At 33.8% G+C, this 506,569-nt stretch overlaps 1 protein-coding gene, 1 long non-coding RNA gene and 1 pseudogene across 11 annotated transcripts; 2 read left to right on the top strand and 1 right to left on the bottom strand.

Moving 5' to 3' along the window:
- Positions 1 to 70,698: 70,698 nt before the first annotated feature.
- On the bottom strand, positions 70,699 to 423,250 carry EPHA5 (EPH receptor A5). Of its 10 annotated transcripts, XM_063809606.1 has the most exons (19): positions 422,007 to 423,249; positions 395,826 to 395,890; positions 354,039 to 354,702; positions 247,773 to 247,928; positions 242,790 to 243,125; positions 172,577 to 172,701; positions 166,426 to 166,585; positions 156,230 to 156,335; positions 128,904 to 128,969; positions 119,271 to 119,338; positions 117,845 to 117,970; positions 116,964 to 117,149; positions 104,961 to 105,022; positions 103,334 to 103,543; positions 100,050 to 100,199; positions 87,845 to 88,038; positions 83,913 to 84,068; positions 75,760 to 75,871; positions 70,699 to 71,099 (listed from the first exon to the last, which is right to left on the bottom strand). In XM_063809606.1, exons 1-18 carry the CDS (start codon positions 422,185 to 422,187, stop codon positions 75,766 to 75,768), a joined length of 3,117 nt encoding a protein of 1,038 aa, XP_063665676.1. In that variant the 5' UTR covers positions 422,188 to 423,249; the 3' UTR covers positions 70,699 to 71,099; positions 75,760 to 75,765. The 10 variants fall into 10 exon arrangements, with proteins under 10 accessions (XP_063665676.1, XP_001165182.1, XP_009446094.1 ...); XM_001165182.6 differs by having other exon boundaries at positions 70,699 to 75,871; positions 156,230 to 156,332; positions 422,007 to 423,250; XM_009447819.5 differs by having other exon boundaries at positions 70,699 to 75,871.
- Positions 325,260 to 326,302, top strand: LOC471229 (large ribosomal subunit protein eL6-like; annotated as a pseudogene).
- On the top strand, positions 420,725 to 447,420 carry LOC104006093 (uncharacterized). Its single transcript, XR_010156590.1, has 3 exons — positions 420,725 to 420,875; positions 444,288 to 444,347; positions 445,220 to 447,420. It is a non-coding gene; the product is annotated as an uncharacterized LOC104006093 (long non-coding RNA).
- Positions 447,421 to 506,569: the final 59,149 nt, after the last annotated feature.

Here is a 506,569-nt window from a genome sequence, read left to right as displayed (position 1 = left end):
GGGATGGGCTCCTGCCTGTTCCCAGTTCCTACCGCCCTGAGGAGTGTGTAACCCGGGCCGCACTTCCTCCCCTGCAGCTGGCGTCTTTGCAGTGGCTGTTCCAGACCAGCTACCATTGCCATCAAAAACATGTGGTTGAGTATGAAAGAAAGCAGAGATTAAGAAGATGGATTATTTTCTGGTCTTATTCTTTTCAATACACAGTTGACCCTAGAGCAATGCTGGTGTTATGGGTGCTGACTTCCATGCAGCTGAAAATCTGAGCATAACCATTGACTGCTTAAAAAGTTAAATAGTAGAAGCCCACTGCTGACTGGAAGCCTCACCCATATCACAAAGATTCAATTAACACCTACTGTATTCTAACAATAAAGTAAGCTAGAGACAGGAAAACGTTATTAAGAAACTCAGAAGGAAGAAAAAACATATTTACTGTTCATTAAGTGGAAGAGGGACATCCTTTCTGTCTTCAGGTTGAGTAGGCTGAGGAGAAGGAGGAAGAAGAAGGGGGGTTGGTTTTTCTGTCTCAGGGGTGGCAAAGGCAAAAGAAAACTTACGTATAATTGGACCCACACAGTTCACACTTATGCTGTTGAAGTGCTGACTGCATTTTACAATATTAATAATTATACTTGATTATAAAATTTTAGAGGTAAGATATACTACCAACTGAAAATGTAGTTATAATTACAGAATAACCATATTAGTAACTGTTGCTTAATTTTTGAACATGTAAGATGTGAAAAATATGCACTACTGAGGAAAAGGCAGAACAAATTGTAGTAATTGATTTCCCTAAGAATTCCTAAATGGTGATGAACATGAACTGTGATGGTTTCCACCTTTAATGTGGGTGGGCACTATCTAACCTGCCGGGGGTCTGGAGAAAAAAAACAAACCTGTCTATCTGTTAGAACTGAGATGCACTCTTTTTCTGCTGTCCTTGGACAGCAACTCCAGACTCCATGGCCTTTTTATTCTTTTTTTTTTTTTTCTTGAGACAGAGTCTTGCCCTGTCACCCAGACTGGAGTGCAATGGCGTAATCTCGGCTCACTGCAATCTCCATCTCCCTGATTTAAATGATTGTCCTGGCTCAGCCTCCTGAGTAGTTGGGATTACAGGCACCTGCCACCATGCCCAGCTAATTTTTGTATTTTTAGTAGAAACGGGGCTTCACCACGTTGGCCAAGCTGGCCTTGAACTCCTGACCTCATGATCTGCCCACCTCGGCCTCCCAAAGTGCTGGGATTCCAGGAGTGAATCATCATGCCCGGCCTTGCCTTTATATTCCAAGACTTACACAAGTACCAAGTCTCTCCTGGATGTTCACACCTTTGGCTTTGGACTGAGAGTTACATCTTCAACTTCTTTCGTTCTGAGGACTTTGGACTTGGACTGAGCTACACTACCAGCATCTCATCCTCCACCTTGCAGGAAATCTGTTGCAGGTCTTCTCAACCACCATAATCAGGTGAGCCAATCCCTCTAGTAAATTCCCTCTCATTTATGTATGTATGTATGCGTGCATGTATGTATGTATGCATCTATCTATCTATCTACCTACCTATCTATCTGTTATTAATTCCATCTCTCTAGAGATCCCTGACCAATACATGGACAAAATGTGACTTCAACTGAAAGCCAAAAATAGCAAATGGAGTTTGATATGCCACCTTGCCTGTCAAAGTGTGATACAGAGTCCAGTAGCATCAACATCTCCAGGGAGGTTTTCATAGATTCAGTATCTTAGGCCCCACTACAAAATCAGGATCTGCATTTTCTCAAGATCCTCAGATAAATTGCAGAAACATTCATGGATAAGAAGCACTAATATAAGGAATGTATTCAATGTGGGTTCAAAAACATTGATGAGAAAGATGAAATTCTTGGATTTTTATCTTATTTTATTCAATTACTATCAAGTTATCTAATTTTTAGAGATCAAAAGATAGCTTTATAACGCCCCTTCTATTTTTCTTAGGATGATCAAAGGGATTATGAAGAAAATGCCTTGGAAAAGTTGAAAGTAATCTATTTATATAATGAATACATTATTGTTATTTTGGGATAAAATCTATTCCTTTTATTTAAACTTGGAACTTTGCTTCAAATAATTCACAATAACATTTGATTTGGAAAGAAGTTAAATTTATGAAATATTGAGAAAAACTTCAAAAGAGATTTTTACTGAATAATGAATTAATAATTCTAAAACTTTTCTATAAACAGAATCTTACTTTTTTATTCTAGATAATGCTCTATATGCAAGAAGTGGGAAATTACATAAGCCAATTTGAAAATAAGTTTATGCTCTAACCATCCCTGGTCACAATGCCTTTTTTCTTTCCTTAATGGCAAACTAGGCTCGCCCGATTTGTACATCATGCTGTCTCAGGGCAGGGAGTGGTTTAGAGTTATTTCTGATTCAGTCACTTGTACCCTTATGTTGAACTAACATATATTGAGATCATAAAGATAAAGAATACTTGGTTAAGTACACTGTTCACTGAGTCCTCCTAAGGTGGCTCACATGGGCCAAGTCGGGGAATGTAATGGGTTTCTGTACATTTTATCAAAATGCCCTGTCTCTTTTCTACCTGATCCTACTGGACAAAAGGTGTAGGTATGAGTAGAAGACGATTCAACAACAACAACAACAAAAAGGCAAAGTTACAACTCTTGGAAATAGAGGCACCAATTTTGTGGAAAGCAACAATCATAGCACCTGGAGAGAAAATACCTTAGACCCCTGGAGATATGAGGAGGGGAAAACGTTAATGATCTTTTTTCTTTCAGAACTACCCTGGAAGCTCCCTCAAAGAATACATCCTGGTTTGACTATCCTAAACTGTTGGAAGTGCATTAAATTGTAAATGACTGCTGAATGTCATTCCTTGCCAGTTGCTTCTGACCATGATTTGATAGATATTCCACCTCATCTTAGACATCTATTAGAAACAGTAGACCATGATCCTATTTCTTACATTTCCGTGTAAAATAGCTGTTGGACTCTCTGAGTATCTACCCCATCTGCATTACCACGACAGTCACTCGGTCATTCCAAGGATAGACAAATGTTGTCCAGTGAGTGTCTGGATAACACAGGGTAGATTGATGGCCTTTAGGCAGTTTTTTTTTTTTTTTTAAATCAAGCACTAAATGTAATTATTCTAACTTAATTGGAAACTCTAAGGTTTACCAGCCAGAGAGAGGCCATGTTCACTGTGCCATCAACTAGTACTTCCTGAGTGATGTAGGTATACTCGGTAGATCTCCAACATAATTAACTTTCCCTTTAGGGACACCATATACATCCCTGCGGCTGTACTTACGGGAAGCCAGAAATTAAGTTGCTTCCCTCCCAGAAACATGGTAATTGCACCTAAGGGGTGATAGGGTGATAGTGAAAGACTTTTAATTGTTTAAGGAAACACGACAGTAGATTATGTAGCCTTCAAATAAATGCTTAGATAGCTAAAAAATGAGGTTATGCTTGGTTACTTGGTGCATTTGGCTGAATGATGACCCCCCTTCCCCAAATATATATCCATATTCTGATACTCAGAGCCTGTGAATGCCACATTATTTGCTGATAAAACGGGTCTTGGCAGATGCTTGAGATAAGGATATCATTTGTATTATCTATGTGGGCCCTAAATGATTAATGACAAGGGTTCTTATAAAAGAGAGGTGGAAAAATATTTGAGAGACAGAAAGGAGAAGGTAATGTGACCACAGAGACAGAGATAGCGGTGAGTCCACTGCAAGCCAAAGAAAAACTGGAACTTTCAAAAGCTGGAAGAGGCAAGAAACAGATTATTCCCTAGAACATGTGGAGGAAGCATTTTCCTACCAACAAATTGACTTTGGACTTTTGCTTTTAGGAACTGTAAGATAATACATTTTTGTTGCTTTAAGCCACAAAATATAGCAGCCAGAGAAAATGAATACATTTGAGAAAGCTTCCCAGAAAATAAATGACTCATAAATTTTGTTTCTTACATAAAGTTATCTCAAAGAAGGAAGTAATTTAATTAGAAAGTTCATATGAAATTTGTTACTGGCTTTAGCAAAGTAATTAATGACACAGCCTTGGCTCCTGGAGGTATTCAGGTCATCCCCTACTCTCTGGGCAAAGATGTCATGGATGATAGGTTTGTTCTAACTTCCTCCTTGCAAACCAAGACAGTGGCTAGAAAATTGCTAATGCATCTTGCTGCACCAGGAGTGATGCCTTCTGTTAAGTAGAAAGATCCCAATATAATTAATAAACCTAAGTAGAAAGCCACTTGGCTTTCTAGGGTAGATACTGATGGTTTCTGGGTTTGTTCACCAGATTGGATTCTGGACCCTAAGGTACATACTAAAATCAATATGGCAGGAATCTTGTTGATAATAGTCTTGATTAAACACTGAGTGGACAAACTGAACAAATTTGGTCCCAGCTTCTGTTTTCAGATTAATCAGAGTGGTCAATGGAATAGTGTACTCATGGGAAAAGTCACTGGAAGTCAATATGGTACAGCAACAAGGTGGGTTTATTGTTAAGAGACAATTTATCCATGGGCCTTTCATGTTTCTGAATGTCTTACAGACAGAGGCATTGGCTTCTTTTTTTCTGAAAAACTTTTCAGGAATATTTGTAGAACAAAATATTTCATAAAGGAGAAATAGTTTATCCCTTTAGACTAGAAAGGATGTTGGTTTACCATTCAGTATAAGAAAGGTAAGGTGTCCTTCTGGGAAAAGGCTTACTGCCATTATAAAATATTCAAGTTCTCGAAATAAGGGATTTTTCTCTTGTAATGCCCCCGCCACCCCACCACTGTATATGCAAGTACCATCTGGCCCTCTTTGCACTGTATTGTGATGATTGTGGCTCAGCAAACTGGAGCAAATGCTACTGTTGTGAGTAATAAAATTATTTGTTTCTGATCCAGGAGCCTCTTCTGCAAGCATAAATGAAACTGCGGCAAGCTAGCTTGTAAGCTTGCAAGTCGGGTAAAATTGAAGTTCCTCAGATCCTTCACTGTTCTTGCTACTGTACAGCAGTCCAAAAGGGATGAACTTCATTTATGCATATCATATCTCTTTAAGAAACTGCTAATAAAAAAAGTGATTGAAAACATCAAAAGGACAAATTTTTTAAACCTTTTTTTCTCTTTTTTCTGAAAATACAATTTACATCTATTAGATATACTATTTTGATTAATATAAATCTTACTAAATTTAGTCCACTTGGGATGCTATTTTTTGAATGTTTGTGTCCTCTCCAAAATTCAAGTTAAAATTTAAGCCCTAATGCAATAGTATTAAGAGGAGGGGCCTTTAGAAGGAAATTAGGCCATGAGGGCTCTGCCCTCATAGATGGGATTAGTGCCTTATAAATGAGTGAAGGGAGAACTAGTTAGGCCTTTTTGCTCTTTCATCCTTTTCACCATGTGAATAAGGACACAACATTAGTCTCTTCCAGAGGATACATCAACAAGGTACCATCTTGGAAGCAGAGACAGGACCCTCACCAGATACCAAACCTGCCGGTCCCTTTGTCTTAGACTTTCAGCCTCCAGAACTGTGAGAAATAAATTTCTGTTCTTTATAAATTATCTACTTTAAGGTATTTTGTCATAGCAGCACAAATGGACTAAGACATGGAGTGATTAAGTGTTATGGCAGAAGTATAGAGCAGGTTGTTTTCTCTGGAATTACATATGAGGGGCCAAGAGCAGTTATGTGGTGGCATGTGGGAGGAAGGAAAGTGTCAATTGCTGAAAGCTTCCTGACTGTTGTTACAAAAATTTTACATATTGTGACACCATATCTTCTGGAGATATACAGAATCTAATCAGCCATCATTTAAAAATATATAAAATTTATGACAAGAATGTTAAAATAATGTATTATATACTAGAGTAACAAACATATTAGTTGAGTTCCATGAAGGCATATAGCAACAGGAGGTTTGAGGGTTAGCCTGTCACATGAATTATGAAGTATCCACTATAAGACTACTCTTTTTTGACTTGAAATCACTTATGGTTGTAGACATGGTAGAGGATATTTCATCATGGCAGTTAACACGTACAAAAACTGCACCAGAGATTTGTTCCTTAGCTTTTACAACCTGCCTTAAATTTCTGGCAAGTATGCAGCACAAATCACTGGAGGTGTTATCTTCAGAGCTTTTATGAGACTTGTATTAATTTTATATTGCTTCTGTAACATATTATTACTAATTGTGTGGTTTAAACAAGAGAAAATTATTAACAGTATTTTATAATTCTGCAGGTCAGTAATGAAGCTCAGATCAAACATTAGCAGGGCTGATTTTTTTTCTGTTGAGTTTCAGGGAGAATCCATTTCCATATGCATTCAGGTTGTTGGCAAAATTCTGTTTCTGTGATTATAAAACTGGGTTTCAGCTGAGGGACATTCCCAGCTTTTAGACACCTACAGTTTTTGGCTTGTGCCATCCTCCTATTTTTAAAGTCAGGAAAAGTGGATTGAGTCCTTCTCCTGTCGTATCTTTCTAATCCTTCTTCTCTTGTTATATGTCTCTCTGACCCAGCCAGGAAAGCTTCTTCCTTCTAAGGATTTATGTGATTAGATTGGGTCAAACCAGAACATTTCAAAGTCCATACCCTTAATCACATCTGCAAAATCTCTGTTGCCGTGGAAGATAAATATTCACAGGTTCCAGAGATTAGAGTGTGAACAAACAGGAGGAATGGGTGTTATTCTGCATAGCAGAGGACTACATAATTGTTCCTTGGTAGTTTTGTGTATGTTACTCACAGAAAGATTTAAAATTCAGTACAGAAATAACAAAATTGATTGCATACATAAGGACTGCTTTTATGTTAAGGAATATTCTATGAATATTTGGTATTATTAACATTTATTATACTTGAGAGAATTTAGCTTAATTGAGTAACAGCTCTTCCGAAAATATTTTATGCCATTTGTTATGTGTAATTATTATTATAAATTGAAATTTTAGTCAGGTTATATACTTTACTAGAGCACTTAAATGAACTTAATAGTAAAAATATTTATACGTTTAATTTGTTAGATTCACAAGTATTATTTAAGTACTTGAGAAGATTTATTAGCGTACTTAATAAGAAAACCAGATGTGTTCATATGTAAATGTAGTTTAAAATTTTAGCAAATTTATCTAAGTTTTTAGAATGAATATTAATCAAAAGACCACTTAAAGTAAGTGTTACTATTTGCCAGTTTTATAAATAGCACAGTAATATTTATAAGATATAAATAAGCATTTAATTAAAATATGGAGTTTTAAGTTTAATAATTTAAATTAGTAGAATAAAATGTAATTTTACATCAAAATAAATACCTGAGTATAATTTTCTGTGCATAGAATACACAGACACACACACAAACTGTTAACAAGTTAACATAAATATCATGTCTTAGATAGTTCCCCAAAATTATGTAGGAATTAGCCAGGCATAGGATAGGAAAGGGGAAGAAGGACAATGGACAAGTAGTAAATTAAGTGTCAAGGAAAGAGAAAAATTGATGTTTTTCAAGTCAACGAGCCAACAGAATGCCTATGTAAAGACATCAACATATGAGAGCATAAGGCACACTTTAGCTTAAGCCATTGGGATCTCCTGTTTTTCAGTTAATATTAACAATCCATTATTGTGAGAAATCATAAAAGGGAAAACAAATCAGTCATAAATTAAACATTTCATTTTAATTTCAAATATATGCACGTGTTTATTCAGGACTTTGAGTATGGGATCTACAAGTTAAAAATTAACTTAATTTTTTTCATAAATTATACCCACACTTCATAATCTATGTTCCTCAATTTTGTTTTTGTTTTGAATGCAGCTGGAGAGTAAAGATAATCATAAGCTTGAAATTTCCCCTGTCTTTTATAGTTGTCCATTTCACTTAAATAACTCACATTTATCATTTTTCTGAAACATTTAATTTAGTTTTCACGGAAATAAGGCCTTTTCTCACGCTTTTCATTCATTTACTCAATAGTTAATTAAATTGAAATAGCAATAAGACACAGCTGTATAAAAATTTGAAAACAAAAATTATATACTATTGACAAGGATCAAGCTAACCAGAAAGGGACCTAAGTATTGATTTGTAAGTGAAATAATAATTCACATTGTAGATTCCGTTAGAAAGATTTATAGAGGGAATGAAGAACCTTAGTTGATATGGCATACAGGTAAAGAGGAGGTACGTTTCTAAAATAATTCCACTGTATTTGGTTATAATGCAGTGTAGAGTTTGGTGGGAAAAAAAAGAATTCCCAAATTAGGCAAGAATTAGATAACTGAAGGCCTCATATGCCATAATATTAATAAATAGGATAGATTAGCCTTAGGGAAATGTCTTAGCATTACATGTTTTCTTACCTTTTATCATCTTGAGTTATTGCATCATCTAACTCAGGGCCTTGCACACAATACATATTAAACAGTTGCTGTATGGATTTAAGTGAGGTGGTACTATCAGGAAAACTACTTGAACAGTGTTCCATGGTGTTTACGTAGGACATTTTCTTCATCCGATCTATCATTGATGGACATTTAGGTTGATTCCATGTTTTTCTATTGTGAATAGTGCTGCAATGAACATAAGTGTGCATTAAAAAAAAAGATCATGTTTCTTGCATGGACATGGATGGAACCATTATTCTTAGCAAACTAACACAAACAGAAAACCAAATGCCACATGTTCTCACTTATAAGTGGTGGCTAACTGATGAGAACACATGGACACATAGAGAGGAGTAACACACTGGGGCCTTTTGGAGGGTGGAAGGTAGAAGGAGGGAGAGGATCAGGAAAAATAACTAATGGGTACTAGGCTTAATACCTAGTGATGAAATAATCTGTACAACAAAACCCCCTGTCATGTTTACCTATGCAACAAACCTGCACTTGCACCCTTGAACTTAAAAGTTAAAAAAAAGGACAGTGGACAGAGAATGAGCACCTCAAAAAGAGTTAAATTCTACTGAGGAGGCCAGGCGTGGTGGCTCATGCCTGTAATCCCAGCACTTTGGGAGGCCAAGGCAGGCACGTTGCGAGGTCAGGAGATGGAGACCATCCTGGCCAACATGGTGAAACCCTGTCTCTACTAAAATACAAAAAATTAGCTGGGCGTGGTGGCGCATGCCTGTAGTCCCAGCTACTTGAGAGGCTGAGACAAGCAAATGGCTTGAATCTGGCAGACAGAGGTTGCAGCGAGTCGAGATCACGCCACTGCATTCCAGCCTGGCGACAGAGCAAGACTCCATTAAAATAAATAAATAAATAAATAAAAATAAAAATCTATCAATCAATCAATAAATATAAAAAATTTATACTGAGGAAATTTGAGCGCCTATTAAAGTTGATAAGTGTGTAATTTGTTGTAACTCACTAATTTGTGAACCTTTTTTGTTCAAACACTCACATTATTAAAATAATCTCTTTTCAAATGAAAGAAGTGGTATGAAGTTTACAAATTCCACAATCACTAATGCAATTGAAATAACTGATTATTTTTACAAGTCAAACTCAAAATTATCCAAATCATCATCTTCCCTATTGATCTAACCTAATTAAACTCACAGCCACAAAACTGCACTCAATATATGGCTCACACTGGATGATTTCTCTTATCCAGTTCTTACGAAGTAAAATGAAAAGTGAGAAACCTACATTGTTATTTCTTTTGGAGACAATGAGGCTGTAGGTGTGGAATGAAAGATGTTCACAAGAATTAGACCCTTAAGAAATAGCTTTCTAAGCCAGATATTTATTTTCAAAAGTACTCTTTTGGGCCGGGTGCAGTGGCTCATGCCTGTAATCCCAGCACTTTGGGAGGCCAAGGCGGGTGGATCAGGACATCAAAAGATAGAGACCATCCTGGCCAACGTGGTGAAATCGCATCTCTACTAAAAATACAAATATTAGATGGGCGTGGTGGTGCGCATCTGTAGTCTCATCCACTCGGGAGGCTTAGGCAGGAGAATCACTTGAGCCAAGGAGGTCCAGATTGCAATGAGGCGAGATTGTGCCACTGCACTCCAGCCTGGCGACAGAGCAAGACTTCATGTCAAAAAAAAAAAAAAAAAAAAAAGTAAAAGTTTTCTTTTATATCAAACAAGCCCTAAATCTTTGTAGCTTAATCACTCTCAGTACTTTGCATCCAATACATCTCATATGACATCTCATCATTATATCAAAATAAAATATCCATTCATCACACTGGTTGGAACATGTAGAGTCAGTGAAAGATTGGAGAAACGAGGGAAGAGCAAACATAGAAAAATGAACAAAGAACAAATCTAAATGTCATTAGGCTAGTTGAGGTTTTTAATTTAGCCAAGGCGTTATCTCATTAGCAAGGTGTCTTTATACCCTGAAAATGTCTTCATTTCCTCTTTCTTTATTTTCTTCATTAGAAACAAATTACTCAGTTGGTTCTTTACATAAACAGCTAAGACCTGGAGTAATCAAGTCATAGATTTCTCGTGGTTTGTAACATGAGGACAGGAAGACTAAAGGACTGCTCAATTTCATCATGAATAGGGTCCCATAGAAATTATATGGTTTTATTTCTAGGAATTTTGACCACTCACCATATGGTAGAATGTTTTGTCTTTTCAGCTGCAATTCTTGATCAAAATAATTTTAAAATATCAGTTGTATAGTTCATTTCAAACATGACCTTAGAAGTAACCTACTGCTGATTACTTAAAGCCAAATTTATACTCAAATATATTTTGTCCCCATGCATATCATTATGTTACAGTGTTGGTATAGTAATAAATAGGATACTTGTTTTAAGTTAATGGAATATTTTTATGTTAGTACTAGTTTTGTTATTTTTAATTATATGTAAGTTTCCAGATACACTTGATAGCACCATAATATTTTGAATTTGTTCTATTATTCAGAACAGGAAAATAACTTTTTGACAATATCTCCAAGATCCCTTATTATACACTCTAGAAGAATGTTGATTTCCAATTAAATGTTATACAAAATCTTGACTGGGAATTCTGCGGATTGCCAAAATCTCCCCACTCCCACCCCAAACTTTCAGCTGGTAATGTTGCAAGAAATACAAACCATCAAATCCCGCTAAACTTTAAAAAATGTTTTACATCACAGATTGACCTCTATTTTCCTTTTAAATAATAGCATTTCTTAGCCTTCACTCCTTATATTCTAGGCATAATTTATATGCAAATAGCCTCCTTATTATAAACCTCGATCTCCCTCAAATGAGCTTACAGAAGATTGTAAATGTACTTTTGGCTTGCTGACAACAAACATATTTAGGAAAGAAAGACTGCAACTTACAAAAGCTTCCTTATAAAAGCTAAACTGATTTCAAGGCTTCTAAACTAATCAGAGAGAATTAGCAGTGAGGAGGGAAGGATGATGAGTGAGGAATGTGCAAAGTGTTAAAGAACATCATGGTGGTTTCCTTCCTCTCATGGCCTGACAGCCTTGATCAGCTAATTAGGAAACCTTTACCCAAACTAGTGTTAATTTGTTATTTAGCCCCCATGGGAAATTTTCACAGCTAGAAGTCACTTGTCTTATAATATGTAGAGATATTTAGTTTGAAAACAAGGAGAATCTAGAAAGATATGAGATGATGAATGGAGGATATTTGTTATGAATTATCTATTACTTTATGCCATATCAACATTGATGTTAAGAATGAGAAGAGCCATTTTGTGTGCAGTATGCCAACCTGTGATCATTTGACATATAATGTGAATCATGGGCTGATTAAATCCATCTCCTATGCTAAGCATGAAGCTTAATTATATAAAAAATCACCCAAGTACCACTGGCTGCTTGGGCCTGACTGACAGGAACAGTATTTACTGTCAGGTTCCATCTAGGCCTGGCCCCTTCATTTCTTAAAGCCTTTATATATCAGACAGTGTGAATATTAGACCCCATCTTCTGGGATGGGACTTCTCAAATAATAATAGTGAAGTATTTTGCTTAATGATTTACTTACATTTTTGAAAGCTGGCTACAATCGGCACTGACACTGGAAAAAGCAGTAGCCTGCTTGGAGGACTAATCTTTGATCATTACACAGAGAATCATGATTTTTAGAGTAGTACTGATTTTTCCACATTAATCATTTTTTATTTCTAGGACAAAATGTCCTTTCACAAAATCCAAATATTTAGAGAACTTCAATATATTAAACAGCGCCAAAAATAAAATACTTCATTCAAATATATTTAAAACTTACAGATTTTATTTCCTTCAAATTAAAAGAAAAACCTTTAGACAAAAACAATTTTAAAATTCACTTTAATCTTTAAAAATATTAACAATAGGTTTAAAATAACTTGAAGAATTTCAGGTTAGAATAATGGCAGGAAAAGCTCATACATGTTGCCTACTTATTATATATAAGGCATTATTCTAAGTACTTAGTAAGTATTAAATCATTTAATCCTTACAACAACCACATGAGGTAGGTTTATTATCTCCATAATGAAAATTAGAAAATAGATTCTCAAAATTTTAAATAACTTGCCCCAAATCATATATAAGTAGGTGTTAGAAATTTGTTTCAAGTATACAGGCTTTAAAATGCCTCCAAGGTAGTATAACAGACATTATATATAATTAGCATGATCATTCTTCATGTGTTCATTGCGTTTCCTAAGCTCCTTGAATCCATTTATTAGCCATTTATATAGTTCTTGCAGTTACTGCTCTAAGCATGAAACATGCCAAAAAATAAACAACTTTAGCAGACACTCCACTGTTGAACACCATATCCTTCATCTTAGAGTCTGAAACCATTTGTAACTGAGGGGCTACTCTAATTGCCCTTGGCATTTCTCTCATCCTCTGCTTGTTTTGAATAAACTTTGGAACATAGGTGAGTACTCACTTTCTGTTTAGGAAGGCCTGAGATCATCATATATCAAAAAGCTAGAACCCTATGAAAAATCTTAAATAAATTTTTGCTGAAATGTTGTCAATTCGGACATTGATTTCACAAATACTTTTTAAAGAAAAAATTCAGTCGTTTTCAGTGTAAGAATTGAAAGCAAAGATTTTCTGGCTAAAGGTAAAAATTATATTTCTATAAAATATAATAATTTTGCATTTAATTTTTAAAATATCAACACAATACCCTATCTGCATTCAAAATGAGAAATAAAGGACTTTAATGTATAACACAATAATAATTATTTAGTTTAATTTCTACAACATGATTATGCTAGAAAACCTGATGTAGTTGTTAAATGGTTGTACTGAGAAGGAAAATCCATACTAACATAACAGGTACAGATATGCACTGTCACCTATTGCATTGTATTTAAACTCAATTATCTCAAATATAATGTGCTGTGATGCTGGCAGTGATTTATTTTTCAAAAATAGTGAAGAAATATTGGTAACTTTCTGAACAAACTAAGTACAATTTTATCTCAAGAATACAACCTGAATGAAATGAATTGTAAATTCATTGTGTAATAAAGACAGGTAAAATTTTCCTTATCTTCATCTTCTAATCAGAGCTATATTCTAGACACAGGTAACAGATTTTTATATACATGAATCAATGACAAGACAGTTAAAAGTTGTAAGGTATACAAGAAAACACTTTCATGAGGGTATGACTGTTGGGTTTGTTGCAGTTTTTATAGCAGCTCTAGCTTCTGCCATCTAAAAGCAAGTATCATCCCTTCCCCAATCATTTCACAAATGAAAATAAACCTGAAAATCTTTAGGATTACTACAGATCTATAGTAACACGAGTAAAGGCAGAGGAAATGAGTAGAGGTGCAAGTTGGTTGGCTAAGGTGTGGAGAGGAGCTAGTAGGATCAATTCTATTTTCCAACTGTGAGAATGGGGAGGACATATTGGAAGTTGAGGAGGAAAGAAAATCTCTGAGTAAGTGGCTGTAATGAATTAAAGAAATATTGTCTTAAATACTACAACAACTCAATACCACTGTGTGAAGACCACAGCATTTGTTTAAGAAACTTTGAGTCTTTCTGTTTATATATATCTTACAGTGTTGTTGTCTGTTTGTTTGAAATGTGTAAGCTTTGATTTAAACCAAGTTTACTTCAATATATTAATGATATAGTAAAAATATGTATTGAAAGGCAAATTAGTGTATTTTAATGTTATAAGTGTCATTTTTTTCCTAAAACATATTCTTTGCATCTAACTGCCAATGCCATTGTCAAAACTTATTTTTTAAATTGTTGTACATTTCTTATTAAACTAAGGGCTTAATTTTAAAGTATTATGTTGTGATCATATAGTGTATAAAATGTATAATTGCCAATTGATTATAACTATTATTTATTCTTAAATAAAAGTATAAGAATGCTTTCTGATTGAAGAAATTTGTTATCAAACTGTTTCTTTATCCTCTTTTCTGATGTAGCATAAAAGTTGTCCCTGTTTGAGCTGTAACTGCCAGTAGATGACCAGTCACAAGTGAACCACTTCTCAGTTGCCAGTCTTTGCTCATATCAAACATTACTTACAAATGCTTAGTTTTTGTATCTAATCTCTCATTATTAAAATGTTTATAAAGCTTATTTTTAACAAAGAGGATGCAATTCATTATGACAAAGTATTGCATAATAACTTTGTTTTATAACGAAAAAAGGAAATATTGTAAGATTGTTGAGAAGAGTTATAGGCTCAGATAATGCTGGTGATCCAAAAATTGAGATCAGTCTTATGACTTTATAACTTCTTGCTTGCCAAATTACCTACATGAGGTGGAATTAACCAGACTTGAGCAATCTGAGCTTGAGAAGAGGAGCGTTTAATAAAAGAACTATTTTTAAAAGTCTAAAGGAGGAAAACCATAAGGGAGAGTGAGAACAGGGCACCATTTTTTTCTCCTAATCTTGAAAGGGGCAAGAGGAGGAATGTACGGATTGGGAAAAAACTGTGTGAAGAAGCCGCCTGATAGAAGTGTTGGTCTAGAAAATGCTAACCCATAGTGGCTTCACAGGGAGAAAGCTTGAGGAATAAATATACCAAACCCACTCTTCTCTCTCTCTCTCTCAGATCTTCTATAACTGATTCCCATTGACTGCATCCAATCAGAGGATAGTGCAAGAAAATTGTTGATGTAGCCTGTGTTAATCACTATCTGGGACACAGAACAGAATGGAGAAGCATGGAGCGTAAATTTGAAGATGTGGGAGATGAGGGTCAGATTACGGGACACGTGGGCTTCTCAGTAGATAAGAATTCAGGTTATGAGAGATGACCCAGGAGCCTAGGATTTTGTGTGACCTGCATAAACAGGGGAAGAAGGGTCTGATAGGATTAGTCTAAATGGTCTTGACAAGTTTTGATGGGGTAACTGCGAATGTAAGAGTTGAGAGGAAATAGGAATAGCAAACTCTCCAAGGATCATATGAACCTCTAGGGCCCTCAATTTGTTATACTTTGTGTATACTTTACATATATTTAGTTCCACAAAATTTTTGACTAATTTTAAATGTAAAAAGTGCATTTAATACTTAAGGAACATTTTAATAATAAAAATAAAATCTGTATTTATCACATTTTAATAAGTTGTGCTATGTTCCATGTACATTATATGAACTAATCTTTTGATACTTCACACAAAACCATATAAAGTGTGAAATTCTATCATTCCCATTTTATAGTCATTGAAATTGAGGCAAAAAGAGATTAAGTAACTTACCATGCTTACACAGGAAGTTAATGACAGAATGTAAACCCACCTTATATTGACTATTAAAAGCCTAACAAACATGCAAGAAAGAAGAACACAATTATATTAATTATCAGTTATGAAAATGACAATATTAGTAAGGAAAACATTCTGAATTATAAAATATTTTAAGAGTAATTTCAAAAATTACATTTTAAAATAATACATGTCACCTAAGACATTAATAGATTTATGTAATTTAATGAGTTAATTCATTAAAATATTAAATCTCCCTATAAAAGTAATACGCTAAGGTGGTTATGTATACAAGATACAGAATTGAATTCCCTGGAGTTAAGTCCCTGTCAAGGAGGCCTTGGAAAATCTTCTCTAACTTCCAGAATTCTCAGCTGCAGAGTGGAAATGCTAATACAGTAGAATCAAACCTAAGGTGTTGCTATGAGAAATAAATGAGAAATGTAATGTAATACTCTTAAGAGACTGTTTGGCCCCTAGAAACTGCTCAATGCATGCTGTAATTAGTAATTTATTGTAATTCAAACCATTAGGAGTTTGGACCGGAGATGTACTGGAGAAAATGACAATGAGTCAGGAATTTATATCTTCAAGGACTGAGGGGAAACTTATAATCATAATCTTGTCACAAGTGTACTCTCCCTTTAATAATGATTTGCTAAACCCACCAGTTTGAACATAGAATTGCTGTTGGAGCTAAACAGAATTTTAATGAATATCAAACATAGCATTTTCTAAATTAGTTGGGTCTTTGTTAATGAAAATTTTGTGTGATCAGTTTGTTATCAAGTCTAACTGAATTAGATCATGATCTTTTGGAGGAGGGTGAGATTACTGAACAATTGTCAGAGAAGATCATCATGGCAACTTAGAAAAGAAAAAGTTATAAGTAATTCATTTAAAAGTGGTTTAGAGTTGCTTACTATGTAATATATATATACATATATGTATATACATTATTTATGTATATTTTTTCAAAGCTTGAGACTTAGTAAAAATAAAATAGTCTTCTATAGCAGTAAAATTGCCTATTTTCAAATTGAAGTTCTAGGAGAAGGTTAATTTTATTAAAACTTCCACTTAATAGGAAATCACATGTGAAATATTCAGTTTCTTTATTTAGGGAACATTTTATTAATGCTTCCAACTTATTCCCAAAACATGTAGACCTTAATGTAGACAGTAATGTTACTTGGCCTTACCTATCTATGATCAGACCATTTTCGGTGACTTCTAGATCACAGGCTCTATGATAATGGGTCCTTGATTTCTCTTTCTCTCCTCAGTGGTAGATATTGTCAAGGCTTGAGCGTCATTACTCCCTGATGTTTCAAGAGCCAAATCGCTTTTTATTTTAATTGTAATTTAAATCTACTTACAAGTGTACAGAATGAATAATCAAAAGAACTCAATGGATTAGGATAATGTTTTTTGTTCCAGGAGCCTCTCTTATTAACATTTTGCCTTTTGTATTAACATCTGATTTTGCATTGCCATCTGAGTTCCCATTTTTATGTAAATAATGGCTGACCTCTGGCACTCAATGTGTTATTAAAAATGCACTCTTGGAAGCACATGTATTTACTAATTAGAACCACTCAGAGGCTTTGCAGGAACAGTAAAGAACGGCATTTGTGACAATGAAGTTTTACCACTTCTTACTGTTGCTGAAATTTTAAAATGTTATTTGTTCAACCGAAGTCTATTTTTCAAAATGATGTTTAGAACATATTTTGCCAAAGATGCTTGGAAAATAACTTAGTGAAATATTACTCTGTGGAGCTAAAAGATTCTGGGCGCAATAAATCTAATATAAATTTTAAATATGGCATTTTTCTACTAATGTTTATATGTAGAAGAACTTAGACATTGTTGCTGTGTGGAAGGCTTAAATTTTATTCCTATCAATAACATCAGTGAAAATTAATCTGCAAAGTAGATCTCGTAAGGTCATTCTTCAGAAGTTTCTAATTCCAATTTATTTTGAATTGATTTTTGCTTTAAAATATTTTTTAAATCTCATTTTTTAAAAATTTTGAGCCCCACAGAAAAAATTATATTATTACTCTGTTTACTTCTGTATTTGAACAGATTAAACATTAACAAGGTGGAATTTCTCTAACTTTTATAGATCATGCCTTGTGTTATTGAGAATACAATGTCTTAGGGCATCTTATTATTTTAATGATTTAGGTAGAGTGAACTACTTTTAAAATTCGCGGGGTAATGTTAATAACCATTTATGGGTTTTTAAAGTAGATGCTTAAAACATTTAGATTTGTTCTCTCTCTCATCTGATCAAATAAACAATTCAGTTCATTATAATTACTCTTACATTTGGACATGTATGTGTGTGAGAGTGTGTGTAATAGTATTAAAATGTTAGCAAATTATATATTTATAATTAAAATGTAACATATTCTCAGATGTGAAAAAACAGAAAACACAGAAGATTTTAAAGGAAAAGTTGCCCACAAACCCACCACACAGACATAACTGCTTTTAACAATTTGTTACATAATCTTCCATACTTTCTTCTGTTTATAATTTTGTATGTCTATATACCCAATGCCTCTATCTCAGAAAATAGGATCAAACTTCCACTTTTTATAATCTGGTTGTTTTGAACCAACATTATATGGTGACTATTTCATGAGTTAATAAAGAATTGTTATTATCTTTATGATGACTACGTTGCTTTATATTATGTTGAGATTTCATAATTTATTTAACCAAGGCTTTCTCAATTGACATTTTAGTTGATGTTGCTATTTTTACGCTGTAAATAATAATGTGAAAAATATTTTTTGTACATCTTTGCACTTTTCCAATTATTTTTCTTTGCATAAATCACTGGAGGTGAAATTGCTAGGTCAAAGTGTATGCACATTTTTAATTTTTATGCATATTGGCTTTCAGTAAGTTCGAACAAATTTTCACAGTGGTCAATAGTATATGACGGTGGTTATTTCCATATGCCCTCACTAATTAAAGTGGGTTAAAGTGCCAATGAGGAGAAATGGTATCTCTAGCTTGCCTTTAATAAACATTACTGATGATTGCATGAATCTTTTCATATGTACAGTGAGCTGACTTTTTAAAAATTACATTTGTATTTAGTACATTTTTCTGTTATTTTTCTCAATATTTTTTACAGTAGTAGTTATTTGACATGAGAACTTTAACATTTTTATGAAATACTAAGTAAATTAATTTCTAAATTTTGGAATACAAATGACTATGCTCATCATTATTTTCAGGGAGTAATTTTATCCTTTTATTTACTGCTTCAGCTTACATTCAAGAAACAATAGATCCCTCTTCCACAAATAATTTAGCCTTGTATTTTTATACACTACTCTCTACAACAAAGGAGAATTATCCTAATCTGTATGTAAAATAATTACAGTAGAAATAAGGTACTTTAATATTTCCCCAGGACTAAAACCTCCCTTACCACTTTAAATGCGCTTTTTCTCTTCTTCCCATTCCCAAGATCTCTTGGATATGAATACTGATTGGGCACAGGCAGCTCCAACCCATGTATATTTCATAGACATATTTTGTATTTCTTGAGAAATATTAAACCAATAGGTACTGAGAAGTTATTGTGCCTTTGCTCCTAAGAATATTTTATAATATTCTGGTACAACTTCCTTCCTTAAATAAAAGATAATTAAAGCCATTGGAATATTATTATTATACTTATACCCAAACTTTTATTGATTTAAACTGAAAAGCAGATAAGGTATTTCCTACATATAAGGCAAGTGAATGCTGTTGTCTAAGAACAAGAGATTTTTAAATGATGACCATTATTTTAAATGTATTAGTGAATTTTTTTAAAAATATAATTTTAAAGTAAATATTAAAATGTTAGATGTAAAAGAAACTGAAGCAAGGAACAGGGAGATTTTTCCCAGAAAGATTACTGACTTTATATGGATAATATTCAGGCAAACCTCGATCAAGGAAGAAATAATAAAATAAGAAGATCATATAGTTCTGCTCAACCATTTTCATGTAATTTAATTGAAATCACATAATTCTTACATTTCTGATTTCTTCAATATGTAAATGAGAAAACTTGTGATTGAATCAGGCACAATAAGGCAGATTCATAGGAACTGTCAATCAAGTGCGAACATATAATAAAAACTTATTTAGACATCCTAAAACTCAAAAAAAAAGAAAACCCTCACATCTATAATTTCTTACAAAACCTATGGTAAGCGTACTTCTGGAATTGAAGGAATAAACCAAGTAAAAGAAAATCATAGGAAGTAAGAAACAGAAAACTCAACAGAGAAAAATGGTGATGTCATGTCCTAAGATGATACAGATGCCACAGACCCTCAGAATAGTCAGGTCAGAATGGAGGGGAAGAAAGAAGAATGGCAAGGGAGGATAAAAAGGTGAAACTGGTAGACTATCTGACAGAGTTTCCCTTTGAGAAACACTGGATATCCAAGACAGCAGGTGGAAACAAAGTAACAGCAAGTCTACAGACAACTAAACAATTGAAAAAATAAAATAACCCATAACTTCTAGAAAAATGCAAATACATAAAAAAGGAAATATAATTATATATAATACATTCACTTGGTCCTTCAGTGAACATTTATTGTGGATCATTTTTAAAAACATAATTGCTGGTTTAATTAAATAGCAAGACAATTATATTGAGAGAATGAGAAAAGGGAGAAATCAAGGTATGGGGCTTAGGGTAGGGGTCAAAAGTAAGTCCTCACCCATCATAACAACTGGTAAATAGAAATGTTACAACTAGTAAATAAAAAACAGCAATAGACCGTAATATTTAGAAACATAACATAAATAGTACAAGACATACCTGGAAGAATTAAAAACAATCACCTATAAGGAGCAGAATGTACCAAAAAATGGGTTGGAGCATAACTGTTTGCTCTTATGAAGCTTTTTATAGTATCTGATAATTAAAAATCTTATGTATGCATGATCTTAATAAAAATAATTAATTTAAGATAATTTTTTCAAAAGAAAAGATTTTAAACATTATCTCAATATATCAAATATCACAAGTTTGCTGCTGTTCAACTATTTTAATGCTGTGTGTATTTGTAAGAAATGTTCCACTGACATGTAAAATTGGCTAATGCAAGTATTATTCTTATGCCAAATATTAATGTTTTCTGATTTTTTTTTCCTGTTAGCCTTTAAAACCCCAATTCCCATAACTAGCAGTTTATTAGTTCATTCTTTTCCCCATCATTTTTATCTTAAGGCAGTTTTGAAGGTAATGTGATTTTAAGCTTCTACAAAAACTAATTACAGAAGAGATGGCATGGCTTCAAAAAGATGTTGCCCAGCACTCACATCACAAAACCAGCTTTGTTTTCCTTAGCACCAGCAGCTATTATTATCTTTTCCTCCTATTTTGACTGTCTTTTACTTTTTCCTTTTAAACTGAGTTAATCAAAGTCAAGGTGCTCTCATTTGCTATATAAAGCCATATAGTACAAATCTAAGAACAATTATTTACAACCCTGAGAAGCACATCAATCAAGAAGTGTTCAGAAAGAGAAGACAATGTAATTAGACAATAGATCTATTACCTTATTGTTGAAAAATAAAAGTAAATCATCCTTTTTTTCTATTTGTGCTGTGTTTAAATATGTTAATATAAGAAATAATATTTTCTTTTACAAGATAATGTTAAATCACCTTTTGCAAAAATAGACAAAATAGAACAAATTGGTGACATTCCTTATAAAAGGAAATAAACAAAAGGACCATAATATTTTTGTGTATGAAATATAATGAAGCTTTGCTGATGGTAATTGGAATTGAGATGTTGAAACTTTTAGATTAAAAAAATTGCATGTTTGTAAATATATTTTTTTAGAAAATTTTAAATTATTAAAGATTAAAATGAAAGATAGTGGGCCAGGTGCAGTGGCTCATGCCTGTTATCCCAGTGCTTTGGGAGGCCAAGGCAGGCAGATCTCTTGAGGTCAGGAATTCGAGACCAGCCTGGCCAACATAGTGAAACCCTGTCTCTACTAAAAACACAAAATTAGCCAGATGTGATGGTGCACTCCTGTAATCCCAGCTACTCAGGAGGCTGAGGCAGGAGAATCACTTGAAGCCAGGAGGCAGAGGTTGCTGTGAGCTGAGATTGCGCCATTGCACTCCAGCCTGGACAAAAAGAGTGAAACTCTGTCAAAAAAGAAAAAAAAAAGATAGTGAATACAATATTAAAAATCAAAAGATGAGTCAGTACATTAAACAATTCAGTTTTTTGATCAAGTAAAAAGGTTATCTTAGATTTCTAATCTTGTTACAGTATATACAGCACAGCTCCAGGCAGAGTGATAGACAAGATTACCTTGAATTCTTTACAGGCATATGATTCTAAAGCATTTGAGCACAGATAGTTGAGCTGAAACAACATCTGTATAAATGAGCTGCTTGCTTTTGTGATTATTGAACATAAGATTTTTATTATATGAATAAGATTAATGGATTGATTTATCAAAGCATAGCAGTATAACTGCTTCAGATTAAACTAGCTTGTATAGTATTCACTACAGAAAGAGGAATGCTCTAAATCTACTTACAAGTCAGCATTACTAACCTAAATCTAAATTATTCATTACACTCAGTGTTAACTTTCGGATGGTCTCTAAGAATATTTGAAATAAGCTTTTTACAGAAACTAATTTTTTTCCAACGTGAGTCTTAATTCCAAGAATTTTTAAACAATTGTGACTTCAAGCATCACATTATTATTTTAAGCTAATAAATATTTTATTGAAAGAACATATGTGCTATTCAAGGTTTTAAAAAACATCTATAGATTCAATTCTGGCATCCATGTGAATAATTAGTTAAGTTGCATTTTAATTCTTGGCCCACCTCTCTGTCACTCTTAATTCCAAATATTTTATAAATATTTTTACTTTGATGCAAAATTATGTTATCAAATTTACTTTAACTACTTTTGCATATAAGCCTTTCTACTCTGTTTTCTGATTTCTAACCTTGCGCCAAATCCTATTAACCTATTCTTTAAGTATTTCAACAACATCTTTGCCTTCAAATCCCCCTCTTGTTTTCCATTCTGCTTATCACAACTACATTTATCTTATTAAAGACTTTTCTGATCATGTTGCCTGTGATAGTAAATTTTGTTTCAACTTGGTTGGGCCATGGGGGCAAAATATTTGATTAATATTATTCTGAATGTCTCCGTAGTGATGTTTGGATTAGATTAACATTTAAATCAGCAAACACTGAGTAGAGCAGATTACCCTCCATCATTTGGGTGGGGTTCATCCAAACAGTTGAAGGCCTTCATAGTACAAAGAGTGGCCTCTGCTGAGTGAGAGAGAATCCTTCCAGGTGACTGCCTTTAACTTAAACTTTAACTCTTCCCTCAGTCACTTAGCTTTTGTGTCAGTGGAAGATAGGGATGTTGTTCAGAGCTTGTGGCAGGCCCTTATACCTGAATCAAAGTGCAGGCCCTTAGGATTTTATAACAAAGCTCCACCATCCTCAGCAGATTACTATTCTCCTTTTGAAAAACAGTTTTTGGCCTGCTACTGGGCCTCAGTATAAACTAAGTTCTTAGACATGGGCCACCAAGATTCCATGTGACATGAGCAGCCCATCATGAACTGCTATTATCTGACTCCAATAAGTCATAATATTGGGCACGCATAGAAGTATGCCATCATCAAATGGAAGTGAGAATATAAAATCTGGCCCAAGCTTGTACTGAAGGCACAAGTAGTTACATGAACAAGTGGCCCAATGCTCATGAATCCCATTTCTGCTACACTGGCTTCTCTCTCCCAGCCTACACCTATGGCCTCATGAGGAGTTCCCCATGATCTGTTGACAGATGAAGAGAAGAGTCAGGCTTGAATTACAGATGGTTCTGTACAATATTTAGGTATCACATGAAAGTGGACAACAGTAGTAGTGCCCTTTCTTAGACATTCCTAGACGTCAATGGAGAAGGAAAATTCTCCCTGTAGGCAGAACTTCAATCAATGCACCTAATGTTCATTTTGCTTAAAGGAAGAAATGGTCACATGTGTTATTATGTACTGATTCATGGGCTGTAACTAATGGTTTGACTAGATAATCAGAGGCTTGGAAAGAGCATGATTGAAAAATTGGTGACAAGAAAGTCTGGAGAAGAGGTATGTAGGTAGATCTCTATAAATGGGCAAAAGGCATAAAGATATTTGTGTGCTATGTGAATACTTACCAAGAGTTACTTTAACAAAGGAAGACTTTAATAATCAAATGGATAGGATGACTTGTTTTTTTGGATACTAGTCCACCTCATCCCCCAACCACCCTTTGTCCAATGGGACAATAAACAAAGTAGCCATGGTAGCATGGATAGAGGTTATGCATGGGCTCAGCAACACAAGCTTCCACTCACCAAGGTTTACCTGGTTACAGCCACCGCTTTGTGCCCAATCAGCTAACAACAGAGACCAGCACGGAACCCCAGTATGGCTCCATTCTTCAGGATGACCAGCCAGCTACCTAGTGGCAAGTTAATTACATTGAACCACTTTCATCATGAAAAAGGGAGTGTTTTGTACTTACTGGAATAGACACCCTGAATATGGATTTGCCTTCCCTGCATGCAATGTTTCTGCCAAAACTACCATTAGTGGACTCACAGATGCCTTATCCACCATATGGTATTCCACTCAGCATTAATTCTGACCAAAGAACTTATTTCACAGCAAATGGGATGTGACAATGGGCCATTCTAATGGAATTTACCATCCTGAAGCAGCTGGTGATAGTACAATGAAATGATTTTCTGAAGACTCAGTTACAGTACCTGCTAGGTAGCAATTCCTTACAGAACTTGAAGAATCTTCTTGACGAGGCTGTATATGCTCTGAATCAGTGTCTAATATATGGTGCCATTTCTCCCATAGCCAGAATTCATGGGCCCAGAAATCAAGAGGGTGGAAATGGAAGTGGCATTACTTGCTATTTCCCCTAATGACTCACCAGCAACATTTCTGCTTCCTGTTTATATAAACTTATGTTCTGCTGGTCTAGAGGCTTTACTTCCAAAGGGATGAATTCTTCGTAAAGGGGCACAATAATGATTTCATTGAATTAGAAGTTGAGACTGCCACCAGGCTCTATCAGGGCTTATCACACCTCTAAATTAACAGGAAAGAAAGAATTGCTATTCTTCCAGGAGTGATTGATCCTGACTACCAATGAGAATTTGGACTGCTATTCCACAGTGAAGGTAAGGAAGAGGATGTCTGGAAAACAGGAGATTCCTTACGGCATGATTTAATATGACCTTACCTGTGACTAAAGTCAATGGACAACTAAAACAACTAAGTCCAGTCAGGAATACTAACAACCTAGATCCTTCAGGAATTAAGGTTTGGGTCATCCCACCAGGTGAAGAACCACAACCAACTGAGGTGCTTGATAAACGTGAAGGAACTAATGCATTGTGGAATAAGATTGTTAGGAATACCAGCTAGAGCCTTGTGATAGCTGTATTACAGAAAAGAGGGCTATAATAATTATGAGTATTTATTCCTTATTTTGTTATAAAAATAATAAAATTTTGAGATTAAGTATATTTAAAGAAATATGTATGAGTGCCAAGTTGACAAAAGGTGGACTTGTGATGATTAATTTTTGTGTCAACTTGGCTGCACACGAATGCCCAGATATTTAGTCAAACATTATTCTGGATATTTCTGTGAAGGTGTTTCTAGATCAGATTAACATTTACATCAGTGGACTTTGAAGTAGACTACCCTCCATAATGTGGTTGGGCCTTATCTAATCAGCTGAAGGATTTAATAGTAAAAAGATTGATTTCTGCTGATCAAGAAGGAATTCTGACACTGGACTGCCTTTTGACTCAAACTGCAATTCTTCCTGGTTTTCCAGCTTGCTAGCCTATCCCATCAGGTTTTGGACTAACCACTCCTGCAAAATTGTGTGAGCAAATTCTTAAAAACCAAACAAAACATCCTGCTGGTTCTGTTTCTCTGGAAAACACTGAATAATTTATCATCCCAACAATTAAACATTTAAAAATCTTCATATTTGTAACACATACAGTTTGATGTCTCTATCCAGTTACTGCATACCTTCTGTAATATGAAACAATGCTATGTTTTTATTCTCATTTGTTGTTTCTGTCCTGAATCTTATTATGCAGTCAGTATACTATCATCAATCTCTAAGTATATATTATGATTCTACTTCCATGAATTGATAAAGGAAGTTTCTCTAACTGAATTTTGCCCCTTCCTACTCCATCCTAGCATATAATACACAAATCTATTTTTCAAGGCCAAATTAAAAAGCTGTGTATTTCAGTTTCCTAGATAGTGTCAGGTTACAAAACTGTGTGTTTGAAACTGTATTTCTGGTTTAAAGATAGAGCACTTAGCCTTCTTAAGGAAACTCAAAGCAAAACAGAGATGAGTTTTACAAATATGTTCAGAACAGATCTCAAAACAAGAAAGGGTACTGTGTGTAACTCAAAAGTTGGTATTGGAGAAGAAGCAGACCGAAAATCGTAGCTGTTGCTCCTCCTGAAAACCTCTGCTATTACTGCCAACTTTCCCAAACTAGATGCTTTGTTCCTGCAATTGCCACAATGTAATGAAGAGAATATAGTTTTTCAACAAATGGTGTTGGAATAATTGAATGTCCACATGCAAAAAAAAAAAAAACCTAGACACAGACCTTACACCCTTCATAAATATGAACTCAAAGTGGATGAAAGACCTAAATGTAAAACACAAAAATACAAAATTTATAAATAATAGATAACATGGAGAAAATCCAGGCGAACTTGGGTTTGGTAATGATTTTTTAGATACAACACCAAAGGCATGATCCATGAGAGAAAGAATTGGTAACCTGGACTTCACTGAAATAGAAAAATTCTGCGTTGCAAAAGGGACTGTCAAGAGAATGAAAACAAAACAAGCCACTGACTGAGAGAAAATATTTCTAAAAGACAAGTCTGATAAATATACCAAGAACAGTTACAACTCAACAATAAGAAAAAAGACAGCTTGTTTAAAATATAGGCCAAAGATCTTAACAAGATACCTCACCCAAGAAGATATACAGATGGTAAAATAACATATGAAAAGATACTCCTTATCGCATGTCATCAGGAAAATTCAAATTAAAACAACAATAAGGTAAAACTACACACCTATTGGAAAGGCCAAAATTAGGAACACTAACACCACCAAATGCTGGTGAGGATGTGAAGGAGCAGGAACTCTCATTCATTGCTGGTGGGAATGCAAATTAGTACAACTACTTTGGAAGAAAATTTTGCAGATTATTACGAAACTAAACATACTCTTACCATATGATTCAACAGTTGTGGTCCTTTATATTTACCCAAAAGAGTTGAAAACTTATATCTACACACAAGTGTTTACAGCAGATTTTTTTTTTTTAAATGGGCAAAGCTTGGAAGCAACCAAGATGTCCTTTGGTAGGTAAATGGATAAATATACTGCAGTACATACAGGCAATGAGCCTTTTTCAGTCCTAAAAAGAAGTGAGCTATTAAGCCATGAAAATACATGGAGGAAACTTAAATGCATAATACTAAGTGAAATAAGCCAATTTGAAAAGTCAGCATGCTTTGTGATGCTAACTGTACGACATTCTGGAAAAGGCAAAACTATGGAGATAGTAAAAAGATTAGTGGTTTCCAATGGTTAGAGGCAGACAGGGATAAATAGGAGAAGTACAGATTTTCAAGGTAGTGAAAGTGCTGTATATAATATTATAATGGAAGATATAGGTCATTATATATTTGGCCAAACCCAAGAATATTCTATTCCATGAGTTAACCCTATTGTAACTATGGATTTTACGTGATAATTATCTTCATTCATTCATTCATTCAGGCTGCTATAACAAAATAGTATACATTGGGCAGCTTATAAACAACCGAAATTTATTTTTACGGAGGCTGGATAGTTCACAGCCAAGGTGATGACAGATTTTATGTCTGGTGATGGTCGCCTTTTGGTTCATAAATGATGCCTTCTCACTGTAGTCACATGGTAGTTTAGAAACTAGCCTTTTAGGATCTCTTTTATAACAGCATTAATCCCAATCAAGAGGGCTCTGCCTTCATGACCTAATCAACTCCCAAAGGCCCTACTTCCCAATTCCATCACCTTGGGGGATTAGGATTTCAGCATATGAATATTGGGAGGACATAAGCCTTAGTCTATTGCATAATAATGTGTGGATTCATCAGTTGTACAAAATGGACCACTCTAGTGGGGAAGTTGATGATATGGGAAATGAGTGAGAGCAATCGATGTATAAAAAAACTCTATAATTATCTCCTAATATTTTTGCTTAAGCAAAACCTAAAGATGCTTTAAAAACATAACGTCTTTACAGAAAAAAGTGTGTGGGGGTTTCTGAGAGATAATGAAGGAAATTTCCTTGGTGGAAAATAAAAAGAAAGCAAGAAGAGACAGTAACAAATATATATTATTATTGTTAGACCTTAGAAGAGACAAATATCATTTCCAATAAAGATTACAGAAAGCAACTAACAATTGAAGAAACTGGAAGATCAATGTAAAAAAAAATACCATTCAAGAGAATATTATCACAATTAAATTATCCCACATAAAAAAGTTTAGAAAAACTTTCAGAAATATGGTAAATTATAGGATGTATTTAATATGAAACTTCATAGAAAAAAATAGAGGTAATGAATAAAAACAATGTTGGAAGTAATAACAGCTCTTACTTTCTCAGAACTGAAGAAGAAGTGGAATGCTCAGATTCGTGTTTAAAACCATGCTTAATGCTAGGGTTACAGAGATAGATAAGCTAGACTACATTGAGCATTTTTCCTTTAGCTGGGGAGGAGTGCATGTGGAAGGCATCCCTTCATAAATATTAATTCCTCAAATTGTCATCTACTGTCGGCTTCCTTCTCCAGGCTCTGATCTCACTTTTACTGTACGTACAATTTTTACTCCAGATCCAACCTACTTTTATTTACTTGTTACAATATTATCCTCACACTAACAAATTTATTTTTGGTAGAGTTCTCAACTGCTTGTAAAATGAATGCATGAATAAATAAATAATAGAAAGAGTAAATGTAACATTTGGTAATCCTGTTTTTTTTTTATTATACTTTAAGTTCTAGGGTATATGTACACAACATGCAGGTTTGTTACATATGTATACATGTGCCATGTTGGTGTGCTGCACCTGTTAACTCATCATTATTATTATTTTTCTTTTTTTGAGACAGTGCCTCGCTCTGTGGCCCAGGTTGGAGTGCAGTGGCACAATCTCGGCTCACTGCAAGCTCCGCCTCCTGGGTTCACACCATTCTCCTGCCTCAGCCTCCGAAGTAGCTGGGACTACAGGCTCCCGCCACCACGCCCGGCTAATTTTTTTGTATTTTTTAGTGGAGACGGGGTTTCACCATGTTAGCCAGGTTGGTCTCGATCTCCTGACCTCGTGATCTGCCTGCCTCAGCCTCCCAAAGTGCTGGGATTACAGGCGTGAGCCACGGCGCCCGGCCAACTTGTCATTTACATTAGGTATATCTCCTAATGCTATCCTTCTCCCTTTCCCCCACCCCACGACAGGCCCCAGTGTGTGATGTTCCCCATCCTGTGTCCAGGTGTTCTCATTGTTCAATTCCCACCTATGAGTGAGAAGGTGCAGTGTTTGGTTTTCTGTCCTTGTGATAGTTTGCTCAGAATGATGGTTTCCAGCTTCATCCATGTCCTTACAAAGGACATGAACTCACCCTTTTTATGGCTGCATAGTATTCCATGGTGTATATGTGCCACATTTTCTTAATCCAGTCTATCATTGATAGACATTTGGGTTGGTTCCAAGTCTTTGCTATGGTGAATAGTGCCACAATAAACATACATGTGCATGTGTCTTTATAATAGCATGATTTATAATCCTTTGGGTATATGTCCAGTAAAGGGATGGCTGGGTCAAATGGTATTTCCAGTTCTAGATCCTTGAGGAATCGCCACACTGTCTTCCACAATGGCTGAACTAGTTTACAGTCCCACCAACAGTGTAAAAGCGTTCTTATTTCTCCACATCCTCTCCAGCACCTGCTGTTTTCTGACTTTTTAATGATCACCATTCTAACTGGTGTGAGATGGTATCTCATTGTGGTTTTGATTTGCATTTCTCTGATGGCCAGTGATGATAAGCATTTTTTGTGTCTTTTGGCTATATAAATGTCTTCTTTTGAGAAGTGTCCGTTCATATCCTTCACCCACTTTTTGATGGGGTTGTTTGGTTTTTTCTTGTAAATTTGTTTGAGTTCTTTGTAGATTCTGGATATTAGCCCTTTGTCAGATGGGTAGATTGTAAAAATTTTCTCCCATTCTGTAGGTTTCCTGTTCACTCTGATGGTAGTTTCTTTTGTTGTGAAGAAACTCTTTAGTTTAATTAGATCCCATTTGTCAATTTTGACTTTTGTTGCCATTGCTTTTGGTGTTTTAGATATGAAGTCCTTGCCCATGCCTATGTCCTGAATCATATTGCCTAGGTTTTCATCTAGGGTTTTTATGGTTTTAGGTCTAACATTTAAAGTCTTTAATCCATCTTGAATTAATTTTTATAAGGTGTAAGGAAGGGATCCAGTTTCAGCTTTCTACATATGGCTAGCCAGTTTTCCCAGCACCATTTATTAAATAGGGAATCCTTTCCCTATTGCTTGTTTTTATCAAGTTTGTCAAAGATCAGATAGTTGTAGATGTGTGGTATTATTTCTGAGGGCTCTGTTCTGTTCCATTGGCCTATGTCTCTGTTTTGGTACCAGTACCACTCTGTTTTGGTTACTGTAGCCTTGTAGTATAGTTTGAAGTCAGGTAGCTTGATGCCTCCAGCTTTGTTCTTTTGGCTTAGGATTGTCTTGGCAATGCAGGCTCTTTTTTGGTGCCATATGAACTTTAAAGTAGTTTTTTCCAATTCTGTGAAGAAAGTCATTGGTAGCTTGATGGGGATGGCATCGAATCTATAAATTACCTTGGACAATGTGGCCATTTTCACGATATTGATTCTTCCTATCCATGAGCATGGAATGTTCTTCCATTTGTTTGTCTCCTCTTTTATTTCATTGAGCAGTGGTTTGTAGTTCTCCTTGAAGAGGTCCTTCACATCCCTTGTAAGTTGGATCCCTAGGTATTTTATTCTCCTTGAAGCAATTGTGAATGTGAGTTCACTCATGATTTGGCTCTCTGTTTGTCTGTTATTGGTGTATAGGAATGCTTGTGGTTTTTGCACATTGATTTTTGTATCCTGAGACTTTGCTGAAGTTGCTTATCAGCTTAAGGAGATTTTGGGCTGAGACGATGAGGTTTTCTAGAAATACAATCATGTCGTCTGCAAATAGGGACAATTTGACTTCCTCTTTTCCTAATTGAATACGCTTTATTTCTTTCTCCTGTCTGATTGCCCCGGCCAGAACTTCCAACACTATGTTGAATAGGAGTGGTGAGAGAGGGCATCCTTGTCTTGTGCCAATTTTCAAAGGGAATGCTTCCAGTTTTTGCCCATTCAGTATGATATTGGCTGTGGGTTTGTCATAAATAGCTCTTATTATTTTGAGATATGTCCCATCAATACCTAGTTTATTGAGAGTTTTTAAGAAAATAAGGGATATTTTAGTCATCAAATGCAGTTTTGAACTGAAAGGAAGACAAGTATTCTAAGAAACAGTAAAAACCTCACTGGCTCGTCTCACATTCTAACCCATTGAGCCAATAATAGTGTACTATACATAGATATAGCCCGATTACAATTTTGTAATTTGTCCTGAAAACTACACCCATTCAAATGTTCATACTCGCACACACACAGACACACACACATACACACACATATGGAAATTAATGGGTTAAATAGTTTGTGTCCTAAGCATTTCTCTTTTTATTCTCTCTGTATTTACTCTACCTTTAAGCAAAGCAAATTATTGATCTATATTTTATTATAGAACAATATAATACTAAGGTTGAAAGAGTCTTTAAAATGATTTTAATGTCTCATCTTTGGCATTCATCAGGAAGTAGACTTAGGTTTCCCTCATAACTGTGTATTGTTTATGAAGGTAATGTATACTTTATGAACAGGAGATAATCCAACAATTGGGTAGGATAAGATTTTCTGCTGTAATATACCTTCAAATTCTTGTACAGATAAAAGTTGGATGATATAAACCAGATGCATCATTTTTCTCTCTCTTCTTTTTTCTTTAAGTTTCTAAAGAGTGAGAAAGCAGATATAGTTTACTTTTTAAAAGTTATATCCAGATTCTCTATCAGTGAGATAAATATTATATTTGACCTTTCAATTATCATGATATGCTGTTCTAAGACTAAACATGAATATTTAAAAACTGGAAGTTATTGAATGCACTTTTACTCTTTCATCAATTACTACACATATATTCCTACAAGAATATAAAGATGAATGAAATAACTTTCCTGTCTCCAAGTTCTCCAGATCTAGAGTGTGAATCAGATTTGAACATACATATGTATATGTACATTGAAGTTTCAAAGGGGAGTCTCATAGAAATACAAGTTAAATGTTGTAGTAAGGATAGTTTAAAATATCAACTAGGGTATCGTGGTGGATGTACTTAACAGAAAGTTCATCAAATTGAAAAGGAGGGGCTGAGGAGGGATTACATTCCAGCCAGAAGAATGAGCATATAAAGTGTGCAGAGGCAAGGATTATCATAAGCGTTACAAAAATTACAAACATTTAATAGCTCTAGAAAACAAAATTTGCATATAACTGTGACATGATTGGGTTGTACCCAGGTCATCATAGGCCTTATATGCCAGGGATTTGGATTTTATGTTAGAGATATAATGGAAACTATTACACATATTTGAACAGCGAGATCATCTAGTTGATCTTTTAATAAAATCATTATGGTGGTACAATAGAGGCACAGTTTTCAACTATTTTGGATGAGTATCTTTTTTATATTAAAATATGTTGTGATAATGTTGCAGTGTTTCAGAATTGGGAAATGTTGCAGTATTTTAGAGTTGGGTGGAAGGCCTGAAGCCATTTAGAGCAGCTTCTCAAAATTTAATGTGCATATGGATGACCTAAGCATCTTGTTAAATGGCTTTTTGCGCATTTTTCACAAGCTCCAGCTGAACATATTGAGTATTAGTATATTGCTCTTTGTACAGCCAAATTAAAAAGTCCAGTTACTGGTTACAATTACTGTTCTCCAATTCTGGAGAGAGATTTTAGTAATTCTCAGGCTAAATCATCGTATTTATCTCATATGATAAAAATAAAAAAATCCAAAGCCTGAATCTGATAGATTATCCTCCAACACTGCTACTACCAATTTCATGTAAATCTCAGAATTTTCAAGATACTTCTGCCTGATGTTCTTCACAGTTATAGACTAGAATTCAAGCACATTAAATGTGTACTACTGGGAGAAATTTTCCATAGTTTTGGAGTTCAAAATGTTTAAAATATTTTTAAAAATCTGTATGCATTTTACTTTCTCACCTGTACTGTATAACTTTAATGAGAATTTCAGCATAATCTTTCCAAATCCCTAGTATCTTTCTTACTGTTATCTCTCAAGACAAGTCAAAAGTAGCATCGAGCTATTGCTATTTACATTGATATGTAAATTTGGTCATACATATTTTATAGAGACATGTAAATGACTCAGCTGAAGCATATTCACCTGTTTATCCCTTGGATAGATGTGTGTACCCCTCTTAAGAGCACAACAATGGCAGACACCTGCTTAGCATAAGCAGCTTATTAAAATGCAGTAAGGAGAAGAATACCTTTGTGAGCAATTTTCTTATAGTATTAATAATCCCGATGGAAAAACAATGGAACACAGATATGAGTCTTTTCACCAGTGAACCATCTAGACTTTTTCAGCTGTGTGAGTTAATACAAAAGGCTTAATGGTTTCAGGGAGGTTAATGCCCACTGAAAGAGTTCACATTACAAGAAAAAGGAAAAAGGCAAGGAGAATGAAAGATTTCTCTTTGACTTGAAAAAAGAAATCTGTGGAAAACAATATAGAATTCTCATTTGAGCCCTACCTGAATGTTAGCAACTAATAATATCATTTTCGAAACTGATGTAAATGTATTTTTTTGTAAAAATTATATGATCTTTTCATATTTATCTCACTGGATTCTGATCAGAAACAAATGAGAAGAAGTAAATTAAAAAAAAAAACTGATGCCTATGTAAATTCAGATCTTATTCTCTGTAGTTGCTGATAGTTTAATTGTGAGTTAAATTAGTGTTTCCAAAATTTAAAGATATTAAAAATGTGATGACAAGATTTATGTTTTCTATATGTCTTCAACTAATTTTTCAGAAATGTAATATAGATGTTTTACATTAAAAATTGCTAGTGCTAATCACTAAAGTCAAGAGTTTTGTTACTTTATATTTTAACTATAATATCAATTAGTAATATATTTTCCTTTTAGCATGTATATAGACAGAGGTAGAAGAAGGAATTTTCAAAAAAATTTCCAGTCCAGCAATCTGCTCTGTTTATAGCAAATTTAGTATGAGTTTGATAAGAGTTTTGTTTCAATAATTGTATGTCTATCTGAAAATTAAGCATCAAAGATAAAACTTTTTTTATTTTCTTGTCATCTTCCATGAGTGAGTCTTCATAGGCTGCTACCCCTAGAGAACATGTGTGTATCAGAAAAAAAAATAGTGAAAAGCTTTGAAATGAAGGCATGATTACTGGATATCTTTTTCCTGGAATGCTGTGTTGCTCATGGAGAGTTGGGGGTACCTGATTTTATAGGGGTTTGTGAATTTCATTGTTTTTAGAGGCCTACTATGCAACACTGTATGGAAAGTAATGTAGAAGGCTGATGGTGATGCCAACCTTTTCTTGTTCACAGAGATGAAAATTAATTATGTTTAATGGAAATGTGATTGATTTCTCCCATACCAACCCACCGTGCTGGAAAAAACAATTTCAAACATTACATTTTACTTTCTTTTTATATTGAGCAGTTTTGCATATATTTGACAATTTATTTCAGCATTCTTGATTCTTTATGGTAAATACAGTTATCTAGACACATAAAATGCATTCTTTGGAATCTCTTGAATCAGTTTTATCATCTTGCTGGTTCCCTTATCAGTTACTCAGTAAAATAAAATCTTTGACTCATGTATATTTTGTACTAATATATAAGTCATGATTTTACCTTTTAAAACACATAGCTTTTAACACTTGTTGATATAAAAATAAAATCTCTTATCACTAGACATGGTAAATCTTCTAGATGTTTAGAACATGAAGGTCTAGATGACAATATATTACGCATAATAAAACATTCAAATAGGCCCTGTGCAGTGGTTGATGCCTGTAATCCCAGCACTTTGGGAGGCTGGGGTGGGCAGATCACTTGAGGCCAGGAGTTTGAGACCAGTCTGGCCAGCATGGTGAAACTCTGTCTCTACTAAAAATACAAACATTAGTCAAGTGTGGTGGCAGGCACTTGTAGTCTTAGAGACTTGGGAGAGCTTAGAGAATGGTTAGAATCTGGGAGAGGTGGAGGTTGTAGTGAGGTGACATTGTACCATTGCATTCCAGCCTGGGTGATAGAACAAGGTTCTGTCTCAAAAAAAAAAAAAAAAAAAAAAAAAAATTAAAACAGTTATTCATATTTTCAAGTTGAAATGAGGATTTCAGGCAAGTAGAGAAAATTCTTTTGCTATGAACACCATTGAATTATTAAGTAACATAGTTCTTAAAGCAAGTTATATTAGAAAGTCAATTTGGCAAATTGTAATTTTTTGCATTCCCCATCAACGGCTATAACTGCCAAATCTATTTTTTTAATGTTCAGAAAATTCTATGTCAATATTTACTTTTTAATTCCATGTCAATATTTGCTTTTGTTTATCATGCTGCAGAATTATTCATTTATTTTGTGTGAATAGCCTCCAATTTTAAAATATGCTATATGCCTCTTTAGTTTTCTTTGCAACAAAGAGGAGTCATTATATGCATCATTTATGTTAACTGAAGTATTTAGGAAATTTAATATATGATTCAGGAAGCTTAGAATCATACACTAGACTAGATGCAGAGCTTTGCAACTTATGTACTGTAAATGGGTTACTTTGTTAATGCTAATGTAATGACACAGCAAAGAGGGAGAAATTTATGATTCAGACTAGAAAGAGAATAAGACCTCTTTCTCAAGCTTTGATGCAAAGACCTTGAAAAAGAATAAAGGAGTAGGTTCTGGAGCATAAGGGATGGTTTAGATTTGGATAGGAGCATAAATACCTAATTTATTGGATGTGGTTGAAAAAAATATAAATTAACAAATATTATAGTGGGCAGTTCTTTTCTCTTTTTTTCTCTCCTTCTCCTCCTTCTCCTTCTTCTTTTTTTCTTTTTCTTTTTTTTTTTTTTTTTTTGACAAGAACTCACTTTGTTGCCCAGGCTGGAATACAGAGGCATAATGACAGCTCATGGCAGCAGCCTTGACCTCCAAGGCTCAAGTAATCATCCCATCTCAGTCTCCTGAGTAGCTGGGACTGCTGGTGAATGCCAATATGCTTGACCATTTTATAATATTTTTGTAGAGACAGGAGTCTCACAATGTTGCCCAGGCTGGACTCAAACTTCCTGTCTCAAGCAATCCTCCCACCTCGGCCTCCCAAAATGCTGGAATTACAGGCATGAACTACCTCGTCTGGCCAGTGGGCAATTCTTAAACAATTATATCAATTTTCTCTCCAAAGTATGAGGTAAGGTCACCAGATGAAATTGAGACATTATTCTAGCTTTAGAATGAAGATGGTACTTGGAATAAAAGGGAATGATATGGAGGAGTGGAAATATATACAAAATTTTTAAGGAAATTACAAGCTGTCTAATGTAGTTAAACAGCTAGAAATATGTATTAGAAATGTGAAGAGGGGGAAACAATAATCACCTGAAGCCAAATGGCAAGGGTCTTAAATACTATTTATTGATTAGGAACATATTTGTAGGTGGTGAAGAAATGTTAAACTTTTTAATAAGTTTATTAAGCTTGTGAGTGCAGTTAAAAGATTTATTCAATGGCTGAGTGAGAGACAATTAGAAACAAAAGACAATAAAGGCCAATAAAGTGGTTAAGAAGCATTTGTAATTACACATGTTTCAGGCCATCAAAGGCTGAATTAAAGTAGTATAGGTAGAAAAAGAAAGATGAGAACAGGAAAAAAAATTAGAGAAATTTGGGGAATCTTTTTTAAGATCCTCAAAAGAAAAATAAAACCTCTGTATAGTAGTTTATCCAAAGAAATATTTACTGTGGGTAAGCTGTCACCTGCAGTATAGTAAATGAAAGGAGTTTATATTCTTTGTTTATATTCTTTCTTACTAAAAGTCTAGGCTAGATATAACTTCACTAATGCCACTTAATCTCTGTATTTTATCCCGTTGTTTCCAATAAGTTTTATATACATGTACTTAAACAATGAAAGTAATTTCTAGAAAAAAATATACTTTATGCAGGATGAGTTTAAATATATGATAAACTAAACGTAAATAATACAAAGGTAAAATTTGCTGCTCTGTATTTAACACATATCACAGAATCGTGTATTTCCCAGCTTATCCAGAAGAGACAGACATTAATAATATAACAGAAGTGAAACTCTCTGGTTAGGGCTTGGGTCTTCACCCCTGGGACCTCTCTGGGGTCCTCCAAGGAAGAGGAGAACTGTCCTAAAGTTACCAGTTTTCTAGCTGGTAGGAACCTTAGCAAGCATCATCTCCACTTTAGATACAAGGAAAATAAAAGATATTAAAAACCAAAGTAAATATAGAAAAACAATTTGTGCAAGGTTACTTGGAGTTAGCAAGTTTTCCTTAGAGGCTTCTGAGAGTCACTGCCTAAATAAAGAGATCACTTAAGTCAAGATTCCTAGTCTTTTTCAAGGATTGATTTGCTGTATTAGTATGTAACAAAAAAATCTTTTCTCTGTAAATGTGTAGCCATTTTGTGGGAGTTATTTTTTCAAAGCACTTGTGACATGGCTGCTTACATGAGCCAATTCAAGTGTTGTGAGACCAAATCTTTGGAGAGACCTTGAAGTGTCTCCACTTTCATATCCCTGAGGTCATTCTTTTATTGGCCTTGCGACAGCCCTGCAGGAGTCAACTATTGTGAGGACAAGGGAGACATATATGCTGCTGACAGCTTTATTCACCATAAAGAAATTTGAAGACATTTTAAAATAGAGTCCATAACTGTGTCAATAGCAAAGTTTAAATTCAGGTTTACTTGAAAATCATGTTTAGAATTTGCCTAAATATTTAACATTTAGGCTTCAATAGGTGTGTGATACTCACATGATAATCTTTTATAAAAACTTATTTTTAGGATTTTTTTGATCTTTCAGTATACATAAGAACAAATGTTGAATATGGATAAAAATAATAATTAAGCTGCATATTTTTGTAAGGATTTAAAGTGAATTACATTGCAAGGAATATACATATATTCAGCAAAATTAAAAGCCAATAGATTTATTAGGTTGGTGCAAAAGTAACTGAAGTTCTTTCCATTAAAGCTATTTTATCAATCTATAAGAATAATACCAAAAGTGAAGTTAAGGAGATGCTTCGAGCAATTTCTTAGGCTACTGCTGGAAGATTCCAAAGGAAGGCATGGGTGAAGGTGAGTGGGTAGATTGTCCCTGAGAAGCTGGGCACCTATTGACTAGCTCCTGTCCACCGTTCCTTGAGGGTTGTCCATGGGGGTATTCATTCCTTTTTGTATGATTACATGTTTCTTTCTAGTTTGTTAAATAAGAGCAAGGTTTTTGGACCCATTTATTTTCTTCTGCCTTTATATATACTTAAAGGGTAATGTGAATAAAGCAATTAGCTGCTTTCTCTTCAAACATACACTGTGTTAAATTTCTACTTCCCCGATTATTTTATATGCTTAGACTTTAATATTCTGCCATCGTTAATATTATTTTATACTTATTTGAAAAAATATTTTCTTTCCTCAATTGAAAATCATCATTACATTTTACAGCAATTTTTGAAAGTATATTATTTATCATAGCACCATTTTATAAAAATGCTTGACTATGCCATGGAGACCAAAAACAAACAAAAACAAAAAAGGATAACAGAGGAGACACTTGATGGATGAAAAAGGAATAGTGGAGATCATTAAGCCACCCACCTGTCTCTCATAGCTGGTGCGGTTGTGAAACAAATTGCAACACAGGCTGATTAATTTTGCTGAAAAGGCAACACATCTACCCCCCTATGACACAGAAAACTTTAATTTCCTTACTTTTAATAACTCACCATTGTGAAAACTAAATATATTCTTTAGTATTACATTAAAAATGATGAAGAAAAATGAGTAGAGTTTTAAAAGCTTTTTCAATCAGGTTTCATGCTTATTCTATTACTGTGTTCCAGTAAGCAGATCTGAGTATCTCTTCTTCTATGACCATTTTTGTTGTTGTTTTAATGCACAGGCAGAAAAAGTAGAATTTATTATAGATCACCCTCTGGAGAATTTTCCTTTTGATTGAGTTTTCTCTTTTTAGTGCTTTTACACAAAAGGATTGTAGCAATTAGAGAAATGTGGGCTAATTTAACTAAAAATACATTTTAAAAAGATTACATGAGTTTTTTAGTTTCTACTCTTGTCTACAATAGACAATCTTAGCATATTAACCAAAGTAACAAGGCAATTTGATTGTTTCATTTCTGAGTTGTAACTATATGTTTGTCTGAAAGCCCAGTTATTAAAATATATATGATGAGGTTAGACCATAATATCCAGAGATCAAATAATCTGCTTCTGAATCTCTTATCAAGTTGTTGTATGAGGTTGCATATTGTTAAGGAAAAAGAACATACTTTTGTCTAGCTATATCAATTCAAAAAAGAAATCTGAGCCTACAGATAAAACTATAGAAAGAAGATTGATTATGGGTATAAATACATCCACTGTCTTACTGGGGCCAGTTACATCCCAAAGTAACTACTCCACTAAATAAGAACCTACTCCATTAAATAAATTATGAGGGCATCATGGTTAATACATCAAAGAAAATCTGGTAAATATATTCTTCATTATAAAACAAAAAAATTACAGCAAGAAACTGAGATGAAGCAAAACTATAGTTTTAGTATGTACTTTTATAGAATATCCTGGGGAGATTGGAATAAGGAGACAAAGCAAGAAAGTTCATTGTGGTTAATATATTTTAATCTTAGAATAAAAAATTAAACACAAATGGTTAACTGTTACCTATGTGTTCTTTGTAAATATGGATTGCAAAATGTGCACTTTCTCTAAATGATGGTTTTGTTTACATCTCATTTTGGGTCACTTTAATATTCTACCAGCTCCAAGGTAAGTGAAATTTTACCTCATACATAAATAAAAATTAAGGGATTTGAAATATTACACAGTTGTGGTAAAATGAATATAATCTGAATTTGAATTAATCTTGTATCCTGTACTACCTAATATTAATTGTTATTGTCTTCATATTGGCTTTTAGGGCTGGGATATTCAATTAATTTGGGCTACAAACTAGGCTAGTTATTTAAAATACAATCATATGTTCATAGACTTAGAACCAAGTAGAGGAGATAGCTATTAGCCTAATAAAACCACACTAAGAAATGTTTACTTTTAAGCTCAGAGAGGTAATGCAGTCTTTCTAAAATTGTCATGTACATGTAAATCACCATGAAACTTGCTACAATGTAAATTCTGTGTCAGCAGGTCCAGAGCGGGGCCAAAGAGTCTGCCCTTTTATCAAGCTCTTTGGTAGTACTGATGCTGCTAGACCACAGACCACATTTGAATAGTGCATTAGTAAGCAATCTACTAATACATTCTACCATTGTAGAGAAATGGAGTCAATAGGATCTCTGTCTACATGAGAGAGAGACTGAGAGAAAGACAGAGATTGTCTCTCTCTCTGTGTATATATATATATATATATATATATATATATATATATATGTGTGTATATGTATATACAAACATGCAATAAATATATATTTCTCTATATGTAATATATATTTATCTATATGTATTTCAGCCCCCTCATACATATGTATATAAATCTATCTATCTATCTATCTATCTATCTATCTATCTATCTATCATCTCTATCTATGTATATATCGATCTACCTATCTACAGAGACTTTTTATAAGAGGTTAAACAATATATATATACATGTATATTATATATACATATAAATAATGAGAGAGAGAGAATTTAAGAATTTGACTCGTGATTGTGGGGGTTAACAAGTCAGAAGTTCATAAAGCAGGCTGGATATTCTAGTAAGAATCAATGCTGCAGTCTTGAGTCAAATAGCCACCTGGAGGCAAAATTTCTTCCTTTTTAGAAGACCTCAATCTTTTCTCTAAGGCCTCACACTGACTGGACAAGGCCCACCCACATTATCGAAGGTAATCAGTTTAACTCAAACTCTGCTAATTTCAAGGTTAATCACAGCAACATTCAGATTGGTGTTTAATCATGCAACTGGGTACCACAGCCTTGCCTAGTTGACATTTAACAAAATTAACCATCACAAGTAGCAAAACTCTAAAGCAGGGATGGGCAAACTATGGCCTCTGGGCTAAATGTGGTGAGCCACAAGCCTGCTTCTGTATATCCTACAAGCTGAGTTAAGATGGTTTTTTACACTTTCAAATGATTGAAAAAGTCAAAGAATAATAATATTTTATACCAAATGTAAGTATTATATATGAAATTCAAATTTCAGTGTGGCTAAATAAAGTTATACTGGAACACAGCCACACTCATTCATTTACATGTTGTCTGTGCTTGGTTTCCTAGATGCAGAGTTGAGCAATTGTGACAGAGAGCATATGGTCCACAAAGCATACAATATATATTATCTCATCCTTTACAGATACATTTTGTCTGAATCCTACTTTAAGAAAAGAAAATGGTTTTATCTGAGTATAATTGAAATGAGAATATGAAGTAAAGTGACAATAAAGGAGAAAAGTGGTTCTCAAACTTTAGTGTTTATCAGAATAATTCAGATCACTTGTTAAACTACAGATATCTGGCTTCCATTCTGAGTTTGCAATTCTGTACGTCTGTGACGGGAACCCAGAATTTGTACTCCAACAAGTTGGAAGATGTTGCTGATGCTGCTAATCTAGAGAACTACTTTAACATCACGTTTAAGAAACTTCAACATTTTTTAGCTGGACAGCAGAAAATAAACCTGTAACGAAGTCAAGAAAACCGCTAAGAGAGAAAAATCAACACAGCATAAAAGATATTATTTCAAGAGAGAGAGTGCATATGTCCAGCTGTCAAAAGTGCTAAACAATAAAAACAAATTGATGACTGAAAATAGTCTTTGGATTTGTAGAAAGAAAATATCTGCTGGTCCTTCTTAGTCTGCTGGTCCTTCTTAGTGAGACTGTACTACCGTACTCTGGGTGTATCATGGGAATACAACTACTTTACATCATATTACTGGAAATTGAATTCAAAAAAGTTGAAGTTAATAAATCATACATATGAAATTATAGTTATGTCACTAGGTAACCTTGTTATATTTGAGATGGGCACATGCCATCTCATTAAATGACTAAATATATACGTGATATTAAAAGAGTTGGAACAACTTGACAGATGTTAGAATTACTATTAGAAATAGGAAAAGCTTTGCAAAATTGGGCCAAAATAACTAATGTTAAATCTGACAATCTTTTGTTGTGCTCTACCATTAGCATATGATATTTGAAAATAAACTTTTGAAAATAAATAAATAAAAACAGAGCCCTATTTAAAACTGAAAATAAAACTTGTATGTTTCTGACATCTTTGTAAATGAATTACTCCCAAAGAAATATTTTATCAAATTGCTGTCATTTTCCTAATGGTATGTGAGAGTGAAAAAAAACTTCCAACTATCTGAGAAAAAAGCTGTATTTCCTTTTTTAGATCTTGTTTGCTTTGACCATTTAGTCATGAAAAATAAACTGAACAGCCATTATAAAAAATAATCTTTTCTTACATTTGAATGCATTTGAGATATAAAACATGAAAAGGATTGCAGTCCTTATTGAAAAATAAAATCTAATCATAGTTTTACTAAAATGTTTTGCCAGTTTTTTCCCTTTCTGCATTATCTCAAAGTGACAAAATTTCCTAAATCACAACCAAAATGTATGTATCTCCAAGTGCATTCACCAGAAGCCATATCCAGAAGAATATCTTGTAGTTTATTTCTTTTCTTCTTTGACTTTCCCCCATGAGTTAATAGATTAAAGGGGCAGGCATGCATGTGTCCTGTAAAGGCAAGCCACTGAAGTAAAATATCAGCTCTCTCTAAATAATATGCATATTCTTAGTTATTAAGTTTCTCCTCTTTGTGGTTGCTTGGACAGGCAAATGTGTATATCAATAATTATTGAATTCTTAGAGACTATGCTTGGAGCCTATTGTACGTTATTTGGTTCACTCTTTAAAAATTTGGGATATAAATCATTGCACATAGGACCACATCAAATTTTACCTTTTTTAATGTGTTTTTTTGATTCAAGTTTATCAATCTTAAAGGTATTAAGTTAAGGAAAATATTTATTTCTTAGACATGAATATAATTATGGCCTATGAATAATAATCTCAACTTTTCTATTTGAATAATAATTTTTCATTTTTAGCTGGATAACCAGTACAAAATATTTTGTGAATCATATTACCATTAAGACACAAGATTGAACTGAGTGATTATTCTGTCACACCATATAGTATCTGGGAAGATTTTGAATAAATATTTGATTCAATGTAAAATGAGTAAAATACACAGAATGATTTTTTTAAAAAGAAAAAAAATACAATAATAAATTCAATGACCAAAAAGAGAAATAAATGGAAGAACAGTCTCAGAGATAGCAGCCTTAAGAGTGACTCATTCCTACTCCTGCTCTCCTTTGCGTGATCCTTCAGATCTTCTGTGGAAATTGGGCAAGTAAAGGGGACATGACAGGAAAGAAAAAAAAAAAGGCTCTATTCAGGGTAATAGAGTAAGTTGGACAAAAAAAGAATAAAACCGAGCTGAACTGGACGTTAGAAGAAGAGGTTTAAAGGATGAGTTTGGGAGTTGGACTCACTAGATTCAAATACTAGCTCCACCACTATGTGTTCTTGGGCAAATTATTTTTCACTATGCCTTTTATCCTACCTACAACAGTAACTGATTCCAGCAGCTGTTACAAAGCCCCTAATATAAATGTTTAGAAGAATACCTCACAGTTAATAATAATCAAAACTTATTTTATTACTAAATTATTATCCTTTAGGTCTTTAAAAAGCAGAATTAGTAATGAAAAATAATGATTTTCTATAACACACCCAGTATGAGCATCTCTTGATTAGTTTGTGTTGATAACTCCAAAAATTTCTGTAAAAGTGACATTTTCTTAGAAAGCTTTGTATTTATAATTATAATGAAATCAATATCTAAGTCTGTCTTGCTGAACACCCTCCAAATACTCCTATTTTATACTATTTTCTAATGTCTCCAGTAAAAGACAACATATAAGTAAATGTAATTACAAACTCTAGTAACCAATTGTAATTTGAATGTTCAAAGTCCTATGTATTTGTTCAATTTTATGCACAGAAGATGAGCTTTATGTGGTTCATTAGTCTGTTCAGATGCTATTATAAAGAAATATCTGAGGCTGGCTAATTTATAAAGGAAAGATGTTTAATTGACTTACAGTTCCGCATTGCTGGGGAGGCCTCAGAAAACTTGCAATCATGGCAGAAGGCACCTCTTCACAAGCCTGCAGGGGAGAGAATAAGTGCTTAGCAAAGGGGGAATCCTTTTATGGAACCATCAGATCTCGTCAGAACTTACTATCATGACAACAGGATGGGGGAAGCCATTGTCTTGATTCAGTTATCTCTACCTGGTTCCTCCCATGACACGTGGGGATTGTGGGAACTACAATTCAAGAGGAAATTTGAGTGGGGACACTGCCAAACCATATCACGTGATATGAGTAATAGATAACTAGTTGTCACTGAGTCATGCAGATAAATTTTGTATTATTGTGTTCTTTGCCTTTTTTCTATTCTTTATTTCTCATCCAAGTTTAATTTCTCTGACTTGAATTTCATGTAATGTATTACAAAACATTTCAGTTTCTTTCCTGTATTACAGGCAGAAACCAAAGCTGTCTATTTTGAAAACATAGTTTTAAGGAAGCTCTTTATGATAGCATCATTTTTATTCCAGATTTATATTCTAATGCATATTATTGTCTCTGTGTATCAGAAAGTATATGTAAAGACTTGGCAAAAGCATTTTTTTTTCAGATTATTAGATTATGACAATATATATGTGACTAGAATCATATTCTTATAAAAATATATAGATTTTTTTTGTTTTTAAGTACAGATAAATCATTTTAAAAGTTGTTTATTTTTTACTATGAATGCTATTCTTTCCATAAATACTTCTTCTTTATAAAAGTACAGAATTGTGAAAAACACTATGTTCTCTACTTACTGTTTAAGACTGAGTTGTCTGTCAATAGTGGAATAGCTCTGGTCTAACAAAGTTAAGTTTAACAAACCTAATATAAATATTTTTTCATTGACTTTAAAAGCTGGAGGATATTTTTTATTATTAAAAATCAGTTTTCTAGAGAGAATGCATTTCGTCATAGCCAATTTTCCAAAATAATATAAAAAGACAGTAACTTTCAAAGAATAAAGCTATTTTCAAAGAAAATGCAATAACTTTCTTATAATGTATTAACCATGTTGTAGTATCATCACCTTTAATCTACTAACAATTCTGAATGACTATAGAATGTCACTAAATGGAAATGCAAGTAAAATACAGTATTGTATATAAAGCTCATGAGACAACTCTCTATGCTTCAAATATGCAAGCTTCAATGATTAAGCAGTTGCCATTTGTACAGTGCTTTTAGTTGTTTCCACTTAAAAACAAATACCATTATTTAAGCCATTGTATTTTTATGTTTACTTGGTTTGAAAACCTGAATGAAACAATAGCAATAATTTAATTATACAAATCTATTTCCGATTCATATTACCTATTAATAACCACATGCTTTCTTAAACAAAAGAAATAAAAGGAAGAAAGGGGAGACAGAGAGACAGACAATGCAAGAGAGCAGGGATGGGGAAGGCAAGAAAAGGAGAAGATACAAATAGCTAATACTAGAGCAAAGAAGGAAATGAAGAAGCTACATGAATATTGGGTTTCTTTAGCAAACCTGGGCATCTAAATAGTAAATTATTAAAAGGTGCTGCTTAAACATTCACTGACTGACAAAATGATAAATATTGCTGGATTTGAGTAAGGTAGTAGAACATTAGAGAGTTGGGAACATGGTCATTTGAGTAGATGGATGCAGGGAAAACAAAGCTGTTTAAGAGATCTGTGTTCTGTATATGTTCTCCCTTTTTTTCTATTCTATTTTCCTGCCTATTGTGGACATGTGACTGCATTCTTAATTTCAAATTTCTGACTAAAGTTTTAGAAAATGTTGTTTATAATAGAAAAGTTTGTTTCAGTTGCTTATAGAAATAAACCTCCAAAACATATACATTGTTGCTGCTATGCTAATCATGTACATAAAGTATTGAGTAATGTATAAAGCATTTATTTCACTATATTACTGGATGTTCATAAAATAGACTTTAGCCTTTTTCCTACTATTAATTGTTTTGCAGTAAAAAGCATTTAGAAATTGTTGGTAATATATATTAGATTAATTCAAAGTCCCTAACATCCATCACTTCATTCAAATTTTCCTTAGTTCTTTCATGAACATGTAAATATTTTCTTCATCATTATAGTGATAATTTATGGGAAATGGTATTAATTTTCCTCAAATGGTATAAAGAGGGTTACTGCATAGTTAAACTATACTGATTTCTTTCCTGGATATATCCTAATGACTATGCTTGCTTCTTATACTGGTTGAATCTCAAGGCTATTTTTTAAAAATCTATTCTAAACAATGGCTACTTTTAAAATGTATTCACTCAACAAGTATTTATAGGGCAGCTAATTTTTCATTTAGGCATAGTGTTATATAATTGAGATGCAATGATAAGCACAAGTATTACTTGGTGCCCCTCTGGACACTGTAATCCAGCAGGATAGATAGATAATTAACTATGTGATTACAGTACAGTCTGGCAAATGTAAATACTATAATTCCTGTTACCAAATTGCCATCTTAATTTTTAGTCTGTTTTACTTGTGCATAATACAATACAATCTAAATTATCCCCCTTCTTCTTCAATGATGACTTCTTAATCAACTTGTTCTCTCATTGAACAAACACCTGTATGTCAGTTATTCATCCAGATGTAAAAATAATAGCAATAAGAAAAACAGATACAATCATTGTCTTAGATTACATTTTCCTAGTGGAAACAGACAATAAGCACAAAAACAAAAATATAAATGAATTGAGATAATGAGTTCTGTTATGATAAAGCAAAATTTTAAAAAGTCATGCAGAGAGAGGATGAAAGGTGATATCCGGGCAGAAATTCAATGAAATAAGGAGTATCATGGAAATATCTGGAGGATGAGTTCTCCAAGAAGCGAGAACGGAAAGTGAAAGAAACTTGCATGCTTTAGATACAGTAACAAGACCAAGCAATGTAACTATGATTAAGCAAAAGAGACATATATATTTATTTGTTTCAAGATATAGTCTAACTAGAGTTATTTTAGACATGTTTAAAAGTTGGATTTTAGAAAAGGAAACTGCTATAAAGTTTGAGAGCAGATTAACAGTTTCCAGTTTAATTTTTTAAAGATAATTCTGGTCACTTTATAAAATATTTGCATAGAGAAATAAAAACATAAGCAAGAAAACCAGTTAAGCGGTAGTTTATGCAATAGAAATGGATGTGATGAGAAATGGTCAAATTTGGGATACATTTTGAATATAGAGCCCATATATCTTGTAAAAATTTTTATGGGATTTAGATACAGAAAAGAGTATTGACTTCTAGAGGTTCTGCCTGAGCAACTGAATAAATAGTTGTTCCTTTTATGGAAATGGAAAAGAATAAGTGAGGAGCAGGTTTTGTAGCACAAAACCTCACAAATTGGACCTGTCAAATTCATGATGCCTTTTAGACATCCAAATGAAGCTATCAGGAAGGCAGTCAAATATGTGTCAGCAGCTGAAAGCATGTTCATTCTGAAAGCAGAAGTTTTGCCGATATTAGCATGGGTGATATAAAAATTATTTACAGTTATAAAACTGGGTGTGGATTGAGCTGAGCATAGATTGGGTATGGATAAAGACGAGCATAAATGAGACCCAGAATGCCCAGAATTATCAGTCTACTCTAGAGGCTAAGTGAACAAAACGTTTCAGGAAAGAAAACTTGGTAATTTTAGAGGCTAAGATGACTAAGAACTGAGTAATGCATTTGTTAGTCAACACTGGTCAACACTGTTAATGAACTTAACAGAAGAAGAATAATTGAAGTAGTTTAAGGAAAGCGTATGAGTTGAGAAACAGAGCAGTTATGGTAAAAAACAATTTTAAAAAATTTTTTCTGCATAATGATGTAGACAATGGAGTGGTAACTGGAGTGAGTTGAGGGATCCAAGAATGGTCATTTTAGGATGGAGGATATGACCATGTATTTGTATGCTGATGAGAGTGACCTAATAGAGAGGATAGCATTGATGATATTGTGGAGACAAGAGTTTATTTCTTGGAGGAAAACAAGATCCTTAAATAGATGTGGGGAATGATAGGGTGGCTGGACTAGATAAATGCAATGATTGCTAGGCAATGCCACGAGCTCTCTTTAAATTTGTGAGACTGAATATGAACTGATTCAATTTGGGCTGACTTTAATTACATTTTGAAGGTTATTCAGTTACTTACGATAGGAGTTATAGTATAAGCCTGGGTGTTAGTGGCAGAGATAGAGTAGAGGTAAAGTCGTTGACAACGATGAAAAAAAATAATTTAAAAGAAAAAGGAACTGGAGGAATCATTTGCTTGGGCCATTCCAGAAACCAACCGATTCATTGGCTAAACTCTACACAGGTTCTACTTCCAGTCATTGGCCTGGGAAACAGGCTAATCTCAGTATAGAGGAAGGGACCCCTTTTGAATTGATCTGCCCATGGGAAATGCCTTTATTTAAGTTCACACACAGAGAGGGACATTTTAAAATAATTTGAAAAAATATACTCTGTGCTAGTGGGCCCTGGTTTGAAATTACAAAACCTGTAGGTTAGGGTATTAAAGTTCCAATGAGTGATGACTACCAGGAAGGTAGGTACATGACCACAACACAAAAGAGTGCCATAGTCCTCCTGTATTCATGGTTTTACTTTCCATGGTTTTAGTTACCCATAGTCAACTGAGGTCTGAAAATATTAAGTGGAAAATTCTAGAAATAATTGTTTTAAATTTCATGCTGTTCTAAGTATCATAAAGTGATAAAATATGCTGTACCACTTTATACTAGCATGTCAGTCATCCCTTAGTCAAGTGTATCCATGCTGTCTATGCTACCTGTTCCTGAGTCATTTAGTAGTTGTCTCGGTTATCAGATGAACCATCATAGTATCTCATCAAGTGGACGTTTTATCATCTCACATCATCACAAGAAGGAAAGGTGAGTACAGTACAATACAGTATTTTGAGGGAGAGAGAGATTGTTACAGGTAGTTAGACAGGCATGCGAAGGGCAGAAGGGGGCTCTCCCCGGACCACTAAAAATGCCAGATGATGGTTTGACAATTATCACATTGCCTCTCCAAAAGTGATAAATTGACAGCCCGTGCCAGGGAGAAGCAATTTTCTGATGCTCCGCACCTGTTGCACTAAAGTGCTCATTGAATGCAGATTCCAGGGAGAAGCAGCTTCCCGGGCAAGTGCATTAAGAGATAAAATGATGGATTATGACCTTCTGGGGACAATCCACCAGAAATAGGAAGAAAGCCCCAGATGAGCATGTGTACCACTTCCTAAACACACTGTGCGTGCTCACCTCCCAAGGGTAAGGACGGCACTGAGCATTCAGGCAGCCCACCCTAAGAAAAGAATCCTGGGAAAGAGGAGAGCCTATAAAGTCCCAGGATCATGGTTAAACACCACATTTAACCTTCATATGCCTGCTTGAGTCTCTTCCAAGCATACTTTCCTTTCCTTTCTTTTCTTTCCTATTACAGAGCCTTTTTTTTTTTTTTTTGAGACAGAGTCTCACTCTGTCACCTGGGCTGGAGTGCAGTGGCACAATCTCAGCTCACTGCAACCTCTGCCTCCTGGGATCAGGCGATTCTACTGCCTCAGCCTCCTAAGTAGCTGGGATTACAGGCACCCACCACTACGCCTAGCTAATTATTTGTATTTTTAGTAGAGACAGGGTTTCACCATGTTGGCCAGGCTGGTCTCAAACTCCTGACCTCACGATTCACCCGCCTCGGCCTCCCAAAGTGCTGGGATTACAGGCATGAGTCACCACGCCCTGCCCCTTTTTAAGTAAACTTCCACTCCTGCTCTAAAACTTGCCTTAGTCTCTTTTTCTGCCTTATGCCCCCTCAGTCAATTTCTTTCTTCTAGGGAAGGAAGAACTGAGGTTGCTACAGATCCATACAGATTTGCTGCCAGTAACTCAGTTACCTTCCACTGGTAGGAAGATCACATTTACATAACTTTTATTATAGTATATTGTTACAATTCTTCAATTTTATTATTAGTTATTATTGTTAATATCCCTTAACACATGTCCTTAGTAATATATTCCTTAGTAATATATCTTACTGTGCATAATTTATAAATTAAACTTTTTTTTTTTTTTTTTGAGACGGAGTCTCGCTCTGTCACCCAGGCTGGAGTGCAGTGGCGTGATCTCGGCTCACTGCAACCTCCGCCTCCTGTGTTCAAGCGATTCTTCTGCCTCAGTCTCCGGACTAGCTCGGATTACAGGTGCCCGCCACCACACCCAGCTAATTTTTGTATTTTTAGTAGAGACAGGGTTTCACCATACTGGCCAGGTTGGTCTCAAACTCCTGACCTTGGGATCCGCCCGCCTTGGCCTCCCAAAGTGCTGGGATGACAGGCATGAGCCACTGTGCCCAGTCCATAAATTAAAGTTTATCAGAGGTAAGCATGTACAAAAAAAACAAAAAACAAAAAACAAAAAAACTATTGCATTTAGGGTTTAGTACTTTATGAAGCTTCAGGCATCCACTGTCTACTGGGGATCTTGGAATTTGTCCTCTGTAGATAAGGGGAAACTATTAGGCCGTACATTCTACTGGCATATGTTTCAAAAGGATTGTGATTTTAGAAAGGGAAAGGAATAACTATGGCCTGAAAGCAGTTACAGGAAGGATGGAAGACTCCTCTCTGTAAGCAGGAATTGTAAACCCATCCCCCCTTTGTTAGGGCTGCCAGGTAAGCAATATCTTGAGGTAATAGAAGATTATAATTAGATTATGAAGATGGAAATTTCTTTTCAGAGCAGAGTTTGTATCCTGGCCTTACCACTAAATGTATGTTGTCTCCTAGTTACTCAAGTTCTTTGTGCCTTGTTTCTTCATCTCTAATGTGGGGATAATATTATATAAATTGTCAGATTCCAGTGAAGATTTAAACACATAATATACACAAAGGACATAAAACATTTTCTAACACATAGTGTTAGTGGTGGCAAATATCTGAGTTTCACAGCACCAAATATGTTACTGGTGGTAGAGATCTGATTTACCCGTGGTGAATCTGTACAGGTGGGCAGTGACTTCAATTCTTGACTCCTCAGAAGAAAGAATTTGACTGAGGGGCATAAGGCAGAAAAGGAGAGACCGAGGCAAGTTTCAGAGCAGGAGTGAAAGTTTATTAAGAAAGGCTTTAGAACAGGAAAGAAAGTAAAGTTCAGTTGGAAGAGACCCAAGCAAGCACCTGAAGGTCAAGTGCGACATTTAGCCATGATCTTAGGACTTTATTGGCTCACCTTTTCCCCATGATTCTTCCCTTAGGGTAGACTGCTCGCATACACAGTGCCCTCTTACCTTTGGGAGGTGACTATGTGCAGTGTGTTTAGGAAGTTGTACACATGACCATCTGAGGCTTGCTTTCTTTTTCCGGTGGAGTGCCCCAAGAACGTCATACTTCACCATTTTGTCTCTTAATGTGCATCCCAGGAAGCTGCTTCTCCCTGGCACCTGCATTTAATTAGCACTTTAGTGAAACAGGTGTGGACCATCAGAAAATGACCTCTCCCTGGCACTGGCTCCCACTTTATCACTTTTAGAGATGCAATGTGATAATTGTTGAACCATGATCCGACATTCTTAGTGGATGGGGGAGAACTCTCTCCTGCCCCACTCATGACTTTCTAACTACCTATAACAATAGTAGACACTAAAATATGAGTTATTATTATTTATTGCATAGTCCTGAGTGTGTTGTTGTTGGTGGTGGTGGTGATATGTGTATATAAGAGAGAGATGATGAAGGTGGCTACTGTGCACAGGAGGGGATAGGTAGTGACTGTCTTACCATGGCAACTTCTAGCTGGGAAGATTCTGTCTGTTCATATGTAGATTTCCCATCATTATTCCACCCCTCCTGTGTAAAATACCTGCACTTTTATGATCATAGCATTTAAATATAATGTTTACTACCTGCTCAGTTTTTCATCCTTTTTAAAAGTCCTTTAATATTTGGAGATTTTTACTCTCATCTCATTTTCTTCATACCTGAGTGCATTTATAATTCAAACTTTAATGGTATAGAATAATGGCCCAGGCAATACCTGGTCTCTGAATTACTTGGCCTTTTATTTTTTTTCCCCTTCAAAATTTTCCCCATTGAATTAACTAAGTCAAACACTATGCTCACTTATAAGGTTTCTGTAAGGTGGCTTGAGGAACAGATGGAGACTAAAAGGGAATCTATCCTCTCTACCTTGTTACCACTTTGGAATAGAGTCTGGATGACTAGGGTGTAAAGAAGATTATTTTAATTACCAATGTCGCCTCTTTCCTTGGTTTATCTCTGGTCTCAATCACATGGGTTGGCAATTCCAAATTACTCTGACAGTACACGTATCAATGATCTAGCATGTTTCTCTTTATTTTTTAAATAAAGTATTAATTATTATTTAAGAAATAACTGGAGGTAGAATTCTGGGCAGGAATCAAGCCCTGATTTATACTTTTTGTGGATTTCCATAGTGCAAATATTTTACCATAGCCAATGTCAAGCTACAGCATGGTATATTAAATGTATTTCTGGGGAAAGACATGCAACAGCACTCCATTATGTTTTGTCATATAGATTAAATAGATCTACATAACATCAAGAGGGTAGATAACAGAAAATAATTAGAACATGATAGATTTTGAGTATTTAAATACTTTTATTTTGCATAAAATGTATTTAATTATATAATGAATACTTTTGCATAAAACGTACTTATATAATAAATACTTTTGCATAAAATGTATTTATATAATAAATACTTTTGTTTTGCATAAAATGTTTTTAATTATAAATTTAAGATATTTCATTTTTAATGATGACCATGTTTTAAAACAGGCTATCAAAATACCTTAAGAGATTTTGGCCACCAGATCATCTCTAGAGCCATGGCCTTCTTGGAAGTCATAACAAACTGCTCTATTTGCATATTAGCCTGAAAGAATTGGGAAGTTAAGATGTCAAAAAGCAATCCTCAGCCATATGGATGAGAATTACTAAATTAGTGTCCTGGTATTTCATCCCAAGACAGACATTTACGGCAGGGAATTTTTTATACTTCTCAGTGATTCCAGCTAAAACCTCAATAGCGGGCTCTGATGTTTTTTTCTTCTTTTCCTGTCTCACTTTCTCTACTCCCAAATCCTGCTTTATAAAAACACTTGAGATAAATAACTTGCAGCTATTTCCTTGCCTCAAATTTTGCTTTGGGGAACACCCAGAAAAACTAAGAAATTGAAACCAGAAGTGGATCTAGTAAGCAATGATTCAGAATGAGATGTGAAACTAAGATAAAGTTATCTTAAAGCAGAACTGCTTATCAATGTTATCTATGGTGATTTGTGGAAGTCTGATACTGACTCAGACCAAGATAAGTATGAGATAGACCAGCTAGCAATTTATATTTTGCTATTTAATGTTTGATACTCCCTTGGCAGGACCCAGAGCCACCTTCTTTGTGTTACTTAAGGATGTCTAGATTGAAGACTTACACGTGGTGAAATGCATTAGCATCTGGCTTGGATACCTGTCCAATGGAGCATAAAAGATTCTCCAAGAAACTTTTGTCCTAGCTCATCTAAAACTAAGATTCCTCCCATATGTCTTGATGGTTCACAATCTAGAGTCAAAGAACATCCTATGTGACTACAGAAAATCTCTGGAGAGCTGTGCCTAGACATTTCTGCATACACTTGGTCCCCCTATGCTTACCTACATTTTATTTCTACTGCTCTCTATAAGATCATTTAATTTCACTAAACATAAACCTTGCATGAGTATCTTCTGTGAGGTTTAGTGAGTCCTTTCAATTATCTGATGTGTTTAATCCTATTTCATTTATACCATTCCATTTCATTCATTGTAGTCTCTCATCATCAGAAAATAACAAAGATACCGTTCTTAATGGTAAGTTGTATGTTCTGATATCACTATTAATAAGACTCATATGAACTGGTTTACTATAAGGTACAGGTAATGTGGAAGCACTGTTATTCAGGAGATGTAGCATTCTATCGGTGATTGACCTGATGTATTACTGCACAATAGTAAAAACTGATGATAGTAAGTTTATGACGGAGCTTCTGAATGTTTTCAGTTCCACTAATTCATAAGGTCTAGTGGGTACAGCAGCAATTTATCATACAATAGAAAAGGTCCATTTTGGATCAAGCCCTAGCATAGCCAGTGGATCTAAGTTTGACAAAGTGGTGACCGAGTCTCTTATGTTACCTACTTCTGTTATTCTGACACCTCTCTTTCAGCTTACAACTAAATGATTCAAGATTTTAATGGATTATAATTGGAAATGGCCTGGGTGAGATTTGTGTATTGATTTGACATTTAAGCATATGATTAAATAAAAACTGACTGAGGTTATCACTAGAAAAAAAAATGTTGGCTGATGACCAAATAAAATTGGGGGCCTGTTTCCAAATTGTTTAGCTTTTTGGGCTGATGTTAACTAAAGATGGATTGTTACTTCACTGAGCAGACCTGTAAGAAGTGAGTACACTTGGACATACCCTTTGAAGGAGAAATAAGTGGCCTGAAGTAATGATATACATAGACTGTCGGTAGTGGTGAATTGACATATGGCTCAGGGCCCTGGAAACTAAAATTGGAAGATTAGAGGTAAGTTTTCTGGAGCAGTGGCATGCTGATGGAATCTACGTGAATGGTCATACAGTGAAATAATTTTTGTTTTACATTGAATGCCCACACAGTGCAGAGAAGTCACTCGAAAACTAGGTGCACATGATGACTTACCTAGCAGATGTCAGTGAGTCTGTCCTTGGCTTCTCCAATGCTTTTGCAGTGAGTTCATGAGTACAATAGTCATGATGGCAGAGATGAAAATTATGCAGGATCACAGCAACATTTTCTTCCTTACAAGGCCAGTGGAGCGACTACATTACTGGCAGTGAGAACTTGTTATCAGATAAATAACTTGGGTAAAAAATTAATTATATCAGATACCTTCTACCCTTCTATGCCTGTGATATGCATGGGTTTGCCTTCCCTGATTACAGTGTCTCTGCCAGCACCATTCTGAGAGAGCTTATAGTATGCCTGATTTACTGACTTGGGTTGGCACATAACAGAATCTCAGACCAAGGATACAATTTACAATGAAGAATTTGTGACTGTGGGAGTACGACTATAGAATCCACTGATTATATGCCATATACACATCACTGTAATGTAGCCAAACCAATCGAAACCCTGGAATTGGTCCATTAAAGACTCATCTAAAGCATCAGATAGGAAGCAACACACTGCAAAGTTATGGTGCTCTACTTTAGGAGGCATTATTTATGATAATGCAAGAAATAATTTATACATTTCTACCATTCATAGCTAGAATACCTGGGTCTGGAGAACAAAACATGAAAAAATATTTGTTATCAGACCCAGTGCCTATTATGGACTGAAATGTTTCTTCCCACTTAAAATTCATATGCTGAAGCTCCAAATCCCTGTCCTTCAGAAACTAACTATATTTGGAGATATGGTCTCTAAAGAGGTAAAATTAAAATGAGGTCATTACGGTGGGCCATAATCCCATAGGAACTGGTGTCCTTATAAAAAGATTAGGATGCAGAACATGTACAGAGGGAAGACCATACGAAGACACAGAAGGGACAAAACAGCCCTCTGCATGCCAGGGAGAGAGGCCCCAGAATAAACCAAACCTGGGATCCCTTGATCTCAAACATCTGATCTTCAAACTCACAAGAAAATAAATATCTACTGTTTAATCCATGTGGTCTGTGGCACATTGTTATGACAGCCCTAGCAAACTAATACGGTGACCAGCTTGCAAAATTTGTATTTCTGTTTCTGCATTTTGGGCTCTGCTGTACTGAATGTGCTGATTTGGGACTGAAAGAAAATGTTTTCTCTACTGAACCTGAGTCTTGACTATGAACCAACAGACAAATGAACTACTATATTGTAGTAAATGAATTACTACATTGACAGGAGTAATTGACCCTGATTATTATGAGGAGCCAGGATTGCTTTTATGTAATGTGGGCAAAGAGAAATATATCTGAAACTTGGGGAAGTCACTGGGGCACTTATCCAGGCTTCCATGCTTATTGAATAGGCAATTGCAGCAACCAGAGCATGAGAAAGCCAAGGCAATCAAGAGCACATGCCACTCAGGTTTGAAGGTGTGTTCCCCAATCAGGCAAGCAAACTAGACTGGCTGCAACTTTGCCTGAGAGCAAGGGGAATCTAGAATGGAAATGATCAGGGGTGAAAATTAATATCATTTATAGCCTTGGGGGTGGTTGCAGCAGCCTGTTTCTTCTGTATTTATTCTTTTTTAGAAATTATAGAGAACCACTTCCTTGTAACAGAGTTGGCTACGTGATTTGTGGGGCCCAATGCAAATTGTAAACGTGGGGCCCTGCGTTCAAAAAGCAGGAAGAAAATTACAAATACTAAAATATTGTATAAACTTTTCCCCCTCTTTCTTCTTGTCTCTCTCTTGACTGCTCAGGGTATTTTAAAATCCCTACTTAAAGTTGTGCTCCTTCTAGTAAGAGGGAATCCCAGGGGAAGTACAGACATTCGCACGTGTCAGGGATTTCCCTGTAATACAGCATGTTTGTGAGAGACCTACAGGTTGTTGGGTTTGCCCTCCTGCCAGCTGCTGGACCAATACAGCCTGAAGGGCAGGAGGAGATTGTAAAGTAGTAAGTTTCTCTTTTTCAAAGGCTGTTAGCTCCAGACACAGTGGATGGGCGATGCCCAGGGTATTGCAACCTCCATAATGGGAAGTACTTGGTATCTGGGTTGGGAGTAAGCAAAAGACTCATCCCTGACTAGGTGCCTGTCATGATGCTGCCAGCCAGGACCAGGATTGCCACTGTTATGCCCTACTCTGAGACACTGTGGGGCATATGACCCAACAAATCTCCCTGCACCTGTGCCCATGCTGCTGCTGGGGGCAAGAGTGGATGATAGTACACGACCTCCCTCCATTAATGTGATGTTATCTCTACAGGAGAAGGGCAGGTTGGCAGCAGTGGTCTAAGGGCTAGGGCAGGTAGCGAGGCACTAGCAGTGCTAGTGCATGGGGATCAAGCAGCCCAGAGCTCTCCGAAAGGAGGTGGTGGGAGATGGAATAGTGCAAGAAAAGCCAAGATTCCAAGTTCCCTTCTCCCCTGCCCCACAACTCCCATATGCTTCATTGATCTATTAGATTTCATTTACAAAATACAAATTCAAAAATAAATTTTTAAGGCAGCAACTGCAGAGCATTGAACCTTACAGGTCAAGCCCTACTGAGCATGGACTATGTAAAACTGCACAGGCCACAGGTCAATGAGGCTACCTCTGCCTTTAAGACTGGACTGAATATAAGGCCTGATTGGATCTGAGTGTTTCAAGAGTTGAACTGCGGCAAACACTTATGTCTTCAATTACACTATTTTGACCTGTCTCTGATTTTATCTGCAGTTATGGTCGATAGTTCTGACTGGTGGTACAACACATACCTTGATTTTCTATTGCATATCTCCACTTTTCTATTTCAGGACCAATTCCACTTCAGGATCATTCCTGAAGACAAAGGAATATGTAAAGCCCATGAACAGTGTGGCATGAAAGTTTGCAGGTGGTAAAGCCCCTGAAGTCATGTGGGATGGGAGCTGGTGGACAAATGCCCAGCCTATCAAACTCTGGAGGCTCATTTCTGAGCGGCATTCTCCATGTTTTCGAGAGATCTTTGTGACAATGGAATCCTTGGTTTCCACACCATTGTCGTACTGACTTTTCCTCCTTTCCCTTTCTTTATTCTTGCTTTCTGGGGTCACCTCCCAAATAAATCTCCTGCACCCAAGTCTTTGCCTCAGGCACTAATTTCATGGAATGCAAATTAAGATGTGGGTGAGGGAGAATGAGTAGCTAGTGTCATCACTTCTTTTTTTCCAACTATATCTTTCAGTCATTCCCCAGTACCTTCACAATAATTCCTAACAATTTGATTATGTGAATTGTAGAGGGCTGAATGAAATTCCCAAGATATTTATGAGACTTCTGGAAACAGGGGAAATAAAACCATCATTTCAAAGCTGTAAACAATGTCCTTTCTTCCAAAAAATGTGGAAATCTTTTTTTTTTTTTTTTTTTTTTTGAGACGGAGTCTGGTTCTGTCCCCCAGGCTGGAGTGCAGTGGCGTGATCTTGGCTCACTGCCAGCTCCACCTCCCGGGTTCACACCATTCTCCTGCCTCAGCCTCCCGAGTAGCTGGGACTACAGGTGCCCACCACCACGCCCGGCTAATGTTTTTGTATTTTTAGTAGAGATGGGGTTCCACTGTGTTAGCAAGGATGGTCTCGATCTGCTGACCCAAAAAATGTGGAGATCTTAAGCTACCCCTCCATTACACTTTTTGAATTTTTTTTTTCTGTTTTATTCTGGTATTCTGAGAGAGTCTCCAGAATTATTCCTTTAATCTCAGATGTATAGGTCAAATAAACAAACCATTATTTAGGATGAAAACTTTGAGGTAGTAATGGAGATTTAAACTTCTAAGCTCAGTGTTCTTTCAATAATATAGATGGATGTTCATGACTTTTTGAGTCACAGCTTTGTCAATAAAAATTGTGTTGCTCTCTTTGGGAGAAATGTTTCTTTTCCAGATATAGATTATAACTGCACTGTGCTGCATGCTGATGTTTATTTGTGTGGACATGAACGTTTTCATATTTGAACAGTCACTGGGGCCAGAACTGAGATCCAGGGGACTGCAGACAAGATGTGTAGCTTGTTCTTTGTCATTGGCCAGAAAAATTACCATTAAAAGAATAAAGCTAGGTTTATTGAAGCTCACGCAGGTTCAAAGATTAATCTCCTTTATATTTTAATCACTTTAATTGATGTCTTAGCCACCTAGGCAGAAACTTTGCACTCAATCCTTCTCTTATCCTAATCAAATTCCATCAACCCATGTATGTGTCCTTTGACGCTGCCTCTAATTAAAAAAAAAATCAGTTCCCTTCTTTCTATTTCCTCTCACTCCACTACTATTTCTTTAGTTTAAGCATTTCTCATCTACGTTGCTCACTATATTTCTATTCTAATTGGTCTTCATAGCTCTATTCTTGCTCTTTCTGACATCCCCACACAGATTAAAATGTCAGGCTGTCAGTTGCCTGGATCAGTGTTGTCTAGTAGAACTCCCTGCTGTGATGGATACATTCTATATCTGTGATGTTCAATAGAATAGCTACTAGTCACCTGTGACTATTGAGTACTTGAAATGTGGCTAGTGAGATTAAATAATTGAATTTTAGTTTATTTAATTTCAATTAATTTAAATTTCAAGTTAAGTAGAAACATGTGACTGGGGCTACCATATTGAACAGTACAACTGTGGAATGTAAACTCCATGAAGAGATTCTTTCTTAGCCATTGGAGATTGACTATTCTGAATTGTTCCTAAAATCGCATGACCACATTGCTTTACTGTACTTAATTCCTTTACTGATATAACTCACTCTGCTAGGTTGTAGCTTCTTGAGGGCAAGGTCATATCCTGAGTACAGCAATAACAATAATCTCAACAAACTTAAGTGGCTAGAATAACCATTCATCTGCTCTATGTTCCTGCTTTAGTCGCAGAAAGGTTTCCACCAGTAACTCTGCCATCTGGGAAAAATCACTGGAAGAACATCCTTTTCTCTTACTCCATCATTTACTTGCTATTCTTTATTGGGGGAAGATTACGGACTCTGATTGTTAAAATTCTAACATTCATTGGGCCCACATCATATGTACTATTAATAGTATGTGAAGGCCGGGTGCGGTGGCTCACGCCTGTAATTCCAGCACTTCGGGAGGCCAAAGCGGGCAGATCACCTGAGGTCAAGAGTTCAAGACCAGCCTGACCAACATGGAGAAACCCCGTCTCTACTAAAAATACAAAATTAGACAGGTGTAGTGGTGCATGCCTGTAATCCCAGCTACTCAGGAGTCTGAGGCAGGAGAATCGCTTGAATCCGGGAGGCAGTGGTTGCGGTGAGCTGAGATCATGCCATTGTACTCCAGCTTGGGCAATAAGAGTGAAACTCCGTCTCAAAAAAAAAAAAAAATAGTATGTGGTATTACTTTGCCTCAAAGATTGATAACCAAGAAATAGAAGCAGTCTTTTAGAAAAATCATTGGGGACTAGAGACTGACTCTTCTACTTTCTATCATGACAGAAACTATGTTTGTGAGGTAAGCCACAATCTTCTATATGAAGAGTAAATGTATTTGAATTTACCTTTGTATACCTAACTTTAGGTGGCTTCCAAAGTCTTGACTGAGTAGGAATGGAGAGAGTAGAAAAGATAAGGCTCCAATTTGCTCCCAAATTCAAGCTGATTCTTCAATTCAGTAATACCAAGGAGCTCTATACTTTAGGGGTCATAAGTGCTTTATTTAATTATCATTTGACTCTCATTGGTTTCTTGCATCTTGTCTCCATCGGTTAAAACCTAGAAGGAAAATTTATTTTTGTTTGGTACTTTATGTTCTCCAAGATTAATAATTGCTAATATTTAATTTCAGACTTACTCTGTGTTATAAAACGTTGGATACTTTATCCCTTCTTTCATTCAAATGATGTATATTGATGCCTATGCTGCTCTAAGAACTATGCTAGGTAATAGAGACACAGCAGTCTGCAAAACAAACCTGTTTTCTGCTTTTATGGAGCTTAATATTACAGAGGTAAAGACAGGTAACAAACTTACAATAAGATAGGCAAAAAAATACATATTTGTAAAGTGTTTTGAAGAAAATAAAGTGCTATGATGAAAAAAGATAGGGTGTGGCGGGATACTTTTAGAGAAGCTTAGTGGGTAACCCCAGAAGACCTTTAATTGGAGACCTTAAGAATAAGAATAACAAGCTATAGAATGTCCTGGGAGAGGAGTGTTCCCCACTAAATAAAACAGCATATCCAATGACCTCAGGTAGATAGTAGCATGAAAATCCATTCTAAGTGACAGTCTGGAGTAAACTTATTATTGCCCATACTGCAGGTGAGGAGGCTGAGCATAGAGGTGTAAACTGACTTGCCAAAGTCAAACAGCTAGTAAGTGGCAAAGCCAGAATTTGAACCACATCTATCGGACTCAGAGCCCATGATCTAGATAGTGAGCATCTAACATAAAAGGTTCTTAAATGAATGAAAAGATAAGTAAATAAGTGTTTGAAAAGAAATCTATATAGACTATTAAAACTGATCTGGTCAGAGAAAATATCACTACTAGTCTTACAACAGGGATTTTATTTAAGGCAAAAGGTCTTGTAAATTATAACCACTGAAGTAATACAGGGTTATAATTCTGCCTGAGGATAAGCTTTGGGGACATATAGATTTGACACCCTTCGATTTTGACAGCCACTTAATATAGTAGTTAAGTGACTTCTTACTATTTTAAAAATAGTAAGATTTTTACGATAATATCATTGCTTTAGCTATATAGTAGGATTTGTTTAGTGTTTAATATAGTTTTCCACTTAGTTCATGAAAAAATGTATATCAGATTATGCTATCTCTAGGTCCCATCGTATTATTATTATCAATATCTTTTACTATCTATAACTATTATGATCAAAATCTTTGATCTACTGGAAAGAGCTACAATGAAGTTAATCTCTCAGGAGTAATATCTCAGAAAGATTCTCCAGGACTTAGATTAAAACTTGAAAAAATTAGTCAAAATAGTAGGAGAGTCTTATTACAAATTGTTTACTTACAGGTATAAGATGTCACTGGCTAGAGGACATCCAAGGATTACTTTAAGCCAGTGATTTGTAACATTTTATTGACAGGTAGTCCTTTGTGAATTTAATGAAGTCTGTGAGTCATCTCCTTCCAAAATATACATACACAAATTTTGAAGATTTACAGGGATCTTCAGTTCCCTAAGGCTAACTAAATTCAATAATGCCAGCTTTAATGCCTTAGGTTCTAGGTCATTTCTCTAGAAATGACATATATATTTTAATTATTTCATTCATTCTCTTTTTTTTGATTTTCATATATTTTTCGAGTTTCATATACTTCCATTTTATACATCTTTCTCTTTGTAGACATTATACATAGTCTTATGTTCAGGTCTAAAAACATGTTTATGTACGTGTACACATGTACATGTTTGTGTATATATATGTACACATGTATATACACATCCAGTATATACTCATGTCTAAAATGCTTTATTGATTTTCAGTCTTATATCTAGGTCCCAGGCTTTTTCCTTGGCTCCTCAGAAAGGGCGAAGTGTTGTGATGCCCTCATTTCCTCTGAGATGCTTACTCTATCAATAGTTCCTTGTTACATGTTTCTGTTCTTTCACACAAGTTTCATTGTTCTTTTCCTCCTTCCCCCAAGTCTATTGACTCAAATATTTGCATTTTATATAACTATCATATCAAGTGACACATTCACCAAAATAACAAGGAAAATAAATTCAACATCATGGTTCAATTGTTGTATAATATTTTATTTTTAATTTAAAAGTTTTTTTCTTTTAAGGCCAAATTTCTTAATATCAGAAATGATTGAAACACAATTCATGTTCCGAAGTGGGTACATTTAATTAACCAGTTTTTTATTTTTTAGGGCCCATCCAACTCCATCCAGATTCATCATACTTGTGCTATTGCACTAGTCCCCAGGAAAATTAGGCATGAGTATGGACGAACTGTTATGCAAATATATTGAGTTAAAACAGATGCAACTCTGAGTGGATTTCTTCCTATCAGTGTTCCCCCAGAGTGACACTGATTGAAAAAAATATAACATTCTTGTAGTTAATTTGAGAAGTGTTCACATGGATGACACTCCACTTTTAGAATTGCCTTGAAGTAGTAGCAATACTTGTTACTAACTAAAAGGGTTCTGTGGTCAAACACTTGGGGAATCACTGAACTAAACTTACTTGAGCCTTTTTATTTCTAGGATTTTTTGTGATGCTCTAAAAGAGAGTGAAATATAGAGGGTTTTCAAACCACTTTGACTTTGACTGGAAGAATTTTTCTTAAAGAACAAGGAACATTTACTTTTTGGAAACCTTCTTCTAAAAAGAGTAAGGACATTTATTTTTTTGGTAGGGAAGGACTTTCTTCTACATTCTGGATAATCAGGGCCATGTGCTTTAACAGGATGTAAAGGGGAAGCTCATGATTAAACATGGGGAATATGCAGCAAATTGCAAGACCTGGGCTTAACCACATAATTAGAACATAATTTTTCACTTCTTCCAGAGCATCAGCCAAGCAAAGGACTGAGAAATCTGCAACCCAATTGTCCTAAAAAGAAACTTAGGCTTCACATTTGTGACACATTTTCTTTTAAAATGAATATAAAATTTTATTTTTTATATTTGTAGAGCATAGGATGATTGAAATCCAGTTGTTGTTTTGTCTGACCTCCATATCTAATATGGCTATTGCCGTTACTACTCTACAGAACGTGCAATAAGTCATTTTCTTTTATTCTTACATCAGAGTGGAAACTCTTCAAGTGTTATCCTTTAAAATGTTTATAACAAAAGTTTTATTTTATTTTATTTTATTTTATTTTTAATCTTCAGCATAATTTATGGAAATTTATTTGCTGACATGGCTCAGAGCACCTCATCTATAGGCTATATCTTTATTTGGACAATCTGTTAAACATATGCTTTCTAGCTTCTACTTTCATGATAAAAAATACACTAGTTGGCAAAATTTTGGATAAAAACGTGATTGTTTAATGCGTATAATATATTTCTTAGTGTTAGAAGATTTGTGTTAAATCCTCGTTATAAAAATGCTTAAAATAAGGTATTATCAAGCAAGGTTGTCTCTTTGGTTCTGGGTGATATGTTTAATTTTCTAGGATGTTTCCCATTCGGTGGTACCTTTGTTTTGCTCTTCCTTTTGTACATTTGCAAGTAATATACCTGAGAAACATATTCAACATGAAATTAATAAAATATAAGTTTTAGTGTAGTTGATTGGGGTTAAAAAATTTAAAATACAAATTTTAGATATCTACTTTTGTTTACCATATGTAAAGTAATGTCTTTTATTGGTTAGGAAGTATAGGAAGAGATATAAGTTGTTTTCAAGGTACGGAGGTCAGTTTGGGTACTCTACTTTTAAAATGCTTACAGTACAGCCGATAAGAGATGTTTAGTAAAAAGTTATATATAAGAAGCTATATGTTACAGAAAAGACCAGGATTGGAGATTTAGTATGCAATACTATACTGAATATCATTTCTTAAAATTGAAGACTTACTAGCTTCAATTTCCTAGGGAAAGCATATGGCATGAGATGGGAAGAGTATAAAATGTATGATCTTTATTATATCAGCATTTGAAAGAAAGGCAGAATAATATTTTTAAGTGGAAATGACTGAGAATAAATAACTAGAAAAGTAGGCAAATCAGAAAATGGGTTATTGGATGCCAAGAAAAGGCAATTGAGGAAAGAAGGTCAATATAGTATGTCATCAAGCCAAAGGGCCACAGACGAGACAAATTGAGCCTTTGCTTACTTTTAAATAATGATAGCACACACATACAAATTCACCAATCAACTTATGCTTTCTCTATATAAAATCTATCTCAGAATAATTAAGTAATTGATGAGGGGAAATCAGTCTTTATAAAGACAGTGTGGTAATTAAATGAAAATCAATAGTGAAAAATCAGCTTTGTGAAATTACTAATGAATAATGATTTGACAATGATCATCAATTACTCTTAACATCACAGGAAGTCAGTTTGACTTTAAGTGTGGCTTGATGGAAGTATACAAAACTACCTATGATGTATTCTTAAAAACCTCCATCCTGAATCTGATTGAACTTGTAAACCCGACTACTAATTTACCAGAAATGAAGGGAATATAAAAACATGTTAAAGGACTAAACAGTAAAGTAACTGATAAAATATTGAGCATTTTCAAAAAATGAAATAGAAGAAACAGGGAGAACAGGAGGAAGAAAGAAAGATTATACATTAACAGAGACTTTATTTGAATACTGATACAAAAATCTGTAAAAAAAAATGTATAATAAAGCAGGGGAATGCTGATTGGATATCGAAGATAATTTTAAAATATTGCACATTTTTAGGTAGTGTAAGGGTATTATAATTAGTTTTAAAATAACCTTTCTACATTAGAGATACACACTGAAGTAATTATTTATGAAATAATTAGATATCTGGGATTTTTGTTCAGCTCATCTCGGAGAGGAGACAGTCGGTAGAGTTGTTAACACAACAAGATTGGCATTGAGTTGATAACTGTTGAAGCTGGGTTTCATGTACAAGGAAATTTATTAAAAGGTTATCGAGTTTTATATGTGTTTAAAATTTTCAATAACATTACGTGAAAGCAAAAATAGAATGGGAGAAAAGATTGCCGTGAAATAAATGAGAGGGAGAGATAAAAAGGTGAAGGTAACTCTTTTATATGTTTTGACACTGAAGAAATGGTAGAGTAGGGTATATAAAAATAACGTTTACTAAAGAATTATTATGTGCTGGATACTGTTTTCAAATTCTCTATTAATATATTCTTAGATTTTTGCCAGTTATGTTCTCATTTAACAGACGAGATACCTCAGGGCTAAGCGCCTAAATGGCTTGCCTGCATTCACACAATTACTAACCAACAAAGCAGAATTCGGCATGCTGGCCCCAGAGAACCAGGATGCCTTACTCCCTCATCATGACACAGAGGATAAGGTGAAGGGAATCATGGGGAGTGATTGCTGCGGATATTCAAGAATAGGAGTAACTAATGGAATAGATTTCAAAGCAGGAAAGCGGGCATCATATGGAACTCAGAGGGAGAAGGGTTATTTGAAAGAGCAGCTGAGATACAGTACTGAACTACGTTATCTGAGGAAAGTCACTTAGCCATTGCATAGTCTCTTTTCTACATTTGTTCAAAACAAAAACAGAAGAAATCTCAGTTAAAGAACTGTCATGAGAATTAAATGAAAATATATGTGAGAGTATCCAATACATTTTCTGGGAAGATGTGGGTCTTTAACAGATATTTGTATTATTGTTATTAATCCTCACCATTTTCTTTATATGCCTTTGTCACTAGATTACAGGAACACGTTTGTAAGTCTTGGGGTTGTTAAAGACTGTCAATTGACTAGATCCATGATTTTAATTGTCAACAGTATTGAACTTTCTCAGTTTCCTCATTCACAAAAAGAAGATAATAATCTTGGTCCTGTTTAATACACAGAATCCCTTTAAAAATTAAATCAGAAGATATTTGAAGAAATGTTAAGATTTTATGAACTTCTTCCAAAGTCTCAATATTCAAACAAACAGAACTAAGATAAAGACAACAGGTCTCCAGTTGTTAGCCCAGGGTGTTTTTATTTTTTAAGGAGGAGCAAGCATCTTTCTTGATATTTTTTTCTGCATTTGTATATATATCAATTTTTGTCTTCCCAGAGCACATCGGCCCTTGTTGCCAAAAACATCACCTAATCTCTAGCATCAAAGATATGATGGAAGATGTCTGTATGTTATAACATGGAAACTCGTGGCAAGCCCACTACATGATGTTTTATAAGATATTCACTATCTAATACTCAGCTGGGATGCAATTACATTAAGGTAATTAGAATGCCCAATGGCTCCAGGATATGAAAGATCCTCATACTTGCACGTTGATTTATTCTTGCAGAATAGTCCAAGAACTAATTTTAAATTGTCAATGTATTTGTTTCCCACTTAATCTATAATATTTCTAATTTCAAACATATAGTAGCAGCTTAGAATATTTTATTTGGGAGTCTTAAGGGTACAAATTTATTCAGAAAAAGTGTGAAGGAGTTCACCTTGAAGCTATATATTCACTGGAAACAGATTTTTATTTATTTTTCCTCTGGAGCCTAAAATAAAGCTACTGAAAATTATGTAGGAAGAGAATGGACTAACTATAGTCTTCCCTTTAAACGTTGTGTTATCACTTTTTTGGAAGTCCCAAGTTTTTCTGTGAGTCTGTGAAAAATTTTTAAGTGAACTTCTAGCCAAAAAATGGGGCTCACTTTCAGTTCTATACCATTTAAAATTAAATAAATAGATAGTTCCAGACCTGTTCAGCCCCCATAATAGAAAATAACAAGTTTGTATTTTTTCTTTTTTTTGCACAGATCAAAGCAAAATCTATAAAGATTTATAAAGCTCACTCACAAACAGGCCATATTACAGTTACTTGGTTAGAATCTCTTGTGTTGCATACAGACATCTGATTTGCCTTTATCAGGCTTTTCTCCATAGAAACAGAATTTGGGCACTGAAGTCTATTAAATGGACTCACTGGTGAAGAAAGAAAAGATAATGGCATGCCTTCTTCCATTTTACCTTCTCATATTAATTTAAAATAATATATTCTTTTTTTTCTTAGAAAGTAGTGTGACAAAAAATTATGTAAGAAGACAATCTGAGGAAGATATATAAATCAAGCCCAGAAGTAGATTTGTGTATATCAGCAAATATAGCAATAGGTGGACATTATGTGCAATTCCAGAGAACAAAGAGTCCAAAAAACGATATCATTTCTTGACACCTTAAGGTAGATAGAAGGTCTCTGACCTTCACTTAGAGGCTAGGGTCTAAGAAGGATCTTTCATATATACCTCCTAAAACAGATACTCTTCAATGAATTTAGAACATGTAAACCACATCAGAACTGAAACTTCTCATTTCTAGCAAAGAGATCATGTTCTCCTAATGGATAGATTATCTCATACTGTGAACTTGAAAGTATTAATAGCTCGTACTGGCTGTACCTGTGTTGAGATCATATTTGCATTGCTGAATAAAGAAACCTGGTGCTTTTCGTCAAAGTTATCGACTTACTCTTTTTTGAGTGTGAGTTTTAAAAATTGATTGATTGATTATATGACTTAAATAAATGGATGAAAATGCTTGTTGCTCATGATAAAGGTTTCTTATCAGCATGGTTTGAGACATTTATCATGCCAATGAATACTATGAACCACAGAAATAATATTAAAGTACATATTTTAGAAAGAAGGGAAAGTAAAAAAAAATTAAAATCATAATCTCCTGGATGATATTTAAATTTATCAATAAATTATAAAATGCATTTGTAGATAAATATTTAGAGCTCTGTTTAGGTGGGGATATCATTTGGATATGTGGCCCCACCAAAATCTCATGTTGAAATGTAATCCCCAATGCTGGAGGTAGAGCCTGGTTGGAGGTGATTAGATCATGGGGGTGATTTCTCATGGTTTAACACCATCCCCATTTGGTGCTGCCCTCATGGTATTAAGTTCTCCTGAGATCTGGTTGTTTAAAATTGTGTGGCACCCCCCCGCCCACCCACAGCCTTGCTTCTGCTCCTGTCATGTAAGTCCTGCTTGCTTTCCCTTCGCCTTCCGCTATGGCTGAGCTTCCTGAGGCCTCCCCAGAAGTCAAGTATATGCTAGATTCATGTTCCTGTAGAGCCTGAAGAATATTTTTTTTGTTAGGAGCAGTATAAGAAACCATGATTTTTTTGGAAAAACACAGCCAAATTTCTACTTGTCATCTAATTGAGGAAAGAAGCCTAGACCAAAGTCTGAACACCTGCAAAATCTCTTTGAATTAATAAGTTACGCTATTTAAAATGGTTTACTCATGGTGAGTGTATTTTATCTCATGAAGAAACCTGCCACATATAAACAGTGTTTAATTTTAAAAAGTCTTTTTTTCATTACTCATTTTAGAGAGTCAACTTTAACATGAGATTTGTTGTTGAATTTTATTATCATAATAAAAATGCTAATAGAGAAATTTTTCTTTTTGTTTAAAAATTCAATATCACAAAATTGTATAAGATTCTTAACTAATTTCTACTTTCTGGAAATATAAGATCACTTGGAAATGTCAAATTGAAAATAATCATCACATCACACATCTTAATATTTTTCATAATCAATATTTTTAAAAGAAAAAATTTAAGAGCAAATAACTCTTGCTGTGTAAAAACATTTATCCATATATCAGCATTTCTGCCAGCTTCATCCGACTTATTTTTTAACCTGCAAAATTAAAGTAAAATTACCTTTAATATTTTATGTACAACTCTGCCTGATTTAAATAGCTACTGTGGATTTTCATAAATACAAACTTATTTATTTTATGTTGGATGTAGCAGCAATTTGGTAGCTAATCTCTTGTAGACGTCAATGTTCTATAAGTGAAATTCAGATATTATAGCTGAAAATAACCAACAAATATTATTTGCAACTTCCTGAGCTTGTAGTTTCAGACACGATGACCTATATTACAAAAACATCCTGAATTAGATCATGTTGCTACTCAGTGGCAGAATAACAAATAAGGAAAACTATTTTTGATTACCAAAGTTTGGCTTATTCCAAAAGCTGAGCATGTTAGAGGTGGATTCAGTCAGACCCTGGTTTCTACCCAATGTTCACACTTTGCTTGTTGTAAAAGTGCAATTCATTGTTTCCTGATGACTCTCAGTCCTTGTGTCAATTAAGCCAGAATGTTGGAATAAATGATACTGTTATCTCAATAGCATGGGCAACAGTGTGGAATCAGAATTGTGTGATGGGAAGTTCATAGGTTTACTCTCAAATAAATGTGGATTTCATCAGCCTTTGAAGAGCAGTCAGGCCTTGGACAAGTTTTGGACAGCTTTACGCTGTTTTTTCTTCATCATTAAAATGGAGTCAATAATATGTAACCAAAAGGTAAAACTGGAAAATTAGAATACCGAATGGTGTATTCTCATTAAATGCTAACGTTTTCACTACCACTTCATCCTTTTTACCTGGTCATATAATCTTTACTTCTGAAGAAAAGCAGAGCAAAAATAATAGTCTACCTAGTGACAAAGAACTCAGAATTATTTACATAAAATGTATACTAAAATATTAAATAATATCATTTGTAGTTGTTATTTTATACATATGATACATATGAAAAGGAGTTGTGGATTATTCCCATAGGCATGGTGATGTTACATATTGTGACATAAATGCAAACAACTAGAAATATAATTTATTTCCTTGAATACAGTGCATTGTTTGCTATGCTTTTTACAAAAAGAGACCAATATGACACAATACTTACAGAAAAAGGCGGAGGTGTTTGTACTAAATGACACCTTTTCCTGTGACAATGCAACTCTTCCGCTCTATGCCGTAAGCACATGTATGGAGAGGAGATAGTCTTGGGCTGATGCTGATCAATAAAAGTCTTTTTTTTTTTCCAGATAGTGTGCATAGTTTTCTGTTTTTTCCAAATAATATATTACACTGTCACAAATCAACTTCTAATTAGATTTTGACACAGTAATGCACCTGTGCTACAATTTTAGTGTTAATCTCCATATGCAAAAATTATTTAAATGCAGGCTCATGAATCTGTTTTAGAAGAAAATGGGAGCTGATGGCCTGTAAAATATTTAGCATAAGAAGTTGAAACATTGTTATTAGAAGTAACTGAAAACATTACACAAAGGCTATAAGTTTAAACTTTCTGGAGAGGGTCAAGCATGACAATCAGATGTAACTGTATTCAAAGGGTTTTTATTTTCTGAAAAAATATAAAATTTCATATCTTACACTACAAAAAGCATGTACACAAACCAAATGCACATAAAGATTCAAATGAGAAAAAATACAGAAATCCTAATCCTTCTTTGAATTAACTGTGAGACAGGAATTTGAGATAGCCTGATGTATATCATAGAATAAGATATGCTATATAGCTGCTTCTGACATGTCTGAAACTAAGAGATTTTGGTAAAAATACTAACAAATGACTGAGTCTAAGTATTCTCAGGCTCTTATAAATGTAACTACACACTTTTAAAAAAATGACGGTAAAACTACAGCAACCTAAAGAGTCATAGATATGTTGACCACTGAAACTTCTACTGTGAATACAGTTTCCAGCCTGAATAAACATGACATTTTACCACCTTCAATTTTCTCCATTAACGTTTAGAAGAAACAAACAACATTTGATTCTGATTATTATAAACAGACTTTTTTTCTTTTAAAAGAATTGGTGTCTTCTTCTAAGCAATGATTATGTGGTCATTCTGAACAAGAACATTCAATCATTTATGTGTGAAAAGATTTCTTCATAAATTAATAAGAAATGAAAATAAAGTTCCTATTTCTCTTTTGATACATTACTATATAATTAACAGCACAATAGAGAAAATTATTCAATGTAAACAGCTGTGCTACAGAGTTGAAAAAATGATGACTTATTTTACTTATTAATGTCAAATAAAGCTAGCATTTTGATTCCATTTATTCTTCATCATCATCATCATCATCATCAGGATCATCATCATATTGTACCTACTTTTTGCTTACTTTGAAGTTAAACATCTGGCAGGACATTAGCAAAGACAGTTTACTATCACACTTATCTTCTTTTTTTTCTTATTTTTAGGAAAAACAAAATGAGAAAGGGACCTTATTCTACTATGTAATATAATACATCTAATAAATTTCTAACACCTGACTCAAATAGTGTTTGTCATCCAATGCACTTTTATAGCCAAAAATGTCTTCAGAAGGTAAATATCTGTGCTTGTGCTTCTGAGAACCCACTTTACATGGCATAAATAATGGTGTTAAAAATATTTTACTTTCACATACAGATTAAGTAGAAGACATGCAAACACGTAAGTGCTCAAATGATATTAACTTTCCATTTTAAACTTGAAACATGAAACTGTGTCTTCACTTTTTTACACTGGTCAAAACTCTTTTACAAACTGAATTAAGGATATTCTGCGTTGTTTAGGCAACTCTGAAACCAATAATGCTGGCCACACTTAAGTTTAGATAAAATATTGGAATATAATTTTTACAGTAATCTTACAACCTTAGAATACTGACTTGGTAATTGAAACACAAGAAATAAAAGATCATGCACATTGCAATTTTAAAACATAGGAAAATCAAAATCTTTACATCTTTACATAGAAATAGTACATTATGAAAAGAGCAACTGGTTATATTAATAGTATATAAGAGCAAATGACAAGATTAGAAACAAATTATGATAGGTCAAAGTAGTAATTGAGTGACTTCAAGTATCAGTCTGTTGAAAATTACTCCCTGTACCAATTTTTCAAAGTCCAATACTGTGAAAGAGTCATGCCCCTTAAGATATTGCTACTGGCAATTACAATAAGATTATGTATTATTTGCCAAATCTGTTGTATATACTAAAATTGTCATGTCTGTGCTTTATTTTTGGTAGTCTGGTGGGTGACAAAATGAATCAACAGAATAAGAAATTACACAATCAAGATTTGTTAAACTTTGCCTTGGATTACGGCCTCACTACATTTTACTAGAGTTGCCTCCTCTCCTTGTTCCATTTCTCACACTTGCAGATGAGATTGGCATTTTCCAATTGGTGACATACAATAGGAAACAAATATTTTAGAAAGGCATTCTTTCCTCTTTTTTAGGGAGAGTACTTGTTGTTTGACAGTCTCTTTATTCATTCTAAAGTCATATTAACCTTCCTTAGAAATTCTCAACCAAATTGAGATGCAAAAGAAAACTATGTGGCTATTTAACTTTCCTTCCAATTTACTTTCCAAAATGATCACCAAGATTGCAAAGAAGGCAAATAAATTTGATCCAAATTAATTTATATTCTTCCTTTGTTAAAAAGAGAAAATCTATATTGCAACTTAAAATTCTAGTCATTTAGATACACTCCACCCGGACCTCCTAATTATCTTTCAGCATATAAAGTTGGAAAACAATGTAGAAAATATCTTTGTTATGTCTAAGCAATTGTGGCAAGTTCATCAGCCCTAAAGCATATGGTAATTTTCCTTCTGAATCAATAAGGCTTTCATTCTGAAGTTTCTCAATTGTTACTTTATCACTTAGATTTGAATATTTCTATAAAATTCAATAAAGTGCCACATAATCATCATTTATTTTGTACAAAAGTAATTTGTTTCATTAATTTCTGTTTATTGAAATGAACGAATGCATCTTTAATAATGGTGATGCTTTTTTATGATTTTATCAAGAAAATATTAAATTCACATCTCTGGAAATTTCACTAAACTAATAGATTATATGTTTGCAGCACAGTTTGTGTGGACCCATTGTATATAGCCCTTATTATTATGAGAACTGAATGTATTATTTAAAAACTGTTTAGATTTTTGTTGTGGTTATTTTGATGTTTCCTGGTTCTTTAGAAAAGAGATACTTTACTGCTTAAGTAAAGGGTGGGCAGAATAGGAAGTAGTTATTTCCCAAAAGTTTATTCTTATATGTGCTAACATTCAAATAAAACAAGTGCTTGGAAAAAAGAATACCATTAATATAACGTGGCTATATTTCTGATAAATTTCATTAATCCAGGCTTCTCTGATCTACTGTACTATTAACATTGATAATCATGAGTAGGCTGTATTTTATTTAAATGCTCTGCTTTTTGAATAATCACATGACATTCCATAATTTTTATAAAGTATAATAATACAAAAATGTTGGTTATCTCAGGAGCTCAGTTTTGGACAATTTCTAATACACTGCATAATTTGTATGACAAATATAAGTCTTCATCATGTGTGGTATATAGAGCATACATAGAAGATATGTTATATTCCTTAATAAGCCTAATTACATAATACCTTGGATTGGTTCAATAAAATAAACTCAAAGCCATGTAACTGAATATAAACTGAAATTAACAAATGAATAAACATCCATTAAAAATAAAACTTATCAATTATTGAAATAAAATTCTGAAGGGAAAGAAGCATATATATATATTTGTGTGTGTGTGTACGTATATATATATATATTTGTCATAATTCCATTGCTGCCTTAGAGTCAAAATTTCTAGAACTGAGTCAAAATGGGAATGGTTACAAAGGATTAACACTTAAGGGTGATGCTTCGTGCTATGTGCCTGGATTTAACAACATTAACAGAAGCCTGCACAGTTAAATCCTTCTACATCCTGCTGAAAATGTGCCCTTTGGTGTCAACTTTGCTTGACAAGATACTTTTCAGGACTCAGAAAGATGAAATTTCTTACAGGGGTACAAGATTAATGGCTAGAAGAACTGCATTGTCACTGATATCACAAAATGTTTTTAAAAAGCCAAAGGGGATTTAGTCTTATACACATTTCCTTTTAGTGAATAAAGAGATTAGCTTTTGGACACATGAGAGGAAAAGAGACACAAGCTTGTGTTAAATTTTGTTTTACTGCTTCCCTATTTCTCCTATTCATATTACATTCTGAAACACTTGCTCCTATGTTGCTAAAATTGAAACACTATTAGAAATGCAAGCAGAATGGTAACACACACATGTGCAAGCAAACACACACACAATTCCATCTTAAATCAGTTCCTGGGTATATTGCAAATTATACAGTATATACACATTTATTACCTAATAATCTCTAGAAGAGCAACTAAAAGTAAATTTTATAACACAAAAAATAAATATACACCCTGTATTGTACTTTTTCTTGATCAAGCAACATGTTTATACACTAGTTTCTATAACTTAACGCTGTGTAACAGCATTTTAAAATTACAAAAGAAGATATCTATTAAGAAATAATCTAATCATATTGCTCTTCAATACACTTTTGTAGACAATTAAGACTTGAAGTAAACTTCAGTAAACTGTAGCTTTTGTTAGCTCACAAATGGCTATAAAACATTTCCTTTCAAGTAGATCCCTGGAAGTTTTGAAAGGGGTTGCCTTAATTCGGTCTATAAAAGTGCTATATAATTATATATTTCATGTACAAAATTTTGTAGAAGTAGTGGGAAGGATTCTGTTGTTGTAACTTAAGATGATGTCTAACCTCATGTCCCTTTTAATGCAAGATATGTTTGCTTCATGAAAAATGAAGACTAAGGACTAAGAACTGGATACTTCAGTAAAACCATGATTACAAATTCTGTGGCTGAGGCAAATGTTTTCTAAGGTTTAGAAATCACTGTTTCCCTTTTCCCCCTTTTTTTGTTAAAATAAATCTCAGTGCTGTTTACAAAGTGCAGAATCATTCACTTGAAGAAGCGACATTTACATGAAGTTACAATGGCACCATTCCGTTTACCAGCTGCACCTTCATTTCTTGAAGGCTGTTCATGATCTTCTTCTGGTGACCAACAAGAGTCACTCCAAGCCGTCTCAAATCCCTGCATGAAGAAAGCACACATTGGATGTATTGATTCAATTTGTAGCACACCTCAATATTTCATGTTGGCAAAGGGGCAAACATAGTGCAGACACTAGTTAGATTACAGTCCTAATTTAGACATACAGAGTCTAGTTTTTAAAGGTTAGGCTCTAAAATTACACCTCCAAAATCTGTTAGTAGTCAAAAAATATTTATAATGAGGAATTATATAATACATATTTGCTCTCATTTGTGGACATCACTATTTTAGTGGTGCCAAGTGGTGATAAAACAAATTTGCACATTATTACCAATAAAGAGTTAACAGGTACAATTTCATTGAAAAGTTTTGAAACTGCAGATTTACAATATTCATAAGCACTTTTTTTTTGCTAAAAGAAGCTTAAAATAGACTTTTAATATTTTATAGCTAAGCAGTTGAAAACGAAAGTCATAAAATGACTCATTCTATACAGTAATTTTATATAACAGATATCTTTAGGAGATAATCACCACTACATTGCTTTTATAACAATGTTTTACTTTTTTTTTTCTTTATACTGAAAGTACCAGAATTTTTTTTTTAATCAAATAACATCCAAGCTCTACTGGCACTTAGAGCATACTGAAGATTACATGCTTTCAGAACACTTTTCAATCAAGATACTTCTGTGCATTTTTTTCAACATGCTTATTATTCAAAATAAAACTACGAATATTTAGATTTCTAAACTAACAACATATTATGGAGCTCAAGACAAGTGGCCATGGTTTTTCAACGTTCTTTTACAGGATGTTTAGGAATGCTATTCCCCTAAAGTATGTATTTGTCAGATATGTTTGGCAAATGATAAGCATTAATTATAGGAAAAAATAAACATAAACAATTCAAAATCCTAAATGACAAAGATGTTTGCCATGTTAGATTTCTCAAGGTAATTACCTTATTGAACACATTATGTGAAAAGTGGAATCTTTTTCCATTCAGTGTGTGTTTTAATTCAAGATTTTCTTAGAGTTCTATTGAATTAATGACATTAGACATTAGAATAATCACAGGTAGAAACTGAATAGTTTTAATTGTTCTTTGAATTCAAAGAAACTCTTAATTATCAGAGAATAGAAATTAAAGGATGCTAAGGCTCTGTGTATATTCGTATTGGAAATTTTTTTTCCAAAATAATATTTTAGTTTTCTTCTCCCTTTATGGTTTATTGATTTGTTATGACAGTTTTAGGAAATGGCAAGCAGCTACCCCCCAAAAAAATGCTATTGATACTTGTGATAGAAACATATTTGTTTTTTAGAATGTGAATATTAAACAGTAAGCTTAAAAATTGTTACAACTAAAAGGTACCAGATTGGAATATAAAAATAATAATAGCCGGCCGGGCGCGGTGGCTCACGCCTGTAATCCCAGCACTTTGGGAGGCCGAGGCGGGCGGATCACGAGGTCAGGAGATCGAGACCATCCTGGCTAACACGGTGAAACCCCGTCTCTACTAAAAATACAAAAAATTAGCCGGGCGTGGTGGCGGGCGCCTGTAGTCCCAGCTACTCGGGAGGCTGAGGCAGGAGAATGGCGTGAACCCGGGAGGCGGAGCTTGCAGTGAGCCGAGATCGCGCCACTGCACTCCAGCCTGGGCGACAGAGCGAGATTCCGTCTCAAAAAAAAAAATAAATAAATAAAATAAAATAAATAAATAAAAATAATAATAGCCGTAGAGATGGCATGGAAGACAATCCTCAGGGAAACTTAAAATAAGTAAAATTAGCTTTGAAACAAAATCATTATTATTAATAATGGAATAGACTACAACCTAGCTAATTACAGACCAAACGAGGAATATAAGACACATGAGTTTAATCTTGTCTCTTTTTAATTAAACCAGAGTTTCTCAGCCTTGAACCTGTTAACGTTATAGGCTGGATAATTCTTTGGCTGGATAATTCTTTGTTGTAGAGGTGCTGTCTTATGCATTGTAGAATATTCGGCTGCATCCTTGGCCTCTGCCCACTATATACCAGAAGCACTGCAGCACCACCAGCCCTTCATTTTTACAAGATAAATTGTCATTGTCAATTTCTCCTTAGTGACAAAATCTCTCCTGGTTGAGAATCATTGAGATTTTATATATATATATATATATATATATATATTCACACATATAAATTGGTGACACTTTATAAACATATTTACACACCAATTTAGACACATATAAATTGGTGACATTTAATAGACATACGTCCTGTATGCTAGAAATATCAATAACCCTATGATACAGATTTTTAAATTTCCTTTTACGGATGAGGAAACAAAGGCTTAGATAATTTGAATTACTTAGCTATGAAACACAGCCAAATGGGTAACCAAGTTAGGGCTAATATCAGGTACCTGACAACCAAGTCTATACTTTTAATTTATCATTATTCTAAGAGATGATTTTAAGTAAAGCACTTCAAATTATATGCAGTAATTTATTCATCTATAAAATGAGAACCCTGTAAATGTAATTTAAAATATCCAAAATTCTAAAAGAAAATGTCTAATGAAGGGAATGAAACACATACTTTGCCTGAGGCTATGGTCACCAAATCTGACCATAGTAGTTTCTGTTATGCACTAATATTCTCATGTTTCCACATGTAAATTATTAATTATAAAGAATTATGTAGATGTGCGTATTCATGGGTGTTCACTAGCAAACTGGATCACAGCCAAGAGAAAAAGGATGAAAATTTTTTCCTAAACCGAAAACTGTCTCTGCTGGATAATTTAATTAGAACTAGAAACAAAGTTTTAAAACATGTGTTTTATCATATGTTTTATAAACCCATAAGAAATACTGATGAATCCAGATTGGGAAATATGGTTGTAATAATATATATGCTTAAATTGCATAATTCATGATTGCTATGTTAATTATTAGGAATTATTAGGAATGAGCCTTTGAAAATAACCATTATTGTTTATTTTGAATGCCTTGAAAGAATTTATAAGTTCTCTTTCAAACATGGAATTTATACAATCACAAAACTTAAATTTGAAGCATGTATGGGTTCCATATTCCAAATTTTGGTTTTGTCTAAAGGATATCAAATCACAAATAACTTATTTTTATTTCTACTGTCTTCTTATATTAGATAAAAAATATAATTTAATCTTCTGGATATGACTTGAGAACAAGAAAGACTCTAGCTTCCTCAATGTTTCGGTAGTTTAAATTTTTCATGATAACTATATCATACTAAAGAATTGTGAGGAATTTTATTTGATTAATAAATGTGGGTATTGTTTGAGTTTATTGAAAAATGAAATCTGTACTTCGTCAGAACATTTCATACTTAACAGATTTTAAGTTAAATCTGTTTGAATTTTAACAGTGAACTAGGGATAAAATTTTATGTCAAGAACAATTTATTATCTGATTATCCCTTGAGATGAATGTCAAAGGGCACACCAGTGAAATTATCTTTCTCCTCTTCCTTTTACTTCTCACTTGCCTTTCCATCTCATCCTAAACCCCATCTCCCCAGCGGAGAAATGGAATTACAGAAACAAAACACTGAATTTTACATACTGCCATAAATGATGTTTTCTCCCATGAAATTCTGTTGTTTTTCTTTAAATCTGACCTATCATTTCAAAAACTGTCAAATTAAGGTGAAGAGATTTAGAAGATAGGATAACTATAATAATGCATGCAACGTACATGTACCTTTATACAATGTGATTTTCAGTGAAAACATGGATAAATAAGATGAGTTATGCAAGTTAAAATAGTTCTCAGCAACTAAGTAGTTTCTTTTGAAATGCATCTTAATATTTTTTAATAACACTACAGATGAGAATTAACACAGTATTAGAAAACGTTTATAGTAAAGGTTAAATAACTGTTCAAATATTACTAAATATTTTAAGGTATTTTCTTCTAAGTAGTTTAGTCTCACATTTCTTATTTCCAATAACTCCCATTTTACTACCTAAACCACATATTAAATGGTCATCTTAGCAGTAATTACATAAATTTGATGAAAATAAAATATAAGAATGATATTGCTGCCCTATGTACAATAATTTTTGAAAAATAATTTGGAAATGGTGCAAGGTATACATTTTTTAATTTCATTTTTCTAAGTAGAAAATTTTATAGCTACACAATGTCTTAAGTGTGTTCCCATTATAAGTATGACACAAATTTTATCATGATTATGTATAATCTTAAGTAATACCGAAGGTCAATTCTAGTGATAACGAATTATATTTTGATATAGGCCTATGAATCTAAATATGACGAGACTAGCATTGTTACATAAACATAGTTTGGATTTTGTTGACAAAATCGATTACTTTTAGAAAAGCTTCAAATGTTATGAACTGTCATTGTTGGGTTTACATTTCAGTATTTTTTCAAACATTATTCAATAATATTAAACAATGGAAAAACACTGATATTAATGATGCTAAAATGGCAGAATGAAAATAGAGTAATAAAAAGTATATAGTTGATGTTGGAACCAACTCTTAATTATTCAGGCTTAAATTAATCTATCTACAGATGATTCATTCTCTTGCTCATTCTTCTCCCTTCTACTTTACACACCTTTTAGCCGTATCACTGGTACTTAGCCCCAACCAACATTGGCTGGATAGGAGAAGGGAGAAGACAGATTAATGAATATTCCCCAAACTTCAATATTTATTGCTTTTGTCAGAGTTTTATCATGCAGTTGTATGTTTGTCATTTTTTTTGTTAACTTTGCAGAACCCTAACAATCAATGATATAGACATTGTACAGGATAAATGTATTACTTTTGGCAAGAAGAGATTTAACCATGGTCTGTTAATGGTTCTCAATGGATGAGACGTTGTCAGGGCTAGAACACTGAGGACTGTAGGTACTCCTATGTGTACTTTAAGGGTATAATAAATCATGCATAATGACTTATTGATAAGTTAATAAATCTATTTGAATTAATCTGTAAAGATTTTGCCTCTGGATTTTGAAAACTTTAATTTTATTAGTTTAAGATTCTATTCCAGTAACTGATGACAACAGGAACCTCTTCAGCTGACACACAATTCGTATAATATTTAAATTTATTGGATTTTGCTCATTTTCTGAATAACCAAAGGTTGACAGTACTGATATGAAAAGAAGTTTAAAAAGTAGCTGTGATTCTGTCCTTAACTGAAATGTTTGGATTCAATTTTCAACTCACCTCAAGCTCACAATTATCCCTGTTGACAGTAACCCACTGCACTTATACAAGATGAGATAGTTTGCACCATTACTGCCACAATTGTTTTCATATAAATACTGAACACAGAATAGAAAGGTTTAGGCACAAACAGTAGCAGACAAACACATCTAAGATTGAAAGCCACTTTCATGAATATGCTTTGACTCTAAGACCTCTAAGTTCTTCATTACCTTTCAATATTTAGCTATACATGCACGTACTGGCAACAATCCATATACAAGCGAAGTTAAACCTTTGTGATGGAGATTTTTAACCAAAATATGTCGTTCTGAAAATTGCATATTTATTCTTTTTTTCTAAACCCACTATGAAAACAAATTTGATGCCACAAATTACAATGTAGTTTTTAAATATGGCAGTTGGACTATTCGCTTTATATGAATTGATTTTCACATTTTTCCTAAGTATTTACAACAGTTATGAATGTATTCTTCCATTCTCAGCTTCTATTATCTTCTGACAATAACTCTAAGAATTATATTTTATTACTTTCTTATACAGCCTTCATAAAATTAATACTTAGGTATGGGGTAAAGAATATGCGTGAAAAATCAGTATCAAGGTATTTTGAGAGCTGGCCTATTTCTTTTGCTGATAATCCCGTCTCCTTTGCCATTAGTCCTTAGCAATGACTGACTTTTTTTTTTTTTGGAAGAAGAGTAGGCAAAATGAACAGATGAACTTTAAAAAAATTTTTTTTGACCGAGCAACTGATTACTTGAGTTACTTAACATAATGTTTTGATAAATGTTCTTACAGTTGAAAAAAATATAGTCAAAAGCACAGAAAACAAAGTGGCATGTAGTTAAATTTAAAGGGCCTGGACTTGCCCCAAAAACCAGCTTTCTTGGAGTTATGATCTGCTGGCCCAATTCCTGGTAAGAAATGTATTAATGATTATGACCCCCAGGAATTTGGAGCAGTTACCATAGACAGACCAATACTTTCTGAATGGGAAAATGCTGGTAAGTCTCCCAATGTAACTTTACTCTTCTGGTCAGAGTAAATGAATTAAAAGACAAATGTTTGAATAAAGGCAATACAGCAAGAGGCCATAAGCTGGAGAAGAATCATAATGAGAAGACATAAGAGGTTATTAGGGCTTGAAAGAAAACAAAAACTGAAGAGCATTTGGGGATAGAGGAGCAGATAGGAAAGAAATAGAAAAAAAAGGAATAAGAAAAATGTGAAACTATAATGCTAAAATATTCAACATATTTATAGTATTTTGGGACCCCAAAGATATAAGTAAAACACAAGTAGCTAATGCAAAAACTATAATTTGTAATTATAACTATTTTTTGAAGGAAGAAGCAAAAATGTAGTAGATGTAACTATATACAGAAAATGTGCTATTTTAATAACAAAAGAGACATTGTTTAATGCAAATAATTTTATTATATATTTACAAGTAATCTGACATTGGGTAGAAGAAATACCTACAATATCATTTTAATATAAAATGACAAATGACTTTAATAAATTAAAATGACCATTTTTACTGAAAAATTAAATAGCAATCATGTAAAAATAGTTTTAAATTATCAGTAAATTTTTCAGTATACCAGTTTAAATATAGCACAAATGGGTTCCTTGAGTGTCCAAAGAAATAATGGACAAAGCATATGTGTCATCAAGTAGATATGATCTGGTGGACCGTGAGAATGAGATTCAGTAAATTTAGAAAGCAAGCTGAGTGGTTGGTTTCAGGTCCTTTTAGTTATCGGTATGAAGGAAGAGAATGCTGAGAATGTGACATTAATTGGTGATAAATGGTGGTACCCTGTTACCTTCTGTGGGGAGGAGCAGTGAATTCAATGAATCAAAGAATGTCAGAATAATAGAGATGGGTGAGCAAGAACTGCTCAATGTTCATATCACGTGTAGAAATGAAATAACAACTATGGTTTAGTGCTTCAGAATATTCTACCATTTTCTAAACCTTACGATATTTTAACCTTTGAATTGGCAGGTCATTTGAAGTAAGTTATCATTTTATTCACAGGTTAAAACATTAATGTTCATGTAATCTAGATGGAACCACCATAAAGACAGTTAATTTTCACAAATAACAATTAGGCTAAAACAACCACATGTACAGAGTATATAATAAAATACAAACAACTTACAACCTTAAAGAACTTAATATTTAACTCTGGTGATTTTTATTTAATAATGTTTGATAAATTTTATCTTAAACATGCAAACAGAAAAGGGCACAAATGGTTCCACTGAGATTGTACCAAATAACAAATCAGAGGCGGGATCTGATACATCCTCAGATTGAAAGAATGTAAGGTGCACCATTTAGAAATTAAATGAGATCCTGCCAGGGAAGCTTTGTTTAAGCTGCTGTTACCTTGATATTCACCGTAGAGAGCCAAAATGTACAAATATGTTTGGTCCTTATGTAGGACTAGCCACACCAATTGTGCTTACAGTTTATTTTGTTTTGTATTTACATTCATATAACATAGATACCAGTATAAAAAAACTTGTCAAGAAAACATCTTTTCCACAACACAAAACACCAGTATTTTGCCAAGGAGCTGTTATTCCAATTATTCAAGTATGCCAATGTTATTTGTTTGAAGCAAAGAAGCAAAGATACTGGCCACATGTAGCATTAACCATGCAGTTGTTAACAATACAGGCTAAAGATGATGAGGCTTCTTTTGAGAGCTGCCACACATCCGCAAAGGTTAACTGATTTCCCTTACCTCATCCAGATTGGTTTTTGAACAATTTTTCTTGCCCCAGCAATTATGTAAAAATTATCAGAAAAATTACTCACTCCAAGGTCACCTGAGCCACAGCGTCCATTGAACTGTATCCATTTTCCATGAAAATCTCTGTATACCGGCCCATCTTGATTGCCTCTAGCCATTCACCTACTGATCTGTAGGCCCCAGATCCTAGTGGGCTATGTTCTGCCAATAAATTAGATACTCTAAAACACATAAAACATAAATATTAAAAGTAACAATTTAATTCTTTTATAACAAAGTTTACTATAATGTTAACTCATATTCAATGGATCTTTGAGTCTGTAAGTATATTTATAGAGGAAAAATATGCAAATGTTAATATGGAAGAAAATAATTTAAAATACAGGAGAACACAAAATCAGTCTACTGAGATTATTTTATCCATAATTAATGAGGTCTTAACATGAGGACTTACTAATAAGTAAACTTTATGTAAAACAAAACAATAGCTAAAAATTTTATTGAGTACTAACAGATGAACACAGAGAATTTTTAGGACAATAAAATCTCTCTGTATAATAGTATAATGGTGGACACATTTGTCTAAATCTGTAAAATGTACAACACCAACAGTGAACTCTAATGTAAACTATGGGCCGTGGCTGATAGAAATACAGGTTCATCAATGGTAATAAATGTGTCATTCTGGTGGTTGATGCTGGTAATGGGGTGGGGGAAGGCTACATATGTGTAGAGTAAGGAGTACGTGGGAGATCTCTGCACCTTCCACTCAATTTTGCTGTAAACATAATATTTCTCTAAAAATCAGTCTACTAAAATTTGTCATGTAGTGATTTAGATATACTACTCTTTGTTTATGAAGGTAAGAAAAATGCTACCCACTACAGCTATGTGGGATAATTTGTGCAAAGCCAATCGATTTTTCCTAGAGGAACTTGTCGACTTCCTAGAGGAACTTATGCTCATTTAAGTAAATTTATCTGGAAGTTAAGAAACTATTTATTCTTTATTTTACACTTTTACATAGAGTGTTTCTTAATTCACCTAGGAGTGGTAGATCATGAAAAACAAAATGTAACCCCAAATACAAAACAAAACTTAATAGAATCAACTAAATCAATAGACACTTTTAATGACACTACATTCATATTCTTTGGACAATAATAATAATGATATAATGATGATGATGACTTTTAGAAATGTATCATAAGGGAATAATCAGAAAAAAATGGCAAAAGGAAACTAAATATTAAAAATAATTTACATGCCCATCATGTAAATTTACATAATTTACATGTGAAATTCACTTAAGTAAATTGCAACTATAAGAAAAAGGACACAAATACCTTTCTCTCTACTCAGGTTCTCTCTACTTTCTCACATTCCATTTACCCTTCAGTATAGTTTCTTCAAAACCAATTTTATAAAAATTACTCTAGTTGAGATGGTCAATGATCTCTCTTTTGCCAAAATCTGTGAGCACTTTTCAAACTACAAAATGACTGGCCTCTTGGAAACATTCAACCAACACCACTACCACCTCCCACCTTACTCTTGAAATCCTACTCTGTCTGAACATTGTTTAAATCACAATTGTGTGCGTGTGCGTGTGAGAGTGTGTGTCTGTGTGTGTGTGTGTGTGTGCTGGATTCTCCTCAATCTCCTTTGCCTGCTAGTCTTTTTTTTTTCTTTTTTTTTTTTCCTGACTTTAAAACTCTAAGGGAGCCAGGACTTGGCCCTATATTTTTCTATTTAGGCTATAACTCCACTATAGACAATTTTACTCATTTTCATATCTTTAAAAAGTATCTACTTTTTAAAAATTTTTGTTTCCAGACTAAGATTCTTCTATATCCATATGCCTATTTTGTACCTCCATATTTCTCAGAGAAATACGGCCCCAGGTCCAAGACCACACTCCTCATCTCCACATCCGTGTGCTCTTGAAGTTCTGCCCATTATATAGTATGATGCAACAGTCCACCTCTTCCCTGTCCTCATTTTTCTCAAAACGTATCATTGTGCATACCATCTATTCAACTTCCAATATATTGTACAGCCGACCACTTCTCTCCCATTCAATATTAATACCACCTTATTTCAAGATATCATCATGTCTCGCCTGTACAATCTAACCTTCTAGTATTCATCTTGAATTCAACCCTCACTCCCCACTCCAAAACCAAACACACAATTGGTTTTGAAATTTTTATTTTGTTCAGTGTCTCTCTCCTAACAGTGCATTGGCTTCATAAAGGCAAATACTTAGGTCTATTTGCTTAATGCTGTATCCTCAGCACCTAGCCCACAGCATGACCCAGAGTATAAAGGTGAATAGATGTTGGATGAATAAATGAATATGTTATAGTGATTTTTAGCCATTAGGCATGAATTGTGAGAGAGAGAATTGCAGAAAGAAACAGTTGGAGAGTAAGATCTTGAAGTTGAAGTTATGAAAGAATTGCAATTTTGATAATAGCAAGGTCTAGAATATAAGCATGGAAAGGAAAGCACAAGGTAGATTTGAGAATAAAATCATTGAAGGAGAAAAATTCAAGATATTTAGAGATACTGGAATATCATCTACATGGTTATTGAAGTCATCAACTCTTGTGACATAGGTAGGGATGGAGAAAGGGCGAGACAATGGACCAGGAACTAACAATTTCTAGAGTCAGGATATGCAGATGACTGAATAAAGGAAAGGTAGTGAGTGGTACAGTCGGTCTTAAAGCAAAATTTGTTTAAACGAAACCTAGAAAGCTGAATCCTATATACTGCATACAATGAAATAAGAAAATTATTTAGAAATTTTTAAATGCTCTCAAGCTATAATAATGATGCCTATATAAATTAATATAATTTAGAACATAAGTTTTTTTTTACTCCTTTTGTACGTCCATTTGTGACAATGTAATATAATTCAAATAAGTAGATAAGAGAAAGTCTTAATATTTTACATGACAATAAGCAATTTAAAAGCAGATATTTAGGGAACAACATAAGGAATAATTGCTAAGAAGACACGTTCTCCATTTGCTACCACAGGAAGTTAATGATGCTTGAACAGAGTTTGAAGATTCATTCCTCATTTGTATTTAAAATGACTTTCCATCTAGTAAACAAATGTTATGTCAGAATCATAGAACTTTCGTAACTTTATTAACAAATTGTTTCTCATTTAGTCCATGCTAATAGGCAGCCAATTTAGTTATTAACATAACACTTTCTTGTAAAAATAGACAACTGCCTCAAACATAGTGAAAATAACAATCTGGTAAATTTTCTAGTGCAGAATCAAACTGATTTATTTTTTGAGAAGATAATTCTGTTTTTCAGAAAAACAGAAAGGCATGCTTTACAAATATGAAACATTATTTAAATGCATTCATGTGCTATTCAGAAAAGTAAAAAGTATGCTCATTTACTCCCACAAATTTTCTCCACAAGATTACTCATTTATCAGTTTTAAATCTCATTCAAACTACATGCTAAATAACCAAAAATCTGTGTGCAACTGGATAAGAGCAAAAGGGTCCTTAAAATTGTCAATGTTTCTAAAATATGAATACTAAAATGTATTCTAAATAAATCAAAGAGTAATTATTGCTAGATATCTCTGGTTTAAAATGCATCAGTGCTTAACTGGCTTTTTCTTATGTTATAATCTTATATTCCTCCTCCTCACCTATCCTCCAAAATGCGTGAAAATACACACATTTAATTTTTTTTATGCTACCTCAATGTGGGTATAGTTCATTTTTCTGAAACCTGGCATGTCACACTATTAGATTAGGTATAGGTGATTTTAAGTATCATTTAGTCACATATTTCATTCATTGTAAGAGAGTAGCATGCAAAAACTACATCCAAATAAATTAGTGTCATATAGATTCACAGATTAATGTCTATACAAGAATGATTTAATTGATAAAATATTTGTGACGTCAATCTGAATTAGCTACATTCTGGAAAATCACTCGATCTGGCCTTGTACCTGCAGGATGCATTAACCAGTGTCTTCAGACTACTTGGGTTACGTATCAGCTTGTCCAACATGTTGACTATTTCATCAAACTTGGGCCTGCTATTTCGGTCTTTCTGCCAGCAATCCAGCATTAACTGATAGAGAGCAGCAGGACAATCCATGGGGCTTGGCAGACGATAGCCTTCCTCTACTGCTTTAATCACCTGTATAAAGCAAAACAGAACCAGCACCCCAACATCACAAATTTAGTATAGAATATCTTTAAAAATGTCCCACTGTCCAACTTTTATCCTTTCTTATCCTTACTCTTGCAATAACAACTAGCATTACTGTCTTTAAAATCCACGGCTATTTCCATTTGCTGCAAAATACAACATAAAATAAATATACTATCATAATATAAAAAGATAGGCTTTCTTCACGTATTATAAATAAAATAAATGGTAATCATTTTTTCTTAAAATCTTGGTGAAGGGTGATTTGTAAAATTAATTGACATAAAATATACAGTTCATGTTTTATTTATCCTTGCACTCCAGAATCAAATAGAGATTAAATTTTCTAGTGATTTTTCTGAAAAGTTAATGTCTTTTTAATGAAAAAATACGTGCACAGCCACATTTTTAAAGTAATAGAACTGCAATTTTACTTCAAAAGAGACTTTTGGATGGTAAATGATGGATAAGTCAAAGGCTAAATTAGCATAACTGTCTCATGTATCATTTAATAATGTCAAGGTCTGACTGTTTATTATCATCTGCTGATTTCTGTCAGGAATCTGGAATGACTGTCTAGTAGCACAAGAATTCTAAATATCCTTGATTTTAAATGTAACCACACATATGAGTATCAGCCTAATTGTGCGGTCATTTTATCAAAACCATTTGTAATGTTGCTGCCCATATCAAAATACCTAACTTAAGAAGAAATTTGTTTATGCTACCAAACACAGCAATACAGGTTTATTTTATTATTAAAATTCAAATATTTGAGTGATACTAAAACAAATATTAATGAACATATTTCTCAATATCTTATTTTGCATATTTTTTTAACAATTAGTCTTAATTACACTTTTCCACAAAGAATTCAGAATTGATTTGATAAATGGAAAAAATGATTAGCATAGGAAATTTACAAAGATAATTTTAATTTTTTTTCTTTTTCTGCTGGCACATAATAATTGTACATATTTATGGAATACAGAATGATCTTTCAACACAGGTATAAAATATATAATGATCAAATCAGGGCAATGAGCATGCCTATTACCTCAAACATTTATTACCTGTGTTGTGAATATTCAAAATCCTCTCTACTAGCTTGTTGAAAATATACAAGAAGTTATTGGTAAGCATATTAACCCCACAGTGCTGCAGAACACAAGAATTCATTCCTTCTACATCGCTGTAATTTCGTATCCCTTAACCAGCATCTCCCCTTCCTCCCTTCCCCTTCCCCTTCCTGGCCTCTGATAGCCACATTCTACCCTTCTACCTCCATAAACTTTTTTTTTTTCAAAGACAATTTTTAAGCATTGGAAAGAAAGCATTCTCCTTATGATAAATAAAATGGCACCTGACCCAGTGCAGGGGCAGATGGAAAGAAGATTAAACGGTACTTTTAAAGTAGTTAAAACCAAGCAAATTCAAGCCTATCACATTGGATGGTAATTTCTGTTAACTTTAGGCAAGCACATTTCTGAGGGGAGAAAATGTTGTCAGATATAATTTGGGACTTCTTTTATTTGAAGTGAGTAGAGAACACCCAGATGGCAATTTGCAGGAATCTGGCTAGTGCATAGGAGATAGCTGGACTGATAATATAAAGGTAAGGGTCATCAGCACTTGGCCACAGCTGATGTAGTTTATATCCCCCCTGGAAAAGCATATAATAAAGATTCTTAGAAATACCAAAAGTTAAGTGCAAGCAGAGAAATAAAAAGTACTCAAGGACTCCAAAATTAAATGGTCAGATAACTTCAATAATTGAGCAAAAGTCCTAAGAGCAGCCTACTATCTTAGTTAATTTACCTCAAAAACAATATAGTAATTATAAGGCAAACTCCAGGAGAAAATGTTTTCAGTAATTATAACATATAATTAACGTAACTTATTAAAATTTATACATATTGAGAAATAAAATAATAAAACAACAGATACATGAGAAACATACTAGCCAATAATTTAAGAAAGAAATAACAATGCTAAACAAGCCTTGAAAAAATATTTATTCTCACTAATGATCAAATAAAGAAATATTTTTAAAAATTATCATTGGTACGCATAGATCGATAGTTTATTTATTTGTTTGCTGATTATAAGATTTTCCATGGCTGATAAGGACAGTTTTTATTCCTTTTAACAGCATATAGGTATCAAAATAAAGCATCCTAATATAAATCGCTTAAGTCATGTAATATATTTGCTATGCAGTGAGAATAGTAATTCTTATTTATTCAAAACACGGTTTATTTCATAATTTGCCCTTTCTCCAAAGCTGCTACCAATTAGTTCGATTTTTTTCTTTAGCACCCTTTTTTTTTTCAATAATCCTTCCTCCACTAAGCCCAACAATACAGACGTTTACTTTAAACACCTTAAGAAGTTATTTGACCTGTGAAGATATTTCTAGAATTTATTTCTTAATCGGTCTTATTTTCGGGTAAATTTATACTTAGAAATACAGTGCTCTGTCTCTATATCAACTTAGAACTGGGTCCAGGTAATTAGGTCATGAAATTTAATTCTAAATTAATTGTTAGAATTTATTTTAAAAATAGATTTGCAACTATAACTTCACATTTTATATTAGAAGTTTCCTTTTTTTTCCCATTTCTAATGATTGGTTATAATAGTTTTGGGGGAAATAGATAGCATTACTACTCTGGTAGGTTGTAAAATGATGGAAATCTACCAAAAATGACCAAAGTGCAATTTAGGTGTTCATTTTCCCATGCAACTTATAACATATAACCAAATGAGTTATAATCTCGATGGACTTTCTCATTACTATTAGATTTGTTGATACAGGTGGCTGAGATGAACAAAGTAAAGAAAAGATAATTAGAATGAGAATTTTTACAGGCAAGCTGGCACCAGTTCAGATGTGCTATATCTGAAATAGTATAATATGCTATGCATTTTCTTGGCATTAGCATGTAAACTGATAGTCTGAACACAATACTGCCTCTCTTTCCAATTCCTAAAAACATAACTTAGCCCCCTATATGGTATTATTCATTTGATGGCAAGGTGGCTCTCTGGGCTCCTTCTATCACATCAGTGTCATTGGGTTAGCATTTTTAGGTGTATATACCTATTGTGGGTATGGTTGCTTTTCCCAACCACAGACCCTCAGCCAGCAATAGGAGTTTTGAAAGGCTTTATTCACAAACACAGAATTCCACATAGTATATCACCCATCCAGAGTATGCCTTTTGCAATGAAGAATGTATGAGGACTTAACTATCACAAATAGTTAAGTTCTCACTTAATATCATGGATACGTTCTGGAAACTGTGACTTTCAGTGAAACAAAGTATAATGAAACCAATTTAACTATAACTTTGTTGATATAAACAAGAGTTAAGTTCTTAGGGCATATTTCTGGTCACAAAAACATAACTAAACTTCTAATAATGACCCAAAACACCTCTATTATTAAACACTGAAATAAATGTGAGCTATACATACATTTAAGAAAAAGTGACAAAAACAGGTAAGATAATTGCTTATTTGCTTATTCCAGTTTAGAGCTGCAGGTGGCTGGAGCCTATCCCAGCAGCTCAGGGCACAAGGTGGGAAACAACCTTGGCCAGGACACCATCCCTTTGCAGGACACACTCACACTCATGCCACACTCACTTGGACTGGGACCATGTAGACACACCAATTAATCTAAAGGGCATATCTTTGTATATGGAAGGAATCCCACACAGACATGGGGAGAACCCGCATGCTCCACACAGACAGTGGCCCTGGCTGTGAGTTGATATATTTGTTTTTCTCATCAACATTATAACAAAGTGCTGTTGAACAAAATTATGTTATTCCAAGAACTTTTGTACTTCATGAAGTGCTGATAAATTTGTAACAACTCACTCTCCCTCGGGGAGGACAAATTTGTAATATTTGTATCGTGACATGGTGTAAATACTCTCTCTATGCCAATTGTAAGCTACTAATATGGTCTCATTCAAGTAGAAATATTCTAAAAATATGCCAGCTGGTACAAGCTTGTTGGAGCACACCAGCACACATAGTTCATTATCCAGAAGCAACAAGACACAGCTGAAGCACCAACATGGAGACAAGATTCTGAAAGTATGGGTGTTATTCTTCATGTTGCGGTATATATATAGTCAGATACTTCTGTGTTGTGCTCCATTCCCAGTGACTCTTGCCAGAAAACACAGCAAAGCTCCATTGAATTAACAGTTATGAATTACTCATGCAAAGAGATCAGCAGAAAAGAAGTCACCATAATGGCAAGGATAACTGATACTGAGCAGCAGGAAGCAGTTGGACTTCTTTCTCACAGTTGGGGCAGGGAGAAATATGTGTGAAACCCCAAGAATGAGGAATTAGATCAGACCACCAGTTAAGCCATCACGACCTGCCAAGATCATAGTGAGGGGGAGTCAGAGTGGATAGTGGAGGAGGGGGAGGATAAGGACCAGGTGAGGTCCTAAGATCAACTATAGCTACAGGCTGCAGTTCATTTAGTAACCTGCCTCTTCTGAATTCTTTCTTAGGAGGAAGTGCCCACAGAACCATGAAACAGATGCTTTCTGAACCTATGCGAAGTAAGTGTGTCATGGCAAGAGAATAGAGCATGGCAATCATAAACATTTGTCTCTAGGCTCTTCACCTGCAGAGATAGTAATTGGCCAACAACGCTAGCTGCTGTGCTCTAAAGCCCTTCATCACATGTGCACCTGCATAAAGCTTACTTTATGCACGTTGCTTCCAGGCAATTATGGAGTATGGCAAGGATAAAAAGACTCCTTTAGAATGGCATTTCCCCTCCATAGCTTGCACCCAATCATCCTTCCTTCCTTCCGTCTCTACTGTACCTAGGGACATACCTGTGTCACAGTCTGACATCTATCCCGGCTTCCCTTCATCCCTCCTCAATTTTTCTTAGAAAAATTTTCCTTAGTATCTAATTATTTCCTGTTGACATAGGTTTCTTGGAGGGCCTAGATTAGCCTATGGATTATGTCAGTCATAGCCATGCAGGATGTTTGCAATTATCTAGATTCATCCATATTACAAATCTACAAGATAAAAATTATTATACACATTTCACATATGAAACACCTCAGGTTCCAAATAATCAGAAGGTTTAAGAAATTGCCCATCTTTAACAGCTAAGAAGTGGGGGTAGCAGGATTCACAAATTAAGTATTTTTGTCATGAAAACCTGTGGTCTTTCCATCTTGGTGCTGAGTCACACCATTGAAATTAGAAATCATCATCGCTACACTTCAACACACACCAAATAAAATAATTTGAGAGAGATATGAATGTCACCCTATAGAATCATATTTATTTGCATCATTAATAAATATACATATGAATGCCACCCTATAGAATCATATTTATTTGCACCATAAATAAATAGATATTTACATATTATATATATTTATATTTATATAAATTATTGTGTGTGTATATGTATATATGTTACATATCTCTCTCTCCAGAATTAAAATGAGCTGTTTTGGAAGATAGAGCATTCTTCATCACAGGAGATGTGAAAATGTAGGCTTGAAAACTGAGTGGCAGGAAGATTAGGAAGATTATAGGAATTCAAGCATCAGCTGTGTGTTTCCATGAATTAAGTTCTATCTAGGGCTTGAGTACCTATGTTGCTAGGCATTTACTTGAAATCTCACATATAGGAGCTGTTACTATGAGATATGAAGCTCCCTACAAATGACTAGAGTTTATGAATATATTTCTGGAAGCAAACCCAGATGACATAGAAATAGTTTCAGATATATCAGTTTTATTCTAAGATTCTAAGATATATCCGTTTTTATTCTAAGATAGTTATTAAAGATATATTGAGTATGTTTTTTTCTTAGTGCATCAATCTTAGATCAGTAGACTTCCAGAGATTAAAGAGATCTTAGAAATCTTCTGTTGAAGCCTATTCCCTTTATAATCATTGAAACTGACCAAGAGTTGTAGAATCCAAGATGACTGGTTTAAGTCCAAGATTTTCGTTTCGTTGTTGTTGTTAAACAGCCAGGTACAGAAATTTTGAGCTGAAGAACTGATAATTTTTTACGTGTCATTTTTTCAAAAGCATAAGAATTTTCATGAGGCTACTAGTTCCTAAAATAATTACTTACATCCAAGGGCGGCATTATCCTTAAAAGATGAATATTCTTTGGTCAAAGACACTCGTTTTAGATTACATAGCAATGAGGCTAAGGAGTCAAATAATTTGCTTACTGTCAAATCAGTAATTTGCAGTATTTGGATGAGAACTAAATTCCTCATACCCCTTCTTTAGTTAATTACAACATACTGCCTCTTTATTTTAGCAAGAAATATGTCAATAATATAAGCAATATACATAAACATATAAGGAATATGTATACATATGTATATGTATGTATATCGGATGTGCCAGATATACATATATACATATATCAGCAGTATAAATTATATGTATATGAGCAATATACATAAACATATAAGGAATATATGTTTATGTATATACATCAACATATACAATATACATAAACATATAAACAATATACATAAACATATAAGCAATACACATAAACATATAAGGAATATGTATATGAGCAATATACATAAACATATAAGGAATATACATAAACATATACATATGTTTATGTATATTGCTCTTATACATATAATTTATACTGCTGATGTATGTATATATGTATATCTGGCACATCAGAAATGAAACAAAGAATAGAAGGAGGAAGAGAGGCACACCCAGTACAAAGCTAGTTGATCTTTTCTGGAGTCAAATAGTCTTTCTGCTTTACAAGTAAGATCTGGGCCAACAGAAGTAGTAATAAAACGACTGGATTAAAACTGGCCAGAAAAAGAAAGCACAGAATCTGACTTCCTAAAACCAAAAAAGGCAAAAATACTTCCAATATAAGAAGATTAAAAAACAGACTACTTAAATTAGTTTTCAAAATATTGTGCAATCTATGTACTTAGTAGAATCTATACAGTCATATACTCTGCAATAAATATAAGAGAAAGACCTTGTCACTAAAAATAAAAATGCAACACAATGAAATCTTTAGTTTTTATTTTAGCTTCTGAAAACTGTTGATATTTGAAGTGTTTACTATCAATAAATAGGCTTCTACTGACTACATGATATTATCTTAGCTTCTGAGCTTGAATCAGAGTTCATGGTCTGGTATTTACCTAAAATCTCCTTCGTTGTTCTAGTTTATTTTCATTATTGTCATTACAGGTTTTCTTCCTGATGGAAGAGGCAATCCTAAATCAGAAGACTCCTACTGCTGCATTTTGTCCTCCTGACACAGAGGAAGATCTCCTCTGTGAGATTTAGATTATCCTGCATGTCTTGGAAACGTATCATTTTCATGGTGGCAAAGCCCTTTACGAATCAGATAGCATCTGGAATGTACAGATTATGGAATATATCATTTGAAATTGCCAAATCAGTACTTCTACTTTGTTTTCCGAGAATTTTTCTCCAAAGAAATATTTAGTGATTGTGATCATTAAATATAGTTGATTTGTCATGTTTCTTGGATACAAAATTTGAACAGAAATTAAGGCATAGGAAATTTAGTGCTGTATCTGAAAACTAAAATGCCACTTATGAACTAGCTGAGAAAGTAGCAATGCATGCATTGGACATTGTATTATAGACAGATATTTTAGAATGATCTTTAATTGTATGATCATTTTCTGTAAACCTCATTTAAATTCTTAGAAAACCAAGTAGAAGCCAAAATATTAGTTTTTTTCTTTCTTAAAACTTCCCGAAACGTTATATAAGCAATTTCTAGTGTTTTTCTAAGTAATTTGAAATACAGTTATCTGAAAGAGTATCAAGACACTCAAATAGCTGAAATCAGGAAAATAAAATTAAAGGCACAAGGAAAAATAAAAATCACAAAGAAAGCACTATGAGAGTAAAAATAGATGATACTATAATGTTAAAGAAGTGATTAAGCATTAGATAAATGAACTTTTATTCACTTATCTATGCAACTTTGTAGTGCCCATCCACAAAGAGTAGTTTCATTGACTCAGCACTTTGATTATGGGATTGGCCAATGAGATTTTAGCAGACATGTTGCAGGCTGAGATGTAATTGGGCTCCTTCTTACTCTTCAGCCATTTTGCAAATGAGATCACGTTTGGGCTAGCTGCTGGTCTCAGGAGGAAAATAAGAGACTTGTGGAAGAGAGCCAAGGCATACTAATACAGACCCACTGGCCCCCAGGAACATAAGAAAGCCTAGTCAAGATGAGCAGTTATGAACATTCACCTAGCACCAGTGTTTGCACTGGTGTATAATTGTGTCTGTGACAGATACAACTGTATTAGGCATCATTCCTTATAACGTGGATGATCTGCTGCACAGCTGGGAAAAACTAATAATTCGGAGTGACAGGATCAGAATTCAAAATATCTCAAGTGTGAATAGGAGTTAACCAGGCAAATAAGGGATGAATGTTTCCCTTGAGTGAAGTAGACACATGGTAGAAACCAGTATATCAAGGCTCGCTGCCAGGATGGATTAAAATACTTTCACAAAAATTAAAGGGAAGAATGGCATTGCAATGAGGTTTAGATAAGTTAGAAATGAAACCACGCAGTGTTCTGCAGGGCCTGTTAGCATTTGACATTTATCTGAAGAATAGAAAGTAGTAAATGGGTCTGGTCTTAGTCTAGACTAAGATCAAGATCAATCCAGAGTAATCATATATTCAATTGAACATTTTATATTTTATATTAAATTAGAAAGCTGATGTAGGACTATTGGTTAGAAATGAAAGAGAGGTAGGAGACATTGATTCAATTGGAGACAGTGTGATGCTCAGATACAAAAATTTTAGAGAACCAGATTGAAATTTCTGCTATCACTTTCATTATTTCTGTGATGGTAAATAAGTCATTTAACATCTCCAAGCTTCAGTTTCTTAATTGTAAAACAGTAATAATAATAGCACCTCTCTGACACAAGGTTGTTAAATATAAGTATAAATACATGTAACAGGAATTGAATGATATAGTTTTGCAATGGTCCCGCCCCTAAAATCATAAAGCTGAAGACAATATATACCATTTTCCCAGATTGAGAGAAATGCCAGTCAGTGCTCCCCTCCCCAAGCCAAGTAAGCAGGGCATAAAGAAAACCAATTTTAGCAATTTTAAGTGACTACAAGAAGGGGAGACTCATTGTCATCCGGTGTGCTTGCTGAGAAGCAGAAATCCATAACTCCAATTTGCTGTTTCGATCAAAGAAGAATACTATGAAATCATTCGTGGGAAAGCTGATGTGTGACCCTGGCTTTTCTTCGGGGGAAATTTGAAGAAGGCTGGCTGGAGCAGCCTGCAACAGATATCTGCAAAGAGAAGGCACTGCTAGTGCATCCAGTAAGAATGTGTTTCTCTCCAATAAAGTGGACACGGAGCTGGAACAGTAAGACACTGTCAGATGGGGAACAGACAGAGAGCGAGAGGAACTATGGAAAGTCAGAGGACATCCTCCTCCTCTAGGGGCCTTGCAGAGAAAAGGGCTTCATCAAGGGTCTTTGGAAGAGCTCAGACAGATAACTCACTTGAGAACTAATGCCTAGGCAGTATGTCTCACAGGAGGCATCAGCATCCTCACATTATGAAAGCAATCATGCCTCTTCTTTTTCTTTCTTTCTTTTTTTTTTTTTTGAGACGGAGTCTCGCTCTGTCGCCCAGGCTGGTGTGCAGTGGCACAATCTCGGCTCACTTCAAGTTCTGCCTCCCGGGTTCATGCCATTCTCCTGCCTCAGCCTCCCGAGTAGCTGGGACTACAGGGGCCCGCCACCACGCGCAGCTAATTTTTTGTATTTTTAGTAGAGACAGGGTTTCACCGTGTTAGCCAGGATGGTCTGACCTCACGATCCACCCACCTCGGCCTCCCAAAGTGCTGGGATTACAGGCATGAGCCACCGCGCCCAGCCCGTGCCTCTTCTTTTCTCTCTCTCTCTCTCTCTCTTTTTTTTTTTAATTTGTATTTCTTTTATTTAAAAAGTTAAACATTTTTTCATACATTTATTGGCCATCTGCATTCCATCCAATGTATCTTGCCAAATCTTATGCTTTGCCTATTGTTTCTATTTTTCTTAATGCTTTATTAAGTCTCATTGTATAAGTACATTATACTTTTGTTTATAATGCAGTATTGAAAATATTTTCTCAATCTAAACTTGTATTTCTTACTTTTTGTTCTGCATTTTTCAACACATAAATTTATAATTTTGTTAGTGAAAACTATCAAACTCTTTTCTTAAATGGCTTATGGATTTTTCCTGTTTTTAAAGAAAGGCTAAATATAATCAAGATTTTTCTTCTATTATTTTATATTCTGATTTTGACATTTCCATATTTATTCCACCTCACATGTATATTTTATATATACATGGTGTGAAGTTGTGGTTTCATTTTGTCTTTTTTTATTATTATATTTTAAGTTCTAGGACTTCATGACTAAAACACCAAAAGCAATGGCAACAAAAGGCAAAATTGACAAATGGGATCTGATTAAACTAAAGAGCTTCTGCACAGCAAAAGAGACTACCATCAGAGTGAACAGGCAACATACAGAATGGGAGAAAATTTTTGCAATCTACCCATCTGACAAATGGCTAATATCCAGAATCTACAAAGAACTTAAACAAATTTACAAGAAAAAAATCAAACAACCCCATCAAAAAATGGGCAAAGGATATGAACAGACACTTCTCAAAAGAAGACATTTATGCCCCTTCTTTTCTACCTCTCCACCCAAACCAATCCTGAAGAAGCCTGATACAGACTTTGGCAGAGGAGGAGGGGCAAATATCCGACCATACTTGATTCACACTGTAGGTACCTACAGTTAGGCTAGGCCTCCAGTTGTGGAAGACACTTTGAAATGTATATAGGATTCACTTTTAGGTTGGACTAGAATTTTTAGATTGGAAAGTGAGTGTTAATTACCGGCATTGTTGTTTCAACAAAATTCAGCTGGAGAGCTATATAGTATCTGTCTAACCAACCCTGAAGTCATGAGAGAGGGAGGTTTTATGGAGCATGGATGACAGAAATAATGCGAGTGAAAAAAGTGTTTCAAATAAGCACATTATTAAATTAAAACTGTTCAATATACTAGCTTTACAATGAAGTAATAAAATAGTTGGTAAAGCACTTAAAACAGTGTATGTCACATGATAAGGGCTCAATAAATGTTAGCTGCTTTTATAATTGTTGTTTCTCAAAATAAAAATATGAAATTTCCATATGATCCAAAATAGAAAGGTCTGTATTGAATAGTAATGATGGAAAATTACAAAGGGAAAGATTAAAGAGCCATGTGTCAGGCATCACATAATAAGCGCTGTGAATTTGAACAGAAGATTCTTTCATAGTTCCTTTAATTTTAGGATTCTATTATTGTGAGTATGAATTATTTTTCCATTGTGGGAAAATCTGGTATTTCTTTCAAGTTAAATAAACAATACAACTCTTCTTACATTTTTTAATTTAAAGAAACGTAGACTATTCCTTTTTATCCTCTAAGAGCATCCGCTATTAAATCAATATCATCATCCTATTGGTTTGGAGTATTAGCTGCCTTTATCAAATGCAAATCATAAAAACTTGCCTGTCAGTATTCATTCTTTGATGGCTCTTTCTTTATCTTTGAAAATGATACTGACAAGAATTGAGTGAAACATCACTACAGTACAGCTAAAACTGTCTGGCAAGGGACTGAGTTTTTATATAACTGTAACTTACTTTCCTTTGTAATAACTCATTTTGAGCTCCTGCATAAAGGATATTTCAACAACACAAAACAGATCAGAGGGTAAGCAAAGTATTTCATTTTCTTAAGCAACTGTCACTTTCAGAAATGAAAAACATTGTGTCTTGACTCGGAGAACAAAGCATTTCATTGTCAAGTTGGGAAAGAGTAGTTCCATACTCACATCTTGATTGGTCATCTCCCAGTAGGGTCTCTCTCCATAAGACACAACTTCCCACATTACTATTCCATAACTCCAGACATCACTGGCAGAAGTAAACTTTCGGAAAGCTATTGCTTCTGGGGCAGTCCATCTGATTGGAATTTTTCCTCCCTAAAATTGAAAAAGATTTTAAAAACTTCCTACATACTTCAAATGTGCCTAGGGACAGTGTTGCCTCACTGAAAAGATCTAGACAGAGATGTAGCAGTTTTAAGTGAATCTGTTTGACAGCACGCAGTGTCTTTTCACATCTCTCAGCCCATAAGCAGTTGTAGACTAACTACTAATTGGCTGTCTAGAAGGTTTCTAGTTTAAATTCTGTGTGACTACTGAAATACATACAGAAACCACATCTCAATTACAGTCCTCAGTATAGCAGCTCTAAGTAAGGGAAAGCAGGCAGTCAAGCAAACTGATAAGGTATACTCTCATGACTTTCTAACAGAGTAAAGGACTCAAATTCCCTGGGTGCTTCGTTTCTTTAATACAGAAATTGTAAGTGGAAATTATAGGTTGATGAATGTGACCCTGAGCTGTTTAGCAGTTAATAAGAAAAGCATAAACATTGGATATATATATATATGTAATATATGTGTGTGTGTATATATATGTGTGTGCATATATATGTGTGTGTATATATATGTGTGTGTGTATATATATATATATATAATTTTTTTTTTGAGACAGGGTCTCGCTCTGTCTCCTAGGCTGGAGTGCAGTGGTGAGATCTCCACTCACTGTAACCCCCACCTCCCAGGTTCAAGTGATTCTCATACTTCAGCCTCCCGAGTAGCTGGGACTACAGACGCGCGCTATCATGCCTGGCTAATTTTTGTATTTTTAGTAGAGACAGGGTTTTGCCATGTTGTCTAGGCTGCTCTCCAACTCCTGACCTCAAACGATTCACCCACCTTAGCCTCCCAAAGTGCTGGGATTACAGGCGTGAGCTACTGGGCCCAGCATAATACTGGATATATTAAAACAAAGTTACACTTTCCCTTGATGTTGTGTGATTTCTTTTAGACTTGCTTTTCTCTTTTCCTCTGTTGTCTTATTTTGTTTTTGTTTGGTTCAACTGTTTAAGAGGAGGGTGTCTTGTTTGACTAAACCAAATTAAAAATTATTGAAATTGGATTGGGGGAAAATCTTACTACATTATCAAGTTGTTTTTTATGGCATAAAAATTGATTTGGTAGACTTTCTCTTAGTTCATACAATAAACACTTTTATAATATGCCTCTTTCAGGGTGAAATTATTATTCTCTTAGCTTCAATAGCAGGCAAATCTAGATAATCAAATATTTCATCTATCATCAAATATATATTGAAAGAGAAAGAGGTGAAGGTTTTCAATATTCTCTTGGAAAAAGACTAACATATGCCTTCCCATTTTGCAGGAAGGGAAAGATTTAATTTACATTGCAAGGGAAAAAATAGGACTTAAATTGCTGTTTATGAACCAAAGTTTCAATATATATAAGGAAATAACAGTTTGGGGTCATACTAAAAATTATTTTGGGAATTGAAGTTAGGTTTGAATTATTTGCTCTTTAGATATATGGTAACATCATTTGAAGAAGACTTACCTGAAACTTATTCTCATTCATTAAATATTCATAGGCAAGATAGTATTATGAGTCCTAGCTATGCATAGATATTCTATAATGTCTTATTAATATTCCTTTTAGAATTGTCATTTGTTGATTATATTAAACCTTAGCCCATAATTTTTCTCGTGATCCTCTGATCATCCTTCATGTCATCAATAAATCTCAAGTTCCTTATGTTCTCATCTCTCAGTGTATAGATTTTCCACAGGCTGCCACTATACCCCATTTCAGAGGAATAAGCCTTGAAGGTTTCAGGTTCTCTGTCTCTCACTTTACTCTGTAGCATAACACACTAGCACAAATCTTGAAAAATCTACTTTTTACACTTAACTAAGACACCCACCAATCACACTGGCAATGGATAGTTGTATAACCTCAATCTTGATCAGGCCAAATTTATTAAGGGTAACTCTATTCCCAAAATAATTCTTAATTGAGCTTTCATGTAATGCAAATAATGACAATGATAGGTCTAGAAGAGGAAAGATATCCCCCTAAATATTTTATTGATTAAGCTGACCACTGGAAGTCTTTGTTTGCTTTGATAAGTTACTTTCGCCCTTCAACAAAGTACAAATCCCCATGAATCACAAAGCAAAAATGTTTTTTAAAAAAACCCTTATAATCTGAAAAGAACTTATTGTTAGACTACCAGTGGATATAATTTTTAAAAGTTGAATTAAATATGAAAACATGCATATTACTTTGAGAATGAGAGACATCGAATTGTATAGGGAAAAAGAAACAATGACAGATCTCTATCTTCACAAGGGTTTTAGACATTGAGGATATTCAACTTGATGACACTGAACATATTTAGAATTAAGCAAATATTGTTTATCATAAGGAATTCAAACTTGAAAAGTATGACATTACAGATCACCCATAACATTCTGTTGTAGCAATATGCACAGTTTTTCACAGAAAAAAATGTCAATTATATACCATATCAATACAGCAAGCAATTACTTTGATAGAAAAGAGTTTTGACTTCTGTGAAATACAACAATATGAGTTAGTGATCAATTTTCCATAGTGTAGACATAACAGTTTTTAAATAGCTATTACAATACCTCCAGGAAATCAAAACTTTTGGAAGGAATAGCTCTTTTTTCCCTACAATGTAAATCCTTAAAAGGTGGGAGCTAGATATTTCTGTATTTATTTTACAAGTAAGGACAGTATAATGCAGACAGCTTAAACTACCCAATAATATTATACATGTTTGCTTATTCATATATATGTGTGTATACACAGACACATACATACTATATATATATATATATATATATATAACCTTTAATGTAGGAGATTCTGTATTTAACTCCTTACTTTGAAATTTAAGATGATTATTCTTACATGCTGTATCCATTCTGAAGTAAGATTTTTTATTTTTAGTATCTTCAGAAAAAATGAATTATGAAACTCAGATATTCTAAAGTTAATATTTAAATTTGCTGATATATAAAAGGAAGAATTTTTTGACTTTTGATTTTCTCTCTCCCTCTCCCCCTCACTCTCTATCTTTCTTTTTGACTTTGTTGCAGGAATGCTCTTTTAGCTATTTCTTTTAGAATCTTTAAAAATAAATGGCTCTGGTCTAGTGTTTCAGAAATGCACTCTGTTAGATCTTACCCTTGTGGTGTAGGCTGCCTCGGGATCATCTTCCAGTACCCGGGAAAGTCCAAAGTCAGACACTTTGCACACAAGGTTGCTGTTGATTAAGATGTTTCTAGCAGCAAGGTCTCTATGCACATAGCCCATGTCAGAAAGGTACTTCATTCCTGCAGAGATACCTCTCAGCATGCCAACAAGCTGAATCACAGTGAACTGCCCATCGTTTTTCTGTAAAGACAATGTAGAAATATTAGTCTAGCAACACCAATCACTGGGGGAAAATATGAGAGGTCTGTATTCAATCCCCCAAATTGATACTATCAATCGCTAAAATTCATATGCAATTTCTACCTGAAGGAGATTGGAAAATGGTAGAACTATATGGTTAACTTGGTGGTGTTTATTTTTCCTCTGCTTGGTCAAAGCAGATAAAGGTTTTGAAAACCCTGGCCAAAAATCTTATGTAGTTGCCTTTTTCTGCATCATAACTCCTTTATTCTCAGTCATCAGAAGGGTTTGTTCACACTCCAACCTAGTATCTGCCTTGGGTCAACACCGTACTATTTTGAGGTGATTTAAAAGAAGCTAGCTGGATAGACATATTAAGGTAAAGAAGAAATGGACAGAGGAGATAAGGGAGTTTCTGTAACAGCAGATGGGAGACGGGTGACTGAGCAGTGATCAGGTCAATGTTAGCAAATTTTGGAAATTTGTCGTCTTTGTCAAAGGCACTGAAATTATTTCAGTTACATAAACTCATAAGGCTCAATGGATGGCTATTTTAAAATAAAGGGATGGTGTGACTCTAAGAGACTGGAGTACTTAAAGGTATGGTTAGAAAATTTGATAAAATAATTTGGCAGAGTCTGGCGTTAGGAAGAAAAAATTGACTTTTCAGTGGACCATTATCAAATTCACTGCATAGGTCCCTCTTACAATCGTTATCAATGCCATTGGGCTATCACTTTTTCCTACCAATGGTAATGAGCACTATATTAAAATTACAAACTGCCAGCCTATATGTTTAGTCAGGCCTGCAAATATGTTACATTGTCTAACACAAGCTATTTACTAATAAAGTGGGTTGCCATTATTTAAAATTTAGAGATTTGCACATGAAGAAAATCTTTCCCTGAAACGCTGGTGATCTGATAATATTAGCTATTGTCAATTACCACGTGAATTCTGCTGGTGCAAGTAGTGATGGGTCTTCAGGTAGATTAGGAGCACTTATAGGCTCTAACTTGACACCTTTATTAATGACTTGCCTGGGCTATTTACACGTTTTCTTGCTCTGCCTGATACACTATGAGAAAATCGAACACTTGTAAGACCTTATTTTTTCCTTGTTTCCCTTTTTACATTTCTTTTTTAAAATTTTTCTTTTCCTCTCTTATTCCCTTCTACTTCTCTGCATTTTTTTTCAAATTAAGACATACTTAAATAAAACTTTAGGGGCATATAATTTGGATTTGTGTGAGTTTTCTGAAACAAACCTATGTTCATTTTGGAGTGTAATTATTGTGGCTCCATAAATTTCTGTTCTATTAAAAACTTAAGCTTTAAAGTGGCCCAAATTCAACTTCAACATCACAGTCAATATATAAATAACACCTTGAATAACTAAATTATTCCCCAATCCTACCTTCAAAAATGTATCTAAAGAGCCATTCTCCATATACTCTGTCACGATCATCACTGGTTTACCTGAAAAGAAAACAGTGATATAACCTGCTGCTCTTCGATTTTGCATTCTTATCTGGCAAAGCTTACCCAGAAGTTTTTATTAGTGTCAAAATTGTATATATATATATTTAAAATATTTAAATAAAAATATTAAAAAATAAAATTTATTAAATGAAATAAAGATATTTAAATATTTAAAAATATTTTAATATATTTAATATTTTAAAAATATTTTTAATATATTTAATATTTTAAAAACATTTTTTAAAGTATTTTAAAACTATTTAAATATTTAAATATTTAAAAATGTCCTCTTTAAGAAAGAAGATAATTCCTGATATGATGATATCTTAGTGTTATGGTTGAGTCAGTGAGAAAAATGTGTCACAAGGTTAATAACAGACTGATATTTAAGATTTACACACACACACACACACACACACACACCCTTGCCAATATCATCACTAATTTATGTAGGAAATGTGTTTAAGAATAATTCTATGAGTATTAGGATAAATTTTATTTTAATAGAAATAATGATATAATGTATCCAATAATATTCAGCGAAACACTTGGAACATATTCGTCTTTCTAATTCTCACAATTCTAAATAAAAACTCCATCCTATCTAACTGCCCTGTTTATGATCCTTTGAATGTATATTGCATTTTCCTACCTTTACCTCTATGTTTTTGTAACTCCTTTCCTTATGGCTACCTGCCCTTCCTCTCTCTGCTACACACTTAAAATCTCGATTAACCCCACTTTTCTTTTCATTTTTTAAAGCTCTGTTCTAATTTTTATGTGAAAGATTTCCTTAGCAATCATTAACTATGATGAAAAGGGTTCTCCTCCTTTCATATCTGACATTGACATGTAGCCTAGAGGTCAGCTGGACAGACTCTAGAGCCATACTTCTTGGATTTTCATCCCAGAGCAATCACTTATTATTATGGATCCCGGGCAAGTCAATTCTTATCTCTGTGCCTCAGTTTTCTCATATGTAAAATGAGGATAGCAATGGCGCCTACCTCATAGGGTTGTTGCGAGTATCCGCTAAGTCATATGGTTATCCAAGGCACTTAAAATAGTTCCTATTACTCAGAATTTGCTATGCAAGGATTTAACATTTTAAAAATACATTTGATCAACTTTGTGTGTTAGCTTCCTTGCTAGATGTAAGTTGACCAAGAGAATAGATCATCTCATTCCATATAAAATTGTGACATTTCATACCTAGTATGTCTGTAATACAAGATGAAAATTGCAAGATAAAAAATTATTGCTATATGAGAAAATATCTAGAAAACAGTTGCTAGTTTTATCATTCCACATTTTCACTATATTTTAAGACACACCCCTTTACTCTTTAATAGAAACATATGACATAAAACTAGTTTTAATTTAAAGTATTTTGAGTTAAGAAAACGGAGACCTATGATAATAAAATTACCATATATGTCCATTAATTAACTTTTTAATTTATGAAGAGAAACAAATACTATACAATTGTGAAATGCATTGTAATTAATTGAATGGCATTCTTCAGAAGAGTGTCTGTATTTTACTGGATAATTGATTGACTCAGGTCATAGAATGACAGCTTGCATATTTACACATATCATATTATCCAGAAGTACAACTATAGATAAAGAACATATGATTAATACATATGAAAAAGAAATAACTGGGAAGAAAAAAGAATGTCTTATTTCCAGATCACTTAAAACTCACTGTTTATAATATAATAATATAGGACAATAATATAATAATATAGGACAAGTGAGTCTAATTCTCACTTAATTATCTTCTTATAAAATACTCGAGACAATATTTCTTTAAATGGAATGTGATAAGTGTATTGCAAAGGCAGCCACATTTCCTCGTCCTCTAAAGTTTATAAAAGTTGTAAAAATGTTTGTCTAAAATACCTTATTTGACACAGGTTTGTAGATGCCTATGTTAGGTGAGAGATCACATATGCAGAGAATGTGCATTTTGGATGTAATTTAATCTGCACCTTGAAGAGTGAAGGGGTCACAGGTGTAATAAAAGGTGGCCAGAGTTCCAGGAAGAGAGGTGGCACATGTCTATGCATATTGTCAAGAAAGAGCCCATCAAGTTTAAATACAGTCAGAACTCTGAATTTTTTTCTCTTCTTAAATCATAAAGTTACAAGAGATGAGGTGACAAATACTGACCTTAAAACTAGATGGAAGTGAAATTTCTTAGTAGAAAAATAATTATTTAGGTTGTATTTGTAAATGGCTCAAGAACAGATCAGGAAAAAATTGATAATGAAATTTTTATCATTAGTATAATTTTAATCTACATTCATGAAAAAAATGCTTGCAACTTAAACTTTATTTTAACTATATTGTCAGACTCTTTTTAAAGGACCTCAGGCAAACTCTAAAATAGACACAATTCTGCTTTGGGCTCTTTTCGTCCCATTCTCACATCTCTGAGCCCATTTCAACCTTTTATATTCATCTGAAGTCCTGTTCTTTCAAGAATACAAAACTAATATACCTCTCCCAGTAGTGATAGCCCCACTGTTTGGGCACGGGTATCTATATGTCAGAATTTATACCAGCGATAATGCTGAGGTATCCTGGATCACCCTATGATATTAAGGCATTATCCCATCATTTGCCCAGTTTCAGGAATTTGAAAGAACTCAGCGAAGAAACTGTTACTCACATAAAGGGGACACATGGGCAACTCCGGCATCAGTTTTTAGAAAGATTTCAATCAATTTACAAGGAATAGAGTCAAAAGGGTATGTACCTGACGAAGATCAGCCCTAATCTAACTAAAAGGAGGACTAGATTTTCTGGAATCAGCCTATAATTCCAGAAATCCTCCATGTGTGGCTCTTTTACTTGGATTCTGCCTGATTTATCCCCTCATTTACAGAAATCTATTGAGAGGGTTGTCACATTATAATAAATTGAAAGAACTGAATTCCAGCAGACATCTAGAGAATATAGTCTCAGCTTTTCCTGCTTGGCACCTCTCAGCTCATATCACATAAACAGACGCTGTGCTCCACTAATCTATGTTATCATTATCTACTTTACCCCACGTCCTTTATGTTTTCAGGGCTTTTCCTGCATTTCTACTTACAGCACTTTCAGTTTCTTTCTTCTTTCTTTTGTAGAATTTCTTCTTTCTGCCTATCTTTTTATATTTTAGGCTCTCTTTTCAGAGTTATGGGTTAGTGGTAAATATGACCACTGCTCACCCAAGGTCTAGTGAGTAGGATTTAGATGGAATTCTCATATAAAATTATCTCTTTCTTTGAAAATCTGTATCTTAAATTCAACCCCAAATTCATTGAGCTTAGAAGACAGAATTTATACCCTAAAGAGAATGCGCTGATCAGACAACTTATTAACACTGAATAGTATACATTTGGGGAAAAAAAAGGGAGATGGGCACCTGGTATTCATCCTGTAGGATTTTTCAGCTAGTGTCATCTAATTTTAAAAGCCAGATTAATTATTTATGACAGTGTAGGTTGTGATGTGAAAAACAAAAACATTATTTGAGAAAGATGATAAGGACCTAAAACACCTCTCATATTTCACATGATGGGGGAAAAGCAATTAAAATGAATGTTTGCAAACAAGTATGATCTTCTTTTGTTGACAAGAATAAGACACTTCAGGACCCATTCGATTATTTTTCATGCGTGAGTCATTTTAATGCTAATTACATTTAGTTTGGCTTATGTTTTGTCTCAGTTCCTGCTAGCCTGCAAAAATGACATAGCAATAATTAACATGGCTTACTCTAACCCTTGTAAATTCAATAAAACTGTATAAATCATTTTCCATTATCCAGCTTGAAGTACAGACAAAGACTAGATCTGCCAATAATTTTGAAAGCATGTTATCAAAAATCCATATAAAAATAACTCATAAAGCATGTCAAAACATGATTTTAATCACAGGGGAGAGTTTTTATATTACTTTATATTATTTACTGAAGGCCCAGCCCAGGGAGAAGTAACAGAAATACATTATTTGAGAAATTTACCTTTATTATTGATAACCATAAAAGAGCTCAAATTTATTGAGCATCTACTCTTTATAAGGCAATGTTATGAATTTATACTACAATTCTATGACTGTGATATTATAATAGACTTTTTCAGAGAAGGCAAGTAAGGCTCAGAAATGTTCAATATATTACTTGGGTTGTCTGGAGCAAGTTATATAAGGAGTAAAGTTGAGAATCAAATTTGTATCTATCTGAATATTGAGGCTGTTTTCCTTTCTCCCATACTGAGATGCCTACAAATTCAAAATATTTACTTTGATTTCATTTTAAAAACTCACAAATATTCATTTTTTTGTGTTAATACAAACTTGGGAATCACAAATATGTCATAACTAATTATTCAACCATTGATGGCAGATCTAGTTCAGGAATTCACCTTTTCTCAATAAATATTCTATTTTTATATATGCTCATTACCCACATATGATCCAAGCAGTGTATTGTGAACAATCTTGGATTACATGCATAAGAGCTACTTAAAGTAGTTAAACCCACAGAAGCAGAAAGTAGAAAGGTAGTTTCCAGGAGCTGTGGGAACAGGGAAGTGGAGGGTTGCTCTTCAATGTGTACAAAGTTACAGTATGCAAGATGAAAAAGTACTAAAGATCTGCTGTACAACAGTGTGTGTAGGGGTAATAATACTGTATTGTACACTTGAAAAAAAATTAAAGGTGTATAGCTCAAGGTGTGTGTGTATGTTTTTTCTACAATTACAAAAAATGAGTTTTTTTAACTTATTATGTGACTTTTTTGGTGCTAACGTCCATCACAAATCTCCAAAAGAGAAGAGAATATGCCGCTCCTGGTAATACAATCCTTTGCCATAAGACATCTCAAAGTTAGGTGAGACAGATTTGGGGAATGTTGATCTAGTCCTTGTTTCTCAGAATATGATATCTGACAAGCAGCATAGACATGGCCTGGGAACTTATTAGAAATGTAAAATACCATTCCCCAATCAGATCTATTGAAACAGATTCTGCAATTTAGCAATATCCCCAGAGGCACATTAAATTTTGTGAAACACTAAACTAGGCCACATCACAAGAGTTGCTGCTAAATATAGGCTTATTATTTTTATTTGCATTCATACCATCTGCCTTTCCCAAACCATTAGATCATCAATAAACACATGATACCACTTAGGGCTATCAGTGAACATTTCATTTAGAAGCCTCATAATTCACTGGAAAATTATTGTCACTGGATTTCTCTTAGAAATACATTTTAAGACTTGTAAATGATTAAAAGTAAGCCTCTGCTTATAGACCTATAGTATGATTTCATTATGCCATCTTATTTGCATTGTTTTCTATTTAGTATACTTATCTTTGCAGCTGTTTCAAATGTCTTTTATTCTTACCCCAAAAGAAACTTAGGATAACACAAATATGGTGAATCAATTATTAATGGATAATGGTCAACCAGAAAATAGGATCTTGTACTTGTAGTAGGAATAGGTAATGCTTATTAAAAGGGGAAAAAACAAAACAACAAAAATAAAAACAAACTATGAGACAGAACTTAGAAATGTACTCAGATATTTTAATTTTATTATGGTTCTTATTTGCTGGCTAACATGTTGGGACAAGTCCTTTGTAAAATTATATAATTTCAGATTGGGCAAATAAGATAAAATCAAAAGCTTGTATACCTCACCTGAGACAGGAGCATGGAAATGCAAAATGTCTCTATGGGTAGAAATTTCAAGCTTTCCAAAATATCCTCTTTATTTCGGAATGTTTACATTGATATAAACCTTTTCAATAGATATTCGTTTCTCAAATTAAAAACAAACTAGAATTGTTCTTACATTAGCAAAAGTGGTTATTACAGTAATTATGGAGTCAGAAATTACAGACTTTTCAGAAGAGATGGAGAATCTAAAAATGATCAAATCTGACAACTTGGTTGTATTAACAATGAAAATAACTTTAAAACACAGTTTCATTTACTAACTGTCAATCTGCAAGTCAGCGAATCTCTTTCTATAAACCTATATTTTTTTCAGATGATTGAGATTTAGATTCTTTCAGAGACAGCACTTGTAAATCTCTCGTTTTTAGTATACGTGTATTTATTAAAATCCTGTATCTGCCTTAACAAAGAAAAACAAGAACCAAATTAATGAGCTTGGTTCTGTTTCCACTTCAGTTTTAAAGTTGTTTATGTATATCATTGTTTATAACTGGTTCATATAATTTTATTTCTTCGTGTGAAGTGGAAGATATAAAATTAAAGTTTACTCATACTTCAAACATTTTTCTTTTTACTTCTTGAGACTACAGCTAAATCCAACTTTATGCACAACATCTGTAATTGTATGCTAATAGGTATCTCCAATTTAACATGTCCACAACTGAACTCCTGATTACCAAGCTTAATTTTGTTCCTCACAAACTTTTCTCCATAAATTGCAACTCCTTTTTTGGAGGTACTCAAGACAAATAATTTATAGTTATCATTGACTCCTCACTTTTTCTCATACTTCACATCCAATTCACAAGAAGGTTTACTGTGATTGCCTTCAAAATATCTACAAAATCCAACCACTACCCTCTACCGTGCTAGGTCATTATACTGACCTAATCCATAATGATCTGTGAACAATGTCAATCAGCTTCCAGTGCCTCCCTGCTTCAACACTGGGTCCTACCACCTCTTCTTAACCCAGCAGTCTTTCTGGTCCTGTTAATGTGTAAATCAAATTCTATCCCATGTTAGCTCTACGTCTTCAAAGTTCAGATTAAGAGATGGTCTTTGCAGGCACCAAAGAGTTTTTACATTGTCTATTCTCCTACTACATCGTTAATCTAAATTCTTACCAAAGACTCCTCTCAATCATTCGAATCACTGCAGCGACAATGGCCTTCTTGCTGTTTCTCGAACCTTCCAGGCAAGTTCCCTTAGAGCATTGCTATTCCCTCTTCCTGTAACAGCCTGCCTCCAAATGTCTGTAAGGCCCAAAACTAATTTGTTCAAGCCTTATCTAAGTAAAATAGAAAACACCCACTCTCAACAGAAGCAACCCCTAATCTCCTTTCCCAGCTTGATTTTCTCGATTTAACATTATTATCTTAAGTTATTTGTTCATTTAATTTCTGTCTCCATCACCCAAAGGTAAACTCTATAAAGGCAGAAACTCAGTCGGTTTAATCTCTGCTATAGCCCCACTGATTAGTAAGAATAGGCATATATTAGGTGATCAGCTAGTATTTTTTGAATAAATGAATGTTTCTTGTCAAGCATGTACAGAATGACGAAATATGAGGTTGGTTATATTCACTGTTTAAGAGTTTGGATTTTGGAGTCAGATAGAGCTGTTTTAAAATCTGACATTATTCCCATGCTAGTTTTATGATATTGGATAAGGTATTTAACTATTTTAATGTTAATTTTTCCCCTCTGTAAAATGAAAACAAATACTAATGTCTATAGCATAGCTTATTGTGCAGAATAAAAGAGATAACATATAAAGAAAACTAAGCTTAGTAAATTCTTAATGCAATGTTAATAATTAATAGTGGTGTATGCAAGATCTGATTTTCAGACTATTTCTTTCCTATTAATTTTATTATTTTTCTTAAAAGCCCATGGTTTTATATAATTAAGTTTTTAAATTTAAAACATAAACTATATCATTCTAACTAGCTTAAGATCTTTACATAGCCACAATTTATTCATTCACTATTTTAATTTCTTTCTTTTTTTTATTACCTAATGTGTCTGCCCCTTTGCTGGACACAAACGGGGTGACAAACCTATGCTAGTTCCAACGAGCTCATTGCCTAAGAAGGGTGATAAAACATGTGCAGATTTAATTATGAAATAACATATAGCATGACAGAGTAAACAGAAATGCCACTGGTATTTAGACAATTACTTACGACTGAGAATTCATTCATTCAACACATATATAAAGTGCTACACCTGTTGGGCTTGGATCTAGAAACACACAAGTGAGCAAAACAAAAACCGCTGCCCTTTGAAGTTCATATTTTAAAACTTGTACTCCAATGCAGAACTGGGAAGTTTTCCTTTACTCAGCCATTCAACATAATTGAAGGCCTACTTTATGCCAGGCAGGCACTCAAGATTGAAGGAAAAATGAAGATAACTGACGCTGATCTCATAGAGGTCACATTTGAATTAAACCTGAAGGTCGAGTAGAGAGAAGAGAGGACATTTCAGGTCTGAGTGAAGTATCTCAAGGGGGCAGGGCAAGAATAAGGTAGAGTTTTCCAGAAAGAAAATAGTGAAATATGGAAATGTGTATCAGGTTAAGTATGAAAGTCTATGCATTTTGGTTGATTTGTTTGCTTGACTGCTGATGAAGCATGACAGGAAAGCAGTGATTTGAGGGCAATGTGTATGGAGTGGACTAAAGTGGAAAGTGACAAAATGGGAAGAGTAGTGGGAGACTGTTGGAATAATGTTAGTTAATATATAATAAGACCCTGTATAAAGAAAATGATCTTACTAGACAGACTAAGGAAATATATTTGAAAGATAATTATAAATTTACAAAGTAAGTCAAAACTGTCTAGCAGTTTAGGTAATCAATGTAGTTGGATGTTCTATCTCTGCAGATATAGAAATAAAGAGAAAGACAGAGATTCCTCTAACGTTTCTGTAGTGTTTTGTTTAAATTTATTAATTTTACAGAACTAGGCTTATTTATACATGATTCTAAATTAAGAAATAAAATTATGACTAATCCTGAGACTCAATAGATCTTCCTTTGGTCAGTTTGGATAATAATTTTCCACTGATGGTAGATGAAATCTTCAGGAACTAAGGATGCTGCAGTGAAAAAATTACAACTTTTTTTCCTTTTTATCTTCTTCCCAAATCTCATTAAATAGTAAAAGCTGGCACTATGTCTATTACACTAAAGTGCCTTGCATTTCAAATGAGTCAATTAAGCCAAGAACTGTGGGCTTTTTTTTATGTCATTCGTCATGAAAGCTCTTTAGAATATATGTATCTATTTATGATGGTTGCTGTTTGACAATAAATCACAGAAGGAATTTGAATGGGGGCTCAAGCTTCTGGCATGTGATAGTGAAAAGATGAAGGCTCACGATGACACCACCCATAGGAGGGCTACTTCAGACTCCCTACCTCAACTTCAATAAGAAAAGTCACAAAATTTGGTTGCACTTATGTCCCATTATCTGTGTGCTGCTGGTTGAGAATAATTGCTGAATAAATTAGCATCAGATCAGAGAGCATGAAATTAAGGACACAAATAAAGTGAGTTGCAACGTGGTAAATTAAAAACAAGTTGGAGACTTCCTAAGTTGAACATTAAGAGCTAAATTTATAAAGGAGAAATATTGTTTCAATTCATATGGAATAAAAAGTAAAAGCAAATAAATATTGTTGGTATTTACAGTTTGCTTTACATATATGTGTAGCCTCATGGTGAACAGCATCATCCAGCATAATATTTGATTAAGAGATCAGAAATTTAAAACCGCCTTTCTAACCACAGTAACATTTTTTTAGAATAGAATTCACAGAATCTAGATATAGTCATTTGTTAATATTGACACTAGCTCCTAAAAAACGCATATACAATATATGAGAAATTTGTTTGTATTATTACAAGAAGTTGTCTTAAGTTATCTCAGTCAGGACCTGTTCAAATAAACAAGTTTTGTAATAAAGGTCTGTAAAATATAATATGTTTACATAAATATTTAGGATACGATCTTTGTCTTCAAGAAACATACATTTTTTAGCTAGAGAGCTGAAAAATATAAGCAAAAGAGACAAAATTAAGTGAGATTTAAATAAGACTTTTGAACCAAATGAAGAAACGTTTTAGACTTCAAAAATTATCATGTACGCATAGTGTTCAAAAGAAGAAATTACTTCAGGGCAAAGTGGAAGGGATTGTTTCACAGAGTTGGTAGACTTTGAATAAGGTTTCAGTGAAGTAGAAAAAGTAGTGAACATGAGGGTGTACATTTCAGAGAAAGAGGCAATGAAGGCAGGGCAAAATATAAGGTACTTTAAAATGGACTAAGCATAGAATGGATATGGAGAAGTTCAGAGCATAGGAAGAAAGGTAAGTGGAGAAGTAGTAACTATGTACTAAATAAGTACTTACTTTGTGCCTTGCCCATTCTAAACTTCATCTATATTAATTAGTGTCATCTTCACAATAATGCTATAAGGTATTCTCACCCCATAGCATTAATGTGGAAACTAAGGTTCTAAATGTTTATGATGTGCAAAACCACATAATTGTTTATATTCAAATTAAAATTCAATTGCATCACTAGATGCAGAGTCCATGTTCTTGACTATTACGTAACGTGGTCTTCCATGATAATAACAGTAATCTGGCATTGTTCTAAATATTACATCTTAACTCATTATGAAGGGTAGATTGGATGCCTATGAAGTTTGCATTTACCCTGGGGTAACGGGATGTCATAGTGAGAGTTTATTTTCAGAAAGTTAAATTTGGTAGCCATGTGAATAAGGTGATGGAGACAGAAATTATCAAATATTTGCTTACTATTACTACTGGTACCATCATTAAGAACTATGTTTTATATTAGATAATGCCATTTCTGCATAGCAAATAATTTTACTGAATTTTTGTTGTTATCATTCTTGCTTCTACGGTATCTATCGCCACTTGCTATCACAGACGTTCTTTCAAGGTCCTTCCCCTCAGATAGAATACAGCCACGTTCAAATTCTGATTTTATTTTATTGCATCTGTGACCATATTTTTATATTATATTGTTATTTCACATATTTCCACACATCCATTAAAGAATATCCTCATTATAAAATATTTTTGTTTTATTCCATTAAAAAAAATGCTGTTTCCTCTGCCTGCCTCTTGATCCTGCCTCCTGCCTTTCTTTAGCAATTTACACTTTTCTAATAAGACCTCAGGATTGCCTTCTTGCTCCAGAAATGCCATGTCTGGGTTGCTATCAAGTAAAGAATAATGTGTGGGTATATACTCAACTGGAGGAAGAAACACATCTAAGATTTGAAGAAACCCACGTATGTAGTTTATTTTATTCTTTTCCTACATTCCTCTCTGAGCATGCTTCCTGGAGATGTATATCTCTTTAAGATATGGATTTCGGTAACTTATGTGTGTGGTGTAAAGAATAAAGGAAGGAATCAGAACACATAGGAACAGTAAAGAAATAATGAATACAAAGAAAATGAAGGCCTCAGCTATGTGCCACAAAAATACATTATTTGTTGACCGAAAATGATTTAAAATCCTTGTATTGCAAGGCTCACCATGCTAACACATTCACAAAACATTAACACAAATTAAAAGAGATGTAAAATTCTAGATATTTTTGAGAAAGAAAAACTAGATTTGCTTTCACAACAACAAAAATTCATTAAAAGGAACTTTTCCTGTCTTCTGTGATTGTTGCTTTCCCTTGAACTATTAACATATCTTTAAAAAATGAATAAACAAAATGAACCTGGCTATAAAGAACTGCTTAAAAGGTGGCATTGCTATGGTTATAGTAATCCTATTGAATGTTAAACTTCAATGCTTCAATCAAAACTTTGAAGTTAATATTTCATTAGGAAAAAAAGTAAAAGAGCCAATAGTTTAAAAAAAGTTGATATGTTTACTGCTTCTTTTATCTGGATACATTTTTGTCTGACATTGAATTCATAGCAAATGGGTTAAAATATATATTTTAAAAGATAGATGAAAATTCAAGTTCATTGAAGATTAGCTTTAACAAAAATCTACTAAAATACAGGATAAACATTAATATTAGAGAAATTAATATATTACAATCTTGGTTTCTCTTTACCCTAAATTAATAATAATCTAGACAGATATTGAGGATATGCACACACATGTATAATTTGCCATCATACTTACTTTTGGTCACCACACCTTCTAAATGGATGATGTTAGGATGATCAAACTGTCCCATGATACTTGCTTCACCTAGGAAATCTCTGCGTTGCTTTTCAGTATAGCCTACTTTAAGGGTTTTGATAGCCACAGGTAATTCTCTTTTTCCTGGTAGTTTCAAACGTCCACTACAAACTTCACCAAATTCACCTTGTGATAAAGATGAAAAAAATGCAAAAACTCATTTGAAATTGTTAGTCTATTAATACTTGAATGCCCTCTTAGACTGCTAAGGCTTAGATGAAAAAGCAAACAAACAAACAAACAAACAAAAAGCAGTCAGAAAAGGGTAGTCTACACTACATTATTGATAGTAATGAAAATAAATAGTACATTGGAACAAATCATAACAGATGATCATAAAACACTATAGGGGCTATTAACTTCCTCTATCTCACTTACAAAAACCTTTTAAAAAAGAATGAAATTAAAAGTAACTAACGAAAAATCACTTTTTCTTCTTTTTCTGTCTACCGTAGTAGTAATAAGAAGAGAAAAGTCAACCAGGTTATAGCTAGAAAAAAAGGAAACAATTTTAAGGCAGATATGAACTGAGTTACATAAATACTTTTGGGTATTACAAATTCACTATACATATATATAGTGAAACATTATCTATTTAAAATATATTTTTTGCTGTTTTTAAATTTTATAAACCAGATATTTGCTGGTTTAAGCTTGAGTTACACAGAAGGTTGTATTAAAATGTGATCAGTTACATATCACTTTGAATGCAAGCCAATTACAAAAGATTAAAAACATTCTCTGTTACATCAGGACACTGATATATTACATTCTGGAATGCAAACAAAAGTTAAAAGTGAAAGTCGAACACATTGTCGTACCTGCTCCAATAACTCTCTCAATGGTGATACATGATGCTTCTATCTCCTTGGCAAATTCGTGGACAGCTTGATTGGGATCCTCATAGGTATGTGGATCAATGTAAGTTCTTACTCCTGGCAGTTTAACTGTAAATATAAATTGGCATTAAAACAGAAGTAGTTGTGATGGATGAGCAAAATTATGAACTTTATTAACATGCAAGTATGGCTTAAATCTCTTAACTCCTAGAAGTATTCAAACTGCAAGGACCAGCCCTCTCCTGAGTTACAGTCGTTTGTACAACTATATCAGTTGTATAATTTTAGAAATCTGTTTGCAGGCACAAGAAATGCATATGTGATGACATATCTGAGAAAATACACCTCTCAATCATAATACTTAGAAAGTCTCTGAGGCAAATTAAGACAATGTTATTCACCGAACTGGACAATGCAATACTAGTGCTTAATTTGCTGGTTTATTATTCTATATTTCATATGGATGATATTCGATATAATCCCATTAGTATTAATTTTAATTTTATACAAAATGATTTCAAGTAACTTTTCTGGTGGTATGGTGCAAAAAGGCTGACATATAAGTCAAAAGAAAGTATTCTGCTTCTCACTGTACTTCTGTCACTGCATGACATTAGACAAGACTTACGCTCTATGAGTTTCAGTTTTACCACATTTAATGGCTACTAACATTGCCTCATCAAGTTTTTTGGGAATAAATAATATTAAATAAGGTACGATTAGGAAATGAACTCAATGCTTTGCAGCATGAGTTATGGCTTTAATGATTTTGACATTTAAGATGGTGGAGTGAAAAAAACAAATACATTTGTCACTCACTTGGCAAATCAATTCACATTGCACCATTTAATGAAAAATAATAAAATATCAAAATTCAACTCATTTAGGCTAGTTGTTCAAACTCTTTATTAAAACATGATTTTCTGCATTATTTTTTAAAGCAAGGTCTTTTTAAGTCATTTGAACCAAGATTGCTGCCACAGGACCTGTTCAGGTAAATTCCCACTAAAAGCTAGAAGAAAAAAAAAAAAACCTGAGAAATTTTATTTATTTAACCTGGTGATGCTACTTAATGATAGATTTCTACTCATTGTGTTGCTAGGAATTAGAATATGCCAGGAAATTTTATTTGAAATATAATAGTTCTTTATATTAAGCAAAAAGTTTTTATTTTGATTATAACAAAAGTATTATTTAAATAATTGAATAAAGCATTCAGCTATTGCCTAAAGCCTTCCAGAAATACCCAAGCCTGTATTCTTTACAGGAATGTAACAAATAGAACACTATTTTTAAAAAAACCAATATTTTGGTCAGTTATTATAAATCTTGTAGTCTGAAAAGAAACTTAAAGAACAATAAAGTGTCCCCTCTTTTATTCTGTTTTTATTTTTTACAATTTGCTTACTGTGCCCATTATGAAAATGCATCTTTTCCTCTTCTGGATCTTGTTTTGCTTTGCTGTAGCCACACCGCCTGGAACAAAGTAAGCTAGAATTAGCCACATCTGAAAGTCGTGAATCAGTCACATCAAGCCCAGAAGCATGAAGCACAACTGAAATTATTGCAACCCTAAACTGATTTTCATACTAGTAGTTTGGAATGATGCCAATACTAGTAGTTTGGATGAGACCTATGTCCCTAGCCAGTGTTCCTCACTCAGCAAATAATCTTGCCTAGATTTCACTGAGAAGCCTGAAGCCATCCAAACCTGTTTTTAAACTTCCCCTCACCAAATACTGTATACCAGACATTGTTGTTCTCTTTTCCTCTTTTACTTTATTTTATTTTTATTTTTTGGTAGTTCAAAAGCCACTGCCTCTTTCTGAATGAACTGCTCAAAAATGTGCGTCTGATCTAATAGTTTCTTGCCTTCATCACCCTGCACAATAGATTTTTGATTTTTGTTTTTCTCTCTACTGTTTTGGAATCCTCAGTTGCTCCACTGGCTGTTTTCCACTCACATTCACCCAAAAAACTATGAAATTCACCACAACTTGCAAAGCCTCTCAGCTTCACTTTTCAAACCTTTGTCTCTCTTCGTTTTCTCAATAATCCACAAATTTGCAAGTTTTTGCAAATTTCTCTTATTACTAGGAAAAAAAATCTGTCCTCCTAAGATTCACAAATGACATCTTAACCTCTAAATACAATCTTAGTTTTTCATTATTCTTGATGGATTGAAATACCTAACTACTTTTCTGATGCTTTTTGCTCTTCTCCACATTGATGAATGGACATTTTCATAGGTCCTCCACGTGAACCTCTCTGGTTCTCTCCTCTCAATCCATCTATTTCTATCCGTTTAATTAATACTTCTATCTCACTGGTTTAATTTCTTTTGAGAGTTATGTTCTTATTCCTGGTAGATTTATTTTATAGGGGTATTCCACCAACATTCAAACTCAATGGACCTGAAAATGAAATCAGGGCATTTTTCTTTACTTCTTTCAACCATAGTCTGCCTTCTTTTCCTGTTAATAACTCCAGTATGGCCTTGGTCCCTAAAAACAAAGACTCATTCTTGTGTCCTTCACAACAAACTAGTGCCAAATCCCAGGAACTACGACCCATCTCTTTCTTTTCATTAACTCTAACATTTCCTCAATTAAGTCCTTAACATTTTTCCTCCACATTACTATAAGTGCCTTCAAAATGATGCTCCTCCACTCTGTAACTCCTTTCCTAAACTCTACTAGACATGGCTATAGCCAAATTACAGTATATAAGATGCTTTTCTATTGCATTACCTATCTACTGCAAAATATTTAATGAAATAATAATATAAAGATTCCTAAATGTAGCCCTAACACACATTTCCTGCATCAACTCCAACTGTTCATCTTCACATGTACTAAATTTTCTCCTGAAATCTCCAGGATATTTCTCCATGCTTCCATACGTTTGCACATATTGGTTCCTTCACTGAGGATTTTCTTCCTAACAATTTCCAACTGTCAAAGTTCAGTTCCATTTTTTCCTTCTTCACGTTTTTCCCAATACTTAAACTTAATGTAGTATTTTCCCTTTGGAGCACAGTAGCTTTCTGCATCCCCTCATGTGATTTCTAGTCTATGCTGCAGCATAGTCATTTGAGTGCGCTTGTTGGCTTCCTTACTGCTTTTTAGCTTCTTGAATGGCAACAAATTTTATTCATCTATAAATCCTTGCAGTGACCTGGCACCTGACTCAGAGTTGGCACTAAAAATATTCGTCACATTGATGAATGAATAAATGAATGAGAGAAAGATGTTTCGATTATGTCTACACAATGACAGGTGTTTGGAGAGGGAATGTGCTGAATGAACACTGAATTGATGATTAAGTGTACAACATTAAACAACTGGCTAAAATGAAAATATTTAAATTATTTTTAGTGAAACTCTAAAGAAGTGATTTTACTATTCATAAGCTCCCAGCACAAAATTCAGTTTACTAAAAACAAAATTTCCATTGATTTATGCATTAAGAAAAGACAGCCAAATGACAGACTGATAAAATATTTTCATTACAAAATTGGTTGAGAACTACCGTGTGACGTAAATGAAGTGTCTATTACACATGTACTAACAGAGACTATTCTTTCATTACATATTCTAGGATATATTTAAAATATATGTATATTTTGATATTAAGGGAATATATTTTGTTGTCATTTTACAATGTGTAACTACATATATATTACAAAAATGGCCAACCCAATCCATCTTTCGTCATTTTTGGAAAAAATAGTTATCTGGCTGGGCATGGTGGCTCACGCTTGTAATCCCAGCACTTTGGGAATCTGAGGTGGGCAGATCCAAGAGGTCAGGAGTTTGAAACCAGCCTGGCCAACACAGTGAAACCCAGTATCTACTAAAAATACAAAAATTAGCTAGGCGTGGTGGCAGGCACCTGTAATCCCAGCTGCTTGGGAGGCTGAGGCAGAAGAATTGCTTGACCCCAGGAGCTGGAGTTTGCAGTGAGCCAAGATCTTGCCACTGCACTCCAGCCTCGGACACAGAGCTAGACTCCATCTCAACAACAACAACAACAAAACACAGTTATCTTTATCATATTAAGAAACTGGCAATGTATTAGTAAAGTAACACTAGTAAATTTTCAGTAAACTTGAAGTAATATTCCTAACACATATAATGTTCTTGGGTGAGGAAAAATACACAACAGGGATCTCATGGCTTCAAATTTTATTCATAACACTTAGATACATTTGTCATTCCAGGGTCCTTAAGACATCTTAAATCACCTCACCAAAATGAAAAGGAGGGAAGAAATAAATACATTAAACCATACTGAAATTATATTTTGTCTTTCAAGCTAAGTTTTAAGTTATTTTAATACATTGCTCATAATTTTGCTAGATATAAAATTATTCTTTTAGCCTTTAATATATGTGCCTCTAGAGAGAACAGTTATTAATGTTTCTTTTTAATAATATTCTAAATACAATTGTGTAAAATTATCCAGAGATTTATGTTATTTAAATAATACTGACAAAAACAACTTTGTTAGACGAATTCTACAGAGACCTGAAAGCTATACATGTTCTCACAATTTACGTTAGAAAACAAACATCTATTCATCCACCTTCAACTCTCCCACCTTCAAAAAAATAAATAATACCCTTTCAAAATTGTATCCTCAAATAGCCTTTATCATTAAATAAGCCTCACGGATATTTAAATTACATGAAATTTCCTGGTATGAAAATGAAAATAAAACTTTGGATCTCATAAGAAAATGACTTGGGAATACCTTGGTGAGGAGCAGTTAACATTGCATTATCTAGGGTGAGAGTCAGGAGGGCAATTGAAAGGAATTATTTTTGACTATGGGCATCTCTGGAGCTCCATAACATATACGGCTGCATATCACATTAACGTATGGAATTAAGTTCTGGAACCCCCCGAAGCATCATTAAAACAAGCCTCAACAAGAAACAGCAAGTAAAAGTGCAGCTAGCAGAGACTGGTACTCAGGCAGCATTCAGTCTCACTGAAAAAGCATTTCAGGAAGCCTGTTCATTCAGTATCATGTTCTGTACCTGCTCCAGATGCATAATTTTAACCAATCAGAAAAACAGTCAATAAATATGTCATTCTGTATGTAAATTTTGCCTCTCATTTTCTGGAAATGATGTCTTTTTTTCTGAATGGAAAAGAAACTATTTTTTAAATTTTGTTTCATATCACGATTTTAATGAACTTTGAAATTATTATACTAAAAACATCTGTAGTGTCTGTATTTAGAGGAATCACATCCTCTAATCATTTATACTCATGTCCTTTTGGAAAACAATGTGCTTTTGCTCTTTAGTAATAGAGATGGGCAGGAGAAATTATTCATAGGCATAACTCATATTCATTAATTAATATTTATTTAAAAGTCCTAGAGAGAGATGCTAGATATATAAATATACCAATGACCTTATGGCTTATTTAGAAATCAACCCATTTTCTCCCATGCTTTTTCTAAGGATTTGGATAATACATTTCTGATACTATTAATGCTGATCTTAAAAATTTGGTTGCAGTTATAATAACAAATTTGGATATTTAAGATTTCATAATACATGAAATAAAAAATATTTATGTAGAGATGGACAGCCAACGAATAACTTAGTTCTTGAGTATAAATTTGGGACTTGATAATGAATTTGGGATATGAATGTCAAGAATTTCAGAGTACCAAGTAATGTACACAAGCAGTACTTTATAAATGGCACTCTTGTGACCAATGAGGAAAGGTAAGTGAATAGAATAGCCAAAAACAGAGTGTAAATCCTTGCAAAACAATAGCCTCCATACTATCAGATCTTTCCATTGCTTTAGTCTATAGAAATATACCCTAAATAATTTTTTTCACCTTAATCTAAATAACGTAGAGTGGATCACAATAGGGGAAGAAGTGGTTTTGCACTTAATTTACTTAAAAGGGTGAGCATATGCAGTGTCTAGCTCAGAAATGGATACTCCTGCATTGTTTCTCTATTTTCCAGATTGATTAAGAGATGCTTTTCCTATACATTGAAGCAAAAATATTCAAAAAGCAACAAATTACAGTGAACATTAATATCTATATGAGATGAGAAAAAATACACACTCTTAATTTAGCCTCGTTTAAAGCCACATTTCTTCACATATGCACACTCACGTGTTCTGACATAACAAGGACCTCAACCATTGCATAATGTTGTATATAAATGACAGTATATAAAGAATTTTATATACTGCTGGAAACTTGAAAGGAATAATACTGTTTTTTAGAAAGTACTTTGAATTTTTCACTTTGGGATTTTCTCCAACTAGACAAAGATAGGATTAATAAAAGCTCAGCTAACTTATCCTCATGAAATAAATAAGCATATGAACATTAAGTTATTAACATAACTAATAAAAACTGAACATTGATTAAATTTTGTTTTATGAGCCAGTATTCTTCAATAAGAATGCATATGAATAGTACTAAAATGGGGCATTGGATATTTAGGCAGTCTTGCTAGCAAAACTGTGTGAGTCATTTATATTTTCCTCATTTATAATACCAGAATATTCGCATTTTGCGTTCATCATAGATAGATTTAAGTTAGACAAAAAGGGCAACTAATCTATTTTTACTTACTAAATATTTTCAGATATACTGATTAAGAGGAATTTAGTTATTTAGAAAAACGTACTTCATTGGATATGGGAATGATGTAAGATTATACCACACAAAATGAGAAAACAATTTTCTGAGTTCTTATCTCACATTTGATCAAGGGTGCTAACAACCCTATGATTAATGCCATGTGAGAAGCTAAATTATATCTTACTTGATGTTTTATATATCACTTTGTATCTTCATATTCTATAAAACAAAGAATTTTAAAACTCTTAGAATAAATCTCCCAAAATATTATACACATGAAATGGCAAATCTCTTATTAATAAATTCTTCAAATCCTTTTAGAATAGCTATGATAGGAAAACCTGAACAATTTCAAATTCTTCAAAATATGCAAAGATAAATTATACACTATTTTCTCTGTTGAATTCAATTGTAATTGACAGAATTTTGATATAACACTATCTTTAATAAAGTGTGACCTATGAAAATTAAGTCTCCCTGTTTTTTAAAAGTTTTATTCTAATGCTAGAGTACGTAACTTCCTATTAATTTTTAACTGTTTCATGGATGCCACTATTGGATTTCTCAATCTGAGGAGGCCCAGTTAATATCTCCTGTAGTCTGAAGCTTCATAGTTATTTTTAAAAATAGATAGTTTGGAGCAGTTCGTGATTATATTTTGCTTAGCAAGCCTTCCATTGAAATTTAATATACTCTATATACATGTCAAACAACACCCCCATCTGCCTACCAGAAAGCACTTTAAATGGAGTTCTAGAATTATTACAAAGGGATGGCTTTATTCTTTATGCCACTTTCGTGCTGTATAAAAGGGAAGAGTACTTCTACACTCTCCTTGGCAGATATCTTATAAAGATGAATAAAATAATTAACGTAAAGTGTGTATGAAAATAAAAATTTTCTCATTTCACATTTCAAGAAACAGAATTAATATAGAGAAAGGAAAATATATTGAAAAATTAGGATAATAGTTAATGTTTCAAAGACATCCTGATCCTTTGGCCAGAGAAATTTGTTTTGTTCGGATTTTGTTTTTAATGTCTGCATTGTATGTCTGAATTAGGAGATACACTAGACTTCATTTATTATGTCTCTGATTTAAAATATTTTTGAAATTAAAAAAGTCTTTAAAAATGAAGTTTATTATCTACAGATCACATAATAAGTAAATGCATAAAATAAGAATTTAACATCTCTATTTTCAAAATAGTGACTGCTTTTCCCTTGCCATTTAAATCCCTCAGAGGATGGAGTAAATAATATGAAGACACTGAAAAGCATGAAACCTAATGAATGAAGAAAATAATCTGACTAATTTGAATTTAAGAAATGCAAGAAATGGCTACTTTGGGACTAAGGGATATTTTAGATGGATTTATAATAAGTATTATGCTATAAATATACATTGGTTTCTGTAAGCACAAACACAGATGAATATTTGAGGAAAAGGGTAACATTAGAAAGTAGAGACATTATTACATTAAAACCATCAATTCAAAATTGGTTGTTTGTAAAAATAGATTGTCTTTTTGAGAAGTAAAACTATGATTAGAACGTTAAGTTGGTTGAGATGACAATAAAGGCAACGGCAACTTAAACAATACCTTTGCTAAAAATGTGGGCAGCCTTGGGGGTATGGTGCTTAAACTTTAGGCATCTGAGTTTCATTCAGAAATAGTACAGAAATAGCTTTTATCACTGGGTAGATTTCAGTCAAAGCAGGGAGAACATTTGGAATATTAACATTATGTTTATGAATGTCACAACAAAGCAAGCAGGCAACTATACTGATGAAAATAATTTGAGATAAAAGGATTTAAAAAGGCAACATGTAATTACAAATATCATCTTATAAATGGCACACCATGTATTTTTAAACTGATGGATGTGGTTTCCTGGTGGGAAACATGAAAGATCAAAAATTAGAATCGCAGAGCCTTGCAAAAGTGTCAGCACATTGGAATTGCTGAGCCAAGAATCTAGATGAACGGTTTTGAAACAATGTTCTTCGGAACCCTAAATTTCCACAAGTTATCTCAGGGTATTTCTAAGAGTTAATGCATTTACAATGGCCAGTTTTAATGTATATGTATCATATTATATTAAGGTCAAAACTAACCACATATATATTCATGAGTGATCTTTCAAGACACGAAAAACAATGGAATTCTAAGATTAAGAATGTCTACAAATTTCTGTTCTATAACTGTAAATGTGTCTCTTCACAAATGATGATGATAGAATGTTTTTGAAAATTATTGACATGGTGATTGGAAATGCTGGTATGATGAGACATGCAAAATTAGATGATGGGATTTCAGATTTCTTAGTATTTTACTGACTCTCCTAGATAAATGATTCTTCTCAGCTCTTAATATTTATTAAGTAAGATTATTTTCTTCCTAGTGCTTTAATCTAAACAAATGTCATCCTTAATAGAAAATTTGTAGTAGTTTGAAATTATAAAATGAAACTTCACAAAATATAGCAATAAGGCATTTTTAGTCCTGATTCCTACCCAGTAAAAATTTTGGACAACTTTTTTATTGTTTATATAAGCTCAGTTAAAGTTTGTTTCTTTGGCTTTAATTTGTTTTATTTTACCAAGAATATATTTTTTAATATTTCCAGCTTTTCCAGGGGGTCTTTCCATGAAGACTGGTAGCATTTTACTGAGTGCCTAAATGCATTTGTGGCTAAATCTTTTTTATTTTTTTTTTCACAAACACACACACAGGCAAATACACATGCACATATACAAACAAACTCATTGCCTTCACAATTTCTAACATTATTGGAAGAAAGATATTGTCATCTTCAGTTTACTGGTGTGTTCTTTATAAAATAAGAATTCTGCCCTTCTATTTTCCTTCTTTTCTTCTATTCGTTTTATTAACCACCTGAAGCCAAAAGTACAGTAGAAAAAGATACTATCTTTTTAAATCAAGAATTTCAATCTGGCCAAAGCTAGCCTTTTCCAATACTTTCAAAGCCATAGACTCATAAATGTTCACACTTCCATTGAAGCATTTTTGAGATGTAGTTCAAGGTAAGGCATCAATATCAATGTTCTTTTCTAAGTTGTAGATTCTGCTTATTCTGCTTCAGAGATAATTTATCTATGTTAAAAACTATAATTGACACTAAAGTAGAATAGACAATTCAATGACCATTTTTAGTTTTTCATAGCACAGAAACACACACACGTACACACACACACACACACACACTGTAAAGCCAAACTTTATACTATAGCTTTTACCAGATTTTAGTTTGTATTTAGTTTGACACTGAAGCCCCATGCTCATAAGAATTTCCCATGTAAGTTATTTGGAACAAATCTTTACCTTCATATTAAACTTTAAAACTTTCTCCAAATTCAAAATTTTTAAGAAATTGACAAAATATTTCTAAATTACATCATCCTGTGTTTGTTCAGTCTCTCTTCTTCTCAGATCATTGGCATCCATTCCACAACTTCTCACATTTGCACATCTGTATACACTCATTCACACATGATTTTTTAAGCAACAAAAATTACTTTACACCTAGAGAATACATCTAACAATTTAAAAAGCCCGTAGGAAACTCTATAGTTCTCTAACATGCATTATAAATCTTTTCTTGGCAAATTCTGACTACAAATGACACTGGGTACAATAGTGCAAGGATTTAGGCTATTTAGTCTAGAAAGAAATTATCTGGAGTATTTCACTTTTCACAAAGTAGCTCCCATTGTGTAGGAGTTCCAATACATCTGTGAATAATCGTAACCCCAGATGTATATTTAGGATTTGTATTTATAAATAATTAAGAGTATGCCATTTGGACACTAACTGAAAAATGTGCATATTTTCTCCTTCATTGGCATCAAAGTGAGAATATCACTTCTAATATCTGTAATAATTCAAGCTTAATGAAATTAGGTAAACCATTTGAAATTACATGTGGCTTTGTTTTCCAGTGCCACGTGTATTCACAATGATATGACAATAGAAGATCCAAGTTATATTGTGGTCATTCCATGGTTTTGGGAAACAAAAGGTGATTTTGCCTTGACAGAAGTAGCATTCTACTTCCACGTGTGACATGATTTTTACTTCATGGAACAATAAAAACGGTGACATGTTAAAGGTAGAACATATAACTATAATCTCATAACTCCCTAGTTTAAATCAGGACCACAGTAAAAGCCTCAGAAGAGACGTATGAATGCTTGACATAGGGATGATGTGCCATATGTATAATATTTATTTGAAATAATCCATTGTGAAATCACTTGTTAGGATTCACTTTGGTGAGCCAGTTTTATTCTACTCAAATGTACACAAATGGAGAAAGAAAAGGAATGCCGACGGTAATACATATAGGTGGACATCACATAGGAGTGAAAGTGGGAGGGAACACTAACCATATTAGGCTTGGATGGGCAACAGCGCACAGGGAAGAAGCCCTCCCACAGCCACATTCGCAGCAACTGAAAAGCAAACAAGAGAGCCCAAGATAAGGAAGAGATCCCACTCCCTCAAATATAGCATAAAGACACTATGAATTTACTCAGGTGTCTGCTTTCCTTTTCAAAATCAAAAACCTCTAAATGCATACAATTAATTTTTTTCCACAGTGCCTTTCAAATTAAGAAGCATTTTATGGATTTAAGAAATACAGAGTTGTAGTAAATTGTTATTTTTATTTTGCTTAAAGTGGTTATCCAGTAGGAAATGTCATGAGCCAATATATTTGAATTAATTGTATGCAATTCATATAGACATATAAATAAAGATGTAAGCCCGTTCTAATGTATCTCTCCTCAGAAATTCCCTCAAAATTTACATCGGAAGAAATCCTAAATAGCCCTTTAAATACATGTTTTGCACATAGCCTACAACCTTGGAAAGAGTATAAAGACTTTCTCATGCGACCCACTAATTTCTTATGCCTGTGGTATTACTTATCATAGCCTATTGAAAATGTTAGGCATACATAACTCCCCAGATCATTTATTGAAGCCTACCAATTTAATTTTACATTTCCAGATTTAAAAACAGTATCTCCAAATATATATTTTCAGAGCAGTTGCTATATAAAAAAGCAAACTATACAGAATACATGCATTTTTCCAGATATTGCAACACTCAAGATTCTTTTAATTTTTCCACATATTCATAGTAATAAATCCAGGAAATACAAAGTAAACTATTTTATAAAATGCACTTTATTGATAGAAAACATGTAAACTGGTGGCAGAATAAAAGACATAAGTTATTTAGTGCTTCAATGCATTCAATTCTATGTATTTTTTAAATGAGTAGCATTCACAGTGATCTCAACAGAACTATAATGTGAGCTCAGTAGAGATACGATATACCAGCAGGTCCAGGCTTTCATTTAAAATCTGTTTTGAACTTTCATTTCTAGAAATGTATCTATTCTATTTTATATCAAAAAAAGTAAACAAAACATAAACTTCCAATAAATTTGCAAACACTAATGAAGATAGATGATTATTTCCAAATAAAATTCCAATGGATCTTTTCAAAGAAAAAGTAGACAATTTTTATATATTTTCTTTTGTAGCACTGACAATATTTTAATTTGTAGTACTACTAAATGTCTGAGGATTTGACTGCTGTCACTAAAATGAAATTCTAATAAAAAATTGCTACGTAACATTTATTACCAATTTGTCTATTTATTATAATATATTTTAAAGAATATGCCAAATCATTATTTTCACTGTAGAGATATTGAGAGTCAGAGTTACAGTATATCAGGTTATTAAAACAATCAAAGAGTAGTTAATACATCTGTAAAGTATTTTGGCAGATCTTGATATACTCCTTTAAAATAACACCTGTTGCATTAATGTCTCCAACAATTACTAAAATTTTATATAAGTTAACTTTCCTACCACTTCTGCCTCGCTGCAGCACTCAGATTAGGGGTTGGCAAACTACAGAGCAAGGGCCAAATCCAGTTCACTACTTGTTTTTGTAAGTACAATTTTATTGGAACACTCACTGCTTGTTGTTTATGGCTTCTTTAGTGCTGCTGTGGCAGAGTTGAGGAGTTGGGGCAGAGAATGTATGTCTTATAAAGCCTAAATCAAATATCTGGCCCTTTAAAAACCGTTTGCCCTCCTTTGTTAGACTGCTAGTTTTCTGAGATGAGAATGACTTCTCTTGTTTGCTTGTTTTCTTTCTTTCTTTATTTTTATTTTTTTTGCATGGTTTAAACTCAATGAATGACACTTGTAAGCAGTCAATGTTTTACCATAATTGGTATTAACTAACAATAAAATTACCTCAATTTACTGATATCTACTAATGTAGAAAGCCTGCATATATGGGTTCATTTCAAACAGCAGTTTCAACCCAACAAAAAAATGAACAATTATTGGTTGTTAACAAATGTATCCAATTGTTTGTTAATGAGGAAAAAAAGATGTCATTTCCTAATAAAATACAAATATACTTCTAGTTGAAAGTGTGCACAGTTTATAAATTCATATAGAATTGTGCATGGGAAAACAATAACTGCATCGTGATTGGCTATTATCTCATAAAATTTGTCTAACACTTGGTCAGTGAAATAAATGTGTCAAGAAACACATAAACAATTCTAAAAATAATAACATTTTATAAAGTTATCTTAATTGAAAAAATAAGCTTTGTGTCTTATGAATAAGTATGCACACACACACACACACTCACACAGAATTCACTATAACACCAAATCCAAGAATCTAAACCAAGTTACATATCATTAGAATTCTACTTTATAATTTCAATAAAATTTGATTTAAAAACCTAGAACCATATTAAATTAAATATTTATACTTCTATTTTATTGTATTTGTTTTAAGATGACACAAAAATTGCTTTAGATAATTTGGTTAACCTTTCTTATTTAGGTTGACAGCTATAAAATAGTGATAAAAATAGATGTTTTCTCATAGGTTTTGTGAAAATAAAGTGAGAGAATACATATATTTTACTTTGATCAGTGTCTGGCATATCAAATATTTTGGAGGAAAAGTGTTAGCTATTACTCTTAATTTTATCATAATCGATGTGACAGAATAGATTCTCATTATCTCAGAGTAATTTATATTTTTCATAATTGATATGGCCTTACTAGACTAAATATTTTTATCCATAATAGAACTAAATAAACATTACATTCAGATTAACTAATATGAATACCTAATGGCCAATGTAATTTAAAAAATCATTTCCACGAAATACGTTTTCTAAGGATTTGGTGATTAGATAATACTGTGCATTAATAAGTTATTAAGAAAACTAAGACTGAAGTTACTTTTCTATGAACATCTGAAGTTTAATAATGGCCCCCTAATAACCTTTTAAAATAATTTCTGAAGACGCTTTCACAGTAACAGCTTGACATCAGATGGTATAAAAAACATATTTTTCCCTCAACCAATAAATACGCAGATAAGTACAGGTTAATGCTTAGAAGCTCAGAGATGATTTAGAAATAGAAACCAAAATGTGCTAGAAATAGCAAGCAATCTTATCTGTGAGCTCTGATTCAACACAGTCTACATCTGTATTCCCATCAGTGTTTAGTACCTAGAACACTGTACATAACTGCATGCAGCTATAACAAGATTGTTTTAATCCAAGTTTAAAATAGCTTAGCTCCTTTTGGCTTAGAATAAAAAACTGTTGATCTTCGTTTTAACAAGATATTTCCATTTGTCCTTCAGCAGATTAAAATATGATAGCATAATCTTTTCAGACCCAAAGAAGACTCAAATAAAATTACTTTAGCCAGCTCTTACACAGAGTTGATCAATATAGGTATGAAGTGTGTCTATGTAAGTATGATAACCTCCCTCCTATGGAAGCAAGGTGATTATTCATCTAGGGAAGGAATTCTCAGATACTAGAACAGAGAAGCAAGACTGCAGGCTATGGATAAATTATGACTTAAATTCTTAAACAAGAGATCATAGAATTGGATAAGAAAAACACTAAGATGTCAACAGGTAAATGAGAAAAAAGCAAGAAGAGTAATTTCACAAAAGAAGCACTTGAATTACATAGAAAATATTTTTATTTTACTTGTAACAAAGGAAGAAAACTAAAAGGCTGCATCATTTTCCTATTTTAAATTAAATTAACAACAAACGATGATATTCAGTGCTAGAGAAAACAGAATGGAGCTAGTGTTCTTATCTGTGTCAAGTGACACTGAAAAGTGGCACCAATCCTTTAGAAAACAATATTCTAAACCTATCAAAAAGCAATAAAATGTTCTCATGCTTTGGCCCTATTGTTTCACAAAATGGTTAGATCATGGGGTTTGTAGTCAAACTAGAAGCAGTCTTGAATATATCCATTACTAGATGCATAGCTTTGGATAATCTAGTCACTGATGAAATGAGATAATAAAACCTGCACCACACAGGGTTGCTTTGAAGAATGAGTTTGATCATATATGTCAAGCTCTCTGTACTGTTTGGGGCTCACAGTCAGCACTTAGAAAGTTTTTAAGTGATATTACTATAATAAGACAGTCTTAGGGCAAAGAGTGAGCTATATTATTATCATGTATATTATTTGTAATATACATAACGCTGAGCATAGCTTTTAAAGCAACTAAATGATAAAATATTTGTTCAGTAAACCAAAGTATATATGTGGAGTCTATGAAGCAATTAATGTAAATATGGTATAATATTAAATTTTTTAAAATTAGGTAAAAATCAGTGTGAAGAAAAGTAAAATGATGGCATAGGCATATGTCAAATGTGTAAGAGACATTGTGCTGAAATGTTACATTAATTGCATTATGGAAAAATTTTTAGTTCACCCTGATTTCATTTTTTAAAAGTTGTACTTTATAATTTCAAAAAAAATTAAACAAATCCAATAATGATACTTATTGCAATATATTTCATTAAAGGCCATGAGTTTTTAAATGATTAAAAATAATTTAAACACATAGCTAATATTAACCAAATAACACTGAATAAATTGTTCACTTGTAATTAACACTACAATGTTAATAGTTTTATACATTTCTTAAAATATTTCAGGATGCAAAACTGCATAGTACTAAATGTGTTTCTACCAAATTTGTATGTTGAAGTCTTGACCTCAAAAGTGATGATTTTAGGAGGTAGGGTATTTGGAAGTTGATAAGATCATAAGTGCCCAGCCCTCTTGAATGAGGTCAGTTTTCTATCAAACAGGTTTGAGGGAATTCCCTTGCCCCTTCCCTCCATATAAAGACACAGCAAGAAGGCAACCTTCTGCAAGGTGGTAAGAGAGCCCTCACTAGGAATCAAAGAGGCAAGCACCTTCAACATTAAAATATCAACACCTTAAAAATACTTGGTGACCCAAACTCTACCACATTATTTAAATGCATGTTTTAAATAGAGATGAAATCATATAAATGACTGAGGTGCACATTAAATAAATTATGCCCTTAACATGAATTTCTTTGAAAAATCCCCCAAATTGTACAAATCTAAGTGTCTCTGTGCGGCCATTCATCTTAAGGAAAAAGTCAAAAACACAAACAAAAATTAATTCACATTAACATTGTAATCAGACACTCTCCTTATTTCTTACTCTAAAAAAAACTATTAGGACCTAGAAATATCAAACTAAATGAAAGCAGAAAAAAACTTGAGGTGAGACATATTTAGAAAACACGTCAATTTTTTTTTTCAAGCTATACTTTAATAATGACTCTGTTTTTACTTCATTTCATTATTCTAATGGGCCAGAGATCATTATAAAACATTAAGTTCTTCCTCCACGAATGCCACGGGTAAAGGAATTGATTCAATTAGCAAATGTTATTAAATGTGTTAGATACAAGTTGCTTATTCCAATATATATTTGAACTCAAAATAAATTTTATCAAATATTAACCACCTTTCGTAAACTTTTTGCTGCAGTAGAAGATACAGTCATTCTCATTATTAGTAAACATTTACTGAGAATCTATATGCTATTCTTTAAGAATGAAGAAATTACATAACAACAGTTCTCTACTCGTGTGTAACACAGTGGTTCCAAACCTGGCTACAGATTAGAATCAACAAGGAAGCTTAAAAACAAAAGTCCAGGCCTTACTTTACAATAATTACATCAGAACATCTTGATTGTGGAACTCAAACATCATTATTTTTCAAAATCTGTAAGTTGATTCTAAATTTTCTCCAGGTTGAGAAACACTGATCCAAGAGACACTCAATAAACACGTATTGTATTGAATTGATGTGTATTATAATAGTTCTTTGGGAATTTACTTAATGAATACAAGGGAAAGGCTTGTAATTAGCATATTAATAGCCTACATGTAAGTAGAAACTTCAAAAGCGCCTGGAGGTGCTTATAAATAATATGTTCTTTGGTAAGTATGTATATATAGAGAGAAATTATATATAATTAAACATAATTTATATATACATTATATGTATGTAAATTATGTTCAAAATTTATATGTAAAAATCTTATGCATATAAAGTATTGAAAACATATATATCATATATATGATATGAAGAAGACTTCAATAATGATGTATATACATCATATATATGGTATATATATCATATATACATCATGATGCATATATGATATATACACACACACACACATACATTAATCAGGTCCAATTCCATTAAGAAAATTAAAGTCAGATGTAGTTTCTTCTTTGCTCTCCCAATTAATATTTCCAATAATTATGAAAGGCCTGGACATGATATTAGTGGCAACAATAACAGGTTAGAAAGAGTTATGTCCACTCCTAAAAATCTTCCCTGTATTTCTTGAAGAACAAAATCACAATCACCACTGCTACCACCATTATCACTTTCACTGCTACCAGTAAAAACAAAGCAAGAAAAGAAATATTAAGAAACACTATTTTTATCTTTGGCAAGAACATTATAGGGAAAAAAACCCAGCATGGAACTATGACTATTGTGGAGTTCCCTCTGATATTTTGGGATGATGGATTTTATTGAGCTCACTCTAGAGCGCATATCCTATTTTAGAAGACTTCAATAATGCCCTGGTCATAATATCTGCCAGTCTGAAGGAGTAATGGTATCTTCCTACCAACTTATTATAAATCAGTGACTCAGACACTTGGACATCTCTTCTTCTAATATTTGTTTAAAAGTAAGAAAAGGGATGGGGGGAAGTAGGAAGGAAGGTGTGGTTTTAAAATTTTTGAATGCCTTCTCAGTGATTCATAACATAAAAATATATATGATATGAATCACGTAAGCCATATTCCCATTTGGAGCCACAATAAAAACTAAGCAATATTAAACACTATCATGTTCTGGAAAAATATAATTTTTTAAAAAAGAAAATCTTGCATGTGTATGATGTGCATGTAAAAATTAACTTCCTTATTTTTCAAAAATCGGTTTGTATACGAGAAAGTTCCTGCCATTAATGAGTCAGGAAGGAATAGAAGATGAGATTGTGCAGGGACACAGGAGAGGCTGTGGAAGGCCAAATAGTCTGGGCTAAGGAGTCACAGGAAACTGGGCATGCCATATGCACTCATACCGATGCGCCTTTTTCCATCATACTCTCTCGACCATCTCTGGTAAAATTTATCTTCACCCTCAAGGTGTAGTTCAAATCTACCACTCCTCTATCAATATTTCTGTATTCATTTAAGCAGAGATAATTTTATCTTCTATTCTCACACTGATTTCTTCTCAATTTGTTCCAAATACTCACAATCTATAGCAACTGGTCCAAGAAGTCAAACCATAACCTTTGTAGCAATCAGACCAAATGGTTAGAACTTAATAACTGCAAACTTCCCTAATTTTTGGTCCCTATTTCCAATTCAGGATCAAACAAAGGAAGCCAAATCACCTAGGATGCTCTGATTTTAGGTAGCCCATTTCCAGCTTCACTATGCCAACAACCTCCAAATCTGGGCCTAACTGAAGCCTTCTCTTTGTCCCCATTATTACCCTATCCTGTCTGCCTTTGGGTTTCTACCAAATGCATGTGATGTTGGCTGATCCTCTTCTGTAGTAAGCTGTGGAAAAAATACTCTGTGTTTGTTCTCAGCTGGGTGATTTCAGCTTATTTCCACAGAAGAGATAATCTTTACTAGTTCAATAAAGGGAAAATATATGGATTCATCTTTGCAATCAACGACCATCTTATTTCTGTTCCAGCATAATAATAGTGTTGATATACAACATACTGAATCATGTTTCTTACTCCTGCAGAACGATGCCTACACTGAGCAAACATCAATTACCTCCATTTCTAAAAGCCTAAATTTGCTAAGCTTCTTCCACTGAGCTCTTCCTCTCCCAGTCATTTCACAGCTGAAACACGTCTGTCTCGGGGGCCTCTTAGAAAAGAACGTAGGATTATCATGATGAACCTATTTGTGCTCAGCTATTTTAGGTTTTGAATTATTTTGAGAAAAGGAGAGAGAAAATTTGAAAGCAAATAAAGTTGCAAATAAGTGATGCTGTTTTTGTCAGCTCAAATAAATAACATTTATAAACACAGCTTTGAAAGTACTGTTTTAAATACTCATTTAATGAAAAATAACATCAATTAAAAATATGAGTGGGTTCAAAAAAAGAAGAAAATAAGTAAAAGAAACAAGTCAAATATGTACATTGTTTAGCTCCCTCCATTATGTCTGTCTAGTATTTTTCTAAAATTGAATCACATCTATCAGCATGAAACTTTTAAGGTGGAAAAATCAGAAAGACTAAGCTTTCCGTTTAATTATGTCTCTCTCAAATAATAAAAGTAATTGTGGCAATATACTGAAATTACCAAAACTCAAGGAATGTGTGTATTTTGTGATAAACATATTATGATAATTTAACATACTCTAGAATGACTTAAGAGGAAGCTAAATGTCACATTTTCATATCACACTATTCAAATTCCATGCAACTACATTCTGTTTTTTATTAGTGTTGATCAGTAGCATTAAAATAACATATTATAATAGTTGCCATAATTATTTAAAATTAAATATTGTGCTGGTGATAAATGTGAAATATTTAATACATTGTATACATAACTGTGATTAATTATGGTTACAATTGCTTTATACATTGAATTGTGTATAAATGTATGTGTGTGATTATATTCACAAAAATGTACCTTTATAAAATATTTGTAATTGTGACTATATATGATCTCCAACAGGAATTTACCTGACCAAATATTGAAAAATATTTTAATATTATAATATTTATATTTGTATAATACTGATAAAAATCAGACAGATTAATAGAATGGCTTTCATAGCCCAGAGCCAACATAGACAAAATAATACCCGTGTAGCTGCTTATTTAGTACATGCTACATGAAGAAACCTATAAGATTTTTAGAGGAGAGTGAAAACCACTGCTGAGTACTCACATAAGTCTTTGGAAAATATCAATTTAAATCCCCACGTACACAAAATTAACATTTTAAAGATTTTTTATATCCCATGCAAAATAAACATTACTAAAACACAAAAGTTGACACTTTCAATAATATAGCTCTGCTCTGTGAAGTGCTACAATCCCACTAGTTTTAATGGGTAAAGAGCCTGTTCATGCAATTTACAAAACAGATGTTAAAACAGCTAATGACTATACTTTTTGCTTATAAGTGAATGATCTCATTAAATCTAAAAATAAAAATAAATTTAATTATAAATGCACAGCTATTTTTCTCCTATTAAATAAGCAACGATGTTCTAGGTTGTGAACTACCAATATCATGTACCATTGAGGGGAATGCTAATTGGTACAGTAGTTCAGAAGGGCCATTTGTCAATATGTACAAACAATCTTAAAAATATTCACATGCATTGAACCTTACTTTGAATTTTATGAATGTGTTCTAAGGACATTAATGACAGAAATAGTAAAATACAAAACATGCACACACAGAGGCACACAAAATCTTTCTCTCAAACAATAACAGTTATACACACACAGAGAGAGCAAAACATTCATGACAAAGATCAAACATTAGCATACCTAACAGACACTAAATTTTTGCTTTTAAAATATTTTTAATTGCTCATATAAATTTTATATTGTTAAGTAAAAACAAAATAGAAAGCAAAACTACCAATTAAAAATTCAACTGTACAAAAGATATCTTAAATATATATGGCAAAATATTGATACTGTTTGCTTCTGGTGGTATGATTAACTTTCTTTCTGAATTTTGTCTTTTATGTTCTTTGTAATTTAAAATAAGAATTAAGAAATGCATACCTAAATAAAAATAGCAGCTTAGTGAGAAATTAGGGCAATTGACTTAACTCTGACAACTTTGTAACCTGCAATGTAAAAAAAAAAAGGCTGAAACTTATAGGAAAGTGAAGAAGCAAGACGTCTTGGTAATGTCGGCAAATCAGGGCATTCATCTAAGGATGTGGCCATTAATCTAACCTCTAAGAATATGTTGGAAAATAGCTAAAGTGGTGCAGGTGCAATCTGAGCACTTGGAGTCTATGGAGACACAATGCAGTGGGGGCGGGGGTTGGGCAGTAAGTGGAAGCAGGATTGATAGTGATTTTCACCTTAGGACATTTGGTTTATACTGAGATGATCCCCTAATAGACTTCCAAGATGGGTTATTTCAGAGTCCTCCTTGGAGCTGGGGGCGCTGTCCAAAGGCTTGGATACACTGGAGCAGGATCCAGTCACCATGGCTTTGGAAACTGATAGGAACAAATGGGCTAAACTGTACAAGCTCCATTCAGATATTTGAGATATACAGAAGTTCCTTCTCATTTCAATTTATTGGATGAAGATTTAGAAGCCCCAAGGCTTAGGCAGAAAGATACAGGGTGGTAAAATTCACATCTACTTATATTTAAAAGTAGCTTTTTCCCTGTTGGGGCTGAAAAGCAACAGTATACACTAGCACAGGTTTGAAATGATTAGTAATACATCATTAAGCCTTAAAAAAAAAGCCTTACCCTGGCCCACTACTTCCCAAATTACTAGAGAAGAGGTAAATCCAAAAGACTACAGTATGTATGTTTGGAACAGGTAGAACAGGGCTGGGTCAGGAAAAGTCAGATATCAACAACACAACAAATCATTAAGAGGTTCCCATGTATTACAAAAAGCATGGAAGTCATACAAATGTAGAATACTGGTTTATTACATATTTGTCCATCTAAATTCATTTTTTTTGTATGTCTCATTCTTTTTTTTTATTATTATACTTTAAGTTTTAGGGTACATGTGCACAATGTGTAGGTTAGTTACATATGTATACATGTGCCATGCTGGTGTGCTGCACCCATTAACTCGTCATTTAGCGTTGGGTATATCTCCTAATGCTATCCCTCCCCCCTCCCCCCACCCCACAACAGTCCCCAGAGTGTGATGTTCCCCTTCCTGTGTCCATGTGTTCTCATTGTTCAATTCCCATCTATGAGTGAGAACATGAGGTGTTTGTTTTTTTGTCCTTGCGATAGTTTACTGAGAGTGATGATTTCCAATTTCATCCATGTCCCTACAAAGGACATGAACTCATCCTTTTTTATGGCTGCATAGTATTCCATGGTGTATATGTGCCACATTTTCTTAAACCAGTCTATCATTGTTGGACATTTGGGTTGGTTCCAAGTCTTTGCTATTGTGAATAGTGCCGCAATAAACATATGTGTGCATGTGTCTTTATAGCAGCATGATTTATAGTCCTTTGGGTATATACCCAGTAATGGGATGGCTGGGTCAAATGGTATTTCTAGTTCTAGATCCCTGAGGAATTGCCACACTGACTTCCACAATGGTTGAACTAGTTTACAGTCCCCCAAACAGTGTAAAAGTGTTCCTATTTCTCCACATCCTCTCCAGCACCTGTTGTTTCCTGACTTTTCAATGATTGCCATTCTAACTGGTGTGAGATGGTATCTCATTGAGGTTTTGATTTGCTTTTCTCTGATGGCCAGTGATGATGAGTATTTTTTCATGTGTCTTTTGGCTGCATAAATGTCTTCTTTTGAGAAGTGTCTGTTCATATCCTTTGCCCACTTTTTGATGGGGTTGTTTGTTTTTTTCTTGTAAATTTGCTTGAGTTCATTATAGATTCTGGATATTAGCCCTTTGTCAGATGAGTAGGTTGTGAAAATTTTCTCCCATTTTGTAGGCTGCCTGTTCACTCTGATGGTAGTTTCTTTTGCTGTGCAGAAGCTCTTTAGTTTAATTAGATCCCATTTGTCAATTTTGGCTTTTGTTGCCATTGCTTTTGGTGTTTTAGACGTGAAGTCCTTGCCCATGCCTATGTCCTGAATGGTAATGCCTAGGTTTTCTTCTAGGGTTTTTATGGTTTTAGGTCCATCTAAATTCCTATGTAAATAATTTTAATTCACTTATCATGTAAATATTGAATTCATGCTAATTTGATGATTCCTTGTTGGAGTTTTAGATCATCTTTGGTATGATTACATAGAAATTAATGATTTAAGTGGCTGAATTTCATCTTAAAAGTTGTCTGAGGAAGATTGGACCTCTAAATTGGTAATTCCTTATATTTTTCCTTGCAGCAAATTAGGAAAATCAGAATACTTGTGCAGGCTTAATGTGTACATTGCTTAAATAGTTATACTGAACTTTGCATCCTTAAAAATATAGCATTGTGGTGCTGGCATATCCAAAAATCTCTTGAACAACATTAGCTTTGCAGATTTTTGGTAAAATTCCAGTATATCTAGGAAAAATTAATATTAATATAAAAAGTACTTGACTTCATCTTATATTCTTGAATATTTCTGAAGATTCAACTCTTATCTCTGTAATTGCACATTATGATTATCTTTTACATTGTATGTGTAATATTTCTCCATATTTTGAAACAGGTTTCTCTTTGTATTAAACACTAAGGATATTAATAAATGTATTAAACAATTGAATTAAATGATTAAATAATCAAAGCTACATGACTTCAATTGAAATTCAACATGGATAATAGATTATTTGGTCTTTAATGTTGGCAGGATCTGTGCATTATCTATGGAGAGGATCAGTTTAAACAAAGGCTACGCAATTTGCTTCAGGAAAAATCAAGGGGAATAGGCACAGCAATATCAGAGAAGCACTAGGATTCTCCAACATCAGAGGCATTGAGAACTATTGGAGGTAGGCAAGAGGTACTTGTGAGGTACATGGGACTATTTGAATCTATGGAATTATCTGTCTGGAGGGACACTAAAGAGGAATTACAAAGTTGGTCTGAACACAGCCTAGAAAAAACTTGGGAAACAGAGGTTTTCCCCAATTAATTTCCATAGGGAGGTCAAACCTTGCCAACTTGATGAGATCTTGCCTTCTGCATGGAAGTAGGGGTGTAGTAAGGGGGAAAAAAAACTACACTAAACTTTCAACTATATTTCTTGGCTTTCATTGCGTTTCAACCTATCAATCTATCCTGGTCCAAGAGTACTCTATTTTTTTATATATTTTCTCTGTCTGTATATTATGATATTTTGACATCTTGAAAACCTCTCTGGCTGGGGAAAGACTGCCCCTCTCATGGCTATCCAGTTCCTAGAAGTAGCAAAGTACTTAGCCTACAGCATGTATTTGAGATGCAAACTAACCAATCTGGAGCAATACCTTTTTTAACCTCCCATTAACTTCAGGAGGCAATATTCCCCTGCCTTAATAACACCAGGCCCAGGTTCCAGGCAACTAGAGACCTCTTCTATAAGCCCAAAGTTTGCCAGAATTCTTCAAACTAGCCAATATACTTTCACATAGAAACACCAACAAAGGCTCACTCCTAGAATTTCCCCTCACTCCTGTCTTCTTCCTCCTGACCAAAATCTGGTGTTTCTCTGATGGCCCTGCATGACGTGCCATACCTTCTGTTTCTAGGACCTGAGAGTATAATAAACTTTGTTTTCCTATGCCTCTTCTGTGTTTCTTCCTGTGGTCATACCTTACTAACCATCAGTTAGATGAACACAGGGCAAGAACTCAACAAACAGCAACCATCATGGGTATGCAGATTCCAGTGCCGAATCTTGCAAACAGGAAGAAATGATAATATGTTATTTAAAACAACAACAAGGAAGAGTCCCAAAATAACAACAAAATCAACTGAGATTGTCATCTATAATAACGATGGCTAAAACACAGTGTGACGATGAAAGCAGACATAACTAATATTTAATACATAAAAGTATGCCATTTTTCTGTGAGATTAAAACATTAGAGGAGAAAAAAAGTAATGAGAGAAACAAGGAGTAAGAGACAGTAAGGGAATTTTGGTAAGCAAAATAATTGGTGTATCAGTTTGTTTTCATTCTGCTATAAAGAACTGTTGGAGACTGGGTAATTTATAAGAGAAAGTGGGTGGAGAGGCCTCAGGAAACTTACAATCCTGAATCATTGTGGAGGGGGAAGCAAGGGACGTTTTTCATAAGGCAGCAGGAAGGAGAAGTGCCAAGCAAAGTGGTAAGAGCACATTATAAAACCATTAGTTCTTGTAAGAACTCACTCAGGATCATGAGAACAACATAGGGGAAACTGCCCCCATGATTCAGTTACCTCCACCTGGTCTCTCGTTTGACATGAGGTGATTATGAGGATTATAATTCAAGATGAGATTTGGGTGGGGACACAAAGCCTAACGATATCAGTTGAAATATAATATGCTTTTTATCACTGTAACTATCACAGCCATCAGCAGTATACAAAGTCAGTCCTTCCAAATGGCATAATAAAGAATTCAGCTGCTTGAGATTGAGTTGCTGATCTATTAGAAACATTTTCTTTTTTTCCTGGTTCATGTAAGACCTTATAAAGCACAGATCTTGAACAAATGTGGCTTTTACCTGATGTTTAAAATCATCTGAGACACTTTGATTCATTTTTCAACAATGAGTATACTTCCAGACATGACTCAGGAAATTAACTGATTTCTTTGTTGAATAGATGTTCTAGCCTTTGGCATAGGGCAGTGCTATTGATTTTCACTGTGGAGCTGGGTATCAGGTTCCTGTGAAAGGCTGTGTTATTGTGGGTTCTGAGAGATGTGTAAAATTCCCAGAAACCTAGGAGGGTCTTCCGTCAGAGCCCAGCGTCTTCTGGAGTGCCAGCCTGTACTCTTTCAGATAGGGATCACATTCTTAGAGAAATGGAGCTTTGAGCAAATGGAGCTTTAGACAAAAAGTGTATTTTGCTCTTGTGGTTAGGCTTTTGACCTGCCCTTTGCTTCATACTAGGTGAAATCTAAGTCATTTGATTCTTTACTTAAATAATTTATATCTTTGCAAGTGAGTGATATTAACCTGTTGTTTCCAGTACCATAAACTGAGTTTTTCTTTCAAATGCTTGCCTCAATATAACTTCCTGAGCATTGAAGCATGTTTACATATTTGATCTGTTCAATAGTGGATGTTCAATAGTGTTGAGCAATTGAGCCAGTAACCCTCCTAAGTTCAGTTTCCTAGGACGGTTTACTTCCCACAGTGGGCAATTAGTTGTTGCTATGTTCCTTGTCTTCCTGGCATCACTCGGCCCTAATCCCCATTTGTCAGTTATTAATAAATTATGATCTGCTCTCTAATTATTTTGATTCAGAGCCTTTGAAGAAAAAAGCATGTAATCATGGGAAAATAGAAGAGATAAAAACCCTCAGATATTAAATCAATACACGTCTGGATTTTTTACAGTTTTACAAAGTTACATCTATTCCTAACTCATAAGCTTCTGAGATTTACTTTTATTGAGCTTTTTTCTAAAATCAGGGATTGTATATATGATTACAAATGTTTGGTTATCATTATTTTAAAATATAATATTTATGAGATTAAAATGTTTTCATAAAATTTATTTTTCTTATTATAACTTATTAAATTCTGAATCTATACAAGCCTAATCATGTTATAGATGCCAAATATATCAATTTATAAAAGTTATTGCTGCTTGATGTCACCAGGTACATCATGACAATGGTATAAGCATGTCCAGATGTCAAAGAAATAAAATCAAAAGCTAGTGAGGATTTATTAACTCCTATGCACTACTTCTTGAAATCATTGCATTTACTTTGTGATGGGATCAAAAGGATTATATTTATTTAAAGGTATATTTATGGGTTGAGCATTTCATTATGTTTATTTTAGAGATATTAAAGTTTTTCATTTTCTAAAATGTCAACATTAATGGGAAAAATGGACAAACCACTTCAAATGGAGATTGATGCACAGCTCATCTTTAATTCAATAACTTATGAGTTATTTATTTAATTAAGTTATGTAGGAAAGCCACAGAAGGCTTTATTCTCTAAATACTTACTGGCCGGCAGAAGAGAGAAGATATTTACACAATGCCCTATAATTTGTGGCTGAAAGTGTTAAATTCTATGAGAATACTGATATATTGTTTTGATATATTGTTCAAAGGAGAGAATACTTTGGCTAAAGGGATTGAGGAATTTCTTTTTCCTCTATTCATGACAGAAAGTTTGATATAAGACTTCACATGTCAGTAAGGCTTAAATATTGAGAGATAATATGAAGCTTTTTCCAAGCAAATGGAGGATGTGAAAAAGAGTGTAGAGTGAGAGATTCTCTTTCCTCATTCTCAGTCCACGTGCTTTGTATGAAACTGATCCTATTTTCAGTTTCAGTTGTGAGTTCCTATGGTGTTGGTCACAAAGTGTAACTTCTCTATCCTCTCCTTAGTTAAGGTCCCAGTGCTACTGATTGACTTACTCTGTGGAGCTGGGTATCAAGTTTCTGTAACAGCCTGTGCCATTTCAGCTCTGAGAGTGAAGGGTGAGAGCCCTAAAGTCAAATCTGTGTTCAACACAGTGACCATTTCCCCTTAGTGACCCAGCAGTTGCCTGATCTCTTCCAACCTCATGGGCCTCTCCTTCTTAGCTGACTGTGGCTGGATCTTATTCTTCCACCCTACTTTTCAATATCACAGTGTCCCAAGGTTTTATCCAATAACTTCATTTTAATCAATGCCTTTAAATACCATATTTGTTCAACAACATTCTTGAATTATGTCTCAATTGCATAACAGATATTATTTTAAACACCTGGATCTATCAGTACCTGTTCTTTAGACTTAATGTTTTAATATCTGGGAACTTTTCAGCTGCAAGATCAATAATTTCCTTTTAGATTAAGCCACTCTAAATTATGCCTTCTATCATTTGCAAGCAAAGAAATTCAAGACAACAACATATAGTGATAATTCTGGAAAGGTAGTTTGAAGCACATTTTCAATAGTCTTAAACTCCAGCTGCACTCCTCCAGTCATACTTTCATTAGACATTTACCCAGGACCTACATTATAATCTGGATATTCAAGATGAGTACATATCTACTGGGGTGACAGATACATTAAATGGTGAACTAAAACTACTTTAGTGAGAAAATAAAGTTTTAAGGGTAGACAGAAATGGAATTAACCAGGGTTCACAAAGTCAGGAATGACCATGGAGTTGGTGACATTTAATTTGCATGATTTTAGAATGAATACAATTTACTGGGTATACTTGTCCCATGAAGGGAGGAGGATCTACTAAAATTCAATGTATTTTTTAGTGTCAAGCTACCATTAATATTAATTTCTAAGAGATGTTTTATTCATATTTCTGATAGTTTCTAAAGTTTTAAAATGTAAATTCCATTATTTTTAGCAGCAGAAAATCAGAGGCTTCCCACACAAAAGTTCAAAAGTTGAATAATCACAAGTCTTGGGGAAGTTATATCCTAAAGAGCAAAGGCCCTGACGTCAGAGCTGGGTTCATGGTCCAAGCCCTTACTGACTAGTTGTATACAACAATTTATGTTCTGGACACTTTCCAAGAGGAAAAAAGGCACAGATAAAAATCCCTATTATTTTTTATCCTTCTCTAGTAGGACAGACAGACTAAAAATGATGCATGGTGTGCAGAGGAAATAATCAAGTCATCTTTTTAGTATGCTCAATAGAGAGAACAAGATTGAGCAAAGATTTGAAAGAAGAAAGAAGCTATATGGTTCTCTGTGTCAAGGAAGTTTTAGACAGTAAGAAGAGCCAATACCAAAGAATTAAGGCAGGACCATTCTTACAATTTTTAAGAAACAGCAAGAAGATAATTTTATCAGCTATAAATTAGATAAGATCTAGTATTGAGACATCGTGGTGTTGTGAGATATTACTTGTAAAACCTTTAGAACATTGCCTAGTAGGAAATGCTATGTAATTAATGTTAGATAATGTTATACTTATCATTATTATTACCATGTTACTTCCATTAGGCAAAGAAGCTTCTCTGCAGGTTTTAGCGCATACCCTTCATGAATATACTCTGCACAAAGTACTCTTTCAAGAAACTATGATGCTTTGATATCAGATGTAGTCAAGCTCGTTGATGTGTCTAAATTAAATAGCTGCATTAAAAACTCTGGCATAAATATTTTATTTGGCCCCAAATGAGCTTGAAGAAAACTTTCTAAGTTCAAAGGATTTTACCATCAAGCCATTGCTTTGACTAACATAAGAACTGTGCCAGGCATGTAGCAAGAACTCAAATACTTCTTGAATTAATGATTCAGACTAACTGAAAAGTTATCATGAAGGGACAGATTCCAATTGTATTGTAAACTCTTCTTCTATGCCTAACTACTGTAATTGTGTTTTATAAAATTTTGACTACTTATCAGGCTACTAAGTAAGAGTAAAAACATTTATAGAAAGAACACTGCTTTCTTATATCACATGTCCTGGACTTACCTTTGTGTTTATGTGCAATAAGTGTCCAAAAATGTTTGTAATGGATAATTGTGAAGATGTCATTTACAACCTATCTTACTTCAAGGGACTTAAAAGTAAGTACAAAAGGCTAAATTTTAATATTATTTTCTTGAAACAATAAAACCTACCATTTTATACAAATTTACTTGTTTCTCTAATTTCTACATGGTCTGATGATCATAATTATGATAGCCTCTGTTATAGTATTGGCTGACTTCTAAAGAATTTTTGCTTCAGAAAACTGAGACATTTCAAATGGATTGAGTTTCAATTGTTGAATAGAACATAAAGAGAAATAGGATTGAGCAGTTTTATGTCCAGGTACATGATTTGAACATGACCATGACAATCAAAGAGAAGACTGGTTGGCCAGAAAATATAACTTTTTAACAGGCATTAAGCCATTTCTCAAATTAAATTTATCATCTAAGGAACATCATAGCATTAAACTCACATATAAATAGCCTTAAAATGGATGGCAGTGGTGGCATGACTGGAATGACCACTGCAAAGGCACCGACTGGAGAGGGGGAGGTGAGGCCATGGTTATGCGCTCTATGGAGCCAGCAGAAGATGTCAATGGATGGAAACCAACCCCCTTCCAAATTGGCAGGGCAGGAGCCCTGCTCTTCTAGGCACAGCTGCAGCCACCCAACTGTGGATGTAGATCTGGGCATCCCTGTGCTTTGGGGAACCCCAAAAGACTCCCTGCCCCTGTAGGCTCAGACGTGCCTGCTCCTGCTGCCTGGCCTCTTGCTGCTACTGGCACCAGCTCTGATTTCAAAGCAAAGCTGAGGATAAGCTTGGGCACTGTTAAAACCTTGCTGGTGTGTGTGCATTCGGGGCAGTGCTGACATACCAACCCCCTGCTACCTAGATATTGATTAGGGTCCAGGTTCCTTTTTCTCTACAGGCCTTAAGGCTAATTAAGGGGAATATTGTAAAGTATTCAGATGACCTGACAGTTATATAGAAGCCTTCCAGAATTTAACTCAAGTATTTGAACTCACCTGGAAGGACATTATGTTACTTTTGAATCAGACTCTGACTACCACTGAAAAGCAGGCCACCCTGCAAGCAGTACAGAATTTTTGGTACGACTTTTGTATCTCATATAGTTTCAGAGAAGGGGATGAGCCTTATCCCACTGGAAGAACAGCAGTACCACTGGAGGACCCTAAATGCGACCCCAATGATGAAACGGAAGAATGAAAGAGGAAGCACTTTCATGTGTGTATACTGGAGGGGTTACAAAGGACTAGGACTAAGCCTTTCAATTAGTCCAAGCTATTCATGATAGAACAGGGATTAGATGAAAATCCCACTGCCTTCCTGGAAAGGCAAAGAGGGGCCTTGGTAAAGCACATGTCTCTAACTCCTGATTCAGTTGAGGGACAACTGATCCTGAAGGATAAGTTCATTATTCAAGCAGCCCCTGATATCAGGAGGAAGCTGCAGAAACAGGCCATGGCACCAGATAGTACTTTAGAGAACCTCCTGAAAGTGGCCACCACAGTCTTTTACAATAGGAATCAGGAGGAGGCCCAAGAGAGGGAAAGGAGACACAAGAAAAAGGGAGAGGCTCTAACAGCTGCCTTGCAGGCTCACAAATCCCAAAATCCCTTGGATAGACCTGTTAACTGCTACAAATGTGGCAAGCTGTGGCACTTTAGGAAGGACTGTCTGGACAGCAGGAGGAGGCCACTTTGGCCCTGTCCAATTTGCAATGGGGACCACTGAAGAGCAGACTGTCCTTGCAGACAGGTCACTGGGTCCAGCCCAAATGGTCCAGCAGGACTGATGGGCCCTGGGGTACTTCTCCCTGGCTCTGATGGTTCAGAAGTCAAAGGGAGAAAGGTGGACCTCCTCCTGGACACTGGAGCAGGTCTTTCAGTTCTCTCCAATACAGCTCCCCTCTCCTCTCTTAGCAAGATTGTGGAGTGGGGAGGGCATCTCAGGAACACATCTAACCCAATATTTTTCCCAAACCCTTAGTTGTAGTTGGGGAGACCTCTTGCTTACTGTTCTCACCTTTGTTCTGTTCCCCACCTAAAACATTTTTGTCAAGGACTCCTTAATCCTGAACTCCCAAGGGATTATCTACCCCCTCAAAAGAGTTATTTCTCTCTTAAAGTTTAACTGCCCCCATACAAGACTTAATTTTTTTGACCAGGATGAAACAGCTTAGTCACAACATTCTTTTTCAAAATAGTCTACGTTTTAGATTTCTAGTTTTTTTTTTTTTCCTTTTAGCTCCTCTTTGTATAATACTCACACTTGATCCATGCACACTTAACCTCCTTGTAAAATGTGTTTCTTCTTGTCTTGAGGCCATCAAACTCCCAGCAGTCATGCAACGGGAGCCTCAGATGATGGCTCCTTTCTTACCAGGGACCCTTAGATAGGCCTCTGAGAGAGATCTGACTGCTGTTTTCCCCAGAAAAATGCCCCCTATCATATGAAGCAGTTAAGAGTAGTCATTGTCCCTATCCTAATGGCAGTTAGATGTACCTCTTCAGAGGGGGGATTGATGGCAGTGGTGGCCTGTCTGGAGCAGCGGTTGCAAAGAAACTGGTTGTAGTGGAGGAGGCATGGCCTGGGCTGTGTGCTCCATGAAATGAGCATGAGCCAGGAAAAGGTAGAAGCCTCACCACCCCCCTTCCAAGTTGGCAGGGGAGGAGCCCCACCCTCTTAAGTGCAGCTGCAGACACCCAGCCACAGCTGAGGAACCAAGCATTCTTGTGCTCTCAGGGGCCTGAGAAGCCCCCTGCCCCTGTAGGCTCAGAAGGGCCTGTTACCACTGCCTGGCCTCTCCCTGCTCCTGGTGCCCACTCTGATTTTGGAGCAAAGTTGAGGATGACCCTGGGTGCTGTTGTGACCCAGGCAGATGTGTGCACACTTGGGGTGGTGCTGACAAAGCAGTCCCCTGTCACCTTGGCTCCCTCTGGACTTTGGGCACCTATGAGCACAGGAGAGAGTTGAGGGAAATCTGAGAGTGGCTCAGCATGGGCCTGCAGGAACCCCTCGGCATGAACAGCCTGGGTGCTGTGGACAGCATATTGATGGTGGCAGGAGGCAGACAGGATCCTGGACAGAAGACAGTGGCTCCCCAGTGAAGCCTCACCTTCAAGCCAGGGATGGCCTGAAGCCTGGGGGCTAAGCTGTCACTTCTGTGGTCCAGAGTGAGAAGTTATGGTGCTTTCTCTCGCCTGCCTATGGCTGCCCATAGTCCACTCAACACACACTTTCTTCCTTTGGAAGCCCATAAAAACCCTGGACTCAGCCACACTGGGGAGACAACAGGACTCCCTGCCTGCAAATAGGAGCTACCCACTCTGGGTCTATTCTCCACTAAGGGCTTCAGATATTGGGACAACATGCCTGCAGATAGGAGCTACACACTCTGGGTCTCCTCTCCTGAGAGCTGCACTCACTGGGATGATCTACCTGCAGAAAGGAGCTACCCATTTTGGGTCTCCTTAAAGCTGTACTGTTACTCAATAAAGCACCCCTTAACCTTGCTCATTCTACAGTTGTCCATGTACCTCATTCTTCCTGAGCATGAGATAAGAACTTCTGACACACTGAGTGGTGAGAGTGGAAGAGCTGTAACAAACAGGGCTAAAACACACCTCTCAACTACACTCACCATATTGCTGGCAATGAGAAGGAGAGAAGAGTGGCAACCCTTTGGGGAGTCCAGACCTAGGGGTGCTCCGAGTCAGGAATGTGACACCCTCTTTGGGGCTTTGCAGTTTCTGGCATTTCCAAGTTTCCAGGCATCACCACATTCCCCTCATCCAGACATGGTGCCCACAGTGAAAGCTACTTGCAATGCATCTGATTCAGCTGCAGCTGGCACTAATTAAGTACTTGTGCTGGTACCAGGAGCAACCCACCCCTCCACAGCAGGCAGCGTGCCAGGCTGTGTGCTCAGTGGCCAGACACTGTGCTCACTCACTCATGCACCCCTCACTGCTCCATGCCTGGCTTGCCCTTTGCAATTGTGGGATTCAGGCTGGTAACACAAGATGAGTGCAGCCTGCCAGGGCGAGTGGGCAGAACAAGCCTAACAGGCCTGAGCAAAACTCGGGCAAAGGTGCCCCGGCCACAGAGGCTTCTGCCTGGAAAAGCAACACCCTAAGAATCCTGTGACAAAATCATATATAAGGCCAAGCAGCATAACAGAATTATTCTTCCTCTTCAGAAGATATTTTTGGCTTTTTTGTTTCCTGTTTTTAAAATTACCAAAAAGTTTTAAGTGTTTTGTTTATATGCAAGAACATGTGCAAACAAGGGTGGAAAAGTACATGTGTGCAATGTCTATGTTTTTACTTCTAATTGTGTATGTGGACTTAATTTAATACAAAAAGTGAAGTTCTGCATGCTTGAAATTTAATTAAATTCAGGATCACATAATAAATCAGTGATCAGAAACATAGTATTAAAAAATATTCTTTAATCCCATAATGAAGGTTGTATTGAGAAAGGTTCAAAAAAGAGATTGCTTCTATAAACTAAAAGATGTTTTCCTTTGTATGTCTATACCACTAAATCTTGTTACTTTAAGCTTTTCATCAGCCTCTGAACTATTCAGTAGTTAATTTTCAGAATTTAGACTGTCTGAAATAAGGACACAGATAAATAAAAAAGTCAATTTTATATCAATAATCATATTTAAAGTATTAAAAAGAGGAAAAAATAAAGTGAAAAACTTTCTCAAACATTTAACTGGAAAACAGTGAAAATATTCATTGGTGAAAGACTGGTCAATTAAACATTTACAAATCTGTAAAACAGTAAATATAAGAGATAAACTCTACAAAATTAGGACAAAAGAAAGTTATCAATGCCCAATGTCATTAGTGATAAAAGAGACAGATTAAAGGGCAATTTCAATATGCTGTGCATATAAAGAGGCTTAATTTATTTCCATCCTAAGATGATTAGCTCATAGTTTGTGGAAGGCATATCAATTGTTTTATAATCCTGTAAGAAACATTTAAAGGTTAATGGGAAACAGTGAAGAGAGTCTGAACCCTGCAGAAAATACCCCATAGATTACTTAACACATTTAAAAAGGAAGATCACCCACATTCTAAAATTGTCAAGAATTCTAACATGTTATACTTCTTTGCCATTTTGTTAAATAGGATTTTTCCTTCAAGATGGATACTTTACATTATTTTAAATTGTGTCTAGGTAGGAAGATTCCAAAAGATTTCTGCGTAATCAATTTAAGCCTGAAAAGATTAAAAAGTCTCTATATTTGATTTATTTTTCATCCTTGAGCATATTTTAGAATTTTAAAAGTTAATATTTTTTCTTTGAAATAGATTAGTTTCACAATACCCAGTGTGTCATCATTTGCACTTTTTTTGTCTAAATAAAAATACAAATTTTCAGTGAATATGGATCTTCAAGATATATTTCCTCTTGGACCCAAATCATAAAATAAATTGCCAATGAATATTACATGCAAGTGATATTAATATTTTGCAATGTATCAAAATAAAATTAACTTATTTAACCAATGATGAGTCTAATTATTTTTACTTAAATGATATGTTACCTAAGAGCAAATATCTGGGTTATCATATCATATTCCAGATATTAGAAAGTAATAAGGGTAATTTCAAAGTGAGATGGTAGTCATGTGTGTGTGTGTGTGTGCATGTGTGTGTGTGTGAGAGAGAGAGAAAGAAAAAAAATCAATCATGTTTTAGCACAGAGAGACGGGAGCAACATATATAATCCTATATTTTTACATCTTTCCTAGGACAAGCTTTTTAAAATAATTTGCTATTACTCAAATATAGTTTCCCAAATTTATGTTAGGTTTTGGCCACATTTCTTCATTTAGTTTTCCATTTATTTAACAAATCTTTACTGAGTTAATTCAGGACAATCTAGGTACTGCAGGGTGAGTTATATTTAATGGGTCCAAATAAAAATTACAAAGTTTATTGCATTAAGTGAGATAGAAAAAGTCTTTCAAGAATCATATCATTTAGCTTTTAGTTATATTTATATAATAAAATATAAAGTAGTTTGTCCATGAAGAGTACAATACAATGGCCAAAGATGTTTCTATCACATGACAAATGCCCCCTGAAACTCAAGAAAATACATCCAACAAATAAAGTAATTAAAATTTCATGCAAAAAGTTGGTTTCTAAAAAACTATAAGCCTCAGATTCGTTTTTGGCGAAATGTGCTGTCTTTTCAACTGCAAATTCCTAGTGTCAGCATCTTAAACTATGTTGTGAAATTAAATTGGATTAGGAAAGAATTTTAATATGAATGAACAATGTACTAATTGCTAAGATGTTGCTGTTTTTAAAAGTAATTACACTTTCATTAGACAAAATGTTCAAAAATTTTTTTACCAAGCTTTGGATTTGGCAGAAAATTAAGCTATGTGTTTTGAGTACATACCTGATTCTAGTACAAATGAGACATTATACTAAAATTTCATTGTTCTTGAAGAGCAATTTCAGGTATATATAGAATTTGTGTGTGTGTGTGTGAGAGAGAGAGAGAGAGAGAAAGAGAGAGAGAGAGAGAGATGGTTAGGCTTTGTGTCCCCACCCAAATCTCATCTTGCATTATAATCCCCATAATCCCCACATGTCAAGGGAGAGACCAGGTGGAGGTAATTGGATCATGCGAGCGGTTTTCCACATGCTGTTCTCATGATAGTAAGATTGTTCTCAGGAGATCTAATGGTTTTTTAAGGGGCTCTTACCCCTTGGTTCCTCCCCTTTCAGCACTTCTCCTTCCTGTTGCCTTGTGAACAGGTGTCTTCCTCCATGATTATGAGTTTCCTGAGACCACCCCCGCCATGTGGAACTATGACTCAATTAAACCACTTTTCTTTATAAATTACCCAGTCTTGAACAGTTCTTCATAGCAGTGTGAGAACCGATACAAAGTGTATGGGTGACTTTGTAGGAATGTGCGCATGTATGCACTAAAATGATACTATCCTTCGGTTACCAAATAGTAAGTAGATTAAAAGTTCTTTCAAACATTTTATCTAATGTGAAAGATGCCACATAAGGGTAAGTAAGAATCCATAGTAAAATGTCACCAGTAAATTCACTGTGCTAAGTCTACAACAACATATTTCTTATATTTGATGTGTATTCTTTAATCAATTCTCAAAAACACAGATTTATTGGATTCTAGACCTTGGTTCTTTTTTTTCCATTTTTATTCATTTCTCCTAAGTGTGCACACAACAAATACAGAATCTTCTTATAACCTCCATGGCTATAAATATAACTAATGTTTATTTAATTTATTAGAAAGGAAATCACTAACTCTTATCTCAGTCAGAAGTAAAGAAATGGCATTACAAACCAGCTCCACAAAGGCATCATCTATACTTTGGGGTAGAAAAGACACATTGTCACATGGTAGTTTTCCTACTAGTTACAATTCATGCAACTTGATTATACTATGGGATCAAAATCTGACAAGACTGATGAAATCAGCTTATCTTCCAGAAAGCAGGGATATAGGTTGTGCATTCTCCCCAGGTGACTTCAGAGAGATGAAATCAGTGGGGCACTAGATAGCTATCCCCCTGGCTGGGATGGGCTTAATTGTCCTCAACAGAACACAAACTGTCCCCTAGGCTAGAAATTCTAAAAATACGTAAATGCTAATCTAACATTAAAAGTAAGCAATGAATTACTGCATATATTCTTAAGAAAACTTCAAACACTCAAATAAATAAGGACCAGAAGTAATAGAATTTTCATATACAATGAGGAAATGTTCAAAATAATTTGCAATATTTTATAAAAATAAACTGTTACTTCTGTAATTTAAGGATATAATCAAAAATCTTTTCAGAGCACAATATGCAGCACATTGAAAAGTGCCCAATTCTGTATATTTATGAGTTGAATAGGTGCTGAAGAGTCAACAGTAAATGAGTAGAACAGTAACAAAATCAATATGAACATTGATTTCCTGGCTTTTTTTGGACTTTATGGTACATTTTCACTTTTTTTTGCTCAGAAATAAATATTTCCATGAAGACTTTCATTAAGTTTTCTATAATGATCTAACACCAAAATATATTTTCAAATGGACAGCTCCCATTACTAAATATTCCTTCTAATAATGGCCTGGATTTTAAAAATACATGAAACTATGTTTATTGTAGGAAAACAGCATACTCTTGTTTTATATAGTTTGTTTTATTCTACTTTATTGCATTTTATTTTATTTTTAAGGAGGTTGATTATGCTCAGCCCAATATCAGAAAACACCTAGAATAGCTATTGTTAAGACTTTATCTCTTTTTGGTATAAAATGAAAAATGTAGATATGTAATATATTATATATTCATGTATCTATTTAGATAATATTTAATACAATTCACTTCAAATCAGTATATATCATGATTGAAGCATTCAGGTTGAAATCACTTAGAAGCTGAAAATAAAAGTGGTCAGTGAAAATGTCTGGTCATTTTCCAAGTAGCTTGTTTGCCATAATTTCTGCTTTGTATACACCACCCTGTTAGGATAGAATGCTGACTAAATAGAATTATGTCTTATTCCTCAAAAATATACTTGGTACAGAGATAGCTTTTCCCAAATACTAATTAAACTTGAAGCAGGCAACCATATACAATTTTGAGAGATAAAAAAATTTCAGATTAAAAAATATGTATCATATAAAGAGATACAGCTATATTAATCGAATAAACAATACCACATCAATACAGCTCTTGTGAAGAGAGCATACCTAAAAAGAGAAATTGTGGGCTTAAAAAATATCAATAATATGAACAAGATAAGGCTCAGGAATTGCGTCATGTATTGAGATTATCTGCTGATATATCGCTTGCCTGATTTGTTTTGGGATGTGCTCAACAGCCAAATGGTCAGATCAAGGTGAGGAAAAGATCAGCTGCAAAACTTCAGAATCACAGCTTCCTCTCTTACCTTCCACTGAGGAGGACGCCGATAACCACTGCCAACAAAATGACTCCCACTGTCACAGACACAGCAATTATAGGAATCTGGCTTTGATCGCTGGATGCTGCAACTGCTGATAGGAGATACAGAAAATGGAGCTTGTGGTTAAAGTGATCACATGCATTCAAAATAAAAGCTGCTTAATAGACAGTAATCAATTCATGATTTAAGCAATTTACCCACACTTAGCTGAGATTTCCCCTAATATCCTTTCTTAAAAGTGTGTAATTGAAAAGTCATCTTTAATAGAAAATATTTACTTTCCAAATAGAGATTTGAGAGCATCACTAAGTCACTGATTATTTCCTTGTCATAATAAAAAATGAATGCATGTTGTTTGCATAGTATTCGTCTAGGGGCCTTAGGTCTGTGAATTAAAATGGAACTCCTTTATTGACTTCAAACACCTTAATCTAAATAGGAGGTGCCAGGTATATAAGATTTGACATTTTTAGAGTTTGTATTCTGCTGTTCTCTAGAAAAGAATCTGATGAACCCAGATGGGATTTTTTTTCCCCACAGACATTGGAGACATTGATGACCAAAATAATGTGACTATGACCTCATTGAAGTAAAATATAATATCACTATTCTGAATATTATTATAAAAATACAATGTAAAGCACAATATAACCAGTAAGTATATTTCATAAATAAATTCACTTTTTGAAAAATATGAAGGTAAACATTTAGAAGTATAGAAACCTATCTTACGATTGGATACATTTACATCACCTACTCTTTATATACATAGATTTAGATGAAACATTTTAGATTTTAGCATAAAATTCCCATTATAAGAGGAATATGAACATGATTAGGTAGTTGTACTTAAATAAGCAAATAAATTTTATTTTTGTGCTGATAACTAATCTTGATTAAAATAAAACGCCTATAGGGCAAAATAAATTGTACTAATGTTTATGAGAATCTCTCCATAGAATATCTAGCATGCTTCTTGTTTAATGACATGATCAATTTGATAACTTCAAAGTAGCACTAGTTCAGCTTCATGGTATCAAATATTGTCATAGAAATTAATAACAATCTGTGTTTTGTTTTTCACAACCCCATACCAGATGTTGGCCTACCAAGAGATTTGGATCTCCAGACACCTCCCTTTCTATTTTAGTCACATTGTTCTTGATTCTTTCTACCAAAACTAAGTGATTTGCTGAGGACCCTCTTGCACTGATCTACTTTCAAATATTCTAGACCAGTATTTAGATCCCAATATTATTAACAGCTGTTTTGAGTAAAACTATTATTTTCAATGTAAGTCAGTGCTCTTACCTTCTCTCTTTTTGCATAATATATACAATAGTATTACCCTGTTTTCTCCTAGTCTCTGACGCTAAGGTCTATGGTAAGAAATTTAGTTATTGGCTACAGTATAAATGAGGTAGGAAAAAACTACCCCCAGAGTCGCTAGTACCCTTTCCCCAAGGTCTGCTTTATTAATCTCTAAACTCATATTATTTCTACCACTACTTTTTTTCTCTCTTTCTCCTTCTTTTTTTGGCAGAGGTCACTGTTTCTAGAGAAACCCATGCAGACTTCACTCAGAAACTCAATGTTACTTGAGTGAGCTGCAACTGCTGCTTGAATGCCTTAATTCTCTAATTAATTTCCTAGAAAAATCATCCCCGTAATGAGACGTCTTCATTTGCTCCGTGTATTAATCCATTCCCACTTCCCACATTTGAGAAATGCTAAACTTTCAAAGATCTCCCTCTGGGAGAGGGTTTTGCTGCCTTATAAACTACTCTGCTGCTTACAAGCCTAAGCAGATATCACCTTTAGGGAGAAATAAATCTTTATATCTAAACTTACTAGGGTTAGTTCAATCCAAATTGGAAAATAGGTCCAGCATTTACTACACATATGGGTCAAGAAAATTACTTAACCTTTTAAAGTCCCATTTGCATAATCTTTAAATACGGATAATTTCCTTTGATCATTATATTTCTGTTAAGATTCAAGATAATACACATAATGCACTTAGCATAGAGCTTCAACTACTGACAGCCTTAAATAAATAGTAAATATCACTTATACTTATTATCTCCTGCTTTATTTACCATTCTTATATTTCCTATTTGTCAGCATCTTGACAGAGGTATCTGAAACCAGCCTTATCTAAGAACCAACATTTTAAAATTCTCTCTGAAATTTTTTATTCTTCTGCCTTTGAATTCCACAGACGATGATATTTGCCACATGCAATGAGTGCTTCTCTATTTAACTTACCCTCCACCATTGTAAGGCGTTTGACTTAAACGTATACCTTAAACTTGAAACTCTCCTCCTCTTGGTTTCTATGGCATCAGACAAGCTGTTTTACTCTGTCCGTCTCTATGAAGCACTGCTTTGTCGGTTCTGATGGCTTCATATTCTCTTCCCACAGCAATGTATGAATGATTCTTCATGAACGCTCACTCCTGACCCTTCTCACTTCTCTCCATTTCTTTCTGTATTTTTGTTTTTTATCCTCCCCTTCTTTCTCCCTCTTTCTGATACTTCTTCCTTCATGGTGTCAATTAACAACTATCAGGGTGACAAATTTATATCTCCAACCCTTATATCTCTCCAAAGAATCCTTTCATTTTTTAGAACAAACTGTTTAGCCCTTTGTTTGGATTTTATTGTTACATAAAAATTAACATGTTTAAAATTGGCCCTTATACCACATCTATCCCCAAAGGCATTAACAAAAACATATATCAGCAAATAAACGTATCATTAATCAAACAAAAAAATCAAACTGGTTTGCTCTCTTTCTGGTTTCTTTGAACTGTTACCAAATCTTTCTTAACTTCTGCTTGCTCATTAATTATCAGATACTCTTGTGTTTCTTTTATGTTTCTCCCCATACATCAATTATTTTTATCCATCGCTCACCTATTTGATTCAAATCTGTATAATGAAAATGGTGGAATATGGTTCATAGCGTTTTAACTGTTCTCTCAGCCTTCTATGTACTCAAATTAAATATCTAAAATATCATTTTTATGATGTTTCCCTGATCGAAAACTTTAGAGAGTCCTACTACCTTTGGAAGAAAATTCTCAAATGCTCAATCTAGCATTCAGAAGCCCTTCTAATCTAAGTCTGATAATTATTCCCACTCTTAATGTGCCAGTTTGGGAACTCTCACAGATACAGTTTTGGAGGAAGAGTCCACAATTACTCAGAAATAAGGGTAAAAACAGAGTAACTTCAGATTGGCCAAAGTATTAAATTTGAGAAAAAATATAAAATTTTGGTAGTGTCAAATCCTTCATTTTTAGTGATTTCCAAGACCTAAATTAACAATGTGCTAAAGTAGTGCACCTCTGTGTAGAAAAATATATTGCATAAAAATAATTGCTAATAACATTCAAAAGACTGTTAATATGCTAAGTTAATACATTTTATGAACATATTTTATAAGTAACGTCAAATCGCAAACATTAATATTCTATGTGTTTATCTAATGTCCTCTGAAATCAGATCATTTTTGTATAAAAAGCAATCAGAGCCTATTTTGTGAGGAAGAATTTAAAGAATATATTTTTGTTTATTATTTTAATTTAATTTATTTATATAATTTTATTATTATTATTTTAAATTTATAATATTTTCTAAAGTCCTTGATGGGTTTTACATTTTCTTTTTTTTGTGGAGACAGGGTCTCACTTCGTCACCCAGGCTGGAGTGTAGTGGCATGATCTCGGTTCATTGCAACCTCTGCTGCCAGGGCTCATGTGATCCTCCCACCTCAACCTTCCGAGTAGCTGGGACTACAGGCCTGCACCACCACCTATGGCTAATTTTTGCATTTTTTTGTTGTTGTTTTTATTGTGAAGGGGTTTCACCATTTAGCCCAGGCTGGTCTGAAACTTCTGAGCTCAAGCGATTCTCCCACCATAACCTCAGGTTTTAATTATTAACTGTTTCACATGCATGAATTAATTAGTGAGCTATTTCTAATAAGAAATGATTCATCAAGATTTTTGAATTGTTTATTCTTTTGTTGGACCTGAGGGCATTAATGATATCATTAATTATATTAACTCAGGTGAAAATAAATAATTTACAGGGTACTGTCAATGCCTTTATGCTTGTTGGTTTGTTTAGGAGTGAGAAAAAAATATTTAGGTCAAGTAGGAGATATGGTAATCATGTTAGCATATTGTTAAAATTTTAATCTTTAAGATATATACCTTTAGTTATGCATGTTTCTTATTTTCTTATGTTTAAGAAAATTAGTTTATTAATGATGCTGTTTTGGAAAAATAGCTGGGAAATATCATGGGAACACTTAAAAGAAAATATTGAAGCAATGTAACACATTATGGTGAAAGGTCATCAATTATAAAAATTAATATTCTGACAAATCTACAAGAAAAAAAGAAACAACCCCATCAAAAAGTGGGCGAAGGACATGAACAGACACTTCTCAAAAGAAGACATTTATGCAGCCAAAAAACACATGAAAAAATGCTCACCATCACTGGCCATCAGAGAAATGCAAATCAAAACCACAATGAGATACCATCTCACAGCAGTTAGAATGGCGATCATTAAAAAGTCAGGAAACAACAGGTGCTGGAGAGGATGTGGAGAAATAGGAACACTTTTACACTGTTGGGGGGACTGTAAACTAGTTCAACCATTGTGGAAGTCAGTGTGGCGATTCCTCAGGGATCTAGGACTAGAAATACCATTTGACCCAGCCATCCCATTACTGGGTATATACCCAAAGGACTATAAATCATGCTGCTATAAAGACACATGCACACATATGTTTATTAAGGCATTATTAACAATAGCAAAGACTTGAACCAACCCAAATTTCCAACAATGATAGACTGGATTAAGAAAATGTGGCACATATACACCATGGAATACTATGCAGCCGTAAAAAAGGATGAGTTCATGTCCTTTGTAGGGACATGGATGAAATTGGAAATCATCATTCTCAGTAAACTATCACAAAAACAAAAAACCAAACACCACATATTCTCACTCATAGGTGGGAATTGAACAATGAGAACACATGGACATAGGAAGGGGAACATCACACTCTAGGGACTGTTGTGGGGTGGGGGGAGGGGGGAGGGATAGCATTGGGAGATATACCTAATGCTAGATGACGAGTTAGTGGGTGCAGCGCACCAGCATGGCACATGTATACATATGTAACTAACCTGCACATTGTGCACATGTACCCTAAAACTTAAAGTATAATAATAAATAAATAAATAAATAAATAAAAGAGCTTTGTAAGCTGGAAAAAAGTAATATTCTTTAGTAAATAATAATGTTTCTTAAAAAAATCATTATACATTTGCATCATGCCTGGAAATTTTAAGGCAGCATATACTGAGAAGTCACATTTTTAACTTCACTTTGCTTCCCACACTCCTGGTTGTAGACCCATATTACGTGGCTATTCTCTAGACTTTATTGCCTCAGCTATATGTGTGAAGAGTTCATCATTGAAGGTTAAAATAATTGCAAGAGCCAGATTATAAGGCTACAGGTCAGAGTAAGAATTTGGGATCCTTCTCTCACAGCAATAGGTATCTATAAACTTTCTTAATCAGGGTAACTTAATCAAAGGCATAATTTTTAATAAGTAATGTAAGTATGTAGAATCAGTGGAAACATTAAAAACAGTATGGTAGGCAAATAAGTGCATGAAAAGATGTTGAACGTAATTAGCTAACAGTGATTTTCAAAATAATGAGATATCACTACCCACTTATTCAAAATGACTGACAAATAAGTAAATAAATAATGACAATTCCAAATGCTGACAAGGATGTAAAGAAACCAGATCAATCATCCATTGCTGGTGGAAACGGAAAATGATACAGCCGTTTTGGAAAACATGTTGGCAGTTTCTTACAAAATTAGATATACAATTACTGTACAATCCAGTGTTGTACTTTTGGAAATTCATCCTAGGGAAATGAAAACTTACTTTGACATAAAAATCTGTATACAAATGTTTACAGTATCTTTATTTGTGATAGCAAAAACTGTAATCAGCCCTGACATCCTTCAACAAATTAATGGTGGTTAAACAAATTGTGGCACATACATATTATGGAATATTATTCAGTAATAAAAATAAACAAACTTGATATACACCACAATCTGGATCAATCTGCAGGGAATCATGCTAAGTGAAAAAAGCCAATTCCAAATTAAAAAGCAAGTACTGCATGTTTCTATTTATAAAACATTTTTGAAATTTGAAAACGTTATACATAAACAGCAGATGAATGGTTTCCAGGGCTTAGTGATAACACATTTGTTCTTAAAGGCAGTGGGTGTGCTTATAAAAAAGCAACACAAGGGATCTTTACGGTATTGGGATTGTTTGATGACTTGAAGTCGGTGGTAGATACACAAACTTGTACAAGTGACCAAGTGGCGTAGAATCTAATACACATACATATCCACATACACATTTACAAAGGAATACAAGAAAACGGGATTAAGATCTGTGGATTGATTGCATCAATGTCAAATGTTCTGGTTGTGATATTATACTATGGTTCTGTAAAATATTACCATGGTGAAAACTAGGTAAAGTGTATAAGAGTGGTCTGTATTGCTGTTACAATTACATGCAAATCCACAATTATCTCAATACAATTTTTAATAAAAAACACAATATCATTATTTCCTCATTCAGACTACACAGATTTGAGACAAATAGATATAGTTGGATAAAAGGAAGTGATGCATTTTTAAAAATTAAAAGAATCACAAATGTGATTGATAAATCTTGGGCATGTAAAGGTTAAGATAGATTCCGTTACAGTCTCAAAGCTTCAAGATAAATTATGTTAAAAGAAACCAGAAAAGGGTCTAACGAGTTTGGCTGAATGGTTTTATTCATGGTAAGTTTCTTTGTTGATACATTGTTTTGTTTTGTTTTGTTTTGTCACTGCTGTTGAGAATGGGGGTAATGTAAAAAATCAATTTTAAATATATTATTTTTATGCACGATAAAATTAAAATGAAGAAGTTAACAGTTATAAGACATAAACTAAAGCATGGAAGAGGAAGAATAATTGGAGATTTTCTACCCAAATCTTCATATTAAATAGTTTTTCTAAAAAAAAGTTTTGCGTTTCCTGTTGGTACTACTGTTTGCATTTCTCTTTAGGGCTATATTTTGACTTACAAGATAATGTCAATGAAAAATAAAAGCGCTCATAACATTTTAACTTTTTGTTGACAAATGATGGAAATGTAATATAAATTAGTAAAAATAAATTATATAAAAACGCCAAAAAGTGTCAACGTTTCATTATTTGTATCATCCTTATGAATTGAACAGGCAATTGGAAAATTCGTTTTAAAAAGTATACTCAGGGAAATTTTAAAATAACTTCCTATTCTTACATACCTGACTGATAAAATCAATTTTTCTTAGTACAGATGGCTTATTAAAGCCAGAACTCTTTAACTATGACTTACCAAATAAAAATCACTGATAGCTTAACGAGGAAAAATACAAATATGTTGGGAAATAATAAATGTACATAAAGAATGAAATTATGATATGAAGTAAATAATTGCCCAGTAAAATAATTAATGTGGATTTCAGAAAATACTACAAAAATACAATACAGAAGTTCTGGAAAAAAGTATTAATTTAATTATCATTGTGTATCTTCTTTGATTCTTTATTAGACAATAGGCCTTGAGAAAGAAGGGATTATTCCTTAGAATTATTTGAGTCACTTACAGCATCTTGAGCTAAAAAGAAACCCTTTGATGGCTAGAAATTAAATAAAATCAATTTTAAAATAATAAGCAAAATTAGGCTGGGCACGGTGGCTGACGCCCGTAATCCCAGCACTTTGGGAGGCCAAGGCGAGCAGATCACCTAGGGTTGGGAGTTTGAGACCAGACTGACCAATATGGAGAAACCTCGTCTCTATTAAAAATGCAGACTTAGCCAGGAGTGGTGGTGCATGCCTGTGATCCCAGCTGCTTGAGAGGCTGAGTCAGGAGAATCGCTTGAACTCAGGAGGTGGAGGTTGTGGTGAGCCAAGATAGCTCCATTGCACTCCAGTCTGGGCCATAGAGTGAGACTCTCTCAATATAAATAAATAAACAAGCAAAACTATTACTCTAAAATGCTCTTTGAAACAAATATTCCATATTTTAGAATTAAACACGGTATATTCCTTTTGTCTGGAGAGAAGTTTCCATGTGTTACTCATGCTGATTTCTTCAGGGCCTAGCAAAGCCTAATATGTTATAGGTGTTCAATAAACTATTGTTGTTGAATTATATTCAGAAAATATTATACATAAAGATCAAAAGGGAATTGATATCTAATAGATACTCTCTACAAATAATACATCCATTCTTTAAAAAGTTTTTAAATATATTTACACATATATGAGTAGAAAGTAAGATTTTACTCGTAGCTAGGAGGCAGTATGATATTGAAGTATTTTCTTTAGCTATTAAAAATAATGCTACAATCTACTTCAGTAATAAAAAAACAGTGGGAGATATTTCTTTTTCTCTAGAAATTATATAGGAAAAGTTTTAAAAGTAGCTTATTTCAGGTAAAACTTTGTAAAAGTAAACAGGAAATGATTAAGTATTAGTCCTCTAAGTCATCTGATTGAGTTTTGGTGTGCCTGGTAGCTACCATTTAATACATATGTAAATGATAGAATATTGAAAAGCCTGAAGAAAAACCAGTTGCTGAACGTGCCAACATCCTAAAACTGAGTAGAATTTACAGTTGTTTTTTTAAATGGGATTTTTCATTGGTATAGTTATCAAAGCACTCAAGCATAGTTTGAGATTTCATTTATGGCTTTGTTCCCAGAGTTGGTAGACCACATAAGCAATATTTATTACTAATTGTACCTAAATAGAATCAAGTCTTGTTAAGATGGCTAACTTATATAGCATACCTTTTTTCCTACATCCCTTTTAGTTTCAAGGTGCAGGATTAAACAATCCATTACTAATATTATGAGAATTTTCAGACTAATATCACATGTTCCTATTAAATCTAGTAAGAAAAGAAAATTTTCTGAATAGCATTAGAAGTTCAAATTTCAGTAGCTTCAGTTAAACTTCACTCATGGATTTTCCTTTGCGTAGAAAACAAATTTATAATTTTTTACAATAGCACCCTTTTCTTTATAAAATTCAGTGAAACAACACTTAGAAAGCTATTTTAAAGGAATAAAAAATATTTTTAAATAATTCACTTAAGTATGCTTTAAAAAGAAGATCTTGATTTTCAAAGGGGATGTATAATATAGTTTTATTCACATTTTAATTTAATAACTCTTCTGATTCTTACAAAGTAAATTCATAACTAAATTATCATTTCATTGATTTTTGAAAAAAGGAAACATGCATTTTATTTTCTTTATTTTAAAATTACGAATTCTTATGTAACTTGGCTTAAAGCAAATACACACACACACAGACACACATATATACTTCTGACATTTCACAATACTGTGTATTTCCTCACAAATAACTTTAATAGCGTCTATTTCTGTCTTCGAATTCTTCTTTCAATGTGTTTAGGGCAAGTAAGTAACGTAAATATTTTGTTGAAATTAAAGGAAAATATTTTACGCTATTTTATAGAGAAAAAAGTGATTCAAAAAGGGTGCTCCAAAAAATATTCCCAGATTCTCCACTTAAAGACAGTGCCAGAGATTTAATATATTTTATGAGATCAGATTAGTTCCTGAGAGCACCATTTTCTTGCCAAACTCACTGCTAAAGAAAGCTCCCTGTGGAATTTTCAAAGAAAGACTAAACCTAGTAGCCTAGTTCAATAAAACAACTAAAAAAGTAAATGGGAATAATTCAATAAAGTATGGCAGCAGTAGAAAGAAAGTCTTTAAAAGCAAGTTTAAACATTTTTAAAGTATCTCTTGAAGTACCATTTCCCAGAAGACTGAATGCAATGAGGAGCACGGACCAACGTGTTAACCTGCCGACCTACCATAATAGCATGACAGATGCTTCCTACCTGAAGGGGTCATGCCTGGGAGAGAGAGAGGGAGAGTGAGACTGACAGAGTGCCCAGGGAGGGTATTGATCCACTGACTCTTTTCTGGTAACCATTACTGAGACATGAGTTGACAGTAATTAAAATGACTTACACACTGGGGTGGTTTCAAACTCAAATCTTCGACTGAAGACACCATAGCCTGCTGCTGTACGTGCTCGAATTTGGAAGACATAAACTGAAGCTGGTTTCAAGCCCTCTGCAGTAATAGTTGTCTCTTTAGATTTGATAATCGTGTAGCTGGTCTCTTGGTCCTTGGGATGCGCATGCATATACAATAAAAAAGACAGCATATAAATTACTAATGACAGCAAAATTTAGAATCATAGATCAGAAAATGAATCAGAAACCAAAGGACTCTATTAGTACAAATATAACATTTTAGAAAAAAATTCTACACATCCTAGGTGTGCTATTTACATAGAATATTAAAGTCTTTTCTAGAACTCAGGGTGGTGGGTGACATACTGTCCACCTATCCGGAATACATGTCTTCGGCAGTAATACATTTCTAAAACTTTGAAAACATAATGTTGTAGGAGACTGATTATTTTACAGACTCTATTTTAGTATTGTTATTTTTGTGCTTTTTTTCCCTCCAATATAGTTAATCGGAGCATGTCTAACATACTGCCTATTCATACAGAAAGTTAACAACATCTCCCATTCTGTGAGGTAAGACTTATGCTTTAACTCATTAGTGAATTCAATTTCTAATTGTATTTAGTTCTTAAGGTAAGAAATTAGTACTTCACTGGTGAAATTTAATTTCAATTCACTAAGTCTAAATAGAAAGCATTAAAGAAAAATGCAGATAAGCAAAGCGTTTTTATTTATCTTTGAAAATGTCCTGATTTGGAGGGGCTAGGTTAATGGAGATGTACTAGGAAAAAAATTACTGGAAAGATAGTTTTGGGAACTGAAACAAAGAGGAACTTTTTATTTTGATGCCAACAAAAGTTTAGACTAACCATCCATAGCTCCTCATTATCTCTGTGAAGTTACCACACCAACTTTACCATGGATACAGAAATCACATGCTCAAATATAACGGGTCCATTTTTGCTTTTATATTCAGTTTCCTTATCAGTAAAACTGGGTAGAGACTTGCTTGGGTTTCCTCACAGAGATGTTGTAAAAATATAACAGGTAACATATGTGAAAACAGCTAATAAACTACAATATATGTTTTAATTTACATAATTATTTTAAATATTTGTAATTCTTTCTTATATGTAATGTCAAAGTTAACTACCACTAATACTATCTAAAATATACAATCTATAAACATTTTTCTTTTAAAGCAATTTACCATTCCTTTTGTGATATGTTTAAACATATAAAATTATCTTAGAGTTAAGTAGGTCCAAAATTCTCTCTAAATAGGTATGGTATAATTTATAAGCCAAATAGCACATTTTCTGATTCATCCTAGGCAAATGATTGATCTTTAATTTTTTAAACTGCAAATTAATTTAATTATCTAAACTTTCATATATTTAGGAAATTTTATTAAATTTGAGCCAAGGATTCAAAGTAGGTAATTAAATCTTGTAAAACTTTACCTAATAATACCAGAAAATTTCTTCATTGACAAACGTGTATTGCTCTTCCATTATCCACTCTATTACCCCTTCTGTATGCTAGGATCATAGCAGTAAAAAGCAAATAATTTCTTAATGTGTTCCTTTTAACAATTGTAAACAGCTTCTATAAACTATGAGAGTTACTTTTTCTGAGAATGCACAGGTTCTTGATGGAATAAACCTGATAATATTATTTATTATTTCTCCATATTATTGAAAAATATTATTTTCCCATATTGTTTAAAAGCAATATTTCTCAATAATATTCAACTTTCCAGTCTGGCTATGATTGCAGTAGTAACTCTCAGTAAGTAAGTTAAATGTCTGTTTGCTGATATTTGTTTAAAGAAAATTTAACTTAAAGAAAAAATCTAGTCAAAATTTAAGTATAAGATTCTGATAGACTTTATAAAATTTTCATTTTTACATAAAGGATTAACATTTATAATATAAACAATTAAAAGAAGGCCTCAATGACAGCATTAGAATTCCAGCCATATTATTAAGTAGATGAGAAAATGTGGGTAAACAACTCTGAACCTCAGTTTTTTCTTCCTTAAAATGGAGATAAAATTATTTACCAAGAATATTGGAAGGAGATAGAGATAAAAATAATACATGTACCACCAAGCATAATCTCTACAAAATAGGTTCTATGTAGAATGGATTACTTTTAACTCTATACCATGATGGTAAGTTCCCCCATTGAAAAGTAAAAAACAAAACAATTTTTAAAAGCTTCCACAGTTGTAAACACTAACTACTGAAGGTACAATGAATACATTTTGTAAAAATATTAGAAATTGATACTTTTTGCCAAAAAGGAAACATATACAAGGAAACTGGACTGCTGCTCCTTGAAATAAGGTGTGATCTAATATCAATTGCAGAACATTCTGTCTGATTTAACTGTTAACGTTATGTATGTCTCAGTTGTTCCTTAGCTAGAGTTTAATTGTACATTGGCTCTCTCTGAGTTTGCCATACATAAGTTATTGAAGAAAATTTAGGGAAGCATATATCTAGTGGATCAAAACCAACGAATACACATTGTGAATCATCTAAGCGTCTTCCAAAATTTAATTATGTTTCATTCCTTTAAATCACTCTCATATTGTAATTTTCTACATATCACAAACTTTATGTAAAGATTGTCAACACCCACAATTGCCCTGCTGCCAAGTCCTTGGTCAGGGCAGTGACTTTTCCTGCCTTCGTGCCCCAGCTGAGCAAATGAGCTACATTCCCCAGCTGCTTAGCAAACACTGTTCACATGCAGTGAGGGGACGGCCTCAGCAGAAGGAGCCAGCTGGCAAACACCCTGCCAAGGGGCAGCTTCCCTTTGCCTCTGCCTTTAATTAAGAGATGGCAATGAGCCCATCATCACACGGTAGCAGAGAAGCCCAATGACCTCTATTAGAGCAGGGCAATCACAGGCAGAAATGCCAGCTGGCAAATGCATGTGCCCTGGAAAGCTCTGCCACCTGTGTCTGGCCAAAAGCCATCCAATAAATGGTGGTGTCATTCTGAAAGCTCAAAATCAGCTCTGAAAACCTATTAGGACCCCTGACTCAATACATGGTATAAAAACTCATAATCCATTTTTTTTATAAATGAAAGTCTTTAAAAAATCTTTATAGGTATAATGTAGATATGCTCAAATATTTGGCTCACACCCGATGGTCCAGGAATTAACACTTTTATTTTAAAAAGGAAAACACTGACCAAAATAATCACTTCCACCAATATATTATATAAAGATTTTTCTGCTTTTAATGAATGTAAATAGGCAACTTATTATTAATTTATTGGAAATATGTTTAGAAACCTTTTTCCCAAGTCATTTTTTCTTAATTTGAGTTATACAGATCATATAATGGAATACTACAGCATTAAATTTGAACTATTAAATATAAGACCAAATCATACTGAGATAAATGTAACTCAAAAAAAATTAAACTATAAAGAAAATAATATCACAATGTGGATAAATATTTAATAGAAACTCCTCCCTACCACTTGTTGAATGACTCTTTGTTGTAACAGAAGCAGCAACTTTTTTAAAAAAGATAAATTCTTCTTAATATTGAATATTGCATACGTAATGAAACTAATGCATATGCTGGGAAGTGGTCACAAAAATATCAAAGGTTATTCATAAGGGGAAAAAAATAGGATGCTTTCCTCAAGGACAAAAAAGAAAGCCAGCATTAATCCAGCTAGTTGATTCAGAGATAAAAGAAAATGTAAGTACTTGTTAAACTTTTAGTCCCCCAGCTATTAACCCTTATTGCATCTCAGAGAGTCAAATATACAGTTTTTGGTGATTGGATGTTTTACAATTCTATTTTGCATTTAACCTTCTTTCAAAATCAACTTTAATCACAATGAAAATTGAGAAACAATGTTCACGACAGAATTTAGCATGTGTTAATATGTATTTATATAACTCTACATAGCTTTGCATCAGTATAGAGTAACAAAGGTTACAAAAACTTGAATAAGAAATATAAACCTTAATTTTACAAATTGTTTTTTGATATAGCCTATGTTTAAATTGTAGACCTCTGGAATTTGCAATGCTGTTTTTTACTACTAATCTCACGGGAACAGTAATCAGTGAGAAAGTTTAATGTCACTATATTCCACTTGATTAACTACAGTTTTGTTGACAATAAACAGTGTTAACCATATCCCAACATAACTTTGTCTCAGAGGTATTCCCTAAGAGCATTCTTGGTGAATAATGTATTTAATAACCTATTTTTGAAATATGTGTCATCATTTATGTTTCCTAATTATCTGATAGTTGCATTTAATACTACCAGTAAGACATTCCTAGAAAGATGACTATTTCAAAAATCGTTGACTATTTATCTACTAGTAAAATCAATATACGAACATTGTAGAAACATTAAAAACCTGTAAATATGTAGATAGCCTTTCTCCATCCCTCCCCATTGTTTTATTCTTTGTTGTATTTTTACACAGGCAATTGTTGAATCAATGAATGAAAGAAGAAAATTTATTTTTGAATTTTGTATACTGTGACAAATTAACATTCAATACACTTACCTAAACTCTTTTTTTTTTTTTTTTTTTTTTTTTTTTTTTGCTTCGAGACTGAGTTTTGCTCTTGTTGCCCAGACTGGAGTGCAATGGCGCGATCTTGGCTCACTGCAACCTCCGCTTCCTGGGTTCAAGCAATTCTCCTGCCTCAGCCTCCTGAGCAGCTGGGATTACAGGTGCCCGCTACCACACCCAGCTAATTCTTTGTATTTTTAGTATAGACAGGGTTTCACTACGTTGGGCAGGCTGGTCTCGAATTACTGACCTCAGGCGACCACCCGCCTCAGCCTTCCAAAGTTCTGGAATTATAGGCATGAGCCACCGCACCCGGCCCTAAACTCTTTTATCTATGCATGTATATATGTATATATATAGTTGCACTTTTAAGTAATTTTCATTAATAGGACATTAGCATTTTTCATGATGGTGAGGAGAACCATTTATTCTCCCTCTCTTTTCCAATTCCCTAGCTTGGGCAAGTTCTTAGGTATTGTAAAGTAAGATTTTGTATTTCCTACCATCCCTTTTACTCTTCCAGAAAAAACGAAGGAGTGATGTCTCTGTGAGTCTGGAAAAGCAATTGAGTAAGTAGCATGGTTCAGTCCTTCTCTTCTTTTTTGGGATCTGCATGTCTGCATTTTTTACTTGTTCATTTCTATTCCTACCTCCATAGGACCAATATTTCTGGCTCAGACTCTCCAACCCACTTCTCAAAGGCTGGTTTGGGTACCCATCTATCTTTAGCTCCTCTTTTAGAACTCAGGTTGTCCTAAGGTGTGTATGCCATTCAGATCCAGCCAGTAGAAAAATCACAGATGAATGGGGCGGGAGTAGTAGGAAGACTCATGGTGGCTACATATCTAAGCCACATACTCCAGCCCAGTTTTAGAAATTACAAGCTTTTTCAGCTTCCATCTGTATGACTCTTTCATCAATAGCTCACTTGCTTGTGAATTCAGAAAAAAGGAAAAGAGTTTATTACAACCTTGAGACCTCGATAGCTATTACGGTAAAATGTTTAGAAGTGGCTATAAGAGACTCAGAGAACAAGGGGAAATCAAGAAAATATAGGGAACGTGATGCATACATTTTTTATTTTTTACCTGAAATTTAAACATAAATTTTATACTACAGTGCCAGATGTTTGCTAAGAATCTTTAAAAAATGTATGTGATATATGTGTCTCATCTTTTTTCCTATCTCCTTAACAGTATAGGTGTTATGTTGAGTTACTGGCCATAAGCACACATTTCTCTGTTAGCACACTGCAGTCACTACTGAAAGTCTATAGCTTAAGTATGTGTAACACTTTCAAATGTCCTATGACTTCATCTTTTAATGCTGTGCAACTCAGTTAAGCCAATATTAGACTATCTGGCTATATCTAAGCAGTGTAAACTATGTGGCAGCAGCAGAACATGAATAGAGAGCTCCCTGTACACTTCTAGCCTCCATAATTATGACTGCAGAATCAATTGTCATTGATTTATACATAAAATTGCAACATACTCTTCTGCAAATTGGATAATTGCAGTTGCTAAAATGAAAAAAAAAAGAAAGTGAGGACGTTTTTTATTCTGTTAGTCTTACCTTTTCAAAATACTTGATTTCATACTCTAGGATGATTCCATTGGGGCGATCTGGCTCTTGCCAAGACAAAGAGATGCTGTTTTTTGCAATTTTCCCTTTTTTCACATTGGTGACTGGAGATGGAGCTGCAAAATAGTTTAAATAAGGAGCAGTACGATTAATAAGGCTGTAAAAGTAAACCTGTTATGTGTATTACGTATATTGGCATTTTGAGAACGTAGCAATATAAAAAAAATCCCAATTAAATTTTAGTTTCTCTATATAAGGTTTAAAGATTGTGAAGATTTTTTACAAATATAAATCAGCTAAATATCTTCAGGATTTTTTCATAATAAAACTGTATTTTTATTCTATATTTTTTCCAAGTTGTTTAGAAACATAAATTATTTTATTTTATAATTTATAGAATAAGGATATTCTTGATTATTTTATGTATCTTCTACATTTCTAAAATGTATGAGCTCTATATGACATATCCCATTATGCTAATAGATACATGATTATATTACCGCATTTGCACAACACAAACTCTCTTTTATAATTTATTACATTTGAAATTACATGGATCCTAAAATCATTAATAAATGTATATATTAAACATGGGCAGCTTCCTTGAGAAACATGCCACCAAAGATATGGTACACTTTAAAATAAGAGCAAATAAAATAAACTTTTTTTATTCTCATTTTTCTCATATATTTCCTTAGAAATCATAATCACTTCTGGTGATGATCACAATTTAATATCGGGTCTATGAAACCACTACTTGTCTAATGAAAATAGGACTTATATATCTGCTCTTTCGGGTATGTCTGGATATTTTGAGTTTGCAAAACATCTGAATATTTGAGTCAAAGTTCTTTTTATCAATCTGCTGATATATGTATAGATAACATGTCTAAAAGACATGGCAACATAGAATAGTAATCTATGGGCCTCCTAGTTCACTGTAGTGTTTATTGAAAAGTACTAACATTACTGAAATAGAAACAACAGAGGATTAAGTAAGACAATGAAGTTTTGAATATATTTTGTTCAGTAGTGAATATCTGTATGAATTATCTTGAATCATGAATTATGCTCAATTTCCCATTATCACTACATATGTTGCATAACACAACAGTAAAAATCGCAGAGAAAGACTAAGTCTTCAAAGTTTTCACTCACTTTACTATAGCAAAATCATTTTTTTAGATTTACTTATTTCTTGGAGATAGCTGTCAGTTTTTACCTAATGAATTGGTGGTATTACCACCTTGCTATTCATAAATTATATTTAATATGTATGCTTCATGAAGGCAGGAATTGATTTGGTTTAGTTCACTGCTACATTTCTAAGATGAGAAAATTGTTTAGCATGTAGAAATTTAATGAATATTTGTTGACTGAATTGATGGATGGATGGATGAATGAATGGCAATTTCATATATAATTATGTATCATTCAAAACTGAATTTGTCTCATAGGTGCACATACTAGGATAATATTAGTTTGGGATTTGTGCTTCATTTTAAAACTTAATCAGTTCTTCAATAAAATAATCATTTGTGGGTAAAGACAACAAATAAATACCAACACAGAAACAGCCTAAGGTGGAATACTTTGTTATTTACTTGCATTCATCAAAGTTAAGCATAAACTATTTCACTTTCAAACACTTAGTTAACAAACGCCAGTGTTTTCCAAACTCAGTTCAGTAGCTAAGAATACACTTTAAAATACTGGTTTAGAATGAGGGGAGAAGACCATTTCTGAGCTCAGAATAGGTCAGGGATAATTTGCTCTGTGACAAGAGCATCTTTGCATCTTCTGGGTAAAGCTGATGAAAGTGGGGATGCTGACAGCTCCTGGGGACATAATGATAATGCACAAATTGTGAATGGCAGCAATCATTCACTACTGCAAGTATTATGCACACTAAAATAACTGTAACCAGGTTTGTCAGCATCAAGGAGCATGCTCAATTTATCTTATTTGTCTCCCTCACTGATACCTTTTGCTCATTCTCTGTCTGCTCAACCTTTTAAGTCTGGTATCAAATGAGAATGATGACTTAGAGCATTTATGCTTGTAGAATTTTGAAGGGTGATGTCAAATCATAAAACTATTACTGTCCCTGTATAAGGATAGAAAAAAGTACCAAGGAAATCAAGTTGTGAAGAGTATAAAATAATTTCCAAAACTTCTGAGTTGTAGCTTTCAGATATGTGGAAATATTCCAAATTCTTTCCATATTGTACCTTCTGTGTTAGAGCTAACCTTTGCATACTAGTATGATATGCAAAATGGAGATCCTTTAGGCTACTACAGTTCCCATTATGAACTGATTGCCTTGTCTGTTTCAAATTTTTAAAGTTTTAAATTTAGAATAGCTTTATTTTTATAGAAAAATAAGATAATAGCATTCCCACATACCTTACATCTAGTGTCGCCTATTAGAAATATATTACATTAACACATTATATCTGTCACAATTAATTAACAAATACTGGTATATTATTATCAATTAAAGTCCACAGTTTATTCAGATTTCCTTAGTCTTTAATTAATGTCCTTTTTCTGTCCTGAGATTCCATCCAGCAAACCACATTAATTTAGTCATCATGTTTTCTTAGGCTCTTCTTGGTTATGGCAGTTTTTCAAAGTTTCCTTGATTTGATGACCATGATACTTTTGGAGCACACTGGTCGGGTATTTTGTAAGCTGTCTCTCAATTGGGATTAATTTAATGTTTTTTCATGATTAAAATGGGGTTGTGGGTTTTTTGGGGTATGACCACAAAGGTAAATAGCAAATCCTATTACATCATATTGAAGGTACATATACACAAGTTAATATACACATTTATGTCCTTGTCCTGTCAGTTAGAGGGCTTAGAAGCAATGGCATCTACCTATCATCACCGTTATGTTACGTTGATTTCCTGAGTGACATAGGGTTTACTGTTCCTCCACTATAACATTTTTTTCCCCAGCATTCAATATTGTACTTTTTGGAAGAAAGTCACTATTTGCAGCCCACATTTAAGGAGTGGGAATTTATAATTCACTTTCTTGATGGTGGAATATCTACTTAAATTATTAGAAATTCTTCTGCATGAGAAATTTGTCCATTTTTCTTCATTTTTAAATTTATGTAATTATTTACATCAGTATGACATGGATATTTTTATACCTTGGTTTATAGTCGAATACTTTACTTTATTTTATTACTTAATTTGCTAATGCTTTGGCCATTGGAAGCTCTTTCGGAGCTCCTATGTCTCTTTGATATACCCCCATCATTATGGGTTTGTCTGGTTTTTTTTTTCTACATTATTTTCTTATCTTCTGGGACTAAAAGACCAGATACTCTAGGCTCATCTTGCTTATTCACTGCTCCAGTCCTAGAGTCATTCATTTCTGTAAGGAGCACTGGTTTCCTTTATTAGAAAAGGCATTAGAAACCAAGATCTAGGTGTTGAGTGTGTTTCTTGCCACTGAGATGCCATTGCTTCTAAGCCCTCTAACTGACAGGACAAGGACATAAATGTGTATATTAACTTGTGTATATCTATACATATTCCTATACATAACTACCTATATCTATATTAACCTAAAGATGCATATATACTGATGTTGCGAACTCTAATTATTACATAAATAATTCTAGCTTTCTCACCTTACTTATCTGTAACCTCCCACTCTAATGGTGAGTCCCACCATCAGCCATTCAACTTAACTTAATTATTCAGTTCCAGTACATATGTCTAGTATGTATGGAATTGTTCAGAATTGTTCATCTGTGTCTGTTTGACTTATTGATAATGATATAATATAGAAACCTCTAATATCCCAATGACACAAACAATGACATCAATGATATACAAAATCCTGTCATCAGTTGTATAAAACAATATATCTTCCTTACTTTTCAGTTATAGAAACCTAGTTTAAGGCACAGTGTTCCAAGACGGAAAGGCCTGCCATGGCACAGATACGTTGAAGTCTGATAGAATTGACTTCAAGTATTTTGGCAGCCAGCCATTTCTATGTAATTCTGTCAGTTAGTTAACTTTTATAAATGTACTTTCAATCTTTATAATAGGAACAATAATATAAATTCATTTTTTGAAGGTTGACATCTTATTCTTCAGGTACAATGTCAGGTACGGGGTGGGTGCCCAATAAATACTATTTGTAATAATATCAGTTGTAAAATATTAGAAAATTGTTTAAGAAGTTTTCAATGATGAATTTTCCACAATTCTTTAACTGTTTTATCCTTTATCAGTCAAAATTATTTGTCGCTTCTTCTCTGAACTTGGCACTGCTTTAAAATGCTCGATGAGATCCAAAGGCAAAGTGCTTACACAGATGAGATGCTTTGTTTTCTGCATCCAAGGCTTCATGACTCTAAATTAATAAAAAGTTATGAGTACATTTCCTTGATTTTATTAATTTTATTAATTAAAATGTTGTGCTTTCTAATGTCAATTAAAACATTGATAGTTACACTTAGTATAGAACAATATCTTCCTCATTCTTTAAAACAAAGTGAACATGATGAAAACATGAATCTCAGCTGTGTCAAATGGAATAAGAAAATACCATTTACGCATCCCTATAGCCAACACTTTTTGTGTAGGCAGTAAATTATAAATAGAATCAAGTATTGGTTACTTGTATTTAAAAAAATAAATAAATAAAACTCCATGCATTTGATTTATATACCCATTTTTTAAGTCTCAAAGACTAGAGAGAGGTAAATAAAACAATATTGAAATCTTTTCAGTCTATGACAGTCCATGAATGTGTTAAAAACTTCATCAGATGACACTTTTTAAACTTTCCAACTGAAGTCCCTACACGTCAGTCATGTGTTAGTTCATTTAAACACAAGGTTTAAAAATACATGTATTTTACATTTGATTCTATAGGTTAAAATTTGGCCAAATGAAGTCAGTATCTGCTAGCTGGAAGCCCCCACTTCTCACTGCTATGCACACTTTATCATATTAAGGTACTTCTTATTAACGAAGCAGGTCTTATTAATGAAGCATGTCTAGGCCACTACAGTATTCCAAAACAACACAGAGTATTAGGCTTCTCTCCAGAAAATTCTGACTCTGTAGGTCAAGTTGGGACCAAGATTCTGTATTTTCAGTAAAGACTCTGGTGGAATCATTTTGTCAGTAAAATTGAGGAAGTAATTAAGGCAAACCATACTAGGATTAATTCTTCTTTTTAAAAAATAGTATTATTACTATTTTAAAAATAATAATTATTATTAATGCTTCTTTTATAAAAAATCAAACTTAGAAAGCTGAGGCTGAAAGTTGGATCAGTATTGAGGTTTTCTGAACTGCTGCTGTCTTGAACCAGTGGCTCACTATTGTTGCCTGTTATCCTAATCATTGTTAGCAACTTTGCCTTTCTCTGAGGATTATTTCTGCTTATATTTGGTATTTTCCTGACCCTTTAGTATTTGTTCTAATTTGATTTGTTTGTTCATTCATGCTATAATTCGGTTTAGTCTGTTGATAATCTATAAAATTAGAAAAATCTTATGTCTGGTTCACTGTTGCTTGCTTAGTCCTTAGAATATTTTTCTGACAACTTCGTAAAATGTATAACCGCGTCCACCCTCATTGAAGACGCCATGATTTTTCTCTTAACTGGACTACTTCTTTACACCTTCCTGGCCTTCAGGGAGTTTTTCTAAGAACAGCCAGTGTGTTACTCTTCATGCTGTAATTTTGTCACGTCACTACCCTGCCTTATGGATTACTAGGTTGCACATGCTCTATCCTCTGCCTAAATTTCTCAAGTCATCAAGTCAACTATCTTTCCTTGATTTTATTTTATCTTTCCTTGATTTTCCCTTTCATGGACATGACCTTCTATATGTTTCTTGAGCACTCTAAATTTGTCCTGCCTCAGACCCTTTACACTTGCATTTCTTTTAGTTTAGAATGTCCTTCCTTATCTTCCTCTAAATTGCCCTTCACTTTATTCAAGTCTTTAAAATACAAGTCATATTTTCAGAATTAACTTCCTGACTGATTGACCATTTGTTAATTTCTTATTTTTCTTTATAATGGCACTGCTTGAAATGATATGCTTATTTCTTTACTTGTGTATTGTCTTATATTCTACAGGAATATAGCTTCCATGATGGGAGGTACTTCTACTGTCTTATTTATTGATATATCTCATGTGCCTTGAAAATTCCTGGATCATAGAATGGCATTTAATTTTTCTAACATGCATAAATTGTTTTTCTGGGATTTAAAGCTAATAAAGGATATATAGCACATGGTCCTACTTTATAGTTTTTAAGTCGAATCAATTATTGCATGGATCATTCTAGTCTCCTCACTTTATTTATCTGTAACCTCTTGCTCCAAGAGTGGCTCTCACCACCTGTCATCCAGTTACTTACCTGTTTAATTTCAGTATAAATGTCTTCAAAGCAATATATTTTTTATTTGTTTTTGGCACAGCACAATATAGGTAGAACTATATTTGAATCTAGTATATATTGAATATGTATCTGACTTACATATGAATAGGACAGGGAATAGTAAAATGAGTAAACAATGTTATTAAAGAATTTCAAGGAAATCTAGAGACTTCTGGAGCAAAGAATAAATAAAGAATTAGGAGTCAAGTGACTACCACCCCTAACTATTTGTATAAAATAAGAGTTACTGGAAAAAAAGTCCAAGAATATATATGCGTATATACCCACACACAATTTCATATTTATATAGAGACAATTATATGTATAAGTATGTTTAGTAATTATACAACTCGAGTGTATTCTTTTTTTTTTTTTTTTTTTTTGAGATGGAGTCTTGCTCTGTCACCGAGGCTAGAGTACAGTGGTGCGATCTCTGCTCACTGCAACCTCTGCCTCCCGGGTTCAAGCGATTCTCCTGCCTCAGCCTCCCGAGTAGCTGGGGTTAAGGCGCCTGCCACTGCACCCGGCTAATTTTTGTATTTTCAGTAGAGACAGGGTTTCATCATCTTGGCCAGGCTGGTCTCGACTCCTGACCTCATGATCCACCTACCTCGGCCACCCAAAGTGCTGGGATTATAGGCGTGAGTCACTGCGCCCCATCCTTGAGTATATTTTAAAGATAAAATATATTCCTTCAGTAAAGAGCATATTTTTGAAATGATGAAAGATAAAGTATGGTTTTAAATCTATGTGTCTTATGACTCTCTTCATAAGGCTTTCCATTCTTTCACTTCTTCACAAAGGTGGAAAAGGGAAGAGGGAAAAATAGGAAGACAAGCCCTAGCTAATCTAAAAACCTAAGCTACAGTTATAGAATTTCCAGAGAAACATGGGAAATTACAAAACCTACATCCAGTGAATTTATCTTTGGTTTATATTTTCTAAGATGAAATAGTATTGGCATTAGCATAGTGAATACATCTTTGATTTTCATGTCTGTCTTTCAGTATTTATCTGAATAATAGTATAATACTGTCTACACTGAATTTTGGTATAATACTGTCTTTCAGTATTTATCTTTACTATCTATGTGTATGATCATGTAACAATTTAACTGCCTCCCACAGACTACATATATATTTTTAAATGAAATGCAGATATAGATAAATCCATATTTTATTTTATATATACATATATACACACACCACATAGACATACATACATCTCTAAGAGAATCATGTACGTCTTTTGTAGCTGGTTTAATAAATAAAGCTACATATAGTGATTACTTTGCTATCTTTGTTTTGGGGTACATATTAGCATTTGAATGTAAGAAAATGAGTAACTAGATTTCCTAAAGTAAATGAGAATTGCAGTTATTGAATTATAAACTTATTCAAAATTATTAACAGAAAAGTAAGGCAGATATAATATACACACTCACAAATGTGCAATATTATACCCTTTATATTTTTATAATACATAACATAAATTTTATATACTTACATACTTAGTATATCCTTCTTACTGTGTTGTCATTTGATACTGTTGGACCAGGAAAAGTAACTAACAGTGCATTCTCAACACACTTAGTACCTAACCATGTTCTGTACTAAAGAAAGAAGGTATTTTAAAGGTTTCTTTCTCAAATAAAAATTCAATCTGCTCACTCAGACAAAAACCTACAATCACTCCATCTTAAAAGCCTGCAACTGGATCTTTTGATATATGACCTCAGTAAAGTTTTGAAACGACCATTTTACCAAAACCTGGCCTTAAATGTCAGTAGTTCTAGAGAGACGGTATCTGTTTTAATAAAAAGAATTTATAAACTAAAATGCACCATTCAGTATAGTTTGGTTTGTTTCAAAGACTTGAAAATCACAAAATATTAAAAATTAGTTGCTTCCAGCAGGAAATGAAAGTAAGTTAATTGCCAAGAAGTAATTTCTGGTGTGATTACAGTTCATAGTTGAAATCATACACTTTAAATATTGTTTAGAAGTCACATTCACAGTGATATTAACTTGAAAAGAAAATGACAATAATAAAAATAGAAAACTATATCACTGGCACTCATAGTATTCTGTAAAATAACAGTGCAAATTACAATAACAAATATTAAATGTAACATGGTGTATAATGGCAACATGCCTCCTTCTGAATAGCAAAATTAATCTCACACCAAATTAATTGTCATTGAATGTGTTTTCCATTCATTACTTGTTATTATCCTATAATAGAATTTTTAATACACGAAGAGTGCTAAGTGTCAATGATTATTTGATCTTAATAACCACAATCCCCATTTTACAAGAAACAGAATTTAAATAATTTTTACAGTATTGTAGTAAAATAAAATGAGGCTATCTCTAGCAGATAGCGTGGTGCATTTGGAAAACTTTAATCAGCTCAGTTTTATTCAGTTATACTATATTCAAGAGAATATAGTCCCATATGCAATTTTCAATAATGTTTTATCAGTATCAAACTTCCATTATGGAATACTGCAGTTTGTTTTACAGGAAATTAAGTAGTAATTAGCTCAGAAACAAATTTTTATAGCTTATGTTTAACAAGAAAAAATTAGTCTCCTCTTATAAATCCACATTAAATAGCGTTTTGGCAACCACAGACTAAGTCACTAACAGTAACAAGGCCATAAAGTGCAAACTCTAATTCAGTTGTTAATTATTTCAAAATTTTCACAATTTAAACCAATCTGATCAAGCATTTTTAAAAGCAAAACAAACACATCATAAATATAGAGAACCTATTCATTTTCCTTTCTCACTTCTCATTGGTCTTAGTCTTATATAGCCAAATGAACAACAGAATAATTTAATTCACTAGGAATTGTGATATTAAATTATTTATCTATTGATTGTTTAAAGAACCAGATTGAATTTCTATTATACTATTAAAATTCAGGACCACCACATCTTCTCTGCTGAAATATATTCTCGCTGATACCATCTGACATGATTTCTTCAAAATCTGAAATTATGCCAGTAGACACAAAAAAATAAACTTTATGGCTACAGAATGACTGGGAGACCTGAGTAGTGTTTATCAGCAGCTCTCATAAACATCCCAATCACAATATCTTTAAATAGCATCATTTCTAACAGCAACATGACAGCCTGGAACTAGAGAAAATACAGGATTAGTGATTGCAGCTGGTCAACCTTTTAAAGTCCAGAAAAAAAGCCAAATCACAACATTCTGTTCCACATTAGTAATGTTACCAGATATTTAATTTTTAGGCCATGGGACCAATTTTAGTGAATCAAACCACATATTCTTCAGTTGTGGGAAATATCTGCTGCTCAAGTCACATGTAAGGCCATTTTTTACTCAAACAGATCACGCAGAGAAATTTCTAATGCTGATAAAATATATAATTATATATCTATCATTATAAGCTTAAATGGCATAAAATCCATATTTTTTGTTCCACTGGAACAGTAGTCTAGATTCCTATTTATTTTAAAAAGTAAATAAAATATAAATAAAACTGGCTGCAAAGTGCCCAAGATGTATTTTGAAAAAAACTCAATTATTAGAAAGAATTAAGTCCAAATTTTGCTTTGAGAATTGTTTAACAAATATTGGCTAAGTGAATGAACAAATAGATGTATGTATGAATACATAGATAATGAGGCTACTGTAATTGCTGTACCATAAGAATACATAATATATTACATTTATAAGAAACATTATGTGTCAGACAGTTTATAGTTTAAGCACTTTATATACATTAACTCATTCATTCTTCCTAACATCATTAGGAAGTAGAAACTATTATCGTCCCTTTTTGATGCACAGAAGTTAATTATCCAAGTTCACCCCACCAGGAATTGGCAGACCTTAGCAGTCTTTCTTCAGAGTTTGTATTCTTGAGTATTATTCCATAGAATAATGAAAGAATAGCTCTAAATAGAGTGTTACATTTAATATGTCATCGCACATACAATTATGTTAAAGATTATTCAGATTATCTAATTTCTTCTTTGAGTATATAAATGTCTTAATTTTTGCTCAGTTTCTTTACTGCTTTGCAAAGCTGATTATAAAAAGCAATAGGAGAAACAACTGTCTCTGATAAAAACTAAGCAACTTTTTATTGCACATTCTGTGACGTGTAATTGTAAAACTCTTAGTTGTATTACCTAAATCAAAGTTTTACAACTATTTTTGATCTACCATGATGCATTTATGTAATAGCATTCAAATATATGAGAAATATCTCTACATACTCCTATACCGATGCAACTTGAAAATTGTCTTCTGAAAATAAGCCAAGATAAATCCTCACAACGATTAACGGTACACACAAAATGACTGCTCTCCGCATGCTGCACCATAGATAAGATGAACTGTGGATTTTGAGAAATGCCCTGCATGCTAAATGCAAATTCAATTTTCTCTACCACTCAGGAATACACATGTAAACACTTTGAGGCAAATATTATAATACAGATAGCCATAAATATCCTCTAGTTTATATATATTTAAAATTATGTATGTATATATTTCACAAACTTTGATACTTCATGATTAATAAATAATGACTTGTAAAAAGTAACATAAAACATGCATGTGGAGTAACAAAGCAGAGATCTGAAGGACTCATATGTAAGTTTCTTCCTTATTTGTACCAGCACATTCCTTTCCTCAAAACTCAAAACATCTCTTTCTCCATCTCATGGACTTTTAACAGGTCTCCCCACCGAAGAAAAAGTGCTACTGGCAATTCTCCTCTTCCCGTCCTCCCTCCTTTCCTTTTTTCCTAATATTACTGAAAACCTACTGTATGCCAAGCGCTAGTGAGTTGGGTTATCACAATCAACAATTCCACGTGTCCTGGCCAGTGACCATACAGCTGGGAATATTAAAAATAAATAGTTTGGGAAAAGTATTAGATATCACAGATAGAGAAAGTTAGATCATTCCTCTGAAAATCTATGTACCTGCATTCCATATTATACAACCTTGAGCACAGAGAATGGCCTCATTTATCTTTGTATCCTCTATAGCTAGAAAAAGAACAAGCATGTGGTATGTGCCCAATAAAAAAAAAGATCCAATCCATCAAGAAGCCAATGAAACAGGAAAGCGGTATGAGATATTTCTGACAAGTAGTGAAGATGTAATATCATCATTAAAGACATAATAGAATATTAGTTTCTCAAAATTTATGGATAAAACTGACAAATGTCAGTTTACTTGTAGATGAACTTTTATTTTAAAAACCAGAATTGAGTAAACTTGAAAAAAGCCTTTATGACATTATGTTACAAGTTTGATTCTAGCTCAAGTTTAAGGATTAACTGTACATTTTATGAGCAAAAATGATACAAAAATAACCAATTCTTGTAAATTCAAGGAGGAATTGAGGCAAGTGAAAATTGCTAAGCAGTACAATAAATATCATTTTAATTTGCTTTTCGAAGTAATGGCTATATAGAATTGACTGCTATAATGTAATGTTTGCAAATGTAGAAACTTGCCATAGATATAGAAGTGAAATAGGTAACAGCAACCTGCACTCCAATAAAATTGCTTAAAAATACTGGAAATAAGGTTGGTTAACAACACTTTCTAGAGAAAGTCTACAGTTAATTGATGGAAACAAGTCAGAATATGTTTGAAACCTTTGTTGAAAATCATCTAACTAGCTTTAGACTTCTGTGTTGAGTTCCTTTTCGTTGTTCTGTTTTGTTTATGTTTTTGTTCATGTTTTTGGTTTTGTTTTTGTTTTTTAATATGGAGTCTTACTCTGTCACCCAGTCTTGAGTGCAGTGGTGCAATCTTGACTTACTGAAGCCTTGAACTCCTGGTTTCAAGAGATCTTCCCGCCTCAGTCTCCTAAGTATCCTGGAATATAGGTGGGCAGTGCTACACCTGGCTAGTTTATTTATTTATTTATTTATTTAATAAAATCACTTTCTACTACTGCTTTTACAGCCACCTACAGCAGGTTGTGTCTTATTTTTATTTGAAGTAGATAAATTTTGCATATAAATTAATAAAGTATATATTATATATAAAAATACATTTGTAAATATTTTTAGTGCCTCTATATTTTAAGTATCAACAGCTCATAAGTAGTGGATTAGGGATTTAAACACATATATGATTCTAAAGGTACTTAACCTGATGCTTCTAAATATAATGATACAATGTGGTGTTTAGTAAAGTTAATTCAAAGAGAGATGTAGCATGGTGATCTATGCAAAACACTCACTAATGCAAAACATTACATACAGGTTATTAAGTATGCAAACCAGAACAAAATAAAATTTTTGAGTGCTGAAGCAGATTATTCTTAGTTCATTAAAAACACTGTAGGGTATTTGTTTTTGACATAGTTATTTATATAACTTAAAATGACTTCCATGATATAAACAGTTTCGTTGTGCAGTGAATACAGAATCTAAACTTAATTTAGGTAAAATTTTGGGAAGCTTCCACATTAAAATACACATAAATATAAAACAAAATATTCTAATGCCCAGTCTGATTACTAGGCCTCTCTTCAGTGAAACAAAGTTGTAAGACCACACCAACATATTTGATATTCGCTTAGACTGCATAGTGATAACATTATGTTGGCCAGAACATGCATAGTTAAAATGTTATGTTGGCCATAGAATATGAGACTCTTGATTCTATTCACCCAGAAACTCAGATATATTTAAACACAGCCTTGCCAAAGTATCCTATCATATAAATTTCCTATTGCTGCTACAACAAATTACCAGCAAAGTAGTGGTATAAAACAACACAGATCTATTATCTTACGGTTCTAGAGGTCAGAAGTCTAAAACTCAAGGTGTTGGCAGGGCTGTGTTTCTTCTGGAGGCTTCAGCAGAAAATCCATTTCTACGTCTTTTCTATCCTCTAAAGACTACTGGACTTCCTTGGCTCCAGCCTCTTCCTCCATGTTCAAAGCACTTTCACTTGGCTGGGCGCAGTGGCTCATGCCTGTAACCCCATCACTTTGGGAGGCCTAGGCAGGACGGATCACCTGAGGCCAACATGGCGAAACCCCGTCTCTAATAAAAATGCAAAAATTAGCAAGGCGTCATGGCAGGCTCCTGTAATCCCAGCTACAACTACTCTACTCGGGAGGCTGATGCAAGAGAATCGCTTGAACCCGGGAGGCGGAAGTTGCAGTGAGCCGAAATCGTGCCACTGCACCCCAGCCTGGGCAAAAAGGTGAGACTCCATCTCAAAAAAATAAAAAAAATAAAAAATAGCACTTTAACTCTAGCCTCTGGTTCAGTAGTCACATCTCCTTTTTATCTAACTCTATTGGCTCTCTTATATTAATATAAACACCCTTAGATTACAGTGGGCTAGGATAATCTCCCTATACAGGATAACCTACCAATCTCAAGATCCTTAATCTAATCACATTAGCAAAATTCCTTTTTTCCATTTAAAGTAACATATTTAGAGATCCTAGGGAATAGGTTGTGGACATTTTTTTTAAGAAGAGCATCATTATTCAGCCTACCACATCTACATATATCCTGGTTTTCGCCATGTTTGTGTCTAATCTATATCATTTTATAGTCTTCTCATGTTCACATTCTAGGCCAAGACGACATATTTCTAATATCTTTATTATGGATTTGTTAAATGCATCTATAAAATTATATTTTAGGTATACACATCCAAACACTTTCCACGGGACTACTTAAACATAGTTAGCAAATTAATATCTTATTTGTATTCATTTATGGAAGGTTTTTTTTTTGGATATTGATCTAATCTTATTTGAAATATCACTAAATGTTTTTTAAATGCATCCCTTCCCTTTGCTCTTCCAAAGCACTTCTCTATTCATCACTTGCCTTTTACATAAATTAATGCAACTTTTCATCAAATGTTTCAAAATTCCAATGGAATAGGCAGAAAATTCCCTCTTGAATCAAGATTGCTGCTTCACATAATGTTGTAGGCCATCTCACTACTAAATTGTTATGTTGAAATCAAAACACTGACTGTTTTTTTAAGACCATGAAGTACCCAACCAGGACACCCTGTTTAGGAAGACTTTTATGTGATTTTTTCAGCCTGTTCCCAAAATGAAAAACACAGCCAGCCAATGTCTTGTTTAAGATATAGTGATTAAAATCAAGTATACATAGGAGACACCACAGAAATATAGGTCCTTGTAATTTCCCCATTGCCCTCTCTATGTGCAAATTATGGTATACATAAAGATAGGAATTTGCCATTAACTGTCAATATTACATATAAAAATCACATTAAAAAAATAGAATCACCTATATTATCCACATTTTAACACTGGTCGTAAACTATTTATACACCCTGGGCAAGTTCATGAATATTTTATTGCTACACATTAAATTTCACCTCACTGTCACTGAGAATTTTAGATTTGTGTAATAGGTGTCTTGGATCAGTCCATGATTTGTATCCATTGTTAGGTTTCTTGGCACAGAGTGGAAGCATTTTCATTGATGAGTCCGTACATATGGGCTAAGAATAATATTTGCAGAATTTAGATTAAGTATTCTTGAAGGCATACAAAATATTCATAATGGCATTTGTATGGTTTTTTCATCTTCAAAGGATTCTTTTAAGTGTAGAAGATACTAAGAAATCAAAATATTACAAGCCTTGATGCTGATTCTCATAGCCACAAGGACAAGGGGAGAGCTAGGATATCTAATTAGACTGACATATTCTTGAAATACTCCCAGATAAATTAACGGTTTATAAACAAAGCACTTGTCTAGATATTGCACTGTCTTTTTCTTTTTCCACTTGTTATCTGAAAAATCACTATGGCTGCTGGAAACCCCAGATCTGGAGTTGAGGAGAGCTTCCATTCTAGCTCTGTCACTATCTTAGCATTAGGGGTAAAGAGCTGAGCCTTTTTATATGTAAAATTAGAGTGTTAATGGAAACCATTTTTGCTAGTTTCTCTCTGATGGTTAAAAACATTCTGCAAGCATAGAAATGAAGCACTGGAAAAAAAAATTCCATCCACAATTGGTGAATTCAATTATCTGACTGCATATTGAACATCTCCAGTTAAATACCTGCATTAATAAAATGTAACTATTCTGTAAAATTTAAATATGATTTTTTTCTTCCCTGTGATTTTAAGCATTTATTATAATGTTAGAGTTAAATTACACACTTTTTCTCAGCGATAGTAGATGCTATAATGTTCTCAATGGATAATGATAACAACCCTTGGTAACGAAATAACTATAAATAATGTCAAGTTCTTTTCTGTGAAGTAGATTAAGCTGTTACTGATGAGAGTTGCTTAATTTGACTTATATTTGTAGGAGTTAGGTCAGTTTGGACATATTCATCTTTTGACACAGAGTTGTTCTGATAAAATAGAACTTGGGGAATCAGAAGCCATTATATAAATTCTTACAAATGGATGATTTGTATTCTTAAGACAGTATTTAACACTTTGGAGAAATGTTTCTATGTTTCCTAATCAACTACTATCAAGGTCTACTAAAATAGTGCTATAAACAGACACACACACACACACAAAATGTAACTAACATCTATTAATTCACAATTTCTCGAGACACTCATGTTAAATAAAAATTCTGTCTGTCATATTTTAAACTCCTGGTTACTTAGAGGATAAGATGATCATATCTCCTATTTTTAAATCACCCCCAAATAACTAAATGGAAGTACTGATGGAACAATTCAGAGACAGATTAAAAAAAACTAATTGGTACCACATGCGCATGAAAAGTTCACTAATTTGTGATTCAATGTTTGTACTTCTGAATATGTACAAACTTCAGTAAAATATCCTCAGATTGAACAGTGTAGTATTTATTTTGAAATCTACATGTTTGAAACAGTTAAATCACCATAAGGTCAAATAAACATAAGATTACCAGAACGATAACTAACCGACTATTTACGCATGAGACCACCTATCCATCACTAACTTGAACCTACTGGTATGTGAACAGTTTAATGACTCTCTGATCAATTACATAATGCCAAAAGTCTTTTTCCCCCCTTTATTTAGCACTCATTTGATTGTTATTTTTATGCCCTCTTTAGAAAATGACGCCAGGCTTTTGATCTAAATATTTTCATTATAATAACATAGTGGGGAAGAAAAGGATCCTCTTTCTATAGCATTCACTGCCAGGAATTTATTAATGATGTGCTAATTTTTATAAGTATGCCTAAAGAGAAGGAAAGGGATATTTGAAGAATATGTAAACAAGATTAAAATGTAAAAACAAACAATAATTTCTAACAGAAAAAATAAAGTTTTAACACTATGATAAGTTATTTACAATATTATTTTATTTTTATTTCCCAATTTTACCCACGTGTAACAAAGGCATTTTTATGAAACTTATTCTAGAATCTCAGCTTGCAATATTGCAAAGAAGGCAGAGCCATCCTACTGAGTTTATAAGTTTCACAAAGAGACTCTGGCTTCCTGCCAATCAGAGCCTATTTCTTATTGTACTTAGTGGCTATCGTTCTTGCAAGTGCTGGGAAAACTTCCCAAATAGGCCTTAATGGTGTCCATCATCCTACATTAAAATTAGGCATTTGTTTCTTTAATTAATTAAAAAAGACATATCAAATTTTAGAACACTTCACAAATAGTAATAAAAGACTTTTCACTTTTTATTAGATAATAATGTACAATTGACCATATCTTCTTAGAATGATCAAGAAATAATACATTTTCTTGAAATCTATAATAATTAGGGACTGACCAACACTTCTGATGCAAAGTTACCAATTACTGACCAGAAAATAATTCATAGGATTTTAATCATGTTGTTTCTGATTATGCAACTGGATTGCATATTGGATTCAGAGTGAATCTAGAGCACAACTTAAGTTCTGCCAAAATGTAGTAAAAATCAAGAATCCTACCAGTGCCTCAATATAGTCATTTGTAAAATTGGGGTTATATCTGTTTTACCTAACTCACAATGTCATAGGGATTTAATACCATACTAAATTTAATTTTAAAATAATTAAAATATTAAAATTTCCATGTTAAAAATTTTTAAAAATCATGAATTTACATAGTTAAAATTTAAGCATCATTTTTTCTCTGTCCTATGGTATCTTATCAGATCTCATAAGCCTCATACTGCATCCTTTTAAAAATATTTCAGAAATGAAATCCTCTGGATTCAGAAAACAGTATTTATCTGCTTATACAGCATCATAGTAGGATCATTCTTTTATTTAATTAAATACTTGGAGGGAGCCTATCATGTGCCAGGCATTATTTTAATCGCTGGCAAAACAGCAGTAAACAAGAACAAGGTCCATATTTTCTTGACATTTGCATTTAAAATGCTATTGATTTATCTATAAACTCATTCATTTATGACTGAAAGACCATCAAAAATAATCATAACAATAACAAAATGTTCAACTGAAGTCAAGATTATTGCAAAAGCCTCATATTTGATTTTTCATCTTATTTCTCCCAATGTGAATTCCCTGTATCAGTTAAATAATTAATTAGTTATTATTTAACATTTAATTGTTGGAAATATACATATAAATATGGATATTAATGTAAATTTAAATATATACACACACATGTATATATGTATCCATATATATATACATTCATGTATAAATTTTCATATGTTTTCATCTTTGAAAGGCCTCCCCACATTGGATTTATAAAATATGAGCAGAAGGCTATAGAGACACAAAGAAGACAGTGAAGAACCAAATGGAGCTGAGGAGAGTTATGAAAGGATTTCAATAAGAAAATATGTGAGCTGAAGCTTAAAATGGAAACTCTTCCATTGGACAAAGAACATTTTAAAAGTGTGGAAGTGAACAGTAGAGAGATATACCATAGGGACTTCAAGCAGAATGAAACTGAAAACTAATTTTTAGAGTTAGCTACAAGATGGTTAGAGGTTTTATTTGGAAAAAAAAATAGCAAGAATGTCAACGCAAAAGGAGGAAACCATATAAAAGAAAGGACATTAAAGGTTTTAAGTTGTAACTATAAGATAATATAATGTGTAACTATGAAAAAGGAGTGAGAACTTAGAACTGAAGTTCTGAGAAGGTGAATAAAATATAAGGGTTGAGGCAGTTTACATTTAAAAATAGCTGTAAGAGCTAACGCAATGACTTAACTAAAATATACTAAACCCTTACATACACCAATTCACAGAAACTTCTCAACAATCCTATGAAGTAGATACTATCATTATGCCCATTTTACAGGTGAAGATACTGAGGTAAGGAAAAACTACAACTAGCAGTGCAGTTGATAAAATCCAGCAAGTCTGGATTCAGAGTCCATATGTCTAACCATTGGTACCACCATACTGTATAATAGGAGCTATATCCTAGAAGAGGCGAGAAAACTTAGAATACTTGAATACATTCGTATATATAAAAACTACTTTATATTTTGTAAGGTAAATCCAGATATTTAACACTTTGGTATTGCTTAGATTTACTGTACAAGTTAGGTTAATGTTTGTTCTATTTGTGTCTAATTCCTAACATAAAAGGTGCACAATCTTTGCTGAACTAAGTAAAATTTTGTTCCGCTGTTCCACATCCCCACCCCCCACCACCCCCCGCCGCCCCATACCCTGCTTTGGGATACCAAGTATCAGAATCAACCACTCTTTAAAACTCTTTATAGTCCAAGAGTTCATATCTTGCAAGTGCTGGTTGAAAATTCCTCCCTAAACCTGAGTAGAATTACAAGATGCTGACATAAAAGCATTTGAGTTAAGAAGAAAATGTCCATGAATCAACAATTAAGTAAGTATAAAGACAGACGACAGGGTATTTTAATTTTCTTCTTAGGAGTTTGAACTGAGAATTCATGATCTCTATCAAAAACTACTCTGATTTACTTTGGTAATTTCAGTAGTATATTTTATTCTGTACACAATGTACCTGTATTTCTTCTATTTTCTTTCGTATTTGCATTTACCGAAAGGAAAGCCGAATGCTTAGGGTTTCTGCATTTAATTGATTTAGATAAACTAGTGCCTTTGATATTTTTAAAAAGCAAAAAAAAATTTGTTTGCATTATGAAAGATTATGTCATGTTTGTAGCTATCATGTTAATTATGTGGTATTTTACTTATCTTTTTGCAATAGTTTGCACTAAATGCTTATATCCTAATTATCAGAAAATAAATAGAAATACTTCAGAAATACTTGACACTAATACTATGTTTTTATATATGGTCTTTGAGAATGTTACTGTAAACATTTAATAATATACTTATTTAAACCAAAATAGACTTGTTTGCCTTTTAATAATATATTTGAAAATGTTATTTCTAACTTCAGAAATATTGTCATTAACATTGTCATAGACATAATCAATATGAATACTACTAAAATATTTAAATAGATGTTATTAAAGAAAATAAACAAAGGTATTCTCGGCTTTTATGAATTCATTAAAAAGTTTCTTCAATAAATATATAAGTAATACACTAAGAAGAGAATATGGCCATAAAACAGGACACTCCAGAACAGAGCTGGAGATATGGATACATATTAAAGTTAGTATTATGTGTGCAAAAATTTAGTAATAATCATACAGAAATAGTGAGATTAAGGAAAATATGTAAATCTTTTGTTTTTATTCAACTTATACTTTTCCTAAATCTTACACACACACACACACACACACACACACACACACACACAGAGGGAGGAATTTTCTAATCTTATCAGAAATAATGTAAATTTATTTTCGATTACTTCATAGTAAAAAATACACTTCAATTAAATAAGCTAATTTTTTTGTAGCATCAGGTCTAGTAATCATAAGCAATTCAAAGATTTATTACTCATCCAGGCATATGCAAAGCAAGCGGGGGGCCTTTGAGGAGGAGCGATACCACCTTGAGGAGGGTTCTCTGATGTCTGGGAAAAGGGAGAGAAGGAGAAGAAAAAGAAGAGGAAAAGCCTTGTCTCCGGAGCAATTTTTAGTGGCCCATCTCCCTATGGGTGTCTTCAGAGGTGGTAGTTTGGGGAAGAAGAGCAAAGAAATTGAGGAGGCTGCTTTGTGTGCAACTTACCAAGCTTACTAGAAGTACGTAGGGCTAAGATTTCTGTCTGTAGTTGTCTGCCCTAGGCCTGTGTTAATGTTTCCACCAGATGTCATTTTGCTGTCAGTAATTTACTGTTTCCAAACTTATTTCTCCACAAATAAAATATCAAAAATAAATTTACTATATAATAGACAAAAGGTTAACAATTTAAAGATGGATAATCCCTGTCAATATACTATATTAATTTTCTAATAACTTCAGCATCTTTAATATACTATATTAAATTTTTAATACCATCAGCACCTTTAATAACCTAATATAAAAGTTGGTGATATAAAGTAATTAATTGAAGAAAAATGCAAATGACCTGTAAACATGAAAAAATAAAAAAAGTTTAGCTTCATGTGAATTAAACTAACCAACTGGCAAAATTAAAAATAATCTAAAAACATATACTACTGAGGGTGTGAGAAAAACAGTATTTCCATAATTTATTTGAAAAAATGAAAGCTATTTGCAAAGTATATTTATAGTATTTACTTAAATTTGAAATGTATAGATCTAAAATAATTTATCTTTACCACTAGTTAAATATATCTTTAAAAATGCTCACTCTGGTATTACTTATGATAGGAAAATTTTTTAAAAAGGCAGAGTGGAAGAAAGGAAAAAAGGGAGAGAGGAAGAGATAAAGTAAGAAAGAGAAAAAAGAGCAATTGGAATGACCTTCCAATTGCTAAAGCTGCTATGAACATCCACAAACAGGTAGAAGAACAAATTATGGTGTATCCATTCTATGGAATACACTACAACGACAGATATTTCTGCATTTCATTACAAAATAACTGTTTAAAAGAACTACTGACTCGCACTGACTCTGTAAAACATATTAATAAAAAAATGGTTTGGAACATTTGGAAATTGAAGGTATCAGAAAAAAAATTCTTCTCAATTAAGAAATATAATCTAAGCTAAATAGAATAATTATCAAGAAAATCTACTAGCTAGCCAAATCAATTGCACTTCTTGATTATATCTTTGTTTAAGTGCATGCCTATAATCTTTTTATTCTAACATTTATAGAGCGTTCACCATGTGCCAGTACTATGCCAGGTGTTTGACATAGATTTCACCATTTAATCTTCCAAATAACCAAAATACTTAGATGCTATTATTATCTTATTTAATATATACATAAATAGGCTATGTATAGTTTTCTAAATAAAATGTCCAATGTAATTCAGTTTATAAGAAGAGGTTCCATGTAGTCTGTTATGACCTGAATATTTGTGCCACCCCCCCGCCACAACACCCCATCCAAATTCATATATTGAAGTCCTAACCACCAATGCAATGGAATTTAAAACGGGGCCTATGGGAGGTAATGAGGCTTCAGTGAGGTCATTAGGGTGGGGCCTCCATGAGAAGAGCTCTTATAAGAAGAGGAAACCTTAAAGAGACCTTTCTTTCTCTCTCCACATGTATGCACCAAGGAAAAGCCATGTGAAATTATAGCAGAAGGCAACTGTGTGCAAACCAGTAAGAGAACTCTCACCAAAAATGAATTGGACAACACATTGACCTTGAACTTCCCAGTCCCCAGAATTGTGAGAAAATTAATTTCTGTTGTTTATGTCAACCAGTCTATGGCATCGCTAGCTGACTAAAACACAGTCTGCCTACAAAGATTTACTCTTTGTGTTATACTGACTCCACAAATCTATATATCAGTGCCATTCTGTGTACTTGTGTGTGTGTAGAAACTGGACATCCAGATATGTAAGTACTCACACACACTCATGCATCCACACAATAATTTTTACATATTTCATATAAATATGTTGCATTATTAAATTTCTGAGTTTCTATAAATAATAAAGCAGAATAAAATTACATATGCCCACTACAACCATATTTTTCCTTAGAGCTAGTAACAAAACATTTTTGAAGACACTTTATGTTGTCTATAATGATAAGAATAGTCATTATGAATTGACAGTGCCCCATAAGGTGAGAAGAAACTGAAATGCAGAGGAGGGTAAGTGACTTGTGGCAGTCAGAGTCACTGCCTAACACTTGAGATGACAACTCTAAAGTCTTAGATCTTTACTAAGTTCACCAGATCATGATCATTTATACAGTGAACTTCTGAAGTTAGAAACCCTTTAAAGTCCCTATTTGAACAAACTATATATTCTCCAACAGTTCTTTTCAAAGAACGATGCTAGAAACCTAAAACACCTTGGAGACTTGCCTTTTAGAAGAGCAAATCTAAAATGTCAGGTATAGTAGATGAGAAGGTCCAGCTGTAGTATCCTGGGGTTTGCCCTAGTTATTTACAACTTGTCTAGACTGAGGCATTGTACTTCATAGATGTTTCTGCTTTTCATTACTTTTTAAAAAAGTGTATCCATATATAACTTTTCCCTATCTGAATTACATAAAGCTATCCAAGTTTTTCTAATATGTTGGTGAATTTTAGCTGCACAAAACCGGTAATTGTATGAGATGGAATCTTGTTAGAAAAATAGTAAACATACTAGATATTTCAACAGAGGGCGTTTAATATAGGGAGTTGTTTATACTGTTACTGCAATACCGAATTAGATGGAAAGGAAATATTGAGGTAACCCAATGACAATCACTGAAAGAGGCAGCTATCATTTCCAGGTTGAAGATAGGAAAAATTTAAGGCATATCAGAAACAAGAAGCCTGGATGAAGCTACCTTAGAAGCCTGGGGGAGGGCCTTTGAAGGGGTGCAATGAGGCTGGTTCTAGCAATGCCTAAAGAAGACCGAGGCTAGAATCTCCTGTTGCTGTGAAGGCAAAAAACAATTACTAGAGCAGTAATACCTAGAATGGCAAGCTAATAGGAAGGGCAATTTCCCCTCCACACTCCATCTGCTTTCCAGTCTCCTTTGCATTCTCTGTTATTGGTGACCTCTGACAGAAAACCACTGGGCAAAGGAGAAACATGTTTGCTGGGTCTCAACCCTAGCAATAGCAGAGTAGCCTATAGTAGGATGACCTATTTCCTTGAAAAAAAATAGTTTCTACTTGCAGATGTCTGTGTGCCTGTGTGTATGTGTGTGTGTGTGTGTGTGTGTGCGTGCGTGTGCACGCGCACATGCGCACTGGGGGTACACATCTATGTGTGCAAGTTTCCTGTAGATTTGATTTGTACTGTAACAGGAAACATCTATTGCTAAGAAGTTGACTCTTATTTGAAAGGCTGATATAGTGGACCTGTGTACTTATATAGTAATTTTACTAATGTTGCTACCAAATAATTAGGCTATATGTTTTCATTAAAACTGTTTTACTTTTATAATAGTGCAAATGTGAACTTAAATTCCAGTTCTGCCACTTTCTAGCTGAGTAATTTAGGGAAAATCACTTACCCATGCTGAAGATCCTTTTGTCTCTGCAAAATGAAGATAATATCTATCCTTAAGTTGTTATAAAGATTAAGGATATGATATATATACATATAATCTAGCCAGCATCTATTATATAGTACTGCCCAGTATAATATTATTGTAGATACAAGTCACTTTCATTTGAATAATCTTATTTAATCTTTATAAAATCTCAGGAGAAAAGAGGAAATCAAAGATCCATTTATTGAATGTTACTATGCACAGTACACTGATAGAAGAATTTTTATAGGAGCTATCTTGTATATATACATTGTCTGGTTTTTCCAACTGAGAGAAATTAAGTTTAAACAGGTGAAGTGATTGGCTCAGTCCTGCACAGTGTTAACATCCACAGCCAGTGTACTTTTATTGCCCTGAGTTTAGCTAAAATACTTAGTGTATAAATTGTGGATTTACTTCAGATCAGAAACATTTTATTTATTTTTTTGCTGCTCTAACCAATATTTACCTTCTTTCTTTGGTGGTTCTTCTGTATTATATTACCACTTCATCACTATTTATTGAAAAATATAAAAAACCTAAAAATTCTGATGCCTTTTGCTTGGTTGCTTTTAGAAGTAATTGTATTTTTCCCCTCAAAAACTTAAATTCTTTTATCCCTAGACTTTTCCTCATATTCCTGGGTACCTAAAAAAATTGATATTTTTCTCAGTTTTTCTTTGAATTAGTCACTTAACACATTTTTATTTTGTTTAAACAATACAGAAAATATAGCAAAGAAATAAATAGTATTGGAGTTTAGAAGAGTTGAATTCAGAAATGTTACTGTGATTTATGTTTTATCCTGCACTTCAAAATAAATAAAATACTTCTTTTTCTAGTCTGCAAATGTTTCTTAATTTTTATTCATGTTTTGGATATACATTTTTATAGGATATCCATAAACCGACGGCCATGGTAACTTTAAATCAATCTATACTTTAAAAACCTTGAAATTTAGTGTTGGGGTTCATGATTTAAATTTGTTATATGCACATTTTCAATTTACAAACAAATTGTTCAAAATAATTTAGATTTTCTTTATCTAATTCAGTATGTGACTATGAAGTTTATAACTGATTGAACAAAAATTTTACATTTTTAAACAATATGTTATTTAATTGACTTATTCATCAGTGTTTAAGAGCATTGATAATCACAGATGAAAAAGCCTAGTTCAAAGCAAATGATGAATAGCTGGAAGCCTTCAAATATTGCTGCTTTATGAGAAAAGTTAATTGATCATATAGTTTCCTAGTAATGAAGATGCCAACAAGACTGTGAGCATTATAAAGAAAATTTATCATCAAGAAAATTCACATTAAATATAATATCTGTGTACTCCAGCCTTAACTTGCAAGCTTGAAAGAAATCGGTTGCTATCTAAAATTTTAGCCCTTTTTTCCTATAGGTTGGTGTTCCATACCTTTACTTGGTGACCTTCTGTTTGACAGATTACACTTACTACATTCATTAAACAAAAAGTTTAATGTTCTTGTACAAAAATATTAATTTTGGTTCAAATAGCTATACGTCAAACTACTTCAAATCCACATATGGATAAAACCTCAGGAGCAAAGCTAACAATTTTTTCTTTTATCTTCTCTAGTAGTTCAAGGAATAGAAATATTACCAATTAGGGATGACGTGCTTCTTAAATACTGAGTTCATTTGAAATTGAACATTCAAAATATACCATCTCCTTTGTCACCAGTGTCATCTGGGCCACCACTATCTCTCCTGAGTCCTGAAATAACATCCTAACTGGTGTTCTTTCTTCCACTCTGGCCACATAGCTATTAGCTACATAGCTGTCAAAGCGATCTTTGTAAAACAAAAGTTAGATCATGTCAATTATCTGCTTCACCCTCATGATATTTTTAATATAATAACAAATGTTTCAATGGATTACAATGCCTTCAATAACTACAGATGTCTGCTTAATGCAATTGTACCAATTGTCTATTATTTTTAAAACTTGGTATTATCTTTGCTTTATTGTCTTAGTATGAATAACTTTATATAATGACTAGAATTAGGTCTATTTGGAATAAAATTCTATCATAATCAGTCAAATAATTTATTTGTTCATTTAATCATTACTTTACTTAATAAATATGCTTTTTCCTGTATATTTTATTAAAAGCATTGATAGATACTGTGACACTACAGGAAAAAGAAAACAAGCAAACTGTGAAAGCCACAAGCATTATTCTTATAGAACTTAGCTTCTAGTGAGGGATACAAACAAGTAAAAGAGGCTATTGCAATGTGGAAATAACTATAGTGGTAGGATAGTGTACTATGGGAACACATATGTAAAACACCTCTTCTGGACCTGAAGAATCAGGCGAGTCTACTAAAGGAAATGAATCATAACTTAAGATATGAATAATGTACAGAAATAGTCACATAAAAGAGTGTAGGGATGCTCATGTGTGCACATGGGGTGCATGTATGGACATAAAGTACATTATATGTGTGTATGTGTTGTGGAGGGATTGGAGGTCATTGTATGATATTGAGACACTTAAATATGCTTCTATATGGCTGCGACACAAATGGTGAAGTTGGAGAATAAAACATCAAGTAATAACAAAAGCAGGGACAAATAACATAGCTCCAATAAGCCATATTAAAGAGTTTGAATAATTTATTCTAAGACCAACTGGTTATATTCAATAGTTAGAATTAAAGACTGCTATTACCATGTCTGCATTTTTAAAAGCTCACTTTTTTTTGTTGTTGTTGTTCCTTGAGACAGGGTCTTGTTCTGTCACTCAGGCTGGAGTGCAGTAGCATGATCATAGCTCACTGTAACCCTGAACTCCTGGGCTCAAGCAATCCTCCCACCTCAGTCTCCCAAGTAGCTAGGACCACAGACATGTGCCACCACACCTGGCTAATTTTTACTTATTGTTCTTCTGATTACATTGAAAACAATGGATTGCGGGTGGGGGGGCGGGTAAGGCTGTAAATAAAACAGTTAGAATATGGCAATAGTTTCTAAGTAGATATTTGCTATTGGGTGGAGACTATGATATTCACTTAGATATTCCACATACCCCTGCAAAATAATGTTACTGCATTCAATATACTATGACAACCATTATGGTTGATGTCAAACAAAATTGTTGCTCCTTTTGTACCAGTTGCTACTCTGAAAAGAGGATTTGGGGCCAGATAACTATGAGAAATAGTCTGTCATATATTAGAAATACATATATATATTAAACTTCATATAATATATATATTTTTCCTAATTCTGAAGCCTAGACTTGAGTGATAAGATTTTGTTGGTTTTTCTTTAAGCAAAAATTGACAAAAACTGGAAGAACTCTAAATCTTACTACTATTTTTGCTTAGACAACATTAAATCAACAATATGCATTCATATCCCATTCCTTGCCAACACAGACAGCTTAAAATGTTAAATTATTTACCACAGATGAATCTATTTACTTGTGAAAAGTGCATTGATTGGACAGGAGGAAAACTAAAAACAACTGGGAATTTCTGGTATTACTTGAATAAATTTACCCTTATCTGACCAAAAAAAAAATGATTTGAAGAAATTACAACAAGATGACAAATTTTTAAAATAACCTAATAAGAGGGAAAAAAATGAAATATATAATGAGAAAACCCGGCATTTATCTAAGAAAAGTGTCAAAAGAATAAAGTAGAAAGAACAAGAACATAAGATTTAAAGACACAACAATGACCAATTTCTAAAATAGATGAAAGTGATAGATATAACTGCATATTCAACAATCATGATGATTTCCAAAACCTATAAGTGAAAATAATACCAATATCAATTTCTTGTTATATGAAAACTGTAAAAATCATAAAGACAATAAAAAATTTAAGAGACAACAGAGAAGAAAGTAAGATAATGTATAAACTATGATTTACGCTGATAACAAGCTCTTTTAAAGGACAATTAAAAGTATGACATGAGAAATGAAAAAAAAATCACCAAGCTATAAAAAAAGCAAAGAATAGTCAAAACAAGTAAAAAAAAAGGACAGGAAAAATCACAGACACATTGTAATTTTATAATAATTATGACATTGTAATTATTATATTTATTATAAAAAAACAAAAATACATTGTAGGGCTGGGTGTGGTGGCTTATGCCTGTAATCCCAGCACTTTGTGAGGCCAAGGAGGACAGATCACTTAAAGTCAGGAGTTCCAGAGTAGCCTGGCCAATATGGCGAAACCCCGTCTCTATTAAAAATACAAAAATTAGCTAGGCATAGTGGCACAGGCCTGTATTCCCAGCTATTTGGGAAGCTGAGGCAGGAGAATTGCTTGAACCCAGGAGGCAGAGGTTGCAATGAGCTGAGATCATGCCACTGCACTCCAGCCTGAGTGACAGAGCCAGACTCCATCTCGAAAACATAGAAACAAACAACAACAACAAAACGACTTTGTACTTACAGTTATTTTGAATAAACAAAGCACACAATGGAGAAACTAGAGAAAGAGCCATGTATATGTGAGTGTATTATATATTACAGAGGTGTCATTACTCATAAGAAAATGATAAACTCTTTAACAAGGGGCACTGAGAAGCAAATTATTCATACTGAAATGACACTCACATCATAATATATAAGAAAATAAATCATAGGGAAATTAGAGATCTGTATGTGAAAATCCAAATTTACTTTTAGATGGGAATATATGACCATATCTTTATATCACACTCCAAGAAATAATTTTTTAAAAATTGACAAGAAGGTACAAATCACACAGAACAGATTGACAGTTTTATACTTGTCAAAGTAAGAAATAACATGTAACAAAAATGTATTTAAAAACTACATATTAAGAAAAAAATTCATTGGGTTAAAAACAATAAAAATTACTACCTAGTGAACATAAATTTTAAAAAGGATTATTCCTAAGTAAAAGATTGTTTAACTATGACCAGGCAATTTGTAGAGTAAACTCAAATGCCCTAAATTATATGAAAAGTTTAAAACCATTTTTAAGAATCAGGAAAATGCAAATAAAACAAAATGGGATACATTTAGCACCTTAAATTCAAAAATCTGATAAAAGCAAGCATTAATGAGGGTTTAAAAAAAGAGCCTTTTGCACTGACTTACATTTGTACACTTTGGTGGGAAACTTGAAAACTTCTGCCATAGAAGAAATTTAATTCTATGTATCTGCCACAACAAAACCCAAGAACAGAAGCAGAAAGGGATATGTACAAAGATTGTCATAGAACAAGAAGTTGACAATATCAAACTGTCTTATAGTGGAAGAATGGACATACTGTTGTATATTCATATAACAATTATATAGTGAAGTTGATATCTAAGTATTGTTATGGGTTGAACAGTGTTCCCCAAAATGTAGTTGAAGTCCCCAATCCCATTACTCGTGAAGTTGACCTTTGCAAAAATAGGGGCTTTGCAGGATCATGTTAAAATGAGATAATTAGGGTGAGCCCTACTCTGATATGACTGTGTCCTTATACAAAAGAGAGATTTGGAAACAAATACACAGGTATCACACAGGTACCCTTATTCCACAAGAATGCCTTGTGGACATTGGGGCTATGCTGCCACCAGCCAAGAAACTACCAGAACCTAGGAGGGAGGCCTGAAACAGGTCCTTCTCTAGTACTTTCAGAGAGATTAGGGCTCTGTCTACATCTTGATTTTGGATTTCCAGTCTTCAGAATCATGAGACAATAAATTTCTGTTGGCTAAGCCACTCAGTTTGTGGTCCTTTGTTATGTCAACTCTAACAAATGAATACAGGTATAAATATAGATAAATGTTTAAAGCATTAAAAAGAAAAATGCAAAAGAGTCATGAATATTACATTTTTAAATACTTTTTTTACTAATGTCTACATTTGCAGTGAAACTACTGAAACACATATGCAAACAGGATACACCCACTTAAGGATGATAGTATATTATGGAGAGATTGTGAGAGAGAAGAAATTAACTATAGTCAGAATTTAACTATAGAAATTGCTATATCTCATTTAGAAAACAAAAGCATTTAAGCAAATGAGTGGAAATGTTTCTTATGTTTCAGCCTACTGCTAAGTACATTAGATCATTTTATGTAAGCTTTTGTTTCATCATTAAAAATACTATAATTAAAAGTGAAACACAGAGACCACACATTACTCTACATTTTAAGGTCCAATGGACCCAGACCCATATGTCAGCATTTCACATGCAAAGCCACCCATGACCATTATGCTGAGGGGCATAGATCCAGACCAATGTAAAATCTGGTAGACACTTGTTTCATTTTCAATTCCAAAGCATAAAGGCAAATAATATGTGACAATGTGAAATACTATAAATACCTTTTCTCCATCTGATTATTAATTGTATCAAACAATTAAACCTAGAGATAATTATAATACCAGCCCAATGTTTGGATTAAAAAATAAAAGTGACATACTTGCAGCTCAGTTCATTTTTTTGACAGAATGAAGTCACCTACGCATTGACTTTCCCATTTAATCTCCCAAATGATTAGTTTGTTCACAATCTAATCCCAGAACAAAGTATAATATCCCTAAAGAACCTCAAAATAATTGTGGCAACTAATTCATCAGTACAAATCCTAAATTGCTTTTCTCTTTTATGGCCTGTAACTTAAAATGGAAACATGAGTAGTACTTTGCCTCTTTAAGTAAAACATTATACAGTCTCAAAAGGGTATTCACGCACAAGAGGAAACATCTTTCCCATTTTGACTAATTCTTGGAACTTGAACAGGGAAACCTTATTCTTCAATACAGACCTTCTAATGATACTTCAAAGACTTACAAGCACCCTAGAGACTGTTGAGAAGTGCCCATTGTTACATGATAAAGCTGCCTCACAGAACAGGTGGCTTCAATCACTTTTGGATAAGTAGCTTCTTTCTGTGAGATATCTTGCAACACATACATTGACTGGTCAAAAAGAAATACTAGCTTTTTATTTTTTCATTTAAAAAAGAAATGAAAAAGGCCGTAACCATATTTGTTCTTACAATATGTTTTCAAGTATCTTCAAATAATCTTTTTTGATACAAGACATTTTAAATTGTTTTGGATTGAATATTTAAATACTATTCTACTACATTTTTACCACATTTTACAATCCCAATTATATACCAAAATAAACACAGTCCTTTTTCCTAGCCATTGATTATAGTAGGCTGTAGGTATATAGATTCAAAGTTATATTAAAAAATAGAATTAATAAACATAGTTGTGGCACCTAAGTATGACATTCAAAGGATAGAATTACACTTTTATAACAATTAAACAGCAATATAATGTGAGTCAAATATGTCCGTGAGCAGGGTAAAGCTGTTTTATCAAAGTTAGTACAGTTATAACAAGTTTTTATAATTATAGTCAGGTGCTGTTAAAACTAGATTTTTTTGTAAACTTCCTATATAATAGCACTGACAAGGCAAGATTCCTAGAATAACCTAAATAGGCCTAATGTTGTGGTCAGATATTCATATATGTATAAATGAGCTATGAGATATGTTTATGAATGATTGTGTGTTGCCAATTAAGAGGAAAGATGAATGTGACTGCAAATGAGAAGAGTCTGTGAAAGCTTGGAAAAATCAGACATGGGCTATTGAGGTGACTGGCTGCTGCCAGAGGACCTTTTCTTCCTACTAGTTTAATTTTTAACATTTTCTTGTTTAAATGTCCAAAAAAGTCATATTATCTTGTTAGTTAAAGCTAATGTTTCATCTCTTTAAAATTATTTTGTGTGTGATGATGAAGTTTGGGCAGGTGGGGAAATCTATCCAGTAAATATTTTTAAATCATCAGAAGATCAACAATAGAGAATAAATCAACAATAATGAATAAAATTAATTCCATTGAAAAGTTTCATGGACTTTCAGCTTTTCTTCAAAATGTTATTGATCATGCCTGTACATTTTATTGGTAAGTTGTGTTTAACCACTTCAGAGATTACTATTTGGTGTGGTGGGAGTTAAAATTTATAACCAATTTCAATTTCTGTACAATTCTTTAAATGCAAATAGATTAATGCATTTATTTTCCTATGAGACATTTAACATTTATAACAAATGTCAAATAGATTAACACACCTATTCCTAACACAATTGAGAAGGTAATTCATATAAAAATGTTATTTTAAATGCTGAGATATGTTAGAAAACTTATTTTGTGGTGTTCTTTAAGTTATATAAACATACACACACTCCAGCGAAGGGCAGAGAAGGGTAGTTATTCTAAGTAAACTTGTGATGGAGACTGATTATTGCTAATAAATAAATAAATAAATTAGCAAGCTCAGCTAAAATACCAAAAAAAAAAAAAAGACAAACATCCTATGGCTGTTGGAATGCATAAATTAAAAATGAGAAAGTAAATGTGTAAACATTCACTTAAAGCATAGTGTCAGTTTCCTTGAATGCAAGCAAATAAACTAAAATGAGTAATGTTTGTCCTTAAATTTGAAAGAACTAAAGCAGAAATGATAAGGAAATTAGAGTATTCAAAAGATTCATAGCTAAAAACAGTTTCTGCACTGTATTAAATATGTATTCTATTTAGCATCTTTAACACTCCAGGTACAATAACCTAAACTTAATTGAAAAAAGAAGACGAAGAAGAAAAATCCTCCAAAAAGAAGAAATTGTGCTGACTTGGTCAGCATTCTTTTTCTTTCCTATGTTTTCCATTTTCACTGAGTAAAAGTTTCTAGGAACTTCTTTCTTCAATCTTTGTCCATGTAAACAATGGTTTTAGTGACTCAGAAAAACTTAAAAAGAGAACATTCATGGTAATAAATGATCATGATTTTTTGACTTCCGATGAAAAAATAAGTTTTCCTTTCAATTCCTTTTGCATTCCATGCAATTATTATAAGTTAAATGCACACAGTTTGGCAATGTTTGCTTCCATGGATAATCATTTTTTGATACTCATAATGTAAGCTGTTTTTCTGTTGAATTTTACTATACCAGCACACATAAAAAGTTATACCTACTTAAAAATCCTAATTAAAATATTGAATAAAAATAATATGCTCTTGTTTATGTGTAGAAATTATAATGGAAAGTTAACACAAATCTACATAAATCACTAAATATTTCACTAAGCAATACATTTTTTAAACATGTTTTTACAATCTGTCACGTCTTATTTTCCAAGATATGTGAAAATAAATTAAGGTTAAGATTTTTAATTCTCTTACTCTTTAGGTCAATGAAACTGCCGTGGGCCACAGGTTGGACCAGCTTGCTCTAAAACAATAATTGGTCACAGAGAGAACCAAGGAAAGGCAGTCTCCCAATAAACAGAAACACCTGAAATTGGTGATCAGCAGCATCCTGATAAGATCTCAGGAGCTGGGTGAGTGGACTTAAGCACGTTCATTAAGAAGCAAAGTAGCAGAGTTCATCTGGTATATGACCTTCTAGGGACATTCAGCTGGTAAGGGAAGAATGTCTCAAGTAAGCATGTGTACAACTCCAGTAAACACACCGCACATGCTCCCCTGACCAGTGCTAGCAGTCCACTGTGCTTGTGGATAGCCCACCCCAAGGGAAGAATCAGGGGAGAAGGGATGCAAGACCCTGGAAGCATGCCAACACATAAAACCCTAAGTCAAATGTCAAACCAGGCAGTTGATCTGTCAAGTCACCCACTTTTCCCTCTTTCAAGTGTAGTTTATTTTCTTTCATTCCTGCCCTAAATCTTGCCTAGGTCTCTCCTGCCTTATGCTGCCTCGGTTGAATTCTTTCTTCTGAGAAGGCAAGAATTGAGTTTGCTGCAGACCCCTACGGATTTGCTGCCACTAATAATATGAACTGTGGGCCAGGCACGGTGGCTCAAGCCTGTAATTCCAGCACTTTGGGAGGCCGAGGCGGGCGGATCACCTGAGGTTGGGAGTTCGAAACCAGCCTGACCAACATGGAAAAACCCCGTCTCTACTAAAAATACAAAATTAGCCGGGCATGGTGGCACATGCCTGTAATCCCAGCTACTGTGAAGGCTGAGGCAGAAGAATCGCTTGAACTCAGGAGGCGGAGTTTGCAGTGAGTCGAGTTCGTGCCATTGCACCCCAGCCTGGGCGACAACAGCAAAACTCCATCTCTAATAATAAATAATAATAAGAAGAAGAAGAAGAAGAAGAAGAAGAACAGTGTTGGTCCCATGCAATGGTCCTCAGCAAATATGGAAGAAAGGTAATTTATTCAATGAAAAATCTTTTTAGTTGTGTACAAAAAGCATAGATCAGAGTCAGATGCCTGCTAGACAAATGTCAATGCATGAAAAAGGCTATGACTTGTTCTATTTAAAGGCAAAGAATAGTGTAAATGCTGTAAGGTAACTTTGCCACAGAGATTTCCATAGATTCAACAGCTTCTAGAATGTACACATTATACATGTGAGTCTATCAGATAATGTAACTGCTCAAAATTGCATCCTGACACTTAGAGTTTTTTGAGAAAGAGTCCATCTGCTTCCACAAATTTCAAAGTGGATGAAACCAGTATGTTTTGGAAATTGATGCCTATTATAACTTAAATTGACCTGACAGAACAGCAAAAGTTCAGTTTAAAACTTTAAAGCACAGACTGCAAGTACTATTTAGTGGAAGTGCATTCATAATTGCAAACTTTATCCTTTCTTAGTCATGCTGAAGAAATGGGTTATGAATAGCCTTTTGGGAATTAACTTATTTTTAAGTAGAGAGATGCCTATGTTAGTCCTCTTTTCTTTCGCACCTCTGACTCTCTCTCTTTCTCTTTCATACAAATACACATTTTATGAAAATTATATTTCTGCTTGGCGCGGTGGCTCACGCCTGTAATCCCAGCACTTTGGGAGGCCGAGGCAGGCGGATCACAAGGTCAGGAGATCGAGACCACGGTGAAACCCTGTCTCTACTAAAAATACAAAAAATTAGCTGGGAGCAGTGGCGGGCGCCTGGAGTCCCAGCTACTCGGGAGGCTGAGGCAGGAGAATGACGTGAACCTGGGAGGCAGAGCTTGCAGTGAGCCGAGATTGCGCCACTGCACTCCAGCCTGGGAGACAGAGTGAGACTCCGTCTCAAAAAGTAAAATAAAATAAAATAAAATAAAAATAAATAAATAAAAATACAGAACTAAAAAAAGAAAATTATATTTCTTTCTTCTTGTTAGTGGGAAATCACCTAAATTTTAGTTTGCACATCAATTTACTAGAGTGCACACAAGCAAACAGCCGGACATCAGGCCTGTCCTTTCTTATTCCTTGCTAGATGTTCTCTCTAGTTCTTGAGAATACTTATTATAAATATTGATCATTTCTTAGTGGTTGCTAGAAGTAACTTCTCATAAGGAATGCTGATCTGCTTACAACTCAGGTAATTAGTGTAGATTTATTTTAACACTGTGAGGAAGCCATATCAATGCATTCATAAAATCATTGATGCATGCAAGAGAAACAGTAAACAATATTCTGAACTTTGTTTCTATTTCCTTTTTTAACTTATTAGAAAATAATTTTATTTCAGCAACATTACTGTGTAATGACAAATGTGACACACATAAAGAAAAAAAGCAGATGGTACACTTTAGTGCACTGTCATTGACATTTAACTCTTAACAATCACTGCTCAATCTAACCTTCATTGGCCCAGACTTGATTAGAATGAATTTAAATACAAATGCCCTGAAAACATAGAATCGGTTTTCTTAAATTCTGAAGAGTTATTAACATTGTTAAAACATTATGCCCATAGTAAGAACTAAAAACTGAGTCCCAAACTCGTTTCTTACACGTTTTATAGTTGTGCATCTTTATTAACTAGATTTGAAATATGTTTCCTCTTCTGTTCAAGTAAAGATCTGATTTCAGAAGCCATTCACAAGTACATTATTTTTTCTACTGAAATGGACAGTAGAAGATCCCAGAAGGAAAGTTGTGGGGAGAGAGAAACTTGTTAAAAGAACCGTGAATCCGTGTGAATAACTAGTTCGCAAATTTGCTTGAAAATGGGTGCATTCAGAATGAATGCCCTAACAGTGCTCTGCTAGCCTGTCAGTGGAAGAAAAAGGAATTTCTATTGCAGAGGCAGATCTCTACTGTATTTGCCTTCCTTGGCCAATTTCACAGCATTAATTACTGCAGTTTTATTTCTGAACCCTTCTTTATTCTGTTCTTCGATTTTTTTTTTTCTTCACAGGAGTGGAAGAAAAGGAAATAGTAGTATAATCTGCCATATTCTAAGCATTCTAAGCATAATGTAGAAGGCGATCTATTGTCTCCAATTTGTTAAAGACCAATAAGAAGAAAAACTATGCACTTTGTTTTAGAATCATTGATGAAATGTTAATGCTGATTAGTGTGTTACAACAAGACTGTCGTATTTTTAACCAATCTCACATGCTGCTTAATTTATGATAGGAGTGCTTGAAGGAAGCCAATTAATTAATGAATCTTGGGAATGTTTAATTAAATTTCTAATCAACATAAAAGGTGCATGAGAACACAATTATTTTAGTGAAATATTAATCTATCAAAGGATATCTGTTGTAAGTGGAAAAATCATACAAAATAAACATATATACACACACACACACACATACACACTGCTATTAGCTGATTTGTAATATGTCACCTATCCACTTTCCCAGAGGTGATTAGTAATACATGAAAATTTTCTTTCTGTTTCAATCCATGGAAGTAAGTTGATATACTTGAATTCATCCTTTCACTCCTTTCTATCTAATTAAAGTGCTTAGTGCCTGAAAATTCATAACCCCAAGAGTTTATTTGCTATCTCATTGTAGCAATGAACATCATATGCATTATAAATATCATTGTTTTATTAGGGTATAATGTAAATCTGTATAACTAAAAGGACAGAAATGATAACCTGAGAACTGATCTCCTTATACTTAAAAGCAGGAAAAAAATAGACTTTTAATAAGCTACACATACTTTCAATTGTGAACTGAAATAAACATACTGCATTAATTCCTCCAGTAAGAATGAGTGGGAGAAAAGGAACATTGAGCTGCACAGGAAGAGACTGCATACTGTTTTTGTTAATGGGATTTAGTTCAATGAAGGCTGGCTGGGTTATTTACAGTCTTCTACTTAGGCTTCTAGTGACTTCTGTGACTTTAGCAAGTTACTTAAACTTGGTGTCCTCGCCTGTTAACTGGGGAGACACTATACCTACATCATAGGATCATTATAAGCATTGAATGATTTGATTGATAAAAACCAACTATAAGTTATACCTTAAATAAGTAATAAGCAAACTATAAGTTATACATTAAATAAGTAATTCCTTTTCCCCTATTCTTCCACTATGGAACATATTTCTCTTTAATATGAGAATATATTATATTTATGTGAACCAGTATTTGCTAAGAATTGCTTAAAGATGTACATCTCAGATGAGGTGTCAAGAACTCAAAATTTGAAATGAATACTTTTTCTATATATATTATTGTTTCTATACATATTATCTTTTTTCTAAATTATTATTTTCTGGTCAATGAAGAGTTGTGTAGCATAACACAGTAGTTTTCTAAGCACAGCTAAGCACCTACTACACCAGAATCAACAAGTAAAATTATTCGGAGTGTAGATATTATGGCTAATGCTGTTTCTGTTATATCAGGCGGCTGATTTTGCAATGCCAATATAACATATAAATGTATGCTACTTAGATTTATTTTTAAAGATTGCTTAAGAATAACTTTTTTTCCTAGCTAACAGGGTGAAACCCCGTCTCCACTAAAAATTCAAAAAGTTAGCCGGACTTGGTGGCGGGCGCCTGTAGTTCCAGCTACTCGGGAGGCTGAGGCAGGAGAATCGCTTGAACCCGAGAGGCGGAACTTGCAGTGAGCTGCGATTACACCACTGCACTCCAGCCTGGGTGACAGAGCGGCACTCCGTCCCAAAAAAAAAAAAAAAAAAAAAAAGAGTACCTTTTTTGAAGGAAGTTTTTATACTAAGATAATTGACAATATGCATATTCAATGTAAGATATTTTTGCATTTCAAATTATTCTTTGCACTTATTTTATCTCAAAAATGTGTGAAGCAAAATTTAGTTTCATACAAAGAAATTGTAATGGCTCTTCAATGCATAGAGAATTAAATGAAATATTTATATTCTAGTATTGAAGCCCTCCAAAATCTTATATCAATTTACCTTTCCAAACATATCATCCCTTATACAGCATGAACTAGACCATTCTAAATCTTTTATGCATCTTTGACAATGCTACTTACTTCTCTGCCTTTACTCAATATGTTTCCATAACTCAACATGCTCTTTTCCATCTTAGCATGTCCAAATCCTACACGCAATTGATGACCTTATTCAACTGTCTCCTTAATGAAATCTTTTGAGTGTCTCATCTGGAAATAATCACTGTTTCTTCTTAATGTTCACATTAATTTATTAATCTTCCTAATAAACCTACTTTTAACTTTATCTTAGAGTTACTTGTATCCATATGTAATTCTCATATTAAACTGTACACTCACTCATTGAAGACAGAAATTTTGATTCATTTCTGTTTTTCAAGTATTACCTACAATAGTACCTTTCTAATAGTAGGTATTCAAAATTATTATATAGTACATGTATAAATAGAAACAAGCTTACAGTAAATATCACCTGTTATTAATTTGTTCAATAATTTAGTGAACCATTCATTTACAAGATTTATTTATGCTCCATTTGGCTCCATTTAGAAGTTGAGATGAATATCATCATTAAGAAGGCAAGTTAATATATTCATTAATATAAATCAAAATATCTTTCTCTTTTATTAATTTTAAGTGCTTAGTCACACAGTGATGATGCATGTGAATTTTCACACCTGTTATTTTTTGAGAGTAAGAATCAATTGCATTTTCACATTCTAACACCTGCAAACAAGATAAGCAAGAAATGCATAAGCAGAAATCTGAATTATTATGTTTCTTTCCTCTGAAGTTTAAACTGGGGCCAATTTGTGTTACACACATTCAAGGGATGTAAGGACCATACTCAATACTTAGTTTAGTTCCTAATTCAAATAAGATATTGAAATAAAGTAAGGTAAGTAACACATCTTAATAATGGGCTTCAGTTTAAATTTTCTGATCTGGAACTGGCAAATTATTGTATCTCATCAATAACATGGAAACTAAAGGAAAACAAAACAACAATTTCAAAAGTTAATCCAGCTTTATGGGAAACTACTTTTCCATTATTTATCACAATCTATTTCAGTTGAGATAAATAATGCACAAATCACTGTTCTTTTTGAGGATTTTAATATATCTTAGTATACATATAAATACTTCCATTTACTATTGCATATGGAAAGTAGGAATAATTAGTTGAATAAAAGGCTATCCCTTTTACTGTGTCAGTGGTCTGAACTGTAACTTGACATACACAGATTTACCTCTAAGGCATGATTACTGTCAATTTTTCTTCTCTTTTCTCACATACTGAAACTCATACCAAGAACATATATAGTGTAATAATATACATGTGTTTATTAAAGCTATTTACCATTACAAAATTTTCCAAACATGGAAACAATAAAATGAAACCTAAATTTTTATATTTATGCATTTCAGTCTCTCTTTTGTTAGAATGGAAATGAAACATTAAAGCCAATGAGTCAATATGGGAGACAGTAATTTTTATAAAGGAAATCTAAAAAAGAAGATAGTTAAAATCAGCAAATGAAAGAAAAGCTAATGAAAAATATTGATTGATTATAAAATATTCAGTTATCCAATAACTGTTTGGTACATTAAAAAGGAGAAAAATGTGTACTAGTGCTAATGCTGGGTATAGGGAACCCTATTCAAACCATATTTTGAAATAATCTACCCTTAATATTAAATTAGCTTTGAATCTCGACGTGAGAAACTGGAAAATGATGCATTCTTGACCTTTCTTTCCAATTTGATTTCTGTTGTAATCTAATGTAAAGATAATTAAGGACACTTTTATTTTAAAATTATATATACACATATATGTACATGTATTCTGCTGATGGAAATATATATAGGAAATTTAAATATATATAGGGAACAGAATTATGTTAATGTATGTAGAATTTTAATATTATATAGTCTCAAGTTTCAAATCCATATTTACATTACTATATATTCATATTTCTAAGTGTGAATTTAACTGTCTGAATGAAGATAGCTAGCCATAGTTTGAATCTCAACTTCACCTTCAACTATACTATTAAAACATTATTTAGTTTCCTTATGTCTCAGGTTTTTTAGCTTCGAATGAAGACTCTACATAGGAATACTAGATAATTAAATGAGAAATTTATGTAAATAACTTAGTTTTGTGCCTGGAATATACTAAATACTCAGTAACTATTATTCATAAGTAATGACTTTTTAAGGCTAACATCCATAAAAAGTAAAAAAGTCAAAAGTATATTTAAATATTTTATATAATATATAGGCATTTAAAATATAGCAATATTACTCATTGTCTTCGTAGATAGGCAGGTAGATAAAAATTAGAGACTTCTAAGTGTTCACAGTAGCTTTTTCAATTGATTTGTATGTATTTGACATTTGGGAATTAATTAGCCTAAAGAAGTGTTTCTTTCATTGAAATTGTAATGGTGAAAAGGATTTGTATGTGTGTTGGTATATGCTTCAATGTACGTGTGTGTTTGAGGTGAATGAGGGGAGATAGAGAATTATTTTATACCACAGTGATTTTTATTATAGATAGTATTTTAATGATTTTTCTTACAGATTTTATATTTAATCACTGCACAATAATTTAATGTGGTTAATCATCAAATTGCTATTAGTGTCATGGATTGTATGTGTGATAAAATAACCATAACACTGGAAATAAACAAAAATTTACTAGAAATATTCCACATGATCACTACACGTTCATTTAAATCATAAATACCCTCATAATTACATACCATAACACTAAATTTTAACATTTTTAAATTTGTCTTCACCTAACAACAAATCAGCAATTAGCAATAAGAGAGTTATTGTAAATGTACACCTAGCAACCAAGACTAAACTTAAAGTCTAAAAACTAGACTTGCTTGTGATGAAGACTTTAAGTGAAGAACAGATCCAGTCACTATCTGTGATTTAATATTATGTTTCCATTTGGCTATACAATCTTGATGTTTTTGTTTGTTTTATTTTTATGCAGTTTATTCACATGTATTAAAAGGATGTCACTGTAAATCACTGAAAAACAGAAAATTTATATTACTGTAAATCTAAATATGTAATGTTTCCGTTCTCTTAAAGGACTTCCAATTTGCTCTAACATATTTTCGATATACAAATTTACTACCACGTAACAGGTAAACTAATAATTTCCTCAGCATTATCTTTTGCTATTTTAGAAAGTATTTCTTTTACTGTATTCTTCATACAAAAATTCCATGAAAACATATCACAAAAGAGCAGATTAATGGAGGACATAGAAAAAGAAAGACTATTAATCAAGCTATCTAGCTTATAAAGCTGTAAGTCATGACTTTCATAAAAGATATATAAACCTTGCAACCTCAGAAGTAAAATGACACATTTAATGGGTACAGCAAAACTTCATTAACAGCTACAAAAATGGGGCACATTTGAAACCATGATGTATCCAAAGAGCTGTTTCTTAAGCTTTGAAATATGGACATGAAAATATTGTGAAATATAAAAAGGAGCAAAATGAGAACAAAAGCTAATGAGGAAATATTATCATAAAAGAAACCCAGGTCAAGTCTACAGAGATACAATAACAGAATATAATTGATATTGAATCATTATGCAGTTAGCCAAGCAGAACATGCCGTCTACTGGAGAAATCAAGCATATGCACACATTAGATTATAAAGAGATAGTGGACAGATTGATAGGCAGATAGATAGAATAGAATATTAATACATAATTAATACAGGGCTATTGGAGAAGTGTAGTCTTTTACATTTTAGGAATCGTCTGTGTTGATTTCCGAATTATCATCTTTTGAGCACTAATGTGGTCACGGGACACTTCTCAAGCCAAATTCTTTAGGTTCAAATTCTGAATTCTTTACCTACTAGCTAAAAACAAGTTTCTTAGATTATTTATATATTGTCTTTCCCCTCAGTAAGAAGAACAATTTTAAAAATAATGATAGAATAATTTTTATTTTATTCTCCAAGTATTGCTAGGCATTTTGCAAGTATACCATGGGGATTGACTATTTATTTACCAACTGCTGTAATGAAACTGCTCCCAAATTTGATGACAGAAAAACCACTGTTTATTCTCACAATTCTAAACATTGATGGGGGGGTCTTCTCCTGGTCTTGACTAGATTCACCCACAGGTCTGTATTCATCTCAAAGACTAGCTGGGCACTAGGCTTGTCCAAGATAGCCTCCTTCAGGAGTCTGGGGCTTCAGTGGGGGAGGCTAGAGTGACCAGATGACCTGGTCAGGGCACTCCCTCTCTCCACATGCTCTCTCATCTTCCAGGAAGCCAGAAGAGACTTTTTCAGATAGTGGTGGTCTCAACGTTCCAAGAAGGTGGAAGAGGAAGCCACAGATCTTTAGAGGCATTAGCAATAGAATTTATACATCTCTTCTACAACACTCCATTAAACAAATAAAGTGACAAGGCCAGCCCAAATTCAGGGTTGGAGAAACAGACTCTAACCTCATGATGAAAGACCTTTAAAGGTATCTGGCCATATTTTTATACCCTACTATATGCATTATTTTTGTTCTGGGAACTGGATACTTAAACAGAAATCCCTATCTCTGAATAAAAACAGAATGACATAAACTCTTTACTTAGGTCTCTAAAGAAATTTATGATTAACAAATGCAATCTTCAGAATATAACTTAAACTTAACGGCCATGATCTATAAATTCTGTTTAAAGTATTTTTCAAAGAGGTAAGTATGTAGCACACTGACATAAGTATTGGTCTATATTAAAACTGTATCAATAACATCTTTTTTTAAAGTGGAAAATATCTCTCTACTACTTTGCCACTTACAATATATGTGTTCCTGTGTGATGCAAGTTTGTTCATTTCATATCCAAGCTGGCTTTTTATTTGCAAAGCCATTCAGCACAGATGACTCTTTAATTGGGTATTTAATAGTGACATTCACAAGGTAAAATCTTATGAAGTATATCTCTTATAAGGTTATATTAGGCATGGAATTTGTGGTTTCTAGGATATCAGTGAAGTAAATCATTTTGTTCAAACTGGATTTTAGTTACTTAAAATGTTCCAGTCATGTGTTTTAGAAAATGATTCTACAAAAGTTATGAGAAAGATCACTACTGTTAATACAGGCTCTTCAAAGTAATAGAAAACTCTTTAAATCAGCATTGTACTGTTATAAGAGAATAAACCCAAAGATATCAACAAAGTAAAATCTGAAGATCACTAAATAGGGATTCCAAACCACTCTATTACAGTATCGCACCTTGCAGTAATTGTGTTCCCTTTAACAAGTACCTCATTTTCTACTGTCCTCATTTAAGTATAAGTTCATTCAGATGTCAAAAAAAATATTGTCTACAAGGTGAGTCATACAGAAATCATAGTTTTTCTCTTGTCATGTAGTTATTTTTTTGCACAATATTTCTCTTGCCATGACTGGGAATACATTTGACATTTAATATTTTGCCAGAAAATGAATGCTTATATACATAGAGATCCTGAGATAGGGAAATAATTTTTTAAAACTATAGTCAAAACTCTAGTGTAGACCTCAAAGCTGATTTAGTAATTTGGTAAAAATGTGTCCTGACTCTTAAAATCTATCTAAAAATTTTATTTTCAATAATTAAGACTAAGCATTTCTTCTATTTGTCCTACACTAAAAAATAAATAAATAAATATTAAGACTACAACAAAAGGAAATTTTTTTTTTTGGAGACCTCAAAGCCTCGTCTTTCATCCATTCAAAGAAGAACAAAAAACTGTAGCACCAGAGTAACATGAAATATAAAAAGAAACTCCAAGCATGTACAAAATAAAGTAATAACTTTTTATAAATGGGAAGTGTAGGAGTTCACAAATTTGAATTGACACTCAATTTTACTCATTATAAATAACAAGGCTTCAAAACCCATCAAAGTTCCCATATGTAGCTTGTTTTCTACAAATTCTTTTTTCTATTTGGAACCACTTTAAAATTACTGACGTGCCTACAAAATTTAAATAAAACAACAAAAAGAAGAAGATATGTGATACTTGGCTCAGGAGATTGATAAGGCAACACAAAGGAGAAGCAGGCACTTTTATTTTAAGGCACTCAATTAACCTACTCTAATCTAAATAGATAATAATTTACACAATATTATAAAGAACCAGAAAATCAAACGTTGTGATAGTTTTGCCTAACAGTGATTTTGATGTAACAACTTGTAAAATAATTACTGGTAAGATTGAATAATGTACACATGATAAAGCACATTTATTAAAATCATTTTAAAAATAAATTAAGCAGGACTATTTAAAACGTAGACATGATGACCAAGGGGGATTGTTGACAAAATTTTAATAATTCTATCTGGAAAACAAAGTTGCTTTAGGGTGACTGAAATGTTAGAAATAATTAGTATTAGTATTTAGAATAAATCAGTTTCAATTGATAAAATTAAAAATATGAATTTGGCTATTAGATTAGATACTGAAGTTTTTTCTCATTTTGGAATTAATAGCATTTAAATGAATTACATTCATTTATTTATTCATTTAAAATATTTATAAATACCTATTATATGTTAAAACAGTACTAATCACTAACAATTCAGTCATTAACAAAATATGGATAATTTCTGTTCTCAAAGAGCTTATAGCATAGCAGAAGAGACAAATAAGAACATTACAACAAAGTTATGTAAGAGTGATGAAATTTCCAGAAAATTGAAATTTCCAGAAAATTGAAATAAGGCATCTATCTCAGATTTAATTATTCAAAGACAGCTTCACGAAAGGAGTCATATTAGCTGGTAATAGAAATTGAGTAAGAGAAGCCAGGAGCAGTGGCTCACACCTGTAATCCTAGCACTTTGGGAGGCAGAAGCAGGCGGTTCACAGGGTCAGGAGTTCAAGACCAGCCTGGTCAAATAGTGAAACCCCGTCTCTACTAACAATACAAAAAATTAGCCAGGCGTGGTGGTGGGCACCTGTAATCCCAGCTACTAGGTAGGAGAATCGCTTGAACCCAGGAGGCGGAAGTTGCAGTGAGCCGAGATCGTGCCATTGCACTCCAGCCTGGGCAACAGGGTGAGACTCCATCCCCCCACCCCTCGAAAGAAAGAAAGGAAGAAAGAAAGAAAGAAAGAAAAAGAAAGAAAGAAAGAAAGAAAGAAAGAAAGAAAGAAAGAAAGAAAGGAAGGAAGGAAGGAAGGAAGGAAAGGAAGGAAAGGAAGAAAGAAATTGAGTAAGAGCTCACCAAACAAAAAGTGGAAATAATAGGAATATGACAGATGTTGCCCATACAGGTTCCCCTGCTGTTGGACTATGTAGTAGTAGTATCTTTCAATATGAGATAGCAGATAATTTAAGAATGAGGAAAAGGTCCCCGCTTTAGCTCCATAAAAGAGCAAAATATAACTTGGAATTTCCTAAGAAAAAAATACCCATTTGTAAAATGATACAGAACCTATAATGTCATACATTCACTCGTTCACTCATTTTTTTGAAAATATCAAGTATTTTCTGTGTGTACACACAATTCTTGGCATTTGAAGATACTTCAGTAAACAAATTATACTATCCTGCCCTAATAGAACTTACATTCTCACATTTTCAAGGACAAACAAAAAAAGACATACAAATTAAGTAAATCATATAGTGTTAGAGGGTAATATGTGCTGTGACAAGAATATCGTTAAATGGGATAGGAAAGGTTAGGGTGAGAGAGGTTGTATGTGTGCATGTGTGTGGGCATGTGTGCCCACGTGTGTACACATATGCACATAACTTTAAATAGGATGGTCTGAAAACACTTTTGAGAATGTTTGAATGAAAGGTAACAATAATGCCAAAGTTGGGAGAAATATGGATATTTTAGAAAAGACGGTTCTCGGCAGACATAAAAACAAGCATAGAAGTCCTGAGACTGAAACAGTCCTGGAAAGTTCAATGATTGGCAAAAAAGGCAAATGTACCTGGTAAAGTGAGTGAGTGAGAAAGCATTGGGAGATGAGGTCAGTCAAATAAATGATAAAGTTCCAGAACCTGTAGGACTATGTCTCTCATTCTGAGTAAGATGGTGAGTCATTAGAGGGTTTTGAGGAGGGAAGTAACGTCATTTGACACATTTTAAAGAGATCCCTGTGGCTGCTGTATTAAAAATAAACTGTAGAGATCCAAGAGAGAAAATAAGGACATTCACCAGGGGACTGTTGCAATCTAGTTATGACATAATGGTGGTTTGGATCAAGGTGTTAGCAATGGAATGGATGACAAATTACTGAATTACAGCTATATTTAGGTGTAGAATAGTTAGAATTCACTGGATGATTAGATGTGGGATGTGAGGAGAAAAAGCATCAAAAGTGTTTCCAAGATTACCAAAACTCTTAAACATTACCTGGGAATATCTGATTGTAAGCATAGACTCCTCATCCATGTGGCTCCTTTTCTTTAAGTTTTTATAGGCCAAAAGTCCTGTTATTAAAGTCAGATACTTAGGATGGAGGCATCCCTTCTGTAGCATTTCCTTTTCGTTCTACGCAAGCCACCCCACTGCACTTGAGCATATAGTTGTCCCACGTGAATTTCCCACATCTGGGAACAGAAAGCAAGAAATGAGACACCGAAAAAGTGATAGCCCCTTAATTACCATTGGGACAAAAGAAGTGGTTATTTAAAAATACACAAGAAAGATGGCAATAAAGCAGAATGAAACCTGACTCTTTTATTTGTCTTCCAATGGACCACCTCCATAACAAACGAAAGTATAAAGAGATTACTTTGTTTTCTACTCAGCAGAATGAGCAAGGAAAAAAGATAGGGTGCCAGCCAGTCAGAATGACATATATAAAGACCAGAAAGCAAAAGAGAGTTTGTCTTGCTCAGAGAATAAACCAGTCATTATGATGATTAAAGGTATTCCAACAGTGGTAGATTTATTGCAAAACTGGCCCCAATTCTCCACCCCTGTCAATTTCTAGGCCATTTGTCATGTGATTTTTGTAGCTTCTCCCATTAAGGGTGGAATACTTGGATTTTCCACCATTTGAATCTGAACTGATCTTTTGACTAATTACAGCCAGTAGAAAGTAGTGCATGTAATGACATGCTATTTCTCTTAATAACTTGACTTTACAAGAGACAAGCCTGAGCCAGCCTGCTGCAGGTTGAAAGACCATAAGGAGAAAAATTCAGTTATCTCAACGAAAGCCATCCTAAATCAGTCAGTGTGCTGATCTTCAGATGCATAAGAGAGTCTAGATCACTTCCACAGAGCCATTGTTGTAGGCATAATAATGGCCCTCCAAAGACGTCTGTTTACTAATTCACAGAACATCTGGATATGTAACATTACATGACAAATGGGAATTAAAGTTGCAGATAGAATAAAGTTTGCTAATTAGCAGACAGGAAAATTACCCTGAATTATCTGGGTGGGCCCAATGTAATAACAAGGGTAAAAAGAAGTGAAGAGGGGGGCTGAAGATGAGGTCAGGGCGAAGCAATGTAAACATTTGAGCCATCATTGCTAGCTTTGAAGGTGGAAGAAGAGGACCAGCAGCCAAATGCATCTTTCCTCTAGAACCTAGAAAGGACAGTAAATGAATTATTCCCTAGAACCTCCGAAGGGAAACACAGTCCTGCTGACACCTCGATTTTAGTCAGAGAAGATACCACTGGACTTCCAACTTACAGAATTTATGATAATAAATCCATGTTGTTTAAGCCACAAAGTATGTGGTAATTTGTTACAGCAGCCATAGGGAATAAATGTAGTTACCTATCCAACCTGCATCTGGCTGTATATACATATATATCAAGTAAGCCAGCTGAGGAAAGATGGAACACCTAATAGATATATAGACACATGAGCAAAAATAAATGGTTATTGTTTTAGGTCACTGAGCTTTTGAGATGGTTTGTTACATATCACATAGCCAAGCATGCTTTTGGAATAAAATGTCATAACATATATTTTTTCAAAGTGAGAAAGATTCTAGGGCAGAACTTTGAGTAATAGAAATCTATAAATTGATGAGAAATATAAAATAATTTATAAAATAAACTGAAAAAATAGCCAGGGGGAAGATAGATATCATACACACATATGGTATGTATACACACACACACACATACACATGTATACAGACACACACCTTTATATATATAAAATAAATATTATATATATTATATATTATATATCATATCATATATAATATATATAATATATATTATATATTATGTATATAAAATATATATATTATATATTATATATAATATATATATTATATATTATATATTATATATAATATATATATTATATATAATATATAATATATATTATATATTATATATATAATATATATAATATATATATTATATATATAAAATATAATATATATATATATAAAAACAAGGATTGGATGTTCCAGAAGCAAAGGTTATGATTCATGAAGACAGCTTAAGTACTAATAGACAAGCTTTCACAAAACGCTTATGAATTAACACAAAAAATACTGCATGTGGGCAAGAAAACATGCTAAGATTTAATCCCTAAATCCATTCCATTTACTCTCCATTTTGTCACAGTTACAAAGTTTTGATGGGATTGACTCTACATCTGGGGCCCTGTGGAGTTCCATGGGGAAGTCTGTGGGGAAGGAGCCAGCTTCATCACAGTGATAGGTTCAGTGGTAAGCACTATCTTAAACGGGTCCTCGAGTGTGAAGTCTAGGACTTTTAGCTGATGAACGGAGGAAGAGAAGTTTCCTTTCCTTCTGGATGATGTGGTATGCATATGTGAAGTCTGTAATTGCTCCAGCCGTTTTGCTATTATGGTAGAACTTCAGCTTGAGGTAAAGTTGGTGAAGAAGAAGGTCAAGTTCTGCAAATTTCAGAAATGAAGCCAGACCCATAATCAAAGTGTTCCTGGAACTGATGATTTTCAATGATAAAATATATTCTCTGTATTGTTTAAGTACATTCTAGTTAAATTTATGCTACTCGCAGCTTCTAGACTGCTGTAGGGTCAGAAAACTATGAATTGAAATCTCTGGCCTATTAACTAGGGTGCGAAATAGGGATTCTACTTTTGTATGTCAAATAATTAGTATGAGGAGTAAAATGATGATGAGTAGTGCTCTTTATTGTTTGTATTTTAGAAAGTATTAGTTAAAGGTGATTTATATAGGGGAATTAAAAACAAAAACAATGTTTGAAGTAGAAGAAAGCTGAGACACCTTTAGCATCTCAGAGCAAAAGGGCAGAGTTGGACACCAGTGAGGAGTATAAGGGCCACTTAATAGCTCCTTGGAAAGAGGATCAGATTCAGGAGAAAAACACAGATTTTGTCTCTGTTTCTAATTTAACACACAAAAAATTAGATATTTCTGTAAGAAATGTACTTAACATATGCATATAAAATTTAGGACAATTTGGCATGTTGTAATACATTTTTTGCTATAATCATCATCATTATCAGCATAAAACAAATTTAAAGAATATGTAAGAATTTTAAGATGAATCTGGATTAAATATTTTGAAAATCTGTTCACTTAGTAAGAAAAAACATGTATACACTACTATGTGCACACAAAAATTGTTAGAAGATAAATAAAATAAAAGTTCATAGCCACCGCCCCCAGAAAAAGACAAAATAGCCATTAGGCTTTAAAAAAGAAAAGAAAATCAAAGGAGAGTAGATTGCAATTAAACCAGAGTCTAGTTGAACCATTAATCTGATACCCTAACAAAATAAACAAGAGTTATTTTTCATGACATTCATGGTTAGTCTTTATAATAAAGTTAATACAATGTTGCGCCCAGGAACTTCATCTCAAGTGGCAGTAACTAAAGAAGTCTGTGAAGAGTTTTCTTTTTCTTTCTTTTTTTTTTTTTCTTGAAACAGAGTCTCGCTCTGTCACCCAGGCTGGAGTGCAGTGGCATGATCTTGGCTTACTGCAACCTCTGCCTCCAGGTTCAAGTGATTATCCCGCCTCAGCCTCCCAAGTAGCTGGGATTACAGGTGTGTGCCACCATGCCTGGCTAATTTCTATATTTTTACTAGAGACAGGATTTTACCATGTTGTCCAGGCTAGTCTGAAACTCCCGGCCTCAAGTCATCCATCTACCTCAGCCACCCAAAGTACTGGCATTACACGGGTGAACCACCACACCTGGTGAAGATTTTCCTAAATATATAATAGTAGAACATGTATTTTATCTGCTGTCTTGTAATAACCATGTACATGAATACCATCTCTCTCTATTAAAGATAGCACAGTGACATATAGAGTTGGATATTTTTCTTTAAAGGCGATAAAGTAATGGTAAGGCAGAAATAATGATGAAGCAAGATAAGATAATGAAAAGTTCTTTAGGAAGCAAAGAATACAGTAAGTCTACATGAAATTTAAGGTCACTATCAATTATGTTACATATGCGACTTCACAGTTTTGAAGAACAAGCCACTAATATTTGCAGTCCTGTTAAAGCAAACTAAATATGGCCTGAGAAGCACTGTGTACTTCTATATTTGAGTCCTTGTGGATGAACTGTAACCTAACTTAATAGATAGACAATATTGAAACCCTAAATTAGGAGTATGTGCCTATAACAATATCTGAATTTTGACAAATCCCAGCAGCCATACACTGCTGTATTCAAACTGTGTTCAAATAAGACAAACACTGAGCGGAACCAATCCAGCTGTTTCTGTACCTCATGTCCAATATCTATACATCACTTCCTTTCTTTGTCTATACATTTGTTCTGATCATGAGGCATCCTTGGAGTCCCTCTGAATCTGCTGTGATTCTGGGGGCTGCCCGATTTGCAAATTGTTCATTGCTCAATTACACTCCTTTAAATTTAATTTGGATGAAGTTTTTCTTTTAACAGTCCTAACTCCTAGAAAAACAGACATAAATCTCATAAACAAGGGCATATCTACCTTCTTTCTGATGGATACCAATGCCAACATCATATTGGGAAATGTTTAAAATTATTCAGTCTTTGAAACCATTTATTCTCATAAAATTTAATTGTCTAAAATGGATGAAAACAAAAATAAATCACTGTTACCACCCATATCACTAACAACTTGAAAATCTTAATAATTATTTTTATGTCAACTTTTATTTAGGTTCATGTGGTATATGTTCAGGTTTGTTGCATGGGTATTGTATTAGTCTGTTTTTACACTTCTATAAAGATACTACCTGAGACTGGGTAATTCATAAACAAAAGAGGCTTAATTGACTTACAGTTCCACATGGCTGGGAAGGTCTCAGGAAACTTAAAATCATAGTGGAAAGGAAGCAGATTTGTCTTGCATGGTGGCAGGTGACAGAGAGAGAGAGCAAGAGCAGGGAAAACTGCTTATAAAACCAACAGATCTCATGATAGATTTTTCATCACTCACTATCACAAGAAAGCGTGGAGGAAACTACCCCCATGATCCAATCACCTCCCACCTGCTCTCTCCTTTGACATGTAGGGATTATGGGGATTATAATTGAAGATGAGATTTCGGTGGGAACACAGAGCCAAACCATATCATTCCTTTCCTGGCCCCTCCCAAATCTAATGTCCTCACTTTTCAAAACACAATCATGCCTTCTCAACAGTTCCCCTAAATCTTAACTCATTACACCAAAATAACCAGCAATAACCCAAAAGTGCATAGTCCAAAGTCTCATCTGAGACAAGACAAGTCCCTTCCTCCTAGGAGGCTGTAAAATCAAAAGCTAGTTAGTTCCTCCCAAGATACAATGGGGATACAGGCATTGGATACATGCTCTCATTCCAAATGGGAGAAATTGACCGAACGAAGGGGCCACAGGTCCCAGGCATGTCTGAAATCCAGCAGGGCAGTCATCAAATCTTAAAGCTACAAAATCATCTCCTTGAGTCCCTGTCTCACATCTGGAGCACACTGATGCCAAAGGTGGGCTCTTATAGCTTTGGGAAGCTCCTTCATGGGTTGGCATTGAGCGTCTCTGGCTTTTCCAGGTACAGGGTGCAAATTGTTGGTGGATCTACCATTCTGGGGTCTGAAGTGGCCCTCTTCTCACAGATCCACTAGCCAGTTCCCCAGTGGGGACACTGTGTGGGTGCTCCGACCCCACATTTCCCTTCTGAGGTTTTCCATGAGGATTCTGCCCTTACAGCAGACTTCTGCCTGGATATCTAGAAGTTTCCATACATCCTCTGAAATCTAGGGGGAGGTTCCCAAACCTCAATTCTTGACTTCTGTGCACCTGCAGGCCCACCAGCACGTGAAAGCCGCTAAGGCTTGGGGCTTGCACCCTCTGAAGCAATGGTGCAAGCTGTACCTTGGCACCTTTTAGCCACAGCTGGAGCTGGAGCAGCTGGGACATAGGACACCAAGTGCCACAGTTGCACAGAGCAGGGGCCCCTGGGCCTGGCCCACAAAACCTGGCCCTTCTCTTCACAAGCCAGGAGACTTAGGAGAGAAGGGCTGCTCCAAATTCTCTGACAGGCCCTGGACACATTTTCCCCACTGTCTTTGCAATTAACATCCAGTTCCTTGTTACTATGCAAATTTATGCAGCTGGCTTGAATTTCTCCCCAGAAAATGGGTTTTTCTTTTCTATCACATCATCAGGCTGCAAATTTTCCAAACTTTTATGCTCTGCTTCCCTTTTAAACATAAGTTCCAGTTTCAGATCATCTCTCTCAAGTTCAAAGTTCCGCAGATATCTAGGGCAGAGGCAAAATGCCACCAATCTCTTTGCTAAAGCATAGCAAGAATGACCTTTGCTCCAGTTCCCAACAAGGTCCTCATCTCCATCTGTGACCACCTCATACTGGACTTCATTGTCCATATCACTATCAGCATTTTGGTCAAAAACCATTCAAGTCTCTAGGAAGTTCCAAGCTTCCCTACATCTTACCTTCGTCTTCTGAGCCCTTCAAACGATGCCAACCTCTGCCTGTTACCCAGGTCCAAAGTTACTTTCACATTTTCAGGTATCCTTATAGAGGTACCCCGCTCTCTGAAGTACCAATTTCCTTTATTAAACCATTCTCACACTTCTATAAAGATACTACCCAAGAGTGGGTAATGTATAAACAAAGGAGGTTTAATTGACTCACAGTTCTTCATAGCTTGGAGGCCTCAGGAAAGTTACAATTTTGGCAGAAGAAGAAACAGACACATCTTAAATGGTGACAGGCAAAACAGAGAGAGAGAGCAAGTGCAGGAAAAACTGCCTGATAAAACCATTGGATCTCATGAGAACTCACTCAATATCACAAGAACAACATGGGGGAAACTGGCCCCATGATACAATCACCTCCCACCTGGTCTCTCCCTTGACACGTGGGGATTATGGGGATTACAATTGAAGATGAGATTTAGGTGGGGACACAGAGCCAAACCATATCACTTATATTACGTAATGCTGAGGTTTAGGGTACAAATGATCCCATAGTGAACAAACATCACCCAAGTAGTGATCATAGTACCCGACAGGTAGTTTTTGAAACCCTTTTCTCCCTTCCCCATTAGTAGTCCTCATTACTCTTTCAATGTTTTGTAAGGGCTTTTTTTTTTTTGTCTGAAATAGAAATATTTCCTTTAATATCTATGGCATATTGAGGATTAAGTACATGTATAAGAAATGAATTCTTTTTACACTTGGACACAGGAAGGGGGACATCACACACCGGGGCCTGTTGTGGGGTGGGGGGAGAGGGGAGGGATAGCATTAGGAGATATACCTAATGTAAATGACGAGTTAATGGGTGCAGCACACCAACATGGCACATGTATACATATGTAACAAACCTGCACGTTGTGCACATGTACCCTAGAACTTAAGGTATAATAATAATAAAAAAGAAATGAATTCTTTTTAATATGAATATACTGTAGATGACAGAAAAAATAACTGAAGATTAATAATTCATTAGATAATGAGAGTTTTCATCTTCAAACGTCATTTACTATTTTATTAGTGAAGAAATAAAGGGTATTTAAAAAATAAACACAAGCTCTATAAATCATATACATTAAATAGGCAGATACAACCAAAGCAAATAAAATTCACTGTTAGAATAATGTTATATTTATATTTTGTTCATACCACAAGTCTAGAGGAAACTATTTATTGAGTTATAATGTAAGCATCAGTTTGCAGAACAGGTCATATCCTCAGGCCTTCTAGGCTTGAAGAGTCAATAAACTATCCTCTATTTTCTTACTAATGGAGGAAAATTCAAAAATGTAAGATCAAAAAGCCACCATTCAAAGTATATTTTGTCTAATCAAAAACATTTCACATCTTCAAAAAACCTCCTCAAGCTAGATGCTGGTTCTGATAAAGAAGATATTGGTGTTTTGCAGCCAAACTACAAAATAGCTAAGTTGCTTTGACTATTTCAGTAATGTATCCAATGAATGGTTGATTATTAATAAAAACAAACGGAATAAATAAAAATGCTCCCAAAAGTCAATCTTAAAATATTTCTTTACTCATTTCATTTTATGTTAATATATCATTTAACAATAGGTCTTCATCAATAAAGATCGATTATGCTGGCATTGAGACTCCCCAAACAACTCACGACCTTTTAAATAGACATAAGAGCTGTTGCAAAATGGCTTGTCATCTATTTTTAATAATTGCATTTCCATACCATGACTAAGTGGATTTGAGTAAATGCTTTCACAGATGTGTACATTTGATAAAGGAGGCAAAATAGAGACTAAAAAAGATAGTGTAAACAAGTCAATCTATATTGTCACTCAAAGGTAATAGATTTGATGCTATTACTATTGAGTTCAATGCCCAACTGCCATTCATTCATTTCTGTTTTATTTTGTTAGCCTTTATTATTCAATTTTTTAATTCTTCAGAGGGGGAATAGAATACTCTAAAGACGATGCATGCTTTTGACTAGCTTAGTATCTTTAAAAATGTTCAATTGAGTATAACGAATGCAGAAGGTGCTGAATAAATACTTCATGTGTGAATGCATGGCAATCAATTTCATAAAATCACATGAACAAGTTATTTCAACATGCTGCATAAAAAATCCTTCTTTCCTCTAAGTGAACTTTGTTTAGAATCTAATAAAGGACTCATGCATATGCTTGATTTAAACATAACTTTGCCTCTCTGGGTTCAGTGTTATACTACATCTACACAGCACACTAAGAAGATGTATATGATTTCAACCACTGGGAAGGCTTTAAGAACTGTGTTCCCTAGGAATAGTAATAAAGGGGAGTGAAACCTCAGCATGAGGTTTTAAGAAAATTGATAATCTATGCATATCAATTTACAATATGCATTTTTAACAAATAAATTCATAGCATGTATGCCAATGAGAAGAATGATTGAACAGTTCAATAACTGAGCTGCTCTGATTATGAGCTAAGCCACACGAATGTTTGATGATTTTCTCAGTTAATAGATTGTTGACCACGTTTACATTGAATAGCAAATCTGTTTGCAACCAGATTTGACACGAAATAGTAGAGTTTAAAACTAGTTTCTAGGTGAGCAGTGGGCAGAATAGAGCTCACAGGTGAGACAGAAAGAAGATAGCATTAACAAAATCATTGCTGGTGCAAAAATAGACTATCAGCAGGTATTTTGTACAGAGCATTTGGGCAAACTGACATCAAACAACCCTGATTAAGGTTGTCACCATTTCCCTAGAGAAAAGAGATAGAAAATAAATATCAGAACTTCCTACAAATGTAATTTTTTTTCAGAATGTCAGACAAACACTCCTTGCATCAAAATCACTGAGAGAGAGAGAGAGAGAGAGAGAGTGTGTGTGTGTGTGTGTGTGTGTTAAAATATGCAGATTATTGGCCCCTACATTGTATATACTAAATCATAAATTCAGGGCATGGAGTCCATGAAAATGCATTGTAACAAACAAACAGGTAATTCTTAAAACCACTAAAGATTGAAAATACTGTGAATTGCCATTAAATAACACAATACACAAAATTTATCTCTAGAATGGGTTCAGTCACTTTCAGTGGATCCTTTGTCATGATTTTAGTGTATTCCATGGAACACTACACAGCCACAAAAAAACCAAAATCATGTCTTTTGCAGCAATATGAATGTAGGTGGAGGCCATTTTCCTAAGCAAATTAATGCGGAACAGAAAACCTAATACCCATGTTCTCACTTATAAGTGGAAGCCAAACATTGGGAACTCACTGACATAAAGGTGGCAACAATAGACACTGGAGTCTAACAGAGCATGGAGTGAGAGGAGGGATAAAGGGGTGAAAAAATAACTTTTAGGTAGTATGCTCACTATCTCAATGACAGGATCATTTGTATCCCAAACCTCAGCCTCATGCAATCTACCCATGGAGCAATAATTAATTAACTAATTAATTAATTAATTTTAAAATATAGTGTCTAAAGAAGAAAGATTAACTAAGTAGGCTAAGACCAGCTAAGCAGGTAACCTTAAGCTATAATGCCTTATTTCAGGGTTCTGGAAAAAATCTGAACCTATCTATTAATTACAATTAGTGTACTATTTCTGGATCCTTAATAATAAAAAAGAAAACATCAAGCATAAACAACAAAAAATTGATGTAAAATTATTTGAAAAGTTTTCAAAAGTTTAAAACATATTATTTACCATCACTACCAGACATTGAAATTATAACACTGATTTGAAGAACAGAAAAACCATTGAACCCATAATTTATGAACTATTTTAACAATCACAAGTGGTAAGAACTGTTGTGCTCCTAAGAAAAGATTCCAGAAAAATAGACAACAGAACAAATTGTTATAGCACCTGTGCTTAGACTTACCTTAGAAAGCCATGTTCAAACTGGAGAGCAGAGAAAGCTTTCTCAAGAAAGCAGCAATTTAAGTGAATTTGAAAACTGAGCTATCTAGGACAATGATATCAGAAAATAGATTTTAGGTAGAGAAAATAACATGTGCAATTTTTTTGTCATGATTCAGAGCATTCTGGCTCTAGTGTAAGAATTGGTTTAGATTTCTATTCCCTCACTTACTAGATCTGTGACTTTGGGGGAATCACTTCATGTTTTTTGTTTGTTTTTTTTGTTTGTTTGTTTGTTTTTTGAGACAAGAGTCTCACTCTGTAGCCCAGGCTTGAGTGCCGTGGCAAGATCTCGGCTCACTGAAACCTCTGCCTCCCGGGTTTGAGTGATTCTCCTGCCTCAGGCTCCCAAGTAGCTGGGATTACAGGTGTGCACCACCACGCTCAGCTAATTTTTGTATTTTTAGTAGAGTCAGGGGTTTCACCATCTTTGCCAGGATGGTCTCGATCTCTTGACCTCGTGATCACCCCTGCCTCGGCCTTCCAAAGTGCTGAGATTATAGGAGTGAGCCACCGTGCCCAGCCCACTTCATGTTCTTAAACTTCAGTTCCTTCATCCGAAAAACGGGAATAATATTTTGTCAAGAGGATATTGCTAGTATCAAATAAAGAAATTCAAATAAATTTCTTTGCAGCACACAATTAGTGCTGAAACATGCTAGCCATCATGTCTCTGACATCACTATAGATAGAAGGGAGAAAGAGAAGGAACAGAAGGCCCTGACATGCTTTTTTGGAAATGAGGTGAGTCTCTGGCAAGACTCTAAAGTCATTGAACAAAACATGAATTTTGATGACTTCTAAAAATATCCTATCCCAACCATAATCGTTATTGAATAAATCAGAGATGAATTATAGACATATTAATTGGATTAGAATCCCATCTTTGAACTGTTTTCCAAACAGCAAACGCACAAGGTAACAAGCACAGAACTTGAGTGTTGCTGAAGACAAATTTCAATATTTCAGTATAGACGGGCAGCTTTAATTGGCAAAATGAAAAGATTTTTGTTGGCAGCCATAGTCAGAACACTAATCTTGTCACAGAAGCATCAGTGTGAGGCCAATATAGATATATTCATGACATGTAATGAAACAAAACATTCATCTCATATTTGTCCTTAGAAACTTCAATGATTTATCAAATTAATATCCATCCACACATTAAAATGATGAGTTAACAAAATTTGTACATTTTCAATTTATGTTTTGATGAAAATCAAATTACAAATCTGTTGTCTATATACAATATATTTCCCTCCATTTGCTCTTAGTTTGATACTGTTATGCTCTTTTTTTTCTAAGACAGGGTCTTCCTCTGTTGCACAGGCTAGAATGCAGTGGCACAACTTTGGCTCACTCCAACTTCCCCCTCCTGAGTTCAAGTGATTCTCATGCCTCAGCCTCCTGAGTAGCAGGGATTACAAGTGTGCACTACCACATCCAGCTAATTTTTGTATTTTTAGTAGAGATGGGGTTTCGCCATGCTGGCCAGGCTGGTCTCAAACTCCTGGCCTCAAGTGTTCCGCCCACCTAGGCCTCCCAAAGTGCTAGGATTGTAAGTGTGAGCCAAGGGACCTGGCTTTGACCCTGTTAATACTATTGTTTCTTTATGTTATTGTTCTGTATATTTTATCAAAATTAGAAGAACTTCAAGATTAATATAAGCTCAATATTTCAAGAAATCATTAAAAATATAGTTCCCATTAGAAAAGGAATTTTATTGGTTTACTCCTGCAAGCTTGAAGCAGTTGTCTTTTGTTATCTGTAGAATCATGGTCCTACACATTATGTTTTGCTTTTAAATATTTATCCTCTTTCCATTTTACTTTACCAATGAGTCTGTCTATATAATATTCATGAAGTCTAAAACCTATTTTTTCCATAATTTATTCCATGGATTCATGCTACTTAGTAGATTATTGAAGAGTTTCTTAAATAATACTATAGTAACATTTATTTACACCTTACTACATGCCAAGCATTAAACTAATTGTTTTGTATATTTAGCTCATTTGATTGTTGTAATCATTGTATGTCACAGATACCATTTATTTCCACTTTACATGTGAAAAACCTGAGGCCCTGTGATATTTAAGTAAGTTACTCAAATCAAAAAGCTAGTTAGTAGAAGAGATAGGATGGAAACCAGAAAGTCCAGAGATTTAACCCATACACTAATCTGCTGTTCTATGTACTAGATGCAAGCAAACAGAATTTATTCTGTTTAAATTTCTTCTGTTTAAATGTATTTCTTCTGAAATAAATCACATTTCTTGGTGAAGAAAATAGAACTATATTAGGTACCTTGTATAGGGAAATGGGGAAAGGACTAAAAATGTAATGAAACTAGTGTTATTGTTTTTGTTTCCCTTCTCATATTTGAGAAAACAATTGAGGAAACATTGTGTATCCTCAATTAAAATGACTGTATCAGGGCTTTACACGGAATACAGAATGTCCACAAATTAGGCAGTAAGAGAACCTGGGTCTCTGTTACTGGGTGAGTTGATATGAAAAGTGCAGTGAACATGGATATATGATGCACATTAAATGGCCATAAGCAACATGTATGGATTTATAAAACATGATTATGTAGAAAAAATTACATACAATAAGCTATACAACCATTAAATAAAAAACATATGCGTATGATTTTAAATAAATATATTCATAATAATACTTTATGAAAAACAAACAACATATTAAAATGGTTGCTCTTTAGTGTAGATAAATGGCAAGCAGATTTGGGATAAAAATGAAAGTAGGTACATAAGAAAATATATAACCCAAGAGAGGGTCCTGTTTGGTTCAAGATGGAAATGTGCCGTGAATTGAGGCACATTATTAACTCAGCCCTCAACACATGAGATACAAACAAACAAACAAAAAACACAAGAATACAGGAAAAATAACAATAAAGGAGACAAGGAAAGAAGGAAAGGAAGAGAGAAAGGATGAGAGAGGGAGAGAGGATGAACAAACTTCAACTAATTGTAAAACCAGATTTTCTCTAAATATTTCAGATGACTCATTTAATAAATTATAGGTAGAAATTTTCATTCAAATTTGAGTAAGTATGCAGTGAAATGTGTCAACTTCATTGGAATGCATTATTTTTTGAATGGCAATTTATATATTTAAAAGCTCTGGTAGGGAAGCCTGTCTTTCCAACAAAAATATCAGAATTCGAAAAACTCAGTTTCCGTTTCTCCTCGCATAAAGGTATATGGCTTCAGATATACCAAACCAACGGGCCCAGGCAAGATCTTGATTCAAATAGGCAAATTAAGAAACCACGTTCTTCACGAAGTTCTCGTTTTTGGCTTTCTGCTGATGAAAGTGAAGGAAAAAACATGAAGCTGTTGCTGGTAGAAATACTGCTGATTTCTCTTTAGTTTTGAGGTTTGAGATCCAGAAACGGCAATGCTACTTGTGGCAATAGCAATTGCAATAAAATCAAGACCTTGTCATTCATTGCTCGACAGCTGCCATGGAAATGTTCAGCTTCATCAGGCCAGATCTGTGGTAGCGTTTTGGGCATTGTTCCTCTAGATTTATATTCTAATGTTTGAATCTATTCTCAATGAGTCTATGAGCCACTTCACATCCTTTATTAATGCTCTTTTCTGTTTCAACTAGCCAGAGTATATTTTGATTGCAACTAAGAATACAAACATTCATAATAATAATAATAATAATTCCCAGGAGAGGAGTGTTGTAGGCAAGTCTATTAAGGAAATGGGAATATAGGACCAGTGATCAGACTGTTGTGTTTCAGTGTAACAAGGATCCATTTGGTGTTAAAGAATGGCAATCTGACAACTTCTGGCATGTAGGGGCATGCAGCTCATTGCTTGTGCTCACCTCAAATCATATTGAAGATTATATTTTTGGTGACTCAAATTCCACCATAAACTCATGAGAAATTTAAGAAATTCAACAAAGATCGTCTGTGTCTAAATGCACTTCATAGTTTAAAGAAATAAAATCACCATCTCCAAGATTAAGTTCTTAGTTTAAATCACATTGAAATGATCAGAGCATCTCTGGTCTCTTATAGTGGAAAGGATGACATAGCTATACATCAAAACCCAAGTCTTTTTCCATGAATTCCTGAATTACAAAGATGATTTAATTTATTGTTTTGCCTTTTGAGAAAATGAGACCATTGACCAAGGAAAAAAGTTAAATCATGAGCATTGGAATATTTGGATAAATAGGAGGATTCAGGTGACTGAAAATTTTCTCATCTGCTAAAACTTATTGAGTCCTTCTTGCTAGCAGATTCAGCTGTCCAACACATGACTGAGGAAGCTGCTCCTTCATTTCTTCAATATCAAGTCCATACTTTATTTAAGGTGGTTAACTGATGGAAGAAAGCAATATTCTTTCTGACCAAATCTATTATTTCATTTGAACTCAAAATCCCAACATCCTCTTGGGAGCCAATTATCTAGTTAATACTGAGGACTAGAAGCTTCTTGAATATGAGACTTGCAAGATTTTATAGCTAAATTTGTAAATGCATGGGGGAATATGTGTGAAAATGGATTTTACGTGTTCCTGATATAGAACCAAGAAAGAATTTTAATTCAAGCTGGTATAAATATCTGATTAGAGATTCTAGATTCAATGTGCTACTTCTGGTAGCTGGTTTAGGTGCTAAATGCTTCTTCAATTAGTTGACCAAAATCTGAACTGAAAAACAGGCTAAGTTAAATAAAGTTCAGACACTTGGAGTTCCTCCTTTTAATATACAAGGAATTCAATGACCTACTGAAATATGAAAGTTAAGGTGGAATTATTGTTCAAAGCCTGTGAAATAGGCTGGATGCAGTGGCTCATGCCTGTAATCCCAGCACTTTGGGAGGACGAGGCAGGTATATCACCTGAGGTCAGGAGTTTGAGACCAGCCTGGCCAACACGGGGAAATCCTGTCTCTATTAAAAATACAAATATTAGCCGGGCCTGGTAGTGGGTGCTTGTAATCCCACCTACTCAGGAGGCTGAGGCAGGAGAAGTGCTTGAACCCAGGAGGCGGAGGTTGCAGTGAGCCAAAATCTTGCCATCGCACTCCAGCCTGGGCGACAAGAACAAGATAAAATAAAAATAAAAAAAAAACCTGTGAAATAACCCACTGATTAAATTTTCAGAAAGAGCTCAGAAGATACTTTCTTCACTATAACAATAAAAAAGAATGATGAGCACAACAATGCTATCTTTAAAAAAAACTCTATAATTTATATTTTCTATACTGGGGAACACAGACATTGAAGCTACACTCAAGTGATTTCATTTCTTTAGGGTTTAGGAGTACTTTACCACTGGAATGAGGGTGGACACGGATCTCATAATAGGTAGCAGGATATGAATGGTAAAAAACACAGTACTCTAGCATGCAGAGACCAAAATAATGAGTCATCTGATCCTTGGCAATGACATCAAGGTCTGGGAAGAAAAAAATCTAAATTTAGTGACCTACTTAGTCATGACCTATTAATAGTGTTCACACTTGAATTAGTTTACTTACCCCATGGCCACTTAAATGAAGAGAAACATGGTTACTCTTGAAAAAGGACTCTGCAATAGCATCATATGTTAGTATTGCACATCTTCCTTCTAGCTTTTCTGAAAGACATCGCCTACCATTTCTTTTCCTTTTTTTTTTTAGAGGATCTTTTTTTTTTATTATTATACTTTAAGTTCTAGGGTACATGTGCACAACGTGCAGGTTTGTTACATATGTATACATGTGCCATGTTGGTGTGCTGCACCCATTGACTCGTCATTTACATTAGGTATATCTCCTAATGCTATCCCTCCCCACTCCCTCCACCCTACAACAAGCCCCGGTGTGTGATGTTCCCCATCCTGTGTCCAGGTGTTCTCATTGTTCAATTCCCACCTATGAGTGAGAACATGTGGTGTTTGGTTTTCTGTCCTTGCAATAGTTTGCTGAGAATGATGGTTTCCAGCTTCACCCATGTCCCTACAAAGGACATGAACCCATCCCTTTTTATGGCAGCATAGTATTCCATAGTGTATATGTGCCACATTTTCTTAATCCAGTCTATCATTGATGGACATTTGGGTTGGTTCCAAGTCTTTGCTATTGTGAATAGTGCCACAATAAACATACATGTGCATGTGTCTTTATAGCAGCATGACTTACAATCCTTTGGGTATATACCCAGTAATGGGATGGCTGGGTCAAATGGTATTTCTAGTTCTAGATCCCTGAGGAAATGCCACACTGACTTCCACAATGGTTGAACTAGTTTACAGTCCCACCAACAGTGTAAAAGTGTTCCTATTTCTCCACACCCTCTCCAGCACCTGTTGTTAAATACATTAGGGAGGGAAGGAGGTGGGTGTAAATGCCCAGACCTTTCACAGATTATTGAATACTGCCTTCAAGCTAACATTGATCTTGGTGGATTCAGACTATCACTAAAAAAAATTTGCATAAGTAGAAGTTATTAGGGTCATGTGATGAATGAGGTTTTGTTTTGGGTTCATATTACAGTTGATACGGTAATATTTCTATTTCAGCTTTTCATTATTTTACCAGATCTTTGGTGTGTATTTGGAAGATTTACACTGTAAGTGTATCTCAGTGGCCCCTGAAGTCAAAGCTGTGAAACTCTAGTAATGGCCAAACTCAAGACCTCTGAGCATCTCTGTCCTACAAAAACAGTAAACATAAATCCCTGGGAGAATGTTTCAACTAGAGCCGTCATAAAGAACATGGAAGAAAAAAGGCTGGTGCTTATGAAAACATTAGCAGATTTAACTTACCTATTCAGTCTACATGGAAGACAAATTAATCTTGTAAAACAAAAATACCTTTAATCAGGTGGTGGTTCAAGTACAGGCAATGTGGTTTCTCCACTAAAGAGAATCAACAAAGACCCTGGCACTCATTATTATAATAATAGTCTAACAGGTGACCTTTTTTTTCTCTTTAGAAGTTCACATCTCAGTAAACAGAGATTGCCAACAAGTATTTGCCGCTTTTTTGCAGAAGCAACAGTGTGCTTTCACCATATTGTTCTAATGGTCTCTGAAATTTCCCGTTTTACAGCCAGATTTAGTCTGTGGGAACACTGATCATTTCAATATTTTATGAGACACCATGCTTGTCAACTACAAGGATGGCATCAAATTGAAAAGACCCATTGAACTGGTATTATAATGTCCTCCAGACATTTGGGCAAGAACTAAGAAATAAAACCCATGAAAGTATAGGTAACACCTACCTTGGTGTTATTTCTGATAGTCTGGGACAGCTTGGAACATGCCCTTCAAGGTAAGGTGCAAGTTTGCTGCATTTTGCTACCCATAGCATGTCAACATAGCCCTCTGGAAAAAGGTTCCAAGAGTCTGAGCCTACATTCAAAACAATTAAAATTTGTCTGTTTCGGCCCAGAATTAGAATTCTGTACCTTGGCATGTTAATTATTTGTAATTTTGGTTTTCTGGTTAGAATGAGCTTATTTTCTATTGGGACAAAATATACATATATATATTAAAAGAGCTTTAAGCTCAAGCTTAGAAATGCCTAGTGTAAAATTATTTTAAAATAAAAACAAAGTATATATTTATAGAAAAACATAAATACAAACTATTTTGTAAAAAGATAAAGAAATTTCAGAGTAACTGCTTTTAACAGAATTTCAAAATTTTACACTATGTGTTGCTATGTCTCTATCTATCTGTATAGATAGATACATTTCATAAGTCCTAAAAGAATAGAACAGAACAACAGAAGTGTTGTCATGTAAATAAATCTAAATATTATTTGGCAAAGAAAGATTATCATGTGTAAATCAATTTTGTGTAAGAATGTATTATATATGAAATACTCATTAGAAAACTTGAAGAGCTAAATAATTTTATTCATTTTATAAGATTAATAGCTTAATAATGAACATATCCACTATTTATCCTCTAATTTGTATATCCACTATTTGCATATCTACTATTATATCCTCTAATTTTTTATCCACTATTTATATTTTATTCCCTTTGTAATTGGCCAAAGAATTCTTTATATAACTAACATATTGACATTTTATTTTCTTATCACTTTTCCCTTCATCATAGCCACCATTTCTTTACATTATGTAACATCTACTTTTTTCTTGCTTTTCTCCCCTTTTACATTTGCTTATTTTTCTTGACCAAGAAAAGTCTCACAATTTTATAATTCTTTCTGGTCAATAACATTATTATAACCATGTTTTACAAGAACTGTAAATTTGAACCAATTCTAGTATTTGACTTTTCCTTAAAATTTTGTAGCTTGATTATTACATGCAAAAAAGTATTGTTTTAGTCCAGATAGCTTCCCCTAAAAACAAGTTCCTAGGCTCCATAATGATATAACAGTTTGGAAAATGTCTAAATACTATGTATACATTTATAAATCATTTAATCGCTTCTATAGACTATCAGCCTAATGCAAAATTTTCAACTTGAACACACCTATTTTTCCTTCTTACACTTTTTGAATCCAATTTTGAATCTGGACATTCATTGCTGTCACACGCACAGAAATATACTGTTGGAATGCAGAGAGAAATACCACAAAGAATGGTGCTTTGGCATGATGAGCACTTTGAATTAAAAGAAATCAGAAGACCTTAGATGTTCCCTCAGAACCACAAACTTTCTAACCTTCTCTTGTTTCTTCCCTGTCCCCTACATCTCACAATTGCAGGGAGGGACTCTCACTGAAATTTCCTTATTTTACTAAGGGAAACTCCTTTTCAAAAGAAATGTGATTGTCTTAAAGCATCCTTCCTGAAAAATCTCACAAATAATCAGGAAACATTAACCACCAGAAAAGAAAAGAGAAGAGACTAAAAGTCATCACCATGTCCAGACAGACTTTTTGTTTATTATTCCAAGGACACCTCCCAGATATTACCTGGGAGACTCTATTTTTCTAATAAGAAAACCTTTGTTCACAGTGAAGTTCGAAGTTCCTCCCCTCGTCTTCTCATTACTGGTTCCCCCAGAGGTCAGAGAAAATTTATCCCAGGTCATTGTTCTTTGAGATCATTCATTTCCCCATTTACACCCCCCCACCCCCATTTCCCTCTCTATATGAAGAGGGTATTTAAGCCTCAACCATCTGGTCTTTCTTTGAGTCTTATATATGTGGGATACCACATCCAAGTGCATGTTACTGAATTTATTATGGATGTTTTTCCCTATTAAGCTGTCTATTTTCAGTCACCGCAGCAAACTTACAGAGAGGGCAAAAGGGATGCATTTCCTGTGCCCCTACAAAATCAATCAGAAAATATCAACACAACTGTTGAGGCTAATTATAAATTTGAAATAAATTATTTAAGAAAGAAACATATTTCCTGAAAATAATCTTTGGAGGATCTCAAAACTAAATTTAAAATTTGCTGAAAAAGGTTTTATATAACAACCACATATGGTGAAGATAACTTTCTTCAATTTAATTCTTAAAAGATATTTAGGCATTAAAAACTACTACAAAACTCTTTCTGCAATTTGGGTACTTAAAAAGTGTTTTGCCATGGTGGCATTAAACTTAAGACATTTTAGGAGTTATTCTGAAACCAACTTTGCAGAGATTATAACAGTGATACGGCTTGGGCCTGTGTCCCTTCCCAAATCTCATGTTTAATTGTAATTCCCAATGTTGGAGGTGGGGCCTCCTGGGAGGTCACTGGATCATGGGGGCAGTTTCTTGTGAATGGTTTAGCACCATATCCTTGGTGCTGTTCTCATGATAGAGAGTAAGTTCTGAAGAGGTCTGGTTGTTTAAAGTGTGCAGCACCTTCCCTGTCTCTTGTATTCCTGCTCTCGCCATGTGAGATGCCTCACTCCTTCTTTGCCTTCTGCCATAATTGGAAGCCTCCTGGGGCCTCACAAGAAGCAGAAGCTGCTATGCTTCTTGTACTGCCTGCAGAACCATGAGCCAATTAAACCTCTTTTGTTTATAAATTACCCAGTCTCAGGTATTTATAGCAGTGGAAAAAGACTAATACAAACAGTGAGAAAATTATGACAGTTAAAGAGATCTTACTTAATTGACTCCATCTTTCCTTTAACCTCCAAGCTGCCCTTGTTCATTCCTCGGGATAGACTGAACTAACTTTGGGGGGAATTTAGTTTATGGTTTAGCTTTCCAACAAAAATGATATTAACTCCTATCTGAAACAAATCCCCTCCTTGTTTAGGGACCAGACAACATTTGTAAAACTAACAAATTAGCCATAAGATTAAAAATTATGGCTCAGGGGTCATGCAGCCAGAATCCACAGGATTCCTAACCTCCCCAGTGGCTCCCATGGCTAACATTATTATTTTAAGACCTTTGATTGGTGTTCAAGATATTTTTCAGACACTGCAGCATTCTGATGGATCAGCTGGCATCATACAGAACACTTAAACTGGCTCATTTGGTCTTGTAGCCCTCACCCAGGAACTGACTCTGCAGGAGGACAGATTCAACTTCTTATGATTTCATCCCTGACCCAACCAATCAGCACTCCCCATTCCCTAGACTCCTGCCCACCAAACTATCTTTAAAAAACTCTAGCCTCTGACTTTTGACAGAGCTGATTTGAATAATAATAAAACTCTGGTCTCCTGCTTAGCTGGCTCTATGTGTATTAAACTCTTTTTCTGTTGCAATTTCCCTGTCTTGATCAATTGACTGTCTCTGGGGAGGGGGCAAGAAGAAACCATTGGGTGGTTACAATTAGAAGTTTCCATAATTTTTGTGTAAAATAAGACTTAGTGATTCTGGAATGCTGATACTGAGAAGAATCTTATTTTGATGTTTTGGGTAGGTTTGCAAAATGTTACAGTGTATACAGTGAGAAGTCTAACGAATAGCAACCAAAAGTCAACAAAATTGTCTGGTGTAAATATAAAAATTTGTTTTACAAGACACCTATGTCTTGACCACCTGGATGAAAGTTGATCTTTTTTTGGTATTTAAGGTATTCAAGTTTCAAATAATATACTTTGGAGGCTGAAGGGGCCAGCAAAGTTAAAGACAACTATAGCAAATATTTGTTGCATACATCATTAAAAAATAAACAGTTATTTTCTCTATCTAGTTTATCAAAGGAATACCTTTCAAAGAAGTTAAGGTTATGCAAGCTGGAGAATGTTCTTCTAAAGGAACACAACTCGGTGATTGTTCGATATGCTTACAATATGTTGGTAGAAGATTCATACGTAGAATCAAGTAAAGTTGAAAGATGTTTCTTAAGAAGGCTGAAGCCAAAGGTTTCAAGCCAATATTTATCTAATATGGGAAGAGAGTTCACATTTACCGAACACTCCTGATGTCTAGATACAGTGACGAAAAGTCAACACATGCTAGCATTGCCTACAGCTGAGTCTATGCTGAGGGAAAAATTGATTTTCGATATTCCTGTCCAGCTCTTTAGCACTTCTATTAGTTTCACCTTAGGTTAGGTAGTAAATGGTAAAAAATATAAACGATTAACTGGGGAAAGTGGCTTATATGTGTGCATTATATTTTCTAATAGGAAAAAAAAATGCCATAGACAAATATTCAATGTGGCTAAGAACATGCAGAGTATAGAATAATTCCTATTGCATTAATCACATGCTTCACACAATCTGGGCTAATTTTGAATGTTTCCCTCAGCTTTATCAATCAGTAGCAACTATCAACTCTGAACTCAGCTGCATGCATTTTTTTTTTTTTTTTGAGACGGAGTCTCGCTCTGTTGCCCAGGCTGGAGCTCAGTGGCGCGATCTCGGCTCACTGCAAGCTCCTCCTCCTGGGTTCACACCATTCTCCTGCCTCAGCCTCCCGAGTAGCTGGGACTACAGGCGCCCACCACCATGCCCGGCTAATTTTTAAAATTATTATTTTTATTTTTAGTAGAGACGGGGTTTCACTGTGTTAGCCAGGATGGTCTCGATCTCCTGACCTCATGATCCACCCATCTCGGCCTCCCAAAGTGCTGGGATTACAGGCGTGAGCCACCGCGCCCAGCCAGCTGCATGCATTCCCTTGTTCTTAGAATATAACCACTTGATTTACCTGAGGTATCCAACAATTCAAATTAATTATTTTTGCTGAGACTTTGTAACCAACAGCATTCCCACATCAAGGCTAGCATCCCGCAACCTACAAACTTACACTAATATTACACAAACTAAGCCTGATTTCATTCAGTCAAACATGTCCTATTTCTTTGTGAGTACTGGTGGCAAGGATGTGCTCAGTGACCAAAGCCCACCTGAAGTACTAAGGTGATGACAAGGTTACTACACTTTGGACTGAGAGCTGTAGTCAGTTGATAGAGGAAAGTTACAACTTTTTGGCTTTAATGCCTTTTTCTTCCCCTCCCAGATACCTGTTGGTGGACAAAACATGCTAGAAATTACTCTTAGGTTTAGAATGCCACATAGTGGGTTGAATTATTAAATTAGCTGTAGTTTATATTCGGTTTTTATCTTACCAGGAAAGAAGTCTTCCATGTTAATTTGCTTAAAAGTGAACATTTGAGGGGAAAATATAGAGAAATCAGTAGCTCAGACAGGACTGTATTCCCTACTCCCTAATAATTACTTATGAATTCCAAAATTTCCATATGGAATATAGAAGTGTTTTCATGTGGTTGTATAATAGTTCATAGTTACTCTAATTTTGATAAATAAACTTAGCAAAGAAAATTTGATTGCATGCATTTTTGCTACAATAGTTGAAATAATATGAAAAGATTTATGATCTGCAAGGAAAATTCATCTGTGTTGCCAAGTAAGCAAATAAACAAGCAAATAAAACCTGCCTAATCACATGCTAAATTAATGAGTTTTTAAAAATTAAAGGAAACAAAAAAATAGATTTGAGTTGTAAAAATGAATGCTATGAAATTATATGAGATAAATTTTGCTTCAAATGGATTTGATCCAGAAATGTATTTCTAATGAAAAAATTCAATTAAAAAATGTTTTGTTTTGTTTTGTTTTCTTGTAAATGGGATTGCTAACAAAGCTTTAACTATTATTTATTTAAAACTGCAAAAGCGTTTTTGATGTGTTATACTTTAAGTCCTGACCTTCCGGTTAAGGGAAAATTCTCACACAGATTTCAGTCAACTTGGCCCTCAGCTATGGAAATAATTGACAGAACTAGGCCTCACATACACAATTGGGTTGGGCATGGCACTTACCTGCTTGATTTGTGGTTACATTTACAGACACATACTGCCGGGTTCCTGGGCTCAAGTCGGACACTCCATTCACTGCCTCAATCTCAAAGGTATAGTTTGTGTGAGCGAGTAGATCCACCATCATGACAGAGGTGTTTTTCAGGCCGCTTTGCCGGGGAAGGTACCTGACATGACCGCCACACTCCTCACACACACCTGCATGGGAGTTGCACTTCTTGCATGCAATATAATATGACACGTCTTTCCTTCCACCAGTGTCAGCAGGCGGAATCCATTCCAGAAAGACACTAGTTTCATTAACATTTGAGATGGCATTCCGAGGAGCAGAGGGGGGTCCTGGTTTGCAAAGTAAAGTAAGAAAAACATATTTTAAGATGGTATTAATTAGGCATTATTTATCACACCAATTCCTGGTCTGAAGGAAAAAATAGATTTGCAATAAGTCCTTTAAGTCATAATTTGTAGTTTTGTTTTCGTAATTTTGTAGGGACAATAGTGGGGTTTATTCCCTATGGAAATGACTTATCTTGGCATTGTTATAACACTAGTTCAGTAAAAGCAGAATGTTTTGCTTCATGTATATGTAAACAATTATGGAGTAAAACTATGTATGCACAAATATTGTAAGATAAAATTAAAATTATATATTTATAAACTGGTGAGTTTCCTTGGGGATTGAACTGAATGTTTCCTCATTGGTGCTAATCCCTGCAACCTACAAAGTAAACACAAAGTACCTACTAAGAAACAAGCATAGGAAAATACAGAATTTTCAGCGTAGCTCCTGACTACAAATTTTGTAAGTAAAAAAAAAATAACCTTAGCATGCTTCAAAATAGATTGCATATCTAGTTGCTAAATCACCAACAGAATTTGAAACCCCCTACTGTATATCAAAAAAGCATTAGAATTTAAGTAAATGGTCAAAATTACAATTTGCAGTAAAACATATTTTACTTTGATATTGTTTTTATATTACAGTTCTGCAAGTTGTGAATTTTATTTAATTGAAAATCTAAAATTTATTTTAAAAATAACCCTGAAAAGGACTACAATACGATGAATAAAAGCGTTCAGATTTTGAACAATAGAATAAATTTCAACCTCTAATAACCTACCAAAATAAGAAAAGAAATAGATTTAACACAAATATTTTCATAGAATCATAACATATTAACTACGAATAGCTTTCAGGAGTGAAACTTTCCTAACTTCATGAAGTATTTCTTGTACACTTTATTTTTTGTATATATCTTAATGGAAACTGGGTGTAGCTTTTAAAATATATTTTATATTCAGAATCATCTTATTTCAATAAGATGGAATATTTCTACTAAAATATGAGTAATGAAATCCATGATCAGAATTGCTTTATGAATTTCATATATTAAGGGTAACCATATCTTATTTGTATATTATTTTAATTATTCCTGAACTTGATTAGAATAATAGAGAGAACAAAAATTAATTAGGTAATTTCTAACGCTAGAGTCAATGTTTAGATATTTAGTTAAAACTTCAGTCAGCTGTTAATGTTATATTATTGGACAATCTCAAAGAAAAAACACATTTATATTTGTTCCAGAGACAATTTGGATATCTCTCCTTACAGAGAATAAAATGGAGTATGGTGGTGGTTGAATGGTTCATAAGCATAATTAAGCTACTTAGGATGATCTGTTATCCTAATATGCATTGTCTGTTCTAAATATCAAAATTGACAATTTTTAACTGACATTTATTAAGTCATGACTTTTGAGGGATTGTTTTAAAAGTGGTAAGAAAGCTAATTGGCATTTAAGATTTAGCTGGATAGAATGTCATTTATCTATTTATTTAGAGACAGAGTCTCTGTCGCCCGGGCTGAAAGGCACTGGAGTGATTTTGGCTCATTGCCACCTCCGCCTCCCAGGTTCAAATGACTCTCCTGCCTCAGCCTCCTGAGTAGCTGGAATTACAGGGGCCCACCACCACACCTGGCTAATTTTTGTATTTTTAGTAGAGATAAGATTTCACCATGTTGGCCAGGCTGGTCTCTAACTCCTGGCCTCAAGTGATCCACCCACCTGGGCCTCCCACAGTGCTGAGATTACAGGCGTGAGCCACCACGCCAAGCCAAAAGAACCCCTTAACTAAAAACTTGACATCTTTGCAAAAAAAAAAAAAATCCCCACCTTGACCATGTTTGAATCCTATGAATTTGGTCATACTGGCCATCTCACATACTTCAATATAAAACAGTCCCCTTTAAGTTGAAATAATGTCTTAAAATGGAAATATCCAGTCTATCAATGATGGGCATTTGGATTGTATTTGCTTTGCTTTACTATTGTAAACAGTGCTGCAATAAACATACTTGTGCATGTGTCTTTATAGTAGAATGATTTATAATCCTTTGGGTATATTCCCAGTAATGGGATTGCTGGGTTAAATGGTATTTCTGGAAATACACGTGTTCTTGTTTACTATAAACTTTAGCTTATTTAATAGTACAAAGTTATAGACAAAATGAAATTTAAGATAAAAAATTACAGAATTAACCTCTGAGAAATATCTCTAAGTTAGAACAATGTCAAACTTCTGTTTTGTTTTGTTTTTTTCTAATTTCTGCCAACTGAAAAATCCTTGCATTTAACACATTTCCTCTAAATCTATAAGAATGCATCAGCAGCTGAATCCTCCTTTTCTTCTGACTCTTCTACTAACAGCTAGGATGGGGGCACAAGCAGCTTTAAAGTCAAAAGGAAATTCAAACTCAAGTGAGGCCCTAAAATAGAGGTAAAAAGTGGAAGCTCGAACTAACATGCATCTACAAAAAACATGTAATAAAATTCCACTGCCCCAATCATAGATATGATGTGTCAACCAAAGTAGAACTGTGAGACTAACCTTTAATTTAAGCAGATTCATCAGAATTTTAGGTTTTATTTTTGTTTGATTTTTTTCTGTAGGCTTATAAAATGTTGTTATATAGATTTAAAAACTTTGTATATTCTAGAAAAAAAATTTGAAGTTGGAGCTATAAATTCAATTCCAAAGAGCCAAAGGCAAAGTGAAGCTCAAGATCTTCATCTGAACATCTATCAGGCGATAAGGAAATCATATGCAGTATTTGTGGTATTATGAATGCAACTAAAAACATACACACTCACTCATAGATTATGTATTAGAAAGATCTTATACATAAGTCCTAATTTTTTAAATTTAATTTTATTTTATTTTTAGAAATGCATACAAATTAGTGCTCATTTGACAACACAGTATTAGAAATTCACACACCTGGAAACTGAGAAATGTGAAGCCTGACTGTGGGCTTTGGTCCTAAAAAAGTGCTAAGCAGTCCTTGCCACCAAAGCACAGCTTCCCCCCTCACGCCCCACCCCCATTTCCAATCCTAACAAATTTACAGAAAGGGAGGCTCACATTTATGCTGAAAAAAAAGAAAGATCATGGGTAGACCACTTAAAGAAAATAACAATTAGAAAATTAATAAAATTTGAAAGATGATTCAAAACATGGTTTTCTCTTTAATTTACCACTCTGTTGTCTAGCCAACATTTTCCCTATTTGGGCATTCATTTGCTCTCATAAGCAAAATCATTATTGAAATCTCCACTGGAACCAAAATTCATCACATCCAATCATAGTTTCTATCTTCTCCATTCATATGTATCCTTACAAAAGAGCATATAAAAATTGCATTTATTCATTTGAAGAGGAAATTATTTTTCACTAGTAATCATCTAACCCATGAAATCATCAGCTTTGGGATAAAAGAATGGTCTTCAGAATGTAAAGCTAATTAATAGCAATGATTTAAGGAAATCTGAAAACATGTTTTACTGACACTATGAAATTTAGACACTATGAAATTCAGATAAAATTTCAATTTGTGATTATTTGATAACAAAAAAATATTCACTGCTTCTTTAAATTTAGAGATGGATACTAATATTTCAAATTTTTGTGAACAACTTTGAAAGCAGCTACAACTTTCTGGGACCTAAAATAGTAAATCCAGGCAGTTCATGGAAATTAAACAGTATGAGGAGAGAGGGATTCACTTCCCTTCTCTTTAATTTTCTGTTTTTGCTTGATTTGCTACAGAGACTTTCTTATGGAAAAACTCTGAAAGTATTGTCATCAAGCAAACAAATGCACAAATGTGTTACATTCTCAGAAATATATGGAAAACCAAATATACGGAAAACTAAAAATGTTGAAAGATGTGGCTATATCTACTGCAAATGTCAGAATTAAATGTTTACTATTCATCTACTCTACTTATGATCAGCAAATATATTAAATAATAGTTAAGGACACTCACTAACAAGAAACATGACAGCTGCTTGAGAACCCTAGCAAAAAAATTGGTGTATGTATGACTCTGATCTGATTTAAATCTTGTTTGCCACTCCCAGTTCTCTATGTTCCTGAAATATTTCCTGTGTTCTTTTATAAATGACTTCTTAGTGGCTTTATTGGGGCAGTTTAGAACAAGATGGTGAAGGCTCCATCAGCTACATAATTATGTGATGAGAAAACTGGCAGAGAAAGAGGAAGAAGAAGAAGAGGAGGAGGAGGAAGAGGAAGAAGAGGAAGGAAGAAAGAAGAAGAAGAGGAAGAGGAGGAAGGAAGAAGAGGTTTTAATGTAAACTGGGAAGTAGATTATCAAAGTCATGTTTAGCTAGCATGAACACTGAAATAAGCCACAAAATAAAAGAAAACATTCTATATCTGTGTCTCAGCTGTTGAATTTGAAGTTAGGGAAAATGGATACTTCTAACAATGAGTGATAAAAAGAGACTCAAATTTTTCAGTGCTTATTCAAGGAGATTGAAAATTGGTGAAAACTGTATAGAGACGATTAAACATTATGCCTGTTTTAGGGGGAAATGTTACTAGACTATAACAGGCTCCATCATGCTGTTTCCTCAAAACTGGTGAAAGTTAGCATCACCAAATATCCGTGGGTTTCCTTACTTGTGCATGCCATTGTGGGTGGATCAGACTCTCTCCTGAAATAATCCTTTTCACAGACACAAGAGGTTGAAGCTTCCTCATGGGTATAACTGTGAGGTGGACATTTGCCGCAGCTCTGGATGTGAGGTGAGGCTTTGAAGAACCCAGGTCTGCACACTGTCAAAAGAAATAAGAGACTAAGCTTTTCCCTGGAACAGATGCAGTGTTTGTTTTGTGAATAATGTCATTATTTTGACTGGTATACGCAGATTACAGATAACACAATCTTTGCATCAATTTCAAGAAGTTTTCATAAGCTTCTGGATCATAAATACCAGGCTATTCATTCAAATAATCAAATATTTATTTAAAGTACTTAAACATTTATGGAATGTACATACTTGTAATGATTTTTATGCTACAGGAGCTTATAAGGAATTATATTGATAAAAGGCAAATACTTTTATGTATTTAAAACTGAAGCAGTGCTTTGTGTACAGTTTTCACTTACTCTATCATTACTACAACTATGTTGAAGAAATAAATATTATTCCATGTACTGCTAAAATGGTATGATACAAAGTAGGCACTCAAAATTGTGTTATTGAATAATAAATTAATTAATTAGTATGTGCTAAATGCCTCATGAATTCTGTTAGATTGGGGAGAATGCATAGATGACCTGATATATCAACTGTATTATTTTTATTTTAAGGGAGTCAAATTTTTGACATTTGTTTTACATTTACTTCATTTTAGAACTTTTCTTTGAGACACCTACTGATTCAACATATATCCTTTCTAATATCAGTAAGGCTTATTTACTATACAAATTATAATGATTTCTTAAGCTCAAACATTATGTCTTTTTTTTATTATACTTTAAGTTTTAGGGTACACGTGCACAATGTGCAGGTTAGTTACATATGTATACATGTGCCATGCTGGTGCGCTGCACCCACTAACTCGTCATCTAGCATTAGGTATATCTCCCAATGCTATCCCTCCCCCCTCCCCCCACCCCACCACAGGCCCCAGAGTGTGATATTCCCCTTCCTGTGTCCATGTGATCTCATTGTTCAATTCCCACCTATGAGTGAGACTATGTGGTGTTTGGTTTTTTGTTCTTGTGATAGTTTACTGAGAATGATGATTTCCAATTTCATTCATGTCCCTACAAAGGACATGAACTCATCGTTTTTTATGGCTGCATAGTATTCCGTGGTGTATATGTGCCACATTTTCTTAATCCAGTCTATCATTGTTGGACATTTGGGTTGGTTCCAAGTCTTTGCTATTGTGAATAATGCCGCAATAAACATATGTGTGCATGTGTCTTTAGAGAAGCATGATTTACAGTCCTTTGGGTATATACCCAGTAATGGGATGGCTTATGTCTTATTCAGTTTTGCACTTACTTTTCCAGTGTTTGACCACAAAAGGCGTTCAAAGAGTTCTATGAAATGTGTGAATGAATGAATGGATTGGCATGAATATTATAACAACTATTTAGAATCACATAAAGAAAGTGTTTTCTGATATTTCTGTGAGCATTTCTAAGCTTATCATCAGGTAAATGCGCATGAAGTAAATCTTTTTATTCTGTGGATTTTCTACATGTTCATATTATTCTTATTTCTCACTGGCTAATAAAGCCAAACTTTAATATGCTAATTGCTCAGTATGGGTCAGTCGAAGACTACCAAACTGATGGTTTGAGTGCTTTGTACAGCTTACTTTAAATAAAGCTAATCAACTACGTTTTTCTATTTTCAAAGCTCACTACATATACTGAAGTATGACGCATATTTGCTGAAGCTCAAAGGTGAACTTGTATTTCAGTAGAAATTTCTGATAGACTAAATGAACTGGGGCCAACTTTCATATGCTATAAATGATTTCATGTTTTAGTAATCCATGCTAAGGCTCTCTGCCATCACCATGAATAATCAGGAATTGGCAAAATTGAGAAGGTACTCTTTTCAGTAGATCTAATTATAGTGATAGTAAAGCCTTAATGCTCTTATAAATTCTGAGAAAATGTGAAGGTATTTGAAAGATAAGAAGAGCTTTTTGATAGTATTAGGGACATTCTTGTAGTTAAATGATTAGGAGAAGATTTAAAATATTATTTTTCTTATAATAGGATTGCTATAGTAGCTTATGCCATACTTAGCTAAGTTATTCAATTTTTCTTCTTTTATCCTTTTAGTAAAACCATTCTCACTTTAAACACTATTTGCTTTCAAAGACATGAAGTGTCAATTCATATGTTCTAAGTATTTGGAATTAATTTACCATTCATGAAACAAAAGTCATTTCTTTTCTTTTTAATGAATGCCTCTTAACTTAAACACTTTATATTATATCACATATAACACTGCTGTTCAAACCCCAAAGGGAGCTTTGGAAATATAAAATAATATAAATCGAAGTAAAAAGTAGATAAATGTATCTTTCTGTTCAGTTCAATAAGATGTTTTCAGCAGGTATAGTGGGCCAGTAACTCTACTTGAACTGGCTTCAGAGGTAAATGAGATAGACACGGCCTTGCCTTTATGAATCTTAAAGATAGTCCATAAATATTGTAAATATTACTACACTAGGAAAAGAAAAAGGAGCTATAGCAGTAAACATAGATACCCAATTTAATCTAGATTATTAAAGGAGATTTCCCTCAGGAAGCTGAGTCTCTGCTTATATTTGAAAGATTATGAAAATGATTTAATTTGAGTTAGAGTGTATCCGTACCTTAAAGGGAGAAATCCTTGCAAAGGACCACATGAGGTGGAGAACAAATAGCGAAATGGAAGATACTAAAGAATTGATCAAGAAGATAGTCAGAATAAAGTGGAAGAGTCAAGTTTATACAGGACAGAGGGCACCAGGCCACAAAAACCTTACATATTTTATTAGATATTTGGTACTCTATTTTATAGGCAAAGAGAGGTCATTGGAAAGTTCCCCTCACCCCAGCTTTATTAAGGTTTAACCGACAAATGAAAATTGTATATATTCACAGTAACTGCAAAGTTATTAAGCCAAGGAATAATGAGATCAAAGTAGTGTTTATGAGATCATTACACAGCAGCCTGGGTAAAAAAGCAAGATCAGAGGCAAATAGCTCTTTTGTTTCTATTGCATTGGTCCAGAAAGAGACAATGTCACTTAACCAGAGTGGTTCCAGTAGTGATCAATAAAACGAGGGGAATTCAAGAAATGAGAATGGGGTAAAATCAACTAGGTTTCATGATGTATTTAATGGGTTAGATGACTTAGTGGAAAATTGTAAGAGTGACTGTAAGGTATTTGGCTTAAACTTTACAGAAAATACTGGTGCCATTTTCTCAGAGAACAGGACATGAAATGTGTTGGAGAAAATAATGAGTAATATGTAAGGCATTATTTAATTTGAGGTGGTTGAAGTAATGCAAATAGATGTTTAGAGAGAAAAAAAACCTGTGTGGTTCAATATTATCCAAGAAAAATGTCATAAACTGTAATTATTCATCACCTTTAAATCATGACCCTAAATTCCAAGGGGTCATAGTACCCTGCTAGACAAACTTATATTATTCCCTTAGTTAACTTCATTTCCAACATCAACAGGATTTTCTTGTAGTATCGCCTCTTATTCAAACTCATATTATTCCCTTAGTTAACTTCATTTCCAACATCAACAGGATTTTCTTGTAGCATCTCCTGTTCCTTCAAACTCCTTATGAGCTCTGTTTCTGTTACTATCAGCTGATACAGTCATTTGTCTTGAGAAAATAAAAGTTGTCAGAAAGAAACTTTCTCATTTTCCTACCATCAAATCTCCAAACCTATATGTCATGGTACCCATCTTCTCTACCTTTATTTCTATCAAAATAGAATAAAATGTATCCTTCTTCATATCAAATAAAATTATCTGTATTTGAATTAGGAACCCCCACTCTGCTCTCTGAGGTGAAGCTTCCAAGTAGCTACAATTCTTTTGAGATGCTCAAAAACAAAGCAAAACAAAACAAACAACAAAACTATCAATCTCACATGATTCCAATTTTCCCAGTTTTATTCCACTTTCAGGATATGATTTCTTAAATTATTTTCCATATATACATCTGTAGTTCCTCATTCTAAATCACATGATGACTCACTCCACTCCATTGATACCTCTCAATGAAAACTATTTTTGTTAAGATTGCAGTTACTTTCTTGCCGTACTCACTTCTCAGCAATATTTGACATGCCCTCTTTTAGGAAACTCCAGATATTTTCATTAGAAAATGCTAGCATAGCCTACAAGTTTCCAAGTAATATTTAAAAACTCTTTAAAGGCAGTCTCCTACCATACTCATTGTCTCCATCCATCTACTTATTTCCTGTATTTGAGAAACTTTTCTTCTCTGCCTCTGAACACTGTAGGAAAAGCATTCTGGGCCAAAAGACAAGACATGTAAATAAATAAATGTATAATCTTTTTCTTTTTTTTTTGAAAAAGCTCGTAGTCCACGATAAGAGATTTGAATTTAATCTGAAACAATTTGGAAGACACTGAAGATATAATTTGTTTTTGAGTCCACACTTTCTGTCAAGAACTGTGACAAAACATGTTTGAGTTGTGTGAGGAAAAAAAATGTTCTTCACACCCATGAAGCTACAAATGTATTTCATGGGTGGAATAATAATAATAATAAACAAACAATGATAGAGGCAAAATTGATATTTTATATTTCAATCATGATAATATTTAAGAAATAATTATCTAGATAAGTAGTACAATTTATTTAAATACCAATCCAAAATGGTTTATTAAAAATAAATGAAGCTTCTGGAGCAAACTTGTTTCATACGATGTCTGTACATTACCTAAATATCATTTAGAAAACATTATGCCAGTCATTTAAGTTGAGCAAAGAGTAGAAGACAAAAAATGCACCCCATGTTGACATGTTTTATGAGACTATTGTGACAAACTCCTGGGGGAAAGAAAATTATGTTTAATAATTATTTCTACCCATGCTTGAAGGCTCATTTTTTAAATGCAACCATTTCCATAGTATATATGCTAATCTGCAAGAATACATGTTGTTTCCCTACTTATCCTTTAAACCTTTGAGCCATATATTTAGCACCTATTTAGAAATTTGCTGTATAATCTTATGAGAAATTGTTTAAAGATTCTCAAAATTACCAAAAAAAAATTAAACTGACAAATTGGATTGATTTTTCGCAATATTTTCAATTAAATTTCTTTTAATGTCTCCAATATATTTTACCCTTAAAGAGCTATTAACCTTGGGATAACTAAGTATATTCACTTCATAATTCAAAGTCAATACTCCAGAAATATGGCCCACCAAGAAAATGTTTTAAAAATATTAATATATATAATAATTACTGTTTTAATACTTCAAAATACTATACTTCTTTCCATTACAATTAAAATATACAGCCATATAAGTGTGCATATATATATATATAGATGCATACTATACATATAAAGGAAATTGAGTTAAAAAGGCACAGACTATCGTTGTTTGCAGTGTACAAGATATAATTAACTTTCAAAAGCATTGCTGGCCTTATCTAAGTATGTTTTATTGAGAAAGAAAATCACTATGAACAAGATTTATTTCCATAGCTCTATCATATGTGAATTATCAGAGGATATAAGCTAAGCTAAGTGAATTATATTTATTTAATACATTTTTCAAAATAAGGTACTCAGAAGATAGTTTAGTGTGGGTTTAAAATATGTGTTTGCTAAGAAAAACAGCATAACACAAAATGCTATAAGGAAATTAAAACTTAAAACATGTCATATTTTATATAGTATAAATATTATTGCTTATACCAAAATTTAACATTAACAGCATTTTATCTTCGTATTTAAAACATTGGAAGTGTAGCCAGAGCAATTAGGCAAGAGAAACAAATAAAAGGCATCCAAATAGGAAAAGAAGTCAAACTACTTCTCTTCACTGACAATGTTATTATGTACTTAGAAAACCCTAGAAACTTCACCAAAAGTCTCCTGGATCTGATAAATGACATCAGTAAACCTTCAGGATGCAAAATCAATGTATAAAAATCAGTAGCATTTTGATATATCCATAACATTCAAGCTGAGAGCCAAATCAAGAATGCCCCATTCACAATAGCCACAAAAAGAATAAAATACCTAAGAATACATTGAACCAAGGAGGTGAAAGATATATACAAGAATAACTACAAAACACTATTGAAAGAAATCATAGGTGACACAAACAAATGGAAAAACCTTCCATACTTACGATCACAGGAATCAACATCATTAAAATGCCATACTACCCAAACCAATGTACATATTCAATACTATTTCTATTAAACTACTGATATCATTTTCACAGAATCAGACAAAGCTATTCCAAAATTCATATGGAAACAAAATGAGCCCAAATAGCTGAAGTTATCTTAAGCCAAAAGGAACAAAGTGAGTGGCATTATGTTACCCAACTTCAAAATACAGTGTAAGGTTCCAGTAAGTGAAATAGCACGGTACTGGTACAAAAACAGACACACAAACGAATGGAACATAATAGAGAATCCAGAATAAAACTGCACACCTACAACCTTTTGATCTTTTACAAAGCCAACAAAAATATGCAATAGGGGAAAAACTTCCCATTCATTAAATGGGGCTGGGATAGCTGGCTAGCTATATGCAGAAGAATGAAACTAAACCCCTACATTTTACTATGTACAAAAATTAACTCAAGGTGAACTAAAGACTTAAATTTCATGTCTCAAACTATAAAAATCCCAGAAGAAAACATTAGGAAACACCATTCTAGACACTGACTTTGAAAAAAAGAATGTATGACTAAGTCTTTACAAGCAATTGCAACAAAAACAAAAATGAAAAGCGGGATCTAAGTAAACTAAAGAGCTTCTGCACAGCAAGAAAAACTATTAGCAAAGTAAACAGACAACCTGCAGAACGAAAAAAAAATTGCAAACTATGCATCTGACAAAGATCTAATATCCAGACTCCCTAAGGAACTTAAACAATTAAACAAGCAAAAAAAAAAATATATATATATATATATATATAGCCCCATTAAAAAGGCAGGCAAAATACATGAACAAACACTTCTCAAAAGAAAAGATACAGTCAACAAACATGAAAAAAATGCTCTACATCACCAATCAGAGAGATGCAAATCAAAACCACAATGAGATACCATCTCACAATAGTCACTATTGTCATTATTTAAAAGTCAGAAAACAACAGATGATGGTGAGGCTGTGGAGAAAAGGAAATGCTTATACACTGTTGGTTGGAATGTAATTAGTTCATCACTATGGAAAGCAGTTTGGAGATTTCTCAAATAACTGAAAACAGAACTATTACTCAACCCAGTGATTCTATTACTGGGTATATCCAAAAGAAAATAAGTTGTTCTGACAAAAAGATATATGTGTTCATATGATCAGTGCAGTACTAATCAATAGCAATGGTGTAGTATTAAATAGCAAAGGCATGAATCAACCTAGGTTTCCACCAATGGTGGACTGGATAAAGAAGATGTGGTACAAGTACCCCATGGAACACTACACAACCATAAAAAAAGAACAAAATCGTGTCCTTTGCAGCAACATGGATGCGACTGGAAGCTATTATCCTAAGTGAACTGATGCAGGAACAGAAAACCAAGTACAACATATTCTCACTTATAAGTGGGAGCTAAACTTTGTGTAGCCATGAACATAAAGATGGCAACAATAGACTCTAGGCACTACTAGAGGGAAGAAGGAGGAAGGAAGTTGAGTCAGGGATGAAAAGCTAACTGTTGGGTACTATGTTCACTACCTGAGTGATGGGATCATGGTATCCCAAATCTCACCATCACGTAATATATCCGTGTAACAAACCTGTACATGTAACCCCTGAATCTAAGAGACAATTTGAAATTATTTTTTAAAAATGTCTTCTCAGTATGAAAGTTGTTATTATGTTAAAACATTGATACAATTAAAATAAATTTAAACTAGGAGCTCTAAAATTTGGCAACGTCTCTTGAATAATATCAAACAGAAACAGGAAATAGGTCCTACTTGAGAATCTAGGGTTAACTGGCTAACTAGAATGTAAGTTTAAATGATTGAAAACAATAAGGCTAATTGTAACATTAGAATATTACATAAGAAAAGGACAGGAATACTATTGAAAAATCATTAAATCTCTCAATACAATGTATTTTTAATTTATGCTCACCAAATATTGGCAGAAATTCAAAGATAATATAATATTTATAAATGAAACATAAAATAAATTTGGTTACATATTCATTCATCTACAATATGTAATAAATCAGAATTTCCTGCCATGAACTGTACTGAACATGGAATATACAAATATAATTAAGACATTTTTCTTACCATTGTGTCATTAAATAACTTAGTTGTGTGGCAATCACTTATACATTACCCGTCACATATTTAGAAACACACTAATTGCTTAATGGTGTTTAATATTAACATACACATTTTTAAAAAGTCATTAAAGACAATTTTAATAGCATTCATGTGTGTGATACACACACACACACACACACACACACACATATATTTAACCAAATTGTGGACCATCAGTAACAGGTATATGTATATGTTGTAATGTGTATATATGTAATATAAATGGTAGTGTGTGCACATATAAATAAAATCATAAATAAAATAAAGCTGTGTAAAGTATTAGAAATTGATTAGGATTATCAATTTCACATTTGTATATTGTTAAATCTATATATTTTATAGAAGTGTTTTATCACATAGTATCAATGATTAATTATAATACTAATTTCCTTACCATAATTCAGAGAAAGAGATTATTACCTCATTTAGCATTCCAAAAATGGCAAAATATTTTTAAATTTGGTAAAAATGTATTATGTACCAGATGTCACTCCCTGTTTTATTTTTAAAATAACAACTTCTATACTCCATTACCAGCAAAGTTAGAAAATTTTAAAATATATTGAAAAATATATATATATAGATAGAACAAATTCACCAAATAATCTAGGACAGAAAGTTTGTCATGCTCAAGTGAAGTACATTGATTTGATTGTTATACATTTCTAAACTATTCACTGACAAATAATGTAACCTCCTAAGATAAAATAGTTAAGCTGAACTAATTTCAGTTTTACAAGTCTAAATGCCAAGGGTACGGAAAAATATTTATGGAAAGACATTCTGCAGTGATGTGATGGTGTATGTCTCCATCCCGACAATGCGGATGTGCTTGACATATAGTAGCTAAACATGAAGCTCATTTTGGCCTAGAATGAACTGACACATGGCTTTTTGACTGCAGACTATCATAAATCGCAGTATTACTTTTTGTTTATCTAATTGAATCTCCACTGAAATAAAAGCCACATGATTTCAGCCATTCTTCAAAGGTTTCTAGGAACAATTTGTATAATATAAATACTTATCATAAATAATATAATTCAGGTATCTTTCAAAGCAGAGTTGATTTCCCCTTGATCATTGATTCCTCTATAGCACTAAGTTCTTTTAGATAAATTTACGTTTTTATTTTACTTAAGATGCTAAGCAGTTCTTCTATCCCAAACAAATAAATGTGAATTAGTTAAGAAATAAGAGTACTTCAATAATAGTGTGTATAAGGGTATATATAAAAATGTAAGCTTGTCTATGTGCAAAACATTTTAAGTATTTGGTTACATATTTCCCACTTCATCACAAATTTTAATTAGATAAAGATTTGAGAATTGGAAAGAAGTATTTCTGCTGTCAAAATGAACAGACTTGGAAAGAACACACTAAAAGACTAGGAAAAGTTAGAATAAGCTACGTTTGAATTAAGCATTATGCCTTCTCTACTCTTAAACTTTTATTTCTTCTATTTCATAGACAAAAGATATCTATCTGAATGAGAATTCATCTTGACACAAACATACTATTAATGCTTGTTTTATTGTGTCATTTTGGTCTTATGAACAAATGGTACTTTTGAACAGATTTAACAACTTAAATTCTTCATAAAAACAAGAAGCATCCACTGTCAAATGAGTTTAATAAATCCAGTTTCTTGTGAATTTGTACTTTAGAAAAGCAGAAAATTGAATTAAATTAAATTAAATGACTTTTAAATTTTAAGTGATAAAGCTTCTAGCACCTTATTTTACCATGCCTTCAACTAGAGAAAGCATAAAGCCAAAAATGTCAAGGGATGGTTTCTTCACAAAATATTGAGAAAATGCATCTCATGTAAGTTTTTAGAGGACCTAAATTTAGCTCCGTGCCTTGCAAATTTTTCAACATATTTTCATGGGTTAATTGGCAAGCCCGAATGTATACCTCTTTTCCATCTTCTCAAGCAAAACTAGCATTTGTAATTATTTTTTAAGTTTAGGGAAAAGCCAGAAAACTATGTTTTTGAGAGTGATTTAACCAAGGGAATTTTTTTGTGAACTTTTCTTTTTATTTATTTATTTTCTTTTATTCTACTTTAAGTTTTAGGGTACATGTGCACAACGTGCAGGTTTGTTACATATGTATACATGTGCCATGTTGGTGTGCTACACCCATTGACTCGTCATTTAACATTAGGTATATCTCCGAATGCTATCCCTCCCCGCTCTCCCCACCCCATAACAGGCCCCAGTGTGTGATGCTCCCCTTCCTGTGTCCATGTGTTGTCATTGTACAATTCCCACCTATGAGTGAGAACATGTGGTGTTTGGTCTTTTGTCCTTGCAATAGTTTGCTGAGAATGATGGTTTCCAGCTTCATCCATTCCCTACAAAGGACATGAACTCATCCTTTTTTATGGCTGCATAGTATTCCATGGTGTATATGTGCCACATTTTCTTAATCCAGTCTATCATTGTTGGACATTTGGGTTGGTTCCAAGTCTTTGCTATTGTGAATAGTGCCACAATAAACATACGTGTGCATGTGTCTTTATTGCAGCATGATTTATAATCCTTTGGGTATATACCCAGTAATGGGATGGCTGGGTCAAATGGTATTTCTAGTTCTAGATCCCTCAGGAATCGCCAAACTGTCTTCCACAATGGTTGAAGCAGTTTACAGTCCCACCAACAGTGTAAAAGTGTTCCTATTTCTCCGCATCCTCTCCAGCACCTGTTGTTTCCTGACTTTTTAATGATCGCCATTCTAACTGATGTGAGATGGTATCTCATTGTGGTTTTGATTTGCATTTCTCTGATGGCCAGTGATGATGAGCATTTTGTCATGTGTCTTTTGGCTGCATAAATGTCTTCTTTTGAGAAGTGTCTGTTCATATCCTTCGCCCACTTGTTGATGGAGTTGTTTGTTTTTTTCTTGTAAATTTGTTTGAGTTCATTGTCGATTCTGGATATTAGTCCTTTGTCAGATGAGTAGATGCAAAAATTTTCTCCCATTCTGTAGGTTGCCTGTTCACTCTGTCTGCTGTGCAGAAGCTCTTTAGTTTAATTAGATCCCATTTGTCAATTTTGGCTTTTGTTGCCATTGCTTTTGGTGTTTGGTGTTTTAGACATGAAGTCCTTGCCCATGCCTATGTCCTGAAAGGTATTGCCTAGGTTTTCTTCTAGGGTTTCTATGGTTTTAAGTCTAACATTTAAGTCTTTAATCCATCTTGAATTAATTTTTTTATAAGGTGTAAGGAAGGGATCCAGTTTCAGCTTTCTGCATATGGCTACTCAGTTTTCCCAGCACCATTTATTAAATAGGGAATCCTTTCCCCATTGCTTGTTTTTGTCAGGTTTGTCAAAGGTCAGATAGTTGTAGATATGTGGCGTTATTTCTGAGGGCTCTGTTCTGTTCCATTGGTCTATATCTCTGTTTTGGTACCAGTACTATGCTGTTTTGGTTACTGTAGGCTTGTAGTATAGTTTGAAGTCAGGTAGTGTGATGCCTCCAGCTTTGTTCTTTTGGCTTAGGATTGTCTTGGCAATGCAGGCTCTTTTTTCGTTCCATATGAACTTTAAAGTAGTTTTTTCCAATTCTGTGAAGAAAGCCATTGGTAGCTTAATGGGGATGGCATTGAATCTATAAATTACTTTGGGCAGTATGGCCATTTTCACGATATTGATGCTTCCTACCCATGAGCATGGAATGTTCTTCCATTTGTTTGTAACCTCTTTTATTTCATTGAGCAGTGGTTTGTAGTTCTCCTTGAAGAGTTCCTTCACAACCCTTGTAAGTTGGATTCCTAGGTATTTTATTCTCTTTGAAGCAATTGTGAATCGGAGTTCACTCATGATTTTCCTCTCTGTTTGTCTGTTATTCGTGTATAAGAATGCTTGTGATTTATGCACATTGATTTTGTATCCTGAGACTGCTGAAGTTGCTTATCAGCTTAAGGAGATTTTTGGCTGAGATGATGGGGTTTTATAGATATGCAATCGGGAATATTTTTAAAAAGAGAAATCTGTGGATGAATTAGGTATCTCACTTGAAACCATGACAAAAATATTAGTATTTGCTTACGATAATACAACATATATTATTTTCTCTAAATTAATAGATACCCAATTTCCCCACTCATACTTTTTTCTCAATATAGGCAAGCATAATTTTTGTGTACAAGTTGATTCAATATCATGACCCTTAGGCTCTTTTACTTTGTTTCATATAAATATGACGAAAAATATGAACTAAATACTCATGAAATAACCTTATGTCAGCTTTTAGTTTTTCCTTAGTACATGGGCTTTTGTGAGCAATATTTGTGTTAACATGAATGTTTATTGCCTTGATAGGTAGGGTGCACAGTTTAAATATAAGCTGGATGATTTATTCTGTAATTGAAAGAAAAGCTTAATGGCCTGTGTATTTGATTTGAAGTATACATTATTTTAGACTCAAGTAGTGAGATCTGCTTTGATTAATTCATGTCTATACGGTCATAAAATAAGTCCAGCTATGAATCATTGAGTGAATATGTTGTGGTTAACGCAATAAAACTTCCATTTAAGGACAAAAGCAACCAACACATTTGTTATAAAAGGATATGCAAGGTCTTGGCCTGATTGCTAAGATAGAAGTAATGTTTTCAGTCATGAATATCTCTCCTTGTACTATTGGGCATTGTATCATAGTTCATGAACTCAGAAGAAAATCCTATGTATCTGACAAATTATATTCCCTTCCATAAAATAAAAAAGTACAATTAACTATGTGCTATTTTGGAATAAAGAATAAAACCATTACATGTAGTATAAAAAGCATTCACGATTACATTCTTTCCTTTAAAATCAAGCAACAATTACAACAAAAAGAAACTTATTCCCCAGTTAAGTTAGATAATCATTGCCCAGGTTGTGTATAATTTAATCAAAACATTGACAATGCAGTTTTTTAAAAAAGCATAGATAGCTAGATATAGATAAAGGTTTTCACACTGTAATTTGACTTAAAAACAAAAAGAAATGTTAAAAAAACTATCCCTGATTGTGAGAAAGTCTTCTTGGAGTAACATATCTGTATCTATGAATATAAATATAGTACAGGAAATATAGAGAACACATTGGGCATACAGTTGCTTTAAACTACTTTTCTTCAAACTGTATGCTGAGAATTAAAATGAATCAAGCCATTTTGCAAATGTTCAGTGCAAATCTATAAAATATTCCTCTTTTGAATTGAAAATCTTTAAATTAGCAAAACCAACTGGCTAATGAAGTTCATTTGGTAAAAGCAGTCATTGATTTGCCATTAATTTTCAGTGTGCAAGTGTCCTACTGGGTCTTAAATTAAACAATTTCAGGTGTCAACATTTAGAGACATACTTCTTTACTTACAGAATAGAAAATTCATGCTCAAAATAACTTGGCAAAGACTGTCCTTTAATAACATATCTTATTTCTAAAAGTTTCAATCAGGTAAACTCTCAAATATATTTCATAGTATTATATATTATTTACCTACATTTAGTTAACTGTTCGACCTGTTTGATACAATTATTACTACAGAAATATTCAATCCCTCCCAGAGTCTATATTTGTGTACTAGCTATCTGGGGATATCAATTTCAAAACCCGAATGGGTCTTGGCTTTTTTGCAGAAGCCAGAGAGGGAAGTAAAAGGAAGCCAGGAAAACAATAACTCTAAAAGACTGATTATAGGGATGGTTAGAAAACAGTGTCCTGATTTTGTAAGATGAGAACTTAAACTTTACGGTTATATCTTAACCCAAATTAGACTATATTGTAAAGCATATTCCTTTTCCATTGTTATTTTATGATTACTAATCTGCCACCATTTATCAGAACATTCGCACTTTTGCGACCCTATGACAAAGCGGTAATACCAGTAGCCACATTAATAAAGCAAACTAACATTTATTCAGCATGTTCACTAGTGCCATTCAGTGAGTAAAATTCTACACTGATTCAGATCATTTCATTAGCATAATCAGATCATTTCATTAGCATAATCATCAGATGAAGTGAATAGTAAATTTCTATTTTGTAAGTACAATGCTAGACAATATGCCTAAATTCTTAAAAGCACTAAGTGAAAAATCTGAGAGTTCAGGACAGGTGGATCTGATAACACAGCTAAGCCTTCTTACAAATGTTCTAACCATTGTGGACGACATTTCAAGTCTATCCTATGCAATTTCAGATGATACATACTTCTTTTTTTTTTTTTTTTTTTTTTTCGAGATGGAGTTTCACTCTTGTTGCCCAGGCTGGAGTGCAATGGCGAGATCTCCCCCCACTGCAACCTCTGCCTCCCGACTTCAAGTGATTCTCCTGCCTCAGCCTCCCGAGTAGCTGGGATTACAGGCATATGCCACTATGTCTGGCTAATTTTGTATTTTTTTTTTTTTTTTAGTAGAGACAGGGTTTCTTCATTTTGGTCAGGCTGGTCTCGAACTCCCAACCTCAGGTGATCAGCCCACCTCGGCCTTCCAAAGTGCTGGAATTACAGGCATGAGCCACTGCGCTCGGTGGATACATACTTCTGTTAGCAAGACTTTAATTTACTAGTTTTTCTTAATTACTATATTCTCCATATGCCTGTTCCTAGCTCTTCCAGTCCATGTAATCACACAGTATCTTCTCTTTTGGTTGTGAACTTTGAGGTCACATAGACTTGAATTCAATGTTAATAAGTTTACACTGTTTCTATATGACCCTTGACATTTCCTTATCATAAAATAGCACCTCTTTTGTGGAATTTCTGAAAGATTTTAATCAGAATGTGTATGTGTGTGAGTATAACTGCTGGCAGCAGAAACTAAGCACTCAATAGCTGTTTTAAAACATTAGGATGGTTACTATGATTGATTTGGAAATGGTCATTGAGTTTTAGCTGCCTTGGTGTCTGTCCACTTCAATCCAAAATTGATATCTCACAATCACTGTAGAACTGAAAATAACTGTTGAGGCAACTGGCATGTGCCTGACATAGTCCACAAACATGCTAGACTTGTATATGATGCTCAAGTATAGGTAATTCCAAAAAGCTGTATCTCCCAACTTGGTGGCATTTGAAGATGGGTCCTTAGAGAGGTAAATATGATCACATTAGGTCATGAGAGTGGGCTCTTGTGCCTTATAAAAAGAGGATGATCCCTCAATCAATCAATCAATCAATTTCTCTCTCTCTGTCTCTCCACCTGTATCACTGAAGAATGGCCAGGTGAGGACACAGTGAGAAAGCAGCTGCCTGCAAGCCAGGAAGAGAGCCCACACCAAGAAATGAATGACTGGCACCTTGATCTTGGACTTTCTAGCCTCAGAACTGTGAGAAATAAATTTCTGCTGCTTAAGCCACCCAGCCTGTGGTTATGGCAACCCAAGCTGACTAATGTTACATTACTCAACAAAGTACAGGGTGGAGATGTGGTAAGTAGGGTGTCTGTTTGGTATGGTATCAACTAAGTTATGTCTTTAAAAAATTATCTTTATAAGAGGTCCTTGAACTTTCAATAATATGTTAAGAACACTTTCTAAGCGTGGACTAACTGATCTGTAGTGTTTAAAAAATAAATGAAAGATTATCTGTGTGTGATGACTAGTTGTGATGATCAGTTTTTTTATCTTCAAAATATATGTATAGTAATGGTAAGATTTCATCAATGGGACTACATCAAATATATTTTGTAAACATTAACTTAAGAAGATTTTACCTTATACTGTAAAATTCAGTGCATATGTGTATATATGTATGTATATTTGAATTTGACACTCTGAATCCTTTAATATGTGTTTACTCTATAACCCCAATTCTATAAAACTTATAATCATAGAAAGAGGTAACAATTTCAAATGCCCTAAGAAAAGTTTTGTAAATCTTAGCTCACACTGTGGGTAATTTAAACGACATTTTTTAGGCAATCAGTTATTTTAATTTCATAGAACATCTTTTAATATCTCAGACTAATACTTTGGTTTTTAAGCAATGCCTGCTAGGCTAAAACTTATTTGTATAAGATAATTTATTTCCAAATCCTAGAAAACAAAACACCTTGTAGGTTTCCATGTGCATATGTACACTTGGCTGAAATACAGAGTAAAAGAGAGGTGTCCTAGAAAATAACCAGTAGTCAAGTGAAAACATGTGACAATAATTGAAAAAAAATTCCAAAGTTTATTGAGTGCTATGTGCTAGGCATGTGCTATTCAGGGGTATGTGTAAAAGTAAAAAAGACATGTTTGATAGGTGCTATAAGAGGTATTTAAGAGAATAAGTAAGAGGAATACCCAATGGTGGGGAATGAAAAGAGGGTCATAGTCTGCCTGAATGAAGTGGTATCTTTGTTTAAATATGAGGGAAAACATGATCACTTACAGATGAAGTGTGGACAGGTTGGGTAAAAATGCACCAAACTCATCATTAACCGTAGCTATTATTAAAAATATTTAATATGGCACTAAGCATGACATTGCTAGTGGTCGGTGAGACTACAGAAAAAATAAAAATAAATAAATATGTCAGGAAATGTATTAATTTTAATAGACACTTGATATGGTTTGGATCTGTGTCCCCATTCAAATCTCATGTTCAATTGTAATCCCCAAAGTTGGAGGTAGGGCCCGGTGGGAGGCGATTGGATGATGGGGGTGCATCCTTCATGAATGGTGAACCGCCATACTTTTGGTGCTGTTTTTGTGACAGAGTTCTCACAAGATCTGGTTGTCCAAAAGTGTGCAGTACATCCCCACTCTGTCTCTCTTGCTGCTATGGCCATCTGAAGTGCCGGCTTCTCCTTCATGGTCTACCATGATTGTAAATTTTCTGAGGACCCCCAAGGCCGAGCAGAAGCCACTAGGCTTCCTGTAAAACTTGCAGAACCATGAGTCAATTAAGCCTCTTTCTTTTGTAAATTTACCCAGTCTCAGGTGTTATAGAAGTGCCAGACAGACTAATACAACATTTTAAATACAAAGGCTGTTGTGTTTCATACCGATCTCATGGCGAACCATTAAACACCAAGATATCATCAACATGAAATGTAAATGAATACACCTAACTGTCAAAATATCTATTATACATGCCAATATTAAAACAATCTGCTGGCAAAATCTGGAAAAAAAAACACTTTTAAAAGCCAGATGCGTGATGGCTTTACTAGAATTGAAAGTCTGTTGTCCTATGATTAAGCATGCCATGCAGATTTGGCTCTGAGCCTGTAGAGAAAGAGGGAATCTCAAATTATTATGTGGTTTGGACAATTGAAGTAATTTGTGGTTAGGAAATATGGCATTTGGGAGAAGTTACTCTGATGATTTATGTCATATGTGTTTGCTCTACCCACATTTTAGGACCTTAAAGTAATAAAAAGTTATAAATGTGGTTCTTGAGAAGCAACTAAATATTCTTGATAGATTTTCATTTATGTAAGCACACAGATAGTATAATAGCAAGTTTTTGTTTTTTCTATATTTTTCCTTAGCTCTATTGAGTGTTTTTTTTTTTTTTTTTTTTTTTTTTTTTTTTTTTTGAGACGGAGTCTCGCTCTGTCGCCCAGGCTGGAGTGCAGTGACGCAATCTTGGCTCACTTCAACCTCCGTCGCCCAGGTTCAAGCAACTCTCCTGCCTCAGCCTCCTGAGTAGCTGGGATTATAGTCACGTGCCACCACGCCCGACTAATTTTTGTGATCTCAGTAGAGAGGGGGGTTTTACCATGTTGGCCAGGCTGGTCTCCAATTCTTGACCTTGTGATCCGCCTGCCTCTGCCTCCCAAAGTGCTGGGATTGCAGGCATGAGCCACTGCGCCCAGCCTCAAAAGATTTCTAAGTACTTCTAAATCTTTCACTTTTTTTGTGTTTTTAAAGTCGTCTGAAGTTCTACCATTTTTTATATTTATCCCATTTTAAAAAAAGTCAATACTTGAAATTTATTGTCTATTATATCCCGGCCTTGTCCTAGGGCTTTTTAACGTTTTTACACTTAACCTCCCATTTTATCCCTTACCTATTGAATCTTCCTGTTTGTATAACTTTGTACATTCCTTTGTTTTTGAATCCACCTGTCTCACTTCCAAAACTGCTAAAAACCTACTCTAGTGACTGTTCTTCTACTTAAAACTATCAGTAAACTCTTCTTTATCTATAATGTTTTTTTCATATTCTCTTTACCTTTTTGCACAAAAAAAATAGGGATTTGTCCTGACGACACTAACTGTGCAGTAGTAGCTGTTCTCTCCCATGCTTGCTATAATGGGGTTCTGCATAGGATAGGTCTCCCCTTTGCTCCTTATTGCACCTTCCAGACCATGCTCCTGACAGTAGATTTTATATCCCACTGTGGCTGCCACAGATATTCCATTCCACATTCTTTTCTTGCAATCTGATGTTGACATTCTTCTCATCATTAGGTGAGATCCTCTGTCCCCTGAATCTGGCCATGCCTGCGATTAGAGCAGAATTGAGAGTATGCAACTCCATGTAAAAAGTAATACAATTTCTGCCTAAATTCCTTGTGACTTGTTCATCAGCATCCTGAAGATACTCAAGAGGCCACATGAAGAGCTACATGTAGGTATTCTAGCTTGCAGCCTACAGCCCCAGCTAAGGCCCCGACCAACAATTAGAATGAACCTACAGACATGTTAGTGAATCTTGAGAGTATTCCAGCCCCTAGACTTTGAGTTGCCTCAGCTGACACCTTGTGGAACAGAAATGAGCTTTTCAATCTAGGCCTTGTCTAAATGGTAGATTTGTAAGCAAAATTACTGAGTTCAGTGGTTTTCATCAACTGCATTTTTAAAGGTTTGTTATACAGCAATAATAACAGAAAACTCCCATTTTTCTCCCTAAAATGCTCATCATCAAATCTCATGCCATCAAACTATATAACCAACTCAATTCCTTGATGCTCCCCTTCACTCCTCTAATACTTTAACTCCTGGCTATTCCTGCAATAATTCTTGGTAATTAAAGTGTGCATGAACACAAGCCTTCCACAACACCCAGGCCCTTGACCTCAACTCCAATAATCATCCTATCCCTTTCCTACCTCAGCCAATATTTCCTGTAATGAAACAATAATTTCTATAATCAAATCAAACATTGTGATTATCAATAGCTGCAAACTCCACAATCTCAATTTTAGACATCCCATTCTCCAAATTCCACCTATTTATAATCCTCTTTTACTTCCTCTAGTGCCCTGACTCTACCAACTTGTCAACTCTCCATGTTCCCTAAAATCCATTTCTCCTGCCAACTTTACACTGTCCCTTTCCATGCTAATAGACTTGATTAAACATATTCAACTGTCTTTACACCTCTGTCACTTTATCTATTACTTAAAGCTTTAATTACTAGCTTTAAACAAATCTTGTATTTAGGTAGTAGAAATCCACCTACATTGTTGTTTTCTTTTTTAAAAAAACAACAACATTGCTTTGGCTCATCCAGTTCATTTGCATTTCCATTTGAATTGCAAAACCAGCTTACCAATTCTACAAATGAAGTCTGTTAAAATTTTAACTGTGGTTGTATTATACCCATATATAAATTTCAGGACAACAAGTATCTTAAAATGAATCTTCCAATCTATTAAGAAGATACATGACTCCTCTATTTTATTTCTCTCAACAATATTCTGTAGTTTCCAGTGACAAGATCTTACACATCTTTTGTTGAACTTGTACCTAAGTATTTTATGGTTTTTCGTGAAAATTTATAGGATTTTTTAAAATTTTATCTTCTAATAACTTGCAGTTAGTATATAGAAACACAATCTATTTTGTTATATTATACTCACATTTGCAAACTCGTGATGGTTAATTTTACTTGTCAATTTAACTGGGCTAAGAGATGCTGAGATAGCTGGTAAAACATTACTTATGAGTGTGTCTGTGAGGGTGTTTCCACAAGAGATTAGCATCTGAATAGACAGACTGAGAAAAGCATCACCCTTGCCAATGTGGCTAGAGGTCATCCAGTCCTTTGAGGCTCTGAATAGAACAAAAAGGAGGAGAAAGGGAGAATTCAATATCTCTTCTTGAACTAGGACATCCATCTTCTCCTGCCCTTGGACATCAGAGCTCTTTGATCTCAGGCCTTTGGACTTGGAGTACTGAATTATACCATTGGCTTCCTGGTTCTCCACCATGCTTACAGCAGATCTTGGGACTTCTCAGCCTTCATCATCACATGAGATATTTCCATTATATAACACACGTAAGTAGTTGATCCTTGAACAATGTGGGGGTTGAGACATCGACCAGCATACAGTCTAAAATCGACCTATAACTTTTGACTCCCCCAAAACTTAATTACTAACAGTCTACTATTCACTGGAAGCCTTACCAGTAACATAAATAGTTGTTTAACACATGTTTTGTATGTTATATGTATTATATACTCGATTCTCACAGTAGCATAAGCTAGATAAATGAAAATGTTATTAAAATCATAAGGAATTTACTGTTCATTAAATGGAAGTGGATAATCAGAGAAATCTTCATCGTTGCTCTCTTGATGTTGAGTAGGCTGAGAAGGACGAAGAGGAGGAAGAGGAGGAAGAGGAGAATGTTGCCTGGCTATTTTAGGAACAGCAGAGGCAGTAGAAGCTCCAAGTATAAATTTATCTGTGCTTTTAAAACCCTTGTCCAAGGGTCAACTCTGTGTGTGTGTGTGTGTTTGTGTGGGCATGTGCGTGTGCGTTTGTCTGTGTGTCTGTGTTTCCTACTGGTTCTGTTTTTCTGGAGAACACTGAATAATACACTTATTAAAGTCAGTTATTAATTTTGGTTATTCTTTTGCATATATATTCTATAAGACGCAATCTTCAAAAGAGAAAATTTTCTTCCTTTTAAATCTATTTGCCTTTTATTTCTCTTTCTTGCCTTATTACAATGTCTTTTAGACTCCATACAATGTTGACTAGAAGTGGTATTGTTGATTTCAAACTTAATCCCATTGTGGTCAGAAGTTACACAGTATGACAACAATTGTTAATAATTTATTGAGACTAACCAGACAGCACAGCATGTGGTTTATCTTGATCTACACTTGTAAAGAATGTGTACTGTTTGTGTGGTATTTTATAAATGTCAATTAGGTCCCATTGGCTTATAATATTGCTCAGATCTATATTTGTACTGATTTCCTATTTACTTGTTGTATCAATTACTTAGAGAAGTGTGTTAAATTTTTCCTATTATATTGTAAATTTATCTATTTCTTCATTAATTCTGTCACATTTTACTTCATGTATTTAGGGACTTTTTAAATGTACATATTTATAATTGCTAATGACTTTCTGAGGAGTTAACTATTTTATCACTTTGAAACATAATACTTTATTTTAACTGATACTCCTTGTTCTGTAATCTGTCTTTATCCAATATTAATAACTGCCAACAGAGCCTTCTTATGCTTGCTTCCTTTTTGCTTGGTATGTTTTTATTCATTTTATGTTTTCAACCCATCTGTGTCTTTATATTTAAAATATGTTTCTTATAAACAGAATAGTAATAATTTATTCAGAATATTCATTTATTTTGAATAACTTTTATTCAGAATAAATTTGAGTTTTGATTTCTTATTGTACTCTAATGATCTGCACCTTTTAATTGTAGAATTAAGCCAGTTATCATGTAATGTAATTATTGATATAGTTGGATTTAAATTTACTATTATATTATGTTTTTTCACCCTCTGTTTCTTTGCCGTTTATTCCCCTTTTCTTCTTCATTGTGGAATACTGAATAATTTTCATATTCATCTTTAATCTTGTCTTCCTAGCTCTTCTTTGTACTTTAGCTAGCATTTAGAAAATTACTGATATGTTATTCTTCAGGTGGAAAACGTTTTCTTTTTGCCTATACCTCATATTTATTCAAGTTGAATCTATAATTTTGTATTAGCAATGATACAAAAATGTAGCCCTTTCCAAAAAAGTTTTTCAAAGTTTAACAGACAATGTATTTAAAAGTAGACAACATTCTATATAATTTATAAACAGCATTAAAGATTCTACTTTTAGTATTACATCTACTAAATTTACATTAAAATGTTTAACACCTCAAAATAATATTTGTAAGCAAACTCATATTAAAAGATTAATTTTTAAGTTTTAGAAATAATATGCTCTTACAAAGTTAAGTGATAGTTAATTTTCTGTCTTACAAATCAGACTAAAGAAAACAAAGGACATTTTACATCAGTTTTATTTAAAAGTTTGAAGAACTAATTATTTCACCTTTGAAAAGCTGTGACATTTCAAACTTAATGTTTGACTTTTTTGACCATGATATAAATGCCATTTATTATTTAAGGAGAGTAAATTCATATTTGTTTAAATTTAAATTTTTTCTTACTTTTATTATCTTTTTCTTTATTATCTCTTTCTATACAATTAAGATGATTTTAAGATGTTTTACGTATTATCTTATAATGTGTAAATTAGAGCCCCCAAATCACAAATTTATTAGCTTTTATGTTTCATTTTGCCATATTTTTGTTTGTTTGTAAATACATGTACTTATATTCACACACACACACACACACACACACACACACACACACACACAGTCTCTATATTTCCATATTCCTGTTTCAAATTTAGTACTTTAATCTCCAAACTTTGCAATCACCAACTAAATCCAAATTGGGCAGTATAAACATTGACTGAACAATCTCTGGATATAACAGAAACAAAAGGCAAAATATGGTTTTAACTAGCCTAGTTTGACATGCATAGATTAAATTTATCATTATGTTCTTATGTCAGATGTACCCTAGGACAGGAAATGTACCCTTTAAATAGGTAAGTTGGCAAAGCTTCTGAAGAGGGGATACATTTCAGGTATTTTTGAAAATAAGAGCAAAGGATACAAGACTAAACCAGGAAGAAGTTGAATCCCTGAGTACAACAATAACAGGCTCTGAAATTGAGGCAATAATTAATAGCCTACCAATCAAAAAAAGTCTAGGACCAGAAGGATTCACAGCAGAATTCTACCAGAGGTACAAGGAGGAGCTGGTATCATTCCTTCTGAAACTATTCCAATCAATAGAAAAAGAGGGAATCCTCCCTAACTCATTTTATGAGGCCAGCATCATCCTGATACCAAAGCCTGGCAGAGACACAACCAAAAAAGAGAATTTTAGGCCAATATCCTTGATGAACATGGATGCAAAAATCCTCAATAAAATTCTGGCAAACGGAATCCAGCAGCCCATCAAAAAGCTTATCCACCATGATCAAGTGGGCTTCATCCCTGGGATGCAAGACTGGTTCAACATCAATAATGTAAATGCAAATAATAAATATAAATATAAAAAATAAATGTAAATGCAAATAAATAATGCAAATCAATAACTGTAAACCAGCATATAAACAGAACCAAAGACAAAAACAACATGATTACCTCAATAGATGAAGAAAAGGCCTTTGACAAAATTCAGCAGCCCTTCATGCCAAAAACTCTCAATAAATTAGGAATTGATAGGATGTATCTCAAAATAATAAGAGCTATCTATGATAAACCCACAGCCAATATCCTACTGAAAGGGCAAAAACTGGAAGCATTCCCTTTGAAAATTGGCACAAGACAGGGATGCCCTCTCTCATCACTCCTATTCAACATAGTGTTGGAAGTTCTGGCCAGGGCAATTAGGCAGGAGAAGGAAATAAAGGGTATTCAATTAGAAAAGAGGAAGTCAAATTGTCCCTGTTTGCAGATGACATGTTTGTATATTTACAAAACCCCATCGTCTCAGCCCAAAATCTCCTTAAGCTGATAAGCAACTTCAGCAAAGTCTCAGGATACAAAATCAATGTGCAAAAATCACAAGCATTCTTATACAGCAATAACAGACAAACAGAGAGCAAAATCATGAGTGAATGTCCATTCACCATTGCTTCAAAGAGAATAAAATCCCTAGGAATCCAACTTACAAGTGATGTGAAGGACCTCTTCAAGGAGAACTACAAACCACTGCTCAAAAAAATAAAAGAGGACACAAACAAATGGAAGAACATTCCATGCTCATGGATACGAAGAATCAGTATTGTGAAAATGGCCATACTGCCCAAAGTAATTTATAGATTTAATGCCATCCCCATCAAGCTACCAATGACTTTCTTCACAGAATTGGAAAAAACTACTTTAAAGTTCATATGGAACGAAAAAAGAGCCTGTATTGCCAAGACAATCCTAAGCCAAAAGAATAAAGCTGAAGGTATCACACTATCTGACTTCAAATTATACTACAAGGCTACAGTAACCAAAACAGCATGGTACTGGTACCAACACAGAGATATAGATCAATGGAACAAAACAGAGCCCTCAGAAATAATACCACACATCTACAACCATCTGATCTTTGACAAACCTGACAAAAACAAGCAATGGGGAAAGGATTCCCTATTCAATAAATGGTGCTGGGAAAACTGCCTAGCCATATGTCGAAAGCTGAAACTGGATCCCTTCCTTACACCTTATACAAAAATTAATTCAAGATGGATTAAAGACTTAAATATTAGACTAAAACCTTAAAAACCCTAGAAGAAAACCTAAGCAATACCATTCAGGTCATAGTCATGGGCAAGGACTTCATGTCTAAAACACCAAAAGCAATGGCAACAAAAGCCAAAATGAACGAATGGGATCTAATTAAACTAAAGAGCTTCTGCACAGCAAAAGAAACTACCATCAGAGTGAACAGGCAACCTACAGAATGGGAGAAAACTTTTGCAATCTACTCATCTGACAAAGGACTAATATCCAGAATCTACAAAGAACTCAAACAAATTTACAAGAAAAAAAACAACCCCATCAAAAATTGGGTGAAGGATGTGAACAGACACTTCTCAAAAGAAGACATTTATGCAGCCAAAAGACATATGAAAAAATGCTCATCATCACTGGCCATCAGAGAAATGCAAATCAAAACCACAATGAGATACCATCTCACACTAGTTAGAATTGCAATCATTAAAAAGTCAGGAAATAACAGGTGCTGGAGAGGATGTGGAGAAATAGGAACACTTTTACACTGTTGGTGGGACTGTAAACTAGTTCAACCATTGTGGAAGACAGTTTGGCGATTCCTCAAGGATCTAGAACTAGAAACACCATTTGACCCAGCCATCTCATTACTGAGTATATACCCAAAAGATTATAAATCATGCTGCTATAAAGACACATGCACACGTATGTTTATTGCGGCACTATTCACAATAGCAAAGACTGGGAACCAACCCAAATGTCCATCAATGATAGCCTGAATTAAGAAAATATGGCACATATACACCATGGAATACTATGCAGCCATAAAAAAGGATGAGTTCATGTCCTTTGTAGGGAATGGATGAAGCTGGAAACCATCATTCTCAGCAAACTATCACAGGGACAAAAAACCAAACACAGCATGTTCTCACTCATAGGTGGGAATTGAACAATGAGAACCCTTGGACACAGGAAGGGGAACATCACACACCAGAGCCTGTCTTGAGGTGGGGGGAGTGGGGAGGGATAGCATTAGGAAATATACCTAATGTAAATGACGAGTTAATGGGTGCAGCACACCAACATGGCACATGTATACATATGTAACAAACCCTCACATTGTGCACATGTACCCTAGAACTTAAGGTATAATAAAAAAAAGCAAAGGATAAAATCTGTTATGTAAAAGTTTTTATTTTATATTTTAGATCCTACTATGCTTTTTTCTAATATTTACGTCTATTTTTTAATTTTGGGGGGTGTCCAAATTTCTATTAGAATTGAAGTATGCTGAGCTTGGGAAGCAAGCATTATAGAAATGCCAAACCTAAACTACTCTGGTCCTAATCATTTGAGTCAGTGTTGCTGAAATATGCCCAATAAGGAAGCAAAAGCAAGCCTTTCCTTTCCTTTTCTTTGTGTAATCCAGCTACCATTCCCACCCTGACAAATCCATTTCCCATTGCCTGACATAAACATGTTATAAAGTAGGCGCCTGCAGCAAGTTCAGCAGCAGCTGTTCGACCCACTGTCTGTGCTTCTCAAATTTAGAGCTGCCAGAGCCTGATTTGTTAAGCTTTGATTCTGAAAATCATTATGTAACTTAACTTTTCCCTTCACTTTACATTTCATAGTCTATCTAAAAATTCTTTATAGTTAACATACAGTGATGACACTCAAAAACCCATCTTGGATCTTTAGCCGACAGAAAAAAAACTAAGATCTCACTGATTAAAATATCCCAGGAGTATTGGAAAGTCTAAGGTCTGTCCTGTCATGGCCTGTATGTATTTTGTATCTTCCAAGGAGGCTTTGGGTCTTTTGTGTCCTAATTCCTTAAGATTACAAGATGGGGATTTCCTGCTTCTTCCCTAGTCTGTTGAATTCTTTTAGGCAATTGATCATTGTAAATGAACTTCAGAAATATGTGTGTGTATATATGTGTGTGTGTGTGTGTGTGTGTGTGTGTATATATATATATGTATATAAAATCAATAGTTGCACCTGACTTACTCAAAGTCAACTTCTTGGGTTTCTCTCATTTTCATCTATCTTTCATACTGGCGAGGAAAAGACTTTTGTGCACTCACATATAATTAAAAAAGCAATCCTGACCCTTCTTCAAACCTAGTTGGCCACACACAATTAGTTATCTGGAGTACTGAGACTTACAAGGTGATTGCTTATTAACATATAATCTGAAGTCTGTGGTTAGTAGTGAGGAACAGGTTTATAGTGTCACCCAGCTCATACAATATTTACACTGCAGAGACCTCTGTGCTTTCTTAACATGAATGTATGAATGACAGATTTTTAGTTAGTGTAACAGAAACAGCAGAGGAGCTGTTTAGTTCATGATTGATTTATAGCTGTTCATATCACCCCATCGTCATCTACTCGGAAGGCTGGGCATTCATTTGTGATCTGTCCTTCATGAGCTCTTCACTTCTATTTCCTATTCATCCAATTTACTACAGTTAAAATGGTTCAATATCACTTATACAACAGGCCAAATGTGATGGTCTCCTATTACACGTTTTATTTTAAATCACTCACTCACTCACTGTAAGTGATACCATGGGAATTGAGAATGTTATCAAGGGATTCTAAAAAGCATGATCAACAAAAAAGAGGTGGTGAAAGGTACAAAGAAAAATCATCGTCAAATGGCTGCTAATATAGGATCAGTCAGTGGAATTAATTTTTTCATGCTCTATTTTCTCCGTTCTTAATACTCAGTCACACAGCACTGGTGGTTAGACCTAAACGATACATATTATTTAATGTATGTTTAACATGCTATGTCATATATTCATATATTACATATTTTAACATTTAGTTAGAATCTAATACAGCATATTCTATTACATATTGCCAGAAGCCCATGAAAGTAATAAATATCACATAAAACAACTTTGAGTGTTTTTCCTTTGCTCCGTGCTTCTTTAAGTAAAGTGATTTCTAATGCTGACTTGGTGCTTAGGCTTTGAAGCAGAAGACTATAACAACAAAGATCAGTACTTTTTCACTCGGTTTGATATTTCATCTCTCTTTGCTAATGTAATGAAGAGAATCCGGTTAATTTTTCCATAGTTCTTTGGCTATCAGCCATCGTAAACTGAATGTGACAAAATATCCAGTTAGCTGGTACAAAAGACAGGTTCTGAGAGGAAGAATGTTGCTTTGCCACTTGATGAAAAACATTTTATAACCAAACATGCAAAGTGGAAGACAGTTTTAAATTGAGTTTGCAAATCTGATGTTCTACGGTATTTTCCTTTATAGAATCTCTCACATATCAGAAACCAGGAACTATCAGTGAAGAAGACAGACTTTACACAGATAATAAAAAGTACATTTCAAATAGCTTTGGTGAGTTTTCAGAGTCCTCTTGATTTTTTTAGTTGCTTCTAGCATCTCCTGAGTAAAAGACTACTGACTAAGAGATTTGAATACATAGGATGCCTAAAGGCACGGTTTCAGGTTCAAAGGATTTCTTTTTCCAACTTAGAACAAAGAAGGGACAAAATGGTGGATACTCCACTTTCATATCACAAGAGTGAAGGTTATTAAGCCAGGTCCATAAAAGCTCTTTGAAAGCTTAGATGTAAATATCAAATGATGAAAATCCTAGAAATAATTCAAAACAATGAACTAGAAGAACGACTTGGTCTCTCCTTCCAAGCAGTTGAAAATATGCAAAAATTTTACTAATGGCAACATTGCTTCACCATATACTTCATTATATTTTTTCTTTTACTATATTCCTGATTGGCTACAGTTATTAAGTAATCAAACAAGAGGAATGAGATTTTTACAGAGAATTTAGAGCACTATAATGTAAACATGTATGGGTACAATTTTTTAAAAGGTATACTGTTTCAAAGTGACCGAATAAAGGGAGAATAAGTCTATAGACAAAGTCTACAAAGTAAAAAAGATACTGTGCTTTGTCTAACTAGCCAGAGAGGACTATGTAGACAAAAATGTGTTTCTTCCAAATTGTTCATATAATATCCTTTATTGTTGCCTTATATTTTTATACTCTAACAAACACATTCTTATGCTCTTCATAGTCTGTACATTTACATACCAACTTACATATCACATTGTTTAGTTCTTATCAATATTCTATGTTTTCTCTCTCCAAACTATAAGTTCCTAGAAGACCAGATTAATGTTGGATGGTATTCCAACATCCCTGTTTAGAAACAGAAAAATATAACTTAAATTAGTCAAATGAAGTATTATTAAATAACTCCTAGAGAAAGGAAGTATTATTAAATAGCTTCTAGATGAAGGAAGTTAAATATTTGCAGGTGCATACATAGCACACTTTATGATTTTTATAAACTGTGCCATTTCAGTACGTTTAAATTTTGAATAAAATCCTGGACATTTCCCATATGAATGAAGAAGTTTTAGAGTACTGACACCAATAATTTTTCCAAGAAAAAGAACAGATTGTATGGCAGCTGAAACCTGAGTATATAAGTAAATATGGCAGATCTAGTAGTTGTTTCTACAAACCAAAGGATGGGCTCCTGAGTTTTGTGTTTACAAGTATCTCATCCTTCAAAGAAAGATCTGCTCCGTTCCATAATGACACGTATCATTAAAAAGTCACATATTTTTGTGAGTCAGTGTATGATTGTTTTCCTTTCTTAGAAATATCTACCATATTCTATCATCTTTTAAATTTCATGTATAGTCTTATGGTGTATATCTCATGCCTTAAGAAAACCCTGTATTTGAAGGTAATAACAGATATATTAAAACTTATAATTCTTCAATTTTCCATCTACTGAAAGATTATTAACTATTAACTAGTTATCTCTTTTTAATAATATTAAAAGCTATATTAAAGGAGTGGCATTTGGCAGGAAATACTATAATTTACTTTTAAAGTTCCCTCTATGACCGTTGCTATAAAAGAGAAATAATTTAATATAATTTCATTCATTCATTCACAAGTCTTTAATTATTTTGTCCCAGGACCATGAAATGATAAAAAAAATTTTAAAGACAGATTTAAATTTTATCATGAATCTAATATATAGCCTTTTATATATGAGGCTGGAACATTTTCATACAATGTATTTTTTTCCCCTGTCTACAGTGGGGATCAATGTTTGCTACAAGTCTCTTCCTGCTCTTAAATTGTACAGATACACATCTGCGGCCCATTTAAGTAACCTACTGCACCCATTGGAACCATTGGAAAGCTATTTACTAGACTCAAAAGAGCAGTGATTTCTGCCTTAAAGTGTTCACATTCAAACCAACAGACTTTCTCAAATGAAAAACATAAAGAAATAAAAACACAAGAACCTTACTGAAAACAAAGACTCATCATTTTCTCAAAGAAAAGCCCCCTGGCATGAATAAACCATGAATGTACAGATCTAGGAGTGGTATAAGAATAATAAAATTTATAGCTTATCAAATTTTTCTATTTCTTTCCTTCAAACAAGTACCATGGGATTTTTTCAGAATCTGTATTTCTGTTTCTCAAACAATGAACAAAGACTTTTAAAAATCTTTTGGTAGGGGTCGCTGTCTCAGGCGCTGATTATAAAGAGATGAACATTTCCTTTAATGATTCTGTCAGTTACTTAGTCCAAATTACACTCTCTGAATAACAGTTTCCTTGCTGTCAATTTCATCTTATGATTGAAATAAATCCTATCAGTATTTAGCCCAATACCGGGCACATGTTATTCAATTGATGGTAGGTATTACTGTTTTGCATATATCAAATATTGTTTTCAATGTTTCATTTATCAAATTAGATAAATTGATGTCTGTTGGGACAATTCTAATAGTAAAAAGGGTCACTATTGATACTACATGGATATAAAGGGAAAGGACTATAATTGTCCCAGACTTTTCAGTACATATGATTGACATAACGTGACTATGCCAAATACCAGGAACCCAAAAAGCAACAAGACAGAGTATCCAACCACAAATAGTTCAAAGTCTAGAATCCTTTTATGCCAGCTATAATTAAATTGCAAGAGGCACAAAACATTGTGTGAAAATGTTCTAGCCTCATATATAAAAGGCTATATATTAGGCTCATGATAAAATTTAAATCTGTCTTTAAAAAAAATTAAAAATTCGATTTCATTGAATTATCATGGTCTCAAAATAGTTTTATTTCTTGTGTTTTATCAGATATTTTTTATTTCATAGGTTTAGAATATTAGGGTGTAAAATAAGATAAGTTAATGGCCAAGCAATTTCCTATTTAGTAAATTTCCATTGTTTGTTATAGTAAGTATCTACATGAGCTCAAATCATTTAGAGCAATAAATTAAGCCTGATCTCTGACATCAACTTAAGGTCACCAAAATGTCATGAAAGCCAAACTTTGCATATGTGTAGATTATATCACTCATATAACAACTTCATGGAATAGCTACAAGGTTTCTACAGTCTCATTTCTAACTTCTTAGAAAACTGCAGCATCTCCCTCATTTTCTTCCTTTTTATCTGCTTTTGTATTTTCAATAAAAGGCAATTGATCTTAGTGATAAATTTCCAAATCACATTAACAGAAATTTTAGAAAATAAAAAAATCTAATGCTACTAAACATAAAAGAGATCCTCATTCTTTCCTCTAAATGGGTAAGTGTAAATGTAGTTACCATTTCAAATAAATCAGACTAAAAATCATTTAAAATATTCATATTGCTCAGTGTTTGTGGAAAAACGATAAAAAGAGAATTTGTATATAGTGCTTAGGACAAACACACTTTGGGAAAACATTTGGCAGTATCTGCCTAAATTTTACCTTTCTGCATATTTACTATACTAACATTCACATATATGTTGAGCCATGTATTAAAATGCTTATTGTGTTATTACTTGCAATAGTGAAAAAATTAGAAAGAACCTATAATAGAATACTACATTGCAATGAAATTAAATTAGTTCTACATTCTCCAAAGTGACAAATGATGAAAAATAATGCTGACAGTAAATGTTGTCAAGTTATACGTGAAATATTTGTCAATTCCATAAAGTTTGAAACCAACAAAACAATAATATGTTCTGAATTAGCGATAGACACACACAGAGCAAGTACATGGAGTACAAAAAGTCATAACTTCAGGATAATGTTTACGTTTGGAAAGATTTATGACAGAATAAGAAGTAGAGTCTCTACTTTTAAAATGCAAGAAGAATGAAAAATGTCTTAAGCATTTCTTTTTTAAATTAGGTCTATATTTTCAACCACTAACTCCTATGGTTTGGTAGAAAAATCTGAGCATAATAACTGCCAGCTACTGGAACATACTAGGAAGTAAAGTTCTGGGTATCTCTATTAATATTATTTTTTAACTTTTATTAAGTGCAGGGGTTCAAGTGCAGGTTTGTTACATAGGTAAACTTGTGTCATGGAGGGCTATCGTACAGGTCATTTCATCACTTAGGTATTAAGCCCGGTGTCCACTAATTGTTTTTCCTGATTCTCTCCCTCCTCCCATTCTCCACTCTCCGAAAGGCCCCAGTGAGTGTTGTTCCCCTCTATGTGTCCATTTGTTCTCATCATTTAGCTCCCACTTATAAGTGAGAACATGCAGTATTTGGTTTTCTGATCCAGTGGTAGTTTGCTAAGGATAAACATTTTGGTTAAATAAATGAATATTTAAGAGTTTAATATTACCAGACATTCCATTTTATTATAGGGCTGGAATTTTAAAGTATGGTCAGCTTGAAATAAAATCTATCAACAATTTGACCAGAAAATGTTAGATAACAAATGTTTCCTAACCCATTTCTTACATAATGAGAGAGAAAAAGCTTGCTGTAGATGTTTGCAAATATAATTATAAAAGGGGAACTCAGCTAAGCATCACACGTCGGCAAAACCATAGGTGCTCTGAGTCAAAACATCACAGAAGAAATGAGCACCTTCTAAATGTAGCCTAACAAATCTAAAATTAAAGTGAAATATAATGCGCCTTAATTTAAGTAATAATTTTTGCAAAGACAAAAATATGTTTCTTAAAGAGTGTAGTGTTTCCACTGAAGTACATTTTGTGCACTCTTAAGAAATATATTTAATTCGCTTCTTCCTCCGTCCTCCTCCTATCCTTAAGAGAAAAAAAAAGTCGTTAGTTTTCCCTGTTGCTTAAAAATCCGTAGAGAATTCAATGTGTACAGGCACTTGTTTATTAAAATCCACCTTTTATTGTTTAATTCACGAATTTCCAAGAGGGAAATACGTAGTTCAAGATATCCAGTGATTTGCATACTATGTACTTGTCAACAAACAGGTAGAGTTGAGATTACTTTCATTTCCCTTTGTTTCATGTTATTTTTTTCCAACTTTGGTTAAATCTGAATTTTAATTCTGCTCACATTCTGCCATTCCTAGGAAAGTGGCCTGAAGCGGACAGCAAGAGGAGTGCACTAAATCGAGCACGTAAATCACTTCTTTCCCCGTTCCGTAACCAATTTAAAGAGCATTCTGGCATTAATGCTCGGAAATAATATACTGTCAAGGCCGACACAGCAGAAGGACTCTACTTCAAATTATAGGATAGTCCAGGTGACCATGCAATTACAATTAACCCACTGCCCACAATGTCAGTGATAAACAGCTATGCAAGTCATGGTCTAGGAAAGCACTGAGGTAATATTAAAGTTATTTCTCAGGTTTTAGAGTGTTTAAAAACTATGTTCAATTAAAACATCTCACAGTTTCAAAAATTGGTTGCATAGTGAATGTAATAATTTTTTTCTTTTAAAACAACTATAGTATAAGACATCATAAAAGCAATTCAAAGAATATCAGATATACAATTGGTGCTCAAGAAACTTTTATGAAAAAAAAATAAAAGAATACAAGCACATTTGCAAAAATCCACAGTCTTTCAAATCCCCAAACAGTGGTCTAATGTTTGGAATGGCTTCTCAAAGCCTAATTTTTGCATCATCAAGTTATACAAATTAATGATTATGCTGATCTACTAACCTTAATATAAATAAATTTATTGTTTCCTTTGAGGCTCATAAACATATATGTATACCTATGTATATCTGTGTGCATATGCATGCATATTATGCATGCATATGCACACACACAAATACAACATATTCAGTTATGTACATCCTTCAGAGAAAGAAAGAAAAAACAACAAAAAAAGAAAGACCAAGAGGGAGAGACAGAAAGATTGTAAAAACCCCTGGAAATTTCACCATACATACTCATATAATTTTCATTGTGCATATGTTAGATACATAATAAATCTACACAATTGCTTATTAATAAATGCCATGGTTTCAGTTTTCAACCCTGAATCACATAAATGTGCTTGCATATATGAAACTGGAACAATGACATGAACGTATATAACTCTTGCTCTATTACTATATATCTAGGTAGAACTCAATACATTAAATTGGTATGATTGGAATTATAATTAATAGTCTACAAATAACTCAATGATCCATTCTTACAAAGTTCTGGTGGGTGTTGTTATTGGCCATTAGAAAGCAATATTTTCTAATTCAAAATAATATTGAAATTATACACATTGGAAACATTGATACCTAAGGTTATACTAATATATACAAATAAGATATTTGAGAAAGCAATGACAATATCTATCAACAATCTTAAAAAACATAACTATGTGTCCTTTGTTGTGACAGGTGCCAGGTGAATACAGAGATAATATAAGTTTTGAAAATTATTATAATCTAGCTGGGGAAAATCTATCACAGATGTTTTTAAAATAGGATTATTACATTTAGTTCAAACTATTTTGGGGAGGAAACTCAAGAACAACTTTTATAGAAAAAATATATGGAACTACTGGGATTAGAGCTATGCCCAGTAATAGGAAAAACATAATCTTGGCTCAGGTGAAATAAAGAGATTACCAGAGCATAGATTTAACGGCTGTTACTATGAGCAGTTGATTCTGAATATAAAGATTAAAGACTTTAAAAATAAGACAAATAAACTTAAAATCCAATTGGCAGAAAATACTAAGCTATCGTATATATGTATGTAAACAGGTGTACATTTGTGTGTGTGTGTGTGTGCGTGTTTATGATGTGTTTGTTGTGTGTGTTTGTACAGGAGCACAAAGGAATAATATGGTCAACAGAGAACTAAGGATTCTTTGAATGTATGGTCAGTTAGAAATTCAGTGTAAATTATAGAAATTGTTGAATAAATTGTAGAAATCCAGCATAAATTGAGAAACTATATTAGCATCATAGCTTATGTGGATAGCGAAGAAAATGGGGTGTAAGGCAATTTCTGAATGACAGACTTCTGATAATTTTCTTGTTTCTGATTTTATAGAACTAACCTGACCTCTCCTAAGCCTCAGGTTCTTAATATAGGTATTATGAATTGAAATGGATAATACTACTATGGTGAATACAGCCAGATGCCTATCCACTACCCATTCTTTCCTTTTTGCTTAGGAACAGAATCTCTATATTGGATGTAACAGTGTGTCCAACAATAAGCTGACATTTATCACCTCTCCTTGCAGAATAGAGGTGGAGAGAATTCAATGAGATATAAGTGAAAGTATAATAGTCGTATGTTGCTTCCAGGAATTTGCTTTAAAGGGTGCTGATTTAGCTGGATGGATTTTTTTTTCATTTTTACCCTTTCCTCCTTCCTCCCTGGAAAGTGGAGTTGATGTTTGGTAATCCAGAAGTCATGCAGGGCTAGAACAGGAGTTTCTTTAAGAATGAAAGCTATATACTGAGATGTCTTTGCAGAATGACCATGATCCAGGAATCTGATGATAAAGAGGATATACTGAGATGTCTTTGTAGAATGACAATGATCCAGGAATCTGATGATAAAGAGGATATACTGAGATGTCTTTGCAGAATGACAATGATCCAGGAATCTGATGATAAAGAGGTACCATATCAGTCTTGTGCTTAGTAACCCTCAGGCTTCTTTTACATGAAAAAATAAATAAATTTCACCTACTTAGGTCTTTGGGCTTTCACTTGTATTAAGCAAAACTAGTTCTAATGAATACATAAGCCTATCTCAAAAGACTGTTGTATTAAATAAGGCCCTGTCTATACGAGGCTTAATATGCTTAAATAATACATAATATATTATGTTCATCAGTTTTAAATCTACATAAAGTGTTAGAACTTATAAAAACTATCTTATTGTGCCATAATTAAGTACGCTAGGCAGGATAAATGTGATTATCCTTATCTTAATATCTGGAAACTCAGGGTTGGTGTAGAAAGCTATCAATTTTTCTTTAAAAATCCTGCATAAATTAAATCTCATTTTTGACAACGAGTACTCTTTAAAAAGTAGAAAAGCTTTCCCTTATTTTCAATTGGTTATCAATTAGTAATGGAATTTAATGTGACTTTTAAAATCTCCCAAGAAGTAATGAAAGCTTCTCATAATTTCACACTTAACTATCGTCATTCTCTATTTGAAAGAAAATTATTTAAATATTTTATTAAACTAATGATATTTTAGTAATATTATAATCTCTAGTTCAGACACATAAAATTCAGGTACCAGGTGTTATTAACTGTGATTTCAGTCTATTTCAGTATAATAATAGACCAATCCTATGTAGCTTTACACTATTTTGAAGTTTTATGTTTTCCATTAGCTTCATTATTTTTGAAATTCCTTTATTTTTCCTGTTTCCTGGATCCTGTCTTATTCTTTTGAAATCATTTATTATTTTTCCAATAGCTCTTTTTTTTTTTTTTTTTACTTTCAACTCCCCAATTTTCGTTGAATCTCTCACCAGCTGTATTGGTTACAGTTTTTTTTTTTTTTTTGTAACTCCCTTTTAATCTCTTTTTTAATACTCTCTGTCTAATAAATCTTCTAGTGCATAAAACAACTGTAACCTCTACGCACTTGATTTCCAAAATTATACTTTCAGATCTCAAGTATTTTCCAGCTATAGGCATAGTTTTTTAATGGTCTCTTTAAGAGTAACATTTTATGGCCATCATTGCCAGCATCTAAACAGTCATTTGTTATACACAGTTCATTCGCTCCAATTTTCAATTGTCTTTTCTTTCTGTCTATTTATTTTGGTCAGTAGCACAGTCATGCTTCCATCCCCCTAAACTCAAAACAAAACAGTGCATTTTGACTCTTCCTTGTCTGTGGCACACACTCAGTCAAACTTTCCATTAATATTTTTTTTTTCAGTAACATCACCTACTTCCCACTTCAATTTCAATTATTCTAATCCAGGTCCTCATTCTAAATACCAAATCAATGCTGAAATAAATTATTCTGTTAACCTAACTAAGATAAGACAATTTGTGTACTCCTTCTCCTTGGTAGGCTTGCTGCTTAAGGCTTAAGGAATGTTAAAAAATAAATTTAATTATTATACATATTGTTTTCCATTTGAAAATTTTTTGCCATATCTTTACTTCTACATAGAATGCTGAAATTTATAAAACCATTTTTTTGTGCCATGACTAAATAAGCTAGGCAGGATAAATATTATCATTCTTATTTTAATATTTAGAAACTCAGGATTGGCACAATTTAATGTATGGTTTAAAGTGACACACAAAAATGGAAGTGTCTGAATTACAACTCAGGTTTGTGTCATTTTTGTTTTGTTGTCTGATAAGAAAAGTATATATTATGTAGTATCTTCTTTTATTATCTCATGAGGTCAGAATATTATAACTAAAATTGTGAATATCAACTTTAAAATTAAATGATCAAGAGATTTTTCCACCACACAAGTCCTTTACTTATTGAAAGAGGGATGAGGGCCGGGCACGGTGGCTCACGCCTGTAATCCCAGAACTTTGGGAGGCCGAGGTGGGCGGATCACCTGAGGTCAGGAGTTGAGACCAGTCTGGCCAACATGGTAAAACCCCATCTCTACTAAAAATACAAAAATTAGCTGGGTGTGGTAGTGAGCACCTGTAATCCCAGCTACTGAGGAGGCTGAGGCAGGAGAATCACTTGAACCTAGGAGGCAGAGGTTGCAGTGAGATGAAATCCCTCATTGCACTCCAGCCTGGGTGACAGAGTGAGACTCCATCTCAAAAAAAATAAATAAATAAAAGAAAGAAAGAAAGAAAGAAAAGAAAAGAGATGGGTTTAGCTGAGAAAGAATGAATGATCAGATACTCTGCATTACTGCGTTTAAAGTCCTCTCTGGAAATCTCACTAATAAAACTAAGATAATTAGCACAAAATGTCTGTGCCCAAACATGTTAAATTTACTGGACAATGTATGAATGGCTTAAGTTTCCAACTGTGGATCATACTTTTCAAGTATTTATGTAACATTCTATGAAAGTAATTGTGTTTTTTGGGTAAAATTGAAAATTAAATTTTATTTACACTTATAAACTTTTAATTATTTAGATTTTTAAAAATTAAAGCAAAAACTCAATAATAAACAATCACAATAATATTTTTACTGCCCACATGCCTGAGATTTGTGAAATATTTTGTTTACACAAATAAATTAAGAATATGTGGGAGAAGTTGTTGACATAATGTTAATTTAGAGGATTTCCTCTTTCTATTGAATCTGCAATAACATACAAACAAAACCAAACAAAAGCAAAATAAAGAGATATCCTTTTACCTTAGGAAATACTTTTCAACTTATAAAAGAAAAAATGGAAACTCAAGCATATAAAATCTCTTCCTCCTAACACTTTCAAATCATTCACACATCCTAAGGTAATTGGGCAGACAAAGATGTCATCAAAAGTAGACATATCAATGATATTCCATGCACGTGCATAGTATTTACCTTATGGATAATTTTCTGCAAAGATCTGAAACCTGATCTCAGATAAATCACACAAGTTGACTCAGGCCGGGAGAAGTATGGAGCTCATTATGTTTCTATTACAGATGCAATGTTCATATCTTTGAGTTTAGATTATTCTAGATGAGAGAAACACTGCATCAAATACAACAAAACATGCTTAAATGGATATATTATGTTCACTGAAAAGTGGCCATTATGTGAAACAACCTGCAGATAAACATTTTTATTTTTGTAAAAGAAAGTTTGTCCGTAGTTCTGGTTTACCTTTCAGTGGAAATGGACAGCCAGGTAAAATATGTTATCATATTTCTTATGAGATACTTTGAAATTTTCTGAAATCCTAAATTTACTCACTCATGATTATTTTTTCAGTGCAAATAAATAGCTTGTCCTTGCTGTTGAACAGAGTCCACATGCTACAAATAGTCTCCTGGTAAATCACACTAGTAAGTATGAATTTCCACATGTGAACTAAAATCAAATAATTAATTTGTTTTATCATTTTTCTTTATAATTCACCATGGGATCTTCTTACTAATCTATTAATATCATTTAATTGCTAATGAGACCACTGTAATCTTGGATAACTTGCTCTGTTCCCCTTGTCATGATTAACGATCCCCATTGTCTGTGGCAGGATGGAGACATGAGAGAAAATGCTGAATCAGAAGACACAGAAGAATGAAGCAGCAAAGTGAAAGGTATTGTAGAACAGAAGGGTGACTGCCTGCACGTAGTTGAATAATTTTGGGGACATGTAAGTCTCAAATCAGTTTCTGACTACATTCAATGTCAAATGTTAAAAATGCAGATAAATTCACTTTTTCATCTTATCTATATAGAACATATATATTCATCCTCTTTCCCATCCAATCAGTTAGTATTATAAATTTTTAAGGCAATTTATTATACTTAGTTATTATATTATTTGTTCACACTATTAAGATGCTGTTTTGCAAAGTTGTAGAAAAATATCAATACATGTAAAATGTTAAGAAGTGTGCTGAATATACCACTGTTTAATATTGAGTTGAAGGTGATGAAAAATAGCACCATATTATTAAAATGTACATTATATACAAGAGAGAATAATATGGGTCCAGTGAAGGAAACAGTAGTATTGATTTGGGAAAAACTGAATTGGAAGTGGGGGTTTAACTTTTGCAAGGGATCTCACAGGAATCCAATCTAATTAGAAATGAGTCTAATTAATATTATTATTTATCTGGGGAGTAAGTTACCCATTTAGGTATTATGGTTTTACAATAAAACATTTTTTAAAAGAAAATCTATTTTGTCTTCATACATTTTTGATGTACATTGAAAGTTTGAAGAGACATGCTTTATAAGAACTTTAAAAATACTAATATGAAGTAATATTTGTGATAGAAATAAAATATTACTTTCATGTTTTTAACATACTTTATATTGATCAATGTATTAGTGTAAAAATTAGTTTGCATTTAATGACTCTTTAGTTACATAATATACTTCCTATTACTTTGAATGGGTGGATCTATCGCTGCCCCACAGTGCTTTGAGCAGACAATTGCACCATCCTAATCTCTTTTGAAATAGATAGCAATTTATTACTGTGATAGGACTTCTTTCAGTTCATTAACCTTCCTTCAAGTATGACAGGCATCAAAATCTCTTGTAATTGTTCCTTTATTTAAACATTTTTAAAAATCACCGCATTTAACAATGTGTTATAGGAAAGCAAATTCTTATTTTCTTAACAGAGAGATTCTGCCGTTTCTGGTCTAGGGTATAAGTGAAACCATATATTTTTTTTATTAATTGTGTGAAACAAAATACAGTTTTCTTACACTCTTTCAAATGTTAATCCAACAGCTATTTGAGAAGTCAATTTTACTGTATTCCTTCAGACAGAAATTATTCTTAAAACTTTGCAAGACTGCTGAATTCTAACTACATTTTTAAAAGATATTGTTGAAATAAGTTAAATAATACTTTGAATCAAATTACAGGCAATCTGAAAGCTTGCAATAATTCAGCAATTTAATCCACACAAAATGAGACAATTGTACCCTTTGAATTTGAGTAAAAATAAATCTAAAATATATAAAAAAATTCACTGTTCCTAAAAGGTTTGGGAAGAATAAAATTATCAAAATCTTTACATTTAGATGTCAGCTTAATAGTGATCCATGGCACCCGAAGGGAAATGTAAATTAAAATTAATAAAGTTTGTTTTTAAATATTGTATTCTTGATTTGTAGAATTTGTGCATCTGTTAGAATGGTGTTACCATGATGACAACCCAGTTTTACATCCTTTAAATGGTAGATGAATTAATCATTTTCACACTCTAATTGGGTCAGACTATGACTTAGAGGGACAAATTTTCCATAAAACCCTTGGGATCCAAAAATTAGAACATATTTCTCACAGGAGAGAAATAGTGAGTATCTGTATTTTCCCTGTGGTGGAAATAAAAGAAGGTACTGAACCAAAATTCATTTTCAGTTGTAAGAAAATAGGATATGGGCCACTTATTTTCCAATAGATTCTTTGTAACTCAACTGAGCTTGTCTTTACATCTAAATTGGAACATTATTGCCTTACAGTCAAGGAACAAAACTAATATGCATCACTAAGTCTTGTAGTTACTATATAACTATGTGGTGAGAGATATTTTGTAAAAAATTACACCACATAGAAAAATTCAAGTTTTTCAGATAGCAAAATTAAACTATATCTTGCTAATGTGGCACTAATCCCTGCCACTGTAGCAAAACCTGCCAGAGAATGCTTACCTACCCTATAGAATATACTTCAAAATAAACTAAATGCCCCAAAGTAAATATCTACAAAACGGGGTTCAGTCAACAGTTTAATATAGGCTCAATATATCTTTTAGTTTAGAACCATTTCCTACTTTTATCCTATTAAACATGAATGTTTCTGCATATTTGGTATATCTAAGGCCACAAAAGTGATTTTAGGTTCAACTTGCAAGAGACAATTCTGCATTTTTCTTACATAGAAGGATTGAGAAATTATATAGTGGGAGTTCAGAGGCCAGTTAATTTGTTTATTCCTTAACAGTTTACTTTAAAATTTTTAAAATAATACAATTTCTAAGAGTTTACACATCAATTTCATGTCTTAAGGAACAGAGAGAAAAGAGAGGTAGAAAATATCCCCATACAATAATACACATTTAGACACTGAAAATAATCATCACAAAAATTATTTTGTTATTTAAGAACCTCGAAATCAAGAGTGTCACTTAATAATCATATCCATGAACACACACAGTCACCTATATTGGGGTGGCTTATTAAAATACTGTTCTCATCTAATACTTTTCTCATTTTAGAAAAATAAAATAACATTCCCTAAAGGAAGGAAGATGTATTTGTCCGAAGGACCTGAATTGAATTCATCATTGCTCAGCTGGTCATTTAGTTTCCTTGTCTTTAAACAAACAAAAAATCTGCAGTGCACTATGTGAAACAAAGAAGTAAAATACAAGGGAGGTCTAGGGTACGGAGATATATCTAATTGCCAAATAACTTAAATAAGTATTTCTACAAGCATCAAAACTTTTGTCACTTGTTAATATTAAAATATTAGAAAATTTAAATATAAATCAGCAAAAATAGTTCTGGGAGCACCAATTCAGCAAAAATGTTTAGGGTAATCAAAAATTGATTATGTTAAATGTTATGGATGCACATTTAATATACAATGCCCCCACACTTCATTCCCTTCTTATTCCAAGCAATATCCCTGAATGTAGAACTAATACTTTTAATTTATTCCAAAAATCATCGTGCCTTGCCCCTTGGCCTATTAATGCATCATCTAGAAGTCACCCCGTATGGGAAAGCTAATGCATTGGCTAGTTTTTAGTCAATAAAATATACACTCTGGAATTTGTAAAGAAAAATAAAAAGATTAACAGATGGAGTCAAGAGCAGAGACAGACAACTGACTCCTAGATGTAGTCTTCATTCTTAATAATAGGACTTCCTGTGTTGTAGCTAGGCACATAGCGATCCAAGCAGAGACATTTCTCAGCATGACTTTCCAGTAGATGTGAACATCGGACTATACTTGGGCAGATTGGATATGAGGAAATGACTCATATAACTTCACAGATATCTCCATAAAGCTAAAGCCACTGCTCTGGACTTCTTTTGCCCTCTTGTCTCTGACCTAAAGATGGTAAGAAATGTAGCAATTACCTTAGATCCAACACTCATGTTGGTGATTTAAAGACATTCTGCCAGCAAGAATCTCTTTATGATATCAGGAAGAGTAGCCTGTCTAACCTACTCTGGACTGCTAACAGAGAGAAGTAAATTGTTCTCTGTTTGAGCTGTTGTGTTTTATGTTCTCCTTGTTACAGAGAGCAGCCTGCACCCTATCTAATACATAGGCTAAGTGGCATTTGCTTAATGCTAGGAGATTTAAAATAAGCCAACTGTAGGTGGAGAGGCATTATAATAAAATGGGGAAAAAAGTTTCCGAAAACAAACTGACTGCCTTGGAACTGAGATGTCCCATAAATGAGCTGTGGAAACTCTGACAAGTCTTCAAAGAGTGGATCAAGAAGACAAGCTAGAAGAAATTTCTTAAGATGATTAAAATTCTTAAAAGATGGACAGATAAAACCAAGACAAAGGAGGAGGAAGAGAAAAAGAAGTTGTTTAAATACAATATTTAGGAAATGAAGATAGGGCTTTTATGTGTCAGCATAAACAAGAAAGAATGTCTAGGTGTGACAAAATGATCTTTCTTTAATTGTTTTTAAGCAGGTGTGAAATAGAAATGTAGCCAAAATTCCGTTTGATTCTATAACCATGTTCAATTGTAAAGTCTGTTGAAATCATACTGGAAACCAAACAAGTGAAGGGTATGTTCCACCAGCTGCACCAAAATCTGCAATTTGATTAATAGCGATATTGCTCCCTCACTCAAAGAAACTTTCAAATTGTATATCAGAGAACAGTTTTTGGAAAAACAGGAAGCTTTACATTAGGCATGAAAAAAGTTTCTTAAAAGCATACTGTTTTGAAAACCTGGATAATTCAGATAATACTGCATTATTTGTCACTGTCATTGTTATTGCTGTTACTATGAGTAATATTAGTGTTGATGTCACCTTATTTCTGTTTTAAAATCATACAATAAACTATACAATAAGCTAAATATCACTGAAATTTCTTTTACAATAAAATTCTAATGTACCTATATTATTATTATATTATGCACATATGTTATCACTATATTATTTCCCTAATAAATGATTTTGGAAAGCCATCCTACAGAGGCATTCATTTGGTTTGAAATTTACAAAAAATAGGCAGTTATGTACCATGATTCTTCTACAAGGATGTTCTATCGACAGGAAGAAGATACTGACAAAGTCAGCACCATGCATGAAATTAATCACACTGAAACAAATGTCAAGAATGTACAAAAGCTTATCATAAATGTCATAAACAAACTAGTAGCAACAATAAATGTAATGCTAAATTTAATTGTACAGACCAAAGGAAATATTCCTAAAGCCTGAATACTATTTTGAAAAGTAATATTTTTCAAGTGGAAGAAATATGCACATGAAAACTTATTTCTTTTCAAAAGAATCAAGTTGTCTTTTGTATTGTATGCTTTATATGAACAATGAGATCTGACACCAGCCTAACTCTGTCACTGGCAACACTATAGTTCAATCAGCAACCATTTTTTTTCCCCTCTCTGAACTATTATTCTCCCTTAAGTTTGGTGCTCAGAGGATGTCTTTTCAGTAACTGTTTGAAAAATAATTTATATGTTGACAATCTGAAAAATTATAGTAAATGCCCCAAAAAAGCATAGGAGAACTATTTTTAAATAATGAAGGAGAGAAGCATTTTAAAAGATTCTCAAAGCATTTCAAAAGATTCTCACAAACATGAATTTAAGATGGCAGGTTCGTATTACACCACTAATCAAACAATTATTAAAATACTGTAGGAATTTATTGAACCCCTGGCTGGTTTTACCTAGGCTCTTAGATTGTAAGGTACTGGAAAATTAAGTGTATTTAACTGAGTTTTATTTCCTGATTTTTTTTTCTTCTTTCTCTCTTTCCCCATCCCCTCTCTTTAATGGTATGAGTTTCAGAGATCCCATCCCCACCTCTACCTCAGAATCACATAGCAGTCAATTTTATAAAAAAAAAAACAAAAATCATTTCTGAAGTGTTTGGCAGATCTGGCAGCTAACTTCTGCTTAATAAAAAAAGGAATGCTTTTGGACAAAGAAAAGATCATAAAGATGATCTGAATCTCTGACAATGATGAAAATACAACCATAATATCTCTCTCTTGCTCTCTCTCTGTCTGCACCTCCCTCCCTCCTTCCCCTTTCTCATCTCCAATTTTTCTATTTTTAAGAAAAAAATGCAAGCACTAAATATGGAAAGGAAAAATCGGTATCAGCCACTGCAAAACACATGAAAATGTAAAGACAAGTGACATTATGAATAAATGGAATCAACTAGTGTGAAAAATAACTAGATAGTATCAGGATGATAGGATAAAATTCACATATAAAAAAATTAACCTTAAATATAAATGGGCTAAATGCCCCAATTAAAAGACACAGACTGGCAAATTGGATAGAGTCAAGACTCTTCAGTGTGCAGTATTCAAGAGACCCAACTCATGTGCAAAGTCACACATAGGTTCAAAATAAAGGGTGGAGGAAAATTTACCAAACAAATGGAAAGCAGAAAAAAAGCAGGGGCTGCAATCCTAGTCTCTGACAAAACAGACTTTAAACCAACAAAGATCAAAAGAGACAAAGAAGGGCGTTGCATAATGGTAAAGGAAACAATTCAACAAGAAGAGCTAACTGTCACAAAGATATATGCACCCAACACAGGAGCACCCAGATTTATAAAACAAGTTCTTAGAGACCTACGAAGAGACTTAGACTCCCACATGATAACAGTGGGAGAATTTAACACCCCACTGTCAGTATTGGACAGATAAATCAGACAGACAATTAACAAGGATATTCAGGACTTGAACTCAGCTTTGGATTAAGTGGATTTATCTACAGAGCCCTCCACCCCAAAGCAACAGAATATACATTCTTCTCAGTGCCACATGGCACTTATTTTAAAATTGACATTATCGGAAGTAAAACACTCCTCAGCAAATGCAAAAGAACTGAAATCATAACAAACAGTCTCTCAGACCACAATGCAATCGAATTAGAGTTCAGGGTTAAGAAACTCAATCAAAACCACACGACAACATGGAAATTGAACAACCTGTTCCTAAATGACTCCTGGGTAAATAATTAAAGTAAGGCAGAAATCAAGAAGTTCTTTGAAACCAATGAGAACAAAGAGATAATGTGTCTCTGGGACACAGCTAAGGCAGTGTTAAGAGGGAAATTTACAGCACTAAAAGGTTCACATCAGAAAGTTAGAAATATCTCAAATCAACACTCTAACATAACAATGAAATGAACTAGAAAAGCCAGAGCAAACAAATCAAAAAGCTAGCAGAAGATAAGAAATAACTGAGATCAGAGCGGAACTGAAGAAGATAAAGACACAACAAACATCAAAAAATCAATAAATCCAGGAGCTGGTTTTTGAAAACATTAATAAAATAGATAATCCACTAGCTAGACTAAAAGAGAGAAGAATCAAATAGACACAATAAAAAATGATAAAGGGCTATCACCACTGACCCCACAGAAATACAAACTACTATCAGAGAATACTGTAACACTTCTATTCAAATGAACTAGAAAATCTAAAAGAAATGGATAAATTCCTGCACACATACACCCTCCCAAGACTAAACCACAAAGAAGTCGAATCCCTGGGTATACAAATAACAAGTTCTGAAATTGAGGCAGTAATAAGTAGCCTACCAACCAAAGAAAGCCAGAACCTGAAGAATTCACAGCCAAATTTTACCAGAGGTACAAAGAGGAGCTGGCACCATTCCTTCAAAAACTATTGCAAACAATTGAAAATAAGGGACTCCTCCCTAACTCATTTTATGGGTCCAGCATCATCTTGATACCAAAACCTGGCAGAGACACAACAAAGGGAAAAAAAACTTCAGTCCAACATCCCTGATGAACATTGATATGAAAATCCTCAATAAAATACTGGCAAATCAAATTCAGCAGCACATGAAAAAGATTATCACTATGATCATGTTGGTTTCAGCCCTGGGATGCAAGGCTGGTTCAATATATGCAAATCAATAAACATAATCCATCACATAAGCAGAACCAATTACAAAACCACATGATTATCTCCATAGATGCAGAAAAAGCCTTTGATAAAATTTAACATCCCTTCAAGGTAAAAACTCTCAATAAACTACGTATTGATGGAACATATCTCAAAATAATAACAGCTATTTATTGCAAACCTACAGCCAATATCATACTGAATAGGCAAAAGCTGGAAGCATTCCCTTTAAAAACTAACACAAGACAAGGATGCCCTCTCTCAAAACTGCTATTCAACATAGTATTGGAAGTTCTGGCCAGGGCAATCAGGTAAGAGAAAGAAATAAAGTGTATTCAGACAGGAAGAGAGGAAGTCAAATTGTCTCTGTCTGCAGATGACATGATCCTATATTTAGAAAACCCCATCATCTCAGCCCCAAAACTCCTTACTCTGATAAGTAACTTCAGCAAACTCTCAGGATACAAAAATCCATATGCAAAAATCACAAGCATTCCTATACACCAACAATAGACAAGTAGAGAGCCAAATCACAAAGTAACTCCCATTAACAATTGCTATAAATAGAATAAAATACTTAGGAATACAGCTAACAAGGGATGTGAAGGACCTCTTCAAGGGAAACTACAAACCATTGCTCAAGAAAATAAGAAAGGACACAAACAAATGGAAAACGTTCCATTCTCATAGATTGGAAGAATCAATATCACGAAAATGGTCATACTGCCCAAAGTAATTTATAGATTCAATGCTATTCTCATTCCACTACTGTTATTACATTATTCACAGAATTCTAGAAAAAAATCTTAAAATTCATATGGAACAAAAAAGAGCCTACATAGCCAAGGCAATCCTGAGCAAAAAGTACAAAGCCAGAGATATCACACTACCTGACTTTAAACTATACTACAAGGCTACAGTAATGAAAACAGCATGGTACTGGTACCAAAACAGATATATAGACCAGTGGAACAGAACAGAGACCTCAGAAATAGCACCACACATCTACAACCATCTAATCTTCAACAAACCTGACAAACACAAGCAATGGGGAAAGGATTCCCTATTTAATAAATATTACTGGGAAAACTAGCTAGCCGTATGCAGAAAACTGAAACTGGACCCCTTCTTTACACACCTTATACAAAAGTTAACTCAAGATGGATTAAATACTTAAATGTAAAACCCAAAAATATAAAAACAGTAGAAAAAACCCTAGGCAATACCATTCAGAACATAGGCATAGGCAAAAACTTCATGATGAAAATGCTGAAAGCAATTGAAACAAAAGCCAAAATTGACAAATGGTATCTAATTAAACTAAAGAGCTTCTGCACAGCAAAAGTAACTATCATCAGTGTGAACAGGCAACCTACAGAATGGGAGAAAAGTTTTGCAATCCACACATCTGACAAAGGTCTAATATCCAGGATTTAAAAGGAACTTAAACAAATTTACAAGAAACAAAACAAACAACCTAATAAAAAGTGGGCATAGGATATGAACAGACACTTTTCAAAAGAAGACATTTATGGGGCCAAGAAACATATGAAAAAAAGCTGAACAACACTTATAATTAGAGAAATGCAAATCAAAGCCACAATGAGATACCATCTCATTCCAGTCAGAATGGCAATTATTAAAAAGTCAAGAAGTAGCAGATGCTGGCATGGCTATGGAGAACTAGCGACGCTTTTACATTGTTGGCAGGAATGTAAATTCGTTCAACATTGTGGAAGACAGTGTGGCAATTCCTCAAGGGTCTAGAACCAGAAATGCCATTTGACCCAGCAATCCCATTACTGGGTATATACCCAAAGGAATATATCATTCTACTATAAAGACACACGCACATATATATTAATTGCAGCACTGTTCACAATAGCAAAGACCAGTAACCAACCCAAATGCCCATCATTCATAGACTGGATAAAGAAAATGTGGTACATATACACCATGGAATACTATGCAGTCACAAAAAGGAATGAGATCATGTCCTTGCAGGGACATGGATGAAGCCGGAAAAAAAAAAAGCCATTCCAATTTTTTTTTTCTGCTAAATTTCAAACCTGTGTTCCTTCTCTAAACTATGTTTCAACAAACAAGGACAGAAAGTATATTCATTATGGAAACGACTTTGTGGTCAGTAAACTACCATGGGGGCTATTGTTCTTGTTAATATATTTGCCATTAAAATGCACAAATATATGTAGTCTCATTATTTCTGCTATAGTAACTTATACTGCTAACTGAAAGTAATATGACGTCGGAGAATCAGCATCTATGATTCTTTAATAAGCATATTTTTGCTATCTTCCCTTCACTTAACTTGTCTCATTTCTCTTTCCCCTGCTTATATAGTCTGGACAGAATCACCTACTAAAAGTAATCCCCATAGATTTAGTAACCTCCAAACAGATGGATTCTCCATTTTCCAAAGTAACCCATCACTCCCAATGAGGTATCTATGAAGATCGTACATTGATGTCTTGACTAACACACATCTCAAAGCAGAAAAATTAAAGAAATTTGTGATGCCAAGTTTTGAATAGTGCTTATAAAAGAGAAAGAAAATTGTTATGGTTATTTTTTCAGACCAAGAGGTGCAAAAGAGAAAACACCCTTATAGAACTTAACTACTAGTACAATGAATTGACATAGTAGGACACAGATGAAATAGAAAGCATAAAACAAAGAATTCTAGAGCTCAGCCTAACTGAATATGAATAGAGAACAAGATAAAAATGGAAAGAGCAAAATATTTTGAACATTAGGTGATATTCTAAGTGGTAAAGCTGTTATATATGCCACACATATAAATTACCACTCTTTAAATCGAATAAGAGCTTCCATGTTGCACCAATTATCCAACTGAAAGAACAACTTACAAGGTCTGGAAGGAAACCCTGTTGTCAACAATCAATAGGCAGTCCAATGATGGTTGGCCATTAGGGTCAATTTGACACATTTGCATGAGTCTATTTTAAAGCAAGACTAGAATGATGAAATGTCCCATTTACTATACTCAGTGGTGTGTAAGGACCAGATAACAAATATTTACAGATTTCCAGGCCATAAGGTCTCCATCACAACTACTCGACTCTGAATGGTACCTTGAAAATAGTAATAAACAATATGTAAATAAATGATCTCTAGGCTGTATTTGACACATGTGCTTTCATTGGATGACCTCTCTTCCAAAGAACCAGTAAGTTAAAATGTTTGGTGAACATTTTAACTTACTGCATTTTAAACTTTTTATTTTCTGAGTTCATGGTAAGACAGTGAGAGTCTGGCAGCACTGAGATGCTCAATTCTCATAATATTTCAGACACAAAATTCATGGTAGAGGCACTTAGAGAATTTAATAATCAAGTTGCAAATATACTGGACATTAAACATTTATGTGTCTTCTCAGTAACATTTTCTTCTCTTTTGCACTAATATAAGGTGTCCAGAAAAAAATATGTTAATATTTGAGAGTTGTTAAAAGGTGGATATGCTCAGTATTGCTTATAAAGCAATACAGTTTATTTCACATTGGAAATACTTTTTTTTCTTTCTGGATTTCTGCCTGTTAACAACCTATTTTTCTAATGGTTCTTGTTTTTTTCTCAAATACTTTTCTCTGTAGTTCAATATGTTCTGAGTGAGACATATTTGCAAATGTTTTAACAACTGTCCACTGATTTTTAACATGATTTATAATTCCAGTTTTCTAATTTTGCTCAAAGTTAGCAATTAAAATTCTAGGTCTATGACATTAAAGTCACATTAATAGTAATGATTTTCAACATTTCATCAACTAGTAAGAGCAATTTACAATGTCTGCGAACTTCAAGATCCCTAAAGTCTAATTCTACAAAAAACAAATGTTGGCATTATTATTTTAAATAACCATTGAGTTCTCATTAATCATCAAAAAATGTTATTTTCTAAAAAGTAACTCCTTTTTTTGTTTTTCTAATTCAAGACAACTAAATCCATTTCCAGTCCAACTTGAAAAGACACATGTATGCATAATACATTCATTGAAAATTTCAACCTCTTCCCTGACAGAATAATCATTCGTAAGTCCACATGTGACTGGAAGCAAAAATTCTGTGATGGAAGTGTCACTGCAACCTTAAATATAGTGTTCACCACTGTGAAAACTGTAATAACAGATGCTCACAAATGCCTGGTGTGATGAATCAATGCAGAGAAAGAAGGAAAGAAAGAGGTCTGTGTAGGTGTTTGTGTGAAATGCGTCACAAACACAGAGTAAACAGATGGCAATGACAGGGCATTCTGGGATAAGTTTGACTTTTTACACCCTGTGGACTTCCCTGCTACCTGCAGTTGCCTATACAACAAATGGACAAGATAATGAAGATTCAAAGCCAAGTGGAAAAAAAAAAAAAGGAAGAAACCAGAATGACTTTACTGCTATCACTCTTATGATGAGAACAAAAGAAAGCAGGTAATAAAAATGAGCAAATGAGATAAGGAAGCTGTTTTTAAAAAGGTCAGTCAATATACATTGACTGAGCTGTCTGACATATTTTATGGTCTAAAATAGTTCATAATCCATGCATTTTTATTTTTTTTTCCTGGTGTTATATTAAAGGTGATGTTCTGGTTAAGTCATTTCTGGTATCTTTCATATAAGAAAAAAGATTAGACTTCCTGTTTTTATTACAATGAAATAGGTAATTCAGGCTAATTTTTCCTCCAAGGAAAATTGGAAAAACAGGTTGAAACATTTAAAATGCTTGATGTTTTGAGAAACTTTCCCCAGGAGTATTTGTTGATTCTCAAAATGAAAGGTTAATTGGCCCTTTTGACAATCTCATAGGGTCAGGGAAAGAGAGATTTGAATCCAGGGCCACTCAATGACAGGGGCTGGAGGGTCACAGTTAAATATTATTTGCATTAGAAAGTGACCCTGAAAGGCTGCAGTCTAGATAAAGCCAGAAGGCAATCTTATATAGAATTCTGCTCAGCTTCAGATTATCAAAATTCCTGAAACTGGACTGAGATGATCCAAGACTACTAGTACTATAGGTCCTGAATCAAAAGAAAACATTTTCTGTAGAAGAAAATATTCCTTTACATCAAATAATGACATAGTTTTGCAAATAAAATATACAACACATAAATATAACCAGGACCATAAAATAGGAGAATATGAATAAAAGCCAGCCCCAAACAGTGAGCAATATCAACTGATCTCTATGACTATGATATTGGAGTTATCAAAATGGATATTAAATAACCATACATAAACTATTTTGAAGTAAATACATAAAATATGTGTTTAATAAGAAAAATGCAAGAATAAGATTTTTTCAGAAATTTGAAAAACCTATTTTAAAATACAAAAGTATAACAAAATTAAGAACTCAATTTGCTTGGATAACAGCAGATTAGATAAAGTAGAAGAGTTAGTCAATTGAAATATAAGTAGGAGGAAAAAAATTCCAGATCAAAATATAGAAAAGGAGAATAACGGAAAATGGAGAAAACAAGGTATGAGACAAAGATAATGCACTAAGAAGTACTAACATACCTCTAATTGTCACAGAAAGACAGCATAGGCAAAATGAGTCAGAATTAATGCCTAATAAAGTAATGGCTGAGAAATTTTCACACTTGATGAAAGATGTGAAACCACAAATTGAAGAAACTCTGATCCAAAGCAGTAAACTATAAAGCAACACACTTTGGGAAATGTTCCATGCTTCTGCATGACTTACAAGCAGAGGCACTGATTGGGTTTGTTCTGGACTATTTTTACATGAATATCCATATAACACTTAGCCTCGGATGACAGACAATTACCTTCACTCTAGAGCATAGAGCAAGTTTCTGTCTGCCTCAGTATAACAAAGCTAAAGCTAGAAACTCTCATGTTCCCTAAACTCAAGGTCTCTCATTTGAAATGTAGCTCACTGAGTGTTCAGGTGTCATACAGCACTCTGTTCATCATTATGTAGAAATTGGGACTTAGGGAACTTGGACAAATGTTAATTGTCTGGCTAGCGCTAATGCTGTGAAAAATAAAGTTATTTGCCTCTAACCTAGCAGTGTCCTGTCTTCTGCAGCATTCACAAATTAAAGCAAGCTAACTGTATTAGTTTTCAAGTACAGTGAAAATAGCAGATCTTTCTTTGACAGTTTTTGACATATACACTCAGTAAAAGTGCACAAAAGCAAAGAGCAACATAAATGCAAAAATCAGGAAGAGAAAACAGTCAGATTACAATGAAATAAGAAAAAGTAGACTACAACTAAATTTCCATGATGTCTATGGCCAGAAGATAATAAAATGACATCATTAAGTCCTGAAAGAAAATAACTGACAACACAGAGCTGATCAAAAGCATCCTTAAGATTCAAACAAATCTGCGAAAATTTATTACCAGCAGATACAGAATGAAGGAATTCTAAAAGGTATTCTGACAACAAGTAAATGATTATAAATGGAAGGGCCTAGATGCAAGAATGATGAATAATAGCAAAAAAGTAAGCATGTGCCAAAATTATATTCAACATTTATACAACAATGATAATATGTGTTGTTTGAAATATAGAGCTAATTAAAATAAAAGAAAGCAATGATATTTGGGTTTGGGAAAGAGTTACTGGTATCAAGTGTTCTAAGTTGATCTTTTTCTAGAAAGAGGGTTAAAGTAACAAATAACATTTTTAATATGAAAGGGATGCATGCTATAATTTGTAGGGCAACCCTTTAAAAACTGATTATTTACTGACAAGAGAAAAGACAAAAAATTGAATTAAAATTCTTACTTCAAATACTTCTTGATATAGAAGAGATTCACAGAAGCTTAAACTAGAGGGTTATAGATTTTTTAAAATTCATCTTCACATAGAAAAATTTCTGTTAAAGTTTAAAGAAACTTGCATATGCTCAAACTTTGATATGCAGTAAAATTTCTTGTGGACAAAGTAAAATTAAAACAAGTTCCTGTCATGCTAAGATTTATAATGGTCTCCCAAACTATCTTTGAATAGTGGTGCTCAGAAGGCCCAAAAGCACACTTTACATTTGTTTACAAAACTAAATATATTGCAGTATTTTAGAATCCTCTATATTACTACAAATTAATATTCTTTTGTAAATGTCATCATGTTAAAACATTTGACATTTGAAACACACCCACAAAAATCCGTAGGATTTTTTTTTCAAAGCATAAAAAGATAATACATTATTTGTTAAATAATATTAGTAATAATAATTATGATAATCAAATTTTTTTCTTTACTGAACTAAGTCAAGCATAAGGAAAAAGAAACAATAAAATTAAGTAAAGATTACATTTAGGTGTAAGCTACTAATTCTTTAAAATTGTTGATTCATGTATGGTAGTCGAGGGGTGCCCATATTTCTCTTGATTCTGGTTATTAAACCAATGTAAAAATATGTTGAACCGTTACAAATAGCTGATATTTATCCATTTTGACATGTTAAAATGAATATTTTATTTGATGTGTATTTTACTAATATTTCAAAAGTTTGGACGCCCTTAATAGATATTCTGTAAACCATAATGATCAAAATATTATTTTTCTGACACTCATATCCAGTAGCTTTTATTTTTCTGCCACTCATATCCAGTAGCTTTTAAGCATTTATTAAAAGAAACAACTACAGCCAGGTGCGGTGGCTCACGTCTGTAATCCCAGCCCTTTGAGAGGCCCAGGCAGGTGGATCACGAGGTCAGGAGATCGAAATCATCCTGGCTAACACGGGTGAAACCCTGTCTCTACTAAAAATACAGAAAATTAGCCAGGCATGGTGGCGCGCGCCTATAGTCCCAGCTAATCGAGAGGCTGAGGCAGGAGAATCCCTTGAACCCAGGAGGGGGAGATTGCAGTGAGCCGACAGCATGCCACTGCACTCCAGCATGGGCGACAGAGCGAGACTCCTTCTCAAACAAAAAACAAAAACAAAAACAAAAAACAACTACTAAAAACTCCTGAGTACAAAATTGATGAATCAATGTCAAAAAAATAAACCATAATTTGGAGATTCCTACTAGATAACAGAACACATTATATTTATTTTTAGAAAAGGCAACTGCTATGTATTTGTGCATTATATATATATATGCATACATACATATATGTATATTTACACATATGAATATATGTGTAGTTACATATTTGTACATATACACATGTATGTATATTCACATATATGTGTATATATGAAATATATTCACATACATATATAAATGATGATAAATGAGCATATCATTTATTATCCAAACATAAATAGGTTTGGATAATAAATGATATGTTCATGCCATGCATGAATATATATGTTTAAATATATGGAGTGTATATATTTATATATGTTTGTGTGTGTGTGTGTATATATATATATATGGAGTGATCATATCATTTATTATCTAAACCTATTTATGTTTGAGAGTGAAAGGAATCAGTTTTCATAATTACCCTAAGGGAATAGTGTAAAACAGAATGGTTCCAGGAAAACCAGAATGTATATCTAACCTTTGAAAAAGCAATTGACTGTCCTTAATCAAAGGAGAATATTGTAGGAAAAAGAACAAGATAAGCAACATATTTCCTTCTTTCTAATTTGCTATTGGTGGAAGTCTATTTATAGTGAATGATCACTACTTTTCTTAGCCACTGAATGTGTGCATATCATATACAGCACTTACATTTTTATTCTATGTCAAGCATGTGTTGTGGCATAGTTCCTAAGTAACACCTTAATATGCTTGAAAATTTTTATTGTAACATTTTTATTGCATAACAGTGTCAATTTTCAAACTAAATATCTAAAGTAGTCTTCCTCCTGTTTACTCATGTGTTACACCACTCAGTATTTATAACACATAAAGTTTATTAGACTGATTTTAATTTCAGACTCCAATACTGTAGATATTACCACATAGGTAGTTAAATTATTTCAATCATCAGAAGCTAATGGTTAATAAATTACGTTAAAATTTTTAGTAAAATATTTATCAAGTCTGTATTTGCAAGTATATTTTGGTAATTTTTTTCCTACTACAAATTGGTGGCACGAAAATACAAAACACTGTAAATGATGCTCACCTTAAACAAGCTGAGCAATGATTTAGGCCTCAATTATTTCTACCTGTTTCCTCAAGTGATAGCACATTTTCATTCAGAGCAGGGGGCAGAAAAAGAACCAATATCACTAATAAAGCTGTCTGGCCCTGTGGCCTGATGTCAGAACAGCCAAAGCAGATGCTGACTTCATCAGTATTTAAGAATTACAGGAGCTGAGAATGTTTTCTACTTCAGCATTGTTCCAGTTCTTTGAACCAACTGCCATGGATTCCTGGAGCTTGACCACATTACAATTTTCACACTTAGCAACTGTAAAATTGTTAAAGCGCTATCTTTCCACACGGTTTATCCGTTATTACTGCTAAGTTTGGCATACCACCTTAGTTATGGGCTTTAAATGCCACTTTCATCACTTCCCAGGGCAACCTGGGCCATGAAATCGGAAAAGCAGATAATTTTCTGGTCCGTTTTCTTCTTTTTCTTTGGATGGCATTAGATTTTGCTACGCTTGACTGACAAATCTCATTTACGATTCAAGGAGAGGCCTGAGCCCTGACCTCTTTAAGAAGTGGGAGGTGAGATGTCTTAGGCAGTGATGAGGAAGAAAAGACCAATTTCAACTCCTCACATAAAGGTAATTAGTCATTAATTCACACTGTGAGACATAAATACTTGTGAATGTATAAAGAGTCTCAGTGTCAGGTCACAACATTATTTAAGATTCTTTAAAAAATCTCAATCATGTTCAAGGGTTTTCTCTGCATGTTTTGTTTTCCTTTCTAATTATATTTCTAGGTGTGTTAAATTGTAAAGCACAAAGCCCAAACCAATTTTATTTTTACCTAATTAAATGTAATCCATAATTAACAGGAAATATTCTTTTTTTTTAGTAAATAAGCAATATGACATCAATATAGATACATTTCCCAGGGCATATTAACTTAAGGTAAATTGCTTTATTATTTAGAAATGGACTGCTTAGTTGCTGGGTTGTATGCTTTCCCAATATTACCTACTTTTGGGGGCATTTATCCATTTTGGATAGAAGAGCTATAGTTGGAGACAATGAAAATCACAGTTGTCAAGTGCCTCAAAATTAATGTCTCCCAGACATATTAATAAAATTAATACTTCTCTGAGTAGGGTAGGTTTACAGTCTCAATGATGAGTTTAGGGATAAGTTGGGTTTTTGAAATCTATCTCCTCCTATGAAAATTTACATTAAGCTCATAGAAAGAAGAAACTCAATTGCATCTACTATGTGAATTTTGATGAGTAATTGGATCATTGTGTCATCTAAGCCATCTCCTTGCCTTCAAAGTCCTGTTCAACCCTGGAAGGTTGATTTAAATACAGAAACTTGGAAGAAGAATGATACCTTGAAGGACAACCTGGCTTAAAGTGACTGTTACTTTATGTTTTCTCCACCTGACATTTTTTTTTCTAAACTTCTGTTACTCAATAATTGCATTTCAAGTAATTACTTTTGCATCATATTTTATATCACTGAAATTCTAGTTACTTCAAAAAGAATACTTGGTTGTCCTCAATTTCTCTTTTGGTAAATTTAGTTTCTGATTTGTTTCCAGTCAGTTCAGGGCTCAAGTCAAATATCTGGTAAAAGAATAAGCAGAAATTCATTTCTAAAGTGTTATGTGTGAAGAAATGCGGATCACAGTAGCTGTACAAAGTGCTAAATAAATATTTGTGAAATATTGGGCCATCTCCCTTAATCTCCCTGGCTGTATAAATATTGCACTGCATATATTACATTTTCAGATGTAGGACCTCAAGTGTTTTGAAATAAATTATATATGGAGAGAGTCACAGTTGCCTAAAAATTTAAATAACTTATTTTTCCACAAAATGAAAGAACTTTCAGTAATATGGCAACGAGCCGCATCCTAATAGAAAACTCTAGTGAAGTTTGATTTCATTTTTTATATTAGCTACATTTCTGAGCAGCTGTACAAAGCAGACATATATAAAAAAATTTAAGTCTCCAAATTTAATTACACTTTCATGAAGAATATCTCTTAGCAAAATATATTGTCTCTGGTATAAAAGAAAAATTACTACGTATCTACAAATTTCAGTGTTCATTTCAAAATGTACTATTATTTTCCCCTTGTGTTTCTTATTTCACATACCTTTTGAAGAGTCCAAGCAAGTAAGGAAAAAAAAAACTGAGAAACTTGTACTTCTGCTAATCTCAGAGTTCCACATTTTCACTTGAAAGCTTATATATAAAACATGAATATACTTATAATATATATAATTATATGTTATATATAATTAAAATATCTTTTCCATTTTATGTTGTTTTGCTTTTATTAATTACATGGGGCTTTATTATGTACTTGGCTATAATTTTGGCTAATCTATTTGAAATATAAATACTATTCAGCTACACTTTATTAACCAAATAATGATTATTTATCAAGAATGTACAAAATTAATTTTCATTAAATGTGAATAATGTGCTACAGTAGTTACAAGTGAGAAATAAGACAGTAATTGACTAAAATCTGATAGTTGAGGAAAAAAGGTTTTAAAAACAAAAATATAAATAATTATAATAAATGTATAATGTGGATTTTATTTATATTGTATTTCTATTCTTATAACTTTTTCTAGGTAATACTAATACTCAGTTTATATTTTATTCATAAACTATTCCCCTGTGTGTGGCCAATGAATGTCTCCATCATTAAACATCTTTTCATGTTAAATGTTTTTACTTTGTAAAATGTTATCTAAGTACTATGATATGAATTAGAGAATTATTTTTCATAAAGTAAATATTTAGTGAGAATTTATCCTATGTCAACAATTATTTTAAGGCCTATGTATATACTTGAGAGATAAACATCCTTGGTACTCAGACTCCATTATTCATAATCCATAAAATGTCTCTGTGCTACCACATAAGGTAATGTTTCAGAGATGAGAAGAATTCACTTCTAGCTATAAAATGTTATCACTTCACCCCTATACAACAGCAAAAAAAAAAAAAAAGTACATGTTTTTGTCAGTTTTAAGGAAGTTTTGTCTTCTATACAGGTTATTTTAATCTTTTGAATATCTATGTTTCAACATGAATTCATTTCCGGTATACCAAAGTTGTCTCTTTTTTTAGTGGCATTCTAAAATGCTGAACATGTTCTGTCCCCCACCATTTTACTCCCATGTGTGTCCTTAGTAGCAATGGATATGTGTGTTCAGGTTTAGCAGATGAGAAATGAACAAGAAAAGGCTATGGAAGCTTGGAATGCACTGGGAAGAAATACCCGAGGGCTGTATTTGGACACCCTACCATGAATGAAATCATTCATTTGAAAATTGTGATTTTAAATATGTAGTCTGATTTCAAATCCTAAATTTACCTTACAAGAAAATGCCCACCTATCTGACTATGAGTATCAGATCAAAACAAAAACTACCTAATAGGTACTAAGCTTAATACCTGGATGATGAAATAAGCTGTACTGCAAACACCCATGACACAAGTTTACCTATGTAACAATCCTGCATATGTACCCCTGAACTTAAAATTTTTCTAAAAAAAAAAACTCCATCTTCTGTTTTCTCCAAAGTTACTAGTTTTGTTTTCTTTTGAATTTCACATATTACGTATTTTAACACATTTTTCGAAGCTGGGCTACTTCATCAGGCTCTTAAGAGATCACTGGAATATTGTGACAAGTGACAGTAATTGATTAGTGTGAATTTTTATGTTAAAAACCATGAAGCCAAACTAGTGCTACAATGAGATATATACTATATTCAGACTGTCAAGTAGGAGTACTAGGATAACATTCAGGAGATAATATTTTCGATTTGGCATTTTCAGCCTGTATTTATTTAGAAGCTCTTTTTTTATTTTCTTACAAGTTGTTTCCAAATAATCTAAAACAAAAAAGACTATGGAAAACATATAACAGCTTTCCAAATGTTCAGAAATGTATTTTCCCAAATAGTAGCCTTTCTTCATTCTATTCCAACTCTATTTTTAAATGGAATTAAAAGAATATTCCGATGCTGATGAATGTGTGCAGAATTCATCAATTCTTATTGATATTTTATAACATGAGAAAGATCTATACCCTAGATAAAATATCAGTAGCCAGTTCTGGTATGGACACACATCTTTCTACTGACATACCATTTCTGAAAAAGCATAAAGCCAATTGGATGGCAAGTGTGGATATGTTTATTTCACCACCAGTTGAATTAAATGGTACAGCCTCAAGAGACTTTGCATGAACTACTGTGATGTCAATAAAATGTTGTTTCATGAGTGTCAGGGCTTAGCCAGGGGCAATTCACCCTCTCACTAGTGGAAGTCCAGCCACACGCTGGGAACACTGAGAAGAGTACACAGCAAGATTAGTAATAGCCTCAACATGACTGTATATAATTTTTCCTCTCCATGAAAATAGGCATGTAACAAGTGTGGGGAAAAAAGATATACGGAATTAAAAGCATTGAGATATATGGAATTAAAAGCATTAAGTTACGTTTCTATGACTAACAATGTATTCGTGTTTAGTAAAACTAATTTCTCCAATGGGATCAGGTTCATAGTGATCCAAGTCACATGTGGAACAATTTCATATAATTTACAGGATTCTAAGGATTTTCTGATTACTATAGTAATATTAATTGTTAATTGTTTTAGTGCTAATGCTATTTTCAGCAAATAGAGCATTATTTTCAGCATTATTATTATTTTCAGCAAATAGAGCATTAGCTTCAGCACTTAGCTTGATTTTACTTTAACCATGTAAAATTGCTCTATGATATGTTATGATCCAGGAAAACAACTTGCTCCTTTTCATTGTCTAAGCTATCCCAATTATTGATGTTAGTAAAAATTCAGCTTTTTGTGGTCTAAAAAACATACTGTGTTCTAAATTCACGGAATGTTGCAAACTCATGGAATGAGTTTTCCTTCACTTCCTCTGTCAAAATATTATTAATGAATATAAAATTCTGTTTGTCCTTTATTCGGACAATTACAGGACTCACTTTCTGTAGTTTCTTCTTCGATGAATGTGTGATAGGGCTTAGAAATAGATTTTAAATAGGACTGATGTTTAACAGCATTATAATTTATATGGAATATTCTAGACTTGATTAAATCTTGGGACTAAAGATGAAACCAGATTTGGGGAAGGGGCATGGTGAGAGCAGCTGTGGGTTGTGGCTGAATGTATTTTGAACATCATTTATACTGGGATATATATATATATATATATTCTCATACTTTGTTATTAACACTCCATCTTATTAACGTTTGGGCACATATACATTGGGAATCTTTATGAAGCAGAAAGCATAATCTGTAACTAATGTATTGAAAAATTAAAGTTAGTTAAATACCTTTTCCAACTCTGATCCATAATAATTTAACAAGTATTGTTTTTATAATTATTATCATCATTGATTCAGCAAATATTTATAGGGTATCATGTGACAATCTTTGATATAGGCGCTGAAACCACACCAGTAAAGATAAGAGATATAAATCACCAAATTAAATTCATGAAGATTCTCTCACTAAGTAATTATTCTAATAAAGCAGAGAGATTAGGGCAATGTGTATGTGGATAGGGGTCAAAACCCTGGGAAATTTGTGAAAAGTAAGATCTTATGAAGAAGTGAGATAAAGAGGGAGACAAGTACACTTCAAGGAGCAAGAATACATAGATGCAGCAAGATTCTGGCAACCATTTGAGGCTTCAGAGGTGGATGAACAAGGGAAGGAGCTGTAAAGGGCTAGTGTAATGTGAGTTCAAAAACGAAAATGCAAAACAATAGCAATGTTCCCAACATTAATGACTGGTCACTGAAATAATTCTGTGGATTCCAAGGTAAAATTCTTTTTTTTTTTTTTAGACGGAGTCTAGCTCTGTCACCCAGGCTGGAGTGCAGTGATCTCAGCTCACTGCAACTTCCCTCCTCCTCCTGGGTTCAAGCGATTCTCATGCCTAAGCTTCCAGAGTAGCTGGGATTACAGGTGGGTGCCACCACACCCAGCTAACTTTTGTATTTTTAGTAGAGACAGGGATTCACCATGTTGGCCAGGCTGGTCTCAAACTCCTGACCTCAGGTGATCTGCCCACCTCAACCTCCCAAAGTGGCGGGATTACAGGTGTGAGGCACCACACCTGGCCCAAAATTCTTAATCTGTAGTACTCAGAAAATTTATTTCCATATTTCTCCATTAAGTGTGTGTAAGTATGGTTATATGTGCATTTATCATTATTGGTAATGGTAACAGATCACACTTGCATCAAGTTACATTTAATGTATAAATTTTTCACACTTCATTCATAAAAACTAAACCTAAAATACATGCTGGAGTTGTTCAGAAGTAATAAAATAGAATATCATTAGGGTATTTCATTTATATCATGTCTTTCAGTTGATCATTTTATTGGTCTTCATTTGAGATATGTGTGTCTGTGTGCATGTGTATGTGTGTATAGTAGTGAATATCTTTATTCACTAAGCACAATAGTATAGAATTTATTGCAAATTAATTTCTTTTCAATTATACTTTAAGTTTTAGGGTACATGTGCACAATGTGCAGGTTAGTTACATATGTATACACGTGTCATGTTGGTGTGCTGCACCCATTAACTCGTCATTTAACATTAGGTATATCTCCTAATGCTCCCTCCCTCCTCCCCGCACCCCACAACAGGCCCTGGTGTGTGATGTTCCCAAATTCTTATTTTCATTTTACAAAAAAAAAGAAAATAATTATAGAAGGTTTGTTGCTGAAATTTAAATCCAGGTTTTCTGCTTGGGGACCTGGCATTTTATTCAAGATGCCAATGCCTGCCCAAAGCAAATTTCTCATTTAAAAAATTCTTAAAAACAAAAGATAAGAATTATTTTAAGACAGTGATTTTTAAAGTGATTTTTTAAAACAGTAATAGTGAGCATAGTACCCAACAGATAGTTTTTCAACCTTATCCCAAACCCCAGCAGCACACAACGTATCCATGTAACAAACCTGCATGTTTATCCCCTGAATCTAAAATAAAAGTTGAAATTAGGAAAAAATCAAAATTAAGAAAAGTAAATAATTATCTCACATAAATTTATTTTCTCTCTTTTTAAAATAAACTTTCTCTGTGGTAAATATTTTGTGGTAAATTTCCCTATTTAGAATTTATTTTTCTCCAACCACTTTTTAAAATGTATGTATTATTCAACAATAATTTTTCAATTTAAAATCTGCTGAGTTACCATACTCATTCATAAGGTATCTAAAGCACACACAAAATGGAGAGACCCTTTTCATAAATTTGACGATCATTTCAAAGTAACCACATAAGGATTTGAATGAAAGCACTTAAATTGTCAATTCCAACAGCTGTCACACCAGCAGTGGGCAGAGGACGCTCCCCATTCCCATCTGAGGGTGCACTCTGCAAGTGAAGGAGCTCCTCTTGGGCAGGAAATCATTTGTTTCAGGAAAAGTTCCCGAATTCCTTCTCCCAACAGCAACTTTGAGGTGCCTCTGTGATGTCTCTGCAAAACAGTGTGACCACGGACATTTCACAGGGTCTTTCTTTTTAATAAATATTAACCAGCAGGCTCTTTAAGTAGGGTCCCCTAGTGTGATGTGAATATGCAAAGGCCCATAAGCTTATGTGAAAATCCCTATGGGTCTGTGAAGATACCATGGGTATTAGAATGACTTCTAGAAAATAAAAATAATAATGCCAGCAACTTCAGGGACCCTTAGTCTGAATTTATTAATATCTTACAAATGGAAAACAACATTTCTTTACTGATTTTGTAATTGCTGACATTTTTCTTTTACATGGTTGATTTCGGACAGAATAAAATGTCTCGATTACTGAAAAGGTGTATGTTTTACATGAGGATATTAGTTTTAAAATTTCTTATGTATATTTACAAAAGTAGAAGTGCTGACAGTTCCACAGCTGGTACATAAGGATATTACCTAAATCTGTAAACAATCAATGGGATATATAATCTCTCATTCACAAAAAAAGGTTGGCAGTTTAGTGAGAAAGGTTGATTTTTTATGACTGTGACATGTTGGGCTGGTGGGAAGAATTATAATTTATTGAACCCTGGAACCTACAGCTCATTCTTTTGAATAAAGTTGATTATTTCCAGCAATTACTCCCCAACACTTTCAGGAGATGAAAAATGATAATTTGACAATAGATATATTCACATAAGATTTTTCAAATAAGGAATTTCTGAAGGAAAATTGACACACTAATCCAGATACCTGTTTTGCATGTCTATAGCTAGTTTTCTATAAAAAATTTAGTATTGTAATTTTCTGAAACTTGGGTTCCCTAGACAAAAGAATGCATAGCCATTGTCCCATATCACAACTTAATTTTTCTCCATAAGAAACGGATATTTTTTCCTTCTCTGTATTGTTCTGAAGATCTTTTCAAATAATTTTATTCTGAGAAATATGACATCTTCTCCTGATGACATGAATAATGAATACATTACATGGAAATGTTTATCATTGTTAGGATAAACACGCTTATCCTTATATTTCATTTGCCCAGCCCACTCTAGGAGAGATAGGGGAAGCCAATGCCATTTCTTTTTATTTCTACTCACTGTCAGTTTTCTTTGTCCATCTCTAAGTTGAAAGTTGCATTTTAAGTCACTGGAGTTGAGAAATGACAAAGGTAATACAAAAGTCCCTAGCTTAACCCTGAATGTTTATGTTCACATAAGTATTCTAGACATAATCCCTGCCTGTTAAATGACTCAAATAATATTCTGAGGATAAACAAAATAATATAGAATATAGATTTTATGCTTTCAGCCCTTTGAAAAATTATTTCTAAGTAAAATGCAGTGATTTGTTTTTTGTTAAATGACTCCATGTTACTTGAATGCTCAAGTAACTTTTTGAGGATCCTCTGTCCATCCATGTTGAGTCTTTAAATCACTAATTCATAAACTCTTGTCTAGAATAAAAATCTCATATTGAGTAAAACATAACTTTAAATCACTTCCATTAGTAAGTACAAGGCATTTATCGGTACCAATTAAGTATAGGAATTCATACTTTTTCTATCCCCGATAGGCTAGAAAGGTTTGACATGATGGAAAAAAAATTTCCTCCGTACCAACTGTAACATTTTTAAGGGACAAAAAACACAAACATTAAAAAAAAAAAACTATTCAGTCCCCTTGTTCTTAAAAATAAATGAGCTTTGTAAGATATTATTTATCTAAGAATGGGAAGACCTATCAAATGTCTATACTCATGACAGCAGCATCACTAGAATGCCAATCACTTTATTACGCAATCTGCCAGAAGCAAGTACAAAATACTGATGTTATTCACAGTCATAGGCATATAGGGTATCCAGGGTAGTCTCTCATTGTCCCTCTGTTCAGATCCATCATTCATAAGCACGGGCATCATTCATAGGCAGGGAGTAGACTGAGTGCAATGTGCTGAGGCATAACAGCTTAGCTGGCAGCTGTGTTTCTAGATTTAGACTGTTCACAGTGGTCCATTGATCACATGTTCACTCCTAATTTCTTGCAAGTACATAAATGCAGGATTGAGTAAAAGCAGAAAGTGAGAGTAACAGGAACATTAAGCCCCAGAAATTAAGACACATTGTATTGATTTAAATCTTTCAATGCCTGGACTCATCACCAAGTCCATGCACCTCCATTATACTAAAAGCCAAATACATATATTGTTGATCTGTGGTATATTTCTTGGAAACCATAGGGTGGAATGAACCACAAGAGGTTGCAGAAGGGGAAACCATTCTAGGAAATAATTTTTAAGTAAGATTGATATACCAGAAAATCGAATATAAACATAAGTGCCTATAAAAATTTCTTTGCAGCTCTCAATACAGAAGAATTTGTCTAGACTCTCATTGAGGTCTAATATTATACACTGAGACATTTCTAGTGATCATCCAAATCTGAAAATATTCGGAACTAACCTGATAAGTGTCTGCAATCTAGATAACCCTGATTATCAAAAAGTCAGCTACCTTCAACTGAATATCACAGAGCTCTTGATTCTTCTGATTATTTTGGATTTTGAGTCAAGATTGAAGGTCACTGGCTATCATGTTCTGAAAGAATTTGGCTTGCTAGGCATGTTATTTATGCTACAGACACAATCGGGTTGCATTTCTCAACCGCAATCCAAGTAAACTTGAAGATCCATAATTAAATTAATATGAATCAGTTATAAATTTCCCCTACTACTGAGGGATTTTTTGTATAAAACTTTATTGACACTAAGTAACCAAAGTTTAGATTTTTAACTTTTAAGGCCATGCTTCTCAATTGTTTCTTTTGCACATTTTGGAGACGTTTAGGGTTCTCCAAAATGACCATAAATATTTGCAGACCTTTAGGTAAGCTTAAACCGCCTCATGTTTTAGGGAAAAAAAGATGCATTTGGCTCTTCTTGAAACTAAATTTTAAATTAACATAAGAAAAATAAAAATTTTAGATAGTTGAAGTTGTTTTCAGAAGCAGTTCATATAAAAATTCATAAGAGAATTTTTGCAACTGTATATCCATGCATGTGGAAGACATATGGTTCATTATGCAAGGGGGTCACAGAGAAGATGCATACCAAGACATTCTTGACATTCTGAAAGTTAGTGACTTTTTCTACTACGTTACAATTCTCAAAAGTCAAGATTATTGTATAGAGCTTCTTCTCACTTTTCTGAAATATTCTGTTTTTAAGAAAATCTCAAAAGTCTTCAAGACACTGAAGATGCTGATTAATTAAATATAACATTTTAAAGAATCAGCCAGGTGTGGTGGTACATGCCTATAGTTGTAATTGTATACATGGTAATTGGTAAACTGAGGCGAGAGGATTGCTAGAAACCAGGAGTTCAAGGCTGCAATGGGCTTTGATTACGCCACTGTACTCCAGACTGGGTGACAGAGCAAGACCCAGTCTCTTAAATAAATAAATAAATGAAATAAGGATAAAATAATTATACTATATGTAAAAGCTTTGCTTTAGTTAAAACCTTGTGATCATGATAAAATATACTTTCAAGTAGATCAAGTAGATATAAATTCTTTTTTTTTCTCACTATTTTCACCCTCCCACTATTCCTATTGTTTTAGCCACACATAGTTCTGAGGAGCCATTTGGCTGATACTTACTTTAGATCCCCATTTGGCAGACCTGTCCCTTGTTCAAAAGTTGCTGAATTTTATTTCTCAGGTGCTGCTAAGGCGTTGATGGCTGATGAAAACAAAACTCATCACTTATTAGATAATGTTTACATTTTAAGAGAAGTCTTCAGTTCCTTCACTCAAAGATTCAAGAAATAAAGCATTCGAAATTATTTAGAGAAGCAAAAATATTTCAGCATCCTTCAATCACAGCACACAAGTAGCTTCTGATTCTAACATAATTATATGGAGTAGTATAATTGTTTGTCTAAAAGAGCAGGTAACAAGAAATTACATAATGGTTAGATTTTAGGAAGTAGAGTGGAGTTGGAAATTTAAAAATTAAATACTTAGTTGGCAGATTTATTGGCAAAAATCTCCAGATATTACTCTAATGGGAAGACACAGAAGAATCAGCATAAATCATGTGTAGCAGAAAGTACCAAATCCACATATCCTGTTCTAAATCAGTGTGAAAATTAAAAAACTCGAAGCAAGCACTCTTTTGATGAAAATATTTGGAGATTAGCACATGAAAACATTGTTAATTTGTAACTGGAGGAAAATAAAGCTATTTTTCACTTTTCTGTCCTATTGAAAAGTCTGATGAGTAATGAAAGAAATTTTTATATGCAAAGTTGTGGGAGCTAAATGACATCAATAGCATGTGTTCAGAAATCATCCATCTGTTTAAAAAATATCAAAGGCTAATAAATCAAAACAAGTACTATAACATATTCCACAAATACTAGAAATTTTCCTCTCAAACTATTTTTTGCCAAGTATCCTTTATCAAAGAATTTGGTGCTAAGTGTTGAACAAAATTATCATCTGTTGTTCAGCCAACTTACTCTTTGCTATGCTTCACACAGTTTTAAACAAACAAACAAAAAATGATTTCTTTGAGGCCTGATTTTACTTTTGCATACATATTTCACCCTGTATTTCTGTATCACAAATAACTCAAGATAATCATTTTTCTTGCATATTAATTGAAGGTGCTCCCAGGAATACCACATAGACACCAACATTAGTTTCTAAATCAAAGTACCCATAGGAGTTCTTAACCCAAAAGATGCTTTGACTAAAATGCTACAACCATATCAACAAATATTTCTAAATGATAGCTCCTATTAAAGTCTAGGTAATTACTGGGGTCCTAATTGCTAGAAATTTAAATATTACATTAGGAGATTGTCAAAATTACTTATTTCTTTTCTTCCTCATTTTCATATGGTTTTGGTTTTTGTGAATCCAGAATTAACTGCCATACATTTTGCTTTCTAGTGACCTGGCTATGAATATATTGTGACTTTGTTTTTATTGTATCATTTTATAAGCATATGTGCGTGTTAACCGAGCTCGGTCCCTATTTATACCAATCCTATTACTATAAACTTTAAACCCTTCTTAGCTACATGTACCAAGTTATTTAAAAATCTCACAGTAGACTGGCTTATGTTCTGCAATGTTTTATACATTTCGTGAAGTTCCCAACGTTACAAGGGTAGATAAATATCTGTTGTAATGGAAAAAAAATGAAGTATTACTAGAATTAAGCAATATATTTGTATTTAGGGTGGTACACATATACTTTTATAGAAACAATTAATAATGCAAGGACACAGCATTACTTATCAGGGGCTTCTATTTCTCATTACTTGTATTTCTAATACAAAGTGTTCTCTATGGAAATAAATTTCAAAATACTTTCACTGTTAATTTATGACCTAATTTTACACAGTTGCATCCAGAAACAAATATTATAGTAGTCTATAATTTCCCCTTATTCATTACATACAATCTATTAATAAATATTATACGGTTAATTAAAAATAGATAGAGGGCTGGCAGAAGTATATAGATATTTCACAGCAGTCACTTAACACTCTTCATATCCAATTGCAATGTAAGGACACCTCAGAGGGTTCCTTAAAAATTCACTTTAAAGACTAAGACTATTCCCAAATCACCTTTCTATAACCAACGTTTCCAGGAAATAAGATTCAATGCCAATGGTGACCAATTTGCTAATGGATCAGAGTTAATAGACCTTTAGCAGACTAAATTTTATATTATTATGCAATCTTTTCAAAAGAGCACTTTAACAGTGGTGCCCTATATATTCAATCCCATTTCATTTCAATAACTCTTTTTAAGCCTTCACAAAGTATTTCATTTTGAAACTTCTACCCTTACATGAGAAAGGGACTCACAAACATATAATTAGAAAAGTCATATAAATGTTTTTCAGTAAAATTTAATAAGAGACTTCCAATAAGGCCTAAAGTAATTTTTATTTTGCTTGTACTCAAATTTATTTTATTTTACTTCAGTATTTTTGGTAATAAAATATATTCATAAAAATATAAGATTCTACTTATTACCTTGTTTTCATAAACAATACTTCAAATAATATTCTGTTTTCAGCAAATTTAGAAAATTTGAATATGTGCAAGGCAAAAGAAAGAATAGCAGACAACAATAACTATTAAAAAAAAACAAGATAATCTGTAAAGCTAGGAGGATGCCAAACTCTAGCTAATACATATTATGGGAAATATATATGTGGCAGTTAAAATGCAATAAAAAAATTACAGAATATAAATGAAATATTAATTTAAATTAAAACTGTTTCTAAGTTTATAATTTTGAATAAACACTTTTTATTTCCTATTCTACTTTGAATAGGAAATAAACTTGGAGACTATTTCTATCTCATTTTTTTCCTCCCTGTTGATCTTTTCTTCAAATTTGGTATGTTAGAAATGCCATGATATTTTATTTAGTCAATTCATGGGTTATAACCTTGAATTCTCCAATTCCTTCAAAATATCCTTTCAAACTTGTCTTTCATAATTCCACTATCCTTGGCATTACAAAGAGACCTCTGTGGGGGCCCTACTTCTACAACATGGAAATATGGTAATTAAGAGCTTTCTGCTCCCATTTTCTCATGACTGTGTAACGTGAAAAACAATGGGGTCTCCTCTTTCTGTTTAGCAATTCCATTCATGCAACAAAGATGTTCAGTGTACATGTCACAATATAATAACAGTCTAAATGGATTAAATTGCAGTGTGTATCAAACACACAATTCTCTCTGGCAGATGTGTATAGATATTTTGTAGGAAACCACTTAATATTCTTCATATCCAGTTGCATCACACAAATTGACACCTCACAAAGTTCCTTAAAAAATCCACTCTATGAAACTAATATTCTTCTGAAATACCTTTCCATATCAATTTTTTCAAGAAATAAACTGTAATGCCAATGGTGAACCATTTGCTAAATCAATTTCATGCCCTTTCTTCAATTCCACCCACCCATCTTCTTTATTCTTCCTGTCTTTTCTTCCTTATTTATTTTATTTTTTTGATGGAAATCTAGAGAGGCAGCAAAGTGCTACTCCAATTTAATTCACAGTAGAGGCACTGAGCGTATGAGCTTTAAGCTCTAAGGTGGTTAGAAACATCTGCTGGTTAGCAATGCCTCTTCCTGTCAGTTGTAAGGCTTGTCTGTATTATGCCACTCATGTTTAACAGAAGTAAAATGCAATTGACAGCATGCTAATTATTACATTTTTTTTCTCCCCCAAACTGTAACATCACTAAAGGTCATTTAAAATATATAATGGTTGTTTTGGTACATTGACATTTGTTACATTTCTTTATTTTTTGATAATTTTAAAAATTTTTTTATAATGGAGGCTTGTTTTTGAGGGTAAATAGTGGGAATGTATATTTATGCATGGTCAACCTCTTATAGGTCTTATATACTTAATATAAAAGAACTATACACCATTTGACTACACACACCCATATACAAACATTCCACACTTTTATTTGTGCATTCATCAAACTCTGGCGATTAACAGAAACTTAAAAATATTTATTTCTGGAGTGCTGTAAAAGCAAAAAGCAAACCAAAAAACAATCTTTAAGTTCATAGATCTTTATAAGACAAATTTCTTTTTATGTCTTGAAAAGTTGGTTTTTCAAATTATTTTTCTATACAATGCATAAGTCAGCAAACTTGGTAGATAATTTACTTCCAAAAATGAACTTCTTAGTAAACCCCTCTCTTCCGTCATTCAACAAGGTTTCATCAGAGCACTTATATTCTAAGTTTTAATACTTGGTCTTGAAATGCTTATAATATGTCAAACCGACAATCCTCATCATTACAAAAACATATACTATGTACTGGTGACATATTGGTGTATGTAAGTTAATATCAATAACTTCAGAATTTGGCTTTCTGAGTATTCTACCTATTAAGAAAAAGAGAGAGCTTAAGAGAAGGGCTCTGACAAGTAAGAAAAGTAAATGTTCAAGTACAAGTTGGTGATAGCCGAACTGTCAGTATAAAACATTCTGTTATTGAAAATGTAATGGAATAAAAATGCCATACTCTTTAAAATGATTTATACGGAAATTCAACACATATCTAAGTGCATATGTCTAAAAGCATATTTTGCAAAGAGCACTAAATACAGAATATGACTGCACCTATTAACCAAAGTGCTTGAGTAGTATGTTCGACTCAAAATAGTGAAACTCAAAATATGTATCAGTGGATCTTTCTACTGTGGGGAGTTTGGAAAAGTCTTTTATAATTGATCTTCTCTTTTAATTGACATTGGCCTATATTTTCAGACTTATAGTCATCCTTTATTCTGATCCTCCTGTTTAAAATTCTGCCTGCTGATAAACTAATCCCATTCTTTGAATTTTTTTTTCTTCAGGGGCAATAAATTATTGGCTACTTTTCATACTCAAAATGTTGGTGCAGAAAAAAATGGAGATATATTCATGAATAACAGACATTGAAAAAGTGTTTCATTTTCACTCAAAACCATGTTTAACTTCATGTAAAGGCTCTCTCTTTTGTTTTGGGTAAAATTTGTAACCATGACCCATATCATTTTATCTGCTCTAGAGAAAATGTGTCTGTTACCTCAAATGACAACTATATTTTTCAAACAACTTTTAATTTTTATTAGAGGTAGATAGCTCACTGAGGAAGTAAAGTACACCCTTTAAAGTGTGGTTCCAATAATAATTGTTGAAGGAGAATTAAATAGTAAGTAGGAGAATTGAATATGCAGGTCTTTTTTGACACCTAACACAATTCTATCTCTCAAAATATTGTTGCATTTGAATTAACTATTTCAAATAATCAAAAACTCTGTCCTGTGATATGAAAAAATTAGATTTACTCACAATTTGTTATAAAACATCAAATAATCATATATTTGGACTATAATTTGATTTTAAATATAAATTATACACAAATGTGCAATATAATATTAAAAATTTTTATTAATAATTAACAACAACGCATCCCTTCTTTTTTAAATATGTAAGCTTCATCCTCTGATATTGTGTTTTATTTTACATTAAAGGATAAACGAGCAAATGTTGTGAAATTACTATCATCCCATTTTCAAAGAATAAATTATTTTAGGAAGTACTTGTCTTGAAAGGTAAATATGTCATATCAATAAAAATAATATCTTAAATAGTTATACACTTTTTCAAACCATAACTGATTAAGTGACTTACAGAAACAGTTTCTTACAAATAATAAAACAAAATAAATCTATCTTCAATGAATTTTCCAACTTTATTATTTTTAAGGGCATTCAAAGTATTTCTCTAGTGATCTTTAGTTTTAGTTTATTGTTTCAATAAATAAGAATCAGTATATATTCTAAAACTCAGTGTGACCAATATTTTCCTTTATCATAGAGTTTTTAAATATAATTTAGCTTAATTTTTAAAGCATAATAACAGAGAAAATGCTTAAATGATTGAAAAGCAACATTTAGCTCACTATTTTATTTCAGAGAATAATGTACTTACGTATGCAAACATGCCATTGCAAAAAATTATATATTTCAAGTATCTATTTCAAAGATATATTAATAGATAGTGAGCTATCACAATATTAAAAGACACAAAAAAATTTAGGTTAGGCTCATTATATTTGAATAAATGCTTTTTAAGTTGCTTAACCCCAAATAAAATATTTAGAAAGCCAAATCCAGTAAATAATGTTAACTAAGGGTGAATGGCATTTTATCAATTTAAATGGCTATTTTTGTTTTATCTTAATTAGTACAATTATTTCCTAAGTGTTCTTTTAAAAGAATGTTTAAACTTAAGAGGAAAAAATGTGCCATTGTAAGCTAGTTAGCACAGTTGAGGATCATAGAACAGATATATCAGTATAAGAATAGAATAACACATATATTTTCCCTACCCCCAAGTAATTAAAATAATGTTTTATTTGAGTTTTCAAATGTATTTCCTTAAACAATACAAATATTTCTGAGTCAACTTGAATCTGGACCAGATAAATTAAAAGACATTAAAAGAAGATGATTTTGCTTATTAAAGATATACATTATTCTCTTTTACTTGAAACATGCATGAAAAATTAGAATATAGTTTCACACATGAAAGCAAAAACAAAATGAATGACCTTAATTATTCATTTTTGTGAAAATATACAAGTGAGAAATTTTAAAGTTCTTATATTTAATATGGGCAGAATCTTTGCCATTTCACCTCAAAATGAAGTATCTGGAACTTAGTTAAGGGTATAGTGCCTAAAACAATGATTCCCAATCCTGGTTTTCATACCCTCATCCTCCATTTCTGGAAATAAAAGTCATCTAGAGTTCAATCAAATATTTGACAAAAGTTTGAAATCTCCCTGCTATAGATGATGCCCTCTCTAAGCAACAAAGTATCTACAGTCCTAAATTTCTAAGTTAGCAACAACATATTTACTAAATGAATGTGTGTGTGCATGTGTGTGTGTAATTCACTATGTGAGAAGGCCCATAAGTATATTTTATAGATGAGAAAAGAAGCTAGATCACTGGGCAACTTAGTAATTCCAACACTGTATGAGTTCAGAGAAGTTCTTCCCACTCCCAAGATATTCTTCATTCTTAAAAAGAAGATGATAGAACTATACTCCTAACTACACTCACTCTTAATTCCAAACTACATCAGGGTCACTGCCTGAGGTAATTAACACTGTATTATAATCCAGAAAGCTTCAAAATCAGATATTATCAAGCTATTTTCTTTAATCTCAGAGAAGCATTAATGAATTCAAGGCACTATTCCAAGTTAAGAGGTAGCATCTTCTTTCTGAATCTATTCATAAAGTTTTAGTTTTTGCTATGGTTGGTTAAAGCTCTTTAGTGTGATGGCCTTGGTTTTTTTTTTTTTTTTCCCACCTCCCCCCACTCTACCCTCATACAGATACTCATGCAAATGTTCTAATTACCCTTTTTCGGCCTTGAAATTGATTTAATACCTTAGTCAGCTTTCTTTTCCAGAATAGCCCTAATCAACCATCAAAGTTTTGTTACTCTAGGATAAAAAAAGGTCATGATTATACGATGAAGAGCAGTGAAAGTAGAGAGATGACTCTTTCAGGTGGAAGTATAGCTATGTATAAGTATTCTATAATTGTCCATCTCTGAAAAAAAGTTGTAGTATTCTAAGCAGAATTTCATTGTCTTTGTATATTTCTAACCATTGTCATGATTTTTACTGTCAGTCTGTGACTATACAACAATTTTTCCATTTAAAACCAATAAAAATCTTAATATATAGTTAATTTATCATATTTTAATAACAAATTTAAGTTTGAGGTACATTTGGAAGATAGCAATGGAGATTAAACAAACAAGTGGTGATGTAATGTCACGGGTTCTGGAAAGACTGGGCATAATATGACCAGAAGAAACAAGAAAGATCATAGCAATCATTGATTTCATTCTCTCCCTTCCGCTGCCCACTCTCTCCTTCTTCCTCCCCCTCCCTTCTCTTCCTACCTTTCCCCTTTCTTTTTCCCTCCCTCTTCCACTACTTCTCAAAATTCAGAAAATATAAAAGTTATTTTCAAAACATTTATTCATGTGAGAAAATGATAAGGAAGAAACAGAAAGAAATAGGAAGATTTATGGAAGTAATGGAATGGGGAAAATGTGAGTAGGGGAGACTATATCTTAAATTTATTTTAAAAAGGAACGCTTATTAATTAAAATGCACAATATGGCCCACTTACTAGTAAAATAACAATATGGCTTGTTTACAAGTAAAAAAAAAGATCAAAAATTTACATTCCCTAAATGTCTAAATCAATAAGTGTTAAAGTAGATTTAATGCAGTATCACAAAATTTAAAAAAGGATATACTAGTATTGTTTTTAAAATCAACACATGAAACTGCTTGAGAAGATGAATGAAACTGTCAATTCTTTAACATTTTCTTCTTAAGCACTATTCTTAAATAGGACTGAACAATGAGTAAGTTCAAAAGATTGAAAGAAAAGAGGTTTGCTTCCTAAACAGTATTATCATTTCTATTCAGCTTTTCCCATCTTTTTTTCTAGTTTTTACTGTGGCATCCACAAGAACTTATTTTTTAACTTAAGTTGATTCTTAGGTCTTATGTATGTTTTACTTTTCAATAAAAATATGTATTTTTGACACAAGGGGCTTGTTTTTGTGGGTTTTTATTTAGACTTCTGTTTTGGTTTGGTCTTTCTATGTAGTCAAAATTCTTGTTCTTACAGTTGCATAATAGCATTTCAGTATTTCGGGCCCAAAGTCCAATTACATTTCCAAATATTATGTCTATATTGTTAAATCAACAAATTAGAACATGCCTTCCAAAAACCTGTTATATACAGTTATATATTTCATGTTAGAAATGTAACTCTCCAAAATAATTATTAAAATTTTTACTTTTTACATCAACTCCCTTCCTAATTATGTTTAAATAATTTTTGAATTAATAAAAATACTGTAATTGAAGCAAATATTAATATGAAGGGGTTAAGATATTCTTTTTTCTCTATTCTTTTTCTAGTTTTACAACTGAAAATATCTTCAGAAATAACGTGGCATAATGAAGATTTTGGTGAATTCCATATAGCAATAAAATTATTAAATGAGTCATCTTCTCATTAGCTTAATTATTATCTCCTATAGAACTCTGAGGAAAATAAATTATTAGAAAGAAAATAATTTAATTATTCTGAAATTAGTTTTCAAGTATATATACTACTTTTAATTATTTATGACAATATCACCACACTTATTTCAGTGATTTTATCCCCTTGATATATCACTTACTCTCCAACGCAGGCATGCTAGTGATGAGTATATGGACTTGAAACATAATCAAGGCTTGATATTTAAACTTAGGCCCCCACTGCTTCTAAATGCTTATAGGCATAAATCATCCCAGTCATCTACAAAATAAATGGAAAGAATTTAGATACTTAGTGCAAAAGACACACATCAATTTTTGTCACCTTAAATAGCATAATGAGCCATATGCTAGCTGAAAAGTTTGTATAACAATTGTGACTGTAAACCTATTTATCTGCCAGTAGTTTCATGTTATATGTATGGAATATGACAAGTATCTGTGTATAGAAAACTAGAAATAGAAAAAAACAAGAGAGCATGTCCTTTACTCATTTATTATTTGTGTAATAATAATTATCACAAGCTGGGCGCGGTGGCTCACGCCTATAATACCAGTCATTTGGGAGGCCGAGGCAGGCAGATAACCTGAGGTCAGGAGTTTGAGACCAGCCTGGCCAACATAGTGAAACCCCGTCTCTACTAAAAATACAAACATTAGCCAAGAGTGGTGGTGCACGCCTGTATTATCAGCTACTCAGGAGACTTAGGCAAGAGAATCACTTGAACCCAGGAGGCGGAGGCTGCAGTAAGCCAAGATCATGCCATTGCACTCAAGCCTGGGCAACAGAGTGAGACTTTGTCTCAAAAAGAAAAAAAAAAAAAGAATAATAAAAATAATAGTTATCACGATAATTCTGGAAGTTATGTTTGAATAGTTTTCAAAAGCTTTGAAAATACTCAAATACAGGGCCGGGCGCGGTGGCTCACGCCTGTAATCCCAGCACTTTGGGAGGCCGAGGCAGGTGGATCACGAGGTCAGGATATAGAGACCATCCTCGCTAACACGGTGAAACCCCGTCTCTACTGAAAATACAAAAAATTAGCTGGGCGTGGTGGCGGGCGCCTGTGGTCCCAGCTACTCGGGAGGCGGAGACAGGAGAATGGCGTGAACCCGGGAGGCAGAGCTTGCAATGAGCTGAGATTGCGCCACTGCACTCCAGCCTGGGCGACCGAGCCAGACTCCGTCTCAAAAAAAAAAAAAAAAAAAAAAAAAAAAGAAGCTCTTTCCCATCTTGCAAGATGGCGGGTGAAAAAGTTGAGAAGCCAGATACTAAAGAGAAGAAACCCGAAGCCAAGAAGACTGATGCTGGTGGCAAGGTGAAAAAGGGTAACCTCAAAGCTAAAAAGCCCAAGAAGGGGAAGCCCCGTTGCAGCCGCAACCCTGTCCTTGTCAGAGGAATTGGCAGGTATTCCCGATCTGCCATGTATTCCAGAAAGGCCATGTACAAGAGGAAGTACTCAGCCGCTAAATCCAAGGTTGAAAAGAAAAAGAAAGAGAAGGTTCTTGGAACTGTTACAAAACCAGTTGGTGGTGACAAGAACGGCATGATCTTGGCTTACTGCAGCCTCCGCCTCCTGGGTTCAAGTGATTCTCTTGCCTAAGTCTCCTGAGTAGCTGATAATACAGGCGTGCACCTGTATTACAGTTGGTGGTGACAATACAGGCGGCATTAAACTTCGCAAAATGCCTAGATATTATCCTACTGAAGATGTGCCTCGAAAGCTGTTGAGCCACGGCAAAAAAAACCCTTCAGTCAGCACGTGAGAAAACTGCGAGCCAGCATTACCCTCGGGACCATTCTGATCATCCTCACTGGACGCCACAGGGGCAAGAGGGTGGTTTTCCTGAAGCAGCTGGCTAGTGGCTTATTACTTGTGACTGGACCTCTGGTCCTCAATCGAGTTCCTCTACGAAGAACACACCAGAAATTTGTCATTGCCACCTCAACCAAAATTGATATCAGCAATGTAAAAATCCCAAAACATCTTACTGATGCTTACTTCAAGAAGAAGCAGCTGCGGAAGCCCAGACACCAGGAAGGTGAGATCTTCGACACAGAAAAAGGGAAATATGAGATTACGGAGCAGCGCAAGATTGATCAGAAAGCTGTGGACTCACAAATTTTACCAAAAATCAAAGCTATTCCTCAGCTCCAGGGCTAGCTGCGATCTGTGTTTGCCCTGACGAATGGAATTTATCCTCACAAATTGGTGTTCTAAATGCCTTAAGAACCTAATTAAATAGCTGACTACAAAAAAAAAAATAATAATAATAAATAAATAAATAAATAAATACTCAAATAACTCAAATACATGTATTCATACTCTTGAGGCTCTACATTAAGAAAATAATTATAAATGTAGTTAAATATTTGTGTAAATAAAAATTTATTAAAATGTCATTCCACATAATGTAGTCTAAATGTCCAATACTGGAAAAATTATTAAATAAATTGCCAGAATAAATATGTCTCTCTCTCTCTCTCTCTCTATATATATATATATACACACACACAGTAATTTTCTCAGAGTATTGAATACTATGGCAGAATTGCTCTAGTGATACTGTTTTTGTAAAAATTCCATCACTAATAAACTTTTCTTATAAAACCCTGCAACTTCAAATGGGCTCTCTGGCATCTCACTGTCAGTTCAAGGATTAGAGCTAGAGAACCTATGATACATGAAATAACTTATTTTACTGAACAAGGTTTCCTTTCTAGTGATACAGTGAGGAGGCTGGTACAGGTGTGTACTTTAGATAAGCACTTGCCAAAAATGAAGTAAGTTTTAAATTGGGAAAAGAATGTTGCTAGGTATGAACAAGAATAAATCTAGGGAAACAATATAAACAGCTGAGCAATCTAGGATGACAGCAATCAACAGAAAGAATAGACAAACTGGAATGAGTGAGCAGATCAGACAGAAAAGTCCAAAATGAATCCTGGCAATCATTCTGGCCCACTGAAAGTTGACAGACCACATTTTATAGCATTTCTACTGCTCACAACCTTGAATGGTCAGCTACCCAAATCGGTGGGCTCCCACAAGCTGAGTGGTTCCATGTACCTTCTTCACTTGATGTCCAAACCCCACTCCTTAGCAACTTTGTGGTATAGGAATACTCTGTTCTCTCTACCTACTACTTTCGTAACTCAACACGGAAATATTAGCTTACCTGAATACTTTACTGCCTAGTGAGACTATCTGTTCAGGTCTCAATGTTTTCTGCTAACACTCTGCAAAGAGATGGAACCATTAGAGTGGCTTATTTACTCACATAAATGTTGCCATTTCACCTTCTTTTATCCTATGAAGCAATTGAGCTTACAATAAGATGCAGTCTTAAATAAGATTTGTTAAAAGGCCATTAATAAGCCTAATAGCAATCTCACCTCCATCATTCTAAGGTAGTGAGAACTCTATTAGAAATAACTGCAGAAGGCTGCACGTGGTGGCTCACACCTGTAAAACCAGCATTTTGGGAGGCCAAGGCAGGTGAATGGCCTGACATCAGGACTTTGAGACCAGCCCAGCCTGGTCAACATGGTGAAATCCTGTCTCTACTAAAAATACAAAAATTAGGCAGGCGTAGTGATGGGCGCCCGTAATCCCAGCTACTTGGGAGGCTGACGCAGGAGAATTGCTTGAACCTGGGAGGTGGAGGATGCAGTGAGCCAGGACCGTGCCACTGCACTACAGTCTGGTGACAGAGCGAGATTCCATCAAAAAAGAAAGAGAGAGAGAGAAAGAGAGAGAGACAGAGAGAAAGAAAGAAAGAAAGAAGAAAGAAAAGAAAAGAACGAAAGAAAAGAAAGAAAGAAAAAGAGAGAGAGAGAAAAGGAAGGAAGGAAGGAAGGAAAATAAATGCAGAAAATTGATCAAGGGTATGCATGACATTTGCCAATTTTGTTCCAAACCTTTGGTTTCTAGAAACATGCCCAGTATGGAACTCTGCATCCATGTGGAGAAAAAAGTATAATAATTGGCCGGGCGCGGTGGCTCACGCCTGTAATCCCAGCACTTTGGGAGGCCGAGACGGGCGGATCACGAGGTCAGGAGATCGAGACCATCTTGGCTAACACGGTGAAACCCCGTTTCTACTAAAAATACAAAAAATTAGCCGGGCGTGTTGGCGGGCGCCTGTAGTCCCAGCTACTTGGGAGGCTGAGGCAGGAGAATGGCGTGAACCCGGGAGGCGGAGCTTGCAGTGAGCGGAGATCGCGCCACTGCACTCCAACCTGGGAGACAGAGCCAGACTCCGTCTCAAAAAAAAAAAAAAAAAAAAAAAAAAAAAGTATAATAATTAAACAAGCTCAAGTTATGCAGTAGGTGGAATGTGCAAATATCATTCACCAGAAGAAGTACAGCCTTTTTACAGTCATTTTTCTTAACTTTGGTTCATCCAATATATTGGGCATTTAGGAAGCAGGTGGTAGATAAAAGAATGTTATGTTCTGCAAAATGTAGCACAATATGGTTTTTGAACACAAACACATAAAAAAGCTGTTAAGCCTCAAAAAGCTAGTGTGTAAATACTGACACTTTAGACAACTTTAGAATGGATAGTGCCTGTACACAGGCCAATCACTGAATTATCCAAATAAGGCAGATTTGTGCTCCAGTGGTTAAATGTCTTCCTCCAGTTACATATATATTTGAGGGTAAGACATAAAAATTAGAAACTAAGAGTTTATGTTACTTATCACAGACTTTGTCATATTTTCCTTACTTGCTGCTATGGATTGTCACTTATCATATAACTCTATTCATTTGGGAAATCTCTCACCCTAGACACATATGAAAAGTTCAACAAGTTAGGACAGGTGGGCATTTGAAGTAGCACTACTGGGAGTTCTGACCTTGACTTCATACCTGATGCAAATGCTCAGTCCCTTGGTACCTCTTTCCATGTCTATCAGTTTGAGTGACATTTTCTCTCCACATAGAGAAAGAGGAATTTTACACTCTATAGAAATGGTAAAACAAGTCCCAGTGTTCTTGAACAGGTACAAAACTTTCTAACACTTTTGCTGATAGAATGTTTACATGTGCACTTTACTTCCAACGAAACAAAGAAGAATTAGCTAAGAATCATTTTTGAAAGTAAGGTTTTTGTTTGTTTGTTAATTATTATTTTAATCTTTGGATACAGAATTACATTTAATTTGCTGCCACTATCATTTTTATTGATTTCCTTATGGGTACACTTTATATTAACTGAATTTATATTGTATGTCAAAATTTGTATGAAAAGCTGTTTTTAAAATGTCTTTTCTGCCTATTGAACCTCAGTATTTGCAGGTTTCCTCTTTAATTAATACTTTCATCTATGTTTTCCAGGTGATTATTAGGCATTTCATTTCAAAAGCATTTAAAAATTAGTGACAATTGCATCATTTTAATGAGATTTTTAAAATCTGCTTTATTATGTGTAATGTAATAGTAGCTTATATAGTAAGTTACTACGCATTTGTTGAGGCTCATAAGTGACTGATGTGGTGTTTAGAAACCAACACAGGAAAAACCATTCCAAGTCAGTTCACTTACATAATTATAATTTAAATCTAATTTACTTATTATTCCTTAGTCTATAATAAAATTTTAAGCAAATTTTGTATATATACCATTATTCATATTTTAATTTGAAATAGACTAGGTAACTTACTACTAACATTCAATTTTAGACAGAAATATTAATGCATGCAGAAATGCCACTAACGACCCTGGATTCTAAAATATCAGTAGATATCCAGCCACAATTTCAAGAAATCATGTTAAAGAAAAAAAGGTCAGAGGGAAAGTATGTACTTAGCATCAAAACTGAGGTGCCTTTACAAATCCTGTCACATTTCTCTCATCAGACTGGTATGTGACTGATTAGACTAGAAATTGTCCCCATAAACTCAGGAATCTTTTGGTTATTGTTCACTTCTGCCTCACCAGAAATTCCTAGAATTTATAGCACTTAATTAGCCTCAATTAATATTTCCTGAATAAGTGAATACAAGTTAATTATAAATAATTTCAATGCATAAAAATAAGCTACTTCTTGGGATATATCTATCTATATATCAGTATACCTATATCAACATCTAATCTATCTCTATCCAAACACCACACCCTCTCCAAATGTGTAATTCAAGTCCTGGCAGATTATTTTCCGAGTTTCTCATCTAACACCCTCCCAACTGTACTCCACCCCCATCCCTAGTCTTTTTCTTTTTGTCGGGGGGCGGGGCATACATACATACAAGACATAACAGTAGGCTTTGCTAATTCCAAACTTCTTCCTATAGTTTTATGCTAAAAAAATGATGGTTATGGGTTTTCCATCTCGTTTTCTTCTATGGAAAGGTCAGTAACAGACACTGAGGGTGGAGGAAAAGGATATAGGACAGGCACTCTCAGGGAGCCAGGCTGTGTTGGGCCTGGACCATCCCAGTCACCAGAAGGACACACACACAGACAAATGCTCCAACTGCACATGCTCTAAATGGTCTGAGCCACTAATATATGAGCAGTGTAGAATGTTGACAGTAATCAGTTCGTTGTAAACTTGTGAAGACTTCTACTACATAAAGAATGTATCTAAATTAAAGTTTTGTAAAAAGAAACCTTTAATTTTTGCAATTAAAAGTGTGTATATTATTTGATTTTTAAAAAGACGAGAGTACCAAAAGGACACTTTAGAAAATATGTCTTTGAGGTTTCCCAACAAATACGTGGATGATATTTAATATAAAGATTTGGCAATAATTGGTAACAAGCTAAAGAAAATATGGGAGAATAATTAAAAAAGAAACTCAATGCTGACTATAACTCAATCTAGCATGCTTCTAGAGCCTATAATTATAAGTTTATTGTACAGAGAATTCCATATTGGTGTAAAATGCTAAAGACCGCTATTAAAAAATGTTAAGACTACATTTTTGAAAATAATCTAGTACTATGGTAACTTAAACTTCAGTTAGACTTTGAACTAGAAAAGGTAGCCTAATGTGGGAAAGAATGATATTTTTTAGTGTTTCAAAGTGTTAATCTAAAATAAAAATAGCTTTATGAAGATTACTTTTAGAGCCAGCAGGAAGGGTACTTTCTTTAGATTTTGTAAAAATGTTTAAATATTATTCAAAAAGGCTTATGGAAATTATATTTTCTTCAACTACAAAATAACTAAGTAAGCAATTTGCCATGAGAATATAAAATTTCTACTGTCCCATCATATTAGTTATGTTATCAGTGTTGTTCTGCCTAAGTAAGAATGACTGAATAACTCGAAGACAGAAAAGAGATGTAATTGAGAGGGGAATAACCTGCATGTGTAAATATATATATATGTATGTGTATATATATATATATATATAAAAATATATATATGTATGTGTATATATATATAAAAAATATTTATTCTAAACTGCCATTTGTCATCTCAGGATTGTGGCAGTATAGATTAAATAAAGTTTTAATGTGAGATGCCTGAATATGGCAAAACGTGAGCCTAATTGCATTTGGAAAGTTTTGCTATATGTAATGAATGCTGCATAACATTTTCAAAATATTTCCAAATTTTAAAATTATGAGAATAATTACTAGTTATTTCTCATTGTATTTGTTATCTTCATGTTTTATTAAAATAATCTTCAGATTTGTTGAATAAAATACACCATTGACTAATTGCTTGAGTCTGTGATTTAAAGATGAATATTCTCGTGTTTTAGAAAGCGGATCTCCAACCAATCACATGGCAATCAAGACAGCTGAAATGATAAATTCTGTTTTTTTCTGAGCATAGTAATTTCAAACCAACAATAATAGAACCTCCTGAGTTAGCCAATCAATGTAAACATACACATCTATAAGTGCTAAAAATAATTTTCCAATGACTCACATTTAAAAAGCAAGTACCTTAAGTTAATGAAAATACTGATTATACAACAAAGATTAAGATTGCTTCTATCATGAGAAATTTAATAGTCTTTATTAATATTTGAGAAAATGTCCTAAAGAATGTAAAGCTGATGGTAAATATGCATACAACAGAGTGCTGAGCCTGCTAATAATCCAATGACTTAATTTTCAAGAATGAGACTTAGAGATCATTTTAGAACAAAGTTCTAAAGGTTAAATAATGTTTAGTCACTTTTTGAAAGAAAAAAAAATTCGCTTTCAGTATTTACCTAAAACTTTAAAAATGTTTAAGGACTCATTAAAATATGCATATATAAACTTAAAAATAAAATTAGTAGGTTATAGCTGCTGTAACTACAGAACCAAACAATTTTACAGAATTAATACAAACAAACCTACAGAGCCAATAAAATTCTAATTAACAATACTAATTAATGTGACAATTCATGTTATTTTGCTGAAACTAAATGATACTTTAAATTGTACTATCTGACATTACATGGGAAATTTTCAAGCTTAAACATAAAATTAAAATATAAAATGCAGTCCTTCCAATGATGATCTTCAGTGACTGAAGACTATGTCCAGAAAACCCATTTTGAAAAACATGATACTAGATTCAAGGGTAGTAGAATATTTCACCAAAAACTATGCCACTTTGGCATAAGGATTATTTTGTGCTGAAGGTAAATAATGTGAAACACATATCAAATAAAATAAAATAAAATAAAATAAAAGCCCTCTGCTCTTTCCCTATTTGACTAAAATTAGGACTTAAATTTACAAAGATCTCCCTCCTCCCCTGTCCCTCAAAGAGCACAAAAGTTGAGCATAAAAGACTTCAGACCCTTATCAGCCTGGAGATGGCACCAAAGGAATCTAAATAACACAGTTTACTTTTTTTTTTTTTTTTACTTTGAAACATCTACTTATTTCCATTTCCAATAAAGAATTAAAGGATACAATCTGTTAAAGACATATTTAAAAGACTAGCAATGGGATTAGACAGATGAATCAAATTTTGTTGATATCCCAAGTAATTACAAGAGACTACGAAAATGTAGTGTAATTCAGGTTTTCTTTCCAGTTTAAAAATTTCTATCCATTGCCTCTATCTTTGGTGTCACTGCCAGCAATAAACACAGTATAGCGCTTAGAAACCTAATTACTATCTTCAACTAGGAAAAGATAAACCAACCAACTAGCCTTTATCTATCGTTTGTTCTCCCATTTATTTAGCCCACAACAATTTGCTCCTTTGGTGACTCGGGTCCTTTTCCTTTGTCTTGTCACTTCTCTAAAAGTATACTGTTCTTTGTTGAAGATGCTCTATATGCCAGAGTTTTAAGCATCTCTTTCAGATTTACTCAGTTTTTCTCTTGGGTATTGTTCACGTATACATGAAGTATGTATACATGTTAATAAACTTCCATTTGTTTTTTTGTTCTTGTTAATCTGTCTTTTGTTACAAGGGTCTCAGCTAAGAAGTCAAAAGATTAGAGGGTAAATTATTTTTACATATCCTACAAAGTCAATCTCTTATTTTAAAGACTAACCTCCTGAAGTCCTAGCAAGCAAAGCGATTTACCCAAATTGGTCTATTTCTGGCAGAGGTGGTATTTGAAACATAGGTCCTTATTTATCAATCTGGGTTCTTTGAAACTTAACCTAATGTTTTTTCACTTGACAATTTTATATAGATTATGTTGACTAAAGGTAAAGAATCTTAAAATATACCAGCCGTAGGGACATTTTAAATTCTTGTTTTATCTTAACAGTTACCAGGTTTTGAGTTAGAAATGTCTTCAGCGCACTTTACTTCCTTAAATAAAATATAGGCTTGAACTAGTTAACTTATTGGCATGAAAACTCTTTAGTACCAATTTAATGGAAGATTTCTAAATGGGCAATAACTTGGTTTATATGCTAAAGTCATGAAGTAACTGTCCAAGAGTTTTACACATGTTTTATTTGTAATTCTTTACACATAGACACTTGAAATTCTAGTAAAGTAATTTACGTTAACAAAGTTTAACTGAAAAGGCAAGAAGTATTCATGTTTTAATAATGTGAACATTTTTATGTGTGTGAGCACCTTTCAACATCTTTTGTGTTTGTTGGTTTGCTTGTTTTGCTGTAGACACTATGAAGCATATAGAAATGGTCCTCCTCCTCAATCCCTCAGGAGCTGGGTTGCATTAAACATGTCTGGATATTTTAGGAAAAAATAAATAAAAGGAACTCCTCAGTGTGTTCTGAAGGAAAAAAATAATTTAATAACTTGAAATCAGCACTGTTACTGTGATAAGATAGATATGTATAAAAATTTCCATATGACAAACAATTTATGACTAATTTTCAAGATGCCACAATTCTATTCTTAGACTGAGACAAGGGAGTAGGTATTTTTAACTATACCTTGTATAACTTTCCATTTTAAATTTTAGATCTCAACTATGACAAGGGAAACTGTGCATCAGATAAGCAAAGTCAAGTATTCTTTACTCATAAAATATCTTGTTTTCCTCTGGATGGCAAAGACTCAATCATTTTTGCCTGGACACCAAAAGGGACTAGCAATTGGGAAAAAAAAAAAAAAAGAAAATCCAGAAGTATTCCTTATCTTACTCTATGAAAAAATTATGGGCAAATTATCAAAAAAAAAAAAAAAACTGAAGTGCTTTCTTGAAGTTGAAATTTTCTGATAACTCTTCTCCAGATGAGTGAAGGTTACAGATGTCTATGAAAATAACTTGGGTATTATCTGAGGAAAGAGGAAAAAAATGAATTCCAACATTTCTTGCAACTTACTTGCAGCTGTGTTGTGTGTGTGCAATTTTAATTATGTGATTTCTGAAAAAAGAGGTAAAGGAGAAAATTGCCAATTTACATATATTTACTGAAAAGTCTGCAAAGGTATAAAATAAAGTAAAATGACCATTGGAATTCTTGCTGGTTGGCTATCATTTGATTCTATAACTTAGAATTACACAATAGATGATAATTTCTGTATTGCCTTTGACATTACCTCCACATTTGCTTTCTTATTATATCTTTGTCTCTTTTAAATAAGAGGAGGAGAAATATAAAAACTAGAATTGAGACAAGATTTTTTTGTTTTTAATCTACAATTGAATTCTTATTAAATTTTAGGCAATAGGTATGTATTCTTACTTGCAAGTGTACACAGTTGTTCATTAAATTCATTTAATAATATGTTTAAGGTATAAGCCAGGTCTATCTGCTGTGATAAATCATGGACAAAATATATAAAATTCCTGCTCTCAGAAAGTTCATATTCTAAGGAGAGAGGAAATTAATAATATAGAAAGAAAATTATAAAATCAACATTTAATGAGAAACTCTTGCCACTAAACACAAATATTATTAAAGCTTTCTCTGTAACATAGAGAGAAAATTAATTTAAAAGTAAAAAAAGAAAACTAAAATAAGCAATAACAATCTATGTTCATTGCCTTGAAAATTCATGTTCTCCTACCGAAGAGGAGGACATTCGTCAGCCATAAAAAATGATGAGTTCATGTCCTTTGTAGGGACATGGATGAAATTGGAAATCATCATTCTCAGTAAACTATCGCAAGAACAAAAAACCAAACACCGCATATTCTCACTCATAGGTGGGAATTGAACAATGAGATCACATGGACACAGGAAGGGGAATATCACACTCTGGGGACTGTAGTGGGGTGGGGGGAGGGGGGAGGGATAGCATTGGGAGATATACCTAATGCTAGATGACGCGTTAGTGGGTGCAGTGCACCAGCATGGCACATGTATACATATGTAACTAACCTGCCCAATGTGCACATGTACCCTAAAACTTAAAGTATAATAATAAAAAAAAATCTTACTGTGTAGTTTTCTAGATTGGAATGGCATTTTCTGAATATTTAAAGTACACGAATCAATTTATATATCACCAATAAAATTCAGTAAAATTAAACATGACAATAGTTTATCAAGGTTTTGTTACAAGAAAAACAACAATTTGTAGTTGATAAAGACCACACAGAATAAAAGACTGATTGCAATGATGAATAATGCATATCGCCTATGGTACTAATTAACCTTGTACTCCAGGAAGATATTACAGAACAATAAGGCTAATTTGAATGTGGTCCGGCACTTTTCCCTATGGCTTGTGGTTATCACCCTTCAGAATACATAAAATTTGATTTTGTTAAAAAAGAAACATATCTTTGTTATTGTTTTTCACATAAAATCATGAAAAAGAAATTCTATTATTTGACATTATGCATTTCCCAAAAGGTAGACTAAATGTATACATAAAATAGGTATATATATTCTTATTTGCAAATGTATATACTGGTTCATTAAATTCATTAAACATTAAATTAAATTTATTTAAAACATGTTTACACACTATATATGTAATATATATGTAATATGGTATATATGTAATATGCTAAGTATAAATTGTAAAATAATGTATTTTAATAACCAATTTGAAAAAAGTCAGCTAAAACTTTTAACACATGATCAATTCTACTAGACTTTTAAATCTCTTCAATTTATATCCAGTTTTTCCATTCATATACCTAAGAGTTATTTTTTATCTTAAAATAATAAAATCAATAAAATGGATAAGGTATAAACAAAACCTGTAATGAAAATATTTCTTTCAAACAGAAACTCATCAATTTCTTCAAAATATAATGTGCTTCTCTTCTGTGACTAAATCTCTGTTGGATGGACAGTAATATTGATGTCTGAGAAATATATCTTAATTGAAAATGCCAATCTTTAATGTCTGAACTATGGAATTCAAATAGTAATTTAAATATATTTTTAAAATACAAAATAATATTTCAAATTTCTTTTCCAAAATTCTCTTGCACGAACTTGACGATAAAGCCCTTTTTGGATTTTTTGAGTGGCATGACACAGCTCCCTCAACCCCCAAAAATACTCAAATGTGACAAAGCAAAACCTAAACATATCAACTTTTCCTTTATGACATATTTAAAAATAGTACAGCAAACAAGAGGAACCAGTATGAACAAAAATGGAATACCTATTAGAAAAGTGTCTCTAATACCTTTAATATTAACACATTTTAAATGACAATGTTACTATTTTAGTACATAACAATTTTTGTTAATTTTTAGAGTTTGTGGACATGTACATTTTTAATGGAAATATTTAGTATTTGAATCAGTCTCTTTTTACAAGATAAAAAGGATCAAGTGCCTAAGTGTTGAGATTTTTAATCAAAAGAACTTATGAAGGTATTGTTAAAAAATCTTCCTATTTAATTATTTATTTGTCACTCATATAATTATTACATATACAGCCTTCTTTTTTCTTTTTAACTGTTTTTTAAATGCCTTGGTGAGAAAATTGAGAAAAAATTAGGAGAGAGGAAATGCTGTTCTCTCCATGACCAGAATGACATAGTAGTTAAGAGCAGAGAGACCCTGGAAGATATGACCTAAGTTTCCCTCCAGCTCCAGTACTTACCAACTGTTATCTTCATTACGTCTCTGTTTTTCACTACCTGCATGCATGCATGTATGTATATGTGTGTGCATGTGTGTTTGTGTGTGTGTGTGTGTGTGTGTCTGTGTCCAGATCCAATTACATAATAAATATGATGTGCTTAGAATAGTGTGTGATATATAGAATTTGCTATAAATGAATTGAATGAATTTATATTACAGAAAATTTATAAGGGAGGAGAAAAAAAGCAGGAGATTAAAACGGGGTGTAAGTAGAAGAAATCAAAACAACACAAAGTAAAGTAACTTTAGAAAAAAGTAGTAAGAATTGGAGAAAACAAAAAAAAAAAATCAGAAAACAACCAGGTTTTAAATCTTACCTAGGAGTTGAAACTGAGAGGTTTTCAGGATTCAATAATACTTTGGTGAGAAAAAAAAAAATATTTACCAAGAGTGTTTTAATTGACCTTAAGAGCTAAAGTAGTTAGTGCTTTTGTGAGTTGAAACAGGATATGTTAACTTTATTAGTAGAAAAGCTGAAATGGCAGGATACAAATAAAACAACATCTTTTTGTTTCCAAGAACAAAGCAAGAACACTTATTTGGGAAAAACAAAACAAAATAAAACAAAACAAGAAAATCTGAAGATTATTGGAGATTACAGTTACATTTAGCTGTGTATCTCTCCTTTATATAGAGAAAACATGAAACAGCTGTTGTAATTAGTGCTTATAAGTCTATGAGCTCTAAGAAGCATTTAAAATTATGAATTAGAAACAATTTACACAAAATAAAGGAGCATATATTTTTCTACAGCAGTATGGACATATACTCCTTTTCAAGTTTTATTGTAAAATTAGTAATATTTATAATATAAAACTGGAAAAAAATGCCTGCAGCCTTACTTTTTTTTCTATGTCAAATACACTGAGAAATACAAAAGTTATCATTTTTGGAATGCCTTCTAAAAATAAAGAGAAAAAACAAAAATAGGAGAAAAGGAAAATGAGGGAAAGAAATAAGGAAGAGGAAGAGAGAGAGTACACTTAGGGAAATTGGATTTGCAGTCAAATTTTCCTTAATTATTGAACTATTTTAATATATAAGTAATGAGAAAGTATCAATAAGTATTAACAGCATTTGATTGCATATATGTTATTTTGAATAACATGAAATCATCTTTTCTACTTCAAAATCGTCATATATTAGCAATTTCTTCATTGTACCCAATTTAATATAACTTTTCCCACTAAAAGTAACTCCCATATTCAAGTTATATAATAATTAGACAATCTTAAGTTCATTGTGATTTTTTGCATATTACTGATGCCATGTATAAACATGTATAGTCATATGAATATAATTAGTTCTTTTTATATCTTCTTTTCATATAATTACTAGCAAATAGTTGTCTTTGATTTTGATTTTTCAAAACAGGTAGCAGTTACTATTTTTCTTCATATCAGTGCTACAATATTCTCTATCCTTGTCTTTTTACTATACATCTCTTCCCCTGTCATTCCAGTAATTAAGCTTTATCTACTTTTTCAATTAAAAACTAAAATGTGGTATATTCTAAAATGTTAGAAATCCCAATGTGTTTTTTTTTTCTCTCAAAGCTAATATATATTTAAGCATAACAAAGCTGTATTTGAAGCTAACTACTAACTCAGGGTTCTTGGAAATCATATTTAATCTACATTAATCTCATTTATTTCCAATTATAAAATAAAAACAACAGTATATATCTGGTAAAGTTATTGTAAGGATTAAATTCTTTTCTACAGACCTGACATGCAGCTGGGTGAGATAATGCATGGATATGAATTTTATTTTTTCTAAAACAGTTCTGTTCTACCCATTAGAACATAAGGACATTGTCTTCATTATCAGCATGATGAATTCATTTAGATCAATCATCAGAGAAGTAGCAATTATTTTAATTGTACTATTTTGCTTATAAAGATATTTTTATTTTTGCTTTTGCTTTTAATTGTCTTTGTTTTGTTTTGTGTTCTGCTTCTTTTCAACTTCCCACCATCAAGAATGACATGAAAACACTTCAAACTGAAAGTCTCCTCCAGTCAGAAACCTTGTACCTGCTAAATGTGTAATTTCGGAATTGGTGGGGAGATGAAGAATCCTTTAACTTCTTTACTGTGGAAATGAAAAATCTAAAGATCCAACCAGGTCCATGAGGTACAGAGGATGCTCCCACATCAGAATCCTGACAATGTCTCCTCCCTTATTTTGTACAGTCCAGTTTTGTTTTATTACTTCCATACCACACCTCCAAACAAAACAAAAACAACAAACAAAACAAAACTTGAATACAAATGACACTTTAATACTCCAAAGGCCAAAACATGTTTTAAAAAAATCCTGTACTATTTACAGGAGCAGACAAGTAAGGCAAAGCAGCTTATGTGTCCAAGAATGTACAGACCAAAAGTTCAGAAATGGATTGAGAACTTTAAACCCATGTACACAATCTCTCCCTCAACTACATGTATGTTGAGCTTATGCCAAAAGGTGCCCCGACCCCCATCTGGATATTCCCATAGGAAATATGTTAAAAAGTCTAGTTCGGTTCCTGACTATTCATAGAGCCTAATTATAGGGCCTCTACTGTCTAGGGTAAGAGCTTCAGAATCCTAGACATTCTTACGCATTCTTTGCTTTGCTCACTCAGTCTTGCTTTGCTTATTTGTTCCATCTTCCCGCTACTACATTTTCTTCCTTTTTAGCCACTTTTCCTTTTCCTCAGTCTGAGGTCTGAAAATAGGGTCCGAATCTCTCTTCTGTAAAGACAACTCTGGTGGCTCCTGTGTCTTTCTGGGGTGCCTCCCTCTCATGTGCACTTTAGTGCAGCTCCTACAACAACAGATTAAGCTCACAGGTGATCTAAGTCAAGGTGACAAAATTAAATGAATTTCAAATGCATTTTATTGCAGAACATATAGTAAAAAGGTACAGACTTTGAAACAAACACATTGGGTTCAAATGTCAATTTGCTACTTTCTAGTTTTAGTTTGTGTGATCTTAGTAAAATTAACCTTCTGAGCTTTCAGTTGCCCCTGAAACGGTGGCTTGCAGGATGTTGTCAAGCTTAAAAGAGTGAATATGAATAAAACATTTAACAGTACAGGCACATAGCAGCTTTTTGCAAATGTGTCAACCCTTCTTCTTGCCTTACCATTCCGGTTAAAATATCCTGACAATTCTGATATTCAGAATCTTAGATCTTATTTTTTGGGATCTCTATTATTTCTAGTATATTATTGCTTTTTACACTGCACTTGAAAGTCAAACTATTCCCTTTGGCCTACTTTTGTATTTTCTAGGAACAAGCTCCTTTTCTCCTCAGCTTTCGTTCCATTCCCTGTAAGTGCAGATGAAAATAACTATGATCTCCTGAGATCTGCTCAGGGGAACAGTCTGGCTGGTCTTTCCCTTGATGATGACAGGTTGCCCTTGGCTAAGACTTTCCCCTTCATCAGATTTTTACCAGAAGTCGGATTTTTCACCCAATTCTATGCTTCCTGAATGCTTAATTTCTTATACCCTCAGTTTCTGATCAAGGTGTTTTATTTATGGTCTCTCTATTCCTATAACATATATTTAATCATTAACAACATGGCTGGTTGGTCTGGTTTATTTCTCCTTTAAATTGAAATGAAAATGTGCACACTTGCACTCATACCAACAACTCTTAGAAAGCTTCTGAGTCTTTAAAGGGCTTGCCATGAGTAGCTGGCCTGGTCGGACGGTACCAGGTTGAGTGTGCTCCTATGTTCCAGTGCTCCGATGGCCAGGGTGGTGGCAACAATACCAACAAATGGTAGCACACAAACAAAAACAGAAGGAAACAAAAGACCCCAGCACTTTATCTAGGATTATCTCTCATTGAAATTAGAAATTGCTTTAAACTTTTAAATCTAACTAGCATGTATTGAGGATTTTCTTTGTGCCAAGTACTAAGCTTTATGAGCCTCCAATATTTAAAATCTAATCCAAGTTTTGAAATCATAATCAATATGTTTATTGTGGGAGACAGTGGAAACATTTTTTAGTATGAACTGGTTTCTAACATTATGTACTGAGAGCAATAACCACTCAGGGCCTGGTAATAAAGTATGAAAGAAATCCAACTAAAACTCGATTTCTTTGAGTGTTATTTGGTTAAACGGCTAACAGACGTTTTTTTTTTTAACTTGTCCATAATGGGAAAACAAATTCTTATTCTGGATTTAAATTTTTTTTCACCTGAATAAAGACTGAAGCTCTCCTCAAATGTAAGTACATTATTCTATTGCTGCTAGTCTGTGTGGGCCTTGAGGAGCACAACCTGACTTAAATGGGCTCTATTATTACTGTTAAAGTTCCCTCCCCATCTCCCTCTCTAACCACTGACTGTGCCAAAGAAAGCCACTGCTGTCAGAAAACAAGGAGTCTTCACTGTTGTGACATTTCATTTATCTGGGCAGCAACATTCTTGAAAGGCAACTTGCCTAGCTCTAAATGAAGTATGGAAGACAATCAAATGCAGTTAAGCAAACCGGTGTTGACATATTAAATCATGCTTGAACCAAGAGAGCAAACACAGATGACACACAGAACCTTCTAAAGAGAATTTAAAATAAATAAATAATACAGGTCAGTCTGGTTCTAAAAAAAGAAGCTTTTAGCATTGGAAAATATTGGGAACAGGTGAATATTAAAAAATCATCCACAGGACCAAGTAATTATGCTGCTTTCAGATTGTGAGGCATAAAAGTAGTGTGGGAAAATGAAGGCTAAGGGAAACATGGAAAACGCTGGTGAAATCACATCACATGACTTTTCCAACCCACAAAATGGAAAATAAAACTTTGATAGTCTCATTTTTTATTTTATTTTAGATATGTCCTAATGGAATCCTTTCAAAATACTCTGAATTCATCAGAGGAAAAGCTCTTATGCATATGGAGTAGTGTATTATGATTCTCCTTTACAATCACACAGCAGGAACTTTCCAGCATTCATTCTCCATGTCTGATTCCTGCTAACAATTCCATCAAATAAATGGAGTTATCCGTCAGTCAAATTATCATTTGCTCTAATTGTTACTTCCTCCAAACTGTGGTTCTTCTTTCTTTCCTTACCTTTTCTTTTATAAATTACACCTTTACAGTGCTCAAATGAGCAGGGTATCTTCAAGCTCAGAAAAGATGAAAGCATATCAACAAATCACTTTGGTTCTTACAGATGAAACACTGCTGGTCAGCCGTAAATGCAGACAAAGCATTTAAGCACCAAAGAGAATCAAATACTTAAAGATAAGATGTGATCCACATGCATGACAAGAAATAATAAAGGATATAAAAGCATTTTCATGTAATGAAAACCAGTTATGAGATCATGTATAGCTTAGAATTCACTTTTTTATTGTTATTGCGAATTATACACTTCCTAGAAAGAACTATGCCAGGGTTAGTAATTCCATGCCTTCCTGCTTTATAATAATTGGCATGTCTTTCTAGACTAAAGTATGAGTTAAATTTAAAGGCAATAATTGTACAATTTCCGTAAAAGGCATACTTTTCTATGAGTAGCATAAATTGGAGAGAAAGAGAGAGATACAAATTAAGCTACACTTGCTATTAGTTAGATAGTTTTCTATGCAACCCTTGAAAGTGGGTAAGTAGATTCCTCAAGGTTAACCCATCCATGGGGTACACTAAATAAGTCTATACAGATGAAGCACAAAACATTTAGCATATTATTCCTAATAAGGACCTAGGATGTAACAGTACTTTTTATTCAGGTTTATCATTAACGCAATATACAATTAAAAGTACAGATAGATCATAGTAATTAAGTGTGTTTTTACACTGTGCAAGGTCAAAAAGTAAAACAAAGAGTCTGAAGTAAAATACGATTCTAAGGCTAAAATTAAAATATGGTGGTTGTGTGATATCAGGCAGGTTAATCCCTTCCCCAACCCCCTACTCCAGATCTCGTTTTCCTTATTAGCTTACTGACCTTCATGAAATTTTCAACTCATGTTAAATTTTTATTAAGGTGATGAAACAAGATGTGCTTAAAAAGTAAATATATTATTATCCTGTCTAAAATAAAAGTTTTCCGTTTTCCACATGGAAGGATCATTGCGTTTCACTTATGTTTTGCAATGAAGAGATTATGAAATAGACCAATATTTACATCTGTATTATATCTTCATTTTTAGTACTATGAAGAAATATGATTAATCTTATTGTAATAACTAGTATTAACATAACACCTCTAAATTCATGCCTTTTTTTCTTTATACAGATGACATAATTTAATTATAATTACTGAGTCGACTGATGAAATAAAATTTAACTTTATCATATCATTTAGGAGTATTTATGCTAAAACTATTTAAAAAATAGTTTTCTGTTCCCAAGTTTCCCTCATATCTTTATTTCATACTCATTTCTCAGAATTAGTTTTGTGTTCCCAAGTTTCACTCATATATTTATTTCATACTCCTTTCTCAAAGCCGAGATGACTTTGCCTACATTAATTTTAATTTTATTTTTAAAAAAAAAAAAAGCTTCAGAGATTGTGATCAGAAAAGACGAAAAACTGTAAGGAAGTACAGGGACTTTTTTTCCCTAAGTCATGTAAATTATTTTAATTCTAACGTTACTTACAGAAGAAGGAAAAGAAAAATCACAGCTTTTCTTCTGTTCATTACAATGTTAAAATGCCAATGCTTATTAATAGATGAAAGTTACTTTACTTGCCAAATTTTTCAGACAGCTTAACTAATACTTTTTTAGATATTAACTATTTAGTAAAATAACATGAGTTTTGAGTAAAACTTAAATGAAACGTATCTTTGAAAAACATAAAAATTCTTCATTTCTTACCTAATAAAAAACTGAATTTAGTATTAGGGGGGTTCAAGTAATTTCATAAATTTTATCTTCCTATCAGTCCACAGTAATTTTTTTTTAATTAAACATTTTGTATTTGGCATGGTATACCTGGGGAGCTATAAAATTTAGAATTCGTGAGTTTTCAGAAGGCTTTCAGTACCAACCATGTGAAGGTCTAAGAAAACCTGAAAATGCTTCAGGTATAAGCACCTAAAAAAAATCCTGAACTAAGTATAACAGCTTGACGTTCCTGTTATGTTTTGTTTTAACACAAATTCCATTAAAACTAATAAATTAAAAATGTCTGGCAATGTCAATCCACACAGGGCAGAAACAAAGGGAAAGCCAAAGCCTGGAGTGGTGAGTGCCAGAGCATATCCTTGGCGGCCCTGCAAGCTCAGTGGGATGAGGCAGGCTCTGGGAAACAAGGCAACTTGAATTTTAATGCCCCAGAATCCAAGAGAAAAGGCCATAGCCTGGTACCAAGTGGGGAGACCTTCAGAGAACCTGAAACTTTAAAAAGCTGGCTACATCCTCAAGAGGACTCCGAGTTAAAAAAACAAAAAGAAAAAAGAAAAAGAAAAGAAAAGAAAAAAATTTACACAAGGAAAGCACAAAGTGGCTGTTACCTGATAACCTCCTAATGGGAAGAAGAAAGCACAACCTTCAAGAATCAAAATCAGTGGCCTTCTCTGGGTGAGATTTCGGGATGCAAATTCATATTAGCCACCAAAAGCAAAACACACATGAATTTCAAATGTTACAACACGTCTCAATCCTGGTTGCATATAACAATCAACTAAGAAACATTTTAAAAAATACTGAACCTCTGACTAGCACCATACCATGATGTCAGAATTTCTCCTTGGTTATGGCCGACAACAACGCTGCTTAAAATGATTGTGTTGCACCGTAAATGTTGAGCACAGAAGAATTAGACAAAATTTGGTCCCAATAATACACATCAGTAAGAGGAAATACTAAATCATGTGAGAAACTCCTCTAGGTCAATAAGAAAAAGACAAGCATCCCAAAAGGGGGCAAAATAAACAAACAGCTAATTTATACATTGAACTCATTAGAACATGGATGCACCTCTACTTTTTTCTCTACTTGTCTGTTGTTTGACTTTTCCTCTGATTTGCTAAATATTGTCTATTTATGATAATGGGATAGAGAAATGATAGTAAATATGTAACTCTTAAGTCATAATGCAATTATCAGAAAGAAGTATTATTAGTTCTAATACTGTCAAAAATTAAATAATTACCATATGTATGATAAAAGTATATTAAGGAACATTTTGAGGGGGAGAAATATTTAACTAATGCACAATGGCTCTAAAAACATTGATACTGTACTACTTTTACATACATACAAGGGATTAAGATAAATAAATTACTGTTCTTGACCTTATATACTAACACGGTCCTAATTTATCTGTACCTAAGTATCCCAATCTGTGAAATAAAAAAGAAAAACACACTCACTGCAAGAGCGCTTTCTTTCAGTGCTTCTTAAACTTGATGTACATAAAAATCACCAAGGAATGTGCTAAAATGTAGATCCAGATTTAACATTCTGGGGTAAGGCTGAGATTCTTCCTTTCTAAAAAATTCCCAGGTGATGCCAATGCTGCCAGTCCATGTATCATTTCTAAGTAGGAAAACATTACTTGCAGCTACATGAACACTTTACAGGTGAAGATTATAACATTTAATATTTCACAGAGGAAGAAAGCAGGGCTCAATCTGGTTTTGTAACTTGGCCACAGTTACGTATTTACCAAATGCTAGAGTGAGATTTGAGCTGAGGCCGGCATCACTTTTAAGCCCAATGCCGTTAATCTGCTACGCACACAAATACCTCCTGATGCTTTCAGAGATCAATTTTAATGTTTGAAGTCTATTGAATGATTTTATGCAAGTGTTGGTTACTTTGTTTCTTATAATTCGCATTCATATTTTGATCTATTAGTTCTGAAGAATCTGAGAACCGATACTGAAATATTTGCTAAATCGCACTCTGAGTTTTCACGATCGAATTTCTCTGTACACACTTTTCCCATGAGAGCTGTTCTGTTTCATGTTATCAGACTTTATGTAAGTTCTTTTGCTTGTATCTGAATAACAAGAAAATAAGCAAACAATAAAACAAAAGGACTATTTTTTGGTTTCCTGGAACATTTAAATGTTGTGAATTTTAAATATATAAAGCTTTTTGTGAGGTCTTTATCATTAAAATCTTCTCCTGATAATTATCATGTTATAAAAATGCATTATAATAAAAGGAGCTTATCCAGTGCATCTTATTTTAATAAATGTTTATTATTAAGAGGTGTTTACACAAATATGAGACATTTCAACATAAAATATAATCATTAATTCTCCATCCATATAACCATGATGAAACTCAAGTCCATTAATGTTAAGATTCATTTGCACGGTAACAATATGGAACATGTCATCATCATATAAAACATCCTAGAGACCTGCCCAAAGTGAAATTTACAAAGTAGTTATTACTGTTACTGTAAAGATGCGGTATAGCATTTGCCTGTTACATTTATTCTAAACTAAAAATATATACAACCTCAAGACTTTCACTAGCATAATTTCTTTTATGAGTGAGAAAGTAGGAGTGCAGACCAGATTTAAAAGTTTGACCAGAAAGAAATCACGAGGTTTTTGGTTCTTCTGTCTTTTCTTTCATTGCCAAGTCCCCGTATTTGTCCATCCACATATAGCAGAAGAGTCACTAGTTATTAACCATTGTCAAACCAATGAAACAAGTTCTTTAAGAAAAAAATGGGTTTTATACTTTCAACGGGTGTAATAATTTACAAATAATCATCCACCAACACCAGTTATAAATAAACTGAATTGTTTCATGTTTGATATGCATGCATTTGACCCTAGATATTTATTAGGAGTTTTCTGTCTTTAAGATAATAATAAATGTATAAGAAGAGCATATTTTAGCTGGTAAGTTCAGGAATCATCAGGTCTTTTATTTCTCAGATTTTCATAAGCAAATACATTTTTAAAGTGTAATTTTAGAAAGAAATGAGACATACATAAAATTAACGTATTAAAATAGATTTCTGCACTGGAAGCTCCCTCTGTTTGCTGTACTGTTTCCCATACTTTTCACAGTTTTTTTCCCCTCACTTCTATGTTAAATGCCACCATTTCAGAAAAAAAAAAATCTTATTTCCCTATCTAAAATACCACACTTCACCCACACTGCCATTAGAAAATTTCATAACTTTTAACTGTAGATGTGAGTCTATATGCATGTTTGTAGGTATATATGTCCACATTCCTAGGATACAGGAATTCTATAGGCTGGATAGAGTGCCTACTACAATAACAACTTATAGAATAAGTGATAATGTCTAACGAGATAGCAAATTTTTCAGTTTTGTACTTCTAACAAAATTTTTATAAAGGAAGTTCTATAAAACGTACATAGTTTTATTTACCCATTGGAAAAAATGTAGTATTATTCTTTGATAAATTAAATTGCTCAGGAATATACTACCTACTTAGAGAAAACTAGATAATTTTATAACCTGTAGCTACCCTTTATTTTATAATTTTTATATAATATCTCACAAGATTTTTTTTTTTTTTTTTTGAGACGTTGCCTAACTCTGTCACCCAGGCTGGAGTGCAGTGGCGCGATCTCGACTCACTGCAAGCTCCACCTCCTGGGTTCACGCCATTCTCCTGCCTCAACCTCCCGAGTAGCTGGGATTACAGGCTCCCGCCACCACGCCGGGCTAATTTTTTGTATATTTACTAGAGACGAGGTTTCACCATGTTAGCCAGGATGGTCTCGATCTCCTGACCTCGTGATCCACCTGCCTTGGCCTCCCAAAGTGCTGGGATTACAGGCATGAGCCACTGCCAATATCTCACAAGATTTTTATGAGCTAGTTAGAGATGAGGACAGCAAAGAACAGAGAGATTCAGCAACTTGCATGGGGATACAGAGTTGGTAAATGGCAGAGGTAGAATAAGACTATATTAATTTTTACTCAGAATTCATGTGGTTAAACTACTAGGGCATGCTGCCTCTTACAAGCAGCATATTTCCCACCATATTCAAAGTCAGTTAGTCACATTTAAACATGTACATCTCCTTCATTCTTCCAAATTTAAAGAAAAATGTTCACTTTTGCAAAGGTATCCAGTCCATAAACATATCTATAAACATATTTTGTGTTAGCAGCATGTGTGTTCATTTGGGGAGGAGACAAGTATTTGGATTAGTGGTTCTCAACTGGGAGTGATTTTCCCCCAGGGAATATTAGGCAATATCTAGACACATTTTTGACTGTGAAAATGGGGAGTAGGGTGTCCTGCTGCGTCTAGAGGGTAGAACCCAAGAAAGCTGCTAAACAGCCTACAATGAACAAGACAACATCCCCCTTCCCACCAACAAAAATTATCTGGCCCAAAATATCAAAACTCCAATGCTGAAAAACCTTGATTTAGAAAAAACAAACAAGCAAACCAAAAAAACAAACAAACAAAAAACAAAAAAACAAATGCAGAGTACTCTCAAAAATTTTATTAGAACTAATCTAAAAGTAGGCCAGGGAGCAGTTTAAATGGGGGGAAAAAAGACTATTTGAATTATTCTCTTGTATAATGTTTGTAAATGGATGAAATAATTTGACTACTTAATTGCTTTGGTTGTGCCTCACAAAAGCAGAACACACACACACACACACACACACACACACCAACACAACACACACAGGCACCATTGATATTCTGTACTTCCATAATTGCCATCATTTGTTCAAATTTTGAAATTAAAATAGGTTCCTTTTGTTACATATAATAACATACTAAATAGAAAGATAAGTTCAACCCCTTTGATGTTTTTTGGTAATGTCCCTAATTAAAAATAACTAGGCTCTCTAATGCATAATTACATGGACACCTAATATACCTAATATATTTCCAGCCAATTTTGTTTCAATCATAAATATGCACCAGAAGTACGAATGATCGACATTCTACTCCCTGCTGTAACTGTACTGTTTCTGAATCAAGGCTCTTTCTTGAATTGGGTATTTTCACTACATTTTCCTTGCTGTGCAATCATCTCCCAGTTGGACAATTAATAAGTACTTTTTCTCCACAGCCCTTGACGTGTAACCCTCCTTATCCCGTATTTTAGCATGTACTATATACCTTCTTCACTCTGACTGGTTTTGGCAGTGACCCACAATCTAAATCTCTTTCCTCCATTTGATATAAGTGAAACTATAATTATCTAGGGCTAATTTCAAATTACTACTTCATTCCACTAGCAACTGATGAAGATTAGTGGTCTTGCCTTGCATCTAAGTAAGTCAGCAACATAATCACAAGAGAACTCAGCAGGCAACATTTGATTCATGTGAACTCAATTACTTCTGTCAAAAACATTCACTTCAATAAAAGACAGAAACTTCTAAAATGTGTTTTTGCTAACCATTTTTTACTAAAAAAAAAAGTCTCACATGAGTCTTAAGGGGAAAAAAATAGCATGAATTTCATCAGAAATAATAATAAATAACAAGTGGGGAAACATACTTGGATAAATGGATTTGAGACATTATTTATTTCTGAAAATAAAAAGACTTCCAAGAAAGAAATCTGTAGACTTAAATCAGTTTATTATAGAAAATTTAGGCATATAAGTAAGACTTACAAAAATAAATGTACACTATATTTTAAGTTCATACAATAGAAATGAGTATTTTGTTACCTCGTCAAAACCAGATTACTATGGGTGAGGTAGTCTATTTCTCTTAAAGAAAGTTAAATGAGAGGAAGTTATATGAAGATGACAGATCACAAATTGCTAAATTGACCAGGACTCCAGACTCACTGCTTGGTCATCTGGATTGAGGCCATATGTTAATGAGCTGCCTAGCATTCTGAATCTTGAAGGTTTAGTTTGTAAAAGGCCGTGTGTCAACTCCATCATGCAAAGCACATATAACAAGTCACATAAGCATGATATGACAGCAAGTACTCAGTCACCTGCCAGCACAGACTAAGAAATATTAACATATGAAAGTCATTGCCACAGATATATTCAAACTTTAGCTTCTCAATAATATATTTTTAATTAAATTCTAATATAGTTTTGTTATCAAGAAACTGAATAATTAAATGTCATCATGTAATATGGCCATATTATATTTAAGTATGTGATGTTCTGTGCTCTGTAAAATTCACTAAATTGGCTTCTCTAATAGTATGTCAAGTACCAATCACATATGACTTAATACCTTGAATATGAAATTTGGGCTGAGAGTCTTAGAACTAAGAAATGATTAAGTTAAAAGTCATATCCATCAATTTTCAGACCAATGAGATATTTTAGAGATAATACAAAGGTAAAATAAATCAACACAATGTGATATTTAACATAGAATAACATAGTATTCTTTTACACCTTTGCAGATTTTCTTTCCTCTCTTTTGAATTCATTGTCCTTCTCTTGTGCTTTTTGACTTCTTTCTCATCCCTTAAGTTAAGGAGTACATGGTCTCCCGCTACTCCTGCCATCAAGGAGTATGTGGACTAACAGGAGTAGAAAAAATAATTAAACAGATAACAAGTATGCAAATATAGGTAAAATAATAGTTCTAAATTGTTTTGTGACAAAAGATATATGAGTAAACAGTGACGCTTGATTTAGCCTTGATTGATTGGGGCATCCTCTCTGCAGAAGGGATATTGGAGCACAGATCTGAAGGATTAGTGTATGTTAGACACAAGAATAATCCATGCAAGAGAACATATTCTTAAAACAACAAGTAGTGAAAAAGAGCAAATTGAGAAACTGAAAAAAGTTAGCTTGGCTAGTGCATAGGGAAGGGGAGAAAGCAAAATTTAAGATGAGACATGAAAGATAACTGGAGCAAAACCATGCAGCCTCTTAATGATAAAACTTTGTCTTAAAGGAAACCACTGAAGTGTAAAAAGTGTGTGTGTGAAGGGGGGAGGTTTCAGGGGTAGGATGGATGTGTGAAACAAATATTTGCATTTGTTATAGGTGATATATTCATATGGTTAAAAAACCAAAACTATATATAAAGTCATTCATTAAATTTGAAAACAAAGTTTCAACAAGGTTTACCTCTATATTGAAGGAAAAAGGAAATAGAAGTAGATGATTTAAAGAGAAAGTTGACTGGCAATTTCTATAAACACTGTGATGGATTGGAACTGGATAGTGAGTAGGAAAGAGATGAGAGAAATGATTCCTAAATTTCTGGCTTATTTAGAAGGATGATTCCAAATCATCAAGATCCCCACTTAGAGGTTTGAGGCTAGCAGGTTAAGATTGTAAAATGAGCTAGAGTCATGGTGGCATTTTATAACACACACACACACACACACACACACACACACACTCATTTACATGTACTTATTGTGTATAGATAGAAATCTCTCAACAATATCTATGATGCTTTAGTTCTCCAAAGCAAGCCCTCAAGATGTATTTATTCATTCAATGAGTCATTCTATTACATAAGTTATGTGTAGAATAAATACTTGAAACTCTTCCTAGAGTGCCATCACATACCATTTGTACATAGTAAAATACCAGCAAGCATTAATCATACAGACTACATGTGTGAAACATTCTCTGGGCTGTGTAGTAAACTTTTTGCATTACCTCTGCAAACCACTGCTCCTACTACCAAGGGAGGAAGATAAATGCATGAATTAAGACAGAGTCCAGTTAAGTAAAGTTTTCTACAATGAAATGTCTCCAGTTAATCCAATGTCCATCAATTAAGGTTCTACTTTTCAATTATTAAGAGAATAACATGAGAAGAGAAAGAAAAGATGTATGCTAACACTTGCACTAAGACTGCATTGCATTCTGTCAGAACGCTGCCTCCCAGGATTTTTGTTACTATCACCAGCAGAATGTTTTAATCTCATCGACAATCAAAATGCATCCTCGAAACATGGAGAGAGGCCTCTTATACTATCTGTCAATCAAAATAATGACAAAGGTCATGGTGGTCTGAATTAAGTGATCACATATACTCTAAACTGATAGAAACAAACAACCAAATAGAGTACGTTGTTTTATAATACTAATAAACAAATATTTAGAAATAATTAATAAGATTTATATTTACAATATTTTAGACAGAAATGTATTCAATGGATTGCTTATAACTCCTGCTTTTGATCCTTTAATTACATAAAACCTCACCTTAAACCAATAAGATTGCTCAAAAGTAAAAGATAATATTAGAACATTTCTTTAATTCCAGTCCTGAAGAAATTATGATTCATTTCCCCAATAAGCTTTTAAGCATTTTATAAATGTAATTTTGATGGAACAAAACTTTCAGATGTACTTGTGTAGATATAAAATCAGATGTAGAAAGTTGTAGCTTGCACGGAAAAACAACAGAATTAATAGTAGATAGTATTTCAAAGATACAAAATAGAAACTGGTGCTGAAAAAGGAATTTCAAGTAAAGTGCAATGTGTTTCTGGAGAGAATTAATTAACCAAAGTTATTATAAGTTACAGGTAATTTCCCTAGTTTTGTTTCCCTGGATCGATAATCAATCTACAGTCAAGCAAGAACAAATGAGGAAGTCTGATTCATGTAACAGAGTGGACTTAGGAAAAATAAATGCACCTGAAGCTACCAGGTGGGACCAAGGGGCTGCTCAGCATTCAAAGTTCCCTCAGTTAATACTCATTAACTTTCATTACCTAGTTAGTACACTCACATCATGATGAAAACAAGTTCAGGATCATGAGGGTGAATAATTTAAATAAAAACATGCTGCTTTCTTTCCCATAAACTGCTCTTCGTTTTGATATAAAATACTCCCCTGTTCCAGAAAGCCATTGACAAATTTCCAGTTTAAACGGCCAACTCACCACACTGCGGGCAAAATGAGGGCATTTTCAAAGGAAGAGAGAAGCATGCATGATCAAGTTTCAATTTAAAAGAAAAATAAAAACAGAAAAAAAATTCCCCAGGGCAAATTGCTTTAAAATGACCTTTTGTATTGGTTCTATCTTCAAATAGTTATTTTTGTGGGGCACTGCTTATTATGCATTTAAAAATATCTGTAATTTTTAAAAAGCAAGCATGTAATTACAACCATAAGTAAACAACACAGTAAACTAATCCTGTCAGTTTACAAATGTTTTGCTATAAAGTTCATATGGCTGAACTTTTTTTCTGAAGAATTTTTAAAAGGCAGTTAAAAACATGCCAAAACTAGTCTAATCTAAGATTTTGCATTTAAATTTTATACAGCAAATAAAGAGTAGAAAATAAGTTCATGGAGAGAAAATAGATGTAGCAGACAATAATTATACAATGAAGGTTACTAGTCCCTTGGTTTGAGTTTTTCAAAAATAAAATTTCTAAAAGCAAAGTGAATATGAAATATTACACTGCAAGTCAGACACTCTCTGAGTATTAATTATGTATATCCAATAAAATATTACATTAAATCTTTCACGGTTGCCAGAAATTTTAAAATTCTGAAAAGAGAAAAATCAAACTTGAGAGAAATAATCTCCATAAATTAGCAAAGTAAAAGGTCATTTCCTCATAATCATTGGAGGAAATACATATACATGATCCAACTGAAGCAGACAGCCCCTGCAGATCTGGAGGCAAACTCTTACCTTGACAGGTGCCATTTTTCTCTTCATATCCTGCCTTGCACATGCATTTCCCGATGGGCACCAGCCACTCCCCTTCGGCGCTGCAGTGCATTTTGGGAGGTTCATCGGTCACAGAATGGTTGACACAGGAGCCTGACACTTCGAGCAATTGGGAAGAATCAGCTCCAGTGATGGTGTCAGGGAAGACAGCCAAGTGTCGTACCACAGAAGGGCATTTTTTATAGTATACACGCACAGAAACCAGAGCAATGCAAGCACCAACATCTTGAAAAGCAAGATAAAATCCCTTTTTGCTTAGAGGTCCTACATCTCTGACCTCTGTATTCAGTTTCATAACACGGTCACCAAGATCAAGTTCTGTAAAGCTTTCATCGGCAGCAATGGTATCAATTTTGATGTATTGGTTTTCCTTGATGTTTCTCCCATTCTGATCATCTGACTCAAAGTAATACATATTAAAGGTTTCCTTACAGGTCCCCAGTCCTCCAGGAAGGCTGTTGCAGTCCCGCAGGGTAAATTTGAGTTCTATGAAGATTCTGGAAGCACCTTCATTGGAGATCCAACTGGTCAAAAGCCAGTTATTCTGATTCTGTTCCATCACTTTGCATACTTGGTATGTGTGGATAGGGGCATAATTTTCATCCACTTCACCAATCTCTTCCCACTGTACAATATAAAATAGAAAGATAAAAAAATTCAAAAAATAGAAAATAACCAGGAACTATAGCAAAAATTATAAAAGAAAACTAACTGAGATATAGAAATATTTGTATCCTCAATATGTGATATTTACAGAAGGAACTAGATATAAAGTATTGGGAGAAGAGAATCACAAATTTTTATTGTAATTTTTAAATTAAAAGTAAATTAAGAAATTATTATTCTTCATCTCCAACATAACTCCAAGACGAACACATATGAATATGCCCCAGGGCAGGAAGGAACCATGCATTTCAGAGTAAAAATAAAAGAAATTTAAACGTGGGTGAGGTTAACAAAATGAAGCAAAGAAAGAAAAATATGTATATTTTGAATAAAGTTCAGCATATACATAAATAGGGTAGAATACAAGAAATGCAATTAAAAAATGAAATAAGGGATAAAAGGATCGCAAATTTGAAAAAGAAGGGAGAAAAATGTAATATAAAAACACAGTCATTTATTTAAATCTGTCATGTCACAAATAACACATCAACGGAATAAAAGTTGAAAGAAAATCCTTTAGTTTAAAATTAATAATAGATCTTTATTTCACTGAACCCATCTATTCAGGACTCTCACAAATTGGCTAGCTAAATATTAATTCATAGATTTATCTACATATATAAACATGGAGACAGATATGAAAGAAAGATTAAAAATTACAGATTAAGAATATGGATAGCCTTGTCATTTTGAATATTAGCTAACTTCTTGCGATATGTTGGGACCCCATTAATTCTTTCTTACCAAGGCATTATTTTATGCATATGGCCTTAAGAATTCTGAAGATATACAGGACGTAAAAAAAATTAAGTACAATTTATATAGCTTCCAAAATATTATTTGGCCAAAGAAGAGTTCTAAACCTATCTCTTTCCTAATAAAATATTCCAGTTTTGAGAATCTCGATGTACCATAACCATTTCCTGAACGGTACAGAGCCAAATTTTTATTTTTCATAAAGAAGTAATTATAATTTAAGGAATTTCTGAAGCCTGTAAAAAATCTGTGTGTACAAAATTGATATATAATTTTAAATCTTTAAAATACCACTGGAACACAAAGAACAATGAAACCATACTGACTTTCAAAAAATCCAGAATGTGTGATTTCAGACATTAAGTATTGTAGATAAAAAAACTTCATAGACACTCATTTCTTTAGACATGAAATTAAATATAGCATTATTTCTTGATTCTGTTCTAAAAGCAAAGATGTGAAAAATGCGAGGCACAAAGGATGCAAATAAATCTTATACATCAGATGGCTTCTCTCGAAATCTAGCTGCAACATCAGACAGACATAAGCAAAAGGTGCTAATGAGGTAAAACTGTTGAGCTCCTTAAATTCACAAGAGAGAGACATGAAGATTTTATCTTGCCAAACAATTTCCATATTATGTTATTACCTAAAGCCTCAGTTCCTTCACTAAATCTCATTTTTGTCCTCTCTCAAAATGTATATATACTCTACTTAGCTCCCGATTTTCTAAACCAGATATCTATTGCAGCACTCCATCATTAAACTACTTACATTTTCTTTCCAATGTGATTTAAGTATCAATCTCTTTATATTATAAATGGCACCAAATATTATGATCAATATTTCATGCAAAAGAATATGTCAACTAACCAAATAAAATGGTAAGAATTATCAATTTACCGTAATAAGATTAAATATATATTTTTTGAATTAGTCAAATGAAAGATATCAAAAATCTCTTCTCTATAAAAAGAAAATAAAAATGTTACCTCATTTCTGTTTCAAATATTTGTTTTATGATAATCTTCCAATACAAAACAGAAATATGTATATTTTTTGCCTTGAATCACTTATTGATGACCTATTTCTGGACAATATATTCTAGTAGGATCCCCCTAGCAAGTAAAAGCAAGCAGAATAACAGGATCTTTCAAGATTATAAGCCAAGCAATTCAGCCTTTGTCTGTACAAAGTCCAGGGCACCACAAATACTATTAAAAATGCAAGCCAAGCAGCACTTGACAAGACAGCTTAATAGTTACTGCTTCAGGTGATAATTTCAAAGTATGTGCATAAGCATCTTGCTTCTCTGAATATTCTCAGTTAAGAAGATGGAAACTATAATTTTCTTTGAATTCAGAAACTGTCATGGTGAGATTTTATTTATTTTTCTTTTCAAGTACCCAAAACATAAATGATGGCTCACATTTAATATTTCTAGTGAGCAAATAGAATGAGTTTAATTTAAATAATTATGGCCATAAGCCATTCAGAGAATCACACGGGTAATATATCCATCTCTAATATCTGCTGTCATTGAGACACATATACTAAGAAATTGACAGAAATATTTTATTTTAGGCTGGCTCTCTGAAATAAAACTTTGAATTTTTCTAAGCTTTCTTTCCCCTTTAATATGAAGAGAATATCTTGCTGTCCTCAGCAAAAATCAGGTATGTAAAAAAAAAAAACCAAGAGGATGAAGAGAAAGTAACACTCACCAAGAACTTTAGAATGTGGCAGACGTATTCCTAGACACTTTTACAAATGTCATGTACAGGATATTACAGGAACTTAATAAAAGGCACAGATAGGAATCAATATTTTCTGTTCATTTTTGTTGGATTTTCCATGACTTCATGATTTAATAAAAATATTTGCTGATCCTTCGATTACTAGAAGTTGTGAGCCTGGACATTTTGGAAGTATGGATTGCCGAATGCAATATGATGGCTGTAGCTCTGCTCTTTAGGTCTAGCAATTATTCAGTGCCATCCCCTGAGCCCATGCTTTCCTGTACGTTTATTTCCTCCTTATTGCCCATTCTTTCCCGTTAAGAATAAATAACTGGTTACACAGCTTGGGTTTGCTTGATTTATCTCCCAGATTCTTAGGGTTACTCCTTTTCCCTCAGGGCTCTGAAAATTCCAGGTCAGTTGCGTTCTAAACCCATTGCTGGCCAGGCATCTCACATCAGCCACATTCATCAGAGAAGGGTCGGGGGAAGAAAGAACTTACTTTCATAACCATATGTGTATCATGCAGTTACAATTTTTTTCTACCCAAACCGTTAGGAACTAGTTTCTCCCCATCTGCCTCTCATTGCTCTCTTGGCCTTCTGGTATCAAGCTCCTGCTGTTTCCTACCTTGTTGGCATTGCTCTCATTTCCAGATCACCAGCCTATACATCGTTTTTTCATGAAGAACTTGAAAATACTGACTCATGACACATGGGCTGGACCAGAAATCCCTCTTACATTATGTCCCCAAATTCACAGTAGGAAGCATCATGTGAACAAAGACAATTTTAACCTTTCAAGTTATTAGGGGTGCCCATTATCTAGTTCTGTTTTCATTATTATGTTTCTATTTATCTTGATTCTATATCGAGAGTGATCTATTGAGGCTAAGGTGCAACAGTAATAAACTTTGGAGTAGACACCTGAAAAAAAAAAATGCCACTGTATGGGTCTTGTATAGAAGAAAAGTACAAGCCTGAAGCCCTAGTTTTAGTCCCAGCTCTTATAATATCTAGATATATAAGCTGAGATCCAATCTCTGGCATAAGAACTATGCAACTCTGTAATGAGAATGAAAGCTCTCTATCCTAGGCATCTAATATTCAATAAAGAACATCACAAAGAGCCTTAAAAGAGCCAGTCCTATTGTTCATTTTAGAAATAAGAAATTGAAGACCAGACCAAAAAAAGGATTTACTCAAGTTCACACAAGACCAAGCTGACTACCTGGGCATCTCCTCTGCCCATATCTTCCTTTGTCTTCTTGTCAGCATGTCTCTGCCTCAAAGGGTGGATTTGTGCATGGGATTCCTTGATTCGTTGCATTAATTGCTACCCAACATTTTTTCCAGGCATCGTGTAACCATCAATAAGTCTTTTTTTTCTTTTGCTATATATTTTAGTACTCAACCCCAATATGAGGGAGAGGCATGCATGATTTTCTTATCATCAACTATATCTTAGAGTCTGATACAACAGGGCACAGAGTAGGGCACTTGATATACATTTTATAATGAATGAATTAATATCAAACATATACATATAACTTCTTAATTCAGAGATCCCACTAATTTGGAATAATTCAAACATATTGAATAAATAGTTAAATGTTTTGTGCTATATTTAAAACAAGAAAATACATTTTCTTCTTTGTAAATCGTCAGAATTTTATAAGAGCAAATTAGAAAGGTTTATAAAAGCAGATTAAAAATTAGTTTGGTAATTTTTAATTAAAAACACTAGGTATCTATTAAAAGAGATTGTCTTATTTCCATTGTTGATACAATTTTTATGAGTTTAGTTTTGCCTATTAACCTGTTGAATGATTTTTCACTAGCATTACATTTTACTAATTGTAACTGATAACTAAGTTTATTTTATTTGTGAGCCTATGTTTTCAAAATAAGTTTTTATTTTGTCACTCAGTAGTCTTCTTCACCATTCTGTGTAAATCAAAAGCCCAGAATATAGCATATCGGTTCAAGGAACTATGGACATATTTCATATTTCAGTCAAATAATATTAGGACCATCTTAGGGATTTCCTTTGCAGAATTACATAAAAATCTGGCAATGAATCAATTTCCTGCAGCTTTACTCTGACATGACCAAAGCATAACTTTCTAGGAAGACCTTGTTTATCACCTAACTGCCTCTCTAAATACAGGGAAAGCTGTTCTTCATGCTTTGAGTCACATATTTTAAATATAATATCTTCTCAAGTTCCTCAAAACTAAATAAAATATAGGTTTTAAATTTAAAATATTTGTATATATCATTTATTGTGATTTTCATTGTGCAAATGTGTGTGGTATGTTTTGTTTCACACACTATGTTTTGCTAACTTTACTGAAGATATTCTGATTTCAAATTACTAACTCACTGATGTCTTTTTTAAAGATATAAACCTAAGACCTAAAACCATAAAAACCCTAGAAGAAAACCTAGGCAATACCATTCAGGACATAGGCATGGGCAAAGAATTCATAACTAAAACACCAAAATCAATGGCAACAAAAGCCCCAAATTGACAAATGAGATATAATTAAAGAGCTTATGCACAGCAAAAGAAACTATCATCGGAGTGAACAGGCAACCTACAGAATGGGAGAAAATTTCTCAAATCTACCCATCTGACAAAGGGCTAATATCCAGAATCTACCCCCCAAAAAATACAAAAACAAACAACCAAACAAACAAACAAAAAAACATCAAAAAGTGGGCAAAGGATACGAACAGACACTTCTCAAAAGAAGACATTTATGCAGCCAACAAATATGCGAAAAAAAGCTCATCATCACTTGTCATTAGAGAAATGCAAATCAAAACCACAGTGAGATACCATCTCATGCCAGTTACAATGGCGATCATTAAAAAGTCAGGAAACCACAGATGCTGGAGAGGGTGTGGAGAAATAGGAACACTTTTACACTGTTGGTGGGAGTGTAAATTAGTTCAATCATTATGGAAAACACTGTGGCAATTCCTCAAGGATCTAGAACCTGAAATACCATTTGACCCAGCAATCCCATTACTGAGTATATATCCAAAGGATTCTAAATCATTCTATTATAAAGACACATGCACATGCATGTTTACTGCAGCACTGATCACAATAACAAAGACATGGAAGCATCCGAAATGCCCATCAATGTTAGACTGGATAAAGAAATGGTCACATATATACACCATGAAATACTATGCAGCCATAATAAACGATGAGTTCATGTCCTTTTCAGGGACGTGGATGAAGCCAGGGAGTGGGCGGCTAGGGGAGGGATAGCATTAGGAAAACTACCTAATGTAGATGATGGGTTGATGGGTACAGCAAATCACCATGGCACGTGTATTACCTGTGTAACAAACCTGCACGTTCTGCACATGTATCCCAGAGCTTAAAGTATTTTAAAAAAGCAGTACCACCCCATGATTTTAGAAAGTGCCTGGCGCCTGTAATCCCAGCACTTTGGGAGGCTGAGGTAGGTGGATCACGGAGGTCAGGAGATCGAGACCATCCTGACTAATACGGTGAAACCCTGCCTCTACTAAAAATACAAAAAATTAGCCGGGCGTGGTGGTGGGCACCTGTAGTCCTAGCTACTTGGGAGGCTGAGGCAGGAGAATGGCATGAACCCATGAGGCGGAGCCTGCAGTGAGCCGAGATTGCGCCACTGCACCCCAGCTTGGGCGACAGAGCGAGACTCCATCTCAAAAAAAAAGAAAAAAAGAAAAAAGAAAATGCCTGGGAACAGTTTTACTACACACTAAAATTTGAAATTCAGACACTGGCTTCCCAAATGCTCAAACAATAAAGAGTCAAATAAAAGTGCAAACTTCATCTTGGGTTATAATCCTTTGAAAGATATTGTGTGCTAATTTAAAGGTGATCCTGGAAGAAGAGTTTAAATATATAGATCAATTTTAGATCAATTTTCCTGTTATGCAATGCATGCATGACATAATTATACTGCAGAATAAACTGCATCTTTTTGCAGATGAGTAAACTGAGGCCACAAACAACTGGCATACTAATTAGAGCCAAATTAATGTCTACAATTAGAAATCTGTGATTATAAATTATTTTTTCTCTTTTTTAGGGGTTAAAATTACTATGCATAAAATATAAGGCCACTCGAGGTCATTTTAATGAACGAAAGATTCATTACCTAATGAACTAGGTATTTACGTTTTCAAAAGACAAAATTATGTGCCCTTGTTGTAGAATTATAGCTTCCATCCTCCTTGTTCACTTTCCTTATTTTGGATCAAGAAAAAAATGGGCAATCCATTGGGCAACAGAAGCATCTCTATTTTTACATATAACAACAAGAAAAATGTGGTTTTAAAAGAATAAAACATGTAGCACAGTTTCTGTTTTAGAAATTCAAATTCTCTAATAGCTTTGATTCTTTAGAAAATAAATATGACAAAATATATCAACTTTCAGCAAAAATCATTTGAATCAAAACCTTGTTATATTTCCTCAATATTATGTTAGTGGGAAAAAAAGACTTGCATCAAGTAGGAGTTTGAGTTGTTCAAAACATCTTTAAAATTCATAAGTATGATGCAGCAGTATTGCTAGAAATGACTCTATTAATTTTCTGTGTATGAAATAAAACTGAAGTTGATTACTTTATTGCCTGTGGAATAGTACAAATATTTATGAGCTCAAATTCAATTCATAATACAAATGAAATCACTTGAGAAACACAGAGATTAAAACTTTCAGGTTAATATTAATCTTTTTGCAGCAAAATTCACAGACAATTGAGCATCTATTTTCAACAGTAAATGTGAATGGCAAGCTAGATATTTTTTTTTCAACCTGGAGGAAAAAAATCAGTTTTTTTTTCATTCAATGTTGTCATTGTATTTTTTCAAAAACGTATGGATCCTTTCCTCATTAATTCCTTTAACAATTATCCAAGTGCAGAAGCAATAAATGGAAGGATGGAAAAATCAAAAGTAGCATATCAGATAAAATACACACAATTAGAACAGTTTATGATTTAATCAAGAAAAGTATTTCTTAGTTAAATATCATGATGAACATAATATGCAAACAAAAAAAACCCAAAAAGCATATATATAGACTGATTATGTATTTATTGCTATTCTACTTTTAATAAGAGATATTAAACAGTTTCTCATTATATAAAATGGTCAAAGATGTCATAAACACTTCAAATTTTAAAATAAGGCATTCAAAAAGACATATGAACTCATATGTTCATTGCAGCACTATTCACAACAGCAAAGACAAGGAATCAACCAAGATGCCGATCAACAGCGAACAGGATTAAAAAATGTGGTAAATATAGACTATGGAATAGTCTATATTGGAATAGTCTAATAGTCTATATATGGAATAGTCTAATACACAGCCATTAAAAAGAATGAGATCCTGTCCTTTGCAGCAACATGGATGCAGTTGGAGGCCATCATCCTAAGCAAACTAACACAGAAACAGAAATCCAAATACTGCATGTTCTCATTTAAACACTGAATACACAGGGACACAAAGACAGGAACAACAGACACTAAGGACTGCTTGACAGAGGAGTGTGTGTGGCGGTATGGGTTGGAAGGCTGCCTATCTGGTACTATGCTCACTATCTGAGTGACTGAATCATCTATACACCAAGGCTGTGTGACATGCAGTTTCCCCATGTAACAAACCTACACATGTGCCCCGAGAACCTAAAATAAAAATGGAAGAATAAACAAATTAATTAATTAATTAATTAAAAAAATAAAATGGGATATTTTTCCTTGAAAAATTTACTAATAAGAACAAATGCAAACTATCAGTCAATAATAATTTTAAAAGAATGAGCAAACTAGGTAACCATGCCTGAAATTAACAAATTAATAAACTGAATAAAATCTTAAATGATCTCATTATTGTTTTATAAAAAGCAACCCTATTATATAGGGTACATGTGATCTAATTTGTCAGTAATGAGTGCCATGAGTTATAATTTTAAAAGATGCAAATAACAAATAGGTTTATAAACCACTGATCTAGTTTAGTTCCATTATGGTACCACTGTATACGGAGACACCTTCATACTTAGGCGATGGTAGCCTCCCACTATGTATTTTTCATCATGCTATGCCAAGAGAAGATTAGGCCAACATTTAATATCATGTAACTGTAGCAACAGAAATAAACTTTTGTGTACTATTATGAAGGTTTACATAGTTGGTGAGTTTATATCTTTCTTAAGAGTGATTGCAATCTCAATTATATATTATTTAAGATGGAGTACAAATTTACCATGTAGATTTTAAGGTATTTCGTGTTTCAGGACTTCAAATGACAAACACATACATGCACACATGCGCACACACCCACGATTAAGAATTCCTTTGCAACAGTCATTGTGAGACATTAGAGATGGTCCTTTTAGTGATATTTCAATATATTTCAGTATATATTTCAATATATTTCAGTATATTCTCAGTAAGATGTAAATTGAAAAGTAACATAATTGGTACTCTTTAATATAAATATTGCACTGTCCTGTTATAGATAGCTGTGAATTCTGTGGGGAAGCCTTATTTTCAAAGCAGAATGAAAGTTCCAGTAAGTAAGGGAAAAGAAACTATTTCACTTGGGATTCAGCTTAATGAAAATAAAGTAGATTAGCCTTTGGTGCACTTAATGTTTCAGGCAAAATAAATACAATTACACCCTTGTTGTTCTGGCAAAAAAAAAAAAAAAAAAAAAAAAAAGGTTTCAGTAAACCATGTGCAACTCTTGATTATATATCCACTCTATAAAATATATCCGAAAATATAATGCTGCCTGTGCTCTCTGTTCTTTTTTCAGTCCTCATTTTTCAGTAGATAATATTATGCTTCTGATGCAAGCTTTGACAACAGCACCCATAAATCAATTCTATATCTCACATTAATCATGTTCTTGTAATCAGTGGCTATTCAACACAAATTTCCATCTCATTTTTTTTTTGTTGGAAAACAGCCACATTAGGGCTGTTAGCTTTCTCAAACGTAAGTGGCTATATTGCCATAATACATAATAAAGTGCACTCCAGCCACTTGCCATAGCAGTATTAAAGACATTCTATAGAAATTGAGGCTATCCAGGAGGATGGCGTGAACCTGGCAGGCGGAGTTTGCAGTGAGCCGAGATCAGGCCACTGCACTCCAGCCTGGGCGATAGAGCGAGACCCTGTCTCAAAAAAAAAAAAAAAAAAAAAAAAAAAAGGAAAGAAAAGAAAAGAAATTGAGGCCATCTACTGTCAGTACGTTGTCCAGTCAGTAGCTGTCATTTCCATAGAGAATGGCTTTATTTTTAATTTTTTAAAACAGATTTAGGAGGTATAAGTGCTCCTTTGTTGCATGGATATACTGCATAGTGGTGAAGTCTGGGTCTTTTGTGTAACCATCACCAGAATAGTTACCCATTAAGTAATTTCTTAATGTTAATGGTAACATTGTGGCCCATTAAGTAATTTCTCACCCCTCATCCCCCTCCCACCCTCTCACCTTGCCGAGTTTCCAAAACTTATTATTCCACTCTCTATATCCGTGAGTACACATTATTTAGCTACCACTTATAAGTGGGAACGTCTGGAATTTGACTGTTTCTGAACTGTTTCACTTATGATAATGGCCTCTAGTCCCATTCATGTTTCTGCAAAAGACATTACTTCATTCTTCTTTATTATTGAGTAATATTTCACTGAATATATATGCCACATTTTCTTTATCCAATCATCCTTTGATGAACACTTAGGTTAATTCTATATCTCAGCTATTGGGAATAGTGCGGTGAGAAACATAGAGGTACAAGAATATTCTTGATGCAATGATTTATTTTCCTTGTGTGTTTTCTTTTGCAAAATATCTGTTCATATCTGTTCACTTTTTAATAAGGTTATTTGTGTTGTTTGGGGGTTGTTATTGTTTCTGTTCCTTGTACATTCTGGATATTAGTCCTTTGTCAGACACATAATTTGCAAATTTTTTTTCCATTCTTCAAGTTGTCTATTCAGTCTGATGATTATTGATTTATTTTGCTGTGCTGAAGCTTTTTAGTTTAAATAAGTTCCATTTATCATTTTTGTTTTTGTTGCATTTGTTTTTGAGGTCTTAATCATGCATACATCAACTAGGCCAATGTCCAGAAGAGCTTTCCATGGTTTTGTTTAGGATTTTATAGTTTCAGGTCATACATTTAAATCTATAATCCATCTTGGGTCCATTTTCATAGACAGTGGAAAATAGGGGTCCAATTTCATTTTTCTGCGTATAGCAATCCAATTTTCCCAGTACCATTTATTGAATAGGGTGTCCTAATCTCAGTATATGTTTTCGTCAACAATGTCAAAGATCAGTTGGCTGTAGGTCTGTAGCTTTATTTCTGGGACTCTATTCTGTTCTACTGATCTATCTGTCTATTTTTATGCCAGTACCATGCTGTTTTGGTTATTACATACTTGTAGTATAATTTGAAGTTAGGTAATGTGATGCCTCCAGCTTTATTCTTTTTGCTTAGAATTCCTTTGACAATTTGGGCTCTTTTGAGAGGTCATACAAACTATATAATTTTTTGTCTAATTCTGTGAAAAATAGTGTTGATATTTTTTATAGGAATTGCATTGAATCTGCAGATTGCTTTGGGCAGTATGGTCATTTTAACTGTATTGATTCTTCCAATCCATGAGAATGGGATGATCTTCAATTTGTTTGTGTCGTCTGTGGTTTATTTCATCAGTGTTCTGTAGTTTTCCTTGTAGAGTTGTTTTTAGCCACTTAGTTAAATATATTAAGAATTCCAGTGCTTCTCTATTTGAGATAGAAGTAAATGAACAGCCATATGTCTATTGCAAATTCCTCCTCCTGAATTTTGTTAAGCTTGTGTCTGGCCAAAAAGTTAATATCAACCAAAAGCATACTTTTGAATAAATGTATACTTCACTTATGGAAGTTTAAAATGTTTAGTGATAGCTCTCCAATGACAATTCTAAATATTTAGTGTTTATGTTTTTTGATCATTAATTGAATGCAAATTTAATTCTGACCAACATTAGACCATAGAAGTTTACAATAGGGATTGACTATCTGAAGACAGTGATTGATCAACATTTACAGAATTTTTTTATCTATCAACAATCGATATATTTTGTTGTACTTTAATATTTTACTTGAGAATTACTATAAAAACAGATGTTTCTACGAATGCCAAGAATTCTAGAAACATATGATATATTTACAGATTTAGTGAAGTTGAAACATTAAAAAAATTAAGTCTTTACATTTATTATTCCTACTGGCATCTTCTGTCAACTTGTTCCTTGTCTCACTATATTGTCCCTTAATTATTTTGAGGCCTGTTGCTTAGGTTATCAATCACAGATGGGAATAGTAAAATTAATTTTTCAGTGTGATTTTAGCCTTAATATTAAAACAAGCTGTTAACTGCCTTTTTCTCTGCTTATCAACAAAATCCCTTTTGCCAATGTATTCTCATAACAGAAAACATACATAGAGCAAATGCAGATAACCAGTAAATCTAGTTATAGTAAAGAAACAGAATGTTTTAACATAATATCTTAGATATTATTTCATACTTTTACATCTATTTGTATATGAGCAAACTGAACTCTTGATATGATAAAGAAGCTATGCATAGAAGGTAAATGTCCCTGACCTCCCTTTATTATTCTGTTTGCTGTATCTGATAGTTTGTCAGCTATGTAAGTCCATCCTTTAGCAAAGATGGATTAGAGGGCTCCTGGATATCACAAGCTCTTAATAATATTTCTTCACCCTACTTTGGCTATTTATGCTAAATATAGGCTAATGCTTCATACATTTAACTGACTGTTTATTAGGAGAAAACCTGGCAGAAATTGAATCAAGTGATATAAAGGCAATAGGGAAGAAGTACTCTTCTATGCTCCTGCTGGGAGTATATATTAGTAGCCAGCTTTGGGAAGTGTTTGGAAATATATGGTGCATTTAAAAGTGTTTTAAACCTGGGATCTTTACATGTTTCTAAAGATACATATGCCAAAGTAAGTCTGAAACACTGTAATAATCAAAAAGAAAGTACTAATGTCATCAACAATAGAAATAAATGTGTTATATTCATGCTATAAATCATCATACAAGAGTTAATAGTAATTGTTATATGGAGTTTACAAGTATATAATAAAGAAAAATGTAAAATTTAGAAAACAGCAAAATATACTTTACAAAGAATGCAATTATGCAAAATTGTGTTTTATTACATTCATAACAAAGTGATAAAGTATAAAATGAACTGGAAAAATACACTAAATTCATTATCAGAAGCTTATAGATCTCTAGGAAAAATAAAGTATATCACATTAACATATATGTAATGAGAGTCTCAAAAGAAGGAGTAAGAGAAAAAAATGGCAGGTACAATAGTTGATTAAATAGCAAATATTTTACAAATTTGATTAAAAAAACTTAGGTAGAAATACAAAATGCCTGCTGAAACCAATTGGGGTACATACAAAAGTTCATGCCTAGATACTTGAACCTGATAAAAGCTAAAACATTTTTGAAAATTTTGAAAGCAGCAAGAGGAAATCAACTCAGTAGAGAGGAACAAGAATACGACAATAAGCTGACACCACAGATGAAACAATGAAGGCCAGAAGAAAGTAGAATGACATAGTCAAAGTGCTAGAAAAACAATACTATCAACCAATAATTCTATATCTAGCAAACCTACCTTCCAAATGAAAGATCACTCAAAACTCACAGTAAAACATATAAAACACAAATCGCTGAGAAAGTACAGAAAATACATGAAAAGACAATACTGAAAAGTGTATAAATATGGGAAATATGCTTATGAAATGATGCTAAATGTCATTAGCCATCAGGGAAACTCAAATTAAAGCTCCAATGAGATGTCACTATACCCCTATTTGAAATGAATAAAAAATCATTTTTAATAGTGACAACAACCAATGCTGATGAGAAAGTGAAGAAACTGGATTACCTATATATTGCTGGTGGAAACATAAAATGGTACAGGCACATGGAAAACAGGAAATTTCATATTAAATTAAATCTGAAATTGCCATTAAAAGGAGCAATTTCACTCTTCAACATCTATACCTGGTAAATAACAACTTACGTCCACAGAAATACCTGTACATGAATGTTCATAGCAGTTTTGTTTATGGTAGCCGAAAACTGGAATCAGCCTATGTGACCTTCAGTGAGCAAACGGTTAAACAAACTGTAGTACATTATATATCATGGAATATGACTCAACAATAAAAAGAAACAAACTATTGATAAAAGAAGGAACTGATGAATCTCCAGGGAATTATGCTGAGTGAGAAAAATCATACACAAAACGTTAATACTTTATGACTCAATTTTTATAATATTTTTAAAATAAAATTTTAGAAGTGGAGAAGAGCTGAGTAGTTACCAAAAGTTAGATCTGAGGATGAGGGAAGAAGTAAACAAGAAATATATGAGAGTGGTCATAAAAGGATGACATGAAAGATCTTGTGGCATTGTCTCTGTTTGGTATCATACAGGTGGTGACTACACAAACTTACACAGATGATGAATTGTACAGACTTAATGCATACACACACACACACACACACACAGAGAGAGAGAGAGAGAGAGAAGAGCATTAAGAGAAGGGAGAATTGAGATATACAGGATGAAAGATCAGGAGAAGTTGTTACATAATTAATGATCAATAAAAACAAAAATTATAATTCAGATTTACCTGACTTCAAAGCTCATATTTTAACTCACTACACCATGATGCTTCACAAAATAAGATAAAGAGTACGGGAAAACAGTCATTCTGAGGCAGACTAATGAATGGAGTAAATGAAGCCTCTTTGATATTCTTTCAAAGGCACATTCATTTTTTTATTCCCCAAATTCTACTCTGCATTTATTTCTCTATACTTTGAATTAAAACTTAAGTACTTATTAAAGTAATATTGCTTAAATTATTTACTATACAACTATAATCTCACTAAATATTTCATAGAAAACAAATGTTCTTTAGGGAAACAACAATGAAGCTCTTCCTGGTTTATCTATTTGCAAGATATTAAGTTGAAATCTTTGTGAACTCTGAATATCTGTAAAGTAAATCTGCATAGTATGCAATATGTATAGAAAAGCGATACAGTAAATTATACTATTTGGTTTTATATAATATTTCCCAAACTTGTATTGTGGGATAACTCTTTTGCTAATAACACACATTTACATTTTTCTGTACATCTCCATATTTGGAGAAATTCTAAGTTATGACAGTGGCTGACAGCTGCTAAGAGACCACACTTATTCTACTAAGTGTGGTCATTTAGTGAAATACCATATCATATTATCTTAAATCCTGTTTACTCCTCTTACATGCATTTTTCATTGCACCTGATTTATGCTACATTGTCAGTGTACACATTTGTATCCCCCAATGGATTCATTCTCTTGCCCCAATTTTGTCATTGGGGCAAACCTGTGATCAATTGTTGGTGTATCGCCCTCTCCATCACCAGTATTATGTCTAGGGAACTGGATATATTTAATACCTGTTGGCTGAATTTATGCATGTAAAAATGAAAGAATGAATGAATAGATGAATTAATGAAAATGCCAACAGAGATTTTCTTTACTTTTATTGCTTTACTGGTAGTGTACTGGGATCTACAGCAGGGAAACAGAAAGACCTTTTGAATAACAATTACTTATCCCTCCTTTTCCTAGAAGTAATTTGGTCAAAGAACACTTGGCATGTCAACTCTGAAATGTTGCCAGCCTTTTGGTCTGGCCACTATTTTTTTCTTCTCAATAATAACCGCCACTAGAAGAATAGTAAAGAAAGAAGGAAAGTTAAACTCAATTCTGTCACATGTTTTTAAAAGTTGACAGCTCCAGGGAAGGTTTTATAGTGAAGAGAACTGAATCTAGTTGGAAAAGGGTACTACTTGAATCACTGTGAATTTCATTTATCTGCGTATCTCTATTGCTAATTATCACTAGGAAGTGACAGTTGGCAAGCCCATGGAGGTCTCAGAAGATTATAAAATTCTATTAAATCATCACAAATGTTTCAATATAACATTTAAAAGCTTCAGCTCTTCATATAAATAAAAGTAGGGTTTATTATCATGTGAGATTGAGGCTTGATCTAACCAGTATTTTTTCTTCTCCTCATATAAAATAGAATGTTAAAATTATTTGATGGTGTCTGAAATTCCTATCTTGCCAGGGAACAAGACCTAATTAGTTGGGCTAAATGTAAAGTTCAAACACTGGGACACAGATTGTCTTCCACTTACCCCCAGAGAAGGAGAACAAGAGCCCCAATGACCCCAGTTAACACATGCCAATTCACTTGGTCCAAATGAATACAGTAAATTAGAAAACTAAATACTAAAGTTTCTTTGATATATACCTGATAAGCTGTAGAATTTCATTAATTCTTTGATTATAATTACCACCCTTTTAACATGTAAATGGTATCAAAAGACAATTACTAGAAATTTAATTAATATAAAATGTAACAAAGCATATAATTATTGAAAAATTTTTAAAAGAAAAGAAAAAATTTTACATCTCAATATTCATAGTTAAATTTCTGCTTTAATTGAAAATATCAGTGTCTCTTTAATTAATTAGTTTTCACAAGAATTTAGAGCCATGTTTTAGATCTGATCACTCTACAGGATGATCAAGGTACAAACACTTTTTTTGAGAATCTTCCCCTAAGTAGTTACTTTATTGCTTTATACAACCTTATTGCTGACAGAGTTCATTTCTGCAATGAATTTTACAGTAATACTAACATGCCCCAAATATGCTGGTTTGTGTTTTTCTTATATCTGGTGACAAAGTATAAACCTGAATTTTTTAGAAGATAATTGTATTTATAATTCTGTTAAGTTCCCATTGGAGACATTCCATTCATAACTATAGAGAGCCAATAAATGAGTAAAATACATCCTTGTCCTCATCAGAGAAGTCAGTTACAGAAAAGGCCATAAAAGAACAAACTAATTGGTTGGGCGCGGTGGCTCACGCCTGTAATCCCAGCACTTTGGGAGGCCGAGGCGGGTAGATGATTTGAGGTCAGGAGTTTGAGACCAGCCTGGCCAAAATGGTGAAACCCCGTCTCTATAGAAAACACAAAAATTAGCCGGGCATGGTGGCGGGCACCTGTAATCCCAGCTCCTCAGGAGGCTGAGGCAGGAGAACCACTTGAGCACAGAGGTTGCAGTGAGCAGAGATCGCGGCACTGCACTCCAGCCTGGAAGACAGAGTGAGACTCCGTCCAAAAAAAAAGAATAAACAAATTACATTTACAATCAGCTGGATGTTTACATTTGTACACTTATTGATAACACATTACTTCATAGACATTTGCACAATCTATAATAAACAATTTAATATTCCCTACATAATTGAAAAACTATCTCTAACAGACAATGAATTATATTTGAGAAGTTAAGATTTTTCAGATTTTCAAAAACTAGTATTAGATATGTATACATAGGCATACACATACATTTAGGCATTTTTAAAAATATGGACTTTTTTTGAAGAAAGACATTAAATGAGGAACTTGGGATGTTTAATAATGGATATAAAGTTTTATTCAACTTAGAATCAGTAACCATAAGGAATATATAACTACAAAACCTGTATATTGACATTAAACAATTAAATTTGATTTATGCAGCATGGTTTTAAAAAAGTATCACTAAATGAAAAATGAGTAAGGACTGGTGTACTTTTTTTCTCTTTAAACCATCTTAACTCATTTTCTTCTTCAGCTAAAATAACTTCAGGCTGACAGAATTAAACATTCAGCAAGAGAAATACTGAGTCTCATTAATTATTATATATATATGCCATATTTTCCTAAGTATCTATGTGCACAGAATTTCCATTCAACTTAATGAAGTTATACTTACATAAAAATACATACATGTCCAGAAAAATTAGCTTAGAATTTTTACATGTAAAATCTACTGTTTTTCTCTTTTTCCTTATATTTCTTTCTAAAACACTTATTCATAACAGTATATCTTCAATATTTTGTTTTAATTGATAATAATATTATAAAGTTTCTCCTTTTTTCATCCCTATGCTCAATTTGAATGACCCAGAACAGAGTTTTAAACACTAGTTTAATCATCAATAGTATCACAACCATCTCTGGTGTGTGTTAAAGAGCAAATTCTTTGGAATCTACACCAAACTACACCAGATCTACAGAATATTTGGACCCAGGTATATATATATATATTTTAAATATATGATAGTAATAACTGTTTAAAATTTATCGAGAATGAAGTATGTGCCTAGAACTTTCCTAAACATTGTATATATTTTAACACAAGTTATCACCAAAACAATCCAAAGAAGAAGCTATTATTATATCTGGGAAAACTAGGCAAGTTAATAAGTTTTGGAGCTATGATCTGCCAGCTTCACTTCAGAATCCTGGCTCTTGACTTCTTGTGATGCACACTGTTTCTATTTGATGAGTCTAACATCTAGCCAGATTCCTATAAAAAATGTCTTAACACCAATCCAATAAATGTGATGACATAGTACACTCAATTTAAGATATTTGAACTGTGGCAATTTTAAAATTAAATGAAAATGTATTTGAGAGAAGGGGGAAATATACATATACATATTCACATTTTCAGCAAAATAATTGAGTCGTCAGTGAATATTTGTTGAGTTGATTCTTCTTTTCACATTCTTTAAACAGAAATTTACTAAAACTATCTGCACTAAGAAAACATTATAGAAGTTCAAAATGATATTTCAGTTCTTGAAAGGTTATATATTTATTGTTGTGAAATAAAGGCAGATCATGGTCTTGGTTGAAGTTTTGTTTGGCTAAGCTTATGCTAAAACAGAAAAGACATTAAGATTTTTCTGGAACAAAGAAAATGGAAAGAAATGTATTCAGAAAACATCCGGTAACTTAAAGAATCAGATAATGGATTTGCGTAAATTTCCCATATGCTTTTTCCATATGTGAGAAAAAGTGGAAAACTGCAAGTGGTATGGCCTTTCCTTCTCAGAGATAGGAGGAAAAGAAAGTGAGGACTGAACATTCAGAGTTGCATGCTTCAATACTTCCAGGTATATAATCAGACATTTATATGTATCTCTATGGACCAAGTTACCATTTTTTTCCATGATACACTGAAATTCATTAGAAAAAATAAATTGAGTAATTGCTAACCTCAGATATGGTCTTGGGAAAGTGATTCTCCCCTTAATAAGGATAAAACCTAGTTTGAATAATGAACACTGCAGGGATACTTAGCAAGGTTAAACAGAATAAGATGAAATAAAATCATTGAGAAGCATCACTTGTTTACACAAATTGCCTCATTCTTTACATATGCCTGTTTTGACAATATGAACCAGCTGGAGGATACCTAGACCAGAAGCAGCATATGTCACTGTGGCCAGAAGTGGGATGGAGCCAAAAATGTACTGGCAAAGTGACTTTCACTAGACTACAATCCTTTTGAATATGGAGATAATAAGATACCCATATTTGATTCTCTAATGGCAAATAGTCATTAGCACATAGTAAGTACATAATAATTTTTATGAATTAATATTAAAGCCTGATTTCTCATCAAATTATGAGCAGCAGAAAGTTTCTCTCATCTCTCCATTTACAATGTATATAGTACTTTGTACAAAGCTTGCTTATAATAAATGTTTTGTAGAACAAATAAATGAAGATACCAACATCAAAGTAAGGTGTGTTCAGAAATAACAGTCCAGGAGAAACATTAATATACAGAATCAGAAATATAGTCAGGTGCCCAGGGACAAAGACACGAGTCCAAATGTTGGGTTATTTTCAGAAAACTGTTCCACTGGGTTCTAGCAAGTGCTCTTTGTATTAGGGGTTGAGGCATGTTTTTGGATTTAATCCTGGGAATATTCTGGGTGTCTACTACTAGGTTGTATACGTCTGCATCCCTACGTATGTATGTCTGTGTGTCTGTATGTGAATGTATTTCTGAGTATGTTAAGAGATTTCTGAAAACAAAGGAAAGCTGCATTCGTCATGAACATTAAGATCAGCACTCTGAGTTCAAAGGAAAGGCTACAGTCCATTAAATTAATCTGAGTACATTTTCACTTAGATTCTATTTTGCTGAAGTTTAAGTAGTATGATTAAAACTTTGAAGAGTATCTTAAATTTAAAATTATTTAGTCAGGCCCAACTTGCTCTGGGAATACTTACATTACTCCCGTGTAACTATATTCTGTTCAGCTTATTTTATTTTCTAGAAAAGTAACTTTTCTGTTGTTTAGAATCAACTCTAAACAGTATTTGATTTGGTGTTCTCTTCCAAAGTGAACTGTAAACTTATTATAGTTTTTGAATAAATCTTCCAACTAGTGTCTGGATAGATAAACTGAGTTAGAAATAATGGTAAACTCATTGCACCATAAGAGCTTTTCTTGAAAAACAGTTACACTTCAGCTTATTTCATATATGACACTAGGTGAGTTCACCAAAGTATGTTCAAGGCATAGGCAACACGGCAGATTTGAAAAAAAAAATTAGAAAATAATTGAAGCGTTCTTGCCTTTAAATGAAGATAAAATGTTTTGTAATTCCCAAATGTTAGCCAATGGACCATGACAAAGTATTCACTAATTCTTTAAAAACTGAAAATAAATGTAGTAGTATTTCACAAAACCAAATTTGTTCAATTTAATGGCTTACTCTTTATTTAGGGAATATATGCCAATTTTTGGTATTATAATTCTTTTTTTAATGATGTGGTAGTGATAATAGAGGATGGTTTATTGATTCTGACTTAAGGTACCCTTTGAATTTTGTTTTTAAATCAATGGCTGATGATGAACATAACTCCTGTATAATTCTAGGTGATCTTGTTGGGCTTTACCTGTGGAAAAAAAAAAGAAATAAATGCTGTCTCTTAGAAGGGACTTGGTCTGGCTTCCAAGATAAAGTGTGTGGAATCTTTAAACCTCAAGCTCACTTAACTTTAATTTTTAATAAGAACTGAGTGTCTGGCACGTCATAAAGAGACTCAGCAAGGCTGAGAACTGTTAAGCCAGTGTATTAACATTCAACTTTAAGAGCATATATTCATTATATAACAATTTTTATCAACTGCTTTGGATAACATGGGTTTAGGTAGTTTAAGTTTATGAAAAGTTAGCAGTCCCATATTACTTCTTAATAACCTTGTTAAATAACGATTATTTGAAACTTGAAAATCATATCACCACCAAAAAAATCCCACTTTTATTAAGAAAAGATGGGTTAGTACACTATAAATCTCACAAAAGGCTGTCAACATATACAATATATAATTTATATATCTAATATTGTTACTACGGGGATCACATTAAAAATTATAATTGGGGATGTCTGATGCCTATAATTCTTTTGTAACAGTCCCAGAGTCCTGAAACCAAATTCCTGTAAGTGAGGGAAAATCTTTCTTTCAATCTCAACTTCAAATCCATTTATTTGTTCTTTCATTCAACAATTATATTGATTACTCACTATGCTGTGGAGACACAACATTGAAAAAGAAAGAAAATAGTTCTCTTCACATATTATACCTAATACACTATCATAAGAAGTATACAGTATGTGAGAATATAATATAACATATAATATAATAGCATCAGGTTTGTGATAAGTGCTATGAGGAGATACAGTGTTTCTCTTACAGCTTTGCAAGATGGGTATATGAAGCAGGAAGCTTCAGAGTTTTAGAATTCTAGTCATATTCAGAAAAGCCACTGCACAAAGACTGAGTCATTAAAAACGCTGGAGTCAGTGACTTCATAATGACTGCCTGATGGAAACATTTTTGTCTCATGACATAATGGTAACAGATTGTATCTACTAATATGAGTATCATCAAACTTCTGTCATAAAACAAAAATTATTGAGGAATTCACATGAAAGATTATAAGTGATACAGGATATGTGTCTCATTTATGCAAATAAAGGAATTAAATGCTTTAACAATAAACCATGTGTTTTAACAACACTATGGCAAACATTAACAATAAATTTAACAATGAAAATTTAAGGTTTTATCTGACAAAATGACTATATGCCAAGCAAAACTTTAGAAAATGCTAAAAATGTATATATTTGTACAATCAGAAACAAATGAATAATGGACAAAAAACTAATATAAAATTCATGATCTAATAGCTAACTTCACATTCCACTATTACCAATTATGATACAGATCAGAGAATAGGTAAATAAAATCTTGATGGAAATACCAAGACTTATTTATATTTAGAGATTTATGATAATAAAGGTAATAGTAAAATGAAAGAATTATTATGCTTCAGAGAATGTTAGAGAGGATAAGAAAATCATGAGATTTAATAAAAATTTTATGAATTATTTTAAATACAAAAACAATTTCCATGAATCTTGAAAATTTAAAATTTAACACTTTCAGGCATACTTGTCATTATTCAGTATCTTTCATATTAGCGATTCACAAATTCACTGCAGACTGTGGTTGCCACACGTTGATGGATGTGCGACATGCTGCCTACAGACAGGGGCAAGAACTTTTATTTACTGTTACTAAAGGGTGAGTTTTCTTCGGAAATTATCACAAAATAAATCCTATTGTTATAACTCTCAAAATATTTTAATAAATTTGAGGCTTTTTAGGGTACCAACTATTGAAAATCATTCATAAGGAACATTAAAATTCAGTAAACACAATGGTCATTTAAATAAAAATTGCTTTACTTCATCCCCCTCAATTCTCTGACTGAATGTTACAAAACTCTCTATTGGATTTATCCCAGATTCTACCTGGTTACTAGCAAGGATGAATTTCATAATGAAAGCAAAGGAGTCTTGATGTTGACCCAGGAACCAAACTGTTAGGATTCTATTCTCAGCTTCACTTTCCAGCTCTACGACTGTGTACAAGTCATTTTTCTACTGCTCAGATTTCTTACCAATAAAGTGGAAATAATCATTGTGCCTAACTCATGAAATATTTAAGAGATGAGTGTGCTTAGAACAGCTTATGTCACATAGCAAAATAAAAGTGAGTGCTAGCATTAAAAAGATAAATGTATTAAAAATAAAACAACAACCACTTTAGAAAAAATTGTCATTGGCATAGATAAAATGAACACCTCAGATTTCAGTGTTTACTACACAATTATTAAATATAGCACTAATGATGTTTAAGATTTAGATAATAAAGGAAACACTAGACAGTTTAAGTTATCTCATATGATAGAACATATTAAACTTCGTAGAACATAAATTATTTAATATAAAAATATAGAGAGCTATGTTGTAGAACAAATCTATTGAATGGAATAATAGACTGAGATAATAGAAGAGAACGCCAAGTGAAAAGAATTACTGTGCCTCATAGATCTATTTTTTTTTAAACTGCTAGTTTGTCATACCAAAAAAAATGAAATAATTACTTGTTCTTTTTACATAGGTATACAGTAATACACGTCTAAAAAAGGTTTTTGCATCTTACATATGCGCCTCTTTTCACAGGCAGATACAATCATACAGTATGTAATACCAGAGAAAAATTCTCACCTTCTCCAGTCATCAACTGATGCCAGCTATCACATTCAAGAATAAGATATCAAACATTTAAACACTGTTTAATATTTCTCTCATTTCTCCTATGAAGTCAATATTATAATCTTTAGTAAGTTGTAGTAATTGACCTACTTGACCTAATTTGCAAAAGAACATGGAAAAAATGAACTAAAAAATCTCCTTGTCACTGTGGTTGTAGTTATGATAAGAAATAGTCCACAACATAATACTAATTGATTCAGTTTACAATTTAAAATAAATAAAATAAATTTTGGCATCATTCAACTAACACAACCAACTTCCAGATCCCAGTAAGCAGGTGCTTTTGCAGTAATTTTAACATTTATTTAAAGAATGCGCGGCCGGGCGCGGTGGCTCACGCTTGTAATCCCAGCACTTTAGGAGGCCGAGGCGGGAGGATCATGAGGTCAGGAGATCGAGACCACGGTGAAACCCCGTCTCTACTAAAAATACAAAAAAATTATCCGGGTTTGGTGGCGGGCGCCTCTAGTCCCAGCTACTCAGAGAGGCTGAGGCAGGAGAATGACGTGAACCCGGGAGGCGGAGCTTGCAGTGAGCCGAGATCGCGCCACTGCACTCCAGCCTGGGTGACAGAGCGAGACTCCGTCTCAAAAAAAAAAAAAAAATGCACTTTTAAAAAATGTTAATTGAATATCACATATAGCTAAGTCACACTTTGAGTAACAATTTTATATTTAGAAAAAATGGATTATGTAAAACATGGCTTGATATTTAAATTTATCACAAACAATGAAAGAACAAAATGTAATAATTTAATGAAATCACAAAAAATACTTTTGAACTTTTTAGTTGTTATAAGTACTGTAATAGAAGCTTAACACATTGTAGAACACAAGAATTGCTTACTTATGTTTTTCAGAGTCTATAAAAAATATTGCTAATAGCTATTTTCATTATTGTGATCAAATAATTAGGTGTTACTAATTTAAATTCAGAGTTCAAATTTCATTTTGTTGTAAACCTTTATGAGAATTATACTGCTTCACGTATTTAATTCTACAATAATATAATCTCCAGTTGCAGAACTTGGATAAATATTTTTGAACAAATAAATATTTGCTGAATGAGTGCATCTACAACTATATCAAGAAATTAAGTTCAAAATCATGATTTCAAGGTTATATGCCATTATGGCCATTACGTATAGTTTCAAATCAAAGTTGTATGTGGACGATCTACATGCTCACATGTAATACAGTAGATTTAGAGGAAACACATTTTTTTAGAAGACATTTGTTCAATATAACTTTCTGTGGGGTTTTACACAGCTGCCTTCTCTTTTCTACTATGGATCAATAGATGAGATTATATAGATGTATAGTTAAAATATCAGCTAAATAAATTATTTAGTTTCTCACTTATGTAAATTAAAAGGGAATTGATTTCATTTACCCCCTGGAAAAAGGTAGACTTGAAATCCTCTCTAGCCACAGCTTGCAAGTCTAGGTCACTGTGTCTCTGTGATATGAATGTGGAACATGCCTGATCTGGCCATCCAACATACCCAACACTATATATAGGTTATAATATCCAGTGCAGGCTAGCTAGTTGTTATTATTGTGCCTTAGACAAAATTTCCACACATGTACAGAAAAGCAATTCTTAGGCAGTTCTCCATACTTCATTATGATAAAGAGAAAAACTCTTTCTACACTTATTTCTATCACTGCATTCAGAAAGGTTTTAAATGGAGAACCAGCTCATTTGAATTAAAATGTTTCCTAAACTGCATTCTGCTAAACATTTTTCAAGAAGATGTTCCTAAGTATACTGGGTAAAATGTTTCCTGATCAAATAATTTGGAAAAACCTGAATGCCCATTAATATATTAAAAGTTTAGTATAATGCTGCAAGTAGAGAAATCTGTTTAATACCATTTAACTTGATATTTTCTAGACTCCACTTGAGTATAGAACCCCTTTGGCTTAACACATTTATTTTCTGTTTCAGATAATTTTTAGTAAAGTATCACTTTGGGAAATAGTGAGTATCAATTCAGCAACTTCAGTCCTCTAGTTATTCACAACTGTAATGTTTGTCCTGTTTTGTAAAAGCATATGCACTTGATGGAATGTGTAGTTTGAGCAGGAGAGAGAAAGATAAAGACAGAAAGATATCTCATTAGCCATTTCTATGTCTAACCATATTATGCCTTGTTACTCTTTTAGAAAAATAAAAATTAGCAAAATGCCACCTACATTCTCAAACTTCACCAAACCCACACTTCAATTATTCATCTTTATCACCCCAACTAGGACCACAGAAGTAATTTCTTCAGTAGATTTACACAAAGTCTAACTACGAAATAATTCTAGTGTTAATATCTTTGTGCATGTTATAATTGACCATCATGTCAGATTTCAAATCAGTCAAAAAAATAAAAGCATAAACTATGTGTATTAAAAATAATCTTTTTATTAACTGTCCTTTTTTAATAGTTGAGTAAACTGAGCTAAAGTTTGAAATAAATCACAAATTTAACTCAGTATGGACTCAAGTTGTCAGTATTATTTGCTCCTGTTACTCTTGCTGTTTTTATGATGTGGTTTTCATAATTTTATACCACCTGAATTACTGAAAAAAATGGACATCTTTAAGTATATTGAAACACACTGATGATACTTGGCTAATAATATGAAGAATCCCAACTATAAAATCCTGTAGTTTATTATTTTTCACAGCTATGTCATAAATCTTCCATCTGAAAATGTGGGGAGTCTTCATTTTAACATTTTATTGACTGCTTATATGATACTGTATCCTCATCCCCATTTCTTCTTTCAAAGGACAGCACAATACATGTTAAGTGTCAGGAATGAACTTCAATGTATGAATAATGCTACCAAGAAAATTACTGATGATTGGTTAGTCAGAAAGAACTCTCAATATCTGATGACATGACAGCTACCTTTAACCTTCCAGGATAATGGCATACTGATACCACTTTTGCAACAACATTAAGTTTCCTGATATTAGCCTTGAGATTATATATGTTATTTTGATCATAATAACCTTAATCTATATATTTTAAGGATGTAAAAAATAAACGTTATAAGATGAGATAAATGCAGCATACAGCCACCACTATTAGTTACCTTTAAAAATTTCATTATTCAATCTGGCATCATAATAAAGCAAACAGCAAACTAGAGAAGTTTGTTTAATGAAGTGACTATATTTCAGGATTATACTCATGGTTATGTCTTTAACTGTGCAGATTGGAAGTATTTGTGAATAATCTTGAATTATTTGAATAATTTATAAGCACAGCAGAGCCTGTGTGATTCATTGGCTTATCGCACATTCGCATGTTATAATCAACCAAAGCCCGTGCATGCCCAATACACAAAACTCTCTTAAATTTTTTTTCTAACAGCCTTGGCAGCTGTCCTGTCCTGATACATATACTGTAGAGTAGAATATATGAAGGATTAAGTTCAATGTTCATAAAGTATATGCACACCATTTCCATTATCTGTGTTCTAGATAAAATGCTAAGAAATAAGATGAATTGGAATATATTTGCTCAAGGAGTTCACATTGATAAAATATGTCATCAAATATTTATAATAACATTTGGAAGTGTTAAAATAACATAAATAAATTCCACATAGGAAAAGCAATGTAAACAGACAGTAAAGGTTGTCTTCCTCTTTTGTTTCTATATTTTCATGTCTACAACGTGCTTCTAAGCTAGAGCCAATGTTAGATGCAGCACAGGGACTTTCAGAACCAGGTCGTCAGCAATCACAAGGGTGACTTTCTTAGGCTCTAAGGAAACAATGAGCTAATAGGATGTTATTAGTTTTTTGTCTACTCATAATAACTGGATAGAGGCAGGAGTATAAGATTATTATACAGTCAAAGCATCATAGAGGAACAGAAGTATTTCTGTTATGGAAAAGAATGATGATAAATAAAGACATACAATCAATAGCTGCAATAAAGTCCCAAATATACAAATAGTGGGATAAAATTCATATGTATTGTATGATCAGACTTTAGAAATATAGTGGACATTATATGCTGTAACAACGCATTTTTCTCCAATTTTTGGGAATAAAATATTTCACATTGGTAACTATTTTTATAACTAAGGCAATTTTATATTTATGGAAATACTTCCTCATCAGAATTCCTAAGAGACACTAATTGAGATGAATCCCAGATAGTTTTTTGATACTTTTTTTTCTAAAGCTGCTCTCCTTAACTGTAGCGATGGCTGCCAACATCTACAGCAATGTGTTTAACGCATGATTCCATCTTCTTCCCCCTACCCAGCTAGAGCTGTTTGCATCAGTGATGCACAGGTGAACCAAGTGGAGCCCATTACAATATTTCAATGTGGAATTTGGAATATTTCCAGTCAATGTGAGCTAGTCACTTTAATATAGGAGGGCAAATTTGGAATTGCAGAAAGGGCATGTGCTAAGTGAAGCAAAGAAATCTGGTCTGCAGAGAAGAATGAAAAAATAACTGGTCAGTTACTGTAGGTAGCTTGTCAGACATAAGCATAGCAGAAGAAGCCTCCCTCTATACACACACACACACACACACACACACACTCTCTCTCTCTCTCTCTCACACACACACACACACACACCAGGAATGTCAGGCAACCATCAGGTAATGGTCAGGTGGTTAGTAACTATCTCTCTAAAATAATCATTGGTCACAGCTAGTGCCAGGGAAAGCTAGTCTCTCCATGGAGAGAAAAGACGTGAAACTGGTGATCAGCAGCTTCCCTATGAGATCTCAAGAGTTGGGCGGGTGGGCTCAAGCATGTTCATTATGAGAAGTGATGGAGTTTAACTGGTATATGACCTTGGAGGGACATTCCACTGGCAAGGCAAGAATGCCTGAAGTCAGCATGAGCACAACTCCAGTAAATACACTGTGCATGAGGCCCCTCTCAAGTGGTAGCAGGCCAGTGCATGTGGACAGCCGACTTCAAGGGAAGCCTCAGGGGAGAAGGGATTCAAGACCCAGAAGTATGCCAACATATAAAATGCCAAGTCAAAGGTCATCAGTGCACTCTCTCAGTGATCTCTCAAGTTGCCTGCTTGGCCCTCTTCCACGTGTACTTTATTTCCTTTCATTCCTGCTCTAAAGCTTTTTAATAAATTTCCACTCCTGCTCTAACACTTGCCTCAGACTTTTCTTCTGCCTTAGGTTGCCTCAAATTATTTCTTCTAAGGAGGCAAGCATTGAGGTTGCTGCAGACCTGTACAGATTCGCCGCTGGTAACAGTCAGAAGCAGGAACCAGAGAGAGAAAGCAACCCCTGCCTAGCTGAAGTCATTTTACATTAAATGAAACCAATTGACTTTTGACTAACAGAATAATAAATAATTAAATCAGCTTTATTTGTATGGATAACTCATAAGGTTAGAATATTTCCTGGAAACTGTCCCTGTAAGGATAATATTTTATCTTGTTAATAATTTTTGGATGAAATACTTCCTCTATATCCTGACTGCTTAAGAGAAAAAGCGGAACAACACTTAAGTTGTTTTGAAGATCAATTTTATTATTGAGCACATGCCCATCATTGTACCCCTGCTCTTGGTGAGGGTAAAGTGATGCATACAAAAAGGTTTTCAAAGAGTGTTGTCATAGATTTATGTAAGCCTATCATTAAAAAATCTACAAAATTACAATCCTTTAGTCTGCTTTTGATAAACATTCCCTGCCTTCACTGTGCATTTTCCCTTCTTGCTGTAATTAGTATGCATTCCTGTTTTGATTTGTGAAACTGAATTGTTCATATCAGTGAAAAACAATTAATTGTTTTAGGAAAGTTTATATACATAATACCAAGAAAAGTGCCAGAGTGACTTTTGGTAAAACCATTCAAGGGTTTATTCATAAATTATCTAGATGCTTTATTTAACAAGTGAATATCTTTTCCATCTTTAAGTTTTAACTAAAATATAGTTCAAACATACCGAAGAGAATGATCAAAACATAATGACCTTATAAGTCTATCACAACCACTACCTATCATTTGGTAAGAATAAAAAAGCTTTTTAGTAACTTTCCACTCCTGCTGTAACACTTGCCTCAGACTCTCCTTGGCAACATCACACACTGAGTCCTCAATATGGGTCAGGTATTGTGCTGAACACTGCATCATACTTTCTTGAGGAAGTAATACTTAAGTCAAATCTAAAGGGTAGGACATTAAGCTAGCCAACTGCAGTTGGACATGTACCCTAAAACTTAAAGTATAATAATAATAATAATAATAATAAAAGAGATTAATAAGACTATATTATGGATAAAGGTCATTTTCCAATTTATGAGTTTCTCTATTAATCAGGAAAAGTGTTTTGAGAACTTCTAAAGAAGAAAATATTGGCATTAATTTATATTGATTTTAAATATATAACCAGGGTAAATACAGTGATACTTAATGAACCTAATGAACAAATAATGCATGTATATCTCAAAAACCAAACAGAAACCAAGAACGAGAACAAGAATAATGCCAACATCACACTGAGTCCTCAGTATGGGTCAGGTATCGTGCTAAACACGGCATCACTGACTCATTGCAATCCTTATAACAACCTTGTACAGTAGGTAGTATGATACATAATGTATAGGTGAAGAAACAGAAAGATTAATTTGCTACACATGAGGTAGTAAAGAATTGGATCATATCTGGAATCTAGATTAGTTGATGTCAAGACCTCTATATTAACTATGCTGCCACTAAGGACGCAAATATTTATATACATTAGTAAACTGGATCAAATTCAATGGAGGAGTAGCCCCACTGTTGTGTTTATGTTTGTGCAGGTTGTATATTTCACAACTCTAGGAGACATCATTCAAACCGATGTTTTTTTAATACTTGAGGACAGAAACTGAGTCCGGTTTACCACCGTAATCTCTGTGCTTGGCATAAGCACTGTTGGTAAAAATAAGTTGTAAAGTATTATTGGCTCAGCTTAGTACAATACAAAATAAATAGAAACCCCTAAATCCAAAGGTTGCTATCTTTGTTTCACTGTTCAATTTTCAGCAAAAAAAAAAAAAAATGTGCAGCCTTTTGGTTCCAAACAATCATTTCTTCCTAAAGATTTAAATACCTGATTATCAATCAGTAACTGATATAGGTAATGCAAATTTATATTTGAGGCATAGAGTGATCTGCTAGAGGTGAAGACGAAAAGGTCTTTACAGTAGAACAGTTTACAGTATTCACACAATCGATAACACTATAAATATCTAATTTTCAATGTGTTCAATATACAATAATTGCTATATTGATTCATCCAAAGAAGTATCCACACTTCTGGGTGGTAATGAGAGGTTTCATGTTGTATAACTTGAGCTGTACCTTGAAAAAATGATTATCATTAAGATGGATTTTATGGAGAGTAAGAAGTATTTCAAGTAATTTGTGGAAAACACCAGAAGTAGAAATTTATATGAATCATTTGTAGAGTTAAGATGAAAGAAATGAGCTCATTAGAAGGAAAGTATTGGGGGATATAGGATCACAAAGACAACAATGGCTAGGCTCCAAAGGACCAAAATTTCAGGTTGAGCAGTTTGGGCCGTCATTTTCTCCATTAGTGCAAGCACTGAACAACACAAAAAAGAGAGAGAGAATAAGGCAATGAATAGCAAAAGCCTCAAAAAACTTCAAAAGCAAGAGGAGTCTCTCTTCCCCTGCTGCCTTTAATGGAAATAATCAACAGGAATGCGGGATGATTACAGTATATTTTTTCTCTGTGGGAGAGGGAGATTATGTACTCAGAACCATAAAGCATTTGCTTGCAAAATTAATTCAAATTGACTTGCATGGGAGCACTGTCACAGGAATTGAAAACAGCTGAAGGATGGTAGAAAAAAAGATCATGATAAACACCAATCAAACCACTTGGAAAAAATACCTGGTGATTTGTCCCCAGGGAACTCTGCAAGGCCTAGTTTTATTTAACATTTTCATTAATAAATGGGAAGATGGAAGGAAAAAACAAAACAAAAATAATTATACTCACATACGGAAACTGGTGCAAATATCAATGTCAGGAGATTTTTTTCAAAAGAAAAATAACTTTAGGCCTGGGTTTTGCATGGGCTATATCATTTGGCAGACAACCACTTAGACAGAGACCTACATATCCCTCTATACCTAATGGGGAAAAGGAAAATATTTGGACTCAATATGAGATTGTGGAAATTATACTGGGAAATATGCATCTGGTACAAGTCTGTTAACAGGTACCTCATGTCACAGGAGTAGGTAACAATAACTTGTATATGACTCTATAAATGTCCTGAAACTCTTTGTTCACATGTTTGCTTCCCGCCTGTTTTACAAATAAGTGAAAAAAGCAATCTAAAGAAGAAAAAATCAGAATAATAAACAATTGGATGCAAAACTAGACAAAGTGATAAGTGTGGATAACACAGCTGTACACGTTGTAATCTGGAGCAAAAACATTAGATAGAGGTTGGGATGGAGGGGAGAAAAGATGGATTTCACTGCATGAACTGCTAACGAGGAGGAACAGAGTTTGTCTGGATGTCATACTTTCTTGAGGAAGTAATACTTAAATCTAAAGGGTAGGACATTTAGCTAGCCAATTGCAGTTGGGTTAAAAAGAGATTAATAAGATGATATTATGGATAAAGGTCATTTTCCAATTTATGAGTTTCTCTATTAATTAGGAAAAGTGTTTTGAGAACTTCTAAAGAATAAAATATTGGCATTAATTTATATTGATTTTACATATATAACCAGGGTAAACACAGTGATACCTAATGAAGCTAATGAACAAATAATGCATGTATATCTCAATCGTACTATGCAGGAATATGCTATGACTATTATCAATTCATTTTAAGTGTTTGCATATATCAGACTAAATACAATACTTGTTTTATATACAGAAGCAGAGACGAACATTTTAAAGAACTTTATTCATAATTGCTAAGTTTCCATGTGAGAAATCTAAATGCAAAATGTTTTGTCTTCTATACTTCAGTGTATGCTTAATGACTAGCTTGAGTTCCATAAATTATTTATCTTAATTATTTTACAGATAGGGCATGCTTTTTATTTTTCCAAAAAAATAATGAATACAAAGCTACTTTGGATCAGGCTTGTTCTTCATTATATTGGCATTTGCATTATATATTATAATATCCATTCCCTTTAGAATTATTTTCTATCACTGTTCAAATAAAGAGCTTTTCTATATCCACTAATGTGCTCTTTTTTTTACCCACTTCAGCATTACTTTAATCTTTATTAGCCCCTTCATGCTCAGTGTGGGCTTCTGTGCTAGTCATTATTTTTCCCTTCTTTCAGTAGGAAGCAAAGCCAAAATAAGGTTCTGGCAAAACTCACTGTGATCCTCAACAAAATACGAGATCAGCAGATTTCAAATGCTTCTCCTTATTCTTGCCTTTAATTTGAGGGACAAGGAATTATACACAAAAAACGCACACAAACACAAACATGCACACTATTGTCAAAATCTGAGTACCAGAATGGAAAATGCAGCTTAAGTTTTTCTTGATTCAGGAGAAAACACATAAAACACTAACAATGTATTCACAGTCCATTTTGAGTAAAAACCTGAGTTATTTCCAGCTTCAAAAGTAAGCACAAAGGTTCTCAGTCTCAAAGAAATAACAGAACAAAGCGACAATAAAACAAGAAAAGCCATAAACTCCTGTTTTGAAGTATCTACAATGTAGGGTTATTTTTTCTTTCTCCTCCAGGCACAGAGCAACTTACTTTGTCTCCATTTTAGTACAAATACCACTTAAGTCAATAATCTGAAGTCTTCAAATGAAAAAATGATTATGAATGATCCTAAAAGTTCTTAAGATCAGCATTAGAAAAAAATTTAAAATGATGTTTATATTCTTTATTTGACTGGAGGAAGAAAATAGAGCAAAAATCAAAGCAGAATTAGCAATACAACTGATGCTCAGGGGAATGTAGCGGTTTCCCCATTGTGTGCTAGAGGAAGCAGAGACAACTCAGTGGGGAGAAGACTGGTTCCACCAAAGCAAAGGAGGCAGGTGTATCTTGTGATTATACATAACAACAGCTTACAGAAAAAAAAGAGCAATCGTGGAATTTCTAAGACATGAGATCACAAACTGTTCTAAGCAAACACCAAACCATTAATTTTATTCTCACAAGAATAAGCCTTGAAAACACTTGATAAAAATTTCCAGGGAAAGATTATGTTCACATAAAGGCTTAGACTATATAAATTAATCAGTACAAAATGTTCCAGACGCTGACTGAAACAACTCTAATGTAATTAGAAGGAAGCAAAAACAAAATACATTTTTAGGTTGTGTACATATAGGCTAGTGAAGCTATGAATAATGAGATTGATAGCTTAAGGGCAGAAAGATAAAGAGGGAGGAAAGCTTTAAGTGAGGAAATATTTATTTTACAGAGTCTATTGGGTTTACGATTATTCCGCCAAGTAATTTGATCAGAAAATTGAGATTAGTGTATTTCTATGAAGTTTTAAAATTGACTCTAAATGCTTTCATAATTTTAATTAAAATGAGATTTATATAAAACAAAACTTTTACCTTTTAAGAAAGATATTTAGTTCTTAAAGGTTTTGTTTATCTTTTTCTAATGTTCAGGTTTGGAATTTGCTAACATAGGTTTGACACTCAATGAGAAAGTGAAACCTTGCAGAAATTTGAGTAGCTATGTTCTATATGTTGTTTCAACATTTATGGTCTAACAGTGGATAGAATGCAACCCACTCTGGACATTTTAAAACTTCTCTTTGAGGTGAATTCCCTCTTTAGCATGGACTCTTGTAGGTATAAACTAAAAGTCTGGGTACCCGCCAGAACCTGGTCATTACTCTGAAAACCTAACCATTTAGAGTAGCTCATGTCTGGTTTTAAATAATCAGGACGTTGGATGACCTGGGATTGAAATGGACTCAGTCTCCAAGTAAATGCAAAGCCTTAGGAAAGTCACTTACCCATACTGAATCTCATTTTTTTTTCATCTACAAACAGAATATTAAGTGTCCCTTTGTGCATTGTCATTATTAGTACTAAATGTTGGTGTATATTTATATACTGAAAGTGTATTTTTTCATAGCAAGATAGAATTAGAAAGAGCGATATGACACTGCATGTGCCAAATACAGAATACGTGCTCTTCCCAGGTGTGTCGCTAACTACTTAAGTGACCTTGGTCAAATACCATCATCTCTCTGACACTTTTGCACATCTATAAAAAGAAAGAACAATACAAGAAAATGTATTATCTAACGCCTTTTTCTCCTTGATTCTTCATTCTCAGGACCATAATGCTCCCTTAAGCTCTAGGATGTGAGGAATTTGGGGTGTTTTACTTCACTGCTGTAGCCCCAGTGCCTAGAAGACTGAGGGAAATACACTAGGAGCCCGATAAATATTTGTTGAATGAATAAATGCAGCAAATTTGCATAAAATTTGCTGTAACATAGTACTGCTAGATATGTCCAGAAGAAAAAAGAGGAGAGTTAAAGTTACTATCATGAGGCAGACCAACAGGCACACAAATACACACAGACAAACACACACAAATAAATACCGTCTGTCACATATGTAACAGTTGAAAAATACATATAGATGCCAAAATTCAAATGGCATTTCCTAATTAAGGGGAAGTACTCAAAGACTAAAAAGAAACCATGCAAGCATGCACAGAAAAGTTTTTTTTTTTTTTTTTCAGTTAGGTCCCTCCAGAAACAAACAAAAATAATGTGGATGCTTCTGCAATATCAAAGAAATGACTATTCATTGCTGTCATTGTCACAGATTGGTAACTTAAATGAATGAGGAGTGTCGGGTAGAAAATAAGTCAAACAGGAGAATTTGCATACTCTCCTATATGGCAGTTTTACTCAGTCTTGGACTATTCAAGCTATGAAAGGCTCCTGGCTCTGGCTTTCTGAAATATCCAATTAACAGAAACTTGAAATTCAGATTTTATATGAAATCTTCAAATTTTATCTGTTAAAAATGAACTCATATATATACACAAATATGAGTTTTGCATATATATATACACATATGAGTTTTGCATATATATATATACGTATATGCTAAAACAAACAAAACCTTATGGAGTGGTGGATCTCTTAGCATTAACATAGAAATGCAATAGAAGGTCAAGGAAAGCATATTTACTGACTGCCAACACTGTGTCAAGTTCTTTGCTAGGTTTTACTTATTTCGTGTTTATCAGAAAACTGTAAGTAATTTATGCCCCATTTTATAAACAAAAAATAAGTTATCCTTCCACTAAATATTTATTGAAGTTCTATTACAAGCCGGAAATTGAGTCAAGTTTTAGAAACATTGTAAAGTGGCAAATATGAAATAATTACAGTAAGTCTGAGTTTACAATGTAATAAAGAGGACAAATACAGAAAAGTATTGCAGGTACAATGATTGTTTTTAACAAATGTATGGTACATGTATCTGATTATGAGGAATGAATAATAGTGTTTCCCTTAAATTCTTGCCAAATTCTTAAGCCCAGATTTGAGGTAGACATTTTTACCAGTATAAGAAATAAACATATCCATTCTTAAGGCCTAAAGTTAAGAAGAATATTCTGAAAAAAGTGAAGAAAGTGTAGTACTTTTAATTGAATATTCATACAATTGCTTTTTTATTATTTATAAGGCATTTTGAATTCCCAAGGGACCAATACAACTTAATATATATTTATTAACTATATCATCTGTATTAGGCAATATGCCAGGCAATATCTCCACAACTGGGGATAAAAATCTGAGTAAGATTGATTCACTTTAAATCAGGAATTCTATTTAGAGGAAGAAACTATATGTAAATAATACAAAACAAAGTAAGTTTTCTGGTAGCATAAGAGAAAAAACAATCTCTAGAACAGAATTCATAATTTACATGATATATGTAAATAGGCAGACTGGGCACGGTGGCTCATGCCTGTAATCCTAGCACTTTGGGAGACCAAGGCAGGCGTATCACCTGAAGTCGAGACCAGCCTGACCACCATGGAAAAACCCCGTCTCTACTAATAAAATACAAAATTAGCCGGGTGTGGTGGCACATGCCTGTAATCCCAGCTACTCGGAAGGCTGAGGCAGGAGAATTGCTTTAACCCAGGAGGCGGAGGTTGCGGTGAGTTGAGATCGTGCCATTGCATTCCAGCCTGGGCAACAAGAACGAAACTCCGTCTCAAAAACAAGAAATATTCAGGTAAATATTTCCTGAATGAATGGAGCAATAGGGTTAAGTTATATGAGACTCACTCAAGGACAGGGACCCTCCTCTTACCCAAGTTTTATATAAATCAGACTCTGGTGTAAGACATTGTATACAACAAATATTTAAGGCCACTTACTGATTCAAATTATACTTGATTTCTTTAAAACAATGTTAATATGCAAATCATACTTGAATTTGAAATAAAATGATTTTAAGCCATATCTATGAAAGCATAAATGCAAACAGCAGCACTGTGTGTTTATTATTAAAACATGACATCAAATCATAAAACAATACCATAAACAAACTCTTGTAAAATTAACTGTTGTTACTTAAAACGCATTTTTCAAACTTGAGGGAAATCAAATAATCAGTTTATGTTTCCCTATGGAAATGAAGTAGTGAGAATAAAAGGAAAATAAAGATGCAGTTTTCTCAGAAAAAATATGTAGGTTGCATATGTGTAAAACCTATTTCTAAAATTATATTTCCAGTAGTAAAAATATTTATTTTGATCATTTATAGTTGCACAGATTTTACTTATTTGAGAATGTGTTAGTTTCTTCATTTTTGAAAGGCAGTTTTCCTGGATATTGAATTCTAGCTCCACAGTCTTTCTCTTCTTGCATTTTGAAGAGGTCATCGCTTTGCCTTCTGGACCCCATTATTTCTAGTGAGAAATTAGCTGTGCAAAGTACTGAGGATCTTTTATACAAGGTGAGATGTTTGACTCTTGCTACTTTTGAAATTCTCCCTCTTTGGCTTTTGACAGTTTAACTATGATGTGTCTAGCTGTGAATCTCTCTAGCTTTATCCTGCTTATGTTTGCTGAGTTTCCTGAATATGTGCATTAATGTTTCCTCATCAAATTTGGGAACTTTATTTCCATTAATACTTCAAATATTTGTTCTGACCCATTTGGCCTCTCTTCTTCTGAGACTCCCATTATATCTGTGTTCTTTCCACCGATCTCTAAGTTTCTGTTTATTTCTGTTCATTAATTTTTCTTTCTGTTCCTCAGATTTGATTATCTCAGTTGTCCTATCTTCAAGTGGGCTTATCCTTTCTTCTCTGTGCTCAAATCTGCTGTTAAGGCTGTATTGCAAATTCATTTGTTTTTATACTTTTCAACTCCAATTTATTTTTCATTTATAAGAGGTTCTATCTCTTTATTGATATTTTGAATTCAATTATACGTTGCTCTTACACTTTCTTTTAGTTCTTTACACATATTTTCCCTTACTTCTTTCAACATATTTTAACAGCTGGGCATCTTCAGTACAACGTCTAATAATTGTGTTTGTTCTTTTTGCCTTTGCATTTCTCATAGTTTTTTGTTATTGCAAACCTGGCATATTAAATAAAGTAATGTGACAACTCTGAAAATTAGATTCTCCCCTACTCTGCAGGGTGTGTTAATGTTTGTTTCTTTAATGACTTTTCTGAAACAATTCTGTAAACTCTGTATTTTTCAATGGCCATGTGTAGACATTGAAGTCATTGCTCAGTTTTTGTTTTGTTTTGTTTTGTTTTGTTTTGTTTTGTTTTGTTTTGTTTTTTTGAGACGGAGTCTCGCTCTGTCGCCCAGGCTGGAGTGCAGTGGCGCAATCTTGGCTCACTGCAAGCTCCACCTCCCGGGTTCAAGCCATTCTCCTGCCTCAGCCTCCCGAGTAGCTGGGACTACAGGCGCCCACCACCACACCCAGCTAATTTTTATGTATTTTTAGTAGAGACAGGGTGTCCCCGTGTTAGCCAGGATGATCTCGATCTCCTGACCTCGTGATCCACCCGCCTCGGCCTCCCAAAGTGCTGGGATTACAGGCGTGAGCCACTGCGCCCGGCCAAAGTCATTTCTCTATTAGCTTACATACCAGGTATTGCTTAGACAGAATATTTTGTTAATCTCAAACCAGTAAGTGTTCTCAACTTTGCTGAGGGTCTGTGTGTGCATGTTGGGACATTCCTTCAATATTCAGCTAAGCAATTAAAGACCTACCTTAACCTTCACTTCCTGCTTGTGCACAAGTAAAACCTTAGGTCTTTCTCAGGTCTTTCCTGAGCATACATACATCCTTGGGCATGTACACAGTCCTACACATGTGCATGGCCTTATAAATTCCAAATAATTCATTGAGACATTTTAAAATCAATGTGGACATCTCAGTTTCCAGCTTTCCCTAAGTTTTCTGGTTGGCAAGCCTATTGTTTGTCCCAAATTTTATCTAGCCCCTCACACAGAAGAAAAATCAGACAATTGCCTCTCTTTTTGACAAATTCCCAGCTGAGAAAAAGCTACTTCAAGAGCTCTAAGTCAGGTGAAATCAAGAGTGTCTTACAATGTAGTCTTCTAGAGAGTTCTCAAACATGTCAAATAAAGACAATTCTCTGAAATTGAGGCTGGGAAGAAACTCCTACTTCCTTTCTGTTATTACGAGGCTACTGGTTTTCACCATGATGACTGAATTTTGGCTTTTCAAGACTACCTCAGAGCTAGAGAGGCAGAAAGGACACGGAGCAAGTAAAATGCCACAAACCTTGCTATTTTTAAAAGATTCAGTCATTTTTCTTAAATAAGCATGCCCTATATTGCTCCAAGATGTTGTTTGAATCCAGAGTTCCAAAACAATTGACTCGAACATTTTTTTTTCCAGTTTTCTTGTGGCATTTATTGAAAAAAAAAATTGGAGTTCATTACTCCACAGTTTTTATGTACATCATTCTGATGACCTATATTTCACCTACGATTATGTTGCTTATCTAATCACAAATGGCACAGCCAACTAAAAATATTTTAAGTCTATATGTTTTTACTATCATTGTATATACCTTGAATATTCATTTTCCTTAAATATAATACATTTTTTCCTTCATTTTGCATTCGAGTGATACAATACAAAACATAACACCTGAATCCCATACACATTTTTCACACACAAATATACATGCATTAAGCCCCTCTAAATTAACTTCCCTGTCTTCAATATTAACATTTGGTACACTATGTTGAAGGAAACATTACTCAACATAATTACAAGAATTTTGAAAAGGATGCTTATTGTTTAAAAAACAGAACAAATACACCACTATATTAACAATAATAATAGAAAAAAAAGACAGCATGAAGTTGTTAGAATAATTTAAAAAATCCCACTCCCAATACAGAAGGATTATGTTTTTATAAAGCAATTAATTGTTTCATATAGAAATCATGTATAAAATTGAGTAATTGTCCTCAAATGTATAGTTGCAACAGCAACTACAACACTGTATGTATACTCTCATAGATACGCTCTTTCAAGGCTCTATTTTAATAATGTCTGAGTGGAAACAGGAGAAAAACACAAAACTAAATTCAAAGAGAATATCTCATGTATTTTCTCTGGATTCTAAAAAATTAATTTCAACACAGCACATCAGCCATCCTCTCAGAAAGAAAAAAAAATTAAAATATTTATTCAATAGATTATTTTTGGTACATGAAAAAAGGGAGAATACAAAATATCTGTATAGGTTCTCATAGACAGATGTTAGCCAGGCATTTATCTGTATGGAGTGATGATAGATGAGAGAAAGAGTGTGATGGTGCAGGGAAGAAAGGAAGGGAAGAAAGAAGAGTGTAAGAAAGATAAAAGAGGAACACATTGAAAGTATACATGCTATAATCTTGAGCCTGGCTCTACCTGGGTTATGCAATGTTTTTGTTTGTTTGTTGTTATTTTGCCTTACCTTTATGTTCTATTATCTTAAAAATCTACTAGTATTCCTTTTTAATATTATGTCTTTAAATACCTCTGTAACTTTTAACAACTAAAAAGAAATACCAAATTGATGAAAAACATAAAAGCCCACTGAGATGAGGATGTTAATATACAAATTATTATGAATTAGAATAATTAATACAATGTGTTATTTCCATAATAACTTTCTTAGTAAAGGACTGATTCACACATCTGGTTTACTCATTAATTTGAAAATGAAAATTTTGCCTCTTTAGGTTGTTATAACCAAATTTGTTATAATATTTGATTACTCTAAAATTAACCTTTGATATCATCTAAAAATATAAGTGTGCACAATTTTCTAGATGAATTGCATGTGTACATGATATTATAATAGTTTCTTGGAATCTTTTTTATCTCAACGTCATTTAAAGGAATTTCTTATAATATTTTTTATTCCCTGATTCTGTAAACGAAGTAAAAATTAAATTGGTCCCAGCTTTGAATCAACACTGATCATAGACCTGTTAAATTTTATTTCCTGTGCAATATGCCAGGATGATGGCAAATTAATAGCAAATCAAATACTTTTATCCTTAATATAAACTAATTCTGAAAGTTTCTTTGTTGTTTTAATGTGAACTTTTCCTAAATGCTGAAAGAAACTTCACATTTCTTTGTGGAACAATACTCAGATAGGAAATAATATATTGACTCTTCAGTCACTGAAAGCCCTTCCCTAGTGTTCCTTTTTTTGATTAGAGTTATTTGAAGTCCCCTCACCCCATCCAACACACACATAGCACCTCCTGTCTTAACAACATATACATCCAGTACATATTCATTCCTGTGTTACAAGTATCAAGATGCTTATGCACATAGCTTAAGTTTTAGAAAAACTTTCATAAAACTTACCCCATTTTTTGGAAAAGCAATCCATCCCAGGTCCCCCATGACAGTGCGTGAATCCAATAAATTCACTGAAAAGAAAAGAACAAAAAACTCAGTGAAATGTATATTATCATGAATATTGTATCTCTATCTTAATAGTGTTATTAAAATTGCATGTTGTTTACATAACTGAAATTAAGTGTTCATTATGATGAATACATTGGGTATAATTTAAAGAAAATATATTGATGCAAGAGAACAAATGATTTTAAATAAACATTTGAAGAACAATCACAGCAAAATTATCTGAAAGCAAATCATTAACCTAATTTTTTTTCTTGCAAAACAATAATAAATTTTAAAAAAAAACTAATAAGGAAAAAAAAAGACAAAAAGTAAGCCCACAAAAATGAAACTTTCATGTGGCCTTGTACAAAGCTCGAGGTTTTGGGATTAAGCTGCAGCCATAAAATTGGAGCTAAATGTATTTTATTTTCTTCTGGAAAGCTGTTATGCAGCAATTAACAAATAATTTACATTAAACAGCAATAAACTATTCCCAAGCTTGTAACTTTTTTTTGTGATATTAACAGAAATCTGTAATCCAAATTGCAAGTTTAATTAAGAAATAAATCTACACACCCTTAACCAAGACAAGGAAATTGTAGCAGTTCTTGAGATAGCTGATACACTTAAGAATCCATGGCATTCCCAAAGATATCTTCTTCTTAGATATGACCATAGTCTAAAAAGGATGTTTCATGTAGAACTGTCAGATACATTATATATGGGAATCCCAAGATATTTAGAAACTCCAGGATGGAAGTTTGAGTACCGTCATTACAAAAGGAAGCCATTTATGAGTATGTACACACACACACACCCCCATGCACACACATACACACTCATACATATCATACATATGGTGTTACATACTGTCTCTGAGAAATCAAACTAGCTTATAGGGTACTGTCTAGTCAAAATACTTTAGCCCTGGATCACAGATCATTATTTTTCCAACCTATTATACCTATCCCACATGGTTCTACCTGGCCTCCTGTGCAACAGAACAACTTTGAATGAGCCTGGAATATGAACCTGAAAGGGAAACATGTGAGTTATTCCTATGTAGAGGTATTGAGGCTTCCTTAAGCTGTATTCAAAAGCCAGTATCTTGAAATACTACCATTTCTAAAAGGATGATCCTTTGTGTAAGTGTAAGCCTAAAGTACTAAAGGAATAACAGTTGATAGGCTGGGATGTGTTTTAATACTTTATAAGATAATATAACGTTATTATGACTGAGGAAATTTTCTACGTCTTAGAGAAATTATGTACATTTAACTATTATTATGCATCATTTATTTCACAGTAGCAAAAATTAATGAGACAAAAGCACGTTTGGGAACATGCATATCTTATAAACCACATTGAAAGTATATAATAATGTTAGTAACATTAAAATAAATCAATAACTTAAAATGTGTAGAAAAACAAATATGCTAAATATTACCTATATATACACATATATAGGTTGTTGCTAAATATACTTTATTCATCTATTTTCTGAGCTCATTAACTATACAAATGCATGCAATATAATGTTTGTATGATTTTTAACCTACTCAAATCATACTGGTTTTGAGGAATAATAATTAATTTGTGGAACTGTTAATTTCTTAAAGGAATGGTGACCTAACTGAAAAACTATTCTTCAAAAAACAAACAAAAACTGTTCTAATACCCACTGACCTTGCATATCCTGCCACTCACTACATCTAATTTTTCAGACAGATCCATACTCTTCTTTTTACTTTATGGTTGGCTTTTCTGATTTCCATGGGAATAAGGCTACATTAAACTTAAATGCCCTTGTCCTCATTTTAGTTTTTCTGGGACACTAGGGCTGTGTCTAGACATGACTAAATACCAAGGGGTTGCAGAACCTAAATTTTATGTTTATTCATCTTAATGATTCATTTGATTCACCTTTTATATTGAGCAGCAGCATATCTGTGTAGATGAGACAAAGTAGAGCAAATCAGCAAACTAAGGGTGCTAATGACGGCAATCAAATTGAACTTAATCCTTTGGCAGCAAACTGATGTGCATAGGAATTCCAGGAATTCATAACCAGCCTACCATGAGAAACACAGCATTCCTTGTAGACCTCTTACTAATATGAAATATGAAGTATTATCAACAGAATTTCAGATGGCTTTTCAAGATTCAGTTAACTGCACTTGAATTAGGTTTAAACTAAATTACCATTTTTACCTTTTTTTTTTTTCCTGGAAAATATGTATGTGTTGGACAAAATGAATTACCTCAAAAAACTAGCTTGGCTGTTAATATAATTTATTGAGTGTTCTCAATGTTGGAATACACTGCAGAATACATGAGAATAACTACATTAGGAATCTCTATAATCTTACAGTGATATGGTCAAATAGTTTTATTCGTATATAGACTAGGAAATTCACAAGAAATACATGTATGTATCTTCCCACTACTGCCTAAAATTGCGGTCCTTCTGGAAACAAATGATTTCATAAAATTCACAATCTTAAAAAGGTAATTACACATCCCATTTCTAGAATGGAAATTGAGAAAAAGAGAGTAAAATTAGGCATTTTAGCAATTATTTGCATATTATTATATTATGATTTTGTTTATATAATGGAGAATAAATTAGGATTTGATTCTCAGAGAAAATAACTAAAATGTATGTGCAAATTTTAAAATACATATCTTTCTTTTACCTTCTGAATTGCTAACGTTTCCTTTGTCCTTCAAAACATATTTCAGGAACTTCCTTCTTCAGGGCACTATTCTGATCTTCCCTTTCCTAAATCTGAGTTAGGTATTATTACTTAATATTCTATGACTACTCAATTCCTATCTCTAAAACACTGAATGCACAGAATTCTCTTATAAGAACACCATGTTTGACTCACGCCTATGAACCTAGCCTCAGTTCAGAAGAGCTGAATAGCTGTTTATCTTATGAATGAATAATCTGGCCAGTGGGAAGATCAGGAGGGTGTGGCTAATCAGCATACACCAGTGGTTCTCAACATGGAGATATAATAATGTCTGGACACATTTGGGGGCATTTATCTATTTTCTGTGTTCATTAGTGGATGGATACTTGCTTCTGGCATTTAATGGGAAGAAGTCAGGTATGTGGTGAAACATCCTACAATGCACTGTCAACCTCCCCAGGAAAGAATTATCTGGCCAAAATTTCACTGGTACCAAAGTTGAGAAACCCTGTTATATACCTATTGATGCCACTAGAAATTTTCTACTTTCACAATTCTTTATATGGTATATCAGTAGAATGATCTGTTCATCTATCAATGTACCAGATAAAGAATTGTGAAAGTAGAAATTTAACAGAAGTTAGCATATTTGGGGGCCTTCTTTTTGAACCAAAATAATACTTCAATTTAAGAAAATTAAAGTAATAAAATATTTTAGTCTTATTTATAAAAATAAAAACAGAATATCTGGCTACATAACACCACTAAATTATCTTTCACATAACCAATATAATTATTACAGGTGTTCTTATATACGCTTCCATAATTTCTCAGTATCATGACAATATGCATGAAAAAGCACTTTGCCACTACTGTAATCAATGCCTCCATTTTCCCTACTAGTAAAAAAAAAAATCAAAGATAGCTATATAAAAAACAGAAGTTTGCCAGGCATGGTGGCTCACGCCTGTAATCCCAGCACTTTGGGAGGCTGAGGCGGGTGGATCACGAGGTTAGGAGATTGAGACCATCCTGGCTAACACGGTGAAACCCCGTCTCTACTAAAAATACAAAAAAATTAGCCGGGTGTGGTGGTGGGTGCCTGTAGTCCCAGCTACTCAGGAGGCTGAGGCAGGAGAATGGTGTGAACCTGGGAGGCGGAGCTTGCAGTGAGCTGAGATTGTGCCACTGCACTCCAGCCTGGGCGACAGAGCAAGACTCTGTCTCAAAAAGAAAAAAAAAAGAAGTTTAGACATAGGGTATATATAAATGTGAATTTTCAGAAGTTAATTTCCCAATTACCAAATTTATTAAAAAGAGGGGATTGGCAGTAATAGAGCATAGTCACTAAGCATCTTCTGTGCTATAATTACAGTAATTAAATTGTTCTGAACAGTATATATGCTTGTCGTAAATTGCAATGAATACACGAGTATTGATCTTATTATACAACTTAATTAAAACTTGTCTGGGAGAACCCACTAATGAATATAATTAGAGGAAATGTTTGATGCCACAGTTACTCTAGAAGACATTAGATATCAGAAATTTTATGAAAAATTTTTTCATTTTATTATTTATATTTTAAAATACAGTCATACCATTCAACTGAGAGACAGATTTCAAGGTGACTTTTCCCTCAGCCGTTGTATAATTATGATTAAGATGGACATGTTGGTTAGTATTGGTATTTTAATCAGTAATTAAGAAGGCTGATTATCCAGGAGAAATAACTTTAAAGGGGTCAATGAATATGTACTAAGTTGCAAATTCCTAAAGTTAACGTATAGGGAAAAATATTAATACAGGAACTTTTTAATAAGGAAAAGTCACTTAACTGAATGCCCAACCAAATAACAGATTATGAAAAAAACTAATTCAAAATAGTCTTTAGTATGCTTTAATTGTATTACTACACATTAACAATTTCAATGCTTTATTGAACAGAGAAAAGCTTTTAGAAAATTCACTTTCAGAAAAAGCAGACTGCTAACTCATTATATTTGTTGAGATTCAAGGAGAGCAAAGAGAAAATAAATAAAATGGAATATGAATAAGAAGATTCCTAAATCCTCAACTTCACACATTCTAATAATTAAAGTTTAGCTTAGGTTAATAATACAAATATGTTCTTCAATGATTATAACTTTCAAACATTCTAACTTGTTCTGTATCACTTTGACTCCACTACTTTATCCTTAACATCTTGCCAACTTAAGTCACTATGAGCAGGAAAATGTATTAGATTCTCCAGGAAATAGACACGTTGGAATGAAAGTGTTTTCAGACTTTGAAGAGTCAAAAGATAGATCAAGGACATGTGATCCCACCATATACCATCAGTGGGCAAAGGCTTAAGAGAATGTGTGATCCTTGATGACATGAAGATAGACAATTAGAAGTCATATTCTTACTTATATTGTTTCTGTTTTTGCCATTATCTTCACATTAACAAACACAATTATAATGTCAGTTAAACCTCCGCTACAGTATGAAAAGAGAACAATTTGGGTTAGTAGCAGATTATATGGCCTTCTCTTTCTCTAAAGGCATTGAGTCAAAGTCACATTGCATACAAGAGGCTTTTGATGGATGCTTGCTTATTGACTTTCATTTAGCAATATCAGAAAAGCTACTGGATTCAATTATAACACACATTTAACTAATCTGTGGGAACAAACCCCAGATATACAGCTGTCCAGCCTCTCTCCATGGTCCCATTCAGCACAGATGTGATTTCTTGCTTTCAGGCTAAATTTTGTAGTTTGACAACTGCTGCAGGGAACAAAGAACAGTTTACAAAATGAGTGCAGAGAAAGAGGACATGTGTTTCCCACTGGAAAACCAGATTTGTAAATTTGGGGAAAATTATGTTATAGGTTTAGAAGTGTTATGTAGATTTCTGGCATCCCTTGACTGGAAGGCAGGAAGCCATAGCCAACTGTATTTTCACAGACAATGAATGGAAGAGTATTTATTTTACAATTCTGAGCAATCCATATGCATAGTCTTTTTTAGAGAAAAGAAGAATGAATATGGGGAAATAACTTGGTGAATGCTTACTATATGTCAGGTGCTCTACAAGGCAATTTATGTATAAAGCAGTAACTGAGACCTTAGTAACAGACCATGAGCACTGCTTATTGTTTCCTGCAGCCAAGTCAGTCCTCTACTTAAGACCTAAACGTCAGATCACTTTATTACAACCACCTATTTCCCTGGACATCCAAAGACTCTAATCAGGAATGAATCTACCTTGTTTGTACATGAACCAAGGCAGCTGAACATAGCTTGAGAAAAACTGCACAACCAGAGACTGATTTCATTCTAAGTAAATGACCTCAAATGAGCCATCAACATTACCTGACAAACCTATATTTGGGTAACTAGTCCTTTTGTATATTAACCACAAAGTATTTTCTAAAAATTTTCATTAAAATATATTCAAAAATAAACCTCACATTCCCATCCAGTAAATGTCCTATCTCTGTCCTTTTCATAACTCAAATTATTGAATGAATTGTCAACACCCCTATCTATTATTTCCTCATATCTTCCTCATTCCTTACCTAATCCATTATAATCTGGCTTCAATCCGCATTATTCTATTAAAACTTCTGTTACTAAATTCACTAGTGATAATTGCGTAGCTCTGAGCTCCTAATTTGCCTTATCTTTTGGCAGCATTTGGTCATGATCACGATAGACAAACAATCTCACTTTTCATCTTCAGTGACAACAGATTTCTGTGGTTTTCTTACCTCTCTAGCTACTTCTTTCTCTTTCCTTTATAAGCTATTCTTACTGTACCATCCCTTCAAATCTCGATTTTGATCAATGCCTCATTTTTGTAGATTTCCTTCACTTCTCACACTACACCAAAAATTCTTGATTAACAAATGATATTAACAAATGATATTGATATTAACAAATGATCACATAAATCCATTTAGTTTGTCCATCTGTCTCTCCTAAAATTCCTGTAAATTTGTAAAACTGACTGCTGGTTCTTAACATATTTATGGTATATTATCATCCCCAAATTCAGCCTGCCCCCAAATGAACAAAGTATCTTCTCTATACAGAAGTAAAAATAAAAATTGTGTTCCCATGTTCCCTAGTTCAATGAGTGCAATGCCATATAACTAGTTGCTCTGGCTGGGCGCGGTGGCTCACGCCTGTGATCCCAGCACTTTGGGAGGCCGAGGCGGGCAGATCACGAGGTCAGGAGATGGAGACCATCCTGGCTAACACGGTGAAACCCGGTGTGTACTAAACATACAAAAAAAAAAAAAAAATTAACCAGGGCGTGGTGGCGGGCGCCCGTAGTCCCAGCTATTCGGGAGGCTGAGGCAGGAGAATGGCATGAACTTAGGAGGCGGAGCTTGCAGTGAGCCGAGATCGCGCCACTGCACTTCAGCCTGGGCAACAGAGTGAGACTCAGTCTCAAAAAAAAAAAAAAAAAAAAAAAAAAAAAAGAACTAGTTGTTAGTTGTTCTATCCAAATATCTGAGTCACTGAGTCACCCTTTCCTCACCTTTAGCCCCACATTGAATCATTGACCAAATCCTACCGATTCTAACACAGTCAATGATAACTCTAAATCACCTGCTCTGTTTCATTCCACAGTATAACCAGTCCAGTTAAATCCTTGCCATAATTTTTCACTTGAAAAATCTCCTAACTGCTCTCTCTGCAGAAAAAGGTATGATCCTTAACACTTTCTTCAAAATACTGCTTCCAGAAAGATCTTTGTAAACCACCAATATAATCATGTCCCTCTCTTACTTCAATCTTGTAATATTCTTATTATTTTGACACAAGTCCTTCCAGGGTTTTTCTTTTCCAGTTTTATTCAAGTTTGTTTGTCTCTCTATTTTCCCATTTCAGCAAAAATGAACTTATTTCAATTCCAATTATGTGGTCCCACTATTGATTCAGTTCTCTCCAGTGATCTGTGAAGGGGATCTGCAAAGGAAGGGAATTTTGGTAGAAAATATTAGTAAAGAAAACTCCTGACTGCCTTGGATGTTGCTGGGAATGGATGTATTTCCTGGAACTGATACAGTCATCGAGAGAAAATAAGTAGAATCAGCAGGGGAGCAAAGCTTTCAGATTAAGGTTGGCAGAGTGAAGGGATGGGAAGTATCTGGTTCCAAATTATATCATAGAGTTGTTAATCCATCTAAACTTGAAACTTGCCTCTCTCAGGAATTGCTTTTATGTGGGAAAAATCAATTTTGTTGCTTAATCCAGTGGGGAAGTTATTTGCTGTTATTTGAAGAGGAAGACATACTAACTGATACAACTTGTAAGTGGCAGAGCTTGAAGGCAAACCTATGTCTCCGTTCCAGTGTCTATTCTCCTTCCATGATGTTAATACTTCCAAAAATTGTATTCACAGAATTCTAATGACATTTAAAAACTAGTCACTTAAATTTTCACATTATCTTTGAAATGATTCCTAAAAGAGATGATTTTTATTTTTCCTTTAGCTTAATATTATGCTTAATTTTTTACTGCAAATAATGAGTGCCTTTTTTATTTCAAAATATTTTCATCTTTATTTATTTTACCCCAAAGTATTTTTCATCACCGCAAAGATGTTATAGACATTGCTCTTCAAAAATTAAGCAGTAGAATATTCATACCATAAAGCATATGACTATGATGGAAGCAAAAATCAATCCGAAATATATACCAAGTGTTTTGAATTGTTAATAGCCTAAAAAAGTGTAAACCCAGGGAGATGGCAGAAAAGAATTCAGAAACAGTATCCACTGGTTCGTCTGTACAAAGTGTTAAGGCAGAGCTCATACAGTAGTCTACTGACAGCTAAATTATGACTAATGAGCAGTCTGCTATATTCACAGAACATATTGCATGAAAAGAGCAACACCATATGGTTTTCGATGGCTACCTTGTCAGGTATGCTAACCAAACTTGTATAATCTTACATATTGTTTTTATTCTAAAAAGAAAAGCCAACATTAGATGATATAAGAAGCTTGAAAATCTTTACATCACAGAATACTTCACATAAAGCAGCTTAATTCCACCCTACTATGTATATAGATAATATGAGGCTGTTTCTTTCAAAAACAAAACATTGTCAAGTCCTCACTACTGGAAATAAATGTGCATATTCACAATTCACTTTGGGAATGCTTCATTGCATAGAGAATACTCATTAGTTCTATGGTTCCAGTTCTGCTACTGTGTGACCTTGAGGAAATAATTTTACTTTGAGGGCCTCAGTCCTCAGGTCTGTAACATCAGTGACTGAAACTAAAATTATATGTTTCTGTACTTAATATACATTATATCACTTAATCCTAACAATTATCTTTTAGTATATTATTTTGCCCATTTTACAGATGAGGAAATGGAAGTTGAAAAACACTAATAGGGCAAGAGCCCAAGGTCCCAGAGCTAATAAGCATATAGCTGAAATCTAAATCCAAGTATATCTAACTCCAAAGCTCTTTCTCTTGTATCTATATCATACTCGCCCCAATGTTTGACTGGTGAAATACAAAGGTTCACTCTTTTGAACCACTTAATCCTACATATCAATGAATTTTATGAGATCAATTACTGAAAATCTTATGTTACAGAAGCCAGCATCACCATAATGCTTCAATTTTATTGTATATCAGATGAAAATCTTCAGGCATATCAATCTAAATAGAACAGACATTAGGTTTTCCTGGAAAAATCACATTTTCTAATCAAATTTTCAAAAATAAGTTACAAGATTCCAGAAAGCAAATGAGAAAGCAACAAAGTAATAATGAACCCTCTTTTCTTATTTTTTTTATTTTGTTACTCACTTTGCTTTAAGCATGTTAATGGGGGCAAAATAGGATAGCATTTGTCCTAAAAAGGCAAAAGGTACACTAAAAACTACTATATTAAAATAGAATTTAAAAAAATGTAAGCAAAGCTGATTCTTTGTTTTGAAGGGATGCTTACCTTAGTTCTTAATTACCCCTAATGCTTAAGTGAATTATACCAAACTTCAAAACAACCTATATAATCATTAGCTTTCCAGACTTCAGGGGAGGATAAACGAGGATTACAGGAGACAGAAAGTCACACAAACTCATAGTCTGTATTTTAAAGTGACGGCACATACCAAAAATAAGCAAACAATTTGATGACCCAGTACTCCTGATGTAAAAGGAGAAGTGACCCAAATTTTTGCTGACATTCATGTCAGCCTTGCAGTTTAGTCAAAATTTAATATTAATGTAAACCCTACATAATGATTTTTATCTAAAATTTTTAAATCTTTGGTTAATGTTTTATCATTAAAAACTAGTCAAAATATAAAGTAACACAGACAAAAATACTAACAAAGTACAAATATTGTGCCAAATGATTTTAGGTGGCTGATCACAAACATTTTAGTACTCAGAACTAATTATCCATCTCAAAATAACTGGATTCATGACAGCAGGAAAATATTTTAAAATTAGTCTATTAAAATACAATGGTTTATATATCTTAACAGTGTATAAAATTGTTGTAGTATTAATCACTTTTGTCTAGTTAGACTAGTACATATAATCGATTTTTGGTCACAAAATGACTGCAGTAGTTGGCTATTTGTCCTTTCTCAAAGGTTACAAAGAAAATAAAAAATAAAAGAAATAATGTAAAATAAAAGTACTTTCATTTTTCTGTGATATTGTGGCAGACATTGTTTTATGCCTATTAATTACTCATATCCTTTTTCTTTCCTTAGTATCATAATATCAGTGATATGCTTCATATCAGACCATGGATCAGAGGGGTCTTAGCAAACAATGATAATCGTGCTGCTGTTATCTTAGCCTCCCTTGAATCTGGTAGCCTTGTTACATAGGTCTGGCAATGAGATATGGACAGCAATCTGCTTGCCAATTTCTGGGAAAGTTTTGTTGTTTAAACTAAAGGAATAATGCTGCTGACATGGCTATTGGTGCTTCTCTTTCCCTTTTTCTTATTCTGAATTGGTTGTGATACTGGCAGATGCATTAGCATTCTTGCAACCATAAGACCATGAACATGAGAGTAAGGCCAAGAAAAACACAGACTTCTGTCTTCATAGAACCCAAGCCACCAGACATCTACCCTCAAACTTCTTTCTTGAAAAAAAAAACTATTTTTAAGCCGCTGTTGGATAGTTTTTTTCTATTTGTAACCTAATATAGTTCTACAGATAATATATACACAACGGACGAGAAAGTCCAACTTACTGCCTTAACTTTTGTTCAAGTTCCATAGAATATAACACCTACAATGAGGGTTCATTCATTAAACAAATATTTATTGAGTATCTACTTAACTGCCAAGAATTGTTCTAAGCCTTGGGGATAGATACATCAGTAAATAAAACAGGAAGTATCTTGATTATCATTCAGTCTTCTAATAGCATGGCCCTGAGAATAGAAACTCCTTTGAATTTATATTACCTGTGAAGTCATCCATCTGAATCTCCTAAATCAGACTCTCAGGATGTAACTATCTAAGTTAACATTTAGCACTTACAGATACATATATATTTATTTGTTTTTAATATATGTTTATTTATACATAAATATATAAATGTATAAATATATTTTTATATATAACTATCTAAATTATAGTTATCTATCTAAATTATAATGTCTAATTTAGATAGTTTTATTCTGTTATAAATCCTAAATTAGATAGGATATAACTATCTAAACTAACATTTACCATTATGGATATATATGTATTTTAATATATATTTATTTATATATATTAAATATATATAAATATACATTTATTTTTATATGTATGTATATAAGCTTTGATATATGTATATATATCAAAGCATATACCTTGAGGATCAGTTTTTTCAAATCAGTGATTATGTCATTGAATATGCATCAAATCATACTTAGAATTCATTTTTCTTTTGCATAGTGTTACTTGCTTTTATAATTCTCTAACACCTTGTATTTCCTTAATGTACATAGTGTTACCTGATAATCATCTATATCCCCTTTATCCTTAGAGCACTTTCATATTCTCTTTTATTAACAATAGAAACCATTTATATAGCATTTTCTAAGCATGAGTCATATGTAAGTGATATATACATGTGAGTAAATATACACTGTTTTTTTGAAGTGTGGTATTTCTATTACCCACATTCAAATCACCAGAAGTACTTTTTTTAAAACTATAAATCCATTGGCTCTTTCTAAAAGTACAAAATCAGGACATTAGGTAGAGATGAAAATGCAAGCGACTGCATTTTAGAAGTTCCCGCACAACTACCAACCCAAGTAATTCTTATGTTCACTTAACTAGAGTTAGAAGTGAGCTAGCTATGCCTTGGCTCAATGAGGTGAATCTACCTATTACACAGCTGTATTTTGTAGCAATGTCAAATTGCAATAATAGTCTCTAAATCTAACTCTCAATCTTTATATTGATATAATTGCAAACTAGTTCCAGTGTCAGTACACATCTCACTTTAAGTACTTCCGTTGTAAGCAAGGGTTCTTTAACAAGGATAAAGATCAGAATTATCTATGGGGGTTCTAAAACTACAGATTTCCAAGTTGCAGAAGTATAGATTTCCAAAGAATTTGCTTTCATCAATTTTGATTCCATAAGTTTAGGTGGGTCCAGACATAGCATAATTAACAATATTCTGAGGTTGGCTCTAATGAGCACCTCTGCATTAGGGACCATTGGTTTAAAGTAAACTTCACCAGATATTATAATTTCTGTTTTAGGCAGATTTATAGAAAGTTACAAGTCAGGATTATATCACATTGATCTTCCATACAACATTCCTTTTATATTTTAACACAGTAGTTTTTAAACTGAGCTCAGAATGGCCTGGAGATTCTAAAAAGATGTCTCAGAAATACAAGCATATGGAGGGAAAAGGGAGACAAGAAAACAGCCAGGAAACCCAATAATTCTTTTGTTACCTGATTTAGGTATTAGGTTTCCACAGTGATTTCTTTTGAACTTGCTGCTGCTCCTGCTTAAAAAAAAAAAAAAGTCCCTAAAACCACTGCTAGCTTTATGTCTATGGCTTTCCACAATGACTTATACAAGAATCCATCAGATAATCAGTGAAAATTAAAAATATTATTCATGGCATCCTTCAAACAAAAATACCACTGGGGTTCTCTCAAACCCCAGAGTTGGAAAAAAAAAAATGTCAGTTACCTGATGAACTGACAGGTTTTCTACCAGGAAGTGAGAACTGTGTAACTGAAAGCTTATGCTTAACTTTTCTATATAATTGCTTTAGCATTGATGATAGTGAGATTTTCTTGATATGAGTTTTCCATATGCATATTTCCACATTCCATATGCATGTTTCCTTGTGCATATATTTATATTATTTTTATATCTTCATTTATTTTCTCATGAAGCATACTATTTATATGTAGTAGACTACATTTACATGTAGCATTATATATATATATATATATATATATATATATATATATATATATATGTGATTGTTTGTTTATTTTTGAGAAAGGGTCTCCCTCTGTTGCCCAAGCTGAAGTGAAGAGGAGTGATCAGGGCTCACTGAAGCCTCAACCTCCCAGGGCTCAGGTTATTTTACCACCTCAGTCACCTAAGTAGCTGGGACTACAGGTGCACACCACCATGTCCGGCTAATTTTTTGTATATTGTGTGGTAATAGTCTCCATAGCATTTATAATTTTAACCCTCCCATCTAGAGGAAAATTTAATTCAAAGAACTTTTATAGATTAGGAGAATCTAATATTAACCCTGTGATACTTTGGATATATTTGATATTATTTTAGAGTAAATGAAAACGTGTGTGTGTGTGTTTTTTTTTTTTCTGGAGAAATAGTTCATTAAAAACGCTAACCAGATGCTGACCAAACTGTACTTAAAAAGTCTTTATCACACATTTTAAACTTTCTTCCACGTAAATCTATCTTAAAATGCTATTCTGTTCACATAATTAATAACAACAATGTTTCTGCTGTTTTCTCTCCAATATTAAGAATTCTTGCCAGCTTGTAAATCTAAAGTACTTCATAAAATAAGTGACCGTCAAAATAATCCAAGAAATCTATAACAAATGAAAGAGTAAATCCTTCTGCCCCCCAAGAAATTTAAACCATTTAGAAACACATGTTTTATATTAATTGTTTTTCTGGAGGTAAAATTAAGACATGCTTAAAGCAAAAAAAAAATTTATGTTATGTTGGCCGATAGCTGTTCAAGTGATATGAATTCTGAGAATTTATCATAAGAAAGCAGGGGTCTTGGGAAAGCTGTAGTTGATTAAATTACAAACAGATAGTGACCACAGGATGTCTATGAATTGTTTTCTAGCAGCTTGCTAATCTCAGTAGAACTTTCTTCTCATTTATACGTCTAGTAAATCTAAAATACAGTATTCTACTAACAAATTTCTTGGAATTAACTCGCTTTGGTTGGCAAATCATAGAATCTTTTAGTTGGTAACTTTTCAGTTTCAGAAAGACTACAATACCAGAGATTCTGAACTCTATTGGTTATGGATTTATGAAAAGAGCTATGTTGGCTTCACCAGCAATACAATAATGAGGTAAGACTTGGTGTACTTAACAGCAGTGACTTTAAAGAAACAAATAAGTTACTTAATAATATTCGTTCACTAAACACAAATGTATAGATTATAACATACTTCACTGATATTCCATATGGAATAGTAAGCATTGGAGGTGGCACTCAATGAGTTTACAGACAGGCAAGCTTTCTTCATATTGATACATTTGGTATATGCAAAAAAAAAAGATATTTTACTGCCAGTTTTTGTGGAACTAACTTGCTTTCTTTAGAAAATCATCCTATTTCAGTGGCGATTCTCAGTTCAGAAGAGAGCTTTTTTTTCTAGTTAACCTTTACTTTTTACAGGGATCTCTATTCCCAGCAAAGATCAGAAATGTACAGACAAGCAAAAACACAATTCCATCTCAGTATGATAGGTAACACCTAGAATAAAAATGGGCACACAATCCTGGGAAAATCTTGTACAGACCTAGGCATAAATATCAAATTATTTAGTGAAGAAAAGAGGTGAGTGTTTCTGACTGAGCTCATAGGATCCTACTGCCCTAAGAGCAGTTCTTCACCACAGGAGCTTGGAGTGCAGGGAAGGGGAACAGGCAGGAGAGGTGGGCCAGAAACAAAATACTGAGAACTTTGTACTCAGGCTCAAGTAGTTAGGTTTTATCCTGAGGGCACTGGAGGACTATTGAAAGGTTTTACCCTGGGAGTAAATAAGGGCTGCTTGAGCTATTGAGCTGAAGTCAAGTGTTTTTCTTCTGGCATTTCCATTTGCAATGAATATTAGACAGTACTCACTGACTAATGTAAAAAAGTAGACCTTGCTCAATGTCAGAGTGCCAACCCACACTGTTTTAATACATGTAATACTTAACATATATATTATTTACTATATGCTAGAACTTTTATGGAGCACATTATTAATAATAATTCAATCTTTTCAATTCTAAGCCATATTGTTATAATAATCCCATTTCACAGACAAGAAAACAGAGGCACAGAGAGGTTTACTAGCTTGCCCAAGTCACACAGCTCTAAGTAGTTGAGCCAGGTTCCTGAGCCCGTGTTTTTACCATTTTGCTATACCTCAGCTAAAATGTTGCACTGATTCTTCAGTAATAAGAAATTGGCTTTGATACTAGTTCTAATTTTTTAATAGATCAAACTCTCGTTTCAGCTCCCTAATTTATAACATTGACCTTCCCTAATCTATTCTACAGGCTCTATTATGAGATTCATGTGGAATACCATTTTTCATAATATATGCTACAAAATATTGATTATAAAATATTTAATATAACCTTGTATGTAAAGGAGGAAAAAAGCATCCAAAGGGTTGGCTTGGACAGGAGATGAAAGGTGAGTACATTTTCCAGGAAACCTTTCTGTCTTCTCTCTTGTTATAAAAAATAGTGCTGCCCAAAATAATATAATCTATCATGAGTTAGAATAAAACTATTTTAAAAACTCTCCTCTATTTTTAACAGAGCAAGAGGTAGTGATCAGCAATAGATAGCACTTCTTAAACAATTTATTAATAGGATTTTGGGTATGCATGCCAAGATATAGAGTGTCTGGTCTGGGCTAGAGACTGGGAACTGGATTGTTTATACACTAGAGTATCAGAAAAAAAAAAAAAAAAACAGGAAAGGTAAAGCATAGATGCCGTGAATTGGAAAGAGGAAAATATGTGGGAACAGTTCTCCCCTTGTGCCAGTGGGGATCTGGACAATGAAGAGAGAAGATGTTAATACGAGTTAAATGAGTGTGTAAGAGTATGATGACCAGCAGCTGATCAAGTGTTTAATGAGAGGGAAAAAATTATAGCTATGACTAAGTATGAGAGGAAATATCTCCAAGACATCACATACATTTTTTAAGACTTGTTTTGAGGAAAATAAATTAATACATATGTAAACCACTTAGAACAATGTCCCCCACCCAGTAAGTCAATAATAAATGTTAGTTATGATTACTTTATATACATGTGTGCATTTGTGAGCCTGCAAGCACACGCATACATTTTAAAAGTGGATCTAAATATAATACATTCCAAATTTATTTTACCTGTTTATGCTCACCTAAGTAAAAAAGCTAAGCCTTATAAAATTACATTAATATAAAATATAATGTATTTTTGAAAATATAAAAATTCAATTATATTTCCAGGTAATATTTTTAACTGTGCAAATAATTGAACAGATGAGAAATCTATATATTTCAAACTAAAAGTAGAGGTGTCGACTTATAATATTAGTAATTTCTAAGAATATAATTCTTCCAACTGTCCACTTTCAGCAGCATTTCTCATGCCCTTTTAATGAATTTCTATACAGACTCTACATATATATGACATTTTATACATATATATGTGTGTGTGTATTTAAAAGTGAAACTGATAACATACTATTATTATAGGACTAAATATTCAAAATATTTGAACATATTTCTTGATATGATTTGTGGCAAAAATTTTTTAAAAATTCTGCCCTCTACCAGTCTACCTGAGGGCATATGAGGTAAAATACAACATTTACAACCCATGACCTTGTACTGATGGTTTCCATTTATTTCCTAATCAAATTCCAATATTCAATATTAAATAATGGGGAAAACCAACAGAAAATCAAGATAATGTCATGTGGTTGGTTTTCACCTTGGATAGCTCTATAGAAAATGTGCATATGAATTCCTTTTCTCAGATTGTTTTCCAAGCCTAGATTCCTTTTAATCGTACAATGTAAGGAAGATGACGATCTGTGAGTGTGAAATCATACCTCAAATATTCTATATGTAGTAATAGGAGAAAGGGAGGAAAGACAGGGACTAACATTTTGGTGTACCCACTTGGCTTTAGGAAACGTACTAGGCTACATAGGTACATTATTATTTTATTTTCACAGCAACTTTTTGGGTGTACCTTTACATCTTCATTTTAACTGTGTGGAATCTGAGGTGGATGGTTCAAGACCATACCACTGTCTAAGACCATGGTTGAGCTGGGTTCCTGGTCTCTACATCTCCCCATTCTGAGCTACCCTACAGCAGGCATAATTATCATGAAGTTAATAAAAATTAAGATACAGGACCCTCAAGGACATGGGCCACTTGAGGCATGAGCAAAGTGTTCATAAAATCCATATTTCTGTTAAACTTGCAAAGTAGAATATTTTTCTACTCCTTTTCTTAAGGGAATTCCCTCACATTACATAATCTTTAATTCTTACCCTTACCCAGCAAACAAAGAGTAACACACAGAGACCATGTAGGGCATTTATTCAGTTATATTCCCAGGCTTCCTCTGCTCCTCTACAACCTATATTTGTGTATTGCTCTAATAATTAGAAAATGGTTTTATTTCATTTGTTTTCCAGAGCAATTATATGAAGTAGGCAGTACCATTATTGCCGTAATACAGATAATTGAGTTGAAGTTTAAAATAAATATATAAGGGCCAAATAATTTAGAGTTAGTAAATGTTAGAGACTAGCACAAACAAAAACTAAAACCATGTTTGTTTTTTAATTCAAAACAGTTAGATTTTCTTAACTGTTTTTGTTTGTATGCTTTTGTTGTTGTTGTTGTTGTTGATTTGTCTGTACTTCCACTGTGACTAATTCTTTCCCTACTTTGTTTCACAAGTTTAAATCAAAAACAATGACTTCAAATCTGCATGATTAAGGTAATTTTGTTGTTGTTATTGTTGCCTTCCCTCTTTCTAGAGAAATCAAATACCATGGTTCGAAACTAGGTGTGGTTAAAATCCTTCAAACACAGCAGTTTTCAAGTATCTTCTACCTCAGAAGTCTGGCTGTATCTCCCTTCTTAGGACACCCAGTATGGCATTACTACACTGCCTAGAGAAAAACTCTTAAGTGAGATGACAGTGCATTGTCATCTTCCATGAGACTGGGCAGTCAGCCTCACCTTTTCTGCTAGTACACATGGTGAAAGCTTTGGGTGAAGCTTTGGGTGAAAGCTTTGGGTGAAAGCCAAGTTAGAACTTGGCTCTCTAAGCAAGCTCCTGCTGTGGACTGCTGGGCTGAACTGGTGCCAGCCGGATCTGCCTACTGAGTTTGCCTTTCCATAGAAAAGACATTAACAAGCATCCTGGAAAGGGAAGGTGCTGTCATTGCAAAGCAAATAAGTTAGCTGTCTTATAAGAAAGGCAAACCTGACAGAGATGTCTTACAAACTTCTGATGTATGAATTAAGCGAAAAAATGTATAACTGGGTTTGACACAATCTATTCTGTAGGCAGAGTCCCACAATTTATTTACAAGAAGACTATATATTATCTTCTTAACAAACACACAATCCGAAATCTTGACTTCCTTGAGGGTGTTGGAACAAAACAGGCAGGGGCTCTTACCCTCTTAAATCATTTTGACTTAGTGGAGGATGGAAGGAGGGAGGAAGAGAAAGAGGGAAAGAGGAAGAGAGGACGGGAAGAGACATGACAAATGAAAATAAGAGTGTAAAATTAATATAAGAGAAAAAAGACATTACCCATCTCTGAGTAAAAGAACAGACTGTATTTTCTCTAAATCTTCCAATACTTAGCCTGAAACTTGTTTCCAAGTAGGAACATGTTCTTGCAAAGCATATGTAAAATATTTCAACCCTCAGGTTTTGGCTCTTTAATTTTTTTTATTTTTTACCAGAATCATTTACTTAACAGAGTTGTGTGGCTAGTTTATTTAGAACTGAAGACAAGCTCGGTGAATGCAGAAGATGGCCTGGGCAATAGTCCAGCAACTAAAACATAATTAGAATTATCACAGACACTTTAATCCCAATTATTTAATCTGTGGGGTGTCCAACACAACAAGTGTTTGGCATAACTCAACAAAACAGATCTTACAGAGAAATAGAAGGAAACAACAACAACAACAACAAATGTATGAAACAAAATGAACTAGGGATTTATTTATTCTTTTTTCTTTAGGCTGGGGTTTTATCTTCAGGGTCATAGTAAAACAAATGTAAAATTAGAATGTGTGAGTGTGTGAGAGTGTGTATGTGGGCAGGGGTGATATTTTTTAAAAATAAGATTGAAAACAATACTCAAAACTGTTATTAATATCAATTTTGTGGTGATACCACATTGACATCCCTCTCCCTACCCTTTCTTCCAGCCTTCCAACAACCTTTCCACACACTCAGCACACACCCATGGGCACATACACCAAAATTCCAGGCAAGTTATTGCACTCTGCTTAATAAACACACAACGATTAAAGGCATGAACACTTTATCACTGAGAGACACAGAGGAAAGAAGGCATGCCCTAGGTTCTACTTTTGTTTGACAAAGTTTTGTTATGCTCACCTATAGTATAACTAATAATTTAAGCAATATTAATAAAGTAACACACAAGCTGATCAGAGACTAAAGACTGCAAACCCTATAGGAAAAGAAGAGCTACAGAAAAGTTTAATTATGAATAGAATCTACTAGGACTTTTTAAACTGGGATACAATTAAATGGCACTTTAAGGCAAAACATAGACACTTTTTTAAAAGAGGTTTTCAGGCAATTTTTAAATATAGAAATGACTGCTTATGGTTTCTTTAAATCACTATAAATTTAAAATCATTTCACAAAGTTATACTAACATTAAAATGACAATAAATGTCATCATACCAAACCACAGAGTTTTTAAGAACTCCAAGTGGGACACCTACTAAATTACAGTTTTCTTTTATGACTTTGTAACATCTGAGATTCTCATTAGGGATACTGGATGAAAATTTGAGCTTTTAGGGAAAAAAACAAACAAACAAACAAAAAAACAAGACCTTCAATTACTACAAATTTCACCAGACACAATTCAAATTCTTACGTATCTTATAGCACTTTTTCTTTCTGTTTATTTTTCTTTGCACTAACAGATTATATCATGTAACAATTGTTTAAGATGGTAATGAAATAGTTTAAATGCGATTTTTAAAATCTGATTCTTGAAATTAATTGATCAGAATTACATTTTATTAAATATTTCTTATTGTTATTATAATAGGAATTTTAAAATTAGAGCCATATCTTTCTTTTAGGTGATAAGAATAATTGCAATGAATAAAACTTCTGTATGGGAATTCTATAGGGTCAAAAGAAAAATGCAAATTCCAATAAAGTCTTAATATTCAAAAATAACTGCACCACTATTTATTTGGAGCTTCATGTGGAAATACCTATTTCACAGTACAATTTATATGACATCAGATTCTATTTTTGTAAAAGCTTCTTCATTACAAGAACATTTTGCATATGTTAATAAATGAATTGTCAAAAATAAGATGTTCAAAATTTATATTTAAAATTGCTACACTGCTTCCATTTTTACCTTGCTCAAACACTTTAAAATCTATCTCATTAACTGAATACAAACAAATGTCTGGAAAGTCAGAAACTAAAAGTAAATATTAAATAGAGAAAAACTGTCCTAAGAATTCATGCTAATTGTTTTGGAAGTTCAAAATCAAATACTTAAAAAATAGATCATTCATATTTTGAAATAAACATTTTCAATGGCACCAATTATTTAGACTAGATTTTCAACATCTAATAATTGTTAGTTTTCTAACTGTCATATCATGCCTTCAAAAATTGTTATTAGTACATCAGAAAATCTCTTGTTATTTATGTATTTTCTCTCTGTAATGCATCTCACTCAATAAACGTTTTGTTGATTACTTTAAAGATAGGTACTAATAATTTTTTTCTAAAAAATATGAACCCATTTTAATCTGTGTTTACAAAGCCTTCAGAACTCATTTTGCTTTTTATCTACCTTTATGTACACCCATAGGAATATCTGTACCAATTACACAGGGATAGAACATATGATAAATTTTTAAAATCAGTTAACTATCCCATTAGGTATATAAGTATACAATGGACTATAATAACTCTTTTGAAGAAACCCTTATCTATCCTATGAATTACATAACTTTTGATAAAATAAATATGTATTTACTCAGAAGGGCACAGCAGTAGGAGCCATTCTCCACCTGAAATATACTCACTACAGATATTCTAACAGTAAGAATCATTCTGAGTTTCTAAGTAAGAGTTGATATTTTTAGCTCTAATGTTGCTTTTATAATCACAATTCACTCTTTCTGAAAAGAAAAATGCAAATACTACCATCAATTTTTACTGATTAATAAGCAAGACATGAAATTCAAACCTCAGTTAATTCTGATGCTTTATAAAAACCATTGTGAGCTATTTTAAGATTGTTTAAAATGATGTCATAATCTTTAAGTAGGTACCCCTGCTAACTTAAATTGGAACTATTCATTAGTAAAGTAGAATATATTAAATATATGCTAATTTAAATTGAAAAAATAATGTCTAAAGAGTTATCAATAATTTGTTCAGCAATTATTTCTTTGAAGTATGAACACGATATTTTTCTTTTGAGAAAAGAACATTAAATTTGACTCATAAAAAGGATAATAGCTATAGTTAGCTAATATAATTATGTACATTATACTCTATTTTTACAGTCAAAGGTAGAAAGGTTTCTACCAAATGAAAAAGAAACTAATTGCCATTCAGGCAAATACATTTAAAAAAGCACTCCAGACAAAGGAGATTCAAGTGGTAGAGTCAATCAACAAAAGTGTGGTGGAAATAACTAAAGCATAGTTATTTTCTCAATGGTAGCAATCAATTCTGAATAAAATATTTAATTAAAAAGTTTGGAAATGTTTGCTATAAAGAGCTATATCATTTCATTTTGATTTTGCATGTAAAGATACAAAAACACATACTCTAAGTGGTCACATTTTATAGAGCATAATAATATCAATATGTTATAGTAAATAATGTTCTTATAGGTGTAAAAAGTGCACCTTTTTTTCCATACCAACTATATTTTATGTGAATTGGAATAAAGAGCCAACAGTATTTCCAGATGACAATATTACAAGAAGAATATTTCCAATCAAAGAAAAATCTTTGTTTTAAATGCAGAAATTGTTCACTGTCCTCTCTGTCTTATATGAGTAAATGAAATCCTCTTACCTGTCACCCTAACACCCAAGAAGATCTTTGTCTACCTCAAAAGGAGCTTAAAATGTCAAGACCTAGCTCCCCTTTTCATGGTTTATTAAGCAAAAAGCCAAAACTATTAATGGTCCCTTGTAGTTTCAACAATCTATGATTCAAATAGGGGTAATAGCTTTCTTTTCTTGTTCAGTAATGTCCTGGTGAGGAAATGATTTTACTGTCCTTTTTTCTGTGGGATCCTGCGGATTTATCTAAAAGGAAATGAATTACAACAGGATGACAAGGCCACAGAATAAAGCCATTTAGTTTTACAAATCTATTATGTCCCCCAATCTATTTTATGGGCCTGGTTCTATTATAAGCCAAGAAAAACCCTAAAACAAACTTTTTTTTTTCCTTTTTTATCTTTCCAAGGAAAACATTTACAAGTTTATGATAGTTTTTCAGGCAGTTTAGCCTTTTCTTCCCACCTTATGTGTTTCTACCCCACTTTCTTAAACATACAAAACATTCAGAGATAAGAAACTGGACTTTTTAAATCCAAACTGCTGACAACTGTCAGAAGCACTTTACTGGGACATTACTGACTGTAGCTCCAATGAATTAAGCTTGATTCACTGAGGGTGAATCATTTTCAATGCAGAGCTGTTCAGCAGTAATTGGCCAAGAATCCCTGCTGTGAAAAGCACTTGTCAAATAATGCTTGTTTACAAATATATCTCCAGACAGCAAAAAGTGGCAGCTACTGAATAAGTTCAGGGCCACCTCCAAAATTCATAGCAGTGGACATGAACCCTTTACTTACTAAATTTATTTAAATTTTCACTTGCAGATACACTTGCTAATATTTGTCCTGCTTGATCAGAGACAAGTCTGTTTCTAAATATACCTCCGAAATCTTTTATAATAAAAAAGTTTTGAATATTATACTGTAGATCAAATATTCCTTTCACATGTAGTTTATGACTAATATACTAAAACTACTAAGGATATATTTATCTTATAAATTGCTTAGAATTTAGACTAAAGGGTAAATTTTCCTCTTATTGTCTGCTATCCAACATATTCAAACATGCCAAATAAACACATTTCATATCAGTCCAAAATTCCAGATATATGTTTGGCTTTTTCTATTCAATTCTGCTTGGTTATATCTAACAAAGTTAAATTTAAGAAATGACTAGAATAGCAGCTATGAATATACACTTACATTTATTCTGTATGTTTTAAAACTTTTTTTCACATAATGGGAGCATTCATAATACACACACACACATACACACACAGTCTTTGGGAAATCACTAAGCATCTATAGATTGCAGAAGTCAAATTATATGAGAAAAAGTGATTAATGAGTTCAGCATATACATCAAATCTTTCTGCCCCCTGACCTTCCAAAGTCCCTCCAGAAGCAAACAAACAAATTGGAAAACTCTAATCTGAATCTCTAAAAAAGCCCAAACATTTTATGAATATTTTAGCATAAATAAATATTTTAATACACTCTGCTGCTCAATTTATAGCAATAGCATGGAGAAACAAGAAGAGAAGAATCTATATTTCACAGAGCAGAAATAAAGATCTAGGATACTAGGTGGAAAGATGGAAAACTGCTCAGCTGAGATAGGATGAATTAGATAATGACATAGATATTTACACAATTTTATTTCCAATTAAGTATAATAGTGACATATTACAAAATGTGCCCCAAACAGCAGGCTTTTTTCAGAGCACCAGGTAGGAAGGTACATCTCATTTTTGATTAGATCCCCAAGCCCCATCTCCGTGTAGTCCAAGTTTTGCTGTGTGACGGGCTAGATGAGGTAAGACAATACAATCTGTGGGTGTTAAATCTGTAACAACAGCCAGGCTGTGTTCCACAAGATTCCAGCTCTGCCTTCAACACCTTAGGAGACCGGCGCTATTTCCCCTTCCTTCTCTTTCCTTCTGCCTCTTCCTCCCTGCACAGTCTTGGCTCTTGTTCCCATTCAGTGTCACTCTCCCTGAGAATTGAATTCTTCCAATTTTCTAACCAAGAGCGACTCCCTTTCATCTCCACCTAAGTTCTCCCCTTCCATCACACCTGGAGAGAGGACTTGAAATCTAACGGAAACACGAAAGGATGAATGATATTACTGTTAAACCTCTTCAAATTCAAACGAGGATGCCCCTTTCGGTGGAATAAGACAGTTAATAAAAGAGCCTCCTCCAAAGCTGTTATAATCCTCCAGACGTCTAACAGAATGAATTTAACATAAGGTGTTAATAAAAGGTCTACGACTCTCAAAAACATTTTTTCAACTTTATCAGAAAGGGAAAATGCCCAATTGTTTGGCTTAAGCATGAGAGATTACCTATATATGTATATAGATAAATGCAGATAAATACACATAAGCCTTTAATTAGCGTTTAAAAAATAAACTTAGAGGTTAAAGAGAAAGTTCATGGGATGAGGGCAGGGGAGCCTCTATCTGCCCTGCTTTCACACCCTTCCTTTAGAGCTGGCATTGCTGGGATATCAGCTCAGCGCCTTCTCCTACAGCGGAGACTGAACCCATGCAAGTCACGAGGACACACACGACTCCACCGCTGCTGCTTCATCTTTCCGGTCTAGTGTCCCGTGCTCAGGAGTGGAAGGAATTTCTGCAAGGTTTTGAGCCTCACGCGTCGCATCCACAGCCCCAAACCGAAACCTCACCATTCTAGCCAAAGGGGGTAGGTTTTTCTATGTTTTCATGGTGGAGCTGACAGATCTGGATCTGAGATACTGTTCCCGCCCCTCCGCGAGTAATGCGCCCTTGGGCTGAGACCCGAGCTCAGTCCGGGTGTGGGAGAGGAGCAAGCGCGGCTGGAGGGGACCCAAAGGCAGAGGTCTCAGGTCCAACAGGCAGGCGGGCAGAGGGGCTGAGCACTGTTCCGGGAGCACGAAGAGCGACACAGGTGTTGCTCCCGCGCCAGCTCTACTCTCCCAGAAAAAGGCAGGGACAGTATTCTGGGTCTGGAGCACAGGATTGGGGGTAGGGACGGGGACTGGGTACTCCTGGATCAGGTGCTGGCCAGAGCAGGTCTTTTCCGTCTTTAACACATGCCCAGGTGGGTTTTAGCGGCAACTTCCTAGCCGCGACACTCCCCCTCACCCCTCCTCCCGCGGCATCCCACCTTCTCGCCTTCTTCCACCTTGGCTTGAGTGTGACAATGAACTCCCCCAAGAAGAAGGGCACCCAACTGTGTGGGGCGCCTTCTGTCCTTCGCTATACCCCTCCCACGAGAAATAAAAGCTCCTGCCACCCACCCCAGAATAGCAGCTGGTGATGCCCTAAATAACAGCTCCCAGCAGGCACTTTCCCCAAAAATAAAAGCATCCAGCCACCCCCACAACGTTTCCCATCACTGGCCTCAAATAACGGTTTCTAAAAGCCCCACTGCTCCAGAGATCCTTGTCACTGAGCTTCCAACAGTTCCCACTCCTTCAAGCCCGAAATGTCACTTCCCCACGCGCCTTAAGTGAGCCCCAGCCGCACCCATCCCCCTGGAACGGGCCTCCATTCCCCAAAGGAGGCCTCGACCTCCTTTACCCCAAGGTTTTCCACCTTCCCAGCCCCCCAACCAGCCTCTGTCCACACTCATGTTCCTTGCCCAGCACTCCGCAGCTAACGTCAAACAATGCAACCAAAAACCGTAGAGGGGAGCGAAAAGGCCAGTGGAAGGGGACGACAAATACCAATTTGAGATGAGACTGCGATTTAGTCTGCAGCAGCAGCGTCCGGCGCGCGGAGACCTGAACTCCCAGGCCCCGCCTAGCCCCTCCGCCCCAGGTCGCCACGGTCCCCACCCCCATCTCCCTACCTTCGTTGCTGGGGCTGGCCAGGAGGGTCCGGAGTGCGGCGCACAGGAGAAGGCACGTCCAGAGGGGAGCCCGTCGAGGTGCAGAGTAGCAGCCGGCCAGGGACGCTGGGGTGATGGGGGTGTCGCCGCCGCCGCTTGGGGGCCGCCGGCGTCCCGCACCCCGGGGCCCCGAGCCCCGCATCTTCTCCGAGCCTCCTCCGGTGCCGCTGTCCCGAGCGGCTCAGTCCACCGCTTCGGCCTCGCGGAGCGGCGAAGGGAGACTCGGGAGTCCTCCTTGTCCCCCCTTGGGGTCCTACGCCTTCTGGCACGCGGCTCCTCCAAATGTGGGAACCACGGATCCGGCTGAGACAGCTGAAGTTTGCTTCTGGCTCCTCTCGCCTCCCCCTTTGGTGGGGTTAAATGAAATATTAGTTCTGGTTGCTAGTGCAGATCTGGACTCGGATCAAGGGTGTCGAGAGGGTCCTGGGTCCTGTTCCTTTGCCTTTCAAAAAGACTTTTTACGGATTGAGAATTTTTAAATACCACTAGGGGAAAGGTGAAGGTTCTTTGCAGTCTTCAGTGTTGAAATGGACGAAGGTAAGGAAGACAAATCATTTTAAGACGAAATCTCCGATTTTTTAAAAAAGGAGGAAAAAAGCAGGGTGGCTAAGGATAAAGAAAGAGGACTTGAGAAAATGTGGAGAATGAAAAACAGGAGAGCAGCGAGCAAAAGCAAAGATCCAGAGTTCAAAGAGCCTGGCAGAAGGAAATAGCTGCGGGCTGAGTGCTGACGAGGGGAGGGACTGACGGCGGCCGGCCGGTAGGAGCGCGGAGCTGCGCTGCGGCGGCCCAGGAGCTGCTGCGGTTCCCGCTGCTCGGGGAGCAGGCGGTGTGTGCGCGGCTGCGAAGTCGAGGTTGAAACTGCACCGCCAAGGCGAGCTCCTGCTGTGTCTGGAGCTCCGGCGTCTCCTCTGCCTCCCAGCTCAGCGCCTCCCACCCTCCTTCCCTCCTCCTCTTCCCAGCTCCCCCGCCCTCTGCTGCTCGCAACCTCGCCAGTGAGAATCTACTGTAAGTGTGAGTTGCTTCGACGAAGTCACACACCCACGGAGGGAAGTAATCTGGAGGCTGCCTTGGTGAGTGTTGCCTAGCGGTCTCCGGGAAAGGCGCGTCTTCCTCCCGGGATAATTAGGGCAAGGAATCCTCCTGACGACGCTGGCGAGGACTGGGGTTCCCGGGAGGCGGAAGGGAGATCAGCCCCACCTCAGCCGGCGGCCCTTAAAGACGCGGGTCCCTCCGTTTGGCATCTTGCCTGCTGTCCCTCACAGGCTGTGGCATCAACAACCTTGTCGTCACATCGCCGCGCATTCGCAGGCTCTGCTGGTCCGTGGCTAGTTTCTTAAACACCCATACCGCTTACCGCTGCTGACCCTTTCTGTTCTTCCCCTACTTTGATGGCCGGAATAGGATAATTACTCAACGTTTTCTTCAGAAGTAAATTGTAGAGTAAATAAAGAGGCGGTAGCTCTGTTTGAGATTTCAAGGAGTCAAAGAATTTGACTATTGAGATTTGTAGTGTGCCAGGTACTTTCATAGGTGGCGATTTAATTCATTTATTTCATTGATAAAATGTTTTAGTATTTTAGAAATTGGACGATATGCAGATACACGACATACATTCCAGTGAAATTAGCCTCGGTCAAATAAATTCAGGGTTTTGAAAAATTAATTATTTTAATTGATTGTGCCCTATAGCATTGGGAGATTTACAAACAGTGAAAAAAAAAAAAACAGTTAAAACAATCAACTTTCTATGCTTCACCTCTATTATGTCTTTTCTTGCTTTAGTATATTCCCTCGATTTATTCATTCTTTCAAAGAGATACATTTGAAGGACAATTTTAGTACACAGGCATTTAAAAACAAAAGGCTGCAGAGAAAGCACTTACAGAAAGGTCTGATTATAGAAGAAAGATATCTCATCTAATTTCATGTATAGTAACCACTGTAAAGCTTGGGCTTCCGTTCACACCTAATAAAGGTGAGTCAGCTCACCAGTTTTGACATATCTAGAGCCTTGTTTGTCTCCACAATAAATTCCTCACTATCTTTAGCTGGTGACATTTGTTTTTTGTTTAAATATTTGCAATAAAGATGAAAGAATAAAGCAGCAGTGATGCAATTTTGTAAAGAGGTGAAAGCTCATCTTTGATTTCTTTTTTTCCTGAAATGTTTTGGCACCAGAAGTCTGAAAGCAGGTTCTTTTTATTATAATGTGCTCCAAATGGATGAAGCAAATTTAGAGGAAGAGCAGTGAATCAGTTTCTCAGTTTGGCAAAAAGCCTCACGGGTGAGGTGGAAAGTTAAAATTTATGTTTCTATTTGAGGACCATTCAAAATGTAAGCTCCCCTCTCCCCTACAATTATAATTGAGTTACTTAAAAATATTTAAGCAGAATACCAACTATGATATCTAAAGCCCAGAAATATGTAATAAAACTAATATGAGTTTAATGGGGCTTTGAGCTCGTTCCTTTACTTCTACAGGCCTCGGTATCCTCATCAGTAAAATGAGGAATTTGGAGAAGACAATCTTCAAGCCTTCTTCCCTTCCGTTGGTTGCATGTCTATGTGACTACCCTGTTCATCTATCTCCAATTATTTACTATTGGCCACAACATAACCAAATTTTTCAGCCTAGAATTTAAAGCCTTCTACTACAAATGGTTTAAATATATTTTTTATTCTATACTACAATGTTAAACTCATTTTTCCCCTAAATTACCTCATGCCTCTCTGATTTTTCTACCTGTCATTCCATTCTAAAGAAATCCCATCTCTGGAAATATTTATCCGCCCCCCACCCCACCCCACCACAACACACACACACACACACACACACACACACACACACACACTACTGTCATCTAAATCATACCCAGTGTCCTAGGAGGGCCAGGCACTCAAGATTAAATTCTTCTTTTCCCAACAAAAAAGTTACTTCGTTCTCCTCCTCAAAGTACTCATAGCTTTACATAAATCAACACAATGCCAATATTTTCTGAATCAACGGTGGAATAAAATTGTCTAAGTATATCTAAAGAGAAGAAAGACAGAATTTAAATCTGGTTTGTCAAAGAAAACCTGGGACGCTGGTCAGCATGGGCATAAGTGTGTTATCTTCTCCCAACATAGCTAAGTTACATGATTGAGAATACAGAAAGCAAAATTCTTTGTATTCTCCACCTTAAATTGCAGCCATCTTTCTCATAGTTCTTTAATAATATTGATTACACATCTCTGAAAGAATGAACAGCTGTAAAGTTCACTGAAGCTGTAAAGTTCATGAAGTTCTGATAACAATGAAAATCATTTTTTGATCTAAGGAGGGTTAATCAGAAAAGGTAACGATGGTGGTTTGACTTGGACTTCAAGCTCAAAGGAGATTCACATTTGGCCACGTGTTGATGTCTTGGCATATTAATACTTTTTATTTTAACACAATTACATTGAACCATGGCATTGCATGAAAACTAGATTTGGTTTATATTTTTCTTTTATACTTACTGTTTTGCACAACAAAAGGCCATGCCATCAATATTGGTTTTGGTGCCCTATTGTTTGCATTTCTCATTTCTTGGAATAGCTACTATGACCTTAAAAGATGCAAGTGGTTAGTGTCTCCCAAGATCTGTGCTTTTGTGTGACTTCAGTACTAAGTATTCCTGAAGGAAGGATATTCAAAGTAACCTTGATAAGGTGCCTTGAAAGTTTACTAACCTCATAAAAAGTTTTAATATTATAGTTAGGTTCAGTGTATCAATAAGCCCAAATGTATCTTCCCTGCATTCAAAGATTCAAGAAAAGTAATTTTGACAGAAAGCCTTGCTAGTTTTTCCTGAAGATTTGCTATGTGTAAAGCATTATGTGACGTTTTTACCTTAACTATTTTACTTAATGCTGACACTTCAACCCTGATGTTGGTGTAATTATTATCCCCATGTTAATGATGAGAAAACTGAGGAAATGAGATTAGGTGATCCAAGTAGTCTCACAGCTGGTAAGACACGGAAACTTTCACCCATGGGATTGAGTCTATTGGAGAAAAGTCCTACATAACAGAAGTAAAGAATAAATTTGATAACCAGGTTGATCAGAAAAAGAGAACTACCCCAAAATTCTGCATGAATGGGAGCAATGAATACATGAAAATATTTTAATTTTCAGGTTTAAGTCTAAAAGCGATTTTCAAAATAGGTAGTATAGGTCAGATAAATGAATGGGAGAAAACAAGAAATGAAGGATCATAAGCAAGCATTACTTAAAGAAAAATACTGTTTCGTGTACATAAAAACATGCACACGATTTGTTTGTGTACAATGAAGACAATGGACCAAATCAAGGAAATAACAAGATTGACGTCTGTGGTCAGATAATAGTAGCTCAACACATGGCACACAGCCCCTTTAAACCATGGTAAAAAATATAAGCAACAGTCTTTACTAAAACAATTTAAATAAAACTCCATAAACTCAAGAGCATTTTTCCTCTCATATAATTGTAGCAATTTTTTACAGATCAGTTTTAAATATTTTTGTCACTTAGCTAGATTCTTTCTTTGGGGGAATTTGGTGAAAAATACAAGCAAAGCAAAATTTTAACCCATGGTAGATTTTAGATGAGAAATTATATGATACCCTAATGAAACGATAAGATACCCTAAAGAAGTTTTCAGATTCATAATTTTCTAAAGAGGATAGATGTACGGTGATATTAATTATTTTGATCTCAAAGGTAAATATTGACTAAAATATATTTAAGCAATCAATAACTCTTGAAGTTCACAACATAGATAATATTGTAATATATCCATAATTGTGTGTATTATGTCTTAAGTTAATGAACATAAAACATCAAATATTTTTTGTTTAGTATTATTTCTTAAGCATTTTTTTCCGAAGTCCTAGAATCTCTTCTTTTTGCTAATGACTCACATTTCTACCTATTAATGTGAAGTTAAATTATTTTTAAATTTAACAAGTTATCAGATGGGTGTTTAATTAAAAAAATACATTAATACCATTTTAATAAATTAATGAGGATATAAATATAGAAAGTATTTTATAACGTAACAATACATGAAATGCTTACTTATCAGAAATTTCACTTATTAAAGATGTCCATATCACAATCAGCACTCTTTTTATCTCTTTTCTATCAATATTGAGAACAGAATAAAGTTGTCACACTGTTCGTGATTATTAATAGGAAGTTATGTAGCAAAGAAGAAAGAATAAGATGTTCAGATGAATTACAGTGAGCCGAAGAGACATGGTGGTTGTTGATGGTGGTGGTTTCTTCTTTAATCATTCTTTTATCAATGTGCTAGGATTGCAGATGTTGCAGCATAGCATGAGGCCAAGGCTACTAGAGTTTATGATGAGCCAAATTGACTTGCCAGGAAATTCTTTGGTTATTGTTTGCATCCAGCATCTTGGATAACTGGCATCAGATGAAGTTGTGAATGCTGGGATAATACGGACTTTTGGGACTGAAAAAGTAGGAAATGTGTGGACGTAAGAGTCAGAAAATGGAAATAACACTACTGTTAGAGTTAAAATTCTACCTATTCTAACCTGTTTTCTGGACTCCAAAAGTATTTGCAAATACGTGAAAAATAAGCTGTAATATTTTTCACATTCAGAGAACTGTTTATTCTCAGTTGATATGTGACTTGAAATTGATAGCTAATCTACTCCTACAAAAACATATTTTATAAAATAATTGCTATAGTTTGCTAGGGGAAAACTGATCAATTTTTTCAATAGCATAAATAATAAAGGGGTACATATGCAACTAGGATTTTTTTTTTTTTTTTTTGAGACAGAGTCTCCCTCTGTTGCCCAGGCTAGAGTGTATAGAGTGCAATGGCTGGATCATAGCTCACTGCAGCCTGGAACTCCTGGCCTGCAGTGATACTCCTATGTCAGCCTCCCAAGTAGCCAGGAATACAGCCTCCCTAGTAGCCGGGAGTCCAGCCCAGGCTTTTGATACCACTGTTCATTGTCTATTGAACAAGCTTCCGGCTAAAAGTTAGCAGTGATAATCTCATGTACTCTGATATGCTGTTCGTGGGATGTTAATCTGAAACATCTTTATTATCGTTGTTTTAAAATAACATCAAGTGCTTTTAAGGTATGCATAGTTTCAGATCTAGCAATTACATTTTTTATATTGTGAGTAAATTAAAATGGGCCAAAAGATTAAACATAACGGTATTTTTAACTGATAAAAACCAGAAGTGTTCTAATCTTTAATATGAAATGGTTAATATATTATAGTATATTTACATAATAGAATATTATGGGATCATTTTTAAAATTTTATTTATTTATTTATTTATTGAGACAGACACTCTGTCACCAGGCTGGAGTGCAGTAGTGCAATCAGAGCTCACTGTAACCTTGAACTCCTGGGCTGGCACTACAGGCTTGCAGTACTATACTTGGCTAATTTTTTTTAATTTTTTATAGAGATGGGTATCTCACTTTGTCCAGGCAGGTCTTGAACTCCTGGCCTCAAGCCATCCTCCCACCTCAGCCTCCCAAATGACTGTGATTACAGGCGTGAGCCACAAAGCCCAGGAGGACCATTTAAATACGAGAATATATATATATATATATATATATATATATGACTTTCACTTTGATATTTAAAGCTATCTTTATATATATAAAGATATATAAAGAGAGATATATAAAGATATATAAATATATATATTTGTATATATTTATATATATAAATTTATAAATAAATATATGTATATAAATGTGTGTGTGTGTGTGTGTGTGTATATATATAAAGCCTGGCTAATAAAAAGCAAACTTTTTTAAGTTTGAAGAGCTATATCCCATTATTGACATTTGTATATGACTGGTGGGATGAATTGAATTTATTTTTATATTTTTAATGTTTGCATTTTCAATAATTAGCATTTATAACATATAACAATAGAAAAACATGAGTAAAAAAAAACATCCTAAGCCAGGCTCAGTGGCCCATGCCTATAATCACAGCACTTTGGGAAGCTGAGGCAGGTGGATCACCTGAGGTCAGGAGTTCAAGACTAGCCTGGCCAACTTGATAAAACCTCATCTCTACCAAAAATACAAAAACTAGCTGGGTGTGGTTGTAGACACCTGTAATCCTGGCTCCTCAGGAGGCTGAGTCAGGAGAATCGCTTGAACCCAGGTGGCAGAGGTCACAGTGAAATAAGATTTTGCCACTGCATTCCAGCCTGGGCGACAGAGCAAGACTCTGTCTTGAAAAACAAAAACAAAAACAAATCTTAGATGAAAATGTATATGCAGTCATCAATACACACACACAAACACACACACACACACACACACGAGAGAGAGAGAGAACAGGGAAGAAAAAAATAAAAAGAAGGTGGAAGAGAAGGAGAGACAGAAAAGAGTACAAAGATGGTAATAATTAGTAACTTTATATTACCAAAAAATAGTAAAGTAAAAATTACTTTAATTAGCCTCTTGCCCCTATTATAAAAAGAGTTAGGTACAATACTTATTTGACTTAATCATTTTCTGTCCACAGAAAATGTATCCACAACATTTACAAGTCTTCCAAAATTCCTAGGATGCATGATTTCTGTTGTGTACCTCATGTTTCAATGCATTTTCCCACTAAATTTTCCAGCACACTAACTTTATTGACTGTAGTTCTAATTCTATTTTCTTTCCACACTGGTTTACCTCATAATTGGTAACATTCCTCTTCTTCGCGATCATATGTGTAGGTTATGAATAGTTAATTTTCTTGAAATATGTGAAAAGAGGAGAAGACTATATCACAGAATTAGTAAAAATTGAAATTTCACTTCCTAAAGTTTTACGGTGTGAGATTGGTGTGGTTTGGCTGTGTCCCCACCCAAATCTCACCTTGAATTGTAGTAATTTCCATGTCTCAAGGATAGGGCCAGGTGGAGATAATTGAATCATGGAGGTGGTTTCCCCCATACTATTCTCATTGTAGTGAATAAGTCTCACGAGATCTGATAGATCTATAAATGGGAATTCACGTGCACAAGCTCTCTTGCTTGCTGCTATGTGAGATTTGACTTTGCTCCTCATTTGTCTTCAGCCATGATTGTGAGGCCTCCCAAACCATGTGGAAGTGTAAGTCAATTAAACCTCTTTCCTTTATAAATTCCTTTATGTTTTTATTAGCGGGGTAAAAACTGACTAATATAGTAAATTGGTACCAGGGGTGTGGTGCTTCTGTAAAGATACCCAAAAATGTTGAAGCACCTCTGGAACTGGGTAACAGGCAGAGAGGTTGGAACAGTTGGAGGGCTCAGAAGAAGACAGGAAGATGAAATGTTTATAACTTCCTAGAGACTTGTTGAATGGCTTTGACAAAAATGCTGATAGTGATATTGACAATAAAGTCCAGGATGAGGTGGTCTCAGATGGAGAAGGGGAACTTGTTGGGAACTGGAGCAAACATGACTCTTGCTAAGTTTAAGCAAAGAGACTGGCAGCATTTTGCCCCTGCCCTAGAGATTTGTGGAACTTCGAACTTGAGAGATGATTTAGAGCATCTGGTGGAAGAAATTTCTAAGCAGCAAAGCAGTCCAGAGGTGACTTGGGTACTGTTAAAAGCATTCAGTTTTATGTATTCACAAATATATGATTTGGAATTGGAACTTATGTTTAAAAGGGAAGCAGAACATAAAAGTTCAGAATATTTGCAGTCTGTTGATGTGATAGAAAAGAAAAACCCATTTTCTGAGAGAAATTCAAGCCAGCTGCAGAAATTTACGTAAGTAATGAGGAGTCAAATGTTAATCACCAAGACATTCGCCTCTAACAGGGCATATTAGAGGTCTTCATGGAAGCCCCTCATATCACAAGCTGGGAGGCCAAGGAGGAAAAAATAATTTTGTGTGCTGGACCCAAGGGCTTGCTGTTTTCTGCAGTCTCTGGAGTTGGTCCCTGCATCCCAGCCATGGCTAAAAGAGGCCAACCTAGAGCTCAGGTCCCTGCTTCAGATGATGCAAGCCCCAAGCCTTGGCAGCTTACATGTGGTGTTGGGCCTGCAGGTGCAGAGAGGTCAAGAGTTGAGGTTTGGGAACCTCTGACAAGATTTCAGAGGATGTATGGAAACACCTGGATGTCTAGGAAGAGGTGTGCTACACAGGGGAAGCCCTCATGGAGAACCTCTGCTAGGGCAGTGCAGAAGGGAAATGTGGGTATGAATCCCCATACAAAACCCCCACTGGGGCACTGCCTAGTTGAACTGAGAGAAGGGGGCCTCCATCCTCCAGATCCCAGAATGGTGGATACATTGACAGCTTGCACTGTGTTCCTGGAAAAGCTGCAGACACTCAATGCCAACCTGTTAAAGCATCCAGGAGGGGGGCTGTACCCTGCAAAGCCACAGGGGTAGAGTAACGCAAGACCCTGGGAACTCACCTCTTGCATCAGTGTGATCTGGATATGAGACATGAAGTCAAAGGAGATCATTTTGGAGCTTTTATGATTTGACTGCCCCACTGGGTTTTGAACTTGCATGGGGCCTGATGCCCCTTTGTTCTGTCCAATTTCTCCCATTTGGAAGAGTTATATTTACCCAATGCCTGTACCCCATTGTATCTAGGAAACAACTAACTTGCTTTTCACTTTACAAGCTCATAAGTGAAAGGGACTTTTGTTGTCTCAGATGAGACTTTGGAATGTGCACTTTTGACTTAATGCTGAAATTAGTTAACACTTTTGGGGACTGTTGGGAAAACATGATTGGTTTTGAAATGTGAGGACATGAGATTTGGAAGGAGCCAGGGGTGGAATGATGTGATTTGTCTGTGTCCCCACCCAAATCTCACCTTCAAATGTAATACTCTCCACCTGTCAATGGTGGGACCAGGTGGAGATAATTGAATCATGGGGGCGGTTTCCCTTATACTGTTCTGGTGGTAGTGAATAAGTCTCATGAGATCTGATGGTTTTATAAATGGGAGTTTCCTTGCAAAAGCTCTCTTGCCTTCCTGTCACCATGTAAGAACTCACTTTGCTCCTCATTCAACTTCCACCAATATTGTGAGGCTTCCCCAGTCATGTGGAACTGTGAGAAAATTGAACCTCTTTCCTCTATGAATTACCCATTCTCAGGTATGTATTAGCAGCATGAGAACAGACTAAGAAAATATCACAGAGAATTTGTTTGTCATCAAATGGTTTTCTAATGTCCATTTTCCTGGCTTTTTTCATCTTTGAAAACCATTTTCTATCTTCCTCTTCCTCAAAGCACCTAAACTCTTATCTTCTCAACTGAGAAGAATATTTCCCAAAGCATTGTCTTTGGTTAAACCCTTCTCTGCCTGATTAAGTCCCATGAGATCTGATGATTTTATAAAGAAGAGTTCCCCTACCCAAGCTCACTCTTCTCTTTGCCTGCCGCCATTCATGTAAGATGTGACTTGCTCCTCCTTGCCTTCTGCCATGATTGTGAGGCCTCCCCAGCCATGTGGAACTGTAAGTCCATTAAACCTCTTTCTCTTTTTCTTCCCAGTATTGGCTATGTCTTTATCAGCAGCATGAAAATAGACTAATATATTGCCCAATCTCTCTCATGGAGGTTCTGCCCACAGATCCTCAACAATCATAATTCAAAAAAATCCATAAGAAACTTTCTTTATTCATACTGACCCAAAAATGAAACTGGCCCCTGAAATAATACTTTTTCCCTTCCTTTCCTACTTGTTAAATTTATAAAATTATATAAAAACACAGAAAGCTATGTGGATAGAAGAAATACATAATTTTCATAAAGTGATAAAAGGATGTGAGGCAAATATAAAAATGTAAGTGATGGTTTGTAGTAAAACTGGTTGATTCCATCAAAGATACTATCAGTTCTTTATGTTTGATAATTAAAAATGTATTTAATCATCAGTGCTGATGACCACTGAGGGGGAAGTACATGACTTAATAAAGGGCTTAAACGTGAATCATAAATCACAAACCAAAGTCATGGTTTGAAATCCATCAATAGTTCTTATTGTTAATTCTGAACTTGGTTATTAGATGACAATTAATAAATTATGAAAATGATGGTGTATGAGTTATTTTATAAAAACATATTTAAAAATTAACTAAATTTTCCACAAAACAAAAACCTAGGAAAAAAAAATCTTACTTTTTTACCTTTACAAAACATATTCCTAGTATTATTTGCATTGTAACATCAAATTTCATTTTATGTTTATGAAAAATAATCAAAAAGAGCAAAGGGCAGAATGGAAATACTCCCTTCAATATTTAAAAAAAGGAAAAAAAAACACTTTTGAATCCTTTTTCATAGGCATGTACATGAAGCCTTCCTGCAGACATCCACAGTGAACAAGTCTAAGGACAATAGCTTTCGTTGGCCCCCAATGGAAGGTGAGAAGAAGTAAACATTAGTAACCTCAAAACGATGAGATTCCACAAAGTAAACGTTTGCAATATTGCATTTTCTCTTAATGTTTTGCCTATCAGAATTATTTTACATCAAGTGATTTTTTTTGTAAACATTTTGTTTTGAAATAATTATAGATTAGCTGGATGTTGCAAAGAAATGTATAAAGAAGTCCGATGTACACTTTCTCAAATTTCCCTCAATGTTATCATAATACACATTTATAATTAAAAATCAAAACCAAGAAATTGACATTGGCACATTTTACAAAGCGTATTCAGATTTCACATATTATAAAGTGCTCATGTGTAAGTGTGAATGTGTGTGTGTGTGTGTGTGTGTGTGTACCTGAATCTATGTAATTTTATTTCATGGGTACCCTTGTGTAACCATCAGGAAACTCAGGATACCCAACTGTACCATTACTACAATATTCCCTCATGTTATCTCTTTATACCCACACATCCACTACCCGCTATCCCTAGCACCTAGAGATCACTAACCAATTTTCATTTTTATTGTTATGCTGTTTTACAAATGTTACATAAATGGAATGATGTAGTTTGTATCCTTTTGAAATTGGCTTTTTCATTCAGTATAGTTTGTGAGGCTCATCCAAGTTATTTGTAAGTCAATAATAGCTCATTCTTTTTTATTGCTAATTAGTATTCCATAGAATGAATGTACCACAGCATATTTAACCATTCACTCATTTAAGGACATTTGGGTAGTTTCCAGCTTTGGGCTGTTACAAATAAAACTGCTATGAACATTTGTGTACAAGTTTCTTTGTGAAAATAAGTCTTCATATCTGTGACATAAATGCCCAAGAGTGCAACTGTTAGGCTGTATGGTAAGTCATTTTCACCATCAATTTTTGATGATATGTGGTTATAGCCATGCCCATTGCACCCTCAACTTATCCAACAAGAACAAGATGAATTGGATCCAATAATATAATAAATCTCCTTAAAAAGAAAATATTAGAACACACAAAAATATTCAACATATACAAAAAAACAGTGAGATGAAATAGCCAATAGAATATTAAATAAATAAAAGAGGAAAATTCAAATATCAAATAAATATCCTTGTATATATATGATGTAACATATTTCTATATTTAAACTTTAAGCATCCTAAGAGTAGAGAAATAATTATCTTAATGAAGTAGTAGCCACACAACTTTTACTTAATTGATTTATTCAAAATATGTTCTTCAATCTTATTCTATCTCTTTAAAAATTGTTCCACACTCCTAACACTTATATTCCAGTATTTGAATGAGTAACTCATATCACTTGGTCCCAAACTGACATTTCAAAAGATATGTTCAAATACATTTGCAGAGATATTTTTGAGTTCATTCAAGCTGAGCAGTACTTCTTATCTTTTGAAATGTCAGGTAGCTGGTCTAAAGAAAATGGAAACAGATCGCTTTTTAAAGATCATCACACATGTGGGCATAGGATTGTGACTTGGTTTGTACAAGCATACTGTGGGGAAATATATTTATTTGTGTGCAAAGTGTTTATTTTATGGAAAAAAAGAAAAAGCACTTGCAAAGTAAAAATCAACTGTCTTAATTATTTCATATTATGAGTTTTACTTGAAGTCCTCTTATATCTTCCCCTTTTAGATGTTTTCATGGCTTTTAGTTTATTATCATGCAGGAATGTTATTATACTATGAAAACCCAAGAACCTTATTACCTAGATAAAATATTTAATCATGTTTTTGAAACCTAAATTTGACAATAAAATATTAAAAACAAAACACTTCCAAAGATTAATATAAAAACATCAATGTATCCTTAATCCCACATGAATAAATACTAAATTTATATTTGTTTAAAATCATTGAAATGTACTGATTACTTTTTGCTTTATATATAGTGGATTGAATCCATTTTAGATGGCCCCTGAAAATTTACTAAAGTTATTAACAAGAATATTTTTAAAACAAACACATTCAGCACTACAAAGGGCAAAAGAACAGGAAAAGAGAAGACAGAAAAATATTTTGGAAGCTGAACAGCAAATGAATGAGTGGTAAATAATCTAATAGACCAAGAAAGTTAAATCCTAAATCAACAGGTAGGAAAACTAAATAGCTTTTTCCACAAGAAACCTCTGAAATGTGTGGTATTAGGTAACCCTGATAGTGGAATAATGGGATGAAAACAGAGTTTTGTTGAAAGTGTGTTTCAAAAGTATCCTGTTTCCAGATTCTGGTCACTAATCTGGTCACTTAACTAACTAGATTGCCTACTGCCTTACCCCATTCAAAACTGCAGTTTTATTCACTAAGAAAAGTAATACAGAAAGCTCTGTTCTAGTTTATATCAGGAAGAATGAAGATAAGAATAGCTTCATAAATATCATATGCTGTATTAATTGCCTGTTGCTGTAAAACAAATTATCCCAACACTTATTTGCTAAAAACAACATTTATTATTCACAGTTTCTGTAGATATAGAAACTGGGCTCAGCATAGATGAGTTCTGTGGCTCATGGTTTCTCACAGGCTGAAATCAAGTTGTTGGATGGAACTGTAGTCATCTCAAGGCTCAACTTCAATTCATTAGAAGCAAGGCCTTGGGTCAGCCAGAATATCATAATATCAGAAGGTGAGATTATGGTGGACATCTTAGAAAGTGTGTCTCTACCACGCATGGCCTTTGTTCACTGAACTACAGAATTGCCAAGAATATTTTTAAAACAAACACATTCAACATTACAAAGGGCAAGAGAACAGGAAAAAAGAAAATCCCTACTCAGCTTTGAAGTCATGAGATGGCCATAAAAATAGAAGAGTACAAGAAAAGGGCTTTTGAAAATTAAATATATATGGTTGAAGTGAAAAAAAAAAACACTTAACTATACCTTTAGAAAATTAAACAATGAGGCAAAAACCTGAGAAACAACCAAGGAATGTAAGAAATTCAGAGGACTGGTAAAATGGCCAAAATATTAGAAGTATTATTATTCTAAAATAATTCCAGAAATGCAAGAAATCAAACTGTCAAATAATTGAAATAAAACATCTAAAAATGAAGGGCTCAAGCTTGCATAAAGAAAGCCAATACCCCATACCAAGTGATCAGGAAAATTGGTAAAAATAAACTTACCCAAAGGCACATGGACATGATATTTCAGAACAATAATGAAAAAGAGAAGACGCTATTAGTTTCCAGAAAGAGAGAGATAAACATAACAAAATAAAGCAAGAAATGTGGAAAGAGTCAGAATCAGTAACACTTTACAGCAAGACTGGAAAATAGACTACAATGGAGCAATGTCTTCAAAATGCAGAAAAAAAAATAGTTTAAACCTTGACTCTTTCATCCAGATGAATTATCAACACGTATGGAGATTGAATTCATTTATATTCTTAGTATTGCTCATTCAGCCTTTTTTAGGAAGGTACTGGTTGATATGCTGTATCAAAACATGAGTGTAAATCAAGAAGTAACAACACATTGGATTCAGAAAATGTATATGCAGCACTGAGATAAAAGAGAACAGAATTCTCAGAATATTGTCAAGGATGATCCCAAGATGAGATATGTACCTCAGGCATGGAATCCAACCAACCAGTCCTAATTGAACAGATCAGAGCCTATTGGAGATATTTCTATAAAAGGATAAAATTGATGGAATGCCGTACATATTAATGCGAGGAGAAACATCTAAGATCATTGGCAGATAATTTGGGGTTATTTTAGTGATAAGTGGAAAGAACCAGACAATTATTCAGGAAAAACAATATTTTAAGGAAATGACAAGCAATCATAAGTTAGATCTTGACTCACCTATCAATAGCATTCACATGGTAATAATGTGAATAGTTAATGTAGATGCAATAAAACTTTTGATAAGTAGGAGTGATGGAAAGACGCGAATGAATGGTTGTAGAGGGAAATGAAAGAAAATCAAGTTCTTATTTTTATTATTGCAAATTCAACAGATAATATATAAATTGTAAGAAATAGAGATGCTAACATATGTATATAGTATTTAGAGATAGTGTTATATGCACAGATAATCAGCTAAAATGTTTGAAATTGTTGATTTTGGATATTTCTTTCAAAGTTAGGAACAATGAATCACTGTCTCAGAAACCATATAGAATTATGTGATTCTTATATGCATGTATAACATTGATAAAAATAAAACTAAAACAAAAATAATATGGTTTGTGTGTTTTTTTAATATTTTGCAAATGCTTAACATATTATATGTAACATTCTTCAATTTGGTTTTTATATCTCAGCATTATATTTCCAGCTTCTATACATGTGAATAAATGTGTATATCTTTTGGTTATTTGTGTAGTTTTACACTATTCTGATCATACAGATTGATGCACCATTTAGTGATCCTTTTTTTTTTTTACTGTTGAATTGAAGGATTGTAAATAGGGACATTTTAATCTTAACTAAATATTGCCAAGTTGTTTCCTAAAATGCTTATAAACCTTTCAGTGGAAATATTTCAAGTTTGGCAAAAGATAAATATTGTTGCCCTTCCCTTCCCAAAGCAGGAAGTAGTTAAGCTTTGACAAATGTTTCTCAGTAAACTTTTCATTTACTTTATTGTTAAATTTTGATAGTGTCTTTTCTCTAAGGAGTATATGGGGTTTCATGTTTTTTCTATGCAACAATTAATGCAGGAGGACAGTGAAGCAAAGTCAATAGATTTTGTAGAAAAATAATTGTAATTCAAAAATGTTATTCTTAGCAAACATATGGTTCATATGTGTAGAAAACATCCAGAGCCATGTATAACTTCAAAAGAACAAAACCCTAATATATTTTCCTTTAAAAATTTCTGGAAGAATTGTTTTGTACCACAAAGAGATGAATGAAATATCAACTAAGGAAGGCTATTCAACAGGTAAAAACTAATATAAATGTATGAAAGCTCTAACTTATGTGGGGAGGGATAGGATGTTAGTGGATATAAATAACTGTTGTAATTATAACTCCAAAATAGAATGTTTAAGTCTAAACAATCTGGAAAGACAAATTTATTTCTTTATGAAATTTATAACCTGAAGATATATTAAATATGAACTAAGAAAAATGCTGGGAAAGTAATATAAGGAAAATGAGTAAAAGAGTGTAAAAATAAAGAGTTTAATTTTATTATTAATGTAACTCATCTTTTTTAAATGAACATGTCAAAATATTTAAGTACTTGAATTGAAATCAGGACCCTATTTTAAAAATTACAAAAGAAAATAAGTCAGCAAAACAAAAGATGTAACAAAAAGGAATCAAAAAAAACATAAAATTAAACTATACATTGGACCAAATACAATGTTATGGAAATAAATATAAACAATTAAATTCCTTGATTAAAAGTTAAGATACTCATGTCCTTTGCAGTGACATGGATGAAGCTGGAAGTCATCATTCTCAGCAAATTAACACAAGAACAGAAAACCAAACACTGCATGTTCTCACTCATAAGTGGGAGTTGAAGAATGAGAACACATGGACACAGGGAGGGGAACATCACACACCAGGGCCTGTGGCAGGATTGGGGGCGAGGGGAGAGACAGCATGAGGACAAAGACCTAATGCATGCAGGGCTTAAAAACTAGATGACAGGTTGACAGGTGCAGCAAACCACCATGGCACATGTATATCTATGTAACAAATCTGCGTGTTCTGCACGTGTATCCCAGAACTTAAAATAAAAAAAAAAAAGTTAAGATACTCAAGCTGAGTAACAGGGAAAAGCTATTTAGTATTGTTGGTTCATGCATGATCTCACCCAGAAAATGACCTTTCAAACAAAACCTGATGGATAGAAAAATTTTTAATGATTTAGATAATATTTGAAGGGATAGAGAGAAAAATACATGAATGTGTCAACAATGAGATAAAATGAAATATCCTTTGACTTCTCTGTCTGTGGAGTTTCTTCTCATTTTTCAATGATCTGCTCAAATATAACTTCTTATTTAAGTATTTACCAATAGGCCACAATCTTAAAGACTGAATTGTCAGGGGCAGGGGAGATGTTCGTCAAAGTGTACAAGGTTTCAGTTACACAGGATAAATAAGTTTGGCACTGTGAGTGTAGTTAATAATAATGTATTATGTACTTGGAAATTGCTAAGAGAGTAGGTCTTAAATGTTCTCCCCACAAAAAAATAAGAAATATGTGCTGAGAATTATGTTAATTAGCTTTATTTAACCATTGCACAATGCATACATATCAAAACATCCTATTGAACACGATGAATATATACAATTTTTGTCAATTATATCTTAATAAAAAATGAATGAATGACTCTCTACTCTTGTGTATTTTTATTACTTCCAAGGGAACAGTTGGACTTGGTGGTTCCAATGATCTTCCTTTACTTCATGAAGTCTTTAGTGGCAGAAAATTTGTGCTAGTCATATTTGTTGACAGTGTCATTTCTAGAATAATCTGAAATGTGTTATGTATTCAAATCATATTTATGAATTGACCTGAAATGATTTTAATATTATCTGTCTCACAATTCATAAGCAGGTAACTTTTCATAAATTATCACACTTTGTAATTTTGTTATAACCACTCTATATTAGAATTATGACTAACTCATACACCCTTGAATGTGTTAGGAATATTTTCAAAGTCTAAGATCATGGTATATTAACTTGCAAAACACTGAAAATAAAATGGTGATTTTTAAAGTATTTTTGCATTTAGAAGACATACATATTTTAGTCTAGCAACACAAAAATATATCAAAATTATTTATTTACATAAATACATACGTTAATGCATTTCCCCCATTTTCTGCTCTTTTCCACATTCTTACTAAACATTCTTTTACATCTTCTATTTTAGAACAGTAGCAAAATTGGGAAAGAAGACATAATTTGAGACAAACTGCTTCATATTTTTAGCATTACCTTAAGGAAATCATGGAAGTCGCTATAATATCAAGGATTAAATTTGGATCTAGGTTTATGTTGAGTTTTTTTTCTCTTGAGTGGAATAGTTTTTTTCTTCTAGCTTAATGAAAAAGTTTTGATGGTATCCTAGGTGTCAATTTCATTTAGAAGTCTAAATTAAAAAACAAAAAACAAACCTTGGTTTAGTTACAAGTCATTTAAATCGGTTTCACTATTTTACTTAAGTAAAAAGCAGCTTTTAGTTAACATATTTTGGAGAGACATACATTAAATTTCTAATAAAACTGTATACCTATTTTACATATGTATAATTGGTATTCAAATTTGCACACAACTACTGCTAAAATTGCTATAATTGTGTTTGCAAGTGTGGCTGAGAAAGCTCAATGCCTGAGGAAGAGCCATTTTCAGGATTTTTTACAATTCTTTCCTATAGCTTTTTATAGAACTGAATTGTTTTACTCTTTTCTAGTTAGTTTCAGCTTCCACCTTATAGTCCGGCGTGCTTACATCTTCCCTAACTTGGAAACTGCTAATTAGTGAAGACAAATCTATCTTTTTATTGCAGTTCTTTTCAGGTGTTTAGGTGTTCTAAGTTGTGTGAATTTTGCTTTGAGTTGTATTGCACTTTCTTTGTATCCTTTCTGTCTGTGTGCAGTTCTCAGATCTGAAATAAGGAACTCTATTGAAAGACATTTTAGGTGCCCACTGATTACATTGGAACACAATAATATTTCAAGTCATGGATCTTTTAGGAATTAAGTGTCTATAATTTGGTTTGCAGTGGAAGGAAAATATTCATTGTTCAATGTTCATTGACCTAAAGCATATAAATTAATGGCAATATTATTGCTAAACAGAATGCCTACCTAGCTCTATAGGACACACACATAAAATCTTTAATGCAAAATCTGTATTTGTGAATGAATTGATGAAGATATCTGTGGCCAGCTTGTGAAACTGGGAAAGATTTGTTTGTTTCTGCAGTCCTCTGCTTCTCTGCGGTAAGAATGCCTGCTTGAAACAAAAATGTGTTCAGTTCACAACTCAAATACTTTGGAAGTTCTGTTGGAATTTACATTGACTAGGAATGTTGCTGGGAAACCACTCATTCTAAAAGAAAATTGTGTCTAATTACATACTTTTTCCCAACATTTATGTTATGTTGTTTTACAAGTCACTTCCTTAATTATTTACAAATAAATTATTATGAAATATATAATATCACCTATACTATTGATAGATGTAGGGCAGCATGATTATATTGTTACAAGCATCATTAATAGTACACTGCTCCCAAACCTCACTGATTCTTCTCTTTTCTCATTTAGTGTCTTATATAGAGAGGATATAATGTGATAAATTTCCAAACAGGCAATTAGTGACCTACTGTTCTTTCTATCATATGGAAAAGTTAACACAACCTTTTTCTATAGACCTATTGCCCCACAGTTTTTTTGATAACACACTCTATCAATCATTGAAATATTTTGGACAAATATTTCAACACGTTTATTTATTTATGAAGTGTGTAATTCTGCTTCTTTACTTATGGATTATATACTTTGTAAACCATCACAAAATACAGATGAGTTAATGATTATTGAAAATTATTTTAATTAATTAATATGTGCAATTATACTTCAAATGATCATTTTGATGACTTAGAAAAAATCTTGCTGACCTCTTATCCTTTCAATTTAGACTGTCATCGCTTTTGTCTTATAGTGTGGCCTATAAAAATAATGAATTTGGTTTATAAATATCAGTGCTGCAAATTTTTGATGGTTGATTTTATGTGAATTATGAAATCTTATATTATTTTTAATACATGTTTATTTGGCAGAAATATTTGTAAGCAACTCGTATAGTTTGTGAGTTTGCTTAATTAAAACTATAAATCATAGTGTGTAAGTCCACTCAACTATGCACATGCAAACTTCAAGAAGTCACCAAATGCTTAGGAAAATAAAAGATTAAGTGTGACACTGTCAGTTTCTCCAGGATGTGGAGCTTCTACACTTTACACAAGACACATTGCATGCCATCTGTGACATGCTGACCACTCAAAAAGGGATGAAGCAGGGAACCTATGTCTGTATATTCAAACACTCCAAAGAATTTACAAATAGCCTCCTTAGACCAGTTGTCTTCTAACTGGAGTATACATACCCTGGGGTTATAAGATAAAAGCACAGATGGTTTTAAGGAAATTAATTTTCCAATCCTCACTTCTGTATATATTATAAGACTGATAAGGCTTCTGAGTCAAGCAACTCCTTTCCTTTCTCTTTCTCAATTAAGATTATTCCCACTTTATACCAAAAAGGAATACTTCTCATCTATTCAATGGCTAATTACTTTGTATTGTGCCAAGCTGTAAATATTTCCAGTGTTTTACACACACACACACACACACACAATCATACACAGATGCACACAGGATAAACCAGATATTGATGTCAGAATTGGGAAAATGAATAATTCTGATGACTAGAAAACAAATGCTTTTTCGGGTATTTTTTAAATCACACTTTTCAACAAAATTGAAGGAGAACCAAATTTAGTGATTTAATAATTTTATCAGAGACAGTTCATTAAATGTATTTTAATGGGAAATCAGCAACAATTTTTGGTACAAAACTCAGGGTTTAAGGATTCGGTTACATGCTTATAACAAATACTTTTGTTCTATCTATTTACTTATATGAATATAGATTCTTCATGCTCAGACCTATTTTTTCATAAAGAAATGGAATGGATGTTGCACTCTGCATTGTTCTCATGATAAATAAAATTCATCTATGGATACATGATAGAAGATCTTTGATCAACTGTATGTTACTTTTATGTGTAATAGGAAAGACATGTGAAGCTAGAATAACTTTTTAAAAACTCTTTACTTTTTACTGTCTTATGCTCCTAGGAAATTTTAAAAAATGATTTTAAATTTAAACACATATTTTATATCATAGAGAAGCAATGAAAGAGTTTAAACAAAATATTTAAGTGTATTATATACAGTCATTTGAAAATCCTATGGAGGAATTGGGATTTAATTTTGATCTAAAGACAAAAACAAACATGTGCAACTCATGTATTTCTTTACAATCTGTGGTGCTGTGTGTTGAGTGTCATTGATAGTTAGATCCCATTGGATGTGATTAAAGGACTGACATAATATGTCCACTTTTAAATAGGAGTATTTAAAAGAAGCAAAATTTCAATGTCTTAGCTACTTTAAACTGTTACAATTTAATCATCAACCTGGAAACTTTTTGAGACCACTTATTTTATTCTGAATTCTTATGGTAGTATATAAGGAAAGTGCATGCTTTTAAAAATCACTGCTTTAGATTAACATCATTAAAACATCAATCTATATTAGAACTTACTAATGATAAGATCAAATCAGGCGGGGCTTGGTGGCTCATGCCTGTAATCCCAGCACTTTGGGAGGCCGAGGCAGGCGGATCACGAGGTCAGGAGATCGAGACCATTCTGGCTAACATGGTGAAACCCCATCTCTACTAAAAATACAAAAAAATTAGCTGGGCGTGGTGGCAGGCGCCTGTAGTCCCAGCTACAGGAGGTTGAGGCAGGAGAATGGCGTGAACCCAGGAGGCAGAGCTTGCAGTGAGCCGAGATGGTGCCACTGCACTCCAGCCTGGATGACAGAGCAAGACTCCGTCTCAAAAAAAAAAAAAAAAAGAAATCATATTTTAACCATTATGTAAGTGTACTTGTATATTGTAATGGAGAGAGAGAGAGAGAGAAAGATAGCGTGTATGAATATGAGAGAATGACAGAAGATTTAAAACCAATAGTTATTTTACTGGAATAGGTTTAATTACTGGTATTCTTGAATGCAATCAACAGTAATTCTGTGTTGTGTTTTCTAGATTAGAAGAATTGCTGCTATCTAATGCATCCTGTGTTTGAGAATAGACTTCTATGTCAAAGTAAATTTTTTAAAGTATAATTGCTTTATTATAATTACTATTACTGCTGCTATTACTATGATGAATTATGTTTAGGGCACAGGAAATTTAACTAATTTTTCATGGGTCATTATACAGCACTGTCCACTGGTCACATTTGTAAGGCCATATGTGATTTTAACATCCTTTTCTGGACTTAAAACTATCACATTATCTGGAAAGAATATTATTATATATTTAAAAATTCTGCTTTCATTGATGCTTCTAAATAGTTTCAGATACCAAATTGCTGTTTTCATAACATCTCTGCTTTAAATTGAAAAAAAAGACTTCTCAACTTAAGTTCTCTTTGCTTCTAGTTGGTAAGAAACAAAGTTTTTCAATAAACAAAAATTACACAGATGAATACACATATTGCATTTTAGAATGAAGACATAATGTAACAGCATTATTCACTTAGGGAACATAGAAAAAATAAGTGATTAAAATAATCCTATTATCCAAATGTCATGATCTACACTGATTTACTCTATGAAAGGATAGAAAATCAGAAAATTTAAAAATCAATTCAAAAGTTAATACATTAATAAAAGTAAGATCATTTTATTATACTTTGCCCCAATGATGTTCAAAATGTTATTTATAATAATGATGACTTTTTTGGTTATATTATAATAGAAATATTAAAATAAGAGAAATAGTGTCTATATTGTATATTTTATGTTTTCTTTGTGCCACTTATTTTGTATATGCTGTTCTTTTTAATATTTATAATATTTTGACTATATTTTCTTTGTGCTACTTATGTTTAATGTGTGTGCATATCTCTGACTGTATTTTCTCTCTTTTTTGTTTGTTTGTTCCTGGTCACACAAATGGACTACGGTTGCCAGGTATTTTTAGTGATGTGTGGCCTCACCACTTAAATCCAGTTTATTGAATCTGAAGTGATTTGCTCCTCTTTCTGGACTACACAATAAACACCCTCCAACGTCCCCAGCCATGCGCTTCCCATCATTTGGCTGAAGGGGGAAGGAATTCAAGGCCTTAGAGTGGGGAAGCTACAATTTGGAAGAATCCTGGAAGCACAGATTACCCTGTGAAGCAGCATCCCCATGAGGGTCTCTTTCTTCTGTGATATAAGCAAGAAATAAATGAATTGTGTAAATCCAGTGAGATTTAGTCATCTCTGTGTTAAATCAGTTAGCTACTCTGGCTCATACATCATCTTCTGGCTGCTTTTGACTCATAGCTTGGTTAAGATGAGGTTATCTAAGGTGTTCATCATTTCAAACCGTCCTTCTTACTATTGCCAAGATAATTTTTATGTCAAACAGCCATTTAATGGCAGCTTATTTCTAAATTATTCCTATCTTTCACAGTCTTAATATAGTTCACATTATGACCCTAACTCCATTGATATTTTATTTTTATTTTTATTATTTATTTATTATTTATCTATTTTTGAGACAGTCTCACTCTATCATCCAGGCTGGAGTGCAATGGTGTGATCTCGGCTCACTGCATCCTTGGCCTCCTGAGTTTCAGTGATTCTCTTGCCTCAGCCTCCTAAGCAGCTGGGAATACAGGCATCTACCATCATGCCTGGTTAATTTTTGTATTTTTGTAGAGACAGGGTTCGCTATGTTTCCCAGGCTGGTCTCGAACTCCTGGGCCCAAGTGCTCTGCCTGCCTCGGCCTCCTAAAGTACTGGGATTAGAGGCATGAGATACCTCACCCAGCCACCCTTGATATTTTAATAAGTTTGTTTTATTTATTTTATTTTTCATGTTTATCTCATCATTGAGCCACTGCTTCTCTCTCTCTCTCTCTCTCTCAGCCTCCCCCCTGCCCCCCCTCCCCCATACACACACAAATCTCAACATTCCTTCCAGATCATAGTAAAGTTCACATTCTCTCTAAGCCTTTACTGGCTATCTCCACCCTCTTTACATTTCCAGCCCTCTACATGAAGCCCCCATCTCATCTCCTACCATGTTGTCCCCTTCACATTGTCCTTCATGCTCTGTTTCCAACACACCAAGTTGTTTCCCTTAGGATGCCAGCACTTATTTACCCATTTTCTCAAAACGCTCTTAACCTAAAACCCCTTATAGTTTGCACCCTCATGTCATTCAAATTTCTTATTGCCATTTCTTGGAATTTCAATTGCCGTATTTTAAATAGTACTCCCACAGGCTGTTATGCTGCATCTCTTTATCATGCTTTGCTTTTTTCTAGTGCTTACAACTATCTGATATTGGTATGTCTGTTTATTTAATTTTATGTTCCCTTCCGTAGAATGTAAATTCGCTCAGAGAAGGGGATTGGTCTGTTCTGCACTACGTGTTCACTGTCCAAAGCAGTTTCTGCCCTATAATTGGGGCACAGTAAAAATCTGTTTAATAAACAGATGAATCAATAAGTGTACCCTTCTGGAAAACTATGTTAATGATGATGAAAACCAAAATCAAGAGTTTCAGATATTTTTCCTATTTGTTACCTCATTTGAGTCTGTTTCTCTCTCTCCCTCCTTCCCTATTTCTCCTTCACATATTACATTCTTGAAACATGTAGATAGTGAGGCTTAAAATTACCCTACCCTGTTAGAACATTGCAGTGGCAAAGGAAGAATCCATACATTTTTACTCCTGAGTATGATACCACGACAATATGCACACAACACCAGTTTGTAGATTCAGTCTTAAATATAATACCTAGTCATTACCTCTTTAGTGTTTCACCAATATTTTAATATTTGATATTGTTATAACTAGATTATAAATATTTTAAAAGAAAAGATCATATATTAGCATTATAGTAAGAGGTTGCATTTGCTCAAATAGTTCCATTGATTTACTTACCTATTGATTTTTGTTCAGAAAATAAATTCTAGTTTAATGTAGTATCATTTAAAGTCTTACTTTAAATGTAACATGGCTTCCTGCTTATATAGAATATATGTTCTACAAATAAAGTACTATTTTCTAGGCTTTTAAAAATAATAAACACATAATGAAATAATAGTAATGTCTTATGCTTGGTGGACAGCAATAACAACCATAAATCTCTTTTTTTGGCAATTCTCCTTAGTCTGAAGTGAATACTGTTTTGATAAATTAATTGAATAAATAAATGACTAAAATGAATTTTATCATGTCATTTCTTTCAAGTGACACACCATGTGCCACAAAATGCTGCTACCTTTCACACATTGGGTGTCCTTTATATTTGGACATATTTTTTGCTCATGCAAAATGTTCTCAAATAGTTGTAAAGCAGAAAGAAGAATAATTTAACATCATGGTAATAATTTATGCTGCATTTTTTCTAAAACAAAGAAAAAGCAATCTTTTCTCCACTGCCATATAAGCTATGTATAGGATTTGCATCAAAATATAATGTTTGCCCTGATACACAATTGTGAGCCCTCTTAGGGACTGGCCTGTTTGAGGTTTCTTGCATACTTTTACATTTTGCCTTTGGATTGCAGACGAAGCTGAAAAATGTGTGTGTAGATCTTGTTCTTTCTGACTCTTTCTTTGGGATGGCTTCTTTTACTGGATTTTGTCTAGTGTATTACTTACTATATTTTATCCATTCAAGATATTTGCCAGTCAGCTCCTTTAAACAGAAAAAAGTGACTATTTATATATTTTCTTAATCTTTGATTTTAATTATTAACTTCACGAGGTATTTTCAACTTAATCAGAAACCATTCCTAAATCACTTTTCTAAGGAAGCACACTCTTTTGCTAGCATCTTTGCCATTGCCTTTTTTATTTCTCTTCACAGCTCTGAAGTCACCTATTTAAGTGTTTTATGCATTTACTTACTCTCTGCTTTCCTCCTCTGTCATAAGCTTCATGAAACCAGGTACTTTTATCACAGCTTTTGAAATTATTATGTCCCTGTATCCTGGCACATAGTGTGATTAATCAATATTTATTGAATGAGTGAATGGATGGATGGCTGAATTCATATTTTAATTCTAATTCATTATATCCCAGGAGAAGTTTTTGGCACAGAACATTAACTGAACTAAATTTACCCACTTTCAAATACATTTATCACACCATTTTGCTATATATTAATAGATTTTAAATACAAAATAAAAACTGTGTTCATATATTAGAAAAAGTGAGTTCAAAAGTAGAGTACTTTTAATCCGACAACTGTTCTCCAATTATTTAATTGTCCAATCTTACTATTTAAATATAAATGAAATAACTAATTCAGTCTTTATATTCCTTCAAGTCAAAAGTCATAGTTTATTCCTGCCCTGTTACTTACCTTTCTGGCAAATATGCTTTGCGTTCTCATTTAGAAACACTGGCAACTTATTTTAAAGTAGTCTATTTGTTCCTTGCTAGTTAAATGTGCGAGACACAGAAATAGAACATTTTGTGATGGAACAGATGCTGTGGCAATGGTGAGTTTATATGAGGATGCTGATGACAGATGCCACCTTACAGCATTAGCCAATTAAAAAAAATTATGGGTATTACTATTTACAATTACTCAAAATGAGCTGGGCTGTGGGCAACCCCGAATGCACAGTCTCACTCTCATGTTCTGTAAGTGATCATGTATTATGGGTGGAATAAATATTTCAAGTTAATTTAAAGGGGTATAAAGACAAATTTATTTTAAGGCAGGTAGCGTGAATCACTTCTGTTAGGTTTCCTCTTAGGGAAGCACTTTATTCTTTATGACAAGAAGAGAGAAACTAAAGACAAATAAAACTTACTTGGAACAGCATTGACAATGGTTAAGTAACTGAAATATGAGACAAGCAGAAATACTTCAGAAGAGAAAATAAAAGTTATAATATTGATAAGCAAATTTACTGTATTTTATTATTATAGAATTATATTCTATCCTATATTACTAAAAATAAATGTGTAATTTTCTTAAATATTTTTAGTTGTAATAAAAGGTTATTTATTATGAGAGGACTTTGATTTATATATGTGAAATAATCAAATTGAACATCAATCAATACATTATTATCTATAATCACTATGTTGTACAATAGTTAATAATAATGGATTTTATACATGAAAATTCCTAAAAAAGAAAAGCAGATCTTAAGTGTTCTCATCACGAATAAGGGAGAAGTATGTGAAGTAATGAACATATTGATTAGCTTGATTTAATCATTTCACAATGTCTACATACATCCACATATGTTATTATACACTGTAAATATTTTTAAATTTTATTTGTAGGTTATTCCTTGTTAAACCTCAGAGGAAAAATCAGTAAGTATGTGAAGGTCATTTTACAGTCTGTCAATGTTCAGTTTGACCAGGTTTTCTATCTCTAGCACTGATTATTTCACAATAGAGGTAACTGAAATGAACAAAGTATATTTGCCTTATTCTATGCCAAGTTTGAGTGGGCCTAAACACAGACTCAGAGATGAGAACTTGGGTACAAGTAATATATGGAAGTGGTAATCTAGAAGGTACAAATATGAAAGTAGGGAAAGTGAAGCAGAAAAGTTTGTGTTAATGAAATTACTGCTGTAGGCTATTGTTGCTTAACCCTCTGTGGCCCCTTTGGGAAACTAGGTAGAAAAGTCTTCAGAACTATCCCTCCGAAGGAATGGAGGTCTTGCTCTTATTCATTGACCACTTCATTTTCCATGGTTTCAGCGTTGCCTGAGGGAAGGACATTAACTCTCCAAAACCTGTAATTTGTCCTTTTTTGAATTCAAGCAAGTCTCAAGGTGACAATAGTCCTCAGGCAGACAAGAGGGAATAAGGGTTTGAGATGAATGGCTACAGCTGAGAGTACGCTGGTAAGTGTCAAATGAAATTGCCCATGAATTCATTTGGGGATGGGGCATCAACATCCTCTGCTCCAGTGACTTTTGTGTTTTTGTGATATGCATCAAAGTGACTCCAGGAATGTGTGTGTGTACGTATGTGTGTGGTATATATTCTGCATGCTTGTGTGTATACTTTAATTTTGCCTTAATATAAACATTTCTTGAAAACATGTAATTCACTGCTAGTAAAGTTATGAGAAATTAATGAGTTCAACACAAATGGTGGTATATGAGAATAGCTATTGATGTGTTAATTTTGTGACTATTAACATTTTCTTCTTATTGTAGAAGTACAATATTGTAGGAAAACTTCAAAATAGAGTTATTGGAAATATCATAACTGAACATAAATGTAGTTTTCCTCATAACTGTTTTTGTTCTGGTGCCTCCTAAATCTTTCTATACTACTCTGGAGAATTTTTTCTCCATTAGGATGAATATGATTAAGTTCATATTAAGTTAATTTCCTTATAGTTTAGCATTAAAAACTAGATTTTAATCTACCAATATAAAATTTAGAATTTCTTTTTAGGGTCTTTTATTTACTGTGAGGCAGTTCCTTTCCTTCCTTCCTTCCTTCCTTCCTTCCTTCCTTCCTTCCTTCCTTCCTTCCTCTCCTCCTATTCCTCCTCCTCCTTCTTCTCATTATTCTTGTCAAAGATCAGGGGAAAAAGAGAGAAAAAAATAACTTGCTACATTGATTTGGAACAAAAAAAAGAATGAGTATAGCTTGAGCTGTGTCCAGATCTGCTTTCTGCCATCTCTAGAATACTCACAGTCTAAGCTCATATAAATGCCACTGAGTGAAAGGAAAAGGTCAGGGGAAACTGGTGGCTGCCGCTTTGTTCAACTTCTAGTCATACTAATCTGTGTACAGCCTATCCCTTGAGGCATCAAGCTCTTCCTTGAAATTCTCTGCTTCAGTTTCATTCATTTTCAGTAAAAGAATATTTTCTGAAACTCTTAAGATATATTGAAGGTCAGAGGCAGAGCTAAACAGGTGATGCCACTGGGTCTTTTGCAATAATAAACACAAATTTACTATTGGCATTGGGATTTTCTCATATATTTTTTCTTTCTTTTTAATATCATTAGTATAAAGAAAAAGTAACAATATTCTTTCTATGCTCCTCAAAATCAATAGGATAATCACCTTTTCTAAGCAATAAAAAGCTTCCAATCAAATAATCAATGTTTATAGAATTTTTGAAAATCACCAATGGTTCCCAAAAACACATTAGAGGTATGAGTAGCTGTTACAGATGTAGTGTGTATGTCCCGATGATCCCTTTTCTATCATTGCCAGTCCCCACGTCTTGCTATATTATATTTAGAGCAAGTCTTGTGCCCAAAGTTTATATGCAAGGAATTGGAAGAAATCTTAGTATACTGCCAGCCAAATAATTGGGACTAGAAATTAAATTTTGAAGAGCTAGACATTCTACCTACAATGAGCAGCCATGAAAGAACTAAGTCTGAGCCATCGTCCTGAGTGTCAAAGTTATAGAATTAAAGTACAAATACAAATTCCCCAGGAAGTAGCAGGTCTAAAAAGGCTAAAATTACAAAATAATCAGAATATGCCAGTATTAAGTTAAAGTGGTACCTGGGCCATCGCCAAGAAAGGATTTATAGGATGTATCACTTACTTTTTCCAGTTACCTAACATGCCGACTTATCACCTTAGTTTAAGGCAGCAGGAGAAACAGAGGTGGCAAATTTGAGAGATTCAAATAATCCATGAAAGAATGTGAGAATTTTAGGAATTCGATATCATTTTGAAATCCAATGAATAAATTGACACAACAATTTTACTCATAGTCATGGAGTTTCTATCTCAGGGAGACTATGCTTTTTTCCTTTTTGTAGCCTACATTTGCCTTCCTGAACATATCTCTTAAAGATATTGACCTGAAAGGAAGACTGAGCAGAGTTTGTGCCTTTCTGGTATTCACAGTTCCAGAGCCCAGTGTTCTTCCTTAGATGATGAGATTCAGTCAAATATTTTTCTACAGTACAGTGTTGCTCTCACAGAAGAACACAATCTCTGCTCATAGCTTTTACTGTAAAATTGTTTTTAAGCTCTAAGAGTGAGTGTCCAAGAGCTGCAAAGTGTCTACATCGATAAAGATCATATTTGGATTAAAATTTGAAGCTGTAACTTAAGGTTGTTATAGTTTCTATAGTGTAAAACATAGCAAATAAAATGTCTTTTTTTTTTTTTTTTTTTTTTTTTTTTTTTTTTTTTTTTGAGACAGAGTTTCGCTCTTGTTGCCCAGGCTGGAGTGCAATGACGCGATCTCGGCTCACAGCAACCTCCGCCTCCTGGGTTCAAGCAATTCTCCTGCCTCAGCCTCCCGAGTAGCTGAGATTACAGGCATGCACCAACAAGCCCAGCTAATTTTGTATTTTTAGTAGAGACGGGGTTTCTCCATGTTGATCAGGCTGGTCTTGAACTCCGGACCTCAGGTGATCCACCTCCCTCAGCCTCCCAAAGTGCTGGGATTACAGGCGTGAGCCACCGCGTCTGGCAAATGTCTTAATAAATACTAAACCTATGGACTAATAGAAATGGTTTAATAATCCATAAATGACACAATAATAACAACATTTTAAATAAATTTAAATATGGAGCTCGATTTTAATGAGAAAAAATAGACTTATTGGAGAAATCAAATGTGTCAAGTTTGAAACTGTAAATATATACCAATAAAATAGAAATTTAGCACATCCACTACATATCATTGTAATGGTTAATTTCATGTGTCAGTAGGCTACAGTGCGCATATGTCTGGTCAAACACCAGTCTTAAAGTTCCTATGAAGGCATTTTTAATGGAATTAGCATTTCAATAGGAAGACTTTGAATAAACAGATCACTCTCCATAATGTGGATGGGCCTTATCTAATCTGTTGAAGGCTTAAGAAGAAAAGACTGAGGTGCCCCAAGGAAAACTGGAATTCTGTCTCCATACTGCCTTCAGAGGTGAGCCGCAGCATCGACTCTTCTCTGGATCTGTAGCCTGACAGCCTGGCCTGTAGATTTCGTACTTACCAGTAATCACAGCTGTGTGAGCCAAATCTTTAAAATAAATTGTCTCTTTATTTTGCTGTCTCATATATATATATATATATATATATATATATATATATGGGATATATATATTATATATAACAGATATATATATTATATATATATATATCCCATTAATTCTGTTTCTCTGGAGAATCCTAATAGGATCACCATTATGTGTCATGACAGTAAAATAATTGTAGCTAGAACTTCAGAGAGGCACTGTGGCATAGGGAAAGAGTCAATAGACCAGAGTATAAATTCTGCTTGTATTTTACTACTTGTATGTCTTTGAGCATTTAATTAGCCTTCAGAGTATTGATTACTTTATCCATAAAATGAAATGGGAGGTAAGGAGTTGGAAATAAGTGCTCCGAGTCATGTTTCAAGGACTGATTGGTAAAAAATTACATGAGAGTTCCTAGGATAGTGGTTTTACATAGTAAGTGCTTAGATGCCATCTCTTTCCTTTATGATAGGGAGAAATCACAAACACAAATTATCCTGTTAAAATCATTGATTGTAGTATATCTCAGGAGATCAAAACTTTTTAGAATTCTAAAGGTGTTCTTAAATTATTAGCAACCGTCAGTAATTTCAGTGGTAAGTAGTAGAAATTCAGTTAAGCAGTAAACTATTATATCATTTTGACTGTGGCAAATTGAATAAATAAACACCAATGACTTGATAGTGAAGATGAAGATAAAAAATTGAAAGGAATCTCTTTACAAAATAATGAGAACTAATAAATGATAAAGTTTGAAAATTCCCATTTTTTAACACTCCATGTTATAACCTATTCAAACATATATAATCAGTGAATTATAAAATCATTACATGAAATATTTTAGAGAACAAGATATGAACAGGGTGTTCATGTATCTATCCACACATTAATTATTCATTGTAAATTTTAAAAATTGCACATTAAAAAAGTGGCCAAACTCAGGAATACTCACAGAATTATATCCTTACATCATGGTTTTTCCAATGCGGTGCAATATAAAATACTAACGATTACCTATAAAATATTAATTCACAAGATGTTTAGTCTGCATCTATTCCAGCCTCAAGCCCTAACGTTCACTTACAGGAAATAAGAAGATAAAAGAACAAGGCCAACATCACAATGAGGAAACAATCACACATATTCAGAATGTTGGACATTCTCCAAGATAACCAGGGTGGAATAATCAATGTCATTTGAAAAAATGAGCAGACTATTTCATATCAGAAAAAGACTATGAAAGAATAAAGGAATGTAAGTAGCTTACCAAATAGATAAAATTTTATATTATTAATAGTAGAATTATTCAATAATTTGGAGAAGAAAACTAATGTGCTTTTTCAGAAATGTCATTCTTACAGCAATTTGGAAAAGTGATATATTTGTTTGGCAGTAGTGCTGTGTCTGAGAGAAGTGCAGGGCCTAAATTAAGTCTACATTAGGAGCCATTACGTTGTGGGACCTTAGATTTGGTGACTGATTAAATGTGATTTCTGAAGGAGTGTGTGAAACATCCTTGAATCTGCCTTAAATTATACTATCATATAGACACGAAATACAGTGAGTGGCGTGATCATAGCAGGGGAAGTAGGGGAACAAAAACAGAGACACTGTGGCCATGTTAACCAAAGGTGGTAACTTCAACAGAGCAGTTTCTACACACCTTCCATTACACCTTATACATATGCTTACTGATAACACTGATTATGCTTCATTGCAGAATTCTTAGTAGACTTGAATTAAGTAGATTTTTAACTAAAATTTATAGGATGACCCAGTTTCCTTTGCTCATACTCAGTTTTGGAGACTTATCTACACTACTGAGATGCAGCCATTGGAACATGTTCCAGGTTTTACTAGACTATTCAAATATTGGCACAGACATTCCAATGAGACCACATTCATCCACATGTTATTGTGGACAGCATGTTATTTAACCATTTTACTAATGATTATTGAATGGGTAGAAAGAGTCAAGTATACCAGAGACATAGTATTTATTCTCATTAAGAAATTTATATTCTATAGTACTTGACCAAATGCCGTGGGACAACTGCACACACACACACACACACACACACACACACACACACACACACGTACTAAATTCTAAGGTGCTACTGATTGTAACACATATGGTTATTTTATATAATACAGTGAAATTAAGAATTATCAAATTATGCATAATTTAAAAATGCATCTCTAAGTCCAGTAATACCATACATCCATTTAAATACATCCATTTAAAAATGCATCTCTAAGTCCAGTAATACCATATTGGGGGATTTAATGTGTCCTGATATCCACAAAATGCTTTGTTTCAATATAGTGCATATCACTGTTTTAACACAGTGGGTTGACCACATTAATTGAAATAAGGGGATTAGTAAGGCTTAACAGAAGGAAAATTGGCTAGTTCTACTCAAAGGATTAGAAGTTATCAGACCATGATCAAAAGAGGTTGCTTTTGTTTATTTGTTTGTTGTTTCATTTTGTCATCTTAGCTATTACTTCACAGGGATACCAGAACAAACAGGAGAAAGTACAATATTTATATCTGTATTTGATAGAATTTAGATTTGAGGATGGAGAGAGATGCAGAAATGTACATGTGGGTTTATGCAGACATTGAAGAGTCAAAATTCCTTCCAGTATTTGTATTGATTACATTCTGTAGGTTATGGATGGATCCTCACATAGGTTGAGTGGGCTAGACAAGACAATATTGCTTGAGCACTGGCCTGACAAGTGAGAAAGTGGAGAAGGAAACAAAGAAAAGCCTCAACAAACACATGGAAGCATGACAGAAATGGCCTCTTTGGACAATTATCTATTTTAGTATTGCGGACTATATATTATAATGGTGGATGATTCTGAAAATGAGGCTAGGCAGTTAGGCAGAGTCATACCATGTAGGAATGTATGTCATCCTAAGGAATTGAACTTTATACTTTTAATTAATATGTGGTTATTGCTTTTATTTTTATAAATAATAGCTTTTGTGATGATAAAAATAATACATTATCAATAAAAATAAGATTCTCAATATAATATTTTCACCCATATAAGAGTATAAGGAAAAAGTTAAAAGTTATCCCAAACATGCAACTCAGCTACACCACTGTTACCAATTTGAGAACTATTCTTTCCAATATTTCTCTGAGTAAGCAACACTAATACACACAGACGCACACACACACACACACGCACGCATAATTGCTCCATATCCTCTTTAATCTTAAGGAGTTTTTTAGGTAAGTACTGTATTTCATTTGTGTGTTATATATTATATATTAAAGTAAATATGTATGCTATATATCATATTATATATTTATTTATTTATAATATAAAGATTATATGATTTATATATGAATGTAGATTCTAGAAGATACATGTGCTATGATTGAGGGTCTGCAATCTTTCACCATTATTGCTTTATTTATTATACCAAGGAGCATGACAAATGTTTGCAATCTGACTTGACCATTTTTACTGTCTTTGCTGTGCTTGTTTTTTTATTGTTTTTCTTTCTTTTTTAAAATTCTCGGTTTTATAATTTTCTTTTGAATATTTGCATTATTACATTTTTAAATTTTAGCATCCTAGTGAATATCTAACAACAGAATCATTACTATCTGCAAATGAAACTATTTTTCTATAAAATCATCTTATATAAGATACATATTTTCCCACAGAGGCTACATAATGTGTGCATGAAGTTTCAGATATATTTAATAGGCTATACTTGGTCACTCTGGAGATAATCTGTAAAAATAAGGCATAGGTTTTTGCTAGCAAAAAACAAAATAGAATGTGATCAACATTTCAAAAGGACTCTTACATGCTCTATTCAAGCACTACTGACAGTAAAAATAGCATGGTTACCAGCATGGAGACAGAACTCCCCGGTTATCTGATTCATCCATGTAGCACTTTATTATGTGCCAGGCCCTGTAGGGGTGCTCAATATTAATGATGATGCCATTGTGGCAAGTGCATATTGATGACTTACAGCCTTTGAAATGTCATATATACTCATATCCACATGAAATCTATAAGTGTGTATTTAAAATACAAAGTCATATTTTTCAAGTAAACTTTGGAAAATGCAAAATAAAAAGCTGAACAGCTTCTACTGCAGTTGATGTTTTGGTCATACAGACAACATCTAATTTATTTATTTTGAATTGATTTCACTAGTTTATGATTTTATAATGTCATATGTTAATTTATTTACAGATCATAGCTGTGGTGCTGAGAATGTAACCTACTCCCATTGGTTTCCAACAACTGAGACCTTGAACAGTGACTTCTTAGCTGTAAATCCCAGAATCTTCTGTTTCAAATCAATTCTTCAGGAAAAAGAGAACAAAATATAAACCCAAGTGGAGAGAGTACTAAAAGACACAAGATTATTTTTTTAGAGAATTTATCAATCTAATATGAGCAATTAATTATTTATGATGGTTCCTATGTTTCACAGAGAAGTTAAAGAAATAAGATTAGAACCATCTTATGGGCTCTGGGTAAGGCTCTGCAATCTTTCACCATTTTTGCTTTATTTATTATACCAAGGAGCATGACAAATGTTTGCAATTTGACTTGAACATTTTCATTGTCTTTGCTTTGCTTTTGTTTCTTTCTTTTTAAAAATCCGTGGTTTTTGAATTTCCTTTTGAATATTTGCATCCTTTTATGGAATATAAGAGACCACATATGCACAAGAGTTATCTCTTGTGGATCTCGCTATTATTATCATCAAAATGCCTGAAATTACCTGTGAGGGACCATTATAAAGTAAATGATAAAGAAATAATTTAATGTTACACATTAGGTAACCTCTAGGAATATATGCTGGAACCATAGGAAGACATTGGGCAGGAAGAACAATAAAAATATTTGGATTGGAAGTAAAAATGCTAATCTACTTGTCAGAAAGGTCATGTCTACAGTCAACAACTGTTCAGATAGAAGCTTTAAAGCGAGGCTCAGCACACTTTTCTGTAAAGAGCCAGACAACAAATATCTCCGGCTTTGTGGTCCATACGGTCGACACTGCAACTACTCGAGTCTGCCATTGTAGCACGCCAACAGCCATAGACCATATGTGAATGAATGGTGTGGCTGTGTTCCAAAAGCCTTATTTACAAAAACAAGGGAAGTGTTAGACTTCTTCAGATCTTGGTGTGCTAGTCCTTGCTTTACACAATTAAGATGAGTGTGAACTATATTTCAAATAGAAGTAAGAGCCCCAAAGGTGGGCAAACCATTGTAGTAAGATGGTCAAATTGCCTAGGCAGGGGCAATTTAGACATCTAGACATCATAATTTTGAGTGAGCTATCAATTTATTCAGGCAGGTTTTCTAAGTCTTAGATTAAAAGGGTAGGTTGGAATTTAGGGTTAGATTCTACCCCACTGAGACAAAATGATCCAAATAAAAAGTTCATGACAAGGATAGATAAAGACCGTGAACTTACTAGAACATACTAAGTACAGCTGCTCATAGCAACAAGGTTTATTTCAGATCTTACCTGTTGCTAGCACCATATATTACTCTAACATGCTTGCTCAATTTGCTGTCCCATGGAAAAAATAATTGGTTGAGAACTAGTCAGAAGAGTCTTTGTAACTACTTTAAGGACAAACGTAATGTTGCTGTTGTGTCCTCAGAATATATATATACAATAGTGCCTGGAACACAATAGACATTTAATGATCATTCCTTGTGTACCTAGAACTTGATACCTATTAAATATTTTTCTAGTAGAAGTTTGTAAATTAATACTACAGGATTTTTAGCATTTATTCTTTTATAATATTATATATAAAATTTTACTGATAGACAATGTCTTCCAGTTCTTTATACTATCCTTTGCCACTTTAATTCGAAAGCATATTAAATTATATTTTATATTAAAAATTTAATTCTAAGAGTAAGAATTACAGTTATAAAAATATCCCAGGTGATCAAAGATATGGAGCTATTACATAATGACTGACATTATAGTATAGTGGTGAATACAGAAATTTAATTTTTCATCTCCTCCTGTCACTCCCTCTTAAGACATTTTAGGGTCACCCTCCACGAGGTAGCAGATTCATTAGCTTCTACTTTAAATCCTGCCTCAGAGTAGAAATCAGTCAGCTCTGTTGAGGAAATTCCTGAGCAGAAAAAAATATCTTTCTAGGACATTAGAGAGCAATTGAGTATTTAAAGAGTCATTCAAAGAAGAACCTTCAGTAAGCGTTAGAGTAAGCAACTTTACCTATATTTTTTTAAAAGGAGAGCTGAGTCAACTCAGGCAAAAGAAATTGAATATGTCATTTTAAAGAGTCTCAATATAACAGCAATGAAACGTGTCACTAATCCACCTTGCCAGCTTATACAGCTTTTGAGAGTGAAAGACTCTTCGTAATGACATTAATTATTATTAAATGTTAGTAGCTCAGTGTTGTAGAGAATATAAACAGCAGTATTTATAGACTCTTGGTAAAATGTATTTTAACTTTTTAAAGACATTGCAGAGTTGGCTATCTTCTCTAACACAACATATTGTAGAATTGTCATTTAATATTTCGTAGAACTAGCTAGAGCAACTATTCTTTCTTAAGTGGCACATGTTCATTTTCTGTATTTTCCTCATCTTTACCACCTGCTAGCAGTGTTTCAGGCAACAAAACAGCAGTGTTCTCACCAGACAGTATAGCTTCCTCCAAAATGGTAGCAATCCCAAAGATTCACAATAAAACAAAACATTTAAGACTATGATAAATGGTTTTTATTTCTTTTTTAAAAACAGTTCTTCCTTTATTCTTTAATCTTTAAACACTGAGTTGAAATGGATGATTGAAAATCTTATTTGGGGTATATTGTTGTACACATAAGAGTGTAAATTTTAAGAGCTGAATTAAATTTCTCAGTCTACCTTTTCTTTCAGTTTATTTTTAATGATATATATTTGCAGAAGCAGTTATCTGCCATCCGGAAATTAATTCTCATTTTCTTGGATTATTTTATGGTGACAACTTTCTAAGTATTTTATCCTTTAGTGAACAAATGGTCTTTCTTTCCAGTTAGAAGGTGATCCTCAATAATTATGTTCTTTTCTTTAACCAAAACCTTGTTTCAATTATGACATTTTGTTGATATGTAAAAATTCTGAAGAAATAAAAGCAAAAAATATTGAATAATAATTTTGTTTAAACAACATATTTAGAATATTGAATGACCCTGTTTAAACAATATATTTAGAATGTCTTATTGGTAGAAAATGTCTTCATGAATTTTTCAATGGTTGATTTTTATATGTATTGTACATTTTGTATCTTAAAGGAACATTAAACTTTAAATACAATTAAGAGAGAGGAAAAGGAAATGTTTTAATCAAAATATAAAATATTTTAAATTGCTTCCTATAGTAGTAAGAAAATCAATAAAATTAATGATTAAACAATTCAGAAGAACTAAACATTATTAATATCCATTTATAAGAAAGAAATGTGATGACAGATTAGGCTGAGTAGGATGTTATTCACTTACAATTTTAAAAATAAAACTGTGTAGGTGGGCTTTGTTATTTTACACCAATTTCACTAAAATGAAGTAGAGACTTGAATGGCTAACAATGTAAAAAATTACATGATAGTGCTTTTGTATTTTTTAAATGAGAAATAGTCAGAAAAAATATTTACAAGAGCAACCTTTAGAGTGTCCCAATATACATTTATAAGTTATCACGCTAATTTGCAAAATGTAAGAAAAAATTACAAAATAGATGACATAGTTTCCCTGATAAATGTTCAATTTAATTGAATAAATTCATTTAAGCACTTCTGAAAGATATTGTGTTAAGTTTTGAGTATATAAAAATAAATTTTAAAATGCCTGACTTCAAGGAATTCACAATATATTATGAAGATAGACAAGTTAAACCAACTATTTCAATAAAGTGTGATCAATTTCCTAAAGAAAAGAATAAAATATCCTAAAAATCCAGAAAAGTGGTGGCCCAAAGTCAGCTTATGGTAGTAGTGAAAAAGTTTAGGAAAATTTTCTAAAGAAAATCAACTGAATAAAGTATTAAAGAGTAAATGACATTAATTCAAGCAAACAGGTCAGGCAGAAATATTCTAGTCCATACCAAAAAACATTTCCCAACTAAATGCAGACATATATAGATCTACAAAATCATACATGTAGCATGTAGGTTTTTTTAAAAAAGACAGATGGTTAGCACCATCAGTATTAACCTGTGGTGTTATGTCTTTCACAAGATTTTTGAAATGAGGAGCACTCAACAGATGTGGGAGATAAGGAAATAATTGTGAGATATTACTGACAAATGAGGATTGTGACTTATTTTTTTAATTTACTCTGTTAACTTCCCAAAATTATGTAATATATTTTACATAGAAATAAATACTTTAAAAGGTCAATGGAGTTTAAGCTGTTGTTGTTTAGCTCAAATAACCCTCTTGCAGAGAGAAATGATAAAGTAGAAAATAAAAAAAAGTTTGAGTGCCATGTAGAGTGATGAAAGCTAGCAGAAGCTGAAGAGGAGTCTGCTCTTAAACAGAAATTAAAACAAGTGTGATATGTGAATTTACAGATTTTTGTTGGAAGTTACCCTCCAATGGAGTACTGTTACTGCAGTAGAAAACTATGGCCTTATTAACTTAAGAGTTTGGTGCTGGGAAAGCAGTCAGAAATGTAGAGAGAAATATCCGGAAAAGAAGGAGGTGTATAAGAGATGAAAGCCCCCCAAAATGTATAAAAAGCACACAAATCTTGATAAAACATTTAATTTTAATAATGAATGAAAAAGAGCATGGGGTCCTGACAAAATCCTAGATGCTCAAAACTGAAAAATCTGAGTGAAGATTTTAGTTGCTTCCCACAAAGGGGAAACACAGTTTATTATAACAAAATCCAGTGTTTGTATAATGTACAATTTGTAATGTTGAATCAAATATCACTAGAATGAAAAAAATTAAAATACGACATTTTCACAGAGAAAAAAATGCAATCAATAAAAAACTTTCCTAAAATTGTCAAGATATTATAATCAGCAGTATCAGAATTTTTATTAAAATATACTTCATGACTTAACAGAAAAAATGATTAATAAACAAATGAGGAATATCAACGGATTAGAACTAAAAAAAATCAATGAAACTAAAAGTACAACTGAAATGAAAATTTCATTTCATGAAATTGATAAAAGATAGGAGGTAGCAAAATAAAAAGCATTAGTGAACTTGAATGCAGATCAATTAAAATATTGAATGTGAATAAAGAGAAATATTAAGTGCTCTAACATATGTATAATTGGAGTTCAATAGGAGAGGATAGAGACAATGGGGCAGAAAAATATTTGAATATATTAAACAAAAAGAAAAAAGCAAAAATTTGGAGGAAAAGCATCAAACTATAGATACGAACACCTCAACAAACCATGTCATTGTAAACTGTAGATATCAAAAGATAAAGAACACCTAAAAGGGTCTAGACATAAATGACATATTACAAACACAGCTATTCAAATAATAGCTGACTTCTCATTAGGAAAAATATGATGGTTAGACTACAATAGAACCATAACCCTAATGTGCTGGGAGAAAACAGAAGGACAATAAAAGACAATTTAGGTAAACCAAAATCAAGACCATTCATTGCATTGAGACTTATGTACAGAAAATGCTAAAGGAAGTAACTCAGGATGAAGGAAATTACACTAGATTATAGCTTGATTATACATAAAGGGGTACAGTTGCAAAATGTTAATAGTATAAAAGACTAATATTTCTTCAAGTAAAATAAAGTAAAAAGGACTAGATGTATAATCTCATTTGAAACAACCAAAAATTGAAACTAAATAAATGAAACAACGAATCACATCCAGCAATGCAGAAGTGATCCCTTAGAGATAGTAAAGAAATAAAATGAACTATACAATTGCCTCTGCTTGCTGTCTGAGAATGTAATTCAGGCAGAACTCAGCTATCTCGTTGAGGAGATAGATCTGAGAACTCAGATAATCCAAGGCAGCTAAGGTTCACAGTACAGAGTATGACAGAAGAGAAAGGCATACACATGCACACACACACATCCCAGCCCCCAAACACACACCCCACACAGGGCTCCAGGGTTCTGCAAAAGATTAGCAGAATACTAATTAATGATACGTGTATGAAAAATATCTATTTCTAGTCACCAAAAAATGACTAGAAATAACAATCCTCAAAGCTCAGAGTGAGGAATATTGCCTGTTCTCAAAAGACAAAGTGGAGTACTTCTGAATTTATGAAGTTGCAGGTGGAGTACTAAGAAAAGTTTTCCTCAGTAGTTTGTAAAATCAATATGAAAAACAGCTCCACTCCCTCCCACCTAGTAAAGTTAGAACTCAGTATCCACAATGGTCAAATCATTTCCAGGTAAGTTAATTGTGCCCTGGGAGAATGCTAAAAAATATTCATAGGAACACAAAAAATATCTAGACCAAGCAACGACGAATCCAAAATGGGTCTATCACCCAATAGAAAATTACCATGCACTCAAGAAGCAGAACATTCTGCCTGTAACTAAAAGAAAAAAAATCTATCAAAACAGTCCTAGAAATAATGCAGATGATAGAGTTGGACATTTAATACATAGCAAGAGAAAATATCACAAATGAAATACAGAATAAAAAAGACAGGAAAAAATCAGGGAATTATCAATGTGGGTGATAAAATTTCTAGTGAGATATATAAATTTCCTGGAATAAATAACATGTTTTTATATTGATAAAGGGCCAGTTTCTCAGAAGGATATGACAGTCTTATTTTTTTTTCACTTCTAATCGAACTTAAAAATTAATGAAGGAAAAACTTCCAAGAGAAATAAAGGAATCCACAAATAAAATTAGAGCTCTTAACACTCTGTCTCAATAGTTTATAAAACATTTATAATATCAGTAAATATGATATTATAAAACATTTATAATATCAGTGTTCTGGTTTACAGAACACTATCAACCAATTTGACCCAATAGACATTTGTACAACAGTCCACCCTATTACAACAGAATACACATTCTTTTCAAGTGTTTATAGGACATTTACAAAGACAAAACATAATCTATTAGCAAACATACCTCAATACATGTAAAAATGATTCAGGCCATACAAAGCAAATGTCTTCCCATGATTGAACTAAATACTAAAGAATTACAAAAGAGATATATGGAAAATCTCCAAATATTTTGAAACCAAATAACACATGTATATGTTATCTATGGGCCAAAGAAGAAATGTAAATGCATATTAGAAAGTAGTCTGAGCTGAATGAAAATGTAAACGAAATATGTCAAAACATATGGGAAGCTGTTAAAGAAAAAAAGAGGGAAATAATAAGGGGGAATTCTCAAATTAGAAAATAAATAATTTTCAAATCAGAGACTTCGGCTTCTACTTTAAGAAACTAACAAAAGGAGATCAATTTAAAGCCAAAGTATGCAGAAAAAAATAAGGTCAGAGCAGAAATCAAATAATTTAAACTTAGAAAAAATAAGTAAATTAAGCCAAAAACTGATTATATGAAAGATAAATAAAAATAACAATTATCTAGCTAGGCAGATCAGCCTCCAAAATGAAGAAATTACAGATTACCAGTATGAGATGTGAGCGAAATGCTATCACTTGAAATTCTAGACATGATAAAGAGAAAAGGCAACGTAAACAACTTTAGGTAAGTGAATTCAACCACTTAGTTTATGTCTTTTAAATACATAAACTAAAAAACGTTTTCCCAAGAAAAACCCTGTATCTCTGAAAGACATTGAGTTTTTAATTAAAAACTTTGCAGAAGAATACACAATGTTTTCACTTGGAGAATTCTACTAAACATTAAGCAATAAATAATATCATTTTTTAAAATAAAATCTTCCAGAAAATTTAAGAGAAATGATATACTCTATGTTGTTCTGTAAAACTATAATAGCATTTCTCTGATGCAAAAATCAGAAAAAAGTTGCACAAGGAAAGAAAACCATGAATCAATATTACTTGGAACACAGATGCTAAAGTTTTAAACATGATTTTAGCAACATAATACAGCAAATATAAAAAGGCTAATACATAATGCATAAGTAAGATTTGTCCGCAGAAAGTAAGGTTAATTTAATGATTGGAAATCAATCACTATAATTCACCACACTAACAGGCAAACACTAGCAACAATGACATATAATCTTTTCAATAGATGGAAAAAATGTCTGATACAATTCAACACCTATTTTTGAAAAAGAAAAAAAAAACTCTCGGGAAGGTAAGAGTAGAAGGAATATTCCTCAGCCTGATAAGGGGTAATTACCAATAACCAAAGTTAACCTTATATCTCATAGTAAAAGACTGAATGTTTCCCAATAAGATAAAAAAGAATCCAAGTGTATCCACTGTTAGCACTTCTATTGACCATTGTACTAGAGATTTTAGTTAGCGCAATATGATAAGAAAAAAAAACACATTCATAATAGAAAAGAAGTAAATCTATATTTGTAGATGACATAATCATCTCCAGAGATAATTTTATGGACCCTACACAAAAAGTTTCTGGCTAGGCAATGTGGCTCATGCCCGTAATCCCAGCACTTTGGGAAGCCAAGGTAAGTCGAAACCAGCCTAGGCAATGTGGCTCATGCCCGTAATCCCAGCACTTTGGGAAGCCAAGGTAAGTCGAAACCAGCCTGGACAACATGGGAAAACCCCCTCTCTACTAAGAACACAAAAAATTAGCTGGGTGTGTTGGTGTGCCTGTAGCCTCAGCTAATCTACTCCAAAAGCTAAGGTGGGAGAATCACCTTAGCACCGGAAGTTGAGGCTTCAGTAAGCCAAGATCGTACCACTGCACTCTAGCCTGGGCAATAGGAGTGACACCAGGTCTCAAAGGAAAAAAAAAAATTGCTGAAGAGTGCTTTATTTCCAAAGATGTGGTCAATTTTGGAATAGGTGTGGTGTGGTGCTGAAAAGAATGTATATTCTGTTGATTTGGGGTGGAGAGTTCTGTAGATGTCTATTAGGTCTGCTTGATGCAGAGCTGAGTTCAATTCCTGGATATCCTTGTTAACTTTCTGTCTCGATCTATCTGATGTTGACAGTGGGGCGTTAAAGTCTCACATTATTATTGTGTGGGAGTCTAACTCTCTTTGTAGGTCTCTAAGGACTTGCTTTATGAATCTGGGTGCTCCTGTACTGGGTGCATATATATTTAGGATAGTTAGCTCTTCTTGTTGAATTGCAGATGACATGATTGTATATCTAGAAAACCCCATCATCTCAGCCCAAAATCTCCTTAAACTGATAGGCAACTTCAGCAAAGCCTTAGGATACAAAATCAATGTGCAAAAATCACAAGCATTCTTACACACCAATAACAGAGAGCCAAATCATGAGTGAACTCCCATTCACAATTGCTTCAAAGAGAATAAAATACCTAGGAATCCAACTTACAAGGGATGTGAAGGACCTCTTCAAAGAGAACTACAAACCACTGCTCATTGAAATAAAAGAGGTTACAAACAAATGGAAGAACAATCCATGCTCATGGATAGGAGGAACAAATATTGTGAAAATGGCCATACTGCCCAAGGTAATTTATAGATTCAATGCCATCCCCATCAAGCTACCAATGATTTTCTTCACAGAATTGGAAAAAACTACCTTAAAGTTCATATGGAACCAAAAAGAGCCCACATTGCCAAGTCAATCCTAAGCCAAAAGAACAAAGCTGGAGGCATCATGCTACCTGACTTCAAACTATACTACAAGGCTACAGTAACCAAAACAGCATGGTACTGGTACCAAAACAGATAAATAGACCAATGGAACAGAACAGAGCCCTCAGAAATAATGTCGCATATCTACAACCATCTGATCTTTGACAAACCTGACAAAAACAAGCAATGGGGAAAGGATTCCTTATTTAATAAATGGTGCTGGGAAAACTGGCCAGCCTTATGCAGAAAGCTGAAACTGGATCCCTTCCTTACATCTTATACAAAAATTAATTCAAGATGGATCAAAGACGTACATATTAGACCTAAAACCATAAAAACCCTAGAAGAAAACCTAAGCAATACCATTCAGGACATAGGCATGGGCAAGGACTTCATGTCTAAAACACCAAAAGCAATGGCAACAAAAGCCAAAATTGACCAATGGGATCTAATGAAACTAAAGAGCTTCTGCACAGTGAAAGAAACTACCATCAGAGTGAACAGGCAACCTACAGAATGGGAGAAAATTTTTGCAACCTACTTATCAGAAGGGCTAATATCCAGCATCTGCAATGAACTCAAACAAATTTACAAGAAAAAAACAAACAACCCCATCAAAAAGTGGGCGAAGGATATGAACAGACACTTCTCAAAAGAAGACATTTATGCAGCCAAAAAACACATGAAAAAATGCTCATCATCACTGGCCACCAGAGAAATGCAAATCAAAACCACAATGAGATACCATCTCACACCAGTTAGAATGGCAATCATTAAAAAGTCAGGAAACAACAGGTGCTGGAGAGGATGTGGAGAAATAGGGACACTTTTACACTGTTGGTGGGACTGTAAACTAGTTCAACCATTGTGGAAGTCAGTGTGGCGATTCCTTAGCGATCTAGAACTAGAAATACCATTTGACCCAGCCATCCCATTACTGGGTATATACCCAAAGGATTATAAAACATGCTGCTATAAAGACACATGCACACGTATGTTTATTGTGGCACTATTCACAATAGCAAAGACTTGGAACCAACCCAAATGTCCAACAATGATAGACTAGATTAAGAAAAGGTGGCACATATACACCATGGAATACTATGCAGCCATAAAAAAGGATGAGTTCATGTCCTTTGTAGGGACATAGATGAAGCTGGAAATCATCATTCTCAGCAAACTATCACAAGGTCAAAAAACCAAACACCGCATGTCCTCACTCATAGGTGGGAATTGAACAATGAGAACACATGGATACAGGAAGAGGAACGTCACACACCAGGGCCTGTTGTGGGGTGGGGAGAGGAGTTAAGGATAGCATTAGGAGATATACCTAATGTTAAATGACGAGATAATGGGTGCAGTACACCAACATGGCACATGTATACATATGTAACAAACCTGCACGTTGTGTACATGTGCCCTAAAACTTAAAGTGTAATTTTAAAAAAAAAACCACAATGAGAGACTATTAGACCCCCACCAGAAAGGTTACAATTAGAAAGCTGACAACACTCGAATGTCAGTGATGATGTGAAGACACCAAAACTCTCGTTCACTACTGATAGGATTGTAAACGGTACAATCACTTTGGAAATTAAGGATTGGAAGTTCTTACAAAGATAAATATTTGATCCTCCAATGTCACTTCCAGGTATTTAACCAAGAAAATTTAATATCTTTGTCAACAGAATGATGCGTGTGCAAATGTTCAGAATAGCTTCATTCATAACAGCCAAAAACTATAAATAACTGATATTTCAATTATCAGGAGAATGAATAATTGATGTGTGATTTATTGATATAATTAATCAATATTATGCAGAACTCCCCTTCCTAAAATCAAAGCACAATAGATTACTCATTCATACAACAACATGTGTGAAAGTTGTAGAGATTATCTCGAGGCAATTAAGCTGGAAATTAAAAAGTACACACTTTATGATGCCATGTACATGAAGTTTTATAATATGTAAAACTGTCTCTTCGAAAAAAAAAGAAACAGAATTATGGTTTTCTCTGGGCTCAAGAGCAAGTGACTGTCAAGGGACATGAGGAAGTATTTGAGGTGATGAAAGTAGTCTATATCTTTATAGGAAATGTTGGCTATATGTTGCCCATTTACCAAAACTATACATTTAATATCTGTGTATTTTATTTATGCAAATTTTATTTGAAAATTTGAGTGAGAGAGTGAGGAATGGGCAGAAGCGTAAATTAAACAAGGATGATGATCACGAATGTTGATTGTTTTTGGAGCTGAGTGACGGAGGTATGAGGATTCCTTATACTCTTTTGTTTGAATATGGACAACAAAACTGAAAACCTTAGATAAAAAAGATTGTACAAGATTTTTAGCTATTATTTAGTACATCATACTAACGAAGAGGATTATCAGAGTTTGAGAAAGTAAGAACATAGATTTATATATTTGGGATACCCAGGTTCAATTTTTTTTTCTTTTTTTATTAACTTTGTTAGTTTGTGCCAGTTATTTTTCTGAATTTCAGTATATTCAACTCTAAGTTTAATGATCTCTACCTCAAAAGGTGGCAATAGAAATTTGACAACTTTAACTTATTGCAACCAGTTGGTATACTGTATAAAATTTAGGACATATCAAAGGAAGTGTTGTTGTAGTTATTCCCTAGATTACCCTTCAATCCCCAGTTTTCTTAAAGAAGCCATAAGAAATTAGGATTTGCATTAAATTATGTGAATTTGTCCACATATGCTTCTAGTCTTGGAAAACAAAGATTGAAGTTAGATAAGATAAACTTGGTGGAAAGAAAATTGCATTTATAGTCAGACTGGAGCTGTCTTACTTACTTAACACTCTGCAGCTTTGGGTAAAACTTATTTCCTCCTCTATGAAAGGAATATAATAACTAAATTGCAAAATTAGATGAAATATTGCATATAAAATTCCTTGAACGTTTTGTATATATTTGGCACTAAAAAAGTAAGCTAGTTCTTTGTTAACATAAACACAACAGAAAGGCTTACTTTGCTGCTTTCTTATTTGTAATCTAGCAAAAGTCTAGAGTGAAAGTGAAATATCAAAGACTAATCTGTGTAAAGAGTTTTCAGCTGAGAAATTGAGTCCTACAATTCTGTGAGAACCAAGGATATATATTTGTGATTTTGAATAGACGAAACTTTCCTTCACCAATATGTAGGGAGGAATATTCTTTCTGTCAGTTCTTAGGGCACTAAATCTGAGGAGTCAAGATAAATAATTTTGCAAGCATAGTGGCTCACACAGTTTAACTACAGCAGAAGCAGCAAAGCTACCTGTAATCTAAGGAGATTTATATGATCGAGCTAATTTAGCAAAACTGGAGTCCAAGTGCGAAGAAATTTGTTCTGATCTTGAAGGCTGCAATTCTGAATAGTTGAGTAATGTTATCAAAGCAGCACATAAGAAAGATAGCTTCTGAACTATCATTTAGGATTAAGCTGGGAAGAAGACTTAAATTTGTGAGAAGAATAGCATTTTGTCATGTGTTGATACAACTTGCAAAATCTTAAATAATAGAATTTATTTTTATCTTTTATAATAAATATACAGCAATATTAGATTCATTATTTACCCATACTTTTTTTCATACTTTTTTGAACAGAAACTCTAATATCTGGAACATTTTTGGCTTATCTATACTTAAAAATATATTACTTGTCACTTTTTGCAACATGAAGAATAGGTATCTTAACATAAAATTATAATGATTTGAGTAATCTGAACCTAAATTTCTTTGGAGGCGTCAATATCCAGTTGCCTTAGTCTATTTAGGCTGTCATAACAAGATACTATACAGTGGTGGCTTATGAAAAATGGACATTTATTTCTCACAGCTCGAGGAGTTGGGAAGTCCAAGATTAAGATGCCAGCAGATGCGATGTCTGGTGAGGGATCATTTCCTCACAGAGGGCCATCTTCTCACTATAATGTCACATGATGAAAGGGGCAAAGGATTCCACTGAATTCTCTTTCATAAGGACAGTAATACTATTTATGAGAGCTCTTCCCTCCCAATACCATCACCCTGGATGTTAGGATTCTCACAACATTCATAACTATTCAATTCCTTACTCTCCTTAAAATGGGACTCCAAAAAGCATAATGTTGTATTATTTAAATAAATCACTTAGACAATTACCAAATACAGATATAACACATTTGAGAAACAGAACATGAAGTATCTAGCAGGGTAGAAGAGGAACTCTAAGTTTTCCTTATCTTTATGGTCATAAGAAAGAGAGGCAATGTGACTCATTTTTTTTTTACCATCCTTTTAGACAAATATTTATTTAAAGCCTACTACATGTCATGTACTTTGTTTACATTACACGATATATTCCTCATAGCAATATGAGGAAACAGATACGATTTTCTCACATGGGCAGTATAGGAGAGCAAAAGTGAGGTGCACACCCAAAATTAGAAATTAGAAAAATAAAATCAGAAGATAAAGCTGTGAAATCAACATATAAACTTATATTGTCAGAATGGCTCCCAGAATAGCAAAATTTGCCAATAATCATGTTTTTAAAGCGTGCACTTACACCCACACACCACACACCACACACCACACACCACAAAATATGAGGAACCATATATAAAACATTAAAACAAAACCAATGCAATTTCATTTCTATGTTGGACACTATCAAAATTAGAATTAGAAAAGAAGATAACATCGTAGCTATTTTCTGTAAGTTTTAATTAAAATAAAAATAAGCACTTTTGTAATTGTCTCGAATGAATTTTTAAATGTTCATTTGTTATTTTCTGTTAGATCAAAATAACTAGTTTATTCACAATCCTAAAAATACCTCAAACTAATTTTTCAAGGCTCTGATTTTTTTGCTAACGTTTATTTATTAAAGACATATTATCACGGGATGTATTTTATTTATTTATTTTTTTGAAACAGTCTTTATGTTGCTCAGACTGGTCTCAAATTCCTGGACTCAAGCAATCCTCATTTATCAGGGGATTTTAATTTGAAGATATTGTTTGTAATCTCAAATCGCTCACAATTTATGACAACTAATTAAAAATTTCCCCACCAAATACATATATATATCCATATACATCAAATATATACAAATATATATAAAGAGAGAGAGATATGTATTCCCCAGGCAAAAACAAAAAAAAAACAAAAAAAAAACCCAGGCCCTAATGCCTTGACTGGTGAATTATATGAAACAATTATGAAGTAAATAAGACTAATCCTTCACAAAGTATTGAGAAAGAGGGAGTACTTTCTAACTCATTCTATAAGGACTGTTTCACCCTAATGCAAAAGCTAGACCAAAACATAGCTAAATAAAATAAAGAAGCAATATAAAATAACAACCAGATCAGTACCTTTCCTGAATATAGATGCGGAAGTCCTCAACGAAGTAATCACAAATAAAGTTTAGTGATACAAAAAAATTATCAATCTGACCAATTGAGGCTTATTCTAAAAATGCAAGGTTGGTTTCATTTCTGGAAATCAATTATTGTAATATACCCAAGACGTCCTCAATAGACTTAAGAAAGAACACTGAACAAAATTCAATAACCATTCATGAATCCCCAACAAATTAGAAATAAAAAGAGAGTTAATTAACCTCATAAAGGATATCTATGAAACCTCTGCAGCGAATATTAATCTTAATGGTAAAAGACTGTTTTACCAGTAAGACTAGGAAAAAAAGATGTTTACACTTGTTACCTTTTTTCAAAATTGTACTGAGGGTTCTAATAATCATTGAATTGTATACTTATATCCAGTCAAATTTATAGTATAATTTACCTTAATAAAGCTGTTAAAATATTTAAGAAAAGTAATAAAATCAGTTTACTTTTTTAAATTCACTCTATTTGAATGTCCTGTTCAGATCATGAGAGGATTAAAAATGCAGGAATTTAAATTTCATGTAATATTGGGAAAACAGAAGCTCAAGTTCTCATGCTCAGATACTGTAGGCAGAAAGGTGTTAATTTGTTAATTATTGTAAACACTAAAATTCTCTGTAATTATGGTCAAATTTATTTGCCTCTTTCACTGACAATATGTCAATAAGCTGATTCAAACTGAAAACCAAATTAATTTCTTATATATAAAGCAAAAACTTTCAGAAAGAATTTCAATTTTTATATCCCATATTACATATCTCTATAAGTTAAAAAAACTTATATTCTGACACACTTGATTTTAAAACATAGCTATAAATTTTATCATTATCCATTTTAGACATTTATCTGTAGCTTAATGAATATCTTTATCACATGTTATCAGAGTAATATGTGTAAGCTATTATTTTAAAAGAAGGTCAGAAAAATGACATTTAGCCATCAAGGAATGCAAAGTAAAGCATACAAATATTTACCTCTCCAAAATTCTTTAAATAATAAGGAATTCAGGTCTAATGTTTAAGTCTTTAATCCATCTTGAATTAATTTTTGTATAAGGTGTAAGGAAGGGATCCAGTTTCAGGTTTCTACATATGGCTAGCCAGTTTTCCCAGCACCATTTATTAAATAGGGAATCCTTTCCCCATTGCTTGTTTTTGTCAGGTTTGTCAAAGATCAGATAGTTGTAGATATGCGGCATTATTTCTGAGGGCTCTGTTCTGTTCCATTGATCTATATCTCTGTTTTGGTACCAGACACATGCACATGTATGTTTGTTGTGGCATTATTCACAATAGCAAACACTTGGAACCAACCCAAATGTCCAACAATGACAGACTAGATTAAGAAAATGTGGCACATATACACCATGGAATACTATGCAGCCATAAAAAATGATGAGTTCATGTCCTTTGTAGGGACATGGATGAAATTGGAAATCATCATTCTCAGTAAACTATCGCAAGGACAAAAAACCAAACACTGCATGTTCTCACTCATAGGTGGGAATTGAACAATGAGAACACATGGACACAGGAAGGGGAATATCACACTCTGGGGACTGTGGTGGGGTGGGGGAGGGGGGAGGGATAGCATTAGGAGATATACCTAATGCTAAATGACGAGTTAATGGGTGCAGCACACCAGCATGGCACATGTATACATATGTAACTAACCTGCACATTGTGCACATGTACCCTAAAACTTAAAGTATAATAAAATAAAATAAAATAAAATAAAATAATTCATAAGGAATTCAAAATAAATAAATAAATAACTTACAAGGAATACAAAATAAAGCATTCAAATATTTCCCTGTGCAAAAGTATTTAAATAATAGTTTGCAAATTTAAATAATTTACATATATAATTATTATGTATTAGCCACATCCAGGATTTTGGTGGAGGAACAACATGTAAAACTTTTATGTTGTTTTCATATTTCAACTGATAATCTTTGAATATCAAATTAACAATGAATAAAAACATCTACACTAAGAAGAGAATAAAAAGGCTGGTAAATACAATCATAATAAGTGCTATGAAAAACATTCAGGATCTTTTTAATCCAAGTTGAAAATATCTAATTAATTTGTGTTTTGCAAATCTCCCCAAATAATGTACCTCATAAATTAAATTCTTAATTCACTTATTACTAATATAATCTATTGAAGGCAGGCTGAGATCCTAATATATTTCAACAACACATACTCTGGCATATTGAAGGATGCCGATAGATATTACTATTAGCTCCAAATGTACAAAGACTGGCTACACTGTCTTGTTTGGAATAAACATTGTATCCTTGTGTCTTTTTAATAAATACACTGGGTTTTTATTTCATTTTATTTGTTGGTTTATTTGTTGTCACTGTGATTGTCCTTGTTTTGAGAAATTATATGGAAGAAACAAGGGTGGTAACAGTGAGCAAAATTAGAGAAGGGAGATTCATTCGAGAAATATTTCAGAGATGACAAAATCAAAGCTGCTGAGAGTATGTAAATATGTACCTAAACCTCAGAGCAGAAGAAAACCATTAAAGAAGGTACTTAGCTTATCTCTTAGGCTAGCACTACAACAAACGTAAAATATATTAATTTTTAAATTTGAGTTTTGAGGTTATTCAGTATTGCAAATTTAAAAAACACACATAATAAAACTAAAATTTTGGAAAAAGTATATTGTAAATATAGTATATAATGTTATTTTATTATTTATTTATTATATTATTATGAAATCGTAGTCTTTAAAATTTGTGAATAAATTTTGAGATTATATATTTTGAAGTGTTCATCTTTAGTTTGAAGAATCAAGGTTTATTTTATGCCCATGTATTTTTTATATCTTACGATATTCTTCTGTGTTTAAAGTTTTCTCTCAGAATTGAAGATATCAGTTAATATGATAAAATTTCAAATAACATTATATTAAGACAATACAAAAGATAAGATCTTCATATTTGGATTTTGCTGATTATATATACATAGAGATAATATTTAGACTGGGTAAGATATTACAATGGTAAATTTTACATTGTCTTTGTATTTGAAGATAGGAAAAGACAGACAAGTACACGATATTTTAAAATTTTGATTTTTATTTTATTCCATATTTTATTCAAATTGCATTTGAATAAGTGCATAAACTTCTTTGAAGTTATCATTAACATGGTTTCCCTCCAAATTTTATTCTTTTTGAAGCATATTTGCTGGATTAGATTCCAGAGCACCACTGAAATATTTTTATGTAGTGACATGAAGTATTTCCACTTTCATTTATTCTATAAGTATTATGTGCTTATTATTTGCCAGTAGTATATTATTGGACTCCTTTCTGTACAGAAAATGAAGACTTCACCTTGTTATACTCTACATTATGAATAAAACATTGCAAATTAATTAATAAAAGAACTGATAACCCCAATTATTATTATTGTGTATTTACAATTTGCTAAATTTCCTATTGAGAAACTTTACATATATTTCCATATATAATGCTCACAAAAAAATCTCTGAGACAGTACTTTTTACTTTAGCTTTGTGAGTGAAGAATGAAGTCTATGAGATTTCATTAACTTGTTCAACGTCAACATAGGTAACATTTAAACGTAGTTCTGTTGGATGACAAAAGCATGCTTCTACTGCTATTCCACTTTCCTTCAAAGTAAATTAAAGGTGAATACATAATAATTTCTAACCTTTCATATGAAAAATACCAGAAAATCATCTTTAAAAAACACAAAGGGAGAGGGTCACTTCCAAGATGGCTGAATAGGAACAGCTCCAGTCTACAGATCCCAGTGAGATAGACGCAGAAGACAGGTGATATCTGCATTTCCAACTGAGGTACCTGGTTCATCTCAATGGGACAGGTTGGACAGTGGGTGCAGCCTATGGAGGGTGAGCCTAAGCTGGGCAGGGCGTCACCTCACCTGGAAAGCACTAGGAGTCAGGGACTTTTCTTTTCCTGGCCAAGGGAAGCCATGAATGGCTGTACCTGGAGGAGCGGTACACTCCTGCCCAAATACTGTGCTTTTCCCACTGTCTTCATAACCTGCAGACCAGGGGATCCACTCCTGTGCCAGGCTCGGCAGGTCCCACAGCCACGGAGCCTTGCTCACTGCTAGTGGAGCAGTATGAGATCAACCTGTGATGTGGGAGCTTTGGCGGGGAGGGACATCTGCTATTGCTGAGGCTAGAGTAGGTGGTTCTATACTCACAGTGTAAACAAAGTGGCAGGGAAGTTCGAACTGGGTGGAGCCCACCATAGCTCAGCAAGGCCTACGGCCTACTGCCTCTCTAGATTCCACCTCTAGGGGGCAGGGCATATTTAAACAAAAGGCAGCAGATAGCTTCTCCAGACTTAAACGTCTCTGCCTAATAGCTCAGAAGAGACCAGTGGTTCTCCCAGCATGGTGTTTGAGCTCCAATAACGGACAGACTGCCTCCTCAAGTGGGTCCCTGAACCCCTTTTAGCCTTACTGGGAGACACCTCCCAGTAGGGGCCAAAAGACACCTCATACAGGTGGATGCCTTTCTGGGATGAAGCTTCCATAGGAAAGATCAGGCAGCAATATTTCTTGTTCTGCAGCCTCCTCTGGTGATACCAAGGCAAACAGGGCCTAGGGTGGACCTCCAGCAAACTCCAACAGACCTGCAGCTGAGGGTCCTGTCTGTTAGAAGGAAAACTAACAAACAGAAAGGAATACCAACAACATCAACAAAAAGGACATCCACACCAAAACCCCATCTGTAGGTCACCAATATCTAAGACCAAAGGTATATAAAACAACAAAGATGGGGAGAAACCAGAGCAGAAAGGCTGAAAATTCCAAAAACCAGAATGCCTCTTCTCTTCCAAAAGAACACAACTCCTTGCCAGAAAGGGAACAAAACTGGATGGAGAATGAGTTTGTCAAGTTGACAGAAGTAGGCTTCAGAAGGTTGGTAATAACAAGCTTCTCTGAGCTAAAGGAGCGTGTTCTAACTCATCGCAAGGAAGCTAAAAACCTTGAAAAAAAGGTTAGGCGAATGGCTAACTAGAATAATCAGTGTAGAGAAGAGCTTAAATGACCTGATAGAGCTGAAAACCACAGTTTGAGAAGTTCGTGAAGCACACACAAGCTTCAATAGCTGATTCGATCAAACGGAAGAAAGGATATCAGTGATTGAAGATCAGATTAATGAAATAAAGTGAGAAGACAAAATTAGAGAAAAAAGCGTGAAAACCTCCAAGAAATATGGGACTATGACAAATCTACATTTGACTGGTGTACCTGAAAGTGACAGGGAGTATGGAACCAAGTTAGAAAATATTCTTCAGGATATTATCCAGGAGAAATTCCCCAACTTAGCAAAGCAGGCCAACATTCAAATTCCAGAAATGCAGAGAACACCACAAAGATACTCCTTGAGAAGAGCAACCCCAAGACACATAATTATCAGATTAACCAAGGTTGAAATGAAGGAAAAAATATTAAGGGCAGTCAGAGAGAAAGGCTGGGTTACCCAAAAAGGGAAGCCCATCAGACTAACAGTGGATATCTCTGCAGAAACTCTACAAGCCAGAAGAGAGTGGTGGCAAATATTCGACATTATTAAAACAATTTTCAGCCCTGAATCTCATATCCAGCCAAACTAAGCTTAATAAGTGAAGGAGAAATAAGATCCTTTACAGACAAGCAAATGCTGAGAGATTTTGTCACCACCAGGCCTGCCTTACAAGAGCTCCTGAAGGAACCATTAAACATGGAAAGGAACAACCAGTACCAGCCACTGCATAAAATGTTCCAAATTGTAAAGACCATTGACACGGTGAAGAAACTGCATCAATTAATGAGCGAAATAATCAGCTAGCATCATAATGAGAGGATCAAATTCACATATAACAATATTTACCTTAAATGTAAATGGGCTAAATGCCTCAATTAAAAGACACAGGCTGGCAAATTGGACAAAGAGTCAATTGGTGTGCTGTATTCAGGAGACCCATCTCACGTGCAAAGACATACATAGGCTCAAAATAAAGTGATGGAGGAAGATCTACCAAGCAAATTGAAAGAAAAAAAAGCAGGGGTTGCAATCCTGTTCTCTGATAAAACAGACATTAAACCAACAAAGATCTAAAGAGACAAAGAAGGCCATTGCATAATGGTAAAGGGATCAATTCACAAGAAGAGCTAAGTATCCTAAATATATACGCAGCCAATACAGGAGCACCCAGATTCATAAAGCAAGTCCTGAGAGACCTACAAAGAGACTTAGATTCCCATACAATAATAATGGGAGACTTTAACACCACAGTCAATATCAGACAGATCATGGAGACAGAAAATTAACAAGGATATTCAGGACTTGAACTCAGCTCTGGACCAAGCAGATCTAACAGACATCTACAGAACTCTCCACCCCAAATCAAAAGAATATACATTCTTCTCAGCACCACATTGCACTTATTCTAAAATTGACCACATAATCGGTAGTAAAACATTCCTCAGCAAATGTAAAAGAACAGAAATCACAACAAACTGTCTCTCAGACCACAGTGTGATCAAATTAGAACTCAGGATTAAGAATCTCACTCAAGACCTCACAACTACATGGAAACTGAACAACCTGCTCCTGAATGACTACTGGGTAACTAACCAAATGAAGGCGGAAATAAAGATGTTCTTTGAAACCAAGGAGAACAAAGATGCAACCTACCAGAATCTCTGGTACACATTTAAAGCAGTGTGTAAAGGGAAATTTATACCACTAAATGACTACAAGAGAAAGCAAGGAGAGATCTAAAATCTGCACCCGTACATGATAATTAAAAGAACTATAGAGCAGAACTAAAGAAGATAGGGGAAAAAAAAACCCTTCCAAAAATCAATGAATCCAGGAGCTGGTTTTTTGAAAACATGAACAAAATAGATAGGCCACTAGCAAGATTAATAAGGAAGAAAAGAGAGAAGAATCAAATAGATGCAATAAAAAATGATAAAGGGGATATCACCACCCATCCCACAGAAATACAAACTACCATCAGAAAATACTATAAACATCTCTAAGTAAATAAGCTAGAAAATCTAGGAGAAATGGATAAATTCCTGGACACATACACCCTCCCAAGACTAAACCAGGAAGAAGTTGAATCTCTGAATAGACCGATAACGGGTTCTGAAATTGGGGCAATAATTAATAGCCTACCAACCAAAAAAAGTCTAGGACCAGATGGATTCACAGCTGAATTCTACCAGAGGTACAAAGAGGAGCTGGTACCATTCCTTCTGAAACTATTCCAATCAATAGAAAAAGAGGGAATCCTCCCTAACTCATTTTATGAGGCCAGCATCATCCTGATACCAAAGCCGGGCAGAGACACAACAACAACAAAAAGAGAATCTTAGGCTGATATCCCTGATGAACATATATGTGAAAATCCTCAATAAAATACTGGCAAACTGAATCCAGCAGCACATCAAAAACTTATCCACCATGATCAAGTCAGCTTCATTCCTGGGATGCAAGGCTGGTTCAACATACGCAAATCAATAAATGTAATTCATCACATAAACAGAACCAATGATAAAACCACATGATTATCTTAATGGATGCAGAAAAGTCCTTTGACATAATTCAACAGCCTTCATGCTAAAAACTCTCAATAAACTAGTTATCATTGGAACGTACCAAAAAATAATAAGAGCTATTTATGACAAACCCACAGACAATATACTGAATGAGCAAAAACTGGAAGCATTCCTTTTGAAAACTGGCACAAGACAAGGATGCCCTCTCTCACCACTGCTATTCAACATAGTATTGGAAATTCTGGCCCGGGCAATCAGGCAAGAGAAAGCAATAAAGGGTATTCAAATAGGAAGAGGGGAAGTCATATTGTCTCTGCAGATGATATGATTGTATTTTTGATAACCCCATCGTCTCAGCCCCAACTCTCCTTAAGCTGATCAGCAACTTCAGCAAAGTCTCAGGATACAAAATCAACGAGCAAAAGTCACAAGCATTCCTATTCACCAATAACAGACAGAGCCAAATCATGAGTGAATTCCCATTTACAATTGCTGCTAAGAGAATAAAATACTTGGGAATACAACTTACAAGGGATGTAAAGGACCTCTTCAAGGAAAACTACAAACCACTGCTCAAGGAAATAAGAGAGGACACAAACAAATGGAAAAAACTTTCCATGCTCATGTATAGGAAGAATCAATATCATGAAAATGGCCTTACTGCTCAAAGTAATTTATGGATTCAATGCTATCCCATCAAGCTACCACTGACTTTCTTCACAGAATTGGAAAAAAAACTACTTTAAACTTCATATGGAACCAAAAAAGAGCCCACATAGCCGAGACAATCCTGGGCAAGAAGAACAAAGCTGGAAGCATCACGCTACCTGACTTCAAAGTATACTAGAAGGCTACAATAAGCAAAACCATGGTACTGGTACCAAAAACAGATACATAGACCAATGGAACAGAACAGAGGCCTCATAAATAACATCACACATCTACAACCATCTGACCTTTGATAAACCTGACACAAACAAGCAATGGAGAAAAGATTCCCTATTTAATAAATGGTGTTGGGAAAACTGGTTAGGCATATGCAGGAAAATGAAACTGGACCCCTTCCTTATACAAAAAATCAACTCAATATGGATCAAAGACTTAAATGTAAGACCTAGGACCATTAAAATTCTAGAAGAAAACCCAGGCAATACCATTCAGGACATAGGCATGGGCAAGGACTTCATGTCTAAAACACCAAAGCCAATGGCAACAAAAGCCAAAACTGACAAATGGGATTTAATTAAACTAAAGAACTTCTGCACAGCAAAATACACTATCATCAGAGTGAACAGGTAACCTACAGAATGGGAGAAAATTTTTGAAGTCTATTCATCTGACAAAGGGCTAATATCCAGAATCTACAAAGAACTTAAATTTACAGAGAAAAAGCAAACAACCCCATCAAAAAATAGGCAAAGGATATGAACAGATACTTCTTAAAAGAAGACATTTATGCAGACAGCAAGCATATGAAAAAATGCTCATCATCACTGGTCATTAGACAAATGCAAGTCAAAACCACAGTGAGATACCGTCTCACACCAGTTAGAATGGTGATCATTATAAAGTCAGGAAACAACAGATGCTGGAGAGGTTGTGGAAAAATATGAACACTTTTACACAGTTGGTGGGAGTGTAAATTAGTTCAACCATTGTGGAAGACAGTGTGGTGATTCCTCAAGGATCTAGAATAAGAAATACCATTTGACCCAGCAATCCCATTACTGGGCATATACCCAAAGGATTATAAATCATTCTACAATAAAGACACATGCACATGTATGTTTACTGAAGCACTATTCACAACAGCAAAGACTTAGAACCAACCCAAATATCCATCAATAAGAGACTGGATTAAGAAAATGTGACACATATACACTGTGGAATACTATGCAGCCATAAAAAAGGATGAGTTCATGTCCTTTGCAGGGACATGGAAGAAGCTGGAAACCATCATTCTCAGCAAACTATTACAAGATCAGAAAACCAAACACTGCATGTTCTCACTCATAAGTGGGAGTTGAATAATAAGTACACATGGACACAGGGAGGTGAACATCACACACCAGTGCCTATGGGGGGTTGGGGGCTAGCGGAGAGAGAACATTAGGAGAAATACCTGGTGATGGGTTTATGGGTGCAGCAAACCTCCATGGCACACGTATACCTATGTAACAAAACTGCACGTTCTGCACATGTAACCCAGAACTTAAAGTATAATTAAAAAATAATAATAAAGACACAAAGGATATAGCATTTTTGTAAAACCACATTATTTAGAAGTTAAGGTCAAAAGTGAGGGCTAGCTGAAGTTGCCTGTCTGTTTATTAAACTGTTTTTCTAGGTTTTTTAAATCTGTAGTAGATTGTTGAGGGTGAAGAAAGGCATAACTCAGCTTAAATAATGATAAGCATTACGTGCCACAAATTTCAGTAGATCACTGACATGAGTTTGAGCCAATGACCTATAAACAATAATCATTAACTTATAATAACAACTTCTGTTAGTGTAAGAATATGAAATGTATTTAATACAATAGTAATGAAAACAGTCTTACAAATGCTTAATATATGTTGTATACAATTCTAAGAAATGTATAAATATCAAATTATGTAATCCTTACAACAATCCTGTGAGACACGTAGACTTTTCTGTCTCCGTATTTTAGGTGAGAAAACTGAGCCACATAGTGGTTTACTAACTTGGCTAAAGACCACCCGGAAGGAAGCAGGGGTATTTTCGCAAAATTCACAGACAGACTCTGGAAACAGACAACCTTTGTTTTCAAAACATAAAATATCTGAGTGATAAAAGAAAGCATTGCCCCACAGTTTTAATATCAGTGGGCCTTTTTTTTTTGTTTTCTTAATGATACAAAATAACACATCTTATTATGATGAAATTAATGACATTTCAAGTTTGATGAAATCCAATGTAATATATAACATGTGTGATTATTTGATTAGTCCTAATCTCTCTAGATTATAAACTCCATGACTCTATCGTTTAACATTCTAGAGTAACAATGTTCTTGACACATAAAATGGGTAAGCTTCCTATCATGCAAAAATACAAATAAAGGTGGATTTTAAGTGATTACGCCTTTCAGAGCCAGTTGGTGTCCTAAGGTTATTCACCAGAGAGTCCCCTGACGTGGGCACAGTATGGGGCTTTTGCTCTAGATATCTATGGAACATGTCATCTCATGTGTTACTGGCATCAAAGGGGATGTCATAAATTTAAAAAGCCAGTGCTCTTCGCCCACATTCCTGGGTTTAAGTTACACCATCAGCCAGTTCTTCCAATATTATTTACTCGCAAAACCCTTCAGGCATTTCTAAATTTATATACTACTGGCATAACTGTTCAGTCAGGTTCTCCTGAAATTTTTGCTTTCTTGAGATATTTAAAATGCGTTCCCACCTGCCTCTAGAGAACCTTTAGTATCATTTCATTGGAATCCTTAAATCCCTCAGTAATTGTGTTTTATCTCTTTGATCTTTTTGACAGAATTCTGTACTTTATTGGTGTGTGTGTCTGTGTGTGTGTATATATATACACACATATATATACATATACACACATATATACACATATATACATATATACACATATATACATATATACATATATATACATATATATACACATATATATATACATATATAGGTGTGTGCTTCTGTGTGTGTGTATATATATAACTTTCCTAGATGTCAGAATCACAATTTTTATATATATTACATTATATCTTAATCAGATTCTGCATACTTTTTATGACATGGTTTTGTCTGGCTCTATAATTGCAACCTTGAAGTCATGCTAAGGAATCATACAGCATGAACTTGTTAAAGTTATAAGTTGTGAATATCACATACATAAAAATCAGTTAACTTTTAAGTATTACGGAGTAGGTAAATACAAACAAATTAGCAGTATACCAAATCTATCTTTAACTTGTTTCCTTAAGTTTCACTAGCCTAGGAGTAGATAAAGAATTACACTGGCAGGCTGAGGTGCGCAGATCATGAGGTCAAGAGATCGAGACCATCCTGGCCAACATGATGAAACCCCTTCTCTATTAAAAATACAAAAATTAGCTGGGTGTGGTGACGCATGCCTGTAGTCCCAGCTACTCGGGAGGCTGAGGCAAGAGAATGGCTTGAACCCAGGAGGCGGAGGTTGCAGTGAACCGAGATCACGCCACTGCACTCCAGCCTGGCAACAGAGTGAAACTCCGTCTCAAAAAAAAAAAAAAAAAAAAAAAGAATTACACTGGCAGCTTACCCCTAGAGCAGATGGAAAAACGTTAGCACTCCACAAAGTCCCCTGCCTGGTATTTCAGAGTGTCTCACATTTTCTTGCAAACAAGTCTGCTCCCATCGACAGTCACCACCACTGCTGCCGTCTCCCTCTGGGCATTGGCACGACTCTACTCATTCTTACCTTCTCTATTTGGGCCTCTATGAATGTATTACTGCTTTACTGGATACCTACTCCTGGGTACTGGGTATTCCTACCATTAGCTACAGTCACTCTGCCAAGTGCCTCTGTTTGTGTAGGACTCTTAGTGCCAAATGAACAAGGCATTTGGAGGGAATTGGGAGAGAACAGTGTGCTATCCTCTGAGTTACACCATGTCAGAGCAAAGAGGAAGCCAGGCTATAAAAATTGCAGTGAAATTGCTTTTGCCTTTTTAACTTATTAACTGTATCTTCACAGTAATCATAGGCACTGCAATGGAGGGCACATCAGAGTTGCTAATATTCCAGAATCACCAGCTTGTTAATGAGAAAACTGTCTGTACGGAAGTAAGTCTAGCTCCTGTGGCTGGGACTCTTTTTTTTTTTTTTTTTTTGCTTAGGATGGGGGTGCTCCTGAAAGTTCTTCAGCCACTTCTCTTAGGCCTATCCCACTCATTACTAGAATACCTTTTACTACTTAGGCTCAAGCTGGAAGTCTTGCTCATAATTTATAATTATAACATGAAAAATGCACAATGCTGACTCACTTGTTGATGTAAAAAATATATTTATCTTTTTTTTTGCGTTAAATTTGAACTGGACAAAATTCTCTTAAATGCAATTCTAAAATAATTTTAAAATGTTAACTTTGCATGCCATTTATGCCTTTCTTTTTACCAGAAAATATGGTTTTCTTTTGACTCAGATGCTAGTAGTAGCCTAGAAATTCTTTTAGTTAAAAGGTCTGTTTGTAGTTAATAGTGTCACACCACAGCGATAAAGGCTGACATGGGCTTCTGTTTTGAGCACAGGGTTGTTGACAGGTGCTCATGAGTTCTAACGACAGTTCTGGTGCAGACTCTTAATGTGGCCTTAGACCATTCAACTTTCCTCTTTGTGCTAAACTCTACATATAAGACTGGGCTTATACATCTGAAAGGACTTTCTGAGGATTAACGACTTCCTATACAGGTTTAGCCGCAGTACAGAAGAACAAACATGCTCAATGATATCATCTACTTTTTCTATGAAATGGTAGTTTTCTGGAGTTAAAACAAACAAGACCAAGCTGGACCAGAAGAAACTTCCTTTACCTATTTTGCCTATAATACTATCGGTACTTCTGTGCAATGCAAATGTTGTAGTTAGGCAGAGGCAGACAACAACAGCCAGAGGAGAATTGATTTCTGCCTTCTATGTGGAAGAGATTACTTATCATCTTTCCCAGATAGAGAATTCTTATTAACTGAGCAATTTGTCTTAGAAGAGTGTATTATTACTTTTCCTATTATTCGACATGAAAGAATATGAAGGCTGATATTTATTTATCCTCTGAGAAACAGTACCAGAATGAAGTTGTGTAACTATTGACAATGAACTCTATGTGCCTATAGGCAATGCTCAATTTGACACAAAATTTTCCAGGTTTTTAAAAAAGATTTCCAGAAGTTCTCAAATTGCATATAATAATATCTCATGGTTATTTTAAAGTAATTTATAGTCACTTAGGAAAAAGAAGATATATGCAACACAAGTAGAAAATAAGATATGGTTATATGTATGTGTATACATATATATACATACACATATACACAAATACAAAGTATTATGGGAGCTACAAGCAACAAAATATTATTTTTGCCAGAAGTTTCAGGTAACAGGGTTTTACAGAAGGTGAGTAGTTTTAAAATGATTTTAAAAGTCTGAAATGATTGATAAGATTTTAATATTCAAACATTGAAAATTGTTTTTCAAAGTGAGACAAGAAGGTGGGGGGGAATCTGGAGAAGAGATGAAGGAAAGAATTTCATTGAGGTGGAGAGCCTTCTGGAGAGGCCAACTAGCTACCTATAAAGACTCCCAAAGGGCTACTCCCTGGGAAAATTTACTTGTGTTCCTGATATGGATCTCAATATTGCGTAGCCAGATATCGTGATGTGAGAATCAAAATGTCTTTCAGAATAGATTCAAATGATTCAATCCCAGGAACTGGTAAAAATCAAAATGACAATTTATTAATGAAAAATATAAATGAGAAATATAAAAATCACATAACAGATATACCTATATTGAAAGACCAGAACATTCTGTACTTAGTGGCAAATCTATGTCATAAGCCAAATTATGGTCAAAAAGTTGCTTGATTAAAATGGAGTCATGGAGTTTGGAGGCACTCTCTTAATTTAGTGTCATTAATAGCAGTCCAAGGGAGTGATGATCTTACCAGTGTGGCTATAATACTGAAGTCCTTGGAGAAGACTTTGAGTGTCACATGTGGCATTCTTAGACAATGGTTGACAGTGTCAGCTTATGAAATTTGCTTTGTTGATTATTTTTCTTCTTTTGTTTATATTTTTCTGAAAGGCATTTTTCTTTAGTTATATTAATTTCTTTTGTCAAGATATAGGTATAGGCCTTAGACATTCCTACTCCTTTTTTATGCTGCTTTTATACTTTGTCATTTGGAATGAAATTATTTTCTTTTTTCCTCCTTCGCATTTCTTCAGCTGTCAGAGTACTTTGTACAACATGGGTTCAACACATGTCTTTTGAGGAAAGGTGAACTTACTATTGTTTTTGTTTTGCAGGTACTAGAACACTTCAATCAATTCAACTTACTATTTTTTCACCATTACTTTCTAACAAATAGCTGCTGAGATTCTGTGGTCTAAAATAATTTCTAAATACTGAAAATATGACAAAAAGATGATTGCAAAAGTAAAGATAAAATGTTTATCTATTTAAACATGTATAAACATGAATTCTACTTGCATTTTCAACATGTTACAGATCCAATATTTTTTTGAGTGGGGGGCAGGCTGGCTTCAGGGTGGTAGAAGCTGATTTAAGGGAGACGTGATGGGCTTAATCCTAAAAACTTCAAGGAAGCTGGACATTTATGCTCCTTTCATTTGGCAAGATAGTAAAATGATTCATTTTGTATCTGGGTTTTAATTGTTTCCTCTTTAATGGTCTATTCTTTCCTCCTGGCATTTTCTTATACTGGCAGGGTTCTCAACTGCTTTCCTACCATGGGTTATCCAAAAACATGACATAAGCTCCACTCAGGGATGGTTATGGTAGGCTCAAGTGTGCACATGAGTGGCATCTACTTGTCCCTTCCAGGCAGCAATCTGCTGCCATGTCTTTGTCTTCACACAGGAAATAATTTAATAGTTCAGTCACTTCATTGCTATTCTCCTGACCAGGTGGCTAGGCTGTTGGCACTGGCCCATAAGTAAGCAGCAGTATGGCAAGATATGGTGGTAGGACTCGCCTGCATGGCCATTGCCACTGCATGTATGTTTGATCCATTGGGCAAAATAATATGTCCAGTCTGAGTCAGAAGATGGCCATCCCCTGGCTGGATGGTAGCCACAGTCCAGTGGATCCCACCTGCTTGTTTTTTGTCAGAGTTATCAGTACTCCATGCCATATTGTAAGAAGGCTCCTCTCTAAGTCTTGAGCTCCCTACAAGTTGCTTGGTCCCTTCTGGTAAGCTAGCCAGTTGTTCATGGAGCCTACTGGTCCCTAGGCATCCTGTCCAGACCCAATCTTGAATGTACCCTTTCCACTTGATAACTGAACTTAGTTGAGCATGTTTAATTTTACTGGTGGAGTTGTGAGCACCCAAGAGAGAATGGGCAATGCATGTTGCAGTGTCACATGTGGCACTTCAGCTGTAAAGAACTCAGTCTCCACTACTTCCCAAAAGCACTCTAGGAGTTGCCATTTAAAGGAGTTGTATCTGATGGATACCTTAGGCAACTTGTGAGTTCAAAATCCAAGAGATTGGTACACCCCATTGACAGTTTTCTGTTGCCCCAAATTCCAGTCAGCCTATGTGAAGGTTGCAGACACCTGTAATTCCATCAGACTAGCCGACATTAAAGGTTTGAAAGGTAGTATCATGGCCATGTCTTATCAAATGTCTTTCCAGCATGCTGTTGCAAAGGGCCCCACTTAAAGTTGGTGGCTTTATTGGTCACCTGGACTAAGGAGGCCTAAAGAACACTTCTGTAAGATAAACATTGTATCCAGTACCCAAAGAGGCATATAGCCTGTTGGGCCTCCTTTTTAATTCATGAGTATCACCAGGAATAATAATTTTTTCTTGATGGTATCTGGAATACTTCTTTGGCTTACCACTCCAGAAGCCTAGAATTCAGTCCATTGTTAGTCTCCATGCCCTGAAGGTCCTTTGACCAGCCAAACTGCCTGGTACACTGTAACAAGGTTGATTGTAACCTTTTTATGTGTACCAAATCCTAAATTAACAAATTAGTGTCCATTTCTCCACTCAGCATGCAGTACTACTTGTGTTGAATAATCTGTTGGGACTTGGATAGCTAAGGTTGCAGGTAGGAGGGGATATGCCCCTTTATTGTGGCTGGAATCCTTAGCTGCGAGGCGCATGCCCCTTCAAGCAGCAATGATATTCTGTGCCACAAGCAGCCAAAATGTCAATACCTATAATGCACTCAGAGAAGTCTGAATTGCCTTCTTTCTCCCTTCTATCTTGACCAGAGTTTAGGACCACTGGCCTCCAATGAGCATCCAGAGACCTTGTCTTTGCCCTTAACTGCTCCATTTATCATTTGGATCTGCAATGTCCCTTGATCAAAGAAATACATCATCCAGGCTGCATAGAGCTTCTCTGGCCTTTCTTCATTTCTGTTCTTTAAAAATGAGCCTCCCTCTCTGAGAAGGCCTGCAATACTTGTGTTGGCTCCTTCCCAAACACCTGAGAGTCTATCTGAGTACCGACTTCCTGAGGTCTACGATTCTAGGAATGAGCAACCACATAAGTGGCCAACATCAGGGACTCATGTGCCACTGTGCATTGTCAGGCTGACATCTTCTCCCTGGACCAGGTGTACTAGACGGTATAGCCCTTCTTGCTTTGCCAATAAAAGTCATGGTTTGTCAGAGGTCACCCTGCTCTCCGTGCCAATTTTGTTCACTGTGTACTGGCTATCCACATGACACCCCAGTGAGATAGAACACCCACACACAAGTTACAGAAAGTGAATTTGTTATGTACAGATAAGTAGCGAAGGACCAGAAGCATAGAATTTATTACAAGCCAGTACTTCAAGGCTCAGATATGCTGCCTGGGGTGGTTGGAGAATTGTCTATATACGCCCCATTTGCACCACAGGTGAGGGATCGCAGAAAGCAGCCTTCTCTGGATTTTATATCATGGGACAACAGGAAAAGCTGACTTAAACCATTGAAAGACATGTTATTTCTAGAAGAGACTGGAACAGAGCCTGTGCTGTTCTGGTCAGCCACTCCCTGTCTCAGGATGTGGCATTCTCAGCACATTTGACAGTTATTCTTCAGAACTACAAGCAAGAAAGTGGGGAGAAATGGGTCTGTCCAAGGGCACTTGAAGAACTGTTCTGCATGGAGTGGTGAGCAGAGGATTAAAAGATGACAAACAGTCCAAAGAGCCTGAGCTATGACATTACGGACATGTATTTATTTTTCCTAGCTATGAAGTGGTTCCAGGTCTTATGCAGATGTATTCTGTTTATCACTTAGAAGAACTCTTTAAATTTCTAGTTACATAAAGAAATGAGAGAGAGTGAAAAGTAGAAAAGGAAGACAGAAGAAGGGAGGGAGAGAGAGAGAATGAATTTGAGAGATTTGCACTCTAAGTTAAATACTCTACTAATCATATTCCAAAGAATACAATGTTTAATTATTTTTTAAAGAAGATATGTTGGTGTCTCGGATTAAATCATCTGTGGAGCCCAAGTTATACACACTATATTGTGAGTCAAATCTAGTAACTTTGTAACTAAACTTTCTTAGACTGGGTTCAAGATAGAGCTAGCTTATTTCAAAACTCCATGTTGCCAATATAATTTTATGATCTAATCGCTCCAAACTTATTCTGATAGAAAGAAATGTCTATTATTTTAATTTTCATCTTTATGGGTTTTCTTTAAAGAATTTCCACAAAGATCTTATGATATGGTTGAAAATCTGCTTATGCATGTATACATTTTCTATAGGCAATCACAAAATATTTTAATGATATATCTGTGTTCTTTATTTTATGGTAGGTGTTCCTTGGTAATGGAAACTATAGAAGTGTGATCTTTTATTCAGGGCCTGATTACCAACAGCTTGATTTTCTCCTAGCATCTTGTATTATTTCACTGGAGGGCAAATGTAACAGGAGGTTCATTTTGGGATATCGTTTTGTACATAGATTAACATTCAAAGCTGTTTTCATTATTAATGTACTTAGAATGCACTTTCTCCTTTAGGAATTTTATTTTTTCCTCTATATAAGCTTATCATTTTGTTATTAGAGAGAAGTAGTATGCTGTAATGGCTTTCTTGGGAAACAAATATTTGCATCAGGGCTTGAGAGAACAAAATCATTACACCTGACAAATAGCTTAACTTTGAGGCTTTTATGCAAGCATATTTCATATTATTTTCTCTATTCGTATAAAAGAAAACAAAACAGATTAAAAATATTGGAGAAATTGGACTTCTAGTTTAAATTTATTTGTTTGAGTATTATTTAGTTGATAAGATTTACAACACTAACTGTGGGTTCTTATAACTTCTTTAGTTTCATAATATTAATTTCTTCTGTATGCAGATTGGTTGTTTAGTTGCTAAGTAATCAATATAGTTGAAAATTATACATATTTAGTACCTATGATGTGTAAGACACATATAGAAAAATAAAAGTGAAAGATAATTCATTGTATAACTATGTTCATGATATAATGAAGGAAATAAATAAAGACAGTAGACCTCAGTTAATATTATAACTTAGCTGAGGTAGTTTTACTTCTAAGGAATAAGAAACTTAAATGTCAGCTGAACATAGTTGCATTTCTAAAGCTTGATTCTACCCCAGTAGAATCAAACATGAAACACTCTCTCAAAGGCCTATAGAACCCAGGGTCTGTGGTATTCCTGTGAAATAAATAGCTGCTGAGGATAAGCTCGTGATTAAAAATTATAAAAAAATAAGGAAAAAACACATTAAGAGAAAGTGGCACAATTTAATAATATAATGGCTAAAATTACTTTCTAATAGAGAAAATACTGAACCTTCAGATTGAATAATCATCTCTAATCCCAAGCAAGGAAAATAAAACCAAAGCCCATGGCTGAGTATCTTCAGAATATCAACGTTAAAAATACACACACACACACACAGACACACACACACACACAGACACACACACACACACACACACACATATGTATGTATGTAAACACGGAGTTCCTAAAAAGGAAAGTCTCTGATTGACTGCAGGCTTATCATGAGCAACAGAGGCCAGAATTATCTGAAGATGTAATGCATCAACTCAGAATTCTTTAATAAACTAAACTTTTATTGAAAGGAAGAGTGAATTTTCAGAGTTACGAAGACTAGTGTATGTATTACTCACAGATTATCACTGAATAAACAACTTAAAGTATGTCCATCAGCAAGAAGAAAATTAAAAACAGAAGAAAGGATTGGTATACAAAAAGCAAATGCAAACAAGTAAGTAATATACATGTATATTACAGACACATATATATACATATACGTGTATATTACATGTATATATGTATATACATGCACATATATTTGCACACAGATATATTTAAATGTTCATGGCTTTTAAGTTCATGTAAAGCACATATGTAATTTCAAATAAGTAAAATCTTTGGTAGGCCTAATTTTGACTTATTTTTATTGATAATAGCAGTAGTATTATTACAAATAATTTTATGCCAAAAGTAAGTGGATCTAAATTAATAAGAAAGAATTGTACCTGACACATGTAGGATAGGCAGTAAAAATTTCATGAACAAATGAATGAGCTTCATTGAATGAATTCCATTGGAACTTCCATGGAATATTATCTGACTCCACAATATATTTAAGGTATTCAATGCATGTTCTTCCCCAGCACTGGGGAAGTTTTTGCCTTAATCTTCTGAGCCTTGACTATCCTTTCTCTTGGAAGAGTTCTTTCCATGGAAGGCATCACATACCACAGCATAGGACCTGATTTAGACCCTCTACTTGTGTCTAGGCATGTCCAATCACAGGGCCAACAGAATTTAGGCTTAAGTTAGATTCTGTTTGATCTAGCTGAGGTAGGCCCAAAAAAGTTAATTGTAATTTTTTTTACACCTCTTTTTGAAAATTTTCCTTTAAAATTGCTTTAGAGGACTTGTAACTTGACAGTCTGGTTCACTTAGAACTGGCGTAAAGAAAAGTATATTATATACTAGTGGTATACTGGACAGGTGCATCAAATTGTTCCTCCTCCTTACCACTGGACGAGAAAGCTTCTTTTTATTTCATTTTATTTATTTATTTATTTATTTATTTGAGACAAGGTCTCATGCTATCACTAGGCTGGAGTGCAGTGGTGTGATCATAGCTCACCGCAGCCTCAACCTCCTGTGCTCAGTTGATCCTCCCACCTCAGCCTCCAGAGTAGCTAAGACTATACTCAAGCGATCCTTCCACTTCAGCCTCCAGAGTAGCTAGGACTACAGGCATACACCACGATGCCTGGCTACTTTTTATATTTTTTATAGAGATAGGATTTTTCTGTGTTCCCCAGATTGGCCTCCAACTCCTGAGCTCAAGCAGTCCTCCCACCTCAGCCTTCCAAAGTGCTGAGATTACAGATGTGAGCCATGGCAGCTGGTCTTTTGCCGTGCTTAGAAAGTTAAAGGATTGTTTTAAGTTAGATAAGATAAAGCTGAAAGTGGCCGGGCGCGGTGGCTCACGCCTGTAATCCCAGCACTTTGGGAGGCCGAGGCGGGCGGATCACGAGGTCAGGAGATCGAGACCATCCTGGCTAACACGGTGAAACCCCGTCTCTACTAAAAATACAAAAAATTAGCCGGGCGTGGTAGTGGGCGCCTGTAGTCCCAGCTACTCCGGAGGCTGAGGCAGGAGAATGGCGTGAACCCGGGAGGCGGAGCTTGCAGTGAGCCGAGATCGCGCCACTGCACTCCAGCCTGGGCGACAGAGCGAGACTCCGTCTCAAAAAAAAAAAAAAAAAAAAAAAAAAAAAAAAAAAAAAAAAAAAAAAAAAAAGTTAAGGCTGAAAGTTTGAGCAAATTGTGAAAGCTTAATCTTGTAAAAGAAGTTCTGTTAGTGAACATACTTGCCAAAATTAAAGGGGTATTATTCAGTTTTTTCATAGATTGAACATTGGAATAAAAGCACAACAGGGTTTTCTTAGAGCATTGATCTATTCTTTAACCCAAAATTTAAAAGAGTTATAAAAGGTTAATGAGAATCTTAACTTATAGTCAAACTGATTAAGATTGAATAAATTTGTCAACAACATTTTATTAAGAATTGGGTTTGACATTAATAGTACACTCATGCAAAGGTGAAATTTGGCCTTCTCTCTTGAACAAGATTTTCTAGTAATATTAAAAGAGGAAAGACTTTAATTTGCCTTTTAAATAAACAACAGGAAAAGAAGCAAAGAAAAAAGAGACAAATTGTTTGGAAAGCTAATTTCTCCCTGTATCAATGAGTAAAGCTTTTGCCTTTTAAAAATATTTTGAGTTATCATTTTTGATAAGTAAATGACTTATGGTGACCTAAGATTCTATTTTATAACATTAAGTGTTTAAACCTTTCATATTTGGCAAACTTTCCAAAATCTAATTCAAAATTAAGTCTTTTTCTGACTTGATAGTTCCTTTTAGATACATTTCCTAAAGTATAAAAAAGACATATATTTGGTTTATTTTGTGTACTAAAATCATACAGGAAGGATTGTCAAGTATTAAATGGTGTTTGGCTTTCTTTGGGCTGTATTTGTATAAAGGAGTTATTAGTGCATGTTCCAGAATTATGAGAAACTCCTATAAGTCTGACATGACTTAGGGCACATTATCAGTAATAATTATAATTATTATGCCAAAGTATTGTGCGCCACAGAGACAACCAAATTTTCTTGTTAATTTTGTCTTCGACTGTGGCTATCCTAAGACATTTTGTCATCCAAGACAATTGTCTTGTTTTGATTCTCTTCAAAAGTCAGTTTATAATCAGCTATAGAACTCTGATGAATATATTTAAATGTAAGTAAATTTGGAAAGTGTGCCATTAAAATAAAGAGGAAAAAACTTCTAAGACTCTCTTGGACAACTAATGTGTTCATGAATATCAAGCAAAACAGGAATTAATTGCATAGACTGAACGAATAAAATACCAAAATAATATTTTTATTACCTTTGCTAGAAACGTTTGTAGATACAGAGTTTTGGTGTGTTCCCTAGGCTGTTCTCCAACTCCTGGACTCAAGCAATCCTCCCACCTCAGCTTCCGAAAGTGCTGGGATTACAGGTGTGATCCTGTAGACGAAACAGCAGCTGACCTGTTTTGTTTTTCAGAATCTAGAAAACTCTTATTTTGAGGTATTTACAGCTTTTAGCAATTGGGTAAAGTATACACCTGTAAACAAAATTCGGATATGTTTCTTTCTAACTAATTTCTCCAAAAACTGGAAACTATTTGTGAGTCTTTTTAACCTATAGCAATATAGTTATTTGCATAAATCCAATAAGAATCTGTTTTCTTTTGCAAGAGGACACAATTGGAAAAACTGGTAATTTTTACCAAGGCTTTGATTGGAATGGCATGCTTTCAAATATAAACAAATGGCTTTAAGGAATCAAACTTAAAGAGTCAATAAAAGCCCCTTGGGAAAACTGGCCTCATACCTTGTCTACATAGTCCCTGTACATAATTCCTGACCTGTGGTAAGTAAAGAATGTCACTTTCTGACAGGCCTGGGAAGCCCAAGTTATCTTGTGCCACAAGAGGAGACAAATTCACCCAATTTATACAGGTATTTTCAGGCACAAAACTATGGTGAGCTTATGGCTTTAAAATGTCTAATATAAGATTCCATATGGAAAAAAAGTTACAATAAAGGCAATTTTTTCAAAAGCCTATGTGGCAAATAATTATTCTTACTGCATTTTATACATATAATCAGGCCAAGTATAACAATACTAACACTTGTTTTGCAAACAAATCAGAACTACCATCATTTGTTTTCAATAAAAATGAGGATTAGTGAGAGAAAAATTGTTTCAGAAAGTGTGGTACGCCTGTTAGTGACCCCATATCAGCTTTGTTCTAACAATTGTCCACGTCATGGAAAACCTTATTGAGTTTAGTTGGGATAATTTTACTTATATTACTTTACTTTTGTGGAATATATTTCTACTGTGCTCTGTGTAAAAATGCAAGATAAACTTACTCAATGCTTTCTTAAATTGAACACTTATTTTCTAGATATCACCTTTTGTCAGGACTCAGAGCTATGAATGGACCCCACTATACTGATGATTTCTGACTAGACTCCTCTCTACCCTGAATACAAGAGACCTTACAAGTTATGCAGGGATATCCTTACCCCTATTCAGTCTTAAGTTACAGAAGATGGATCTTCATCCCACTATAACCCTTACAATTAAAGGTCCCCTTGTAAAAGGGATGGGGGATGTATGTCAGAGGCATTTGAACCAGTGACTCCATCTTGAACAGGGGCTGTGTAAAATGAGGCTGAGACCTGCTAGAAAGCATTACCAGAAGGTTAAGCATTTAGTCACAGGATGAAATAGGAGGTCGGCACAAGATACAGGTCACAAAGACTCTGCTGATGAAAAAGGAGTGGTAAAGAAGCCAGCCAAAACTCACCAAAACTAAGATGGTGACAAAAGTGACCTCTGGCCATCCTCGCTGCTCATTATATGTTAATTTTAATGCATTTGCATGCTAAAAGACACTCTCACCAGTGCCATGACAGTTTATAAATGCCATGAGAATGTCTGGAAGTTGCACTATATGATCTGAAAAGGGGAAAAACACTAAGTTCCGGGAATTCTCCACCCCTTTCTTGAAAAACTCATGACTCCACCCCTTGTTTAGCATATAAATCAAGAAATAACTATAAGTTATTTAGAATAGTCATTCTTTTATTCCTTTGCTTTCTTAATAAACTTGTTTTTACTTCAAAAAAAAGATAATCTTGCATTTGTGTGTTTGTTGTATTTTTATTTTGTTTTGTTTTTCTTGTTTCTTTACTCACACATTTTCTGGTTTGTTCCTTTGTAGGAAGGGGGCACAAACCATCATTTTTTTCTGTGCTGCTTCTCTGACTTTGCTCCTTATCCTTTAAAGTGATTGTAACAACTAGTTTGTTACAGAAGGATGAGGATACGACTTTGTTTAAATTATCTTTGCTTGCAGATAACTCGCAAATACTCTATTCCTATTTCAAAATGAAAGGAAAATCCAATTGAATGTTAATACCTGATTTATTCTTACTTAAATAAAAATTTTCCATGAAAGTATATTATCATGGGCAGCTTTTCCCCACCTTCCTACCTGAAAATTTGATCTGTGGAGCAATTGTACCAGAATAACCTGAGATTCTGGAGGCTGAGATGTGTTACAGATTTTGTGAGTCACTAACTCTAGATATTAGACCTCGAAATTTAGAAATATTCCTAAGTTTTTCTTTATCATGCTAAACTTGGGAATTATTGATCCATGGGCATCTTACCCTGACAAGACATTAAACATATTTTTTTGGTATCTTAAAAATTTCCATCGTGGTTTACAAACATTCCATTGTTTTCACTTTAAAGTATTTAAAAAGGTATTTAATTGATAAATATATGTAGTTGATGAGAGAATCTACATACTAAAATATAAGTTTTCTTTTTCTTTTAACATTTGTACTTCTTAAGTTTTGAATGCAAAATATACCATTTTGTAATTTATATATTGGATACAAGCTGTATAGATTTCGTGATATATATGTACTTCAGCAATATGAAAATAGTCATATTTTGTGAAGTAACATTTCTCATCAAAATGCTGCTAGTTTGATTTTTACTCAGTAGAAATATGGAATATATTCATATATACACACATATCCATGATATACATATGTATCTATCTGTCTATCCATTCATCTATCTATATATCTTACCTAAAAAACAAGCAATCTTTTATTTTTTCCTAAAAGCTAATAAAATTGAGAACAAGCTGCCCCAAACTTTCCATATTTCCCGTGTGTGTGTGTGTGTGTGTGTGTGTGTGTGTGTGTTACACTGTGTTGTATTGTTTCAGGCTACCAAACATACTTCCTGGGGAACAATACATTGGTAGACATTAATCATTATTCATTGTAGAATATTCAGTGTATCCAGCAAGCACATTATGTTTTTGCTTTGATGGCATAGACAGATTCCAAGACTAATATTCCTCTATTTATTTTCATCTTGAGAAAACACTGCAAGTCCATATTCCTTATCCCATCTATACTATGTAGCAGCATGTAAAATATTTCTTTGATTTATTTGGATGTCTATATATGTCACATATTTTGATATATTGATCTAATATCCCCTTCTTTGTTCATAAACATATAGTTTGGAAGATTTTTGTAAATGCATTTGATTTTTCTATTCAATGAATTTCACTTAGCCCCTTTCAATATAAGGCTAACATCACTGGAATGCTCCCTCTTTTTAGCCAGTGACTGATAGTAGTATTAAAATTAGCAAATGATGGACATAGAATTATAACAAAAAAAGCCACTCTGTGAGATTGTATTGTAGGTGCAAAAATATTTAGCATTCTTAATAAAATCAGTGGACATTGGGCATACTCTATATAGTAGACATATTAGTAGTATGCACATTGATATGCCTTCAGACAATTTGTGACTTGCCAATCCAATTCACATAGTAGAATTTATGTTGTGCTCTTTGGGTTAAGTTACTTGTGACAGCATTGGGTATACCAAGTTATGGGAATGCCAGATAGATAAAAATGACATTAATATTTTTTAACTACCTGAGAGCTATATTAGAGACTAGGTTTTCTACCTAAAAGGCAAGCAATCTTTTCTCCTGAGAGTTGTAAAAATTGAGCACAAGCTGCCCCAGACCATCCAGCTATTATTTCCCCCACTTTTTTTTTCCACAGAGGCAGAAAGTTTCATCAGCTCTGATGGCTTACAGGAAGAGATTATAGGTTTCATGATGGTCTCTGTCACATCACTAGTATTCTTCATTTCTGAGTGGTAGAAAGTTTTTTTTTTCTCAGCTGCGAGAATACTAACCTTCAAATACTTTGTGTTATTATATACTATAATTAATTGTATATTATTTCATTATATTTGTCATATAATACATTGTTTATAAATTAACACTTCATCATATCAAATTTTAGTAGAAGTTTGATATCTTAAAGACAGTCCTATATTAAGAGTCATGGGGTTTTAATGCTAATTCCATTTTGGAGGGAAAACATTTTAACATCTCTGAACACCTACCCTGTCTACATTCCAGGATTTTTGTGAAAATTAAAATAGAACATATGTTCTATAGAATCACAGAAAATAAATTTTAGGTAATTTGTAATAATATTGTGCTATATTTTATTAATTAAACACTTGTATTTTATATTTTTGAGTTATTCCTTTTATAGTGCAGAAGCATCCTCAGTTCTCTGGAACTGAGGTTATCATGGACAGACTTAGTGGTACAAATACACTTAAGAGTTTGCATCCATACAAATTCAACTCAACAGTCCAGTGATGTTTTATGAACTGAATTTCCTTGTATATTTACGGTTCAATCCATCTCAAGGCTTCTAAAAGTGCTTTTGTAATTTTACATGAAGCATTTTATAGTGACCCTTGAGTAAGGCACATAACTTAAGAGTACTAGCCCACATGAAAAAAACACAGTCCATAAAAAACAATCTCTGAGATAAACATCCTGTGTTCTTCATGCCAATCAGCCCACATAGAAAAACAATAAATAGATGCTCTCACATCCTAGTAAAAGCAACCATATTGAAGTGGTCATAGGAAAACTATTTAAAAATGAGTCTTCAGGATATGGTAACATAAACAACATTCACAATGTTAACTATAACTATGTTTGAAATTGTGTGAAAAGTAGGATTTTTCCAAGGCTTATTACTTATTATAGCATATGAAGTAAGATTTTTTTAAATAAAGGTAGTCTGGAAATTCAAAGAAAAGAAAGAACAGTAGTTTTACTATGTAGGCCATTAAAGTTAGGTAATTTGGTGTGAACAGACGTAAAGAGCCTTGGATAACCCACTGCAAATAATCTAATTAGAGAAGAATCTGTATTTTTGCCAATATTTTAAGGAAGGAGAAATGTAAAAAGCTGCATAAGGTGAAACATAGCTTCAGACAAAGCAAATGCTCAATTGCTCTCATGTACCTTGTCTTGGACACTTAACTCTTGTCATCTCAAAATAAGTCATTGTGGCAGACTGGGATGAAACAGGTCACTCTAGAGAAAAACCAAGAAAGAAGTTCCGAAACATGCACCAGGAAAATAAAATCCTTGACATTATTCAGTCAGAGAAGCTGCAGCACTTATGAACATGTCTCAAGAATATTTCTCTTGTGCATAAAAATCTTAGTATATAAAATAAAGATAAATTTTAAATATTGTAATAAAACCAGGAGGTATATCTAAATGCAAAGTTGGATTAAGAGGTATAGATTATGTTTTATCAAATTATCTCCTTTTTTTGTCTCTGATTTTGCATTGTACATCTTGTATCCATAATGCCTACAACAGGACATACCTCCTTGTTAAGTAATCAATAAATACTTGCTAAATAGGTGAATTTATGAATATAAGAGGGAAAGAAATGAAACACTGGGAGCAAAACAATATTTTCAGTGTGTAGTTGTGAAGAGTTGTTTCTCTGAACACAAACTCAACACTTCCCAAGTACCTGCCCATGTTAATTTCCCACCAAACATTCTCTACCTCCCTGGGGGACTGCTACCCTGCTATGTCACTGATGACAGAGAGTCATTTATTTTATTATTCATTATAGAAAGAAAGACTCTGATCCTTTTTAGTTCCTCAGAGGTGATATTAGTGAATGGCATTCTCAAATTTCTTTTAATTATTTTATCTTCTAGTTTAAAAATGTACTTAATTATAGAAAACTCCTTTTAATAAATATGCATACATATCAAGGAATTGTGTTGTCTTAAGGATCATCGTCTTGTTGAAAAAGGAGAATTCAGACAAATAGTAATTACTGTCTGTTGACTTTGCTTCTAATTTTTCTACTTAACTGTGAGATATTAAAGAGACTCTTTACAGAAGCAGTCTCAAATTAACTAACACAATTGTTAGCTAATAAAAACTACCTTTAAGAGAGAAACAATATCTGAAACTAATCCTTTTTTCCATTTTATTTGTAGCTATGTTTTAGAAAACTATGTTTTCTGTATTACACTTTAAATATTTTCTGAGGTATTATGTTGATTTATAACCAAAACTAAATATACCACTGAAGCTTTATTTTTAATACCCAAGATATGGAATCAGCCTAAGTGTCCAGTAATGGGTGAAAGAAGATGTGATACACAGCCAGGCGCAATGGCTAATGCCTGTAATCTCGGCAGTTTGGGAGGCTGAGGTGGGCAAAGCACTTGAAGTCAGGAGTTTGAGGCCAGCCTGGCCAACGTGGTGAAACCCGCTCACTAGTAAAAATACAAGAATAGGCTGGGTGTGGTGGTGCATGCCTGTAACCTTAGCTACTTGGGAGGCTGAGACACGAGAATCACTTGAACCCAGGAGGCGGAGGTTGCAGTGAGCCGAGATCGTGCCACTGTACTGCAGCCTGAGTGACAGAGTGAGATTCTGTCTCAAAAAAAAAGAAAATGTCACAAACACACACACACACACACACACACACACACACACACACACAGGAATATTATTTAGCCATTCAGAAGAGGTAAATCTTGTCATTTGCAACAATATACAACAACCCAGAGGACATTATTCCAAGTGGAAGAAACCAGACACAGAAAAATACTGCATGAGCTCGCTTACATGTGAAAAGGCAGAGTAGAATGGTGGCTCCCAGAGGGTGGGGGATAACGGAACCGGATAGATGCTGCTCAAAGAATAAAAAGTTTCAGTTATAAGGGATGAATAAGTTCTGGAGTTTAACGTATACAACTCTCTTTGACTGTGACCACTGTACCTTCCTTTTATGAGTCATCCTCTAAAATAATGAAGTCTTCTCCTGTATCCAAATTGTTAAACTGGATCCTCGTATCTTTTAATAGGATGCCTAGTTTCTGAAACTTGTTTGGGCTCAGTATTGCCCTGTGTCTTAATGCTGGGCTATAGGCATCTGTTGGGATTTTTGGTATTTTTTCTGAAATTCTTAACTAATTTACTTCTATTTTACCTGGATATTGTTGAAACTTTTAGATTCTTTTTTTAGTGGTTATATCTACTCCCATCTCAAACACCAGGAGTTAGTTTAGCTATAGAGTATTTGTTTGATTCCAGTGGATCAAGCCAGTGATATGTTCTGAACTGGGGCTAAAACCTTTGCTCAGTTATGGCTGTAGTGTTTCCCTGTGAGTTTGAAGTTATAACTATTTTCATATTATAAGAAGTAGGATTTTATATTGTTTTAATTTTCTATGAATTTATGGTACAACTCTGCTTTATCCTATTGTGAATTACTTGAAATATTTGCAATTCATGAACCAGAGTTTTTTAAAAAATACCTTTTAGTCAATTTTGATGATCACTTCTACCCATTAATACCAATGAGCAACAATTTTCCATTTATAGATGGCATTTACGAGCATTGAAACTAAAGGCAAAAGGATAAATGCATGATTTGTGATATGAAAAGAAATGGTGCAAATATTTATCCTTACTCTGTATAACCTTGTTCAAAATAATGTGTTTATTTGTTCTTATAAATTCTGAAACCACTCCATGTTTTCTAACCTGTTTCACATAATATGAATTTTATTTTTATAGGCATCTATTTAACTGGGCAAATTCAGGCTTAATGAGGATCAAGTAAAACTATAAGAACACTGAAACAAGTTGAATTAAAGGATACAAAGTATACCGCTAGTGGAATCCAGGCTACAAAAGTCAGTTATCAGGACGAGGTTTCCAGGTTGAATTAACAGCAGTCATCTTCGTACTGGAACCATGGTCAGTGGGACAAAAGCCATTTAAAAATTTATTGCTTTGAGTTGAGATTAGTTCTGGGTAATGTGGAAGTTTTGAATCTGCTGTTTAATATATTTAGAATATATTCCAGTTTGAACATATTCTACATGTACCAAACTCGGGAAAGTTTTCAGTTTCTTTCTCTACGAATGGAAAAAAAATGATAGGACACATTTCAGTTTCTGAAACTTTATTGGGGTCAATATTATTATATGAAGTTTTCTTGTTATGGACCCTCATACTGTTGGGACTTTTGTTTTTTTATCTGAAATTATTTATTACTAGCTTACATGATAACATCAGATGTTAAGATTCCATGAGATGATGTATGTATAGCCCTTAGCAAAGTACCTGGCTCATTGTAAGTGTTCAATAGTTTTAATTATTAAATACTATTACTAATCATTGTTCCTGAGGGCCAGATTGAGCAAGTAGAGAGATCTATTTTGTAACAAACACTTTAAGATTTCTTTGCAAGAAGCCTCTTAATGACATTTATTTCCCTAGTTTGTTATAGTGTCTTGCATGAAATTGTGCTAAGGTAATTATTTACTCAATAAAATATTTATATGTTTAAGAAATTTCTTCAAGGCACAAGGTATTGTATAAATGTATACCCAGACACTGGAAATGGCAAATTTGGATTGGATTAGACATCTGCAGAATTCACTCTAATAAATAAGTTAGTAATGTAATTAGGATGTCTTCCAAATGATCATTAAGCATCCCATTATGATTCATGTCATCATCAAGGAAGGACAATTTGTAAGAATATTTTTAAAGCATTTCTTATGCAATTTGTTGTAACAAGTATAACAAGTTATAATAGAAAGCTCATGCTTTACTTATTAAATTAAAATAAAGAAGGAGGGAAAGGAAGATGAATAGAAAGAAGGAGTGGCTTGTGCCTGTAATCCCAACATTTTGGGATGCCAAGATGGCCAGATCACCTGAGGTCAGGAGTTCGAGACCAGCCTGACCAACATGGAGAAAATCTGTCTCTACTAAAAAAAAAAAAAAAAAATAGCCATTAGTCAGGTATGGTAGCGCATGCCTGTTATCCCAGCTACTCAGGAGGCTGAGGCAGGAGAATCGCTTGAACCTGTGAGGTGGAAGTTGTGGCGAGTCGAGATGTTGCCATTGCACTCGAGCCTGGGCAACAAGAGCAAAAGTCTGTCTCAAAAAAAAAAAAAAAAAGAAAAAAAGAAAAAGAAGAAGAAGAAGGAGTAGGAAAGCAAGATACAGGGAGGGGGAAAGAAAAGAAGAGGGGGAGGAAAAAGAAGATAAATAATACTACTGCCAATGATGACAAAGAAAAGAACAGTGAGGCTTCACCATGGTTTCAAGGAGACTTTCCTGAGTCACTCTTACGAATGCTCTAGTTCTGCCTGACAAATGTTCCAATAATTTTTAAAACAAATTTTGAACACTTTCCTAATCATTGAAATAAACTTCTGATATTGATTTGGTTTCCCAAAAGAATTTTCTTAGAAAGAAAGTATCGTCTTAATCAGCCAAATATATTCTGACCTGCTGTAATGGTCTTTTGATATGTCAACTTGACTAGATTACAGCCCTCAGTTGTTGGATCAAACACTAATCTAGGTATGCTGCAAAGGTATTTTGTACATGTGATTCAAGTTCATAATTAGAGGCCTTTAAGTAGAGAGAGTATCCTAAACAATCTGGGTAAGCCTGAATCAATTAGTTGAAAGGCCTTAAGAGCTGAGCTGAAGCTCAGAGCTTCTAATGGAGAAGTTCTGCCTGTGGAAAAGGGCTTCAGCCCACATCCAAGATTCCCAGCCTGCCTTTCCTGATGGCCTGTCTTACGGAGTTTGGAATCAGCCAATTGGTCCCACAATTGTGTAAACCATTTCTCTTAAGTAAATCTCTCAATAGAAAATCCCCTACTGGTCTATTCCTCTGGGTGAACCCTGACTAATTCACTTGTGTAGCACATGTATATATATATATAAAATTCAGTGACTGTTTGGATTAGAGTTCAGTTAGTTAAGAAATGCACCCCAGAAGAAACTATCTGAAACCACAAATTTCAGAAACACCATAAAAAGAGTGGCTCAAACTTAACACTGGTCTTTATCTCCTTTATCCACCTCCTTCTATTTCATATGTATAATTATTTTATTGTAATAAGGCAAAGGCAATTTGCAACTCAGTGTGTGTCTCAAGTATACCTCATGAAGTAATAATCAGTAAACACAATATGGTCATAAAATATGTAGAAATACATAATGTATAATAAAATATGTTATATATGTATATACTGTCACTACATAGATATACACACACATGCATATACGTATATATATATATATATACGTATATGCATGTGTGTGTATATCTATGTAGTGACAGGCAGAGAGGGATGGAAATTGATTCCACTTCCCTCCACACATCATCTTATTTCCCTGTGCTTCTTTAGAGCAAAACCATAAAATAGAAATCTCTATTTGTACACAATACTCCTCCTAGTACTCTTTTTTGAATTCTGGGGGGTATTTTCCATTAGATTTTTGCTGCTAATATTCTACCAAAATTTATCTTATTAACACATAAATAACCATCACCTTGATAAAGACAATAATCAGTTCCTAGCTCTTTTCTTCTGTAATCAATGAAAACTCTAAAGTTTCAATACAGAAGTAACAAAGATATGAAAAGCATACAAACAAATGTCTGCCAAGTATTTGAATACATACGTTTGGACCTACAAAGAGTCAAAAAACGTCAATTATAAATACGAACAATATTTTTTAACTTTTAAAATTAACAAATTATTTTCAGTGAAAACTCATGTGTTTCACAAGGGTGCATCATGGGAGTGTGATAAATATTATTGCCTGACACAGTAAGTTACTGAATGAATTAATTTAATGAGAATGTAACCTAGAGGTAAATATGTAAAATTTACGGTCCTTATTAAAAGTAATTAACATATAGATACACAGGATTCTAAAATACCTTTATTTATTTATTTATTTCAAAACACAGTCTTACTCTGTCACCCAGGCTGGAGTACAGTAGCATGATCAGAGCTCACTATAGCCTCAACATGCTGGACCCAAGCAATACTCCTACCTCAGCCTCCCAGGTAGCTGTGACTACGGGCATGCATCCTCATGCCCAGCTAATTTTTAAAATTTTTGTAGAAATGAGGTCTCCCTATTTCTGCTGTTCTTGAACTCCTAGGCTCAAGCAATCCTCCCACCTCAGCCTCCCAAAGTTGTTGGGATTACAGGTGTGAGCACTGTACCTGACCCTAAAATATTAATTTAGAATTTGAACTTCAGAAAATTGCAGAAATGCAGAAATAGCTGAATACACAAGAATGTTTGTTGAATCATTTTAAAAAGTAAAAAGGAAACATTAAATCAAATGTTGAAAATACTCAATGAAGGCTGGTATTAGAAAAATGTACAAACAAAAAGATCAGCAGTTCTTAGGTGGGAATGAACTTGCTATGTTTCAGAAACTAAATGAATGTAAAAATAGCTGGAAAATAGCATTCCATGGAAAAAGTGTTGTAAAACTGAAATCAGTCATGCAGGTCTTATAATCTTGTTTAAAGTACTGGAACAATGATATATCATCAAATAATTTTTAATCTGGGGATTATGAAATAAAATGGACACTTTAAAAACGATCATTCTGCTTTCCGTGAGGAGCACAGATTATAGAAGGGGTAAGGAGGCTAAAGGAGAGTAGTTAGAATATGCCACAGTTTTCCAGATGCATACACATCATTTTTGTTCACTAATCTGTTTTCCCTCTCCTGGGCCTATACAAAAAATACTGTAATTCTCAGACTCGTACAGTTGGCCATTTCTGGACAATGTGTTGTTCATGGAGGTACATGTATCCATTCTAGGCATATATATTTCATTTACAGTTTAAAACCGTTTTGATCTTTTTCTTACCATGGGGTTCCAGGAAGAAGGCGAAGTATTAAGATAGTGAAGCCACAAGACTGAAACATCCTGGATTGGGAATTTGTGGTATGAGGTAGAGT

The sequence above is a fragment of the Pan troglodytes genome, chromosome 3 (assembly GCF_028858775.2).
Source record: "Pan troglodytes isolate AG18354 chromosome 3, NHGRI_mPanTro3-v2.0_pri, whole genome shotgun sequence".
NCBI classification, from domain to species: domain Eukaryota; kingdom Metazoa; phylum Chordata; class Mammalia; order Primates; family Hominidae; genus Pan; species Pan troglodytes.
This window is presented reverse-complemented; position numbering and strand designations above follow the sequence as displayed.

What these genes read in the sequence shown, in the direction of transcription:
- EPHA5 (XM_009447819.5), bottom strand. Translation starts at nt 422,187, where the DNA reads ATGCGGGGCTCGGGGCCCCGGGGTGCGGGACGCCGGCGGCCCCCAAGC. An exon ending in GAAAAATGGCACCTGTCAAG is followed by an intron (nt 247,929 to 354,038) that starts GTAAGAGTTTGC and finishes TTCTTTTGACAG; the next exon opens with TGTGCAGACCTGGGTTCTTC. An exon ending in GGGAGATGACCAATCAAGAT is followed by an intron (nt 88,039 to 100,049) that starts GTGAGTATGGAA and finishes TGCTTTATACAG; the next exon opens with GTGATTAAAGCAGTAGAGGA.